The sequence below is a fragment of the Scyliorhinus torazame genome, chromosome 2 (genome assembly GCF_047496885.1).
Source record: "Scyliorhinus torazame isolate Kashiwa2021f chromosome 2, sScyTor2.1, whole genome shotgun sequence".
Taxonomy (NCBI): Eukaryota; Metazoa; Chordata; class Chondrichthyes; order Carcharhiniformes; family Scyliorhinidae; genus Scyliorhinus; species Scyliorhinus torazame.
The window spans coordinates 81182475-81759190 of NC_092708.1; the positions used below are offsets into that span (position 1 = coordinate 81182475).

The 576716-nt window shown below is 48.4% G+C and overlaps 2 protein-coding genes across 5 annotated transcripts; one reads left to right on the forward strand and one right to left on the reverse strand.

Moving 5' to 3' along the window:
• Positions 1–1620: 1620 nt before the first annotated feature.
• On the reverse strand, positions 1621–85722 carry LOC140388764 (secretin receptor-like). 2 transcript variants are annotated; one of them, XM_072473167.1, is made up of 14 exons: positions 85314–85722; positions 85085–85163; positions 84216–84333; positions 63531–63638; positions 60658–60761; positions 60334–60431; positions 51099–51231; positions 48569–48722; positions 48377–48437; positions 45809–45878; positions 15903–15994; positions 7752–7890; positions 2605–2646; positions 1621–2483 (listed from the first exon to the last, which is right to left on the reverse strand). In XM_072473167.1, exons 1-14 carry the CDS (start codon positions 85319–85321, stop codon positions 2382–2384), a joined length of 1308 nt encoding a protein of 435 aa, XP_072329268.1. In that variant the 5' UTR covers positions 85322–85722; the 3' UTR covers positions 1621–2381. The 2 variants fall into 2 exon arrangements, with proteins under 2 accessions (XP_072329268.1, XP_072329269.1); XM_072473168.1 differs by lacking the exon at positions 2605–2646.
• A 72621-nt stretch (positions 85723–158343) lies between these two features.
• cfap221 (cilia and flagella associated protein 221) lies at positions 158344–445584 on the forward strand. Of its 3 annotated transcripts, none has more exons than XM_072473164.1 (26): positions 158344–158522; positions 204501–204610; positions 218290–218444; positions 224463–224563; positions 236356–236442; positions 256377–256472; positions 259202–259302; positions 285707–285810; positions 289234–289393; positions 299225–299363; positions 308432–308528; positions 309197–309305; positions 309509–309596; positions 348048–348137; positions 356040–356135; positions 372861–372957; positions 374406–374536; positions 378054–378134; positions 379180–379287; positions 391916–392101; positions 405040–405192; positions 408146–408246; positions 422114–422209; positions 425693–425809; positions 440351–440404; positions 444382–445584. In XM_072473164.1, exons 3-26 carry the CDS (start codon positions 218312–218314, stop codon positions 444506–444508), a joined length of 2652 nt encoding a protein of 883 aa, XP_072329265.1. In that variant the 5' UTR covers positions 158344–158522; positions 204501–204610; positions 218290–218311; the 3' UTR covers positions 444509–445584. The 3 variants fall into 3 exon arrangements, with proteins under 3 accessions (XP_072329265.1, XP_072329266.1, XP_072329267.1); XM_072473165.1 differs by having other exon boundaries at positions 158344–158518; XM_072473166.1 differs by lacking the exon at positions 204501–204610.
• Positions 445585–576716: the final 131132 nt, after the last annotated feature.

Here is a 576716-nt window from a genome sequence, read left to right on the forward strand (position 1 = left end):
CGGACCTTCAACCCCATGAGGTAATGGTGGGTTTGGAGACTTCCTGCCCGCCCTGCAGTGAGATTTTCTCTGTTCCTATCAGGTGTATAATTAATGATATAAAAAGCAAAAGATCACATGTGTTCAGCCATCCAGCCACCCAGCAGGAATCATGCCGATGATTTATGGCGGAATCGTCCCCTCCCATCAGTGGCACTGTTCATTGTGGGAGGGGGCAGAGAATACGATGCAACTCAAAAAATCACCTTCTGTTGCAACGAATTGACAGTGTGAACCGGAGGTCCCGACGGTCATGACCAGTTCATGACCTGTGATAGGCAGGATAAAGGTGAGCGACAAAGATCGGGGAAGCTTGTCAGAGAGGGATGGCATTAAACAGTGATGGTGCTAGTCTGCAGTTTTGGGGAAGGGGGGTGGTTCAACGGTGATGGGAGGGTAAAGATTACACCAGGGTGCGGGTGGGGGCAGTGGTGATGGGATGGGAGGGTGTGGGCTACAGCTAATAATAATAATCTTTTATTGTCACAAGCATGATGTTACTGTGAAAAGCCCCTAGTCGCCACATTCCGTCACCTGTTCGGGTAAGCTGTTCGGGAAAGGTGGAGGGCAGGGTAGAAAGTGTTAGGGCATGTTCAAAATAATACACACACACACACACACTATCCTGCTGCTGAGACACTTGTGCAGGTATGATTCAGGGGGACAAGACACAACCTGAGTTAGCCCCTTGAAATAGTGGAAGCGCCGAGGCTTTCACACGAACAGAAACAATAAAAACCCAGCAGACTTCCAAAGTACAATTAATCATGTATTTACAAGTGTGTAAGAACTATTTACAATTATTGTACATCAATGCTGACAGAGTGTACTGAGAACTTCTTAATTTTACTTACGCTACCATTATGTCTGGGTGCTTCCCCTAGGTCTGCAGCAGAGGTGGAAGCAACCTGCTGCCACTATGCCCTCTTGTCTCTGATGATTTTGGCGAGTGTCCTCTGGAAGCCCAGGACCTGGAGGGTCTCAGATTTCTTTGGATCTTTTGCTTTGGGGCGGGTTCACCCTCAGCAGTCCCAGAGACTGGAGCTGATTACAAACAAAGTGGACTTGGAACACTAGGACACCATTGGAGGGTCCAGAGAGAAGGCCCCTTGGGTGTCTGCCTCATGCTCCTCCTTCCTTTGGGTATACGAGGAATCCTCCTTGACTAGGGAAAAAGGCATTAGAGTGAGGTTGTGTTGTTCCATCCTCCTCTAGCATAGCCACGACAAATGCTCACCCATGCTACAGCAATGGAGTGCAGAACGGTGCGCATCTCCGGCAGAAACTGAGCATTCTGATGGACTAGGTTCTCCATGGTGTCCGCCATTCTTCCCATGGAGACCTCAATGCATGCACATGTTGGTGTCACTGCATTAGTGAGAGGTTGGGCGGACTCCTCGATCTCATGTGCTGCTCTGTTGCTCAGCTCAGTGGCAGGAGTCCCTCTGACTTCCCATGCCTGCCACAGGACTTGGTCCCGGAGTGGAAAGTTCCAAAATTAGGCTGAAATGTTCTGACTCTTCCTGCTGACAGGGTCTTCTGGTCCCACCAATGTTGAACCCCCCCCCCCCCCCCCCCCCCCCCCCGCCCGGCAGCAGAGGGTGTGAGCCATGGGAAAAGCCATTGACATTGGTGGCACTGGAAGATCCCACGCCGGCCAATGCCAGGTCACTTCTGCCGCCGCAAAACACACAGCGGGAAAATCCTGCCCTGAGTCTGCAGAATGGAAAATTCCAACAATGACATGAACACTCACAAGTACTATAATCACTTGCATTTTAGAATTACATTTTCTTACTCATTTTAGACATTTCAAGAATTATTTATACAAGATGACAAGCACTAGAAATAGATATTCTATAAATAATGATGCTCATTCAAAGCTGATTGGTGTACCAAGTTGAATTGAACATTCTTAAATATCAAATGCATTTGTTATATAATCACATATTAACTTCGCATATTACACATATATATAAATTTCTTCCCATCTCATCAATATAATGCTCCATGGCGCAACATTGAGGGCCAAAGGGCCTGTACTGCGCGGTAATGTTCTATGTATTCTATGTATATGGCAAGGGCACATTGCAAACACAAGCTTGGCAGGCAGGCACATTTTGAAAAAATATTATACTTTTCAATAGAATTGATGGGTCAGTAACATCTGGCCTATCAATAGCAGCAATATCTCTGAAAGATTGTTCATGGGTAAATAGATCTGTTTTCATATTCTTTTGGAAAGGCATTTGAAGCACAGTATTTCATGTGATCCTTTGAACAGCATCTGATCCTTCATAAGTGATACGCAAATTCCCATGGTTCCTTGGGTCTGGGCCTGGTCAGTAAATATACCTGTGTTCCACCATCCACCCATTACTGATTATGGAATTGTGTTGGTTGCCTTTCCTTCGTCTCCATTTTCTCTTGATTTCAACTCGAACCTAAGTGGAGAACAATTTTATTTTATTGATATAAAAATAAAATGATGTCTATGACTATGGAAGAAAGGTTTGTTTGATGGTGTGTGGTATGTAAATCAGAATTAATCAGTCAAAAACTTACTTCACCATTAAGGAAACAATAAAGTATTGCGACGACCAATCCCTGTAGGTTAAAAAGCACCTCATTAATGGTATAAAGAACACATTTATATTGATGTAGCATTATCCTCTACAGGACTTATCATGTCTCAATTAAAATAACCTTAATTTACAAGACACAATACTACTGAACATGTGGGGTAAGTTTTCTAGTAGCACCAATAGCAGACAACCTCACTAACTACTAATGCATAATGGAAAACCATCAACACATACTCAGAAAATTATTCAAATATAATTCATACAGAACATTACTCACATTAGTGATATTTTTACTGACTGATACAATAATTTTTTTAAATAATTCTGCTCCTCCTGCCAGATGTGGGAGATCAGGGAGCTTTCTAGCATCCCTGATGACTATGTCTGTGGGAAATGTGACCAGCTGCATCTCCTCACAGACTGCGTAGTTTGGTTAGAGCAGCAGCTGGACACATTGCAGAGCATACAGCAGGGTAGAGAGTGTGATAGACACTAGCTTCAGGGAGGTGGTCACACCACAGGTTCAGACAGGTAGATGGGTGACCGGTGGGAGAGGCAAGCTGATAAGGCAAGAGCCTCCTCTGGCTATTCCTCTCTCAAGTGGATTGAAGGAAACCAGCTATTTCTGATAGGTAAAAGGATCATTGATTTAGCCATTTTGTTTTAAATACAACCCAGTTTAAAACCCAGTTTAAAATGGTTTCTGTCCTAAACCACAGAGTTGAATCAATTCCATTACAATTTTTAAAAACCACATAGCTTACAGAGAAATCTGCAAAGTATACAGAATTCATTTGTAACATTTGCAGCCTAACCAGAAGCAAATGCAACAATTTCTACTGAAGGTCAAAATGAGCACCACAGTTAACATGAATCTACCGTTGTTCAAAATGTGACTAGTATAGCAGTCAGCAAATACCAGACCTGATAATCAGTGTAAGTTTACATTCCAACACACAGAAAACACCCAAAGATGCAACATAGTCATATCTATGTTGAACATTGATGATTGACAACTAACCATCCAATCAAATGCATTTGAGACTCATCCAAGCTAATCAGCACTTTACAAGGGTAGGAACAGATGGATTCAGATTGATAACATTTTCCTTAAAGATAGAGGTCTGGGCAGCCATTTTCCATTCCGGGATCACTCTATACTATACGCGTGACTATCTACTATCTTATTTTGTATTTTCATATTTCCACTCTAACTTTAAGTCTGGGCAAGCTGTTTTGCTTTGAGCAAGAAAACATTACTGTATTTTGAAAGTAAAATTTGTTTGTAAGCTACTAAGTTTAATTATAGCTCTTAAAACCTTCTGCAGGGGCTTTCTAGAGAAAATTTGATTTGTAATCACAAGAAGATTTCAAACTCTCAATTATAATCAATAGACACAATAAAGATTTCATTATGCATCCGAGACGTGTAGTGCAAATTTCTACTGAGTTGAAGTGTATACGAGACTACCCTGTGGTTAACAGGGTAGATTTCTACATCGATATACCGTTTTGTATACTGTTGGGGGGATAGCCTCTCAGGGGAACATACCAGCAGTAGCCAGGCCTGCGGAACCACAACTGGTTCTGCTGTAGAGCAGGGTTGGGCTATATCCAAGCGAGTCATAGTAGTAGAAGACTCGATAGTCAGGAGCACATGCAGGTATTTCTGGGGCCGCAAACGGGACTCTAGGATGGTGTGTTGCCTCCCTGGTACCAGGGTCCTGGATGTCTCTAAACATCTACATGGTATCCTGAAACAGGAGGGTAAACAGACAGATGTCATTGTCCATATTGGTACCAATGACATAGGCAGGAAGAGGAAAGAGGACCTGCAAAGACAATTCAGTGAGTTAGGTCGAGGGTGTAATCTCAGGATTACTCCCCATGCCACGTGCTGGTGAAACTTGGAACAGGGAGATAGCACAGTTGAACATGTGGCTAAAGAGCTGGTGTAGGAGGGAGGGCTTTAGATATATGAATCACTGGGATGTTTTCTGGGGAATTGGGACCTGCACAAGAAGAATGGTTGCACCTGAACTGGAGGGGCACCAATATCCTGGGCAGGAGGTTTGCTAGTGCTGTTCAGGAGGTTTCAAACTAATGTGGCAGAGCGGTGGGAACTGGAACAGGAGACCAGTAAGTGTAGACACTGGAGAAAAAAGTGAGACTGAGATAAACATAGTACACAGTAAGAGCAGCCAGAGGGAAGCCGCCGGATTCAACGGGACTATAGGTCTGGAGTGCATTTGCTTAAGAAGTATAATAGATAAGGCAGATGAACTGAGAGCATGGATGACTGCATGGAACTATGATGTAATTGCAATTATGGGAGACATGGTTAAAGAAAGGACAGGACTGGCAGCTTAACATACCGGGATATTGTTGTTTTAGATGGGACAGGAGGGGAAAATAAAGAGGTCGGAGAGTTACATTGGTGATTAGGAAGCAGATCACAGCTGTCTTGAGGGACACATTGGAGGGATCTTGTTGTGAGGTATTATGGCTGGAGCTGAGGAATAAGAAGGGTGAAATCACAATGTTGGGCGTGTACTATAAACCTCCAAACAGCCCGCAGGAGACAGGGGACCAATTGTGTAGTCAGATACTGAAAAGGTGTGAAAAAAGCAGGATAGTTGTAATGGGTGATTTTAATTTCAACCATATTGACTGGGAATCCCTTATAGCCAGGGGCTCGGATGAAGAGCAATTTGTTAGATGTGTCCAGGAGGGCTTTTTGATACAGTACGTTGACAATCCAACCAGGGAGGGGGCCATACTAGACTTGGTATTGGGGAATGAGCCAGGCCAGATAACTGATGTTTCAGTGGGGGAGCATTTTGGGCTTAGCGACCATAATTCCATAAGATTCCGAGTAGTCATGGATCAGGAAAAGAGTAGCCCGTGGGTGAGGGTGCTTAATTGGGTGAGGGCCAATTACATCCAAATTAGACAGGAACTGGGGGATGTGGATTGGGAGTGGCTATTTGAAGGCATATCCATGTTTGACATGTGGGAGGCTGTAAAGGCCAGTTGATTGAAGTGCAGGACAGATATGTCCCTGCAAAAATGAAGGAAAGAAATGGCAGGATTCGGGAACCATGGATAACAAGGGAAATTGCAAGCTTAGTCGAAAGGAAAAAGGAAGCATACAATAGGTATAGGCATCTAAAAACTGACGAAGCCCTTGAGAAATACAGTGAAAGTAGGAAGGAACTTAAACGTGGAATTAGGAGGGCTAAAAGGAGCCATGAAGTGTCTTTAGAAAACATGGTCAAGGAGAATTCCAAGGCTTTTTATACATATATTAGGAACAAGAGGGCAGCAAGAGAAAGAATAGGCCCACTCAAGGACAATGGAGGGAAGTTATGCATGAAACCACAAGAAGTGGGTGAAATCCTTAATGAGTACTTTGTGTCGGTATTCACCAGGGAGAAGGACATGACGGATATTGAGGTCAGGGATAGGTGTGTGAATGATCTTGAGAATGTCAATATATCAAAAGAGGAAGTGTTGCATTAAGATGGACAAGCCCCTGGGGCCGGATAGGATCTATCCCAGGTTACTGCGGGAGGCAATGGGAGAAATAGCTAGGGCCTTAACAATTATCTTCACATCCTCTTTGACCACAGGCAAGGTTCCAGAGGGCTGGAGAATAGCCAATGTTGTTCCGTTGTTTCAGAAAGGAAGCAGGGATAATCCAGCAAATTATAGACTGGTGAGCCTGACATCAGTGGTGGGGAAGCTTTTGGAAAAGATACTGAGGGACAGGATGTGTGCACATTTGGAAGAAAATGGACTAGTTAGTGACAGGCAGCATGGTTTTGTATGGGGAAGATCATATCTCACCAGCTTGATTGAGTTTCTTGAAGAGGTGACAAAGAAAATTGATGAGGGAAGGGTTGTGGATGTAGCTTATATGGACTTTAGTAAGGCATTTAGCAAGGTCCCACATGGCAGACTGGTACAAAAACTAAAATCACATGGGATTTGGGGTAGGCTGGCTAGATGGATACAGAACTGGCTTGGTTATAGAGGACAGAGAGTAGCGGTGGAAGGGTGTTTTTCAGAATGAAGATCTGTAGTTAGTGGTGTTCCCCAGGGATCAGTGCTGGGTCCACTGTTGTTTGTAGTATATATAAATGATCTGGAGGAAAATGTGGGTGGTCTGATTAGTAAGTTTACGGATAATGCGAAGATTGGCGGAGTTGCTGATAGTGCCAAGGATTGTCAGAGGATACAACAGGATATAGATAGATTGGTGACTTGGGCACAGAAATGGCAGATGGAGTTTAATCCAGACAAATGCAAGGTGATGCATTTTGGAGGATCAGACTAGATATGAATTATATTGTAAATGACAGAACCCTTAGGAACATTAACATACAGAGGGATCTGGGCGTGCAGGTCCACAGTTCCCTAAAAGTGGCAACACAGGTGGCCGAGGTGTTAAGAAGGCATGCTTGCCTTCATCAGACAGGGCATTATGTACAGGAGTTGGGAAATAATGTTGCAGCTGTAAAAAAACCTTGGTTAGGCCGCATTTGGAGTATTGCATGCAGTTCTGGTCACCACATTATCAGAAGGATGTGGAAGCTTTGGAGAGAGTGCAAAGATTCACTAGGGTATTGCCTGGTCTTGAGGGTGTTGGTTATGAGGAGAGGTTGAATAAACTAGGATTGTTTTCACTGGAAAGACAGAGGCTGAGGGTAGACCTGATAGATGTCTACAAAATTATGAGAGGCATAGACAGGGTGGATACTCAGAGGCTTTTTCCAAGGGTGGAAGTGCCAATTACAAGGGGGCACAGGTTCAAGGTGAGAGGGGGATAGTTTAAGGGAGATGTGCGGGCTCCATTTTTCACACAGGGAGTGGTGGGTGCCTGGAACGCGCTGCCAGAGTATGTGGTGGAAGCAGGCACATTAGCAACATTTAAGAGGCATCTGGATGCGTATATGAATAGGGAGGGAATAGAGGGATACGGACCGAGTAAGGGCAGAAGGTTTTTTTTTTAGTTTGGGCATCATGATCGACACAGGCTTGGAGGGCCGAAGGACCTGTTCCTGTGCTGTACTTTTCTTTGTTCTTTGTTCTTCTTTGTTCTTTAATGTTTATTCAAATAAATACCTGAAATGATCCAAGAGCAATTTCAAAGCCTAGTCGTAAGTCCATAGAAAGGTTGCTTTCTTTCTCCGGGATAATTACGAAGACAATATAGTGGATTCCGAACAACGGGATTAACAACAGAGTGGATTTTGCAAGCCTCCTAGAAATATAAAATATAAAATATGACACACAGAACAATTTAAAATATATTTACCCTTACAATCTTCAGTAGACCGGGCAGCACGGTAACACAGTGGTTAGCACAGTTGCTTCACAGCTCCAGGGTCCCATGTTTGAATCCTCGCTGGGTCACTGTCTGTGCGGAGTCTGCACATTCTCCCCGTGCCTGCGTGGGTTTCCTCCGGGTGCTCCGGGTTCCTCCCACAGTCCAAAAATGTGCAGGTTAGGTGGATTGGCCATGCTAAATTGCCCTTAGTATCCGAAAGGGTTGGAGGGGGTTACGGAGATAGGGTGGAGGTATGGGCTTGGGTAGGGTGCTCTTTCCAGGGGCTGGTGCAGACTCGATGGGCCAAATGGCCTTTTTCTGCACTGGAAATTCTATGATTCCATGATTCACTGTTGGCTGGGAAGCTGGGATGAGTTGATATCCCCCCACCTGCAACCCCTTGGATTTTGTCTGATTTTAACAACTGGGCCTTACTTACAGTCTACTAGCCCATAGCAAGCCTGAAACAGATGAAAAGAGAGAACTGGCTAGTTTTGGACAGATCAAAATCATGAGCTCTGGAGGCTGCTTGTAGGTAAGTCCTGGGGAGGGCAGCATGGTGGGGCAGGGGATAGCACTGCTGCCTCACGACGCTGAGGTCCCAGGTCCGATCCCGGCTCTGGGTCACTGTCTGTGTGGAGTTTGCACACTCCCCCCGTGTTTGCGTGGGTTTCGCCCACAACCCAAAGATGTGCAGGCTAGGCGGATTGGCCACGCTAAATTGCCCCTTAATTGGGAATAATGAATTGGGTACTCTAAATTTTTTAAAAACGGTAAGTCCTGGGGAACAGTGAGAAGAAGCTGAGCAAAGGCCCAAAATTTACTTGTGGAGCTCAAGTTACACTCCAATATTTTCCTGGTTTCGTTTATTAAAGTTTCTACGTTTCCTTCAGGGCCTTCTCTTCTTTGCTGCAAAGCTGTCTTGAGAAGAGTGCCATGGTGGGCGCACTACTCAGATAGTCATGGATATATGAGGGGTACTAGGTACATCATAGGACCCCGATTAACATATGATAAAGACTCCCCCCGAAGCCAGGTGAAATCATAACAACCTTTCAAAAGGGCCCAGTTAAGATGGCAGTAAATGGAAACTGAATGCGAATGGGGCAATAAATCTTGTACAGCTGTCTTAATTACTGGGTGGTGGGGTTAAAATTTCCCCACTCTGTACATTCTATTGAACTTTATTTGCATTTCATTCTGTGAATAGAGCCACCGTATACACTTGGACATGAATGACTAATTGTAGTTTTCAGAAGTGCCTTAGATTGAGGTGACATTCCTGTTCCCGCTTTTCTTTCTAAACTGGATTATTATTTACCAATAGACATGGATTGAAATGGGAACTTTTGCAGGCCATAAACAAGTCCGAATCAAGCTGGTAAAGAATACTATATTTAGTGCAAAGCAATTATATTTACAATATATATTAGATCCCAGCCAGGTCTGCTATGTCGGTTGCATACCCAGCCAACTTTATATCGAACTCAATCATGAATTTCCTCGGGCTCCCCGACCACTTTGTATTCGGCGAGACTCACACGGAGACTGATAACTCTAACCCCGTAAGTCTCGGGTGGGTTATAACATCCCTGCGCCCCCAAAGTCCGAAGACTCTTCTGACGACTGCGGAGTAGGAGGACGCCAGACTCTCTTCGCTCGTGGCTGCGCTTCCTGCACTTACGGGGCTGGATCAGACGGCATATATCTGGACGGCGAACACAACGTCCGTTCGGAACGCCATGGTGGATGCACTGTCTGAGGCAGCTGCATTGCTTGCCCCACATTGGAGACTTCTGACTCCTGGGTCTCCATGTCGGAAGACGTATCTCTGACCGCACTCATTTTGGCGCCTTGACCCTCATGGGGCAGTGCTCTAGCCTCTGCTGGCATAGGATTTGATTTGGCTGAAATTTTCCTCTCCCGAGGAATTTTCTGTAAGCGGCGTCTCCTGGACCGGTTGCAATCGATGTGTTTTATTATGACATGAGCCTTTGCCTGAACTTGAAAAGATACTGCCCCTGTCTGGTGGACGATTGTTCCAGAGATCCACTGGGCAACGTCTGCAAAGTTGCAAACATAGACTTTGTCTCTTGGTACAAGCAGTCTGGGCGGCTTTTGTTAACTGGGCAATGCACTTGCGGCTCCTGGCTGTGGTGTACCTTCCCATCAATCTCAGGAAAAGCCAGACTAAGATGAGTTCAAAGCATCCGGCTCATCAACAATTCATACGGTGCTCCCCCAGTCGCAGCATGCAAAGTGGTCCGATAGCAGAACAAGATTCTTACCAGTCTTGTGTCCATTGATCCTGAAGTATGCTTTTTCAACCCTCGCACAGTTGTGCCGTACCTCGTCTGCCTTCATGAATCCTATGAATTCCTCATTAGTGAAGGTCGTTCTATTATTGGTAACCAACAACTCTGGGATACCGTGCATACTGAAAGACAGGCGCAGTTTTTCATTGGTCGCCTCGATCACGAATAAGAATATCAAGCCTTGAAAGTGGCCGGCAAAGTCATGTGTAACTGCACCCACCATTGCCCCGGTCATTCCCATGGGCGAAGGGGCGTGACTGGTGGAAGCTTCTGTTGTTCCTGACAAGCGCCACACAGCTGGACTACCCTTTTACCTTTGCATCCAGGCCCAGCCACCGAACGTAGCTGCGGGCGAGCATTTTCATTTTGGACATACCCTGGTGTCCGTTGTACAGGTCCTTCGGGATTTGGCCTTTACCCGGGATGATGACATGCATCCACCACAAAAGGATGCTGGCTTCTACACTAAACTTGGACATGTTTATCGAGAATGCCTGTAACTCATTTGGCACTGTTTTATGCTGACCCCCATACAGGACATTGTGTTGAACTTTCGAAAGGACCGGGTCGGTTTGTGTTCACTCACCCATTTGGGATACTGTAACAGGCAACAAATCCATAAAGCTGAGCATGGCCATGATCTCGTCAGCCTGGGAGGAGAAGGAAGGTGAGTCAACAAAGGCAGGTGGCTAAAGCATTCGTGTTTGTGACCTGGGTACCTGGGTGATGTTCAAGTGAGTCCTCATAGGCAGCCAGTAGGAGGGCCCAACGCTGTATCCTGGCCAAGGTGACGGGTGGAATTGCTTTGTCTCCTTTAAAATGACACAGCAACGGCTTGTGGTCTGTGATGATGGTGAACCATCGACCGTACACATACTGATCGAATTTCTTCACGGTGTCGCCAACTTCCAGAGCCGCTTTCTCAATTTGCCAGTGTCTGGGAGGTGAAAGTAAACAGCCTCACTCTGTCATCTTCCATGTGATGTGTTAAAACAGCGCAATGCTGCATGGTGAAGTGTCACATGTGACTATTAGTTGTTTGGCAGGATTATAATGTGTCAACAAGCCCGAGGAAGTCAATTGTTTTTTTTACCTGTATGACTGCTTCTTCCTATTGCTATTTCCATGTCCATTCCTGGTTCTTTTTAAGAGGAGGTGTAGTGGGGCCAACATGGTTGTGAGGCCAGGGATGAACTTTCCATAATAGTTCACCAGTCCCAAGAAAGACGTGGCCTCTAAAGTAATTGATCCAGGGCGGGGTTTCAGTCTTGGGGGACTGGGGGGACCACTCGCCTGGAGGGGCCACACCCCAGGGTGTTTACCACCATCCCCTGGATCACTTTCATGCCTTTCAGCGCTTTCGCAGGAAAGCAAAATTTGGACGGTGCGCTGTAGGTCTTGGGACGGTTCAGATAGAACTTCCTTTGGATAGCCATGTTATTGATGCCACAGACCATGCAGTCTCGCAGCATTTCAGAAAGAGAAGTTCTGTATCTCAATATTCGGCCAGTTTTTGTAGCCTTGTCAGAAACCCAGTTACGCACTCTCCCGGAGTCTTTTCTGTCGTGCTAAAACGGTATCTCTGCACTACAATGGATGATTTAGGGTTAAAGTGTTGAGCTACTCGGGCTATCAATTCATAAAAAGTCTTAGGCGGGATTCTCCGACCCCCCGCCGGGTCAGAGAATCGCCGGGGGACGGCATGAATCCCGCCCCCGCCAGCTGCTGAATTCTCCGGCACTGGGGGTTTGGCGGGGGCGGGAATCGCGCCGCGCCAATCGGCGGCCGCTAGCAGCGGCCCCCCCCCCAGCGATTCTCCGGCCCGCGATGGGTCGAGTGGCCGCCCGTTTTCGGACCTGGATGCGCGGGCGGCCTCCGGGGTCCTCGGGGGGCGGGGTGTGGATCTGGCCCCGGGAGGTGCCCCCATGGTGGCATGGCCCACGATCGGGGCCCACCGATCTGCGGGCGGACCTGTGCCGTGGGGGCACTCTATTCTTCTGCGTCGGCCGCTGTGGTCCTGCGCGATGGCTGACGTGGAGATGAACCCCCCCTGCGCATGCGCTGGGATGACGCCAGCACACACTGACGCTCCCGAGCATGCGCCAACTCGCGGCGGCCACGGAGGCCCTTCGGCACCGGTTGGCATGGCGCTACGCCCTTTCCCTGCCGGCCGGCGCGGCGCAAACCACTCCTGTGCATTTGGGGCGGCCCGACGCCGGAGTGGTTCACCCTTAGTATCTGGAATTGTGGGACATTTAAAGCTCTTCATCACTCCATAAGTATGAGTTCCACTGGCAGTCAGCAGTCTGTCAATTATCACCTGTTCGCTTGGAAAATGTAACGCATATGTTCTGTGTACTGTGTCCAATCCTCGATGCTCGCATTGAGCACATCTAATCTTCCAAATCAAGGCATTTTCGTGATAGGAAGAAAATTACTCCAACCTTGGTCCAGCAATTAAAAGGTGGCTGCTCGTCCAATGGTGCAGCAGCTTCAACAATAGTCCAGTTTTATTCTTGTCGCCAGTTTTGTAGGGCACAAATGAGTCCAATTTGAGTTGGTAAAAGAAAACTATTTGTTGCAAAGCAATTATATTTACAATATACATCAAGTCCCAGCCAAGTCTGCTCGATAAGATCCATACCTTGCTGACTTTATGTAGAACTCAATCATGAATACCCTCGGGCTCCCCGCCCCCTTAGCGGCGGGGGGGAGCTCGTACTTTGCAAGACTCACAGGGAAACTGATTACTCCAACCCTGTAGGTCTCGTACGAGTTATAACAGGAATGTTACGGAGAAATAGGTCACTTTGACTTCATGGCAGGGATTCTCCATTTGAGAGTCTGAGTGCGCCCCCCCCAGTGGAGGATCTGGGCCAGGATTCTCCGACCCCCCGGGGAATCCCCGGGGGCTGAGCACCCGTCGGTTTCTGGCCAGTCCCGCTGGCGTGAATTGGACATGGTCCCACATGGCGGGACCTAGCTGGAAGGCCGGCTGGTGCGGTCCTCAGGGGGAGGGGGGGAGGTGGATCCGGCCCCGGGGGGGGCTCCCCACAGTGGCCTGGCCCGCGATCGGGGCCCACCGATCTGCGGGCGGGCCTGTGCCGTGGGGGCACTCCTTCCTTCCACGCCGGCCTCTGTAGGGCTCCGCCATGGCCGGCGAGGAGAAGACACCCCCCTACGCATGCGGCTGAATACATCGGCCGGTCTGTGCATGCGCGGAACCACGCCGGCGGTTCTGCGCATGCGCTAACTCACACCGGCCCTTCGGCGCTGGTTGGCACGGTGCCAACACCTCCGGGGTCGGCCTAGCGCCCGGAAGTGCGGAGGATTCCGCAAGTTCCGGTTGGCCCAATGCCGGAGTGGTTCGTGCCATTTTTTTTACGCCGCCGTCGGGCCATCGGGGGATTCGGGAGAATCCCGCCCCAGGACTGGTGTGCTGGCATGAAGAGCCCCATGTGAAATTCCATGGCAAATGGAAAAATATTTTTTACAAATAAGATTTTCCATGCCATTCTATGGTATCTGTGCTGAGACTGAAAGGGGCAGGCCATAATCATTCGGATAGGTCCCACATCTGTGAGATAAGAGGGCCATTTTTAAAGGGCGCGTCAATCTCCATTAGCTGTTGCAGCTCCTCGTGCCCCGGCTTGCAGGAGGGGCACCATCCCACACTAATCGCTGGTAAGGCCCTCCTCAGAACTCCCCCCACCTCCCCATTTCGTCTCACAGGCCACCGCATTTATTCTCCCTCCACCCCAGGCCCTCCCTTCAGCCACCCCCTATTCTGCCTTCAGGTCCCCCCCTTGGCAATGCCAACCTGGCAAGGTGCTGAGTACCCGCTCAACAATTGATGCCAGGATGCCGAGGGGGGTCCTTTATGGGAGGTCGGAGTAAAGGAGGCTTGTGCTGGGCTGGAGGAGCTCAAGTCGGGGGTCTTCCCTGGGATGGGGCTCCTTTGGCTGCTCTACCCATCTGCAGCCTTTAAAAACCATTAAACAGTAACCCTATACCATTTAGATAGTCACAGTTTTCCTAACTTGTGACCCCACTTTTAAATATTTGTGCATCTAAATCCATTAATCACTCTTCTATTCTTTTTAATGTTTAAATGCAATTCAATATGAGCAACATCATGGACGATCTGCTGGTTAGAATTCAAAAAAGTCTTGATCCTAGCATTCACCAATCACCATTAAAGTACCAGTTCCCTCCTGAGTGTTAACACTAACTGAATAGATTTTGCACTAATCCCTATATTATTTGTATTTTCCAATGATGTTATGAGGGGGAGGCGGTGGTGTAGTCGTATTGTCACTGGATTAGTAAACCAGAGGCCTGGAGTAATGCTCTGGGGATCCAGGTTCAAATCCTGCCACTGCATATTGTGAAAATTGAATTCAATAAAATATCTGGAATTTAAAAAATTCTAATGATAACCATGAAACCATTGTTGATTGTCATAAAAACCCATCTGTGTCACTAATGCCTTTCAGGACGGAAATCTGTCCTTACCTGGTCTGGCCTACATGTGACTCCAGGCCCACAGCGATGTTGTTGACCCTTAACTGCCCCTTCAAGGGCAATTAGGGTTGGGCAATAAATACTGGCACTGTCTGCGATGTCTAAGTCCCATGAACAAATTTTTTTAAAATGAAAGCTTTATTTCATACTGTCCTCTCGTCTTTTCTTACGCTGAATTTTCAGCCCTTTAAATTGCTGAAGTCACTATAAAAGTCATCCATATGGGTAACTTTGGTAATTATCATTGCTTTCTTGCAGTCTCTTAACCAGCAACTGTCCAACTTAGAAATTTCTCACTCCAAGTTGGAAAGTCTATCTTGAAACGGCTGCTTTTCCGGCTCATATAGCTGACGTGCATGGCTTTTGTAAATTTTGAAAACCTCCCTTTAAAATAGGGTAATTGTGGTTTAATGGAACAAAACCCAGTTTATTTTGTCTCTCATCATAATTAAAGACTCTCTGCCCTGGTATCATTGTTTTCATTATTATTTTATGTTTTTTGCATGCATTTAGTTTTTGACCTCATCAGTTTAAAGAGCAGGACACAGATCAGGGTGGCGGGGAAGATATGCTAGGTTAGGAGGTACCTGGAGTTTGATTTGCCGAGCTGGGGTTTGGATTTTGCAGCACTGTTGAGGAGTACTTTAAAAACATTTGGTCATGGAATGTTGCCGCCACTGGCAAGGTCAACATTTATTGCCCATCCCTAATTGCTATTGAAAGGGGAGTGTGAGCTATCCTCTTGAACTGGAGCAGTCCATGAGGTCTAGGTACACCCACGGTGAGTTCCAGGATTTTGACCAAACAACTGATGGTATATTCTCAAGTCAGGATGGTGTGTGATTTGGTGAGAAACTTGCCGATAATGGTGTTCCCATGCCTCTGCTGCCCTTATTCTTCTTGGTGTTAAAGATTGCAGGTTTAGAAGGTGCAGTCTAAAGAGCTTTGCCAAGTTGCCGTGGTGCATTTTGTTTACGGTGCACAAGTGCTGGAGATGGAGGGAGTGAATATTTAAATTGGTGGCTGAAGTGCCAAACGATGTTTCGATACCCAGAGTTGTATTTGCATGGCTTTGTATGAAAGAAGCTGGTGGCTGTAGTGACTCACCTGTACTGGTTTAAATCATTCCTCATAGCATCAGGTGTCTTTAGATTTTTTATTAATATCCTCATGATCCGTAGAAAGAGAAAAAAGTTGATCTGTGAAATGAATAAAAGCAAATGTTTGAATTTTTTAAGGTTGCAGGACAAGTTGATAAAGCCGATTCAAAAGCATGTGGTATCCTGAGATTTACAAATAAGCACATATGGCTCAAAGGTTAGAAGCAAAGCACATAGTCCTTGGGTGCTGCATGTGGCCTTAGAGGATCAAAATGGTGTCTGCAGTGAGCATGAATACTTCTGATGTGAGTCTTACTGGACGCCATATTGGTGAGGGCATAATTGTGCATAGTAAACATCCACAAAAGGTTTGCAGAATGGCAAGTAATGATGTTAACCAGCTCGTAACCCTGATTTGATGTCAACACTGCCACTTTGGAGCTCAATGCTCCACCGAACACTGTCTCTTAATTGTACACAGCTGTATAGGTGTTCATCAGAAGGAAAGAGCTCCCGTCAGTGCTATTTAAAAGATCACCATTACTTTAGTTTATTTGATGATTCATTTCAACTGGCTTTCCTATGATTGCAGAAGCTTTTGAGTTCAAATTGCTAACCTCCACAGGGTGTAGTGTGGTAGTTGATCTTGACTTCAAGATCGCAAACCAGTTGCTGCCAGATATGAGTATGCTGAAATACAACGAGAGCAGGACACATTGGTGGAAGAGGAAGGAGGAGGGGTGGGTTCAGGATTCTCAGTAAGTGGGCATATCTGCCTCATGTGTTTAGGGAGCAGGCTTCCTACCTAAATCTTAAGAAAGAAATGTATGTGCAATATCTAGCCTTCATCAAGAGTATCTTCCCTGAAATCTACCACCTGATACAGCCTGAAGTGCAACTTCAGAGAAGGATATGGACCTCATTGTCAGTGACTCTGGAGGTGATAGTGATCATAAACTTTATGGTGGTCCCTTCCAGTTTGGAGAGATATATTTGCAATATCTCTCACTGTCTGTCCCTAAGTTCACTTAATTTCAGCAGGTGGAAAAATCACATTGTTTCATGAGGATTGCAGGTTTCCCTATGGTGCAGGGTTTCACAGGTTATACACACCACTTATTGGGTGCCGCATGACAACACTGAGATCCATAAAAAGATTGCATTCCCTTAATGACCAGCTGCGAAGCAACCATACATGCGAATCATGCAGTCACCACTTGGTATCCTGACACCAGTCATAGAATCCCTCCAGTTCAGAAAAAGACCATTTGGCCCATCGAGCATCCTACCTAGGCCCAAACCCCACACTATTTCCGTAACTCCACCTAGGGCCAATTTTACATGGCCAATCCACCTAACCTGCACATCTTTGGACTGTGGGAGGAAACCGGAGAACCCGGAGGAAACCTACGCAGACACGGGGAGAAAATGCAAACTCCACACCATCACCCGAGGTTGGAATCGAACCCAGGACCCTGGAGCTGTGAGGCAACTGTGCTAACCATTGTGCCACCGTGCCGCCCTGTAATGATGCCCAATGGTCTCATTCTGTACAATAGGATTCTATGAACTGGGCAGAAACTATTGCGTGATCGTGACTTTCACATCCTATTAAACATTGTCATCAAAAATAAATACTTTTAAATAATTTTAAATATATGAAAATGAACAAAAAAGGAGGCCATGATGTAATTAAATGAGTATTCCAATGAATTGAAATGGCTGTCAAATTAGCATGCTTCCAACTAGCGGCAACATCAATATGAGATTATATACAGGGCATTGACAATTATTTTGAGGATGATTTTTTTTTTAATAATGTGCTCCAAATCCCTCCTAGCCATTGGCGAAATTCTCCGGTATCGGCGCGATGTCCGCCGACTGGAGCCCAAAATGGCGCAAATCAGTCGGGCATCGCGCCGCCCCAATGGTGCGGAATGCTCCGCATCTTTGAGGGCCGAGCCCCAACCTTAAGGGGCTAGGCCCGCGCCGGACGGATTTCTGCCCTGCCAGCTGGCGGAAAAGGCCTTTGGTGCCCCGCCAGCTGGCGCAGAGAGGACATCTCTGGGCGGCGCATGCGCGGGAGCGTCAGCGGCCACTGACGGCATTCCCGCGCATTGCGCAGTGGAGGGAGTCTCTTCCGCCTCTGCCATGGTGGAGACCGTGGTGAAGGCGGAAGGGAAAGAGTGCCCCCACGGCACAGGCCCGCCCACGGATCGGTGGGCCCCGATCGCGGGCCAGGCCACCGTGGGGGCACCCCCTGGGGCCAGATCGCCCCGCGCCCCCCCCCCCAGGACCCCGGAGCCTGCCCGCGCCGCCTTGTCCCGCCAGTAAGAGAGGTGGTTTAATCTACGCCGGCGGGACAGGCATTTTAGTGGCGGGACTTCGGCCCATCCGGGCCGGAGAATCGTAGGGGGGGCCCACCAATCGGCGCGGCGTGATTCCCGCCCCCGCCGAATATCCGGTGGTGGAGAATTCGGCAACCGGCGGGGGCGGGATTCATGCCAGCCCCCGGCGATTCTCCGACCCGGCGGGGGGTCGGAGAATCTCGCCTGTTAGCAATGAATATGTAAGTGTGACTATTACCTGAACGCTGACTATTTAGGTCAGATCGAAAAAATATATGTTTTTATTCATACAAAATGGCAAAATCCAGTTGTGAAATAACAAAGGGTGCAATTCTCCGGGAAAATTTCCAAATGCTGTAGCGAGTGGGAATTGCTGCAAGTTTCCCAGCACTCGGCCCAGTGAACGCCGGCAACACTATTCAACGTTAATTGGTCCACTTAACGAGGCCTCATCGGCTTCTCACCCCAAATGCTGGTTCACCAGCTGATTCGCTTGGACCGAGCTCGCCAGCCCCCCGCTAACAACGTTGAGCAACACTTACTCAGCCAACCCCATCCAGCTCACAACAATGGCATTGAGGAGATCAGCCCCAAGATTCCGGGGTGCTGACCTGGGAAGGCTCCTGGATGCGATGGAGACCAGAGAGACCGATGGAGACCCCCAAGGGTCCCAGAGAGTGAGTCACAAGGCCGGCAGTGCTGCCTGGGACAAAGTGGCGGCAGCAGTCAGCTCGGACAGTGTGACCAGGAGGACTGGCCTCCAGCGTCGGAAGAAGGTCAACGACCTACACCACGGTGGCAGCACGAGTGAGTAGACACCAACATCCCACCCCCCAAGGGAGCATCCCCCAGGTGACCCCTAACTGTCCCTCCACCCCCACCTACTTCAGCACTCCCTCCACCCAACCCTTCAACCCTCCCTCCTCCCCAACCCTCCCTTCACACTCGCCACCACAACTGTGAACCACACATGTGGCTAACGATGCCCTCTCAGTGTCCCCTCAGGAAAAGCTCTCCCATAATCGGCAGGAGAGGGCCCAGACTGGCGGTGGGGTGCCGGACTTGAGAATCCTCACCTCCTTTGAGGAGCGGGCCCTGGAGGTGACTGGTGTGGCCGAGGTCAGGGCGGTCACCAATGTAGAGGCTGGCGGACGTCGCATAGGTGAGGGACCACCAGGCTCCACCAGTAGGACCTGTCAAACGTGAGTAGTGATTGCCTTACTGACTGACTCATCCCTCCCACTGACCACATATCCATTCTCCCGCAGGTCCAACTGCCGATGGCGCCGGCACATCCTGGGCGGCCCCCTCTCCTGACTACAAGGAGAACAACTCGGAGGAGAGCTCCAAGGATGCAACTGTTATAGTTGCGGTACAGCTGTCATCCCGACCCTCCAGCAGCGCAGATACACACACCTCGGTGGGAAATGTTTGTGCTCAGGCTTCTGGGGCACAATCTGGTGAGCACCACACAGCTGCTGATGTACATCTGGTGGAGACAGGAACCCCCAGGCGATACAGCAGTTGGAGGTCAGTTGGATCCCTGGACCCAGCTGGGTCCCTGCCTGCTGTTGAGCCTCTGGAATAGAGTTACCCGGGGCTGATGGGGATGATAGGGACCAACCTGGACATTCACAGGGAGATGCCAGCGGCACTCCAGCAGATCCATAGCTTTTAAAAAAATAAATGTTTTATTAAAGTTTTTCCAAAGAACGTTTTTACATAACAAAAATAGAAATACAGATAATAAAAAATAACAATCAACATATCCCAAAGCTTACAGTGAAACTACTTACACAACAGAAAAGTTTTTCCCTTTGTTTTAAACAGAACAAGGTGGGTTTTGTCTCCATGCCCAACTCACATTATATCAACAGTACCCCCACCTGAACCCCCCCTCCCTCCCAGGATGCTGCTGCTGACACTTACTGCTCCCCTAGAAAGTCAAGGAAAGGATGCCACCGCCGGGAGAACCCCATCAAGGACCCTCTCAAGGTGAACTTTATTCGCTCCAGGCTGAGGAACCCCGCCATATCGCTAACCCAGGTCTCCACACCCGGGGGTTTTGAGTCCCTCCACATTAGCAAGGTCCATCTCCGGGCTACCAGGGAGGCAAAGGCCAGTATCCCGGCCTCTTTCGCTTCCTGCACTCCCGGATCCTCCGACACCCCAAATATCGCTACTGTTGGACTCGTCTTCACCCGAGTGTCCAAAATCCTAGACATCACCCTCGCAAACCCCTGCCAGAATTCTTTAAACGCCGGGCATGCCCAAAACATATGGGCATGGTTCACCGGACTCCCTGCACATCTCGGGCATCTGTCCTCCACCCCAAAAAACGCACTCATTCTTGCCGCCGTTATATGTGCCCGATGCACCACCTTAAACTGAATTAAACTGAGCCTGGCACATGATGAGGAGGAGTTCACCCTGCCCAGGGCGCCGGCCCACAGGCCCTCATCCAGCTCCTCACCCAGCTCCTCCTCCCACTTGCCCTTCAACTCCTCCACTGAGTCTTCCTCCACCTCCTGCAGCTCCTGATATATGTCCGACACCTTCCCCTCCCCTACCCAGACGCCAGACACCACGCTGTCCTGGATCCTACGCGGGGGCAGCAGCGGAAATGTCCCCACCTGTTTCCTAAGAAAGTCCCGAACCTGGAGGTACCTGAACGCATTCGCCGGGGATAGGCCGAACTTCTCCTCCAGCACCTGCATGCTGGGGAAAACCCCGTCTATAAACAGGTCCCCCATCCTCCTAATACCTGCCCAATACCAGCCTTGGTATCCCCCATCCAACCTACCCGGAGCAAATCTGTGGTTATTCCGTATCGGGGTCCACACCGAGGCCCCCTCCTCTCCCCTGTGTCTCCTCCACTGCCCCCAGATCCTCAGTGCCACCGTCACCACCGGACTAGTGGTGTATCGCGCCGGCGAGAACGGCAGCGGAGCCGTAACAAGTGCCCCTAGACTGGTGCCTCTACACGACGCCGCCTCCAACCACCCCCACGTCGCCCCCTCCTCCATCATCCATTTCCTGATCATGGCCACATTGGCCGCCCAGTAATAACCACAGAAGTTCGGCAGAGCCAGTCCTCCCCCCCACTCCGGCTACGCTCCAAGAATACCCTTTTGACTCGCGGGGTTTTATTCGCCCACACAAATCCCGTAACAATCCTATTCACCTGCTTGAAAAAGGACTTGGGGATGAAAATGGGGAGGCACTGAAATACGAAGAGGAACCTGGGGAGAACCGTCACCTTCACAGTCTGCACCCGTCCTGCCAAGGAAAGCGGGAGCATATCCCACCTTTTAAACTCTCCCTCCATCTGCTCCACTAGCTGGGTTAAGTTGAGCCCGTGCAGGGCATCCCAGTTCCTGGCCACTTGTATCCCCAAGTACCGAAAGCTCCTCTCCACTATCTTGAGCAGGAGCTCCCTCAGTCTCCCCTCCTGGCCCCTACCGTGGACCACGAACAGCTCACTCTTCCCCACGTTCAACTTTTACCCCAAGAACCTCCCGAAGGACCCCAGGATCCACATGACCTCCCCCATCCCCTCTAACGGGTCCGAAATATACAACAGTTGGTCATCCGCATAGAGGGAGACCCGGTGCTCCTCCCCTCCGCGCATCAGTCCCCTCCAATCCCCTGAAGTCCTGTGCGCAATGGTCAACGGCTCGATTGCCAGGGCAAACAGCAACGGGGACAGGGGACACCCCTGTCTCGTCCCCCGAAGCAGCCTGAAATATTCCGTTTTTATGTTTTAAGATAAAGATAGATAGTTTTTTGAAGAATAAAGGGATTAAGGGTTATGGTGTTCGGGCCGGAAAGTGGAGCTGAGTCCACAAAAGATCAGCTATGATCTCATTGAATGGTGGAGCAGGCTCGAGGGGCCAGATGGCCTACTCCTGCTTCTAGTTCTTATGTTCTTATGACCTTAGCCGGTTTGTGGACATACTCGCTACAGGGGCCTGGTACAGCAGCTTGACCCACCTTATAAATCCCTCCCCAAATCCAAACCTGCCTAGCGTCTCCCACAGATACTCCCACTCCACCCCGTCAAAGGCCTTCTCCGCGACCATCGCAGCCACCACCTCCACCTCCCCCCCCCCCCCCGAGGGCATCATGATAATATTCAGGAGCCTCCTCACATTCGCGTTCAGCTGCCTGCCCTTAACAAAACCCGTCTGGTCCTCCCCAATCACTCCCGGGACACAGTCCTCTATTCTGGTGGCCAGAATTTTTGCCAACAGCTTGGCATCCACGTTCAGGAGCGATATCAGCCTGTAGGACCCACACTGAAGCGGATCCTTCTCCTTCTTCAGGATAAGCGAGATCAATGCCTGCAACATTGTCGGAGGGAGGGTCCCTTTCTCCTTTGCCCCATTGAATGTTCTCATCAGGAGCGGGCTCAACAGCTCTGAGAACTTCTTATAAAATACTACGGGGTAGCTGTCCGAGCCCAGGGCCTTGCCCGTATGCATGGCTGCCAGCCCCCTGACTACCTCCTCCAACCCAATCGGGGGCCCAGTTCCTGCACCCGCTCTGCCTCCACCCTTGAGAACCTCAACCGGTCCATGAACCGTCTCATCCCTTTCCCCTCCCCGGGGGCTTCCGACTTGTATAACCTTCCGTAGAACTCCCTGAAGACTTCAGTGACCCTCTCTGGGCTCAGCACCATGTTGCCTTCCCTTTCCCGCACTCCCCCAATCTCTCTGGCCGCCTCCCTCCTACGCAGCTGGTGCGCCAGCATCCTACTCGCCTTCTCCCCATACTCATCAACTGCCCCCTTCGCTTTCCTCAGCTGCGCCTCCGCCTTCCTCGTGGACAGCAGGTCAAACTCCGCCTGTAATCTCCGGCACTCGTTCAATAGCCTCCCCTCTGGGGCCTCCGCGTACCTCCTATCTACCCTGAGTATCTCTCCCACCAGTCTCTCCCTCTCCGCCCTCTCCTTCTTCTCTCTGTGGGACCTCATGGAGATTAACTCTCCCCTAATGACTGCCTTCAGAGCCTCCCAAACCACTGCCACCGTCACCTCTCCTGTGTCATTCGCTCCCACATAATTCTCAATACTCCTCCTTATCCGCCTGCACACCTCTTCGTCCGCCAGCAGCCCCACATCCAGTCGCCAGAGAGGGCGCTGACCCCGTTTTGCCCCCAGTTGCAGGTCCACCCAGTGCGGGGCATGGTCCGAGACTGCAATGGCCGAGTATTCTACCCCCTCCACCCTCGGGATTAATGCCCGACTCAACACAAAGAAGTCTATTCGCGAATAGACTCTATGGACATGGGAGAAAAAGGAAAACTCCTTATTCCTTGGCCGCGTAAACCCCTAGGGGTCCACTCTCCCTTCTGGCCCATGAACTCCCACAAGGCCCTGGCCGCCGCCGGCCTCTTTCCCGTTCTGGACTTGGAACGATCCAAGCTCGGATCCAAGACCGTATTAAAGTCCCCTCCCATAATCAGGTGACTTATCTCCAAGTCTGGTATCCTACCCAACACGCGCCTCATAAAGTCCGCATCGTCCCAGTTCGGGGCATATACATTCACTAACACCACCCGGGCCCCCTGCAGCTTGCCACTCACCATTATATACCTGCCCCCCTTATCCGCCACGATGCTCCCCGTCTCAAATGCCACCCGTTTACTGACCAAAATAGCCACTCCTCTGATCTTGGAGTCTAACCCCGAGTGAAACACCTGTCCCACCCATCCTTTCCTTAGCCTCGTCTGGTCCGCGAGCTTTAAGTGCGTCTCTTGCAACACGGCCACGTCCGCCATCAACACCTTTAAATACGAGAACACGCGGGACCGCTTGACCGGCGCATTCAGGACCCTCACGTTCCACGTGATCAGCCTAGTCGGGGGGGTAACCACCCCCTCATTCCGCCGACTAGCTATCTCCCTTTTTCGGCCAACCGCGTGCCCCCGCCTCCCTCCTCCAGCTCTCCCCCGGCAGTCCCCTCGCCCGACTCTCCATCCATACCCCTCACCTGGCTCCCCTTCAGTCAGCAAAGCAGCACCCCTTCCCCCCCCCCAACCCCCCGCACCACCTGCCAGCCCCCTGCCAAGCATCCGCTTAGCTCTGGTTTCCCCCCCATTGTGTATCCGTGAGTCAGCTCAGCCATGCTGACCCCGGCCGCTCCAACCTCTATATACCACCCGTAACTTGTTGCCTCCTTCAGGCCGCCCTACCCCCACAGGGTAGAGGGGCAAGTGCCATCTGGGACCTCCCCATGCGCCAGACAGCCCGTCCCGGGCGTTTCCCACCCCCTAGCACCGCACACCTGGAAAACAAAACACCTGGAAAACAAGCAAAACAAACAAAACCCCCAACCAAACTAGGGCAGACTTGCCCATAAACTTATGCTTTACCCGCCGTCCTCCCAACGATCCCTCCCCACCCACACATTTCACCCCCATACAGCAGTCCCTTAGTTCAGGTCAAGCTCCTCCTGCTTGATGAACGACCACGCCTCGTATGGGGTATCAAAATAGTGGTGCCTGTCCTGGTATGTTACCCACAGTCTCGCCGGGTGCAGGAGCCCAAACTTCACCCCTTTACCGTGGAGGACCGCCTTCGCCCGGTTAAAACCTGCACACCTCCTCGCCAACTCAGCTCCCAGGTCTTGGTAAATTCAGATCTCGCCATTCTCCCACTTACTGCTCCATTCTTTCTTCGCCCACCGCAGGGCTCGCTCCCGGTCTGCCAAGCGCTGAAACCGTCTCACCATCGCTTTCGGTGGCTCGTTTACCCTCGGCTTTCTGGCGAGAACCCTGTGCACCCCATCCAGCTCTAAGGGCCACGGGAAGGCCCCCACGCCCATCAACGTCCCCAACATTGTGGCCACGTACGTGCTCGCGTCCGCCCCCTCCGCTCCTTCAGGAAGGCCCAGGATCCGCAGATTGTGGCTCCGAGACCTACACTCAAGGTCATCCAGCCTCTCCTGCCATTTGTTATGGAGCGCCTCATGCGCCCCCACTTTCACCGCCAGGCCCAGGACCTCAACCTCGTTCTCCGCCACCTTCCTCCTTACCTCCTTGATCTCCTTCTCCTGCGCCTTCTGGGTCACCACAATTCTCTCCATGGAGGCCAGCATCTCTGTTTTCAGCTCCATGAAGCGGTTTTACAGGAGCTCCTGTTGTTCTCTGGCCCACTGGGCCCACACCTCCCGATCCTTTCCCGCCGCCATTTTGTCTTCCCGGACCTTCTCGACCTTCTTCCCCGGGGTCGTGCGTCTGCCGGCTCTGCTCCTGATCCTCTCCATCCACCAGCGGGGGGGGCCTCTCCCACGTCTGTTCCCATGCCGGTCCCTCCTGTTAGCTGCAGCCGCCGCTCCTTTTAGCGGCCCGAAACACCGATCCCGGCGGGAGCTGCCGTTTGCGTGACCTAGCAGGTCATGGCCGCTACCGTAAGTCCAACAGATCCATCGCTGATTGGAGAAGTCCCAGAGGCTACGGGTGCAGGAGCTGGCTCTGGAAATGAGTGACACCGAGGCCAATACTGCTCGGGTGCTGACAGCAGAGGAGAGCCTGGTGCACGATGTCGGCACCAGGAGTGAAGATGTCCAAAGCGTCGCGCAGTCGGTGACGGCCATGGCTGAGGGTCTCAGCAGTATATCTGCCTCACTGAGGAATGTCACCAGGCCGACCTTGTTGGGTCTGCGGGACATGCCCTGCTCTCAGATGGTGTCATGTGGGAGTACCTTTAAGAAATGGGTGTTTATCAAATAGCTGCAGTGAATGTACATAGAATCATAGACTTTACAGTGCAGAAGAAGGCCATTCGGCCCATCGAGTCTGCACCAGCTCTTACAAAGAGCACCCTACTGAAACCTATGTATCTACCCCATCCCCGTAACCCAGTAACCCACTTAACATTTTTTGGACACTAAGGGCAATTTAGCATGGCCAAACCACCTAACCCGCACATCTTTGGAATGTGGGAGGAAACCGGAGCACCCGGAGGAAACCCACGCAGACACGGGGAGAACGAGCAAATCCACACAGACAGTGACCCAGCTGGGAATCGAACCTGGGACCATGAAGCAACTGTGAAGCAACTGTGCTAACCACTGTGATACCGTGCTGCCCTTTACGAGATGGGTGTTTTATCAAATAGCTGCAGTGATGTCGGAATGTGGGTGGAGCTGGGCTGTCTGCCAGTTTTTACTTTCGTTTTTGAGCTGGCAGCTACAGTGTGTGTATAGTTTCGTTTTCAGGGTTGGATAGCTGCAGGCAAAGCAAGCAGCTGTATAATCTCTCTCTACATGCTACAGACTGTCTTCAGCTCATTTGAGGATTTCAAAGTAATATCTGTTTCTGTAAAGAATTTAAACCTACTGTCTTTCTTTGAAAAGGGTTTAACATATGGATGTTGCCAGGAAAGATTAAGGGTTACTTATAGAGTACTGTATTCTTTGGGGGGAGTATTTGCATTGATAGTTTATAAAATGTTAACTGGATTCATACAATAAACATTATTTTGTTTTAAAAGTACTTTAGATCTCCATTGCATCGCACCTGTGGAATGGGCCCTTGTGCTTCCCATAACCAAAATCTATTAAAAGTTGCGGGTCAGGTGAACTCCATGATACACTTTGGGGTTCTCTAAATCCTGGCCCGTAATAAATTGGGAGCTCATCCGGGACACAAGTCTATCTTCATGATTGGATTGGCTTAGTGAACTGAAAGACAGTGAGGGGTGAGCATATTTGTGGTTGCCTCTCAGGTGTGTTATATCAGTTTAAGTAGGGAGTATGTTGTGGACAATGGCTCTTTCAGAGGCTTGGAAGTTTTTAGAGGTTGAGACGGTCACACGCAGTACATTACGAGCAGAGACTAAAAAAAGGCAAAAACATCGCAGTATGCGTAGCCGACGGCACACGAAAAGAAGATGGCGCTATGGCGCTAGCTGAGCATTTAAAATTGCTTGAGATACAGTCTGACTCATTAGAAATGATAACAATTCAGTTACAAATCAAGCAATTAGAACATGAAAAAGAATTAAAGCAGCTTGAATACGAAATGAGAGAAAAAGAAAGAATAGCCCGAGCAGAACAAAAAGAAAAAGAGAGAGGAAAGAGAAAAAGAGAGAGAGATAGGGAGATACAGATCAGGGAAAAAGAGAAGGAGAGAGAAGAAAGAAACAACGAAAGAGAAAGGGAGGAAAGAGAAAAAGAGAGAGTTTGAACTTCAGAAAATGACCATGAAACATGGCAGTCAGTTAAAATTGGAGGATGTTACGGGAAATGTACAGTTGGAGGATAGTGATGAGGATAAAGAGAAAGAGCATCATAGTCAAAGGCTTGGTGGGGATCTATTTAAATATGTCCAAGCATTGCCAAGGTTTGATGAGAAAGAGGTAGAAGCCATTTTCAGTTCATTTGAGAAAATGGCTAAACAAATAAAATGGCTACCGGACATGTGGATATTACTGATTTGAACAAAGCTGGTAAGTAGGGCTAGTGAAGTGTTTGCATCACTATCAGAGGAGGTATCTGGGACATATGAGGAGGTGAAAAAATCCATCTTAGGTGCATATGAACTAGTGCCTGAAGCCTACAGACAAAAGTTTAGAAATTTCAGGAAAGAACCTGGTCAAACACACATGGCGGTTGAAAGGAGCAAACAGAGTAATTTTGATAGGTGCATAAAGGCTTTGAAAATAGACCAAACGTATGAAGCTCTCAGAGAAATTATACTTTTGGAGGAGTTTAAAAATTCAATTCCTGATGTAGTGAGAACTCATGTGGAAGAGCAGAGGGTTAAAACTACGAGGTTAGCAGCAGAAATGGCAGATGATTCTGAATTAGTTCATAAATCAAAGCTTGGTTTCCAACATCAGTTTCAGCCTGCGAGGGATAGAAACTGGGGAAAAGAGAAATACTCAAGTGGTAAAGGTAAAGGTGATCTGATGGGAGATAATGAGAGTGTACCTCAGATTGAAAAAGAAATCCAGGAAGGTGGAAGGGAAATGAAATGTTTCAAATGTTTTCGCTGTACTAAACTAGGCCATGTATAGTCACAGTGTTGGTGGTTGAAAAAAAGCACGGGAAAGGCTGATGTGGGAAAACAGGATGAGACAGTGGGGTTTGTTAAAGTGGGAAAGGAAAGCAGAGGGTTAAAGCGAAGGAGGTGCAAAACATTGTACAGCATGATCAAGAGGTGATTGATAAGAAGGTGCCAGATCTCTTTAAAGAATTTACTTGTGTGGATAAAGTTTACTCATGTGTACCAGGAAGAGCAGGTAAAGAAGTCACAATTTTAAGATATACGGGAGCTAGTCAATTTTTAATGGCAAGCGGTGAGGCGTTATGTAGTTTGGGAAAAATATTGACAGAAAAGGTGGTAATATGTGGAATTCAGGGTGAGAAGAGCAGTGTTCCATTATATAAGATAAGGTTGGAAAGTCCAGTGAAGAGTGAAGTGGGATTTGGAGTAATAGAGAAACTATCTTGTCCAGGAATACAGTTTATCTTGGGTAATGATATAGCTGGATCGCAGGTGGGGGTGATGCCTTTGTGGTTGATAAGCCGGTGGAAAATCAAACAACTGAAGTGTTGAAGGACGAATATCCTGGGATTTTTCCGGATTGTGTAGTAACAAGGTCGCAAAGTCACAGGTTAAGACAAGATGAGAAATCAAAGAGTGAAGATAAAGTTGAAGTTCAATTATCAGATTTTTGATCAGATGATTGAAAAGGAATAAAAACAGGTGGAGGATGAGGCGGATATTTTTAGTTCAGGAAAATTGGCAGAGTTACAGCAAAAAGATATAGAAATAAAACGGATGTATCAGAAAGCATACACGGAAGAGGAATCTGAGTGTATACCAGAATGTTATTCCTGTAAAAATTATGTCTTGGTGAGAAAATGGAGACCTTTACATATGCAGGCGGATGAAAAGTAGGCAGACGTTCATCAAGTGGTATTGCCGGTAGGGTATAGAAGGAGGGTATTGCGAGTAGCACATGAGGTACCAGTGGGAAGTCATTTGGGAGTAAGGAAAACTCAAGCCAAAATCCAAAAACATTTTTATTGGCCTGGAATACATAAAGATGTAGTTAAATTTTGTCAATCATGTCACACATGTCAAGTGATAGAGAAACCTCAAGCAGTGATAAAACCAGCACCCTTAATACCCATTCCAGCATTTGAGGAACCTTTTACAAGGGTCTTAATTGCGTCGGATCGCTTCCTAAAATGAAAAGTGGGAATCAATATCTTTTGACTATAATGGATTTGTCTACTAGGTTTCCAGAGGCCATTCCAGTATGTAATATTATAGCTAAAAGGATTGTGGAGGAGATACTTAAATTCTTTACTAGATATGGATTACCCACAGAAATACAATCGGATCAAGGATCAAGTTTTACCTCAAGGTTATTCAAAGAAGTTATGGATAGCTTAGGAATAAAACAATTTTAATCAACTGCATACCATCCAGAATCGCAGGGAGCGTTAGAAAGGTGGCATCAGACATTAAAGACAATGTTGAGGGCTTATTGTCACGATTATCAAGAGGATTGGGATAAAGGAATTCCATTCGTACTGTTTGCAATTAGGGATGGATCTAATGAGTCAACCAAATTCAGTCCTTTTGAACTAATTTTTGGTCATGAGGTAAGAGTACCACTTAAATTGATTAAGGAAAAATTGGTGAGTCAGCAGTCGGAACTTACATTATTGGATTATGTGTCAAATTTTAGGGAACGATTAAATAGCGCAGGGGAATCGGCTAGACAACATTTAAAAGTTGCACAAAATGTGATGAAACGGGTAGCGGACAAGAAAGCAAAAGTTTGTAGTTTTGCCAGTGGAGATAAAGTTTTAGTATTGTTACCAGTGGTAGGCGAACCTTTAAAAGCAAGGTTTTGTGGACCTTATCAGATTGAAAGGAAATTAAGTGAGGTGATTTGTGTGGTAAGAACGGCAGATAGAAGGAAAACTCACTGTGTGAGTCATGTGATTAGGCTTAAAAGATACTTTGAAGGGGAAGGAGAGCAAAAGGAGGCGGTTTTAATGATTCTAACTCAAAGTGAAGAAGCAAATCCAGATGACTTTGAATTTGACATCCCTCAAATTAAATTGGAAAACGAGGATGTTCTTAAAAATTGGGATAAATTGTTGAGTTACCTTCCAGAGGAAAAAAAAACTGACCTGAAAGAGTGATTGATATCACATGGGCAAGTTTGTGGAGATAAGTTGGGAAGTGTTAAAATGGCTATACATGATGTAGATGTGGGAAATGCTGTTCCCATTAAACGACATCCATATAGACTTAACCCTTTAAAATTGGCACAGGTTAACAAGTAAATTGAAAGTATGCTTAAAACGGCATAATTGAAGTGGGTTGCAGCCAATGGAGCTCACCCATAGTGATGGTACCTAAACCAGATGGTACCCAATGGTTGTGTGTGGACTATAGAAAGTTTAATGCAGTTACAAGAACGGACTCTTATCCTATCCCACGTTTGGAGGATTGCATTGAGAAGGTGGGACAATCAGCTTTTATTTCCAAACTGGATTTACTTAAAGGTTACTGGTAGGTACCTTTATCCAAAATAGCAAAGGAGATTTCAGCTTTTGTGACTCCAGATGGTATATCAATTCAAAGTTATACCATTTGGCATGAAAAACGCCCCAGCCACATTTCAACGGTTAACAAACAAAGTTGTTTCAGGATTACCCAATTGTGCGGTATACATCGACGATCTGGTAATTTTCAGTCAGACATGGAAAGAACAGTTAAAATATCTGATGGAGTTATTCGATCGACTTCAGAAGGCGGGTTTGGTAGTAAACCTAGCCAAAAGTGAATTTGGCAAAGCCCAAGTCACTTTCCTTGGCCAAACAATCGGACAGGGTCGAATGATTCCACGGGATATGAAAACAAAAGTTACTGGGGAGTTTCCAATACCCTCGACACAAAGGGAAATAATGTGATTTCTTGGCATGAGCGGATGTTACTGGAAATTTGTGCCGAACTTTAGCAGTGTGGTCGCTCCACTGACGGACTTGCTGAAGAAACGTAGCAAATTTAAGTGGACAGCGAAGTGTCAACAGGCATTTGAAAGCCTAAAGGCTGTGATAACCAATGTTCCTGGGTTGCAGAATTACAAGGGTCTCTATGATCGGATTGAACTAAAGTATCGGACTTTAAAGAGAAATGCCAAGGAGTAGAGGAATGGATGGATCGTGCAGAGACCTACTTGTTCAAAGAGACTGTCAATCAAGAAGGATTCCAGTTGGAGGAAGAAGAACTAAAATGGACTATGTTATCATAAATGTTTGCATGCTTTGTTTTGTTAAAAAAAAACTTTATTCACTGTCAATATTTCTTAAAGGAAAGTGAAAAGATGAAAAATGAAACCATCTTGAAGTTGGTGGGTTTTTTTTTCTAGGGGGGATGTGTCATGTGGGAGTACCTTTAAGACATGGGTGTTTATCAAATAGCTATAGTGGATGTATCTTTAAGAAATTAGTGTTTATCAAATAGATGCAGTGATGTCAGAGTGTGGGTGGAGCTGGGCTGTCTGTCAGTTTTAACTTTCGTTTCTGAGCAGGCAGTGTGTGTTTAGTTTCGTTTTCAGAGTTGGATAGCTGCAGGCAAAGAAAGCAGCTGGTATAATGATCTCTTTCTCTACACGCTACAGACTGTCTTCAGCTCATTTGAGGATTTCAAAACATACCTGTTTCTGTAGAGAATTTAAACCTACTGTCTTTCTTTGAAAAGGGTTTAACATATGGATGTTGCCAGGAAAGATTAAGGTTTACTTATCGAGTACTGTATTCTTTGGGAGGAGTATTTGAATTGATAGTTGCTAAGATGTTTATTGTGTGTTTATAAAATGTTAATTGGATTCATATAATAAACATTATTTTGTTTTAAAAGTATTTTAGATCTCTGTTGCATCACAACTGTAGAATGGGCCCTTGTACTCCCCGTAGCCAAAATCTATTAAAAGTGTGGGTCAGGTGAACTCCATGGTACACTTTGGGATTCTTTAAAACCTGGCCTGTAATAGATGGGAATGGTCGAGGCGACTTGTCCCAGTCGCAGATGGGCATGTCTGAGGCACTGCAGAGCATAGCCCCGACACTGGGAGTGGTGTCCCAGTCACTGAGGAGCATCATCAAAGGCATCAACATGATGGTGCGGACTATGGGAAACCACCAGGGCTGGCAAAGCAAGAAGATGCAGGGGCAGCCGGGGCCCGAACCAGCTGCCCTCCATCCCAAGATGAACCCCAGGGCCCTATAGGCACCGACCGGGAGGAGGGGGTGCTGAGTGCCAACCCGGGCCCGTCCCAAGAGGCGACAATGGTGGCCACCAGCACTCCCGAGTTCCACCCCCCTGATGAGCCACGTCTCGGGGTCAGCACACGGGACAGGGCGGCACGGCTGTGCATGTGCTGTTGTCAAGTGACCGGTGCCCTCCAGCCCCAGAGTCCCCTAGGACACCCGCCAGGGGAATCGAAGGCCACGGGATGAGGTAAGCAGCTGGCTGCCTCCACCTCAGATGTGCATCCTGGGGAAACACCAAGACATAGTTGTAGACCTAGGAAGACCAGGCACGTTGACCATCACTGAGTGCACTGGGGTAGGGGTGGGGTTAGGTAGGGGGTGGGAGGGGATGGTGTTGGGGGTCGGGGGTAGGGGAGCGGCACTATCGGGAATGGGGCATTGTACAGCACATTAAACAACTCTTTGCCCAAACATTATGAGGCCTCTGTCACTTTCTTCCGCAATGCGGGCTGATCCCTGGACCCTGTGCCTGTCTCTCCAAGCAACCCCCCTCCCTGTGGCACCCTCCAGCTGTGGTTGTGTCCTGTGAGCTGTGTCCCATCCCCTGGGTGTTCGGATGTTGGCTGCTGCGTGTGTGTTGTTGTCTCCCACACAGTGTCCAGGCACCAAGCTGCGATCGGAATGCCAGGCAATTACTCCCACATGTTACTTGGCCCGCCCACACATGTCACAGGACCCAATTTGGATGTGTCAAGCCCTTCCGCCAGGTTCACGTTTGTCAAATAGAGTACTAAACGGCACTAGCGTGACCACTTGCTGGGAAGGATGACGGGTGGCTCTCATTAATTGTAAGGGAATGGGGCTTAAGTGGTGATAATTGGTTTCTTCTCACGCTAAGGCGGGATTCTGAATTTGCCTATGGGGGCAGGCCGGTTGCATCGCAAACTGTTTGGCGCCTGGCGCGGTTCCCGTTTTTGGCCTCTCCCACTATTCATCGGCCTCGTAACGCTTGAGGGCGTTTAACGAGGCCGGAAGATCGTGCCCATAGAATCCCAACTCCTTTGTATGAGAATACGTTAATGCAAATATTCAACATCAATATGGTCATTATCGTGTTTAAAAACATTTGTGACCATTGATACTGATCCCATTAACTGAAATACTGACAGGAACATATTTATTGACTAGGATTGTTCTCTTTGTGAGTCCAGAAGAATTCTGAAATTGCCGTTGATATTATTAAACTGCATCTTGGCTTTCTACTTGACAGGTGCCACAAGGGGGAAGCAGTAAGTCGAGACAATTCCCAACAGTCTATCGCTGTTAATTTCCTCAGAATCTCTCCTGACTGGCACCTGCAGGTCTGCTAGAATAAAACCAGAAATCCAGAAAGATGCATGAACAGATTTCCACTGATATTCCACTAAAGTTATGGTAGCATGATAAACTAATATAAGATTGGACACTTTAAATTAAGAATTGGACATTTTAAATGAAACAAGTCAATTCCATGCAGGCCTGATGCGAATTCGAACTTGGCCAAGTTTGAATACATTGAACACAGACAGACAGACTGCCAGGACATGTCTGGGCCTGCCCTATCAACAACACATCAGGATAATAATTGGCCCCATTCAAATGGATTGATTGGTATGGATTGCCCAGATAAAGCTAGACCTTTTGGCACCCAGTTACCATATCTAGAGTAAGATTACGTGTGAACAATAGACCTAGAGATGGACCCCTGGGGGTGGGTTCCTAGTGTACTGCAGAGTTGCAATTGGCAACTCCATTGGGTGATGCGACCCCCCACCCGGAGTCCTCATTAGCTGAAGGCCAGAGAACATTTCTGGAAAGACACAAAGAGGCGTATAAAGATTGGGCACCCAGGACGCTCCCAGCGAAGGATCGGCGCAGAGGTAGCAGAGAAGATTGAATGACTGACCAGAGATGGAAGGAAGCAGCATGCAAGACTCACCTTCATGGACGAAAGCCCTGAGACAACCGAGACTCAGGGAATTGGACCCGCAGCTCGACTGAGTTCATCGGCACGCGTAGTATTAAGAATCTTGGGAGTGTGTTTATTGTTTGGGATAATTTAAGGGGGTGACTGTTTGCTGTGTTTAATAATAAATTTGGTTGAGTCACACACTTGTATTTGTCCTTGATCTCGCAAAGAAAGGCACCTGGTTAAAACGTTTGAGTAATAAACTGGAGGAAGTGTCTGAGATTTTACAGACAACTGTGGCCAATCTGGAGAACCCCCAAGGAAATTCCCAATCCATCATGATATAAGGGTATACACATATATGAAAACGAAGTGGGAAATTTGACTGTTTTGAATTTATACAAATCGAAATAAAGATAATGGGCCAGAAGTTCCTCAGTGTGGCAATAATAATAATCACTTATTGTCACGCGTAGGCTTCAATTAAGTTACTGTGAAAAGCCCCTAGTCGCCACATTCCTTCTGCACTGTAAATTCTATGATTCTATGATTCCGGCGCCTGTTCGGGGAGGCTGGTACGGGAATTGAACCCGCGCTGCTGGCCTTGTTCTGCATTACAAGCCAGCTGTTTAGCCCACTGTGCTAAACCAGCCCCAAACAGCATTGAAGAAAACATAACGGGTCTGATTAGCAAATTTGCAGATGATACTAAGATTGCAGGAGTTGCGGATAGTGATGAAGATTGTCACAGAATACAACAGGGTATGGATAGGCTGCAAAATTGGGCGGGGAAATGTCAGATGAAATTTAACCTGGACAAATGCGAGGTGATGCATTTTGGTACATCCAATTAAGGTGGTGTGGTGTTGGGTTCTCTGGTGCACAGATGAGCCAACACAGTTGTATGTGGTACAACTCTATTTTATTTTAACTCTTATATACAGTTCGTTCTGGATACTCTACCACGTGCTGTCTCCCTGAGTGTGTCGTGTAGCAGGTCTGTCCTGGTCCTCGTCTCCAGCTAATACTGACCACCAGGTGTCGTGTTTGTGCTTTTATATCTTTCTGTGATTGGTTGTGGTGTTGTGTGTTCTGATTTGTCTGTTGGTGTGTCTATCATGATGTGTGTGTTTGAATATCATGACGTCCCCCTTTTTACAAAGATATGTGCCTACGTGGTTATAAATATAATCGTGTCGTGAGTGCATCTACGAGTGTGTGTGTGTGTTGTGTACAGCGTGTGTATATGACATAACTATTTACATGGGGCGATGTCGGGTGCGTCACACTAACAAGGTTGTACCATAACAAAACATGAATGCGAGAAAAAAAAAACTTGAACAGTGGTCCGGTCAGACGATATCTGGAACGATAAACAACAACAGGTTATAATACAGAAGTGTTTGACTTTTTGAACGTATGAACAGCGTTATAAGTCCAGTCTAATGGGTGACCGCCTCAAGAATAGGCTGGTCCTCAAGATGGTTCAGCTGTGGAGATTTGGGTTCACACTGGTTCACCTTGGACTGTTGGAGGTGATGCTGCTGCCGAAGTCTCTACTTTTCCATTTGTTGTACTTCGTGCAGTGCTTGGTTTTTCATTCGTGCAAATATAACATTCAACATCTTTGTTAGTGTTGCCTTGGCTGTGGTTTGGTTCTGGTGGCGATGGAAGGGGCATGATCCGTGGCATCTCCATGAAGTCATCCTTGGGAACCAGTGGAGGATCCGGCGTGTGCGTACGGTTCAGTTGCGAGCGTGGAAGGCGGCGCAAAGCTCGCTGATTGCGCCTACGCACCAATCCATCCGCCCTGCATGCCAGGAACAAGGTGGAGTCTTTTTTCTTTTTATGTTTGTGGTGGACGGCATCTTGTAGCCGATGGGTCGTTGCCATCGAAGAAGCACCATCACTAATATCATGCAAGGCGATGACTGTGCCAGATGTGGAAGTTGGCCGAGACCGTGCACGCTGGTTCCGGCCACCTGCTGTGCCGGAAGGGCGACTCCGCAGAGAAACGTCGAAGCATGTCGCCTTGGAGAGAGAATTGTTGCTCGCATCAACGTCTGGCGATGGCGCGAATTGGTGTGTCCGTCTTGGACCGCCGGTGCTGGTCGCCACTGCCGACCCAGTGGGACTGCCACGCGATCCATTCCCTGTCGCCGTGGCATCCGCCGCCACCCTGAGCGTGCCATCACCGAGGCCGCGACACCGCCCGTCCGGAGCAAGGTCTGGCATGCGCGAATCAGAGTCGGCGCTTGGCTGCTCCCCATCTGGAGTCCGGTCTGCCTTCCGTCGATGCTCCCCGTTCGGAGTCCCAACAGGTTCACTGGAGGCAGCCGAGATTCCCTGAAGCTGCACTTCTGGAGTCGGAACATGGAGGAATGCACCGACCAGTGGAGAGGCCCGAGCCATCGAGGGTGGAAGCGGTGCGCCGCCACCGCAGTCGTCAGTGGTCCCACCGTGATCGTCGAGTGCCTCGGTACGCACTAGGCGAGGTCTGTCACCTTGCACCTTTTGCATGGGAAGTGGGATGCTGTCATCACTCGTCTCTCATCCCGTGGATAGATCCTCATTAGCAGCTTGCTGTTCACTAGGGTTGGGTAAATTGTCAGAGTTTTCATCTGGTAGTGCACACCATGTAGGTGGACTGTCATTGTCTTGCCGTTGTCCTTCATTTGGGCTTTTCTTCTTTGGAATTTTAAATCTTCCCCCAGACATTGCAGAACCTTGTTTATTACCCCCAAATTCTCCCATATGTATGGTCTCGAATATAGGATCCAATGTTTCTATCGACATTGTACTATTTTCCAAAGAACATTCCGTTTCACTTTTCTTCTCAGGTACCTCATATGTATCTTTGTCTAGTGTACATGCCTTCATGGTCTCTGGGTCTGATTTTGCTGGGACTGGCATGGTCACAGTCTCTCTTTTACTGTTCTCAATTGCCCACATTATACTCCCCATACATAACTGCTTAATCACTGGGGTTAGTGTGGTACAATGGATAATCGGGTCGACCTTATCTGCATCTTCACCATTAGTGGAAAGCACACTTGGTTCACTTGAAACTGCTGCGGGTTTTAAATTCGTTATCTGGCTACTCGATGTCGGTGTCCTCAGGATTCTTGCTCCAATGTTCTGCTCATTTATCAGTGGAGTGTGTATAGGTTCAATGCAATTAATGTTCCCCTCAAGGTTTGAAGAGTCATTACTGACTAACTTCTGGTCTCCGAAGTTGGGACTTTGCGGCGTTGTGTTGAAGGGAGACATTTGTCCCTGCTGTAGATATGATTCAGGTTGTCTTATTTCCATTACCTGAGGATCAATGTCTTGTCCATTTTTTCGATCCGTACTAAAACACTGGCAATTCTCAGTCTGCTCCTTGCAAGTTAAACATTCAATTAATTTCTTTAGCAAATCCTCAGCATCCTTCTGTGACCGTGCAGCATTATTAATCTCTGTTCGGCTATAATGATCCTGAAGGTCAGCGCATAAACCTTTTTTCTTCGGGCTTGGAAGAGGCGATTCCTTTGGCTTTTCTTCAGTTGGGCTGGAACAGTCTTCAGCGCTGTGCCCTTCATTGTAGCATGAGAGACCGTCATGGTCATGCTGCTGTGTAGTGGAGCATGGTAGGCTGTTATAGCCTTCTTGCTGTTCACGTGAGCATGGCAGACTTGCATCGTCTGCCGCTGGTTGGTCAGGAGAGGTTGCTAGACCCTCATGGTCTTGTTCCTGCAAGGACCGCACATTGGAGTCTTGCGTTGTTTCTATCGTGGAGGCTGTCCACGAGCTCTCTGTGGAGGCTTGTGACACTGGAGTCACTTCTTGTTCGTGCAAGGACTGCGCTCTGGAGTCTTGCGTTGCTTCTATCGTGGAGGCTGTCCACGAGCTCTCTGTGGAGGCTTGTGACACTGGAGTCACTTCTTGTTCGTGCAAGGACTGCTCTCTGGAGTCTTGCGTTTCTGCAATTGTGGAGTCTGTCCATGAGCTCTGTGTGGAGGCTTGTGACTCTGGAGTCACTTCTTGTTCATGCAAGGACTGCGCTCTGGAGTCTTATGTTGCTTCTATCGTGGAGGCTGTCCATGAGCTCTCTGTGGAGGCTTGTGACACTGGAGTCACTTCTTGATCGTGCAAGGACTGCTCTCTGGAGTCTTGCGTTTCTGCAATTGTGGAGTCTGTCCACGAGCTCTCTGTGGAGGCTTGTGACTCTGGAGTCACTTCTGGTTCATGCGAGGACTGCGCTCTGGAGTCTTGCATGTCTTCTTTCATAGAGTCGGGAACGTTGAGCGGGATGTGGACCACGCTCTGTGTGGCAGCAGGGCGCTCTCCGTGTACTTGCACCGCTCCCTGTCTGTTAATGTCAGGCTGCAGCATCATCCGGTACTGATAAGTTGGGACGTCATATCTGCTGGGTTGAAGATCCTCAAATCCAAAAAATGAATCCGCATCTGCGTCGGATTCAATGTGGGGGCCGCCAATGTGCAACATGAAAGGTTCGTCCGAGTCATAGTCGTATAGGACCACGGAGCTATCATTGGGCTCGCGAGGTCCGGAAACACTGTAAAGATCGTCATCGAAGTATTCGAGATCGGAATCATCGGCTTGTGCGTAGGTAACTGCTTGTCGGAGGGTTCTTCGGAGGTCAAATTCATCTCCTGGGTCAATTTGCGGCAATGTGCTGTCATTCCAGGTGAGGGAAGGTTGTTTTACAGCTTTAACAGATTTTTGTTTTTTTGATTTGGGACGTTTCCCTTTTAAATTGGATTTGGGACGTTTCCCCTTTAAATTGGTGCGGTCTGGGGCCTCTGACATCCTGACGCTCGGTATGTAGCACGTAGGAAGTGACTGCGCATGCTCAGATCGCTGTTCCTTTACCGATGGCCGTTTTCTTGACTGCGCATGCGCAGCATCTCGCGCATGCGCAAACAAAACTTCCGGTTCTGCGCACTGCTCGCGCAACTGTGCTAGCGTGATACCTTTAGCAAGATGGCCGCCGACCTCGACCCAGCCCTCTCTCAGGCCCGGGATTTCGGCCTCTGAGAATTCGGGCTCCGGGATCCCGGCCACGAGGTGAGTACTGCCGCTTTTCTTACCTTTACTTGCCGATTGGATTGCGTTTTCTTCACAGTACTTGGAGAATTTGTCCAGGACTGCCTGGTAATCGTACCTTTGCTGCCTCCTGAAGAACCTGAACCTTGTGAATATTTCTCTTGCCCTTGCACCAGCGATGGTGAGGAGAAATTCAATTTTTTCGCTATCATCCAGGTCTTGGAGTTCAGCTGCCACCAGGAACAATTCGAACACTTGCCGGAATCGCCGCCAGTTTTCGCGGAGATCGCCGTGGCACTGGAGCGGCTGCGGAACCGGGAGCTCTATCATTTTGCCTGGGCGCTGCTGGTTGTCTGTGTACACTGAGGTATGCCGGCAGGTATCGATCCACTCCTGTACCATGTGGTGTTGGGTTCTCTGGTGCACAGATGAGCCAACACAGTTGTATGTGGTACAACTCTATTTTATTTTAACTCTAATATACAGTTCGTTCTGGATACTCTGCACGTGCTGTCTCCCTGAGTGTGTCGTGTAGCAGGTCTGTCCTGGTCCTCGTCACCAGCTAATACTGACCACCAGGTGTCGTGTTTGTGCTTTTATATCTTTCTGTGATTGGTTGTGGTGTTGTGTGTTCTGATTTGTCTGTTGGTGTGTCTATCATGATGTGTGTGTTTGAATATCATGACAGGTGGCAGCTATAAAATAAATGGCAGAACCATGAGGAGCATAGAGACATAGAGAGATCTGGGTGTCCAGGTCCACAGATCCTTAAAAGTGCCAGAACAGGTGGAAATGGTGGTAAAGAAAGCAATGCCTTCATAGGATGGAGTATCGAGTATAAAAGCTCGCAAATAATGTTACAGTTATATAGAACATTGGTTAGGCCACATTTGGAATACTGTGTCCAATTCTGGTCACCGCACTACCAGAAGGGCGTGGAGGCTTTGGAGAGTGTACAGAACAGGTTTACCAGGATGCTGCCTATGGAGGATATTGCTCTGAGGAGAGATTGAATAAACTGGGATTGTTCTCCCTAGAGAGATGGCGGCTGAGGGGCGACCTGATAGAAGTTTATAAAATTATTAGGGATGACTTTTTCCCACAGTGGAGTTGAAAATTACAAGGGGGCACAAGTTCATGGTGAGGGGGGATATGTTCAGTGGAGATGTGCGGGGGATGTTTTTTACATAGAGGGTGGTGGCGGCTTGGAATGCACTGCCATGTGAGGTGGTTGAGGCAGATACGTTGGCGACCTTTAAGATTTATAATAATCTTTATTGTCACAATTGGGCTTACATTAACACTGCAATGAAGTTACTGTGAAAAGCCCCCGGTCGCCACATTCCGGCGCCTGTTCAGGTAAACGGAGGGAGAATTCAGAATGTCCAAATTACCTAACATCATGTCTTTTGAGACATGCGGGAGGAAACCGGAGCACCCGGAGAAAGCCCACGCAGACACGGGGAGAACGTGCAGACTCCGCACAGACAGTGACCCAAGTAGGGAATTGAACCTCGGACCCTGGAGCTGTGAAGCAACAATGCTACCCACTGTGCTACCATGCTGCCCCTGGATAGGCACATGAACGGATGGGGTATGGAAGGATACAAGCGATTGGTCAAGATAGGACAGAGCTTGGAGGGCCAAAGAGCCTGTTCCTGTGCTGTATTGTTCTTTGTTTCTTTGTTTTGTTTTGATTATGATTGTACCCCGTCCCCAATACTATGCCCTAGAACAGTGTTTTTCAAACTTTTTTTCCCAGGACCAACTTTTGCCAACTGGCCAACCTTCGGGATACACGTCGGCCAACCTACGCAAACAACGCTGGCCAACCTTCATGACACAGACCACGTTCACCTACCGTAACCTAACCGCACATCAATGGACACTAAGGGCCAATCCATCTAACCCGCACATCTTTGGACTGTGAGAGGAAACCGGAGCACTCAGAGGAAATCCAAGCAAACATAGCAAGGACGTACAAACTCCACACAAACAGTGACCCAAGACCGGAATTGAACCTGGGTCCCTGGTGCTGAGAGGCATCAGTGCTAACCACTGTGCCACCGTGCCATGGCATCTTTGTGAGAACGGAAAATCCAACCTGACGTGTAGGCTGTCGTGAAGGTCAATGGCAACAAAATGTTTGTTTTACTCAGCACTGGATACTCCTAGGAGATGCTATTCCAGAATACTGACAGCCTCATGTGCTTTTGGCATGTTATGACATTTTTGTCACAGGCAAGGTACAGAGGTGTAGTCTTTTCATTTGGAATCAGCTGTAAGTTAGTAACTGACTCTGGGATCTCAAGATGCAAAGGAATTTTTCATCCATCACTTCTCTTTCAAAATCTGAAACTTATCCTCTCATTTGCCAGTACTTCTCCGCATATAACACACATGGGCTTTACATCCTTATTTGCATTGGCACAATCAACCTCAAGAAATCATCTTTATACTGTTTCTTTCCTGAGCTAAGTTTCTTTTTTCTAGGTTGTTAACTAGAGGTCCTGGAGCTTTGTACAGAGGAAACGCCAGCACTGTTCTGTCCTGGCCTCGACTCTCCTGTGCAGCTCTCTCCGGCAGATGCAGTTATAAGTCCCTGGCCAATAGGTACACTGCCTATTTGTGTCTCCAGTCATCTCTTACTTGGAAGAAATGATTTATCTTCACAGTCCTCTTGTCTTGCTATCTAGCAGCTAGAAAATGGAAGCAGCCTTTCTCTGTGATTTGGCGCCAAAAGCACATACATCCAGGGCACTTGACGTCAAGTGTACCTGCAAGGCATGGGATCTGCTCACTGCTACCACTTCTGGCCGGAAGACTGCACGCAGCCTAATTTCTTCTGATTTAAAAGGCGGTAGTGGCCGCCATTCTCAGTAAAACTACCAGTAGCGGCTGTTGGGTGCTTCTCCCACGATCAGGACCACTGTGGGAATGCTGCCACCAATCGATCCACGCCCCACCCGCCATCCACCCAAGACCTACCCGCTGAAAAACTCTGCCTTAGTCTTAGGATGTTACGACCTTTTGTGTCAAGTTAATATATTGGTAGCTTGTTTTATTTATTTTGTTAACAATTGTAAGAACAACTATTAGAAAACACTTGAAATATAGGAGCTAATTATACTGCTATTAATAATGTGCACGGTTCATGTTTGAAATGTCAAATTTGAGAATTATTTCCCACTTGCTATTTATGTGACCTTCTAAATGAGAATGCCTGTGTGTGTGATTGTAGAAGCAATCTTATGCTTTGTATTCTCACTTACTAGGAACTGAGCTTGGGCAGCTGCTATAAAAAGGAAACTTTCATTCCATGCACTGGGTTGGATTCAAGCTAACAAGTAAGATTGGAATCAACTAGCTTCCAATCTATTAATGATTATGACTTAATGAACCTCCTGCTCGTTCTGCCAAGCAATAAAGCATGGTGGCCTGGTTACCATGGGACAGTGGCCGAGACCCAGGACAGGGCAGTCCTCTCACAGGCAGCCATGTGCCAGGGCGACCTGGACATTGCAGCAGCGCTCCTGAGCATGGACCAGTTACAGCGGACCACGGCTGAGGGCATCGGCGCCATTGGCCAGGTGCTGGCCGATGTGACACAGACCCAGAGAGAGGTGACGCAGTGACTGCCTGATGTGGCGCAATCCCAGACGGAGGCGGTCCACTCCCTGTGCTCCACGGCCGCGAGCTTTGGGGTGGCATGTGCCTCCAGGACTGGCAGCGGCAGGTGGTGGGTGAGCCTCAGGGGTTAGCTCTATCCAGGTCTCACAGTATCCTGTAAGTTTCAATAAGAACCCCCCCTCATCCTTCGAAACTGCAACCTTTACAGACCCCGAGCCCTCAACCACTCTTCATATGACAAGCTTTTTTCATTCCAGGGATGATTCTTGTGAACCTCCTCTGGACCCTTTCCAAGGCCAGCACATCCATCCTTCGATCCAGGCCCAAAACAGCTCACAATATTCCAAATGGGGTCTGACCAGAGCTTGATCCAGCCTCAGAAGTACATCCATCCCATTAAGTAATCAGGGGGCCATCGGGCACCTGAGGGAGAAGAGGTAATGGGGAGCATGCCGATGACACCCGCAGGATGCGCCTTGGACACCCCCCCCCCCTCCTCTCCCTTGCGCATCCAATGGGCAGCAGGCAGAACAGGTCAGCACCACGCCATCTGGGACCCAAGCGGCAGCCAGGTCCATCTAGGCCCGGTTGCCCCAGAAGATGTCCGCCAAAGAGGTCCCAGGTCGCAGGGCGGGAATCGCAGCATGCAGCCTCCACTCCTGCTGTACAGCTTGGGGATCCACCTAGGTGTAGCATGAGGGCCCATAAGCCAGAAAGGTAGACACCAGTTAAGTTGGAATGGATGCCGGACACAGTATAACAATAGGGGCTAGGGCACCCATATGGCCGGTGTCACACTGCAAGACCACGGGTCACGGTGGGCGGTTAGCAAAATGGCTGCCTTGCAGGCCACGGCAATGGTGGTCTGTCCCTGGACACCCCGGTCCTATGGGGGGGGGGGCACCCCAACCTTACGGCCCATCCCCTGGTTACCTCCCACTGCACCTCGAGCCTGGCGGAGCCCCCCCCACCCCAACCCGCCAGCCAGGGCCGACAGCGTTTGCGTGTCCTACCTCCTCTCTCTCACTCATTAGCTACGCACCTGTTTCCCGATTACTAAAACCACAAGTGTCATTCGCCATTGGTAATTCACCCAGTGGAGACGGAGCATCACAGAGGACCTGGAGAATACCGGATCAGTCCGCAATGAAATGCAAACGGCATTTACTGTATGTGCGGGGTAGAACGCATTGGTGTCGAGGCGCCAGAGCATTGCAATTTGGCATTCGCCAGGTGCCCACCATGATTTTGGTTCACGACCGATTCTCCGCCCAATCGACTTTCCCGATTTCCCGCCCATAGACATTTGGTAATCTGCAGCCAGTAGAGGGGGAAAAGCCTGTTTTTCTCTGTTAGCTAAAATTCTGAATACAGGTAAGAGAACATTCTCCTTTGAACAGAAGCAATTGATGGAACTTGAAGAAACTTGGAAGATTTGTCCTGATGTGGCTGGGAGAATGAATCACCCAAGTGAGCTGTACTACTGAAAGTCAGTTTTGGAGAAAACAGCCTGAGGGAAAGGACCTTTGATGGCCTCTGTGGCTAAAAACACCGGATGATAGAGAGAAATAAGCCCATTGGAGCTGGCAATAACTTTGGGCTTGTTCCTGTAAAGGCTCCAATTCTACAGAGAGTGTGTTGTAACGTATAAATGCGTCATAGGATTTTTGAGTGTGTTAAAACACAAATAGGGGATGTATTTTATGTAGTTTAGAGTATTACTTGCCTACTATGTAATATATAGTTGATGTAGATTTCAGTTTGTTACAGTAAATGTCTAAAACGTTAAATCTTACAGTGTGATCCTTTGATCAATTTGGAAATTCAAATCTCTCTTTAAAAGTTATCGGTCTCCATGGGAATGTAACAAATTGGACTTGGGTTTTATTTTATAATCATTGAAAGAATTTCAGGACATTACAGACACTTAATGTTATATAAGCACAATATTGTTATAAACAAGAGCAATTAAATTTGAAGTGCAGACAGTCAATTCAGCCTTGTAACTGAAAAAGGTGTAATCTGGGGTCCCACAGCACCATTATAAGTCATTTTAACCTTTCGAGATAGTTTTAAATGGGTGATAATGGATCCCCACACCTTACACCCCTCTCCTGATTTTCCTTCCGTTGACTTCAGTAGGACTATCGGTCAGAGTTATAACAGATGACCGATTTGTTCTACTCAAATCGGGAAAAGCTATCCCAATTTCATAGAATCATAGAATTTACAGTTCAGAAAGAGACCATTTGGCCCATCGAGTCTGCACTGGCCTTTGTAAAGAGCACCCTAACTAAGCCCACGCCTCCACCCCATCGACATAACCCAGTAACCCCATCTCATCTTTTGGACACGAAGGGCAATTTAGCATGGCCAATCCACCTAACCTGCACGTCTTTGGACTCTGGGAGAAAACCGGAGCACCCAGAGGAAACCCACACATACACGGGGAGAAAGTGCAACTCCACACAGACAGTGACCCGAGGCTGGAATTGAACCCGGGACCCTGGAGCTGTGAGGCAGCAGTGCTAACCACTGTGCCACCGTGCCGCCCCATTTTTTTGAGAAAATAAATGCATGCACCGCACATTGGCTTGCAAATTGCTGACTATTTGACTTTATAGGGTAATTATAAATGGAAATTATTTAAAATATGGCACTTATTTAAAATAATCTACCAAATACTTACAAAAATAGATCCAGTTAAAGGTCCTTTGATGATCCACCATATTTGTTGATCTGAATTAACATCCCAGCAGCTGTGGATTATACACAAAGAGATGATGAAGCATTTAAATGGTGCTGTTTCTCAGGTTATTGAAATGTCCGTTCACATCGGTGGGAGCAGAAGATCCCACTGGCATGAAGGGCTTAAAAATTCTGGGGCGGGATTCTCCGACCCCCCCCGCTGAGTGAATCCCCGCCCCGCTGCCGGCTGCCGAATTCTCCGGTGCCGGGGTTTTGGCGGGGGCGGGAATGGCGCCGTGCCACTCGGCGGCCGCTGGCTGCAGCCCCCCCGCCGGTGATTCTCCACCCCGCGATGGGCCGAGCGGCTGCCCGTTTTCGACCAGTCCCGCCAGCGTAAATTACGCAAAGTTCTTACCGGCAGGACCTGGTCCTGAGGACAGCCTGCGGAGTCCTCGGGGGTTGCGGAGGGATCTGGCCCGGGGGAGCGGGGGGTAGCCTGGCCCACGATCGGGGCCCAGCAATACGCGGGGGGGCTCTCTTTCGTGCCGGCAGCTGTGAACGTCTGTGATGGCCGGCGCGGAGAAGAAACCCCCTGCACATGCGCTGGGATCGTGTCAGCAGTTCGGAGCATGCGCCAGAACACGCTGGTGCTCCCGCGCATGCGCCAACTCACGCCGGCTGGAGGAGGCCCTTCGGCGGCAGTTGGCATGGAGCCAAACACAGCGGCGCCGGCCTAACCCCCGAGGGTGCGGAGGATTCCGCACCTTCGCGGTGGCCTGACGCCGAGTGGTTCACGCCACTCCATCGTGTCAGTACAGTCCGCCCCGTCGGTGAGCACAGAATCCAGCCCCAGGTCTCTGATTCTTAATGACCAAACACGGTCAGTGATTTGAACAAACTATTTGATTCGGCATAGCAGAACTGAATTCACACACGGTACCAAATCTCTTTAATTTGTTGTCAGCCTTTATGATCAACATATGGGCGATGTAAAGCTGAAAAAGGTTCTCATGACTGAAAATGAGAAAATAATTAAATATGCATAGGTAGTAAAGAACAATTGTCACAATGAGAGGGAGACAACAAGGGTGATCTACCGGTCGCATCCCACACGAACCGTAGCGAGATGTGGCGGCAGATCCCGGGAGAGGCCTCCCCCGAGATTCCTGGTGGCTGTTATGCCGCACGAGATCTAACCAAACAGAATGGTACTGAGGGGGTCTTCCAGGCAATCGAAGTCCCCCAGGTTGTCAGCCTCTGGGGAGGTTGGCACCCTGACACTGCTGGTGCCACTTGGGTACATTGGCACTACCAGCCTGGCACTCTGGCACTACCACCTGGGTGCCAGCCTTGCACTCCCAAGATGCCTGGGTGGCACTGCCAAGCTGGAAAGGCAGTGCCAAGGTACCAGGCTGGCATTTTTCCCCCGCTGGGGATTGGGCCCGGTTTGCCCAGCCTGTATAAGGTGGAGTGCAGTGGGTGGGTGGGGGTGGGGGGGGGGCAGAACGAAGACCCCCCCAACAGGTGAGTTGGGAGGTTGGGGGCTCCGCAGGCTCCTCATTCACCGGAGAGCTCCTCACCACAAGAAATAGCGCTTAGTATGGCCTTGGGAGGGGGAGGGGGGTGGTTCCCCTGGGCACTAATAAAAGCACAGTGCCGTTGGAGCACCAGGAATGATCCTGCTAATCCTGCCCAGAATCGCGCCCAACATTTAGTTTCACAACGAGCATGTAAGTTTTATTTCCACTTTACAGCAATTTAGTGTGGCGAATCAACCTAATCTGCACATCATAGAATTTACAGTGCAGAAGGAGGTCATTCGGCTCATCGAGTCTGCACCGGCTCTTGGAAAGAGCACCCTACCCAAGGTCAGCACCTCCACCCTATCCCCATAACCCAGCAACCCCACCCAACACTAAGGGCAATTTTGGACACTAAGGGCAATTTATCATGGCCAATCCACCTAGCCTGCTCATCTTTGGACTGTGGGAGGAAACCGGAGCACCCGGAGGAAACCCACGCACACACAGGGCGGATGTGCAGACTACGCACAGACAGTGACCCAAGCCAGAATCGAACCTGGGACCCTGGAGCGGTGAAGCAATTGTGCTATCCACAATGCTACCGTGCTGCCACATCTTTGGATTGTGGGGGTGAAACCCATGCAGAGATGGGGAGCATGTGTAAACTCCACACGGACAGTGACCCAGGGCTGGGATCGAACCCGGGTCCTATATGCCATAGGCAGCAGAGCTAACCACTGTGCCGCAGTGCCTCAGTAAGTCTTAATGGAATGTCAGAAGACAATTTCTCACCCATTCAATGCACAGGTAGCTTTAAATTACTGTAGACCTTTAGCATGCATTTTTATATTTATATTTGAGAATGCTGTAGTACATTTGAAACTTTTACTCCTATCCATCTATGATATTTTTGCTGCTAATATCCAGCACTAAAAATTATACCATCTGTGTTTGTAAGTCATAATGAACTTTTGACCTGAAAAGTTCCTTTGCTGCATCAAGTGTTCTTCATTCCAGACTTGATTTATGACGGAAGCATGACTTACCCAATGTTCTCATATATCTGTCTTGCAATTGACCAGAGTGTAGTAAAAACTGCCGGTGCACCTGAAGGTGGAAAATGTGAGAGAGAAAATCAGGTTATTTGCTACAGGAAAACAGAATTACACTCACCAAAATGAATAGTTTAAAATTGTACAACCATGTTTGTGATTTATTAATCTTTAAGTGAAACTTACCCCACCCAAGAACAATGTACCTCCAGAAGTATTTGTGCTCTGAAAAGACAGTCACCACCAGAGCTGTGTGCAGGTACGATGCTTCTACAAGCAGCCAACTGAAATTTGCCATGTTACAGTATTGGAAAAAAACAATAACAACTTTGCATTCAACCTGGATAACAAGGTAAACAGAAAACACAATAGATCACGGGTCAGGACTTTACTTTCCTCACTACAGAAACAAGTAACTGACTGTTTATATATTCACGCTTTTACTGATTTGATTTAGATTTATTGTCATGTGTACCGAGGCACAGTGAAAAGTATTGTTCTGCACACAGTGCAGACAGAACATTCCATACATGAAAAACATAGGACAGATGATAGATACGCAATTACTTTGCATTTACATTGTTACTTTTTGTTTAGCTTAGGTTTAATTCGGTAGCATTGTGGATAGCACAATTGCTTCACAGCTCCAGGGTCCCAGGTTCGATTCCGGCTTGGGTCACTGTCTGTGCGGAGTCTGCACGTCCTCCCCGTGTCTGCGTGGGTTTCCTCCGGGTGCTCCGGTTTCCTCCCACAGTCCAAAGATGTGCAGGTTAGGTGAATTGGCCAATGATAAATTGCCCTTAATGTCCAAATTGCCCTTGGTGTTGGGTGGAGGTGTTGAGTTTGGGTAGGGTGCTCTTTCCAGGAGCTGGTGCAGACTCAAAGGGCCGAATGGCCTCCTTCTGCACTGTAAATTCAATGATAATCTATGATTAATCTAGGACAAAGGTTCGGCACAACATCGTGGGCCGAAGGGCCTGTTCTGTGCTGTATGTTCTATGTTCTATGTTTAGATGTAAAACTAGAAGAAATTGACAGTACATATTGAGAGAAATGGTGGTCCATTTTGGGAGCCAATCAACTATCTGGTGTCCAGGTGCACTGTAGTGAAGTGATGAGAGATCATCAGCAGAATATAGTTTAATGCAACTTGTAGTTTTCACCAGGTGTAGCTTTACTCCAGCCAGTATGAAGGTATGTCCTGATTTGCAGTATTATGGGTTCTTTCAGATCAAGATCCAGGAAGCCCATGTGTCCTCACATTTCCATCATTCCATGAACTTCGATGCTGATACCTTGTTCATGGTTATGGCCTGAAGGTTTAAGTTGGCGGTCGTCCTTCTTACCTGCAGACAGGACTTCTGCCCCTCACTTGGAAGAGGGCTGCCGGCTAGTCAGAGTGCGTCGGGGAAAGGCTGGGTGGGGGAGTGAGATCCAGCAGCCACTGGGCCTTAAGGATCTAGGAGGCCTGCAGTCAAAAGGGGGCTTTCCAGAACCCCCTTTCCACCTGAGGTCTGGTTTTGGTCTTTTTCGGACTTCCCCCTCATCAGGTAAATAATCTCAACAACCTAAATATTGAGGCTGGATGGGAAATGGCCCTTTAAGGTCTTCAAGTGGGGCAAAGGCAGGCTTCCCATCCGAGGCCTTGCCATGCCAGCGTAAAATTACTGTGTGGTCGGGGCAGACGGGAACCTGAAGGGTAAATTACATGCCGCACAGTTCTTCCAGCTCTGGAACCTTTTGCAGACTTTCAACTGGGGGGACACAATGCAATATTTGGGGTAAGCCGGTTTCTGAACATCATCTCATTTTCCACTCCTAGCCAGCCTCTCCCAATTGTTTTGTATCAGCATTCTGCCCGAAAGAAATTCCAGGCCACACAGGCCAATATTAAAATAAAAACAGAAAATGCTGGAAAAACTCAGCAGGACTGGCAGCAGCTGTAGAGAGAGAAGTTAATATTTTGAGTCCGTATGACTCTTCTTCAGAGCTGAATAGAGGTTGAAAGGTGACGGAAGTGATGCTGTTTAAGAGAGGGGTTAGACAAGGTGGAGCAGAATAAGAGGTTCGGGATAGCTTAGAGGTAAGAAGAGATTAAATGACAAAGGTATCAAGGACAAAAGTCAGAGAGTGGTAATGATAGTGTTAAAAAGGGTGGGATTTTCCAGTCACGCTAGCGACAGGGATTGTTGCGGGTAGGATGGGAAAATTTGGAGAGCGTATCCAGATTTTCCCATCTTGCCTACAATGGTGCGAGCCAATTGCAAAGTATCTACTTTTCATGTGACTCTTGGTGTCGAAGGCTACATGGGTTTACCACGAACCAATACCTTCAGTAAGAGTTAAACTGGTAATTGGTTTTCTCCATTCACTAACTCTTTCTTTCGAAAAGTGTGAACAATCCTCTGTACAAATGTCTGTTGCTGTTTTATTCTGACCCTACGAATACTTATCTACCATTTCACTAAAATTAGCAAACACAATATTGTCATCAATGCGTTTCACAGATTTTCACCAAACTGCGTATTGTCCAAAATCCCATTGCTTCGTTAATTAATCAATGATTAAGCATTGCAGTGGTAAATTTTAGTGCCAGGCATGGTTCTTGTCTTTTTACCATGTAATGCCTTCTATCGCATGGATAATTTAAGCAACTTAAAATTTAAAATGATCCCAACAAATAATTATTACTTTTGTTATGCAATGAAATAATTACCGATTGAGAATCGCAGTGCTGGGAATCCTCACTGGAAAACAGTACACTGTCTTTTATGAAGATTGAAATTGCACGAAGGATGTACGACACAAACAAATGCATGTGAATATAATTCCTGGTGCAGCGCAGCTTCCTAGAAAATATGCAACATGTTTTGGTTATATTAGTTATACATTTAAACAATTCAAACTTATTTATGCTCCTACATATATCTTAAAATAACATTAGATCTCACAAAGCATTGTGAATGCCTAATATTAAGGACTGGGCAGCAGGAAGGGGAGAGTTAAGCTTGATTTATAAGTTATGTGCCTTCTAGCATGAAAAACAAATACCTGGGGCGAAATTCTCCGGTATCTGCGCGATGTCCGCCGAATGGCGCCCAAAATGGCACAATTCAGTCGGGCATCGCGCCGCCCCAAAGGTGCGGAATGCTCCGCATCTTGGGGGGCTGAGCCCCAACCTTAAGGGGCTAGGCCCGCGCCGGACGAATTTCCGCCCCGCCAGCTGGCGGAAAAGGCCTTTGGTGCCTCGCCAGCTGGCGCGGAAATGACATCTCTGGGCGGCGCATGCGCGGGAGTGTTAGCGGCCGCTGACGGCATTCCCGTGCATGCGCAGTGGAGGGAGTCTCTCCTCCTCCGCCATGGTGGAGATCGTGGCGAAGGCGGAAGGGAAAGATTGCCCCCACGGCACAGGCCCGCCCGCGAATCGGCGGGCCCCGATCGCGGGCCAGGCCACCGTGGGGGCACCCCCCGGGGCCAGGTCGCCCCGCGCACCCCCCAGGACCCCGGAGCCCGCCCGCGCCGCCTTGTCCTGCCGGTAAGGTAGGTGGTTTAATCTAGGCTGGCGGGAAAGGCATTTTAGCGGCGGGACTTCGGCGGGACTCTGGCGAGAATCGCGGGGGGGGGGGGCCCGCCAACTGGCGCGGTGCGATTCCCGCCCCCGCCGAATATCCGGTGCCAGAGAATTCGGCAAACCGGCGGGGTGTCGGAGAATCTCGCCCCTGATTCTCAGGGAAACCAAAGGAATGAATGGCAAGGGAAGGGCAAGGGGTCATTGGATCTAAAGAGTGCAGGAAAGGACGAGACAAGAGGTAAGGCTGGATAACATGAGGGTGATGTGGGTGAGCTTGCCAGAGTACATACGGAGTTGGTAAGTAAACTTTTTAAACCGTTTTATCAAATCCATTTCTTTTCTTTTGTTTTTCGGCCTGACTATAGAGGCAATCGGTGTGAAAGACTATTGTCAGGGCAGGTTTCTGTTTTTGATTTTGGAAAATAATTGGTTCATGTTGATTATGTGAGCCTCCCTTCTTTGGTCAATATACATGTTCGTTTTTTATTTACAGTTCCACACGTTATAAGAATGATCTTGTTGGCAAAATAGTAAATAGGGCCCCAGCCATTTTTTCACCATGCAAGCTTGAGGCTGAAAGAGGGTGTGTCAAAAACACCCTGTGCCATGGTGGCTACCCTGATCAGACCATTTTGTGCAAATTCATGGAGGCCGTCATTTTCGGCCCTGAAGAGTGCCTGGTATATCTCAGACTACCCAGAAAGGGCAAGGTATTTCAATAATTTGAGCAACAGGTGAAACTAGCTGTTTCAAGCGGCAACTGTGCAGTTGCAACACAAGTGGTTTTCACTGCTGCCGTCAAGCCAAATAGACGTTCTGCCTATCACACAAATGAGCAAAATGGTAAATGAATTTCAGGGCCAGTGTGTGATGTCCCCTCAATTACCACGAGACGAGAATGGTGAAACAATCGAGCTTTATTGTTGTGCCTCCCGCAGCTGGAACCAGAATGGAAGCAGCGCAGGAGAGCATACACGTTTATACGCCGCCTGCTGGGCAGAGCCAGCAGGCAGGGATTTACCGTTGTACCTGTAATATACGGGCAGTGCCGTAATACGTACAATATAACACTAGTGGTGTTTACCACATTCACCACCTGTTAAAAAAAAGTCCAGCGGGGGGTGATGAAAGTATTACAAATTAAGTCTGTCAGGGGCTTTGACCCTCCACCGTGATCGCCTCAGTCCTGGTGCTGGTGTGGGCGCCGACGTGGTCACCTGCGCCTCCAGGAGCGTGTTGTCCTCGTCTTCGTCACCCCGAGTGGATCCAGTGAGGGGACGGATCCCACTGGGGTGGGGCCTGCAGCAAGGCTTGCTGGAGGGAGGGTGAGTGGCGCAGGGGTGAATGAGGCAACCGGGAGGGGGGGGGGAGCGGTGTCAGGTTGGGGGTCGTGGGTGGGGACCCAGCGGGTGCCAGGTCCCGGAGGGAGACGGTGTCTTGGCGCCCGTCGGGGTGTGCCACGTAGGCGTACTGTGGGTTTGCATGTAGGAGGTGGACTTTCTCGACCAAGGGGTCCAATTTATGGCTCCGCACATGCTTCCGGAGGAGGACAGGTCCAGGTTGGGAGCGAGACCCCGGAGGTGGACTTCCTGGGGAAGGCAAACACACGTTCGTGAGGGGTCTCATTAGTGCCGTGCAGAGGAGCGACCGGATGGAGTGGGGCGCGTCGGGGAGGACCTCCTGCCAGCGGGAGACCGGGAGATTTTTGGACCAAAGGGCCAGCAGGACGGCCTTCCAGACCGTCCCGTTCTCCCTCTCCAGCTGCCCGTTTCCCCGGGGGTTGTAGCTGGTCGTCCTGCTCGAGGCGATGCCCTTGCTGAGCAGGAACTGACGCAGCTCATCGCTTATGAAAGTGGATCCCCGATCGCTGTGGTTGTAGGTGGGGAACCAGAACAGGGTGAAGATGCTGTGCAGGGCTTTGATGACCGTGGCAGAAGTCATGTCGGGGCACGGGATGGTGAAAGGGAACCGGGAGTGCTCATCAATTACGTTGAGGAAGTACACGTTGCGGTCGGTGGAGGGGAGGGGCCCTTTGAAGACCACGCTGAGGCGTTCAAAGGGGCGGGAGGCCTTCACCAGGTGCGCTGGACCTGGCCGGTAGAAGTGAGGCTTGCACTCCGCGCAGACTGGGCAGTCCCTGGTCATGGTCCTGACCTCCTCGATGGTGTAGGGCAGGTTGCGGGCCTTGACAAAATGGAAGAACCAGTTGACCCCCGGGCGGCAGAGGTTATAGTGGAGAGCCCGGAGTCAGTCCACTTGTGCGCTAGCACATGTACCGTGGGATAGGGCATCAGGGGGCTCGTTGAGCTTCCCCGGGCGATACAAGATCTCATCATTATAGGTGGAGAGCTCGATCCTCCACCTCAAGATCTTGGCATTTATGATCTTGCCCCGCTGTGTATTATTAAACATGAAGGCAACTGACCGTTGGTCAGTGAGAAGAGTGAATCTCCTGCCTCCAATATCGCACAGCTTCCACAATGGCTTGGCTCTCCTTTTCGACAGAGGAGTGCCGAATTTCGGAGGCATGGAGGGTGCGGGAAAAGAAAGCCACGGGTCTGCCCGCCTGGTTGAGGGTGGCGGCCTGAGCTACGTCCGATGCATCGCTCTCCACCTGAAAGGGGAGGAACTCGTCGAACGCATGCATCGTGGCCTTGGCGATGTCCGCCTTGATGTGGTTGAAGGCCTGGTGGGCCTCGTCAGGGGAAAAACTGTGGACTTGATGAGTGGGCGGGCCTTGTCCGCATAATTAGGGACCCATTGGGCGTAATAGGAGAAAAACCCCAGGCATCGTTTCAGGGCCTTGGGGCAGTGGGGGAGAGGGAGTTCCAGAAGAGGGCATATGCGGTTGGTGCAGAACACGCATTTCTCCCTATTGTATGTGAGGTTAAGGAGTTTGGTGGTATGGAGGAATTTTTGGACGTTTGCGTCGCGGTCTTGCTGATCGTGGCCGCAGATGGTGACATTATCTAGGCACGGGAAGGTGGCCCGCAGCCCGTACTGGTAAATCATTCATATTACATACATAGAACATACAGTGCAGAAGGAGGCCATTCGGCCCATCGAGTCTGCACCGACCCCCATTAATCCCTCACTTCCACCCTATCCCCGCAACCCAATAACCCCTCCCAACCCTTATGGACACTACGGGCAATTTTTAGCATGGCCAATCCACCTAACCTGCACGTCTTTGGACTGTGGGAGGAAACCGGAGCACCCGGAGGAAACCCACGCAGACACGGGGAGAACGTGCAGACTCCGCACAGACAGTGACCCAGCGGGGAATCGAACCTGGGACCCTGGCGCTGTGAAGCCACAGTGCTATCCACTTGTGCTACCGTTCGGTCCATCTCTCGCTGGAAGACCGAGACCCCATTGGTGACGCCGAAGGGAACTCTGAGGAAGTGATAGAGGTGGCCATCTGCTTCGAACGCAGTGTATTGGTGGTCCTCTGGGCGGGTGGGGAGCTGGTGGTAGGCGGACTTCAAGTCAACTGTAGAGAAGTCTCGATACTGCGCAATCTGATTGACCATGTCAGATATGCGTGGGAGGGGGTACGCATAGAGCTGAGAGTACCGATTGATGGTCTGACTGTAATCAATGACCATCCTGTGCTTCTCCCCAGTCTTTACCACCACTACTTGAGCTCTTCAAGGGCTGTTGCTGGCCTCAATGATCCCCTCCCGCAGAAGCCGTTGGACCTCCGACCTGATGAAGGTCCTGTCCTGGGCACTGTACCGTCTGCTCCTAGTGGCGAAGGGTTTGCAGTCCGGGGTGAGGTTCGCAAACAGTGAAGGTGGATCGACCTTAAGGATCATGAGGCCGCAGACGGTGAGGGGGGGCAGGGGTCCGCCGAATTTCCAAGTAAGGCTTTGGAGATGGCACTGAAAATCCAGGCCAAGTAACAGGGCAGCGCAGAGGTGGGGGAAGATGTAGAGCCTGAAGTTGCTGAACTCTACGCCCTGGACGGTGAGGGTCGCGATACAGTACCCCCGGATTTCAACGGAATGGGATCCGGAGGCCAGGGAGATTTTCTGTGTGACGGGGTGTAACGGGAGGGAGCAGCGCCTTACCGTAGTGAGGTGGATGAAACTCTCTGTGCTCCCAGAGTCAAAGAGGCAGGTCGTCTCGTGCCCGTTGATCTTCACCATCGTCGTAGCGGTCGCGAGGATGCCGGGCCGAAACTGGTCCAAGGTGATGGAGGTGAGCTGCAGAAGATGTTGGGAGGTCCCGGGCTGATCAGCGGTGGCGGAGGTGGCAGTAGGCGGCAAATGGCCAGACGAGCAGGGGTCCTGAGACGCGGTCCAAAACGCGCCGAAGATGGCGGCGCCCACGGGGCACACATGGCGGGCGGCATCAAAGATGGCAGCACCCACGGGCCACAGGTGGCTTGCGGTGGGGAAGATTGCGGCGCCCACGGGCCGCACATGGCTTGCGGAGGAGAAGATGGCAGTGCCACTGGGTCGCACGTGGGGGGTGTAGAAATGCCGGGCCTGGAAACAGCGGCGACCGACCGGGCGTGGCAAACAGAAACAAAGTGTCCTTTCTTCCCACACCCGTTGCACGTTGCGTTCTGCGCCGGGCAGCGCTGCCTGGGGTGTTTGTTTTGTCTGCAAAAATAACACTTGGGCCCCCCAGAGTTGACTGGCTGCCGCGCGGCGCAGACTTGCGGTGAGCTGGAGTCGGCAGTTGGTGGGGCCCACGATGTCCACGAGGGTGCCGCGCGGTCGGGGGTGTAGGACTCCAGGTTACGGGAGGCCACTTCTAGTGAGTTCGTGAACTGCCTAGTCTCCGCAAGATCAAGCGTACCCCCTTCCAGTAGCTGCTGGCAGATGTACGTAGACTTCATACCCGTGGAATAAGCGTCTCTAATTAAACGTTTGGTGTGCTGGACTGCCGAAACTGCCTGGCAGTCACAGTTCCTACCGAGGATCTGTAGGGCACGCAAGAAATCGTCCAGAGTCTCCCCGGGGAGTTGCTGTCTCGTGGACAGGAGGTGCCTGGCGTACACTTGATTCACCGGTTTAACGTAATGTCCCTTCAGGAGCGTCATCGCTTCGGAGTAGGTGGGCGCATCCCGGATGAGGGGGAAAATTTCAGGGCTCACCCGTGAGTAGAGGACTTGGAGCTTCTGCGAGTCCGAGGGTTCTTCAGTGGCGTCTCTGAGGTAGCCTTCGAAGGAGGCTAGCCAGTGGTCGAAGGTAGACGTGGCGTTGGCTGCGTGAGGGCTCAGCTGCAGGCGATCAGGCTTGATTAGGAGATCCATCTTTTAAAATCTTGTGCAATAAATTGATGTATCGTCAATTACCACGAGACGAGAATGGTGAAACAATCGAGGCTTTATTGCACAAGTTGTTGTGCCTCCCGCAGCTGGAACCAGAATGGAAGCAGCGCAGGAGAGCACACACTTTCATACGCCGCCTGCTGGGCGGAGCCAGCAGGCAGGGATTTACCGTCTTGCCTGTAATATACGGGCAGTGCCATAATACGTACAATTGGATTGGATTGGATTGGATTGGATTTGTTTATTGTCACGTGTACCGAGGTACAGTGAAAAGTATTTTTCTGCGAGCTGCTCAACAGATCATTAAGTACATGAGAAGAAAAGGGAATAAAAGAAAATACATAATAGGGCAACACAACATATACAATGTAACTACAAAAGCACTGGCATCGGATGAAGCATACAGGGTGTAGTGTTCATGAAATCAGTCCATAAGAGGGTCATTTAGGAGTCTGGTGACAGTGGGGACGAAGCTGTTTTTGAGTCTGTTCATGCGTGTTCTCAGACTTCTGTATCTCCTGCCCGATGGAAGAAGTTGGAAGAGTGAGTAAGCCGAGTGGGAGGGATCTTTGATTATACTGCCCGCTTTCCCCAGGCAGCGGGAGGTGTAGATGGAGTCAATGGATGGGAGGCAGGTTCGTGTGATGGACTGGGCGGTGTTCACGACTCTCTGAAGTTTCTTGCGGTCCTGGGCCGAGCAGTTGCCATACCAGGCTTTGATGCAGCCTGATAGGATGCTTTCTATGGTGCATCTGTAAAAGTTGGTAAGAGTCAATGTGGACATGCCGAATTTCCTTAGTTTCCTAAGGAAGTAGAGGCGCTGTTGTGCTTTCTTGGTGGGAGCGTCGACGTGGGTGGACCAGGACAGATTTTTGGAGATGCACACCCCTAGGAATTTGAAACTGCTAACCATCTCCACCTCGGCCCCATTGATGCTGACAGGGGTGTGTACAGTACTTTGCTTCCTGAAGTCAATTACCAGCTCTTTAGTTTTGCTGGCATTGAGGGATAGATTGTTGTCGCTACACCACTCCACTAGGGTCTCTATCTCCTTCCTGTATTCGGACTCATCATTATTCGAGATCCGGTCCACTATGGTCGTATCGTCAGCAAACTTGTAGATGGAGTGGGAACCAAGTTTTGCCACGCAGTCATGTGTGTACAGGGAGTAGAGTAGGGGCTAAGTACGCAGCCTTGCGGGGCGCCGGTGTTGAGGACTATTGTGGAGGAGGTGTTGTTGTTCATTCTTACTGATTGTGGTCTGTTGGTCAGAAAATCGAGGATCCAGTTGCAGAGTGGGGAGCCAAGTCCTAGGTTTTGGAGCTTTGATATGAGCTTGGCTGGGATTATGGTGTTGAAGGCGGAGCTGTAGTCAATAAATAGGAGTCTAATGTAGGAGTCCTTGTTTTTGAGATGCTCTAGGGATGAGTGTAGGGCCAGGGAAATGGTGTCTGATGTGGACCGGTTGCAGCGGTATGCGAATTGCAGTGGATCAAGGCGTTCTGGGAGTATGGAGGTGATGCGCTTCATGATCAACCTCTCGAAGCACTTCATTTTGACTGAAGTCAGGGCCACTGGTCGGTAGTCATTGAGGCACGTTGCCTGGTTCTTCTTTGGTACCGGTATGATGGTGGTCTTCTTGAAACAGGTGGGGTCCTCGGAGTGGAGTAGGGACAGGTTAAAGATGTCCGTGAATACCTCTGCCAGCTGGTCTGCGCAGGCTCTGAGTGCACGACCAGGGATCCCGTCTGGGCCCGTCGCCTTCCGAGGGTTCACTTTCAGGAAGGCCAATCTGACTTCGGAAGCTATGATGGTGGGTATGGGTGAATTATGGGCTGCTGGGGCACTCGCTAGCGGATTGTTGGTTACCTGCTCGAACCGAGCATAGAATGCATTGAGTTCATCGAGGAGTGGTGCGCTGCTGCCAGAGATACTGTTCGGTTTCGCTTTGTAGCCCGTTATGTTGTTTAGTCCTTGCCACAACCGCCGAGAGTCTGTCTGTGACTCTAGCTTGGTTTGATATTCTCTCTTGGCATTCCGGATGGCTTTGCGGAGGTCGTACCTGGATTTCTTGTATAGGTCAGGGTCGTCTGCCTTGAACGCCTCAGATCTGTCCTTCAGTAGGGAGTCAATCTCGCGATTGAGCCATGGTTTCCGGTTGGGGAACGCACGTACTGCTTTCTCAATATAACACTAGTGGTGTTTACCACAGTGTGATACTAAGTATGTAGGCCACAAGCCCCAAAGACTGGCAAATTATATCAAACATAAGGTCCCAGCCGCTGTTCGCAATGGGCAGGGTGCAGACCATACCAACCAGCTCATGCTTGCAAAACATGAAACTACGATTGGACAACATTTGCTAAATAATCCTCTCTATGCTAAGAATTATGCTGACAATCAATTTAAGATTGTCAGTTGGGCTCACGTTTGCGTTTGCTGGAAGCTACATATATTAATACACAGGGCTCTATTCTTCACAGACAGAAAGAACATGCATACACATTGCACCTGTTTCAGCTAGACAAAATAAGGGAGAACCATTTGTTGACTCATTCCTGATGCACGATCAATTACACTAAGACATGAGTTGGGTGCAATCGAGGCTTTATTACACTAAGATGTGTGGCCTCCTACAGCAGCTGGCGAAATGGCTGCTGTATGAAGAGCACACACATTTATACTCCGCCTACTGGGCGGAGCCAGCAGGCAGGGAACTACCCCCATACCTGTCGTACAGGGCCTTACTGTAAAGCACCTACACCGACATTCTCTCTACAATATATACATCAGTGGTGACTACCACAATTCCTCAGGGCAGTGCCTTGACTAACCATGGTCAAACTGCCTGGTTTCAAACAGTGCTTGACAGTTAACTGTGAGTCACTTGGTGCATTTTCCAAAGCAATGCCTTTGCCAATAAGAGTCTATGTGCCAATCAATCAGCACTTCTCACACAGTATAAACCAATGTTTCCCCCCCTTATCGGTATTCCTATGTAGTGTCCTGATGAGTTCAAGATGAAAGACTTCAACATGTCTTTTTTTCAGCAATCCAAACTTTTATTAATACCAATTCTGTTGAAGTTGCACTCACCGAAATGAGCCAAGGATTGCTACAGCTATGGACAGAGATATGAAGGATGTGCTGTGTCCCACTGTGTATATGATCATCACATTCATATAGAATGGTACCTTTGTAAAAATACAAATAAATAACATTTTAAAAAATACATTCAACTATATCTACCATGTTTTATATAATTTTGTTGCCTACCTCATTAATATCATTGCAAATGCAGAATGGAAGATTAGAGTCCATTAGTCGAGCCAAAGTAAAAGTCACAAAATGTTCATTGTAGCATTTTGATTGAGATGCTGAGCATGTTCACTCTGCACATTTGTGACACTATATACATACCTTGACAAGGTCTGTAAAATACTTTGTATCATATCCACAAGCTGTTTTGTATCCAGGGAACATTTCAGACCAGCCCTCGTTTGTGCAGTTTCGGTAAATGAAACCTGACAAAAATAAGAAATAGATCTTGATCAGGGTACTAGGAGTTTAGAAAATGGCATTGGAAATACAAACTGCTATTGATAACCCATCATCCTTCAATTGTTAGCATTCTGTTGGAGAATAACATGCACGAAAAGAGGGATGAAAACTGTTCATAACGTCTTGAGTATTAGCTTCCAAATGTGGCTACTCACCATTAGACGATTCCATCTGCTTCAAGTTGAGCTGCTGTCTTTAAAGTTGCAAACTTGCAAGATTTCACTCTGCAAGAGGCAGATTCCTCCACAAGTTGTGAACCTCTCAAAAATGCAAAATAATTGCTGAAATGAACTGACCCCCAGCACTGTCATCTGGGACAAAAGTGCACTCATTATACTAGAGGTATGTCAGTATGTTGGTTCCGTAAGTCCGCACAGAAGATCTAACAAATATTGCTAAAGTTCTTGGCCGGGATTCTCCAAAATCCCGGCTAAGTGCTGACGCCGGCGTAATCACCGGAGTGTTCCACGCTGGCGTCAACAGGCCTCTTGGCCCAGCAATTCAGTGGCCCACAGGGGTCCAGCACTGCGTCGGAGTGCTCCGCGCAGCTCTGGCACTGATACGCGCCCCTGCACTACCGGCACGGGTCCACGCATGCGTGCAGCAGCCCTTTCCGCACTGGCGCATGCGTGTGGCGGCTGTGCATAGTGACACAGCAGCCTGGTGCGGAAGGTAGGCCCCCCCCACCGGATTGCACGCACCCGCCGATCAATAGCCCCTAACAGCGGGCCTGGCCTTCGTGGAGGCCCCCCGGAGTCTGATCCACCCCCCCACCAGGACGGCCACCGCGGCCGCGGGTCCGAGCTCCCGTCGGGTGATACCATATGTGAACCACGCCGGCTGAACTCGGTGGGAACTCGGCCGGTCAACCACGGAGAATCGCCGTGGAGGCCTCTATTAACGGCCCCCGACCGGCGCCGCGTCGGCGTTCTCCGGTCGCCAGAGAATCATGTCCCGGCGTCGGAGCGGTGTGGCGGGAATTTTTGGTGTCACCGGCGATTCTCCGATCCGGTGTGGGTTTGGAGAATCCCGGCCCTTAGCTGTCAATCTTGACTCATTGAAAGCACTCTTGCTTTTAAATCAGCAGTTTGTGATTTCAGATCCTGCCCTAGAAACTTGAGCACATAGTGTAATAGGCTGGTATTTAAGTGGATTGTAAATGTTGCCCATCAGAAGAGACATTAAACTGACGACCCATGTTCCCTCTGAGTTAGATGTAAAGATTCCAAAACACTATCAGAAGAAGAGCAGAACTAGTGTATTGGTGTTCTGGCCAACATTTATCTTTCAAATGGCACCTAAAATGCACAATCTCATTTATTCCATTATTGTTTATGCAATCTTGTGCATAAATTGGCTCTCACATCACCCTTATGAGAACAGTGACTACACTTCAAAAACAAAGATTGATGGAAAACCATTTGGGTCATGATGAGGAGATCAAAAGAACATCATAAATGCCAACTCTTTTGTTTTAATGGCACATTTTGAAAATTAAACACCGACCATTGATCATGTTGCAGGGACCCACATTTCCCCACAAAATGAAACCCTAAGATTTCCAATTTACTATCCAAACGTAATACATATCAAATGGAATTGAAATTAATAGAAGTAAAACTCAACAAGTTGCTGTGAAGGTCAGTTGATCTGAAGAATCAGTTGTACACTGAAACGCCCAAAGCCCCAAAAAATGACTAAGTGTGGGTGAATCCAGGTCTGGAACTAGCCCAAAATCCAACGGTAAACACCCAACCAAATTTGCCCAATATTTTGGAGAATCCCAGGGGCATTTGTCTCATGTGTCAGACAATTCCATTGAATAGAAGCTCGGAGGAATGAGGAGGAAAACATTGGGTGAGATTCTCCAACCCCCCCGCCGGGTCGGAGAATCGCCGGGGGCTAGCGTGAATCCCGCCCCCGCTGGTTGCCGAATTCTCCGGCACCGGAGATTCGGCGGGGGCGGGAATCGTGCCACGCTGGTTGGCGCCCCCCCCCCCCCCCCGCGATTCTCCGGCCCGGATGGGCCGAAGTCCCGCTGGTGTGAGTTAAACCACCTACCTTACCGGCGGGACAAGGCGGCGCGGGCGGGCTCCGGGGTCCTGGGGGGGGCGCGGGGCAATCTGGCCCCGGGGGGGGTGATCCGCGGGCGGGCCTGTGCCGTGGGGGCACACTTTTCCTTCCGCCGTCACCACGGTCTCCACCATGGCGGAGGCGGAAGAGACTCCCTCCACTGCGCAGGCGCGGGGATGCCGTGAGCGGCCACTAACGTTCCCGCGCATGCGCCGCCCGGCAATGTCATTTCCCCGCCAGCTGGCGGGCACCAAAGGCCTTTTCCGCCAGCTGGCGGGGCGGAAATCAGTCCGGCGCGGGCCTAGCCCCTCAAAGTTAGGGTTCGGCCCCCCAAGATGTGGAGGATTCCACACCTTTGGGGCGGCGCGATGCCCGACTGATTTGCACCGTTTTTGGCGCCGGTCGGCGGACATCGCGCCGATCCCGGAGAATTTCGCCCATTGGGTGCAATTTTCCCACTGGAATGCGCCGGGACCCAAATCAGGCTTCACGCTGGGAGCCACCCGACCCGCGGCACCTGGTGTGTTCCAGGTAATCACATTTAAATGAGCCATTAATTTCACTTAAATAATCGTGGCCTATTTGATGCTGGTGATAATTTTAGCAAAAAATCTGCAGAATACAAAATTAATCTACAGTACTGTCTTTGTTTTATTTACCTTGCTTATGAGTCACCATATAGATCACCTTGGGGCAGGGTAGAGCAACAGTGTTTCCCAGTGAGGCGGAGGGCCAGCATGTCAAGTTATCCCACTCTCCAACACAGTCTATTGCAAACAAAATAGAATCAAATAAAATGTTAGAAAATATATTAGAAAAATTACTTAGGTACATTATCCTTTTTTTCTCAACTTTTCTTACCTGACATGATTTTAACCGATCTTTGTCAAAGGAATAAAAAAACTCCGACATTTAATAATCGTATAGTTTCAGCTCATTAGAAATGTGTACCCCCCCCCACCGCACGCACCCGCAACCACCCCCGCCCCCCCCCCCCCCCCCGCCCCCCTCCACTGCTCAGCCAAAAAAAAACATAATCAATTCCAGATAGGGTGTAGCAGAGCCTTCTGAATGGGGGTGAATGCTGCTGGTAGCAAAAGTACTTTTGAGGGCTGGATTTTACATTTGGTGTGGAGGATCCATTGGCGGGGAGGTTGGCTGCTTGAGGGTGAGGGGTTTCAGGCATTGGGGTGAAGTGATTGGGGTGGGGAGGGGAGGTTAAATGTAGGGGCTTTTGCAGCTTGTGCATTGTCCCCTATAGAAACAGGGGCCTACAAAGGTGACAATTCTGCAATTCCCTAGGCCATCCATGGCCCAAGCTGTGTGACCTGCTGGGTTTCCGATCTGTCACCTGCCTCAACCCTCCATGTATGAAATAGAAGTAGAGGCCGCAAGTGGCCCTTAGGTGACCACTAATTGACCACTTAAGGGCTTCAGTTGGATGGTGGGCTGCCCTATGCCTTCCCTGCCACTCATGGAATTGTGGCAGGATCGGGGGTAGATGAGTAGGCAGCAGGAACGCACCCATGGCACTTTACAGGCACCCTGCTCCCAACCCACACCTGCAAATCTGCCTGCTGGGAGCATATAATTCTGCCCAAAGAGTCCAAGGCCAAGTCAATATAAATTTTGATAGTTTCTTTCTGACAACTTAGTTTTGGGGTTTCTCTCATCTTGCCTTGATTTGTCAGAAGGTAGATACATATCAGTGACAACAATTTTATGGTTTACCTATTATATAGGGTGACCAAATTTGTAAATGTCAAAACCGGGCTACATTGAAAAGCCTCGGGAAGGCTGGGCTCTGTGAACAGACAATGGCAGGAGTCCAGGACAGTGGTAGTTGAAGGTAGGAGGTCGTGTGATAGTGTCTTCCAGAATATGTCTAGCCAGGGTTGACAACCCTAAGACAACTACTAATTAAGACAGCAGTTACAAAGTATAGGCTTTTGCTTCACTGAAATTTCTGCCTCACTTTCTTAAAAAAGTGAACCAAGTCACAAGATCTCAGAATCCTTTATTCTGTTCTAACTTTACCGTGCAATGCACAATGGTAAGATCAATCTCCATTTGAAAGCATTGTTTATTTTCATTTGCACACTGGGTTCTCACAATGGTAATTTTCACCAGAAGGCCATTGACAGAATATCACACACCTACATGATGGATGTTCTCTCCAAATTGGGGTGTTGCTAACTTTTCGGTTTGTTCAATTGCTCTGTTTTCTTACCTTTGCTCTCGAGTTGGCAGGTATCTTTATGATACCGCCACGAGGTTCAAGTCCAAGTAATGATCAATAACTCAATACACCGATTAGTAAGATTCAAATCAAAGCACATTTATTATACACAGTAATCGCTACTCATGCACAAATTCTACATCTAAGCTACTTCTACAACTAACAGGCCTGTACTTAACTTCGGACTGGCCCACCAGGTCAGGGGAACAAATGACCTTTCATTCGGGTTCGGAGTCTGCGGGATTTGGTCACACTATATAATAGGTAAACCATAAAACTATCAAAATTTATATTGACTTGGATATACGGATTGGTAGCTAGGAGCGCCTATCTCGTAGCGAGCATTGAATTAAGACTTATGGGCTTTTGGCGGTCACTGCACTGGTCATGGTCAAGGTTGGTTCGCGTTGCTGGGTGACCCGGGCAGGAAGAAGAGAGCGAGTTAAACTTGGGGGCTTAACTTTATAGTCCCCAGGGGCTTCCCGCCTTTCGGGGCGGACCCTGTACCTAGTTCTAGGTGATTGGACTTTGTTCCAATCGCTTGGTTCGATTTCTCCAATATTGGAGCGGTTCCCTGATCGATGGGCGGTCTTGAGGTGTTCGTTAACCTCTTTTGTGTTGGCTCCTGCTGGCGCCGGGGAATCTGGCTTAGTTTTGTGTATCCCAAATGTTGCTATTGTTCCCGGGGATTGCTCATTAGTATGTAGATGGCTGCTACATTATTATGCTGATGGTCGCTGGTATCGATGCTGTCTGGGCTTTTGCAGGGTTAAATACACAGCAAACCTGCACCTGCTGGTTTCTGCCTGTGTTGGCTGAATTTCCCTTCAGCCTTTGCCGTTTGCCATTTTAAATCGGGAGTTGGCCAATTTAGGTGGCTACACTCCCTCCTTGTGATCTTAACGCGAAGCGTGAAGGATCACATAACTGCGTTGTCTTCATTACCTGACCCGGTTAGCACTTCTTTCATGGCCTCTACACTGACCATAACTATGCAAAAAATGTTCAACTGACAATTCTATGGGGCGCTATGTCAAACAGGGACATGCATTACAAAACAAGAAAATGGGAACCTCTAACTATTCTTAATACACTACACTCACTTAAACATTTCATCACTCTAACTTCCTCAACCATACAAACAAAATCATAGCAGTTTATACACATTTTTCCTGGCTTGGCAGTCAAGCTCAGGATCGTACAATTGCTCATGAACATTTCTTTACATTTCTTTATTTACAATAAAACCGCAAATGAATGCTCTTTATTACAGATCGCGGGGGTCTGGTCGTATCCGAAAATAGGGGATCTGATCCTATATCCCGGGGTGCGAGCGCGGTAGGCTCTCCTTCTCCATTTTCTCAGACGGATAGTCTGCACGATGCAGCAGAGTATCGCCAATACCAATACGGACTCTATCAAGTAGGACAGGAAGTACCAGGTTATAAACCTGGCACACCAAGATGGTGTGGTGACGCTGGTGACTGGGCTCTGGGTACTGTGGGGAAGTTAATCATTAACGGCTGGGGGGCTTGAGGTCACGGGGTTCGCGTTCGCGCGCAACCAAATGTCCATTATAACGATGAACCACGCGGAGGATGTCCTCATGGTTCTACTTCTTTCACTTCTCTTCTCTTCTCCTGTCCTGGAGCTTCTGGAGTTCTGTGGAAACAAGCATAGTGTCTGTTACTATCTTGGTTTAACATCTCATACGATAGTCTGTCTGTCCTTTAGTGCCAATTACTCCCTTTATAATTGGTCACTATGTGTGGCTCCCTCATTTTTTTTTTCAAAATCCGAATTTCAGGACAAGACACACTTACAAATAATGAACCAGTGCGAGCCATCTCGCAGACTGTGCGATTTACCATCCAAATGTTTGAGGATGTAAATAGCATATAGTTGGCAACCTAAGGGTTACCTGAAACAAAACAAAACTTTTTGAACTAAAACTTTCCAAAATGAGGTGCGTATGGGCCGTGACGGGTAAGAGTTGGATGGAGTCCCCGGGTAGGACGGCGACCAATGCCGTGTGTCCCCTACCCGAGCGTAGCTGACCAGAGGGGGGTTCCCAGGCAGGGGGGTTCCCAAGCCGTTTCTCCACTGCCTGAGCAACCGACAAGAACGGGCAAGAAATATAGTCATCGTGGGGGTTTGCCGTATTGGTTCTACCTTCGAACCTGAAGGGCAGTTACGAACGGGCGTCTGTCGACAGACGAGTTCCGCTGAACGTCTGAGACATTTACAAGTCTCTGCGGACAAACTAGTTCCTCTGAACTAGTGTCTGGCCAAACCAGTTTCTCTGACTGCCAGCGGGTGTCAGATCGGTGGTGTCGTGGGGCCGTGGAAATACAACATTTAACAAACGTCTGACATACAACATTTAACAAACACTACAAACAACATAAAACATGCTGCAGGTTCCATCAGAAAGGACACCGTTTTCTCCCAAGCGGTTCCTTTTGGAACATCATCTGGACACCTCAGTTATCGGTTGCGAACAGGGTCGCAAAGGGGTTCTCGTTTTGGGAGTCAGACTCAAGGTCGCATCTTCTCCCGGATGCCAAACTCTTGAATGTATCAGGGCTGATAGGGCTGCTTGGTATGATTTTGGATCGCTCTTGTCATTCCGGACGAGTCTGTACGAATTGTCTCTGTGCCAATAGGTGGTGTCTGTGCCAATAGGTGGTGTCTAGTTCTGTGGGGACGGAATCGGGGTCGTCATTGTAGGTCGGTGGTCGGTGGAGGGGTTTGTTTAGGAAAGTGATCATGAAGAGATCACTCGAATCATGGTCACATTCAATGGGTGGGGGTCCTGTTGCATGGGGATAGTAGGGAGGCGTGCTGTGGCTATCGTCCAAGTCACAGTCGCTGTCTCTGCTGCTGCAGTCGGTGGACGTTCCGGGGCGGAGTGTATATTTCGGGAGTGGAGTCGAGGTCGAGTCCGTGGCTGGGCTGGCCGTGTTGGGGGATGGTAGGGTTACGTTGGCTGTGGGTGGGGTGAGGTGTGCTGCGTCGAGCATGACATGGTGTGAGTGGTTAGACTGTGTTCCATATGCCTTCAGCTGGTTGATATGGAACCACGCAGTCTTACCGTTGGGGTACTTTATCTTGTATACAGAAGGGTTTACTTTGTCCGCAATGGAGTACGGACCCGAGTACTTTGGTGACAGGAATGTGCTGGGGTTGTATACGGAGAGCATGACTTGCTGTCCTACACTGAACTCAGTCGCATGCACTGTCTTGTCGAAACAAGCCTTGCTCTGTTTCTTTCTTTTGCCCAATTTCACTGTGGCTGCTATCTGAGCCGTTTTAACATTATCCACTAATTGTTTGACTGTGTTCTCGCGTGTGAGGTCCGTCACTTCGGGGCTGGTCAAGTCTAATCCTAATAAAAATTCTGTGCCTTTCATGGGGCGTCCGGTCATGAGAGTGTGTGGCGTGTAACCTGTGGAAGTTGAAACTGTATTGCGCAAAAACATCAGCGCAAAAGGGAGGACTGAGTCCCAAGTGGTGTTGTTTTGCTGGACCATTTTTCTGAGGGTGGATTTTAGGGTCCGATTCATGCGCTCCACGATACCACTCGACTGGGGGTGGTTTGCAATGTGGAATTTTTGGGTTATGCCAAATTTCGTGAGGACGTTCTTCATGACGCGTCTCGTAAAATGGGAACCTTGGTCGGATTCAATGCTGCGGGGGAGCCCCCATCTTGTAAAGGTGTGGTGGGTCAAAATATTGGTTGTGGTCTTTGCCGTGTTAGTTCTGGATGGGAATGCTTCCACCCATTTTGTAAACGGGTCTATCACCACGAGTACATATTTATAACCATTCCTGCAAGAGGGCAATGGTCCTACAAAATCAATCTGGAGGTTAGTCCAGGGGCCATTAATGGGTCGGGTGTGACTGAGTTGAGCTTTTTTGGCATATCTGTCCGGATTATTCTGGGCGCAGATAAGACAATTCTCAATGTAGTGATTTACATCGCCTTTTAAACTCGGCCACCAGCAGAGCTGCCTGAGGTGGGCTGTAGTGGGATCGATTCCCTGATGTGCATGACCGTCATGGAGTAAACAAATCAGTTGATTCCTGTCCTGTTCAGGAACCACATAAAGGGTGTCTTTTAAAACCACACCGTCATGTGTGGTCAGGGCATTTTTAAACCTCTCGTAGGGTGCTGGATAGTTTCCTTTTAAAATCTCCCTGAGATTGCTGTCCCGCTTCTGGGCCTGCACTAATTCCTCGATATTAGTCTGCGAGACCTGAACTGCATTCACTGGTGCGCTTTCGGGGGGTGTCCAAAAATACCCGCGTCTGGAACCTGCTTTAGCCAATGCGTCAGCTTTTACATTTCCAGAGGGGGAGGAACGATGGTGACTTCGAACTTTGACTATCCCAAAAGTCCTGTTCTGTGCTCTCTCTAAGATGTGATGGAGCAATGGGGCTGAAGGGAAGGGTTTTCCGTCTGCGGAAACAAATCCTCTTGCTTTGCACAGGGGCAGGAATTCCGTAAGGCTGTTGCAGACATAGAGGCTGTCCGAGTATATGTCTGCTGGGCTGGGGAAGGAATCTGGGTGTTCCACTATGTATGCGATGGCTGCAAGTTCTGCTGCCTGCGCGCCTAAGTGTCCTGGAAGTTTTATTGCTTCTTTTGTGGGGGACTGTTCTTTCCTTCATTTACCCATGCGGGGTTCTGGTGCACTTTAACTGCCTGTATATCTGTGTTGGCCTGCTTTTCTTCGGGATTTTTAACTACGGGTTTGCTTTGTACAGACTGCTCCCAGGCGCGGGACAATCTTTTTACTGCCCATTTTTCGTTATGAGCCTCCTCTGAAGGATCATAATTCGCGCAAGCTTTTTGTCCTGTTTCTGTGGCATGGGACATAAGGGTGCGGGTCCATTTGGCCATGTTGTCTGGGGACAAATCGGCGCGGTCTACGTCTCCAAAGACTGCTGCAAAGTGGATCCACAGGCGTCCAGCGAACGCTTGGGGGGGGGGACTCGGTTTTCTTTTGCCTGCATTTGTTGAGGCCACCTATGGGGTCGCCCCGGTCGTACCCGATCGCATCCAGGATCGCGGTATGCATTTCTGCAAGGGTGCCTCCTCCTACGTTCTGTGGGTCAGGAAGGGCTGCTACGACTGAAGGGTCTAAACTCAAAACTGTGAGCTTCACGTGCTCGCGCTCATCCAGGCCGTACATGGTCGCCTGCTGCTTTACTCTGGCAAAGAAATGGTGGGGGGTCTGAGGTGGGGAGGAACGGTGTGATTTTCTCGCACGCGTCCCGTAATTGGGTCACTGTTATTTTTTTATTTATTTTTATTCTCCTCCTTTTTCACATTTTCTCCCACATTTACATCCATCAACAATAAACAATAATCAGCAAGATATGTCAGACCCCATAATAACAACGATCCCATCTACCCAACAATCCCCAAACCGCATGTTTACATAAACAAATGACAAAAAGGAATCAGGGATTACCCGTAGTCATCCTTAATCTTACACAGCCCGGGTCCCTTTCCCACTTGCCCGGCCCTAGGAAGCCCAAAGATCCCCTTTTAGCACACAAACCCCGCATATCCACCTACACCCCAAAGAACCCTCATTTCGAGTGTAAGTCCCGTCCCTTCCCTTGTCCAAATATATACCACATTGGCTCCTTTAGTCTCTACACCCGCGCGCAGTGATACAAAAAAGAAGAAAATACAGTCATGAGGTTACATCGGCACATGGCCATTCCTCAATTTGTCAGTTTTGCCACAGTCCTTCTGCTTTCGCAAACTCCTCCGCTGCTTCCGCCGTTCCAAAATAAAAGTCCCTGAGCTTGTAAGTCACCCTCAGCTTCGCTGGATATACAATGCCGCACTGCACCTTGCTAATGTACAGTGCCCTCTTCCATTTTTCCTCGCAGATCCTTGTTAGTATCCATCACCTTCCGCATCTTTTTCCCCATCGAGGCAAGTTGATCACCGTGCTGCAATAACGTCTCCTCCACTTCCTTCAGCGCCTCTCCTTGCTCTCGCACCTCCGCCACTGCGCTCGCCACCTCCGTCCTCACCGGGGAAACCGCCTCCTCCACCAGCACACTCAAAACCTCCCTCATCTCCTTCCTCACCGTCTCCATGCATTTCGCAATCTGCGCCAACTGCTTTTCAAATTCCGCAGCCATCACCTTAGTTATTTCTTCAGCCGTAAGCAGTGCGGCCTTCCCTGGTGCTCCAGCCTCCATTTTCCTTGGTGACCCCGCGGTGGCCTTTCCACTCCCCGACGGACCTTCAGCTGTTTTTTTCCAGCCGTTTTCTTGCTCACCCTCGACATTTTTCTTTGTTCTTTTTTTTCCTCCTGTGCCTTCACTGTGCCTCCTCCGTGCCTTCTCCCTGCTTCTGCCGCCTCCATGGACCCTGGGACCGGGCTTAAAGCCCCGAAAATGCCGTTGCCGAACGGGAGCCCTCCATTGTGCGGCCGCCTCCCGCCCGCCGTCACCGGAAGTGTGGGTCACTGTTAAGGGGGTGGTGTATAGAAATTCCGCGTTGTCCGATATGGCTGTGCGGTGGGTGGTTACTGGGTTCATTGGAGCCTGAACTATCTGCTCTGCGGGGGTTTGGGGCGCTTTCCTCTTCTGTGGCTTTCCCTGCGCACATGTTCCCTGAACATATCTCGCCGCTGTTTCATTTAATTCTTCCCAATCAGGGCCGTCTTCCTTATCTAATTTTGCTCCAAAGGTTTCCTGGAATCCTTTTTGGACTGAAAGTAGCGATAGCAGTTCTGCAATCTGCTTCCGGCACTTTGCGTGGTCTAGTGAGCTTTGTCTTTGCTCCATAGTGGCAGCATGGAGTGCTCTTAACGCTGCCTTCAGGTCACTACACTGCCTCTGCAATGCTTCTACCTGCTTCTCAGTTTCTTCTTGTACCAGGACTGCACGTTGCGTGTCCTGATAGGCCTTTTCATACTGGGACTGGAAGCTGCTTTAGTGTGCCAGACAAGACTGGTGTGCTCTCTTGGCATCCTCCACCTCTCCGTCTTTTGCTGCCAACTTTCTCCTTAACTCTAAGTTCTCTCTTTCTACCTCACTTACATCGACCTTACTCATTTGTGTATGCCTTCTACCTCTTTCTGGAGCGTCCTAACGACCTCCTCTGTGCCTTGCAATTGTGCCAAGCAGGACACAATTGCCATCGGCTTGCGATCTTTTCCTAAGCTCTTCTTGTGGATCACGCTCAGGGTCTCCCACAAAGTATGTCCTATACTCCCGGGTCCTGATTCCTCATTGTCACAGAATTCACTCCAAAGGGGCCATCCCTTCCCTTTGAGATATTTCCTGATCTCCTCTTCCCAAATGGGACATTGTCCCACTCTACTGCTGCTGGTCGCTGCGACCGCAAATTCTTCTGGGTTCATGAGGCGTTGCATTGACTGCATTGCCATCTTTCCTATCCGAATGCTGCTCTTCAAATTTGGGTCCGGGGGATTAAGGCGGTGCTGTAAATACGGGTACGGCTTTCGCTACTTTCCGAAATACAAACTCCCGACAGTTTTGTCGCAACAAAAAAATCTATCAGTTTTAACTTATCGCCCTGTTAGTTACGCATGCATACACACGCTTCCGAATTACGAGGATTGATCAGAACTGCTTGAACGCTTGTGGTTTTCTGTTCCCAATTGGATCTCTAATTCAAATTCTGGGTTCTGCCGGAGTGGTTATACCACTTCTAGATCGGGTCCTGGCGGAGTCACCAAATAATATGTTGCTAACTTTTCGGTTGGTTCAATTGCTCTGTTTTATTACCTTTGCTCTCGAGTCGCCAGGTATCTTTATGATATCGCCACGAGGTTCAAGTCCAAGTAATGACCAATAACTCAACACACCAATTAGTAAGATTCAAATCAAAGCACATTTATTATACACAGTAATCGCTACTCATGCACAAATTCTACGTCTAAGCTACTTCTACAACTAACAGGCCTATACTTAACTTCGGACTGGCCCACCAGGTCAGGGGAACAAATGGCCTTTCGTTCGGGTTCTGAGTCTGCGGGATTTGAAGTTGGTATGGATTGGTAGCTAGGAGCGCCTATCTCGTAGCGAGCGTTGAATTAAGACTTATGGGCTTTCGGCGTCACTGCACCGGTCACGGTCAAGGTTGGTTCGCATTGCTGGGTGACCCGGGCAGGAAGAAGAGAGCGAGTTGAACTTGGGGGCTTAACTTTATAGTCCCCAGGGGCTTCCCGCCTTTCGGGGCGGACCCTGGACCTGGTTCTAGGTGATTGGACTTCGTTCCAATTGCTTGGTTCGATTTCTTCAATACTGGAGCGGTTCCCTGATCGATGGGCAGTCTTGAGGTGTTTGTTAACCTCTTTTGTGTTGGCTCCTGCTGGCGCCGTGGTGTCTGGCTTCGTTTTGTGTGTCCCAAATGTTGCTATTGTTCCTGGGGATTGCTCATTTGTATGTAGATGGCTGCTACATTATTATGCTGATGGTCGCTGGTATCGATGCTGTCTGGGCTTTTGCAGAGTTAAATACACAGCAAACCTGCACCTGCTGGTTTCTGCCTGTGTTGGCTGAATTTCCCTTCAGCCTTTGCCGTTCGCCATTTTAAATCAGGAGTTGGCCAATTTAGGTGCTACAGGGGTTTGGGAAGGGGTTTTGCGATTGGATCCAACTGCTCTACACAAACATCAATAGCACAGTTTCAATCAAAGGGTGGGAATCAGAAATCTTTCCAATTAAATCTGAAGTCAGGCAGGGCTGTGCTCTCTCTCCTGTCCTGTTCAGATGTTGTGTAGAATCATTTGCTGAGTCTATCAGGAAGTACTCAGGCATAAGAAGAGTGATGATCCCAGGCAATGGAGGACTCAAGTCAAAGCCTCCCTCGACATGAACAATATCACCGCATGGTGGCACAGTGTTTAACACCACTGCCTCATAGTTCCAGGGACCTGGGTTCAATTCCAACCTCGGGTGACTGTGTGGAGTTTGAACATTCTCCCCGTGTCTGTGTGGGTTTCCTCCGGATGTTCCGGCTTCCTCCCGCAGTCCAAAGATGTGCAGTTTAGCTGGATTGGCCATACTAAATTGCCCCTTAATGCACAAAAGGTTAGGTGGGGTTACTGGGTTACTGGGATAGGATGGAGCCATGGGCTCCTTCCAAGGGCCTGTGCAGACTAGATGGATCAAATGGCTTCCTTCTGCACTGTAAATTCTGTGATTCTGCTTGGATCTGCTGTCGGGGAGCAGGCTGATCAATACCTGCAACCAGTTCGAACTGGCCTCGGGTGCCAGTGGAAATTGTGGCAAGGGCAAGACCATGATCGTTGGGAATTAGGCTGACTGATCCCTTGTCTCCTTCACCATCACATCAGATGACCTGAAGATGCTGGCTTTATGGTTTGGAGAAACTGGGGCATGCGTTAGAACCTGGAAGGAGCGAGTCGGTAGAATGAAACAATATCTGGGTATGTGGGAGTGATGCTCACTCTCCTTTGCAGGTAGCAACCTGCTCATCAGGTGTGCGCCACTGTTGGTGTTACTGTGCATGAAGCGAGTCTGACCCATTCCTCACTCCTGCACTCCAATCACTTGAACTATTTTCCACTTCATGTGGGCGTCAGAAATGGACCACGTTCACAGTGACACGATGAACAAACTTCGAGATAATCGAGATAAGGAGAGAAATAATGTGCCCAGCATCATCCGAATTTTGATGCCCAGCTTTGTGTGTGACTGCATCAAGCTGTGTATAGATCCTTGGAACACAAACACCAAGTCTCACTACGTGCTGAAGTTCTACTTATCGCTGGTGTTGCGAAGGACGGGTCTGGTGATGCTGCTGGAGATGTTCTCCAAGTAGTTGGTCCATGCCATACAACCTATCTCTTGTGGAAAAATATATGCAGAGAAACACCTTTGACCACAAGTCCATCAGGCAGTGATCTGCAAGTAATGTCCTGGAGGCCCTATGGGAAAAGGAGATGGTTGATCCTGTGGGATGGTTCCCTGAGCAGGCTGTCAGTTATTTGAAAGAATCCCTCATCACCAGAACTTTCAAACAAGCATCAAGACCAAGCTTGGCTGGTGGTGAGAAAGGCCCTCCCCATCAGATCATACCTACACGCCCAAAGTCTCATCACATCCGCACGTTGCCCTTTGAGGTGACTGATGGGGAAGAAACCGTGGCCACCTCCTTGTGGAATGAGCCTTTGCAAAGAAGGTCTGGAGAGAGTTGAGGTGATTTTGTTGAAGTTCGTCCTGAGCAATGACAAAGAAATGGCTGAGCAATTGAATACATACTTTGGTTCTGTCTTCACAAATGAGGACACAAATCAGGTCCCAGAAATGTTGGATAATGAAAGGTTTAGTGAGAGGGAAGAACTGAGGGAGATCAACATTAGTAGACAAATGGTGCTGGGAAAACTGATGGGATTGAAGGTGGATAAGTCCCCAGCACCTGAGAATCTGCATCCCAGAGTGCTTAAGGAGGTGGCTCTGGAAATACTGGATGCATTGGTGGTCATCTTCTTGGATTCTATAGACTCTGGAACTGTCCCTGCAGATTGGAGGATGGCTCACTCTGATATTCAAAAAGGGAGGTAGAGAGAAAGCAGGGAGTTATAGACCAGTAAGCCTAACATCGGTAGTGGGGAAAATGCTTGAATCCATAATCAAGGACTTCATAGCGTACCATTTAGAAAGCAGTGGCAGGATCAGTCAGAGTCTGCATGGATTTATGAAGGGAAAATCAGGCTTGATAAATCTGTTGGAATTCTTTGGAGAGGTAACCAGTACAGTCGACAAGGGGGAGCTAGTCAATGTGGTATATTTGGACTTTCAGAAGGCATTTGACAAAGTCCTGCATTAGAGATTATTGTGCAAAATTAATTGGGGATTGGGGTAATTGTATTGAGGTGGATAGAAGACTGGTTGGCAGAGAGGAAACAAAGACTCGGGATTAATGGGTCTTTTTCAAATTGGCAGGCAGTAACTAGTGGGGTACCACAGGGATTGGTGCTGGGACCCCAGCTATTCACAATATATATTAATGATTTGGATGAGGGAACAAAATGTAACATCTCAAAGTTTGCAGATGATACCAAATTAGGTGGGAGGGTGAATTGTAACGAGGATGCAGGGATCCTACAACAAGATCTGGACAGGTTGGGCGAGTGGGCAAACCAATGGCGTTTGCAGTATAATTTGGATAAGTGTGAGGTTATTCATTTTGGAAACAAAAACAGGAAGGCAGATTATTACCTGAATGGTTGTAAATTGGGAGAGGGGAGTGTGCAATGGGACCTGGGTGTCCTTGTGCACCATTCGCTGAAGGTAAGCATGCAGGTGCAGCAGGCGGTAAAGAAGGCTAATGGTATGTTGGACTTCATTGCAAGAGGTTTCGAGTATAGAAGCAGGGATGTGTTGCTGCAATTGTACAGGGCCTTGGTGAGGCCACACTTGGAGTACTGTGTGCCGTTTTGGTCTCCTTCTCTGAGGGAGGATGTTCTTGCTCTCGAGGGAGTGCAGCGAATGTTTACCAGACTGATTCCAGGGATGGCGGGACTGTCATATGAGGAGAGATTGACTAGGTTGGGGTTGTTCTTGCTGGAGTTCAGAAGAATGAGAAGGGATTTCAGAGAGACTTATAAAATTCGAACCGGACTACACAGGGTAGATTCAGGGAAGATGTTACCAATGATGTGTGTATCCAGAACCAGGGGTCACAGTTTGAGGATTCAGGGTAAACCATTTCGGACAGAGATAAGGAGACATTTCTTCACACAAAGAGTGGCGAGCCTGTGGACTTCATTACCACTGCAAGTAGTTGATGCTAAAACTTTGAATATATTCAAGGGGCAGCTGGATATAGCACTTGGGGAGAATGGAATCAAAGGCTATGGGGAGAAAGCAGGATTAGGTTATTGAGTTGGATGATCAGCCATGACCGTGATGAATGGCGGAGTAGGCTCGAAGGGCCAAAAGACCTATCTTCTTTGTATCTATGAGCAGCTCCATGACGCAGGACTCTGTGCTCTACAGGCTGTTCCCAGGACGCATACTGAGACAAACATCTGCTGTTGGGCAGCACGGTAGCATGGTGCTTAGCACAATTGCTTCACAGCTCCAGGGTCCCAGGTTCGATTCCCCGCTGGGTCACTGTGCGGACTCTGCACGTTCTCCCAGTGTGTGTGTGGGTTTCCTCCGGGTGCTCCGGTTTCCTCCCACAGTCCAAAGATGTGCTGGTTAGGGGATTGGCCAAGCTAAATTGCCCTTAGTGTCCAAAATTGCCCTTAGTGCTGGGTGGGGTTACAGGGTTATGGGGTTAGGGTGGAGGTGTGGACTTGGGTAGGGTGCTCTTTCCAAGAGCTGGTGTAGACTCGATGGGCCGAATGGCCTCCTTCTGCACTGTAAATTCTATGTTGGTGGAGGATTATTGGTTCAGTGAAATACGCTCTTTGATCTGCCAAAACATGTTGGTCTTCCAGTGCAAGAATTATCACCAGCCGAGTGTTGCAGGTTGGCACATTCCAAAGCTCAGGTCTACATGCTGAGGGACGCACTAAAGCTTGGGTGTCCACCGCAGAGGCGCAATGGGGGAAGGTGGCTGTCTAAGACCTTTCAGCCATAGTGAGCTGGGGGGGGCTGGGAATTGTATAGAACCCCTTCGGGCCATATGACTCACATTGAATGCTTACAGTGAATATTATATGTATCACAATTTAATGGAAGCACTTCAGAATGCAACTTGATCTATGTAGACAACTTAAATACCTTACTACCATTCATAATGACTATTTTGAAATGTCTGCATTGTGTATTTGAATGTACTGAATCACCTCAGAGTGAAACATGGTGCATGTAGAAAACCTGTATCTTGTGCACTTTGTGTGGTGGCCACTTTGAAATGTTTGTAATGGTCTTTCAGATATTTTATGAATAAAGTATATTTTTGCAACTAAAACAGTTTTCAATAGCATTTCAAACTGGCGAAGTGGACGAGATTTCACAGCACCAAGCAGGAAAGCAAGCGATCTTTCAATGAGACATTTGGTTCAATGTGTTATGGACCTATTGAATTTGCCTGCCACCTGATGGTTTACCAATAAGCCACCATCTGACCATCTCTTCATCTGTAGCTTGTTGTTGTCAAATACCACTGTAAATCTTCTGTTGACACCCAAAGGCTGATTCCCTCCCGGCTCCAGATGATCATGGGGCTAATTTACAGGAGGTCACGGCGGTAAATCACCCCAGTAACTCCTATAAATTACCCGCGGTAATTCCTATGAATTAACCTTCTATAAACTAGTGCCTCCCCCACGGGCCTGCTGCTCTCCCTCATTCTATCCTGCATGGTTTGTGGACTGTAAATGGAGCTGGAGGTACAGGGAAGGTGAGAGGAAGATAAGTGCAAAAAGGTGCAGTGCTGACGGAAATCTTTGATATGATACATGTAAGAGAGAAAAGCTGCAAACCAGAACATATTTAGAACAAATTGTCGGGACTCCAGGACAAATGAAAAAAACAGGACAGTCCTGTCCAAACCGAAACGTCTGCTGATCATAACTATTGTATCAATCTTGGTACCACTGTTACTTTCACACATTTTCTTTTCTGCTATCGGTACTTGTATCATGTCGGCAATGTCTAGAAACCACTAGATGGCAACAGCAACTTATCATGTTGCCTGTACAGGGGATTATAAAGTGGTTTCAAATGAACATTTTACAAATGTGACTTTTGTATGCATTTATATATTGACCTACAACAGTGACTTTATATTCTAATATACATACAGATAATAACACGCTTGGTCATGAACGTAGAGAAGTCATCAGATAAAGACTGCCTGTAAGATTTGAATATGGTATGAGAATTCTTCATCAAGATGGTGAGTGACATAATTGATTCTGAGACTAGGATCCTGGATCTTAATAAAGGAAATTACGTTGGTATGATGTGCAAGTTGATTATGATGGACTGGGACATGTTACTTAAATGGATGATGGTGCATAGGTAATGGCAAACATTCAAAGAGCGCATGGTTGAACTGCAACAATTGTTTATTCCTGTCTGGTGCAAAAGTAAAATGGCAAATGTGACCAAACCATGGCTTAGAACACAGAACATAGAACATACAGTGCAGAAGGAGGCCATTCAGCCCATCGAATCTGCAGCGACCCACTTAAGCCCTCACTTCCACCCTATCCCCGTAACCCAATAACCTCTCCTAAACTTTTTGGGACACTAAGGGCAATTTAGCATGGCCAATCCACCTAACCTGCACGTCTTTGGACTGTGGGAGGAAACCGGAGCACCCAGAGGAAACCCACTCAGACAGGGGGAGAACATGCAGACTCCTCACAGACAGTGACCCAGCGGGGAATCGAACCTGGGACTTGTGCTACCGTGCTGCCCCGCTTACAATGGAAATTAGTGAATGTATTAGATCCAAAGAAGAGGCATACAAATTGGCTAGTAAAAACAACAGACCTGAGGATTGGGTACAGTTTAGAATTCAGCAAATGCGGACAAAGGGATTGATTAAGAAGGGGAAAATAGAGTACGAGAGTAAGCTTGTGGTGAATGTAGACACTGACTATAAAAGATTCTCTAGGTATGTAAAGAGAAAAAGAGTGAAGCCATATCCCTTTTCAATCAGAAACAGGGGAATTTATAATGGGAAACAAAGAAATGGCTGACCAACTAAATACACACTTTGGTTCTGTCTTCACAAAGGAGGACACCAATAGCATTAGTGAGAGGGAGGAACTAAAATAAATCATTATTAGTAGGGAAATGGTGTTGGAGACATTAATGGGATTGGTTGGGGACATTAATGGGATTGAAGGCCAATTAATCCCCAGGGCCCATTAATCTATATCCCAGAGTACTTGAGGAAGTGGTCCAAGAAATCATGGATGCATTGGTGAACATCTTCCAAGAGTCTATCGACTTTGGAACAGTTCCTGAAGATTGGAGCGTAGCTACTGTAACACCACCATTTAAGAAGGGAGGTAGAGAAAAAACAGGGAATTACAGACCAGTCAGCCCGAGGTACGTAGTGACGAAAATGCCAGAGTCCATTATGAAATGTTTAATAGCAAAGCACTTGAAAAAGTGGCAGAATCAAACAGAGTTAGCATGGATTTACAAAAGGAAAATCATGCTTGACAAATCTATTGGAACCCTCCAAGGATGTAACAAGTAGAGATGATGAGGGGGAGCTAATGTATATGGTGTATATGGTTTCCCATAACAGCCTCCCCAAACAGGCGCCGGAATGTGGCGACTAGGGGCTTTTCACAGTAACTTCATTTGAAGCCTACTTGTGACAATAAGCGATTTTCATTTTCATTTCATCTGGACTTTCAGAAGGCTTTTGACAAAGTTCCACAAAGAGATTAGTGTGTAAAATTAAAATGTATGAGATTGGGGGTAGTGTATTGAGATGGATAGAAAATTGGTTGGAAGGCAGGAAACAAAGAGTAGGAATTAACGGGTCTTTTTCCAAGTGGCAGGCAGCAACTAGTGGGGTGCCACAGATATCCGTGTTGGGATCCCAGCTATTCACAATTTAATTAATTATTTAGATGAGGGGAAATAAATGTAATATCTCCAAATTTGCAGACGACAAAAAGCTGGGTGAGAGGGTGAGCTGTGAGGAGGATGCAGAGATGCTTCAGTGTGATTTCAACAAGCTGAGTGAGTGGGCAAATGCATAGCAGATAATATGGATAAATGTGAGGTTGTCCACTTTGGTAGAAAAAACAGGAAGGCAGATTATTTTCTCAATGGCTATAAATTGAGAGAGAGAACTGTGCAATGAGACCTGGGTGGCCTTGTGCACCAATCGCTGAAGGCAAGCACGCATGTGCAGCAGGAATTAAAGAAGGCAAATTGTATATTGCCCTTCATAGTAAGAGAATTTGAGTACAGGAGCAGGGATGGCTTGCTGCAATTATATATGGCCTTGGATAGTCCACAACTAGAATACTGTGTGCAGTTTTCATCCTCTTTTCTGAGGAAGGATGTTCTTGCTATAGAGGAAGTGCATTTCAGGTTTTCCAGGCTGATTCTTGGGATGGCAGGACCAACGCATGAGCAGAGCTGGAGTCAGTTAGGATTGTATTTGCTGGAGTTCAGAAGAATGAGGGTGGATCTCATAGAATCATAGAATTTACAATGCAGAAGGAGGCCATTCAGGCCCTCAAGTCTGCACCATTCCTTGGAAAGAGCACGCTACTTCAGTCCACACCTCCACCCTATCCCCGTAACACAGTAAACTCACCTAACCTTTTGGACACTAATGGGTAATTTAGCATGGCCCACCTAACCAGCACATATTTGGATTGTGGGAGGAAGCCAGAGCACCCCACGCAGACATGGGGAGAATGTGCAAACTCCACACAGTAACCCGAGGCCAGAATTGAAATCTCATAGACAACTTTAAAATTCTAACAGGATTAGAAAGGGTAGATGCAGGAAGAATATTCCCGATGGTGAGAGAATCCAGAATCAGAGGTCACAATCTTAGGATATGGGGTAGACCATTTAGCACTGAGATTAGGAGAACTTTCATCACCCAGAATGTGGTGAGCCTGTGGAATTCCCTACCACAGAAAGTAATTGAGGCCAAAACAATGTATGTTTTCAAGAAGTAATTAGATTTGCTCTTGGGGCGAAAAGGATCAAAGGAAATGTGGGGGCAGAAGGTGGAAACAGGCGATTGAGTTGGATGATCAGCCATGATCATAATGAATGGCGGACCAAGCATGAAAGGCTGAATGACCGATTTCTGCTTCTATTTTCTATGTTTTTCATGATGCAAAGATAACTGCTTTCAGATTTTACTCTGCATTTAAAACCTGCCCATTGCCAGCTTGTGATTTTGCAGTCGGCATCCCAAATTCAGTGTGCAGTGTATAGTTTAAAAATCTCACCACTTACAGATACAAGGAGGAACATGTATTTCAGACGGTGAACTTCTTAATTATTCAGTACCTTCATACAGTGGTTCATTAAAAAATTTAATTCTTGCTAAATTGAACACTGTAGTTGTTCCAATTCTTTATTGCAGTTGGTCTCAATTAAATCCATCAGTACATCAGTATGTTCCCCCTTTGCGGGATGTCGTAATTCCTTAAATGCTTCCAGAGTTTTTCTTCCACTCCCCTGTCACGATATCTAATCCAAACGTTGAACAATCTCTGTGTTAGAGGAATTTCCTGATAGCTGTTCTAAAGTTATTTTTACTAGATTCAACCTGTGACTTGTCCGCCTCCGACAGTTTATTCCTCTCACAGTCCAAAGATGTGCAGGTTAGGTGGATTGGCTATGCTAAATTGCTCCTTAGTGCCCAAAACGTTATGTCGGGTTACTGGGTAACGGGAATAGGGTGAGGCGTGGGTTTAAGTAGGGTGCTCTTTCCAAGGGCTGGTGCAGACTCAATGGGCCGAATGGCTTCCTTCAGCACTGTAAATTCTCTGTCCATGTTGAAAATGAGTGAATCGGAACTATTTCAATGCACAGTTAGCTATTTCCAAACCAGTCATAAATACATCTGCTGCTATCTTCATATCTGCAATGTTTTTACACCTATAGAATCATAGAATTTACAGTGCAGAAGGAGGCTTTTCGGCCCACCGGCTCTTGGAAAGAACACCCGACCCAAGCCCACACCTCCACCCTATCCCTATAACCCTACCCAACCATTTTGGACACTAAGGGCAATTTAGCATGGCCAATCCACCTAACCTACACATCTTTGGACTGTAGGAGGAAACCGGAGCACCCGGTAAACCCACACAGACGCGGGGAGAATGTGCAGACTCTGCACAGACAGTGACCCATCCCGGGAATCGAACCTGGCACCCTGCAGCTGTGAAGCAGCTGTGCTAACCTATAATGTGCCTGAATAATGTTTCACTGACATTGTTTGGCCCTCATATATATATTGTTTAGCTCATTCTGCAGTTTCTGACTTGCCTTTCAATTCACCTGTTCACCCTAGTTTTATTTACAAATTTAACTAATTTGTCATAAATTTCAGAATAAAGTTGTAATGTAAATTAGTTGTGTTTCCAACACTGAGCTCTATTGTTCAGTGAATTAGGTTTCAGTTTAATGCCTGATCTAAAGGAGAACTGCCTCCAACAGTGCAATACTGTCTTACTGCCATACCAAAGTGTCAACCAATATCCTGCAATCAAACCTCAACGCTCTGACCAAGAGACACGATTGCCACCAACGAAGTCAAGCCAGAGTGTCTCGCAGCTAAAATAATGGTGGCAAATAATTGATGCAGAACCATTCCTCATATCGAAACGTCATATATCTTGACACCTGTAAATGCTTATGTCAAATAACTCTAATTAAGCAAATAATTTTGTTCCTGAAATCTAAAGCTACCATAAGAAACTATAAAGAAACTGAAGATAATATAAAACTTACCACACTAAGATTGACTGCATGTGCACTTCTCATGAAATTTAGTTTATACTTTGGAACAATATATTTTCATCTTATAATTGCTATTCCTTTGAAAATTGAAGAAGATGCTTGCAGCACCAAGTGTATGTTACTTGCTTCAATCTGCATCTCCATTCAGAACCACAAGTGGCTTTTGAATGAGATATGAGCCATATGCTGAGGCGTTTTGCAATGCAGTCGGTGCTTGTGGTAATCTAATTTTTTTAATCGTCCGGTTGAAGTTATATCATGAGATACCTGCATTTGAATCCTTAACATATTCATTTGGAATGAACGTGTTGATAGGTTCAAATAAATGAGTGCCCAAGCTAAAATAGCGACAAGAGGAATTTCAAGCAAATGCACTGTGTATTGTATGTTGATGCCCCAAAAGCCTAAGTTCAGGTGTTCATTAAATTTTAACAAGAAAAAAAATCACTGCTGCACTGCATTTTCTATTTGGTTCCAGTCTCATTGAAAGGAGCAGCACTGGATATATATAGAATGCTGTGTCCTGGATATTTTGGATTTTAAAAAAAACGAAGATTCCAGGAGATGTGAGTGTACCTTGTAATTCGCAATCCTAGTCACGATTTTGATCCACTTGCCCTAATGGTCCGGCTCCATTCCGTGCCGGCAGCCTTACCTGCTTGGACCGCTTGCAACCCGGAACCGACTTGATCATTTGCCAACATCTCAAGGCAAAGCTCTTCCTCTTTTCTCAAGATATTCGGTACATCGCATTCGTCTGGATTGCTTTTGACCTGAAGAAATGTATATAAATGCACAAATACATTTGTCATCCCGAAATTCTTTGCTCAGGATCCTGACATTTTGACATTTCATCATTGGCATTGCGGGATTTATATTTCTCCCCTTGCTTTATTGGATGTATTCTGAAATGTCTGCGACGCTGTTTCTCTTGGCCATTGTACAGAAATTTTAAATTCGACGCTAAAAGAATTAAAAATAATTGGCAGCATTGGAGTAGAGTGAACTGGGTGTAGCATTATTATGAACGAAGTAACTGCAAGTAAGTGGCTTGATCAGAAAGAGCAACAGTTGGAATGAATCAGTTTGAAGCAATGGCATGATGGCTTGGCTTAGACATCTCTTAATTTTAACAGTATGGCCGTGGCGTTCTGTAACACTTAAATTAACGTTATTACCCAGATTACGGTGCACAGTGAATTAAGATTCTCAAAATAGCCCCTTTTGGACTCGGCAGGTCTGACAGCATCTGTGGAGAGAGAAACAGGGTAGACTTTTCGAGTCCGCATGCCTTCTTCAGAGCACGTCGGGTGGTATTTACTCTAAAAGGAACTTAAACCCATCGGGAAGCCAACCTCCATACCCGCTGGATGCAGAGGGTTGCACACCTGTGCAAATGTACGAAATGGTCTGGGTATTGAGATATCATCGATCTAATATCCTAACCCTTTCTCTCGCGTTAATTTGTAGTCATAAAAATCCATTCGACGTACACCTAAAATGAGGATGAAACGATTTACTTACGATTACGATGATGTCCAGATAAATTATCAGGAGGATCCTCATAACGTGGGCACGTCCCAGTAGCTGTGCTCCTGCCGCCCTGCACATCATTGAAAAGAACAAAGTTCAGAAATTTGCCAATTGAAACGACAGGATTTGGTGTGTTTTTTTTTGGGGGGGGGGGGTATTGATCAATGACTGATATATTCTGATCTTACCATTCCATGGAAAAACAATAACCTGATCTTACCATTCCATAGAAAATCAACAACCTTCTTCTGGGCGCTGGGCATGTGCAGCAAAGCCTTCCTCACACCAGCGAGCTCTCAATAACCCTGGTTACAACCATTTGCAGCTGCCGCCGCCAATCGCGGTTCGATCACTTCACCCAATCACTTGTGACATTTGAAGATCTTAACGGGGATTGGTGCAAGTCACTGGTCGCACGGTTAAAGGAAAGTCGAAGGACTTAACGACCGCAAATGCTGAGAATGTCTGTTTCATTTTCGAACTTGACCAGAATTGGCTAGAAGTCCCCCCCCCCCCCCTGCTGGCCCGAGAGCGCGTTGGTAGCAGATTCAGCGCCGGCGATGTCCGAGCTCTTGCTGAAACGGTGAGGAGTCCAGCTCCTGGCCAGGCTCTGCCTGACTTGCAGGATGATCCTTTTGTTTTGGCTGCTGTTGTGGAGACTCCGCTGGCAACCGTTCAGTGATTTGTCAGTTGCTCATTTTCCTTTCCTCACAGACAAATGAATAATAAACAGGAGGAAGGCACGCCGCCCAGGGCAAGTTCAATTATTTCTGTGTCTCGTCAGTTTAGATACTGGCGATGAACTGATATACTTACTGTACTCAGCATTTTAATCTCGGCAATATGCGGTGGAATTATAATTTATTTATGCCTGTAATAATATTAAAGGAGTAAAGTCGAGTTTATTTTATGATTCGCATTATCCATTAGTTACCATGGCCATCGGAGTTATAATATTATAATACATTTCATACTGCGTCATTTTACTTGTAATATTTTCAAGGATTAATGAAGGTGAAATCTTTGTTTTATACCTGTTAGATTAAATCAAGCACATGCTGTCAGCACGTTGTGTAGAGTGTAGCGCACAAAGACTCCATGAGACGAATATAGTGAAGTTGATGAGGCTTTATTAAGCGTGTCTGTTCCCCAGCAGCTCGATAGTAAACTGGCCTGCGGGGGAAGACACCGGCTTCTTATACTCCGCCTTCAGGGCGGAGCTTGAGGTCAACGGCCAACCAGGACCCAGGATCTGTCAGCCAATGACATTAGGGCTTCCAGTCCCACATGACCCCCAATACATACTACCACATTCACCCCTTGTCAAAAATGAACCCGGCGAGGTAATGCTTCGTATGGTGGTAAGGGTTTACAGGGCTGGTCCTGGGAGGATAGAACATTCACATGGTAGTACAGTATTGGACAGTTTCGTCCTGTTGCAACTATTTACAGAGGATATAGGAAAAAAACAAAATGTTCTTTGAACAGTCCATCTTTGCTTTACATCGACGCCACGAGTCGGTCGGGCGGTCTGGTCGTCCGTGTCGATCGCCTCGGCCCCGGCGGTGGTGGTGCTTGTACCAGTGTTGTCGCCTCCAGGAGCCGTACGGTTTCAGCTGTCGGAGCAAAGGGGAGGGGGACTGATCCTCCTGGGAAGGGGGCGGTCGCGGGGTGCGGCGGTGGCAGGAAGGAGGGCGGTTGGGTTGATGGTGTCGGGGGGGTTTGCGTGGTGCCGGCGGGCGCCAGATCCCGTAGGGAGACCGTGTCCTGTCGGCCGTCGGGGTACTCCACGTAGGCGTACTGGGGGTTTGCGTGGAGGAGGTGAACCCTTTCGACCAACGGGTTCGCCTTATGTGCCCGCACATGCTTTCGGAGCAGGATGGGTCCTGAGGCTGCCAGCCAGGTTGGCAGCGACATTCCAGAGGAGGACCTCCTAGGGAAGACAAGGAGACGCTCGTGAGGCGTTTGATTAGTGCTTGTACATAATAACGACCGGATGGAATGGAGAGCGTCCGGGAGGACCTCCTGCCACCGTGAAACTGGGAGATCCCTGGACCGTAGGGCCAGTAGGACGGCCTTCCAGACCGTGCCGTTCTCCCTTTCTACTTGCCCGTTCCCCCGGGGGTTGTAGCTTGTCGCCCTGCTTGAGGCTATGCCCTTGCTGAGTAGGAACAGGCGCAGCTCGTCACTCATGAAAGAGGACCCCCTGTCGCTGTGGACGTATGCGGGGTACCCGAACAGTGTGAAGATGCTGTTCAGGGCTTTAATGACTGTGGCCGCGGTCATGTCGGAGCAGGGAATGGCAAAAGGGAAGCGGGAGTATTCGTCCACTACATTAAGAAAATATGCGTTGCGGTCGGTGGAGGGGAGTGGCCCTTTGAAATCGAGACGGAGGCGTTCAAAGGGGCGGGAAGCCTTAATCAGGTGCGCTCCATCTGGCCTGAAAAATTGCGGCTTGCATTCCGCGCAGATGTGGCAGTCCCTTGTGACTGTACGGACCTCTTCTAAAGAGTATGGAAGATTGCGGGACTTGATGAAGTGGTAAAACCGAGTGACCCCCGGGTGGCAGAGGTCCTTGTGGAGGGTTTGGAGGCGGTCAATTTGTGCGTTGGCACATGTGCCGCGGGATAGGGCATCGGACGGCTCGTTCAGCTTTCCGGGCCGGTACAAGATCTCATAGTTGAAGGTGGAGAGCTCGATCCTCCACCTTAAGATCTTGTCATTTTTAATTTTGCCCCGCTGTGCATTATCGAACATGAAAGCTACCGACCGTTGGTCAGTGAGGAGAGTGAATCTCCTGCCGGCCAGGTAATGCCTCCAATGTCGCACAGCTTCCACTATGGCTTGGGCTTCCTTTTCCACTGAGGAGTGGCGGATTTCTGAGGCGTGGAGGGTTCAGGAGAAAAAGGCCACGGGTCTGCCCGCTTGGTTAAGGGTGGCCGCTAGAGCTACGTCGGAGGTGTCGCTCTCGACCTGGAAGGGGAGGGACTCGTCGATGGCGCGCATCGTGGCCTTTGCGATGTCCGCTTTGATGCGGCTGAAGGCCTGGCAAGCCTCTGTCGACAGAGGGAAGGTCGTGGTCTGTATTAGGGGGCGGTCCTTGTCTGCGTACTGGGGGACCCACTGGGCGTAGTACGAAAAGAACCCCAGGCAGCGTTTCAGGGCTTTTGGGCAGTGCGGGAGGGGAAATTCCATGAGTGCGCGCATACGTTCGGGGTCGGGGCCTATTATCCCATTGCGTACTATGTAGCCCAGAATGGCTAGCCGGTCGGTGCTAAAAACGCACTTGTCTTCGTTGTACGTGAGGTTCAAGGCTTTGGCGGTCTGGAGGAATTTTTGGAGGTTGGCGTCGTGGTCCTGCTGATCGTGGCCGCAGATGGTTACATTGTCGAGATACGGGAACGTGGCCCGTAACCCATGTCGATCAACCATCCGGTCCATCTCCCGTTGGAAGACCGAGACCCCGTTTGTGACGCCAAAAGGGACCCGTAGGAAATGGTATAATCGCCCGTCTTCCTCGAAGGCTGTGTACTTGCGGTCACTTGGGCGGATGGGGAGCTGATGGTAGGCGGACTTGAGGTCCACGGTGGAGAAGACTTTATACTGGGCAATCCGATTGACCATGTCGGATATGCGGGGGAGAGGGTACGCGTCTAGTTGTGTGTACCTGTTGATGGTCTGGCTATCGTCAATGACCATCCTTTGTTTCTCCCCTGTCTTCACTGCTACCACCTGCGCTCTCCAGGGACTATTGCTGGCCTGGATTATGCCCTCCTTTAGTAGCCGCTGGACTTCGGACCGAATGAAGGTCCGGTCCTGGGCGCTGTACCGTCTGCTCCTAGTGGCGACGGGTTTGCAATCCGGGGTGAGGTTCGCAAACAAGGACGGGGGTTGCACCTTGAGGGTAGCGAGGCCGCAGATAGTGAGTGGGGGTATGGGGCCGCCGAATTTAAACGCAAGGCTCTGTAGATTACATTGGAAATCTAATCCCAGCAAGGTGGGGGCACAGAGTTGGGGAAGGACGTTAAGTTTGTAGTTTTTGAACTCCCTCCCCTGCACCGTTAGGGTAACTATGCAGAATCCCTGGATCTGTACGGAGTGGGATCCTGCAGCTAGGCAAATCTTTTGTGCGGTGGGATAGGTGGTCAAGGAACAGCGTCTTACCGTGTCGGGGTGTATAAAGCTTTCCGTGCTCCCGGAGTCGACTAGGCATGGCGTCTCGTGGCCGTTAATTAGGACCGTTGTCGTCGTCGTCTGGAGTGTCCGGGGCCGAGCCTGATCGAGCGTAACCGAAGCGAGCCGTGATTGTAGTAGTGGGGTGGGGTCCGTTGTTGCCGTCCAAGATGGCGTCGGGGATGGACAAAATGGCCACCCCCATACATCGCACGTGGCTGGGGGGTCACAAGATGGCGGGGGGTGGACAAAATGGCCACCCCCATACGTCGTACAGGTCGGGGGCGGTCCAAGATGGCGGCGCCCCTCCTCCCCTCGTGGTGGTCGGGACCCAAAATGGCGGCGTCTGCGGGTCGCACATGGTGTGCTGGGGGGTCTGGGGAGCGCTAGGACCGCGAGCGCTAGGACCGCGCGGAGCTCCCTCACCACGAGCGCTAGGACCGCAAGCGCTAGGACCGCGCGGAGCTCCCTCACCGGAGACAGCGGTGGTCAGGGCCCAAGTCGGCGGCGCTGGCGGGTCAGGCATGGGGCCGCGAGCGCAAGGAGAGCGAGGAGCTCCCTCACCGGGGACAGCGGTGGTCGGGGTCCAAGTAGGTGGCGCCGGCGGTTCAGGCGTGGGGCGCGGGACGGGGGTTAGGGTGGCGTTAGGGACGCGAAAACCCCCCTCCTCTCCGTGGAGAGTGTTGGCTGGGACCCAAAGCGGTAGCGCCGGCGGCGGGTCGTACATGGGCTGCGGGGAGGGGGGGTTGGGGAGCGTAGGCGGCGTGCAGGGCTCCCAGTTCCCCCGGGACCGCGGTGGTCGGGAACCAGAGTGGCTGCGCCTGCGGGTCGCACATGGCGTGCTGGGGGGGTTGGGACGCATAGACTGCTTGTAGGGCTCCCTGTGGCCGCGGGACGGCGGCGACCTCGCGGGATCGGCACACCACCGCATAAAGGCCCTTTTTCCTGCAGCTTTTGCAGATGGCTGCGCGGGCCGGACAGCGCTGTCGGGGGTGTTTCGCCTGGCCGCAGAAATAACAGCGGGCGCCCCCGGTGCGACTCGGCGTTTGGACCGCGCAAGCCTGTGGGGTGTCCGGGGGGGGGGGGTAGGGGGTTTGCTGCGACGGGTACGTACGGGGCCCAATGGCCTGCCGCGCGGTCGGGGCCGTAGGCGCGGGTATTAAGCGCGGCCACGTCTAGGGAGGCTGCTAGGGCCCGTGCCTCTGAGAGTCCTAGCAACTCTTTTTCTAGAAGTCTTTGGCGGATTTGGGAGGATTGCATACCTGCCACAAAAGCGTCGCGCATTAACATGTCCGTGTGTTCGTTTGCATTCACCGACGGGCAGCTGCAGGCTCGTCCCAAAATCAGCAGAGCGGCGTAGAACTCGTCCATCGATTCTCCGGGAGCTTGCCGTCTTGTCGCGAGCTGGTAGCGAGCGTAGATTTGGTTAACTGGGCGAACGTAGAGACTTCTGAGTGCTGTGAACGCCGTCTGGAAATCGTCGGTGTCTTCAATGAGGGTGAAAATCTCCGTGCTCACCCTCGAGTGCAGGACCTGCAGTTTTTGTTCGTCTGAGACTCGGCCGGTGGTCGTTCTGATGTAGGCCTCGAAGCAAGTCTGCCAGTGATTGAAGGCTGCTGCCGCATTCACTGCGTGGAGGCTGATCCTCAGGCATTCTGGAATGATCCTGAGCTCCATTGTCCTTTTTAGGCACGCTTAATAAATTGTAGCGCACAAAGACTCCATGAGACGAATATAGTGAAGTCGATGAGGCTTTATTAAGCGTGTCTGTTCCCCAGCAGCTCGATAGTAAACTGGCCTGCGGGGGAAGACACCGGCTTCTTATACTCCGCCTTCAGGGCGGAGCTTGAGGTCAATGGCCAACCAGGACCCGGGATCTGTCAGCCAATGACATTAGGGCTTCCAGTCCCACATGACCCCCAATACATACTACCACATAGAGCATAAACAAAAACATATTTGCCACGCGAGACTCCATCTGTATGCCATGGTCGTTCTGGCACACTGTGCAAGATTCAAATAATGTTATAACCATCACACTTCAATAGGTGAACCTGTCCGCATTATACCAGTCGCCCAGTGTTTTATACCCGACTCCGAGCCGGTGTGTCCCGAGGGTCTTGGCAGCTTGACCACCACAATCGTGTTCACCATGCGTGTCCTAAAGTTTAAAGTGAGACTGGTCTTTTTTCCTAGTTATAGAATGGCGAGTCATTTAATATATTTTCTTTTGATTTTGTAAATCTGCGATGAGAAAAAACGTTTTCACACAACCAGTGGTTCGGGTCTGAAATGCCTGGAAATGTCATAGAGGCAAATTCAAAGGAGGCCTTCACGAGGGCACTGGATGTTTACTTGATCAGAAACAATATGCAGGGGTGCAGGGCAATGGCACAAAGTCATAATGCTGGTTTGGAGAGCTGGTGCAGAGCCGATGGGCCAAATGGCCTCCTTCCGCACCGGATTCTGTGTTTTCTCAAATGTACAAAAATAATAAAGAAATGTGCTCTATGATTTTGTTGCTATGCTGGTAGCTGAGTGTGAATCTCAAACTGTAGGACCCTAGAGAAGCGTTGATGGAGCCTAGGCCTGAAGCATGGGTTGCCAATATTCCCAAGTGACACTAGATTTCTATTATATGTATTATCATGTTGCTGCACAGTTCAAATGTACACACACATTGATTGTATATCTTCAAATCATAGAAAATTGCTTAAAATAACTTGACAATATTTGCAAAAGCATCTTAACATGTTCATGTAATTATTTAATACAAGCATTAACACATTTACTTTCAGGACATTTGCTAAAATGCTAAATAGAACACAGCTGAGGTTTCAGCACTCATCTCATTCTTGCCTATTGCCTATCCCTGATTTTAATTGCTCTACTTCTGCTTTGTGTTTAGCTATTTCTAAGCACTAAACTCGAGAATTTCCTTCTCGAAACTCTTTGCCTCTCGAGCTGTCTCCTCCATTAAGACACTCCCTAAACCCTACCTCTTTGACAAAGCTTTTGGTCACCTCATGTGGCTTGGTGTCAAATGTCATTTAATAACAATCCTGTGAAATGCCTTTGGACATTTTACAATGATAAAAGTGCTATATAAGTGTTAGTTGTTCCTATTGTTCTCAGCCATCTAGTAAAGTAACTTTCAGAACAAGTTATTTCAGGGTATTGTTCCAGTGCGTCCGTCTCATGTATCTCGATATGGCAAAAGATGTGTGCATGCAGAAGTGTAAGCTCAATATAAAGGCCATGAGTGTGGGATGCCATGAAAACCTATAGGCACAGTTAGCTGTGCAGATTGTGATTCAAGGGCCAAAGAAGACAGTCACTTATTATAGTTTTAGGTTAAAGGCACTTTCTCAGCACCCACAGGACAAATGCAGGTATTAGTCACTGTGTTGTTACTACTTATTCTTCTGTATTATGGAGGTAATTTACAGGAATCATAGGATCATAGTCTAATCTGCTCTGTCATTAAATTAGATCAAAGTTGGTCAGTGACCTAACTTCATATACCCAACATTGCTCCATATCCCTTCATATCATTGGCTAACAACATTTGATCATCTTTGTTTTGGAAATGGTTATCAATTTAACATTAATTATCATTTGCAGAGGAGAGTTCCAAATTTTTATCACCCTTTGCATAAAGAAGTGTTTCCTAATTTCATTCCTGAAAGATTTGGCTCCAAATATTTGGCTATACCCCCTCAACCTGGATTTGCCAAATTGCAGAAATATTTTCTTCCAAATTGTGCTCTCTGTTACCTATAATATGTTGAAAATGTTGATCAAATCATTGCTTAACCTGCTTAGTTTGTTTAATCTCTTCTCATAGCTTAATCCTTGGAGACTTGTGTGATTCAAGCAAGTCATTCCTGAATACAGTAGATAGATTAATTCCCATTATAAATCTTTGTGGGACATTACTTGTCACATCCTGCCAATTAAAGTACCTTCCCATTAACTCCACTCACACAGTTTCCTAACAAGGTCAATAATTTGCCTTCAATTCTATGAGTGGCAGCTTTGACTAGTAACCTCTTATGAGTCCATATAAATAAAAGCCATAGCAGTTTCCCTGCCCGCTATTCAGGTATAAGCAAAACCTTGGGCATGGGAAGTAATACAGATCAGTAATTGGCTGTTAAGTAGCTTTTATCAGGCAGGGATAGATCTCTTTAAGGATTATGAACGAGTTTCAAATTTTACAAATGACAAACAGTTATTGAATCAGATCCAAACAATTGGATTTTTCAAAGGTTGTCTCCCAAACGAGTATAGAACAAGTGTGTTACTGTTCCACCTTCTCTTTGTAATGGTAGTTGGACATTACATAGCTTCCCAAAGTTTGTTACAGTTTTATACATGGAGAATATGCACTAAAGGGATTTAGGAAGATAAAAAGGATTTGTGGTCAGAGATCATTTAAGATCTTTTTTTGAGGCTTTGCAATAAGTACATCACCTAAACAACCTGCAATTTTTGGCTTCTACCAATATTGAAAAATATAGATCACTTTAATTAGAATTAATTTTAAAGTAAGGATTAGGGAATTATTTTACTATCAAAATGGTAGTTGGACATTACATAGCTCCCCAAAGTTTGTTACAGTTTTATACATGGAGAATATGGACTAAAGGGATTTAGGAAGATAAAAACAAATCCTTTTTATCTTCCTAAATCCCTTTAGTCCATATTCACCATGTATAAAACTGTAACAAACTTTGGGGAGCTATGTAATGTCCACTGTTAATTACATATCTGTACTGTTGAGTGCTACAGAATTATGAAACAATTCAGCAAGACTGGACATAGATTTGAGAGCGCTAATGAAAGAAAAAACCAGGACAATATGTGATTTCCAGCTCTTGGCTCTGAATATTATCATTTTGTTTCTAGAGCGATGAAGTTTTTGGAACTGAATTTTTCCTGTAACTTCTGCATAAGGCACGGTAACTATTTGGGACATATTAAATGGACCAGCTGGTCGTTTACTGTCCAACATTTTTTCACATTCATATGTTCACTCCAGGGGTTGTGAAGATATGAGCACATAATTGTTCTTACTGACAAGAAACACTTTTATGATGAAAAAATGTCAGAGCCAGGGAAAAGACTTTAGACATTTCTTTCAAATTTAGAGAAAGGGATGCTATAAATTCCAGCAGTTTAAATTGATTAACTTTGGCACATTGTTGTGCTGTCTATCCATGTGCTGAAAATGACCCCACAATTCTCCTCCAAATAAAGCAACATTATCAATATTTGGTCAATTTCCTGTACGAAACATGTGTACTCATTACTAAAGTAAACAAAATTCCAAGAAATCTGGGATCTTTCCCGCAGTTGCTGCAATCAGCTGAACACAAGGTTAAGCTGACTAGACACAACAATTAATGCCTTATAAGATCTTCTGCTTCTTTCTTATATATAAATAAATATTTAGGGGGTTTTATTCAAAGTTAACGAACATAACATAACATGAGAAATAGGAGCATGCTTGAACTCTAAGCTCATGTTTTTGGGAAATGGTAATTTGGTGCACTATTTGATTCCACGTGGCATTGCTCATGAGCAGTTTGAGGCCTGGAGCATCTTCTAATATTTAGTTTATCTCCTTTGCTCTCCATTTAGGGCGACTCTTATGGGTAGGAGATTTGAAATTGTGACTCATGAATATGAGAGTGTTGAGGTTATGCAAATGTCTAGGAGAACATGGATGAGAATGTCCTTTTGGTGTAGGAGTACTGGGAAGAAGAAACAATGTGGTTGAGAGCACAAGGAAGCAATGCCTGGAATTTCTAATAAATGTAGGAGTGGAGTGCTGGGATATACATATGATCACCCAAACAAAAGAGACAAGAAAAATTGGCTCATCAAGACTGCCCCGTTTAGATATGCACCACACAATTCTGAAAGGAAATCTAGAAAATCCCTCTCCAGATCTCTTCAGTCAATTAAACAAGATTCCGAGGGATTGCTTTATCCTGGAATCCCAGCTAATACAGGTAGCTCCATATCCACACTCTATCCAATTAGTAGATTTTTTTAAAATGCCCTCACTGCCTGGATTTTTTCTTAAGTAAATAGCCCTAACTAGGGGGTGACATGGTAGATCAGTGGTTGGCACTGTTGCTCCACAGCGCCAGGGACCCGGGCTCGATTCCCGGCTTGGGTCACTGTCTGTGCGGAGTCGACACGTTCTCCCCATGTCTGCGTGGGTTTTCTCCGGGTGCTCCGGTTTCCTCCCACAATTCCCAAGACATGTGCTTATTAGGTGAATTGGATATTCTGAACTCTCTCTCAGTGTACCCGAACAGGCGCCGTAGTGTGGCGACTAGGGGCTTTTCACAGTAATTTATTGCAGTGTTAATGTAAGCCTACCTGTGACCCTAATAAAGATTATTATTATTATTATTATTAATGCCTATACTTATAGTGAAGGGCCCCAAGATTAAATTGCTCTCTTATGCATCTTCTCTAGAACCTCAATAACCATATTAATGCAGGTTAACCCAGGTACGGATGCACCAAAGCATTATATAGCATATGTACAGTGTCCTTCATTTTATTATTGGCAGCCCAAACAACAGAATTTGAAATCCAGGGTGCGATGCGATGGCCTCGTTCTGCTCGAGCGAGAGCGCGATGAGGCGGTGAATAGCGGGTGAAGTCAAGAATGAGCGGGGCGACGGGCTGGAGGTGGGGGGTGAGGAACATGTGGCCATCTAGGAGTAGGAGGGCGAGGATGATGAGGAGGTGCCGGACCAGCAGGGGCTAGAGGACAGATGAACCGGGGACCAGCCAGTGGCTGCAGGACTGGTGGCAATGGCGAGGGACTGGCAAGTCCGGAGGGCCAGGGTGGCCTCACACTCCCCACTTCACTTAGAACGTGATCTTGTCCATTGTTTCTACCTTCCCTACCCCTCTCCCCTCCCATTTTGCACCCTCCCAGGGTATGTGTAGCATCATTTCAAGATGCTGAGACTGTGTCGGCACTGTCAGTGGATCACTGTCGAGGGCAGGGTGGTGATGATAACCTGCAGAGCTGAGCGCCGGCGCTCCTCAATCTATGCCATAGTCTGACCCCTACCTGTCTGCTGAGTGCTCGCTCACCCATCACCTGCACGTGGTGTGCCTGGGAGGGCGGGTGGAATGCCTAGAGAGATGGGCCAAGGGTTCAAAGGTCGGCCCGCATTGCAGAAGAAAGTGATAGAGGCGTCATACTGGTTATGGTGAAGAGATCTTAATGCTTCACAGGTGTCCAACTATGCCTCATGCTCCCCATCAGCCCCCTCACCCCTACCTACCCCCCCTCTCCCCCCACCCCCAGTGCCCTCAGTGATCATTGATGTGCTTTGCCTTCCTTGCTCTACCAACACGTCTAGGTGTAACCCCAGGAGACACATCTGAGGTGGAGGCAGACAGCTGCTTACCACGTCCTGTGTCTTTGAAGCTCCTGGAAGACATCCTCTGGTGGTCTAGAGCCAGAGGGCCCCGGCTCACTTGTTGATGCCATATGCACAACCTTGCCACTCTGTCCCATGTGCTGACTTCAAGACGCAACCCCGTCGGAGAAGTGGAGCTGGTAGCCACCAACCTCACTCCATGGGATGGGTTTGGGTTGGCACCCAGTGTCCTCTCCTTCCGTCCAGTGCCCATAGGGCCCTGGGGTTCACCTTGGGATGAAGGGGCTGCTGGTTTGAGCCCTGGTTGCCAATGCATCATCTGGCTCTGCCAGTCCTAGTGGCTCCCCAATGTCTGCACCATCGTATCAATGCCCTTGGAGCTGCTTGCAAGTAATTTGGCCATGCTATGCAGCACCACGGCAATGCCCACCTGCGACTGGGACAGGCTCCATAGAGTCTCAACCATTTCCATTTGAGACTGGAACATGGGAAGGCATTGCTGGCTGGGATAAAGGGATTGGAGTACTCGGCAATTGCAATATCAGATCATGCTCTGCACTGGGTAGATATGGGGCGCAATTCTCCCATCGGGAGTCTAAGTGCCGACGCCGGAGTGAAAACAGGAGTGTTTCACCCCGGCGTCGGAGCCCGCTCCCATCTCCCTATTCACAAAGGGTGCAGTCACAATGTTGGGGGTTTACTACAGGCCTCCCAACAGCCAGCGGGAGATAGAGGAGCAGATAGGTAGACAGATTTTGGAAAAGAGTAAAAACAACAGGGTTGTGGTGATGGGAGACTTCAACTTCCCCAATATTGACTGGGACTCACTTAGTGCCAGGGGCTTAGACGGGGCGGAGTTTGTAAGGAGCATGCAGGAGGGCTTCTTAAAACAATATGTAGACAGTCCAACTAGGGAAGGGGCGGTACTGGACCTGGTATTGGGGAATGAGCCCGGCCAGGTGGTAGATGTTTCAGTAGGGGAGCATTTCGGTAACAGTGACCACAATTCAGTAAGTTTTAAAGTACTGGTGGACAAGGATAAGAGTGGTCCTAGGATGAATGTGCTAAATTGGGGGAAGGCTAATTATAACAATATTAGGCGGGAACTGAAGAACATAGATTGGGGGCAGATGTTTGAGGGCAAATCAACATCTGACATGTGGGAGGCTTTCAAGTGGCAGTTGAAAGGAATTCAGGACCGGCATGTTCCTGTGAGGAAGAAGGATAAAGACGGCAATTTTCGGGAACCTTGGATGACGAGAGATATTGTAGGCCTCGTCAAAAAGAAAAAAGAGGCATTTGTCAGGGCTAAAAGGCTGGGAGCAGACGAAGCCTGCGTGGAATATAAGTAAAGTAGGAAGGAACTTAAGCAAGGAGTCAGGAGGGCTAGAAGGGGTCACGAAAAGTCATTGGCAAATAGGGTTAAGGAAAATCCCAAAGCTTTTTACACGTACATAAAAAGCAAAAGGGTAGCCAGGGAAAGGGTTGGCCCACTGAAGGATAGGCAAGGGAATCTATGTGTGGAGCCAGAGGAAATGGGCGAGGTACTAAATGAATACTTTGCATCAGTATTCACCAAAGAGAAGAAATTGGTAGATGTTGAGTCTGGAGAAGGGTGTGTAGATAGCCTGGGTCACATTGAGATCCAAAAAGAAGAGGTGTTGGGTGTCTTTCAAAATATTAAGGTAGATAAGTCCCCAGGGCCTGATGGGATCTACCCCAGAATACTGAAGGAGGCGGGAGAGGAAATTGCTGAGGCCTTGACAGAAATCTTTGGATCCTCGCTGTCTTCAGGCGATGTCCCGGAGGACTGGAGAATAGCCAATGTTGTTCCTCTGTTTAAGAAGGGTAGCAAGGATAATCCCGGTAACTACAGGCCGGTGAGCCTTACTTCAGTGGTAGGGAAATTACTGGAGAGAATTCTTCGAGACAGGATCTACTCCCATTTGGAAGCAAATGGACGTATTAGTGAGAGGCAGCACGGTTTTGCGAAGGGGAGGTCGTGTCTCACTAACTTGATAGAGTTTTTCGAGGAGGTCACTAAGATGATTGATGCAGGTAGGGCAGTGGATGTTGTCTATATGGACTTCAGTAAGGCCTTTGACAAGGTCCCTCATGGTAGACTAGTACAAAAGGTGAAGTCACACGGGATCAGGGGTGAGCTGGCAAGGTGGATACAGAACTGGCTAGGCCATAGAAGGCAGAGAGTAGCAATGGAAGGATACTTTTCTAATTGGAGGGCTGTGACCAGTGGTGTTCCACAGGGATCAGTGCTGGGACCTTTGCTCTTTGTAGTATATCTAAATGATTTGGAGGAAAATGTAACTGGTTTGATTAGTAAGTTTGCAGACGACACAAAGGTTGGTGGAATTGCGGATAGCGATGAGGACTGCCGGAGGATACAGCAGGATTTAGATTGTTTGGAGACTTGGGCGGAGAGATGGCAGATGGAGTTTAATCCGGACAAATGTGAGGTAATGCATTTTGGAAGGTCTAATGCAGGTAGGGAATATACGGTGAATGGTAGAACCCTCAAGAGTATTGAAAGTCAAAGAGATCTAGGAGTACAGGTCCACAGGTCATTGAAAGGGGCAACACAGGTGGAGAAGGTAGTCAAGAAGGCATACGGCATGCTTGCCTTCATTGGCCGGGGCATTGAGTATAAGAATTGGCAAGTCATGTTGCAGTTGCATAGAACCTTAGTTAGGCCACACTTGGAGTATAGTGTTCAATTCTGGTCGCCACACTACCAGAAGGATGTGGAGGCTTTAGAGAGGGTGCAGAAGAGATTTACCAGAATGTTGCCTGGTATGGAGGGCATTAGCTATGAGGAGCGGTTGAATAAACTCGGTTTGTTCTCACTAGAACGAAGGAGGTTGAGGGGAGACCAGATAGAGGTCTACAACATTATGAGGGGCATAGACAGAGTGGATAGTCAGAGGCTTTTCCCCAGGGTAGAGGGGTCAATTACTAGGGGGCATAGGTTTAAGGTGAGAGGGGCAAGGTTTAGAGTAGATGTACGAGGCAAGTTTTTTATGCAGAGGGTAGTGGGTGCCTGGAACTCGCTACCGGAGGAGGTGGTGGAAGCAGGGATGATAGTGACATTTAAGGGGCATCTTGACAAATACATGAATAGGATGGGAATAGAGGGATACGGACCCAGGAAGTGTAGAAGATTGTAGTTTAGTCGGGCAGCATGGTCGGCACGGGCTTGGAGGGCCGAAGGGCCTGTTCCTGTGCTGTACATTTCTTTGTTGTTCTTTGTTCTCCCACCCCTGGGGGGCTAGGAGCGGCATCGCGTCATTTATGCGTGCCGGGCCTTGGCGCCGTGTAAAAGCGGCCACGCGTAAATGACGCAGCCGGCATCATGTAAATGACGTCACCCGGCGCCGTGTAAATGACGTCACCCGCGCATGCGCGGTTGCCGTCCTCCCCGAGGCCGCCCCGCAAGAAGGTGTCGGATGGATCTTGCGGGGCAGCAGAGGAAAGGAGGTCCTCCTTCAGAGAGGGCGGCCTCTCGGTGGGCACCGATCGCGGGCCAGACCCCATTTGAGCCCCCCACCGGTGCAGGAACCCCTTCCCCCCCCCCACAGGCCACCCCCCCCCCCCAGCGTTCCCGCGCTGTTCCCGCCGGCAGCGACCAGGTGTGGACGGCACCGGCGGGGACCCGTCGTATTGGGCAGGCAGCTTGGCCCATCCGGGCCGGAGAATCGCCGCTCGCCAGCCGTGATTCTCGCCGCACCGGTTTGGGGGGGTGGGGGGGTGGGAGAATCGCGTGCTGGCATCGGGGCGGCGTGGCGGGACACGTGCGGCGCCCCGGCAATTCTCCCACCCGGCGTGGGGGGGGGGGAGAATTCTGCCCCATGGTACTGGAGAACGGGGTTTTACAGAGACCAAGGTGGAAATTAGATGTGGGACTGTTGGGGGACTGAGGGTTCTGTGACACAATTGAAAAAGTAATCGTGGAATATGTAAGTTTCAACTGTACGGGTGAGGTGTCGAAGGCAATTGTCGGTGAGGATCTAAAGGCAGTGGTGAGAGGTGAAGTGATTTTGTTCAAGGCTAGACTAGACAAGGAGGAGAGGTTGGAGCAGCAGAGGGTAATAGATGAGATGCTGGAGATAGATAGGAGGTATGCAGAAGATGGGGACCCAGCGAAGTTGGAAAAGAGGAAGGAACTACAGGCGAGCTTCGACCGACTGTCCACCAGGAAGGCGGTACGCAATTGAGGCGAGCAGTTTACGAGCATGGAAAGAAGGTGGAGTGTAGATAGATAGGTTCTTGAGAGAGAGGTAGGTTCTTAAGAGATAGATAGGTTCTTGATTAATAAGGGGATCAGGGGTTATGGGGAGAAGGCAGAAGAATGGGGATGAGAAAAATATCAGCCATGATTGAATGGCGGAGCAGACTCGATGCGCCGAGTGGCCTAATTCTGCTCCTATGTCTTATGGTCTTATGGTATGTTGACGGGTGAGCTCCGGAGGGAGGCTGTGGCAAGGGAAATTGTCCAGTTGCGGGACAGGGCAGAGAAGTTGGCTGTAGCTCCAGATCAGATTAACAAGGTCTTTAAGGAATTCTATGAGAGGTTATACAGGTCAGAGCTACCTGGGGAGGTTGGGAGATGCAGGAATTTCTAGATGGGTTGGAGTACCTGAGGTTAGGGGAGGGGGAAAGAGCTACATTAGAAGGGGTGATAGTGGAGCAGAAGAGAAAAGATGCAATTGGGAGGATGCAGCCTTGGAAGGTGGTAGGGCCGGATGGGTTTCCGGTGGAACATTATAAAAAATTCAAAGATAAGCTGGTACCGCTGATGGTGAGAATGTTTGAGGAGGTGATAGGGAAGGGCGTGTTACCACAAACCTTGGGGCAGGCATCGATTTCCCTGTTATTTAAAAGAGATAAGGGAAGACTTCCGGGTGCGGCTATGCAGAGCTAGGTCGCATATTCGGTAGCTCCCGCTCGGAACGGACTTTTGGGCTCTTTTACAGGGCCCCCACGGCATTTGTTTGACATTTCCCGGTGTGGGAAGAAGACTGCAGCATTCCCCTGACAGTGTCCTCCAGGAATGTTATGTCTTTTGGCTACCAGACCCGGCAGAAACAGTAAAAGGTTTGGCTTGAGCTGCAGGAATAGACAAAGGCCTCTTTCAGCATGCAGGCGGGGGAAGGGCAAGCTTAAAGCTGCAATCTGACTTGACTCTATCAAAGGTGAATTCTAGCAGCAGAGGGAACATCTGTGAAAAGATCTACCAAGGCCATTGAAGAAGCAGGGACGAGGCTTCCGGTGGCGGCCATGGAGGAGTAGGTCGCGCATTCGGCAGCTCCCGTCTGGAACGGACTCTCAGACCTTTTTCAGGAGTTTCCATAGACTTTTTGGGGCAGACTGGTGAAGCGAACACTGCCAAAAGGATTCCCTCTCGACTTCCGGTTGCGGCTATGCGGAGCTAAGCCACACGATTCGGCAGCTCCCACTACCACGGACTTTCGAGCTCGTTAGAGGAGCCCCAACGGAACTTTTTTTTTTTGACGCAACCCGTGGGGAAGGGAAGAGAGAGGTCCCCCTCCAACTTCTATGAAACGGACCAGAAGTGTAACGGCCAAAGGAGCGGCACTGGAGCAACGGGAGAAGCGAGGGAAAGAAAACAAAATGGCGGCAGCCAGGGACAAAGGGGAGCTGCAGGAGTTCATCAAGCGCTGCTTCGAGGAGCAGCGCGAGGAGATGCGCAAGGAGATGTTGGCGCCTATGCTTTCGGCAATTGAAGGACTCGGGATCACCCAGAAGGTCCACGAAGCTAAGATCCAGGAGGTACAGAAAAGAGTCAGTCAGAACGAGGACGAGCTCATGGGCCTGGCGGTGAGAGTGGAGCAGAATGAGGCACTACATAAGAGGTGGGCGGGAAGACTTGAAGACCTGGTGAACAGGTTGAGGAGAAAGAATCTGCGAATCCTGGGTCTCACTGAGGGAGTGGAGGGGGCTGATGCTGGGGCATACGCGAGCACGATGCTCGAGGCGATGATGGGCATGAAGGCCCCTTCGAGGCCGCTGGAGTTGGACGGGGCACATCGGGTGCTGGCGAAGAAGCCCCAGGCAAATGAGCCGCCAAGGGCGATGGTGGTGAGGTTTCACCGGTTCACGGACAGAGAGTGGGTCCTGAGATGGGCCAAGAAGGAGCGGAGCAGTAAGTGGGACAATGCAGAGATCCGAATATACCCGGACTGGAGCACGGAGGTTGCAAAGTGGAGAGCGAGTTTCAACCGGGCCAAAGCGGCGTTGTACCGGAAAGAAGTGAAATTCGGAATGCTGCAGCCAGCGCGACTGTGGGTCACATACAAGGGCCAACACTATTACTTCGAAACGCCTGAAGAGGCGTGGACCTTTGTACAAGCCGAAAAGTTGGACTCTAACTGAGGGTTTGTGAGGGTGGGGGGGATGTTTTGGGGTTTGATGTGTGATGGTTGTTGTATATAGGGGGTCAATCACGCGCAGGAAATGTTACATGGGCTGGGGGAGAGAGACAAGGCCGTGACAGGAGCTGCGCCAGAGGGGGCGGAGCGGGCTTTGGAAAGCGCGGGGTGTTTTCCCGCGCACGGGAAGAAAGGCGGGAAGGGGAACGAAGGAATGCATATGGATTGGGAGACTCCCACGCGGGGAGGTCAATGGGATGGCGGGGAAGCAGGGGTCAGCAGGCGTCAGCTGACTTACGGGAGTGACATGGGGGGAGCACAAAATCTAGACAGGGGTCTCATGGGGGGGAGGGGAGGGGGAGAAGGTGGAGGGGGGGAAAGGGGTGCTGCTGCACTGGCCGAAAGGGAATGGGACACAGAAGAGGTGGTCGGGATGTGGGGGACTGGAGGGTGAGGGAGGCGTGGACACGGGACTGGCCCAGAAAAGGAGATGGCTAGCCGACGGGGCGTGGGGGGGGGGGGTGAGAGCCCCTCCAGTCCGGCTGATAACGTGGAATGTGAGGGGCCTGAATGGGCCGGTGAAGAGGGCTCGAGTGTTCGCGCACTTAAAGGGACTGAAGGCGGACGTGGCCATGCTCCAAGAGACACACCTGAAGGTGGCGGACCAGGTCATGCTAAGAAAGGGATGGGTAGGATAGGTATTCCACTCGGGACTGGACGTGAAGAATAGAGGGGTGGCAATATTGGTGGGAAAGCGGGTGTCATTTGAGGCCAAGACTATTGTAGCAGACAATGGAGGGCGATATGTAATGGTGAGTGGTAGGCTGCAAGGGACGTGGGTGGTGTTGGTAAACGTATACGCCCTGAACTGGGATGATGCAGGATTCATGAAGCGCATGTTGGGGCGCATTCCGGACCTGGAGATAGGAGGCATGATAATGGGAGGGGACTTCAATACAGTGTTGGATCCAGCACTAGACCGCTCCAAATCAAGGACTGGAAAGAGGCCGGCGGCGGCCATGGTACTTAGGGGGTTTATGGATCAGATGGGGGGAGTGGACCCATGGCGGTTTGCAAGGCCGCAGGCCAGGGAATTTTCTTTCTTCTCCCATGTGCACAAAGCCTACTCCCGGATAGATTTCTTTGTTCTGGGTAGGGCGCTCATCCCGAGGGTGGAGGGGACGGAGTATTCGGCTATAGCCGTTTCGGACGATGCCCCGCACTGGGTGGAACTGGAGCTGGGAGAGGAGAGGGCCCAATGCCCGTTGTGGCGGCTGGATGTGGGACTGCTGGCGGACGAGGTGGTGTGTGGGAAGGTGAGGGGGTGTATCGAAAGGTACCTGGAGGCCAACGACAACGGGGAGGTGCGGGTGGGGGTGGTATGGGAGCCGTTGAAGGCGGTGATCAGGGGAGAGCTCATTTCCATTAGGGCTCATAGGGAGAAGACAGAGGGTATGGAAAGGGAGAGGTTAGTGGGGGAGATTTTGAGAGTGGACAGGAGATACTCAGAGGCCCCGGAGGAAAGATTACTTGGGGAAAGACGACGGCTCCAGACGGAGTTTGACCTGTTGACCACAGGGAAGGCGGAGGCACAGTGGATGAAAGCGCAGGGGGCGACCTACGAGTATGGGGAAAAGGCTAGTCAGATGCTGGCACACCAGCTCCGTAAGAGGATGGCAGCGAGGGAAATAGGGGGAGTCAAAGATGGAAGGGGAGCCACGGTTCGGAGTGCGACGAAAATAAATGAGGTATTCAAGGCCTTTTGTGAAGAGCTGTACAGATCCCAGCCCCCAGCGGGGGAAGAGGGGATGAGACGATTCCTAGATCAGCTGAGATTCCCGAGGGTGGAGGAGTAAGGGGTGGCTGGTTTGCGGGCACCAATTGGGTTGGAGGAGCTGAGCAAGGGTTTGGGGAGCATGCAGGCGGGGAAGGCCCCGGGACCGGACGGATTCCCGGTGGAGTTCTACAGTAAGTACGCAGACCTGTTGGCCCCGCTACTGGTGAGGACCTTTAATGAGGCAAGAGAGGAGTGGACCCTGCCCCCGACAATGTCGGAAGCGACAATTTCTTTGATCCTAAAGCGGGACAAGGACCCACTGCAATGTGGATCGTACAGGCCGATCTCGCTCCTCAATGTGGATGCAAAGTTGCTGGCAAAAGTGCTGGCCACGAGGATCGAGGACTGTGTCCCGGGGGTAATCCACGAGGACCAGACGGGTTTGTAAAGGGCAGGCAACTAAACAACAATGTGCGGCGGCTCTTCAACGTGATAATGATGCCATCGGAGGAGGGAGAGGCGGAGATAGTGGCAGCTATGGACGCGGAGAAGGCCTTTGACCGAGTAGAGTGGGAGTACCTCTGGGAGGTGCTGCGTAGGTTTGGGTTCGGGGTAGGTTTATCAATTGGGTTAAGCTCCTTCACAGAGCCCCGATGGCGAGTGTAATGACGAACCTGGCGGAGGTCGGAGTACTTTCGACTGTACCAAGGGACGAGGCAGGGGTTCCCCCTGTCCCCCCTGTTGTTCGCATTGGCGATCAAACCATTGGCCATGTCATTGAGGGAGTCTAATAAATGGAGGGGGGTAGTCCGAGGGGGAGAAGAGCATCGGGTGTCGCTATATGCGGATGACCTGTTGTTGTACGTGGCGGATCCAATGGAGGGGATGGTGGAGTTCATGCAGACTCTAAGGGAGTTTGGGGAGTTTTCGGGCTATAAGCTCAATGTAGGGAAGAGTGAGCTCTTTGTATTACAGGCGGGGGACCAAGAAAGAGGGATAGGGGACCTACCGCTGAGGAGGGCGGAGGGGAGCTTTCGGTATCTGGGGATCCAGATAACCAGGAGTTGGGGGACCCTACATAAACTGAATCTGGCGAGGTTGGTGGAGCAAATGGAGGAGGATTTCAAAAGATGGGACATGTTACCGCTCTCGCTGGTGGGTAGAGTGCAGTCGGTCAAAATGGTGGTCCTTCCAAGGTTTCTGTTTGTGTTTCAGTGCCTTCCCATCGTGATCACTAAGGCCTTTTTTAAGAGAGTAGGCAGGGCTATTATGTGGTTTGTGTGGGCGAATAAGACCCCGAGAGTAAGGAGAAGGTTCCTGGAAGGCAGTAGGGACCGAGGAGGGTTGGCGCTGCCAAACCTGGGGAGCTACTACTGGGCAGCAAATGTGGCGATGATCCGCAAGTGGGTTATGGAGGGAGAGGGGGCGGCATGGAAGAGGATGGAGATGGCGTCCTGTAAAGGAACGAGCCTGGGGGCGTTGGTGACGGCACCGCTGCCGCTCTCGCCGACAAAGTATACCACGAGCCCGGTGGTGGCGGCAACGCTAAGGATCTGGGGCCAGTGGAGACGGCACCGGGGTGCAATGGGAGCATCGGTGTGGTCCCCGATCAGGGGTAACCATCGGTTTGTCCCGGGGAAGATGGATGGGGGGTTCCCGAGCTGGCATCGGGCGGGGATTGGAAGAATGGGGAACCTGTTCATCGATGGGACGTTTGCAAGCCTAGGGGCACTGGAGGAGAAGTTCGAGTTACCCCCGGGAAACGCCTTTAGATTTCTGCAGGTGAGGGCCTTTGTGAGGCGACAGGTGAGGGAATTCCCGTTGCTCCCGGCACAAGAAGTTCAAGATAGGGTGATCTCGGGTGTATGGGTCGGGGAGGGCAAGGTGTCGGAAATACACCAGGAGTTGAAAGAAGAGGGGGAAGCGCTGGTAGAAGAGTTGAAGGGTAAATGGGAGGAGGAGCTGGGGGAGGAGATCGAGGAAGGTCTGTGGGCTGATGCCCTAGGTAGGGTTAATTCCTCCTCCTCGTGTGCCAGGCTCAGCCTGATACAATTTAAGGTGGTCCACAGAGCGCACTTGATGGGGGAGAGGTTGAGTAGGTTCTTTGGGGTAGAGGACAGATGTGGAAGGTGCTCAGGGAGCCCGGCGAACCATGTCCATATGTTTTGGTCATGCCCGGCACTGGAGGGGTTCTGGAGAGGAGTGGCGGGAGCAATATCTCAGGTGGTGAAAGTCCGGGTCAAGCCAAGCTGGGGGCTAGCAATATTTGGAGTAGTGGACGAACCGGGAGTGCAGGAGGCGAAAGAGGCCGGCATTCTGGCCTTTGCTTCCCTAGTAGCCTGGCGAAGGATCTTGCTAATGTGGAAGGAGGCGAAGCCCCCCAGCCTGGAGGCCTGGATAAATGATATAGCTGGGTTCATAAAGTTGGAGAGGATTAAGTTTGCCTTGAGAGGGTCTGCGCAGGGGTTCTACAGGCGGTGGCAACCGTTCCTAGACTATCTCGCGGAGCGTTAGAGGAAGGTCAGTCAGCAGCAGCAGCAACCTTGGGGGGGAGGGGGGTGGAGGGGACGTCCTGGGAGGGGGGGGGAGGGGGGGGGGGAAGGGGGGACTGCCTGGGAGGGTGGATGAGCAAGAGATAACATGAAGGGTTGGGTAAACTGGCACGTACGGGTGAGGGCCAGTGTACAAAGCTGTGTAAACATATCATTTTGCCATGTATATATCTTGCTCTGCGCGATTTCTCGTTTTTTTTTGTTACCGGGGGGGGGGGGGGGGGGGGGGGGGTTATTGTTTGTAAGGGAGAAAAATTGTGTTAAAAAACTTTAATAAATATATATATTTTTTAAATAAAAGAGATAAGGATCCGCCGAAGTGTGGGTCGTATAGGCCCATATCACTTTTAAACGTGGACGCAAAGATATTGGTGAAGGTACTGGCGGGTAGGCTGGAGTAGTGCCTCCCGAAGGTGATAAGTGAAGATCAGACGGGGTTTGTGAGAGGGAGGCAGCTCTTTTCAAACATTAGGAGGGTATTGAACGTTGTTATGGCACCGGCGGAGAGGAAGGAAACAAAGGTGGTTGTGGCATTGGACGCCGAGAAGCGTTTGACCGGGTAGAATGGGTGTACTTGATGGCAGTTCTGGAGCGGTTTGGGATTGGACCAAGATTTGTGAACTGGGTAAAGCTACTGTATAAGGAGCTGAGGGCGAGTGTCCGCACAAACATCAGCTCGGAATACTTTTCTCTCCACTGTGGGAATAGGCAGGGATGTCCTATGTTCCCCCTGCTGTTTGCACCCACGATTGAGCCATTGGCCATCGCGTTAAGAAGTTCGGGGGTATGGAAAAGTTTAATGCGGGGTGGGGGGGTGGGAATAGAGCATAGGGTGTCCTTATATACTGATGACTTGTTATTATACATGTCGGAACCGAGTGTGTCAATAAGGGGAATACTGGAGCTGCTTCTGGGTCTTTCTCGGTATACAAATTACATCTAGACAAGTGTGAATATTTTGTGGTGTCTCGGCAAGAGGTGGAGGCACGGGTGGGGGGGGGGGGGGGGGTGCTGCCATTCCATAGGGCAGGGGCTCACTTTAGATACCTGGGGATGTAGGTTGGTCGGGATTGGGGGGGTGCTCCGTAGGTACAACAATTCTAGTTTGGTGGGGAGGGTGAAAGCTGATCTGGCAAGGTGGGATGGTCTCCCTCTGTCACTGGCGGGTCTGGTACAGGTGGTTAAAATTAACGTGTTGCCGCGATTTCTGTTTATTTTCCAATGCCTGCCGATTTTCCTGCCAAATGCATTTTTTAGAGAGATTGAAGGAATGATTACCTCGTTCATATGGGGAGGGAAGGTGGCCAGAATTATACAGGTGCTGCTACAGAGAGGAAGGCAGGCAGGGGGTTTGGGTCTTCCGAACCTGATGTATTATTACTCTGCGGCGAATGTGCAGAAGGTATGGAGCTGGGTCAGAGGGGTTGACTCCCAGTGGGTCAGAATGGAGGAGAGTTTGGGTAGGGGGGTCAGGTTTGAAGGCGCTAGCAACAGCGCCGCTCCCAACGGCCCTGGAGAAATACTCAGGAAGTCTGGTAGTAATAGCTTCATTGAGAATTTGGAGGCACTTTCACCAGCACTTCGAGTTGGGGGCAGGGTCAAGGGAAATGCCGATTCGGGGAACCATAGATTTGAGCCAGGGAAGTGGGATGGAAATTTTCGGAGATGGGAGGAGAAAGGAATTAGTACGCTAAAAGATTGGTTTCTTGGGGGTTGGTTTGCAGGATTGAAGGAGCTGGGAATGAGGTATGGGCTGGAGCAGGGGGAAATATTTAGATACATGCAGGTTCAAGACTGCCAGAAAGGAGATACAGAGCTTCCCGGTAGAGGCAGCCTCCACATTGTTGGAGGAGGTGCTGATGACAGAGGGACTGAAGAAGGGGGTAGTGTCGGCGGTTTACCGGGCTAATTTGGAAGAGGGAAGGCACCGCTGGATGGGATCAAGGCAAAGTGGGAGGAAGAGTTGGGAGAGGGTATGGAGGAGGGGTTCTGGTGTGAGGTGCTCCGGAGGGTGGTATATAGAGCACACCTCATAAGGGCAAGGATGAGCCGGCTCTTTGAGGTGGTAGATGTGTGTGAATGTTGTGGGTGGCTATGCTTTGGTCCTGTCCAAAGCTGGAGGATGACTGGAAAGAGGTTTTTCAGGTAATCTCCAAAGTGGTGCACGTGATACTGGACCCGGGCCCTCGGGAGGCCATATTCGGGGTGTCGGACCAGTCGGGGTTGGAAACGGGTGCGGAGGCAGATGTTGTAGCCTTCGCTTCATTTATCGCCCGAAGACGGCTCCTGTTGGGATGGAGAAAAACCTCTCCACCCTGTGCCCTGGCGTGGCGCGGGGACCTGCTGGAATTCTTGACTGTTGAGAAGGTCAAATTTGAACTTTGGGGAAGGATGGAGGGATTCTACAATTCATGGGCATTATTCATTACACACTTTCGATAATTGGATTACATTGAACATTGGGGGTGGTTGGGAGAGTTGGGGGAGGGGGACTGTTTGTGTTAATGGTGACGACTTGTGATTCCTGATTTCCTTTTGTTATTTGTCTATGTTAACATGTGGGCTAATGTTTTGGGGTTTGGTGGGAGGATGGGATTGTTGTTATTGATATGGGGATTGACATTGCATTCGTTACTGATTATTGTTTATTGTAGGTAGAAGTAAATTTGGGAGAAAATGTGAAAAAGGAGGAGAATAAAAATATTGTTTAAAAAAAAGGATTGTTTAGCAACACAAATTGTTGTTCCCTTTACTATTGGTATTCTTGTAAACAGTTCTGATGAATGGCAGATAAAAAAACTTTGACAGCTTATCCTTTTTCCAGCAATACTTAAAATTAATATAATTAATTTTACATGGCTTGAAGATTTCTTGTGTCATTGCAATTAATTAGCCAAAGCAGTAACTTTTCATAGTGAGAAATATTTATTAATATTACATGGCAGACAACATCAGGACCACTGAATTACATTGTGTACATTGTCTTCCTTGATCTCTGTTGAAGTTGACCCAATTGTGGATCTTGGGAAAAAGTGTGTCTGTGACCTTATAAATACATTTGTGTGTGGACAAGTGAGAGATCCCGCAGCCTCCAGCAATAGATCCCCTCCCAGACCCTGTGGTGCCAATTCCTGGAAGGTTTGGCAAACGTGAGTCACCAGATCCCTAGACATGCAGCACTGGTTCTCGCTCATTTGCAGATAAGACATGTGAACTTTTTAGACCCTGGTTCTTGCGGTCCGCCTACTCACGATGTCTCTACGGGTCTCATCCTTTGCTCCTGGAGGAGGCTCTGCTGACCTTTGGCCTTGAGAGTATTTCTCCTCTCGAGGCACCTCTGTTGCAATCTGCTCCTTCTCTCCTGCCTGTAAGTGATAATGCAGACAGTGATAAATCTAGCCTCTACCTTTCTGATGGTCCTGTCTCTGCAGGATCAATGAGCCACAGGCAAGTGTCACATTAGTCTCCAAAGATCCTCTTTCTGTCAATGGCTTGTCAGTGAATGTAGATTTAAGGGTTTTGTTCCTTTGTTGGAGAATGCTTGCTCCTAAAATGATGGCCAGAGCGGGGTTCATTTCAAAGTTCTGCCTTGTGCCCACCCCCCCACCCCAATATGACTGTCTACTACGACATTGCTTTGGCCAAGAGCTTGGATCCGCTGTTTTCAGTCCAAGCACTGGGAGTCACATTTATTGCACTCTAATACTTCACTTATGGGAATAAACATGAGGGCAGATGTTCATTCAGAAAATTCAATTATTTGAGGAGGGGGCTGAGGATTTTCTTCAATGAACCTTCCAGCGCCAACTTTTTAACAGGCTTCTGGAGCATGTTCATTTGTCCAATTGCTCTGGAGTTCGTTATTACTCTGGGGAATTTCCACACTGTGAACAAAGAGTTAAAACAAGCAGATTGAATCATACCACTGTGCAGGATTGAATTCTCACATGAATGGGCAATACTGCTTCACTTTTCTGATTCTCTGCACTGTCATTGAAATGTTCCTAACATGTCTCAGCTGTGCCTCTCTCATTTGTGAATGCACAGTTCAGTTGCGTGCCCCTTTAATCACCACCACTGCCAGCCCCCCACCCCCCCCAGTTCCCCTGTGCATGCATCACCTGCAGAGCCCTCACCAGTAGAGCTTCTCCTCATTTTAATTTACTGCTGCACCATCGCTGCAGATTGGAAGATGATGTTGCAGAATACATATTGACAGACCATCTTGGGCCTTCCCTGTGCGAATATGGAAACCACTCTTAGTGACCCAGAGGAGCTTAATATTCAGGTTTACCTCCCTCACAGACCTCTCATCAAACCCCTGTATTCTTTAACCGCAGTAAGAAGTCTTACAACACCAGGTTAAAATCCAATAGGTTTTTTTCAAATCACTAGCTTTCGGAGCACTGCTCCTTTCTCAGGTGAATGAAGAGGTAGATTCCAGAAACATATATATAGACAAAGTCAAAGATGCAAGACAATGCTTTGAACGAGAGCATTTGCAGGTAATTAAGTCTTTACAGATCCAGAGAGAGGGGTAATCCCAGGTTAAAGAGGTATGAATTGTCTCAAGCCAGGACAGTTGGTAGGATTTTGCAAGCCCAGGCCAGATGGTGGGGGGGGGGGTGAATGTAATGCGACATGAATCCAAGGTCCCGGTAGAGGCCGTACTCATGTGTGCGGAACTTGGCTATAGGTTTCTGTTTGGCGATTCTGCGTTCATAGAATTTACAGTGCAGAAGGAGGCCATTCGGCCCATCGAGTCTGCACCAGCTCTTGGAAAGAGCATCCTACCCAAGGTCAACACCTCCACCCTATCCCCATAAGCCAGTAACCCCACCCAACACTAAGGGCAATTTTGGACACTAAGGGCAATTTATCATGGCCAATCCACCTAACCTGCACATCTTTGGTCTGTGGGAGGAAACCGGAGCACCCGGAGGAAACCCACGCACACACGGGGAGAATGTGCAGACTCCGCACAGATAGTGACCCAAGCCGGAATCGAACCTGGGACCCTGGACCTGTGAAACAATTGTGCTATCCACAATGCTACCGTGCTGCCCTGCCGACCGTTGTCGCGCGTCCTGAAGGTCAACTTGGAAAACGCTTACCCGGAGATCAGAGGCTGAATGCCCTTGACTGCTGAAGTGTTCCCCGACTGTAAGGGAACATTCCTGCCTGGCGATTGTCACGCGATGTCCGTTCATCTGTTGTCGCAGCATCTGCATGGTCTCGCCAATGTACCACGCTTCAGGACATCCTTTCCTGCAGCGTATGAGGTAGACAACGTTGGCCGAGTCGCACGAGTATGTACCGCGTACCTGGTGGGTGGTGTTCTCACGTGTAATGGTGATACCCATGTCGATGATCTGGCATGTCTTGCAGAGATTGCCATAGCAGGGTTGTGTGGTGTCGTGGTCACTGTTCTGAAGACTGGGTAGTTTGCTGCAAACAATGGTTCGTTTGAGTTTGCGCGGTTGTTTGAAGGCAAGTAGTGGGGATGTGGGGATGACCTTGGAAAGATGTTCATCTTCATCGTTGACGTATTGAAGGCTGCGAAGAAGATGTCGTAGTTTCTCCACTCCGGGGAAATACTGGACGACGAAGGGTACTCTGTCGGTTGTGTCCCATATTTGTCTTCTGAGGAGGTCAGTGCGGTTTTGTGCTGTGACGCATTGGAACTGTCAATCGATCAGTCAAGCACCATATCCCGTTCGTGCGAGAGACATCTTTCAGCGTCTGTAGATGTCTGTTACGCTCCTCCTCGTCTGAGCAGATCCGTTGTATATGGAGGGCTTGGCCATAGGGGATGGCTTCTTTAGTGTGTTTAGGGTGGAAGCTGGAGAAGTGGACCATCGTGAGGTGAAAATGAAAATCGCTTATTGTCACAAGTAGGCTTCAAATGAAGTTACTGTGAAAAGCCCCTAGTCACCACATTCCAGCGCCTGTTCGGGGAGGCTGTTACGGGAATCGAACCGTGCTGCTGGCCTGCCTTGGTCTGCTTTCAAAGCCAGCGATTTAGCCCTGTGCTACACAGCCCCGGTATCCGTTGGCTTGCGGTAAAGCGAAGTGCTGAGGTGACCGTCCTTAATGGAGATGAGTGTGTCCAAGAATGCCACCCATTTTGGAGAGTAGTCCATGGTGAGTCTCTCTGGCTACATCAAGGGCATTTTTTTTTTTTATAAATATTTTATTGAAAAATTTTTGGTCAACCAACACAGTACATTGTGCATCCTTTACACAACATTATAACAATACAGATAATAATGACCTTTTTTATTTAAACAAAAAAAAGCAACAACAAATAAATAAATATTAAATAACAAAAATAAAAACTAGCCCTAATTGGCAACTGCCTTGTCTCAGGCCACCCCCCCCCCCCCCCCCCCCCCACCCACCCCACCCCCATCCCTCCCCCCCCCCAAGTCCTGGGCTGCTGCTGCTGCCTTCTTTTTTCCCCATCTATCTTTCCGCAAGATATTCGACGAACGGTTGCCACCGCCTGGTGAACCCTTGAGCCGACCCCCTTAGGACGAACTTAATCCGCTCTAACTTTATGAACCCCGCCATATCATTTATCCAGGTCTCCACCCCCGGGGGCTTGGCTTCTTTCCCCATTAGCAATATCCTGCGCCGGGCTACTAGGGACGCAAAGGCCAAAACATCGGCCTCTCTCGCCTCCTGCACTCCCGGCTCTTGTGCAACCCCAAATATAGCCAACCCCCAGCTTGGTTCGACCCGGACTCCTACTACTTTCGAAAGCACCTTTGTCACCCCCATCCAAAACCCCTGTAGTGCCGGGCATGACCAAAACATATGGGTATGATTCGCTGGGCTTCTCGAGCACCTCGCACACCTATCCTCCACCCCAAAAAATTTACTGAGCTGTGTTCCAGTCATATGTGCCCTGTGTAATACCTTAAACTGAATCAGGCTTAGCCTGGCGCACGAGGACGACGAGTTTACCCTGTTTAGGGCATCTGCCCACAGCCCCTCCTCGATCTCCTCCCCTAGCTCTTCTTCCCATTTCCCTTTTAGTTCGTCCACCATAGTCTCCCCTTCGTCCCTCATTTCCCTATATATATCCGACACCTTACCATCCCCCACCCAATTCTTTGAGATGACTCTGTCCTGCACCTCTTGTGTCGGGAGCTGCGGGAATTCCCTCACCTGTTGCCTCGCAAAAGCCCTCAATTGCATGTACCTGAATGCATTCCCTTGGGGCAACCCATATTTCTCGGTCAGCGCTCCCAGACTCGCGAACTTCCCATCCACAAATAGATCTTTCAGTTGCGTTATTCCTGCTCTTTGCCACATTCCATATCCCCCATCCATTCCCCCCGGGGCAAACCTATGGTTGTTTCTTATCGGGGACCCCCCCAATGCTCCGGTCTTTCCCCTATGTCGTCTCCACTGTCCCCAAATCTTCAGTGTAGCTACCACCACCGGACTCGTGGTATAGTTCCTCGGTGAGAACGGCAGTGGGGCTGTCACCATAGCCTGCAGGCTGGTCCCCCTACAGGACGCCCTCTCTAATCTCTTCCACGCCGCTCCTTCCTCCTCTCCCATCCACTTACTCACCATTGAAATATTAGCGGCCCAATAATACTCACTTAGGCTCGGTAGTGCCAGCCCCCCCTATCCCTACTACGCTGTAAGAATCCCTTCCTCACTCTCGGAGTCTTCCCGGCCCAAACAAAACCCATGATGCTCTTTTCTATCCTTTTAAAAAAAGCCTTCGTGATCACCACCGGGAGGCACTGAAACACAAAGAGGAATCTCGGGAGGACCACCATCTTAACCGCCTGCACCCTCCCTGCCATTGACAGTGCTACCATATCCCATCTCTTGAAATCTTCCTCCATCTGTTCCACCAACCGCGTTAAATTTAGCCTGTGCAATTGTGCCCCAATTCTTAGCTATCTGGATCCCCAGGTAACGAAAGTCTCTTGTTACCTTCCTCAACGGTAGGTCTTCTATTTCTCTACTCTGCTCCCCTGGATGCACCACAAACAGCTCACTCTTCCCCATGTTCAATTTATACCCTGAAAAATCCCCAAACTCCCCAAGTATCCGCATTATTTCTGGCATCCCCTCCGCCGGATCCGCCACATATAGTAGCAGATCATCGCATATAAAGATACCCGGTGTTCTTCTCCTCCCCTAAGTATTCCCCTCCATCTCTTGGAACCTCTCAGCGCTATCGCCAGGGGCTCAATCGCCAGTGCAAACAGTAATGGGGACAGAGGACATCCCTGCCTTGTCCCTCTATGGAGCCGAAAATATGCCGATCCCCGTCCATTCGTGACCACACTCGCCACTGGGGCCCTATACAACAGCTGCACCCATCTAACATACCCCTCTCCAAAACCAAATCTCCTCAACACCTCCCACAGATAATCCCATTCCACTCTATCAAATGCTTTCTCAGCATCCATCGCCACTACTATCTCCGTTTCACCCTCTGGTGGGGCCATCATCATTACCCCTAACAGCCTCCGTATATTCGTGGTCAGCTGTCTCCCCTTCACAAACCCAGTTTGGTCCTCATGAACCACCCCCGGGACACATTCCTCTATTCTCATTGCCATTACCTTGGCCAGGACCTTGGCATCCACATTTAGGAGGGAAATTGGTCTGTAGGACCCGCATTGTAGCGGATCCTTTTCCTTCTTTAAGAGAAGCGATATCGTTGCTTCAGACATAGTCAGGGGCAGTTGTCCCCTTTCCTTTGCCTCGTTAAAGGTCCTCGTCAGTAGCGGGGCGAGCAAGTCCAAATATTTTCTGTAAAATTCAACTGGGAATCCGTCCGGTCCCGGGGCCTTTCCCGTCTGCATGTTCCTAATTCCTTTCACCACTTCTTCTACCGTGATCTGTGCTCCCAGTCCCACCCTTTCCTGCTCTTCCACCTTGGGAATTTCCAGCCGATCCAAAAAATCCATCATTCTCTCCCTCCCATCCGGGGGTTGAGCTTCATACAATTTTTTACAAAATGTCTTGAACACTTCATTCACTCTCTCCGCTCCCCGCTCCGTCTCTCCTTCCTCGTCCCTCACTCCCCCTATTTCCCTCGCTGCTCCCCTTTTCCTCAATTGGTGTGCCAGCAATCTGCTCGCCTTCTCTCCATATTCATACTGTACACCCTGCGCCTTCCTCCATTGTGCCTCTGCAGTGCCTGTAGTCAGCAAGTCAAATTCCACAGGCAGCCTTTGCCTTTCCCTGTACAGTCCCTCCTCCGGTGCTTCCGCATATTGTCTGTCCACCCTCAAAAGTTCTTGCAGCAACCGCTCCCGTTCCTTACTCTCCTGCTTCCCTTTATGTGTCCTTATTGATATCAGCTCCCCCCTAACCACCGCCTTCAACGCCTCCCAGACCACTCCCACCTGAACCTCCCCATTGTCATTGAGTTCCAAGTACTTTTCAATACATCCCCTCACCCTGAGGCACACCCCCTCATCCGCCATTAGTCCCATGTCCATTCTCCAGGGTGGGCGCCCTCCTGTTTCCTCCCCTATCTCCAAGTCTACCCAGTGTGGGGCATGATCCGAAATGGCTATAGCCGTATATTCCGTTCCCCTCACCCTCGGGATCAATGCCCTACCCAACACAAAAAAGTCTATGCGCGAATAGACTTTATGGACATAGGAGAAAAACGAGAACTCCTTACTCCTAGGTCTACTGAATCTCCACGGGTCCACCCCTCCCATCTGCTCCATAAAATCCTTAAGCACCTTGGCTGCTGCCGGCCTCCTACCAGTCCTGGACTTCGACCTATCCAGCCTTGGTTCCAACACCGTGTTAAAGTCTCCCCCCATTATCAGCTTTCCCGTCTCTAGGTCCGGGATGCGTCCTAGCATTCGCCTCATAAAGTTGGCATCGTCCCAGTTCGGGGCATACACGTTTACCAAAACCACCATCTCTCCCTGTAATTTGCCACTCACCATCACGTATCTGCCCCCGTTATCCGCCACTATAGTCTTTGCCTCGAACATTACCCGCTTCCCCACTAATATAGCCACCCCCCTGTTTTTCGCATCCAGCCCCGAATGGAACACCTGCCCCACCCATCCTTTGCGCAGCCTAACCTGGTCTATCAGTTTCAGGTGCGTTTCCTGTAACATAACCACATCTGCTTTAGGTTTCTTAAGGTGTGCGAGTACTCGTGCCCTCTTTATCGGCCCGTTGAGCCCTCTCACGTTCCACGTGATCAGCCGAGTTGGGGGGCTTCCCACCCCCCCCCCTTGCCGGTTAGCCATCATCTTTTTCCAGCTTCTCACCCAGTTCCCACGCAGCTGTATCTCCCCCAGGCGGTGCCCCCCCGCCCATCCTCTCCCGTACCCACTCCCCCCTTTCCCCAGCAGCAGCAACCCAGTAATTCCCCCTCCCACCCCCCCCCCCCGCTAGACCCCCCGCTAGCGTAATTACTCCCCCCATGTTGCTCCCAGAAGTCAGCAAACTCTGGCTGACCTCGGCTTCCCCCCGTGACCACGGCTCGCACCGTGCGACGCCCCCTCCTTCCTGCTTCTCTATTCCCGCCATAATTATCATAGCGCGGGAACCAAGCCCGCGCCTCTCCCCCGGCCCCGCCTCCCATGGCCAACGCCCCATCTCCTCTCCCTCCCCACCTCCCCCCATCACCACCTGTGGGAGAAAGAAAAGTTACCATACCGCAGGATTAGAACATAAAACCCCTCTTCGCCCCCCCCCCCATTCGCCCCACCACTTTGTCCAAACGTTCTTTTTCATAATCCACTCATTCCAATTTTTCTTCTACAATAAAAGTCCACGCTTCATCCGCCGTCTCAAAGTAGTGGTGCCTCCCTTGATATGTGACCCACAGTCTTGCCGGTTGCAGCATTCCAAATTTTATCTTCCTTTTGTGAAGTACCGCCTTGGCCCGATTAAAGCTCGCCCTCCTTCTCGCCACCTCCGCACTCCAATCTTGATAAACGCGGATCACCGCGTTCTCCCATTTACTGCACCGAGTTTTCTTCGCCCATCTAAGGACCATTTCTCTATCCTTAAAACGGAGGAATCTCACCACTATGGCTCTGGGAGTTTCTCCTGCTCTCGATCCTCGCACCATAACTCGGTATGCTCCCTCCACCTCCAACGGACCCGTCGGGGCCTCCGCTCCCATTAACGAGTGCAGCATCGTGCTCACATATGCCCCGACGTCCGCCCCCTCCACACCTTCAGGAAGGCCAAGAATCCTCAAGTTGTTCCTCCTTGCGTTGTTTTCCAGTGCCTCCAACCTCTCCACACATCGTTTCTGGTGTGCCTCCTGTATCTCCGACTTCACCACCAGGCCCTGTATATCGTTCTCATTCTCGGCTGCTTTCGCCTTCACGACCCGAAGCTCCTGCTCCTGGGTCTTTTGTTCCTCTTTCAGCCCTTCGATCGCCTGTAATATCGGGGCCAACAACTCTTTCTTCATTTCCTTTTTTATCTCCTCCACGCAGCATTTCAAGAACTCTTGTTGTTCAGGGCCCCATATGAAACTGCCACCTTCCGACGCCATCTTGGTTTCTGCTTGCCTTCCTTGCCGTTGTTCCAAAGGATCCGCTGCAATCCGGCCACTTTCCTCTCCTTTTTCCATCCGTGTCCAGGGGGAACACCCTTCTGGTTTACCGCACTGTGTTTTTAGCCGTTAAAATTGCCGTTGGGGCTCCTATCAAGAGCCCAAAAGTCCGTTCCACCGGGAGCTGCCGAAACGTGCGACTTAGCTGGTCATCGCCGCACCCGGAAGTGACATCAAGGGCATCTTAAAACCCATCGTACAAGGAACGCCCAGCTTCTGTCGCGATACGACGGACTTCTTACAGAAACTCAGCACCCATGGATCAGTTGAACCAGGAACATTCCTTGTCACATTGGACGCCTCAGCACTCTACACCAACATCCCTCATGACGACGGCATTGCTGCAACAGCCTCAGTACTCAACACCGACAACTGCCAATCTCCAGGCGCAATTCTGCAACTCATGCACTTCATTCTGGATCACAACATCTTCACCTTCGACCACAAGTACTTCATCCAGACACACGGAACAGCCATGGGGACCAATCTCGCACCTCAATATGCCAACATCTTCATGCACAAGTTTGAACAAGACCTCCTCACCGCACAGGACCTTCAACCAACGTTATTCACCAGATACATCAATGATATTTTTTTTCTTTGGACCCACGGCGAAGAATCACTGAAACGACTACACGATGACATCAATAAGTTCCATCCCACCATAAGACTCACCATGGTCTACTCTCCAAAATCGGTTGCATTCTTGGACACACTCATCTCCATCAAGGACGGTCACCTCAGCACTTCGCTTTACCGCAAGCCCACAGATAACCTCACGATGGTCCACTTCCCCAGCTTCCACCCTAAACACATTAAAGAAGCCATCCCCTATGGACAAGCCCTCCATATACACAGGATCTGCTCAGACGAGGAGGAGCGTAACAGACATCTACAGATGCTGAAAGATGCTCTCGCATGAACGGGATATGGCGCCCGATTCATCGATCAACAGTTCCAATGCGCCACAGCAAAACACCGCACCAACCTCCTCAGAAGACAAACATGGGACATAACCGACAGAGTACCCTCCGTCATCCAGTATTTCCCTGGAGCGGAGAAACTACGACATCTTCTTCGCAGCCTTCAACACGTCATCGATGAAGATGAACATCTTGCCAAGGTCATCCCCACACCCCCACTACTTGCCTTCAAACAACCGCGCAACCTCAAATAAACCATTATTTGCAGCAAACTACCCAGCCTTCAGAACAGTGACCACAACACCACACAAGCCTCCCATTGCAGTCTCTGCAAGACGTGCCAGATCATCGACATGGGTACCACCATTACACGTAAGAACACCACTCACCAGGTACGTGGTACATACTCGTGCGACTCAGCCAATTTTGTCTACTTCATACGCTGCAGGAAAGGATGTCCCGAAGCGTGGCACATTGGCGAGACCATGCAGACGCTGCGACAACGGATGAACGGACATCGTGCGATAATCGCCAGGCAGGAATGTTCCCTTCCAGTCGGGGAACATTTCAGCAGTCAAGGGCATTCAGCCTCTGACCTCCGGGTAAGCGTTCTCCAAGTTGGCCTTCAGGACGCGTGACAGCGCAAAATCGCCAAACAGAAACTTATAGCCAAGTTCCGCACACATGAGTATGGCCCCAACCGGGACCTTAGATTCATGTCGCATTACATTCACCCCCTACCATCTGGCCTGGGCTTGCGAAATCCTCTCAATTCAGAGCTCTTTAACCTTGGATTACCCCTCTCTCTGAATCTGAAAAGACTTAATTACCTGCAAATGCTCGCATTCAAAGCATTGTTTTGCATCTTTGACTTTGTCTATACATATGTTTCTGGAATCTACCTCTTCATTCACCCGAGGAAGGAGCAGTGCTCCGAAAGCTAATGATTTGAAACAAACTTGGCCTTTAAGCTGGTGTAAGACTTCTTACTGTTCTCAACCCAGTCCAACGCAAGCATCTCCACATCATTCTTTGATCCTGGCATACTTCTAGTGCAAATCTGTTTGTTAGCTGCTGTACATTTTGAAGTGGATGTGCCTCACCTATTCATACCTTGAGACCACTTACACTATTTAACTTTCTGCCCTCCTGCTCCCACTCGTCAGTACATTCCTAGCCCTGCAGCCCCTTCTGCTGGCTGAGGTAATTTGTCCCCTTTCCCCTCTATAGCCTAGCCCTGCAGCCCATGAAGAGCCAGCCTTGCCATTCCGCTGGTCCGGTAGGTAGAGACTTGCCTGTGACAACCCTCTGAAAGTGAAGTGGTGCTGCCTGTGAAGCCTAGTGCTGACTTCCATGAGTTCTGCTTGATGCAAGTAGGTGCACCAGCTCGCAAAATCAGAAATAAAGTGCAGGTCTCCAGGTGTACATCGCTCATGTACCGTTGTGAAACATGTCGTTCTAATTGCGCCTGGATGATCTGAGGGGTGGGGTGGGGGGATGCTAATGGTTTGGAGTCCTTATAATGAGTTGTGAAAAGATTAAAACTACATTCCCAACATGCGCCATCGACGACTGGAGCGCAGAATCGCAACCTGCTTTTACCACGATGTAAAACCAATTTTGACCTCCTTGCGTTATTTTCCGCTTCTGCCCACTGTGAACAGGGACGGAAAGTCCTGGCCAATATCGCAGTTCTGAAGAAGAGTCATATTCAACTGTTAGCAGAAATCTTGGGTGAGTTTCTCCCAGCCCTGGGCCGGGCCGTAGAATCCCTGTGGCCGGGCCACGCCGCCCCTACGCCGGCACGTGACTCTCTGCAGAGCAGAGAATCGGCGCCGGCGTGGTTGGCGTGGCGCCGGTTGCAGGAGACTCTACCCAGCCTCTCCTGCGATTTTCTGGCCCGGATGGGCCGAGCGGCCGTAATAAAAAAAACGAGTCCGGCCGGCGCCGTTCTAACCTGCTCTGAGCCGGCGGGACCTCAGCGTTGAAGGGTCGGTAGGCGGCCTGTGGGATGGAGGGGGGTTCCGACGCCGGGAGGTGCCTCTGATGTGGCCTCGCCCGCGATCGGGGCCCACCAATCGGCGGGCCGGCCTCTCTGGCTGGGGGCCTCCTTTCCGACGTGCTGACCCCTGTAGCCCTGCGCCATGTTATGTCATGGCCGGCGCGTTGAAGGAGGCCATGGCACATGTGTGCGCTGGCGCCGGCGCCACTGCGCATGCGTGGATCCCCCGGCGCACAGTTCGCGCCGGGATTGGCAGCTGGAGCAGCACAAACCGCTCCAGCACCATGCTGGCCGCCTGAAGGGGCCAGGATTAGTCCTGGCAGCGGCCCATTCCTGCCGTCGTAAAACGTGACGGCGTTTACGACGGTGTGGACACACTGCCGCGGGATTAGAGAATCCCGCCCATTAACTCTGTTTCTCTCTGGACAGATACTGCCAGACCTGCGGAATATTTCCAGAACTTTCTGTTTTTTACTTCTATCATTCACCGTTCCCTTCAGCGTAGGCAACACGATTTGAACTTATTTTAATGTTGAGCATTTTGATTTTGGGATGCGGGGTAGCCAATTTTGCAGTGCCCAGTCAATCGAATGTAGACCCGCGCGCAACCTGAGCGTGTTTTCCAGACATAGGAAACATATTGAAATTAAGGGGAGCGACTTGGCTTTCAAAATTCAGCAAAGCAGCACTTATTTGCCACCATGGTTTAAAAAAAAAAAATTTTTATGAACGGTTTTTATAAAATATCAATAACAAAATGAGAAAGAAAAAAGAACCCAACAGGGTTAAGTACAAAACACAATCTAAAAAAGCAACCCCCCAAACCCCTCCCCCCCTGTACATAAATAATAAATTAACATTAACACCCCGACTTAACACAACAGGTGTATACACCCCCTTAGACCCTTCCAGTGCAAAAACCTTAAACAAAAATAAAGTAAAACCCCCCCTCCCCGCCGCCCCCCCCCCCCCCCCCCCCCCCTCCCCGAGCTGCTGCTGCCATTGACCTATGTCTATCGTTCTGCCAGAAAGTGCCACCGCCTAAAGAACCCTTGTACCGACCCTCTCAAGGCGAATTTCACCCTCTCCAATTTAATGAACCCTGCCATATCGCTGATCCAGGATTCCACGCTTGGCGACCTCGCATCTTTCCACTGAAGGAGAATCCTTTGCCGGGCTACCAGGGACGCAAAGGCCAGAATTCCGGCCTCTTTCGCCTCCTGCACTCCTGGCTCCTCTGCCACCCCAAATATTGCGAGCCCCCAGCCCGGTCTGACGCTGGATCCTACCACCCTCGATACCGTCCTCGCAACGCCCTTCCAAAATTCCTTCAGCGCTGGGCATGCCCAGAACATATGGGTGTGATTTACTGGGCTCCCTGAGCACCTAACACACCTGTCCTCACCCCCAAAGAACCGGCTCATCCTTGTCCCGGTCATGTGTGCCCTGTGCAGCACCTTAAACTGTATGAGGCTGAGCCTCGCGCACGAAGAGAAAGAGTTCACCCTCCCTAGGGCATCTGCCCACGTCCCCTCTTCGATCTCCTCTCCCAACTCCTCCTCCCACTTACCTTTCAACTCCACCACCGAGGCCTCCTCCTCCTCCTGCATCACCTGGTAAGTTTCCGAGATCTTCCCCACTCCCACCCACCCCCCAGAGAGCACCCTGTCCTGTACCGTGTGTGACAGTAGCCGCGGGAATTCCACCACCTGCCGTCTGGCAAACGCCCTTACCTGTCAGTACCTCAAGGTGTTCCCCGGGGGGGAGCCCGTACTTCTCCTCCAGCTCACCCAAGCTCATGAACTTCCGTCCACAAACAGGTCCCCCAACTTTCGTATCCCTGCCCTGTGCCACCCCGAAAACCCTCCACCTGTTCTTCCTGGGGTGAACCGGTGGTTCCGCCGTAATGGGGTCCACGCCGAGGCCCCAACTTCCCCCCTATGCCGCCTCCACTGCCCCCAAATTTTGAGGGCCGCCACCACCACCGGGCTCGTGGTATATCTCCTTGGAGGGAGCGGCAGCGGCGCCGTTGCCAGCGCCCACAGATTCGTACCTCAGGGATCAGTGTTGGGCCCACAACTGTTCACAATTTACATAGATGATTTGGAGTTGGGGACCAAGGGCAATGTGTCCAAGGTTGCAGACGACACTAAGATAAGTGGTAAAGCAAAAAGTGCAGAGGATACTGGAAGTCTGCAGAGGGATTTGGATAGGCTAAGTGAATGGGCTAGGGTCTGGCAGATGGAATACAATGTTGACAAATGTGAGGTTATCCATTTTGGTAGGAATAACAGCAAAAGGGATTATTATTTAAATGATAAAATATTAAAACATGCTGCTGTGCAGAGAGACCTGGGTGTGCTAGTGCATGAGTCGCAGAAAGTTGGTTTTCAGGTGCAACAGGTAATTAAGAAGGCAAATGGAATTTTGTCCTTCATTGCTAGAGGGATGGAGTTTAAGACTAGGGAGGTTCTGCTGCAATTGTATAAGGTGTTAGTGAGGCCACACCTGGAGTATTGTGTTCAGTTTTGGTCTCCTTACTTGAGAAAGGACGTACTGGCACTGGAGGGTGTGCAGAGGAGATTCACTAGGTTAATCCCAGAGCTGAAGGGGTTGGATTACGAGGAGAGGTTGAGTTGACTGGGACTGTACTCGTTGGAATTTAGAAGGATGAGGGGGGATCTTATAGAAACATATAAGATTATGAAGGGAATAGACAGGATAGATGCGGGCAGGTTGTTTCCACTGGCGGGTGAAGCAGAACTAGGGGGCATAGCCTCAAAATAAGGGGAAGTAGATTTAGGACTGAGTTTAGGAGAAACTTCTTCACCCAAAGGGTTGTGAATCTATGGAATTCCTTGCCCAGTGAAGCAGTAGAGGCTCCTTCATTAAATGTTTTTAAGATAAAGATAGATAGTTTTTTGAAGAATAAAGGGATTAAGGGTTATGGTGTTCGGGCCGGAAAGTGGAGCTGAATCCATAAAAGATCAGCCATGATCTCATTGAATGGTGGAGCAGGCTCGAAGGGCCAGATGGCCTACTCCTGCTCCTAGTTCTTATGTTCTTATGTACCCACACAGGACGCTGTCTCCAGCCTCTTCCATGCAGCCCCCTCCCCCTCCATCACCCACTTGTGCACCATCGTCGCATTGGCGGCCCAGTAGTACCCACAGAGGTTGGGCAGTGCCAGCCCCCCCTATCTCTATTCCGCTCCAGGAACACCCTTCTCACCCTCAGAGTCCCTCGCGCCCACACAAACCCCATTATACTCCTGTTAAACCGCCTGAAAAAAGCCTTCGGGATAAACACGGGGAGGCACTGGAACAGGAACAAAAACCTTGGGAGCACCGTCATTTTGATTGACTGCACCCTACCCGCCAAGGACAGCGGCAACGCGTCCCACCTCTTGAACTCCTCCTCCATTTGCTCCACCAGCCTTGTAAAGTTAAGCCTATGCAGGGCCTCCCAGCTCCTGGCCACCTGGATCCCCAAATATCTGAAGCTCCTCTCAGCCCTTTGTAGTGGGAGCTTGCCAATCCCCCTCTCCTGGTCCCCTAGCTGAACTCCAAACAGCTCGCTCTTCCCCATATTGAGCTTGTACCCCGAAAAGTCCCCGAATTCCCTAAGGATCCTCATTCCCTCTGGCATTCCTCCCACCGGGTCCGCCACATACAGCAGCAGGTTGTCCGCATAAAGTGACACCCTATGCTCCTCCCCACCCCGCACCAACCCCCTCCAGTTCCTCGACTCTCTCAGTGCCATAGCCAGGGGTTCAATCGCCAGTGCGAAGAGCAGGGGGTCAGGGGACACCCCTGTCTCGTCCCTCGGTGCAACCGAAAGTACTCGGACCTCCTCCTATTTGTGGCCACACTCGCCATCGGGACCTCATACAACAGCCTAAGCCACCTGACAAACCCCTCCCCAAACCCGAACCTCTTCAGCACCTCCCACAGGTACCCCCACTCTACCCTATCGAAGGCTTTCTCAGCGTCCATCGCCACCACTATCTCCGCCTCCCCCTCCCTCGCCGGCATCATGATAACGTTCAAAAGCCTCCACACATTCGCGTTCAACTGTCTCCCCTTCACAAAACCTGTCTGATCTTCATGGATGATCTGCGGCCCTCAATCCTCGTGGCTAAGACCTTTGTCAGCACCTTGGCATCTACATTTAGCAAGGAAATCGGTCTGTAAGACCCACATTGCAGGGGATCCTTGTCCCGCTTCAGGATCAAGGAGATCAGTGCCCGGGACATCGTCGGGGGTAAAGCCCCCCCTCCCTTGCCTCATTAAAGGTCCTAACTAACAGCAGGCCCAACAGGTCCATATATTTTTTATAGAACTCGACCGGGAAACCGTCCGACCCCGGTGCCTTCCCCGCCTGCATGCTTCCTATCCCTTTGATCAGCTCCTCCAGCCCAATCGGGGCCCCCAGTCCCGCCACCAGTCCCTCTTCCACCTTTGGAAACCTCAATTGGTCCAGGAAACGATCCATCCCTCCCTCCTCCCGTGGGGGCTCGGATCGGTACAATTCCTCGTAGAAGTCCCTGAAGATCCCATTGATGCCAACCCCACTCCACACCACGCTCCCTCCCCTGTCCTTAACTCCCCCGGTCTCCCTAGCTGCGTCCCGCTTCCGAAGCTGATGCGCCAGCATCTGGCTTGCCTTTTCCCCATACTCGTAGACCGCCCCCTGGGCCTTCCTCCACTGCACCTCTGCCTTCCTGGTGTTCACCAGGTTAAATTCAGCCTGGAGGCTGCTCCTCTTCCTCAACAATCCTTCCTCAGGCTCTTCCGTATACCTCCTGTCTACCCTCACCATCTCCCCCACCAGCCTCTCCCTCTCCCCCTGCTCCCTCCGCTCCTTGTGGGCCCTAATGGAGATCAGCTCTCCCCTCACCACCGCCTTCAGTGCCTCCCATACCATCCCCACTCGGACCTCCCCGTTGTCTTTGGCCTGCAAGTACATCTCTATACTTCCTCGGACCCGCTCGCTCACCTCCTCGTTCACCAACAGCCCCACCTCCAAGCGCCACAGCGGGCGCTGGTCCCTCTCCTCCCCCATCTCCAACTCCACCCAATGTGGGGCGTGGTCCGAAATGGCTATTGCCGAATACTCGGTATCCTCTACTCTCGCTATCAGCGCCCTACTCAAAATGAAAAAGTCGATTCGAGAATAAGCCTTATGGACATGTGAGAAGAATGAAAATTCCCTAGCCCCCGGCCTTGCAAATCTCCAAGGGTCCACGCCTCCCATTTGGTCCATAAATCCCCTCAACACTCTAGCCATCGCTGGCTTCCTACCCGTCCTAGACCTGGAGCGATCCAGTGCCGGATCCAACACTGTGTTAAAGTCTCCCCCCATTATCAGGCCCCCCACTTCCAAGTCTGGGATCCGACCCAACATACGTTGCATAAAACCCGCATCGTCCCAGTTCGGAGCATACACCCTCTCTCCCTGCAACTTACCACTTACCATTATGTACCTACTGCCATTATCTGCCACAATGCTCGACGCCTCGAATGACACCTTCTTTCCCACCAAGATCGCCACCCCTCGATTTTTGGCATCTAGCCCCGAGTGAAACACCTGACCTACCCACCCTTTCCTCAGTCTTACCTGGTCTGCCACCTTCAGGTGTGTCTCCTGGAGCATAACCACATTGGCGTTGAGCCCCTTCAGGTGCGCGAACACGCAGGCCCGCTTAACCGGCTCATTCAGTCCCCTTACACTCCAGGTTATCAGCCAGATCAGGGGGCTACCCGCCACCCACCCCCGCCGACTAGCCATGACCCCTCCTCGGCCAGCCACTCGCCCGCACCCCATACCCGGCCCGTTCCCCACAGCGGCATACCCCCGTCTTGAACCCCCCCCACTAGCTCCAGCTCCTCCTTGACCTTAGCAGCAGCAACTCGATGCCCCCCCCCCCCCCCGGGCTAGGACCCATCCTAGCTGGTTTACTCCACCCATTGCACTTCCGCAAGTCAGCTGACTCCTGCTGACCCCGGTCACTCCCGCCTCCCCTTCGACTCCTCCCATTGTGTGGCACACCCTCCTCTCCCGCTCACCATCCACAGGCTCTCCCCCTCCCCCCTCCATTCTAAGCGCGGGAAACAATCCTCGCTTCCGTGCCCCGGCCCCGCCCCCCCAGTCTTCGGCGCGGGAAAAAAGCCCGCGCTCTCCACCTACCAGGTCCCGCCACCAACCAAAGCAGTGCCCAACCCGCCCCATCCACCCTCCCCAACCCGAAAGAGAAAAACACAGAGAAAAAGAAACCCAAAACAATGCAAAGGCCCCCCCCCCCGAACCAAAAATAGGCATAACATATCCACCGCAGTCCCCAATCGCCCATCCCGACCCTCAGTCTGTGTCCAGCTTCTCGGCCTGAACAAAGGCCCACGCCTCCTCTGGAGACTCAAAATAATGGTGCCGGTCCTTGTAGGTAACCCACAGTCGCGCCGGCTGCAACATGCCAAACTTCACCCCCTTCCTGTGCAGCACCGCCTTCGCTCGATTGTACCCGGCCCTCCTCTTCGCCACCTCCGCACCCCAGTCCTGATATATCCGAACCTCCGCCTTCTCCCACCTGCTGCTCCTCTCCTTCTTGGCCCACCTGAGCACACACTCCCGATCGACGAACCGATGGAACCGCACCAGCACCGCCCGCGGAGGCTCGTTAGCCTTGGGCCTCCTTGCCAACACTCTATGGGCCCCTTCCAGCTCCAGGGGCTCCTGGAAGGACCCCGCTCCCATCAGCGAGTTCAACATGGTGACCACATAGGCCCCCACGTCCAGCCCCTCCAGCCCCTCTGGGAGGCCCAGAATCCGCAGATTCTTCCGCCTCGACCGATTTTCCATCTCCTCGAACCGCTCCTGCCATTTCTTGTGCAGCGCCTCGTGCGCCTCCACCTTTACCGCCAGGCCTAAGATCTCGTCCTCATTGTCAGAGATCTTTTGTCGAGCCTCTCGGATCGCCACCCCCTGGGCCGTCTGTGTCTCCAGCAGCTTATCAATAGAAGCCTTCATCGGCTCTCGCAGTGTAGCACCGTCAATATGACGCGAGGCAGGTTGAGGTAATGTCAATTGAAGGCTTTATTAAGCAGACCTTTATCCCCAGCAGCGTGGTTACAGAATGCAGCTGCTGAGGGAAATGGAGGGAAAAACTGGGTTCTTATACCGGCATTTCTGGGTGGAGTCCAGTAGGTGGCAGATCCTATCAGGACCTGGCATCCCTCCACCAATAGCCTGTCGACACGTGGTGTACCGTATTACCCCTAATACATACCACCACATTCACCCCTTATTGAAAAAAAACCCGGCGGGATGGTGGTTCGCATGGTGGTAGGGGTTTACAGAGTCGGTACTGTGCCGTAACTTTGAACAAAACACAAAATTATCGCTTCAACTGGGCCAACATACCAAACAGGGTCGGCATGATGCCATAACTATAACAAGACACAATAACTGAAAACTGGGCCAACGGGCCAAACAGGGTCGGCATGATGCCATAACTATAACAAGACACAATAACTGAAAACGTTGAGAGTTAAAGTGATTCGATGAGCCAGATGGGCGCCCTGGTCGTCCTTTCCGATCGTCTCGGGCGTGGTGGTGATGGCGCTGGCTCGAGTCCCGTCGACTCTGGGAGCGTAGCGCTGTCCCCTGTGTCCTTACTCCTGGGCGGGTCTGGGAGGAGAACCAAACCCCCCGGGAAGGGGGTGGCTGCGGGATGAACCGGCGGGAGTGCGGAGGTGGTGATTGGCGTTGGGGGGGTTTGGGTAGCTCCGGCGGGCGCCAAATCTCGCAGGGAGACCGTGTCCTGTCGGCCATCGGGGTACTCCACATAGGCGTATTGCGGGTTGGCGTGAAGGGGATGCACCCGTTCCACCAACGGATCTAACTTGTGCGTCCGTACATGTTTCCGGAGCAGAATGGGTCCCGGAGCTGCTAGCCAGGTCGGAAGTGGCGTTTCAGAGGAGGACTTCCTAGGAAAGAGGAGGAGGCGCTCGTGAGGCGTTTGATTCGTGGTGGTGCACAGCAGGGACCGGATAGAATGAAGGGCATCCGGGAGGACTTCCTGCCAGCGGGAAATTGGGAGGCTCCTAGACCGGAGGGCCAGCAGGACGGCCTTCCAGACCGTTCCATTCTCCCTTTCTACCTGCCCGTTCCCCCGGGGGTTGTAACTGGTCGTCCTGCTCGAGGCTATGCCCCTGCTGAGCAGGAATTGACGCAGTTTGTCACTCATAAAGGAGGACCCCCTGTCGCTATGGATATAGTCGGGGAAACCGAACAGTGTAAAAATGGTACCGAGGGCTTCAATGACCGTGGACGCTGTCATGTCGGGGCAGGGGATGGCGAAAGGGAAACGGGAGTATTCGTCAGCGATGTTCAGGAAGTACGCGTTGCGATCGGTGGAGGGGAGGGGGCCTTTGAAATCCAAACTGAGGCGTTCAAAGGGTCGAGAGGCTTTAACCAGGTGCGCTCTATCTGGCCTGAAAAAGTGCGGTTTGCACTCAGCGCAGATCTGGCAGTTTCTGGTGACTGTTCGGACGTCCTCGACGGAGTAAGGGAGGTTGCGGGCCTTAAGGAAGTGGTAGAAACGAGTGACCCCCGGGTGGCAGAGGTTCCCGTGGAGGGCTTGTAGACGGTCCACTTGTACATTGGCACATGTGCCGCGAGATAGGGCATCGGATGGCTCGTTCAGCTTTCCGGGACGATACAAGATCTCATAATTGAAGGTGGAGAGTTCGATCCTCCACCACAAGATCTTGTCGTTCTTGATCTTGCCCCGCTGTGCATTATCGAACATGAAGGCAACCGACCGTTGGTCAGTGAGGAGAGTGAATCTCCTACTGGCCAGGTAATGCCTCCAGTGTCGCACAGCTTCCACTATTGCTTGTGCCTCCTTTTCCACTGAGGAGTAGCGGATTTCTGGAGTGTGGAGGGTTCGGGAGAAGAAGGCCACGGGTCTGCCTGCTTGGTTGAGGGTGGCCGCCAGAGTTACATCCGATGCGTCGCTCTCGACCTGGAAGGGGAGGGACTCGTCGATGGCACGCATCGTGGCCTTTGCGATATCCGCTTTGATGCGGCTAAAGGCCTGGCATGCCTCTGTCGTCAGGGGAAAAGTAGTGGACTGGATTGGTGCACAGGCCTTGTCGGCGTACTGGGGGACCCACTGGGCATAATAAGAAAAGAAGCCCAGGCAACGTTTCAGGGCTTTGGCACAGTGGGGGAGAGGGAACTCCATGAGGGGGCGCATGCGTTCAGGGTCGGGGCCTATCACTCCATTACGCACTATGTAGCCCAGGATGGCTAGACGATTGGTGCGGAACACGCATTTTTCTTTGTTGTAAGTGAGGTTCAGGGCGTGAGCGGTCTGGAGGAATTTTTGGAGATTGGCGTCGTGGTCCTGCTGGTCGTGGCTGCAGATGGTAACGTTGTCGAGGTACGGGAAGGTGGCCCGTAAACCGTGCTGGTCAACCATTCGGTCCATCTCTCGTTGGAAGACCGAGACGCCGTTCGTGACGCCGAATGGAACCCTTAAAAAGTGGTACAACTGCCCGTCTGCTTCGAAGGCAGTATAGTGGCGGTCACCGGGATGGATGGGGAGCTGGTGGGAGGCGGACTTGAGGTCCACGGTGGAAAAGACCTTGTACTGTGCAATCCGATTGACCATGTCGGATATGCGGGGGAGAGGGTACGCATCTAGCTGAGTGTACCTGTTGATGGTCTGACTATAGTCGATGACCATCCTCTGTTTCTCCCCGGTCTTAACAACTACCACCTGGGCTCTCCAGGGACTGTTGCTAGCCTGGATGATGCCTTCCTTCAGCAGCCTCTGGACTTCGGACCGGATAAATGCTCGGTCCTGGGCGCTGTGCCGTCTGCTCCTTGTGGCGACGGGTTTGCAATCCGGGGTGAGATTCGCAAACAAGGGAGGCGGTTCAACCTTGAGGGTCGCGAGGCCGCAGACAGTCGGTGGGGGTATAGGGCCACCAAATTTAAATGTTAAACTCTGGAGGTTGCATTGGAAGTCCAACCCTAGGAGTGTGGGCGCACATAGATGGGGGAGGACATACAGCCGGTAATTTCGGAACTCCCTCCCCTGCACCGTTAGGTTAGCGATGCAGAACCCCGTAATCTGAATGTAGTGGGATCCCGCCGCCAGGAAAATTTTTTGGGTACTTGGCCGAGTTACGAGGGAACAGCGCCTTACCGTGTCCAGATGAATGAAGCTCTCCGTGCTCCCAGAGTCGATAAGACATGGCGTCTTGTAGCCATTCACTAGGACTGTAGTGGTTGCAGTCTGGAACGCCCAGGGTCGCGACTGGTCGAGGGTCGACGAAGCCAGACGTGGTTGTTGAAGTTGAGCATCGTAATCAGGCAGTATGTGGCCGTCTGTGTCGGGGTCCTTCAGCCAAGATGGCAGCGTCCACGGATCGAGCGCGGTCGGGGGTGGACAAAATGGCGGCGCCCATCTCTCCCTCGTGGCGTCCGGGGTCCAAAATGGCGGCGTCCGTTGGTCACATGTGGATCACTGGGGGGGGGGGGGGGCTGGGTCTGTGGTCCCGTTTCTTCCCCGGAGATAGCGGCGACCCCGCGGGACTTGCACATCGTCACGTAGTGGCCCTTCTTCCCGCAGCTTTTGCAGGTAGCCGCGCGGGCCGGGCAGCGCTGCCGAGGGTGTTTCGGCTGGCCGCAAAAATAGCAGCGGGGCCCCCCCGGTTGGTCTGGTGTTTTGGCCGCACAGGTTTGCGGGGGTGGGGGGGTTGTCGGAGAGTCGACCGCAGCGGGGGTCCACGGAGCCCAAGGGGCTGTAGTGCGGTCGGGGGCGTAGGCGCGGGCGTTACGCGAGGCCACATCGAGGGATGCCGCCAGGGCCCGAGCTTCTGTACGTCCCAGAGATTCTTTCTCCAGAAGCCTCTGGCGGATCTGGGAAGAGGCCAAACCTGCCACATACGCATCGCGGACCAGGAGCTCTGTGTGTTCACTCGCTGTTATCGCCGGGCAGTTGCAGTTTCGACCCAGGATCTGCAGGGCGTTATAAAACTCGTCCAGCAATTCCCCCGGAAATCGCCGTCGTGTGGCGAGCTGGTAGCGAGCAAAAACCTGGTTGGTGGGCCGGATGTAGATATCCTTCAGTGCGGCGATGGCACCGGTGAAACTGTCCTCGCCCTCGATAAGGGAGTAGACGTCAGGACTCACCCTGGAATAGAGGACCTGCATCTTTTGTTCGTCAGTCTGTGTGCCGGGGGCCATTCGGAGGTAGCCCTCAAAGCATGCCATCCAGTGTTTGAAGATAGAGGCCGAGTTAGCTGCTTGGGGTGCGATGCGCAGGCACTCCGGGGTGATTCGGAGCTCCATGTTCCCACGTCGTTTTCTTCAACTTAAATTCTGCTTAATAAATTGTAGCACCGTCAATATGACGCGAGGCAGGTTGAGGTCAATTGAAGGCTTTATTAAGCAGAACTTTATCCCCAGCAGCGTGGTTACAGAATGCAGCTGCTGAGGGAAATGGAGGGAAAAACTGGGTTCTTATACCGGCATTTCTGGGTGGAGTCCAGTAGGTGGCAGATCCTATCAGGACCTGGCATCCCTCCACCAATAGCCTGTCGACACGTGGTGTACCGTATTACCCCTAATACATACCGCCACAAGCAGGTCCATTTTAATCTCTCTGAGGCAGTGCTGGATACCCTCCTGTTGCTCCTCCACCCACTGCCTCCACGCTGCCTGGTCTCCACCCGCCGCCATTTTGTCCTTCTTCCCTCCCTTCTTCTGGTCGACCACTACCTTTTTTGTCGCCCCGCTCCTAGTTAAAGCCATATACTGACGGGGAGCTATTATTAACTCCTTCCCACACCGGGAAACATCGAAAAAGTGCCCTTGGGGGCCCTGAAAAGAGCCCAAAAGTCCGTTTTTGCGGGAGCCGCCGAATGTGCGACTTAGCCCCGCATAGCCGCAACCGGCTTTACCACCATGGTTGATGCCCTTATATCATGGTTAGGTGAAGCCCTGATTTGGAGGTTCTTGTTGAATCACAGTTTATATTCAACAATATTATAAACTTTTTCTATTTTTACTTTACAAGGGCACTAGATTTCTCTTGCTATAACTGGTGGTTATACAGAGGTTGAAGTATTTCACAATGGGGGCCTGCGTCAGAAACAGTCTCTCCTATTCCTAACAGAACCAGTGTGCTTCATCCCTCCATTTGTGTTTAACCTTCTTTTCTTCTGCCCCTTCTACTCATCAAGTTTTTCTGTCTCTCCCTCTCTGTCTCCTTCACTATTTCCCTTCAACTGAGTGTTTCAGCCTTTTATTGGTTTATATTCACCAGGATCTCTCTCTTCTTTTTTTCTCCATCCCCACTTGTCACTTTCTTTATAAGGTGTTGATTTTATGTTGATCACCCTACTCTAACAGGGTGACACATTTTCTTTTCTTATCTACTTCATTTATCACTCCATTATTTCCACCTCAGCAACTTTCCTCTCTCCCTGCACCCCTAACCCACCCACAATCGCAGCAGTTTTTATCATTTCCTGTTTAAAGAAATCAAGTGTGTTCAGCAGATGGGCTCCAATGCACAGAGGTACTATGGCCGGGATTCTCCCTTTTGGGGACTAAGTCTCCATGCCCACCGGAAAACGGGCGAGAAACACTCCGGACTTTTTCCTCGAACATTTGGGGTGATTCTCCATTTTCCAGGGGGCTAGCAGGGCCCTGGCATGTATCCCGCTGCTCTGGCTGCCGGCGGGGCCCTGCTGTCCAGACCGCAGGGCCTCGCATGTGCACGGCGGCCGCAACTGGTCCGGGCATGCGCGCAGTGGCCCACCTCGGCGCGGGCACCGCCGACATGGCGGAGCCACACAGCGGTCTTACGCGGAGTAAGGTAGGTCCCCCCAGATCACGATGGGCCACTGATCGGTGGCCCCTGATCGTGGGCCTGGCCACCGCTGAGGCCCCCCACCCCCCGGAGTCAGATTCCCCCCGCCCCCCACCAGGACCGCCACTGTGGTCACGGGTCCGAGCTCCCGCCGGGTGGTACCAGATGTAAACGGCGGGAGTTCGGCCGGTCGCCCGTAGAGAATCGCCGCGGGGGCCTAGTTCAGCAGCCCCCCACAGGCGCGATTGGCGCCAATTCTGCGGTTACCGGAGAATCGGCGGCCCGGCATCGGAGCGGCGTGGCGGGAGTTTCCCGCGCCCCCGCCGATTGTCCAACCCGGCACAGGCTCGGAGAATCCCGGCCTATTTTTATTTCCATTTATTTATTCGCTTTTTTCAGAACACGTCTCACTTATTTTCACTTTTCCTCTTTCAGATTTTTCTTTGTGAGTCTTTCTTATTGTTTTCTCCCACATTTTCTTCTCCCACTCCCAATCATAATCTCACTGCAATGCAGGTAATGAGCAGAATCATTCACAAAATAAGCACAGAGAAATCATGAGATGGGTCACAAAAAAAACCCCAAAAGAAATTGAGAAGGAACACAGCACAGAAAAAGCACAAGAGATGAGAGAGTGTAGAACATGGAAAGAAATCATGCCCTCATGCTTGTTGTAGTGATCTCTGTATATGATAATACATGATCAGAATATGTTAAGATAGTACAGGCAATTGAACTCTAGATGGTCACACTATCAGGACCTATATAAATGTTTTCTCGCTCTTTCTTACAGGAGTGTGTGTCAGGCTTGCAGAGACAACAGAAATGAGAAAGCTAGAGAGAAGTTATTAGTTATCAGAGTATTGTATCATATAATTTAAAAGTTTATAATACAGTTGTTTGTTTGTTTTAGTAGTTCAGTATTAAATAAAAAGACCTCGCAAGATTAATTTATATTACTCAATAAATTACTTTATCATTACTGGATATATTTCAACAACTCGGCTAGATTAAAAGAGTAAGATACATGGTACCAGGTTAGATTTGGCTTTTAAGAAAGATTAGTAAGAAAATTCAAACAAAAAAGACAAAGTTCGGAATCGACTATTCGACTGGTGAAGTCATCGCAACAACTGAATCATCGACCACAAAGAGATTTTCGATGGACCAAATGCAAGCTCCCAGACATCTAAAGACAACTGGTAATCTTAGTCTTAATTGGAGGTTGTTTAAGCAACAATTCTAGCTTTAACTGGAAGCTAGTGATTTAAACACTGCTTCTGAAGCAAGACAAATCGCTTTGCTCCCTGTCCCGAGCAGGACAGCAAGCAATTGAAATCTGCAATTCATTTATTTTTGCTGCGGGCGAAGATAAATCAAAATTTTAACATATAATCGCGAAATTCGATGACCATTGCAGAATGCAGACTAACAAAATTCTAGAGCGATTTAGATTTCATATGCGAGTGCAAAAAGTTGGAGAATCAGTGAATAACTTTATTACTGATCTAAAACTCCTAGCTTAGATCTGTAATTATGCTGATCTTCATGATTCTCTAGTGAGAGATCAGATCATTTATGGTATAACAGATGAATCTTTAAGAGAAGGTTTAATAAGTCAAAATGGCCTTACATTGAAAATTGCTATTGAGAAATGCTTCTCCAGTGAACAAATTAAAAGTCAATACTTAGAGTTTTATCCGAAAGAAAAAGGCGCGAAAGTGTACCACGAGGCTGAGAAAATAAAAATGGTGTCACAGGCAGCACAGAAGAACGTTCGGAACATCAGCTACCCAGCGCACGCATTCTCCAACTCGGGACATGCGCACTTCGCACAGAAATGCGAGACTCCGCAAAAGAGGTCTGCGCATGTGCGAACGTCACTCCTACGTCACGGCGACAGCATGATGATGTGTCATAGATGTGGCAACGCCCACTTAAAGGGAAACTGCCCTGCTTTTGGAAAACGCTGTTTGAGAAGTTCAAAGATGAATCATTAAGTTTCTCAATGTCAATCATCAGCAAGTTATCCCCCTCCTGCACATAAAAAGAATTACAACGTGAGAGCTGTTGACAAGGATGAAAAAAGTTGTTCAACACAAGATTTCTCCAAAGATGATGAACTTTTCTCTTTAAAAAATACCTTCTTTGTTGGAGTGGTTGAATCATCAACGAAGGCTGATCTTCAAGCAAGCAAAACAGATCTTCAAGCAACAGAACAAAAAGCTTTTCATGAAAATAAAAAGAATCTTCAAGCACCCAAAAATCAACAAGTCAACATCGTCAGAAATGAATGGATGGCTACTGTATGTATCAACGATATACCAATATCATTCAAGTTAGATACAGGCGCTGCAGCTAATCTTCTCAACTCAAAGGACTTGTCTACTATTAAAGGTGACTATAATATAGTATCTGCAGAATGTTCACTAAAAGATTATAATGGCAATCAAATCTTTTCACATGACACGTGTTATTTAAATGCCACCAACAGGGACATTCACAAAACAATCCGATTTGAAATAATGGGTGACAACCGTTCTTCACTATTGGGTGCTCAAGCTTGTAAAGATTTTCAGCTGATTTCGAGAATTTTCCTCAGTACTTTTGAGACAGCTACAATAAAAGAAGACATCCAACAGCTCTTAAATGAATACCCTGAAGTTTTTCATGACATGGGCATATTACCATATCAATACAAAATTCTTCTCAAGAATGATGCCAAGCCTGTGATACATCCACCAAGACGAGTACCAGCACCTCTCAGAGAAAGATTGAAAGATGAACTTGCAAGGTTACAATCGCAAGGAATCATATCAAACCGACTGATTCGGTCAGCTCCCTAGTCTGTGTAAAAAACCCATCGGGTGACATTAGGATATGCATGGATCCTAAAGATCTCAACAGGAATATTCGTCGAGAGCACTAACCAAGACCTAAAAGCGAGGAAGTGACCTCCGAAATGGCCAATGCCAAAATTTTCATCAAATTAGATGCCTCACAAGGTTTTTAGCAGATGCAGCTTGTGACTCCAGCAAGCTCCTCTGCACCTTCAACACACCATTCGGGAGGTATTGTTTCAATAGAATGCCCTTCGGAATTATTTCTTCATCAGAAATATTTCATCGTATAATGGAACAAATGACAGAGAACATTGAAGGTGTTCATGTTTATGCCGATGACATAATCACCTGGTCTACAACAGCAGAAGAACACATGAAACAACTCAGAGAAGTGTTCAAGAGGACACACAGTTTGGTTCAAAGCTGAACCAAGCAAAATGTATGTTTGCTACCTCATCACTGAAATTTCTAGGTGACAACATTACAGCAAATGGTATCAAACCGGACAAAGACAAAATTCAAGCAATCAAAACAATGCAGAAACCAAAAGACAAAAAAGCTGTCTTACGCTTTCTTGGATTTGTGAATTTTGTTGTCCAGCAGAGCAACTGCATTTCATCAGTTAATCAGAAAAACACTGATTTCGAGTGGACTCAGAGTCACACTGAAGAATGGTTAGATCTGAAACCAAGCTTGACATTCATTGACCCGTCCAAGCCCACTAAAATTTCGACTGATGCCAGTCAGAATGGCATTGGTGCAGTTCTGTTACAACAAGGCCATTTCAATAATTGGGTTCCCATCGCCTATGCAACCAGATCAATGACTTCAACTGAGTGTAGGTACACCCAGATTAAAAAGGAGTGTCTTGGACTTGTGACTGGAATTACGAAGTTTCATGATTATGTATATGGCTTGCCAAGAATTACTGTAGAAGCAGACCATCGTCCACTTGTCAACAATACCTCAAATCATCATGTCTGATAATGGTCCATGTTTATCTAGCTGTGAATGGAAAGAATTCGTCACGATTTACAATTTCAATCACATCACTTCAAGCCCTCATTTCCCACAGTCGAACAGAAAGGTCGAGAAAGGTGTCCATATAATTAACAGTTACTGAGTAAATCAAGAGATTCACAGTCTGATTTTTACTTAGCATTGCTAACTTATAGATCATCACCTTTAGCATCAGGATTATCTCCAGTCCAGATGTTGTTTTACAGGAACATCAGAACAACTTTACCTCAGCTACATATTCCTGATCCTGATCAACATGATGCTATCAAAAAACTTTGTAAACAAAGAATGACACAGAAACAGTATTATGATCTACATGCAAAAAATCTGAAGTCTCTAGCAGAAGGTGATATTGTTCGCTTCAGACTTCCTGAAGGAGGTTGGTCTGACATTGCTCACATTATTAGACAAATCTCTCCCAGATCGTATCTGATAAAGACTTCAGATGGTATTATTTTTAGAAGAAATCATTGTGATCTTCTTCAAGTTAAAGATCAAACAGAGATTTTTCCTGATCTTGACTTACATCATACTATTTCAAGGCACGTAGAAAAACAACTACGTTCTACTACACAGCTGAACAAAGACATTAAAACTTCTGTCTCGCCTTTAAAGTTAAGAAGATCCACAAGAAGAAAAAGGAAACCAAATCGACTGAATTTGTGAACTTTTACGTAATTGTAAAAGGGACTTTTGAATCTATAAAAAATTGTACTATGTATCCACTGCATTTCTAATGTAAAATTTTATTTTACTATTTACAAGAAAATGTTTTTAAAAAGGGGGATGTAGTGATCTCTGTATATGATAATACATGATCAGACTATGTTAAGCTAGTACAGGCCATTGAACTCTAAATGGCCACACTATCAGGACCTACATAAATGTTTTCCTGCTCTTTCTTACAGGAGTGTGTGTCAGGCTTGCAGAGAGAACAGAAGTTAGAAAGCTAGAGAGAAGAAGTTATTAGTTATCAGAGTATTGTGTCATATAATTTAATAAGTTTCTAATACAGTTGTTTGTTTGTTTTACTCGTTCAGTATTAAGTAAAACGAATTCACAAGATTAATTTATATTACTCAATAAATTACTTTATCATTACTGGAAGACTACGGCTATATTTCAACAACTCGGCTAGATTAAAAGAGTAATATATATTACATATCGTAATATAACACTTGTATTGTAACTTCAGCAGTAAAGTGGCTCTGACAATTACAGGTATGAAATCACCTTGGTCAAAGTCCTCATTGCTATTCTGTGTCGATAGAAATTAGTATCTTATCTCTTCTTGCTCTCCTGGAACATCAATACTTTGTTGTAACATTTGTCCCATGGTCCATATCTGTGGCACTTTCCCTTAATGATTCCACTCCTTTGTGCCCCTCCGGAGGGAAAATAACAGTTGTAACCGAGTCATATCCTAACCGGAATAACCAGCAGGTACCTATGATTAACCGGAATAACCAGGAACCAACCAGAACATAGTTCACACCGACTTCACGCCGGTATAACTAGTTAAGGTTTGGTTATGGTTCAGTTGGAACAGTTAACCTGAACTGGGGGCAGGTTAAAATCAGAAGCTGTGAACTATAAGTGGCTCTTTTATCATTGTACTAAATTGGCCCAGTAATGTAATCACAGCATGTAAAGATTAATTGAGCTATGGTATTAAAATTCAGAAACGGAGTCAGATTCTGACAACAAAAGAAAACAAATCAAGAGATGTATTGATGAGTAAGCATCTCAGTTGGAAAGTTTCAGGCAGCTCTGCTGTCGCAGAACCATTTTGGGCACCAAACACTACATCAGCTGCAGCACAATTTTAATCTTGTATTGTACTGAATAAAGTAGATTTAGATTTCCCCAAATGGATCACTTAGCAAATGTGGCATGTAACAAAATCCCATATTCAATACCTGTCATTAAGGACAGACAAGGCTGGGCTGCAATATCCCCACAGTTGAATTAAACATTTTTATTGTAAACTTGAGAAGGTCCATTTGGGTGAGGTAGAAGAGGACTGCCTCTGGGACCACACCTACTCTGAATTTGTGCCTTCCAGAGAAGGGGGGCAATTAAAAAAATGTTTATGGGGTGAAATGTTTGAAAGCTTATTCAATTTTTAATAGATTCAAAAGCCCCTCGCCAACTTCTTATCATATGTCATAATTGCAAGACTGTTTCATGCTAGGGAGCCCATGAAGGCAGCTCAGACTGGTGAGTTGGGGAGGTTGAATGAAGGATTTGGGTTAGGTTGGAGCGGTGGGGGAGGGAGGGTACTAGTTTTTAAATCCAGGTCAGAGATGGCAAGGGGAGAAGGTTGGGCCCAACAAATTCACTGCTTCCTATTCACTTTTTTCAAATTGTGCTGCCTTGAAATAATTTAACAAACTGCCACTGATCACAATGATGTGTTGGGTAAGCTGGGTCTGCGAGGACTGCGTTTACTGTAGCAGAGAGAGGGACAGGCTTCCAACACTTGAAGAAATGCAACTCTATTTTATTAAACTCTTAACTATTAAACATGCTTGACCTGTGGGTTGACACTATGCTGAGTTGACTGGAGACACGGTAGCATTGTGGATAGCACAATTACTTCACAGCTCCAGGGTCCCAGGTTCGATTCCGGCTTGGGTCACTGTCTGTGCGGAGTCTGCACATCCTCCCCGTGTGTGCATGGGTTTCCTCCGGGTGCTCTGGTTTCCTCCCACAGTCCAAAGATGTGCAGGTTAGGTGGATTGGCCATGATAAATTGCCCTTAGTGTTCCAAATTGCCCTTAGTGTTGGGTGGGGTTGCTGGGTTATGGGGATAGGGTGGAAGTGTTGAACTTGGGTAGTGTGCTCGTTCCAAGAGCCGGTGCAGACGCGACGGGCCGAATGGCCTCCTTCTGCACTGTAAATTCTATGATAATCTATGATAACCTGATCAGTCTATCTTACTACCCCATGGTGGATGTTCTGGTTGTTGCTCACAGGCTCTGACTGTCTCAGAGGCTGCATCCCAAGAGAGCGGGAAAACTAGTGCCCCCTGGTTATATAGTGGCCGTGTCCTGTCTGGTGATTGGCTGCTGTGTTCTGTATGTTCATTGGTTATCCTTTGTGTCACTCACTGTCTGTATGTGCACCATCATATACTTGTGTGTATATTATGACATCTCCCCCTTTCAGAAAATGTGTGTATGTGTCAATAAATAGTGGGTGTGTGTATGAGCCTGACTATGTACAAAGTATGTGAGCATATTTACATGAGTAGGAGCTGAACTATATACAAAATACGTGAACGTATGTACATGGGAAGGTGTCTAGTGCAGATAGAGTGCATACAACAAATTAGCAAGAAACAATATGTACAGATGTGTAAACGAAGCACAAGGCAATGCAACATTCAGTCTATAAGTTCAGTTTCTGTGGCGGGCAACGAATTCTGGTTGACCGCCTCAAGGCTGGGTCAGGCGCTGCCTGCACTGGAATGGGCAGAGCTGCGTCCAACGTAGACAGTGGCAAAAGAAACGGCAGATCGGTGACCTCTTGGAAGGGTATGTCCTGAGGAATCAGAAGGCGAGGCGGGACATCACGTTCAGGTGGCGACGTGGAAGCAGCCGCAGTGCCCGCCTATTGCGGCGAAGAAAAGAGCCATCATGCATGCGAACGAGAAATGATCTGGGGGCCACTTGCTTGACCACCACACCTGTAGCAGACCAGCCACCGTCAGGTAGATGAACACGAACTCGGTCAGCAGGGACCAGAGCAGGGAGATCTGTGGCGTGGGCAGCATACGCCGACTTGCATTGGGCCCGAGACAGTTGCATTCTTTGCAGGACCAGAAAACTTTCAAGGTCCAGGATGTGGATAGCCGGCACCATCGTCCGTAGTGTGAAGTTCATTAGCAGCTGTGCTGGGGACAGGCCAGCAGACAAAGTAGTCGCCCTGTAGGCTAGCAGTGCCAGGTGAAAATCTGAACCCGAAACAGCAGCTTTACACAACAGTTGTTTTACAATGTGTACCCGCTTTTCTGATTTCCCATTTGACTGGGGGTAGTGGGGGCTTGAAGTGACGTGCGTGAAATTGTACCGTCGGGCAAAATCCGTCCACTCCTGACTGAAGAAGCACGGGCCATTATCTGTCATGACCGTAAGTGGAATGCCATGACGGGCAAAGGTGTCTTTGCACGTCCTGGTGACTGTTGCTGATGTGTGGTCATGCAGTCTGACCACCTCGGGGTAATTTGAAAAATAGTCCACGAGGAGGATGTAGTCCCGGCCTTTTGCGTGGAAGAGATCAATGCCAACCTTGGTCCATGGGGACAACACCAGTTCATGTGGCTGCAAAGTCTCTTTCGGCTGAGCTGGCTGGAACCGTTGGCATGTTGGGCAATTTAGGACAGTGTTGGCGATGTTGTCATTGATGCCAGGCCAATATACTGCCTCTCGGGCTCACCGGCGACACTTTTCCACCCCCAGGTGACCCTCGTGGAGTTGGCCGAGGACGAGCTCTCGCATACTCTGTGGTATTACTATCCTGTCCAGTTTCATTAGTATGCCATCGACCACTACCAGGTCATCTTTTATATTGTAGAACTGTGGGCACTGGCCCTTCTGCCAACCATCTGTGAGATGGCGCATGACCCATTGGAGTAAAGGATCCCTGGCCGTCCTTTGACGAATCTGCATGACCCTTTCGTCAGTGGCCGGAAAGTTGGGTGTGCAGAACTCAACATGGGCGTCGATCTGGCAGACGAAGTCCGACTGCTCGCACGGCGTGGTGATGGAGCGAGAGAGTTCATTGGCCACAATGAGCTCCTTGCCCGGGGTGTAGCCCAGGTCGAAATCATAGCGTTGGAGTTTGAGGAGGATACGCTGTAGGCGTGGCGTCATATCGTTGAGGTCCTTCTGTATGATGTGAACCAGTGGCCTGTGGTTCGTTTTGACCGTAAACTTGGGGAGTCCATACACGTAATCATGGAATTTGTCAATCCTCTTGAGGAGGCCCAGGCACTCTTCTTGATATGAGCATATCGCTGCTCAGTAGGGGTCATGGTTCTAGATGCATATGCGACTGCGGCCCAGGAGGAGGATTCGTTGCGCTGGAGGAGTAACTGCCCCAATGCCAGCCTGGCTCGCATCGGTGGAGATCTTTGTCTCCTTGGCAGGGTCGAAAAATGCCAGAACCGGGGCCTTGTTGAGTTTCGCTTTGAGCTCACGCCACTCTCGCTCATTAGCGGGGAGCCACTTGAAGTCGGTGTTTTTTTTTACAAGATTGCGGAGAGCTGTGGTGTGAGATGCGAGGTTGGGGATAAACTTCCCAAGGAAGTTGACCATCCCTAGGAAGCGGAGGACCGCCTTCTTGTCCTCCGGTGTCTTCATAGCATTGATCGCCGACACCTTATCTGCGTCTGGCTGCCACCGAACTGCGAAATATGGTCGCCGAGGAACTTTAGTTCTGCTTGACCGAATGAGCACTTGGCTCTGTTGAGTTGGAGGCCATGCTCGTGGATCCTATGGAACACTCGCTTGAGGCGATCGATGTGTTCCTAAGGAGTTGTGGACCAGACAATGATGTCATCAACGTACATTCGCACCCCCTCGATCCCTCCATCATTTGCTCCATTAGTCGGTGGAACACCTCCGAGGCGGAGATGATGCCAAAGGACATCTGGTTGTAACAGTGACGACCAAATGGGGTGTTAAAAGTGCAGAGCTTTTGACTGGATGCATCTAGCTGTATCTGCCAAAACCCCTTGGAGGCATCCAGCTTCGTAAATAACTTGGCGTGAGCCATTTCTCTAGTGAGCTCTTCTCGCTTAGGGATGGGGTAGTGTTCCCTCATGATGTTACGATTCAAATCTTTGGGGTTGATACAAATGCGAAGTTCCCCTGACGGTTTATTGACACAAACCATGGAGCTAACCCAGTCCGTGAGTTCCGTGACCTTAGAAATGACGCCCTGGTCCTGGAGATCTTGCAGCTGCTGCTTGAGGTGGTCCTTAAGGGGTGCCGGCACCCGACGCGGTGCATGAACCACGGGTGTGGCATTCGGTTTCAGATGTATCTTGTATGTGTAGGGGAGTGTGCCCATACCCTCGAAGACGCTGTGGTATCGTGCTATGATGTCACCTAATTGGGTTTGAAAGTTGGCATCTGGCGAGGCTGATGCCTCAGCGGGTGACATAGAGTGAACCTGCTGCACAAGATTCAGAATTTTGCTGGCCTGAGCACCGAGCAAGGAAGCTTTGTTGGACGCTACTATTTCGAAATGCAGGGTGGCTCTTGAGGAACGACAAGAAACCGCAAGCTGGCATGAGCCACTGGCAGCAATGGCATTACCATTGTAGTCGATAAGCTGGCAGGCAGATGGAAGAATGCTCGGCTTGACGTGGATGGTATCCAGGTCAGACTTCGAAATGAGGTTCGCTGAAGCGCCGGTGTCCAGCCTGAAGCGTATGCGAGATTCGTTGATCGTAAGAGTGACACACCACTCGTAGTCCGGATCAATGGGAGTGGATTAGCCTTTTTTTTGGAAAGCATCGTATGCTTGGTGATGATGCCTACCTGGAATGGGGATGTGAGATCCTCGGTGACGGGATCTGGAACCATGTCGGAGTCGGAGTCTGCAACGGGTTGCTGCACTTACCGGATGTTCCTGCACTGCAGCTGAGATCGCTGTGTGGTGGGCAGTTGAACAGATCTGCACAGGGCTGCGTAGTGGCCAAGCTTGCCACACTGGAGAGAGTGTCGCGATTTCGCGGGACATTGCCGCTTTAAGTGGGCGGAGCCACAGTTGTTGCACATCATGACGCCGATGTCAGGACGTTCCGTGCGCCATCGCGCATGCGCGGTGCGATCGAAAGATGTGCGCACATGCGCAGTTTGATCCTCGGCCTCGCCGTCCCCTCGGTCGTTGTGCGCATGCGCAGGAGCCCGGGAAAAGCGCGCGAAATGGCTGCCCTCATCCAGACTCAGGCCCTGGTGCTGTTTTACGTCCTGCACCCGCTCCGCATCGTGGGGGCCTTGCCGCGCCGTCTCTGCCGCCTTGATATGGGAGTACCGGTCATTAGCGTGCTCATGTAGCACGCAGGTTTTTATGCCAATGGTGAGGGTGAGCTGCTTAACTTTGGAGAATTGCTGGCGAAGGGGATCGGAATGGACCCCGAAAATGATCTGGTCGCGGATCATGGAGTCGGAAGTGGAGCTGTAGTTGCAGGTTTGCGCGAGGATACGGAGATGGGTTAAGAAGGAATGAAAAGGTTCATCCTTACCCTGAAGCCTCTGCTGGAACACATAGCGTTCAAAGCTCTCGTTGACTTCGATGTCACAGTGGCTGTCGAACTTCAGCAGGACTGTTTTGAACTTTGTCTTGTCCTCACCTTCAGCAAAGGTGAGGGAGTTAAAAATGTGGATAGCGCGGTCCCCGGCTATAGAGAGGAAGAGGGCAATCTTCCTGCTATCCGATGCGGCCTTGAAGTCGATGGCTTCAAGATACAGCTGAAACTTCTGTTTAAAAATCTTCCAGTTCGCACCGAGGTTGCCGGCGATGCGGAACGGCGGGGGAGGGCGGACGCTGTCCATGATACCGGATGGCTGATCGCTGGTCAAAGGCAGACTATCTCAAGGTGGGTCTGTCAAACTCAAACATAACTCACTGTTACCATGATGTGTTGGGTAAGCTGGGTCTGCAAGGACTGTGTTTACTGTAGCAGAGAGAGAGACAGGCTTCCAACACTTGAAGAAATGCAACTCTATTTTATTAAACTCTTAACTAATAAACATGCTTGATCTGTGGGTTGACACTATGCTGAGTTGACTGGAGACCTGAGGCTAACCTGACCAGATTATCTTACTGCCACATGGTGGATGTTCCAGTTGTTGCTCACAGGCTCTGACTGTCTCAGAGGCTGCATCCCGAGAGAGCGGGAAAACTAGTGCCCCCTGGTTATATAGTGGCCGTGTCCTGTCTGGTGATTGGCTGCTGTGTTCTGTATGTTCATTGGTCATCCTTTGTGTCACACACTGTCTGTCATATACTTGTGTGTATACTATGACACACAACTCCTCCCAAGGAACCTCACTGGAAATGGTTTGAGGAACCCCAAACAAACACAGAAAATACTGGACAATCTCAGCTGGTCTGACAGCATCTTTGGAGAGAAAAGGGAGCTAACGTTTCGAGTCTGGATGGTCAAAGCTTGAGAGAATGGAAATGGGATCAGATTGCTTGTCGGACTCGAGGGCGTGCCTCAGGGGTCAGTGGTGTGCCTCAGGGGTCAGTGCTCATTCTATTGCTGTTTCTTATCTATATTAACGATTTGGATGAGAATGTACAAGGCATGATCAGTAAGTTTGCAGATGACACAAAAATAGGTGGTATTGTAGACAGTGAGGAAGGTTATCAAAAATTGCAGCAGGATCTATATCAGCTGGGGAAGTGGTCCAAGAAATGTCAAATGGAGTTCAGTACGGATAAGACCATAAGACATCGGAGCAGAATTAGGCCACTCGGCCCATCGAGTTTGCTCCACCATTCAACCATGGCTGATATTTTTCTCATCCCCATTCTCCTGCCTTTTCCCCATAACCACTAATCCCCTTATTAATCAAGAACTATCTATCGCTGTCTTAAAGATACTCAGTGATTTGGCCTCCACAGCCTTCTGCGGCAAAGAGTTCCACAGATTCACCACCCACTGGCTGAAGAAATTCCTCCTCATCTCTGTTTTAAAGGATCGTCCCTTTAGTCTGAGATTGTGCCCTCTGGTTCTAGTTTTTCCCACTAGTGGAAACATCCTCTCCATGTCCACTCTATCCAGGCTTTGCAGGATCCTGTAAGTTTCAAGAAGATCCCCCCTCATCCTTCTAAACTCCAAGTTGCCACGAGTACAGACCCAGAGTCCTCAACCGTTCCTATTACAGCAAGCTCTTCAATCCAGAGTTCATTCTTGTGAACCTCCTCTGGACCGTTCCAAGGCCAGCAAATCCCTCCTTAGATACGGGGCCCAAAACTGCTCACAATACTCCAAATGGGGTCTGACCAGAGCCTTATATAGCCTCAGAAGTACATCCCTGGTCTTGTATTCTAGCCCTCTCGACATGAATGCTAACATTGCATTTGCCTTCCTAACTGCCGACTGAACCTGTACGTTAACCTTAAGAGAATCTTGAACAACGACTCCAAAGTCCCTTTGTGCTTCTGATTTCTTCAGCATTACCCCATTTAGAAAATAGTTTGTACCTCTATTCCTTCTTCCAAAGTGCGTAACCTCACACTTTTCCACATTGTATTCCATATGCCACTTCTTTGCCCGCTTTCCGAGCCTGTGCAAATCCTTCTGCAGCGCCCTGCTTCCTCAATACTACCTGTTCCTCTGCACATCTTTGTATCACCTGCAAACTTAGCAACAGTGCCATCAGTTTCTTCTTCCAGATCATTAATGTATATTGTGAAAGGTTGTGGTCCCGGCACAAACTCCTGAGGTACACCACTAATCACCGGCTGCCATCCTGAAAAAGGCCCCTTTACCCCACTCTCTGCCTTCTGCCAGTCAGCCAATCCTCTATCCATGCCAGGATCTTACCCTTAACGCCATGGGCTCTTAACTTATTTGAAATGGAAATGAAATGAAAATCGCTTATTGTCACAAGTAGGCTTCAATGAAGTTACTGTGAAAAGCCCCTAGTCGCCACATTCCTGCACCTGTTCGGGGAGGCTGGTACGGGAATTGAACTGTGCTGCTTGCCTGCCTTGGTCTGCTTTAAAAGCCAGCTATTTAGCCCAGTGTGCTAAACCAGCCACTTTAACAGTTTCCCAAGTGGCCCCTTGTCAAAGGCCTTCTGGAAATCTAAATAAATTGCGTCCACTGGTTCTTCTTTTCCTAACTTCCTTGTTACCTCCTCAAAGAACTCTAACGGATTTGTCAGACATGACCTCCCCATGACAAAGCCGTGCTGACTCAGTCCTATTTTATCATGCACTTCCAAGTACTCCGCAATCTCATCTTTAGTAATGGACTCTAAAATCTTACCGAAGTCAGGCTCACCGGCCTATAATTTCCAGTCTTCTGCCTCCCTCGCTTCTTAAACAGCAGTGTTACATTCGCCACTTTCCAGTCCTCTGGGACCCTCCCTGCCTCTTGTGATTCCTAAAAAATCAACACCAATGACTCCACAATCTCCTCAGCTATCTATTTTAGAACCCTGGGGTGTAGTCCATTCAGTCCAGGTCCAGGTGACTTGTCCACCTTCAGACCTTTCAGTTTCCTCAGAACCTTCTCCCAATCCACTACACTCACCTGTGCCCCCTGATTCTCCTTGAGCTCTGGCATCCCACTCGCGCCATCCACTGTGAAGACTGATGCAAAGTAACTATTCAGTTCCTCTACAATTTCTTTGTTTCCAATTACTTTTCCAATCTCATTATCCAGTTGTCCAATGTCTATTTTTGCCTCTCTCTTACCTTTTGTGTATGGAAAAAACTCTTCCTATCTTCCTTTACATTACTAGCTAGCTTACACTCATATTTCATTTTCTCCCCCTTATTGCTTTTTTAGTTATCTTCTGCTCACTTTTAAATGCTTCCCAATCCTCTGGATTCCCTCTAATCCTCGTCACTTTGTATGCTTTTTCTTTTGCTTTTATGCTACCCTTGACTTCCCTCATCAGCCATGGATGTCTCGTCCTCCCCTTAGCTTGTCTCCTCCGCTTTGGGATGAATTTCTGTTGTGCCTCCCGAATAACCCCCCAAAACCCCTGCCATTGCTGTCCAACTGTCTTCCCTGCTAGGCTCCTTTTCCAATCAGCTCTGGCCAGCTCCTCTCTAAGTGTGAGGTGTTGCATTTTGGAAAGTCAAATCTAGGTAGGACTTTCACGCTGAATGGTAGGACCTTGGAGACTATCGTGGAACAGAGGGACCTTGGAGTTCAGGTGCATGGTTCGCTAATGGTGGAGTCACAGGTAGATAAGGCATGCTGGCCTTCATCAGTCAGGGCATTGAGTGTAGTAGTTGGGAAGTTATGATGCAGTTGTACAGTACGTTGGTGAGGCCGCATCTGGAGTATTGTGTTCAGTTTTGGTTGCCTTGCGATAGGAAAGATGTTATTAAAATGGAGAGAGTACAGAAGAGATTTACAAGGATGTTGGCAGCACTCAAGGGACTGGTTATAGGGAGAGGTTGGACAGGCTAGGACTTATTTCTTTGGAGCGTAGGAGACTGAGGGGTGATCTTGTAGAGATGTATAAGGTGGTAAGAGGCATGGATAGGGTGAATGCACTCAGTCTTTTTCCCAGGGTTGGGGAATCAGGAACTAGACGGCATAGGTTTAAGTTAAGAGGGGAAAGAATTAATGGGAACCTGAGGAGCAATGCTTTTACACAGAGGGTGGTACGTATGTGGAATGAGCTGCCAGAGGACGTGGTTGAGGCAGGACATTGACAACAGTTAAAAGGCATTTGGACAGATACATAGATATGTTTAGCTCAGTTGCCTGGACAACTGCTTCGTGATGCAGAGCGAAGTCAGCAGTGTGGGTTCAATTTCCCTTACTGGCTGAGGTTATTCATAGGCGGCACGGTAGCACAGTGGTTAGCACTGTTGCTTCACTGCGACAGTGTCCCAGGTTCGTTTCCTGCTTGTGTGGAGTCTGCATATTTTCCCCGTGTCTGCGTGGGTTCCCTTTGGTTTCCTCCCACAAGTCACGAAAGATGTGTTTGTTAGGTGAATTGTCTATTCTGAATGCTCCCTCAGTCTACCAGAACAGGTGCCAGACTGTGGCGACTAGGAATTTTCACAGTAACAGTAAAGATTATTATTATTAAGAAAGGTTTCGAGGGCTGTGAGCCAAATGCAGGCAAATGGGATTAGTTTAGATGGGCAGTTTGGGCCAAAGGGCCTGTCTTCGTGCCGTAGATTCTATGATTTATACTGTAGTGGGAGGGGTGGTGGGGGGGAGGGGGGTGGGTGGGTGGTGAGGCTGGATAGGGGGGCAGCGATAGGTGAAGATTGACAGCGATGCCGAGGACAGAAGGCAAAAGGAATGGAAATGGAAATGATTAAGGCTAAGAAGGGTGCTGATTGTGGCACATAAGGAGATTAGAATGCGTAATGCAGAACAAAGGTGAGCAGTGTGTCAAAGGGCAACTAGGAACAGTTGGCCCAAGTGGAGTGGGGGAGGGGAACAATGGTGAGGGAAAAACAGATCAGTGGAAGAAATGAAAATAATAGGGCAGCATGAAATTTAGGGCACCACGGTAGCATAGTGGTTAGCACCGTTGTTTCACAGTTCCAGGGTCCCAGGTTTGATTCCTGGCTGGGTCACTGGCTGTGCGGAGTCTGCACGTTCTCCCCATGTGTGCGTGGGTTTCCTCCGAGTGCTCCGGTTTCCTCCCACAGTCCAAAGATATGCGGGTTAGGTGGATTGACCATGATAAATTGCCCTGAAGTGTCCAAAATATTTTAAGTGGGGGTTACTGGGTTACGGGGATAGGGTACATACGTGGGCTTCAGTGGGGTGCTCTTTGTAAGGGCCGGTGCAGACTCGATGGGCCGAATGGCCTCCTTCTGCACTGGAAATTCTGTGATTCTATGAATGATCTTTGTTAGTGTCACAAGTAGGCTTACATTAACACTGCAATGAAGTTATTGTGAAAATCCCCTGGTTGCCACATTCCGGCGCCTGTTCGGGGACACTGAGGGAGAATTCAGAATGTCCAATTCACCTAACAAGCGCATCTTTCAAGACATGTGGGAGGAAACTGTAGCACCCGGATAAACACACGTAGACACAGGGAGAACATGCAGACCCTGAACAATGACCCAAACTGGAATCGAACCTGGGACCCTGGCGCTGTGAAGCATTGGTGCTAACCACTGTGCTACCATGCCGTCCCAATACACCGAAAGAAATAAAAATGGGGTGAAGGTGGAGGAGAGTTCACAGTCTGAAGTTGTTGAACTCAATGTTAAGTCCGGAAGGCTGTAATGTGCCTTATCGGAAGGTGAGGTGCTGTTCCTCCAGTTTGCGCTGGGCTTCACTGGAACAGGGTCATATGGGACTATTGCGGCTTTATTTTCCTTTATTGACTCCAAAGTCATCAGTTGTAAATAGCACAATGGCTTACCTGCAATCTATTTCTGAAACTTCCTCCAGACCCTTGTCCAATTCATATATTCCCTTCTTTTGGACTCAGGCCATTGTGCACTATTTCCCCCCTAGCCAGTGGGAAAGGCTGCCTTCAATCATCATGCCACCTGAATCTCCCATCCCATTCTTTCTTCCCTCATTCTACGTTGCTGAGACCTTCAAAAAACTCCTCAAAAATGGTGTGCCAATAAAATCTTCATGCAGTTACTGGCATAACGTGCTGCTTGGTATCCTGTCTACCCTTTTGCGAAATGCAATGGGATATTTTGCTGCGTAGAAGCTGTGCCTTATTCATATAGAAGGCATGCACATTTAACGATTTCCAAGACACGCTGCAGTAACACGTGGGCAGCACAGTAGTGGTGTGTTAAATAAGTTGGTTCAACGTTGACTGCAACTGGATGCAATGAAACTAGAAACAGGCTTCTGACACAGGAGATGGTTCAACACTGTTTTATTGAACTTCCTGATTGCTGTATAGTCTGCTGTAAATTGACACTCTATCAATCTAACTGATAACCTCCTACTGGCTTGACCAGACTAACTCTCTACCTCATGGTGATAGTGCTCACTGGCTTGTGCACTCTTACTATCTCAGTATCTGTGTCCTGTAGAGAGAGAGAGAGAGAGTCTTAATGCCCTCTGTGCTTTATTGTGATGGTGTCCTGTCTGGTGATTGGTTGTTATGTGTCGTGTGTGTTCATTGGTTATCCTGTGTGTCAATCACTGCCTGTCTGCATCTCATTATATACATGAGTGGATATTATGACATCTCCCCTTTTTGAAGTAAATTTTGGAACGTGGTAGTATATATACATGCATGATTATATACAAGTGGTGAGTGAATGAACATATGTACATGGGAAGGTGTCTATCGTGCAGATTGTGGTATTATAAGTATTACGGTACCTGAGAGGCTGATGTACCATTGGTAGAACCTGTATGCTTGCCATTGGCTAGAGTGCATAATAGCTCCGCCCTGATAGGCAGGGTAGAAGAACCCGTGCCGCCCCAGCAGCCTTCATTCTGTACCTGAGCTGCTGGGGGAAACATCTAGCTTATTAAAGCCTTCAGTTGTACTACAACCTCGTTTTAGTGGTCATTGATCGTGCATCACAAATACAGAGCAAACTGAACAAAATTTACAAGATTTAAGTCTATAGATTCAGTCTTTGTGGTGGGCGATAAATTCTTGGCGATCGCCTCAGAATTGGAGGCGGGGACGCCGGCAATTCGACAGGCGGGATTGCTGCCATGTCGGTGGCCTCATGGAGAGGCGGGATTGCTGCCAGATCGGTGGCCTCGTGGTGCGAGATGTCCGGAGGAGGCACGATGACATGCGGAGAAGTGCGGCCAGGCGGTGGGCAGGGAACTTTTCGTAGCGCCCTCCTGTTGCGCCGTAGAATGGAGCCATCAGCCATTTGGACAACAAATGACCTGGGGGCAGCCTGCCTGACAACAATAGCTGGGGCTGACCAACCTCCCTCAGGCAACTGGACGCGGACAACATCGTCTGGAGCCAGCGCAGGTAGATCCTTGGCATGAGCATCATACGTGATCTTCTGCTGGTCCCTGGATCGCTGCACTTTCTGCAGCACTGTGAGGCGGTCAAGGTCTGGAACATGGATGGCTGGAACAGTCGTCCTCAGGTTGCGGTTCATGTGCAGCTGCGCCGGAGACAAACCAGTCGACAGAGGGGTTGCCCTGTATGCCAACAGCACCGGGTTGAAGTCCGAGGCTGAGTCTGCAGCCTTGAACAGCAACCGCTTGACAATATGGACCCCTTTTTTGGCCTTCCCGTTTGATTGCGGGTAATGGGGACTGGATGTGATGTGACTGAAGTGGTAGGATCGTGCAAAGTCGGACCACTCTTGGCTGTAGAAACATGGGCCGTTGTCACTCATTACTGTGAGTGGTATGCCGTGCCTCGCAAACGTCTCTTTGCAGGCTTTAATCACTGACTTGGACGTGAGGTCCAACAGTTTCACCACTTCTGGGTAGCTGGAGAAGTAGTCGACCAAGAGCACGTAATCACGCCCATTTGCATGAAAGAGGTCTATCACCACCTTGGACCACGGAGAAGTCACGATCTACTGCTGTTGCAGTGTTTCCTTGGGCTGAGCTGGTTGAAACTTCTGGGATGTTGTGCAGTTGAGGACTGTGTTGGCAATGTCCTGGCTGATGCCAGGCCAGTAGACTGCCTGCCGAGCTCTGCGTCAACATTTTTCGACCCCCAGGTGACCCTCATGGATCTGTCTGAGCAGCATGGCTTGCATGCTTTGGGGAATGACGATTCTATCTAGTTTAAGAAGGATCCCTCGACAACCGTTAACTCGTCCTTAACGTTGAAGAACTGGGGGCACTGCCCCTTTTGCCAGCCATGGGCAAGGTGTTGCATCACGCGCTGCAGTTGAGGATCTTTGGCAGTTTCTTCGCGTACCTGGACAACTCGTTCATCAGTGGCTGGGAGGTTGCTGGCACACAACTGCACCTGTGCCTCGATGTGGCGAATGAAGTCGCCCGGTTCACGCGGCATGGTGATGGATCGGGATAGGACATCTGCGACGATCAGCTCCTTGCCCGGTGTATAGACGAGTTTGAAGTCACATCGGTGGAGATGAAGAAGAATTTGCTGCAGCCAAGGTGTCATGTCATTTAAATCCTTCTGGATTATGTGGATTAAAGGCCTGTGGTCTGTTTCCACCGTGAACTTCGGCAGACCATATACGTAATCATGAAACTTGACTATTCCTGTCAGGAGACCCAGACACTCCTTTTCGATCTGGGCATACCGTTGTTCGGTTGAAGTCATGGCCCTGGAGGCATATGCCACTGGAGCCCAGGACGAGGAATCGTCTCGCTGGAGGAGCACCGCCCAATGCCGTCCTGGCTTGCGTCTGTGGATATCTTGGTATCCTTGGTTGGGTCAAAGAACGCCAGTACTGGGGCTGTGGTGAGCTTCGCCTTCAGCTCAAGCCACCTGCTTGATGTGCGGGAAGCCACTGGAACACTGTCACCTTTTTAACAAGATGCCGGTGGGCCGTGGTGTGGGATGTCATGTTGGGAATGAATTTTCCGAGAAAATCTACCATCCCGAGGAAGTGGAGGACCGCCTTTTTGTCCTCTGGTGTCTTCATGGCATTGATTGCCAGCACCTTGTCGGCGTCAGGTTGCACACCTTGCTGTGAAATGTGGTCACCTAAAGATTTGATAGCGGACCGCCCAAACGAGCATTTAGTCCTGTTGAGTAGGAGGCCATTTTCATGAATCCTCTGGAAAACCTGTTTGAGGCGAGCAATGTGATCCTCGGCCGTCATGGACCAGATGATCACGTCGGCCACATAGACTCGCACCCCCTCGATGCCCTCCATCATTTGCTCCATTATGTGATGAAATACTTCAGAAGCTGATATGATACCAAAAGGCATGCGGTTGGAGCAATACCTGCCGAATGGAGTGTTAAAAGTGCACAGCTTCCGACTGGACTCGTCCAGCTGAATTTGCCAGAAGCCACGGGAGGCGTCCAGCTTGGTAAAGAATTTGGCGTGAGTCATCTCACAGGTCAATTCTTCACGTTTCGGGATCATGTAATGCTCTTGCATGATGTTGCGATTCAGGTCTTTGGCATCAATGCAAATGCGGAGTTCGCCAGAGGGTTTCTTGACGCAGACCATGGAGCTGACCCAGTCTGTGAGTTCCGTGACCTTTGAAATGATGCCTTGGTCTTGGAGCTCTCATAGCTGCGTTTTCAGACGATCCTGGAGAGGAGCCGGCACCAGGCGTGGTGCATGGATGACTGCGGTGACATTCGGCTTGAGCAATATCTTGTAGCGATATGGAAGCGTGCCCATCCCATCAAACGCACTGTGGTATTGTGTGAGAATGACATCTATCTCAGCTTGGAGATTCGCATTGGGCGAGGCTGTCGCTGGTGTCGATTTAGGAGTTTGCATGCGCGAAAATAGAGCAGGGATGCCTTGTCAGGCCGGACGATCTCGAATCTCAACGTCGCCTTGATTGCCTTGTGAGAGACACCTAGCTGACACAACCCACTGGCAGCTATGGCATTACCATTGCAGTCAAGGAGCTGGCAGGCTGGTGGAAGAATGCTAGGTTGGTGTCGGATGCTGTCGAGGTCCGACTGTGAGATGAGGTTTGCAGACGCGCCAGTGTACAATTTAAATTGGATGCGAGACTGGTTGACCGTGATGACGGCACACCACTCATCGTCAGGATCCACACTGAGGATCGAAAGGTGGTTGGCAGGCACGGTAGAGACCAACTCGCGTGTGGTGATGATGCCCACCCGATATGGAGACTCGAGGAGGTCAGCATCGGGGTGCGTTGTGCTTTCTGGATTAGAATCCTGCATGCCTTGTTGTACGCAGCGGACATGCCTGCGCTGCAGCTGGGATCGCTGGCTGGCAGAAGGCCGCGTAGTGGCCAGGCTTTCCACACTGTAGACTGCGTTTGGCTGGACATTGCTGCTTTAAATGGGAGGAGCCACAATTCGGACACGTCATGAGGCTGACGTCAGCACATTCTGGCGCCATCGCACATGCGCAGTGCAGTCGGCCGCCGCTCGCGCATGTGCTTCATGGTCTTCGGCCTCATCGTTCACCCAGTTGTGGCGCGCATACGCGGGGACCCGAGAAAAGCGCGCAAAGAGGCCTCTCTCCTCCATGCTCAGGCCTTTCATTTTTGCTACGGCCTGCACCCTTTCTGCCTTGTGGGAGGCCAGTTTTGCAGTTTCTGTTGCCCTGATGCGCGAGTAGTGATTTCTGGCATGCTTATGGACAACGCACGTTTCACGTTTCGCAACGCGACGGAGGTCAACTGTTTGATTTTGAGGAGCTGCTCTCGCAGGGAGTCGGACTGGACCCCGAAAACGATCCGATCCCGGATCATGGAATCAATCGTCAAGTCATAATTACATGACTACGCTAGGATGTGGAGATGGGTCAAGAAGGACTGAAAAGCTTCATCCTTACCCCAAAGCCTCTGTTGGAAGATGTACCGTTCAAAGCTCTCATTCACCTCAATGTCGCAGTGGCTGTCGAATTTCAGCAGAACTGTCTTGAACTTTGTCTTGTCTTCGCCATCGGCAAACATAAGCGAGTTATAGATGTGGATGGCATGATCCCCCGCAGTCGGCAGGAACAGCGCGATCTTTCTGACATCTGATGCTGCCTCAAGGTCAGAGGCCTCGATGTACAGGAGGAACTTTTGTTTGAAGACTTTCCAGTTGCCGCCGAGGTTGCCGGAGATCCGGAGTTGCGAAGGAGGCTGGATCTTTTCCATGCCACTGGATGGCTGCTTGCTGGTCATTGCAGATGCACTCAAGGTAGGTTCGTTAGGATTAATAGCACTCTGGTACCATGATGTGTTAAGTAAGTTGGTTCAATGTAGTTTGCAACTGAATGCAGTGAAACTAGAAACAGGCTTCTGACACAGGAGATGGTCCAACACTGTTTTATTGAACTTCCTGCTTGCTGTACATCGTCTGCTATGAGTTGACACTCTAATCAATCTAACTGATAACCTCCTACTGGCTTGACCAGACTAACTCTCTACCTCATGGTGATAGTGCTCACTGGCTTGTGCACTCTTACTATCTCAGTAGCTGTGTCCTGTAGCGAGAGGGAGTGTCTTAATGCCCTGTGTGCTTTATAGTGGTGGTGTCCTATCTGGTGATTGGTTGTTGTGTGTTGTGTGTGTTTATTGGTTATCCTGTGTGTCAATCACTGCCTGTCTGCATCTCATTATATACATGAGTGGATATTATGACAGGTTGCACTGTGGGTAGTACTGTTGCTTCACAGCTCCAGGGTCCCAGGTTTGATTCCAGGCATGGGTAACTGTCTGTGTGGAGTCTGCACGTTCTCCCCATGTCTGTTTGGGTTTCTGCTTCGGTTTTCTCCCACAAGTCCCGAAAGACCTGCTGTTTGGTAATTTGGACATTCCAAATTCTCCCTCTGTGTACCCGAACAGGCGCCGGAATATGGCGACGAGGGGATTTTCACAGTAATTTCAATGCAAGCCTACTTGTGACAATAAAGGTTATTATTATAAAGACTATAAAAAATACAAGTTGGAGATTGAAATTGATGCAAACTAACCGAACAAAAACTGGCCAACATGGAGCAGTGTGCATAAGCTTCTGTGAGAAATAACTGAGCCTGCCCCAACCACTTTGTCAGAAAAGTTATTTCCCCATGCTGGACAATATATAATCGACCCTATCTTGGCGCTGGCCCACTGGTGGCATCACCAAAGGTTTAAATGCTCCATTTGCAAAGGTAATCAAACGAGTTTGCAGCATATTCCTCCCCATCTGTTCTTCCCCAAGGAATTCGGACCTCCTGCCCGGAGGGGTTTAAAAATGCGATAAATGTCCCGATGTCACAAATCTGAGTTTAAAATGCAATTGCTGTCGCTCTTTCTGCTCCTCAACCTTTACCCCCCCCCCCCGACAGCTCCGGAATATACCGAAGGCATCGATTTACAGAGCCGAGGAGGGAGCAGATTCCATTCTTTCCACAGTCCTGGCAGTTTGGACGGTAATAAAGGTTCAGGTGTCGCTGCCGGAACGCAGTCACTTGGACCGGAAGTCGCCGTTTGTTTGGGCGTCTGTGTCGCCATGGTGACTGGGCTGTCGGTGGAGGACGGAGGGGCCGGAGCCACTGGTGACCACGCCGCAGCTGGGTGGGTGAGTGAGTGAAGCCGGAGCCGCGATGTTGCAAAGAGCCGCCGGGGTTCGTTCCTGCTTTGCTGCTGTGTAACGAGACAGAGAGGATGCAGCTTTCACTCCCCCCCCCCCCCCCCACCCCCCACTTCATGCATTTTACTGTCCACAGCTAGACCTCACCCTCCATGCTGGCCGGGGGCTGGTGATTCCAGCAGTATTTGTTGAGGAAGGCTACACTCTCCCTCTCCCTTATGCCTCTGATTTTTTTTTGTCCCACGTTTGGTCCCACCAACCCCTTTCTCATCACCCAGAAAGACGGTCTTTCCTTCTCCCAAGCGCACCCCCTCACACACTTTCTCGCTCACACTCTGGTGGCATAAGTGTCAAGAAAGTGGAAAGCCGTTCGTGGGATCTGCACAGCCGAACTCCAGGTGGATTGAACCAAATCAACTAAATTAAACAAACTGAGGGACAAGTTAAAAGGAGGCAAGCCCCTTAAAGGGATACTACCTTAAAAACAAAACTAAAGAGCATATGAAACTTAAAACGTCAGACCAAAATGTGATTACAAGGGTCAATAAAGCACCACACCCTTTGGCGGCCACAGGGCACGGAAGTCCCACAGCCAAGCCCCATGCTCCCGTTCCTGCACCCCACACACACCAAGTGTTCAAATGGCATATCATTAGTACAAATTTACTCAGGTTGATGCACGATCAATTGCACAACGACAAGAGTGGAATACAACGGAGGCTTTATTGCTCGAAGATGTGTGGCCTCCCACAGCAGCTGGTGAAATGGCTACAGCATGGAGGACACACACATTTATACTCCGCCTACTGGGTGGAGCCAGCTGGCAGGGACTACCAACATTCCTGTAGTACAGGTCCTACCATACATCACCTAATAGAGGTGCAACAGTGGTTGACCACATCACCCCCTGTTAAAATTGAGTCCGGCGGGGGTGGTGGAGAACTATATACAACAAATGGGTTTTACATTTACAATCTTTGAGAGAAAAAAAATGTCTTTTGAAGTCCAGTGGACCAGTTGGAGGTTTAACCGGTCCGGGGCCTTGATGTGCCGCTGGGAGTGACGTAGTGGTGGCGGCAATGCCGATGCTGGTCTGATGTTTGGTGACTCCGGGAGCGTGCCGAAATCCTCTTCATCCTCGGGCGTGGGCAGGGGGAGGATGGATGGTTCTGGGGGGGTCGCTGCTGGGAGCTCCGGGGGAGGGGAGGGTGGCGCTGGGCAGGAGGGGTGTGTGTGTGTGGAACCTGCTGGTGCCAGGTCCCTGAGGGAGACAGTATCCTGGCGGCTGGTGGGGTACGCCACGTAGGCATACTGGGGGTTTGCATGGAGCAATTGCACCCTCTCCACCAACGGGTCTGCCTTGTGGAGTCGGACGTGCCCATGGAGCAGGACGGGTCCTGGAGCTGCGAGCCAAGTCGGGAGCGACACCCTGGATGTGGACTTCCTGGGGAAGGCAAAAAGACGTTCATGGGGTGTGTTGCTAGTGGCGGTGCACAGTAGTGACCGAATGGAGTGTAGTGCATTAGGGAGGACATCCTGCCAGTGAGAGGCCGGGAGATTCCTGGACCGTAGGGCCAGTTGTACGGCCCTCCATACCGTCCCGTTCTCCCTCTCCACCTGTCCGTTTCCCCGGGGGTTATAGCTTGTCGTCCTGCTGGAGGCGATACCCCTGCTGAGCAGGAACTGACATAGCTCATCACTCATAGAATTTCATAGAATTTACAGTGCAGAAGGAGGCCATTCGGCCCATCGAGTCTGCACCGGCTCTTGGAAAGAGCACTCTACCCAAGGTCCACACCGCCACTCTATCCCCATAACCCAGTAACCCCACCCAACACTAAGGGCAATTTTGGACACTAAGGGCAATTTATCATGGCCAATCCACCTAACCTGCACATCTTTGGACTGTGGGAGGAAACCGGAGCACCCGGAGGAAACACACGCACACACGGGGAGGATGTGCAGACTCCGCACAGACAGTGACCCAAGCCGGAATCGAACCTGGGACCCTGGAGCTGTGAAGCAATTGTGCTACACAATGCTACCGTGAATGAGGATCCCCTATCACTGTGGATGTAGGCGGGGAAGCCGAACAGAGTGAAGATTGTGTTGAGGGCTTTGATGACGGTGGCAGAAGTCATGTCGGGGCATGGGATGGCGAAGGGGAATCTGGAGTACTCATCGACCACACTGAGAAGATACGTGTTACGGTCGGTGGAGGGGAGGGGCCCTTTGAAATCCATGCTGAGGCGCTCAAAGGAGTGGGAGGCCTTGACCAGGCACGCACGGTCCGGCAGGTAGAAGTGGCTTGCACTCCGCGCAGACCTGGCAGTCCCTGGTGATTGTCTGTACTTCCTCGACGGAGTAGGGCAGATTGTGGGCCTTTATAAAATGGTAGAACCATGTGACTCCCATGTGACAAAGGATGTCGTGCAGGGCCCGGAGTCGGTCTACTTGTGCGCTGGCACATGTACCTCAGGATAGGGCGTCTGAGGGCTCGTTGAGCTTGTCGGGGCGATACAAAATCTCGTAATTGTAGGTGGAGAGCTCGATCCTCCACCTCAAGATCTTATCATTCTTGATCTTGCCCCGCTGTGTGTTATTGAACATGAAGGCTACCGACCGTTGGTCAGTGAGGAGAATGAATCTCCTGCCGGCCAGGTAATGCCTCCAATGCCGCACAGCTTCAACGATAGCTTGGGCCTCTTTTTTGACTGATGAGTGCCGAATTTCTGAGGCATGAAGGGTGCGGGAAAAGAATGCCATGGGTCTACCTGCCTGATTGAGGGTGGCGGCTAGGGCGACGTCTGATGCGTCGCTCTCTACTTGAAAGGGCAGCGTCTCGTCTACTGCGTGCATCCCGGCCTTGGCGATATCGACTCTGAAAGGGGCGAAGGCCTGTTGTGCCTCGGCTGTCAGGGGAAAATGGGTGGACTGTATGAGTGGGCGAGCCTTGTCCGCATTGTTTGGGACCCATTGGGCGTAGTATGAAAAGAACCCCAGACAGCATTTGAAGGCCTTGGAGCAGTGGGGAAGGGAGAGCTCCATGAGGGGGAGCATGCGGTCGGGATCGGGCCCCAGAACTCCGTTCTGGACCACATAGCCGAGGCTGGCTAAGCAGGTCGTGCTAAATACGCACTTCTCCTTGTTGTAGGTGAGGTTTAGGAGAGTGACGGTGTGGAGAAATTTGGCAAGGTTGGCATCGTGGTCCTGCTGATCATGGCCGCAGATGGTGATGTTGTCTAGGTATGGAAAGGGGCCCGCAAACCGTACCGGTCGACCATTCGGTCCATCTCCCTTTGGGAGACCGAGACCCTGTTGATGATGCCGAAAGGAACACTGAGGATGTGATTGAGGCGACCGTCTGCCTCGAAGGCAGTGTATGGACGGTCCGATTTACGAATGGGGAGCTGGTGGTAGGCGGATTTGAGGTCTACCATTGAGAAGACCCGGTACTGTGCAATCTGATTGACCATATCAGATATGCGTGGGAGGGGGTACACGTCGAGCTGTGTGTACCGATTGATGGTCTGGCTGTAGTCCACGACCATTCTGTATTTCTCCCCAGTTTTAACTACGACCACTTGGGCTCTCCAGGGGCTGTTGCTGGCCTCGATGATGCCTTCCCGAAGCAGCCGCTGGACCTCGGACCTGATGAAGGTCCTGTCCTGGGTGCTGTACCGTCCGCTCCTGGTGGCGACGGGTTTGCAATCCGAGGTCAGATTTGCGAAGAGGGGAGCTGGATCGACCTTTAGGGTCGCGAGGCCGCACACAGTAAGGGGTGGTAGGGGCCCGCCGAATTTCAGGGTTAGGCTCTTGAGCTTGCACTGGAAGTCCAGGCCAGGTAGTAGGGCAGTGCAGAGGTTAGGGAGGACGTAGAGGCGGAAACCGCTGAATTCTACGCCCTGGACCATGAGTGTGACCGTACAGTACCCCCGGATCGCCACGGAATGGGATCCGGAGGGCAGGGAGATTCTTTTGTTGGCGGGGTGTACCGCGAGGGAGCAACGCCTTATGGTATCTGGGTGTATGAAGCTTTCGGTGCTCCCGAAGTCCAGCAGGCAAGAGGTCACGTGTCCGTTGATTTTAACGCTGGTTGATGCGGTGGCCAGGTTGTGCGGACGAGACTGGTCGATGGTCACTGAGGCGAGTTGTGGTCACTCATCACTGGTGTCGGATGATGGGGAGCCCGGGGGGCACAGGTCCTGGAACGCTGGCGGTGCCCATGTGCCGTGGGGGAGACAAGATCGCGGCGCCTGAAGATCTTGAGGAGGACAAAATGGCGGTGCTCATGGGCCGCACGTGGTGGGGGTTGAACAAGATCGTGGCGTCGATGGGCCGCACGTGTTGCGCGGAGAGGAAGATGGCGGCGCCCACTGGCTGCGCTTGATCTGAGGGGGAGAAGATGGCGGCCGGCACCCACTGGCCGCGCATGGTCTGAGGGGGAGAAGATGGCAGAACCCATTGTCCGTAAACGAGGGGGGTGGGGGCGATAGCGGCGACTGCACGGGCCTGGCACACCGCAGCGAAGTGCCCCTTCTTACCGCAAGCCTTACAACGGGCAGTGCGGGCCAGGCAGCGTTGGCAGGGATGTTTCTGCTGGCCGCAAAAGTAACATCGGGGACCCCCCGGGTTCGCTGGCTGGCGCGTGGCGCAGGCGTCTCGGCTGGGTAAGGCCCCCGCTGGGGCGGCCGTCTGTGGGGTCCACGATGCGGAGGAGGGGTGGGCCGCGCAGCTGGGGTGTAGGCTTGAATGTTGAGCGAGGCGACCATCATAGAGAGCGCAAGCTTCTTTGTTTCTGCTAGGTCGAGCGTGGCCCCTTCCAACAGTTGCTGGCGTATGAGGTCCGACCCAATCCCCGTAACAAACGCGTCCCGCATAAGGAGGTTTGAATGTTCCGTGGCCGTAATGGCCTGACAGTCACAGTCCCGGACGAGTGGGATTAGGGCCCACCGGAAGCCTTCTATTGACTCACCAGGGAGTTGAGAGCGAGTGGCGAGTACGTGCCTGGCGAAGAGCGTATTCGTCTTCTGAGCGTAATTTTCTTTGAGAAGCGTCATGGCTTCGGCGTAGTTTGGCGCGTCCTGGATCAGCGGAAAGACTTTGGAGCTCAACCTTGAGTACAGAATCTGTATTTTCTGAGCCTCCGAGACAGGGCTGGGTGCCGAGTTGATGTACGCCTTGAAACAAGCTAGCCAGTGCTGAAAGTGCTTTTTGGCGTTGCTTGAATGCGGATCCAGCTGCAGGCGATCCAGCTTGATACGGAGGTCCATCTTTTGAAAATCTTAGAGCAATAAATTGATGCACGATCAATTTCACAAAGACGAGAGTTGAATACAACTGAGGCTTTATTGCTCGAAGATGTGTGGCCTCCCACAGCAGCTGGCAAAATGGCTGCAGCATGGAGGACACACACATTTACACTCCACCTAGTGGGCGGAGCCAGCAGGCAGGGACTACCAACGTACCTGTAGTACAGGTCCTACCATACATCACCTAATAGAGGTGCAACAGTGGTTTACCACACGGGTTAAGGAAGAACTCTGTTACTTAAGGTGTGGAGATGCCGGTGTTGGATGGGGTGGGTACAATAAGAAGTATTACAACACCAGGTTGAAGTCCAATAGGTTTGTTTGGAATCACTAGCTTTCGGAGTGCGGCTCCCTCATCGGGTGAGTCCTAATGAAGGAGCTGCGCTCTAAAAGCTAGTAATTCCAAACAAACCTGTTGGACTTTAACCTGTTGTTGTAAGACTTCTTTCTGTTATTTAAGAGGGGGCAGCATATCTGGACCTGCAGAAATGATAAGTCTCCTGGGCCGGATGGGATTTACCCCAGAATACTGAGGAAAGCAAGGGAGGAAATTGCTGGGGCCTTGACTGACATCTTTGTATCCTCATTGGCGATAGGTGCGATCCCAAAGGACTGGAGAATAGCTAATGTGGTACCGCTGCTTAAGAAAGGTGGCAGGGATAATCCTGGAAACTATAGGCCGGTGAGGTAAATTATTGGAGAGAATTCACAGGGGCAGGATTTATACCCATTTGGAAATAAATGAACTCATTGGCGATAGACAGCATGGCTTTGTGAAGGGGAGCACGTACCTCACTAACTTGATCAAGTTTTTTGACGAGGTGACAAAGATGATTGTGAGAGGGCGGTGGATATTATTTACATGAACTTCAGTAAAGCCTTTGACAAAGTGCCTCATGGCAGACTGGTACAAAAGGTGAAGTCACACGTGATCAGAGGTGAGGTGGCAAGATAGATACAGAACTGGCTCAGTCACAGAAGGCAAAGGGTAGCAGTAGAAATGTGTTTTCTGAATGGAAGGTTGTGACTAGTGGTGCTTCACAGGGATCTGTGCTGGGGCCTTTTTGTAGTATACAAAAATGATTTGGAGGCAAATGTAGCTGGTCTGATTAGTAAGTTCAAGGGCAGCACGGTAGCACAGTTGCTTCACAGTTCCAACGTCCCAGGTTTGATTCCCGGCTTGGGTCAATGTCTGTGCGGAGTCTGCACATTCTCCCCATGTCTGCGTGGGTTTCCTCCGGGTGCTTTGGTTTCCTCCCACAGTCCAAAGATGTACAGTTTAGGTGGATTGGCCATGATAAATTGCCCTTAGTGTCCTGGTTAGGCTGGGTTACTGGGGTGTGGGGATGAGGTGGAGGTGTGGGCTTGGGTGGGGTGCTCTTTCCGGGGGCTGGTGCAGACTCAATGGGCTGAGTGGCCTCCATCTGTACTGTAAATTCTATGATATGACACTATTGCTCTTTTTAATGAGTGGAATTCTATCCCACCAGCGTCACCAATAATGTTGCTAAATTAACTAGAAATGGCAGTTATTAATGATAATATTGCTTTTCAAAGTCGCCAGGTATCAAATGATACCACCACAAGGGTTTACCGGATATCAATCAAAGATCAAAGGACCAGTTAATCAGTTCAAGTTCAAAGATAGTTTATTTACACACAAGAATTACTTCGACATGCAACATAAAACACTACAAGTTAAACCACGAGCGGGATTCTCCGAACCCCCGCCGGGTCTCCCGGATGGGCCGAAGTCCCGTTGCTGGAATGCCTGTCCCGTCGGCGTGGATTAAACCACCTCTCGTACCGGCGGGACAAGGCGCGGGTGGGCTCTGGGGTCCTGGGGAGGGGCGCAGGGCGAACTGGCCCCGGGGGGTGCCCCCACGGTGGCCTGGCCCGCGATCGGGGCCCACCGATCCGCGGGCGGGCCTGTGCCATGGGAGCACTCTTTTCCTTCCGCCTTCGCCACGGTCTCCACCATGGCGGAGGCGGAAGAGACCCCCTCCACTGCGCATGCGCGGGGATGCCGTGAGCAGCCGCTGACGCTCCCGCGCATACGCCGCCCGGCAATGTCATTTCCGCGCCAGCTGGCGGGGCACCAAAGGCCTTTCCCGCCAGCTGGCGGGGCGGAAATCAGTCCGGCGTGGGCCTAGCCCCTCAAGGTTAGGGCTCGGCTGCTCAAGATGCGGAGGATTCCGCACCTTTGGGGCGGCGCGATGCCGGACTGATTTGCGCCGTTTTTGGCGCCGGTCGGCGGACATCGCGCCGATTACGGAGAATTTCGCCCCACATCTAACAACTACAATAACCTAGACTTAACTTCAGTGCATCCGGCTCTTTGCAGATGGACAAGGCCTTTGTTCGGATCTTGCGTGACTGGGTAGAAGAAGTGGCTTTGTTTCTGCTGGGCTCATCTGTCTGGTAGCGATCATTGGTCTTGAACTCGTCTGCTGGTTGTAATGGTTTTAGGTGTAGGCCGGGGCCAAGAGAGACCGAACACATGGCTGTGTCTCTTTTTATCCCTCTGGGATTTCGCGCTCTTTGGGGCGGTCCTTAGCTTTGGACCCAATAATTCGACAGGCTTCGATCACTGCCTTCGATTTTGGCCAATAAAGGGGCAGGTGCCTTGATGGGTGGGTGGGTCCTGAGCTGTCATTGACGTTGGCTGTTTGGGCTTTCTTAGCAAAGGGAGTGGCGCCGGTTAGTCTGCATCTGTACCGGTTAGCTGAGTACAGTCCTTTTGTTCTGGGGAAATGGGCCATTAGAATGCAAACGAGCGGGGGTTTTGATCGCGTCTAGCTATCTGGGTTGCAAATACACACACAAGCTCAGAGTGTGTCTGAGCGTGGGTTGATCATAATTCCCATGGTCCTTTGCAGGAGGCCATCTGAAATGGCTACAACACCAAGGTTGGTGGAGTGGCAGATAGTGTTGACGATTGTCAGAGGATACAGCAGGGCATAGATAGGTTGGAGACTTGGGCGGAGAAATGACAAATGGAGTTTAATCCAGACAAATGTGAGGTATGCATTTTGGTAGGTCTAATATAGAGGGGAAATATACAGTAAATGGCAAAACTCTTAGGAATATAGAAAGTCAGAGAGTTCTGGGCGTGCAGATCCACAGATCTTTGAAAGTGGTAACAAGTGGACAACGTAGTCAAGAAAGCATACGGCATGCTTGCCTTCATTGAACGGGGCATCGAGTATAAAAACTGGCAAGTCATGCCAAAGTTGTATAGAACCTTGGTAAGGCCACACTTGGAATATTGCGCACAATTCTGGTCACCACACTACCAGAAGGATGTGGAGGCTATGCAGAGGGCGCAGAGGAGATTTACCAGGATTTTTCCTGGTCTGGAGGGTGTTAGCTATGCGGAGAGGCTGAATAGACTCGGACTGTTTTCATTAAAACGACGGAGGTTGAGAGGTGACCTGATAGAGGTCTACAAGATTATGAGGGGCATCAATGGACTGGATAGCAGGCACTCTTTCCCAGGGTGGAGGGGTCAGTCACCAGGAGGCATAGGTTTAAAGTCCATGGGGCAAAGTTCAGAGGAGATGTGAGTTCAGAGGCGGTGTGTGAGACAGGTTTTTTACACAGAGGGTTCTGAGTGCCTGGAACGCGCGACCAGGGAAGGTTGTGGAAGCAGATACATTACCGGTGTTCAAAAGGCATCTCGACAAATCCGTGGATATGATGATGTGTAGAGGGATATGGCACTAGGAAGTGTAGAGGGTTTTGGCAAAGGGTGCTAGTGACCGAAACAGGAGGGCCAAATGGCCTGTTCTTGTGCTGTATTGTTCTTTGTTCTTTGAATACATATTGGTAAATCTATTCGCAGTTACAACGCCCATTTAATTATAAATGTGACTGTCAGCAAAAGTACCATGCGTTCTGTTTCAGGGTACAAAATGTGTTAACTTTGAGTTGTGATAAATTATAATTGTAGATTTATTATATTCGAATGTTGAACATTGAGCGCAGTGTATTAGTTTCGACGATTTGACAATATGTCAAGCAACCTTGACTAAATCAATCTTTAAGACATTGTGGGGGGAGAATGCCGGGAAATCACCTCAGCTTGGTTTTTATTCTGGGTTTGAGGATTTGGCAGCAAAAAGGCAGCAAAGAGGAACAGGCAAACACCTGGGAGAAGATTTATCTATAATTTTAATGGGATACTCCTGGGCTGAGTGTGCAGCAATAAATCTGAAGAATGAAGTAGGTGTACACGGTCCAATCTAGTGAGTCAACAACACCAGTAGCAGATGGAAATATTGTGACCAAGTCGAAAACTGGCACTACATGTTTTAGGTGGAACAAGAATGAGATCTCTTCAAACTCTGGGAGAAAATCAAATGGCAATGAATAAATTATCTTAATTTCTTTCAACCCTAATGATGCTGCAGTAACATTGAAATTACGTATACCTATTTACACTCCTTAAAAAGAATTTCAGTTGCTCTCTTGGTAAATATATTTTGTGAGCCTAGCAAGCCTTCCTGATTGCCCAATTTAGACTTGCTCCCTGGCAAGAAATAGGTGTTGCCATATTCAACCAACCCTCTGTGCAAAATGTACAGACATTTATAAACTTCTCAGTGGATACATTGGCATGCAACATTCAATGTACCATGACAAAGAATATGTATCTGATTTCAACTTTAAAAAAAAGTGAAAAACATCGAGACAGTGGGATGAATAAGATCACTCAATAAACAAACTGTATTCCAATTGATCATCCAAAGTAGAATTTCAGAGTGTTAGAATGGATGTGAGAAAATAAGACTTTCATAGCTAAAGTTGCAAATGTGACCCTCCTTCCTTGAGATACCAAGCCCTAAGAGGACGTTGGCGACCATGGACTGCTACTGGATTGGTCCATGATTATGCTTGGCAAAGTACTGCAGTGGTACCAGGAAACTTTTCAACTCTGACCACTTTACCATCTTACGTTCTTAGCATCAGGCATATTGGAAGGATTCACAGGCTGTCAATCTACCTGTTTGGCCAAATTATGAATGTACCTACTGTTGGAAAGGAATTGATTGCAGAATGGTGTCTTTAAAGACGTCTTCATAATACGGCATGGTAGCACAGTGGGTAGCACTATTGCTTCATAGCTTCAGGGTCCCAGGTTCGATTCCCGGTTTGGATTACTGTCTGTGTGGTGTCTGCACATTCTCCCTCTGTGTCTGCGTGGGTTTCCTCCGGGTGCTCCGGTTTCCTCCCCCAAGTCCCGAAAGACGTGCTGTTAGGTGAATTGGATATTCTGAATTCTCCCTCTGTGTACCTGAACAGGCGCCGGAATGTTGTGACGAGGGGATTTTCCCAGTAACTTTATTGCAGTGCCAATGTAAGCCTACTTGTGACAATAAAAATTATTACTATTATTATTAGTCTTCATAAGGTTAACATAAGGTTAACTGTAAGTTATGTTAACAAATAAATTATTTACACATGTATAGTAAAGGGTACAGGAGCTATCTCCGTGCTTAGGTCTTTTCATGTCTCTGATCAACATCTCGCTGACCTCTAGGTCTGGGACATGTGCCTTCTTACATCACTGTATGGGCAGTACTGTACTCAGTCCCACATAAACTCTGTATGTGCCAGACCCTTAACCTATCCTTCCCCCAAGACTTTACCCAATGTATTGGAGTTGCACGAGTTTACTTCATGTCTTACACTGTTATCAGTCTCATGCATTTACATTGTTGTTACCACATTATTGCTATTACTGTATTAACATTATTACAACATTCTTACTGCCCCATCTCTCTCCCTCAAGTCCTTGAATTTAAAGGCGGTCTGAAGGCCTTATAATCCTTCCATCTCTCGTTCGCTGCTCTGTTGGAGCGGTGGTAGGCTCTGTTGTTTCTGGTTCTTCCTCTTCGCTTTGAGGTTGGACTGCTTTTGGTTATGCTGTCATTCTTGTCTTCCATTCCTTGGAATTCCAACAATTTCATGTTGAACTGCACTTAGTTGGTTCGGCTGTTGCGTTGGTCAGTGGTTGCTGTTTTCTTCTGTGGTGGAGGAACATTGTGCACATCTCCATGTCGCGTCCTTTTCTTCTTTCTATATGCAGGCTCTCTCAATATCCTTTGTGGCTCAGGAAAAGTGTTCCTGTGGCAAGAAGAAGGTTTGGTTGCATGCTCACCTCTGTTTTTCCTTGTCGATGGTGGGAGACTATGACCATGTTCCAGCAGCACCTCTAGTCCTGGCCTGCTGGATGGAAGCTGCAGTGTTTGAGCAGTGGTTGCTGTGTTGACCAGCTTTACAATCTTTGTAGTTGGAGGCAGAGGCTTCTCGGACTATTGATCACTCATCTCTTGTACCAATTCTAATGGAGGTGGCATGATTTTCTTATGAACAGTAGAGTGATTTGAGCACTGGGGGTTTTCTGGGATCTGCAATGAGAATGGACAAACCTGTTCCACAAGAGAGGAGAGTTCAAAGCTGAAGTCCAAATCTGAATACCCTCTAGTATTTGGGACCATGCATTTCTGGTTAACTGACGAAAGTGGTTGTATGGATATCCTCTGCCATTTGGGGAAGATCCAAGGTTGTGCAGGCATCCCTATGCAGGAGACAGAAAGGCTGGTTATGGAAGATGCATATCAGTTCAAAGCTATGTTTCTGTGGTTCCAGATCATGCCGCTAACCAGGAGTCAGACTCCCATGCCCTATGAAGTGAAATGTCTCTTGTTCGAAGCCAGAGGTCTTTGGGCTATGATTCCTTGCCTGACAGGACTGTCGTGTTAGTACCAGAATCTAAGTTAAAATTTGTAAGATAGCCATTGACTCAAAGATACCTGCATTCCAGAATGAGAAACCACAATCCTTGACCTCACCCAAGAAGCTTGGCTATGTGTCTTCAGTGTTTTAGGCCTCAGCCTTGTGGATTACTTTGGGTATTCTGTGTGTTTCTGGAGTTTTTGACTTGCACAGATTGCCATAATGTTCCATCCTGTTACAGTGGAAGCATTGGGATGTACTTTCTTTTTATTCGTCCATGGGTGTGGGTGTCGCTGGCTGGGCCAGCATTTATTGCCCATCTCGGAGGGCATTTAAGAATCAACCACATTGCTGTGGGTCTGGAGTCGCATGTAGGCCAAACCAGGTAGGGAGGACAGAGAGATTTTCTTCCCTAAGGGACCTGAGTGAATCAAGTGGGATTTTATGACAATCAGAAAGGGTTTCATCGTCATCTTTAGACTTTTAATTCCAGATTTTTAAAAATTGAATTCAAATTTCACCATGGCGGGACTCATCCGGGTCACCTGGGTCTCTGGATTACGAGAAGAGAAAATGCTGGAAAATCTCAGCAGGTCTGGCAGCATCTGTAGGGAGAGAAAAGAGCTAATGTTTCGAGTCCAGATGACCCTTTGTCAAAGCTTTGCCGACTTCCTTATTTCCATGTGTTGCTCTGCAGAGGAACAAGGCATTCAAATTTAAAGTTAGGCTTGTCATTTTCTGAGCTGGGCAGTCACAATGTTCCCGAGAGATTTAAATACTTAATTATTTTGTCTTATGAATTCGGAGGCCACATGTTGGAACTCCGACTGGGGAAATCAGGTTTTAGCAATAGGCTTTCTTTCGATGACGCCTCTGACACTGAATCATGGCATGTGTTCTCAGGACTAGCTGCAGCCTGGAACTTTAAAAGATTTAGCTCAATCATGCAGGCTCTGTGGACTCTGCAGCTCTGAAGCCAGACTTCTAAGTGAGATTCAATGGAGTCCTCTTCTGCAGTATAAATCTCTGCCTTCAGCTTCCAAGCCTTTCGTCTGGAGCTTTTCTGGCAAATTTTCTCAGCAACTTCAGTTTCTGTTAGGAGCTTCTGTTAGGTCAGAACTTGCGTCAAATTATTTTCTTAGTCTTCCAGTATTTTGGCTTGTTTCAGCATTTTAGTGAGGTTGAGGATTTTTGATTCCCAGCTGTCACTATGTTGGGAGGTTGTTGGTTACAGAACGTTATCTCTTGAAGAAATCTTTTCAGTAGATTAACTGTAAGTCTTTATTAACAAGTAAAACTATTTACACATGTACAGCAATGGGTACAAACGAGGAGCTGTCTCCATGCTTAGGTCTTTTCATGTCTCTGCTCAACACTTTACTGCCCCTGGATTTGTGTCATGTGCCTTCTCAATTCACTGTGGGCAGTACTGTACTCATCCTACATTAACCCTGTATGTGCCAGACTCTGGCCACATTATGAATGTACATTCCATTGCCATCAAATCCTAAACTGAGACCTGTACCTGGAGCTTCTGGCTCAGAGGTAGGGCTGCTACCCACTGCCCAACAAGACCGTCCCGTGTTCATCGATATGTAAACCAAATTCCAGAAGTGGGCTATATACATCATGACATAAGTTGATGTTTAACAAACTCAGTTTGTTTATTGTGCTGGCAGTGAATTACAAATCGGTCTGTAAGAACATTCATTTCCCAGATCAGACCCCAACGGTGGCTACGATACTGGAGCGAAACCCCAATATTTTAGTTTATTTGTAAGACTGTGGAAAGAACGATTCACTCCAGGAGTGATTGCATGAAGAAATAGGGATTTGGATTTTAGAAACAAATCTTTATTAGGAATACAACATTAAATTCTTTAATTTCACACCCCAAAAAATAGCTTAAAATTACCCTTTAAACACGACTACTCAATTCCCCATTAAACAACAAGAAAATAAAAATACAGCTCTCAATCCACCTTAAAATCAGCATGGCATAGACTAATACTTGCCTTACAGAACAGATTTGGCTACTGTCAGAATCCCTTCAAGCTCTGGCTGAATATCTTCAAAAAGCTGGTTTACATGGTGTATTTCAGTTTCTTCCTTGTCCTTGGACAATACTTCTCTACTTTAAATGTTATTACTCTTTTTCCAACTATCCTACTGTGAGAGAATTGTGGACTCAGTGTCAGACAGATCGGACTTCAACTCCTCTCCAAAGCTTTTTCAAAATGTCTGTGCATCCCTTAGCGCCACCCAGCAATGATGTCATCTCTCCAAGCTGCAAACAACTCCACTCTCCCGGCTGAAAGCACAATAACTCCCCAAGAACTTTCCCCAGTCAAACCACAGTGCACTAGCCCAGACTGTAAACCACATTCCTCTGGTCAATTTCACCTCCTGGCTCTTAAAAGCTCCAAGGCCCTGCAAAACTAAATTATTTTTAAAAACATGACCACTGCAGTCTTACACACTATAACCCCACTCTTTTAACCCCTAAATTGCCCTGATATTTAGATGCCAATATTCCTAAAATACTCCATTTGTCATACTTTCTATGTGGCATGCTAGAGCTGTTTATGACACAGAAGGAGGCCATTCAGCCCATCAAGTTTGCGCCAGCTTTCTGTGGAGGAGTCGAGTCAGTCACATTCCCCTGCTCTATCGCTATCGCACTACAAGTTTATTTCCTTCAAATGCCCGTACAATTTCCTTTTGGAATAATTCATTATCTCTGCTTCCACCATGCTCACTATCACACAATGCGTAAAAAGTTTCTTCCACATATCCCCCAGTACAACCTATCATAATCTTGTACACCTCCTATTAAATCACTCTTCAATCTCTTTTGCTCCAAAGAGAACAACTCCAGCTTCTCCAACTTAACCATGGTCAGGTTGGAAATAAATTGTTGTGGAGGGGTGGGGATAAAAAGAGGGATGGTAGTTGGGCGATTGGGGGGGGGGAGAATTTGTGTTTGGGGGAAAGAGAGATCATGGTTGGGGAGGAGACATGACGTTGGGGCTGGAGAGATTGTGGTCAGGGAGTAAGAGGTAATCAGGTAATCATGGATGAGAAGTACGAGAGATGGTAGTTGAAGAGAAGATTATGGTTAAATTAGTTTACGGTCCTAGGGGACTGATTGAGCTTGGCAAGATATCGTGTTGGAGATAGAGAGCAGTGCAATGGTGTCAGACATTGCTGGAGCAGAGTGCACGTGGAGCAGAATGCACAGGAGTGATGGAAATCAGGCGTTGGAGATTATAGGAGTGTTGTGGTGGTAGGGGTAGAGATCGTGATGAGGGTATTATGGTCTGTGAGGGAAGAGATCATGGGAGGGTGAGCTGAAGAGGCTTCAACAGTGACAAAGGGACATAAGTAAAGGGATCAGTGAACACCACAGATCTTGCCATCAGCGCAACAACAATATGCTCAACAACATTATTCACATCCACCATGAGAGATGAGACTCTGCAGACATAGTGCACACTTGAACGATCATCTGAAGCTTCCAATGATCAAGCTTGACAGGATTTCAATGTCTAAACTATATTTACCAGCTTCATTGTATCCTGCTGCTGCCCCTCCACTCACCTCTCAGCTAGGAGAGCCCTGAGGGAATCCACATTAAATCGAGGGGTTGGTTTGGCACATCTCTTTGCTTCTCCGCTTCTTCCCTGGCTCCAATGGCACAGGCATCTCTGGAAGGAAATATGCAATAACTAGACAACTTGTTCAGGTTCGAAACGATTGCCACCTCTAATCAGTACCAAGGCTTGGAGACAGCAGAACTGATAATAATGTACACTCGCTTTAAAAGCCTGCAAATAGCTTAATTCCAAATTACCCTTCAAACTGTGAGCCAAGCCTGAATTTGCTGGGGCCCCTGAAACTCTCCCATGTCAGGGAGCCCTTTAAATTATTGATCATGACCTCATTTCAGGTCAGGGCAAATGACCTTGGAGGCAAGCCATCTCGTCCTGCAACACTGATTGGACGGGATGAAAGCCTCAAACCTGCCCCAGAAAGTAACAAGCCCAATCAGATGCGCTTTGAAGGTGGGTCCGGAAGTCAGAAGGCCACCAATTTCTGTGTGTGGAACCCGCTCTCAGTGCCCTGGCAGATTATTCAGTCCCAGGCGTTTATATCCAGCTTGAATAAAATGTTCATATTTTCCAAAACACCGAGCATTTGCATTTCAAAGTTGTTATTTTTAAAATTACATTCATATTTTCTGTTTCATTTTGCGCATGGCACTAAGACCACAGCCACTACAGCTGTCCAGTTGTACAGCTGGTTCAGGTTGATGCAAAAATACAACCCAACACTATTATGTCCCAGAGTAATAAATATACTAATTTATTATTAAAGCTGTTTTTTCTTACAGTTTTAAATAAAAGTATATGACCGTTCTTTTCTTTTAAAAATTATTTTTATTCAACATTTTTGTCAAAAACATAATTTTTGCATAACCGTGCACAACCATTAACATAACAAAATAAAATAAAAGTTATCCATATATACAAAGAAAAGAACAGTACAATGTAACGACCCCCCCCCCTCCCCCGGGATGCTGCTGCTGAACATTACTGCTCTCCTCGAAAGTAAAGGAACGGCTGCCACCTCCGAGAGAACCCAGCCATGGACCCTCTCAAGGCAAACTTTATTTTCTCGAGACTGAGAAAACCAGCCATGTCACTAACTCAGGTCTCTACACTCGGGGGCTTCGAGTCCCTCCACATTAAAAGGATCCGTTTACGGGCTACCAGGGAGGCAAAGGCCAGTATGTCAGCCTCTTTCGCTTCCTGAACTCCCGGATCATCTGACACACCAAAGATCGCTATCTCTGGACTCGGCACCACGCCCGTGTCCAAGATCTTGGTCAATGCCTTAACAAAACCCTGCCAGAATCCCTTAAGAGCCGGGCATGCCCAGAACATATGGGCATGGTCTGCAGGGCTTCCCGCACACCTCGCACACTTATCCTCAACACCAAAGAGCTTGCTCATCCTGGTTGCCGTCATGTGTGCCTGGTGGACCACCTTAAACTGGATTAAGCTAAGCCTGGCACATGATGAGGAGGAATTGACCCTGTTTAGGGCATCCGCCCGCAGGCCCGCATCTAGCTCCCCGCCGAGCTCCTCCTCACATTTGCCCTGAAGTTCCTCCACTGGGGCTTCCTCCGCCTCCTGCAGTTCTTGGTAGATGTCTGACACCTTCCCCTCCCCTACCCAGGTGCCGGAGACCACCCTATCCTGTATCCTGTGTGGGGGTAGCAGCGGAAGTGACACCACCTGTTTTTTCAGAAAGGCGCTTCCTGAACGGTATCTGAAAGCATTTCCAGGGGGCAAACTGAATTTCTCCTCCAGCACTTTCAGGCTGGGAAAGGTCCCGTCTATGAACAGGTCCCCCATCCTTTTAATGCCTGCCCTATGCCAGCTTTGAAACCCTCCATCTATCTTGCCCGGGACAAATCTGTGATTGTTGCGTATCGGGGTCCAGACTGAGGCTCCCTCAACCGCCCCCCCCCCCCGTGCCTTCTCCACTGACCCCAGATCTTTAATGCCACCACCACCACCGGACTGGAGGAGTAGCGGGCCGGCGAGAAAGGCAGAGGCGCCGTTACAAGTGCCCCTAGGCTGGTACCTTTGCATGAGGCCGCCTCTAACCGCTCCCACGCCGACCCCTCCCCCAATACCCATTTCAAAATCATGGCTATGATAGCCGCCCAATAGTAGCTGCAAAAGTTCGGCAGCAACAGCCCACCCCCTCCCCCACTGCGCTCTCGATACATACGAATCCCGAGATGATCTTGTTCACCCGCTTAAAGAAGAACTTAGGGATGAAGATAGGAAGGCATTGGAAGATGAACAGGAATCTGGGGTCTGCACCCTTCTCGCTAAAGATAGCGGGAGCATGTCCCACCTTTTGAAGTCCCCCTCCATCTGCTCTACCAGCCGGGATAGATTAAGCTTGTGGAGGGCATCCCACTTTCGAGCCACCTGTATCCCTAGGTACTGAAAGCTCTTCTCGACCATCTTCAGCGGAAGCTCTCCCAGTCGCTTTTCCTGTCCCTTAGCTTGGATCACAAACATCTCGCTTTTCTTCTCGTTTAGCTTGGACCCCAAGAAATTACCAAAGTCCCTTGGAATCTGCATGACCTCCCCCATCCCCTCTAATGGGTCCGAGATGTACAGGAGCAGATCATCCGCGTAAAGCGAGACCCAATGCTCCCCCCCCCCCGAACCAGCCCCTGCCAGTCCCTTGACATCCGCAGCGCTACAGCCAGCGGCTCTATCGCAAGGGCGAATAGTAACGGGGAGAGGGGGCACCCCTACCTCGTCTCCCAGTGGAGCCTAAAGTATTCCGACCTCACCCTGTTCATGCACACACTTGCCACGGGGGCCTGGTAGAGTAGCTGGACCCAACCTATGAACCCCTCACAAAACCCAAACCTTCTTAGCGCCTCCCACAAGTATTCCCATTCCACCCGGCCAAAGGCTTTCTCTGCGTCCATCACCATCACTACTTCTACCTCCCCTCCCTCTGAGGGCATCATGATGATGTTTAGGAGCCCCCGTACATTAGACTTCAATTGCCTGCCCTTGACGAAGCCTGTCTGATCCTCCCCAGGGACACAGTCCTCAATCTTGGCCAACAGTTTGGCGTCTATGTTCAGGAGCGAAATCGGTCGATAAGATCCACACTGTAGCGGGTCTTTCCCTCGTTTGAGGATGAGTGAAATCGAAGCCTGTGACATTGTTGGGGGAGGGTCCCTCTCTCTTTGGCCTCATTAAAGGTCCTTAGTAGGAGTGGGCACGGCAGTTCCGAAAATTCCTTGTAGAATTCTACAGGGTAGCCATCCGGCCCTGGAGCCTTGCCCGATTGCATGTTTCCTAGCCCCTTTACCGTCTCCTCCAGCTCTATCAGTGCCCCCAGTCCCTCCACCCGATCTTCTTCCACCTTTGGAAACCTCAGTTGGTCCATGAATTGCTTCATCCCCTCCCCTCCCGGCGGGGGCTCTGATTCATACAATTTACCGTAGAACGCCCTAAAAACTTTGTTCAGCCCCTCTGGGTCTATGACCGTGTTGCCCTCCTTATCCCGTATTTCCCCAATTTCCTTGGCCGCTTCCCTCTTGCGAAGTTGGTGCGTCAGCATTCTACTCGCTTTCTCCCCGTACTTGTAGACAGCCCCTTTGGCCTTCCTCAGCTGTGCTACCACCTTCCCCGTGGTCAGCAGGACGAATTCCGCCTGCAGCCTCCGGCGCTCTTTCAGTAGCCCCGTCACGGGGGTCTCCGCGTAACTCCTGTCTACTCTGAGTATCTCCTCAACGAGCCTTTCTCTTTCCGCTCTTTCTTCTCTCTGTGGGATCTGATAGAGATCAACTCCCCTCTGATAACTGCCTTCAGGGCCTCCCACACCGTGGACGCCGCTACCTCCCCCGTATCATTAGTTTCCAGGTAGTTTTTAATGTTCCTCCTTATCCGCCCACAAACCTCGTCGTCTGTCAGCAGCCCCACATTTAGCCTCCATAGTGGGGGCTGACCTCTCTCCACCCCAAGACGCAAATCCTCCCAGTGTGGAGCATGATCGGAGACTGCAATGGCCGAATATTCTGTCCCCTCCACCCTGTGGATTAGCGCCCTGCTCATCACAAAGAAATCTATACGGGAGTAAATCTTATGGACATGGGAAAAGAAAGAGAACTCCTTCGCCCTCGGTCGGGTGAATCTCCACGGGTCTATGCCCCCCCCACCTCTTCCATGAATCCCCTCAGTTCTTCAGCCACCGTTGGTCACTTCCCCGACCTGGGGTTTGACAGGTCCAATACAGGGTCTATGACTGTGTTGAAATCACCCCCATAATCAGATTGTGTGAGTCTAAGTCCGGAATTTTACCCAACTGGTCCACAGCCTCGCCGGATGCAACAGCCCGAACTTCACCCCTTTGCTGTGAAGGGCCGCCTTAGCCCAGTTGAATCCAGCACGCCTCTTAGCCAGTTCTGCTCCCAGGTCCTGGTAGATGCGGATTACGCTGTTCTCCCACCTGCTGCTCCGCTCCTTTTTAGCCCATCGCAGGATTCGTTCCTTGTCCGAGAAGCGGTGGAACCGTACCACCATGGCCCTCAGCGGTTTTGGGCTTCCTTGCAAGGGGTCTGTGCGCCCCATCCAGTTCCAGAGGCCGAGGGAATGCTCCTGACCCCATCAGGGTCCCCAGTAACGTGGTCGCGAATGCGCTCGCGTTCGTCCCCTCCGCACCTCAGGTAGGCTCAGAATGCGCAGGTTTTGCCTCCTGGACCTGTTTTCAAGGTCTTCCAGCCTCTCCTGCCACCTCTTATGTAGGGCATCGTGCGCCTCCACCCTGACGGCCAGGCCCAGTATCTCCTCCTCATTATCCGAGACCTTTTTCTCAATCTCCTTGATCGCCTTCTGCATTTTCTGAGTCTCAACCATTTTCTTCATTGAGGCCTTCATTGGAGCCAGCATCTCCGTTTTCAGGTCAGCAAAGTAACTCCTCAGGAACTCCAGCTGTTCCCGCGACCATTGGGCCTACGCTGCCTGATCCGAGCCGGCCGCCATTTTTCGTTCCCGTGCCCGTTCTTGCCGCTTCTCGTTGCTGTTTGTTTGGCCGTCCTGCTCCTGGTCCCCTCCATAAACTACTGTGGGGAGCCTTCTAGCGCAGTTTGCCTGCTGATTTATGCTGAAAAGGGGCCGTCAAAGCTCCTTGAAAGGGCCCGTTGGTCCGTTAGTGGCGGGAGCTGCCGAAAACGCGACCTACCCGTGCATGGCCGCCACCGGAAGTCGTATATGACATTCTAATGCTGCTTGGAATACACACTGCAAATATTTTTCAGAGCTGAATAATACATATGAACTCTTGCCATCAGTACAATCTATTTCTCTCATCTGAGCTGCTTGCCTATGTTTTTGCAAAGACTATTGCAATTTGCAACAGAAAAATGTTTTTTTCAAACTTTCTATAACACCAGAGTCTTCTGCATTAATACCTTAAGCTGTTTATATCAACGAAGCCCCTTTGGCCTTCCTCAGCTGTGCTACCACCTTCCCCGTGGTCAGCAGGACGAATTCCGCCTGCAGCCTCCGGCGCTCTTTCAGTAGCCCCGTCACGGGGGTCTCCGCGTAACTCCTGTCTACTCTGAGTATCTCCTCAACGAGCCTTTCTCTTTCCGCTCTTTCTTTCTTCTCTCTGTGGGATCTGATAGAGATCAACTCCCCTCTGATAACTGCCTTCAGGGCCTCCCACACCGTGGACGCCGCTACCTCCCCCGTATCATTAGTTTCCAGGTAGTTTTTAATGTTCCTCCTTATCCGCCCACAAACCTCGTCGTCTGTCAGCAGCCCCACATTTAGCCTCCATAGTGGGGGCTGACCTCTCTCCACCCCAAGACGCAAATCCTCCCAGTGTGGAGCATGATCGGAGACTGCAATGGCCGAATATTCTGTCCCCTCCACCCTGTGGATTAGCGCCCTGCTCATCACAAAGAAATCTATACGGGAGTAAATCTTATGGACATGGGAAAAGAAAGAGAACTCCTTCGCCCTCGGTCGGGTGAATTTCCACGGGTCTATGCCCCCCCCACCTCTTCCATGAATCCCCTCAGTTCTTCAGCCACCGTTGGTCACTTCCCCGACCTGGGGTTTGACAGGTCCAATACAGGGTCTATGACTGTGTTGAAATCACCCCCCATAATCAGATTGCGTGAGTCTAAGTCCGCAATTTTACCCAACGTGCGTCTCATAAATTCCACGTCGTCCCAGTTTGGGGCCTAAACGTTCACTAGCACCACCTGAGTCCCCTGCAGCTTCCCGCTAACCATTGTGTATCTGCCGCCCTTGTCAGCCACAATATTCCCTGCCTCAAAAGCCTCCCGTTTGCTGACCAGGATTGCTACTCCTCTGGTCTTTGAATCCAGCCCCGAATGGAACACCTGGCCCACCCACCCTTTTCTCAATCTTGTTTGGTCCGCAAGTTTTAGGTGCGTCTCCTGTAGCATGGCTACGTCTGCCTTTAACCTCTTTAGGTGCGAGAACACGTGAGCCTTCTTGACTGGTCCATTTAGGCCCCGCATATTCCACGTGATCAGCCTGGATGGGGGGCTAACCCCCCCCCCTTCCCCTGCCGATTAGCCATCTCCCTTTTTCGACCAGCCACGAGCCTGCGTCTCCCGCTTACTCGAGCCCTCCCATTGGGGCCCCCCCCATTCTCCTTCTGCCCCCCCATGTTGGTTCCTTTTCTGTCAGCAAAGCAGCATCCCAACCCCCCCCGCCCCCACCCCCCCTTAGCAGCCCCGTGATCCCAAACCCCAAAGTCAAGCACCCGCTTGACACTGGCTCTTCCCCCATTACGCTTCCGTGAGTCAGCTGACCCATGCTGACCCCGGCCGCTCCCGCCTCTGTCTCCAATTATTCAGATGCCTCGTTTTTTCGGGCCCCTCCCTCCCTGTGGAAAGCCCAACTTATCTGCTTCAACGGCCCCCAAAGAACATTTCCCGCCCCCCCTCTCCCCACGAAACAAACAACAACCCTGGGCAGAAACCCGACCCCACAAAAGAAACGGCTCCGGCTGCCAGGAGAGCAGCCCTACTTGTAGGGCCCCTCTCCTCCCTCTGAGCTCTACAAAAGCCGAAAACATGGCCGAAGACCCAGGGAACAAACAAAAATAAGAGGGAACAACATAATGTCGCTCCCTCCGGCTACTCGGCAATTACCATCCCCATCAGATTAACGTCCCAGTGTGACTGTCCTTTAGGTTGAGTCTAACTTTTCTTGCTTGATAAAGTTCCACGCCTCGTCCGGTGTATCAAAGTAGTGGTGGCAATCTTGGTACGTGACCCACAGCCTCGCCGGATGCAACAGCCCGAACTTCACCCCTTTGCTGTGAAGGGCCGCCTTAGCCTAGTTGAATCCAGCGCGCCTCTTAGCCAGTTCTGCTCCCAGGTCCTGGTAGATGCGGATTACGCTGTTCTCCCACCTGCTGCTCCGCTCCTTTTTAGCCCATCGCAGGATTCGTTCCTTGTCCGAGAAGCGGTGGAACCGTACCACCATGGCCCTCAGCGGTTTTGGGCTTCCTTGCAAGGGGTCTGTGCGCCCCATCCAGTTCCAGAGGCCGAGGGAATGCTCCTGACCCCATCAGGGTCCCCAGTAACGTGGTCGCGAATGCGCTCGCGTCCGTCCCCTCCGCACCTCAGGTAGGCTCAGAATGCGCAGGTTTTGCCTCCTGGACCTGTTTTCAAGGTCTTCCAGCCTCTCCTGCCACCTCTTATGTAGGGCATCGTGCGCCTCCACCCTGACGGCCAGGCCCAGTATCTCCTCCTCATTATCCGAGACCTTTTTCTCAATCTCCTTGATCGCCTTCTGCATTTTCTGAGTCTCAACCATTTTCTTCATTGAGGCCTTCATTGGAGCCAGCATCTCCGTTTTCAGGTCAGCAAAGTAACTCCTAAGGAACTCCTGCTGTTCCCGTGACCATTGGGCCTACGCTGCCTGATCCGAGCCGGCCGCCATTTTCCGTTCCCGTGCCCGTTCTTGCCGCTTCTCGTTGCTGTTTGTTTGGCCGTCCTGCTCCTGGTCCCCTCCATAAACTACTGTGGGGAGCCTTCTAGCGCAGTTTGCCTGCTGATTTATGCTGAAAAGGGGCCGTCAAAGCTCCTTGAAAGGGCCCGTTGGTCCGTTAGTGGCGGGAGCTGCCGAAAACGCGACCTACCCGTGCATGGCCGCCACCGGAAGTCGTATATGACATTCTAATGCTGCTTGGAATACACACTGCAAATATTTTTCAGAGCTGAATAATACATATGAACTCTTGCCATCAGTACAATCTATTTCTCTCATCTGAGCTGCTTGCCTATGTTTTTGCAAAGACTATTGCAATTTGCAACAGAAAAATGTTTTTTTCAAACTTTCTATAACACCAGAGTCTTCTGCATTAATACCTTAAGCTGTTTATATCAACGTTGCCCTCAGGAGCTGGGCGATGCTGGCAAGGCTGTACTTATTTGGGCAGCACGGTAGCACAAGTGGATAGCTCTGTGGATTCACAGCGCCAGGGTCCCAGGTTCGATTCCCTGCTGGATCACTGTATGTGCGGAGTCTGCACGGTCTCCCCTTGCCTGCGTGGATTTCCTCCGGGTGCTCCGGTTTCCTCCCACAGTCCAAAGACGTGCAGGTTAGGTGGACTGCCCATTATAAATTGCCCTTCGTGACCAAAAAGGTTAGCAGGGGTTGTTGGGTTATGGGGATAGGGTGGAAGTGAGGGCTTGAGTGGGTCAGTGCAGACTCGATGGGCCGAATGGCCTCCTTCTGCACTGTATGTTCTATGTTCTGTTGCTTTAGAAAATAGTATGGCCCCCTCTCATTGAACAACTGTAGTGCTTGTGATGATGGTGCTCTTGCAGTTGTGTAATGTTGGAAAGGCCAAGCTAGAGATAGTGATAATGTCACTGGGCTAGTAATCCAGAGACCCAGACAATTGCTCGGCTGAGGTGGGGGTTAGATTTGGTGGGAGGCTCAAAAATCAGTTTTACACCGGCGTGAATTTACAGCAGAATCTTCTGCTGGTGCCCGTCATGGTGGATCAGGAAACCTGCTGGAGGCCAGCGAAAACCCCATTTGTATTCTGCTAATAGGATGCAGATAAAGACGTGACCACCCATGGCCGACTTTTCAAGGTGTCAGCGGGAAAACACATCGGTGTGAAATGCGGCTGGACCAATGTGGCGTCAGATGTCGGAACTCACCTGAACAATGCTTGGGCCTGCCTCTGGAGTTCAGGATGGATGCTGCTGACAACCTTGGATCCCGGAACACCAGTAGTTGGGGTGAACACCTACGAGTGGACCTTCCAGATTCGGTGTCCTGGAGGGGGGTCCATCTTCCAACCTCAGAATGTTCCTGGGGATCCCTCTTCATTCTCAAGAAGTCCATTTCTGGCCTTAGATGCTTCCAGAGATACATCTTCATTTGTAGGAGGTTCACTTTCTTTCCTCATAGTGGGTCACTGACGTTGAACACCTTTTCAATATAGTGCCTGGATAAGATTGTGGACTACACGCCATCAGGCCTGCCCCACCACGGAATACAATGCAAAGCACCCAGTTGCATAATTAATGAGGTTGGGCTGGAAGATTTGGCATGGTTTCTCGCCCGCCTCCCGCCCCTACCACAGGACTTAGTCCTCAGCTGGGAGACAGTGTTTAAAGAAGTTGGGCAGGGGTTTCTGCTAGGCTGCGATGTTTTCTCAGCCTAATTGACCCAAAATTGACGAAAACCATTGCAGATTACATACAGCGCAGGTCAAGTGTCCATGATCTTTTGTCCCAGTTTGAAAAATATTGTGGTAAGTCAGTCCTGCCCATGAATCTGGCCATGCCCTCACATCAAATTAATTACAAATCACAAAGGTGTCATTTGTAGGTCTTTGAGGAGGGTCTTTTTTGGAGTGGGGCCACCAATAGGCACATTTTAAAAGTTTTGTTTACATTTATCAAGGAACTGATGTAACTCGTAAATGGCTCTGTAAGTATTCTAAAGCTCATTCTCAGTTAATTAAATTCTAAAAACAATTATTTAAATTCTGTTTACTCATTGCTGATGAATCAGACTGTTTAAAATAGCTGGATTTTAATGACAAAGCTGCACCAGGCTATCATTTCGAAATATAATCAAAGAAAATATTCTGATGCAAAATTTCAGAAATAAATGTTCTAATGTGTTGTCCGTTTGCAATGGTTCCTGGTTGAATTTACAATTGATAATTATAATTGTCTTTGTGTTACAACTCTTGTCATCTGTTTACAAGACACAGTTGAATCCCTGGTTTTGAATATAGTTTTTCTTCTTCAAATTATGATTAATTGTATAGGGTGTAGCATTCTAGTCAAGTGATTTGAAATATTTGATTTGAATAACAATTGATAAAAGGATTTGCACCTATAAGAAGAGTCTACAATAGAGTTGCATATCTACAATATCTCCCAGTCCTATCTAACTTCTTCTAAGAGCAACCACATACTATGCTTTTACTTTTCTCAGAGTCAAAATAACAGGCTTTGATCAGAGAACAAATTGGACCCATATTGAGTTGCCAACCCTTGTAGGCATATTCATTGAGGTTTCATGGCCGGGATTTTCCGACCCCGCGCCGGGTCAGAGAATCGCTTTGGGGGGGGGCGCGGGGGAATCGCACCCCAACGCTGGCCCGCCGATTCTACGGTGACGATTCTCGGGCGCTGGCGGGATCGCCGTCGCGCCGGTCGGGGGCTGTTGAAAGCGCCCCCCCCCCCCCCCCCGGCGATTCTCCGGGCCTCGACGGGCCGAGTGCCAGCCGAGTTTGGCCGAGTCCCGAGTCCCGTATGGTCCCACCCCGCGGGACCTCGGAGTTCTGTCTGCGGGAGCTGTCCTGGTGAGGGGGGGGGGGGTGGGGGGATCCGACCCTGGAGGTACCTCCACGGTGGCCTGGCCTGCGATTGGGGCCGACCGATCGGCGGGCAGGCTAGTTCCATGGTTCCTCCACGCCGGGCCCCTGTAGGGCTCCGCCATATTGCCCGGGGGCCGGCTTGGAGAAGGGAACCTACGCACATGTGCAAACTCGTGTCGGCCATGACGCACATACGCGAACCCATGCCGGCCGTGGCGCACCAGCTTTCGGGTGCCGGAGCTGCGGACACCACGCCGGCGATGTACTAGCCCCAAGGAAATGGTGAATACCTGCCACTTGAGGCCCGTTGGCGCCAGAGTGGCTTGCACCGCTTTTCACACTGGTGTCAGAACTTGGGCATGGGTTTGGAGAATCCCGGCCCATGTGACTCCCCACACTACTGGCATTGGTCACCTGACATGTCCATTCTTCTTCCAGTGACATCCAATTGGAAAGCAAATGGACTCTTTGTTACCTAATTGGATAATTCTTGATTGTCAGTCAAACAGCTCTTTTCTAATTTGCAATATTTTATAACAAAGTTTTTTTTTAATTAAGAAAAATATATTTTTATTCTCCTCCTTTTTCACATTTTCTCCCGCATTTACACCCATCAACAATAAACAATAATCAGCAAGGTATGTCAATCCCCATAATAACAACGATCCCATCCGCCCACCAACCCCCAAACATCAGCCCGCATGTTTACATAAACAAATGACAAAAAGGAATCGGGGATTACCCATAGTCACCCTTAATCTACACAGCCCCCCTCCCCCCCCCCCAACTAATGTTTGATGTTATCCAGTTCTTGAAAGTGCATAATAAATAGTGCCCATGACTTGTAGAACCCCTCCGAGCTTCCCCTCAGTTCGAACTTAACCTTCTCAAGGGTCAAGTATCAACAGGTCCTCCCGCCACGCCAGGGCACTGGGTGGAGAGGCTGCTCTCCATCCCAGCAGGATCCACCTTCGGGCGATCAACGAGGCGAAGGCTATGTTATCTGCCTCCGCTCCCGTTTCCAACCCTGGCTGGTCTGACACTCCGAATATGGCCTCCTGGGGACCCGGGTCCAGTTTCACACGCACCACCTTGGAAATTACCCTAAACACCTCCTTCCAGTACTCCCCTAGCTTTGGACAGGACCAAAACATATGAACGTAATTCACCCCCCGCCCCCCCCCCCAAACAACGCTCGCACACATCCTCTACTCCTTCAAAAAATCAGCTCATCCTCGCCCTCATGAGGTGCGCTCTATATACCACCTTCAGCTGTATCAGCCCCAACCTCGCACATGAGGTGGAGGCATTCACTCTCCGGAGCACCTCACACCAGACCCCCCTCCTCTATAACCTCTCCCAGCTCTTCCTCCCACTTTGCTTTGATCCCTTCCAGTGGTGCCTTATCCTCTTCCAGAATAGCTCCGTACTCTGCTGACACTGCCCCCTTCTCCAGTCCCCTTGTCGTCAACACCTCCTCCAGCAATGTGGAGGCCGGTTCCTCTGGGAAGTTCTGTATCTCCTTCCTGGCAAAATCCTGAACCTGCATGTACCTAAACACTTCTCCTTGCTCTAGCCCATACTTCGCTTCCAGCTCCCTCAATCCTGCAAACCGATCCCGAAGAAACAAATCTTTTAGCGTCTTAATCCCCTTCTCTTCCCATTTCTGAAAACTTCCATCCCACCTCCCTGGCTCAAATCTGTGGTTCCCCCGAATCGGCATTTCCCTTGACCCTAAACCCAACCCGAAGTGTTGTCGAAACTGCCTCCAGATTTTCAATGAAGCTATTATTACCGGACTCCCTGAAAATTTTCCCGGAGCTATCGGGAGCGGCGCTGTTGCAAGTGCCTTCAGCCCCGACCCCCTGCACAAACTCTCCTCCATTCTGACCCACTGAGAATCAACCCCTCTGACCCAGCTCCGCACTTTCTCCACATTCGCCGCCCAGCAGTAGTACAACAGGTTTGGGAGACCCAACCCCCCTGCCTGCCTTCCCCTCTGTAGCAGCACCTTTCTCACTCTGGCCACCTTCCCTCCCCATATGAATGAGGTAATCCTTCCCTCAATCTCCCTGAAAAAAGACTTTGGCAGGAAAATCGGTAGGCATTGAAAAATAAACAGGAATCGCGGCAACACATTAATTTTAACCGCCTGTACCCGACCTGCCAGTGACAGAGGAAGGCCATCCCACCTTGCCATAAGACCATAAGACATCGGAGCGGAAGTAAGGCCATTCGGCCCATCGAGTCCACTCCACCATTCAATCATGGCTGATTTCAACTCAGATCGGCTTTCACTCTCCCCACCAAACTAGTGATGTTGTACCTGCGAAGCCTCCTCCACTCCCGAGCAACCTGTACCCCCAGATACCTAAAATGAGTCCCTGCTCTACGGAATGGCAGCCCCCCCACCCCCGGCCGAGACACCACAAAGTACTCACTCTTGTCCAGGTTCAACTTGTACGCCGAGAAAGACCCAAATACCCGCAATAGCTCCAATATTCCTCCTATCGACGCACTCGGTTCGACACATACAGCAGCAAGTCGTCGGCATATAAGGACACCCTATGCTCTATCCTCCCCCGCACTATTCCTTTCCATGCTTCTGAACTTCTCAATGCGATGGCCAACGGCTCAATCGCAAGTGCAAACAGCAGGGGGGACATAGGACATCCCTGTCTCGTCCCACGGTGGAAAGAAAAGTATCTCGAACTGATATTATTTGTGCGGACACTCGCCTTCGGCTCCTTATATAATAGCTTTACCCAGTTCACAAACCTTTGTCCGATCCCAAACCACTCCAGCACTGCCATTAGGTACCCCCATTCTACCCGATCAAACGCCTTCTCGGCGTCTAATGCCACAACTACCTCTGTTTCCTTTCTTTCCGCCGGTGCCATAACAACATTCAAAACTCTCCTAATGTTCGAAAACAGCTGCCTCCCTTTCACAAACCCCGTCTGATCCTCCCCTATCACCTTCGGGAGGCACTCCTCCAGCCTACCCGCCAGTACCTTCGCCAACACTTTTACGTCCACATTCAGAAGTGATATGGGCCGATACGACCCACACTCCGTCGGATCCTTATCTTTTTTTAGCAATAGGGAAATCGATGCCTGCCCCAAGGTTTGCGGCACCACGCCCTTCCCTATCGCCTCCTCAAACATCCCCACCATCAGGGGTGCCAACCTATCCTTAAATTTTTTATAATATTCCACCGGAAACCCATCCGGCCCTGCCACCTTCCCCGACTGCATCCTCCCAATCGCATCCATTATCTCCTGCTCTACTGTCGCCCCTTCTAATGTAGCCCTGTCCCCCTCTCCTAGCCTCGGGTACTCCAACCCATCTAGAAATTCCTGCATCTCACGGTCTCCCCCGGGTGGCTCTGACTTGTACAACCTCTCATAAAACTCCTCAAAAACCTTGTTAATCAGCACTGGAGCCACCACCAACTTCCCTGCCCTATCCTTCACCTGAAGAATTTCCCTTGCCGCTGCCTCCCTCCGGAGCTTACCTATCGCCATGTTCATAAACTGCACCCCTTGCTCGTCTCAGTTTGCGCACCGCCTTCCTGGTGGACAGTCGGTCGAAGCTCGCCTGTAGTTCCTTCCTCTTTTCCAGCTTCGCTGGGTCCCCATCTTCTGCATACCTCCTATCTACCTCCAACATCTCATCTATTACCCTTTGCCGCTCCAACCTCTCTTCTTTATCCACCCTGACCTTAAACAAAATTACCTTCCCTCTCACCACCGCCTTTAGAGCCTCCCAGACGACTGCCTTCGACACCTCACCCGTACAATTGAAACCTACATATTCCTTAATTACCTTTTCAATTTTCTCACAGAACACTTGGTTCCCCAAAAGCCCCACATCCAGTTTCCACCCCGGTCTCTGCGCTGCCCCCTTCTCTAGCACCATATCCACACAATGTGGAACGTGATCTGACACTGCAATTGCAGAGTATTCCGACCCCTTGACTCCAGCCAGCAAAGCCTTCTGCACCACAGAAAAGTCGATCCGCGAGTATACCTTATGGACCGCTGAGAAAAAAAGAGTACTCCCGTTCCCTTGGGTGCAGGAACCTCCAAGGGTCCACCCCTCCCATTTCCACCAATAGCCCAGCCAGCGCCTTCGCCCCCCCCCCTGATGGGACCAGCGAGCGCGGCCGTGATCTGTCCAACCTTGGCTCCGGCACCAAGTTCCAGTCCCCCCCCCCACAATCAGCTCATGCGTGTCCAAGTCGGGAATAGCCCCAAACACGTTCCTCGCGAATCCCACATCGTCCCAATTGGGACCATATACACTTAACAGCGCCACTAATCTCCCCTCCAGCGCCCCTGCCACAATCACATATCTACCCCTCTGATCTGCCACCACCTTCTCCATCTGGAAGCGTACCCTTTTGCTGACCAGCACCGCTACCCCTCGAGCCCTTCCATCAAATCCGGAGTGAAACACTTGGCTAACCCAGCCCTTATTAAGTCTCACCTGGTCCTTCACCCTCAAGTGAGTCTCCTGCAGCATTGCTACATCGGCTTTCAAACTTTTAAGATGTGCAAGCACCCTTGACCTCTTGACCGGACCTCCTAGCCCTCTCACGTCCCACGTGACTATCCTTACTGGGGGTCTATCACCCCCCCCCCCATCTTTCTTTTCCACCATCACCATACCACCGGGCTCTGCCCCATAAACCTGACCCGCCCCTGTCCATTGTTAACATCGAACCCCTTTTTCCCCCCCCCCCCTCCCAAGAACCCCCCCTACAAAAACATCCCCCAACATCCATCCCTCCACCCACTCTTGCCCGCCTCGTAAGCCCATTGAAGCCTGCTATCCAGGCTCCAACGTCCGCAGTCCTCCTCTCACCTCACCCCCGTTCACTAACTGACTTTAGTTAGCTAGCGTGGGTGGCTCCCCTCGCCAAGACCTCTCACCCCCTTCCACCCAGTCCCAGAGAAAGAAACACCAAAACATACCCAACAATCCAACCCCTACAATTCACTAACATAACATTTAACCGTCGCAACACAGAACGCCATTAACTTGAACTCTGTAATACTGCAAAGAGAACCAAATTTCAATACAAATCAGTAAAAAGAAAGTTGTAACATTTGTACATTTTCCAGCTGCTCAAACACAGTCCACAGTCTTTCTTCCAGTTCCGCTCTTCACGTCTGTCCCAAGCCTTCTGCCCTCACGAACGCCTCAGCCGCCTCCACTGTCTCAAAATAAAAGTCTTTGGCGTTATATGTTACTCTCAACTTCGCCGGGTACACCACACCAAATCGCACCCCCTTCTTGTACAAAGCCGGCTTCACTTGCCCAAACGCCGCTCGTCTTTTTGCCAACTCCACCGTCAAGTCCTGGTAGATCTGAACCGCAGTACCATCCCACAGCACTTCACGCTCCTGCTTCGCCCAGCTTAATACCTTCTCCTTCATGCAAAACTTATGGAAGCAGATAATTACTGCCCTTGGCGGCTCGTTCACTTTGGGCTTCGGCCTTAATGACCGATAAGCTCGGTCTAGCTCGTACAGGGTGGGGCTCTCGCCTTCCCCCATCAGCTCCGCCAACTTCTTAGCAAAGTATTGCGTTGGCCTTGGGCTCTCTGTCCCTTCGGGCAAGCCCACAATTCTCAAATTGTGCCGCCTTGAGCGGTTTTCCAAGTCTTCCAGCTTTGCTCGGAGTCCTCTGTTAACCTCCACCACCCTCCGCAGCTCGTCCCCCATCGAGGTGACCTGGTCGCTGTGTCGTGTCACGGCCTCCTCCACCTCCTTCATCTTCTCGCCCTGCTCTCTCACCTCGGCCGATGCCTTTGCCACCTCCACCCTCATCGGGCCGATTGCCTTCTCCACCAATGACCTCAACACGATCGGCGTTTCTTTCCTCAAGGCCTCCATGTGCCTCACAAACTGTTTTTCCAGCTCCACCGCCATCACCTCGGTCATCTTCTCCACCGTAAGTAGTGCGGCCCCGCCTTGCAGTTCGGCTTCCGCCATCCTGTCAACACCTTTGCTCGTCTTCTCCTTCGGCGGCAAACCCGCATTTCCTCCTTTCTTCGAAGCTGCTCTTCGCATCCTTTAGCGGCTTATTGTTTTTAAAAAATCTTCTTTCTTTTTCTCCTCTCGCCCCCTTCACCCTCCTGCCCTTCATCAATCTGACATTCTTTTTTTGAAAAAGAAAAAGTGGGGAGAGAGAAAAAAAAAACTTTCACCAAACTTCCTTAAACCTTCTTTCTTTCTCCTCTGCATTCACCTGGGACCAGGCTTCAACCTTCTTTCTTCTTCCTAGGTGGGAGCCATCCGACGTGGAGCACCCTCCCTACATACTGCCCTGGCCTCGGGCCTGCTGCCTCGGCCTCCTCGTAGCTCCGCCCCCGCTGCTCTGACCTGCCGCGCCGGGCCCGGCGCCTCAGCCCCCCACCGCCCGACACCCGCGCGGGGTTCTTCGCCGGTTTTTAAACCGGTCCCGCTGGCTGCTCGTGGCGGCCCCAAAGGCCGACGATAGTCGGGGAGTGCGTGAGGACTTGGGGATTTCCCCGAAATCGCCGCGAATCGCGGCCACCGGTGGGAGCTCTTGTTGTTGGGCCGCCCTGCTCGCCCACCCCACCGGAAGTCTATAACAAAGTATTTAAAGAAAATTAAAAGAATACAATTTTCTTGAGTGCCAATATCATTTTTTTAATCCTGGATTGCTCACAGTGGAGTATTGGAGATTAATTTATTGGTAGTGCCCTAGACCCAACCATGGTCAGCTGCTTCATCAATGACTTACCCTCAATCACAAGGTCATTAAGAGTTTTCGCTGATAACTGTGCAATATTCAGCACCATTTGTGACTCCTCAGATACTGAAGCCTTGTATGTCCAAATGCAGCAAGACCTGGATAATATCCAGGCTTGGGCTTTCAGGTGGCAAGTAACCTGTGCCACACATGTGCCAGGCAATGACCAACTCAAACAAGAGAGAATCTAACCATCATCCCTTGACATTCAATGGCATGACCATGGTTGTATTCCCCATGATCAACATCCTGGGAGTTACTACTGAGCAGAAAATGACCAGTGCTTGTAGGATCATCTCGCCACACTTTGGCATAGGTATGTATACTATTTGAAAAAAATAACATGGATTAAATTAGCCCTTTACTGCAGATTCTGTGGTATCAGGGTATCTGTCATAGCAATGATTAATGTGGGATTGTTTACAGTACTACCCCAGGATGATGTAAAGAGACACATGACCTGAGACTCGAAAGAGTTGTGGACTAGAGTTGTAAAACCAACCATGGAGTTAGCTCCCAAACCAAAGAGAAAATGCTGGAAAATCTCAGCAGGTCTGGCAGCATCTGTAAGGAGAGAAAAGTGCTAACATTTCGAGTCCAGATGACCCTTTGTCAAAAGCTCTTAGTTTGGACTATACACTGTATTTATGCATTTCGTTATGTGTTATCAATGAACACTTAATGTTTAGCAACACAAGATTCAGAGCCTCTGTCTGAGAGACCTCTTGAATGAATATACAACCTATAACATAGTTGTAGCACTTGGGAAAAAAACAGAACCTCAAAGAAGCTGGAGCAAAAATTCAAAAGCTGGTAAGTTAAGAGAGCTCATCTGACTGAAAGGACCTGAAGTGAAGACATAGAGGGAAACCCCTTGCCAGAATTGGAAGCAGAAAATAGAAGAAAAAACTCCACTGTGCAGTTGATGACTTTATAACATAGAACATATAGAACATAGAAAATACAGCACAGAACAGGCCCTTCGGCCCACGATGTTGTGTCGAACCTTTGTCCTAGATTAATCAGAGATTATCATTGAATTCTTGTGAATGTCCAGTTTGAGTACCCACAGAGTGCCGAGTCAAAGGATCTAGCAGGGGTGAGCTAGAAAGTTAAGTTTTTGGCGAGAAATAGTTTTAAAATGTCTTCCGTCTTTTAAAAGTCAGAGCAGCCCATTTCTGAAAGCATTGAAGCCAGAGTCAACCCCATACCACATGGCTGCTGAGCCCATGGTAAAGAAGAAAAAAATTGGCAGCATAAAAAATCCAGCCAAAGCAGGAAAATTGAATTAAAACACCTGAAAGTTCATCAATTCTGCAGGGAAGGCCCAGAATAGATTATTCAGTAAATCGCTGCACAAAACTAAAGACAGGGACTGCCACACAAGTGTGGGAAGACTCTTTGAAATAAAACCGCTTACTGCAGCGCTACATTTAAAACTTGGACAGCATTTAGAGCTGTACTCCGAAAAGCCTTAAACAACCATGGATAATAAATTGACCGTGCCAGTCCAATTTGAACGGATATAAGGGCCAAATCAGATGAAATATTGGGCTTCTTGGAGTTTTGTCCCCCCATATAATAATAATAATAATCTTTTTTAGTGTCACAAGTAGGCTTACATTAACACTGCAATGAAGTTACTGTGAAAATTCCCTAGCCGCCACACTCCGACACCTGTTCGAGTACACTAAGGGAGAATTCAGAATGTCCAATTCACCTAACAAGCACGTCTTTCAGGACTTGTGGGAGGAAACCGGAGCACTCAGAGGAAACCCACACAGATACGGGGAGAAGTGCAGACTCAAGCCCGGAAGTGAACCCAGGTCCCTGGCACTGTGAAGCAATAGTGCTAACCACTGTGCTGCCATGCCGCCTCCTGAGGTACATCAAATCTAAGTAGGAAAGCAGAGAAATCCATATTTTTACACTTGTTTGGTGAGTTTACAAATGAAATTATCCTAATGTTTCTTCTTGGGCTTCTTCTTGAAGATGTCTTGCTTCTACTCTCGGGAGGTGGGTTCTGCAGTGGCTGAATAGTCCAACCCTGGAAATGCAAACTCTGCCAAAAGTTTAGAGTGTGGTGTTTGTTGAGGTGGGTGGGACCCTCTGGATTCTGTGCTCTATTTCCACTGTTTACGCTTGGCCTCTGCTTGCTCCATCCTGATGCTTAAGGTGACTGGTGCCTTTGCGGATGCTTCTTCTCCAGTTTGCACGTTTTAAGAGTCCTTCTTGTTTGTTCCTGTTTATTCCTTTATTTTCTCTTTCTTTTATTTCTGCTGTTACATTTTTGATCCATGGATGTTTAATGGACCTGTGACTTTAAGGCAAAGCAACCTGCACCTTTAATTAAAGCAAGAATATCCTGAAGGCTGTGGGGTAAAATGGTGAAACAAATGGGATAAAGGTTCCATTTATACCAGCAATTTATGTTCTGAAAGGTCAGGGCACCCTTTTTAAAGAGTGCCCCAGTCCAAAAATTTTAAAATAGAAACCCCCACCCTCGAACATTGCCTCCCCGAACCCTCATCTATAGAACTCCACTCCCCAATGGAACATCCCTCATGGAACCCACACCCACAGAACCCGGCTCCATGAACACCCACCAATGCAACACTGCCCCAAGGATCACGCCCCTGAAACTGTCCCTTTGCACTACCCAGGCATTATCCTTTACCCCCTGAGCAAAGCACTCACCTCAACTCTTCTGGGAGGTTCTGCTCACCAGGTGCACGCTGTGGGAGACCTGTCATGATTCAGGCATGCCGATGTGAATGGACAATCGAATGGCGGGTGGGGGGGTGGGTGGGTGCCAGGGAACTAACAGTCATAAAGGCTGGTATTCAAATGGGGATCCCAGCGTTCAACACCAGGACTTCCATTACATCATTGGTGGCTGGTGGGTAAAATCGGAACAGGAAATCCCACTGCCGTAAACCGCGTTTTGCGTACCCCGTGGAATTTACCATTCCCACCGCCAGTCCCATGTCCCAAAAATGGGAATGTATAATCTCCCCCTTGGGAACGGGTTGTGGAGAAGGGATAGCATAAAGGTATTGTAACATTGGGTAAACATGATTGCAATGTAAATACATTGGAAAAAAGACTTGGGAGGCTGTGTAGTGTAAGGGTATTTGGCATAGCAAGGATGAATATGAGACTGGGTATAGTCCTGCTCACAGAGTGATGCAGAGAGACACACTACCCGCAATAGCTAGCACCAATGTGGCTATACAGGCTCACTGACAGCAGCACTTGAAGTTCATTAACTATGAGTTCTTCCATTCCGTCAACATGCAGTTGGTGTGCGACTATAGAAAGCAAATACTGCATGTTTGTGCACAGTCCCCTGGAGGTTGCCATGACTCCTACATCCTCAGTCATTCCCAGGTGCCTGGGATCTTTTAGGGGGCAGAAAATCTGCAAGGATGGTTACTGGGGGATAAGGTCTATCCATTTAAACACTGGCGAATGACTCTGGTGCGTCACCCTCAGTCTCCAGCCAAGGAGATGCTCACCATCTGATTGGGACTGAGCAAGTGGCTGGTCTCCAGCAGCCATCAGAGTGCTGGAGGCCTGGCTTATCCCTGTCTCCAACTGCTACAGGGATGATTCTGTGAAGTGTTTTCCAGAAAGTGATCCTGATTCTAACCTTGAGCTATGCCCCACCAGGGTGTGTGTCGCTCCACTGGTGTAGGGTGCGGGTGAGTGCTGTGACCGTCTTCTCATCCTCAGACATGCCTTGGTGGCTTGGATAGCTTCTGGCTAGCTATCCACAGCCTGCTGGTACCTACAAAATGCAGTTTTAGTCGATGAGCTGAAGCTAATTTAGAGGACATGACACTCAGTGTGAATTACAGGATTCAGTGAACTGATGGGGCAGAGATCCGTTCTAGGTTGTTGTAGGAGGCTAAGCTCTGTGTCACGACAGGAATCATCCCTGTCCTCGCCGGCAAGCTCTGCTGCAGCCTCCTCAAACGTGCTGAGGGCGAGTATCTCTGATTTCCCTGCCCCCGGTCTGGGCTCACTCTCACTTGTTGTGTGAACGTTTGGCCTGTACGGAGACCAAAAAATGAGATATGATCAGAGGGGATGCTGCAGAGCTTGGATGAATTGCTTGTCCCGTGTGTGTGGTGAGCCTTTCCCAGAAGGGACGGATTTTGGAGTTCGATCAACAAAACAGATGGGATGGTGGTGAAAGAATAAGTGTTGATATGTGTGCCCCCACTAATGGATGTGTGAGAGTCCATAAAGAGTGTAGCCATTTAATTACATGATGCCATGCTGAGAGTTAGATAGCGGAGGGAACTGACAGAGGACTTACCCTGGCAGAGCAGATGAGATCATCCATACGCTTCCTGCACTGGATGGTGCTTCGCTGCACTGGAGGGTGGCATCTGCGCTGGCCCTGGCCAATGACTTTCCAGGCTGGAGGGGTGAGGTTGGTGTGCTTCTTTGTGCTGGCCATACCAGTGAGCCCAGGTCCCCCGACGAGAGGCCGGGGGCCCCGATGTTGAAAGCTAGTGCAGCCTTCTTCTTGAGGCGCCTCACCTTTTGCATCTGTATTCTGGACATACTTCATTTTAAAAATAAATTTAGAGTATGCAATTATTTTTTTTCCAGTTAAGGGGCAATTTAGCGTGGCCAATCATTCATGGTCTGATGAAGATAGGTGAGTCGGAGAGAGTGATATAAGTGTGCTGAATTGCTGTTTAAATATGGCGGTGGGACCTTTGGACCCACCAGCTGACAGCAGGCAGACAAATTAGCTGCTGGCTCACCTGGTGGTTTGGAGCGCAATTAATTAGGTTTCAAACACAGTATCTGGCGTGGGATCCCGCCATTCTGGCCAACGGGAAAGGCAATGCTAGAGCACCGCACCACCACACTTGGTCTCAAAATGGGAGAATTCTGCCTATAACATTTAACCACACAGGACTCAGAAACTGTTTGAGAGACTTACTGAATATACAACGTGCGCCAGATTCCTCCACCCAAATGTAGTTCACTCTTACACTGAAGTATAATCAGAGACAATGAACAACATATAAAACTTAGGTTTGCAACAAGTTCACTACAACTAGATATAAGTATGCAAGCATATCTCTTATGATCAGTATCATCACACACTCAGCAGACTCCTATTTGATGGCCACAAATCAATCTCTTGGAATGTACCAAAGATCCTCTTTCAGATTTTCTTCGACCGTTTAACATTCCTTAAATTGTTCTCTGTAATCTGTTTGGCTGTCCCAGCACAGGCTCCAAGGCTGATCATCTGATTCAGGGAATTCTTCCAGTAGTTGGCTGATAGTTCTCTGCACTTGACAGGCCAAATCATCATTGCCTTCTTCTCACAGCTTACTCAAGTTTTGTGATCAGGCAACTATATATATCCTTCAATTATCTTAGGCTACATCTGGAAAATTATTTAATTGTAACCTTTTGACATTCTACCCTGCTGTCTAAAGTTTCCCATGTTTTATAATTGATTCCCTTTAAGTACTATAAACCTCTGCTTGTGCACTTCAGACATTGAGGGGCAGATTTTGTCATCCCAGCATGGGCCAGAACAGCATTTGGCAGGGGGGAAATAATGCAGGGGACTGAACTCTAAAATTGTCACTTGATTCTCGCAGCTGCTGTTTTGATTGGAAACGGGCGGTTCATGACCCGGTACCCACAAAAACAGACGTTGGGACTTCCAGGTTATGACCGACTTCAATTTTAGTATTTTCAGGAGTTTGATATTTTCAGTGAGACAGGTGGTTTTCTGAACCTGTGTAAACCACAAGAGCATTGAGTGTCTTCAAAACTGCTGCCACTTTGTATGCTGATGACACTCCATTCAAGCCTACGGTCTAAATAGTTTTAATCAGTTTGCACTTTTTTCCCCCTTTTCCTCTGCAGAAATTCAAGCTAATTCTATCTTTCTTTTTTTAAAATTCATTTATGGGATGTGGGTGTCACTGGTTAGTCTACTATTTATTGCCCATCCCCAGTTGCCCTTCAGAAGGTGGTGGTGGGTTGCCTTCTTGAACTGCTGCAGTCCTTGAGGTGTAGGTACAGCCACTGTGCTGTTAGGGAGGAGGTTCCAGGGTGTTGCCCCAGCGCCAGTGAAGGAACGGCGATATATTTTCAAGCCAGGCTGGTGACTGACTTGGAGGGGAACCTGCAAGACGAGGTTCCCAAGTATACTGCTCTTGTCCTTCTAAATGGTAGTGGTCGTGGGTTTGGAAGGTTCTGTCAAAGGAACCTTAGTGAGTTACTGCAGTGCTTCTTTAATAATAATATTTATTGTCACAAATAAGCTTACATTAACACTGCAATGAAGTTACTGTGAAAAGCCCCTAGTCGCCACATTCCGGCGCCTGTTCAGGTACACAGAGGGAGAATTCAGAATGTCCAAATTACCCAACAAGCACGTCTTTGGGACTTGTGGGAGGAAACCGGAACACCCTCAGGATACCCATGCAGACACTGGGAGAACATGCTGGCTCCACACAGATAGTGACCCAAGCCGAGAATCGAACTTGGGACCTTGGCACTGTGAAGCACCAATGCTAAGCCACCGTGTCACCCTTGTAGATGGTGCACATGCCTGCCACTGTTTGTCAGTGGTGGAGGGTTTGAATGTTTGTGGAACAGGGAGCAATCAAACGGACTGCTTTGTCCTGAATGGGGTTGAGCTTCTTGAGTGTTGTTGGAACTGCAGTCACCCAGGCAAGAGGAGAGTACTGCAACCTGCATCTATGATAACGCTTCTATTTGCTGCTGATAAATGATTTTTAAGTTTACCCTGCTTTTGGTCTTTTGTAGATGCATATGGCAAGAGCACTTTTTCACTAGCAGTTCTTGTCTGCTGTCAATCTTATTGATGCTAGGCGATGCTGGAATTGCAATTATGTTTGAAGGTGAAGCGGCTGTCTTACAGTAACATAAACTAATTTGGTTTGATTGCATATAAATTAGGCATAATAAAGCTAATAGGATGGGGCAAAAAAAATCTGTGGATGGTTCTTGAGAAAACTAAGCTAACCAAACATGTTTCCCCTTTTCACTGACAAATGCCTTTTCGCTGTCATTTCTTGTGCTGCTGCACCACTGGCAAGGCCATTCTTTATTGCCCATTCCCAATTGCCCTTTGGAAGGTAGTGGTGAGCCGCCGCCTTGATCTGCTGCAGTTCATGTAATGAAGTTAAATCTGTACCGTTTGATGGGAAGTTCCAGGACTTTTATCCGGGTACAATAAAGAAACAGCAATATGTCTGAACGTGTGCAACTTGGAGGAGAAGCTGGAGATGATGGTGTATCCATGCAGCTGCTTTCCTTCTCCTTTTGGTGAATGCAGTCATATTTTTGGGACATTAAATATGTTGCATGCAGAAAAATAACCTTTTATTAATGTTATGTATCAGAGTAGCACCGTTGGCTGGTGTAATGTCATGTGTTACAGAATGACGTCTTTGGAGCGTTTTGCAGGCTTTTGTGGAGTTCACCATTGTACCCTGTTTGAGCAGCATCTTGGAAGTAAACCCCTTGGACTATGTTATACTAACTCAATGTGTGCTACCTCTGAGTCTTTCTCTTTGTGGCTACAACAAAGAACATAAGAAAAAGAGAAACTGGCGACGAGATCTGGACTGTAAAAGAAGGGAGAAAAAAACTTGCAAAGCCGATTTTGTGGGTCAGATGAAGGAATCATCGATGAAGATCCAGGCTCATACATCATTAGAAATGAGGTTGGGAAAAGTATTGTCATCTCCAAGGCAAAATCATCATTGCGACAAGTAAAAACAATTCAAGTAAATACTTGGACACCAAGTTTGTAGCAGAGCGTCAGTGAATCATCTGGTCGATCGCGATAACCACTGGTGCAAGTAAAAAGGTTGTCACAAAAAAAAAGCTAGCGGACAACTGCGAGTTACTGGGGGCTTATTTCAAATGGAGGATTTAAGTTTTCAGTCCAATTACTTTGTAGTGTGGAGACTGCGCATCAACCACTGAAACGGTCCGGGGCAACGCCAACCAATGGGGCTGCGACTATAACCTACTGCCTGGGAATCAATAGCGAGACACAGAAAGAGCTAGTCTGCTTGTGCATTGTGAGTTTGTCTGTTTTGAACAGAGAGGAAATAAACGGCTGGGATGACAGTTTGAAGGCTGAGTAGTACAGATCGAGGAGCTGCAATCCAAAAATGGCGGGAACAAAAGGTGTCATGGACGCGTTTGATGAGAAGGAGTAGAGATGGAACTCTTATGAGGGAATGTTCCAGTCATTCCTTCAATCCAATCAGACACAAGCAGACTGCGACCTTTCTCAGCTCAGTTGAGAGGAAAACATTCCTGTTACTACAAAATTTAGTACACCCAGCTAAATCCGGAGACAAGCCAGATGATGAGTTAATGACTGTCTTGCCAGAACATCTCTCTCTCTATCCATTATTAATAGCTGAAAGACTCTGCATTCACCGTTATGCACAGGAGGAAGGGGAAAACATGTGGCGTGCAACGTACTCCTAGAGTATACTGCTTTGGAGGGGGCGGAGCATCGTTAAAGTGGCGCTGCCCCCGATTTCGGCCCAAAATTCGATTCTCCGGCTGTTTGCCGAACGCGATTTTGGCTTCGGCGACCAGAGTATCCCACCCCATGGGCGCGATTCTCCACCCGCACGCCGAAGTGGCCGCGCCGTCGTGAACGCCGTCGAGGTTCACAACGGCGCGGAACGGCCCCGGTCCCGACCGAATCAGGCCCTGACAATGGGCCAGTATCGGGGCCGCGTCATCTACCCGCGCCAGGCCTTGTCGCCTGCGTAAAAGCGGCGCCGAATAGATGAAGCGACCGGCGCCGCGTAACGGTTGCCGTCCTGTCCAAATCCGCCCCGCAAGAAGATGGGGGACGGATCTTGCGGGGCCGCGGAAGGAAGGAGGTCCTCCTTCAGAGAGGATTGCCCGACGATCGGTGGGCACCGATCGCGGGCCACCCCACATTCAAGGTACCCCCCAGTGCAGGATCCCCCCCTCGTCCCCCCACAGGCCGCCCCCCCAGTGTTCACGCACCGCCCACGACTGTAGCGACCAGGTGTGGACGGCGCTGGGGGGAACCCGCCGTTTTGGCCTGGCCGCTCGGCCCATCCGGGAGAATCGCCATTTTGGGTATCTCTGGCGATTCTCTGGCCAGCGGCCCGCAAAACTCGACCGGCCTGTTCCCGCCGCTTGGGAGAATCGCGGGAGGGCGTCGGACTGGCGTCCCCGGAAATATCGGCGGCCCAGGCGATCCTCCCAACCGGCGTGGGAGTGGAGAATCGCGCCCCATATGTCTGATTAGCACACAAAGGCAGACAGACGCTTTGTCCAGAGTACCACTGCAAGACAAAACCAAAACATTAAGCACAAATCTGATTAACACTTCAATGATATTTGCATATTCTATCTGTCTCATATGGAGAATGTTCCGGTAACGTCATCGCAGGTGCGAAAATTTACTCGAACAGATCTGTTGATGGGGAAGGCGTTGGACATATTTCAAAAAAGCACACTAACACAAGAGCACAGAAAAAATCCAGTCCTTAAACCGTATATTAATAATAATAATAATAATAATAGCTTATTGTCACAAGTAGGCTGCAATGAAGTTACTGTGAAAAGTCCCGGGTCGCCACATTCGGAGCCTGTTTGGGGAGGCTGGTAAGGGAATTGAACCCGCGCTGCTGGCATTGTTCTGCATTACAAGCCACGGTTTAGCCCACTGTGCTAAACCAGCCCCTATATTACATCACAGGTGAAAAATGGACTCCAGCAATTGTATTAGCCAAAACGGGTCTGATTTAATATACTGTGCAAACTGATGATGAACAAATGTGGTGTCAGACGCTGACCAGTTATTGTCTGCACATAGTGAGTGTACAAAATCTGTACCAGGTGTTTTCACAGAGGGTATGGACAATGACATGCCCGCCTTGAGGACTACAACTGCCAAGATTATGGAACCTGTTACGACAGTCATCAACACAACCAGAGACAGTTCCTCAGTTTTGTCAGATGTAATCAGTGTACAGGAAGACACTTCTAGTACCTCTGAGAGTCAAGTTCCTGAACATTGTGTTCTGCCAAAACGAGACAGACGTCCACCCAAGAGACTGTCTTACTAATGTGCATAAATATTCGTAACATAGCAATGTCAGTTATGGAATAAAGTGTTGGATCTGTGTTAAAGTGTTTGATTAAGTAAAAATATGAGGACACTAAAGGAGTAAAGAGGGAGGATTGTTATGTATCAGAGTAACCCCATTGGCCGGTGTAATGTCACGTGTTGCACAATACCATCATCGGAGCCTTTTATGGGATTTTGTGGAGTTCACCATTAAACCCTGTTTGAGCAGCATCCTGTAATAAACCTCTTGCATTATGTTATATGAACTCATCGCGTACCACTCCGATTCTTTGAATTTGCGGCTACTATTATAATAATTTTATCATGTTTGTTATTAAACATGAACAGAATAAATTGTCCTGAAGACTGAAAATGATATTGTATATATTAATGCAACACACATACATTCTGTATGTAGAGGTTGTGGCTGGTATATTATCAGTCCATTGGAGTTGGACCTACTGGTGGGAGGAGTGGGGCTATTGACCCCTTTGTTTTCGGAGACTGCATGCCCCAAGGGGGGGGGGGGGGGGGGGGGGGGGGTAGCTGATAGAAATAGTCACCTGGTGACACCAAAACCTCCCTCCGATCATCAGGCTTGCCTGCCTTGCAATGGCACAATAAAACAATTACCTTTCTACCCTTCAGGGGTGCCTCAATGGGGAGGCACCCTCTTTATATTCCCCTCGCAGCCTAAACGGCAGCTACCCCAATCGGTGGTAATGCCAAAGCTGCAAATATGCTAAACCTCTGACTGCGAAGGCAGCATGGAGAATCAACCCACTGCCCTTGACTGACTGCTACCAGAAAGATTGTGCTGTAATCCCACTGTCTTCCCATTTGGAACCACAAAGGGTGCGGACCTTGGGACTTACCTCCTGTTGGTAAAATCCAAGCCAACGTTGCATGTCTCAACAATTCCATGTGTTCCTTTTTGTAAAAACAAAAGTCTGTGCAATCTGGTACATTCAATAAATGTGTCCGGCATATGCTTATCCTGTCAGCTGATTAGGTCTGGGCAATTAGTCAACTTGCATCACAGAGGAAGTTGAGAACCAGATTATCCAGAATGTAGTACTATATCAGTCTGATGGTTAATCAATAGATGGTGCAAATTATTTCCTATGTTAGAACTCATTGACATCAATAAGGGTATTTCTCACACAAATCTATTGCTAAAGAGTGGGAGCGAGACAAGACAAGACATTTACATCATGTTTCCAGAAAGAACAATTTCTACAGTGGCCTGGATCTGAATATATGTTAATTATCGGCCTTCTCAGCTAAATTATGGTATTTAGTATATAAATATATATTTAATACTGACTACAATAAAATTGCACACTTTAAAATGCATTCTAATGATTTCTAAATAACTGGATTTAAGTAGGTAGAATTTCAGAAAAGAAATGAACGTCTCAAAATAATTTTCCATGGTGTCATGCTACACATTACCTTAACACTAACTTGAAATATTAGAACACAAAATTGTAGAATATTGTTTTTCTTTACATGTGGCTTTGTGGAAACTATACCTTTATAAAAAAAAAAACCACAGGGAACAGCTCAGGATTTATAACAGTAATAAATATTTAACAGATGGTTGCAGGAAGCAAACTATTTATTAACTAAAGTACCCTTAAGTACTTTGAAAATCGAGTCAATATAGCTCGAGAATAGTTTTTATTAAACTTGAGAGCTTTTACTGTTTAACAGTCAATTTTAAGAATGGTAGTAGAACAACACAATACTTCATTGACTTCAAAATTCAGATGTGTCCTTGATATCTTTTTATTTTTATTTCAATATTTTATTTTCAATTAATTAAGAGGGATGAATTAAAAATTAATAAATTAAATAAACAAAAATAGGTGAATAAACCTCTGGGAAAGACCTTTTGCAAAATCCGTCAAAGTTAAGCTTTTGTGCAGATTGTGTTAGCTATTGTGCAGATTTCCCCAGGCCATTCCCTACATGAGCCATTTTCACCAGATCGGGGGAGGGCAGCACTGCCCAGCCATCCTATAATTAAGCCAGTTAAGCTGATGAAGAGCTCATTAAGAACCTATTAATGGAGCATGTTGTGATTGGGCCCAATGAAAGGGGGAACAGCACAGAGGCAGCCTGTAGGGCGGCACGGTAGCACAGGGATTAGTACTGTTGCTTCACAGCACCAGGGACCCAGATTCGATTCCCGGCTTGGGTCACTGTCTGTGCGGAGTCTGCACATTCTCCTTGTGTCTGCGTGGGTTTCCTCTGAGTGTTCCGGTTTCCTCCCACAAGTCCTGAAAAGACGTGCTTGTTAGGTGAATTGGACACTCTGAATTCTCCCTCAAGTGCACCCGAACAGGCGCCGGAGTGTAGCGATTAGGGGATTGTCATAGTAACTTCATTGCAGTGTTAATGTAAGCCTACTTGTGACACTAATAAGGATTATAGATTATTGGATGTCAGAGGACCGTCTGGTAATTTAGCAACCATTGTGAAAGCAGTCCTGGATCTAATCCCATTGCTCTTCTCTCTCCCCAGAGTTTTCTATCTTCCTCTGCTGCAAATATTTTCCAGACTTCCCTTAAAAGATGCAGTGTTTCTGCCTTGAATTGTGGTAAAGCATTATATTATCTGAACAACTCTCTGTGGTAAGAAATTTCTATTCTTTCTTGGAAGATTCTCTGATGAACTAATCTTTTCTTATTCACCATCATAATATTCCTTAATTTAAAAAATGTTTATCTCCCTTTGACCTTTTCTGATTCTAGTGAAAAGAATCCCAGTGCCTTGAATCATTAGCTGTTGCCTACAATGCTTCTGATCCCCAGTATTATTCTATTCATCTAAGCTCTATCCTGTCCATCAATAAAAAAGGATGCTGAAAATTTCACATTGGATTCCTACTATCCTGCGGTGAACATCACAAAATTCTTTACCACTGTCACAATGTCCTGTGCCATTTGTAGAATCTGAAGTAGGGGAACTGCAGAATACAGTCAATGCTTATGGACATGGGAGTCCTAAACTTTGACACCATTATATCTCGTGGTTTCAGGTCAAACATGGGCAAGGAAACTCCTGCTGAATGCTACCTACTTCACCTCGTTCACACCAATCTGGCAATTGCAGATGTATCTGTGCATGTCCATCGGTAGGAGAGACCACTGCACAGCCGTCATGGAGACCAAATCCCACCTTCTCAGTGAGGATACCTTCCTTTGTGTTGAGAGACACTACCACTGTGTTAAATGGGATAAATTAAGAGCAGTTCTAGAAGCTTAGAACATGACATCCATGAGCTGCTGTGAGACCTCAGCAGCAGAGTTGTATAACATCACAATCCATAACCACGGTGGCTTACCATATTTAACACTCCTCCATCACCGTCTGTCACAAAGAACGCTGATGTTATTTGCGAGGGTATCCCAACTTGGAACACTGGTTCGTGAGAGTGCCCAGTTTTATTTTCTTTGGTGTGAGGAGACAAGTGAAACCACAGTGAGAATAAATAGCCCAGTCGTCGTGTAACAGTTATTAAAGACTATTTATTAAAGTAATAAAGACAAGTACACACAAACAGGTCAACTTTACTCTCACACAGTTAAGATGTATGAATTACTAAACACACCGTTTATATAGAACATACCCCTTGTTGCACAGGGTATCTGCAATACCTGAACTCTTCAAGACTTCCCCTATTCCCCAAGCAATATCCAAATTGAGTAACCAGCTATAGTTACCACACAATACAGGGATGATACATAGAACCATAGAATCATAGAATTTACTGTGCATAAGGAGGTCATTCGGCCCATCGAGACTGCACCGGCTCTTGGAAAGAGCACCCTACTTAAGCCCATGCCTCCACCCTATCCCTGTGACCCAGTAACCCCACCTCACCTTTTTTAAACACGAAGGGCAATTTATCATGGCCAATCCACCTAACCTGCACATCTTTGGACTGTGGGAAGAAACCGAGCACCCGGAGAAAACCCACGCAGACACGAGGAGAACGTGCAGACTCCGCACAGACAGTGACCCAAGCCGGGAATCGAACCTGGGACCCTGGAGCTGTGAAGCAACTGTGCTAACCACTATGCTACCGTGCTGCCCTGCTCAAATGTTTTTTTTTTCCATTTTTACAGGCTTTTCTGGCTAGGCCTGCATTTGCTGTCCATCCCTAATTGCCTTTGAGAAGGTGCTGGTCTGCTGCCATCTTGAACTGCTTTAGACAATGTGGTGTAAATACACACTATATGCTATCAGGGAGGGAATTCCATGATTTTGACCCAGCGACAATGAAAGAATGGGGATATTTTTCCAAGTCAGGATGGTGAGTGACTTAGAGGGGAAACTCTAGGTGGTGGTGTCCCATGTATCTCACCCTCTTCAGAGCAAACTGAGGATTATTATTTATAATTTTGTGGGTTGTTTTATTTGGAATGTTGTGGAATGTCTCAGCTGTGATGAAATTTGTCACAGGTATCACAATATGAGCAGAGTTTTCAAAGCAGATTGTTAGATGCAGATTGGCCTGAATTATCTTCAGTGACAGAGAAGCTTCTGAATACAAATATTTATTTATTTGCTCCATGGTAGTTACAGAGCATCAACCACACAGGGAAAAGCCTCAAGGAAGAGTTGGGTAATTGTAGTACATTTAATCAAAATAGCATGGAGGAGTTATGTGTTCTACCGTATGCCCTCTTCACTTGTTACTGTGTAAAAGTGACAGCAACCTCTTGGATCTGCACACATTGAACAGTCCACGTGCAAATGCAGCAAAACCTGGACAATACCCAGGCTTCGACTGACAAGTGGCGAGTAACATTCGCACCACACAACTACCAGATAATGATCATCTGCTAGTCAGTGATATCCATTTCTCCACAGGGTGTGCAGTTGAAAATTGCCTAAGCATGTTCTGTACACAAAAAGCAGGACAAATCTAACCCGGCTAATTACTTGTTGGGGACTGGAGCAAGAACTTGTTGTACGAGGAACGGTTGAGAATTCCGGGTCTGTACTCGTTGGAGTTTAGAAGGATGAGGGGGGATCTTATTGAAACTTAAGGATACTGCGAGGCCTGGATAGAGTGGACGTGGAGAGGATGTTTCCACTTGTAGGAAAAACTGGAACCAGAGGACACCATCTCAGACTAAAGGGACGAGGGGCGGGTTTAGCACAGGGCTAAATAGCTGGCTTTTAAAGCAGACCAAGGCAGGCCAGCAGCAAGGTTCAATTCCCATACAAGCCATCCCGAACAGGCGCCGGAATGTGGCGACTGGGGGCTTTTCACAGTAACTTCATTTGAAGCCTACTTGTGACAATAAGCGATTTTCATTTAATTTTCATCCTTTAAAACAGAGATGAGGAGGAATTTCTTCAGCCAGAGGGTGGTGAATCTGTGGAACTCTTTGCCACAGAAGGCTATGGAGGCCAAATCACTGATTGTCTTTAAGACAGAGATAGATAGGTTCTTGATTAATAAGGGGATCAGGGGTTATGGGGAGAAGGCAGGAGAATGGGGATGAGAAAATATCAGCCATGATTGAATAGCGGAGCAGACTCGATTGGCCGAGTGACCTTATTCTGCTCTTATGTCTTATGGTCTAATAACCTGCTCACTGACGCTCGGTTTGGGTTCCGCCAGGGTCACTCAGCTCCCCACCTCCCTACATCCTTGGTTCAAATATGGACAAAAGAGCTGAGCTCCAGAGGTAAGATCAGAGCGACTGCCCTTGACATGAAGAAAGCATTTGTTTGAGTATGGCATCAAGGAGCCCTAACAAAACTGTAGCTAATGGGAATAGGGGGGAAATGCTCCACTGGTTGGCATCGTACCTAACACAAAGGAACATGGTTGTTGGAGGCCAATCATCTCAGTCCCAGGACATCACTGCAGTAGTTTCTCCGAGTAGTGTCGTGCTTCATCGATAATCTTTCTTCTAACATAAGGTCAGATGTGGGGATATTTGGTGATGATTGTGCAATGTTCAGCACCATTCACAACTCCTCAGGCGCTGAAGCAGTCCATGTGCAAATGCAGCAAAACCTGGACAATACCCAGGCTTGGACTGACAAGTGGCAAGTAAGATTCGCGCCACACAACTACCAGATAATGACCAAACCATCGCCCCTTGACATTCAATGGCATTACCATCACTGAATCTTCTACTATCAACATCCTGGGAGTTGCCATTGACCAGAAACTGAACTGGACGAGTCTAATAAATACGGTGGCTATAAGAGCAGGTCAGAGGCAAGGAATCTTGCGGTGAGTAATTACCTGTCAATTGACAAAACTGTCCGTCACCTACAAGGCACAAGACAGACGTGTGATGGAATAATTTCCATGGGCGCGATTCTCCACTCCCACGCCGAAGTGGCCGCGCCGTTGTGAACGCCTTTGAGGTTCACGGCGGCGCGGAACGGCCCCGATCCCGACCGATTCAGGGCCCGAAATAAGGCTAGGATCGGGGCCGCGAGAACCTCGGGGGGTGGGATTCCGCGAAGGCCGCGTCGTCACCGTGCGACGCCCGAATGACGCACAACTGCGTCATGAATTTAACCCCCCGGACAGGGGAGTAGTGCCGCAAGAAGCTGCACGACCTCACCCGGGCTGCCAGGGTAAGTGCCATGAGGGTGGGGGCAAAGTGGGGGGGCAAAGTGGGTTTGGGGGGGGGCTTTGGGAGTGTTGGGGGGACTGGGGCATCAGGAGCGATGTTGGGGGGGTCACGGGGGTTTGGGGGGGTCAGGGGGTCTGGGGGGGTTCACAGGGGGTTGGGGGGGCGTTGGGAGTGTTGGGGGGGACTGGGGCATCAGGGTCGATGTTGGGGGGTCGGGGTTTGTGGGGGTCACGGGGGGTTGGGAGTGTTGGGGGGGACTGGGGGTTTGGGGGGGTCACAGGGGGTTGGGGGCGTTGGGAGTGTTGGGGGGACTGGGGCATCAGGGGCAATGTTGGGGTGGTCAGGGGGTTTGGGGGGGTTGGGGGTGGGTGTTGGGGGTGTTGGGGGGGACTGGGGCATCAGGGGCGATGTTGGGGGGTGTCAGGGGGTTTGGAGGGGTCACGGAGGGTTGGGGGGGCGTTGGGACTGTTGGGGGGACAGGGGCATCAGCGGCGATGTTGAGGGGGTTTGTGGGGGTTTGGGGGTGTTGGGGGGGTCAGGGGGTTTGGGGGGTTCACAGGGGGTTGGGGGGGTGTTGGGAGTGTTGGGGGGGACTGGAGCATCAGGGGCGATGTTGGGGGGGGGTCAGGGCGTTTGGGGATTCACGGGGGATTGGGGGGGCGTTGGGAGTGTTGGGGGGACTGGGGCATCAGGGGCGATGTTGGGGGGGTCATGGGGTCACGGGGTGTTGGGGGGGCGTTGGGAGTGTTGGGGGGGACTGGGGCATCAGGAGCGATGTTGGGGGGGTCAGGGGGTTTGTGGGGTCACAGGGTGTTGGGGGGGTCAGGGGTTTGAGGGGGTCACGGGGTTGGGGGGGCGTTGGGAGTGTTGGGGGCCTGGGGCATCAGGAGCGATGTTGGGGGGATCACGGGGGATTGGGGGGTCAGGGGGTTTGGGGGGGTCACGGGGTTGGGGGGGGCGTTGGGAGTGTTGGGGGGACTGGGGCATCAGGGGCGATTTTGGGGGTGTCAGGGGGTTTATGGGGGTCACGGGGGGTTGGGGGTGTGTTGGGGGGGACTGGGGCATCAGGAGCGATGTTGGGGGGGGTCAGGGGGTTTGTGGGGTCATGTGGGGACTGGGGCATCAGGAACGATGTTGGGGGGGGTCAGGGGGTTTGTGGGGTCATGGGGGTTGGGGGTGTTAGGGGGTCAGGGGGTTTGGGGGGGTCACAGGGGGTTCGGGGGCGTTGGAAGTGTTGGGGGGACTGGGGCATCAGGGGCGATGTTGGGGGGGTCAGGGGGTTTGGGGGGGTTGGGGGGGTGTTGGGGGGACTGGGGCATCAACGGCGATGTTGTGGGGGTGTTGGGGGTCACGGGGGGTTGGGGGTGTTGGGGGGGTCAGGGGGTTTGGGGGGGTCACGGGATTGGGGGGGCGTTGGGAGTGTTGGGGGGACTGGGGCATCAGGGGCGATGTTGGGGGTGTCAGGAGATTTGGGGGTGTTGGGGGGGACTGGGGCATCAGGGGCGATGTTGGGGGGGGTCAGGGGGTTTGGAGGGGTCACGGGGCATTGGGAGTGTTGGGGGGACTGGGGCATCAGCGGCGATGTTGAGGGGGTTTGTGGGGGTCACGGGGGTTTGGGTGGGTCAGGGGGTTTGGGGGGTTCACGGGGTTGGGGGGTGTTTGGAGTGTTGGGGGACTGGGGCATCAGGGGCGATGTTGGGGGGGTCAGGGGGTTTGGGGGTGTCACGGGGGGTCGGGGGGGGCGTTGGGAGTGTTGAGGGGGACTGGGGCATCAGGGGCGATGTTGGGGGGTCAGGGGTTTGGGGGGTCACGGGGGGGCGTTGGGAGTGTTGGGGGGACTGGGGCATCAGGAGCGATGTTGGGGGGGGTCAGGGGGTTTGTGGGGTCACAGGGGGTTGGGGGTGTTGGGGGCGGTCAGGGGGTTTGGGGGTGTCACAGGGGGTTGGTCGGGGCGTTGGGAGTGTTGAGGGGACTGGGGCATCAGGAGCGATGTTGGGGGGGTCGGGGTTTGTTGGGGTCACGGGGGGTTGTGGGGGTCAGGGGGTTTGGGGGGGTCACAGGGGGCTGGGGGGCGTTGGGAGTGTTGGGGGGACTGGGGCATCAGGGGCGATGTTGGGGGGAGTCAGGGGGTTTGTGGGGTCACAGGGGGTTGGGGGTGTTGGGGGCGGTCAGGGGGTTTGGGGGTGTCACAGGGGGTTGGTCGGGGCGTTGGGAGTGTTGAGGGGACTGGGGCATCAGGAGCGATGTTGGGGGGGTCGGGGTTTGTGGGGGTCACGGGGGGTTGTGGGGGTCAGGGGGTTTGGGGGGGTCACAGGGGGCTGGGGGGCGTTGGGAGTGTTGGGGGGACTGGGGCATCAGGGGCGATGTTGGGGGGGTCAGGGGGTTGGGGGGGCGTTGGGAGTGTTGGAGGGGACTGGGGCATCAGGGGCGATGTTGGGGGGGTTCAGGGGGTTTGGGGGGGTCACGGGGGGGTTGGGGGGGCATTGGGAGTGTTGGGGGGACTGGGGGATCAGGGGCGATGTTGGGGGGGTCAGGGGGTTTGGGGGGTCACGGGGGGTTGTGGGGGCGTTGGGAGTGTTGGGGGGGACTGGGGCATCAGGGTCGATGTTGGGGGGGTCAGGGTGTTTGGGGGGGTCATGGAGGGTTGGGGGGTCAGGGGGTTTGGGGGGGGCACGGTGGGGTTGGGGGGGGCGTTGGGAGTGTTGGGGGGGGACTGGGGCATCAGGGGCGATGTTGGGGGGTCATGGGGGGTTGGGGGGGCATTGGGAATGTTGGGGGGGGGGACTGGGGCATCAGGGGCGATGTTGGGGGGGTCGGGGGGCTTGGGGGGGCTCACGGTGCCCAACTATCTACTCGACCCACATGAGCCCCGGGACCCCCCTGGAGCGAACCCATGGCGTGCTGTCTCCTGAACCAGGAACAATGTTGTCAATATCTGCATGCCCTGATGATACCCGCCTAATGGTGATGCTTTATCCAACCCCCCCCCAGGACAAGACAGCGCATAACCAACGGGAGCGCATGAGAACCGGAGGGGGTTCTCCGGTCCTGCACCCCCTAACCATTCACGAGCAGAGGGCCCTGGACCTCGCTGGTGGATCCGCCACCCGGGAGATCGCGCCATGCCAGGTCGGAGGCGCAGAAGCAAGTGAAAGAACCCTGCATGTCCTCTCCACCTCCAACCCGTCATTGCCCCCCTCACACTCTGGCCACTGCACCCCAGATCCCATCCCCCCTCACACTCTGGCCACTGCACCCCAGATCCCATCCCCCCCCATACACTCTGGCCACTGCACCCCAGATCCCATCCCCCCTCACACTGTGCACCCACCACCAACATACACCCGGGCCACCGTGTCTAATGAACCCCGAATCTTTTATGTTCCCCAGGGCCATCAGGGACGTCTCGCCCAGGAAGCAGCGCAATGCCACCCAGGGACGCACGCCAGAGGTTGCTAGTTGTTCGGACAGGAGGGCAGACCTCACAGTCTGGGACACAGGACCGGGACGCTGAGACCTCCGGGACAGACATTAGTCAGGGGCACAGGGTGGACAGTCATGCCGAAGCCCACATCACGGCCACACACCCGCTGGATCGAACTGGAGGTCAAGACGACATGGCCCGCATGGAGCTTGCGCTGGGCCATGATGGGGACCAGTCCACACCAGACTTCTTGACGGATGATGACCTCCTAGCTTGCGGCACTGCTGTCTCCCACACCGTTCACCATCGCAGAGAAACTCACCTCGGTTGGGCAGATAAGTGATGAGGCTCCCGGGTCACAGTCTGGTGCGCACCCCACAGTCGAGCCGGTACAGCAGGTGGAGTTTGGAGCAGCCGAGGGGCTGGACGGTCGGAGGGCAGCCCAGGCCCAGCAACCAGCTGCCACCCAGACGGTTCCCGGGTTCCTGGATGTAATTGACCCACCCGGACAACCGATGCGTATGGACATCCAGGGACTGAGTAACGGGATGAGGGCCATCTTCCAGGACCTGCACACGTAGCTGGAGGAGTCTATCCGCGTCCAGGAGCAGGGAGTGGTGCCGCTCATCGCAGCCACCCAGGCCGACACCGCACGGGTGGCGTCCGCGGTGGAGGCAATGGGTGAAGAGGTTTTGGCCATGGGTCAGGTTCTGCAAGGCGTTGGGCTTCACGTGGACGCGCCATCCATGGCCCAGGAGTGGGCTGCCCTCTCACAGGTAGCCATGCGCCAGAGCCAACACGACATTGCCGCCGCTCTCCGGGCCCTGGCTGAGTCTCACAATGCCATGGCCTGGTCCCAGCAAGCGTTGGCTCAGTCCCAGCAGTCGGTCGTGGAGAGCATAGACCGCCTGGCGCACGTGATGGATGGCATAGCGCACTCACAGGTCGAGATAGCACAGACCTTGGCAGGAATGTGGCACTCCCTGGGCCCTGTCTCGGCGAACATTCGGACCGTGTTCGATACCGCTGCAGGCCTCCAGGACTGGCAGCGCCAGGTGTCGGGGGTGCGACGGGGCATGTCTCCGAGTGCATCTCCGTCCCACAGTGAGGCCCGGGGGCCACCGGGCTCCCCGAGGGAGGAGGAGGTTCTGGGGCCCGTCCCGGTAGCTCCACCAAGGGACGTCCCGGTACACCTGGCCTCCCCCCGTTCCGTCCCTGGTGCATCTGGTGGGGAGCGGGCAGGTCAGGGTGGCACCACGCCATCCAGCATGCCCGCCAAGCAGCCTGGCCCATCGAAGCCGGGCCGCCCCAGGAAACGTGTGCCAAAGGGGAGCCATGTCGAAGGGCATGATTCACAGCAGTCCACCTCCACTCCTGCTGTACCATCTGGAAACACACCTAGACGTAGTGGTAGGGCCCGTAAGGCAAAGTCGTTAGGCACGTAAGAAGTTGGCACGGGTGCAGGGCACAGTCTAGTTGTAGTGGGTAGGGCACCGATGTTCACCACACTAATAAACGCACTGTTAAATTTGACTTTAAGACTGTGTGCTGTGTCCGGTGCCAGGGGGCTCGGGAGGGTGCCCGATTGGCGTCGTGGTATACGAGCCGTTCAAGGTCTGTTCCGGATGTGGTGACCCTTCCCCCGCCCCCCCCCATAATCGGACACCGTTGTCCTCGGTACACCGACGCCAGCCACCCCACGGGCATGTGGTGAAATATCCGTCACGAAGGCTGTGACCACCGGAGTGCATGGTTCAGCTATAGCCATGAGTCAGACCTTGGCTGGCGAATCTGAGCACACAGCTCATCGCAGAGTGGGCTGTCATCATTCAACATGGCACTGATCACACCCGCTTACCCAATCATCAATGTTGTGCAATCCCCTAGTGCCGCAGTGGTAAGGTGATGTGGAATTGTTGCCGTGAACGCGGTGCGGGGGGTGGGTGCAGTGTGGTGCCCGTGTACAGGAGTGACAGTGCAAGTGGCAGTGTTCAGCGAATCCCACCCCCACAGTGCGTGAACCGTGCGGCCACCAACGCGTCGCGTGCCCGCTGTCCCCGGCGGTGCCGTCGCGCAGCCTCCTGGGCGTAACGAGCAGCCGGGCAGTGTCTGCATCCTGCGCCCCTCCCCCCACCCTAATGCACCCCATCATCCTCATCCTCCGCATCCTCCTCTTCCCCATCCCCCTCGTTTGCGTTAGCTCCGGTGCCGTCGGGTCCTCCCTCCGACTCCTCCACCAGATCATCTCCCCTCTGCATGGCAATGTTGTGCAGTGCACAGCAGACCACAACTATGCGACCGACCCTGTCGGGTTGGTACTGCAGGGCCCCTCCTGATCGGTCCAGGCATCCGAAACGCATCTTCAGCAGCCCGAAGCACCGCTCCACCACACCCCTGGTTTCTGCATGTGCCTCGTTGTATAGGCTCTCTGTGTGAGGCCTCCGTATTGGCGTCAGCAGCCATGACCTCAATGGATAGCCCTTTTCGCCCAGCAACCAGCCCCTCAGCCTGGGGTGGGTGGGTGGGGGGCATCCATCGAACATTGCGGGGATGAACGACTGTGCCAGAATGTAGGCGGCATGCACACTGCCGGGGTACCTTGCACACACTTGCATGATCTTCATGTGGGGGTCGCACACCACCTGAATGTTCATGGAGTACGCGCCCTTCCTGTTCATGAACACGTCCCTGCTGTCTGCAGGCGGGCGCATGGGGACGTGCACACCATCGATGACACCCTGGACCATCGGTATCCCGGCCACCTTGGCGAATTCACGTGCCCGTGCTTCCTGCTGTGCTCGGTCCTCGGGGAATTGAATGCACCTGTCCGCGATGGCGTACAAGGCGACGGTCCTGATGCACCTGTGGACCGATGCCTGTGATAGGTTCCCCGCTCGGCGCCTGGAAGGAACCGGTCGCATAGAAGTTTAGGGCCACCGTCACCTTGACAGAAAATGGTATCGCGTGTCCTCCTCCCATTCCACGTGGTGCGAGGTACGCCACGAGCTGGCATATATGTGCGACCGTCTCCCTGCTGAACTGTAGTCTCCTCCTGCATGTGATGTCCGGTAGGGCCTCGAACGACATTCTGTCACGGTACACCTTCGGCCTTGCTGGACGCCTGTGGCGCCCTGGCACCACCATCAGTGGATCCTCGTGCTCCACCTGCTCCTCCTCCTCCTCCTGCTTCCCGCCAAGCACTTCCTCTGCATTCCTCGCCGTCTGGCGGTCAGTGTTCCCCTCGGCATGCCCCTGAACATTGGGGTCCTGAGCGCCTGCGGCCTGTGTGTCGACGACGGGCCACTCCGCGACCATCCCCTCTGCTGCACCGGCCACCGCTGCATCTGCAGCCACTGTGGGCCGTCCGACTCTATGCTGCCGGATGGCAAACTCCAGAGCTGCGGCTCCAACCACGGCAGTGAACATCGCTGTCTGGTTGGCATACATGGTGACCTGCAGGAGGGTGGTGGGGGGCAGAGAAACGACATGTTACATGGAGGTTCTTCCACACCTCGCCAGCCGGGCTGCATGGGGTCCCTGTGTGTCCCGGTGGCCTGGTCGCACTGCAGACACGCAGCCAGCCTAACACCTGGACACTGTCTGCGCCCAACGGTCAGTTCACACCATACTGCTCACCAGTGTGCCACTCGCCTGTGCCCATCAGCCACACGCAACCTGCGGCGGTGTCCTCGTCACCGTCCTGCCATATCAGGGCGGCTGACATGTGGCATCCGCGGATGGACGATACCATCCACACTCTCCCTCACCCCCCTCCCACCTGAACACTCTCCCTCACACCCCCCCACCTGCACACTATCCCTCACCCCCCCACCTGCACACTCTCCCTCGCCCCCTCCCACCTGCACACTCTCCCTCAACCCCCCTCCCACCTGCACTCCGCTCCCTCACCCCCCCCACCTGCACACTCTCCCGCCCCCCCCCCCACCTGCACTCCGCTCCCTCGCCCCCTCCCACCTGCACTCCGCTCCCTCACCCCCCTCCCACCTGCACTCCGCTCCCTCACCCCCCTCCCACCTGCACTCCGCTCCCTCACCCCCCTCCCACCTGCCCTCCGCTCCCTCACCCCCCCCTCCCACCTGCACACTCTCCCGCACCCCCCCCCTCCCACCTGCACACTCTCCCTCGCCCCCCCCCTTTGGCCGCAGCCTTCTCAGGGAAGCCGACCCGGTCTCCGGGCGCTGCGCTACAGTCCGCTTACCTCCTCCCTGCTCAGCATCAGCCAGCACGACTGGCTGACGACTTTAAAAAGCAGGTGTGAACGGCGACGGCGTGAACTGGGGTCACGCCGTCGGGACTTCGGCCCATCCGGGCCTGAGAATAGCAGGGGTGCCGGAGAATCGCCGTTTTGGGTGTCTCGGGCAATTCTCCGGCCTGCGGCCCGCGAAACTCGACCGTGCCGTTCCCGCCGCTTAGGAGAATCGCGGGAGGGCGTCGGACCGGTGTTGCGGGAAATTTTGGCGGCCCAGGCGATTCTCCCAACCGGCGTGGGAGTGGAGAATCGCGCCCCCGGAGTCTGGATGAGCGCAGCTCCAACAACACTCAAGAAGCTCGACACCAACCAGGCAAAGCAGCCTGTTGATTGCTACCTCTTCCATAGACATTCACTCCCTCCATAACTGACGCACAATAGCAGCAGGGTGTACCATTTACAAGATGCACTGCAGGAACTCACCAAGGCTCCTTTGGCAGCACCTTCCAAATCCATGACCACTACCATCTGGAAGGACAAGGGCAGCAGATACCTGGGAACATCACCTCCTGGAAGTTTCCCTCCAAGTCACTCACAATCCTAACCTGGGAATATATTGCCGTTCCTTCACTGTTGCTGGGTCAAAATCCTGGAACTCCTTCCCTAAGAGCACAGTGGGTGTACCTCCACCCCATGGCCTGTTGCGATTCTAGAAGGCAGCTCACCACCACCTTCCCAAGGGCAATTAGGGATGGGCAACAAATTCTGTCCCAATCAGAGCAGCCCATATCCCGTAAAAATGAATTTTTAAAAAGCTTGAAATCAAATAGAAACCATTGAATTGATGCAAATTTCCACTTATTAAATTATTATTTTCATTGTAGAGACTCTTGGAAAATCTACACTTGATGAATGAGGTATTATAAGTTTGTTGATGTTCACTCAGTAATAACTACCGCTGATCAACATCCCTGACCTTGAAAAAGTAATTATTTATGTGGGAAATGTTGAATTTCCCACCCTCCATGGTAAAAGAAATCTTAGATATTTAAAATATCTAAGAGGGCAGCACGGTAGCACAATGGTTAGCACAGTTGCTTCACAGCTCCTGGGTCCCAGGTTTGATTCCCGGCTTGAATCATTGTCTGCGCGGAGTCTGCACGTTCTCCCCATGTCTGCGTGGGTTTCCTCCGGGTGCTCCGGTTTCCTCCCACAATCCAAAGATGTGCAGGTTAGGTGGATTGCCCATGATAAATTGCCCTTAGTGTCCAAAAAGGTTAGGTGGAGCTACGGGGATTGGGTGGAGGCATAGGGTTAGGTAGGATGCTCTTTCCAAGGGAGACTCAATGGGCCAAATGGCCTCTTTCTGCACTGTATATTCTATGATTCTATGATAATATGGCAATTTCTATTTTAATCCAATGTACTTGCTTTAATTGTTATGTTGTATATGGTAAAATTATTTTTAAAATGATGATTCATTTGAAGAGTCATAAGGACCCAAAACATTAACTCTCTTTTCTTTCTCTACAGATGCTGCCTAACCTGCTGAGTTTTCTGTTTTTATTTCAGATTTCCAGCATCTGCAGTATTTTGCTTTTAGTTTAATGATGAAATTTGTCAGCTGCTCCCTGTTTTTTTCTGTCTGTGATTGATTGTTTTGCTTGCTTCATTGATATTATGGTTGCTTGAGTTGTGTAGCTGGTACCAGGATGAAACTGACATTGTAAAAGGTGAAACCTATGCCCCAGAGTTCACTGGATCTTTGTGGGAAGTTTTCTTTAAGGGCATTAGTGAGTGCCATCACTTCACTGCTGATCATAAAATCTGCGCTATTCCCTTTCACCTTCAGATACAGGCAGCCTGCAGTACACGTGGCAATCAATCTTCCTCGATATATGCTGAAAATCGCATTGCACATTTCCTGTTTGTTTCAGAGTTTCAAAAAAAGTTACAATGCATCATGTTAGCTAAAATGTATTTTTATAATTTAGATTGTGTTGCTGTAAGTCCTGAGGAGTAACTATTTTCTTTTGCATGTTTCCCTTCTGTGGATCAATGCAGGTTATTTGAATAAAGTATTATTATGGAGGTGGAGAAACGTGCTTCTTCGCAGTTCGCTGAACCTGGCCGTAGCTTTAACAGGCAGACAGTTCTTAAAGACAGACTGGTGGAGGAACCCAAGCGTGGAAATGTGCCAAATCATTTACTGGAAACAAGTAAGATCATCATGGCAAATAATAGAAGCAGCTCATGTAAATAAAAGTTAAATAGAGTCCCAACCTTGATAAATCGCAGATGCAGAAATACATTTTAATATAACTCCCACAAGTATATTTTTCTCTGTTTAACTTGCAACAAAGAATTTGGGTTTTAATCAATAAAATGCACAATCTGTAAGAAAGCCTTTTGCATATATGCTCAGCTCCTAGTCATTCTGATTTTTTAAAAACTAAAAACATTTAGTGTTATCAAGTAAGTTGAATCAGTTAATAGTTAATGAACACTTTCCAGGATGGGGGGAATTACTTTTAAAACTTTGAATTATGAGTTCATTTGGATTAAGTGGCTTTGAATGAAGAGAAGTAAACTGTATACAAACATGTCAAGTGCATTGAAGATTTTTGCCACTAGCTTATTTTCTGACACAGCCGCATCAATTTTGATCCGAGTCAGAATCTTCCGTTCTGGAGTCTGCTGGTGGCAGGCACAGAAGGGGAGGAGAAAGATCCACATGCAATCTTGTGCTGTTCAGCTCATTGCAAATGCATTGGCAAGGAGCTTGCCGATTCCTGCATTTAGGGACAGAAAGGAAGTCGCTCCTCCACCATTATGTCTTGGAGTAGAACGTTCAGGCACCATATTTAAACGGCACCAGACAGCCATTCGCTCACCACAAGCTCCGGACTCTCCATAATATAGGCAGTATGTCTCAGCAGTATGAGAACCAGAGCAGAGAACGTATGGCACCACGATTCAGTGAAACCTCCCTAGAGAAACCCCTCCAGGCCATCCAGAAAATGTGGGAACTGTTGTTTGGCAGCAGGGGGCTCTCCCATGCCGGCTTGCGCAGATGTTAGTGCCCATGTGGCCCACAGGAGAACTGCCCAGCAGCATAGGAAAAGGACGAATGATCTACTGTGCTCTATCAAGGTAAGTGGCATCATCTACTCACTGAAAGGGACCATCCCAAGGACATCAAGCAGTGTAAGTGTGCGAGTGCAAAGAAATGTCGGACAGGAACTGGGACATATGCACCAAATGTGTGCCAGCCACTTAATTCTCTTCTATTCTATCAGTTGCTTGTTAATCATTTACTGGGGAGGGCTCAGGAGCTGGCGTAGACATGTCTGCTCCTAAAATTCCAATTAAACCCATTGGGATAGCAGTCAATCCTACTGTCTTTCTTGGGATGAGAACATGCACAACAGTAGAGAGTGGGCCTGCTTGATGTCAGAATCCTCCTCGAGGAGGAGGCTGTGACGTTAGCCAGAGAGGTGCAGAAGGCGAGCATGTGGGGATGCCTCCAGTATGCAGTTGTCAGATGCGCCGAATGAGTGAGTCATTGCTTCAATAAGGAGGCTTCTGAGGCACACATTCAAATATTTCCTTTTTCCATTCCAGGTATCAGCAAACAAGGCAGGGGCCCACGACAGGCACAGGCCACAGAATTAACCCCAATTACACCTCCGTGGACGATGCCTCAGAACCCTCAGATGTTTCACCGTCATGGCATTCACCCTCCACCAATGCAGAGAGATTCACCTTTGTGGATGCATGTTCTAGAATAGGCTCAGGATTACAATCTGGTGAAAACCTTACAGATATGTGTCCAGAGCTCACAGAGTCAGTGATAACTGAGGTCTCTGACACTCAGAGGATTGATGGTGATTATGCCCTTGCTCAGCCCCTTGTATGTGATGGGCCTCTGGACCTGGCCATATGAGACCTGATAGTGATGCAGAGATAGGTAGGGGAGCATCAGGAAATATGTAAGAAGCTATGCGTAGACCGGACTGAAGGTTGGAGAGTCTGTCCACAATCTGTCTGCTGCTGTGGCTCTGGGTGTACAAGCACTTCACTGCCTCCATGAAATGGGTGACAGATGCCCTAGAGAACCAGGTCCAGCAGAACACACATTGGTGCCCCTTCTCTTCAAGAGTCAGGGAGGTGCCACTGGGCAATGACAGCGTGGAGAAGAACCATACAAGCACCCCAGGGCTTTCATCCTAAGACACTCCAAGGTTTCCCTGCCGCTCCATCTCCCCTCTGTCGTGACCCTATTACCTCCAGTATGTCAGGCCGAAGAGAGTGCACGAGTACCTGAGTTGGAAACCCTTAGCAGGATGCTCTAGGTTTAGGGTCACCAGTGGACACAAGCCAAAGTCCTCACAATCAACAGGGCACAGTATTTAGCAGGCTGCCTCCTTCTCAGCTGTGTAAGTCAGGGCTGCACTTAGATGTAGCAATCAGAAAAGAAAGATAAAGCGGTTTTGGAGGCACAGAGGTAGCATGGGTGTATCGTCAATGTTTATTCTTTTGGACTTGTAAACATATGTTTAATTGCACTGTTCAGGTTTGCTGCCATGGTCGCGGCGAATTAAGGATATTGAACTTTGTTTTCAATCATATTCCAATAATGTGGTTCTACCAATACACCATTTGATGTCTTGCATCATCAGTAGTTTCATCTTGAGTATTATGACATGAGTATGTTTCAGCCTTAACCATTATTTATGAATTTGCATCCTGGGTACGCAACAGGCAAACCAGCAGGTTTAGTTCACGCAGTATTGAGCCCTTTTAGAATGCTTTTTGTGCAGCATTGCAGTCAAGTCATTGCATATCTTGATGAGCACGGTAGTATGGTGGTTAGCACAATTGCTTCACAGTTCCAGGGTCCCAGGTTCGATTCCCCGCTGGGTCACTGTCTGTGCGGAGTTTGCACGTTCTCCCCATGTCTGCGTGGGTTTCCTCCGGGTGCTCCGGTTTCCTCCCACAGTCCAAAGATGTGCAGGTTAGGTGGATTGGCTATGCTAAATTGCCCTTAGTGTCCAAAACTGCCCTTAGTGTTGGGTGGGAATACTGGGTTATGGGGATGGGGTGGAAGTGTGGACTTGGGTAGGGTGCTCTTTCCAAGAGTCGGTGCAGCCTCGATGGGCCGAATGCCCTCCTTCTGCACTGTAAATTCAATGTAATCTATGTAATCTTGCTGGTGTCCTGATGTGAGATATGAGAAGGATGCATAGAGGCTTCAAGGGGAGTTAGACAGGCTAAGTGAGTGGCCAAGATATTGGCAGATGGAGTATGAGGGTCAAAAACGTGAGGCTTTCCACCATGTTCTGAGGAATAGAAAGCAAAAGCTTTTTCCTACATGGTGAAATAATGAGAAGTGTGGATAGCCAAACGGACCTTGTTCAAAAGTAACTGTGAGCTAACATGAAAGTGAACTGGCAAGTAAGGAGGCAACTGTCAAGTTGCTCTTGATGCAAGAGAGGTAGGTTATAGGATTATAGAGGGCCGGCAGCAATTGACAACAATCTTGATGAGATTCATCAGAAATCTGTCCTGTTCACCTCCTTGCCTCACATAAAGGGATTGCAAACAAGGTTCACCAGACGTATTCCAGGGTCTCCGGGATTAATCCATCAGGTGAGATGACTGCAGCTCCTAATCTTGCTGGGAACTCGTTTGGGCTTCGCCATAGTGAGGAGAGCACAACTAAGCATGGCTCGCATCCTATTCTCTCATAATCATTAGGGTGTTCCTTACTCAGTCCATTGTGCTCATCATGAACTCCACCTACCTCAAAACCCCACTTCGAGGATTCATACATTCAGAGAAACTGTCTTGTGAGGAAAATCCTTGAAGAAAATGGTGTACGTGATTTCATAGAATTTACAGTGCAGAAGGAGGCCATTCGGCCCATCGAGTCTGCACCGGCTCTTGGAAAGAGCACCCTACCCAAGGTCAACACCTCCACCCTATCCCCATAACCCATTACAGACGGCACCATTATCTTCGGCACGGTGGCACAATGGAGAGCGTTGCTGCGCCTCAGCACCAGAAACCCGGGTTCAATTCCCGCCTTGGGTGACTGTGTGTGTGTGTGGAGTTTGCGTGTTCTCCTCGTGTCTTGAGTGCGTTTCTGCCGGTGTTCCGGTCCAAAGTTGTGCAGGTTAGGTGGACTGACCATGCTAAAATTGCCCTTTAGTGTCCAGGGATGCACAGATTATGTGAGGTTGCGGGGATAGGGCTGGAGTTTGGGCCTAGGAAGGGTGCTCTTTCAGAGGGTTGGTGCAGACTTGATGGGCCGAATGGCCTCCTTCTACACTACAGGGATTTTATGGTTCTACCCTCCACCTGTCACCACCAACTTTACCCCCTCACCCTTGACCTTGGTCTTGAACCTACACCTAACACCCTTCATGTACCTTCTCTTCCCTCTGAGACTACACCTGTTACCATCACCATGCCCACCCTGACCCTGACTGCTCCTGTTATCTGAGCTATCCATTTCACACATATCTGTGAACACCCCTCATGAAACTTTCAGCTATCGAACCATTAACCTAGACCTGTCACCCTCCTGCATCCCATTTCCCCCTCTCACTGTGACTGTTCGTTCCACTACCCAAAACCCTGAGTTCAACCCCAACCTCTAGGACTATTTCAACCACAGGACCCAAGACTCAACAAGCAAGGTCCTTCCCTCCATGTCCTGTCCCTGCATTCCCTTGCTGGCCTTCCATCCTTTCCGGGACAATCTGTCTTCCTTCCCTGGACAGCCCTCTCCCTGCCTCACTGGTCCCTCCCATTGGTCCAGTTTCTACTTTCCTCCATATCCCACTTAGCCTGCTTCCCTATACAGCCTCCGCTCCCCTCTTCCCCGATTGCCCTGCCTCCCATGCCCAGCCTTCACGTAACCTGATCTATAGCACCCGATCTCAAACAAGTGGCTGATATTTCTGAGCAATCTCCAAGAAGGCCAAAGCAGCGGCTACTCACTTCAAAGTCATGGGAAAAGTCAACCTCGCGAGGTGCATGCCACATAAATGCAGTCATCAGTGTCAACATTCTAATTTTTGACTGCCGAGGATTTTAATTTGGAGGGCGGAGTGCTTTATTCTGGTGATTTGGCCTTTTCATGAGCATGCATGACTTGCTAATTGCCCTTGTTTGCCTGAAGCTGAATCCACCCATATAATCCCTAGACATTATTGCAAAAGTTCGTTCCACAATTAGGAAACTGACTTTTGGCCTCCCCCAAATTAAGTTCCCTGCTTAAGTTTTTTGCTGCTGGTGGGCCTGGAAGATTCTGGCCATGGAATATATATTGCTGGCCCAGAGCCATCAGTGTGATACGAGATTAGGTTTGACTTGGTTTGATTGGTTGGCTGATGGCCATTGAATTGGTCAAAAGGCTGTATTCTGTCCGCTAACCGGCGGTGATTGGATCCTGCCTGAGTGGGATGATTTTCAGAGATCCATGGAAGGCGGAGTTTGAATCCTGGATGCTAAAAGGGATGGGCCTGCTCTCTCGCTCTCTCCAGAAAAGCTGCTGTATTTCTGAGACTCCAGTGACCTGAATGAATCTATAGTGAAAACCTCAAACTGAAAGTAAAGCTTGAAGAGGGGAAAGGTGCTAGAAACAACCATCTGAAACAAAGACTTAACTTTTTACTTTCGTACTTCTTATTTTACGCCTCTCTTAATGCAATCCAGTAACACGTGTGTCTAGTTTAACCTGAACTGACAACTGCAGTTTGTTTTTTCATGTTTAAGGGATTGGAGAATTGAATAACCAGATTGTGACCTTATCTGCCCTTCGGCAGTGTTTATTTCTCTTCCATCAAAATGTGATTCCCACATTGCAGGTTAAGGCCTGAAACAGGCAAAATGGGGTCTCTTTCAACTGAGTGTTTTGTTAAATGGCCGTTCTGAGCTCACGTTTCCTGCCTCTGTGATTCACACCCTTTCCCTGCCATCAAAAATGGGGTCTGCTGAAGATGGGGACTGGACTTCAACATCTGGATGCCACCCACTATTCTAAAGGCCTCCGTGGTCAGCTGGATGTCACAAAAATCCAGCACTGGATAGGAGGCATGTATATATCCTGAATACGCAAGGGTTAGAACCTGCAAATACTTTTGGGTGTGATTTTGCCTATTTCTGGAAGTATGTTGAGATTTACTCTTCTGGGAACTCTTATTTTATATTTTTATATTTCATTACAGAGATTTTTGCCACATTACAGAGAAACAATGTGATTCAGGCTCTCCCTGCTATGTTGCATTTTGGAGGTTATGCCATTGGAAATCATCACCAACAGATTCTGGTAAGCTGAAAATAAAAACGAGACATTTTCTAACGACATTCCTAATGAACACTACCTTTTTCACTTCTTTATCAATATGTAGAAGTAATGTACAACTATACAATATATTTTTATAGTTTTACACATATTTATGCCATTAAAGATTGGATGCTGAGGGCAGCACGATGGCGCAGTGGTTATCACTGCTGCCTCACGGCGCTGAAGTCCCAGGTTCGATCCCGGCTCTGGGTCACTGTCCGTGTGGAGTTTGCACATTCTCCCCGTGTTTGCGTGGGTTTCATCCCCACAACCCAAAGATGTGCAGGGTAGGTGGATTGGACAGGATAAATTGCCCACTAATTGGAAAAATTGAATTGGGTACTCTAAATTTAAAAAAAAAAAGATTGGATGCTGGAATTCTTAAAGACCCTGGGTGCGATTCTCCCAGCCCCCGCGACGGGCCGGAGGATCGGCTCAACCGCGCCCCGACTCCGGCGTGCAATTCTCCGAGGTGCGGAGAATCGGCGCCATTTGCACCGGCGTGTTTGGCGCAGCGCCAGTCGCGTGCCACTGTACACGGCGGGGCCGCCGATTCTCAGGCCCAGATGGACCGAGCGGCCGCGCGGAAAAAGCAGAGTCGTGCCGGCGCCGTCCACACCTGGTCGCTGCCGGCGGGAACTCTACACAAAGGGTCGGGGGGCGGCCTGTGGGGGGGAGGAGGGGGGCTCCGTCCCGGGGGGGGGGCCTCCGATGGTGTCTGGTCCGCAATCGGGGCCCACCAATTGGCGGGCCGGCCTCTTTTCCCCCCCCCCCCCAGGCCTACTTTGTTGCACGTCCAGCCCCAGAACCCCCGTGCCATGTTGTGTCGGTGCCGGAGCGTTCAGTAAGGCCACCGCGCATGTGCTGGTTGGCGCGTCACCACTGCGCATGCGCGGGTTGGCGCCGCCCCCAGTGTGCGCCAGGAAGTAAGGCTGGTGTGGCGTGAACTGCTCCAGCGCCGTGAATCGCTACAGTCCGTGCCCGTTTCGCGCCGTCGTGAAACGCAATGGCGTTCGCGACGGCGCGGACACTCTATCCCGCGATCAGAGAATCGCGCCTCCTAATTATTGGTGACTGTTATTCAGCCTGTTCAATAGGAATACGTTGATTCTGTATTTACACGATCAACGAACATATATCATTGATGTTTGGAGGCTTTTCTTTAAAATATCTTTAACGTGGAGAGCTGGGTTGTTTCCTTCCTGTACATCCAGGCCTCAGTGACAATAATTTGATCAAATCTAGTGAGTCAGTTTCATATTTCTCCAAACCAATTGGAAAAGCATGAATAAGCAAACAACTAAGTGTTGGGCTATACTGCAGCATGCAGCCGAGATCTTCACCCAAAATATTAGGGCCTGGTCCAAAAAAGTGAAGGACCTTATGTAGAATATTATACACCTAACACCAATTATGGTTGCAGAAATAAATGTACTGGAAGCAGATTACAAAAGAAGAAATTTGTTCATTTTTATTTTTCAATTAAGAGGCAATTTAGCTTGGTCAAATCACCTATCCTGCACATCTCTGGGTTGTGGTGATGAGACCCAAGCATACACAGGGAGGATCGCAAACTCCACACGGACAGTGACCCAGAGCTGGGATCGAACCTGGGTCCTTGGTGCCGTGAGGCAGCAGTGCTAATCACTGCGCCACCAGAAATTTGTTCATTTCAACACAGGTAACAGCTGGTTCAGGGAAAAATATGTTTAGAGTTACAGAATTTCTTCGTTTGTTAACTGAATATGTTATTCAAGCTGTGCCTTTGAAATTTTGAGCATGTTTTCTGCTTCAAAATATTAACCAATCATCATTTTTTTTCATCTCTTTTTAATTGCTTACAATCTTTTTCAGAATTTAGTATGTTCTGCTTCATTTGTGAGCCAATTGATTTCTTCAAAAACATTTCTCCTCATTTTAAATTTCCTCTCCGGTCACAATCTTTCCTTAAAAAACCTTCTTGGGGCGGCACGTGGCACAGTGGTTAGCACTGCTGTCTACAGCGCTGAGGACCCAGGTTGGAACCCCGGTCCTGGGTCACTGTCCATGTGGAGTTTGCACGTTTTCCCCGTGTCTGCGTGGGTTTCACCCCCACGACCCAAAAATGTGTAGGTTAGGTGGATTGGCCATTACCCCATAATTGGTGTTAGGTGTATAAATTAAATTACCCCTTAATTGGAGAAAAAAATAATTGGGTACTCTAAATTTTTTTTTTTTTAACTTCTTAATCGTAATCCAGTAACACGTTCGCTGAATAAGCTGAATAAGTGACAATGTTTCCTTAAAACTAAAATCAATCGCACAACGAAGATACCGTAGAGTGGGAAAGGAAACATAAACTAACATAATAACATAAGGGATATGTCAGTGTTTAAGCAAGATGGAAAGAGAGAGCGAGTATTGGGACAGGGAACAAGTCCATGGATGGAGAAAAAAGTTTTCAAAGCAAAAAAGCTGGAAGAGGGTAAGAACTCCTCTTCTACTCAGTCCCATAAATGTCCCTATGGCGAGAAATGAGGCTCATCCAAATAGATTTATTATGTGTTGTCACAGATAATCAATTTTTTCCCCTTAAATTTAAGAGTACCCAATTATTATTTTTCAAAGTCGGAGTCGCGACCTGCGGGTGGGTCGTGGACGGGTTTTGGGAGGATTGCAGCGCGATCGTTAGTGGCATTCCGATCGCGGGAAGAGGTCCCCAACGGACACGATCGGCTTTTTAGAATACTGGCCACGGGCAGTCCCTGACTGGTTGTGGCGTTTGAGGAAGCGGGCAGCATGAGGCTGGGCTGTGTGCTGGTCATCGTGCGGAGATGTGGAGACGGGGGCTGACGGGTGTCCATGTGGATGCACGATACTAACAATGGTGGCCTCCCTCTTGTGCTCATCCTTTGCGCGCAGCTCAGCCCGTCCCCTGCCATCAGTCAACAGCTCGCTCTTAGCTCCTCGGGTCAAAGGATACTGTTTTTGTGATCTGTGTTGTCCTCCGTGTATTGTGTGTTGGAACCTCTTGCTAATTAAACCTGTGTCATTCTTTCCTATCTCTAGGTTTGCTCCCATTAATACTTCTTCCATCTTCTTCCAAGCCTCGTCATTTAAAATACTTTTTTCTTTCCATGTTATCAATTGGTTTTAATAACCTTATTTTTCCTGTATCTATTTTTATTAAATCTTTTCCTGCCATCAGATTCTCATTTCCTGATATTGCAAATAATTCTCCTAATCTAATTTCTGGTCTAATATCCTTATTCCCTAATGCTCCTTCTACTATGTATTCTTTTCCTGTCAGATTTCCAGCTTCTTCCCTTATCATTGATACCTCAGCCCCTGTGTCCACAATAAATCTCTTTCCCTTGTATTCTACTACTAATTCCCCTTTTTCTGTTTCTATTGTTTGATTTTGGATAGCCTGCTTAAGGGGAGAAGCTGAATCTGTTCAATTTATACCGGGGCCTCCTCCGCCTCTTCCTCCGAATCCCCCTCGCTAGGGTCCCGAGGACCACTCTGGTGGTTGGTACCTACCTTGCTCAATCCTCCCCTGACCAGCTGCTCTTCTTCTCCTATCCTCAATGAATCTGTCTCTTTCCTCCCGACTGAGGGCTAGGAATTGTTCCCTTGGTAAGTAATTTAGATTTTGTGGTGGGGGTGGTCCTTGTGACCGCAGATTATACCCGTGTTGTGGCATTGCTGGTTGGGCTAGATTTTGTCCTGTTTTGTCGGGTAGCTGTCGATTCGGTGGTCTGGTCTGAGCATTTTAGGGCATTTTAGGGCAGCACGGTAGCACAAGTGATTAGCACTGTGGCTTCACAGCGCCAGGGTCCCAGGTTCGATTCCCCGCTGGGTCACTGTCTGTGCGGAGTTTGCACGTTCTCCCCGTGTCCGCGTGGGTTTCCTCCGGGTGCTCCGGTTTCCTCCCACAGTCCAAAGACGTGCAGGTTAGGTGGATTGGCCATGCTAAATTACCCGTAGTGTCCATAAGGGTTGGGAGGGGTTATTGGGTTGCGGGGATAAGGTGGAAGTGAGGGATTAATGTGGGTCGGTGCAGACTCGATGGGCCGAATGGCCTCCTTCTGCACTGTATGTTCTATGTAATCTATCTATCTATTTTGTGTTGAAACATTATTTTGGGCAGTTGCTGCTCTTCTTTGTTCCCCTTTTGTTTGTTTATCCTTAATTGCTTTGCCTGCCAAGTCAAATTTGACCAGTTCTCTTCCTATTTCTTTTCTGGGGGTTGTTAGCAGTATTGTTGAAAAGCTATTCCCTTCTGGAATCTTGGGTCCTAACTCCCGCAGGAATCTGACTACATCGGTCCCATCTTCCTTATTAACCTCATATATTCGGTCGACATATGTTGTGAGGTGTTCCCCTGCATATGCTGCCTCTGTCATTTCTTTCATTAATTTAGCTCTCTCATTTCCCAAATCTAACTCATTTATTAAATCTGAGACTTGGTCTGTAACTATTTCTCCCACTGTATGTAAATCAATCAATTTGGTGGATTCTCCTGATGCCCCCATTTTCTTCGCTAACTGTTTTACCCTCTGTGAATACTCAATTCTACTCTCCCCATCTTGCTTTGGGCCTGCTGTCTTCATTACTGCTGCTACTATTTTATACGGTACCATACCTCCCTGTCCTTCCTCTGGACCAGGTGTAAATGACCGAAATACTTTCTCACTTCTGGGGCACGGCGTTCTTAATCATAGATTATCATATAATTTACAGTGCAGAAGGAGGCCATTCAGCCCATCGAGTCTGCATCGGCTCTTGGAAAGGGCACCCTACCCAAGGTCAACACCTCCACCTTATCCCCATAACCCAGTAACCCCACCCAACACTAAGGGCAATTTTGGACACTAAGGGCAATTTAGCATGGCCAATCCACCTAACCTGCACATCTTTAGACTGTGGGAGGAAACCGGAGCACCCGGAGGAAACCCACGCACACACGGGGAGGATGTGCAGACTCCACACAGACAGTAACCCAAGCCGGAATCGAACCTGGGACCCTGGAGCTGTGAAGCAATTGTGCTATCCACAATGCTACCATGCTGCCCCAAAGTGCCCTTAAAGGGGCACTTCTATCTGGTTCCCTATATTCTGAGAAATGTATTTGTCGTTGTACCGGTTCTTCTTCAAGATAGGGGGTATCCTGTTGTACAAAATCTTCCACCGGTTCTATATATTCATCGAACATTGCAATTGGTACTTGGCTATCCCGTGGAGCAAACGATACCCTATCTATGGGAGTAGGTGCAGTTATTCAGGCTCTTGGGAGATTCTGTATCCTTTCTTGTGGTCTTAATGCTGCTATTATCTGGTCTTGTGTTTCTGTGCTGTTCCTTACTCTACTCATGGCTCTTCTGAAACTATCATACCCTTTGCTCATTTGCCAAATTTTAGCTTTGGGGGTAACTTTTGGTAATCCCAGTAATTTTGTAGAATCAATTTGTTGACTTCCTCCTAATATTTCTCCTATTTTAAGTCCCCTAGATATAACCTCTCTTTCCCATCCTTCCTGATCTCTGTGGTGTACCATTTTTGCCTTTGGATTATACATATAATATGGTAAATCCTTATTTATTGGTCGATAAGTGGAAGGTTGTTGTTGTTTCCAGTAATCGCTATAATCCCCTATTTCTAATGGTTTAGAATTTTTTCTATTCCCTTTTCTTCTCCTTGGTTTTAATATTTCCTCATTCTCTGATGAGGATGATGATTCTTCCTGTCCCAGCGCAGGAGGCGCAATAATCCCAACTAGGCTTTGTTCCTCTTCACTTTCTTGTGTTTCAAAACAATAATCTATAAAAGCTCCTTCTTTATGTGTGGCAGATTGCCTAGACCAATTTTCTTCCCGAAACGGACTTAAATCTGGGTATTGAGAATGGTATCCTTTTGGGAAATTTTCAAAGGGGTCTGAATTCTCTTGGTTATCTGGGGCTCTGGGATGTGTTTTTTCTGTCTCTGACAGGGGTGCTGGCACTTGGTTGAATTGAAATTCAGATTGCTGTCTCGTTCCTGCTGTGTCTAAAAGGAATTGTGGCCATTGCTCTCGCCAAATCCTTATTATCTGACCTGCCCTAGCCGGAGGGGTTAATGCTAGTGTCTTTATTATCGCTCTCAGAGATTCCCTTGAGCTATTTTTGAATATTCCGTCTCCTAATGATGTCATATCAACATCTCTCCCTACACTATGTCTCAGGATTCCTTCCATGTTTGCTTGATTTACTTCTGTCTCATCCATCATACTATACTGCTGTCCGGAATTGTTTAGTGATACCACATGTATAATCTTTGTCCCATGGCACAGAGTTGTGGCTCTAGCTATCCCTTCTTTAAGTTCTCCTCTTAGAATTACCTCTTCATCCATTTTTAGCTGTAACTCCGGATTGTATCTATGAGCCAATACCCCTGAAATTCCTGCCCCTAATTTCCCCTTTCTCTTGGAAGGATTAATTTGTACGTCCTTTTGGGCATTTGTAAAGTCTCCTTCCACTAAGTGGATCTGCTTTCCTCCTACGTACAATTTTTTAATAAGTCTCATCTGCTCCCATTCATCTTCGATTTTACCTGACGCATTTGTTTGAAACCCTACTGTTTTCACTGTGCTATCTGATTCTAGGACAGATTCCTCGTCATTTTCCATTTCTAAAGCTTCATTTTTCTGCAGCTGTTTACTATATTCGTTTGCCACTTCAGACTTACTTTTGTGTTCACTAGGGACCTGTATTATTTCTTTCATGTTTTTTTCGTCAATGATTTTAACCAGTTTAGAGCACTCATTTCATTTCATTTCTTTGCCCACTTGAGCAGCTGCATGCTTCTGTCTGTGTCCGAACAAAATTAGTGTTTCAGCTTGCTTTTCAAATGCAAATTTACAAAGTGCTTTAAGAATCCCGACTGGATCTCTATATTGCAGGTCTTTAGGCACTCTAACAAAGAAGGAGATGTCTCCGTCTTGATACGTCTCTTTCTTCCAGGATTTTTTTAGCTCTTTTAATTTTCTTCCATTCTTGTTTCATTGCTTCCTCTCTCTTGACTGTATTCCAGGGCAAGAGAATTACCCTAATTGCCATTTTTCGGAATTCTAAGTTCTGTCCCTGGTTGTCCCTTTCAGGTGCACTCTGAAATTAAGGATATGTACCCTTTCTGGGCCCTATCCAAGGCTAACTAAGGCACTGTCTTCCTGTTTTAGTTAAGGGTCGATTGGTTATTGGTCTCGGGTTTCCAGGCGTGCCCTATTTCTCTAGGATTCCTCACAATCTGCCTCGCTCTAAGGATTTATTTTTTGGCCTCCTTTTACCAGTAATGGATGCAAGATTTTTAGTGCTGTCACCAAGATGTCTTGCAGACTTTTTCTCAGGGTCAGTATCTTCTAGTCTCCTGATTTTTACACCCAACCTGAGTTTTATGTCCCCTTGCTCCACAGAATATCCTTACAAATGTCAATCACACAAGACTTTTCAAACTAAACTCGGCAGGTAAAGTTTGACTCACACATAGACGAGAAACTTCTAATATTCTAGCCTTTGTGCCGGTTAGAAACTTCTAATATTCTAACCGTTGTTTGGGAACTAGAAACTTCTAATATTCTAGCCCCCACTCTGCTTAACTAGAAACTTCTAATATTCTAGCCTCGCTTTACGTAGAAACATCTAATATTCTAGGCCTCCACGCTGGACGCCATGGAGTTAAAAACTCACCACTATTCTTAGAATTCCCCCAATACTAAAAAAAGGGTTGATATTCTAAATGGTGAACAGGAATTCTCACTCCCCGACTCCGATACAGGCTTCAGTGGGTGCTATTCAGGTCAAACTATATTTTCAAGTTATCCCCCGGTATAACCCATACCTTCACCGAAGAATTTTACCTACTTACCCCTCAGTAGCATTGATATCCTGGGTCCTGCATTGCTAAGTAAGTAAAGTAGGCTAATAACCACTGTTTCAGGTTAAAACTTTTAAGTTATTTTATTATTTATATATTTTTTTCTTTTTAAAAGATGCACTCACTGTCTGTACAGAAAAGTAAAATGATCTTGCTTCATGATCCTTCTGGTTTGTTGAAGGGACCTTCAGGCCCAACTTGACAATCAATCTTTTTAAAATCTGGTCTTCTTTAGATGTATTCGCTGATGAGCTCGGTTGCTGTGTCATATCTTTCCCATGGACCGAGCTATGAGAGCTGGCTCTGCTGGCTGTCCCCTTTCTTTGGGTTTTTATATATTTCTAACAGTTATCTAGTTTTTATGACTTTATTGTAAAGTAACTCTTGATTCTCTTTGATTGTAAAAAGTATCTTTGATCTAAACATTCTAATCCAACTAAGTATTCATTTTGTCATAGATCTGATTACATTGTATTCTTTGTGATGCTCAAAATGCTTTGACTTCAAGAGGTGTTACTTTTAATTCCTGTCATTTCTATAGTTTTATTTTCCAATTGTGTCCTCAGCTCATAATTTTGACTTTGATTTTGGCTTCAAATTATGTTTCTCGTAGACTGATAGTCTCCAGTTTTCTTTAATTTACCTGGTATTAGCAAATTTTCACACCTAGCATTCTCACCAAATTCAACTGAACCTCATCCATGCTTTTCCAGATGTTTACTAAGATAGTCACCTTCAATGAAGGTGTGAGCCATTGTTTTTGGCTTCATTCAAAATCCTGTTTGTCAAGCCTGCTTGACTAAGGATATCTGCATTTTACAATCCTTCCCTGGCAGTTGCTGTTAACCCTTGTGGGATCTTGCCCTGTATTCTCTCATGTTTCTCTCAGACTAGATATTGCCAGACTTCCATGTTTCAAATGACACATCTTTCCATATTTTCAATAACAATGGATGCAGAGAAGGCCTTTGATCGGGTGGAGTGGGAGTATCTTTGGGAAGTGTTGCGGAGGTTTGGGTTCGGGGGGGGGTTCATCAGTTGGGTCAGGCTGCTATATAGAGCCCATGTGGCGAGTGTGGATTCGAACCGGCGGATGTCGGAGTACTTTCGGCTGTACCGGGGACGAGGCGGGGGTGTCCCTTATCCCCCTTGTTGTTTGCACTGGCAATCGAGCCGCTGGCCATGGCACTGAGGGAGTCCAGGAAATGGAGGGGATTGGTTCGGGGGTGCGAGGAACACCGGGTGTCGTTGTATGCCGATGACCTGTTGTTGTATGTTGCGGATCCAGTGGAGGTCATGCGGATCCTTAGGGAGTTTGGGGACTTTTCGGGGTATAAACTCAACGGAGGGAAGAGTGATCTCTTTGTGGTGCATTCAGGGGACCAGGGAAGGGGGATAGACGAGCTACCGCTGAAGAGGGCAGAAAGGAGCTTTCGGTACCTGGGGATCCAATGCACAAGCTCAATTTGACGCGGTTGGTGGAGCAGATGGAGGAGGATTTTAAAAGATGGGATACGCTGCCACTCTCACTAGCGGGTAGCGTGCAGTCGATCAAAATGACGGTCCTTCCGAGGTTTCTCTTTGTGTTCCAGTGCCTTCCCATTTTGATCCCCAAGGCCTTTTTCAAACGGGTAAGCAGGAGCATCATGGAATTTGTGTGGGCGAATAAGATCCCGAGGGTGAAGAGGGTGTTTCTGGAGCGCAGCAGGGACAGGGAGGGGCTGGCGCTGCCGAATCTATGTGACTATTATTGGGCAGCCAATGTGGCGATGATCCGTAAGTGGGTAATGGAGGAGAGGGTGCGGCGTGGAAGAAGCTAGAGATGGCGTCCTGTGTGGGCATGAGCCTGAGGGCGCTGGTGACGGCACCGCTGCCGCTCTCGCCGACAAGGTACACCACGAGTCCGGTGGTGGTTGCGATGCTGAAGATCTGGGGGCAGTGGAGGTGACACAGTGGCGAGGCGGGAGCCTCGGTTTAGTCCCCGATTCGGGAGAATCATCAGTTTGTCCCGGGAAGGATGGATGGGGGGTTTCGGAGCTGGCATCGGGCAGGGATTAGAAGAATGGGGGACCTGTTTATCGATGGGCATTTGCGAGCCTAGGGGCGCTGGAGGAGAAGCGGGAAACGCTTTCAGGTACATGCAAGTGAGGGCGTTTGTGAGGCGGCAGATGAGGGAATTCCCGCTGCTTCCAGCACGTAGGATTCAGGACAGGGTGATTTTGGGTGTATGGTTTGGAGAAGGCAAGGTTTTGGCGATATACCAGGAGCTGCAGGAAGAGGAGGAGGCCTCGGTGGAGGAGTTAAAGGGCAAGTGGGAGGACGAGCTTGGGGAGGAGATAGATGCGGGTCTGTGGGCTGATGCCTTGAGTAGGGTTAAGCCTAATACAGTTTAAAGTTACTCACAGAGCGCATATGACAGGGGCAAGATTGAGTAGGTTCTTTGGGGTGGAGGACAGATGTGGGAGGTGCTTGGGGAGCCCAGCAAATCACGTCCATATGTTCTGGTCGTGCCCGGCGCTGGATGGGTTTTGGAGGGGTATTGCGAGGACTATGTCCAAGGTGTTGAACGCCCGGGTCAAGCCGAGCTGGGGATTAGCATTATTTGGGGTATCGGATGAGCCGGGAGTGCAGGAGGCGAAAGAGGCCGGTATTCTGGCCTTTGCGTCCCTGGTAGCCCGGCGGAGGATTTTGTTGCTGTGGAAAGATGCGAAGCCCCCTACTGTGGAAGCTTGGATCAATGACATGGCAGGGTTCATCAAGCTGGAGAGAATAAAGTTTGCCTTGCGAGGGTCTGTGCAAGGGTTTTTCAGGCGGTGGCAACCGTTCCTAGACTATCTCGCGGAGCGTTAGAAGGGGGTCAGCAGCAGCAGCAGCCCAGGGGCAGGGGGGGGGAAGGGAGGGGGGGTTTCTTTTGGGGTGGCATTTGGGTTAAGATGGGGGGGGTTTCCCTATTTGTGTTTTCTACTGTTATATGGGGGGGTTATTGTATTTGGGGGAAATCCAATGTATAATTTCTGCTTGTTGTGTTCTTGTTTCTTTTTCTTGTTGGGGGACGGTTTTGTTGAAAAATTTGAATAAATATATTTTCCCCCCCAAAAAAAAGTTTTTCTGGGTATGGAAAAAATCAAGTTCGCCTTGAGGGAATCTGTATTGGGGTTCGCCCGAAGGTGGCAACCATTCATCGACTTCTTCGCGGGAGAGTGAACGTCAACGGGGGGGGGGGGGTGGGGGGGGGGGCGGTGAGATTAGAGTAGAGTAGGAGGGATAAATAGGCGGGTAGTGTCTATGGGAGAGGAGCGGGTATGTGCTTATGGTTTGGTTGAAGTGTTAGTTTTCCGTTGATGTTTGCATATTTCTGTAATCTGTAACTGTTTACAATGCCAAAAAATACCTCAATAAAATTGTTTGTTTAAAAAAAAGATATAGCATCGCCTTGGCCCTTTTGAAACCCGCACACCGTTTTGCCAGTTCAGCTGCAAGGTTCTGGTATGTTCGGACCTAGACCCCTCCCATTTGCAATTCCACTTCTCCCTGGCCCACTGCAGGATCTTCTCTTTTCTCCACAAACTTGTGGAGTCTTATGATCACTGCCAATGGCGGCTCCCTAGCTCTTGGGTTCTGCCTCAGAGACCTGTGCGCTCTGCGGGGAACTTCTCCTCCGACCTGCAGCTAGACTTTTCTGTTGTAGTTACTCCCGTTTTCAAGTAAAAAGAGCTCTTTTTTACTCCTTCAAGCAGGAGCTGCCCTGTGTGCGACCACTCACACCTTGGCCGCCACCGGAAATCACAAACTTAATAAATAATAACATGGATATTGTGTTGCGCATTGAAAGTTATTATAAAAATCTTAAATGCAAACATTCTTAAATAATTGTTTCTTTCCAGAAACTGATCAACATTTCTTCAAAAATGACAAATGTTCATATTCTACCACCGCAGACAAAGTACTTCCAAATCAAATATACCAAAGAGGTAAGTATTCCTTTTCGGTTTTACTTTTATTCGGTTTTACTTTTATTGGATTGTATGTTTGCACTGTATTGTTTCTGTGTGTAATGCAGGGAAGTATTGGAGGAAAGATTAATTTTCTTCCTTCCATTGAACTCCTGTATGGTCTTTTTGAGATACATAGTCCGATTATGCATTTCTTATCTTAATAATTCATCTGCAGGAGCAACTTTGTTGCCCCAGTGTGTTACCTGCAATGAAATAACCTATCTATCCATGAATAAAATAATGAAACGGAACAAATGTCATCCTTCAATTAATCAAGTCAATAGAAGAGAACGTACTCTTATTTGCCAGTTCTGCTGCTGCCTGCAGCTAATGGTATCAAGGCACCAGAAATGGCAGCTGGAGTAGTGGGGATTCAGAACTATCTGGAATTGGATTAAGGCAAGAGCATTACATATGAGAAAGGTAGGAAATTGTTATGGAGATCAACAGAAGTGTTAATATTATTCTGAGTTGACTTCCGGTTGCGGCGATGACCAGCTAAGCCGCACGTTTCAGCGGCTCCAGCTTAGACGGACCTTCGGGCTCCTTTAAGAGCCCCAACGGGAATTTTTTTTCGACGAAACCCGGTGTGGGGTGAAGCAACAGGGAGTCCCCCCCAGTGGGAAAGAAAAAGATCGGCGGCGGCCAGATCTCGGAGAATCCTCGAGGGCAGCGGCAGAGGAAAGAAAGGAACAAGATGGTGTCGGAGGGAGCCCAGGCGACATGGGGACCGGACCAGGATGAATTTTTAAGACGGTGTGTGGAGCTGCTAAAAAAGGAGGTGCTGGCCCCGATGCTACAGGCAGTCGAGGGGCTTAAAGAGACACAAAAGGCCCAGGAGATAGAGCTCCGTGTGGTGGAGCAGAAGATAACTGACAACGAGGATGAGATCATGGGCCTAGCGGTCAAAATGCAGATGCACGAGGCGGTCCATAAGAAGTGCATCGAAGGAATCGAAGTCCTGGAAAATAGATGAAGGAGAAAGAACCTCCGGATCCTGAGTCTCCCCGAGGGAGTGGGAGGAGCTGACGGCGGGGCTTATGCGAGCACGATGCTATGCTCGCTAATGGGAGCTGAGGCCCCCTCGGTCCCCTTGGAAGTGGAAGGGGCCCACCGGGTCCCTGCGAGGAGACCAAAGGCTGGAGAATCACCTAGGGCGATGATCGTGCAATTTCACCGCTTCGATGACCGAGAGGTTGTTCTGAGATGGGCCAAGAAGGTACGAAGTAGCAGATGGGAGAATGCGGTGATACGAGTGTATCAGGATTGGAGTGCGGAGGTGGCGAGAAGGAGGGCGAGTTTCAATCGAGCCAAGGAGGTGCTGCATAAGAAGAAAGTGAAGTTCGGGATGTTGCAGCCGGCGCGATTATGGGTCACGCACCAGGATAGACATTACTATTTTGAAATGTCGGAAGAAGCATGGACCTTCATTCAAAAAGAGTAACTGGACCAGAGCTGAGGGACTGATGTTGGCGGGGAAATGACAATGCTGATGTATAGAGGTGTAAATTGGGGAGGGGGGGGACACTGAGAAATGTGGGCGCCAGTGGGGGGGGAAAAGAGACACAGGCGGGGGATGGGGAATAGGAACGGGGGCGGTAGGGGGAGCTGCGTCATGGGGGGCGGGATGGTTCTAGAAAGCGCGGGGTTTCTTTTTCTTTCCCCGCACCAGAGAGATGATGGCGGGAAGATAGGCGCAAGGAGGATGGGAGTTCCTCACACGGGGGGGGTCAAGGAGAGAGTGGGAGAAGCCGGGGTCAGTTGAAGTCAGCTGACTTCCGGAAGCAATATGGGGGAGTAACCATGCTAGATGGGGATCTAGCGGGGAGGGGGGGACAACTGGGTTGCTGCTGCTGAGATCGAAAGGGAGCTGGTAAGAGAAAAGGTGGTCGGAAGAAAAGGCGGGAATGCGCCGCCTGGGGGACGGTTGGGTGCGCGGAACCGGGACGTGGGACTGGCCCAGAGAGGGTGATGGCTGGTCGACAGGGGAGGGGGGCGGGCAGACCCCCAGTCCGGCTGATCACGTGGAACGTAAATGGGCCGATTAAGAGGGCCCGAGTGTTCGCGCACTTAAAAGGACTGAAGGCAGACGTGGCCATGCTTCAAGAGACACATCTGAAGGTGGCGGACCAGGTTAGGTTAAGGAAAGGATGGGTGGAACAGGTGTTCCACCCAGGGCCGGACGCAAAGAATAGAGGGGTGGCCATATTGGTGGGGAAACGGGTGTCGTTCGAGGCTAGGAACATTGTAGCGGACAGCGGGGGCAGATATGTGATGGTGAGTGGCAGACTGCAGGGAATGGAGGTCGTGCTGGTCAACGTATATGCCCCGAACTGGGATGATGCGGGATTTATGAAGCGGATGCTGGGACGCATCCCGGACCTGGAGGTAGGAAACCTGGTAATGGGGGCGGGACTTCAACACCGTGCTAGACCCAGGGTTAGATAGATCTAGATCCAGGACCGGAAGAAGGCCGGCAGTGGCCAAGGTGCTTAGGGAGTTTATGGACCAAATGGGGGGAGTGGATCCATGGAGATTTGCTAGGCCGCTGGCCAAAGAGTTCTCCTTTTTCTCCCATGTCCATAAGGTATACTCCCGGATAGATTTCTTTGTTTTGGGAAGGTCACTGATTACGAGGGTGGAAGGAACGGAGTACTCGGCCATAGCTGTTTCAGACCATGCCCCACATTGGGTGGATCTGGAACTAGGAGAGGAGAGGGAACAGCATCCACTCTGGCGACTGGCTGTGGGATTATTGGCGGATGAGGGAGTCTGCGGAAGGGTGCGGGGATGTATCGAAAGGTACCTGGAGGCCAATGATGATGGGGAGGTCCAAGTGGGGGTAGTATGGGAAGCGCTGAAGGCGGTGGTCAGGGGAGAGTTGATCTCCATCAGGGCTCACAAGGGGAAAACAGAGGCCAAAGAGAGGGAAAGATTACTGGGGGGGATTTTGAGTGTGGATAAAAAATATGCGGAGGCCCCGGACGAAAGACTATATAGGGAGAGGCGATGACTCCAGACGGAGTTTGACCTGCTGACCACAGGGAGGGCAGAGGCACAGTGGAGGAAGGCACAGGGGATGAGATATGAATATGGGGAAAAGGCCAGTCGTTTGTTGGCCCAGCAGCTTCGTAAGAGGACAGCGGCGAGGGAAATAGGGGGAGTTAGGGATGAAACGGGAACCACAGTGCGGAGAGCAGGGAAGGTAAATGAGGTGTTCCAAGACCTTTTATGAGAGGTTATATAGGTCCCAACCCCCGGAGGGAAAAGAGGGGATGCAGCAGTTTTTGGACCAATTAAGGTTCCCGAGGGTGGAGGAGCAGGAGGTGGCAGGCCTGGGGGCGCCAATTGGGGTGGACGAGGTGACCAAAGGGCTGGGGAACATGCAGGCAGGGAAGGCCCCGGGACCCGATGGGTTCCCGGTGGAATTTTACAGGAAATACGTGGACTTGTTGGCCCCGCTGCTGGTAAAAACCTTTAACAAGGCCAGAGAAGGGGGGACCCTACCCCCGACAATGTCGGAGGCGACGATATCACTAATCCTGAAGCGACATAAAGACCCGCTGCAATGCGGGTCTTATATTCCTATCTCGCTCCTGAATGTGGACGCCAAGTTGTTGGGAAAAGTGCTGACAATGAGGATAGAGGATTGTGTCCCAGGGGTGGTGCACAAAGATCAGACAGGGTTCGTAAAGGGGAGACAATTGAATGTCAATGTGCGACGGCTATTGGGGGTGATAATGATGCCCCCAGCAGAGGGGGAGGCAGAGATAGTGGCGGCAATGGATGTAGAGAAGGCATTTGATAGGGTAGAGTGGGAGTATTTATGGGAGGTGTGGAGGAGGTTCGGGGAGGGGTTTGTCAGCTGGGTTAAACTCCTCTATGGGGCCCCAATGGCAAGTGTAGTCACAAATCTGCAAAGATCGGAGTATTTTCGACTACATAGGGGAACAAGACAGGGGTGCCCTCTGTCCCCATTAATGTTTGCGCTGGCAATTGAGCCACTGGCCATAGCGCTGAAAGACTCCAGGAAATGGAGAGGGTGGTTAGAGGGGGAGAGGAACACCGAGTGTCACTCTACACAGATGACTTACTGCTGTATGTGGCGGATCCAGTGGGGGGGATGACAGAGGTTATGCAGATATTGAGGGAGTTTGGAGATTTCTCGGGATATAGGCTTAACATGGGAAAGAGTGAGCTATTCGTAATACACCCTGGGGACCAGAGTAGAGGGATAGATGGCCTACCGCTAAGGGGAGTGGAAAGAAACTTCCGATACCTGGGGATTCAGATAGCCAGGAGCTGGGGAACCCTACACAGACTCAATCTGACTCGGCTGATGGAGCAAATGGAAGAGGATTTCAAAAGGTGGGATATACAGCCACTGTCACTGGCGGGCAGAGTGCAGGCGATTAAGATGATGGTCCTCCCGAGGTTCTTATTTGTGTTTCAATGTCTCCCTATATTGATCACTAAGGCCTTTTTCAAGATAATAGATAGGAGCATCATGAGCTTCGTGTGGGCAGGGAAGGCCCCGAGGGTAAGGAGGGGGTTCCTGCAACGTAGCAGGGACAGAGGGGGACTGGCGTTGCCGAATTTGGATGACTATTACTGGGCCGCCAATGTGGCGATGATCTGTAAGTGGATGATAGAGGGAGAGGGGGCGGTGTGGAAAAGGCTGGAGATGGCGTCCTGTAAAGGAACGAGCTTAAAAGCGCTGGTGACGGCGCCACTACCGCTCTCCCCGAAAAGGTTTACCACAAACCCAGTGGTGGCGGCAACACTAAGTACCTGGGGGCAATGGAGGCGACAAAGAGGTGTGTTGGGAGCCTCGGTGTGGTCCCCGATCAGGAACAACCATAGGTTTGCCCCAGGGAGGTTGGACGGAGGGTTCCAGAGCTGGCACCGGGCAGGAATTAGGAGAGTGGGAGACTTATTTATAGATGGGACGTTTGCGAGCTTGGGAGCGTGTAGCGCACAATGACTTACGAGAGACGAATAGAGATGAAGTTGATGAGGCTTTATTAAGCGTGACTTGTTCCCCACAGTTCAGCAACAGACTGGAGCTGCGGGGAGAACTCCTGGTTCTTATACTCCGCCTTCAGGGCGGAGCTAGAGATCAACAGCCAACCAGGACCCGGGATCTGTCAGCCAATGGCATCACGGCTTCACAGTCCCACATGACCCCTAATGCATACTACCACATTGACCCCTTGTTAAATATGAACCCGGCGGGGTGGTGCTTCGCATGGTGGTAGGGGTTTACAAGGCCGGTCCTGGGAGGAAAAACTTTTGCATGTCATTACCGTGCCCTACACTTTGCCCTACACTGGGCTATGTACAGGGTTTGTGAACTATTTACAATATTCGTAAGAAGAAAAAAAAGAACATTCTCGTTAAAGTCCACAACATTCTTGTGTTACACCGATGCCACGAGTCGAGCGGGCGGTCTGGTCTTCCTTGTTGATCGCCTCCGCCCTGGTGGTGGTGCCGGTGCTTGTTCCAGCGTTGTCGTCTCCGGGAGCTTTACGGTGTCTGCTTCTGCTTCACTCCTGGTCGGACATGGGAGGAGGACCGATCCTCCCGGGAAGGGGGCGGTCGCGGGGTGCGCCGGTGGCAGGGAGGGGGTGATTGGTGTCGGGGGGGGTGTGCGTGTTGCCGGCGGGCGCCAGGTCTCGCAGGGAGACCGTGTCCTGTCGGCCGTCGGGGTACGCCACGTAGGCGTACTGCGGGTTCGCGTGGAAGAGGTGAACCCTCTCGACCAACGGGTCCGACTTGTGCGCCCGCACATGTTTCCGGAGCAAGATGGGTCTTGGGGCCGCCAGCCAGGTCGGCAGCGACGGTCCAGAGGAGGACTTCCTGGGGAAGGCAAGGAGGCGCTCATGAGGCGTTTGATTAGTGGTAGTACACAGCAGCGACCGGATGGAGTGGAGAGCGTCCGGGAGGACCTCCTGCCACCGTGAAACTGGGAGATGCCTGGACCGTAGGGCCAGTAGGACGGTCTTCCAGACCGTGCCGTTCTCCCTCTCTACTTGCCCGTTCCCCCGGGGGTTGTAGCTGGTCGTCCTGCTCGAGGCTATACCCTTGCTGAGCAGGAACTGGCGCAGCTCGTCACTCATGAAGGAGGACCCCCTGTCGCTATGGATATATGCGGGGCAACCGAACAGTGTGAATATGGTGTTAAGGGCTTTAATAACTGTGGCCGCTGTCATGTCGGGGCAGGGGATGGCGAAAGGGAAACGAGAGTACTCGTCCACCACGTTCAGGAAGTATGTGTTGCGGTTGGTGGAGGGGAGGGGCCCTTTGAAATCCAGACTGAGGCGTTCAAAGGGACGGGAAGCCTTGATCAGGTGCGCTCTATCCGGCCTGAAAAAGTGCGGTTTGCACTCTGCGCAGATGTGGCAGTTCCTGGTGACTGTACGGACCTCCTCCACGGAGTAGGGGAGGTTGCGGGACTTTATAAAATGGTAGAACCGAGTGACCGCCGGGTGGCAGAGGTCCTCGTGGAGGGTTTGGAGACGATTTATTTGTGCGTTGGCACATGTGCCGCGGGATAGGGCATCGGACGGCTCGTTCAGCTTTCCGGGACGGTACAAGATCTCGTAGTTGAAGGTGGAGAGCTCGATCCTCCACCTTAAGATCTTTGGATTTCGGCGGCAGCGGTGAGCAGGGGCCTTCTGGGAGGTGAGTAGTGAGTTTAAAAGCTCTTACCTTTACAGGAGCAGCCCTTTGGATTTCGGCGGCAGCGGTGCGCAGGGGCCTTCTGGGAGGTGAGTAGTGAGTTTAAAAGCTCTTACCTTTACAGGAGCAGCCCTTTGGATTTCGGCGGCAGCGGTGAGCAGGGGCCTTCTGGGAGGTGAGTAGTGAGTTTAAAAGCTCTTACCTTTACAGGAGCAGCCCTTTGGATTTCGGCGGCAGCGGTGCGCAGGGGCCTTCTGGGAGGTGAGTAGTGAGTTTAAAAGCTCTTACCTTTACAGGAGCAGCCCTTTGGATTTCGGCGGCAGCGGTGCGCAGGGGCCTTCTTGGAGGTGAGTAGTGTATTTAAAAAGCCTTGCCTGGTCCCGTGTCTGTTCTTCTTTTCTGTTTTATTTGTTTTTATATAAGGCGGGAACCGGAAGTTCGACCTCTGGCAAGTCCCCCCCCCCCCCCCCCCCCCAACCAATAAATTCTGGTGGAGAGGAAACCCGAGACACTACACGTGTAGTGTCTCCCACCCGCCCTCCTCCTCTAACCTAATAATAAGACCCATTGGTGTAAGGTAAGTGCCATATTATATTATTATATTATTAGCATTGTGCAGGTCAAGGATCGGAGGTGGAGGAACAGTCTCTGTCAGCGAGAGAACCTGAGAACATCTCAGACACTCAGAAGGTAAGAAGGTAAGTAAGTGATTTTTACTTTTTTACCTTTTTTCAAATTGTGTGTGTCGGGGGGAAACTGAAGTGACATCACAGAAAAGCTGTGGCCAGAGTGGCTGGTTGGGATTCTAACCTAAATTTTAAAAAAATTTGAGTATTTGGGAACTAATTAAACATAATAACTTAATTATAATTTAGAGGATATCTAAGCCAGAGATCGGAGAGTATTATAGTTAGCTATCGCATTTCTATTAGAAATCTAGTGCTAGGAAACAGATAGTTGACAGTAACTTTGCAATTTAAAAAAAAAAAGTATTTAAAAAAAAAAAAAGACAAATTTTAATTTTAATTAATTGACGCAATGTCAGTTAGAGGGGTGCTGTGCTCTGACTGTGAGATGTGGCAGGTCCGGGAGGCTTCCAGCGTCCCGGATGGCTTCATCTGCAGCTCCTCACAGACCGCATGGTTCGGTTGGAGCAGCAATTGGATGCACTTAGGAGCATGCAGGTGGCGGAAAGCGTCATAGATCGCAGTTATGTAAATGTGGTCACACCCAAGGTGCAGGCAGAGAAATGGGTGACCACCAGAAAGGGCAGGCAGTCAGTGCAGGAATCCCCTGTGGTTGTCCCCCTCTCGAACAGATATACCCCTTTGGATACTGTCGGGGGGGATAGCCTATCAGGGGAAAACAGCAGCAGCCAGAGCAGTGGCACCACGGCTGGCTCTGATGTTCAGAAGGGAGGGTCAAAGCGCAGAAGAGTAATAGTAATAGGGGACTCTATAGTCAGGGGCACAGATAGGCGCTTCTGTGGACGTGAAAGAGACTCCAGTATGGTATGTTGCCTCCCTGGTGCCAGGGTCCAGGATGTCTCCGAACGGGTAGAGGGAATCCTGAAGGGGGAGGGCAAACAGGCAGAGGTCGTTGTACATATTGGTACTAACGACATAGGCAGGAAGGGGCATGAGGTCCTGCAGCAGGAGTTCAGGGAGCTAGGCAGAAAGTTAAAAGACAGGACCTCGAGGGTTGTAATCTCGGGATTACTCCCTGTGCCACGTGCCAGTGAGGCTAGAAATAGGAAGATAGAGCAGACAAACACGTGGCTAAACAGCTGGTGTAGGAGGGAGGGTTTCCGTTATCTGGACCACTGGGAGCTCTTCCGGGGCAGGTGTGACCTGTATAAGATGGACGGGTTGCATCTAAACTGGAGAGGCATAAATATCCTGGCCGCGAGGTTTGCTAGTGTCACACGGGAGGGTTTAAACTAGTATGGCAGGGGGGTGGGCACGGGAGCAATAGGTCAGAAGGTGAGAGCATTGATGGAGAACTAGGGAATAGGGACAGTGTGGCTCTGAGGCAGAGCAGACGGGGAGAAGTTGCTGAACACAGCGGGTCTGGTGGCCTGAAGGGCATATGTTTTAATGCAAGGAGCATTACGGGTAAGGCAGATGAACTTAAAGCTTGGATTACTACTTGGAACTATGATGTTGTTGCCATTACAGAGACCTGGTTGAGGGAAGGGCAGGATTGGCAGCTAAACGTTCCAGGATTTAGATGTTTCAGGCGGGATAGAGGGGGATGTAAAAGGGGAGGCGGAGTTGCGCTACTTGTTCGGGAGAATATCACAGCTATACTGCGAGAGGACACCTCAGAGGGCAGTGAGGCTATATGGGTAGAGATCAGGAATAAGAAGGGCGCAGTCACAATGTTGGGGGTATACTACAGGCCTCCCAACAGCCAGTGGGAGATAGAGGAGCAGATAGGTAGACAGATTTTGGAAAAGAGTAGAAACAACAGGGTTGTGGTGATGGGAGACTTCAACTTCCCCAATATTGACTGGGACTCACTTAGTGCCAGGGGCTTAGACGGGGCGGAGTTTGTAAGGAGCATCCAGGAGGGCTTCTTAAAACAATATGTAAACAGTCCAACTAGGGAAGGGGCGGTACTGGACCTGGTATTGGGGAATGAGCCCGGCCAGGTGGTAGATGTTTCAGTAGGGGAGCATTTCGGTAACAGTGACCACAATTCAGTAAGATTTAAAGTACTGGTGGACAAGGATAAGAGTGGTCTGAGGATGAATGTGCTAAATTGGGGGAAGGCTAATTATAACAATATTAGGCGGGAACTGAAGAACATAGATTGGGGGCGGATGTTTGAGGGCAAATCAACATCTGACATGTGGGAGGTTTTCAAGTGTCAGTTGAAAGGAATACAGGACAGGCATGTTCCTGTGAGGAAGAAAGATAAATACGGCAATTTTCGGGAACCTTGGATGACGAGTGATATTGTAGGCCTCGTCAAAAAGAAAAAGGAGGCATTTGTCAGGGCTAAAAGGTTGGGAACAGACGAAGCCTGTGTGGCATATAAGGAAAGTAGGAAGGAACTTAAGCAAGGAGTCAGGAGGGCTAGAAGGGGTCATGAAAAGTCATTGGCAAATAGGGTTAAGGAAAATCCCAAGGCTTTTTACACGTACATAAAAAGCAAGAGGGTAGCCAGGGAAAGGGTTGGCCCACTGAAGGATAGGCAAGGGAATCTATGTGTGGAGCCAGAGGAAATGGGCGAGGTACTAAATGAATACTTTGCATCAGTATTCACCAAAGAGAAGGAATTGGTAGATGTTGAGTCTGGAGAAGGGGGTGTAGATAGCCTGGGTCACATTGTGATCCAAAAAGACGAGGTGTTGGGTGTCTTAAAAAATATTAAGGTAGATAAGTCCCCAGGGCCTGATGGGATCTACCCCAGAATACTGAAGGAGGCTGGAGAGGAAATTGCTGAGGCCTTGACAGAAATCTTTGGATCCTCGCTGTCTTCAGGGGATGTCCCGGAGGACTGGAGAATAGCCAATGTTGTTCCTCTGTCTAAGAAGGGTAGCAAGGATAATCCCGGGAACTACAGGCCGGTGAGCCTTACTTCAGTGGTAGGGAAATTACTGGAGAGAATTCTTCGAGACAGGATCTACTCCCATTTGGAAGCAAATGGACGTATTAGTGAGAGGCAGCACGGTTTTGTGAAGGGGAGGTCGTGTCTCACTAACTTGATAGAGTTTTTCGAGGAGGTCACTAAGATGATTGATGCAGGTAGGGCAGTAGATGTTGTCTATATGGACTTCAGTAAGGCCTTTGACAAGGTCCCTCATGGTAGACTAGTACAAAAGGTGAAGTCACACGGGATCAGGGGTGAACTGGCAAGGTGGATACAGAACTGGCTAGGCCATAGAAGGCAGAGGGTAGCAATGGAGGGATGCTTTTCTAATTGGAGGGCTGTGACCAGTGGTGTTCCACAGGGATCAGTGCTGGGACCTTTGCTCTTTGTAGTATATATAAATGATTTGGAGGAAAATGTAACTGGTCTGATTAGTAAGTTTGCAGACGACACAAAGGTTGGTGGAATTGCGGATAGCGATGAGGACTGTCTGAGGATACAGCAGGATTTAGATTGTCTGGAGACTTGGGCGGAGAGATGGCAGATGGAGTTTAATCCGGACAAATGTGAGGTAATGCATTTTGGAAGGGCTAATGCAGGTAGGGAATATACAGTGAATGGTAGAACCCTCAAGAGTATTGAAAGTCAAAGAGATCTAGGAGTACAGGTCCACAGGTCATTGAAAGGGGCAACACAGGTGGAGAAGGTAGTCAAGAAGGCATATGGCATGCTTGCCTTCATTGGCCGGGGCATTGAGTATAAGAATTGGCGAGTCATGTTGCAGCTGTATAGAACCTTAGTTAGGCCACACTTGGAGTATAGTGTTCAATTCTGGTTGCCACACTACCAGAAGGATGTGGAGGCTTTAGAGAGGGTGCAGAAGAGATTTACCAGAATGTTGCCTGGTATGGAGGGCATAAGCTATGAGGAGCGATTGAATAAACTCGGTTTGTTCTCACTGGAACGAAGGAGGTTGAGGGGCGACCTGATAGAGGTATACAAAATTATGAGGGGCATAGACAGAGTGGATGAGGCTTTTCCCCAGGGTAGAGGGGTCAATTACTAGGGGGCATAGGTTTAAGGTGAGAGGGGCAAGGTTTAGAGTAGATGTACGAGGCAAGTTTTTTACGCAGAGGGTAGTGGGTACCTGGAACTCACTACCGGAGGAGGTAGTGGAAGCAGGGACGATAGGGACATTCAAGGGGCATCTTGACAAATATATGAATAGGATGGGAATAGAAGGATACGGACCCAGGAAGTGTAGAAGATTGTAGTTTAGTCGGGCAGTATGGTCGGCACGGGCTTGGAGGGCCGAAGGGCCTGTTCCTGTGCTGTACATTTCTTTGTTCTTTGGTCATTTTTAATTTTGCCCCGCTGTGCATTATCGAACATGAAAGCTACCAACCGTTGGTCAGTGAGGAGAGTGAATCTCCTGCCGGCCAGGTAATGCCGCCAATGTCGCACAGCTTCCACAATGGCTTGGGCTTCCTTTTCCACTGAGGAGTGGCGGATTTCTGAGGCGTGGAGGGTTCGGGAGAAAAAGGCCACGGGTCTGCCCGCTTGGTTAAGGGTGGCCGCTAGAGCTACATCGGAGGTGTCGCTCTCGACCTGGAAGGGGAGGGACTCGTCGATGGCGCGCATCGTGGCCTTTGCGATATCCGCTTTGATGCGGCTGAAGGCTTGGCGAGCCTCTGTCGACAGGGGGAAGGTAGTGGTCTGTATTAGGGGGCGGGCCTTGTCTGCGTACTGGGGGACCCACTGGGCGTAATATGAAAAGAACCCCAGGCAGCGTTTCAGGGCTTTGGAGCAGTGGGGGAGGGGAAATTCCATGAGGGGGCGCATGCGTTCGGGGTCGGGGCCTATTATCCCATTGCGCACTACATATCCCAAGATGGCTAGCCGGGTTGTGCTAAACATGCACTTGTCCTCGTTGTATGTGAGGTTCAAGGCTTTAACGGTCTGGAGGAATTTTTGGAGGTTGGTGTCGTGGTCCTGCTGATCGTGGCCGCAGATGGTTATGTTGTCGAGATACGGGAACGTGGCCTGCAACCCGTGTTGATCAACCATTCGGTCCATCTCCCGTTGGAAGACCGAGACCCCGTTTGTGACGCCAAATGGGACCCTTAGGAAGTGGTATAGTCGCCCGTCTGCCTCGAAGGCTGTGTACTTGCGGTCACTTGGGCGGATGGGAAGCTGGTGGTAGGCGGACTTGAGGTCCACGGTGGAGAAGACCTTATATTGGGCAATCCGATTGACCATGTCGGATATGCGGGGGAGAGGGTACGCATCTAGCTGTGTGTACCTGTTGATGGTCTGGCTATAGTCTATGACCATCCTTTGCTTCTCCCCTGTCTTTACTACTACCACCTGTGCTCTCCAGGGACTATTGCTGGCCTGGATTATGCCTTCCTTCAGCAACCGCTGGACTTCGGACCGAATAAATGTCCGGTCCTGGGCGCTGTACCGTCTGCTCCTAGTGGCGACGGGTTTGCAATCGGGGTGAGGTTTGCAAACAAGGATGGGGGTTCAACTTTGAGGGTTGCGAGACCGCAGATAGTGAGTGGGGGTATTGGGCCGCCGAATTGGAATGTTAGGCTCTGCAGGTTGCACTGGAAATCTAATCCCAGTAATGTGGGCGCGCAGAGTTGGGGAAGGACGTAGAGCCTGTAGTTTTTAAACTCCCTCCCTTGCACCGTTAGAGTCACTATGCAGAACCCTTTGATCTGTACGGAGTGGGATCCTGCAGCGAGGGAATTCTTCTGCGTACTGGGACGGATGGTCAAATAACAGCGTCTTACCGTGTCGGGGTGGATGAAGCTTTCTGTGCTCCCGGAGTCGATCAGGCATGGTGTCTCGTGTCCGTTGATCAGCACCGTTGTTGTCGTCGTCTGGAGCGTCCGGGGCCGTGCTTGGTCCAGCGTCACCGAGGCCAGACGTGGTCGCAGTGTCTCAGCGTCTTCTTCGAACCCCGTGGAGCCGTCGATGCTGGGGTCCATTGTTGTCGTCCGAGATGGTGGCGGGGGTGAACAAAATGGCCGTCCCCATGCATCGCACATGGCTGGGGGCTCCCAAGATGGCGGCGGGGGTGGACAAAATGGCCACCCCCATGCATCGCACATGGCTGGGGGGGTCACAAGATGGCCCATCCTCCCCTCTTGGTGGCCGGGACCCAAAATGGCGGCGCCTGCGGGTCACACATGGGGCGTTGGGGGGGTTGGGGAGCGTTTGGGATGCGCTGGACTCTTTCTTCTCCGGGGACAGCGGCGACCCCCCGGGACCGGCACACAGCCGCGAAATGGCCCTTTTTGCCGCAGCTCTTGCAAATCGCTGCGCGGGCCGGGCAGCGCTGCCGGGGGTGTTTCGCCTGCCCGCAGAAATAGCAGCGGGCCCCCCCGGGATGATCTGGCGTCTGAACCGCGCAAGCCTGTGAGGGGGGGGGGGTTTGTCGCGACGGGGGTCCACGGAGCCCAAGGGGCTGCCGCGCGGTCGGGGCCGTACGCGCGGGCGTTTTGCGCGGCCACATCTAGGGACGCTGCAAGGGCCCGTGCCTCTGAGAGTCCTAGCGACTCTTTTTCTAACAGTCTTTGGCGGATTTGGGGAGAGTTCATACCTGCCACAAACGCATTGCGAATTAACATGTCCGTGTGTTCAGCCGTGTTTACCGGCGGGCAGCTGCAGGCCCGTCCCAAAATTAGCAGCGCGGCGTAGAATTCGTCTAGCGATTCTCCGGGACTTTGCCGTCTCGTTGCGAGTTGGTAGCGTGCGTAGACCTGGTTCACTGGGCGAACGTAGACGCTCTTTAGTGCTGCGAACGCCGTCTGGAAATCCTCTGCGTCTTCTATGCGAGGGAAAATTTCCGGGCTTACCCTCGAATGCAGGACCTGCAGTTTCTGGTCTTCTGTGATCCGGCCGGGGGCCGTTCGGAGGTAGCCTTCGAAACAAGTCTGCCAGTGTTTAAAAATTGCTGCTGAGTTCACTGCATGGGGGCTGATCCTCAGGCATTCCGGGACGATCCTGAGCTCCATAGTCCTTTAAGCAGGCTTAATAAATTGTAGCGCACAATGACTTATGAGAGACGAATAGAGATGAAGTCGATGAGGCTTTATTAAGCGTGACTTGTTCCCCGCAGTTCAGCAACAGACTGGAGCTGCGGGGAGAACTCCTGGTTCTTATACTCTGCCTTCAGGGCGGAGCTAGAGATCAACAGCCAACCAGGACCCGGGATCTGTCAGCCAATGGCATCACGGCTTCACAGTCCCACATGACCCCTAATGCATACTGCCACAGAGCGCTAGAGGAAAAATACGAGCTGCCTCCGGGGAACATCTTTAGGTATATGCAGGTGAGGGCGTTTACGAGACAACAGGTGAGGGAATTTCCGCTGCTCCCGACACAGGGGATCCAGGATAGAGTGCATTCGGGGGGGTGGGTCGGGGAGGGCAAAGTGTCCGAAATATACCGGGAGATGAGAGAAGAGGGGGAGGAGCTGGTAGAAGAGCTGAAAGGAAAATGGGAAGAAGAGCTCGGGGAGGAGATTGAGGAGGGTTTGTGGGCTGATGCCCTAAGTAGGGTAAATTCCTCTTCCTCGTGTGCCAGGTTTAGCCTGATCCAATTTAAGGTGCTACATAGAGCACACATAACGGGAGCGAGGTTGAGCAGGTTCTTCGGAGTGGAGGACAGGTGCGGGAGGTGCGGGGGAAGCCCGGCGAACCACACACATATGTTTTGGTCGTGTCCGGCACTGGAGGGGTATTGGAGGGGAGTGGCGGGAGTGATCTCAAAGGTGGTGAAGGTCCGGGTCAAGCCAAGCTGGGGGTTAGCTATATTTGGGGTAGCGGATGAGCCGGGAGTGCAGGAGGCGAAAGAGGCCGATATTGTGGCCTTTGCGTCCCTAGTAGCCCGGCGTAGGATTTTACTCATGTGGAAGGAAGATAGGGCAGACAAACACGTGGCTAAACAGCTGGTGTAGATAGAGCAGACAAACACGTGGCTAAACAGCTGGTGTAGGAGGGAGGGTTTCCGTTTTCTGGACCACTGGGAGCTCTTCCGGGGCAGGTGTGACCTGTATAAGATGGACGGGTTGCATCTAAACCGGAGAGGCATAAATATCCTGGCCGCGAGGTTTGCTAGTGTCACACGGGAGGGTTTAAACTAGTATGGCAGGGGGGTGGGTACGGGAGCAATAGGTCAGAAGGTGAGAGCATTGAGGGAGAACTAGGGAATAGGGACAGTGTGGCTCTGAGGCAGAGCAGACGGGGAAAAGTTGCTGAACACAGCGGGTCTGGTGGCCTGAAGTGCATATGTTTTAATGCAAGGAGCATTACGGGTAAGGCAGATGAACTTAGAGCTTGGATTACTACTTGGAACTATGATGTTATTGCCATTACAGAGACCTGGTTGAGGGAAGGGCAGGATTGGCAGCTAAACGTTCCAGGATTTAGATGTTTCAGGCGGGATAGAGGGGGATGTAAAAGGGGAGGCGGAGTTGCGCTACTTGTTCGGGAGAATATCATAGCTATACTGCGAGAGGACACCTCAGAGGGCAGTGAGGCTATATGGGTAGAGATCAGGAATAAGAAGGGTGCAGTCACAATGTTGGGGGTATACTACAGGCCTCCCAACAGCCAGCGGGAGATAGAGGAGCAGATAGGTAGACAGATTTTGGAAAAGAGTAAAAACAACAGGGTTGTGGTGATGGGAGACTTCAACTTCCCCAATATTGACTGGGACTCACTTAGTGCCAGGGGCTTAGACGGGGCGGAGTTTGTAAGGAGCATCCAGGAGGGCTTCTTAAAACAATATGTAAACAGTCCAACTAGGGAAGGGGCAGTACTGGACCTGGTATTGGGGAATGAGCCCGGCCAGGTGGTAGATGTTTCAGTAGGGGAGCATTTCGGTAACAGTGACCACAATTCAGTAAGTTTTAAAGTACTGGTGGACAAGGATAAGAGTGGTCCGAGGATGAATGTGCTAAATTGGGGGAAGGCTAATTATAACAATATTAGGCGGGAACTGAAGAACATAGATTGGGGGCGGATGTTTGAGGGCAAATCAACATCTGACATGTGGGAGGCTTTCAAGTGTCAGTTGAAAGGAATACAGGACAGGCATGTTCCTGTGAGGAAGAATGATAAATACGGCAATTTTCAGGAACCTTGGATGACGAGTGATATTGTAGGCCTCGTCAAAAAGAAAAAGGAGGCATTTGTCAGGGCTAAAAGGCTGGGAACAGACGAAGCCTGTGTGGCATATAAGGAAAGTAGGAAGGAACTTAAGCAAGGAGTCAGGAGGGCTAGAAGGGGTCATGAAAAGTCATTGGCAAATAGGGTTAAGGAAAATCCCAAGGCTTTTTACACGTACATAAAAAGCAAGAGGGTAGCCAGGGAAAGGGTTGGCCCACTGAAGGATAGGCAAGGGAATCTATGTGTGGAGCCAGAGGAAATGGGCGAGGTACTAAATGAATACTTTGCATCAGTATTCACCAAAGAGAAGGAATTGGTCGATGTTGAGTCTGGAGAAGGGGGTGTAGATAGCCTGGGTCACATTGTGATCCAAAAAGACGAGGTGTTGGGTGTCTTAAAAAATATTAAGGTAGATAAGTCCCCAGGGCCTGATGGGATCTACCCCAGAATACTGAAGGAGGCTGGAGAGGAAATTGCTGAGGCCTTGACAGAAATCTTTGGATCCTCGCTGTCTTCAGGGGATGTCCCGGAGGACTGGAGAATAGCCAATGTTGTTCCTCTGTTTAAGAAGGGTAGCAAGGATAATCCCGGGAACTACAGGCCGGTGAGCCTTACTTCAGTGGTAGGGAAATTACTGGAGAGAATTCTTCGAGACAGGATCTACTCCCATTTGGAAGCAAATTGAAGTATTAGTGAGAGGCAGCACGGTTTTGTGAAGGGGAGGTCGTGTCTCACTAACTTGATAGAGTTTTTCGAGGAGGTCACTAAGATGATTGATGCAGGTAGGGCAGTAGATGTTGTCTATATGGACTTCAGTAAGGCCTTTGACAAGGTCCCTCATGGTAGACTAGTACAAAAGGTGAAGTCACACGGGATCAGGGGTGAACTGACAAGGTGGATACAGAACTGGCTAGGCCATAGAAGGCAGAGGGTAGCAATGGAGGGATGCTTTTCTAATTGGAGGGCTGTGACCAGTGGTGTTCCACAGGGATCAGTGCTGGGACCTTTGCTCTTTGTAGTATATATAAATGATTTGGAGGAAAATGTAACTGGTCTGATTAGTAAGTTTGCAGACGACACAAAGGTTGGTGGAATTGCGGATAGCGATGAGGACTGTCTGAGGATACAGCAGGATTTAGATTGTCTGGAGACTTGGGCGGAGAGATGGCAGATGGAGTTCAATCCGGACAAATGTGAGGTAATGCATTTTGGAAGGGCTAATGCAGGTAGGGAATATACAGTGAATGGTAGAACCCTCAAGAGTATTGAAAGTCAAAGAGATCTAGGAGTACAGGTCCACAGGTCATTGAAAGGGGTGACACAAGTGGAGAAGGTAGTCAAGAAGGCATACGGCATGCTTGCCTTCATTGGCCGGGGCATTGAGTATAAGAATTGGCAAGTCATGTTGCAGCTGTATAGAACCTTAGTTAGGCCACACTTGGAGTATAGTGTTCAATTCTGGTCGCCACACTACCAGAAGGATGTGGAGGCTTTAGAGAGGGTGCAGAAGAGATTTACCAGAATGTTGCCTGGTATGGAGGGCATAAGCTATGAGGAGCGATTGAATAAACTCGGTTTGTTCTCACTGGAACGAAGGAGGTTGAGGGGCGACCTGATAGAGGTATACAAAATTATGAGGGGCATAGACAGAGTGGATAGTCAGAGGCTTTTCCCCAGGGTAGAGGGGTCAATTACTAGGGGGCATAGGTTTAAGGTGAGAGGGGCAAGGTTTAGAGTAGATGTACGAGGCAAGTTTTTTACGCAGAGGGTAGTGGGTGCCTGGAACTCACTACCGGAGGAGGTAGTGGAAGCAGGGACGATAGGGACATTTAAGGGGCATCTTGACAAATATATGAATAGGATGGGAATAGAAGGATACGGACCCAGGAAGTGTAGAAGATTGTAGTTTAGTCTGGCAGTATGGTCGGCACAGGCTTGGAGGGCCGAAGGGCCTGTTCCTGTGCTGTACATTTCTTTGTTCTTTGTTCTTTGAAGCAAAACCCCCCGGCGTGGAGGCCTGGATAAACGATATGGCAGGGTTCATAAAACTGGAGCGGATGAACTTTGCGCTGAGAGGATCAGCTCAGGGGTTCACCAGGCGGTGGCAACCGTTCCTCGACTAGCGGAACGTTAGGGGGAAAATAGATAGCCAGCAGCAGCAGCCCAGAGGGGGGGGGGGAAGGGGGGGAGGGGTAAATTGTTTTTGTTATAGATGGGGTGAAGGGGTGGGGGGTGGGAGCACTATTTCGTGTTATTTTGTTAGTTCATTATTTTATTTAAACAATGTTATCTATCAGTTATCATGTTACCGTTTTTGTTGATTTGTAAGGGGGGGGAAATTGTGTTTGAAAACTTTAATAAAATATATTTTTTTAAAATATATTATCCTGAGTTGAGGGCAACTTTTTGTGGGGGAGGTAGTTGGAATCATAGAATTATCATAGAATTTACAGTGCAGAAGGAGGTCATTTGGCCCATCGAGTTTGCACCAGCCCTTGGAAAGAGCACCCTGCCCACGTCCACACCTCCACCCCACCCCCACAACCCAATAACTCCACCTAACCTTTTTGGACACAAAGGGCAATCTTTGGAGCATGGTATCATGTGAGAATTAGGGACAGGAACAGAGTGTGGTTGTGGAGGTTAGGAGCAGGGGCACATTCCACAGAAAGGTGGTGATGCAGGGAAGTAAACGTAGAGAGTGAACTTGACAAAAGCAAAAAAGACAAGGAAATTGACGAATGAGGAAGAGTCCATTCAGTTGCAGAATCATTGAAAATATGGAAAAGATTGAAAAGGAACACGAGTAAAATGAATTTGATGGTGGAAGAATTTGATAAGGAAAGAGATCATAGATGAATAGTTGTGTAAATCCTTGAAGAAAACTGCACGGCATGGAGCTGGATTGAATTTTGGATATGAGGGAGGAGTTTGAGGAATTAATGAATAGACTGAGTTTGGATTTGGTGATGGGTGCGATGTCGCAACATAGTGGTTCACGTGGGATGTGTTTTAGAAAAGGAAGCCAAATCGGAGCCATGGTGAGGGAATCTGCAATGTTATCATAGGAAACAGAAAAGCAGACACACAGATAATAATAATCTTTTATTGTCACAAGTATGAAGTTACTGTGAAAAGCCCCCAGTCGCCACATTCCGGCGCCTGTTCGGGTAAGCTGGTACAGGAATTGAACCCGCGCTACTGGCCTTGTTCTGCATTACCAGATGTTAGAGAGGAATCTTCATTTGGTCTGCCTTCAATTCACGTCTGGCCATAATAATGGAATAACTGTGTATTGTAAAAGATAACACCGTCTGAATTTCATTTTATAAATTAAATATTTTAAAAAAAATTATTGAACAAAAAAACTCTTCTCTATTGTGCTGTATTACCAACATATTTTATATCTTTAGGATATTTACATGTCTTGTCTTGTAATTTACCTCACAGGGTCACTTGGTCCCTGGAATGTCATTTAATGTTACAGTTGATTTCTGTCCAGATGAATGGCGATATTACTATGACAGTATTCGCATTCATTGTAAGGTGAGACTTTAAATTATTTTGCACTGATATCTATTGTACAAGATCAGTTATGTTTTGGACCCCATTCCTGAAAGTAATGTTGGTCTAATCTTTTCACTTTTACTGGAGTTATATTTGAGAACTGTATGAGAACTCAGTACAATAATGCCCATGTATTCACTTATCTATCTTTGTCTAATGAAAATAAATTGAGATTAGATATGCCTTGATTATTTAGATGATGCTTGGTAAAATTAGGCAGTTGCCAAAGTTATTATGTTGCAATATATAACAGATTTTAACCAAAAGGAGAATTTTAAGAACTGAAAACCTTTCTATGGCTATGTGGTCTTTTTATTCTTACCTGTCTGCTCTATCTTTAGTCTGACATCTGGGCCGGGATTCTCCCCTAACCGGCGGGGCGGGCCGTACCGGCGCCGAGGAGTGCCGTGAACCACTCCGGCGCCGGGCCGCCCAGAATCCTCCACACCTTCAGGGGCTAGGCCGGCGCCGAAGGGCTCGTCAATCGGCGCAGAAGGGCCTCTGCCGGCCGGCACGAGTTGGCGCATGCGCAGGGGAGCCAGCGTGTGCTACTAGCGCATGCGCAGGGGTTTCCGCGCTGGCCATGGCGGACCGTTACAGCGTTTGGCGCGGAGAGAAAGAGTGCCCCCACGGCACAGGCCCGCCCGCGGATCGGTGGGCCCTGATCGCGGGCCGGGACACCGTGGAGGCACCCCCCATGGCCAGATCCCCCCGCGCCCCCCGGGGACTCCGCAGGCCGCCTGCAGAGCCAGGTCCCGCCAGTAAGGACCTGGGGCGGGATTCTCCGACCCCCTGCCGTGTGGGAGAATCGCCGGGGGTCGGCGTGAATCTTGCCCCCGCAGTCCTCCCAATTCTCCTGCCCCCAAAAACCGGCGTGGCGTGGGCGCGCCTCCCGCCTCGTAGAATGGCGGGGTCTGGCGTGACTCAATGAGCCCCGGAGCTGTCCGGATTCTCCGGCCCGCGATGGGCTGAAGCCCGGCCCGTTTATGCCGGTCCCGCCGGCGTAAATTGGAGTTGGTCCTTTACTGGCGGGACCTGGCGGCGCGGGCGGGCTCCGGGGTTCATGGGGGCTCGCGGGGGGTTCTGGCCCCGGGAGGTGCCCCCATGGTGGCCTGGCCCGCGGTCGGGGCCCACTGATCCGCAGACTGGCCTGTGCCGTGGGGGCACTCTATTCCTTCCGCACCGGAGGCCGTGGTCATCCGCCATTCCTGGTGCGGAAGTGACTCCATGTGCACATGCGCTGGGATGGCGCCAGCACGTGCTGCCGCTCCCGCGCATGTGCTGACTCGCGCCGGCTGGCGGAGGCTGTTTGGCGCCGGTTGGCGTGGCGCCAGGCCCCTATACCGCCGGCCGGCGGTGCACCAACCACTCCGGGGCGGGCCTACCCCCTGAAGGTGCGGAGGATTCCGCACCTTTGGGGCGGCCCGACGCCAGAGTGGTTCACGCCACTCCGTATCGCCGGGACCCCCCGCCCCGCCGGGTATGGGAGAATTCCGCCCCTGGTGTAGTTCACGCCAGCGGGACCGACCGAAAACAGGCGGCCACTCGGCTCATCGCGGGTCGGAGAATCGCCGGGGGGGGGCCACTGCCAACGGCCCCCGACCAGCGCAACACGATTCCCGCCCCCGCCGAAAAACCGGCGCAGTAGAATCCGGCGGCCGGCGTCGGGGCGGGATTCACGGCGCCACCCGGCGATTCTCCGGCCCGACGGGGGGTCGGAGAATCCCGCCCCTGGTCTTGCTGACCTCTTGCAACTTTTTTCATTCTGTGCTGCCCACAAAAAAACATCTATTATAGGTCAGTGACACTAGCAGTTTTGTTTCCGCATAGAATGGTATTGGGAGCACATGGATGCAAAGGCCATGGTATGGTTAAGAATCAAGTGATTTTACTGACTATATCATACAAAAGGAGCTTGAACACTTTTAGGAGGCAGTCTTATGCACTTGGGTTTCACATCATGTGCAGTATAGTAGAAAGTCAAGTTTAAGAGATATTTAAGATGCACCATTGGACTGCTTAGTAATGTATTAACTTAATTGTCTATGTTAACAGAGTGACAATGCAATGCATGTGTGATAACCTAAATGTTCAGGGTTCCATTGTCTTTGGACAGAATACTATGAGGAACTATTAGAGACCTTTGTATCTAGAAGTGGATATGAGGCACCCTTCTCAGAACTGTAACTGTAGCGCAGTTATCTCAAACTCTATTACTGTTTAATTTTCCTTCTTTGTGGTAAGTTGAAGCAGAAAAAAACAAGCGTAAGTGTCTGATTAATAATAATCGCTTATTGTCACAAGTAGGCTTCAATTAAGTTACTGTGAAAAGCCCCTAGTCGCCACATTCCAGTGCGTGTTCCGGGAGGCCGGTAAGGGAATTGAACCCCGCGCTGCTGGCCTTATTCTGCATTACAAGCATGCTGTTTAGCCCATTTGCTAAACCAGCCCCTAACTACCACAACTTGCGACTTGCTATAGGTTTTTTCAGTTGTAAAACAAGTGATGGAATGTTGACATTCCTCTCGCTTAAACTACAACAGGCACTCTAATTGTAGCTACTTGTTTTCACATGTTAGAAGTCTATATTTGAGATTTGTTTGGATGCAAATTATTGGGGGACTTGATTTCCTCATGTTATATTTTAATTTCCATGCTAAAGTATCCCGTACTGTAATTGTAAACAGAAATAATTGTACTTTTTGCAGGAAGATGATACTCTACTTGTTCCTGTGCATGCATATCCAATTGCAAACATAGTGAATTTTCCCTCTTCCTTAGCTATAAAGGATATCCCTCTTGGGCAAAGGTAAGTTTGTAATATTACTTTTAGTTACTGAAAATCTTCACAGTTGAACTAAATTTTCTGCTTTTTGAGTTGGATATTACTTGCACATGGTACAATGATGCGGCGGTTCCTCATTTAATTAGAAGTGGCATCCCTTCTTGGTGATGTGGTTATGTGTCATTGTGTATACAGTGGCTGGCTTATACTGCACCCCTTCATTATCAAATTTTCATTTCATTGTTGGCTGAATGATTGAGTATATCACCTTATTTGCTTTGTTTCAACTGATGTTCTGATATCATTACCAAAGTTGTGCTTTTATAGCTGATATTTCACTTTCCCATATCTCAAGTTCACATTCAAATGTTGCAAACAGATCTGACAAAGGAGGAAAGAATCGCATACTGATCACATTTATGGTCCATTCCTATGCAAAATACTTGACCTCCGTTGTGGTCCACCTAAATATTGAATGTAAGCCTTCACAACAGAAAAGAAAAACATAGGACATGAGGAGGCCATTCAGCCCTTCAAACTGCTCTGCTATTCATTATGATCATGGCTGATCATCTAACTCAATAGTCTAATCCCACTTTCCCCTTTGATTCATTGCTAAATGGTATATCTAACTACTTCTTGAACCCATATCGTGTTTTGGACTCATCTATTTCCTTTGGTAACAAATTGAACAGACTCACCACTGTCTAGGTGAAGAAATTTCTCCTCATATCTGTCCTAAATGGTCTACACCATATCTGCAGACTCTGCCCCCTGGTTCTGGACACACCCATCATTGGGAACATCCTTGCTGAATCTACCCTGCCCAGTCTAATTTTATAAGTTTCAATGAGATCCCCCTCATTCTTCTGAACTCCAGTGAATACAATCATTTAAATCGTTACTATATATTGTGAATAGCTGGGGTCCTAGCACTGATCCCTGCGGTACCCCACCCGTCACTGCCTGCCAGTTTGAAAAAGACCCGTTAATTCCTACTCTTTGTTTCCTGCCTGCCAACCAGTTTTCTATCCATCTCAGTACACTACTCCCAATCCCATGCGCTTTAATTTTACACGCTAATCTTTTATGCGGGACTTTGTCAAAAGCCTTCTGAAATTCCAAATACACCACATCCACTGGCTCCCCTTCATCAATTCTACTAGTTATATCCTTGAAGAATTCCAGTAGATTTGTCAAGCATGATTTCCCCTTCATAAATCCATGCTGGCTCTGTCCGATCCTGCCACTGTTTCCTAAGTGCTCTGCTACAAAATCTTTGATAATGGATTCAAGAATTTTTCCCATTACTGATGTCAGGCTTACTGGTCTATAAGTCCCTGCTTTCTCGCGACTCCCTTTTTAAATAGTGGAGTTACATTAGCCACCTTCCAATCTGCAGGAACTGTTCCAAAGTCTATAGAATTTTGTAAGGTGACCACCAGTGCATCTACTATTTCTAGTAGGCTGGCTTTCATCTATTGATGCATATTTTTTCACGCACCAGTTAATTTAAGCTATCCTCCAATCCTCTGGTACCATCCCATGTCCAATGGTGATTACAAGACTGTGGCTGGAGCCTGTGCAATTGTTCCCAGCACCCTTGAGTGCATCCCATCCTGTCAGAGTGACCTTTCCATGTTCAGTGCTGCCAACCGTCAAGAACACTTCACCTACTTGTATCCTATCCGATTTCTTTGCTTTTATGTAATCCAGTAATCTATTTTCTGACACTCTTTTTTTGGTTAATTTCCTGTTTCAGATCTTCCCTTTACATTTGCTATTCAGCTTCACTCTCTACTGAATTAAGAGCCTAACATTTATTATAATCCTCCATTTCCTGTTTCATTTTAATCTCTGTATCGTCAGTCATTCAGGAATCTCTAGCATTGGCTGACCTTTCTTTCTCCTTGTGGGAATCTTCTGGTTTTATGAGAATCTTCTAATCTTTGACTGTCTCCCATTGCTCATTTATTGTTGTGCCTGCCAGTCTTTGTTGCCAGTCTTTGTTTTCAATCTGTCTGTGCCAGATTCTCCTTTCAATTCACTGAAATTAGCCATCCTACAGGCGACCATTCGGCCCGTCGAGTCTGCACCGGCCCTTGGAAAGACCACTCTACTTAAGCTTAAGCCTACACCTCCATCCTATTCCCGGAAACCAATAACCCCACTTAACCTTTTTGACACTAAGGGGCAATTAAGTATGGCCAATCCACCTAACCTGCTGTGGGAGGAAGCCAGAGCACCCAAAGGAAACCCACGCAGACATGGGAGAAAGTGCAAACTCCAGACTATTTTCATATTTCTTAGCCTTTTTGCAGAGCTATTCTAAACCTAATGATATTGTGAACCCTGGTTCCAAATGCTCTCCCGAAGAATATGCTTTACTTGCCCTGTTTCATTGCTGAAATCTAGATCCAACACCTGTTCATTATTAGCCTGAAAACATGCTGATTAAAAACATGTACGCTTTTCAGGAATTCCTTGTTCAATTCTGATGAAACAAGCTCGTCGAACTGAAATATTAACTCCTCTTCTCTCCATAGATGCTGCCTGACCTGCTGTGTTTCTCTAGTTATTTTTGTTCCTATTTCAGGAATCCCTTCACCTCTTTGCCCTTTACAATGTCATTTTCCAAACCTATATTAGGATAATTGAAACCTTTGGCTCTCCCTGCAATTTGCCGACAAATTTGCCCATTTATCTCTGTCCACCTATAGTGTACACCTAGTCATTGTTCCTTAATTCTAACCAAAGAGATCACGTTTTGCCTCATCAGGAACATCAAATAGTAACTTTTGTTCTTAAGGCAATCAATTTCAGCACAGCAGAAACAGTAACGAGTAAGCTGAGAATGTAATGATAGCTAAGACATAAAGAGTTCTTCTTTGAATTGTATCAGGAGATCTCCTGTGGTCATCTGTACCACAGCAACATACAAACAGTTCCTCCAACAAAGGACACTTCAACTGATCAAGCTCCAAGATTTTGGTTTAATATCTCATCTGAAACACAACACTTCTGATCATGAAGCACTCCTTCCATGTCAAATTGGAGTCTCAGTCCTGGAGTGGGCTTCAAACCCAGACCGTTTAACCCTAAGGGGAGAATGCTACCAATTGAGTCAGAAGATTTAATAGCGTTAACATGATAGCTTGCTCAAAAATATATGCAGAAGGCTTTGTGGCTTACAATATAACAGGAGGAAAAGACAAATATAAAGGAAGACAAAATCAAAGGTCAAAACCTCTGGAGATTTAGAGAAATGTGTAGACTTAGGGCAGAATTTTCTGGTCCTATCCACTTCGGGATCGGAACTTCCTGCCTGAGGTCAACGGACCTTTTGCTTGTCTGTCAAATTCTCCATCCCGCCTGTGACAATTCCAGCGTCGGGTGGGATGAGGTGCTTTAGGCATTAAAGTGTGGGCAATAACCAACCATGTTTATCAATGAGGTGGATGACGGAATGGCGAGTTGCACATCCAGGTTTGCAGATTAGTTAGGAGAAACAGTAGTGTCGCAGATGGGATGAAAAAATTGCAAGGAAAAATATACAGTTTGGGCCAAATGATCCAGTATTACATACACACACCACACATAGCCCTCCCCCACAAGCACACATGCACGGACACTCACCCACATACCCACCACGCACCCCCCCCCCCCCCCCCCCCCGCCCACACACACACATCCCACACATAGTCCCCCCCCCACCCACACACACACCCCACACATAACCCCCACACGCACCCCCCACACACACACCCCACAAACACCCAATCCCACACACACACCCCCACATGTGTGGACACTCACCCACATACCCCCCATGCACACACATCCACACCCATACTAAACCCAATGAAAAACCTTAGACCTTTAAAATCTTACCTGAATATGGCAGCTGATGTCATCTTTTCCTGCATTCTCTGTTCTTCCCCTTGGACACGTGCTCTGATCTTATCACTGCTTAAGCTGGTATAATAATTGCGCAGCGATGGGTGGCAGTCAGGAGATTGGACAGGCTATGTAAAACAGCTAAGAATGAATAAAAGATTCATACAGAGGGAAAGATTAGATATGAGAGAAAGCAATCTCGAAATATAAAGACAGATAGTAAAAGTTACGATAGATATTTTAAAAAGAAGAGTTAACAAAGTGGGTTGGTCCTATAGAAAATGAGTCTGGAAAATAAGCGGATGGCAGATGAATTCAACATGTATTTTGCATCAGTCTTCACTTTAGAGGAACATCCCAGAAACAGCTGGAAATCAGGAGTTGGAAGGAAGGGAGGAATTCCAGAAAATTACAATTACCAGGGAAGTGGTACAGAGCAAATTGTTGGAACTACAGTTGACCGTCCCCGAGTCCTGATGGATTTCATCCTAGGGTCTTAAAAGAAGTGGTTTGTGAGATAGTTGATGCATTGGTTTTAACTTTTCTAAATTTTCAATTTGGAGAAAGATCTATTACATTGAAAAATAGCTAATGTAATTCCTTTATTGAAAAAGAGAGGGAGACAGAAAACAAAACATTTAGCTTAACATCTGTCACAGAGAAAATGTTAAAAAACATTATTCAATGCGTTACAGCAGGGCACTTGATAAATTTAAGGTAATCAGGCACAGTCAGCATAGTTTTGTAAAAGGGGAATCATGTTTAACCAATTTATTGGAATTCTTTGAAGAAACAATGGCCGAGATTTAACAAAAAAGAGTCTCGTTTTGGGCACGAAATGAGGGTTGTTTCTCAGATCCTGCAGCTCTGAGAGTCACCCCACTATTAAATGGGACTTTGTTTATTTTGGGAGCCTCAGCGGGGAACGCCTTGCCGAGGCTCCACTTACATTAATTTCCTGTACCAGGAAGAGATCGGGCGCCATTTTTAAATGCCGTCCCAATCTCTCAACCCTCCACCATGGCCTCTGGACCCCCCCAATGCCCCAACATACTGATTTAGGGGGTCCTTGAACCACCCCCTCACCCCACCTCATAAGGGCAAGGCATCCCTGAACTCGATCCCCGGCACAGGCAACCTGGCACCCGAGCACCTTGGTAGATCCAGATAGTGACGTCTTTTGAGACCTTGTCAGATCTTGTGAAGTGTCCTGACCTTCGTAGATCTCACGATAGGCCTCTCATGAGATTTAACGGCCTTGTCGCGTTATTGAATCAGGCGCGATGAGACCTTCTGGTCATGCCCAACATTGCTGTGGATAAAGGGGAACTGGTGGGTGTACTGTACTTAGATTTCCCAAAGGCATTCAATAAGGTTACACATAATGGCCTAGAAAATAAAAGCTCATGGTGTGGGCGGTAACATTGGCATGGATAGAAAATTGATTAGCTAATAGGAAATATAGCTAGGTGTAAATTAATAATTTTCTGGCTGGCAGAATGTGACGGGTGGTGTGACACAAGGATCAGTTCTAGGGCCTCAACTTTTTACCTTTTTTTAAATGATTTGATTGAAGTGACCAAATATATGGTTGCTAAATTTCTTGATGACGCAAAGATAGGTGGGAAATTAAGTTGTGAACAGGACATAAGGAAAAGGATATGGGTAGATTGAGTGAGTGGGCAAAGATCTGGCAAATGCAGTATAGTGTGGGAAAATGTGAAATTGTACATTTTGGAATGACATATAAAAGAAGCATATTATCTAAATGGTGAGTGATCCAAAAGAGGGATCTGCGGTCCAAGTGCACGAGTCACAGAAGGTTAGCATACAGTTGGATCAAGTAATTAGCAAGGCTTATCGTATGTTATTGTTCATTTTAAAGGGGAATTGAAAACAAGAATAGGGAAGTTGTACTCCAGTTGTTCAGGGTATTGGCGAAGCCTAATCTGGAGTACTGTGTACAGTATTGGTCTCCTTGTTTCAGGAAAGATGTAAATGTATTGCAAGCAGTACAGAGAAGGTTTACTAATTTCTGAAATGGGCGGATTGTCTTATGAGGAAAAGCTGGACAGGCAAGACTTGTATCAGCTGGAATTTAGAAGAGTAAGATTGAAATTTGTAAGATCCCGAGGGCACTTGAAAAGGTGTGGATAATTCCTCTTGTGGGAGAATCTAGAACTAGGGGTTACTGTCTAAAAAAAATAAGAGTCTGGATTCTCCCAAAATGGGGCTATGTCCCCATGCCAGCGTATAAACACAGGCGTTGTACTCCCGAGTTTCCTGGAAAAAAACAACCCGATTCACTTACCTTCAGGGGGCTAGCAGAGACTCGGAGTGCTTCACGCAGCTTTGGCTGTGGATACGGGCCCCCGCACTAAAGGTTCCGAGTCCGCGCGTGCGCACGCCGGCGTCCTCCAGCGGCCACGGGGTCGCAGATGCAGCTCCGTAATGTAGGTCCCCCCAATTGGCCGCGTGCCCCTGCATCAGACTGGCCCAATCTGTGCCCCGGCCACCCATAAGGCCCCCCCACGGTGCCCGATCCCCCTGCCCCCCACCAGGGCGGCCGCGGACTGAGTCCACAGCCACCACGTGATCGGGTTTGGCGCGGGGGTGGAGAATCAACTTTGCCGACGGAATCGGGCCCAGCACCCGGGCTCCGAATATCCGCGAATTACACCGTGTGGCTGGGGGGCCATTGCCAGAGGCCCGCAAAGCAATACTCGCTCCCGACCCGCCAAGTTCCTGACACCGTGGAACTAACATGGTCTGGTCACGATTTTGGTGCGGGGCTGCGGAGAATCCAGTCCAAGGTGTCACCCATTTAAGACAGATATGAAAAAAAAACATTCCTTTCAGAGGTTTGTGAGACTTTGAATTCTCTTCCTCAAAAGGTGGCTGACATAGATTCATTGAATATCTTTAAGGCAGAGGTAGATAGACTTTTGATTTGGAAGAAGGCAAAAGGTTATCACGGGTAGGCAGGAATGTGGAGTTGAGGTTAAAAACAGATCAGCCATGATCTTATATAATGGCAGAGCAGGCTTGAGGAGCCGATGGCCTACTCCTGTATCTATTTTGTATATTCATAAAAGGACTGAATTCTCGAGCTGTTTGCTGGCAGCGGGATTCTTTGACCCTGCCAGCAGTGCAACCCTGCCCGTGGGTATTCTGGCGGCATACGTGGTTTCAATGGAAATTCCCATTGCCAGCGGGAGCAAAGAATCCCACCACTAGTGAATCGCATGTCTCCAAGAAACATGTGGCTGCGAGGCCGGAGAATCCCGACCTGATATGTAAAAATCATAAAATCATTCCAATTCACGCTCACACATGCTTTCAAGAGATTCACAAGCACACAGAAGTAAGTTGCAAGGCGGGAGGGTGGGTAAAATTATTTAAGAGTGTCCAAAGTGAAAGTCGATCATATACAGAACCTGGAGATTGATTGGTTGGATGGTTTCAGGCTGTGTTTAGTGTTCTTTTCCGGGTTCTGCATCACAGAGACGGATGTTGTCTGTTTTTTCCTTTGTCGTCAGCAGTGACTTGGTTTAATTTGAAGACGTTGCCTGTGGTGTTCGGCTGGTCAGATACAGCAGGGCACAATCTTGCAGAATGACTGGAGAGGGAGAAAGGAGTTCTCTTCTCCCTGTCACAATTCATGGGCAGGGATTTTCCAGCCCTGTCGTAGTGAGACCTGATGGAGGAGATTTGGCAGCCCAGCCAAAAGTTCATTGACTTCCGGCAGGACCTGATAATCCTGGAGGGGGATGGGACTGAAAAAATTCTACCCATGGTCTTTAGTCTGTCCCCCATCTCTGGAAAAGCAGTTTCTTTAAACTCAAAGGATTAGCTTGCTCAACACATGGGGCGGGATTCTCCGGGAATCGGCGGGGCGTGCAGAAACGGGACAGTGGATTGGCAGGAACCACTCTGGCATCGGGCCGCCCCAAAGGTGCGGAATCCTCTGCACCTTCAGGGGCTAGGACGGTGCCGGAGTGGTTTGCGCCCCGTCAGCTGGCGTGGAAGGCCTTTGGCGCCGCGCCAGCCAGGGCCGAAGGGACTCTGCCAGCCGGCGCGGGTCCACGCATGCGCGGCAGCATCAGCGTCTGCTGATGTCATCCCCATGCATGCGCAGGGGGGTTCACTTTCGCACCGGCCATTCCGGAGGCCTACACGGCTGGCGTGTAGGAATAGAGTGCCTCCACAGGGCCAGATCGCCCCGTGCCCCCCCCCCCCCCCGAGGACCCCGGAGGCCGCCCACGGAGCTGGGTCCCGCCGGTAGGGACCAACCTTGATTTACGCTGGCGGGACCCGGCAAAACCAGGCGGGAACTCGGCCCATCGCGGGCCGGCGAATTCAAGCGGCCCTGGGACCCATTGAGTCGCGCCGGTCCCCGCCATTCTCCGAGGCGGGCGGTGCGATTCACGCCGCGGTGACTTTTGGGGGGTGGGAGAATTCGAAGGACGGTGGGGGCGGGATTCATGCCGCCTCCCGGCGATTCTCCGACCCAGCGGGCGATTGGAGAATCCCGCCCCTTATGTCCATTCATAATGGCCAGTTACCTAATATAGTCACAGCAAGTTGGGGAACAACTCATTTCAAGTCCATTGTTTAAAGTGATTAGATTATATGGCCGGTGAAGTTCCCTTCTCAGCCAGGGTCCATTGTCGAGTCGAATGGCTTGGTCCACACCCACCTGAATAACAGATTATGTCTGGATATCTTTGAATGGTACCGTTAAGTTACACAGTTGTCTCTGGTGGGCTACTTCCGGACAGATCAGCGCTTTTCTGATAGTTTTGTAATTTTCAGGGTGTGATTATGTCAACATTTGCATAATCAAGAGCTGCTATTTATATCAATTAAAATTCCGTTGCCAGACTTCCGGTGACGGCGGCGGGAGGCGGCCGCACAATGGAGGGCTCCCGTTCGGGAACGCCATTTTCGGGGCTTTAAGCCCGGTCCCAGGGTCCACAGAGGCGGCAAAAGCAGGAAGAAACAGTGAAGGCACAGCAAAGAAAAATGTCGAGGGTGAGCAAAAAATCGGCCGTAAAGAAAACAGCTGAAGGTCCGTCAGGGAGTGGCAAGGTCACCGCCGGGTCACCAAGGACAATGGAGGCTGGAGCACCAGGGGTGGCCACATTGCTTACGGCTGAAGAAATAACTAAGGTGATGGCTGCGGAATTCGAAAGGCCATTTACAAGATACATGGAGACAATGAGGAAGGAGATGAGAGAGGTTTTGAGTGCGCTGGTGATGACGGCGGTGGCGAGTGCAGTGGCGGAGGTGCGAGAGCAAGGGGAGGCGCTGAAGGAAGTGGAGGAGACGTTATTGCAGCACGGTGATCAACTTGCCTTGATGGGGAAGGAGATGCGGAAGGTGATGGACATTAACAAGGATCTGCGAGGAAAAATGGAAGACCTGGAAAACAGATCCAGGCAACAGAATTTGAGGATTGTGGGGCTGCCCTAAGGAGTTGAAGGACCGTGGCCGATTGAGTATTTTGCCGCGATGCTGGCGAAACTATTGGGGGAGGGGGAGGATCCCTCCCGATATGAACTGGATCGGGCTCATTGGTCGTGGAGGCCTGTACCAATGGCGAGTGAGCCGCCAAGGGTAGTGACTCTGTGCTTCCGTAGGTACAGTGTGAGGAGAAGGTCCTGAGCTGGGCCAAGCAGAAGCGGGTGGTGCACTGGGCTGGAGCTGGTATACGTGTATACCAGGACTTTACGGTGGAGCTGGCGAGGAGGCAGGCTGCCTTCAACCGGCTGAAGAGGGCACTGTACATGAGCGAGGTGCAGTGCGCATTGTATATCCAGTGAAGCTGAGGGTGACTTACAAGCTCAGGGACTTTTATTTTGGAACGGCGGAAGCAGCGGAGGAGTTTGCGAAGGCAGAAGGACTGTGGCGGAACTGAGAAATTGAGAAATGGCCATGTGCCGATGTGACCTCATGACTGACTGTATTTTCTTCTTTTTTTGTTTCACTGCGTGCAGGTGTATGGGCTAAAGGTGTTAGACATTTTAGTTGCTGTGAAATGAAGAGTCTAAAATTCTTGTCCCTTTTCACCAAACACCATTTATTTCACTTCTACAGCCTCTGCACAAAACTCTTAACAACACACCACCTGACAGAGGCCACCTGAAGCCCCTTTACATATCAGTATCAATTAATGGATACTTAACATAAATGAGACAACTAATTGCAATGTCTCTTAACCCATTACTTAACAGTCTCCACTTCCTTGGAGAAAAAAAAATAATTAGGTGAAAACAAAATTTCAAGAAACTCAAAAACACACATGATGTACGAGAAAGAAAAAAAAAACAGTCACAGAAACAAGCGCCCTTCATTAACAATATCCAAAAGTCTCTGTGAACTCGCCCCTCTTTTCGTAAAACAGTCTGACAGTTGATAGCTCCTGTCGACCCATTTAATTTTTGTTATTTCCCCTCTGTCCAACATCTGCTTCAAACTTGCGATGTCTATCCGTAACCTCTTTTCATTGACACTTTTTGTAGAGTGCACATTTTCCCACAGGGATTTATTGTCAATGTGACAGTCAATAGATATATTACCCAAATCCCCTAATCCCGAAATTTCTGTCAATATCATACTTATATAAAAAGCCATATCCACCACCTCTACAAGGCTTAACGTCAAAGCCAAAGTGCTTTTTACCACTCTCCTTATTTTCTTTGTTTCCCACACAAGTGGGCAACATTTACCATTGTTCCCCAAAAGGAAAATGATAAAACCTCCTGCGCTTGAAACCCCATCACATAAATTTGCGTAGGACGCATCACTATAAACTATGAGTTTCAAGTGTTTAAGGTCACCTAAAACCGGGAACTTCAAAACACACTCCGGCATTTTTAGTTTGGCCAACACTTTATTTGCTCTTATTCTGTCTTCCACTTTGGGATCATTCATTTTTGTACTCAACTCTAAGACATCAAAACTCACGTCCGGTCTAATCTGTCTACCTAACCAGTTCAGTTGCCCAATTAAACTTCGCAGTTGCTCTTTTTCTATCTTTGAAACCATTGCGGCTTTTTGTGAAACTCGGCCACGACTAATTGCTATTGGGGTGATGTTTTCCAAATAAGATTGCTGACGTAAAGTTGCCCCTAACTTAGTCTGTCCAATTTCCAGTCCAATATATTTAAATGCACCGGAAGCCTGACTTCCAACCCTGAATTCTTTCCTCAAACCAGAGATTACAATAGCTTCAAAATCACTAGTCCCACCCCACAAAAAATCATCAACATGCATCATAAAAATGCCAGAAGGATTTCGTTTATAGTGCCAGTAAAACATTGCAGGATCTGCTTTCAACTCGCAACAGCCTAACTTTACCAAAACTGACCTGACCGAAAAATATCAGACTCTAGATGCATCATTTAATCCATATACACAGCTGTTCAACTTCCAGAGTACCCCTTCTGTGTTAGCTGCTTCTTTAGGAGGACGGAGAAAAATGTCTCTCTGGAGCTGATGCCCCTGCAAAAAGGCAGCTTTTATGTCTATACATTTGCATTCCCAGGCCTTTGTGGCTAATAGAGCCAAGAAGATCTTTAAAATAACCTTTCCTGCTGTAGGTGAATCTACCCTTAAATCCTGATCTTCTAAGTTTTCTTCAAATCCCCTTGCCATGAGCCTGGCCTTTGCCTTATAAGTTCCATCCGGAAGAACCTTTTCCTTGCAAATCCATCTGTGGGATAGAGCTCTTTGTCCCCTATCCGGTACTTTCGTGTATACCCCAAATTCACTCCAATTATGCAATTCTTACTGTTTAGCTTCTTTAATAACTTTTTCATCTAACTTATTTGAAGCCACCAAAATCCCACGTGCATGTGGGCTTCTACTCCTATTAGTATTCGCAGTCCTACTCCTGTTCTGAGATCTTGACAAACTACGTCCCCTCTCCCGCGTGGTATCTCGTTCTGTACTGCTACTGCTTGATCTTTCCCTTCTGCTGTGGGATGTCCTTTCAATAGTTCTCGACCTTTTCCTGCGGACCTGTTCACTATCTGATGTACTATCTGAACTGGCACTGCGTTTCTGTGCCCTCCATGTTTGAACATCGTTTTCCCAATCCAGTGTCTTGACTCCTTCCCCTGAATGCTGTACATTCAACCAATGTTTATACTTTCCAGTGGCCTTCCCTGCTCTACTAATAACAGTTGCATCCTTCCATTGACTAGACCCTTCAGGCAAGTATGTCACTTTTGTACCAACTTTTGGCAGTTGACCTTTCAGAAAAATGGCCTGTTTTAATTCACCAGAAGTGTTGTGTTCCTCCACAGAAACCCTGTCTATATCAAGTAATTGGTCCTCATAGTTCTGTAACACATGCGTACCAGATGACTCTGGTTCCTCGTCATATGTCTGTCTGCTCTGTCTAAATTTGAAAATTTGTAATCTGTACCCATTATCCTTGATGAATGTACCCTAACAGTTTGATTACCATGTTGCAAAATAATTGTTTTGCCATCTATACCTATGATCTTCCCTGGGCCTTTCCATTCATTAGAATTGTCTCTCCTATAGTATACCATGTCTCCTTGCTGAAAAACGGCACCTGATGGCCATACGTTATGTCTTAAAGCTCTGCGAATTCTTTCAGAGACTTTTGCTTCCAAAAAAGCTTTTCTACTGCTATGTAATGCATTTAAATATTTAGCAAAACCAGAGCTAATTGTAGTCCCCTCCCAAGCTGGAGGCTGGTCATCCAAAATGGACGGAATTTTAGGATTTCTACCAAACACTAATTGATAAGGACTATAGCCCCCAACCATCTGCAATGAATTCTTTGCATGTACTGCCCATGCTAAAGCTGAATTTAGCCTGCAATTTGGTCGATCTGCCAAAATTCTCCGAAGCATGTCATCGATGACAGCATGATTTCTTTCACAGACACCATTACTGAATGGGCTTTCTGCAGCCGTATTCATAACTCTGGTATTCATGTTTTCACACATATCCCTCAACTCATCATTAGCAAATTCTCCCCCATTGTCCGTAAGGAATTTTGCCGGTGGACCAATTCCTGCCCCTATCCATTTTTCCACGATTTGATCCAGAATTACTCTCTTTTCTTTACTTCATACAGTCGTTGATTGACTAAATCTGGTTGCTAAATCTATAAAATGCAAAATAAATATATTATTTGCTTTATCCCAGATCTTAAGTTCCATGGCCACAATGTCGTTAAAATCCCTGGCCAAAGGTAGGGTTACTATCGGTCGTGCTGGTGTCCTTCTGTACTTCCTACAAACTTCACAGCGGTCACTAACCTGTTCTATCAGTTTAGTATGGTTGTCATCCCTTAACCCTGCATCCTTTAATACAGTTTTCAGCCTCCGAGGAGGCGGATGTGCAAATTGCCTATGCAGTTTTAATACCACAAGCTTTTTATCACCTAAAGTCCCATTTTCAACAGCCATTAACACATCCTTAACCACTCTACTTGAAAAACTATTTGTCAGTAATGGAATACAATAGTGTCCCGACTGTGTAAATTGTAAGTCTGTTGCCTTATCCTATTCCATATCCAGTTTCATGTGTGCTTTCTTCATCGATGGTCTGCTCAGAAGCAAAGGTATCTCACTTGATACAACATCCGTGCTAATGAAATGATTCACTCCGGCAATATTGCAAGGGATCACCACTCTTTTCAGCGACTTCAGAGTATTGTCATCCCCAAACCTGAAACTTGTGGAACTTTCAAATTCCTTAACCTTGTTACGATTTTCAGCATTCAAAGAATCCAGGTAACATTTTAACCAGTCAATTCCACACACAGTAGATGTGCAGCCACTGTCCAATACAGCACAGTTGAATGATTTTGCAACCAACACCCTCATTACCGGCGTAAAACTGCTTGTCAATAGGACAATGCCTTCTTTCTGGTCACTATCTTTTTCCTCTTCTGACTCTTCCGTGTCATGTGCCGCTTCAAACACTCTATTATAATGAGTTGGACAGTTGAAAGCATAATGGTATTGAGAGTCACATCGAAAACATCGATTTATCATGCCCCGTGCATTTCTGGGGTTCATCTTCCTATTGTAGGTTCTAACTGGGTTTCTGTCTTCATAATTTCCTTGTCTCGGTCTCCGTCTATAATCTTGAGCCCTGTTCATAGACATACGATTTCGCCATCCTGTTACTAGTGTATCTTCCATATTCTGCCTTATTGCAGGCTGACCTAATTGGGTCAACAGAGCCATCGGAATTGAATGTTTCCCCAGAAACCTGTGTAAAGCTTTTGTCATCTGTTCGAATAAGGTATCCTTATCAGTACACTGAACTCCTGTCAAAACCAGGAGCCTATCCATGTTGCTCACTCTAGCACAGTCAAGTAATTTAAAGGCCAACACAGACTGTGGAAATTCCAAATTGTGTTTCTGCAGCCTTTTATATAGTCTGCCAAATTCCATTATATAGTCTTCCATGGAGATATCCTCCATTTTCCGGAACTTATCAAAATCCGACCATGCTTCATACACACTTAACAAGTCATCTTTCTTATAAATCTTATCCATATAATGTAATAAAGTCTCCAGACCTTCTTCTGAGTCTAACTCTTCCAATTCCAGCTCAGAAAGCACTTTGTTTCGGATTTTACTGCCATATGGTAGAGAAAGAGTCAATGCCATACCTTGTTTTCTCTTTCCCAAAGCAGTTACTTTAGTTCACATAACTACTGCACTTCTCCATTGGTCGTACGATTCCCTTTCAGAAAATAAGGGAGGATAGTCATGTCCAGCCATCTTTATCCTGGGTTCAGCCATGTATTTTTTTTTTCCTTCTCACTCACTCCTTGGTTTGATCAGGAAAAGTTGTATCTTTCAAACCTTCACATTTGCACACCAAACATCCTCTGCTACCATTTGTTAGACGTTTTAGTTGCTGTGAAATGAAGAGTCTAAAGTTCTTGTCCCTTTTCACCAAACACCATTTATTTCACTTCCACAGCCTCTGCACAAAACTCTTAACAACACACCACCTGACAGAGGCCACCTGAAGCTCCTTTACATATCAGTGTCAATTAATGGATACTTAACATAAATGAGACAACTAATTGCAATGTCTCTTAACCCATTCCTTAACAAAAGGAGCCAATGGTGTATATATTTGGACAAGGGAAGTGATGGGACTTTCACTCGAAATGAGGGTTTCTTTGGGGTGTAGGCGGATATGCGGGGTTCGTGTGCTGAAAGGGGATTTCTGGGCTTTCCTAGGGCCGGGCAAGGGGGAAAGGGACCCGGGTGGGGGCCTCCACACTGGCCAGTTTAAGCCGGGCAGTGAACGGGAGTGAGGTGGGGGGAGGGGCTGCGGCCATCGGAGCCTGGCAGAACAGGGTCCAAGTGGTCTATCTGGGGTGGAAAGTTGGGGGGGAAGGAACCGAGGTTGAGGGGAGGGGTTTTACAAGAGGCAGTGGACGGGAGGAGTTGGAGACTGGCGGGGGGGGGGGGGTGTACAACTCTTGGGTATCATGTATGGTACTCTTTCAGAGGTTGGATGGTGTTGAGTGTAGGGGGGGAGGGGGAGTGGACTCTATAGGTCAGTGGTGACCATGGGCGATCCCGGACTCCTTTTTCTTTTTCTCTTTTGTTTTTTGTTTCCACCGTGGGAGGGTTTGTTTTATTGGATGCATATATTGTCAGGTGGGCTGTTGTTTGGGGTGGTGGGAGGTTGGTATTGTTAAGGGGATTGATTTTGTATTTGTTACTGTTTACTGTTTGTGGGTGGGGTGTAAATTTTGAAGGAAAATGTGAAAATGGAGAATAAAAACATTTATTAAAAAAAATAATAAAATTTCCATTGCCAATATTTTAAAACTTATCCCAGGGTTTCACCTACTCAATAAATGAAGTAATTTTTGATATAAAATATGGTTTTATAACATTTATAAAGCAACATCTCTTGGGGAATGTCAAAATATATTCATGCCAGTAACACATTTCCAACATGGGAATTGTTAATTTCAGCACAGTCCGGTAGCACCCTTATTCACTTGAGTTACAAGTTTATGAGTTCAAGTTCCACTCGAGAGACCCTGAGCACATCATCTCAGATGACACTTCAGTGTGGAGGGAGTTCTGGATTGATGGAGGTGATTTCTGTTGACTGAGACATTAAACCGAACATTCAAGTGGACGTAAAAGATCACATGGCATTTATTTTTCAAATAATATGTATATAGATGTCCTGGACAGCATTATTTTCCCATCCAATACTACAAAATCAAATCCATGGTCATCTACCTCATTTTTTAATGTGAGAAGTGGCTTCCAGGTTTGCCTATATTAAGAAAAAGTGACAAGATCCAATTTTAAAAATATATAATTCTTTGACTGTGATGCATTTTGAGAAATGGAAAGTGCTTGTTGTAGTTTGGGAATTTTGTTTATTTGGCCCAGGAGGAATTTTAATTTGAGCTAAATATGATTTTAGTTTGAAAGCAGTTTCAGGATAATAAGGGTTAATTCCACGGTTCCAGTGTCCTTTTCTTTATCTTGACAAACAAAAACAGTCTGGAACCATCAAAAGAAAATTGAGGACAGGTATATTAATAGGTACCTGTGAATTAAAGAGCCAGCATTTAAAACTGTCTGTATGACAGAAATTATTATATTTCAAACAGTCCAGTAAACATTCCCACATGAATATGGTGGGAGGGACTGAATTTATACTTACACATGTCGAGCTGGGTCCCACAACCAGAGGGGCACCAGCCAGTTTAATTGGCAGTCCTATTTGCCAACTCCTTGACATGGAGAGCTGATGGCATCAACTTTGCTGCAGAGAAACAATAAATGTGGGAAGAGAGAGAGAGAGAGAGCAGAATGCTGGTTCCAGAAAACCCCTTCCTCAGGGAACTCTTATCCTCTCTATCCAAAGACCTACGGCTCCGGGATTAGCCTGCTGAGTCAACTGAGGATACAGGAAATAATAAAGCCTGGTAGATATCATCCTTGTTTCGAGAAACAAATTCCTAGGTGTGCACATCACCAAAAATATGTCCTGGTCCACCCACATTGATGCTATGACCAAGAAAGCACAACAGCACCTATACTTCCTGAGGAAACTAAGGAAATTCTACATGTCCACATTCACTCTTACCAACTTTTACAAGTGCACCATAGAAAGCATCCTATCTGGCTGCATCACAGCCTGGTAAGGCGAATGTCCGGCCCAAGACCGGAAGAAACTACAGAGTTGTGAACACCACCCAGTCCATCACATGAACCCACTTCCCATCCATTGACTATGTCTACACCTCCTGCTGCCTTGGGAAAGCGGGCAGCATAATCAAAGACCCCTCCCACCCGGCTTACTCACTCTTCCAACTTCTTCTATCAGGTAGGAAATACAAAAGTCTGAGAACATGCACTAACAGATTCAAAAACAGCTTCTTCACCGCTGTTACCAGACTCCCAAACTACCCACTCATGGACTGATGGACTTATGGACTGATCTGATCTCTTCACATATCTTTTCTACTGAGTAGTACTACACTCCTGTATGCTTCTCCCGATACCTGTAACTATGTATTTACACTGTGTATTTTATGTTTGCCCTATTATGTATTTTCTTTTCATGTATGGAATGATGTGTTTGAGCTGCACGCAGAACAATACTTTTCACTGTACCTCGGTACACGTGACAATAAACAAATTCAATCCAATCCAATCCAATCTGACAAGGACGATGACCTGACAAGTTTGGACCAAAGGGTAGAAACAGTTCTGGAAGGAGAGGGATAGGCTCAGTGTTTTCTTAATACAGTCAGCTAGTTCCAGCAGAAACATTGCTCAAAGTTAGTTCAGTCTATGAACACGGAACGTGTCAATTTCTTTGCTAGTTTTGATCCTATGGGGAGTCAAAGTGAAGCAAGAATTATTTTAAATGTTATTCTATAAACTCGTATTATAACGTAAACCAATTTGTTGATTTACGTTAAGATTCATTTCACTATAACATTGATCGATCAGCATTTGGAAGAGTTGAGGAATGCACATGAAGGAATGCTTAAAATTACAGTATCAGATACATGCATCAAGGTATTTTAAATGTTATACCCCAGGACCAAGATAATGTATGATTTGATTGTTGGCCATAAAGATAACTCCTGATCATAAGGGATGGATCAGCTGCTCAGAGGAGAGATCAGTGCTGTTGAACCTGTCAGTTTTTGTGACTACGAGCTACTTTCTCCTTCATTTATTTGAGCAATTCATTTTATGGTATTCAGCAAGTATTTGCTTCTTCTAAACATTCTTCGCTGTACAGATGCCCTTGGAAAATTATTTGTTTGTATTAATGAGTGGTGGATAAAGATATGGCACAATTCATAGATAGCAGGAAATAATTAATTATCAGAAACTAATTTAATTATAGATTATTTATAAAATAAGTTGGATGACAGATAATTTTATTTTAATAGCATTACAGATTGAGCAACCCTTGTCTGAAATGGTTGGCACTGAGTGTGTATCCAATTTCGGACTTTTTCAGATTTCGGAATACAATGGATTAATGCGCATGTGCAGCGTGTTGGGACCTGCGCATGTGCAGCGTGTTGGGAATTGCGCATGTGTGTGGCGTATTGGGACCTGCATATCGCCTGGGAACCTTCCCAGAGCCTTGTGGGATTTCTCACTCGTGACTTCACGTCGGTGCTCAAAAAAGTGCAGATTTCAGACTTTTTGGGTTTTCGGAATTTTGGATAAGGAATGCTCAACCTGTACTCGCCCTGTAGTGAAATTTAATATGCAAGTTATAGTTTCTCTGTTTTTATCTTGCTGTTTGGTTTGGAATGAATGTCATGATACATTTTTCCGAAAGATAATTTTTGTGTATTCCAGCAAATCGAACATTAATCATTTATGCATCGATGATGGAATGTTTGAACCAAGGATCAAAAAACTTCAAAAACCAGTAAAAAAGATAATATTCAACAGATTTTTAACATGCATGTAACATCACTGCAAATAATAATAAAGATATGCTTAAAAAATTTATTGTGTTCCTTCTCTTAGTGCCAACTGAAAAGCTAGATGTTTTCTAAGGGGCGGCACAGTGGTACAGTGGTTAGCACTGCTGCCTCAGTGTCGGCCCCAGGTTCAATTCCAGCCTACGGTCACTGTGTGAGATTTGCACGTTCTCCCCATGTGTGCTTAGGTTTCCTCCGGGTGCTCCGGTTTCCTCCCACATTCCAAAGATGTGCAGGTTAAGTGGATTGTCCATGCTAAAATTGACCCTTAGTGTCCAAAGATGTACAGGTTAGATGAGTTTATGGGGATAGGGTGGGTGGTGGGCCTGGGAAGGGTGCTCTTTCAGAGGGTCAGTGCAGACTCGATAGGCTGAACAGCCTCCTTCTGCACTGTAGAGATTCTAAGATTTCATGTAGAATTCTATTCCATTGGTATGTGTAGTGAAAAGCTGAATTGCCAGTGCCAATCCCTGAGAAACTACTTGTTTCATCCTGCCAATTGGAAAAAACATTCCTTCTACACTTCTGTCTCCAACTGAGAAGCAACCTAAGTCATATAATACCCTACAATTCTGTGGTAATTTCATTTTATGTTACTAATCTCTTACTGATGAATCAGTACTTCTCCATGTTGAAACTACTTGGAGGAAACACTGAGGGTGGTAAGGGTGCAGAATGTAATCTGGGTGGGGGACTTCAATGCCCACCACCAAGAGTGGCCCGGTAGCACCACTACAGTCCGAGCTGGCCAGGTGCTAAAAGACATAGCTGCTAGACTGGGACTGTGGCAGATGTTGAGAGAATCAACAAGAGAGAAAAACATACTTGATCTAATCCTCACCAACCTGCCTGCTACAGAAGCCTAGATGCATGCTGATAGCATAAAGCAACAAGCGATAGACAGGGCTAAGCGGATCCACAACTCTGCAGTCCTGCCACATCCAGTAATGGACAATTACCAAACTCACTGGAGGAGGAGGTTCCGCAAGTGTTCCCATCCTCAATGATGGAAAAGGCCAGCACATCCGTGCAAAAGACAAGGGCTGGTGTTTGCAGTAATCTTCAGCCAGAAGTGCCGAGTGGATGATCCATCTTGGCCTCCTCTGGAGGTCCCAACATCACAGCTGCCATTCTTCAGCCAATTCAGCTCACTCCACGTGATATCAAGAAACAGCTGAAAGCACTGAATACTGCAAAGGCTATGGGCCCTGACAATATTATGACAATAGTACTGAAGACTTGAGCTCCAAAACTTGCCATGCCCTTCACCAAGCTGTTCCAGTACAGCTACAACACTGGCATCAACCTGACAACATAGAACACAGAACATACAGTGCAGAAGGAGGCCATTCGGCCCATCGAGTCCGCACCGACCCATTTAAGCCCTCACTTCCACCCTATCCCCGTAACCCAATAATCCCTCCTAACCGTTTTGGTCACTAAGGCCAATTTATCATGGCCAATCCACCTAACCTGCACGTCTTTGGACTGTGGGAGGAAACCGAGCACCCGGAGGAAACCCACACAGACACGGGGAGAACGTGCAGACTCCGCACAAACGGTGACCCAGCGGGGAATTGAACCTGGGACCCTGGTGCTGTGAAGCCACATTGCGATCCACTTGTGCTACCGTGCTGCCCAAAATGTGCAAAATTGTCCAGCTAAGTGTACAGAAAATGCAGGGCAAATTCAACTTGTCCAATTACCACCCCATCAGTCTACTCTCGATCAGTAAAGTGATGGAAGGGGTCATCCACAGTACTATCAAGTAGCATTTATTTAACAATAACCTGCTCACAGACACTCAGTTTGGGTCCTGCCAAGATCATTGAGCTCCTGACCTCATTACTGAAGAAAGCAATTGGAATGCTCTCCCTCGTTGGCAAAGGTATAGCATATAGAAGTAAGGTTATAATGTTGGAATTGTATAAGACACTGATGAGGCCAAAACTGGAATATTGTGTGCAGCTCTGGTCAGCACATTACAGGAAGGACGTAATTGCTCTGGAGAGAGTGCAGAGGAGGTTTATAAGAATGTTGCCAGAACTAGAAAAGTGTTGCTATGAGGAGAGAGTAGATAGGCTGGGGGTATTTTCCTTGGAACAAAGAAGGCTGAGGGTGACTTAATTGAGGTGTACAAAAGTGTGAGGGGAAGGGATAAAGTGGACAGGATAAAATTGTTTCCCTTGATGGAGAATTCTAGAACCAGGGAACATAGATTCAAGATAAGAGGCAGAAGATGTAAAGGAGTCATGAGGAAGAACGTTTTTATGCAGACAGTAGTGGGTGTCTGGAATTCGCAGCCCGGGTTGGTGGTGGAGATAGAGTCTCTCGTAGCTACACTTTTTTAGCCCTGGCAACATTCTTGTAAACCTCTTTTTAAAAAATACCTGGACCTGCACCTTAAGTGCTCCAAGCTACAGGGACATGGACCAGGTGCAGGAAGGTGGGATTAGAAAGGGGCCCTGGGTGTCCTTTGGCTGGCATAGACAAGATGGGCCAAATGGCCTTCTTCTGTGTTGTAGCTTTTCTATGATTCTAAGATACTGCTTTGGTCCAAACATGAGCAAAAGAGCTGAACTCCAGAGGTGAAGTGACACTGGCATCCCTTGACACCAAGGCAACATTTGACTGACTCTAGCATCAGAGAGCCTGAGCGAAGCTGGAGTCAATTGGAATCAGTGGGAAAGCTCTCCAGTGGTTGGATTCATATCCAGCACAAAGGAAGATGGTTGTGGCTGTTGGAGGCCAATGATCTCAGCTCCAGGACATCAATGCAGGAATTCCTCAGAGTAGTGTCCTAGATCCAACCATCTTCAGCTGCTTCATCGATGACCACCCTTCCATCAAAACGTTAGAAGTGGGGATGTTCGATAATGATTGTACAATGCTCAACACCATTCATGACTCCTCAGATACTGAAGCAGTCCATTTCCAAATGCAGCAAGACCTGGCTAAATCCAGGCTTGGTTTCCAAGTGGCAAGTAACATTTGCGTCACACAAGTGCTAGGTAATGACAAGAGAGAATGTTAATATCGCTGCTTAACTTTCAATGGCATTGCCATATAAATACTGTGCCCATGAGTGCAGGTCAGTGGCTTGGAATCCTGCGATGGGTAAATCACATCCTGTCTCCCCAATGCCTGTCCACCATCTACAAGGCACAAGTCAGGAGTGTAATGGAATGCTCTCCACTTGCCTGGATGAGTGCAGCTCCAACAACACTCAAGAAACTTGCTAGCATCCAGGACATTTGTTTGGCACCCCTTCCACAAACAGTCACTCCTCTCCATGCCATCTACTAGATGCACTGCAGGAACTCACCAAGGCTCCTTTGGCAGCACCTTTTACACCCACAAACGCGACCATCATGAAGGACACGAGCAGCGGACGCATGCGCACACCACCACCTGGAAGTCCCTCTCTAAGCCACTCACCACCCTAACTTTGAAATATATCACTGTTCCTTCACTGGTACTGGGTCAAAATCATGGAACTCCTTTCCCAACAGCACTAGGTTTACCATCACCACATAGACTGCAGGTTTCAAGAAGACAACTCACCATCACCTTCCTAATTAGGGATGGGCAATAAATGTTGGCCCAGCCCACATCCCATGAATGAATTGGAAAAAAACTCTCCCATCCATCATGTAAATGATCTTAAGATTCCCTTGTATCACTGATATTTTGTCTATGACACCTTAAATAGAACTGCAATGGGTGTGTGATGAATGTAGGAATTTCAGATATGTTGTATTATATGTATTTGGTGCAGTAAGAGTTGAAAGCCTGGGATAGTATGTAACTGCTGCAGTCATGTTTTTTGAAATCCTGGTTTGAAAGTGTCAAAATCCCGGCGAGCCCCATGGGGAAAACTATAATCGATCTCCCCATGGGCTCGTGGCGAACGAGCTGCCCCGTGAGTGAACAGAAGCCAACTAAGCTGGGACTCACAAAACCGAGCATAAAAGCCAGCCCAAGCGAGGCCCGGCCTGTTGGTTGTCCCAACACAAAATGTGATGTGAACATGGGAGCTGCCATAGGCAGATGTAATTTTGAATTAAAATGAGTTTCTTCCATTCCTACCTCGGGCTTCCTGGTCATTAAAGAAAGGCGGCAAGGCTTTCTGGAGACAGAGGTGCAATTAAAGCATGGTAAAAGTTTGAGCTAATGTACTTTTATTTATATTAAGAGGTTCCCTGTAGAGTCATTAATTAGAGACATTGTGTTCAACTTAGTAAGATGATGTATTGAATGGGAGAAGCCAGGGGTTGAAACATCAGGTGTTGTGGTTTTCACAGTTAGTTTTGGCTGTAAGGTGAGCTGAGAATTTGCATTATTATGACAGGGTGTCAGGTCTTTTTCTTTTAAGCAGTCTCAAAAGATCTCTCTTTCTCAAAGTGGTACGTCCAAGACCTCTCTTTACAGTATATATTACCGAGTCTGCTAACTGTATTTAAAAATAGATTGTGACGTGAGGTGGTTTTGTTGTTTGAGTGGAAATAAAGATAGCAGTTAAGGGTTATTGTGTCTCTGTATTGATTAGCATTATTTAAGGGATAAGCTATTTTCTTGTGTGATGTTAAAGATAGTTTAATACTGTGTTTGTAATAAAACTTGTCTAATATACCATATCCCTACATTGTGTGAAATCACTCCTGGAATGAGGTATCCTTTCCTCACAGTCTTACAAAAATTAAAATAAAATATTGGGATTTCTGTCCAGTATCCCAGCAACAGTTGGGCTGAGATCCGGGATCGTAATAGGTGACAACCTCCAAATATCTGACCTTGTGGCTATAAGGATTGAGGGCGACAAATCTTGAGAGGTCATTAAGGAATCAGAGGTGGAAAAGTAGGGGAAATGTGACAGCTGCAAGTTCAGGATAAGATTCTACTTCTCTTCCAATTGTATACCAAATTAGGTGTTAATAAACCATATCATGAATGACCTTCTTATCATGAGCATCCTTCTGTGTCACTGCTCAGTAAGCCTTTCTAACCTCTCCCCTCTTATTCCTCAAAATGTACAAAGGAAGAGGCCACAGGCCTAATGCGTTTGATGAAGCACGCAATACCTTTGATCCATGTCTCCCCAGCACTTGAGAGTTGTCTCTCCTAGGGAATTAGATTGTCAGCAAGGCATCTTCAATCAGATGTCCAGAATAGGACCAATTGCTCGTGATATCAGTAGGAAGACATCACTGACTACTGGATAAAAATGCATTCATTGCCTTTCAACTCAAGAAATCCACATTTTATAGTTTTTGCTTTTAAAAGAACAATATTGGTTGGAGGGTCAAGAATTGTTGCAGGAATTAATGACTACATCATAATGTTGTCTACCCTGGAGTTTGTGGCAGTTCCAGGGACCTGTATAGCAGATGCTCAAAATATACTTTGCTTTTCCGTGGATGTTCCAACAGCTGCAATAGAGATGGGATGGAAGAGTGCAGAAATATAGTTCATATAGGCTTGATAACATGATGGGGTAGCACTTCATTGATTTCATTGGTGCGATTAGGTCAGCTTTCCGACAGTACAGGAGCCTAACTTGTGTTATTATAGAAATTGAGTTAAATGATGATTGAGCTCTTCTGGAGGCAACACATGAAGGCCTTTGGGAGCTATGAAAGGAACTTAAGACCCAGCTGTTCAAGCAGCAAAACAGGAGATACAACCTGCAGCAGATTTAATTTGAGATTTATTTGCCATCAATTCAGTCCCAGAAAAATACTGTTACAATTCAACATCTATGCCCTTGTATACTCCTGCCCCAATTAGGTATGTAGGAAAAGATAAGGGGCAGGATTCTCCACTCCCGCGCCGAAGTGCCCACGCCATCGTGAATGCTGTCGAGGTTCACGACCGCGCGAAACGGCCCCTATCCCGACCGATTCAGGGCCTGATAATGGGCTAGGAGCGGAGCAGCGTCATTTACACGCGCCAGGCCTTGTCGCCGCGTAAAGGCGGCGCCGCATACATGACGCGGCCGGCGCCACATAACTGGCGTCACCCGCGCATGCGGGGCTGCGGAAGAAAGGAGGTCCTCCTTTAGAGAGGATGGCCCAATGATCGGTGGGCACCGATCGCAGGCCAGACCCCATTTGAGGTACCCCCCGGTGCAGGATCCCCCCCCCCCCCCCAGCGTTCCCGTGCTGTTCCCGACAGCAGCGACCAGGTGTGGTCGGCACCGGGGGGAACCCGCCGTTTTGGCCAGGCCGCTCGGCCCATCCGGGCCTGAGAATAGCAGGGGTGCCGGAGAATTGCCATTTTGGGTGTCTCGGGCGATTCTCCGGCCTGCGCCGCGCGGAACCCGACGGGACCGTTCCCGCCGCTTGGGAGAATCGCGGGAGGGCGTCGGACCGGCGTCGCGGGAAAATTTGGCGGCCCAGGCGATTTCTCCCAACCGGCGCGGGAGTGGAGAATCGCGCCCTTGGTTGAAGAATACACCATACATTGACAATGGAGAAACACCATTAAAGCAAACACAAGACACATACATTATGGTTTTAATTCCACTAAAGTTATCATTGTTCAAATATTTGTCTTTGACAGCTATGTGAGGTTTGCCAGAGTTGTGAATTATATTGAACTGTTAATATAATGACCAGACATACTAGTCAAGAGAAACTCTCCTAATGGATTTGAATGTATGTTATAATTCATTGATGACTTGCTTGGCAAACTAAAGCCTTCAGAGACAAATTCAGGCATGTGTGCCTCTGTGTTTATGTTCTGTTATTGCAATGTTGGCAGGTGGAAGCCATACACCTGTAGTACCATCTGGCATCCCTCTATTGACTCTCATTCATGTTCAAAAATATATAACACAGAAAAATTCACAATGGGAAACCCATTGTCCTTGGCTTAAAGGATAGGGAATACACGCCAGCACCAAAGGAAGTGGTACAAAAGCAGCTGGCAAAGTAATGGACAGAAGCAAAACCAAGCAGAAATAAATTTAAAGCTGATAAAATCAACATTGATGGTGGAATTCTTTAAATTATTGTGCATTTTCTTCTCGGCAATCCTCATTACTTGTTTTCATATGCTCAAATAATGGAGATGCATGAGAGAATGGCCTCAGTTTCACTTAACCTCCATGGAACTGTCCAACATGGGTAAATGCTACATGCAGCTATCTGAAATGATATGAGACTGGCAAAAGTAATGACAAAGATTCAAGGTCACAGAACTTCACTCAAATGTCGGGTTAGGTCTGTTAATTTACACCTGCAAGTTCAGTGAGTGAAAGCGCATCCAACTCTTTCTTTTCACCAGATTTAATAGTTTATTGACAATAAATAAACAAAATAATATCTGTAATACATTTGAAGGACCCCATATTATTGCTAGATAGCCGATTCTACTTGTATTTGAACATATTTTATAGTTCTGAATAATCTTTCTATGAGATGGCTATAGCGATTGACCTATTCAGTTGCCTTTTCTTGTATAAAACAATCTATATTTTACTACAAATGTTTAATGGTATTATTTTCCCAAATTTTGCAGCAAGGAAATCACCATCCCTTTGCGCTGCAGCTGTCCAGTTGATTTTGAGTTCCAGTTGAATTTTCTTCAACCTCATCATGCATTCACAATTCAGCCAACCGCAGGTGTGAGAGAACTGCCAATATTATATGAGCATTTTATACTTGTAATTATTGTTGAACTGTGCCAATCCCAACCCACACCCTGCATGCAATACATTGTTTTTATTTGTGGAAATTTTAGGTAAAACAATTGCTTAAACTCTAGGTTTGGAGTTTTTCCTTAAATTTAAAAAAATAAAAACCATTCCTTATTTTCCCTATGTTCAGCAATCTTTTAACAAATGTCCCGGAACTAAGAAAGTAATCTTGCAAATATCCATTCAAGTCAATAATTTATCATTGGAGAACTAAACTAACCATATAAAAGGTTGATCTAACATACTGCTCGATATTCTGTCACTTACACACCTTTTAACATTTTGTAGTTGCTTGTTGATTCATTTTCAATATATGTATTTTTTAAATTAATAGAATCTTCTTAAGGATTCAGAAATATTTCTGACATAAAAGAATACATTTGAAATATAAGGCTACTTACTTTTAGGTTTTCAGATTTGCTTCCTTTTTAATTTCAGCCACCAGAAAAACTGTTTATACAATTTAGGGAAATAAGTTGACAATAATAGCAAGTGATCTTTTATTTCATGCAAACATACAAAAAAACCCAGAAAAATATCCTCTTCTCCATCAAGTCTGTCCCATTGTGCTCTGTTGTGATCAGGCAACATGGCCCAAACTCTTCACCTAGCAACATCCATGTAATGTTCTGTGAGAGGCAGACAAACCCTGAAAAAGAAACTTCAGGCCAATACAATTGGAATTATGGAAAATTCTTCTCCAGTCACTGAAGACGAACAAAAATCAGTTCCAGAAGATTTGCGTTGCATTACCAAACATCCTGTCAAATATAGTATGCATTCTTATCAATCTCCTCTAGGTTTCTCATCCACTTTCTTTTTGAATGTTTGTTGCAAATCTGCCTCCACTTGAGGAGTCGGCAACCTATTCCAGAGGTCAATGACCCTTCGGAAGAATTAGAAACATGGGCGGGATTCTCCGATATCGGCACGATGTCCGCCGACCGTCGCCAAAAACGGCGCAAATCAGTCCGGCATCGCGCCGTCCCAAAGGTGCGGAAGTCTCCGCATCTTGAGCGGCCGAGCCCTAACTTTGAGGGGCTAGGACCGCGCCGGACTGATTTCCGCCCCGCCAGCTGGTGGGAAAGGCCTTTGGTGCCCTGCCAGCTGGCACGTAACTGACTTTGCCGGGCGCGCATGCGCGGGAGCGTCAGCAGCCACTCACGGCATCCCCGCGCATGCGCAATGGAGGGGGTCTCTTCCGCCTCTGCCATGGTGGAGACCATGACGAAGGCGGAAGGAAAAGAGTGCCCCCACGGCACAGGCCCGCCCGCAGATTGGTGGGCTCCGATCGCGGGCCAGGCCACCATGGGGGCACCCCCCGGGGCCAGATCGCCCTGCGCGCCCCCCAGGACCCCGGAGCCCGCCCGCGCCGCCGTGTCCCGCCGTCCCAAATGTGGTTCAATCCACGCCGGCTGGTGTGGGTTGACAGCGGCGGGACTTCGGCCCATCGCGGGCCGGAGAATCGCCAGGGGGCCCCGGCAACCGGCGCGGCGCGATTCCTACCCCCGCCAAATATCCGGTGCCGGAGAATTCGGCAACTGGCGGGTGCGGGATTCACGCCGGCCCCTCGGCGATTCTCCGACCCGGCGGGGGGTCGGAGAATCCCGCCCCTGGTTTGCTTACATAACCTATACACATGCCCCCTTATTCTCCCTAACCACTTGTATACAGTCACATCATTATTTTAAATACTTTGACCAATAATGTTTATGCTTTTATAAACTGAAGAGCCAGGTCTTTTGAGTCTCCATGATGCTGAAGTGTTTTTGAATTAGCTATTAATCTGCTCAAAACCTTTTTCAGGGCTCACTATCCAAATAAATGAGGCAATATGGTCTGAGCAAACAAATTCTCAATGGGATTAAATAAATCTTGTACAAAAGCACTATATTGCTTTTTATTTTATATTGAATTGTCCAAGCTATTATTCTGAATACTCTTACTAGCTTTTGATTTGGCATCTTGGTACTGTGTGTGGACCTTTAGACACTCATGAAGTTTATCACCCAAGTCTCCTTCCCTTTCAACAGAATTTAATGCTTTTTTGATTCATATCACTTCATAGACAATTGTACCTACTGCAACCTGGCCTGTTGATGTAGCTCTTCAGAAACCTCTACAAATTTATTTGTTAATTTAATAATTCATATTTAGAGTTAAAGAAATTAGAAATCAGCAATGTACTAAAGCCATATTTTTCAAACGTTTTAAAAATAGTTTTTTGTTTGCACAGACCAAACTCACCTGTGATTTACCCATTGCATTTATTTGTGATTTTTGGAGTTTCCTTTATCATTCTCTCTTCTGGTTCAGTGTTCCTCCGTGACAAGTGTCAGTGCCCTGATAGATCATCTGGCCACTTAGAGTACAGATGTTTTGAAAGCTTAGTGTATATCTTCTGTGAGACAATGGTAATATAGAATGTGAAGAACGATATAGGGTGGTGGTGGGAGGTTTTCTCACAGAGTGAGAAGGGGTGCACTGCCAAGGGAGTGTGTTAGTGGGAGGTTCAATCGAGGCAGTTAAAAAGGAATCAGACTTTTTTTAAAAGAAAGAATCTACAGAGTTATAATGATAATCGCTTATTGTCACGAGTAGGCTTCAATGAAGTTACTGTGAAACGCCCCTAGTTGCCACATTCTGGCACCTGTTCGGGGGGGCTGGTACAGGAATTGAACCCGCGCTGCTGGCATTGTTCTGTATTACAAGCCAGCGATTTAGCCCACTGTGTTAAACCAGCCCACTGTGTTAAACCAGGAGAAGGGGAGAATGGCATTTTTAAAAATTCTCATTCAGAGAGCTGGTGCAGACATGATGGGCCAATTGGCCTCTTTCCACATTATAATTTCTGTGACATTTCCGAGGAGTTCTCCAAATTGGCTACGGTACTTTTGGCAGCGGGTACAACAGAAATACAGGGCCGAATCTAATAGCAGCAGCCCCAAAAGCAGGCTGGAAATACAGGGGCAAACCTATGGTGGGCATTTCTTAGGCCTCAACACAATGTACTTCAGGCAATTAACTTCCTGACATCAGGGTTTTCAGCCTTTGAAGAGTTGATAGAGCTGCCAGCTAATTGGTAGGCTGGCAGCTCTTTAGTCCCAGCAGTGCCACCAGGAGCAGTGGCCATTACTGATACTGCAGCCAGCCAGGATGAGCAACAATGGAGGAGGCCCTGCAATTAATTTTCACCCATAATACGACGTTACGCAGGTCAATAGGGGGAATGCCTCAGGAAATGTCTGGTGTTTGTGTTCAGACAATAAGAAAGATGATACATATTATAAGTAATATAACATTTTTATAAATGTAAATATATGATGAATTTATTTTATTCATTGAATAGGAATAATACCAGCTAATGGACAAATTGACGTTGTTGTTACGTATACACCCTTTGATCGTACTACGGCTCAAATTAGGGTGCAACTCCTCATTTCACAGTTTAACTCAAAGCCTTGCATCTGTACTATTACTGGGACTTCTCCTCCAGGATTGCACTTTAGGTAAGCGGTGGATGAAGAAATGAAAAATTGAACCATTTGCTGTTTTGTGAAGATTATTAACTGGTCCATTTTTTTCCACAATAAAATTAATTCAAAGTTATTTTAAATTAAGCAATTTCAAGCTCGTACAAAATAGCTGATAAGTGCATGGCATTGAACTTTTTTAGTGCTATCAGAAGTATGAACGCTGAGATTCCAGGCAGTTCTTTGGACATTTTCTGTCAGTTTCTGATATTTACCCCATCTGAAATCCTGGTTTGAGTGAATTTAGGTATTTTGAACAAATGCCCATGCCATTTGGCACATCTATGGCACCCACCCTGGCAGGACTGGCAGGGTGGAAGAAGATCACTGCAGCGCCTTACCAAAATGTACATGCCAATTTACCAGGCTAGTTTAAATAATGACCACAGGCTTCAGAGTTTAAATCTGCTGCTATAAAAAGTGACAGTTGACCATTCTGGAACTGATTATCACAAAAAAATTGAAAAAGCAGTAGGACCAATTTCAGCCAGGATTTAATCATGGTGTCCAATATATGCTTCTTTCTTTAAGTGTGTTGAAAGTAACTGACATGTAAGTGGTGGATTGGATCGAAGTAATACATTCATATAGTCAACAGTTACTTATTCAATCTTGCTTTCTGTTATCTTCTCTAATCCATCTTCCTTAATTTTTGTGATCTCCCATTATTTTCTGCGTTTGTGAAACAAATATCTTGGGATCTTTTAATCTGCGAAAGGTGCTGTAGAAGTGTTTGTTGTTGAAAATGAGCCATGGCATATTCATTAAGCTGTTATCTCAATGCCAAACTTACTTCATATCTCATTCTTCTGTTTCTGAACAGTAATTGGAACAAAATTAAAACTTTTATACTAATTACATTTTGTATACATGTGGCTGTGTGACCCTTGGAATGCATGCACAATTACAAAGGATTAAAATTTAATGAACTAATAACATAACTTTTATATACATTTTTTTTTTTACTATAGAAAGACAGTAATGTCCAGGGATGTACAGGTCAGGTGGGCGTACGAAGATGGGGGTCAGTGAAGACTCGATAAGCCAAATGCACTCTTGGGGTTCTATGAACAGTTTAAGCTCATTATGTCTTCTACGTTCAGTACACCTTCAAGCAAGTGGAAATTTGCTGAAAAGTTTCGAGGTTTTATACACCAGATATGTTCCATTTTTGAATGATCCACTGGTTAACCAATGCTGGGAAGGAGTAATCTACTTTTAAATAAAGATAGCTAGTTAAGAATCTGGTGAACCAAATGCAAATGGTATTTTGCATGTCAAACCAGATCAACCAACCTAGATTTTATTTGGGATAATTTTTGTGTTTACAAGCCAGTTAAAGAACAATAATAATCTAAACTTACAAGCATCTGAAAAGATAAATGGCAAATAGCTAGATCGTTGTGATATAAATGAACAGAGGGTTTTTCAAACCTAAACAGTAACATTTATTATGAAGAAAGGCTTAGAAGAAAAGCACACTCATGATTCTTTACCTCCATGGGAAGAATCTTTTTTTTTTAGAAAATACACCCCCTGGTGCTGACAGCCTAATTTTTCTCGAACAAGTCGATGAACGGCTGCCACCTCCGGGAGGCAAACCCCTGCAGCGATCCCCTCCAGGCGAATTTAATTGTCCTAAGCCTGAGGAACTCCGCCATGTCACAAACCCAAACCTCCGACTTCGGGGGTTCCATGTCCCTCCATCCTACTAAGATCCGTCTACGGGTCACCAGGGAGGCAAAGGCCAGGACATTGGTCTCTCTCACCTTCTGGGCTCCCGGATCTTCCAACACAAGATAACCACCTCTGGACTCAAAACCACACACGCCTTTAAAACTTCTGGCATGACATCAGCAAATCCCTGCCAGAAGCCCCTCAGCCTTGGACATGCCCAAAATATATGGACATGGTTCGCAGGGCCCCCCGCACAGCACCCACACCTATCCTCCACCCCATCAAAGAACCTGCTCATGGGAAGAATCTTGTGAAGTTCACAGGTGTGGGAACTGAGGCAGGCGGGGCACTTAATTGTGCAGGAGACTGAAAGTCAGCTTCCCGATGGCATGATGAAACTATGGCATTAAGTTGGTGGCAGATACAGCAGATCGAGCTTCCTGACAGAAAAGCTTTGGGAACCTCTTTTTAATACATTTCCATGTCATGCTTCCTCATTAAAAGACAACCTTGCAGAATTAAGTGTACTTTTCCAATTAAGTAATCAATGAATGAAAAACACGTGCCTTTTGATTCAAGACTGCTTACATGAGGCGTTCAACAGGTGGTCTCCCTAATGGATTTGGAGTGAGCAGGAACTGTTTGTTCTTCTATGAGGAAATTTGTTCAACTTCTGGAGTGGAAGCATTGATGATTTGTCTCCTGTCAACGCAAGAGGGCTGCGCAATATGGGCACCGGGTATATCTATTGGTGCATGCGCACTGACTGGTTCACGCATACGCAGAAAGCCAATTACATAATTCCACTGCATCTAGCCTGGCAGAAAGCTTTTATGTTTCTGCAGCAATATTTTTTCAATTACCCTGATCTGTTCCTGAGGCATTATTTCCTGGCAAAAATAGATTGAATATTTTTAAAAGTGTAATTAGAAGCTGCAAACTGAGATTTGTTATTTTTCTGAACGTTACAATTTCATTGTGCTTTTGAGGTCTTTGTCTATCATGTGGCTGGGTATAGAGCAACAGTTATAATTTTACCTCTAGGTAGTCAAGCCAGGATATTATGTCAGGAGTGGCAATGTGTATCACTGTAACACCTGCATCGTATTTATATAGCATGCATTGAGGCTTTGTGTTACATGGTCTGTTCTGGGTGACAACAGTCGTGCACAGGAGAATTTTTAATTTTCCATTTGTGCATCAGGTATCCGCATCAGTCACAGTTTAGTTGGATGCAGTTTAGGGATGCCCATGAGCTTTATGGGAGGTGGACTCCAGGGAGGGATCTTCCCTGTTGGGTCTTTCACAAGGTGTTTGTACGTGACTTCCTGTGAGGACCATTCATTTCTCCAAGCTTCTTCAGGGTCGAAATTGCATTGCCTGAGGTGTGCATGGGTCCAAAAAAAATGACATGACTTAGAACGGAGGTGAGGGACATTGGTGTGGTTCTGGTGGATGGGGAGGCATTTTTGTTGTTCGATTCGCTGAGCTTCACAGAGAGTCACTGTGTGGCAGCTGATCGGGGGGGGGGGGGTGGGGGGGGTACGATGTGTGCCAGCATTTTGGGATCAACTTCAGGGTTCCAGCGATACATCTCATTGCTTTGTTTTAAGGTCATAATAATTAAAGGCTCAGGAACTTTGCTGTTATAGTTTAGCATCTCAAATCCTCAATATGGTTTATCCTATGTAACTTGTTTAATGTTAACTATTCTGGGTATTAGAATTTTTGAATCTTTCAGAAGCTGAAATGTCAGTTTTTACGGAAGCAAACGGGGTGTCCGATTTTCTGCAATAATTTATTGAAAATTGTATTTTGTCATGAGTCAAGTTTCGACTTTGCTTCTTTGATTTGTAACTCCCTGCAACTCCAGTAACTGCACGAGAAGCATCTCTGCTCCTGGCCGCTGTCAAATCCATCGCTTGCAATGATGTAACAGAATAAATACTAGAACTGCTCAGGCATAGTGTTGACAACAAAAGAAGACATTGAGATCGGGTGGCAGTAGTCAAAGGACATGGGCATGTCTGACCAAGGAAGGGAGGGAGAGAAGTGACATCTCTACAAAGTCGCATGGGGGGGCAGAGGAAAAGTGTTGGATCAATTTTAAAAATACATTTACCAGGCAGTTCAGATATTAAAAAGATGCTCTCTACCGTAGAGTTGATTGCAATGTTTACCAATCACCTCCTCTGGTCAAAATTTTCCCTTTGGTATGATGATTATTATTGTTATTGTGTTTGGCTTTCATTGAGATTTTCTCGAGGTTGTTTACTTATTTCTGACAATTCACTTGAATTTATGAAACTTGAAATTGAGTCGCCTTACTTTTCTTTGGCCTTTCATGGTGGATATGTGCCAAAGCGATCATAGGATCATGGTAAATTTATGGCACTGAAGGAGACTATTCAATCCACTGTGACTGTCCCGGCCATAAAAAAGCTATTCCACCTAATCCCATTTTCTGATTCTTGGTCCATAACCCTTGAGGTTACAGCTTTTTAAAAGCATATCGAAATATTTTTGATAAATGCAATAAAGATTTCTGCCTGTCACCTTTCAGACTGAGAGTTCCAGACTGCCGCCTCCCCTTGAATGAAAACATTTTTCCTCAACTCATTTTCTGCCAATTGCTTGAAATCCATCTTGCCTAGTTATTGACCACTTCGCTAAGATAAATAGATCCTTACCATCCTCACTATCTAGGTCCTCATAATTTTATACACCTCAATTAAATCTCTCATCAGCCTCCTCGATTCCAAAGAAAACAATCCCAGCCTATCCAATCCTTGCAGCTAAAATTTTCAATCCTGGCAACATCCATAAGAATTACCTACTACTTGGGGGGTAAGGGTATTGGACCAGCCAGAACTTCATGAAGAAAAGAGGGACGTCGCCCTTGCATTTGCTTCCTTAATTGCCCTGAGAATCCTGTTCGGCTGGCGATCAGCAGCATCACCCACAGCTGCAGACTGGCTGGCAGACCTATCAGAATTTGTCCATCTGGAGAAAATCCAAGTACACCATCCGAGGGTCGGACAAGGGCTTTCACAAAGCGTGGGGGCCATTCATCAGCCTGTTCCAAGACCTGTTTCAAGCCAATAACTGATAAGAAGGGAGGGGGTACCAATAGGAGTCACCAGGGCTACACAAAGCAGACAGGAACAAGGGGGATGGGGGGGGGGGGGGCAGAGGCAACGGTAGAGGGACCCAAGGAAACACCAGGAGGGTACCGAGGGAGAGATCAACGAGGGGGCCAGAGGGACCCCCCACAAAGCCATAAGAACAAAATGAGCAATGGATAATACATCTATGGCGGAGGTTAGAGCCAGGATAGCAGGAAAGGGTGGGGGAGGAGGGGGGTGGGGGCAAAAAAGGAAAAGCATGTAAATTGTAAATAATAACTATTTCGATCATCTGCATAGTGTACAAATGTAAAAATGCAATAAAATTATTTATAAATTTCCTATTGCTTGATGACTATTTGGTCAGTCTGTATAGTTGATTTTCAGACTTTACTTGGTCTATATTTTCACCTTTTGCACTCTGTTCAGTGATTTGAATAATTTAAAATGTATGATTAATAGTGTTAAATTAAGACAATCAATGAAATGACTCAAGATCTCTATTCTATTTGCCCAGGCCTGTGCGCTAGAGAAGACACTCCAGCTTACTAGTTTATATTGGCAGAACAGAGGAAGCTGCATTTACCAGTTAGAAACTCTCACTTGACTGGCATAGAGCAAGGGGTGGCAGTGGTTACGCCTGACAGTGGGACAGATCATTGCCTCTCATTGGACAGTTACTACCCGCCTCAAGCTGGACAGTCCCCAGTCAATTAGGTGCTTTCCCATCACAACTTGTTTGCTTCAATGAGTGCTTGGAGCTTAGAGAGTCATCTGTGCACCTGGTAAGATAAACTCAACAAAAAAGACACCAGTATTTTGCATTACAAACTGGAATGCAAGGACCATGTGTTCTGGCCTTACTAACAGGCTTGTGCATGTTGTTGATGCACGTAAGACAGTGGTGATCAACAAAGAGCTTACACGGCTCAATATGGACTGTGATGCGCTGCAAGAAACGAGGCTTGCTCAGAGTGGATCCTTTAAAGAGAAACATTACAAGTCCTTCTCACAGGGTAGAACTCAAAAAGCAACTCATGAGTATGGAGTGGGTTTCACAGTGAAATACATTCTACTTGTTGAACCATCTATAGAAGTCTCAGACAGACTTCTTACATTTCACTTGACAACAAGCACAGGCCCAATTAACCTAATGTTCATCTATGCCCAACACTCACCATCACCATCCTCAACAGTGCCCTCATCATTCATAGCTACACAATGCTGATTGTGGCATTGACCACTCCCTGATGTGTAGTAAGGTCAGGCTTCAGCCAAGGAAACTGTAAAACTCGAAGATAAAGATCGCCCTTGGATCAACAGTTGCCAATCCATTGACATACTGGACATAGATTTAAGGTAAGGGGCAGGAGATTTAAAGGCGATTTGAGGAAAAACTTTTTCATCCAGAGTGTGCTTAGAACATAGAACATACAGTGCAGAAGGAGGCCATTCAGCCCATCGAGTCTGCACCGACCCACTTAAGCCCTCAATTCCACCCTATCCCCGTAACCCAATAACCCCTTCTAACCTTTTTTTGGTCACTAAGGGCAATTTATCATGGCCAATCCACCTAACCTGCACATCTTTGGACTGTGGGGGGAAACCGGAGCACCCGGAGGAAACCCACGCAGACACGGGGAGAACGTGCAGACTCCACACAGACAGTGACCCAGCGGGGAACCGAACCTGGGACCCTGGTGCTGTGAAGCCACAGTGCTATCCACTTGTACTACCGTGCTGCCCTTAGAATCTGGAACTTACTGCCAGAAAGGCTGGTAGAGGCGGGAACGCTCACAACATTTAAGAAGCATTTGGACGAGCACTCAAAATGAAATATCGTACAAGACTATGGGCCAAGTGCTGGAAAATGGGATTAGCGTGGATAGGTGCTTGATGGACATGATGGGCTGAAAGGCCTCTTTCCATGCTGTAAAAACTCTATGACTCAGGAGTTTTGCAACACTCTTGATCAGGCTCTTTTGGACAACAATGCCCACAGCAAGTGTACGGGATCAAAGTGGGATCATCTGCACAACACTATCTATGACTGTAGTCACTGCATACGGGAAAAGAAATCAGAGGAATGGTGACTGGTTTGAGGCTTACTGGACTGAAGTGGAGCCAGTTACTGAAGCCAAGAGGAAAGCCCTCATGAACTGCAAGCAAGCCCCAAGCAAACAAAGTCTACATGCTCTCAGAGCTGGCAGAACAAGTCTCTGCAGACTGTTCAGCACTGCATCAATCAATATTGGTTGAAACTTTGCAACAGCATACAATCTGCTGTTTTTATATAATTTTATATAAAGTCTCATAGATAAAAAATAAGTGTATTAAACTGAGTTGGTAAAACTGCAGAAACCAGAGGAAAATAAATTGAGTCAAAGCATTCAATTGTTTAACAAGTATTTAAAAGTATATTAAAGCTTGAAAAAATATTTTAAAGTATGTAAGAAGTATTTAAAGTATTCAAGTATTGTATAACATTCACCTGTCTTTGAGCTGATGACTGACCTTCAGGGATGTGTCTTAATCCGTGACACACATTAGAGCATGTGGCTTCACTGGGAATGTGCCTTGTTGCTAGGCCTCACAGATCCTACTGACTTTGGACTAAGCTGGAGCAAGAAATTTAAGTTATTGCTGCATCCCAACAAACCAGGTAAACTTGCATTCCCAGTGCAATCAGATGCCACTTCACTGCTGACTATAACATCCAGGCTAATGTGTGTCAGTGTGCTGTATCACAAAGTAATAGGAATATAGGTTTGCATTTGTAATTCCCAACATATCAATTTATTGTTTTTATTTTTTCTTGAAGTAGAAACTATAGGCTAGCATGTGGACTTTGGATTTTTAAACATCCTGGGCATGAAATTCCATTCTGCAGAACCACTAGAGATGGCAGTACAGAAGCTATCCTCCTTTGGATGCATGTTATGTCACCAGCTGCTATGGTACCGTCCACACAGCACACTATTTTCAGAAGGGAGCTAGTGTGGCCGGACCCTGTAAACGCCAAAAGCATATGAACTGCATGGTAAACTCATGACATCACACTTTATAAATTTGAATGAATTTTTATATCACTCATCAACGATCAAGCACTCTGTTGCAAATGAGGCCCAGCAATGTGTTTGGTTTATAGATCAGGCACCCAATTTACAGATAAGACATCCTTAATTCTGAAAACGCAAAGTGTCTCATTGTGCTGTGGAGTGTTTCTGGAAGTGTTGTTGTGAGTTTCTGCATGTAGAAGGTACTGTTGCTGTATAGTCACAGGGAGAGCAAAGGCCTACGTGCTCTGGTCACACACAGGCTGCAGCAGGTATGATGGCTCTATTTGCAGTGCCTTTGGATCGGTAACAAAACAAAGAAATTGTGTCGAAGCTACGGAGAGGACAAGCTTTGTGCGATGTCCTATGCCAATTTGCAACATGATTCCTTCATGCTATTTGTCACTGACAGGAAGTTGTCCAGTAGGCCAACCAATATACCCAGAAGGCAGAATTTTTTGTGGAGGCAATGGCCAGCTCCTCCAGCTGAAAAGTCACAGACCAGGTCATATTTGATGGGCCTGGAAGCCCTGACTTGATTTTAAAAACCATCAGGCTGTTAATTGGGTTGATTCATGACTTTCCCCTGCATCTGGGGGATATTTAACCTCTGGTGGAATGACCTGACTCTAAAGGAAGTCCTATCTCTGAGACCTACCAGCCAATCAGATGGTCAGAAGCTCACTAGTTCCAGCATGAAACACCGAGTGGTGGCCCCCACTGGACTGCAACCAATCCCCCAAGGATCATCTCTGGAGGCCAGATCTTTAGGTAAGAACTGGAGGTTGCAACATGGTGGAAACTTCTGGAAAACCCCAAGAACTCGCAGAAAATGCAGTGATATTAAAATGCTGCAAGACTGAGAAAAAATGCACCAAACTAGTCTGACCTGAAAAGAAGCTTCAGAAGCAGAGTGGCAGAGGAGAAATTGTCAAGAAAAAACTCCAAGGAAAAACTTGGAAGTTGAGGGTAAAAATTCAAAATTGCTCCCTGCAGCAGAAAACTCCAGCTTTTATGCCCAGAATCCACAGACCTATCTGGGGTGAGCTAAATCTTCAAACACGAGGCTACAGCAAGTCCTGAATATCTTTAAATAATTCAGAGTTCGAAGTGTAATTTTTTAAAAAACTGTCACTAAAACCCAATCCACGAGTCAGTTAATTAAAAATAATTAATTGAATAGTCCGTAAAAATTGTGATTCTTAAACTCAGCTGAGAGAAAGCAAAATGAAAATGATAATGAAATGAAAAATGAAAATTAAATGAAAATCGCTTATTGTCACAAGTAGGCTTCAAATGAAGTTACTGTGAAAAGCCTCTAGTCGCCACATTCCGGCGCCTGTTCGGGGAGGCTGGTACGGGAATTGAACCGTGCTGCTGGCCTGCCTTGGTCTGCTTTCAAAGCCAGCGATTTAGCCCTGTGCTAAACCAGACCCAGGATTTGACAGATTCATGACTTAAAGTAAAACCCTGAGCAAGAGAACTCTGCAGGGAGCCAACCCAAGCAGCCATTGTTGAGATTTCTTTTCAAACTGAGCACGATGGCATTATAGCGGAGCCTGCCAAAACTGGCAAGTATGTGAAATCCCGTTGTTGCTAAGTGAATGGTGACGCATGTAAGGAGACTGGGTAAGGTGGCAGATTTCCTTCCCGAAGGTCTTTGTCATAAAAGGGGTTTTTATGACAATCTGTTGTCTTCATGGTCATTATTAATGAGTCTCGCACTTTGGTCCAGGTTGGTGAATTGATTGAATTTAAATCCCCTCAGCTGCCATAGTGGGTTTTGAACTCATGTTTCTGGAACTCTAGACAACCAGACCAGTAATGTTATCCCTATGCTACCTTTCCCCAGAAAAGTAGCATTGTTCTTGATCTCCAATTTGCAATTATATTTTTCCATATGTTAAAAGCACAGGTTTCTTTAAATATACTTCATGATATAATCTCAGGTCCCAAGGTGAAGATGGAAAAACTGGAGATACCTTCACAAAGAACTTGCTGGATCCTCAGAGCCTCTCACCAATGCAAATTTCAAGAAAAATGCGACGTCAGAAAATTTTATTGGAACAAAGCCCTGGGATATTGAAGGTAACGTATTACCAAATACGTTGTTAATTTGCTTGGCACATGGTGCCTGTTCAATTCTCTCGTAAATGCCACAAAATCTGCCTCCATCACCCTTCCAGGCAGTACATCCCAGATTGCCAGAAATTGCTGCCTAAGAAAGCTTACCGTAGCCCTTTTGCAAATCACCTTCAATTTGTGCCATCTGGTACTCGATCCTTCTCTGAAAGGGAGCAATTTTTCACTATTTATTATGTCTAGACCACTCATGATTTTGAAATCTCCTCTCAACCTTTTCTTCACTAAGGAGAACAACCATTCTCGTCAATCTTTTTCACAACCACTCTAAAACATTCACTAATGTCCAAGTGACTGGTAATGTTATCCCATATTATTGTTTGTAAAATCTTTTCCACTTCCAGTGTCATAGTGACGATAATACCATAGTCTGGAGTTATGAATCGTAATGTTAGAGGCTCCAAAATTCTTTCCATCACATGGCTGACCAGGAGTATCTCCCACTCTTACTGCCTGCATTGGTATATGTTGGAAGGATTTTCAGGTTGATAGTCAACCTGTTGGGCCACACTTTCTAACTTGGCCATCAAGTTCTGGGGTGGAAGTCTAACCCGGAGATGTTATCCATTGCGCCACAAGATTGGTTGTGCAGGGCACAATTTGTTGAAGACACGAAGCTTGGAAGTACTGGGAACTGTGAAAAGGTTAGTGAGAGACTTCAAGAGGATGCAGACGGGCTAGTGGAATGGGCAGACATGTGGCAGATGAAATTTAATGCAGTGAAATACGATGTGATACATTTTGGTGGTACAATATTAAATAAAGAGTACAATAATAAAGGATTCAAGAACAGAGAGATGTATGGATATGCGTGCACAAATTATTGATAATGGCAGGGCAGGTTGAGAGTGAAGTTAAAAAGGCATACACGATCCTAGGCTTAATAAATGGGTATAGAGTGCAAAGACAAGAAGTTATGGTGAACTTTAATACAATAAACTGGTCCGGCTTAAACTGGAGTACAGCATGCAATTCTAGTCACCACAAGTTATTAAGGATTCTTACTGCAGTTCATGTTGCTACAGCAAGTCGGACACCACCACTACACCCACGTCTAGGTCATCATATATCTTGAAAAGCAGTGTTTCCAATAAGGTTGACCTTCAGGCGGTGCAAATAAAACTGTTCACTGCTATTCTCAGTTTCCCACCACTTAGTTAATTTTGTTCCAGGCTGCTGCTATGGCTTTTATTCCGCAGGCTTCAAATTTTTCTTGCATTTTACCCAATGCCTTTGAGACCACACATACACCACATCAGTTGCACTACCCTCATCAACACCTTTGATTATCAACCAAGTCAGTTAAGCACTATTTGTCTTTAACAAATCTATGTTGACATTAATCATCCAAACAAATGCAAGTCCACGTGACTGGTGATTTTGTCTCCGGTTATTGGTTCTAACAGCTCTTCCGCTACCAAGTGCCACGACAACGGAAAACTGTGACTGGGTGAAGCTACCTACAGCTTCACTAGCTAACCACCACAGCAGCCGCTGACGCTCCCGTGCATGCGTGGACTTGCGCCGACTGGCTAAGTCCTTTCGGCCCCGACTGACATGGCGCCAAAGGCCTTTCCTGCCGTCTGGCAGTGCGCCAACCACTCCGGCGCGGGGCTAGCCCCTCAGAGTGAGGGCCTGGCCCCTAAAGGTGCGGATTTCTCCGCACCTTTTGGGGCGGCCTGACGCCGGAGTGGTTCACGCCACTCCATCCCGCCGGGACCCCCCCGCCCCGCCGGGTTGGGGAGAATCCCACCCTAGGTTCTTCAGTTCCTGCCTAATATTGTTATAATTAGTCTTCCCCCAATTTAGCACATTCACCCTAGGACCACTCTTATCCTTGTCCACCAGCACTTTAAAACTTACTGAATTGTGGTCACTGTTCCCGAAATGCTCCCCTACTGAACTTCTACCACCTGGCTGGGCTCATTCCCCAATACCAGGTCCAGTACAGCCCCTTCCCGAGTTGGACTGTCTACATATTGTTTTAAGAAGCCCTCCTGGATGCTCCTTACAAACTCTACCCCATCTAAGCCCCTAGCACTAAGTGAGTCCCAGTCAATATTGGGGAAGTTGAAGTCTCCCATCACAACAACCCTGTTGTTTTTACTCTTTTCCAAAATCTGTGTACCTATCTGCTCCTCTATCTCCCGCTGGCAGTTGGGAGGCCTGTAGTAAACCCCCAACATTGTGACTGCACCCTTCTTATTCCTGATCTCTACCCATATAGCCTCACTGTCCTCTGAGGTGTCCTCCTGTAGTACAGCTGTAATATTCTCCCTAACCAGTAGCGCAACTCTGCCACCCCTTTTACATCCCCCTCTATCCCGCCTGAAACATCTAAATCCTGGAACGTTTAGCTGCCAATCCTGTCCTTCCTTCAACCAGGTCTCTGCAATGGCAACAACATCATAGTTCCAAGTACTAATCCAAGCTCTAAGTTCATCTGCCTTACCCGTAATACTTCTTGCATTAAAACATATGCACTTCAGGCCACCAGACCCGCTGTGTTCAGCAACATCTCCCTGTCTGCTCCGCCTCAGAGCCATACTGTCCCTATTCCCTAGATCTCCCTCAATGCTTTCACCTTCTGACCTATTGCTTCGGTGCCCACCCCCCTGCCATACTAGTTTAAACCCTCCCGTGTGACACTAGCAAACATCGCGGCCAGGATATTTATGCCTCTCCAGTTTAGATGCAACCCGTCCTTCTTATACAGGTCACACCTGCCCCGGAAGAGCTCCTAGTGGTGCAGATAATGAAAACCCTCCCTCCTACACCAGCTGTTTAGCCACCTGTTTAGCTGCTCTATCTTCCTATTTCTAGTCTGACTGGTACGTGGCACAGGGAGTAATCCCGAGATTACAACCCTAGAGGTCCTGTCTTCTAACTTTCTGCCTAGCTCCCTGAACTCCTGCTGCAGGACCTCATGCCCCTTCCTGCCTATGTCGTTAGTACCAATATGTACAACGACCTCTGCCTGTTTGCAGCGACACTCTTGAGAGGAACGCATTATAGATGCAAAGTTTTGTACTTTGATGGCTATTACTTAAAATTGACCACCTCGCTGAAAAGTCTATATGAATTACACTGCAAGATTATGAGCAACACATCTGTAATTTCCGCCCCTATTTCTCTCAGCAACTTTGGGTGCATTACATCCCGTTCTGCTGATTTATCAACTTCAGGTACATTTAATTTGTCTAGTACTTTCTGTTCATTGATTTTAGCCCATACAGTATCTCAGCCACCTCCTCTTTCACTGACTTTGGCAGCATCTTCTTCCTTGGTAAAGACAAATGCAATATCTCAGCCCTGCCATTTGTCTCCACATGTAGGTCTAATTTCTGACCCCTTACCAACCCTAACCCTCCTCTTACTACCCTTTTACTGCATATATGCTTGTACTGTAGAAGACATGTGCATGTCCTTTTTATATTAGTGGCCAGTCTTCTCATAGGTTTTATTTCAAACTTTTATTTATTTTTCCACTTCCCCCCCCCCCCCCCTGAACTTTGCATTTGAATAACTCCAAAATGACGGGCATCTAACAGAAAAAGGAATAAAAGTCTTCCAGAGGCTTATTGTAGTAAAAGGGTGATAAAAAAAAGAAGTAGGACTAATTAGGGACCAAAAAGCAGATTTACATATAGAGACAGGGGTACGGTTGAGGTATTAAATGTACTTTGCATCAGTCTTTACCCTAAGGAAGAGGATGCTGCCCATGTCAGTGAGAGAGGAGATTGTTGAGACACTGGACGGGCTAAAAATTGATAAAGCGTAAATATTAGATAAGTTGTTTTTACTTAAAGTTGATAAGTCACCAGGATGGATAAGATGCATCCAAGGACATTGACAGAATTAAGGACGTGACTTAAAGATGCACTGGTCATAAATTGAGGGCAGCACGGTAGCATTGTGGATAGCACAATTGCTTCACAGCTTCAGGGTCCCAGGTTCGATTCTGGCTTGGGTCACTGTCTGTGCGGAGTCTGTACATCCTCCCCGTGTGTGCGTGGGTTTCATCCGGGTGCTCCGGTTTCCTCCCACAGTCCAAAGATGTGCAGGTGAGGTGGATTGGCCATGATAAGTTGCCCTTAGTGTCCAAAATTGCCCTTAGTGTTGAGTGGGGTTACTGGGTTATGGGGATAGGGTGGAGGTGTTGACCTTGGGTAGGGTGCTCTTTCCAAGAGCCGGTGCAGACTCGATGGGCCGAATGGCCTCCTTCTGCACTGTAAATTCTATGATAATCTATGATAAATAGATAGATAGAAACATAAATATATATATAGATAGATAGATCGTTAGATTGATAGATAGGTAGATATAAATATACATAGATAGATAGTTAGACAGGTAGATAAGAAGATAGATAGATCGATAGATAGACAGATAGGTAGATAGATAGATAGATAGGTAGGTAGATAGACATATAGATAGATAGATAGATAAATAGGTATACAGGTAGATAGATATATAAATAGATAGATAGAACGATAGATAGATAGGTAAATACATAGATAGATAGAAACATAGATATATAGATAGATAGTTTGTTCTGTAATTCAATGACCAGTGTTCCCAGAGCAGCCATGCAGCAACCCAGTGGTTCCTGTGCACTCTGCACACAGGTTAGATCCTTTAGTTACTGCACATGCTTGGTCATACAAAAGAAAAGGATTATACACCTAAATAAATCACTTTTTTAAAAAAAAAAGAAGGAATATTGGTGAAAACATTATTCCCTGTTATTCCTACTCAGACTTTACACAAATAGGCCTCACAATATTCACTCTATTTAAATCCTTTATTATTAATTTAAACAGTATTTAGTTTCATTACCATTTTCCTTGTCATGTGAATAGTCTTAGCTTGGGTCCAGTTTATAAATCAACGGTCCAGCAACATTGACTAGTGTATATTAAGCAGTGGAGAGCAGGTCACATTCTTCACAAAGTAAGATCGCAGTCCTCTATCATTTCTAAAACGTGCATTTAATCCTATTGTCACGCTTGCTGTTCATTGGAATTCAGAGAATTTGTGCATGCTATTTTATGAACTCGGGCAAGTCTTAGCTGTTGTTTAGAAACATTAGAACATAGAACTGTACAGCACTGTACAGGCCCCTCGGCCCACGATGTTGTGCCGAACTAGTCTGAAACTAAGATCAAATCAACCTACTCCCAATCATTCTAGTGCACTCCATATGCCTATCCAATAACCGCTTGAAAGTTCCTAAAGTGTCCGACTCCACTACCATAGCTGGGAGTATGTTCCACGCCCCAACCACTCTCTGAGTAAAGAACCTACCTCTGACATCCCTCCTATATCTTCCACCATGAACCTTATAGTTATGCCCCCTTGTAACAGCTACATCCACCCGAGGACAAAGTCGCTGAACGTCCACTCTATCCCTCTCAGCATCTTATACACCTCAATTAAGTCACCGCTCATTCTCCTTTGCTCCAATGAGAAAAGCCCTAGCTCCCTCAAACTTTCCTCATAAGACCTACCCTCCAATCCAGGCAGCATCCTGGTAAATCTCCTTTGCACCCTTTCCAATGCTTCCACATCCTTCCTATAATGAGGTGACCAGAACTGCACACAATACTCCAAATGTGGTCTAACCAAGGTCTTGTACAGTTGCAGCATAACCTCACGGCTCTTAAACTCAATCCCCCTGTTAATAAATGCTAACACACTATAGGCTTTCTTCACGGCTCTATCCACTTGGGTGCCAACTTTCAGAGATCTATGGACATGAACTCCAAGATCTCTCTGCTCCTCCACATTCTTCAGAACCCTGCCGTTAACCCTGTAATCTGCATTCAAATTTGTCCTACCAAAATGAATCACCTCACACTTATCAGGGTTAAACTACATTTGCCACTTTTCAGCCCAGCTATGCATCCTATCAATGTCTCTTTGCAGCCTACAACAGCCCTCCACATTATCCACTACTCCACCAATCTTGGTGTCATCAGCAAATTTACTAACCCAACCTTCAACTCCATCATCCAAGTCATTGATAAAAGTCACAAATAGCAGAGGACCCAGCACTGATCCCTGTGGTACACCGCTGGTGACTGGGCTCCAGGATGAAAATTTACCATCTACCACCACCCTCTGTCTTCTATGTGAAAGCCAGTTACTGATCCAATCTGCCAAATTTCCCTTGATGCCATGCCTCCTTTCTTTCTGCATGAGCCGACCATGGGGCACCTTATCAAATGCCTTACTAAAATCCATGTATATGACATCAACTGCTCTACCTTCATCTATGTACTTAGTTACTTCCTCAAAGAATACAATCAAACTTGTGAGGCAAGACTTACCCCTCACAAATCCGTGCTGACTATCCTGGATTAAGCTGTATCTTTCCAAATTATCATAAATCCTATCCCTCAGGACCCTTTCCAATAATTTACCTATGACCGAAGTGAGACTAACCGGCCTATAATTCCCAGGGTTATACCTATTCCCTTTCTTGAACAAGGGGATAACATTCGCCTCTCTCCGGTCTTCTGGCACTATTCCTGTAGACAATGAGAACATAAAGATCAAAGCCAAAGGCTCTGCAATCTCATCCCTCACCCCCCAAAGAATCCTAGGATATATCCCATCAGGCCCAGGGGACTTATCTATCCTTGGGCTTCTCAAAATTTCGAACACATCTTCCTTCCGAATATCTACCTCCTCCAGCCTACCAGCCTGTATCACACTATCCTCCTCAACAACATGGCCCCTCTCCTTTGTGAACACTGAAGAAAAGTATTCATTTAGGGCCTCTCCTATATCTTCAGACTCCATGCACACATTCCCACTACTGTCCTTGACTGGCCCTAACTTCACCTTGGTCATTCTTTTATTCCCCACATAAGTGTAAAAAGCCTTGGGGTTTTCCTTGATCCTACCCGCCAAGGACTTCTCACGCCCCCTCCTAGCTCTACTAAGCCCTTTCTTGAGCTCCTTCCTAGCTATCTTGTATCCCTCAAGTGCTCTAACTGAACCTTGTTTTCTCATTCATACACAAGCCCCCTTCTTCCTCTTGACAAGACATTCAACCTCTTTTGTAAATCATGGTTCCCTCACTCGATCATTTCCTCCCTACCTTTCAGGGACATACATGTCAAGGACACGCAGTATTTGCTCCTTGAACAAGCTCCACAATTGTGCCTATCCCTGACAGTTCCTGTTTCCATATTATGCTCCCCAATTCTTGCCTAATCACATCATAATTACCATTCCCCCAGTTATAAACCTTGCCCTGCCGCATGTTCCTATCCCTCTCCATTGCTATAGTGTAAGTCACCGAATTATGGTCACTATCTCCAAAGTGCTCTCCCACAACCAAATCTAACATTTGGCCCCGTTCATTACCCAGTACCAAATCCAATGTGGCCCCGCCTCTTGTCGGTCTATCTCCATATTGTGTGAGGAAATCCTCCTGCACACACTGGATAAAAACAGCCCCATCCAAACTATTCAAATTATAGTGGTTCCAATCAGTATTTGGAAAGTTCAAGTCACCCATGACAACTACCCTGTGACTACCGCACCTATCCAAAATCTGCATTGCAATCTTTTCCTCCACATCTCTGTTACTGTTTGGGGACCTATAGAAAATTCCTAACATTGGAAAATATACGTAACATATTGTAACAAAAATCATAATATGTAGAAGTTCTAATAAAGGAAATATTTTTTTTTATTTTTATAAAATTAAAAGTTGGATTAAAATTGCTTTGTCCCCACATAAAAGCTTTGTGGGGTGCTTACTCATGACTAGTTTTGCACTTGTTTAATATTCTTTCATATTTCAGTGATAGTGGCTACAATTGTTTAAACTAATCAAATACAGCAAGAGACCAATGTGGCTATAAGTGATTTACATGTTCAGTAAAATGCTTCTGAAATCACAAATCTTTTACATTTATTATGCAGGAGAATGGATACCAGGGTGCTAGCCTTGGCTCAGTGTTACTCTTCCCACTGACTCAGAATGTCATGGGTTCAAACCCAACTTCAAGCCTTAACGTGTCAGCTTGACACGTCGGTGCAGCACTGAAGAAATGAGGCACCATTAAAAATGTCTTTTTTTGAATGTCATGTTCAATCAAGTTCCCACCTGCCTTCCCACCCGAATATAAAAGATCCTATGATACTATTTAAAGAGCACATTGTGTCTTGCCAGATCTTTAGCCCCAACCAGTAAAATAAAATGAATTTGTTATTTGCTTCATGACTATTGCTGGGATCATGGGATTGATTTTAGTAAGGTCAGGTTTGAGAGCAGATCTGGATGGGCACTAAAGATATCTTTATTGACCGGCATGCCAATTCCTCACCTCTATCCTACCCCTTGGGCCATCTTTGCGGAGGATGATGCAGCAGCCACTCTACCCACCTGCACCCAACAGGTAGCCGATCCAGCTCGTTGAGGCCAATTTGATGCAGCTGAATGGGATTCTCGAGTTGATCTTCAGGTTCCAGCAGGTGGCAAAGATCAGGTTAACCACCTAGAGACAGTCTCCGAGCTACAGACCAGGGAAACATTCTTTGAAGCAGGTGTCGTGGTCCTCACTGCCTACCTGCCAGGGTGCAGCCGCAACTGCCAACCATCCTGTAGAGGGTTTTGCCTCTGCCCCATGTTTGTGGCCCAGAAACATTTAAAGTGTGGAAGAGAGGGCACTTCCATTTTGAATATCCCTCTCCCACCCTTGCTTTCCATGGCATCCTGCTGCTGCTTTCAAGCTGGTCGGTCTCTGATTGGTTCGCCAGCTTTGAGATTCTGCCCACTGCCCTAACTGACCACTGTTTCCCCAAAAAGGTGCAGGCTTCTCTCCCCCATTTGAGCCTTTTGGCGGGGTTCAGGGAAATCTCTACCTCGTGGTACAAATTGGCCTGCTACATCTCCCTACATGTTGATGGCCACGTCTCAAAAGTACTTACTTGACTATGATGACATCGTTAGATTGTGAAAAGTATTAAACACAATTTATTTCTTCCTTTACCAGAAAGTGAAAATGCCAAATAATTTATTCAATCCACATGCTGTAGCCGTTGTGTTGAATGAGCAACCTGGAAAACTACGAATTAAAGATTTGCGAGAGGGTAATTCAATCAGAAACATTATTAGATGTGACATTTACCTTGATCAAGTACAAATAAAAGTAATTATTCTGTTGTGAGGAGCATATCTGAATCCTCTATCTACTAAATGGAAATGAGGAGCTGCTGTGGATTTGATGTGCCAATTGCTCCAAGGATGTTTCAGACATGCTCATTTAGTCAATTACGTGTTTTTAACAATCCCTCTGTAAACTGCAGCATATCCAAAATCCTGCTGCCTATATCCTATGCAGCGCCAAACCCTGCTCGCCTATCATCACAGTCCTCACTGACCCATGACTTTTGCTCAACTTTATACTTTTTTCAAGAACTTTTATTATATTGCTGTTAGCTCTGTTTGTGAAAGAATATTTACATATTTTGTAAAAATAGTTAACATTTAAAAATTGTGCTGTGAAATTTACCAAATAGGTCTCATCATTCAAAACTTGAGTCAAGCTTTTATCAATACCTAATTGTATTTAGTACTACAATGCAACTTCTACAATTGTTGGTGTGTTCGTCTTGCTTGATTCACTGGTAAATAATGCTCACAAGCACATGCACAAGTGTCCAGCCTCAAAAAATTCAACATGACACAATCATGACATTTATGACACTTGTGATTTTTTTTCAAATATTACATCTTAACCCTTTGTTTTTTTCTTAAGTATTGACCAATGTTCAAGGAGCATCAAAAAGCAAACAGGCAAAGGAAGCAGTGTTTAATCAAAAAGTCAATAAAACAGTTATGCTGGAACGGGTTAACCAACTACGATGGTAAGCAAAAGATAAAAGTCGCAATAGTGCATATCTGTACTTTTACTTTTTGGAATATAAAGCGCTGTAATTTTGATTTTTTTAAAAAAATGTTATGTTGGCACAAAACACCATCAGTCTGTTCACTGAGGTCGCCAGGGAAGTATTCTGTTTCATAGTTTGTTTCGAGATCACACTAATCATGTTTTTCTATTATTCTTCAGGCAGACGCACCTTGGTAGAGATCCAATATCTGCTGAAGCTACGCAGTTGGTTCTGGAAAAACGGCAGATAGCAGATGAAGAATACAAGGTTTGAATTAATTTAGTACCACATATATAAACTAACCACAGGTCATTTTAGCAGTACAGACATCTCCTTGACTCCAGACCAAGCTCCATAAAAGAAATCTGCAGCCAGGGCAGAATGTATAGAGTCACTGGATAAAAGCAAATTATTGCGGATGCTGGAATCTGAAACCAAAAGAGAAAATGCTGGAAAATCTCAGCAGGTCTGGCAGCATCTGTAGGGAGAGTAAAGAGTTTAACGGTTTGAGTCCAGATGACCTTTTGTCAAAGCTAAAAAACATAAAAAGTGGGAGATATTTAAACTGTGGGATGAGGGAATGAAAGATGAGTCATTGCCACAGAAACCAAGGGAAAAGAGCGCTAATAGCCACAGAAACCTAGGGGAAGGAGTGCTATTGGCAGTCCCCAGAGAGAATAAAAGGTACATAGATGATCTGGAGTTGGGGACCAAGTGTAATGAACATAGAACATTACAGCACAGAACAGACCCTTCGGCCCTCGATGTACTGCCGAGCATTGTCCAAAACCAAGATCAAGCTATCCCACTCCCTGTCATTCTGGTGTGCTCCATGTGCCTATCCAATAACCGCTTGAAAGTTCCTAAAGTGTCCGACTCCACTATCACAGCAGGCAGTCCATTCCACACTCTAACCTAATGTGTCAAGGTTTGCAGATGACACGATCAAAGTTCACAAATGACACTAAGATGAGTGGTAGAGCCAAGTGTGCAGAGGACACAAAGTCTGCAGAGGGATATAGATAGTTTAAGTGAGTGCACAAGGGTCTGGCAGATGGAGTTCAATGTTGATAAATGTGAGGTTTTCCATTTTGGTAGGAATAACAGCAAAATGGACTATTATTTAAATGGTTAAAATTGCAGCATGCTGCTGAGCAGACCGACCTGTGTGTCGTTGAATCGCAAAAGGTTGGTTTGCAGGTGCAGCAAGTAATTAAGAAGACAAATGGAATTTTGTCCTTCATTGCTAGAGGGATGGAGTTTAAAAGCAGGGAGGTTATGTTGCAGCTGCATAGGGTGCTGGCGAGGCCACACCTGGAGTACTGTGTACAGTTTTGGTCTCCTTACTTGAGAAAGGATCGACTAGCACTGGACGATGTGTAGAGGAGATTCTCTAGCTTGATTCCGGAGTTGAGAGGTTTGTTTTATGAGGAGAGACTAAGTAGACTGGGACTATGCTCATTGTAATTTGGAAGAATGAGGGGGGAATCTAACAGAATCATATAAATATATGAAGGGAATAGATAGGATAGAAGCAGGGAAGTTTTTTCCACTGGTGGGTGAAAGTAGAACTAGGGGGCATTGCCTCAAAATAAGGGGGAGCAGATTTAGGACTGAGTTGAGGAGGAACTTCTTCACCCAAAGGGTCGTGAATCTGTGGAATTCCCTGCCAGTGAAGCAGTTGAGGCTACCTCGTTAAATGTTTTTAAGGCAATGTTAGATAGTTTTTCAAATAGTAAAGGAATAAAAGGTTACGGTGAGCAGGCGGAGCAGGTTCGAGGGGCCAGATGGCCTACTCCTGTTCCTGGTTCTTATGTTCACACAGGTGGCTTCCAAACTTCGCTGTTAAATTAAGTGAAACCTGAAGCTAAATTTTGACAAGGGGATCAGTTTGCTAATTTAATACTTTGTTGAATGGCCATCCTTAATTGGTCCAAGTCCTGTTTCATGTTCAGTGGTAAATGTTACCTCCTGATCAGCTGTGAACCTTGTAAAATAATCTATCTTCTTTCTTCTTAAGTAGTTGGCTACTCTAAGGTCTTCTGTCCCTTAGACTCCCTTGCTGATACCAGATGGGAACTAATCTATTTCTAACTATAAGTTATTATAGGATCCCAAATCTACGAGGAAGAATTTTAACTCACTTACCACTCTGTCTTTTAATGGTCTGGATCTGTTGAAGATGTATAGGTGAGTCTTTTTGGTAAACCACTATTTCAGGTTTAGATTTGAAATAAACCACTATTTTAAGGTCTGGGTCTGGGTCTAAACTAGGGTCTAGTTTAGCACACTGGGCTAGCACACTAGCACAGCGCGGGTTCAATTCCCGTACCAGCCTCCCTAAACAGGCGCAGGAATGTGGCAACTAGGGGCTTTTCACAGTAACTTCATTGAAGCCTACTTGTGACAGTAAGTGATTATTATTATTATTTCAGGTTTAGATTTAAAATAAACCACTATTTCAGGTTTAGATTTAAAATAAAACTTATTTTTATTTGCTTTAAAATCTTAACAAATTACTTCATATTTAACAATCTCTTTTAGTTCATCAGACTTCAAGAGCTTTCTTTAACGATTCTTCTTCTGTCTTGATAGCTTGTGGTTGTTCTTATGCTTCGGTCTTCCAGCTTCTTCTGGTTCCCATGGACCGATGAGCTGACTCGAATGGGATCTAAGAATAAACTCAAACCGAATGCTCTAAGGTTGTTGATTGTGTGTTTTTGCCACTGGCGATTGGAGACTTTATACTCTTAAATTTGCCTCTCCCGCACATATCAACCACAAAGCATTGTCTCATAATTTCATTTATAGATATGTCACATTTGAAGAAACCCCGCAATCCTGTACCTGGCTCAAGGCTGCTATACATTTAAATCTACTTGTCGCCATTTTCCCAAAACATACACATCCTGTTCAAGATTGCCACGTTAGCAAAACCCCTTTTTCTCAAAGAATTTAACAACTGTTACGCTTCTTAAACTAATTTACAGCTATATCCTGTCTACTTTTAACACTCGTAGTTCTTCTTAAACATCCGTTCCCGTGTGTGCTAGCCTCAAAAATCTTGTCAGGTTCGATTCCGGCTTGGGTCACTGTCTGTGCGGAGTCTGCATATCCTCCCCATGTGTGCGTGGGTTTCCTCCGGGTGCTCCAGTTTCCTCCCACAGTCCAAAGATGTGCAGGTTAGGTGGATTGGCCATGATAAATTGCCCTTAGTGTCCAAAATCGCCCTTAGTGTTGGGTGAGGTTACTGGGTTATGGGGATAAGGTGGAAGCGTTGACCTTGGGTAGGGTGCTCTTTCCAAGAGCCGGTGCAAACTCGATGGGCCGAATGGCCTCCTTCTGCACTGTAAATTCTGTAACAAAATTGCCATGTCTACCTAACCACTGGTTCCCTTTTTCTCAACACTGATATTTTTTTCAGAAGTCGTTACGCTTCCCAAAACAATCAACAGCTATATCATGTCTATCTCAAACACTCATGATTTTCTTAATGATCCTTTCTAATGCTGCTGTTTTTCTCAAACTTTTAACCTCTTCTGTGCTTGCTAGCTTCAAGCTTTTAAAAGCGTTCTGACATTCCCACTTGTATGTTACTTTACCTATGTTTCCTTCATTCTGTTTATTTTGTTCCAAACTACATTCTCCTTTCCCATTTTCATCTCCATGTTTCTAAAGGCACCAGCTACCAGATAGGTCCACAGTATTTATTTCACCACGAAAGGTAATGACAATTTCATATACACATTACAAACTTATTGTCCCAGTTCTTCCAAACCCCAATCTCTCTACATTGAATTCCACTCATCACTTACTGAACAATTATCTTGTGCTTGCTTTCCCAGCCACATTGAGCACAGATATTTAGAAGAGGCCTTCCCACGGCACCCCAATGCCCTAAGCAGAGATCAAGGGGCTGGATCTTTGCAGAATCAGGAAGGTTGACCTGCCTTTAAAAATGGCAGGCAGGACCTGGATGAAGAAGTCCCTGCTCCATTTCAAACAACCCATATTTGCCGGTAGGGGAGACGGGGCAATATCAGATTCACTCGGAAGGAAAACCCGATCTCAGCAGGGCCATTTGAATTTAGTACTGAGTTCAAACAGATCCTATTTTGGCTTTTGCAATGGCGCTAATCCACAGTGTGAGAGTCATAAATTTATGAAGTGGACATGAGAGCTCTTGAAGGGCTGATAAGATCTGCTTAACTGTCATGAGAAGGTCGGCTTAACTGTCATGATTTGGGGTTTTCCAAATTCCCCTGCTATTGTAAAGACTACTGGCTGCAGTTATCAGTGATAGTTTTAAAACAAAAACTCTGCTCGACTATGCTGATTAGAAGGCAAGCTGCAGTAACATCTGTTTGAGTAGTTCTTAATTTGTATTCTCTCCTTTCCCTATGGATTATTTTTTCAATTCAGCATACATTACCAGCCAGGTTGCCAGAATTATGGTTACATTGGCATCCTATAGTGTGCTTTTAGTAGTGGTATATTCTTGTAACAAAGTCTCAATGCAAATAAATATGATTTAGAGTAACTTCCATCCCATCGTTTTTCAACAATCAGGATGACAATTGAAAATTGCACAGCTGGATGTACAATGAAACAGCAACGGAATTCTCCGTTCGGGCGGCTATGTTCCCCTTCCGGAGTTGAATTGGAAATGATTTGCGCTCACAGCAAATTCAGTATCACTCGGCATGCAAATTTATGCATGACAATGCATGCCAAATGCAGGAGGCATTTGTCAGGGCTACAGACGAAGCCTGTGTGGAATATAAGGAAAGTAGGAAGGAACTTAAGCAAGGAGTCAGGAGGGCTAAAATGGGTCACGAAAAGTCATTGGCAAATAGGGTTAAGGAAAATCCTAAGGCTTTTTACACATACATAAAAAGCAAGAGGGTAGCCAGGGAAATTGTTGGCCCACTGAAGGACAGGGGAGGGAATCTATGTGTGGAGCCAGAGGAAATGGGTGAGGTACGAAATGAATACTTTGCATCAGTATTCACCAAAGAGAAGGAATTGGCGGATGTTGAGTTTGGAGAAGGGTGTATAAATAGCCTGTGTCACATTGAGATCCAAAAAGACGAGGTGTTGGGCGTCTTGAAAAATATTAAGGTGGATAAGTCCCCAGGGCCTGATGGGATCTACCCCAGAATACTGAAGGAGGCAAGAGTGGAAATTGCTGAGGCCTTGACAGAAATCTTTGGATCCTCACTGTCTTCAGGTGATGTCCTGGAGGACTGGGAATAGCCAATGTTGTTCCTTTGTTTATGAAGGGTAGCAAGGATCATCCAGGGAACTACAGGCCGGCGAGTCTTACGTCAGTGGTAGGGAAATTATTGGAGAGAATTCTTCAAGACAGGATCTACTCCCATTTGGAAGCAAGTGGACGTATTAGTGAGAGGCAGCACAGTTTTGTGAAGGGGAGGTCATGTCTCACTAACTTGATAGAGTTTTTTGAGGAGGTCATAAAGATAATTGATGCAGTGGATGTTGTCCATATGGACTTCAGTAAGGCCTTTGACAAGATCCCTCATGGCAGACTGGTACAAAAGGTGAAGTCAAACGGGATCAGGGGTGAGGTGCCAAGATGGATACAGAACTGGCTAGGTCATAGAAGGCGATGAGGATTGTCAGAGGATACAGCAGGATTTAGATCATTTGGAGACTTGGGCGGAGAGATGGCAGCTGGAGTTTAATCCAGACAAATGTGAGGTAATGCATTTTGGAAGATCTAATACAGGCAGGGAATATACAGTGAATGGTAGAACCCTCAAGAGTATTGACAGTCAGAGAAATCTTGGTGTACAGGTCCACAGGTCACTGAAAGGGTCAACACAGGTGGAGAAGGGAGTCAAGAAGGCATGTGGCTGGGGCATTGAGTATAAAAATTGGCAAGTCATGTTGCAACTGTATAGAACCTTAGTTAGTCCACACTTGGAGTATAGTGTTCAATTCTGGTCGCCACACTACCAGAAGGATGTGGAGGCTTTAGAGACGGCGCAGAAGAGATTTACCAGGATGTTGCCTGGTATGGAGGGCATTAGCTATGATGAGAAGTTGAATAAACTTGGTTTGTTCTCTTCACTTGAATGACAAAGGTTGAGGGGCGATCTGATAGAGGTCTACAGAATTATGAGGGGCATAGACAGAGTGGATAGTCAGAGACTTTTTCCCGGGGTTCCCCTCGTCAGTTACTAGGTGGCATAGTTTTAAAGTGCAAGGGGAAAGGTTTAGAGGAGATGTACGAAGCAAGTTTTTTACACCGAGGGTTGTGGGTGCCTGGAACTCGGTGCCGGAGGAGGTGGTGGAAGCAGGGACGATAGTGACGTTTAAGGGGCATCTTGACAAATACATGAATAGGATGGGAATAGAGGGATACGGACCCTGGAAGTGTAGAAGATTTTAGTTTAGACGGGCAGCATGGTCGTTGCAGGCTTGGAGGGCCGAAAAGCCTGTGCTGTACTTTTCTTTGTTCTTTGTTTGTTCTTTGACAAAGAATACAAGAGTTTCCCGAACTATCGGGCCACCATTTTGATCACGCTGCTTGATAGTGAATTCCCATGGCTGGCCACCCCCACCCCACCCCCTCCACCACCACTTACATCACAAAACAGTCCCCCCCCACCCCCCTCCACCTCATTTCACGGTTCAGCCCCCCAACCCCAGGTTTTCTGGGTCCTTACTTCCCCCAAGTATGGGAGTGACCTGAATGGTCTGCCTCCCAGAGACCCCCTGGATAGGGGGGCTCCACCTGAGACCCCTGGTTATGGGGACCTCCCTGAAACCCCTGGATAGAGGGACCCCCCTCCCCATAGAAACCCCATAGGTAGGGGGACCCCCCACAGAGACACCATAGATTTGGAGAACCCCTACAGAGATCCCCTATTGGGAGACCCTCACAGAGATACCCTAGATAGTGGGAACCCCGTGAATTCCTGGATAGGGAGATTTCCCCTGTGAGACCCCCTGGATAGGGAATCCCCCGCCAGACTTCCTGGATATGGGGACCCCCCCCTGAGATAGGATGAACCCCACACAGAGACCTCCTGGATAGGGGAAACCCCACACAGAGACCTGCTAGACAGTGGGACCCCATGACCCTTTGGATAGGTGGATCCCACCGGAGGCCCTCTAAGTGAAGAAATCCCCAGAGAACTCTTAAAGGAGATTCCCACAGAGATCACCTAACTATAGGGATCCCCAGAGACTCCCTAATTAAAGGTAACCCCCCCCCCCCCCCACCGAGACCCCCTGACTAAAGGGACGCCCCCCCCCAGAGACCCCCTGATTAAAGGGACCCCCCCTGACCCACTAACTAAGGGGACCTCCCCCAGAGACCACCTAATTAAAGAAGCCTCCTCCCACAGAGACCCACTAATTGACAGCTTCCACAAACGTCGTGTCAACTTTTCTTCATTCATCTTCCTTGATGGTTCAGTAACCACAATGCCAGGGGGGGAGCTGCTTTGCTCTGTGGGGGAGGGAGGGTTGCCAGCCATGGGACTCCACTATCAGCGTGAACGAGGGTAACAGCTTCGCCCACCACGTCTGGGTCACGTTGATAAATACCAGTAGTTATCCCGCTTACGTGACTCTCGGCCCGGAGGACCAGGGAATCGTGAGAACCTGGAGACTCTGGTTCTGGGCCTGCTACCTGAATGCAAATGGGTCATTAGGGTCTATTAGCATGGAATTTTGGTGGTGACATGTAGGTGGAGGTCTCTCATTCGGTACCTCCTGTGAGAGTCTTAGGTTTTTGGACATTTATGCCCGGTCTCAGGAGTAGTGTTTTGATGAGATGGTGTCATAAGGAGTTGGGGGAATGTTGAAGTCCCAGAATAAAGGTCTTGGAAAGAAGGGGGTGAACAAAAGTCCACCGGTGAGTGTTGCTGTAAATCCTGCATGAAGAAAGATGGCAGAGACTGGGTTGTCGTGGGCTGCTCCCATCACGGTTGAAACACTGACCGAGGTGCTGTTGGTAAGTTGAAAGGCTGCTTCCCAAAAATTTGGAAGTGCTTCGTAGATAGATGATGGCCTCGCTTAAAGAATGGGTAGAGGAGGCGATTGTCCTGATAAAGGTGGCATTGACGAAGATGTCGGTCAAGGTGCGGAAGGAAGGAGAGACATTGACGGGGATGCAAAAGGCACTGGCATAACACAGCGACCAGTTCACCTCGATGGGTGAGGGGATGCGGATGCTGGTGGTGGTCAACAAAGGGCTCAGTGTCAAGGTGGAGGACCTGGAGAACAGGTCGAGGAGGCAAAACCTGAGGATTTCATAGAATTTCATAGAATTTACACTACAAAAGGGAGCCATTCGGCCCTTCGAGTCTGCACCGGCTCTTAGAAAGAGCACCCTATTAGGCCCACGCCGCCACCCTATCACGTAACCCAGTAACCCCACCTAACCATTTTTGGGGGGATTCTAAGGGCAATTTAGCATGGCCAATCCACCTAACCTGCACATCTTTGGACTGTGGGAGGAAACCGGAGCATCCGGAGGAAACCCACGCAGACACAAGGAGAACGTGCAGACTCAGTGACCCAAGCCAGGAATTGAACATGGAGCTGTGAAGCAACTGTGCTACCCATTGTGCTACCGTGCTGCCCCGTGGTCTGCCCGAGGGGCTGGAGGGCCCGAGGCCGACCGAGTACTTTGCAAAGATGTTCGTTGAGTTGAGGGGGGGAGGGGGAAGAGCCCTTCCTCTATGAGTTGGATAGGGTGCATCAGTTGCTCTGGCCGAAGCCGAAAGCGAAGGAGCCACCAAGGGCGGTCATAGTTTGCTTCCACAGCTACCATGTGAAGGAGAAGGTTTGAAGGTGGGCAAAGCAGAGGCAGATTGTGAAGTAGGAAGGCGTTGGTTTACGTATATACCAAGATCTGACGGCGGAGTTGGCGAGAAGGTGGGCGGCCATTGGACGGGTGAAGGCGGCATTGAAATGGAAGCAGAGTGAGGTTCGGAGTGGTCTGCCCGGGAAGCTGAGCGTGATTCACAATTCAAAGAACTTTTATTTTGAGACCGTGGAGGCGGCGGAGGCATTCATTAAGGCTGAAGAACTGAGACTGAGATGAGAGTTGGGATTTGGACTTTGGTGGAGATGGGGAATGTTTTTCTTATTGAGTTTTTTCCTTGGATCGGGGTTTTGTTTCTGTCTCTGAATGGGGGGTTTATTTACATGTGTTTTTGTTTTTCCTTGTGGGTGTAGTTTCTCTTGGTTTGAGGGAGATGGGGTTTTGGGCTTGAGGAGCCGGGTTACCGAGGATACATAGATATATAGATACATAGAAGATAGGAGCAGGAGGAGGCCTTTTGGCCCTTCGAGCCTGCTCCGCCATTCATCGCGATCATGGCTGGTCATCCAACTCAGTAGCCTAATCCTGCTTTCTCCCCATAGCCTTTGATCCCATTCGCCCCAAGTGTGATATGTAGCCACCTCTAGAATATATTCAAAGTTTTAGCATCAACTACTTCCTGTGGTAATGAATTCCACAGGCTCTCCACTCTTTGTGTGAAGAAATGTCTCCTTATATCTGTCCGAAATGGTTTACCCTGAATCCTCAGACTGTGACCCCTGGTTCTGGACACACCCATCATTGGTAACATCTTCCCTGCATCTACACCGTCTAGTCCCATTAAAATGTTATAAGTCTCTATGAGATCCCCCCCCGTTATTCTTCTGAACTCCAACGAGAACAATCTCAACCGAGTCAATCTCTCATATGACAGTCCAGCCATCCCTGGAATCAGTCTGGGTGGGGAAGAGGGGGGCTTCTGGCAGTGGTCACCGCGCTAGTGAACGAAGGTTGGCTTGGCTAGTGAAAGGGAGTGCGGTGGGGGGAGGGGCCGTGGTCATTGGAGCCTGGTCGAGCAGGTTCCGATGGAACTGGGAGGTGTGAATGGTGGGGGGATGGGATCGATATTGGGTGAGATGTTTGCAAGAGGAAGTGGATGAGGCGGTAACAAAAGGATGGAGCGGGTCCGGCCAGATGGGCAGGGCCTGGGGTAATGATGATGGTTGATAGGAGGGGGGAGGTGAGAGACCCTGGGTCAGATTGGTGACATGGAACGTGAGAGGGTTAGGGGACTGTTGAAGAGATTGAGAGTTTGTATGCAGTTGAAGAGTTGAAAAGCTGATGTTGTGATGCTACAAGAGGCCATCTGAAGGTGAAGGATCAGATGAGACTTAGGAAGGTTTAGATGAGCCAGGTGTTTTATTCGGGGTTTGATAGGGATCGGGGAGAGTGGCAATTTTGGTGGGAAGCGGGTGATGTCCTGATGGGGAAGGTGGTGGCGGATCAGAAGGGCAGGTATGTGATTGTAACGGGTGCGCTGGAGGGCTGGTTAGTGGCGTTGGCTGGGGTACATATCCCCCAATTGGGTTGCGGGGTTCGTGAAGAGAACGTTGGCTGACATTCCGAATCTGGATACCCGTGAGTTGATGAGGTAATTGGAACATAGTGCTAGAGCCCGGGGTGGACAGGTCCCAGACGTGCTCACTGATCCTGTTGGCTGGGGGGCGGGTATGGAGGCATTGGCCGGGCTCATGAGGGAGATATTGAAGGGGGCCTTGACATGTGGAGGTTTTTACACACGAGGGACCAGGAGTATTCGTTTTTCTCCTTGGTGCATAAGGTGTTCTCAAGGATTGACATTTTTGAGGTGGAGGAGGCGCTGTTGCTGGAGTTAAGAGTAAGAAATCTTACAACACCAGGTTAAAGTCCAACAGGTTTGTTTCGATGTCACTAGCTTTCGGAGCACTGCTCCTTCCTCAGGAGTTAAGAGGGCAGAGTATTCGGCAATCGTGATCTCGGAGCTGGAGCAGTGTGTCCTTGGTGTTATGTATTTGGTGTTATATATTTCGGAGCTGGGCTCTTCAGTGGGGGACATAATGGGTTTGCTTCAGAGATTTGGGTCATTCTCTGGGTATAAGTTGAATTTGGGGAAAAGTGAGTATCTTATGGTCTCTTCTCCAGGGGTGGGAAGGCTGCCTTTTTGTTTAGCAGCATCTCACTTTAGGTATCTGGGGGTGTAGGTGGCCCCGGATTGGGCAGATCTCCAGAAGTTCAATTTCACTAGCTTGGTGGGGAGAGTGAAGGCTGATTTGTTGAGGTGAGTTAACCTTCTTCTGTCATTGGCGGGCTGGGTACAGGCATTGAAGATGAATATTTTAACGCGATTCTTGTCTTTGTTTCAGTGCCTGCCGGTCTTTTTGCCCAAGGCGTTTTTCAGGGAGGTGGATGGGCTGACCTCCTTGTTTGTCTGGGCAGGGAAGGTGGCCAGGATAAGGAAGGTGATACTGCAGAGGGGCTGGCAGGCGGGAGGGGGACTACGCCTCCCGAATTGGTGTATTACTTTTGGGCAGCAAATGCAGGGAAAGTTCAGGATTGGAATAGGGAGGTGGGGCTTTGAGGGTGAGGATAGATACGGGCTCATGGCGTGTGTCGGGGTTGTGGGTGCTGACAATGGCACCGCTCCCGATGGCCCCAGCGATATTCGGTGAGTCCAGTGGTGGTGGCCACACTGAAGATTTGGAGTCAGTTGCGGCAGGATTTTAGGTTGGGAGCGGGTTGGAGGGGGATGCCGATCAGGGGAAATCATGGATTTGAGCCCGGGGAGGATAAATGCGAGGTTCTGGGATGGGAAGAGAAGGGGATTAGGGAGAAGAAGGATCTGTTCCTAGCAGGGCGGTTTGCGAGCTTGTAGGAGCTCAGGTTGGCCCAGGGTGAATGTTTCCGGTATATGCAGGTGTGGGACTTTGCGAGGAGGGTATTACTGACCTTCCTGAAAGCGCCTGCCTCCTCACTGTTTGGGGCAGTGCTATCAGTGGGTGCTTAGAGGGGGGGGGGGTTGAAGAGTGGGGTCATATCGGCGATTTATGGGAGAATTTTGGAGGAGGATAAGTGTCCAAGGAGGAGGTTAAGGCAAAGTGGAAGGAAGAGCTGGAATGCACTGGAGGAGGGATTGTGTTGTGTGGTGCTTCAGATGATGAAGGTATCGACTTCGTATGCGAGGCTGGGGCTGATACAGCTGAGGGTGGTGTACAGGGCATACCGTACAAAGTCTAGAAAGAGCGGCTGTTCGAGGGGGTGGAGGATGTCTGTGAGCGATGTGGGAGGTCCCTGCGAGTCATGTACTTAAGTTTTGGTCCTGCCCGAAGTTAGAAAGGTTTTGGGGGGCGGTTTTCAGCGCCACTTCAGGAATTCTGCCTGTCGATGTGGAGCCCGGTCCTTTAGATGAATGAAATGAAAATCGCTTATTGTCACAAGTAGGCTTCAAATGAAGTTACTGTGAAAAGCCCCTAATCGCCACATTCCGGCGCCTGTTTGGGGAGGTTGGTACAGGAATTGAACCATGCTGCTGGTCTGCCTTTGTCTGCTTTAAAAGCCAGCTATTTAGCCCATTGTGCTAAACCAGCCCCTAATTCGGGGTGTCGGAGTTGCAGGCAGGTGCGGGGGCAGATGTCTTGGCCTTTGCCTCACTGATTGCTCGCACGGGGTCTTGTTGGGGTGGAGGCCAGCTGCTCCACCCTGTGCCTCGGTGTGGCGTAGTGACATGCTGGTGTTTTTGGCCCTGGAAAAAGTGAAATTTTCCCTAAGGGGACGAGTGATAGGTTCTACAATAGTTGGGGTTTATTCATTTGGAGAGTTGGTTACCGTTGTCAGCTGAGGGAGTTACGGGGTGAGGGAGGGAGGGGGGAGGGTATGGAGGGGTGGGGGGTTACATGTGTTGGGAGGGTTTGTGTTTGTTGTAAATTATAAAAATGTTGAAAATTTGGAATAAAAAATACTTTAAAAAAAAAAAAAGGATCCATTAGCATTGTCCCGCCGCCACACGGACGCGAACCCTGATCCCGCTACAGGTGGCATAGCAGCCGGTTCGGCACCCAGCGCCAACCAGGATTTCGACCGGATGCCTGATTTTCCGCCCAATCACGATTCGTCTTTCTGGTGTTGGGGGAGGTGGGAGAGTGGGGGGGGAGGAATCCTGCTCAGCATTGTGCTCTTTCACCCACACACCAAATGTGGGCCCATGGCATAAATTGGGTCCTCGAATTTCATTCTATCATTGCAAGCTCACTATAAAGTTGGCTAGTGTGGTAAATCCTTCCACAGGCCTTGCCCTTCATATCTCTGCGATGCCTGTACCGCTCCAATCTGGCCTCCCATGTATCCTCAATTTTAATCACTCCACCATTGGTGGATAAGCCTTTCCACACCTCTCTGCCTGGGTTGACCAGGGTGACCAACTCTCAGGGGGAAAAAATGGAGGGACATTTTGGTGTAGGGAGCCATATGAGCACGCAGAACGTGCTGGCAAACTTGGCACAGCAGGATGGGTGATGTACCATCAATGACTACGAGACGAAATGGTGAACTATTGAGGCTTTATTGTGCTGGATGTTAAGCCTCCTGCAGCTGGAACCAGAATGGAGGCAGCGCAGGAGAGCGTACACTTTTATACAGAGCCTGCTTGGTGGAGCCAGCAGGCCGGGATTTACTGTAATGACTGTAGTACAATGGCAGTACCATAATACACGTAGTGTATGACCAGTGGTGTTTACCACATTCACCCCCTGTTTAAAAAAAGAGTCCAGCGGGGGTGAAGCAACATTACAGGTTGAGTCTGTCGGGGGCTTTGACCCTCCGCCGCGATCGCCGCAGTCCCGGTTGTGGTGTGGGCGTCGATGTGGGTACCTGCGACTCCGGGAGCGTATTGTCCTCTCCTTCACCCAGTAGTGGATCCAGTGGGGGGACGGGTGCTGCTGGGGTGGGGGTTACCGTGATAGTCGCTGGTGGGGGGGGGGCGAACGACGCAGGGGCGGGGGTGGCAACCGGAGGGGGCGGGTATGGTACCAGATCGGGGTTGGTGGTGATTGTGGATGGGGAACCAGTGGGTGCCAGGTCCCGGAGGGAGACTGTATCCTTTCGCCCGTCATGGTGTGCCACGTAGGCGTACTGTGGGTTCGCATGGAGGAGGAGGATATTTTCGACGAGGGGATCATGATTTGTGGCTCCTCGCATGCTTCCGGAGGAGAACGGGCCCAGGAACTGTCAGCCAGGTTGGGAGCGAGACCCCGGAGGTGGACTTCCGAGGGAAGGCAAACACACGTTTGTGAGGGGTCTCATTGGTAGCAGTGCACAGGAGCGACCGGATGGAGTGGAGCGCATCGGGGAGGACCTCCTGCCAGCGGGAGACCGGGAGACTCCTAGACCGAAGGACCAGCAGGACGGCCTTCCAGACCGTCGCGTTCTCCCTCTCCACCTGTCCGTTTCCCCGGGGGATGTGGCTGGTCGTCCTGCTCGAGACGATGCCTTTGCTGAGCAGGAACTGACGCAGCTCATCGCTCATGAAGGAGGATCCCTGATCATTGTGGATGTAAGTGAGGAACAAGGTGAAGAGACTGTGTAGGGTCTTGATGACCGTGGCAGAAGTCATGCCAAGGCATGGGATGGCGAAAGGGAAATGGGAGTACTCATCAATGATATTGAGAAAGTACACGTTGTGATCAGTGGAGGGGAAGGGCCCTTTGGAGTCGATGCTGAGGCGCTCAAAGGGGTGGGAGGCCTTCACCAGATGCGCCGTGTCCGGCCGGTAGAAGTGCAGTTTGCACTCCGCGCAGACTTGGCAGTCCCTTATCACAGTCCTGACCTCCTCGATGGAGTAGGGCAGGTTGCAGGCCTTGATAAGGTGGAAGAACCGGGTGACCCCTGGGTGACAGAGGTCATTGTGGAGAGCCCGAAGTCGGTCTACTTGTGCGCTGGCACATGTACCGCGGGAAAGGGCATCTGGGGGCTCATTGAGCTTCCCCGGGCGATACAAGATCTCGTAGTTATAGGTAGGGAGTTTGATCCTCCACCTCAAGATCTTGTCCTTCTTAATCTTGCCCTGCTGTGTATTGCTAAACATGAAGGCAACCGACCGTTGGTAAGTGAGGAGAGTGAATCTCCTGCCGGCCAGGTAATGCCGCCAATGTCGCACAGCTTCCACAATGGCTTGGGCCTCCTTTTCGACAGAGGAGTGCCGAATTTCGGAGGCATGGAGGGTGCGGGAAAAGAAAGCCACGGGTCTGCCCGCCTGGTAGAGGGTGGCAGCCAGAGCCACATCCGATGCGTCGCTCTCCACCTGAACGGGACCGCGTGCATCGTGGCTTTGGCGATGTCCGCCTTGATTTGGTTGAAGGCCCAGCGGGCCTCAGCTGTCAGGGGGAAATCGATGGACTTGATGAGTGGGCGTGCCTTGTCCGCATAATTACGGAGCTACTGGGCGTAATATGAGAAGAATCCCAGGCATCGTTTCAGGGCCTTGTGGGGGAGGGGGAGTTCCAGGAGGGGGCGCATGCGGTCGGGGTCGGGCCCTAGGACTCCATTTTCCACAACGTAGCCAAGAATGGTTAAGCGGGTTGTGCGGAAAACACATTTCTCCTTATTATAGGTAAGGTTAAGGAGTTTAGCGGTGTGGAGGAATTTCTGGAGATTCGCGGCATGGGCCTGCTGGTCGTGGACGCAGATGGTGACGTTATCCAGATACGGGAACGTGGCCCGCAATCCGTACTGGTCAACCATTCGGTCTATCTCTCGCTGGAAGACCGAGTCCCCATTGGTGACGCCGAAGGGAACCCTAAGGAAATGGTAGAGGCAGCCATCTGCTTCGAATGCAGTGTATTGGCAGTCCTCCAGGCGGATGGGGAGCTGGTGGTATGCGGACTTCAAGTCAACTGTGGAGAAGACTCAATACTGCGCAATCTGGTTGACCATGTCAGATATGCGTGGGAGGGGGTACGTGTTGAGCTGCGTGTACCGATTGATCGTCTGACTGTAGTCGATGACCATCCTGTGTTTCTCCCCAGTCTTAACTACCGCCACTTGAGCTCTCCAGGGGCTGTTACTGGCCTCAATGACCCCCTCCCACAGAAACCGTTGGACTTCCGACCTGATAAAGGTCCTGTCCTGTGCACTGTACCGTCTGCTCCTCGTGGCGACGGGCTTACAGTCCGGGGTGAGGTTCGCGAAGAGTAAGTGCGGATCGACCTTAAGGGTCGTGAGGCCACAGCCGGTGAGGGGGGCAGGGGTCCGCCGAACTTCAGAGTAAGGTTCTGGAGGTGGCACTGAAAATCGAGATCCAGTAACAGGGCAGTGCAGAGATGGGGGAGGACGTAGAGTCTGAAGTTACTGTACTCCACGCCCTGTACGGAGAGGGGGGACGCAGTACCCCCGGATCTGTACAGAATGGGATCCGGAGGCCAGGGAGATTCTCTGGGTGACGGGGAGGACCGGGAGGGAGCAGCGCGTTACCGTAGCAGGGTGGATGAAACTCTCTGTGCTCCCGGAGTCGAGAGGCAAGTCATCTCGTGCCCGTTGATCCGTACGGTCGTTGTAGCGGTCGTGAGGTTGCGGGGCCGAGACTGATCGAGGGTGATGGCGGCGAGCTGCGGTAGTTGGTGGGAGGGCTGATCGGCGGTGGCGGAGGTATCGGCGGCCCGCGAACGGCCAGACGAGCCGAGGTCCTGGGGTGCGGTCCAAGATTGCGCCGAAGATGGCGGCGCACATGGGGCGCACATGGTGGATGACATTCAAGATGGCGGAGCCCATGGGCCGCACGTGGCGGGCGGCGGCGAAGATGGCGGCACCCCTGGATCGCAGGTAGGGGGTGTAGCAATGCTGGGCCTGGAAACGGAAGCAACCGATCGATCCTGGCAAACGGAGTCGAAGTGGCCCTTCTTGCCACACACACCCATTGCAGGTCGCGCTCTGTGCTGGGCAGCGTTGTCTGGGGTGTTTGTTCTGGCCACAAAAAAAGCATTCGGGGCCTCCAGAGTTAGCTGGCTGTCACGCAGCGCCGGCTTGCGGTGTACCCGGGTCGGATGATGGTGGGGCCCATGACACCCACGGGGGTGCGGCGCGGTCGGAGGTGTAGGACTCTAGATTGCGGGAGGCCACTTCTAGGGAGTTAGCGAGCTGTACAGTCTCTGTAAGGTCGAGTGTACCCCCTTCTAATAATCGCTGGCGGACGTAATTGGACTTAATGCCCATGACATAGGCGTCTCTGATCAGCAGTTCCATGTGTTGGTCTGCCGACACCGCCTGGCAATTACAGTTTCTACCAAGTATCTGCAAAGCACACAGGAAATCGTCCTGGGACTCCCCCGAGGTGCCTGGCGAACACCTGATTAACAGTCTTGATGTACTGTCCTTTCAGTAGTGCCATCGCTTTTGTGTAAGTGGGAGCGTCCTGAATGAGGAGGATAACTTGTGGGTTCACCCGTGCATAGAGTATTTGGAGCTTCTGTAGGTCTGAGAGGGCCTTTGTGGATGCTCCGAGATATCCTTCAAAGCAGGCTAGCCAGTGCTCGAAAGTGGCTGTGGCGTCGGCTACGTGAGGGTCCAGCTCCAGGTGATCCGGCTTGATTAAGACGTTCATCTTTAAAATTCCACCACGTTAAATTGATGTACCATCAATGACTACGAGATGAAATGGTGAACTATTGAGGCTTTATTGTGCTTGATGTTAAGCCTCCTGCAGCTGGAACCAGAATGGAGGCAGCGCAGGAGAGCGTACACTTTTATACAGAGCCTGCTGGGTGGAGCCAGCAGGCTGGGATTTACTGTAATGACTGTAGTACAATGGCAGCACCGTAATACCTGTAGTGTATGACCAGTGGTGTTTACCACAATGGGGTGGGACTGCAAATTTTCAGTGATTGAGATTTGAGACACAGAGTCTTAAACTACAACTCGTGACAAAGGCAAGCCCTAAAGTCCAGAACAGCTGGCAATGCTGCTTTACGCCTCATTTCTGTTTGAAAAACTCATTGCAGCTTATCGCTTTGACCAAACTTTTGCTTATCTTACTTAATTTCTCCTTTTGCAGCTCATTGTCATATTTTGTTTGCTAGTACTTTTTATAGTAAGCAGCACGCTTGTTTGGCACTATATCCACCATTGTAAACATTCACCATTCACTACCTGCACCACTGATGATCAGTGGCAGCGGTGTTTCCCATCGACAAGACGCACTGCAGCAATTACCAAGGCTGCTTCCAAACTCACAACCTCTGCCAGCTAGAAGGGCAATGACAGCAGCTAGCATGGGAACACCACCACCTGCAATGTCCCCTCCGAGCCATCCTGACTTGAAACAACTTTGCTGTTCTCACTGTTGCTGGGTCAAAATCCTGGGACTCCCTATTCTAATAGCGAGTGCAATTACACCGCATGGACTACAGCAGTTCAAGAAGGTGGCTCACTTAGGGATGCTGAGACCTTTGGCTAGGGAGCCCCCCCACAGAGACCCCCTAGATATTGGGACCCCCTTGGATAGGGGGTGAACAAATTTTAAAAATGCTCCTGTGAAATGTCTTGGATCGTTGTATTACATTAACGGCTCTGTATAAATAGAAACTGCTGTTGTTGTTGAATGGAAATTACTGTAAGACTTTGAATTTGAGCAAAGGCATCTAGTTGCCTCAGAGTAGGGGAAATTTATTCTTTATTGGGCCCCTGCTTTGGAAGTCCTTATTTCATATTTTAGAAAATAGATTTTAATGCCAAGTCGAGCATGATTTGGCAGAAACACTCCGACAAAACAGAATATTTCAGATATGTGTTGTAAGGATGCGGTTCTGAAATCAGGGCTAGGGCATACTGTTGGAAAACATTACAGAGAACTTTACAGTTTATTTAGTACATTTTGTATTTTATGTTGGACTGCTTGGCGTTGACACTGTGTACTAGGAGTGAAAAAGTATTTTATCATCAATGCCAATATAGCTCATTTTGATAAGCACAGAGAATTACGCATAAAAATTCAATTCCTTTAGATGGAAGCTGCTGAATTACCTCAGTAAGGATTGCAGTCAAGAGGAAGGGACAGATATAAAGGGTCATCTAAAAGCTATGATTTATCTAATTTGGATAATGTACAGCTAGCTTATTTGTACCAGTTACCGCAAAAGTCAAATTGACCGTATTTGGAGAGCTGAAAATTGTCAGTGTACAAGGCGGTGAAACCCATCGGAGACATATGCAAGTTTAAAAAGGTAATTATTGTATTAAATAAGATAAATGAATAATTTTCTTTGAAATGAAATGTGGCATGTACATCATTTGATTACTCCTCATGTGCATGAGCCACATGAGAAAACATTTGTGCTTGTTTAAAAATATTTTTGTTCTGAAATTATGCAGGTCGATAAGGATAATGGAATCAGTGCCATGTATTGCAAGTTGTTCGAAAACCTTTTTTCTATAACTAGAAATATATTATTTAAATTCAGAACTTCCCTGCAAATGTTTGTAAGACAGTGACAGAATTATCCGATAATAGTTTGCATAATATGTACCTCCATTTATTTTGTTAAATACATGTCTTTTAAAAAGGTATTTAATAATACCATTCCTCTTGGAACTCCTATTTCCACATAATGTGACATGCCTTTCCACGTGGGTTCACTTTTTATCTGCGGCAAGTACTAATGTTGATTATCACCTCAGTGCTTTATCACCATGACCTTTTTAACCAGCGCTGAACTCTTAAGTTCCATGCCTCGTGTATCATGACTCATCTTCACTTTGTCTTGCTTTTCGCTTACTTTACAATTGACATCAGGATTAAGAATACTAAACTTTGCCCTAAGGTGAGCAATCTGGCGTTGCCCTAAAAGATAAAAATGGAAATTACTCCCTAGCTTGTCACCTAGCAAACACTCCAGCAAAGAGCACTTCACAATTTGTACACATCTTTCTGCAGCATCATCTGATACTGGGTGAATTGGTGGTATGAGAGTGTGTTCGACTCCATTCTTACACAGAAGTATTTCAAAGTCTTCTGACATAAACTGTGGACCAATAGTCAAAACCTCTGACAAGCCATAAATTGCAAAAGAACTTCTCAAAATCTCAATAGGTTTGGCATGGCATTTGTACTTTGGGCATAGACTCAACATTTACCCACTCGCTATAGCTATTGATCAAAACCAAGTATTCTTTCCTTTCCGCTTCAAAGAAATTGACATTGACTCATTCCCAGTTTTCTTGTGTTTGACTATGGAATGAAAGAAACTTTGATTGCATCATTTCTCATTCTGAGACACACTTGGCAACTTTCCACTGATTCTTCAATATCTCCATCTACCTTTTAGATACCAAAAATAGCTTCTTACCATTGCTTTCAAAATCCCCTCAACCGTCTCTTGCATCAGTGGTTGACACAGTTGCTTCACACCTCCAGGGTCCAAGTTCGATTCCCGGCTTGGGCTACTGTTTGTGCGGAGTCTGCATGTTCCCCCCGTGTCTACGTGGTTTTTTCCCAGGCGCTCCGGTTTCCTGCCACACTCCAAAGATGTGCAGGTTAGGTGGATTGGCCATGCTAAATTGCTCCTTAGTATAAAAAAAAGGTTGGGTGGGCTGCTGGGTTACGGGGATGGAGTGGCGGTGTGGGCTTGGGTGGGGTGCTGTTTCCAAGGGCCGGTGCAGACTCGATGGGCCGGATGGCCTCCTTCTGCACTGTAAATTCTATGATTCACCTGCTTAAATGCCCCTGTTCTTTCTCATCTATTCAGTTCTTTACTTACTTCTTCAAGCTGTACATAAGGCACTGGCCTAACCTTACACAAATCTAAGCTGACAGTCCACTGTAACCTTTCCAGCTGGAATGCTTAGAACAAAGTCATTTCTGGATTTTGAAATTTTCTGAATTGGTGAATGGCTTTGGAATGCGTAATCACAACTGTACGAACCTGAAAAAACTATTAATATAAATATTTACCTGAAACATTAAACCGTGATAAAACATCATAAAGCAGTTTTAAAAAATTGTTTTGCTTATCTGAACACTGGGCAAGATTTTCCGGATTTTCATGCCTGCAGTATCCTCTGGACCCGCAAATGCAGTACCCCACTGCAGATTTCCAAGTGGCATAGGGTAGATTCAATGGGAAATCCCATTGACAGTGGTGGGACCGAAAGATCCTGCCAATGGCGGTCCACCTTCTCCCGTCGAGAAACACACTGCGGGGAGGCCAGAGAATCTTGCCCTGTATCCTCCATGTTTCCGCTTCCAAACTACTGTATACAATTATACTGTATATTGCTTAGGTCTACTCAGATGTTTTCGAACAATACATTTCCAGATTGGAGATCTTATAGTGTACTAAAGGAGTACTAAGTTCACTGTTGGAGGTAAAGTCTTTCTGATGAGAAATTGAGCCTCTCCGCCTCCTTTATACTTACCCTCTTACGTGGGCTTAAAATAGCCCACGACACTATTTTGGAGAATAACAATGGACTTGAAAATGTTTATCCCTTGATCAGCATTATGAATAAAGCAGGACTTGGTACTAAATATTCCTGGATGCAAAGTGTTCAGGAACGATAGCGAAGAAAGGGAAGGGCGAGAGTATTGATTAAGGAGAATATTACAATACTGGAAGAAATAGATGACGGGACTGGTCAAGGACTGAATCTTGAGTTAAGAAACAATCAATGTGTCATCACACCACTGGGTACATTGGAACGCATTTGCAATGTAAGTACAAAGAGATGCAAGAGCCATTGAGTAGTGATAATGGGGGCTAAAATTATTCCATTTTACATGGGGATAATAATAGTGTAAAGGGCAGGGAAAAGGAAGAGTTTCTGAAATGTATTCAAGAGCATATTCTCAATCAGTATGTTCCTGGCCTAACAAGAAAATAAACATTTCTGGTTGTGGTTCTAGGAAATAAGGGAGGTCAAGTGAATGAAGTATGGGTAGGAGAATATTTAGGGAACAGTGATCATAATACTATGATGCTTAAAGTAGCTACAGAAAAGGGCAAGGAACAAGCTCGAGTGAAAATATATAATTGGAGAAGTGGGTTGAAAACCAATCTAATCATACGTTCTTTGAATAAAAGATTGACAGGCAAACTATAGTGGAACAATGGACTACTTTTCAAAGTTGTTTAAGGTACAGTCAAATGCATACCCACAAAGGGGAAAGTTAACACAAAAAGAACAAAACAAAACCAGAGTTCAATGATATTGAGAGATAAAAGACTGTTTTTTTGAGTCAGACTGGGGCAGGAATGGAGGTAGGAAGGGGACTAAAGTACTAGTGCAGCTGACATGCTTCCTGATGCCATCCCCGGAGCCAATGAATTTCACCAGGGTGGGGAGAGGATTGCTCATCATCCCGCCCAATTCATTACAAACACCAATTAACATTTTTGAAGAGCTGGTGAAGGGGCATGTTCTGATTTTTAGGTTCGAAACCCACCATGGCTGATGTAAAATATGAATTCAATAAAATCTGGAATGAAAGGTTTAATGATCGCCATGATACCATTGTCGATTTTTGTACAATTCACCTGGTCCACAGATGTCCTTTAAGGCAGAGGCATGCTCAATAGGAACCTTGCAGCAGGAGATTAAAATCTGCAGCCCAGACCCGGACCGGTATTCCATAAGGTCCCCAGGCTGGGACGCAAGCATTGTATGCTCTGGCTCTTTTTATTATTCAAACAAACTAAAGTTTGCTCGAAGCCTGGGCTTGGTAGAGTTATTACATTGGCGACGAGGAGTAAAACAGAGATTCTTGAGTAGCCTTCAGAGTGAAACAAACAGATCTCCAGTGGCAGCTATGGGTGAACGGTTGCACACAAGGTGGTTCCTGTTTGGGGACTGGGTTTTTGACCCTTTTTTCCCAGTTCACGGGTGCAGTTTTGGGAAGAAAAGTGGAGTAATTGAGGTTTGTTGGTTCCTCCTCTGATGGGGGATGTCAATGCGAGACTGAAGTCGAATAAAGGCCCCTCATCAGACTCAGAAGGCCCTTGTGGCATTGTAGAGGAGAAAATGGCAGAGCCTGCTATGGCATCATTGCCCTTCCAATGGACAATGGAGAATCTACTGGAATTCCTCATGCGGGAATTCAAGACTGGTGATGTTGGTGGATCTGTCCAGGGTAATTGAGGTGGTGGTGGCACCCATTTGAGTGACTCTGGATAGGGTGGACCAGCAGTCCAGCAGTTGAAAATGGAGGGCTTGGCGATTCGGGAGGTCACAGACCACAGCGACTGGATTGCCTCTTCGGACGCAGAGGTGGTGCTATTGGTGGAGGCCCAAAGTTATTGAAAGTGGATGACCAGGAGAACCGGTCCAGGTGCCAGAACCTGAGGATTGTTGGGGTACCAGAGGGCATGAAGGTACGAATGCCACAGAGTATGTAGTGAAGAGGGGCAGCACGGTGGCACAGTGGTTAGCATTGCTGCCTCATGACCCAGGTTCGAAGCCGGCCCTGGGTCATTGTCCATGTGGAGATTGCGCTTTCTCTCCGTGGGTCTCACCCCCACAACCCAAAAAGTTGTACAGGGTAGGTGAATTGGCCATGCTAAATTGCCTCTTAATTGAAAAAAAAAAGGATTGAGTACTCTAAATTTATATTTTAAAAAAGAGTATGAAGCGAAGAGCCCTCCCAAGATGGACCAGGTGCACTGGTCGCTGCGATAAAAGCCCAGATCCGGGGATCCACTGCAGTGGTCATAGTCTGTCTCCATAGATATCTGGACAAGAGCGGATTTTAAGGCGGGAGAAGATGGGAGGACCATTCCAACTGAATTGATCAAGATATCAGGGCGGAACTGGCAAAACGGCGAGCAGGGTTCAACAAGGCCCAGGCAGCGCCCGACAAGAGCAAGGTGTGGTTCGGAATGGGTTGCTGGCTCGCTTGCGGGTCACAAATAAAGACATGAGACCATTATTTTGACATGCCGGAGGTGGCGGACGACTTTGTGAGGACAAATGGACTGGGAGAGATCTGATTGTAGTTGTTGGATGTCGTGGAGTTTTGAACTTTTCATGTTCATGCATCCTGCCTTTTTCTGCGTTTCTGCTTTTCTGTCTTTTGTTTTGTCTTTTTCATGGTACTATTGGGTTTCTTGTTTTCTCGAAGGAATGTGCGGGTTCTTTCTTCCCAGAATGTATGATATTAAATGTAGGTAAAGGTGGGTGTTTTTTTCTCCTGGTTCCCCAAATGGGGATCATCCTAGGTACATAAGAACATTGGTAATAGGTGCAGACGTAGGCAATTCAGCTCTTTGAGCCTGCTCCGCCAAATAATCAGGTCATGGCTGATCTCTTCCTGGTCTCAAATCCACCTCCCTGTCTGTTCCCCATATCCCTTTAACCTGTGTTTTAATGAGAAATATATCTATCTCCTTCTTGAAACTGAATGCCAGCGATGGGGGCTTTTTTGTTCATGGATTGGTGTGGGGTGGTAACGGTGGCCATCTTGGATGGGCCTGGAATCGGGGTAGGTTTGGGCCCTGTTGGCCTTCCTCTTGGGTGGGATATGGCAGATCATAGTAAAGGATGGGTCCAGAGACCCCAGTCAGGATGGTTATCTGGAACGTGAGGGGATTAGACGGTCTAGTTAAAAGGCCCTGGGTATTTGACCATTTGAAAAGTTTGAAGGCGGATGGAATCTTCTCACAGGAGGTGCCTCTGAGGCTTAGGAATTTGGATTTTGTTTATTGTAACGTGTACCGAGGTACAGTGAAAAGTATTTTTCCGCAAGAAGCTCAACAGATCATTAAGTACATGAAAAGAAAAGAAAATACATAATAGGGCAACACAAGGTACACAAAGTAGTTACATAACACCGGCATCGGGTGAAGCATACAGGGGTGTAGCGTTAATAAGGTCAGTCAATAAGAGGGTCATTTAGGAGTCTGGTAACAGCAGGGAAGAAGCTATTTTTGAGTCTGTTTGTTTGTGCGTGTTCTCAGACTTTTGTATCTCCTGCTCGCTTGAAAATGTTGGAAGAGTGAGTAAACCGGGTGGGAGGGATCTTTGATTATGCTGCCCGCTTTCCCCAGGCAGCGGGAGGTGAAAATGGGGTCAATGGATGGGAGGCAGATTAGTGTGATGGACTGGGCGGTGTTCACGACTCTCTGACATTTCTTGCGGTTTTGTGCGAGCAGTTGCCATACCAGGCTGTGATGCAGGCAGCTAGGATGCTTTCTGTGGTGCATCTGTAAAAGTTGGTCAGAGTTAATGTGGACATACTGAAATTCCTTCGTTTCCTGAGGAAGTATAGGCTCTGTGTGCTTTTTTGGTGGTAGCGTCGAAGTGGGTGGACCAGGACAGATTTTTGGAGATGTGTGCCCCTAGAAATTTGAAGCCGCTAACCATCTCCACCTCGGCCCTGTTGATGCTGACAGGGGTGTGTACAGTACTTTGCTTCCTGAAGTCAATGACCAGCTCTTCAGTTTTGCTGGCATTGAGGGATAGATTGTTGTCGCTGCACCACTCCACTAGGTTCTCTATCTCCCTCCTGTATTCTGACTCGTCGTTATTCAAGATCCAGCCCATTATGGTCTTATTGTCTAGCAAACTTATAGATGGACTCGGAAACCAAATTTGGCCACGCAGTCGTGTGTGTACAGGGAGTACAGTAGGGGGCTAAATACACAGCCTTCAGGGGCCCCGGTATTGAGGACTATTGTGGAGGAGGTGTTGTTTATTCTTACTTATTGTGGTCTGTGGGTCTGAAAGTTGAGGATTCAGTTGCAGAGTAAGCCAAGTCCTAGGTTTTGGAGCTTTGATATGAGCTTGAATGGGATTATGGTGTTGAAAGCGGAGCTGTAGTCAATATATAGGAGCCTGATGTAGGAGTCCTTGTTGTTGAGATGCTCCAGGGATGAGTGTAGGGCCATTAGGATGGCGTCTGCTGTGGACCGGTTGCAGCGGTATGCGAATTGCAGTGGATCAAGGTGTTACATAGAACATAGAAAAATACAGCACAGAACAGGCCCTTTGGCCCACGATGTTGTGCCGAACCTTTGTCCTAGATTAATCATAGATTATCATAGAATTTACAGTGCAGAAGGAGGCCATTCGGCCCATTGAATCTGCACCGGCTCTTGGAAAGAGCACCCTACCCAAGGTCAACACCTCCACCCAACACTAAGGGCAATTTTGGACACTAAGGGCAATTTATCATGGTCAATCCACCTAACCTGCACATCCTTGGACTGTGGGAGGAAACCGGAGCTCCCGGAGGAAACCCACGCACACACGGGGAGGATGTGCAGACTCCGCACAGATAGTGACCCAAGCCGGAATCGAACCTGGGACCCTGGAGCTGTGATGTAATTGTGCTATCCACAATGCTACTGTGCTGCCCTTAAGAACAAATTAAGCTACACTATATCATTCTACCGTAATTCATGTATCTATCCAATAGCTGCTTGAAGGTCCCTAATGTTTCCGACTCAACTACTTCCACAGGCAGTGCATTCCATGCCCCTACTACTCTCTGGGTAAAGAACCTACCTCTGACATCCCCCCTATATCTTCCACCATTCACCTTAAATTTATGTCCCCTTGTAATGGTGTGTTCCCCCCGGGGAAAAAGTCTCTGACTGTCTACTCTATCTAATCCCCTGATCATCTTATAAACCTCTATCAAGTCGCTCCTCATCCTTCTCCGTTCTATGAGAAAAGGCCTAGCACCCTCAACCTTTCCTCGTAAGACCTACTCTCCATTCCAGGCAACATCCTGGTAAATCTCCTTTGCACCTTTTCCAAAGCTTCCACATCCTTCCTAAAATGAGGCGACCAGAACTGTACACAGTACTCCAAATGTGGCCTTACCAAAGTTTTGTACAGCTGCATCATCACCTCAACGGCTCTTAAATTCAATCCCTCTGTTAATGAACGCTAGCACACCATAGGCCTTCTTGACAGCTCTATCCACTTGAGTGGCAACTTTCAAAGATGTATGAACATAGACTCCAAGATCTCTCTGCTTCTCCACATTGCCAAGAACTCTACCATTAACCCTGTATTCCGCATTCATATTTGTCCTTCCAAAATGGACAACCTCACACTTTTCAGGGTTAAACTCCATCTGCCACTTCTCAGCCCAGCTCTGCATCCTATCTATGTCTCTTTGCAGCCGACAACAGCCCTCCTTCCTAACCACAACTCCACCAATCTTCGTATCGTCTGCAAATTTACTAACCCACCCTTCAATTCCCTCATCCAAGTCATTAATGAAAATCACAAACAGCAGAGGACCCAGAACTGATCCCTGCGGTACGCCACTGGTAACTGGGATCCATGCTGAATATTTGCCATCCACCACCACTCTCTGACTTCTATCGGTTAGCCATTTCGTTATCCAACTGGCCAAATTTCCCACTATCCCATGCCTCCTTACTTTCTGCAGAAGCCTACCATGGGGAACCTTATCAAATACCTTACTAAAATCCATGTACACTACATCCACTGCTTTACCTTCATCCACATGCTTGGTCACCTCCTCAAAGAATTCAATAAGACTTGTAAGGCAAGACCTACCCCTCACAAATCCGTGCTGACTATTCCTAATCAAGCAGTGACTTTCCAGATGCTCTGAAATCTTATCCTTCAGTACCCTTTCCATGACTTTGCCTACCACCGAAGTAAGACTAACTGGCCTGTAATTCCCAGGGTTATCCCTAGTCCCTTTTTTGAACAGGGGCACGACATTCGCCACTCTCCAATCCCCTGGTACCATCCCTGTTGACAGCGAGGACGAAAAGATCATTGCCAATGGCTCTGCAATTTCATCCCTTGCTTCCCATAGAATCCTTGGATATATCCCGTCAGGCCTGGGGGATTTGTCAATCCACAAGTTTTTCAAAATGCCCAACACATCTTCCTTCCTAACAAGTATTTCCTCGAGCTTACCAGCCTGTTTCACACTGTCCTCGCCAACAATATGGCCCCTCTCATTTGTAAATACAGAAGAAAAGTATTCGTTCAAGACCTTTCCTATCTCTTCAGACTCAATACGCAATCTCCCGCTACTGTCCTTGATCGGACCTACCCTCGTTCTAGTCATTCTCATATTTTTCACTTATGTGTAACAGGCCTTGGGGTTTTCCTTGATCCTACCCACCAAAGATTGTTCATGCCCTCTCTTGGCTCTCCTGATCCCTTTCTTCAGTTCCCTCCTGGCTATCTTGTATCCCTCCAGCACCCTGTCTGAACCTTGTTTCCTCAGCCTTACATAAGTCTCCTTGTTCCTCTTAACAAGACATTCAACCTCTCATCAACCATGGTTCCCTCACTCGACCATCTCTTCCCTGACTGACAGGGACATACATATCAAGGACACGTAGTACCTGTTCCTTGAACAAGTTCCACATTTCACTTGTGTCCTTCCCTGACAGCCTATGTTCCCAACTTATGCACTTCAATTCTTGTCTGACAACGTCGTATTTACCCTTCCCCCAATTGTAAACCTTGCCCTGTTGCACGCACCTATCTTTCTCCATTACTAAAGTGAAAGTCACAGAATTGTGGTCACTATCTCCAAAATGCTCCCCCACTAACAAATCTATCACTTGCCCTGGTTCATTACCAAGTACCGAATCCAATATTGCCTCCCCTCTGGTCGGACAATCTACATACTGTGTTAGAAAAGCTTCCTGCACAAACACCACCCCATCCAAACTATTTGATCTAAAGAGTTTCCACTCAATGTTTGGGAAGTTAAAGACACCTATGACTTCTACTCTGTGACTTCTGCACATTTCCAAAATCTGTTTCCCAATCTGTTCCTCCATATCTCTGCTACTAATGGGGGGGCTATAGAAAACCCCTAACAAGGTGACTGCTCCTTTCCTATTAGTACACCTGTGTACACAGGTGGACTACCACCTGTAGAGGAGATTGTGGAGGCATTGGTGGTAATCTTTCAGGAATCACTAGCGGCAGTGAGGGTCCCAGAGGACTGGAAAATAGCTAATGTAACACCACTGTTTAAGAAGGGAGGGAGGCAGAAGACGGGAAATTATATGCTGGTTAGGCTGACTTCGGTCATTTATCCACACATCCGGTCCAGCTGATTTATCCACTTTCAGACCTATCATTTCTTGTTGCTTTGGCAAGCTGGCTGGGTGTTGTAGCAGATGTACATTGACGCGCTGTTCTGTTTCAGTTTCCCCAGAACTCAGGAGGTAACCATGATGCCTTCAGTGGAAGAAGTGAAAGAGAGTGATCAGCCATCTGAGAATCCTCTAACTCTGGCTCCAAAAACAGAACAACAGATCAATGTACTTCTGCTGCAACACCCAGCCAGCTTACCAAAGCAACAAGAAATGCTGTAACCTCGTACCAGCCGCCCATGGCTGTCAATGAAAGGCAGAGGTGAGCGTACCACTGTACAACCTTCTCACCACAGGAATGCTCCTCCTCAACCACCGAGAACATCAAGATGACTCACATGATGAAAGAAGAAGAGAAAGAAGAGACAAGGGGCGAGATTCTCCGACCCCCCGCCAGGTCGGAGAATCGCCGGGGGCTGGCGTGAATCCCGCCAGTTGCCGAATTCTCCACCACCGGAGATTCGGCGGGGGCGGGAATCGCGCCGCGCCGGTTAGCGCCCCCCCCCCCCCCCTCCCGCGATTCACCGGTCCGGATGGGCCGAAACCCTGCCGCTAAAATGCCTGTCCCGCCGGCGAAGATTAAACCACATACCTTGCCGGCGGGACAAGGCGGCGCGGGTGGGCTCCAGGGTCCTGGGGGGGGCGTGGGCCGATCTTGCCCCGGGGGGTGCCCCCACGGTGGCCTAGCCCGCGATCAGGGCCAACCGATCTGCGGGCGGGCCTGTGCCGGGGGGGGCACTCTTTCCCTTCCGCGTTCGCCACGGTCTCCACCATGGCGGAGGCGGAAGAGACTCCCTCCACTGCGCATGCGCGCGGGAATGCCGTCAGTGGCCGCTGACGCTCGCGCGCATGTGCCGCCCGGAGATGTCATTTCCGCGCCAGCTGGCGGGGCACCAAAGGCCTTTCCGCCAGCTGGCGGGGCAGAAATTGTTCCGCCGCCGACCTAGCCCCTTAAGGTTGGGGCTCGGCCCCCAAAGATGCGGAGCATTCCGCACCTTTGGGGCGGCGCGATGCCCGACTGATTTGCGCCGTTTTGGGCGCCAGTCGGCGGACATCGCGCCGTTTCCGGAGAATTTCGCCCAAGGAGTTGAGAACATGTGTCCATCCACCCTGCATAGATAAGTTAGAGTAGCAGCAATCCACTAATCAACGCAGCAGCCGAACAAACCAATGTGTGGTTTAACATGAAAGAATGGAAGAACAAAGTTAAAGCATACTCAGTTTTCAACTTAACCTCCAAACAAACAGGAAGAACCAGGAACAGCGGAGCCTACCACGCCTCGGCAGAACTGTGAACGAGTTATGGAAGGTTTAGAAAGTTTTCAGAGTCCCTGATCCCTTATACTTGAGGACTTGGAGCGGGGGAGGGGGGGTGCGGATTGGAAGATGGGGTAGTGTGAATGTAGTAGTAGTGACAGTGTAGTAATAATAATATAGTAACAAAGTAAATGGTTTACATTTATTTACAGGATGTGGGCATTGCTGGATAAGCCACCATTTATTGCCCATTCCTAATTTCCCTTCAGAAGGTGGTATGTTGCCTTCTTGAACCGCTGCAGTCCATCTGGTGCAGATACACAGACTCCAACCAGTGGAGAGTGGGAGTTCCAGGATTTTGAGCCAGCAACAGTGAAGGAGCGGTGATATAGTTCCAAGTCAGGATGGCAAATGACTTGGAGGGAAACCTCCATGTGGTGGTGTTCCCAATTACCTGCTACCCACGTCCTTCTAGGTGCTGGCAGTCGTGGGTTTGGAAGGGGCTGTCAAAGGAGCCTTGGAGAGCTCCAGCAGTGCACACGGCTGCTACTGTGCATCGGTGGAGGCGAGAACGAATGTTTATGGATGGGGTGCCAATCAAGTGGGCTGCTTTGTCCTGGATTGTGTTGAGCTTCTTGAATGTTGTTGAAGTTGCACTCATACAGGCAAGTGGAGAGTATTCCATTACACTCCTGACTTGAGCCTTGTAGATGGTGGACAGGCTTTCGGGAGTCAGGAGGTGAGTTACTCGCTGCAGGATTCCTAGCTTTTGACTTTGATTTAGCATGGCTAATCCACCTAACCTGCACATTTTTGGGTTAAACCTGTTGGACTTCACTGACTCAGAATGTCATGGATTCAAACCCATTGACTTTGTCTATATATATATGTTTCTGGAACCCACCTCTTCATTCACCTAAGGAAGAAGCTGTGCTCCAAAAGCTAGTGATTCAAAACAAACCTGTTGGACTTTAACCTGGTGTTGTAAGACTTCTTACTGTGCCCACCCCAGTCCAACGGCAGCATCTCCACTTTATGATGGAAGATAGACCATTGATGAAACAGCTGAGGATGATTGGACCCAGGACTCTACCTTGAGGATCTCCTGCTGTGATGTCCTGGGGCTGAGTAGATTGACCTCCAACAACCAGAATCATCTTCCTTTCTGCAATGTAGGACTCCAACCAGTGGAGAGTTTTTTCTCTGATTCCCATTGATTACAGTTTTGCCAAGGCCCCTTGATGCGATATTCAGTCAAATGCTGCCTTGATGTCAAGGGTAATCACTTTCACCTCACCTCTAGAACTTAGCACTTTTGATCATGTTTGAATCAAGGTTATAATCGAGTCAGGAGCTGAGTGACCCTGGCGGAATCCAAACAAAGCATCAGTGAGCAAGTTATTGCTGAGTACATGCTGCTTGATAGCAGTGTTGACGACCCCTTCCTTCACTTCATTGATAATCGAGATAAGACTGATAGGGTGGTGATTGACCGGGTTAAATTTATCCTGAATTTAATGTACAGAACAGACTTGGGCAATTTTCCACCTCCTGGGTTGATGCAAGTGTTGTAGATGTACTGGAGCAGCTCAGCTACGGGCGTGACATGTTCTAGAGCACAAGACTTCAGTAATATTGCTGGAATATTGTCAGGGCCCATAGCCTTTGCCGTATCCAGCAGCCATTCTTGATATCATGTGAAGTGAATTGAGTTTGCTGAAGACTGTCATCTGAGGTGATAGGGACTGTCGGAGGAGACTGAGATGGATCATCCACCCAGTATTTCTGGCTAAAGATGGTGGTGAATTCTTCAAATGTATCTTTTGCAATGATGTACTGGGCTCCCCCATTATTGAGGAAAGGTCTATGTTTAGGATTGTCCTCCTCCAATCAGTTGTTTAGTTGTTCACCGCCATTCAGAACTGGATATGGTAGGACTACAAAGCTAGATCTGATTGGTTGGTTGGGGAATAGCTTAGCTCTGTCTATCACTTGCTGCTTATGCTGTTAGGCACACAAGTAGTTGTGTGTTGTACTTTCACAGGTTGGCACTTCCATTTTTAGGTATGTCTCTTGTTGCTCCTGGCATACTCGCCTGCACTCTTTATTGAACCAGGGTTGGTCCCTGGCTTGGTGGTAATGGTAGCGTGGGGGATATGTCGGGCCTTGAGGTTACAGATTGTGGTTGAGTACAATTCTACTGCTGCTGATGGCCCACAGCACCTCATTGTGGGTGGCACAGTAGAACAGTGCTTTGCAGCGCCAGGGTTCCAGGTTCGATTCCCTGCTTGGGTCACTATCTGTGCGGTGTCTGCATGTTCTCCCTGTGTCTGCGTGGGTTTCCTCCGGGTGCTCCAGTTTCCTCCCACAAGACCCAAAAGACGTGCTTTTAGGTGAGTTGGACATTCTGAATTCTCCCTCTGTGTACCCGAACAGGTGCCGGATGTGTGGCGACTCGGGTATTTTCACAGTACCTTCTTTGCAGTGTTAAGCTTACTTGTGACAGTAATAAAGATTATTATTGTTATGCCCAGTTTTGAATTGCTAGGTCTATTCAAAGTCTATCCCACTTAGCACGGTGGTAGTGCCACACAACACGATGGAGGGCATTTTCAGTGTGAAGACAGGATTTCATAGTACCATCCACACATGTTGGAAGAAATCGCTTGATCTAGATCAGACGGTATTGAGCAGGGATGTGTGTAGACGTAAGCATGGAGACAACTCCTAGCCCTGTACCCTTTACTGTACTCAAGTAAATAGTTCTTGTAGTTAATAAAGACTTACTGTTAACCTACAGATGACAACAGAAATTTATGTAACACCTGCAGATTTATAACTAGCACCACGCAACAGTTCCTTCCAAGGGTCAGCTATGGAATTTATGGCAATTCGCAAATGGCTGCGCACCACTACATCTCACAAGTCATTGATATCGTTTTTGTGAGCTGGACAGTACATTAGTTTCCAGACAGACATGGCCTGACAAGCACTTGGACATTGGGCATTGCTGCTACCGCTGAATTCCCCCAGGTGCAGAGCATCACCCTTGATTGCACCCAAATGATTGACAAAGCACTGACTGACCACACAGTGAGATTTATCAACAGGAAGGACCTTCACTCCCTTAACGTTCAACCAGTCTGCAACCACAACAAGAGCTTCCTACATGGCCTCTTCCAAGTTTTCCGGTGGTCCTCTGAGACAATCTGCCAGTGTTCATAAAATTCCTTCACCAAGGTACGAGGAAGCATCTTGGCCGTTAGTGGAATGGTCGGAGCCCCAGAGGCTGACTCCATCATTTTACCTGCTGATGAACTCTGATTTTCTGGGCATTTCAGTCGTACAGGATCCTTATTCCATTAACTATATGGATTTTCAAAAGAAAACACCCCCTGATACTAAGAAGAAGAGGCAAAAAATACAGGGCAGGATTCTCCATCTGCTGCACCCGTTTTTGGGTGCGGCCTGCCCCCGCGGCTGCAGGAACCTCCGTCCCAGCAGTCAGTCAATGGGGTTTCACATTGTGGGCACCCCCACGCCTTTGGGAAATCCGCGGGTGTGAGTGCGCTGCCGGCGAAGTGCAGTATCTCGCTGACAGAGAATCCCACCCATAGTTTTATAGCGGGAGCCACCCGTGCGGGTCTTCCCCCTACATTTGGGGTGACACAGTAGCACAGTGGTTAGCACATTTGCTTCACAGCTCCAGGGTCCCAGGTTCGATTCCTGCCTTGGGTAACTGTCTGTGCGAAGTCTGCACGTTCTCCCCGCGTCTGCGTGGGTTTCCTCTGAGTGCTCCGGTTTCTTCTCACAGTCCAAAGACGTGCAGGTTAGGTGGATTGGCCATGCTAAATTGCTCTTGGGTTAGGTGGGGTTACTGATTTACGGGGACAGGGTGGAGGTGTGAGCTTAAGTGGGGTGCTCTTTCCTGAAGCCGGTGCAGACCCGATGGGCCGAATGGCCTCCTTCTGCACTGTAAATTCTGTGATTCTATGATTACGCCACCGCAAGTCCAATACAGAAAAAAAATTAACTAGTTATGCTTTAATTTTGCATTTATAAGGTGACTCCATTCAGAATTAATGTGAAATGTGTTTTTCAGTTGATGTGGAGACTGCACGTTCTGTCCATGTCTGTGTGGGTTTCCTCCGGGTGCTCTGGTTTCCTCCCACAAACTCCCGAAAGACATGCTTGTTAGGTGACTTGGACTCACTGAATTCTCCCACTGTGTACCCAAACAGGCACCGTAGTGTGGCGACTGGGGATTTTCACAGTAACTTCATTGCAGTGTAGTAGTCGATATTAGAGGTATTACGGTACCCTGTAATGCTGTAAGACCATTGGTGTAGGAGGTAATGTTTTTATTGGTTAAGCCTGCCTGCTGGTTCCACCCAGTAAGGCGGAGTATAAGAGCCCGTGTCTCCCCAGCAGCTGCTTTCTGTAGCTGCGCTGCTGGGGGATACATCTAGTGCAATAAAGCCTTCAATTGTCTCCAATCTCGCTTCTGGAGTTATTGATCGAGCATCAACTTATTACACTAGATTTTAAAGAATGGAGCTCTGAATCAAGCCTGAGTGTCTGCAACTCAGCCCCCACGCGGCAAACCCAGCGGCAACCTTCAAGCACTGGCTGCCGTGTTTCAATGGATATCTCATGACGGCCACAATTACACCCACGGAGGACCAGAAAATGCAAGTTCTGCACTCGAGGGTGAGCCCAGAGATTTACACTCTCATCGAGGACGCAGACGATTTCGAGGCCGCAATGAATCTGCTGAAAGGACACTATGTTTGCCCTGTAAACCAGGTCTACGCCCGACATCTACTAGTAATGAGGCAACAAATCCCTGGGGAATCACTGGAGGAGTTCTACCGTGCGCTCCTGGTGTTGGGGAGGAACTGTAACTGCCTGCACGTTTCGGCCAGCAACCACACAGAACTTTTGATCCGGGACGCATTTGTTGCAGGTATGTTATCCTCCCAAATCCGCCAGCGATTGTTGGAGAAAGAGACACTAGGCCTCAAGGAGGCACGGGCCCTTGCTAGCTCCCTGGACGTGGCCTCCCAAAACGCCCGCGCTTACGTCCCCGACCGCGCGCCAGCCCTTTGGGCAGCGTGGAACCCCCCCGCGACCGACTCCGATGCATCCCCCATCCCCCACAAGCTTGTGCTGCGAGACTGCCAGGCAATCCCGGGGGGCCACGCTGCTATTTTTGAGGGCAAGCTAAGCACCCGCGACAGTGCTGTCCAGCCCGCTCACCCCTCTGCAAAGGAGGGGCAAAAAAAGCCACTTTGTAAAGTATTATTATAAAGGACCCCCCCCCAGGCCTGGGCGATTGCTGCGGTCACCGGAGGCGAATCGGGACCGCCACCACGACCCTCTCCACGGGCCATGTGCGGCCAGCGGACGCCGCCATCTTCCTCCTTCAGGGCCACGTGTGGCCTCCAGGCGCTGCCATCTTGTCTCTCGGACACCACGTGTGATGGATGGGCGCCGCCATCTTGTGCAGCCCCAGCCATGTGCGACCAGTGGGCGGCGCCATCTTGGCTGGACTCTCAGGACCCCGACTCGGATGAGCACACACCGCCCGAGGAGAACATCCAACTTCTGCCACGTCTAGCCTCGGTGACTCTGGACCAGTCTCGGCCCCGAACACTCTCGGCTGCAACAACGACCGTGCTCATCAATGGGCATGAAACATCCTGTCTGATCAACTCTGGGAGCACGGAGAGCTTCATACACCCCAACACGGTAAGGCGCTGTTCTCTTCCCATTCACCCAGTTAACCAAAAAATCTCCCTGGCCTCTGGGTCTCATTCAGTGGAGATCAAGGGGTTCTGCATAGCGAACCTGACAGTCCAGGGAAGGGAGTTTAAAAATTACCGGCTCTACGTCCTTCCCCACCTCCACACTCCTCGGGTTAAATCTTCAATGCAACCTCCAAAGCTTAACCTTTAAATTCGGTGGCCCTATACTCCCCCCTCCCTGTCTGCAGCCTCGCGACCCTCAAGGTCGATCCGCCTTCCCTGTTTGCGAACCTCACCCCGGATTGCAAACCCATCGCCACCAGGAGCAGACGGTACAGTGCCCAGGACCGGACCTTTATTAGGTCGGAGGTCCAGCGATTACTGAGGAAAGGTGTCATTGAGGCTAGCAACAGTCCCTGGAGAGCTCAAGTAGTGGTAAAGACCAGGGAGAAGCATTGGATGGTCATCGATTATAGCCAGACCATTAAGGTATACGCAGCTTGACGAGTACAGTCTCCCCCGCATATCCGATCTGGTCAACAGGATCGCACAGTACAAGGTCTTTTCCACGGTGGATCTAAAGTCCGCCTACCACCAGCTCCCCATCCGCCCTAGCGACCACAAATACACTGCTTTCGAAGCAGATGGGCAGCTCTACCACTTCCTAAGGGTTCGCTTTGGTGTCACTAATGGAGTCTCGGTCTTCCAACGAGAGATGGACCGAATGGTTGACCGGTACGGTTTGCGGGCCACGTTTCCGTACCTCAATAATGTCACCATCTGCGGCCACGATCAGCAGGACCACGAAACCAACCTCCGAAAATTCCTCCATACCGCAAAAATCCTTAATCTCACATATAACAAGGATAAATGCGTGTTCAGCACCGACCGTCTAGCCATCCTCGGCTACGTAGTGCCTGAAGGAGTTATAGGCCCAGACCCTGAACGCATGCGTCCCCTCATGGAGTTCCCCCTCCCTCAGTGCTCCAAGGCCCTGAAACGCTGCCTGGGATTTTTCTCTTACTATGCCCAGTGGGTCCCCAACTATGCGGACAAGGCCCGCCCGCTAATCCAATCCACGTTTTTTCCTCTGTCGACAGAGGCCCGCCAGGCCTTCAGCTGCATCAAAGCGGACATCACAAAGGCCATGATGCACGCCACCGACGAGTTCCCCCCCCCCTTCCAAGTCGAGAGCGACGCGTCCGACGTAGCTCTGGCGGCCACCCTCAACCAAGCGGGCAGACCCGTGGCCTTCTTCTCACGCACCCTCCACGCTTCAGAAATCCGCCATTCCTCAGTTGAAAAGGAGGCCCAGGCCATAGTAGAAGGTGTGCGCCATTGGAGGCATTACCTGGCCGGCAGGAGATTCACTCTCCTCACTGATCAACGGTCGGTGGCCTTCATGTTCGATAATGCACAGCGGGGCAAGATAAAGAATGACAAGATCTTACGGTGGAGGATCGAACTCTCCACCTACAAATATGAGATTTTATATCGTCCCGTGAAGCTAAACGAGCCTCCTGATGCCCTATCCGCGGCACATGTGCCAACGCACAAGTGGACCGCCTCCGAGCCCTCACGAGGACCACTGCCACCCGGGGGTCACTCGATTCTTCCATTTCATTAAAACCCGCAACCTGCCCTACTCCATCGAGGAGGTCAGGAGAGCCACCAGGAACTGCCAAATCTGGGCAGAGTGAAAGCCACACTTCTACAGGCCAGAGAAAGCGCACCTGAAAAAGGCTTCCCGTCCCTTTTGAATGCCTCAGTATGGACTTCAAAGGGCCCCTTCCCTCCACCAACCGCAACACATACTTCCTGAACCTGATTGATGAGTACTCCCGTTTCCCATTCGCCATTCCCTGCCCCGACATGACCGCAGCCACCATCATAAAAGCCCTCCACAGTATCTTTACGCTGTTCGGTTTCCCCGCCTACATACACAGCGATAGGGGGTCTTCCTTTATGAGCAACGAATTGCGTCAATTCCTGCTCAGCAAGGGCATTGCCTCGAGCAGGACGACCAGTTACAACCCCCGGGGAAACGGACAGGTAGAGAGGGAGAACGGAACGGTCTGGAAGACCGTCCTACTGGCCCTACGGTCCAGGAATCTCCCAGTCTCCCGCTGGCAGGAGGTCCTCCCGGATGCCCTCACCTCCATCCGATCACTGCTGTGTACCACGACCAACCAAACACCTCACGAACGTCTCCTTGTCTTCTCTAGGAAGTCCTCCTCCGGGACCTCGCTCCCAACCTGGCTGGCAGCTCCTGGACCCATCCTGCTCCGCAAACACGTGCGGGCGCACAAGTCGGACCCATTGGTCGAAAGGGTCCATCTCCTCCACGCTAACCCTCAGTATGCCTGGCGTACCCCGACGGCCGACAGGATCCAGTCTCCCTATGGGACCTGGCGCCCGCTGGATCCCCACACACACCCACCACCAATCACACCCTCCCTCCCAGCGGCGCACCCCACAGCCGCCCCCTTCCCAGGTGGATCGGTCCTCCCACCGGTCCCGTCTAGAGGCGATGAAGCTGCTGAAGAGGCTGAAGTACTATTTTCATTGGTTAAGCCTGCCTGCTGGTTCCGCCCAGTAAGGCGGAGTATAAGAGCCCGTGTCTCCCCAGCAGCTGCCTTCTGTACCTGCGCTGCTGGGGGAAACATCTAGTGTAATAAAGCCTTCAATTGTCTCCAATCTCGCTTCTGTTAATGTAAGCCTACTTGTGACACTAATATAGGTTATTCTTATGTCCAGCTAACATAATAACATTAATGTTTTTACTTTATAGGTGCATCTAGATGTGCCCATTCCAGAAAGAGAATGTCAAAGACAGAAAACAGTGGCTTCATTTAATCGTGTTCTACGAGGCATTGGACAGGTGAGTTCTGTTTTCTCATTTAACATTATGCAAAATATTCCAAGACTTCTGATTTATTTTTGTCTCAACCAGTAAACAGGAGTGCACTTTGTCAGATTGTTAATTAGCTTTGAGGAAGAACGGATGTCATCCACTGTTTCCATTAAGTAAATCAATCCAATCACACAAACAAAATTAGAAACTAACCGGAAAGGAGCACAGCATTCACAATTAAATACCACAATAATATGGAAATTAGATCCCTGGTCCTACAAAGGGAAAGACGGAGATTCTTTGATAATTCTGAAAATGTGTTCGGTTGTGAGGAAATAAAAATTTACAGGAAGATAGTGAGACCTGCTGGCAGAGAAAGAATATCCATGCAGACACTTGCTTTTCTAGCAGAAAGAAGGAGGCAAGATGAATGCCTTGGAATGATCATGATAGCTTCCAAGAAAGTAAGTAATTATTTGAAATAAAACAGAAAATGCTGTAAATACTCAGCCAGACTGGCAAGAACTTGTGGAAAGAGAAACAGAATTAACAGGGGCATTTTGAAGGCTGCTGGAAGTGGATTTAGGGACAAGCAGCATGGGAATGTTCCAGAAATTGAGGCAGGTAATGTTTCTCACATGATCCCAGCTCCCTGCTGGTTTTCTGCAGGACAGGATTGAGGGAGAACAGGAAACCATCTTTGATCTGGCAGCTAAGTATTTAAGCAGTGCTTGAGGTGGTACAGAAGCTAATTATTAGCTGTTGTAACACTGAATCCTGAATTTCTCAACCTGTCAGCAGCAGACTATGGTTACTGAGGTGTGTACCTCGTGGAAAAAGTTTTTTCAGTGCAACCGGCAAGCTTTTAAAGCTTTGAGAACTTGAATTGAATAGCTCCAGCCATGGCTATTGAGACTGATGTTCAAAGAAATTCTTCTTTCAGATAGATGCTTGACATAGAACATAGAACATTACAGCGCAGTACAGGCCCTTCGGTCCTCGATGTTGCGTCGACCTGTGAAACCAATCTAAAGCCCATCTACACTATTCCAGTATCATCCGTATGTTTATCCAATGACCATTTTAATGCCCTTAATGTTGGCGAGTCCACTACTGTTGCAGGCAGGGCATTCCACGCCTTTACTACCCTGTGAGTAAAGAACCTACCTCTGACATCTGTCCTATATCTATCTCCTAAATATCAATTTAAAGCTATGTTCCCTCGTTCTAGCCATCACCATCTGAGGAAAAAGGCTCTCACTGTTCACCCTATCTAATCCTCTGTTCATCTTGTATGCCTCTATTAAGTCACCTCTTAACCTTCTTCTCCCTAACGAAAACAGCCTCAAGTCCTTCAGCCTTTCCTCATAAGATCTTCCCTCCATACCAGGCAACATCCTGGTAAATCTCCTCTGCACCCTTTCCAATGCATCCACATCCTTCCTATAATGCGTCGAACAGAACTGCACGCAATACTCCAAATGCGGCCGCACCAGAGTTTTGTACAGCTGCAATATGACTCATGGCTCCAAAACGCAATCCCTCTACCATTAAAAGCTAACACACCGTACGCCTTCTTAACAACCATATCAACCTGGGTGGCAACTTTCCGGGATCTATGTACATGGACACCAAGATCTCTCTGCTCATCCACACTACCAAGAATCTTACCATTAGCCCAGTAGTCTGTATTCTTGTTACTCCTTCCAAAATGAATCACCTCACACTTTCCTGCATTAAACTCCATTTGCCACTTCTCAGCCCAGCTCTGCAGCTTATCTATGTCCCTCTGTAACCTGCAACATCCTTCTGCACTGTCCACAACTCCACCGACTTTAGTGTCATCCACAAATTTACTCATCCATCCTTCTACGCCCTCCTCCAAGTCATTTATAAAAATGACAAACAGCAGTGGCCCCAAAATAGATCCTTGTGGTACACCACTAGTAACTGAATTCCAGGCTGAGCATTTCCCATCAACCACCACCCTCTGTCTTCTTACAGCTAGCCAATTACTCATCCAAACCGCTAAATCACCCTCAATCCCATGCCTCTGTATTTTCTGCAATACCCTACCGTGGGGAACTTTATCAAACACTTTACTGAAATCCATATACACCACATCAACTGCTTTAACCTCGTCCACCTGTTTGGTCACCTTCTCAAAGAACTCAATAAGGTTTGTGAGGCACGACCTACCCTTTACAAAACCGTGTTGACTATCCCTAATCAAATTATTCCTTTCTAGATGATTATAAATCCAATCTCTTATAATCCTTTCCAAGATTTTGCCCACAACAGAAGTACGTCTCACTGGTCTATAGTTACCAGGGTTGTCTCTACTCCCCTTCTTGAACAAGGGAATAACATTTGCTGTCCTCCAGTCTTCTGGCACTATTCCTGTAGACAATGACAACATAAAGACCAAAGCCAAAGGCTCTACAATCTACTCCCTAGCTTCCCAGAGAATCCTAGGATAAATCCCATCCGGCCCAGGGGACGTATCTATTTTCATACTTTCCAGAATTGCTAATACCTCCTCTTTATGAACCTCAATCCCGTCTAGTAGCCTGTATCTCAGTATTCTCCTCGACAATATTGTCTTTTTCCTGCATGAATACTGACGAAACATATTCATTTAGCGCCTCTCCTACCTCCTCGGACTCCACGCACAGCTTCCCACTACTGTCCTTGACTGGCCCTACTCTTACCCTAATCATTCTTTTATTCCTGACATACCTATAGAAAGCTTTAGGATTTTCCTTGATCCTACCTGCCAAGGACTTCTCATGTCCCCTCCTAGTTTTTATTAGCTCTCTCTTTAGGTCCTTCCGAGCTAACTTGTAACTCTCAAGCGCCCTAACTGAACCTTCACGTCTCATCTTTACATAAGCCTCCTTCTTCCTGTTGAGAAGTGATTCAACTACTTTAGTAAACCATGGTTCCCTCGCTCGACCTCTTCCTCGACAGGTGATTGTCCACAGCTCGGAAGGTATTTCACCCATCTGGCATGCCAACTCCTGCTGCCAGCTTTCATAATGGGATGGGAGCAGCTGCACATGCACTGAGACCAGACCTTGGCCAACAGCTGCAGGAGGAACAATCCCAGCAACAGCACCAACTGCCTTCACCGCAGCCTTGGCCTCCTCTGCATCCTGCAGTTCCTACAACCTGAAAAATATGAATGCCGGTGAAATTATTTGAAACGTGGCTGTCCGCCCTTTAATTCAAAATGCTTCCTTTGACAGAATCAGTATGCTATCCTGTCGTCCCTCCCCAATTGGCCAGGGAACCTGGAGGCAGGCCCTGGTAAGGAGTAAGCACAAGGAGCAAACAATGAGGAGTCTGCTTTAAAAACCTAAAAATGGTCCAAAAGGGGACTACTTTGACAAGATTCTGACCAGGTTTTAAGTTCATGACCGTTTTCCATTTTTGTTCATTATTTAATTCTGCAGTTAAGTCTCATCAACCAAAATAATTCCATCGACTAGCAGCCATACAATCACCCGAGAGAAACAAAAAAATGATTAAAACATAAAATCCTGAGCCAATTTGGGAGGAAAGGAGTTCTGGGAAATATTTTCTTTGCCCCAAAGTCAATTAAAACATGTTCCAAAAGACCACGCAACAATATGACTAATATAACTATATAATACCTGGAGTGGGTGGGTTGTCTAATGAGGAAAAGTTGGACAAGATGGACTTGTATCTGCCAGAATTTACAAGAGTAAGAGACAACTTGATTGAAGCATGTAAGATCCTCAGGGGTCTTGACAGGGTGGATGTGGAGAGAATGCTTCCTCCAATGGGAGGTTTTAGGTCTAGAGGTCACTGTTTAAAAATACATGGTCACCCTTTAAGACAACGATGAGGAGGGGGTGCAGTGCAAAGACTCTGGCACCCAGTTGAATGCATCCCATTTAGTATGTCACTCAACATCCATAAGAGTCCTCTTGTAGTGTAAGGCTGGATCACCTTTAGCTAAATTAAATAACCTATGAACATAGATGCATACATATGAACATACAAATTAAGAGCAGGAATATGCCACTCATCCCTTCGGGTCTGATCTGCGATTCAATAAGATCATGGCTCATCTGATTGTATCTCAACCCTACGTTCTTATATCCTGGATCTGCCAGTAACAGCAGTAAAACAAATTTAACATGGTATGAAAGGATGTAATCTGCTCAGCAATAGGTAGAAATCTGCCTAGCAACAGCAGTAGCCAGTATTCAAAGGGCATGATGAAATACGACTTTCCCAGTAACGTGTTTAGCAGGCATCTTGACAGTTTCAGGTGTAAGTTACCCTATTAGCAGAAAGAACTTAGCTAGCCAACTAAGAGATCAATGGAGGAATACACATGCTAATTTCTACAGTCAAGGGGCAAAATTATCCTCCACGTGCCACTGGTAGCAGAGTTGTCAATGAGGCGGAGATCCAGCATCATGAAGAAAATGGGATCAAATGCTCTGGCCCCCCCCATTGGTATCTGGATCAAGGTTCGTGTTCTGTGCCTTGGGAGGATACAGATGTGTCATTAAGATCCATTTGCATCCATTTAACAGGCTGGGAACCATAGTCTCCAGGTCCTTGTGATTCTCTGCTCGCCTGGGCCAGGTATCACATGGGCGAGAATGATTGCTGGTCCTGAGAAGCGTGGCCCTGTCGCGGTGGACCTCGCGGTGGGCCAAAAGGTAATTCTTTAAGGGAGTTGCCCCCAAAGTCCATCTGAGGGCTCCCCACCAGAAACGCCCTAAATAACGAGACCCCCAGAGACCACAAATAAGGAATCCCCCCCAGAGACTCATTAAATAAAGAAATCCCCCAGATACCCCCTAAATAAGGAACTCCATAAATAAAAAGACCCCCAGAGATAGAAACCCCTTTGAGACCCCTTAAATCAAGTAACCACCCACAGAGGCCCCCTAAATAAAAATACCCCCACAGACCTCCCAGAAAAGTGACCCTTGTTAGGAAGCCCCCGAAGAGAGACCACTGTCTGGAAGCTAGAGAGCAGTCCAGGTAGACAGGCAATGAAAAAATGACTGCTTTAACACTCACCCAGGCAATACACTTACTGACTCAGACACAGAAAACAGCACTTGTCAATGCTTAGAAAGAGAAACCCAGTCAGCTGTGTTTAACTCCCTCAGATCTTTAATCTGCAAGCCATTCATTAATTTCTCTTTGATATTGATTTTACTAGACTGTGATTGACAGCTTCCACAAACCCCATCTGTCAGCATTGTTCTAAGGTAATGCTTATCAACATCAAGCTTTGATTGACAGCTCCTGGACCACTTCAAACAGATTTAAGTGCTGTCAATTTCTAGCTGACCACTTAAAAATCACTCAACCATGAAGGGATGTGATTGAAAAGCATTTAATTGTGTTTGAAGTGGGCACAGTAAGAAGCCTTACAACACCAGGTTAAAGTCCAACAGACTTGTTTCGAATCATTAGCTTTCGGAGCACAGCTCCTTCCTCAGGTGAATTCACTTGAGGAAGGAGCTGCGCCCTGAAAGCTAGTGATTTGAAATAAATCTGTTGGACTTTATCCTGGTGCTGTAAGACTTCTTACTGTGCCCACCCCAATCCAATGCTGGCATCTCCACATCGTGGTTGTTTGCAGTCGTCCAATAGCTGTCAGTCAAAGCTTCATATTTATAAACATTGCCAAGCAGCTCACTTCTTCCCCTTTAGTTGGGAAAGAATCAATTCCTACAGAGTGGAAAACTTAGATAAAGCAAAGGAGTACCTCCCTCCTCTCCTCACTCACATCCCTCAGCTCAGTTTTCTTAATGAACTATTACAGCTACTGCTAACGGATAGCTACTATCTCCCTGCTTAGGTCCCTGGATGAGAATTAGAATTTAAATAGTACTTGAAGTTAAATATTAAATGTTAAATATAAACAATATCAGATTTTTAGAAAGATATTTAAGTTTCCCTCAGCTCACCAAACTCTCTCACTCTTTTGAGGTCGCACACCAGTGTCAGTATAGGAGGTGGATTGGGATCTCCATGGAAGTCACCTTTATGGATTTATAGAAGACATTTAAGACCATTCTCCATAAAGATTAGTAAAAATGAAAGTAAATGAAATCAAATTTGTGACTTGGGTTGGTAATTTCCTGTGAGATAGGAAAAAAAGCAGTATGGAAAATGCAAACTTCTCCAACTGTTTATCTATCATCAGGTGTGTTCCCCAAGAAATGTGGTAATTTCTGACAACAGGCCCCAGTAATGTTTTTGTGAAGTTAAACTGACCAAACCAAATACAATTTTCTAACCCATGATATGGAAAAGTTGCACAAACAATGCAAAATGGGAAAGAAGATTTCCTGCAACAGGTAACACTGATGGATTATTGATGATCTGATCTCTTCACACATCTTCTCTACTGAGTAGTACTACACTCTATGCTTCATACAATACCTGCGTCTATATATTTACATTGTGTATTTATGTTTGCCCTATTATGTATTTTCTTTTCATGTCTGGAATGATCTGTTTGAGCTGCACGCAGAACAATACTTTTTATTTTACCTCGGTACACATGACAATAAACCAAACCGAACCAACCAAGCATTACCGATGAACAGTGGCAGCCTTGTGTACCATCTACAAGATGCACTGCAGTAACTCACCAAGGTTCCTTACACAGCACCTTCCAAACCCACGACCAATACCCTCTAGAAGGACAAGTGCAGCAGATACCTGGGAACCCCACCAACTGGAGGTTCCCCTCCAAGTCACTCACTACCCCAACTTGGAAATATATCGCTGTTCCTTCACTGTCACTGGGGCAAAATTCTGGAACTCCCTCCCTAATAGCACAGTGGGGATACCTATACCTCAAGGACTGCAGCAGTTTAAGAAGGCAACTTATTACCACCTTCTGAAGGGTAACTCGTGATGGGCAATAAATGCTGGCCTAACCAGCGACACCCACATCCCGTAAATGAATTTAAAAAAAGAAGCCACCAATAGTAAAGTGAACTATCATTTCCTAGAGATTCAATACCCTTAAGACAGCATGCAAGCTGACTCAGAAACATGGGACAGAGAGATAGAGAGAATTCTGGAGAAAGAAGCAGCAAATATTACATACAGCAGGGGAAAAGGCTGTTCCCTTTAGACAGGGAAGAATGTTGTTGGGAGCTAATTCGCTGGTAGAAGAGACAGAACCTATAGAAATGTGAGAACACTGAAAGATTTGCCCTGATGTGGCTGGGAGAAGGAGTCCCTGAAGTGGGCCTTGTTGCTGGAAATGGGTTCAAGGATTCTTAGAAGACTGAGGAAAATTACTTTTGATGAACACTGAACATTACAACCACGAATGAGAACTGTGCAGCGCTCCCTGTTATCAATTCTGTCATGGACAGATGCATCATTGAAAGGCAGATTGGTGAGGATGAGGTCAAATAGTTTTGTCTTTGCGTTAGTTCATTCCCCGCTTGTCGTAGGGTCAGTCTGGCCGATGTGTTCTGCAGGATTTGGTTAGCTCGGTCTGTAATTATGCTACTGAGCAACACTTCACGGTGGATATTGTAGTCCCCGTTTTTAGTATATGCTGTACTCATTCTGTGTTCTGTTGAAAATGGTGTTTATTGTTTAAAAAAAATGTTATACTTGTTTCATTTATCATATATTTGTCTTTGATAACTTTATATAATTGAACCTCCGAGTAGTAATTATTTATATATTATGAAGATATTTTGCAAAAATACTGAATCACATAGTTGTCGAGAATCATCTTAATCAGCATCTATAATGTTAATAATACTAAGGTTATGAAACAATGCCCAAGTGGGGTTAAGATATATAAATTAAATTCAGGAAAGAATCAACTTGGGTTCCAGTCATCAGCAATGAAAGTGGCTAAATATGTTATCTGACTTCTTGTTTTGTGGCATATAGTTTCCAAGCTGCACACCAGGATTTGATCCTTATTCTATTGATCCATGGGAAGTTCGTCATAGGGCTCTCAAACGCCTTCAGCAAGCTGCACGAAAGGTATAAATACAACAATTAATAAATTTTGTAATAACGTTTCTTACAAGCAGGAAAGCGGTGTTCTAATAGTAAGGTGCTGATAAATTGTACTTATATTTTTTCCTTATCATTTTTACTATTACTGTCTGGCTTTGCGGCATCAGCGGGGTAGTTATAATAATGCTGGTGCTCTGAGGATGCAAGAACTTCTGGTAACTGCAAGGATAGATTAACTGTTACTTAAAAAAATATAATTGACCTATTTGACCCAGACAGTAGGATCTATCATCCACAGTAGAATTGATCTTTCAATTGAGGCTCTGATCAAGCAATCACTGCAATCTAGTGTGTAGTGTGCTGGCCCCATCTGTTCTCATTAGGTCATTCATTTATGTCAAGTGAGTGACTTCATGACCATGTTGGGCTGCAGCTTTGGAGTCCATTGGAGAATTAGAAATTGCCTATAAGCTCTTAAAGGGCTGTTTGAGTGATTTCCTTCCTGTGATAATTACTTGTGAGGAGTAGGATGCAGTAATTCATCACATTAGTAGGTAAAAACCTCGGTAACAAATTAGAACGCTACAACTATTTTCATGTACATTTCAATCTTTGCAAATATAATTTGTGTAACAATAATGCCTGGAAAATTCATTTGCATGCACAAAGAATTTATTGCAATGGAATGGAATATAGAAATAGTGGGGTTTTACTGCAGCTGTACAGGGCCTTGGTGAGATAACATCTGGAATACTGTGCACAGTTCTGGCCTCCTTATTTGAAAAGAAAAGTGTCTAATTGCGTTAGAAGCAGTTCAGAGAAGGGTCAGTCGACTCATTCCTGGGATGATGGACTTATCTTATGAAAAAAGACTGAACAATTTGGGCCAATACCCATTGGAGCTTGGAAGAATGAGAGGTGATTTTATTGGAATCATATATAAGATCCTGAGAGGACTTAATAGGGTAAATGCTGGGAAATATTTCTTCTTGTGAGGGGAATCTAAACTAGGCAACACAGCTTAAGACTAAGAGGCCTCCCTTTCAATACGGAGATAATGTATTTTTACTTGTTTGTCTGAGGAATTCTCTACCCCAGAAAGCGGTGGACGCTGGGTCATTGAAATTATTTAAGGTGGAGGTACATTTTTGATAGACAACGGAGTCACGTGCTGTAAAAGCTATTTGGTGTTTCCTGGAGAAGTCTGGAGGCTTGTATGGTGAAACATAAACCACTTATTGTGAGTCCATAACCATGTAAATATCCACGGTCTTGCTGTACATAGGTGCTTATTGTGAGGGGCAGACAGGAAGGTTAAGTTGAGAGCACAACTGGACAAGCCACAATCTTATCAAACAACCTAATCTGGCTCCAAGGTCCTTTGTTCCTCTGTTCCCGTGGTTGGAATTTTCCATATTGGAGACTAGGAACAGTGGTGGGCAGGAACATTAACCTGATTCCTGCTGGACCATGGGGTGGATTTTCACTGTCAGGTTTCTCCTTCTCAGTTCATTATTTATGCATCAAATGGAGCTCATTGAATCTCATGGCAAGGTGGCCAGGAATTCGTCTTCCCAGTCATTAACTCCCCGCCGCCATATTTAAATGGTACTCGCACAGACGATCACTCACTGCAGGTCAGTTATGGGCTGAACGTCCGCTTTACCATGGTGACCAAACACAACAAACCCATGGCTCCACAGCTCTGTGAGGCATACCTAGGGATTCTCCTCCTGGCCATCCAGGAAAGGTGGGAGATCCTCTTTCCAAGGGTTGGGAGCAGAAGGTCCTCCTATCTAACCATGCCAGCCTGGGCAGAGATTATTTGGGAGGTCATTGCCCATGGGACACAAAATACTATCACCCTGCAGTGCAGGAAACAAATGAATGATATGCTGTGCTCCATCAGGGTTAGTTTGTAGCCATCTGGGATGGCCACGTCCCGATTACAAAATGGACACCCGCAAAGAATGCAGGGAAAATTAGACAATGGTAAGAAGCTTGCAGGTGCAAGCTCTGTCTGTTGATTAGAACCTTAAACGTTCAGACAGGACAGAAACTACCAAATGATCTACATACTAATGAGCCATCTCCGGGGACAAAAGGGAAACATTTAGATACACAATGTTAGGACAGACTCCCCAGCGCCAGAAGAAGCTAAGACAAAGTAGACTGACAGTCACCAGGACACGCCCAGCGATCGGAACCACCCCTCTATTGGAGTAAAATCAATACAACTGATTGATAAAGACCCAATTAGTTGAGGCCAAGTTCAAGGCCCGCCCAAAGGAGCGCAAAGCCCTTTTCAGTATAAGAGGTATCATCCAAGGGAGAATCTTCCTCCTTTGGCTTTGGCTCTCACCGAAGAGAGAGGCCTGTCTAGCAGCTGCATCAGACCAAGTAAGTCCCAAGTCAACGCACGCTATGAGATAGATGCTCCTAGTTGCTACCCTGTAAACAGCTCAACCCAGCAGCCTCAGAACCGAGCAACGGCTATTGTTCCTCTGACTGAGTGAGCGCCCGAAGCTAAGTATAGGCTTTAGTAATAGTGTGTGGTATTATAGGTATTACGGTACCTGATAGGCTATAGCACCATTGGTGGAAACTGTATGCTTTCTATTGGTTAGAATGTATGATAGCTCCACCCTGCTAGGCGGGGTATAAGAACCAGTGCCGCCCCAGCAGCCTTCATTCTGTACCTGAGCTGCTGGGGGAAACATCTAGCTTATTATAGCCTTCAGTTGGACTACAACCTCACTTTAGTGGTCATTGATCGTGCATCATAGTGGTAGTTTAGTTTGTAGAGTTTATGCATGAGTAGATTTGACCAGGTGTAAATAAATGAGCATTGCTTTTGAACTTACTAACTGGTGTATCGAGTCATTGATCAGTATTCGGTTCTGAACCTTGTGGCGGTGTCGAAAGATACCTGGCGACTCTTGAGCAAACGTGATTAAATAGAGCCAAATTAAGAACCAACCAAAAGTTAGCAACAAGTTGAAACTTGTACTCATTCCAGATTCGTATTTGTATTATGACATGAGGCAGCCTAATGGCTAGAGTTCACAAGGATGTTACACACAACCAGCAGATGAATCATCAACACTGAATGTGTTGCAGCCGTTTTAAGATCATCATCTTCTGTAAGTTCCTACACAAACGGTGTATTAATCTTTTACTGGGGAAGACATAGCACATACAACAGACATGCATGCATCTGAAATGCTCTTTCATCCATAGTGCTCAAAGTCAATCCATCAGTCTTTCTACAGGACAAAATTGCCCACAACTGAGAGGAGAGAGTGAAGACCGGAGGGGCTACCCCAGTATTGAGGATACTCTGCTCCCACAAGAGGCGTGCAGCAGAGCTCACGGGTGAAGACAGAGATTGTTCCTGAATGATAGTGAGATCGACTTCCCTCAACAAGTAAGTGAGGGTTCATATGGACAATGACTGTTCATGATTTAAGGTGCAGGAGACCGCCTAATTATCTCTTCTCTCTATTCCAGCTTCCAGCAATAAAAGGCAGAGGAAGATGCCAAACAAGAACTTCAGTCACAGCCCACAGATAATCTCAGAGGAGGAAACAGAGGAAGCATCAAATGAAGCCGCATCACTGCATTCACCTGCACCCTTCACCAGCACAGATATCCATGAGAAGAGTGGTGGCTGCCTTGGAAACCCAAGTCCAACATGTTCTGCTGGATTTGTGCTTAGACCTGCGCACCATGGGTGCACTCCAGCAGTTGCGACACAAGGCAGGACTTTCCTCAAGGGAGGTTGGAGGGTGCCTTGGGCTTCCAAAGGGTGGAAAAGCACCTGCCAAACACTAAGCATCTACCCAGGACACTCCAAGGGTGCCCTGCCGCTTCAAATCCTCTTTGCCTGTGACCCCACCAACTCCAGCAGTCATGCAAAGGAGGGTACACCTGCCCCGAAGCAGCACCTTTAGCAGGCCATGTCCATCCATGTCTCGTGGGCTCCAGAGGACTCCTGCCAAAGTCACCTCAGATAATAGGACATTGCAGTCAGCAGGCTACCCTCCAACTCAGCTGTGGACTGTACGTAGACTAGTAGTTAAGTTAGGTAAATTAAGACGTTTTGAATGCACAGTAGTTCAATGGGTAAATATAGTCCACAGCCAGATGTAGACATCACTGTGAAGAATTGAGAGGTGTAGGGATCGCCAAGTCCCGCACTGTTCAAGAGCAAGGTGCGGTTTGGCATGCTCTATCCAGTCAAACAATGGAACTATGCGTCGCCCACCAGGGCAAGGGGTACTACTTTGACCCCAAAGAGCAGGCCAACAAATCTGTTCAGAAGAATGAACTGGGGACACAGCAATAAAAAGCAATAGTCTAAATGGAGGCTTCAAGGATTCAAAAGGGACAGGACCAACCATGGTGAAGGGTGGGGGGGGGGGGGGGGGGGGGGAATTTAGACCGGGTTAAGAATGGGAAATCCAAAAGTTGGGGTGAGCCGCTACACTTGCGAACAGACTGGTGTGGTGAGGTACAGAGGAGGGGGAGGCCACGGTCGACCGGAGCGCCTGGCAAGAGGGGAGGGGGAAGAAGAATTTCAGGGGAAACAAAGAGCAAGAGGGGAGATAATGGGGGGAGTAGAGCGGGGGTAAAATCAAAGGAGGAGGGGGGCAAGGAGAGGGTAGAACATAGGCAGGGAGGGGTGGGGGCGAGTGGGTGGAGGGGGGCAGGGAGAGAGGACGGAGGGTAGAGCACTGGTTACAACAGGTTGCATGTGGCCCACAGGGTGAGTACGGCTGACCCCAAAAGGGGGTGTGGGGGTGTGGTGGACAGAACTCCCCCATTAGGATAGGCACATGGAACGAACCCTGAAGGTGGACGTAGCCTTCCTACAAGAGATGCACTGGAGAGAGACCGACTGCGGGTAAGGAAGAACTGGGTGGGACAAACTTTCCAGGCGTACTTTGACACTAGTGTGAGGAGTTGACCATATTAGTTGACCATAGGTAGTGTTCATGGCAATGACCCAGGGGGCGATACGTCATGGTCAATGGGACCCTGGAAGGGGCCCCAGTAGTTCTTGTAAATATATACGCCCCAAATTGGAATAACGCAAAGTTTGTCAAGAAAACAATGGACGAAATCCCTGATCTAGACACCCATCGACTCATCATGGGGGGTTACTTTAATTGCATGCAGGATCCAAAAATGGACAGATCCAACTCTAGAACGGGAACCATATCAGGAATGGCACGAGAGCTAAATGTCTTTATGGAGCAGATGGAGAGGGGAGACCCATGGAGGTTCAATCACCAAAGGGAAAAATAATTCTCCTTCTCCCATGTGCACAAGGCCTACTCACTCATCGCAGGGAAAATGGTGCTTCCAGGGGTAGTGGGGGTGGAATACTCCACAATGGTAATCTTCAACCATGCACCTCATTACATGGGCGTGAGGTTGGAGAGAATCCATGCTCAGCGCCCCCCATAGCAGCTGGACACAGTCGTCCTCAATAACAAGGAATTCTATAAAAAATGAAATACCCAAGCCATCGACAGTAATGTAACCTGCAACCATTACTGGGACGTCTCACCCTCCACATTCTGGGAGGCACTGAAGGTGATGATTGGAGGGAAATAGCTTATCGGGCCCTTAGGAACAGGAAGGAAAGGATAATCAGGCAGGTTATACTCCATACTGGAGGTGGATCGGCGGTACTCCAGTGGAACTGCTGACGAAGAGGAAAAAGCTGCACATGGAATTGATCTGCTCTCCACAGGGAAATCAGTTCACCAGCTCCGCCAGTCAAGGGGTCCTTTCATGAATATGGAGACAAGGCCAGCCACATGCTGACGCACCAACTAAGGAAGTAGGCTGCCGCAAAATACATAGTACAAGTTAGGGATAGGAATGGTAGGATGTCTGCGGCCCTGAACAAGGTTAAGGAGACCTTCACAAATTTTTACCGAGGTCTGTACACCTCCAAGCCCCCGAAAGGGGACTCGGGATTAAACAGTTTCTCGATGGACTGAATATACCAATAGTGGGGTAGACAAGAAACAGGGGCTGGAAGCACAGCTAGGGCTTAACGAGATCATGGAATGTATTAGTTACATACAGTCAGGGAAGGCGCTGGGACTAGATGGGATCCTGATTGAATTTGACAAAAAAATACAGTACTGGCCCCACACTTGCGGGAGATTTTCAACGATTCACTGTCGAAGGGGACCCGGCCGCCAACCCTGGCACAGTCTTGATCTCACTGATTCCCAAAAAAGACAAAGACCCGATGGAGTGTGGATCGTACAGATATATCTCTCTTTTAAATACTGATGCTAAAATCCTGGTGAAAGCATTAGCGAGACTTGTTTTCACTGAGTGCTGAATTTGGGTGCATTTGAGTGCTATAGTGAGAGTTTGGTGACTGAGGGAGTTAGGTGAGGAGGGAGCAAGGTGCTCCTTACATTTCGTTTCCGACACTTCCTCAAAGCGCGAGAAGGGATCCGGGAGTTTATAGAGAGTGCAGCTGACTGGGAGCAGAGTCGGAGGGCGGAGTTCCAGTTGGTCCACAGGGCAGCTACATTCTGTAAGATCAGAGGGGATGGAGGTTAGGGCAGTTGCATGCTCCTCCTGTAGGATGTGTGTGGTGAGGGATACCACCAGTGTCCACGCTGACTACACCTGAGGGAATTGCACCCAACTCCAGCTCCTCAGAGACCGCGTTAAGGAACTGGAGCTGGAGCTGGATGAACTTCGGATCATCCGGGAGGCAGAGGGGATGATAGAGAAGAGTTACAGGGAGGTAGCCACACCCAAGGTACAGGACAAGAGTAGATGGGTAACAGTCAGGGGAAGGAAAATGAAGGGGCAGACAGTGCAGGGATCCCTCGTTGCTGTTCCCCTTCAAAACAAGCATACCATTTTGGATGCTGTTGAGGGGGATGATCTACCGGGGGAAGGCCTGAGCAGCCAGGTCTCTGGCACTGAGCCTGGCTCTGTGGTTCAGAAGGGAAGGGGGGAGAATAGAAAAGCAATAGTTATAGGAGACTCAATGGTTAGGGGAATAGATAGGAGATTCTGTGGTGCAAACGAGACTCCCAGAAGGTATGTTGCCTCCCGGGTGCCAGGGCCAGGGATGTCTCGGATCGAGTCTACAGGATTCTTAAGGGGGAGGGGGAGCAACCATAAGTCGTGGTGCACATAGGCACCAACGACATAGCTAAGAAAACGGATGAGGGCCTAAAAAGTGTTTTTAGGGAGTTAGATTGGAAGCTAAAGAGCAGGACAAGCAGAGTAGTGATCTCAAGATTGCTACTGGTGCCACGTGCAAGTGAGGCAAGGAACAGAGAGCGAATGCAACTGAACACATGGCTACAGGGCTGGTGCAGGAGGGAAGGCTTCAGATATGTGGATCATTGGGATATCTTCTGGGGAAGGTGGGATCTGTACATGAAGGACGGATTGCACCTAAACTGGAGGGGCACCAATATCCTGGGTGGGAGGTTTGCTGGAGCTCTTTGTGAGGGTTTTAAATAGTTTTGCAGGGAGATGAGAACCAGAGCTATGGATCAGAGGATAGGGTAGCTGTTGAACAGGCAGAAATAGTATGTAGCAAGTCTGAGAGGAAGGATAGACAGTTGATAGGGCAAAGTTGCACTCAGTGGAATGGGTTAAAGTGTGTCTGTTTCAGTGTAAGGAGTGTAAGGAATAAGGGAGATGAACTTAGAGCATAGATCAGTACTTGGAACTATGATGTTGTGGCCATTATGGAGACATGGATTTCACAGGGGCAGGAATGGTTGTTCGATGTTCCGGGATTTACATGTTTTCAGAAGAATAGGGAGGGAGGTAAAAGAGGAGGGGGAGTGGCACTGTTAATTAGGGAGTGCATCACAGCTGCAGAAAAGGAGGTAGTTGAAGAGGGTTTGTTTACTGAGTCAGTATGGGTGGAAGTCAGAAACAAGAAAGGAGCAGTCACTTTATTGGGGGTTTTCTATAGACCCCCCCCCCCCCCCCGCAACTTAGCAGCAGAGAGATAGAGAACAGATTGGACGGGAGATCTTGGAAAAGTGCAGAAGTAACAGAGTTGTTATCATGGGTGACTTCAACTTCCCTAATATTTGACTGGAACCGCCTTAGTGCAAATGGTTTGTATGGAGCAGCTTTTGTCAGGTTGTACAGGAAGGAATCCTGACTCAATATGTAGATAGGCCGACTAGGAGGAAGGCCATATTGGACTTGGTGCTCGGCAATGAACCAGACCAGGTGTCAGATGTCTCGGTGGGAGAGCATTTCGGTGAAAGTGACCACAACTCCTTGACCTTTACCATAGTCATGGAGAGGGGTGGGAACAGACAGTATGGGAAGATATTTAATTGGGGGATGGGAAATTATACTACCATTAGTCAGGAGCTGAGGAGCATGAAGTGGGAACAATTGTTTTTGGGGAAATGCAGAACAGTAATGTGGGGGTTGTTTAAGGAGCACTTGCTGCGAGTGCTAAATAGTTTTGTCCCACTGAGACGAGGAGGGAATAGTAAGGTGAAGGAGCCTTGGATGACAAGAGAAGTGGAGCTTCTAGTCAAGAGGAAGAAGGAAGCTTACCTAAGGTTGAGGAAGCAAGGATCTGACTCGGCTCTAGAGGGTTACAAGGTAGCCAGGAAAGAACTCAAAAATGAACTGAGGAGAGCTAGAAGGGGGCATGAAAAAGCCCTGGCGGGAAGGATTAGGGAAAACCCCAAGGCGTTCTACACTTATGTGAGGATGATCAGAGTGAGAGTAGGGCCGATCAGGGATAGTGGAGGGAACTTGTGCCTAGATTCTGAGGAGATGGGGGAGGCCCTAAATGAATATTTTGCTTCAGTATTCACTGGAGAGAGGGACCTTATTGCTAATGAGAACAGTGTGAACCAGGTTAATAGACTCAAACAGGTTGATATTAAGAAGAAGGATGTGATGGAAATTTTGAAAAGCATCAGGATAGATAAGTCCCCTGGGCCTGATGGGATATACCCAAGGTTACTATGGGAAGCGAGGGAGGAGATTGCTGCACCATTGGCGATGATCTTTGTGTCCTCACTCTCCACTGGAGTAGTACCGGATGATTGGAGGGAGGCGAATGTTGATCCCCTGTTCAAGAAAGGGAATAGGGAAATCCCTGGGAATTACAGACCCATAAGTCTTACGCCTGTGGTGAGCAAAATATTGGAAAGAATTCTGAGAGATAGGATTTATGATTATTTAGACAAACATAGTTTGATTAAAGATAGTCAGCATGGCTTTGTGAGGGGCAGGACATGCCTCACAAGCCTCACTGAATTCATTGGGGATGTGAGGAGATACATTGATGAAGGTCGGGCAGTGGATGTGGTGTATATGGATTTCAGTAAGGCATTTGATAAGGTTCCCCATGGTAGGCTCATTCAGAAAGTTAGGGGGCATGGGATACAGGGAAATTTGGCTGTCTGAATACAGAATTGGCTGGCTGAAAGAAGACAGCGAGTGGTAGTGGATGGAAAGTATTCCGCCTGGTGACCAGTGGTGTCCCGCAAGGATCTGTTCTGGGACCTCTGCTCTTTGTGGTTTTTATAAATGACTTGGATGAGGAAGTGGAAGGGTGGATTAGTAAGTTTGTCGATGACACAAAGGTTGGGGGAGTTGTGGATAGTGTTGAGGGTTGTTGCAGATTACAACAGGACATTGACAGTATACAGAGCTGGGCTGAGAAGTGGCAGGTGGAGTTCAACCTTGATAAATGTGAAGTGATTCATTTTGGAAAATCGAATTTGAATGCTGAATACATTAAAGGCAGGTTTCTTGGAAATGTGGAGGAACAGAGGGATCTTGGGTCCACGTACATGGATCCCTCAAAGTTGCCACCCAAGTTGATAGGGTTGTTAAGAAGACGTATGGTGTATTGGCTTTCATTAACAGGGGGATTGAGTTTAAGAGCCATGAGGTTTTACTGCAGATTTATAAAACTCTAGTTAGACCACACTTGGAATATTGTGTCCAGTTCTGGTCGCCTCATTATAGGAAGGATGTGGATGCTTTGGAGAGGGTACAGAGGAGATTTACCAGGATGCTGCCTGGACTGGAGGGCATGTCTTATGAAGAAAGGTTGAGGGAGCTAGGGCTTTTCTCACTGGAGCGAAGAAGGCAGAGAGGTGACTTGATAGAGGTGTACAAGGTGATGAGAGGCATGGATAGAGTGGCTAGCCAGAGACTTTTCCCCAGGTTGGAAATGGCTGTCACGAGGGGACATCACTTTAAAGTGATTGGAGGAAGGAATAGGGAAGATGTCAGAGGTAGGTTCTTTACACAGAGAGTGGTGGGTGTGTGGAATGCACTGCCAGCAGAGGTGGTGGAGTCAGAGTCATTAGGGACATTTAAGCGACTCTGAGACAGGCGCATGGACAGCAGTAAATTGAAGGGGTGTAGGTTAGGTTGATCTTAGATTAGGATAAATGGTCGGCACAACATCGTGGGCTAAAGGGCCTGTACTGTGCTGTACTGTTCCATGTTTTATGTTCTATGAGACGCATGGAGAGTTGTCTGCCAGAAGTGATCACGAAAGATGAGACCGGGTATTGTCAAGGGCAAACAGCTAACAGCCTGCTGAATGTAATAATGGCCCCACCCAAGGTGGGGACACCAGAAATGATCATCTCCCTGGACGCTGTGAAAGCCTTCTATCAAGAAGAATGGAGGTGCTTGAACGGTTTGGGTTTGGATTACGGTTCACCACGTGGTTGAAACCTCTGTTAAGCGCTCCCATGGTGAGTTTGTGGATGAACACCACCAGCTCTGAGTACTTTCGGCTGCACAGGGGAACGAGGCAGGGGTGCCTGTTATCCCCGCTCTTTTTTGCACTGGCAATTGAGCCACTGGCCATTGCTCTTAGATCAGCGGAGTGGTGGATGGGCATTCGGAGAGGGGGCAAGGAACACAGTTTCACTCTATGCGGATGACCTACTCGTCTATGTGTCGAACCCCCTGGCCAGCATAAGAAAGATAACAGGACTCCTTAGAGAGTTTGGTGCCTTCTCAGGTTACAAACTCAACCTGCGGTGACTCAGACTCAAAATCGTCCCGGTGAACCCCTGAGGGGGAGGAGCAGAGCTGAAGGAACTCCCATTTAAAATGACCCAAAGCAAGTTAAGGTACATGGAGATATTGGTACCTCACAACGGGATGAGGCTCCACAAGTAGAACCTGTCCAGTCTGGTGGAAAAGGTGAAGAGGAACCTACAATGTCTGTGGGGGGGGGGGGGGGGGGGGAGAATGGGGGGGAATCCCTCGGGTACAGAAAGCCATCTTGCAGAGAGGGTGACATGTGGGAGGTTTGACCCTGCCAAAACCCCTATTCGACCACAGGGCGTCAAATGCATAGAGGGTGAGTGGGTGGCTGAGCGAGCAGGAGACAGACTGGGCCCAAATGGAGAAGGCCTCCTGCATGGGACGTCTCTCCAGGTGCTAGCCACCACCTCATACCCCATCCCTCACCTCGCACACATTTTCTAGCAGCCCGGTTGTAATGGCCTTAATAAAGACCTGGAACCAGTTCAGCCGCCACTTCAAAACTTGGTGGTATGTTGACAGAGGCCATCATCTGCAGCAACCATAAGTTTACAATCGGCTAGGATACATGCCACATTTAGGACGTGGAAAGAGGACAGAGGGACCTTGAGGGTGAAGGATATGTACGTGGACGGTAGAATAGTGACCCCGGGGAAACTTTCGGAGAAGTTCCCACTCCAGAAAGCGAATGAGCTTCGGTACTTGTAGCTGCGCGATTTTCTCCGCAAAGAGACCAAGACATTTCCCCAGCTACCCAGACACACACTTTTGAACACGGTGGTAGAACTGGACGAGCTAGGGAGGGGGCAAATGTGTGTCATATACAGATTACTTGTAGAAAAGGTCCGACTGGGGGGAGGGCACGGGGGTCGGGTGAAGGGAGAACAATCGGGGGAAACGCACACAACACAGAGGATAATTGAGGAGGTAGGTCCACTAATGTAAATAAGGAAATGCTGTTACGGAGACGACGAGACGACGGTCACTGACATTGTGACAACCCATGATGCCTATGCTGTCAGCGGTGTGTGCTCATCTAAATGAACCTGTCTGCTTACCTGTGAGGATGTTACTTTGCTCCTGAACAGCTGCCTAGCGGTGTTTCACCGAATTCCTCTGTGAACTAACAGAATGCAAATCAATTTGTAATTCTTTTTAAAAATTTGGATTACCCAATTCATTTTTTCCAATTAAAGGGTAATTTAGCATGGCCAATCCACCTACCCTGCACATCTTTGGGTTGTGGGGGTGAAACCCACGCAAACACGGGGCGAATGTGCAAACTCAACATGGGCAGTGACCCAGAGCTTGCATCGAACCTGGGACCTCAGTGCCGTGATAGAACATTACAGCGCAGTACAGGCCCTTCAGCCCTCGATGTTGCGCCGACCTGTGAAACCACTCTAAAGCCCATTTACACTATTCCCTTATCATCCATATGTCTATCCAATGACCATTTGAATACCCTTAGTGTTGGCGAGTCCACTACTGTTGCAGGCAGGGCATTCCACACCCTTACTACTCTCTGAGTAAAGAACCTACCTCTGACGTCTGTCTTATATCTATCTCCCCTCAATTTAAAGCTATGTCCCCTCGTGCTAGGCATCACCATCCGAGGAAAAAGGCTCTCACTGTTCACCCTATCCAATCCTCTGATCATCTTGTATGCCTCAATTAAGTCACCTCTTAACCTTCTTCTCTCTAACGAAAACAGCCTCAAGTCCCTCAGCCTTTCCTCATAAGATCTTCCCTCCATACCAGGCAACATTCTGGTAAATCTCCTCTGCACCCTTTCCAATGCTTCCACATCCTTCCTATGATGCGGTGACCAGAATTGCACGCAATACTCTAAATGCGGCCGCACCAGAGTTTTGTACAGCTGCAACATGACCTCATGGCTCCGAAACTCAATCCCTCTACCAATAAAAGCTAACACGCCTTCTTAACAACCCTCTCAACCTGAGTGGCAACTTTCAGGGATTTATGTACATGCACACCGAGATCTCTCTGCTCATCCACACTGCCAATAATCTTACCATTAGCCCAGTACTCTGTCTTCCTGTTAGTCCTTCCAAAATGAATCACCTCACACTCCTCTGCATTAAACTTCATTTGCCACCTCTCAGCCCAGCGCTGCGGCTTATCTATGTCCCTCTGTAACTTGTAACATCCTTCCGCACTGTCCACAACTCCACCGACTTTAGTGTCATCTGCAAATTTACTCACCCATCCTTCTATGCCCTCCTCCAGGTCATTTATAAAAATGACAAACAGCAGTGGCCCCAAAACAGATCCTTGTGGTACACCACTAGTAACTGGACTCCAGTCTGAACACTTCCCATCAACCACCACCCTTTATCTTCTTCCAGCTAGCCAATTTCTGATCCAAACTGCTAAATCTCCCCGAATCCCATGCTTCCGTATTTTCTGCAGTAGCCTACCATGGGGAACCTTATCAAACGCTTTACTGAAATCCATATACACCACATCAACTGCTTTACCCTCATCCACCTGTTTGGTCACCTTCTCAAAGAACTCAATAAGGTTTGTGAGGCACGACCTACCCCTCACGAAACCGTGTTGACTATGTCTAATCAAATTATTCCTTTCCAGATGATTATACACCCTATCTCTTATAAACCTTTCCAAGATTTTGCCCACAACAGAAGTAAGGCTCACTGGTCTATTGTTACCGGGGTTGTCTCTACTCCCCTTCTTGAACAAGGGGACAACATTTGCTATCCTCCAGTCTTCTGGCACTATTCCTGTTGACAAAGATGACTTAAAGATCAAAGCCAAAGGCTCAGCAATCTCCTCCCTAGCTTCCCAAAGAATCCTAGGATAAATCCCATCCGGCCCAGGGGACTTATCTATTTTCACCCTTTCCAGAATTGTTAACACCTCCTCCTTATGAACCTCAAGCCCTTCTAGTCTAGTAGCCTCAATCTCTGTATTCTCCTCGACAACATTGTCTTTTTCCTGTGTGAATACTGACGAAAAATATTCATTTAGCACCTCTCCTATCTCCTCGGACTCCAAGCACAACTTCCCACTACTGTCCTTGACTGGCCCTACTCTTACCCTCGTCATTCTTTTATTCCTGACATATCTATAGAAAGCTTTAGGGTTATCCTTGATCCTACCTGCCAAAGACTTCTCTTGTCCCCTCCTGGCTCTTCCAAGCTCTCTCTTTAGGTCCTTCCTAGCTAACTTGTAACTCTCGAGTGCCCTTACTGAACCTTCATGTCTCATCTTTACATAAGCTTCCTTCTTCCTCTTGACAAGTGTTTCGACTGTTTTAGTAAACCACGGTTCCCTTGCTCGACCACTTCCTCCCTGCCTGACAGGCACATACTTATCAAGGACACGCAGTAGCTGTTCCTTGAACAAGCTCCACATTTCCATTGTGCCCATCCCCTGCAGTTTTCCTCTCCATCCGATGCACCCTAAGTCTTGCCTCATCGCATCATAATTGCCTTTCCCCCAGATATAACTCTTGCCCTGTGGTATACACCTATCCCTTTCCATCACTAAAGTAAATGTAATCGAATTGTGGTCACTATCACCAAAGTGCTCACCTACCTCCAAATCTAACACCTGTCCTGGTTCATTACCCAGTACCAAATCCAATACGGCCTCGCCTCTCGTTGGCCTATCTACATACTGTGTCAGGAAACCCTCCTGCACACATTGGACAAAAACGGACCCATCTAAAGTACTCAAACTATTATGGGCAGCACGGTAGCCTTGTGGATAGCACAATTGCTTCACAGCTCCAGGGTCCCAGGTTCGATTCCGGCTTGGGTCACTGTCTGTGCGGAGTCTGTACATCCTCCCCGTGTGTGCGTGGGTTTCCTCCGGGTGCTCCAGTTTACTCCCACAGTCCAAAGATGTGCAGGTTAGGTGGATTGGCCATGATAAATTGCCCTTAGTGTTGGGTGGGATTACTGGGTTATGGGGATAGGTGGCGGTGTTGACCTTGGGTAGGGTGCTCTTTCCAAGAGCCGGTGCAGACTCGATGGGCCGAATGGCCTCCTTCTGCACTGTAAATTCTATGATAATCTATAGCGTTTCCAGTCAATATTTGGAAAGTTAAAGTCCCCCACAACAACTACCCTGTTGCTTTCGCTCCTATCCAGAATCATCTTTGTGATGCAGTAGTGCTAAGCACTGCACCACCGTGCTGTGCTGCCCCTCGATTTGTAATTCATGGCATGCCAAAGGCACTCATTGACTTAGTGTTTATCGAAATTATTGACCTTTGTGAATAGCCAATCTCAAGGACAGTAATCATGATGTGGAAATGCCGGCGTTGGACTGGGGTGAGCATACAAGAAGTCTTACAGCACCAGGTTAAAGTCCAACAGGTTTGTTTCGATGTCACTAGCTTTCGGAGCGTTGCTCCTTCCTCAGGAGAATGAAGAGGTAGGTTCCATACAGGTAGGAAACATATATGTTTCTGGAACCAACCTCTTTATTCACCTGAGGAAGGAGCAGTGCTCCGAAAGCTCAGGACAGTAATGAAAGTGCTCAGTAGTACTGAAGAAGGGAGGGAGTAAGTTATCATTAACAGCTGTGTGAAATCTTACTGGGCCACATCTCTCCCAAATACCAAGGCAATGCAGAACTTAAATATGGCAGGCTTCCATCAAATACAGAATTATGAGTGTTTATCAATAATCGCACAACGGTCCTGCTGAACCACACTCTATGAAGACAATGCTAACTTGACTCCTGCTTTGGGTGCAAGCTGTTGTGATGGATATCATTGCGTCTTAAGGTCCGATAGCATCTTGGAGTCAATATCAAGATTGGGCCTCTGCATTAATCATTCATGAGAGCTGGTGTTTGGAGATATGGTGCTGTCTGGATGTAGCTCCATCTTGAGATGGTCAAGCACTCACCATTGGCGAATGTTTTTTCACTTAGAGCCGCCTTGCTCAGCTGCTGTCATGCAGGCATGTGTGTATCTATGTTTCAAAGTCGCGAAAAATGTCATAGTAACAGACTTGTTGGTGCCATGGTTGAAATGGCGAAACTATGTGCAGTTGCTGAAGGATGTGTACTAATAGAATGTTAAATACATTTGTCAGTGGCCACAGTGCCCCTAGGCACCTGTGCCTTGTTCAAGTTGAAGGTGACTTATGGTTCCTCAGTGTTCATTATGAGATTGTTGATCTTTCATGACATGTTGAAGATGACAATGAAGATATTGTTCTGACCCGTGCATTGAAGCATGAAGAGAACAGTGCTCATAATTGCTTGTCTTCACCTTAATCCTCCTGGAATCTTGTAGTTATGAGGTTGTCATGGGCATTCTCCAACAACGAGGAGGGCAATGGCACTAGAAGCGTCGGGAAAACCTTCCTTGCAAAATCGCGCACCTGCATATACCGAAAGGCCTCCCTCCATGGAATTCCAAACTTCTTCTCCAACTTCTCCAAGCTCACAAAACCCTTCTAGGGCGGTCCAGAAATAAACTGCAGTTCATTCTCTACTTACCCATCAGTTTGAAATTCCTCCCTAAACCTTGGCACCACTCCTGATTATGTTGTCTCCCTTATGCACCTCTGGAACTCCCCTCTTGAAAACTTTAATTCGTAATTTGTCACTACCTTCAATATTTCCAAAATATTTAACAGATTCCAACATCATTCATTTCTACAATATTTTGTTTTTAAATCTTAGGTTATCATACAATGCCGAGTAAACCACAGATTGATTTTGTTGCAAAAACTTGTTAAAAACGTCAAAAGAGAAAGAGAAGATATACTCACATTAAAAGGTATGCATTTGATTTGTTTTAAATAATTCTGTGAATGATTTTGATGCACTATATTCCAGTAACTATATATTTATAATTGAATAATAATTTCTACCTGACACTTATTTTAGGCAGAGTCCCTCACATTAATTATAAATCTTGTTATTAAATTATATTTCTGACATCTTCAAAATCAATTAATATTTATAAGTCTGCATTGAAAAGAAAAGGGAAATTATGCATCATTATAACATATCTGAACAGCATCTTGGTAAAATAGCAAAGTTTATTCCAATTAGGACTTCAGGTCAGCATGTATGTAACATTATGATGAGTTACCTGTGTAGTTGCCGACATGGTTTAATAACTAACAATGCAATGAAACTGCAGCATTGTGCTACTTTTAAGCAATTGTTCTTTGACTGATTATTAACTTGTAAATGTATGTGTTTCAGTCTATGCTTCTAAGGACAAATATAGTATTTCCTGTGTGCCGTCTAGTATTTTATAAGGATCTTTAATCATTTGAGGATAGAGATGACAGGCCTTAATACTAACCCTACAGAAATGCAGCAGAATAACCACACATCCACCAACTTCAGCCAATTCAAACACCATCCAAATTTAAGGATGGGGTCATTTGGCCAGGTAGGTGTACAGTGCCCAGAAGGATACACCAGGAGCTTAAGATATGGGGCTGGTTTAGCTCAGTGGGCTAGACAGCTGGTCTGTGATGCAGAAAAAGGCCAGCAGCGCGGGTTCAATTCTGAATTATCTCTCTGTGTACCCGAACAGGCGCTGGAATGTGGCGACTAGTGGCTTTTCACAGTAACTTCAATGCAGTGTTAATGTAAGCCTACTTGTTACAATAAAGATTATTATATTATATAATCTGTTGGCAGAGAGAGCAGCCTAAAGCCTCGCTATGGAGATTACGAGGGCTTGTACTGATTGCAAATTTAAAAAGTCAAAAGCCATCTTCAACTTAAAAGAGAGCCTTTAAGTGTCAATTCTAAGGTAACCAGTTTCCTCGGTGACCAATTATTTGTCTGGGCAAGGTTTGAAGCCATTTGCTGCCTCCACAGAAGTAGCTCCAGCTTTCAGATGGGCAGAATTCCATGATTCCTTTGTGAGAGCAAACTGGGTGCAATTCCCTCAGCATTCCAGCAATTTTCTCTGACTTGCCCCTTTAATGTGGCTTAGGAGAACAGAAGATCTGCTCAATTTGCCCCAGTGGACCTATGATAGTTCTGCTCCACCAGGACTTTGAATGGGAAGGAATCTTGATGAATAGAAGGTTTAATCCAATATTCCAGTCCAGTCCCAAGTCCCAGTTTCTATCTACTCTCACTCCATTATCAGGCTGAAGTAGAACATTGGATCTGATGGATCAACATTGGCCAAAGAAAATTAACCTCTCTGCACTTTTCTATATGAAAAAATTTTCAGTTATCCTTTCTTCTTGACAGCAAGCAGCTTGTTTTCCAATGATGTGACATTTCAGGAGTATGAAGAAAAATCACTTGTGAATTTTGCATGTGGAGACATTCAGCCTTTTACGTTCCCTTTTTATGTCTCTCCTGATTGGAAGGATGCATTAGTAAGTAAAATGTTTTGGCAATTTGAGTTATTTACATTTAATGATCATCAAGATTCAAATATCTGCATTTTTGTAAATTCATCATTTAATGAAAACAACAACAAAGCAGTTCTGTTAACTCATTTATATTGATTACATAGTATTTTTCATAGAAAGCATCCCATTTTCTTGACAGAAATGTTGGAAAATGCTCATGCAGCAACGGTGCAGAAATAGAGTTAATGGATGACATTTAACACAGCCCAATGGCACAGGCATGATGGGGGAGGGGGTGCAGGAGAATTGGGCAGAATGGCATGTGTTCAATTCCTGGTGGCCAGAAAGCTGACTTAAATTTAATGGAAAAATAGGAACGGACCAACACAGGAATCCCACTCGATGGCCCGGGAAGACAATTAGACTCGTTGCCAAGCCATTTGAAACCTATTATCCCGGAACCCACTGGATCTTAATGTGCAGCTCATGGATTTAAATGAACTTGCACAAGTCTCCAATCCCTCCTGAAAACCACACAGCAAATACTGTTGGGTTTTTCTGTGGCCTTGTTTTGGTTGGCGGTGGTGGGTGGTGGAGGGGAGAGGTGCCTCTTTCAGCAGGCACTCAGTGCCAGATTGAGGGACCCGGCATTGGGGAAGGGACTGTTTAAAGCTACTTCCAAACCCCCTTCCCTACCTCTCTGGTGACCCCTCCATGTGACCCCACCCCACTTGCCTCTCACCAGGGATTTCACGACAATACCTGGTGAAGGCCTTGGTTTATTGCTGGTAGGCAGCTCTTGGGATGGGAATTCCATCTTGCTGAGGCAACAACTTCTCCTTTAACTCATCCCACTTTCTCCAAATCAAAGGTGTAGCAATGGGTACCCGCATGAGTCCTAGCTACGCTTGCCTTTTTATGGGGTATGTGGAACATTCCTTGTTCCAGACCTATCCGGGCCCCCTCCCACAACTCCTTTACCGATACATTGGTGACTATTTTGGTGCCACGTCATGCTCTCATCCAGACCTGGAAAAATTCATCAGCTTCGCTTCCAGTTTCCACCCCTCCATCACTTTCACCTGGTCCATCTCAGACACTTCCCTTCCCTTCCTTGATCTTTCTGTCTCCATTTCCAGCAATAGACTATCCACTAATTTCCACTACAAGCCCACTGACTTCCACAGCTATATGGATTACAGCTCTTCACACCCTACACTCTGTAAGGACTCCATCCCTTTCTCTCAACTCCTTCGCCTCCGTCGCATTTGTTCCGATGATGCCACTTTCCAAAATGGTGCTTCGAAAATGTGTTCCTTCTTCCTCAACTGTGATTTCCCACCTACAGTTGTGGACAGGGCCCTCAACAGTGTGCGGTCCATCTCCCGGAACTACCCTTGCCCTCTCCCCTCCCTCCCAGAACAATGATAGAGTCCCCCTCGATCTCACATTTCATCCCACCAGCTTCAGTATGCGAAGCATAATCCTCCACCATTTTCGCCAACTTCAGCGTGATGCCACCACCAAACACATCTTCCCTTCATTCTCTCTGTCAGCTTTCTGCAGACCGTTCCCTCTGAGATAATCTAGTCCACTCCTCCACCATACCCAGTACCTCTCCCATGGCACCTTCCCATGCAATCGCAGAAGGTGTAACACCTGCCCCTTTACCTCCATGCTTAACATCCCAGGCCCAAAACACTCATTCCAGGTTAAGCAGCATTTCACTTGCATCTCTTTCAATTTGGTCTACTGCATTCGCTGCTCCCAATGTTGTCTCCTCTATATCGGAGAGACCAAACGCAGACTGGGTGATCGCTTTGCTGAACATCTTCGGTCTGTGCACATTCAGGACCCTGACCTGCCCGTTGCTTCCCATTTTAACAAAAGACCCTGCTCCCATGCCCACATGTCTGTTCTTGGCCTGCTGCAATGTTCCAGTGAAGCTCAACGCAAACTGGAGGAACAACATCTCATCTTCCGGTTAGGTATGCTACAGCCTTCCGGTCTCAACATCGAATTCAACAACTTCAGATGATCAGCTCTACCCATCTCGACCCATTTGTTTTCATCCCATTTCATTTTAACTGTCTTTTACCATTTCTTTCTTTCTTAATATATATTTACCCCCCCCCCCCCCCACACACAATCTTATCCACCTTTCCTTAACCTTTCTCCTCTTTGCTTCCCCCTTCCCCTCACCCCATATCTACAGTTCATCCTCTGATGTTAGTTTCTCTGCTGTTTGACCTTTCACATCTTTTGTCCTCTCTGGGGACTGTCATTATCACTCTTTCCATTTGGTTTCTGTGGCCATTAGCAGCCGGTTTCCCTGGGTTTCTGTGGCTATGACTCATCTTTCATTCTCACTCCACAGTATAAATATTTCCCACTTTCTCTGTCTGTTCGCTTTGACAAAGCGTCATCGGACTCGAAACGTTAGCTCTTTACTCTCCCTACAGATGCTGCCAGACCTGCTGAGATTTTCCAGCATTTTCTCTTTCGTTGCTGAGGCTTTGACTGAGTGGACAGCCTGATGTTGTTCTGGGAAGGACCTGTTTGGACTTTAAATAGCTGCGTGCCTCCCTTAGAAAGGTGATGCAGGGCTCAAACTGGTTTTCCAACCAGTAGGCGGGACCCCCAGTGTCTTAACTAAATTCTACCCAACCTTTCAGTTTGATGACCACTCTGTTTATTGGCAGTAGAGGACAGTTACAGTACATAGCAAAACTTTAACATTTGATATATTGTATAATTATTTTATATTGTTTTGGAGAGGGTACAGCAAGAATATGCCCAGTCGATTAAAATGCAGGGCAAATGGTCAGGAACAATGGAACTAGATTCAAGATGATAAGACAGGCGTTGAAGGAGAATGCAATGTGGCCAATTAAACACGTTCATCCAGAAAAACTCTGGATGTAGATATGCAAATGTGTTGGATAATGAGATATTTTATGTTATCAGTATTTAATGCTAGCTTACAATTTAACAATAACATTCTCACACAATGTTTGGCAGCATTATATCTTAGGTGAGGGCTGTAGTAATAAAACATATCATTGCCAATGAAGTTCAGTTTAAGGGGCAGCGCGGTAGCATTGTGGATAGCACAATTGCTTCACAGCTCCAGGGTCCCAGGTTCGATTCTGGCTTGGGTCACTGTCTGTGCGGAGCCTGCACATCCTCCCCGTGTGTGCGTGGGTTTCCTCCGGGTGCTCCGGTTTCCTCCCACAGTCCAAAGATGTGCGCAGGTTAGGTGGATTGGCCATGATAAATTGCCCTTAGTGTCCAAAATTGCCCTTAGTGTTGGGTGGGGTTACTGGGTTATGGGGATAGGGTGGAGGTGTTGACCTTGGGTAGCGTGCTCTTTCCAAGAGCCGGTGCAGACTCGATGGGCCGAATGGCCTACTTCTGCACTGTAAATTCTATGATAATCTATGAAAATTAACCTAGCACAACAACATAAATACTATTCAAACAAATATTCAAAATAGCACACTGTGTTCAATGAATAAACATCTACGTAATTTGTTTTCAGGCCCCTGATACACTTGGACCCGTGTCTGTCAAGCCTTCAGAAGTCGTCATCGATAAAATTATACCATTCTTCAATCTAAAGGTTACATGTTTTAAGTTGCAGTTTTTAGGCCATTCTTAATGACACCGAGTGGTGGGTTTTCGATCCGTGGTGAGAAATTGGAAATGGGGGCTAGTTCCGGGTCCCAACCGCAAGCATGCCAACTGCAAATTTCAATGTTCCAGCCAATTATAGACCATGGAGTGGGCTCACTGTCCAATCAGAGTGATGGGCAGGTTCGGAAGTTGGAGGATCAATGGAAATTCGTCCAACAAGGACAGAAGAAGTAGGAATGGGAGTAGTCCATATGGCCCATTGAGCTTGCTCGCCAAATGGCTGATATTAGAATTCAACTCCATGTTCCTGCCCATTCCCCATTCTTTGATTCTCTGAGAGACCAACACTCTCTATATCCCAACCTTAAAGTTATTTAAATGGACTCTGAGATAGCAACCCTAGTGGCTGAAGTGAGAGCTGCCAATCTGATCATGGAGATTGCAAGCGTGAAGGCCAGATAAGTTGTTTTTTACACTTCAAAATACCACATTGCCTGGTCATGATCCTAGATCATCCAGGCATTGGCCAGTGGCTACAGATGTGGATCCAATGGCTTGTTATGGGTCCGATGTATATGGATAGTGAGTCGCTTGCTTGATTTTTTTATTGTGCCCCCTTCTTCCCTCACTCCACCATGTTGACATTATAGGGCCCTTAATAGACACATTAATTTAACATAATTAGCCTTAATGCCTGCCCACCACTTGCCGGTGGACGAGCAGCCTATCCATCCCACACTACTCGCATTGAAAATGGCTTGGAGTCAGGATGGTGGCAGAGGACTCTAGCATGAATTTGGCACCCACCTGCCTCCAATCCCAACCCTGTTTCACTTGAAAATCCAACCCAGAGTGTCAGAGTTATGTTTTAAATTCATCTGATGTCGTACTAAAATAATGTGGAACACAAAAATGCCTGAAACTATTCATTTTTGTATCTTTCATTTCTTCTGTAAAACTGATCTTCAGTTACTTTTAACCCTCTTCCTAAGTGTAACATTTTACTTCATGTAATTTGTAAATTTTTACAGGTTTTTCAACGTTACAAACAAATGGATTACAAACCGTACTCTAGCCAATATGTTTCATCCAGTTATCTTCCGTTAACATTGTCAAGACCCCTCAGGTCAGGAGCAGAGGTAATTAGTCTTATTTAATTCAGCATAATATTTTTAAATATAAATGTAAGAGCTTTTATTTCAAGAATCGATTTAAAATCTAAATTTAGGAGATTATTATGGCCATTAAATATTCTATGCCAAATAACGACCTTTGGTATCATTTACACTTCAAAAGGGGAAAACCTCTGTAAGATGTTGCATCTTTAGTGTATCTATCAATTTTTGCTGATCAACTTACCTTGTTATAAATGAGCCATTTTTAATCTGGCAATTTGTACCTTAATAGTAAAGCTGCAATAACTGTCCAAAATATAAGAAATCAATAGTATTACATCCAGTTTGCATGATTGGTCTTGATATTTTAGTAGATTCCCTGAAAAATGGCGCATGTCCACATTATTTGAACTTATGAAAACAAATTTACTGAAAATCTCTAACATTAACCGTGTTAACAGAAACAAAGATAATATTATTCACTGATTACTAATGCACACACTTTCTTATAAATACTTGGAAGTGTAACTACAAGAAAGATGATGTAGAGGTTCAGGTGAACTGACCATCCATTGATTCACTTCTGGATAGCTGCAGCAAGCTTAATTGGAATGAGGGGTGGGATGAGGGAGGAAAATCCGACAGGGATCAATCTCACCAAATTTGTGTCTATCATATGTACACATCTGTTCAGCCATTAAGGTAAACGCAGGAGTATAATACAGAAGAGCTTTGGGCGTGATTCTCAGGCATCATTGCGCTCTCGCTCGAGCGAAACGAGACCAGGGAATAACAGGAGACAGCGAAAATGAAAACCACGTCGGGTGTCAAACAGTTTGTGATACAACCGGCCCCCTCCCACAGACGAAATCGGGATCTCACCACTTAAGCCCTATTTCCATACAATTAACGGGAGCAACCTTATATCCAGCTGCCTCCCATCATTCACCGGTCTCCCCAGCAAGTGGTTAAGCTGCTGCTGATCAGTACTCCTTTTAAAAAACGGGAACTTGGCGGAGGGCTTCTACGAGCTGCCCAGGAGGTGAGTTGTCATCTTTGCTCACAGGTTAAGAACCCTGGGGCGCTGGTCTTAGCGCTCCAGTGCTTGGCGGGGAAGACCCTCGGCTGTGGTGGGGGGGTTGGGAGGGGGGGGGGACACTCAGCTGGGGGAGGACACCCTAGGCTGGGGGGTGGGGGACACCCTCTGCTGGGGTGGACATTCTCTGCTGTGGGTGGCACCCTCCCCAGAGGTGGACCACCATGCAAAGGGGGAGGGGAAGGCAATGAGAGGGGGTAGCCATGCACAGCACCACCATGTCAACCCCTGGATCTTGTGTACCCATTACAGGGGAAATCCGAGCCCATCCCTGTATGCCCCACCGATCACCTATAACCCCCATCGGCTGCCGAGGCCTCTTGCCGTATGGATGAAGGCTATTGCTAATAGCGAATTGCCAATCATGGTTAAGTGAGCACTTCACACACCCAAAGTAGATTCCCATGGGTAGGTGGGCCATATAGCATGGGGGAGCCATTGCCTAGCTTCCCAATCAGACCCTGATGCATGGACATTGTGCCTGAACATTGCGGGAGACAATACCACACGCTCAGCAGCCAGCATCTGAACACCCAGGGAATGGGACACATCCAGGAACATGTCCATGGTCGAACGGTGGGTGAGTGCCACGGGGAGGGGGGGGGGGAGCCTGGAGGGATGGGCCAAGGATTCAGAGGTTGGGCTGCATTGCGGGGAAAAAAGGGACAGAGGCATCCTACTGCTTGTGGGTTGATAATGTGCCACAGATATCCAGGTGTCCAACAATTCCCCACTCTCCTGGTGGTGCTGCCCCACTCTCCCCACCACCTCCCTCACCCCATCATCTACCTATCCTCCCCCCCCCTCCGCCCTCTCCCCCCCTCCCCAGTGCCCTCAGTGATCCTCAACATGCTTAACTCCTTAGCTCTACCGTTACATCTATGTATGTCCCCAGGAACCACATCTAAGGTGGAGGTACCCAGCTGCTTACCTTGTCCCGTGGTCTTCGATGCCCCTTGCTGGCGTTATCAGAGGGCCTTGGTGCACTTCTCAGTGCCACATGCACAGCTGTGCCAGCCTGTCCCGTGTGAAGACCTCACGACGCGGCCTCATCAGAGGGGTGGAACTCAGGGGAGCTGGTGGCCACCATCCCATTCCATGGGACGGATCCGGGTTGGTATCCAGTACCGCCCCCTCCCGGTCAGTGCCCATAGGGCCCAGGGGTTTACCGCGGGATGGAGGGCATGAACTAGCTGCCTCTGCGTCATCTGGCTCTGCCAGTCCTCGCGGCTCCCAATGTCTGCACCAAGGTATCGACACCCTCGCCGATGCTCTTCAGTGATTAGCCCACACTCTTCGGTGCTTCGGCAATGCCCACCTGCGACTGGGAGAAGCTCCGCAGCGCCTTGTCCATTCCCAACTGAGAGCGGAACATGTTCTGCAGCACCTCACCAACGACAGCCTGGTACTGGATCATGTCCTCCAGCGACTCAGACAGGCTGGCAAGGCCCTCAGCCATGGTCGTCACTGACTGCGATATGCTTTGGACACCTTCACTCATGTTGCCAACATCATGCACCTGGCTCTCCACTGCGGTCCACCCTACCAGCGTTGGCCTCGGTGCCAGGCATTGCCGGGGACATCTCCTGCGCCCGTAGCCTCTGGGACTCCTCCAAGTGGCTATGGACCTGCTGGATTGTGGCTGACATCTCCCTCTAAATATCCCAGCCGAACCCTATCATCTCCATCAGCTGCAGGTAACCCTGTACCAGAGGCTAGGCATAAGGCCAGGACCCAGTTGGGTCCGGGGTTCCAGCATACCTCTGACTGCTGTCTCCCCTGGGGTTCCTGTCTCCACCTGATGTAAATCAGCAACTGTGTGATGCTCACGAGATTGCGCCCCAGAAGCCTGACCAGTAACTTTTCCCACCGAGGTTTGTGTCTCTGTGCTGGTGGAGGGTGGGGTTGACAGCTGTGACACAGCGACTGTGGCATCGTCGGAGCTCTCCTTCTGGGTGGTCTCATGGGAGGCAGGAGAGGTTGACACCCCTGATGGGCCGGCTGGAGGACCTGCGGGAGAATGGACATGTGGTCAGTGGGAGGGATGGCTCAGTCAGTATGGCAATAACAACTCATGTCTGGGTGGGGCCCACCTCACCTCTCCGGTATCCTCCAACCTCTGCATTAGTGACTGCTCAGTCCTCGGCCACTCCAGTCACCTGCAGGGCCCGTTCCTTGAAGGTGGTGAGGATTTGTATGTCCGGCATGACTCTGCCAGTCCAGGCCCTCTCCCGCCGATTGTGGGGGAGCTTCTCCTGTGGAGACACAGAAAGGGCATCATTAGCCACACCCGTGGTTCACAGTGGTGGGAACGGGGTGGGTAAAGAAAGGCTTTTGGGGGCGTTGAAGGGAGGGAGGTTGAAGGGAGAGTTGGGAGGCTGAAGAGAGGGTTGGAAGGGTGGTTGCTCATGTGGTGGTGTAAAGGTCTCAGTTGGGGGGGGGGGGGGGGATTCAGAGATGGGGGGCATTGGTGTCAACTCACCCATGCTGCCCGGTTTAGGTCGTTGACCTTCTTACGATACAGAAAGCCAGTCCTGGTCATCCTGCCCAAGCTTATGGCCACCACCATCTTGTCCCAAGTGGCAGTGGCTGCCCTGTGGCTAACCCACCAGGACCCTCAGGGGAACAGGACATTCCTCCTGGCCTCCACCCCATCGAGGAGCCTCTTCAGGTCTGCATCCCCGAATCTTGGAGCCAGTCTTCTCAGTGAATCTGCGAGCTGAGAGGGGCTGGTTCTGTAAGTGCTGCTGCACCTTGTTAGTGGGGGTTGGCGAGCGCTGTCCCAGCAAATCAGCTTCATTTGCAGCTAGAAGAGCCGTGGAGCCTTGTTAATGTAATGTTATTGATGAATACTTGTAGCTAAAGCTATAACGATTTATTAATATTAACTGTGGGTGAAATATATAGAAAATAACAGTATTAACATGCACAAGCAACCTCTCTTTCTGAGCTCCCTAGTCAGTCTGAGGTCACGTGACTGTAACATTTATATATGAATGAGACTCCTAGTGGTTTGTCAGTGAATTACAACACAACCTGATATCACTACATCCCCTTTCCTTTGAAGGAATAAATCAATACATTATCATCAGTATATTTACATACAGTATATTTACATACTACAAAGGGGCTGGTTTAGCACAGGGCTAAAGAGCTGGCTTTTAAACAGACCAAGGCAGGCCAGCAGCACGGTTCAATTCCCGTACCAGCCTCCCTGAACAGGCGCCTGAATGTGGCGACTAGGGGCTTTTCATAGTAACTTAATTTGAAGCCTACTTGTGACAATAAGCGATTTTCATTTCATTTCATTTCATGTGATATAATTAGCCTGTGAGTCTAACAGTATTAATTTTTTACTTTAATATTTTAAAAACTGGTTTCACAAATATATATATATACACACAAGAACAGCAAGCATAGTATGTACAAATAGTCCAAATCTACAAATTGAGTTGATCAGGTTTTCTTCTGACTCTGGTTGATCTTCTCAGAGTTTTATCTTGCTGCTCAGAACTTGTTGATTCAATGTTTTCCATGACATTCTCGTGCTTAGGAACTGCTGAACTATCTGCCACTGCAGCTGACGTTGATTCTGACATAGATTTGTCATCTATCATGTCGTTGTGAAAGTCTTCTCTGGTTTTCAAGAGCGTGCGACAATTTCTTCTTAAAATCAACCCGTACTCTGCCAGTGCATTGTAGGAACGAGGTGCTACTTCTTCAAGTACAATGGCTTTTCTCGACCAAATGCCTGAATATTCTATTCTCATAATGTCTTCACTACTCAGAGGTGGTAAAGTTCTCGACATTCTATCATAGAACTGCTTTTATTTTGCTTTAATGGTTTTGCACTTCCTGCAATACCACTGCATTTTCCTCCTTTTCCCAAGTATGGAAGTGTGGTACGCAACTTTCTGTTCATGAGTAACTCTGCTGGCGATCTACCATGTAACAATGGTGACGCTTTGTAACTCAATAGTGCAAGGTATGGATCAGATTGGCAGTCCATTGTCTTCTTTAACAATTGCTTGACAATATGTACACCTTTCTCAGCTTTGCCATTGGCTTGTGGGTACAGCGAACTTGACGTGGCGTGATTGAAATCATACGTGACTGCAAAGTGTTGCCACACTTTACAGCTAAAATAAGGACTGTTGTCACCCACAACGACTTGTGGAATTCCGTGTCTCGCAAAAATTGACTTGGTATGCAGTATTATACTGCTTGCCAATATGCTTGACAGTAGAGCCATTTCGGGATAGTTTGAAAAATAATCTATGATAATTAAGTAATCTTTCCCTCGTAGGTGAAAAAGATCCATAGTTACATTCTGCCATGGTGCCGTATGTAAATCAGATATTTGCATTGATTATCTTGTTTGCTTGAAACGATGCATCTGGCAAGTGTCAACAACTGACCCTCCTGTCAATATCCTGGTTTATATCTGGCCAGGAAACAGAGTCACGAGCTCTCCTCTTAAGTACATCTTTGCGAAGAGATTGAGGTATGACTGTAGTGTTCAAATGAAGTACCACTCCATTAATGATACTGAGTTCAGATCTTATATTGTAGAACTCCATACATTGACCTTTGAGCCAGTGTGAGTTGATGTTCCTCATCGCCTCTTGAAGAGATTGACCCTTCCTGGTCTCTTCTTGGATCTTATGTAGTTTTGTATCTGATACTGGAAGTAGTGTGGAAATAAGATTGACTTGCAGATCTATACCTTCAGCAATTTCACTACTAATATTTTGTATCACTGCTCTCGATAATGCATCTGCTAAGAACAAATATTTGCCTGGTGTGTAGATGAGATTGAAGTCATAGCATTGTAACTTTATCATCAACCTCTGAATGCACAGAGAAATTTGGTTGAGATTCTTCTTGATGATGTTAACCAAGGGACGATGATCTGTCTCAACTGTGCAAGTTGAAAGCCCATGGGTGGAATTCCCTGATAATGGGGCTATGTCCCCACGTCCACGAGAAAACGGGCACAAATCACTCTGGACTTTCCTGGAGAAAGTCCAGAGTGATTCTCCTACCTGAGGGGGGCTAATAGGGCAGTGTTACTCAGAGTTCCGGCTGCTGATAGGGGGCCCTGCACTGCCGGCCGGGGGTCCGCGTATGTGCCCAGCAATGGCCTGCGGCGGCCCCACGAAACATGGCGGATCCACACCCCAGACCGGCCCCGACAATATCGGCCCTCACAGATCGGGCCCGCCCGACGATTGGTGGCCCCCCCCCCGATTGCAAGCCTGGCCGTCCTGGAGGGCTCCCCCCGGTGATGGATCCCCCCGACCCCACCAGGGCGGTTGCGGACTCAGTCCGCAGCCGCCACTCCGAGTGCCCGCCGGGCGTACCTCTGCTCTGTTGGTGTCATAGATTGGAATGTATATGTGACTGATTTCCATTCGTGATGCTTGAGGGCAGAAGTACTGCTCCTGGACCATATTTTGACGCGTACATTTTAATCTGCTTCGGTGAGTCAAAAAATGTGAGAACTGGTGTAGTGATTAGTAAAGTCTTGAGCTTCTTCCACTCTTGCTCATGCTGCTCAGTCCAAGTGAAATCCGTTGTCTTGTGCAGGAGATCACGTAGATGTGTTTTTGCTGGCAGGTTTGGAATGAATTTCCCTAAAAATTTGGTCATACTTATCACTCTTGTGATGGCTTTCTTGGCGTGTGGTTTTGGCATGTTGAGAATTGCTTGGATTTTGTCCTTGTCAGGTTCAATGCTATGCGATGACAGCTTGTCACCTAGAAATGTGACCTCAGTTACTCCAAATTGGCACTTTTGCTTGTTGAGCTTCAGCCCATTTCTCCTGACGCTTAAAACTTTAAGCAACCTCATATTGTGTTCTTCTACAGTTGAGCTCCAAATAATTATATCATCCACGTACACACATACACCTTTGATTATGTGCTCCATGGTATGGTGAAACATTTCTGATGCTGAAATTCTGCCAAACGGCATTCTCAGAAAGCAATATCGTCTAAACGGCTTTTTAAAAGTGCAGTACTTTGTACTTTGTTCCTCTAGCTTTAAATGCCAGAAACCTTGAGATGCGTCAAGAATTGTGCAGCAGCCATCGCAGTTGTGATTTCTTCACACTTTGGTATTTGGTACTGTTCACTTTTGATATTCTCATATGCGAATATCGGCATTCTTTTTCTTTGTACATACCATGGCGTTTACCCAATCGGTAGGTTCTTCTATATTTCTGATTACTTTTAATTTTATCATTCTGTCGAGCACCCTTTGGGGCGATCCTGAAGAGGTGCAGGTACTCTTCTTTGTGCATGTATCACAAGTTTTGCATCCTCTTTGAGTTGTATCTTGTAGGTGAATGGTAGTGCACCAAAACTTGGGAACACATGGCTACATTTGCTGATAATGTTCTCAGAATCGTTGGAGTGTTGATCCAATCCTTTGTGGATGCTGTATACCAACTGCACGAGACCTAATTCTTCATAGGACTGATCACCTAATAATGAATCCAAGTCCTCAGATACAATACAGAATGGGACAGAATAAACCGTGTTCTTCACCACCACACTCGGGTTACAAGCATAATAACATTTAATACTTCAAACCATTATAATCTCTCAGAGATATTTTGTGATTTCTTCTAATTGGCTGAATTTTTAGATTTTTAAAATCATTCATGCTGATTCAATTGGCTTTGGCACCAGTATCTAACTTTAATTGGACTACTGTACCGTTCACTTCAAGTGGTAGCAGCAATTTGTCCTCATCAACGGCATTTATTTTAAATGGATTATCAGTTTGCATTTTCTTAAGTGCTGGAGAATTTTTTGATGTCTCCAAAAGATTCTTCTTCTCTGTTATTATTCCAACAAACAATGGTATTTCAACACTGGAGACTGTATCTTCCATTGTGCTGACTGATCTGGTGTTGAGCTTCGAGTAACAATTCTGAGCAAAGTGATTTTTTTTCCTTTGCATCTGGAACAAAACTTGCCGAATGCTGGACACTGCCTTAATTTGTGCCTTTGACCATATCTTTTACACAGAAATACTTTCTCCTGATCTTGAACCTGGTTGCTGCTGTGCGGGAAACTTCAGAAACGTTTCTGCTTTTCTTTTTTTAAGTTTCCAACCTTTTTGGAAAAAGGGCGGCAACCTGAGTGCTTTACTCCAAGAACTCACCGCCATTACTGAGAGATATTTTAGAATGCTATGCTGCTGGCTCGTGAGCCTGACAAATCTGAACTATTTGTTCCAAAGACAGCTCCGATTCACTCAGCAACTATTCCCTCAGCTTATTTTCATTCACAGCAAACACAATCTGGTCCCAAATCATGGAATCTTCCACCACAGAAAAATTACAGGTTTTAGCTTTTAACATTAAATCAGTGGTGAAATGACCAATGAACTCTCCATTCTGCAAATGTTTTCTAAACACATAGCATTCATAAATTTCATTCTTTCTGGGGATGCAATGTGTACCAATTCTTCAAATTACTTTGTTTTAATTTTTACTGTCTTTATCGTTTACAAATTTAAATGTATTAAACACAACAATTGCTTCGGATCCTGCTGTTAGGAGCATCGCTACCTTATTGAATCTGATTCATCTCCTAAATTTACTGCAGTAAGAAACAGAATAAATTATTGTTCAAACACATGCCAGTTGCTGTCCACATTACCATGAAATCTGAGACTCATTGGTGGCTTCAACCACTCCATGTTGTTAATTCTTGCAGTCTGCAAAATCTTCAAATCTCTGTGGACCTTGTGGCAGGTTGATAGTTTCTTTCTCAGCATTTAATTCCATCCAGCCCTTGTACCATGTTATGTTCTTGTTGGATGGCCTGATTTATATTACAAGAACACTTATAGCTAAAGCTAAAAACGATTTATTAACATTAACTGTGGGTCAAATATATAGAAAACAACAGATGAATAACAGTATTAACATGCACAAGCAGCCTCTCTTTCTCAGCTCCCTAGTCAGTCTGAGGTTACCTGACTCTAACATTCGGTCAGTTGTGAATTTCAACACAACCATGATATCATACAGTCAAGTGGACCAATTAATGTTGAATAGTGTTGTCGGCCTCGCTGGGTGAGGGCCGGGAAGCTCGCGGCAGTTCCTGCTCACTACCACACTTAGAAATCTTTCCAGAGAATCGTGCCCTCTGTCTTTTAAGGATTTTTTAAGGATTTAAATCGAATGACTCTTATAGGGTCGGGATAAGACATGATCATGCTGCAACAACTTCACCTTTACATTCAGTTTCCTGGGTGAAGAGTTATTTAGCATTCATGTTGAGCCCTGATGGACTTCATCAGCAGTTCCAAGAATAATCCAGCTGATGTAGCAGTGGCAGCACCAGAGAAGGTGTCGGCCACCTGCAACAAATCTGTAAGAGGGTCATTTAGACCCAAAGCGTTGGACACGATCTAACCAAAAACAAACTCTTGTAGCACCGGGAACAACCCCGCTATCTAATGCCACTCTTACTATTTGAGGCCCCGACAGGGATCCCCCCTTGCCCAAAGGCCACACAGTGTCATTTCCCGCTCATCGAAGCTCCACAGTGCAGGAAGAGATAGGTGTGCCATGTTTAAATGGATCCCCAATCCATCCCCCCCCCCCCCCCCCCCCCGCTCCCGACGTGAAGGGCATGCCCAGGCCCAATCCTCGACATGGACAATATTCCAGCCTGGCACTTGGCACTGCTAGGCTGGCACTCAGTGGCACTGCCAGGATGCCAGGTGGCACTGCCATGGTTTGAGGACGGCCGTACCAAGGTGCTGGGTGGAAACAGATGTGCCAGGTGTCACCAGTCCCGGAGGCCTCCAGTCGCCTAGGAGACCCCCACCCCCACAAGTGCTGTTCTGCTTGGTCGCCATTTGTGGGGATCAGTACAAGCTTGGCTAGGGGCTCCTCGGTGAGGCTGATAGATGCCGAGTGGCATTTCCATCAAGCGTCAGCACAGCTAGGTGGGTTTTTCAACTCACTTAACTCGCCAGCCATTGTGGGCAGGACTCAGAGCACGTTGTCTCGCAAGATCTGATTACATTCATAGAATTTACAGTGCAGAAGGAGGCCATTTGGCCATCGAGTTTGTACCGTCTCTTGGAAAGAGCACCCTACCCAAGCCTACACCTCTACCATATCCCCATAACCCAGTAACCCCACCCACACTGAGGGCAATTTTGGACACTAAGGGCAATTTAGCATGGCCAATCCACCTAACCTGCACATCTTTGGACTGTGGGAGGAAACGGGAACACCCGGAGGAAAGCCACGCACACATGGAGAGAACGTGCAGACTCCGCATAGACAGTGACCCAAGCTTGGAATCGAACCTGGATCTGTGAAGCAATTGTGCTATCCACAATGCTACCGTGCTACATCTTGTGAATCATAACAGCCATCGGGAATCCTGGGGAAGGCCTCTCTCTGGATCTACCGGCCACATCCCGCCCCAATTCCGGCAGGACACAGGAAATTGCGCCTCTTAATTCTGTTTCTCTCCGCAGATGCTGCCAGGCCTGGTTGAGTTTGTCCAAAATCGGTGTTTTTAAACCCATAGAAAGGCTTGGCTGAGACTTTCAGCAATTAAGTGCTGGAGGTGAATTAGAAAGGCAACAATGTCATCTCATCCACATATATTAAAAATTTTACTTCCTCATGTCTGAGAGCTGCAACTAACTTGATGCACAACTAGTCTGGTCATTCCATCGCCAGGCCTGGCTTGGTCATGTTATTTGGAAAATCAGATTATCCTGGAAAGTGAGCATAACATCAGGATCTTTTTTCGTAAGTGAAACACCCTCCATCAATTTTATGTATGTGGCAGCTCCATCTTCATCCAACTCCTCTTTTCCATCAGGTTGGAGAATTGTGAGCATAGGGGTGGAGAGAGACATGGGGTGAATTTTACAGGCCATCTATTGGCAGGATAATGGAAAGGTGCGCCCATAAAATTGGGTGCTATGCCATCGGTGACATCCCCATTATCCACCTGCCTGCTCCCTACCATGATTTTATGGACAGTGGGGAGATAGTGGGTAGGCCACCCACCTGTAGTCCTTGAGTCCTTTAAGTGGGCAGTTAATGCCCAATTAAGGATTTTTATTGAATTCAAATTTCACCATCTGCAGCGGTGGGATTTAAACCTGGGACCCCAGAGCATTACTCTGGGTCTCGGATTAACTAGTCCAGTGACAATACTGCTATGCCACCACCTCCCCATGTTACCCACCCTCTGTCTCGCTTCTTCACCTGTTTATGGGTGGCTTCCTGGCTTATGGAGCTTCTCACGCAATAGTCTTTAGCACAACTAAATTTGATACAAATGCAATAATATTCACAGGTAATATATGACCAGATGTCACATGATAAGATGACATGTGCTCAAATCTACAAATGATCGAACCTTCAGAAGAGTCTCTGACCGGATTTGGCAAATCTAATCCAATCCATATGGACTAACTACTATTCCATCTTTTACAACAATAGCTTACATCTACACAGCCTTTATAGTGCCAAAGTGCATGAATGCGATACTTCTCCAGATTCAGCGGTCATCAGCAAAAGAATGGTCCACACAGGTCCGAAAAGTAGTTTGCCAACAGCAAGAAGTTATATTTACATAGCAGCTTTAACATAACAAAACTTCCTGAGGTGCTTCATGTTGTGCTTTTATAATTATTTAAAGGCACTAATCAATGGAAAACTAAATGACGATTGGATTATATACAGGGGATCAAGGGAGAACGTTAACATCAAAATTTAAACTTTAAAATAAAAAATATTTTTAAACTGCAAATTTATTTTTTCTTCTGAGGGAATAAGTGTCCACAATTGTAAAATTTGTTTTTCAGGACCAGAGAGGTAGTTCTGCAATAATTATGAGTTGATGGTCGTCTAAGTGCCATACCTGGTGGCGGAGGTACTTCTGACCATAGCAACAGTGAATTAGTTCGCTGGAGTTATGGCTAAGGCAGTCTTTAATGTTGTCTAACTACTTCCTTCACTGTTGACCTCTTGCTTTCCTTCCTTCAATCCTTGAAGGCACACTTCCTCTTGGATAACATGTCCAAATAACTAAATTTAGCTTCCTTAGCTATTATTTAGTGCACCTCTTGTTCTCCAGCCCCAAGAACTTCTCCTTCATTAGTTAATTTCTCCACCCAGCTTATCCTTGGGATCCTTCTTAAGTGCCACATTAATTTAAAAGCTGTCGACGTACTGAAAACACAGTTACTCTTGACTGAATAAGACTTTGCTTTTTAATAATTGAGAACCATGCATAATTAGTTTAAATTCACAACAAATTGGGGATTTGCAAGTTGATTGTATTTGCAAAGACAACGGCACATCCTATGGAGGGGCAGGGTAATGCTGACAACAGCTTACAGATTTCCAGGTTTAATTGCATATGTGCTGTCAGTTTTACCTGATAATGACAAGCGCTAACTTCTCGCAATTATTACTAATGCGAATTCACAGCCAATGTATGTGACATTGACTAATCTGAATTTTTTATTTTCTTTAAATTAATGTTCATTATACAGGATGAGTACTTCTTAGTCACACCAACTGATACAAGTGACGATAAAACTAAAACACATTTGGATGAGCAGGCTGCAATGGACTCAGAAGACTCAGAGATACGTGCACAAGAAGAAGAAGCTCCCTTAACATTATCGCCACCCCAAGCATTATTCAGACAGCCTGACTATCATCCACTATATGTTTTTGTAAGTAGTACTTGCAAAAATAACTTTACATCTTATCACAGGCCTATTTATTATCTTTGTTCCTGCCCTGCAATAAATAATTGGATTGGATTTGCTTATTGTCACGTGTACCGAGGTACAGTGAAAAGTATTTTTCTGCGAGCAGCTCAACAGATCATTAAATACATGGGAAGAAAAGGGAATAAAAGAAAATACCTAATAGGGCAACACAACATATACAATGTAACATAAGCACTATCATCGGATGAAGCATACAGGGTGTAGTGTTAATGAGGTCAGTCCATAAGAGGGTCATTTAGGAGTCTGGTGACAGTGGGGAAGAAGCTCTTTTTGAGTCTGTTCGTGCGTGTTCTCAGACTTCTGTATCTCCTGCCCGATGGAAGAAGTTGGAAGAGTGAGTAAGCCGGGTGGGAGGGATCTTTGATTATGCTGCCCGCTTTCCCCAGGCAGCGGGAGGTGTAGATGGAGTCAATGGATGGGAGGCAGGTTCGTGTGATGGACTGGGCGGTGTTCACGACTCTCTGAAGTTTCTTGCGGTCCTGGACCGAGCACTTGCCATACCAGGCTGTGATGCAGCCCGATAGGATGCTTTCTATGGTGCATCTGTAAAAGTTGGTAAGGGTTAATGTGGACATGCCGGATTTCCTTAGTTTCCTGAGGAAGTATAGGCGCTGTTGTGCTTTCTTGGTGGTAGCATCGACGTGGGTGGACCAGGACATATTTTTGGAGATGTGCACCCCTAGGAATTTGAAACTGCTAACCATCTCCACCTCAGCCCCGTTGATGCTGACAGGGGTGTGTACTGTACTTTGCTTCCTGAAGTCAATGACCAGCTCTTTAGTTTTGCTGGCATTGAGGGAGAGATTGTTGTCGCTACACCACTCCACTAGGATCTCTATCTCCCGCCTGTATTCTGACTCGTGAGTGATTGAACATAGAACATAGAACATACAGTGCAGAAGGAGGCCATTCGGCCCATTGAGTCCGCACCAACCCACTTAAGCCCTCACTTCCACCTTATCCCTGTAACCCAATAACCCCTCCTAACCTTTTTGGACACTAAAGGCAATTTAGCATGGCCAATCCACCTAACCTGCACGTCTTTGCACTGTGGGAGGAAACCGGAGCACCCGGAGGAATCCCACACAAACACGGGGAGAACGTACAGGCTCCGCAAAGACAGTGACCCAGCGGGGAATCGAACCTGGGACCCTGGCGCTGTGAAGCCACAGTGCTATCCACTTGTGCTACCCCGCTGCCCTATTGCTGAGGGAAAATGATTTAAAACTAGCAGATGCCATAAAAATATGCAAGGCCAGTGAGATTTCACAAAAGCAAATCACTGAGTCCCAAACACAAGTAAGTGGCAGGAAAAAAGAGGGTACGACTGACGCCATCTTTGCTGTGTCACAGCGGGATCAGAAACCTGGTCTGGGCGGTAGCCATTTTAAGACATTTTAAGAGAACGGCATTTTATGTCGGAGGTGCAGCCCTAGAAAATGCCCTGCATATGGCAAAACGTGCGGCAGATGCTCCAAGAGAAACCATTTTGCCCAGTGTAGCGCACAAAGACTCCCGAGAGACGAATAGAGGTGAAGTCGATGAGGCTTTATTAAGCGTGACTCGTTCCCCGCAGTTCAGCAACAGACTGGAGCTACGGGGAGAATTCCTGGATCTTATACTCGGCCTTCAGGGCGTAGCTAGAGATCAACAGCCAACCAGGACCTGGGATCTGTCAGCCAATTACATCACGGCTTCACAGTCCCACATGACCCCTAATGCATACTACCACATTCACCCCTTGTTAAAAATGAACCCGGCGGGGTGGTGCTTCGCATGGTGGTAGGGGTTTACAAGGCTGGTCCTGGGAGGAAAAAAACTTTTGCATGTCATTACAGTGCCCTACACTGGGCTATGTACAGGGCTTTTTGTTTTGAACTATTTACAGTATTTGTAAGAGGGAAAAGGAAAAAAAAACATTCTCGTTAAAGTCCACAACATTCTAGTGTTACACCGATGCCACGAGTCGGGCGGGCGGTCTGGTCGTCCTTGTCGATCGCCTCAGCCCCGGTGGTGGTGGTGCTTGTTCCAGTGTTGTCGCCTCCGGGAGCTTTACGGTTTCTGCTTCAGCTTCACTTCTGGTCGGACCTGGGAGGAGGACCGATCCTCCCGGGAAGGGGGCTGTCGCGGGGTGCGCCGGTGGCAGGGAGGGGGTGATTGGTGTCGAGGGGGTGTGTGTGTTGCCGGCGGGCACCAGATCACGCAGGGAGACCGTGTCCTGTCGGCCGTCGGGGTACTCCACGTAGGCGTACTGCGGGTTCGCGTGGAGGAGGTGAACCCTCACGACCAACGGGTCCGACTTGTGCGCCCGCACATGTTTCCGGAGCAAGATGGGTCCTGGGGCCGCCAGCCAAGTCGGCAGCGACGTTCCAGAGGAGGACTTCCTGGGGAAGACAAGGAGGCGCTCATGAGGCGTTTGGCTAGTGGTGGTACACAGTAGCGACCGGATGGAGTGGAGGGCGTCCGGGAGGACCTCCTGCCACCGTGAAACTGGGAGATCCCTGGACCGTAGGGCCAGTAGGACGGTCTTCCAGACCGTGCCGTTCTCCCTCTCTACTTGCCCGTTCCCCCGGGGGTTGTAGCTGGTCGTCCTGCTCGAGGCTATGCCCTTGCTGAGCAGGAACTGGCGCAGCTCGTCACTCATGAAGGAGGACCCCCTGTCGCTATGGACGTATGCGGGGCAACCGAACAGTGTGAATATGGTGCTAAGGGCTTTAATGACTGTGGCCGCTGTCATGTCAGGGCAGGGGATGGCGAAGTCACGCTTAATAAATTGTAGCACACAAAGACTCCCGAGAGACGAATAGAGGTGAAGTCGATGAGGCTTTATTAAGCGTGACTCGTTCCCCGCAGTTCAGCAACAGACTGGAGCTGCGGGGAGAATTCCTGGTTCTTATACTCCGCCTTCAGGGCGGAGCTAGAGATCAACAGCCAACCAGGACCCGGGATCTGTCAGCCAATGACATCACGGCTTCACAGTCCCACATGACCCCTAATGCATACTACCACACCCAGCAATGCCTTTCGATTGCAAGAACGCGGCAACCTGAAAGTGTTAATGTAATAGCCGAGGCTAAAAAGATTTGTGATTCATCAATTGTGCAAAGTGCAGCCCTGAACAAGCAACCTGAGTTTAATGATGCACCAGATGGCCTGGAAGTATTTTTTTTTTTGTGGACTTGATCAATGAAGGCGCTGAACAACAAAATAGTAGAAGAAATAGCAAACCACTTGGATAATTGGATGATTCCGCTCATAATTAATCAAAACAGCACAAACATCAAACTGGACACAGGTGTCAGAGCAAACTTAATCAACGAAGCAGACCTGCTGAAGATGTGGATTCAACCACGAATAGAGGATAATGATTGCAATCTCACTGACTACCATGACGCACCAATCAAGACGTTGGGAATGTGTAATCTGCAAGTTGAAGTGAATGCACAATTATTCACAGTTAAATTTGCAATTGTTGAAGCAAACAAGCGATCACTGCTAGGCACAGCAGCATGTGTGTCATTGTAGCTAGTACAGCGATTATACGATGAAGACACCGACTATACAGACACCAACGATACAGGCACTGATTATACAGACACCGAAGATACAGACAACTATATACCGATGGCGCACATGGCAGTCATAGATGCAAAGTCAGTACTGACTCCAGAAGAACAATCCAAGACTCCGGCCCCAGCTCTGCACACAGCGAATTACAAAAAAGGTTCTACTGAAAGGGTGGTGGACCTAGAAGATATGGGTGCCCTTGAGAGTGTTAAAAAATGCATAAATACCAAGTCGGAAGTCGACAGAAACAAAGTCTTCAAAGTGAAGCAAAGGGCTGCTTCTGAAGATGACTTTACAGGTTCTTGAGGCAAATATTTCCTCGAAAAGAAACACGACGGTGATGCCAATGGCTGCTCATCAAACATCGAACAGAAATGTCATGCCAGAACAATAGAAAACAAGAACGAACGGTCTGAAGAGCAGGACAAACGAGTTTGAAAGGCACGGAAAGAAAACAAATAAGCCAAAAAGCACTGATCTTGAGTGACAAACAAAAAACAACTAGCACAGTGTAGTATATCATGTCCTCAGAAAGAAAATGATGACCTTTTGGAATTGAAACAGCAACATGAGCTAGAAATGAGGGAACTGGAGAGGACACAAGCTGTGCTACTGGAGGAGAAGAGGGAACTAGAAACCCTGCAACTTGCCTCTCAGTTTCAATGAGCAGAAATAGTACACCAGAAACAGCTTATTGAGAAGGATCGACAAGTCATAAACCAGCTGAACACAAAAATGAATTCCCGTCAGCACAGTATTGACTCTCTAGAAAGAGAGAAGCCACATGAAAGGGAATTACCACATGAAATTCAATTACCTTGAATTGGAGAACAAACTTGCTCTGTCAAAAAAAGCACTTGAAACAAGTGAAGGCAACAACAGAAATGCAGTATTTAAACGACAAAAACTACAAACTGAGATAGTTGAATTGCATCAGGAAATCAAGCAACTGAAGAGCTAAATAGAAAGACAGGAGGTATGGAAACTGGCCTGCAAGAGAAAAAGGCAGAGCTGCAAGTGGAGACGGATAATCTCAGAGATACAAAGAACAGCAGCTCAGTGCAAAGAACAGCACATACAAGCAACTAGAGGAAAAGCTGAAGGGGCAGTCTAATCATGAAAGAGGTTAAAAAAGAGCTGAGTATCCTGAAGTCGATCCTGAAGGTGTAGTATCAGAAGGATCTGGATCACAGGAAACATCCAAAACCCTAGAGGTACTTCTGCTGGAGAACAGCCGCTGATTGCAATCTGAAAATCTGTGTCACCAACAGTGACCTCAGTGATCCCTTTCCAGCATTAGATCTAGGACAACAGCTCCAGCTCAAAGTCCAACGTATGAAAAATATAGAAACCGAGAATCAGAAACTGCGGGACACACTTGAGGAATACAACAAGGAATTTGCAGAAGTCAAGAATCAGGAAGTAACAGTAAAAGCACTCAGAAAAAAATCAGCGAGTATGAGCAAGGCTGGCTGCTTCGCTGCACAAGGTCTGCTCATACTCGCTGATTTTTTTCTGAGTGCTTTTACTGTTACTTCCTGATTCTTGACTTCTGCAAATTCCTTGTTGTGTTCCTCAAGTGTGTCCCGCAGTTTCTGATTCTCGGTTTCTATTTCTTGGGAAACAGCAGAAATTACAGAATGACTTCATGGAAAAGTAAAGGACATTGCAGGAGACTCAAACATTTATGACCTCCAAATTTGAGGAGGCTGATCACAAGGGTCAAGTGTTACAGACAGCCCTGGAATCAACTCAGACTGAGCATGTGATTTAATAGCAAAGTATGATGCAGAATCAACTGCCAAAGTGGATGAAGTTGAAGTTATCAGGACAGATCTGGAAAGAGCCAATCAGAGGGCAGAGGTAGTTCAAAGAGAGACAGAGACCTTACGTGAGCAACTTTCCTCAGCTAACAAATCCCTGCAGCTGGCCATCCAGATCCAGAAATCAGTCTGGGGAGATGTTATCGAAAGCTGCTCGTGTAACCAGATTTTGGCGCAACGGTTGGGTCAGGTGAATGGTTTTGGTGTGAATGACAATTGTTGACTCAGCACAGCTGAGGGGCTGGGGCATGGGAAAAAGCCAGTCAGTAGTGGGGCCATACCTGTAAATAAACGCTTGAGTACAGCTTGGCCAAACCAGTGGGATGCAGTCTTGGAAGAAGTGATTGAGCAGCTGAAAGGTAAGTAGTCCGTGAACATTCTGAGGTTCAGTCATGTTGCCTGACAATTACGTGTAGGCAGAAGAAAAGAGCGTCCAGGCTAAGTTGGAGCTGCTGTTGAATGGATGACTGCATCTCAAATATTGTGTGCTGTTTTGGTCTCCTTAGTTATGAAGGATGTGAATGCATTGGTGACAATTCAGAGGAGGTTTACCAGATTGATACCCGGAATAAGTGGATTATCTTATGAGGAAACGTTGGACAGGCTGGGCTTGTTTCCATTGCAGTTTTGAAGAGTGAGGGGTGACTTGATTGTAGTATATAAGATCCTGAATGGTACTGACAAGGTGGACACGGACAGGACGTTTCCTCTTGTGCTTAAGTCTAGAACTAGGAGACTTCCGGTTGCGGCGATGCGGAGCTAAGCCGCACGTTTCGGCAGTTCCCGCGATAACGGACTTTCGGGCTCTCCAGAGGAGCCCCAACGGAACATTTTTGATTTGATCCCGTGTGGGAAGGTGCAGTAAGGTCCCCCCTTACGGTATATGGCCGAGATCAGCGGTGGAGCGGCGAGAAAAGAGGCTCTGGAGCAGCGGCAAAAACGAGGGGGAAAAAGCAAGAGGGCGGAGATCGAGCAGCATGGGGGCCGGACCAGCAGGAGTTCCTTAGGCACTGTGTGGAGGAGCTTAAAAAGGGGGTGCTGGCGCCAATGCTGTTGGCGATCGAGGGGCTGAAGGAGACCCAGAAGACCCAGGCGGTGGAGCTTCGTGAGGTGAAAGATAAAATGAATGATAACGAAGACGAGATCCTGGGCCTGGCGGTAAAAATGGAGGCGCACGAGGCGGTGCACAGGAGGTGGGCCGAGAGAATCGAGGTCCTGGAGAACAGGTCGAGGAGGAAGAACCTCCGGATTCTGGGTCTTCCCGAAGGAGTGGAGGGAGCTGATGCCGGGGCGTATGTGAGTACGATGCTCCATTCGCTGATGGGAGCGGAGGCCCCTCCGACCCCCCTGGAGTTGGAGGGGGCTCATCGGGTCCTGGTGAGGAGACCCAAGGCTGATGAGCCGCCAAGGGCGATAGTGGCAAGGTTCCATCGCTTCGCGGACAAAGAAAGTGTGCTGAGATGGGCCAAGAAAGTGCGGAGCAGTAGATGGGAGAACGCGGTGATCCGAGTTTACCAGGATTGGAGCGCGGAGGTGGCAAGGAGGAGAGCTGGCTTCAACCGGGCCAAGGCGGTGCTGCATAAAAGGAGAGTCAGGTTGGGCGTGCTGCAGCCTGCGCGACTGTGGGTCACTTATCAGGACCGACACCATTATTTTGAAACGCCAGAAGAGGCTTGGACCTTTATTCAGACGGAAACATTGGACTCGAACTGAGGGGATGTGGTTGTGGGGGGAGATGTTGGTTGTTTCTGGGGTTTAAATAGGGGTAAAGAATACTTTATGGGTGGGATAATGGATGGGGATGTGGGTAGAGCTCTGGTTAAAATTCCTAAAATTCCTTTTTTCTTTTCTGTAGACGAGATGATGATGATGGGGAATGTGGGCGTCGGTGCTGGAGGGAGGTGAGACTCGGGGATGAGGGAACTGGGATAATGGCCGCAACAGGAGCTGCGCCACAGGGGACGGGGCTGGTTCAGGAAAGCGCGGGCTTTTTCCCACGCAAAAAAGGGGGGGATGGAGGAAGGTAAGGAGGAGGAGAGACTCCCACACGGGGGAGATCAACGGGAAGGCGGGGGAAGCCGAGGTCAGCAGAAGTCAGCTGACTCATGGAAGTAACATGGGGGGAGCAAAAGAGCTAGATGTGGATCTAGCGGGGGGGGTGGGGGGGGGATGGAGGGAAGGGGGGAGAGGGGGGGATTTTAAGGTTGCTGCTGCACTGTCCGAGGGGGAACAGAAATGGAAGAGGTGGTCGGGACGGGGGTTCCCCGCCTGGGGGACTGGAAGGTACGGGAGGCGCGAACACGGGACTGGCCTAAGATAGAAGATGGCTAGTCGGCAGGGGGGGCGGGGGGGGGGGTGGTTCCGGCTGATCACGTGGAATGTGAGAGGCCTAAATGGGCAGGTTAAGAGGGCCCGAATGTTCGCGCACCTAAAGGGACTGAAGGTAGACGTGGTCATGCTTCAGGAGACACATCTGAAGGTGGCAGATCAGGTCAGGTTAAGGATGGGATGGGTAGGACAGTTGTTCCATTTGGGGCTGGATGCGAAGAATAGAGGGCTGGCAATACTGGTGGGAAAGCAGGTGTCGTTTGAGGCCAAGAACATAGTAGCGGACAAGGGAGGCCAATACATGATGGTGAGTGGTAGGTTGCAGGGGACGGGGGTGGTACTGGAGAATGTATATGCCCGGAACTGGGACGATGCTGGATTCATGAAACGGATGTTGGGGTGTATTCCAGACCTGGAGGTAGGGAGCTTGATAATGGGTGGGGATTTTAACACGGTGCTGGACCCAGCATTAGATCGCTCCAGATCTAGGACGGGGAAGAGGCCGGCTGCGGCCAAGGTGCTTAGGGGGTTTATGGACCAGATGGGGGGGCGTTGATCCGTGGAGATTTGCCAGGCCTTTGGCCAGAGAATTTTCTTTTTTCTCCCACGTACGTAAGGCCTACTCCCGGATAGATTTTTTTGTTCTGGGCAGGGCACTGATCCCGAAAGTGGAGGGAACGGAGTATTCGGCCAGAGACATTTCAGACCATGCCCCGCATTGGGTGGAGCGAGAGCTGGAGGAGGAGAGGGACCAACGCCCGTTGTGGAGGTTGGATGTGGGACTGCTGGCAGACGAGGAAGTGTGCGGGAGAGTGCGGGGGTGTATCGAAAGGTATCTGGAGGCCAACGACAACAGGGAGGTGCAGGTGGGAGTAGTATGGGAGGCGCTGAAGGCGGTGGTCAGGGGAGAGTTAATCTCCATCAGGGCTCATAGGGTGAAGAGAGAAGGCAGGGAAAGGGAGAGGTTAGTGGAGGAGATTTTAAGGGTGGACAGGAGCTTTGCAGAGGCTCCTGATGGGGGACTACTCAGGGAGAGACAAAGTCTCCAGACAGAGTTCGACCTGTTGACCACAGGGAAGGCAGAGGCACAGTGGAGGAAGGCACAGGGGGCGATATATGAATATGGGGAGAAGGCGAGTCGGATGCTGGCACATCAGCTCCGTAAGAGGATGGCAGCGAGGGAAATAGGCGGAGTCAAACATGGCGGGGGAACTACGGTGCGGAGTGCGGGGTAAGTGAATGAGGCTTTTAAGGCCTTTTGCGAGGAGCTGTATAGGTCCCAGCCCCCAGGGGGAAAAGAGGGGATGCGGCGATTCTTTGACCAATTGAGGTTACCAAGGGTGGAGGAGCAGGAGATGGCTGGTTTGGGGGCGCCAATCGGGGTGGAGGAGCTGGTTAAAGGACTGGGGAGCATGCAGGCAGGGAAGGCCCCGGGGCCGGATGGGTTCCCGGTGGAGTTTTATAGGAAGTATGTAGACCTGTTAGCCCCGTTGCTGGTAAGGACCTTCAATGAAGCAAGGGAGGGGGGGACCCTGCCCCCGACAATGTCGGAGGCGACGATCTCTTTGATCTTGAAGCGAGATAAGGACCCACTGCAATGTGGGTCGTATAGACCGATCTCGCTCCTTAACGTAGGTGCTAAGTTGCTGGCAAAAATGTTGGCCATGAGGATTGAGGACTGTGTCCCGGGGGTGATTCATGAGGACCAGACGGGATTCGTAAAGGGTAGACAGTTAAATACTAATGTGTCAAGGCTCCTAAATGTGATAATGATGCCATCGGTGGAGGGAGAAGCGGAGATAGTGACAGCCATGGACGCGGAGAAGGCCTTTGAGCGGGTAGAGTGGGAGTATCTCTGGGAAGTGTTGAGGAGGTTTGGGTTCGGGGGAGGGTTTATTAGTTGGGTTAAGCTCCTGTATAAAGCCCCGGTGGCGAGTGTGGTCACGAACCGGCGGAGGTCGGAGTATTTCCGGCTGTATCGAGGGCGAGGCAGAGGTGCCCCCGTCCCCTCTGTTGTTTGCATTAGCAATTGAACCTTTGGCCATGGTGTTAAGGGAGTCGGGGAAATGGAAGGTGGTGGTCCAAGGGGGAGAGGAACATCGAGTGTCGCTGTACGCAGACGACCTGTTGCTGTACGTGGCGGATCCAGTGGAGGGGATGGTTGAGGTAATGCAGATCCTACGGGAGTTTGGAGACTTTTCGGGCTATAAGCTCAATGTGGGAAAGAGTGAGCTCTTTGTGATCCATCCGGGGGACCAGGGAAGAGGGATTGACGACCTACCGTTGAGGAGGGCGGAAAGGAGCTTTCGATACTTGGGGATTCAGGTAGCTAGGAGCTGAGGGGCACTGCACAAACTTAATTTGACGCGGCTGGTGGAACAGATGGAGGAGGATTTTAAAAGGTGGGACATGTTGCCACTCTCGCTGGCGGGTAGGGTACAGTCGGTTAAAATGGTGGTCCTCCCGAGGTTTCTTTTTGTTTCACAATGCCTCCCAATTGTGATTACTAAGGCCTTCTTTAAGAGGGTAAGCAGGAGCATTATGGGATTTGTGTGGGCGAGCAAGACCCTGAGGGTAAGGAGGGGGTTCCTGGAGCATAGCAGAGATAGAGGAGGGTTGGCGTTGCCGAATTTGGGTGGTTACTATTGGGCAGCCAACGTGGCAATGATCCGTAAGTGGGTGATGGAGGGAGAGGGGGCGGCGTGGAAGAGGTTGGAGATGGCGTCCTGCAAAGTAACGAGCCTGGGGGTGCTGGTGACGGCACCGCTGCCGCTCTCGCCGACAAGGTACACCACGAGCCCGGTGGTGGCGGCAACGCTAAAGATCTGGGGGCAGTGGAGATGACACAGGGGTGCGACGGGAGCATTGGTGTGGTCCCCGATCAGAGACAACCATCGGTTTGTCCCAGGAAGGATGGACGGGGGGTTTCAGAGCTGGCATCGGGCAGGGATTAGAAGAATGGGGGACCTGTTCATTGACGGGACGTTTGCGAGCTTAGGGGTGCTGGAGGAGAAGTTTGGGCTACCCCCGGGAAACGCTTTCAGGTACATGCAAGTGAGGGCATTTGTGAGGTGGCAGGTGAGGGAATTTCCGCTACTCCCGGCACAGTGGATTCAAGATAGGGTGATTTCGGGCGTATGGGTCGGAGAGGGCAAGGTGTTGGCGATATACCAGGAGATGAAAGAAGAGGGGAAGGCTTTGGTAGAGGAGCTGAAGGGTAAATGGGAAGAGGAGTTGGGGGAGGAGATTGAGGAGGGGCTATGGGCTGATGCCCTAAGTAGGGTTAATTCCTCTTCCTCGTGTGCCAGGCTTAGCCTTATACAATTTAAGGTGGTTCATAGAGCGCATATGACGGGGGCGAGGCTGAGTAGGTTCTTTGGGGTGGAGGACAGATGTGGGAGGTGCTCAGGAAGTCCGGCGAACCATGTCCATATGTTTTGGTCATGCCCGGCACTGGAGGGGTTCTGGAGGGGAGTTGCGGGAACAGTATCTAAGGTGGTGAATGTCCGGGTCAAGCCAAGCTGTGGGCTAGCATTATTTGGAGTAGTGGACGAGCCGGGAGTGCAGGAGGCGAAAGAGGCCGGCATTCTGGCCTTTGGGTCCCTAGTAGCCCGGCGAAGGATCTTGCTAATGTGGAAGGAGGCGAAGCCCCTCCTTACCCTCGGGGTCTTGCTTGCCCACACAAATCCCATAATGCTCCTGCTTACCGTCCTATCCGTGGAGGCCTGGATAAATGATATTGCAGGGTTTATCAAGTTGGAGAGGATAAAGTTTGCCTTGAGAGGGTCTGCGCAGGGGTTCTACAGGCGGTGGCAACTGTTCCTAGACCATCGCGCGGAGCGTTAGATGATGGTCGGACAGCAGCAGCAGCAGCCCGGGGGGGAGGGGGGGGACATTGTTCATTGGAGGGGGGGGGGGAGGGTGATAGAGGAGGGAGGGAGGGGGAAGGGGGGTTTCTCTGGGGGGCATTTGAGCAAGAAAACACATGGTCCGGAAACTGACATGTACTGGAAGAATCCAATGAACAAAGTTCTGTATCTTATTGACTTGCCATGTTCATGTCTTGCCAAGCGAGCTTTCTTTCTTATCTTTGTTACGGGGGGAGTTGTTTGTATGGTGGAAAATATTGTTGAAAAATTCTTAATAAAAACATGTTTTAAGATTATGTGCCACCCTTTTAGGATACAGATGGGAAGAGATTTTTTCTCACTGCGCGTTTTGGTGGCTGCTGTCAGTGCTGCACCTATCTAAGGCCAAGGATCGAGGAGGGACCTAGACACAGTTGAGTGATGACAAGAGGGGGTTCGCAGGGTGGGAGAATAGGGGGTGTCAGTAACTAGGGCAGTGAGGAGGCTTTCAGTAGGCCACCTCCTCGCGATGAAATGACCTGGCAAGCTATTTAGTTAATTCAAACCACTATAGAAAAGTTGAAAAGACAGCAGTGGTTCAAGAAGACATTTCACCAACAACTTATCGAGGGCAGTTAGGGATGGACAACAAGTGCTGGAATTATTTCTGGTACCTTTTTACAAGATTACTTCTGATGGGACATTAAAAAAATGGAATTTACAACCTTTAATTATTCTTCAGGAAACTGCATTTTGGATATTCATGCAGCTGTTACCTACTCAACATTTATATTTATATGTACTTGTTCCAGCTACAGTGGCTGGTCCATGGTGTTTGTAGGATGATGCTTACGATTGGGTGAAATACAGGAAACGAGTGGACAAATACCAAGATCTATTACAGAGCATAAGAGCATAAGACCGAGGTCAATCAGTAGTGAAGAAAGTGCAAGCTTGATAGGAGGACCACTCAATGAGGGAGCACAGACAATGCTGGTGACAATGATGTTTGCAATAAGCTGGTAAACATTAATGTGTGATGAATTACAGTTTGTAACTTTTATTTTGCTTGCTTTGCTATGAGTGAAGATCATTTCTGGTAGCATTGGACTTGCATTCTGTCATAACACTAAAATGATCAGAAAACCCAACATGAGACTTCAGATGGTTAAAATGCTACAAACACATTTTTGGATAAAAGTTGCTATAAGATACATAAAGATATATAAAAATAGATACGTAAATAAACAACACAATTATGCCTATATTTCACTCAACAATACTAAAAATGTTTATTCTTGTCTTTTGCTAGAATGCTGCTCCTGATCTTAATGCGCATAAAAGACCCTTTTCATATGCTGAAACAGACCTGGATTATCACCTTTGCCCTCTACCAAGGTACCACACAGCCAGCAAGGATGAAGCCGATGATGGCAGCACTCAGAAGAAATTTATTGATCGAGATGTAAGGCCTTGGGCTGATTTATATTTTATACTTTTATCAATTTTATATGAATTTCTGTTGCAATGTTGTATTACTTTTAGTTAACTCTATTGAATTGGGCTAAGGAAGAAAAAGAGAACATCACGCAGCCTAACCAGCCACCATTTGCTATTCATTGATTCTGTGTGAAAGTGTGGAATTACGGTGGAAGTAGATTTCCACTTGCCTGTAATGAAAGTACTTCTAAATAGCTTGCCAAAACTCACTTGGCTAGATTTTCTAACTGGTCTTTAATTGGACATGAGTTGACCATTTGCTCAATTCTAAATTTGCTGACCCCGCCTTATTCTGAGGCATCAACTTCTTTTGCATAGTGTGGATGAACTTCTGGCACATGGCCAACGTGATGCTGAGATATTGATGGAGAAATTTGGTAATGGCATGTAATTTTCCCTCAAAGGAATGATGAGTAAATTTAATGGGATGCAATCTCTTAAGGATAAATGGCTACTAGCAGGATTGAAAAGGCTGGCGTAATTTCAAAGGCTATTTTTACTTTTAATATAAATCTCAATCTTTGCAAAGATCATTTAGGTTACAAATACTCTTGACAATATCCAAGAGTCAGCGCAGCAAATGTGAAGGTAGTAAGCCAATTCTGGGACATATTATGGAGTACTTCACACCTCTCCAGCCCTGTTTACTATCTGAAGAGGTAGAAGTAGTGAAGAATGAAATCGGAATCAAATTAGCCCTGCTTTGCACTGTCCAGGAGATTCCTTTTAGGACATCATGGGCAGGATTTACTGGCTGTCCACCCCGGTGGGAAATTCCGGTCCCATGCCGACGCACGGGTTGAGGCGGCGAGGGATGCAGTCAATGCGAAAGCCCATTGACAACGGTGGGACTGGTAGATCCTACTGGCAGGCATCCTCCCCACTGAAAAACAGGCAGTGGGGGAGTCGCTAAATCCTGCTCATTAGCTCCAAATCAAGATGATGTGTGAGTTTGAAGGGAAATTCCAGGTGGTGGTGTTTCCATGCCTCTGTTATCCTTGTCCATCTAAATGGTTGAGATTGTTAATTTGCACACAGCTGTCACTGTACACCAGTGGTGGAGGAAGTGATGTTTAAGGTGGCAGATGGGATGCCAATTGAGCAGGCTGCTTCATCCTGAATGGTGTTCAGCCTCTTGTCTTTTATCAAAAGTGTGCATGTGGATAGTCTCACACTCCTGACTTGTGCCTTGTAGATGGTGCACAGGCTTTGGGGAGGCAAGAAGTGAGTTAATTGCTACAGAATGTTCAGGTTTTGATCTGCTCTAGAGCCATTGTCCAGTTGGTTAGTCCAGTCTAGTTCAGTTAAATTTATGGTTATTGGTAAATCCTAGGATGTTGATGGTGGGGTGTTAGCACTGGTAGAACAAAGAACAATACAGCACAGGAACAGGCCCTTCGGCCCTCCAAGCCTGTACCGGTCATGATACCAACCTTTGCCAAAATCCTCAGCACTTCCTTGTGCCGTAACCCTCTATACCCATCCAATCCATGTGTTTGCCAAGGTGCCTTTTGAACGCCGTTAATGTATCTGCTTCCATAACCTCCCCTGGCAACGCGTTCCAGGCAGCACCCTTTGCGTAAAAAACCTGCCTCGCACATCTCCTCTAAACTTTGCCCCGCGGACCTTAAACCTATGCCCACTGGTGACTGACCCTTCCACCCTGGGAAAGACTGCCCGCCTATCCACTCTATCCATGCCCTCATAATCTTGTAGACTATAAGGTCACCCCTCAACCTCCGTCTTTCTCTTGAAAACAGTTCGAGTCTATTCAGCCTCCCTACATAGCTAACACTAACTAGCCAGGTAATAATATTGAACATCAGTGGGAGATAGATTTTCTCATTTTGGAAATGGTCATCAAATGGCACTTTTGTAACATGAACGTTACCAATTTTCATTCAAAGCCTGAATATCTAGGTCTTGTTGCATGCAAGCAAGGACTGCTTCGGCGTCTAAGGACTTGTGAATAGTACTGAACACTACAATTAGTGAATATCCCCACTTTTGACCTTGTGAAATTGAATGTGGTTGGGCCTAGGACACAGCCCCAGGACATTGATGCAGAAGTTGCTCAGGATAAAGGTGATTGACATCCAACAACCATAACCACCTCCCTTCCTTTGTGCTCAGTCTGACACCAACTAGTGGAGAATTTCCTCCCAATTCCAAATAACTTAAATTTTGTTGGGGTTCATTGGTGCCTCAATCAATCGACTGCTGCCTTGATGTCAAGGGCAGTCACTCTTGCATCTCCTCTTGGGTTCTTTTGTCCATGTTTGGACCAAGGCAGTAATGAGGTCTGGAGCCAAGAAGCCCTAGTGGAACCAAACCTGAGCATCAGTGAGCTGATGATTTCTGAGTATGTTTCTAAAAATTAATTTATGGGATGTGGGCGTCGCTGGATAGGCCAGCATTTATTGCCCATCCCTAGTTGGTGGTGAGTTGCATTCTTGAACCACTGCAGTACTTGAGGTGTAGGTACACCCACTGCTGTTCGGAGGAAGATCCACGATGTTGCTCTAGCGACAGGAAAGGAACGGTGGGGTGGTGAGTGACTTGGAAGGGAACCTTCAGGTGGTGGGGTTCCCAGGTATCTGCTGCTCTTGTCTTTCTAAATGGTAGTGGTCATGAACTTGTAAGGTGCTGTCTAAGGAACCTTGGTGAGTTACTGCAGTGCATCTTGTAGATGGTACAAACGGCTGCCACTGTTCGTCGGTGGTGGAGTAAATTTGCTGAGGCATCAGAAGATCTCCTTATTGTATTGATATATAATTGTTGATGTAATAAAAAATATTCCAAGAAAACAATTTTGTGTATGGACTGCCGATGGTTTTGTTAAATTATATCAAGTCTGGATAGTGATTATAGAAGACATATTACCAGACCTATTAACCATTTTGCTCTTGCTCAAACAGGAAATGATAAAAGGTCTAATGTCTTGGAAGAGGTTTCCTCCTGCTGCTCTCACATCCTTATCCAACACTGACTTTCTAACCAATATATGGACGCCACGATGGTATGTATTAATAAAACTTTAGGTAGGTGGACTGCTGGACCTTCACATTTTACTTTTACCAGTTTCAAAGAAACAATATCAAAAATAAACTTCAGATATATTCCTTATCTTGTCATGTAAGTATCCAGCTTGGTTACAAAGAAGAATTCCTTTAACGATTAAACCAAAACCAATTTGCCGACTCAAATGAGTATAAAAGATCCCATGACACCAGTCAAAGAACAGTGGGGTGACCCCATGTTGCCTTGGTCAGCCTTCTTTCCACAACAACCATCGCCTGATAATTAAAACACTGCAGATGCTGGAAATCTGAAATCAAAATCAAAAGTGATGGACATACTCTGCAGGTCTGGCAATATTTGTGAATAAGAACACTTGAAGAAGAGTCATATTTGTCTCGAAATGTTTGGGCTTGGTCGGGAGGCTGAAGCGTTCTAGGTCAGGGGTCGCCCATGGTTGGTGGGGGGGGGCATCTGGGTTGCTGAGGGACTTTGCGTCAGTGAGACTTTCAAGTCATCTTTTTAAATATTGTGGAGAGCCATAATGGACATCCACGGCTGCAGCCTGTTTGTCCTACGAAACATTTCCAGGACAGAGCCCTGCTCTTGCTTCTGTGCTGAAAGTCACTTTAACTTCCTTTGACTGTGAGCAGCTTTTCGCATCACAGCTGAAGGCTATTGCAAATGAGGAATTGGCCTTGTCAGTTTGGAGAGCACTTCACGCTCCTCAATTCACAAGTGGCTTCTCGAGGGCTCACGTGCCATGTCTCAGAGTATGGCAATCAAACTTTGATGCCTGAAAAGTGTGCCTGAACTCTAGGGCGTGTCAGCACCATCAAGGCAGTTGCCAATAGTCGGAAACTACAGAGCAGGCCTTCAGCACTGGGTATCTTCTCGTGAACAAAGGGTAAGTTTGTGTATCGGGGAGGGCACCTGAGCATGGTCTCCCTAAGGATCCCGCATGGATCTGGAGTCTGGGGTGTAGGGGCTCCTGACCTGGCTGGGAGTGAGTGTGCAGAGCAAGGTTTGGCAATAAAATTCGCTCGATAGATGGCACTCTGACCTAAGGCGGGCACGTAGAAGTGGGGGAGGCATGGGGATTTTTGGGTCCTGGGGTGGAAGCCCTAACTTCCAAAAACTTGATTTTTGGTCAATGTCCTTCTCCAATTCCTTACAGATGGTTGACAGCTTCAAATTCATTGGTGTGCACATCACTAACAATCTGTCCTGGTCCACCCACGTCGATGCTACGACCAAGAAAGCACAACAGCACCTATACTTTCTCAGGAAACTAAGGAAATTCGGCATGTCCACATTGACTCTTACCAATTTTTACAGATGCACCATAGGGGCTGTTTAGCACAGGGCTAAAGAGCTGGCTTTGAAAGCAGACCAAGGCAAGTCAGCAGCATGGTTCAATTCGCGTACCAGCCTCCCCGAACAGGCGCCGGAATGTGGCGACTAGAGGCTTTTCACAATAACTTCATTTGAAGCCTACTTGTGACAATAAGCGATTTTCATTTCATTTCATTTCAGAAAGCATCCTATCTGGCTGCATCAGAGCCTGGTATGGCAACTGCTCGGCCCAACACCACCAGAAACGTCAGAGTCGTGAACACTGCCCAGTCCATCACACGAACCTGCCTCCCATCCATTGACTCTGTCTACACGTCCCGCGGCTTTAGTAAAGCGGGCAGCATAATCAAAGACCCCTCCCATCCAGCTTATTCACTCTTCCAACTTCTTCCATCGGGCAGGAGATACAAAAGTCTGAGAACACGGCACAAATATATTCAAAAACAGATTCTTCCCCGCTGTTACCAGATTCATGAATGACCCAGAGGAAGAGGTCAGTGATGGCCCACGGTATACAGACATCGTTGGTCTTTCAATGAGATGACGGACAGCATGTATCACAGAAGACTCCGTCTCAACAAAGAGTCAGTGGGCCATCTGTGCCATATCCTTCCGGACTGTGGAGGAAGAGGAGACCTACTCCCGATGGTCATGTAGATCACCACAGCCCTGATCTTTCATGCAACCAGCTCATTCCAGGGCTCAAGCGTGAACGTGTGCAGCATTTCACAAGCTACAGCCCACAGGTGCATCCGAGAGGTCACGGATGCCCTGTATGCCCAGGCATCCTACTACATCACCTTTGAACTGGACCAAGCCCACCAAGCTGCAGATACCGTGGGCAGCATGGTAGCACAGTTGCTAGCACAGTTGCTTCACAGCTCCAGGGTCCCAGGTTCGATTTCCAGCTTGGGTCACTGTCTGCGTGGAGTCTGCACGTTCTCCTCGTGTGCACATGGGTTTCCTCCGGGTGCTCCGGTTTCCTCCCACAGTCCAAAGATGTGCAGGTTAGATGGATTGGTTATTCTAAATTGCCCTTAGTATCCAAATATAAGTTAGGTGGGGTTACGGGGATAAAGAGGGATAGGGTGGAGGTGTGGGACTTAAGTAGGATGCTCTTTCCAAGGGCTGGTGCAGACTTGATGGGCTGAATGGCTTCCTTCTGCACTGTAAATTCTATTCTATGATTCTATGCCCAAGCTGCAGGATTCTCTGCCATCGCTGGGTTGCCCAAGGTAGCAATCGATGTCACGCATAGTGCCTTGCACGCACTGGGGCATCCGGGAGTGCCCTTAGTTAACAGGAATGTTGAGAATGTGTGTGACCACCGCCTATGTATCCTGCATGGGAGGCTGTAGCATGGTATTGTCACTGTACTAGTAAACCAGAGACCCAGAGTAATGCATTGGGGATCCAGGGTTCAAATCCCGCCACTGCAGATGTTGATATTTGAATTCAATAAAAATCTGGAATTAAATCTAATGTTGACCATGGAACCATTGTCGATTGTCATAAAAAACCATCTGGTTCACTAATGTCCTTTAGGGAAGGAAATCTGCCATCCTTACCTGGTCTGGTCTACATGTGACTCCAGACCCACAGCAATGTCATTGACTCTTAACTGCCCCCTCAAGGGCAATTAGGGCTAGGCAATAAATGCTGGCACAGCCAGTGACACCCATGTCCCATGAACAAATTTTTAAAAAAATGTGTGCCCTCTACCCAGGGAGCATGCATGACCGCTACATCCTGGGACATTCAGAGATGCCAGCCCACGATGATGAGTTGACTTTTGCTGGACAAGAGACACCTGCTGAGGTACTGGCCAGTGCTGAGGCCTGGGACTGAGGCGGCGATCTAATATAATGAGGCCCAAGGTGCCAAACATGCTCTCATTCATGGGTGCATCAGACTGCTCAAAATGTTGATCCGATGCCTGGATCACTCTGGTGGTGCCCTGCAGTACACCCCCCAGAGGGTCTCCCACTTTGGGAGAACTTGTCACAGCAGCGGGGTGACATGCTGAAGGAGGAGGAACAGATGGCCTTGTCTGAGGAGGAGGAGATGGGCCAGAGGGGCTTGAGAATGAGCCTGGGGTGGATCCGCAGGAGGAGCCGGAGGATGGTGGACAAGCAGCGGCAAGGTCCTGACATTCCCGGAAGACCAGGGAGGCCCTCATCCTCACCAGTTTCTTATAGGACATGTCCGTTAGCTCATCCCTGCTCCAATTTCCCCTCTCTTTCCCCTCACCTTACCATTTCCCTCCTTCCCCCTTTTCTCTGCTGCCCCCCTCCGAGTCATCTGCTTCAACCAGTCCTGCCGGTTCCCCATTGCACCATGGTATCAATGCCCTCAGTGACTGGAACTTGGTGTTGAGGCACTGAACGATGGTTATCACAGACTGAGCCATGCCTTGGACACCACCACTCAAGACGCTCCAGGCTTTCCACTAGCAGTGTTGGCCTCGGTGCCACGCATTGTCCGTATTATATCATGCAACCAGAGCTTTTGGGACTACTTCAATGGGCTATGCACTCGCTGGAATGTCGTTGACTGCTGAATGTTACTGCTGTATCCTATCATTTCATCAGTTCTGGGAGAACCTTATCCAGAGGCTCCGCATCTGACTGTCACCTAGTGAGTCCTGGGATCCAGAAGACCTCCGACTGCTGATTCCCTTGGATGCTCCTCTCTATACCTGACGTGCAACAATGTGGTGCACACCAGATTGTGCCCCAGAAGCCTCTCCACCCATGTTGCCGAGGTGTGTGTGTCTGCGCTGGTGGAAGGTGAGGGTGATAGCTGTGATGCCTCGATGGTGTCCTCTTCAGAGTGCTCCTCCGAGGTGTTCACTTGGGTGGGGGAGGGGGAGACGACTCCGGATAGCCCAGCCTCATCAGAGGGAGATCTTGCGAGACAATGGACATGTGGTCAGTGAGAAGGAAAGATCATTTTGTCTGACATAAACTACTCCCTTGAGAAGGTCATCTGTGTGAAGGGGCGGTGAATCCTCACCTCTCTGGCACAGGTCAACCTCACTTTCTGTGACTGCTGTCTCCTAGGTCAACCCTGCAAATTCCAGGGCCCGTTCCTCATAGGGTGAGGAATCGGATCTCTGGGACTCCGCCCCCTGTCTTGGCCCTTGGCCCTTCCCGCTATCCTCTCCTGCAGGGACAAAGAGAGGGCATTGTTGAGCTGCACGCTTGATGGGCCAGGGGTTCTATAGCCAGTGGCATGTTTGGGCACCGCACCTGGACATGAAAGGGTTATGCTGGTGGGTACTAGGGATTCTGAGGAACAAGCGTGAGGATTAGATATGGGAAGGGTGAGAGGTGTCAGCCAGTGATTTGTGGATGAGGGGGTGGTACAGGAATTTTAGGGGTGCCAGGGGGAACTGATGCCAGGAGAGAGATGGTAACTTGCCCTTGCAACTTGGTGGAGCTTGTTGGTATTCTTCTGATATTGGATGGGGTCTTGCTTGTCACACTGCCCCAACTGACAGCTGCTATCACTGCCTCCCAGGAGGCATTGCTGACCTTGATGATGATCCTCTGAACCCCTCGGGGGGACAGGATGCCCCCTTTTGCATAAACAGCGTTGAGAAGCTGGCCAGGTCGGCACCCCCATCCCAAGGAGTAGGTCTGCGCGATGCCACGCTTGACTGGGAGTGAGTGGTGAGGGAGCGCTTACAAGCAGCTCCCCCTTGTTAGTGGCAGGATACTGAGACGCGAGTCTGACAAATCGGATGGCAAGAAGCTCGTGGGGGGTCATTTTTGGCACTAAGTGCCATTAAATATGGGCCGCAATCACCAATGTGGCCATTGAGGAACACCCCATCAATCCCGCCCAAAATAATACTTAAAAATGTTTCCTTTAGATCGCGCCCCCTTTTTCTCTCTCTACATATGCTGCCAAACTACCTGGTAATTCCTTCATTCAACATTTGGGGCTTTGCAAATCGACTGCCAGCATAAAAATTGTGAATGTGCTTCCAAAAGTACTTTATTGGCTCTTTGAGGCATCTTAAATAAGATCGGCTGATTCAACGCAAGACCGACTGTTACAAAGAAACCATGTTAAATAGAACGGGCAATATTCACACACCACACAACAGATGAAATAATCCCCTATAGTTTATTTAATCATTATATTTGTCATCTGTTGAAGTAGAGTGGAGCCAATCATAAGATCAAAATGAAAGGTATTTGAAAAACTGAGCATGAATTTGCAGGAACAGGTGTTTGGGGGATGGCTACACTGAAGGCATGATTTGGGAGTTTTGAGAAATGGCAATATATGTGGCACTTTGTGAAAGCCACCTTGAATTAGTGCATGTCACACTTGTCTTTCCAGCCACATTTTGAGTTAAGAGCTCATTGCTGATCATCACTTCCATCCTCTGTGTCACCTTTATTTCAACCATGCAGAAAACTTGCAGGCTGGCTAATTGATGAGAAGGGATCCCAGCCACATCTGGGGCGACGTTCTCCGACCCCCCGCCGGGTCGGAGAATCGCGGGGGCTGGCGTGAATCCGGCCCCCGCCGGTTGCCGAAGTCTCCGGCACCGGAGATTCGGCGGGGGCGGGAATCGCGCCACGCCGGTTGGCGGGCCCCCCAGCTCGATTCTCCGGCCCGGATGGGCCGAAGTCCCGCCACTAAAATGCCTGTCCCGCCGGCGTAAATTAAACCACCTACCTTACCGGCGGGACAAGGGGTGCGGGGCGATCTGGCCCTGGGGGGTGCCCCCACGGTGGCCTGGCCCGCGATCGGGACCCACCGATCCGCAGGCGGGCCTGTGCCGTGGGGGCACTCTTTCCCTTCTGCCTCCGCCACGGTCTCCACCATGGCGGAGGCGGAAGAGACTCCCTCCACTGCGCATGCATGGGAAGCTGTCAGCGGCCGCTGACGCTCCCGCGCATGCGCCGCCCGGAGATGTCATTTCCGCGCCAGCTGGCGGGGCACCAAAGGCCTTTTCCGCCAGCTGGCGGGGCGGAAATTCGTCCGGCGCTGACCTAGCCCCTTAAGGTTGGGGCTCGGCCCCCAAAGATGTGGAGCATTCCGCACCTTTGGGGCGGCGCGATGCCCATCTGATTTGCGCCGTTTTGGGCACCAGTCGGCGGACATCGCGCCGTTTCCGGAGAATTTCGCCCGTGATCTACAACTAAAGCCATGGCACAGGAAACATTATTGAGCAAAGCAATCAGCAAGGTCAAGCAATATTCCTGTTGGCTGCACCATGCCAGAGATATTTTGCACCACACCATGAGGGGGTATTCTAATTAATTTCCAACTGCTGCTCACTTCACCATTTCATCACCTTGAATGACCACCAGGACAAGTAAAAAAAAAAAAGAGAAGGTACAGGAAGAAGAGGTTCAGTAACCATTGGTGTCCCCAGCAGGCAAACCTCTGGATACTTTATCGAAATCAGCCGTTTTAACCCCACAATGTCAACTGTCCCATAATCTTTTCTACTTTCCTTACCAGCACCATCCAATTGCCTTTCTTTCGTCCATGCGTATGGTTTTAGCCCTCATTTTACCACTAACAACAACACTTTTAATTTATAAAGCGGCATTAATGTCATACAATTGTTCTGAAGTGCTTCACAGGAGCATTTTCGGGCAAAACTGCCAACACTGACTCCAGATCAAAAACAAATTCACCCATCAAATCAATTGCACTTCGATTCATAGTTTAGAAAAATAATGAAGAATGTTCCTTGTGCCTGTTTTGAATACTCCTTTAAATACTTTCCTTGTTCAAAAGTTCCTTTGAACAGTTTCCCCAGTGGCTGCAGCTTGGAAGGTGGAAAACTGCAGAACTTCCTTTGAGTACACTTCAGATGGCTTTTATTGGATGAACTCAAGCAGTTCTGAATCCTGAAGGCCAGGCTGCAGTTTGTAGTGTCTCATCCTTGGCTTCTGCAGTCTGATCCAGTTGGCACTCTTTGGACAGTTCTTCAGTTAAATCCAGAGCCAATTAGGATGAAAGCTTTCTGACCTTCCATTTGGAGCAGCCTAAGCTGAGGGACTTCAGTAATCTACAATTGTTCTTGGAGCAGAGAAGGCTAAACTGACCTGGACCTAGGTAGAGTACACCTTCGGAGGGTCAGTGCAGCCTTGACGGACAGAATGGCCTCCTGCACGGTAAGAATTCTCTGGATGGCTACACCCAAAGACAACACATCTCCTGAACAGTGGCTGAACTGTCCTGTTGCTACTCCCTCCCAATACTTAATACTTGACAGCCAACTCAGTAAATATTGCGCACAAAATAGGGAAGTACAATTATCAAAATTTATTGGGTGATAAATAAGTTATAAGCCTGATGTACCGTCAGTTACCACGAGACGAGAATGGTGAAACAATCGAGGCTTTATTGCACAAGATGTTGTGCCTCCTGCAGTTGGAACCAGAATGGGAGCAGCGCAGGAGAGCATACACCTTTATACATCGCCTGCTGGGCAGGGCCAACAGGCTGGGATTTACTGTTGTACCTGTAACAGAGTAGCAGTACCGTAATACATGCAATGTGTTACTAGTGGTGCTTACCACATTCACCCCCTGTTTAAAAAGAGTCCGGCGGGGGTGAAGATAACATTACAGATTGAATCTGTCGGGGGCTCTGACCCTCCGCTGCGATCGCCTCAGTCCTGGTGGTGATGTGGGCGCCGACGTGGTCACCTGCGACTCCGGGAGCGTGCTGTCCTCTCCTTCGTCACCCCTGAGTGGATCCAGTGAGGGGACGGATCTTGCTGGGGTGGGGGCTGCGGTGAGGTTCGCTGGTGGGAGGGTGGGTGGTGCAAGGGCGAATGAGGCAACCGCCGGGGGGAAGGAGCGGTGTCAGGTCGGGGGTTGTGGGTGGGGACCCAGTGGGTTCCAGGTCCCGGAGGGAGACTGTGTCCTGTCGCCCGTCGGGGTGTGCCACATAGGCGTACTGTGGGTTTGCAAGGAGGAGGTGGACTTTCTCAACCAAGGGATCCGATTTATGGCTCTGCACATGCTTCCGGAGGAGGACAGGCCCAGGAACTGTCAGCCATGTTGGGAGCGAGACCCCGGAGGTGGACCTCCTGGGGAAGGCAAACACACGTTCGTGAGGGGTCTCATTAGTGGCGGTGCAAAGGAACGACCGGATGGAGCGACGGGGAGGACCTCTTGCCAGCAAGAGACAGGGAGATTTCTAGACCGAAGGGCCAGCAGAACGGCCTTCCAGACTGTCCCGTTCTCCCTCTCCACCTGCCCATTTCCCCGGGGGTTGTAGCTGGTTATCCTGCTCGAGGCGATGCCCTTGCTGAGCAGGAACTGACGCAGCTCATCACTCATGAAAGAGGATCCCCGATCACTGTGGATGTAGGTGGGGAAACCGAACAGGGTGAAGCTGCTGTGCAGGGCTTTGCTGACCGTGACAGAAGTCATGTCGGGCATGGGATAGCGAAAGGGACCGGGAGTACTCATCAATTACGTTGAGGAAGTACATGTTACGGTTGGTGAAGGGGAGGGGCCATTTGAAGTCCATGCTGAGGCGCTCGAAGGGGCGGGAGGCCTTCACCAGGTGCACTCTATCTGGTGCTGTGGTTGTGGGTTTTGAAGGTGCTATTGAAGGATTCTTGGTGAGTTGCGCCAGTGCATTGGGTACACACTGTTCTCATTGTACGCTGGTGGTGGAGGTAGTCAATGGGTGGAATTCTCCTATTTTGAGACAAAATGCTGTGGCAGGGGTGGGAGTATGGAGTGTTTACAACTTGGAGGTTGGCAGGAATATGACAAATCTTCCAGCTCTGATCTCAATTATGCATTTGGATGTATCACATTGTATTCCGTGGTGGGTAAGGCTTGGATGGTGCAATATCTGCTGTCGTGCCCGGTTGACATATAGAAAAGGTACCCAATGTCACTGACCCACTATTGAAAGGTGGACCTCCTGAAAATGACGATGGATCTCCAGGAGCGCTCTGAGACCTGAAGATGGATCTCCTGAGAATGAAGATGGAACTCCAGGGACATTCCGAAGCTGGAAGATGGACACCCACCAGCATAACTAAACTGGCAGGTCCGCTTGTAGATGATCCTTTCAGCCACTGCTGTGGTGTTCCAGGGTTCAGGGTTGCAGGCAGCCTCCATCCTGAATTCCGAAGTCAGCTTCAGGCATTGTATTCATAGAGCCATATATTATCATAGAATTTACAGTGCAGAAGGAGGCCATTCGGCCCATCGAGTCTGCACCGGCTCTTGGAAAGAGCACTCTACCCAAAGTCAACACCTCCACCCTATCCCCATAACCCAGTAACCCTACCCAACACTAAGGGCAATTTTGGACACTAAGGGCAATTTAGCATGGCCAATCCACCTAACCTGCACATCTTTGGACTGTGGGAGGAAACCGGAGCACCCGGAGGAAACCCACGCACACACGGGGAGGACGTGCAGACTCCGCACAGACAGTGACCCAAGCCGGAATCGAACCTGGGACCCTGGAGCTGTGAAGCAATTGTGCTATCCACAAGGCTACCGTGCTGTTCATGGGAACAATGGGATTCTGATCAATTGGCTGCTTTGTTTTGAATACTGTCGAGCTCCTTGAGTGTTGTTAGAGCTGCACTCATTCAAGCAAGTGGAGAAACTTCCATCACACTCCTGACTCGTGCCTCATAGATGGTGAACAGGCTTTGTGGAGTCAGGAGGTGAGTTACTGTTTGCAAAATTCCAGCATTTGATCTGTTGTCGTAGCCACAGTATTTAAATGGTTGGTCCCATTCAGATTCTGTTCGATGATAACCCCTAGGATGTTATAGTGAGGAATTCAGCAATGGTAATATCAATGGATGTCAAGGGATGATGGTGAAATTCTTTCCTGTTGGCAACGGTCATTGTCTGGTCCTTCATGGCACATATGTAATGTTACTTGACACACATCAGCCAGAACCTGAACGTTGTCTGGGCCTTGCTGATTTGGACATGGACTGCTTCAGCATCTGAGGAGTCAAGAATAGTGCTGAACATTGTGCAATCATCAGCAAGCATCCCCACATCTGACCTTATGATGGAAGGGAGGGCATTGGTGAAGCAGCTGAAAATGGTTGAGCCTAGGCTACTACACTGAGGATCTCCTACATCAATGCCTGGAATTTAGATGATTGATCTTCAACAACCTCAACCATCGTTAAGTTTGCTAGGTATAATCAAACACATGGAGAGTTTTCCACCGATTCCAAATAAATTCAATTTTACTCAAGCTGCTTGATGCCACACTCAGTCAAATGTTTCCTTGATGTAAAGGGCATTCATTTTCACCTCTTATCTTGAATTCAGCGTTTTTGTACATGTTTGGACCAAAGCTGTAATGTCATCAGGAGCTGAGAGGCATTTGTGAAACTCAAACTGAGCATCATTGAACAGGTTATTGTATCAATGTTGGTCGATGGGGTTGATCTCTTGGCTTGATGAAAATCATTGATTGAGGGACTTTTCAGGTCATGAAGTAACAGATTGTGGTTGAATACAATTCTGCTGCTTCTGATGGTCCACAGCACCTCATAGTTTTGAGCTACTAGATCTTAATCTATCCCATTTAGCATGGTGGCAGTGCACCGCAATACAATGGAGTGCATCCTCAATGTGGTGACAGGTCTTCATCTCCACAAGGACTGCAAATTGGTTCTTCCTGCTGCATTTCCTGGAGGGTAACTTTCGACACTTTGGTCCATTTCTACAGCTGGAACTCCCAACTTTGCAGCCCAGTGCCTTCAGAAGCGGCGTTGCCCACTTAAGTCCACAATTAGTTAACTTTTCCCCTATTACAATTCCCCTTTCGTGGTTTGCTGTAAAACTGGCCAGATTTACATTTCCCAACCTCATGCGCTTTTGACCAATCTATCTGAACAAGCTTTACATGAACAATAGTCTAACGAGAAAGAGTTAACACAGGATCATCAACACAAATATTTGCCTGGCTCAGCCTTTGCACCAGAAGCCAATTCAACCCCAATGATGGACAAGCAAAATTGGAACTTTAACCTACTGGGATTAACATAGTACTGGAATTTCTTTTAAAGTACTATATAAATACAAATTATTGTTTTTAGGCAATGTTGAAATTCAGGTGGCAAATATCCTGCCCAGACAAGTAGGGACTAAAAATCTGAAGTCACTTTTAACCTGAAGTGTTGAATGGTACACTTTAGGATGGCTTATAAAATGTAAGAAATAATAGAATCATAGATATCATAGAATTTACAGTGCAGAAGGAGGCCATTCGGCCCATCGAGTCTGCACCGGCTCTTGGAAAGAGCACCCTACCCAAGGTCCACACCTCCACCCTATCCCCATAACCCAGTAACCCCACCCTACACTAAGGGCAATTTTGGACACTATGGGCAATTTAGCATGGCCAATCCACCTAACCCGCACATCTTTGGACTGTGGGAGGAAACCGGAGCACCCGGAGGAAACCCATGCACACACGGGGAGGATGTGCAGACTCCGCACAGACAGCGACCCAAGCCAGAATCGAACCTGGGACCCTGGAGCTGTGAAGCATTTGTGCTATCCACAATGCTACCGTGCTGCCTATCAATTTTTATCCTCTGGAGTAAGATATTGTGTATCAACTTTACTTTCAGTTCCAACTTGCCCAGCTTTGGAATTCATGCCTTTTTTTGTCTCCCTGCAGTTGTGTTTGTGAGATTATTCCAATGCTTTGATTTAAACAAAAATAGTTGTATTTATAAAGAATGTATGCATTGTTTAAATGGCTGTCTTTTGTATTGGAGTGGGATTATTTGCAATGTAGCCTTTTTGGATAATTAGGAGATGCTATTCTCAAAGATGTTTTGAAGCAGTGTTTGCTAATTGTTCCAGAGCATACTCATGAATGATTCATATTGGGGAACTTGTGTTCTTGGGAGATGAGGTTATTCAAAGAGGAGTACTGTTTTACCAATCTAAGATAATTTTATGGAATAAAAAATGAGAGATGTCCTAGCAATGAAGATAATACAGTTTATTGCATTTATGAACTCAATTTAGCAGTGTTTTTTGAAATTGTATCTGAAAATTACTTAAAATGTGCCTCTCAATGGCAGTATTTTCAGAATTTAATTTGGGTTTCTGACATATTTTGCACTATAATTTGAATAAGAAATTTAAGCACCAGGTTCGACCCCTCATCGTTAGCTGATCTTAATTGGGGTAGGAACAAAGTTCGAACAATTGGCTTCAGCATTCATGTTGGAGAGGGCGAGAGCAGTCACGACTCCCACTTCTGGGGCGAAATTCTCTGACCCCCCCGCCGGGTCGGAGAATCGCTGGGGGCTGGCGTGAATCCCGACCCCGCCGGTTGCCGAAGTCTCCGGCACCGGAGATTCGGCGGGGACGGGAATCGCGCCGCGCCGGTTGGCGGGCCCCCCCACTCGATTCTCCGGCCCGGATGGGCCAAAGTCCCGCCGCTAAAATGCCTGTCCCGCCGGCGTAAATTAAATCACCTACCTTACCGGCGGGACAAGGCGGCGCGGGCGGGCTCCGGGATCCTGGGGGAGGGCGCGGGGCGATCTGGCCCCGGGGGGTGCCCCCACGTTGGCCTGGCCCGTGATCGGGGCCCACCGATCCGCGGGCGGGCCTGTGCCGTGGGGGCACTCTTTTCCTCCCGCCTTCGCCACGGTCTCCACCATGGCGGAGGCGGAAGAGACTCCCTCCACTGCGCATGCGCGGGGATGCCGTGAGCGGTCGCTGACACTCCCGCGCATGCGCCGCCCGGAGATGTCATTTCCGCGCCAGCTGGCGGGGCACCAAAGGTCTTTTCCGCCAGCTGGCGGGGCGGAAATACGTCCGGCGTCGACCTAGCCCCTTAAGGTTGGGGCTCGGCCCCCAAAGATGCGGAGCATTCCGCACCTTTGGGGCAGCGCGATGCCCGTCTGATTTGCGCCTTTTTGGGCGCCAGTCGGCGGACAGCGCGCCGTTTCCGGAGAATTTCGCTCCAGATTATTATCCAGTAGCCTTTATTGGATATGGATGTGTGCAGTCATTGAGTGAAGATGAAATTAACCTTGACCATATGGCCTGCCAATATTCATTGTTAAGGTTCACAAATGAATAATACTGAATTAGGCTTGTTACGAGAGCACCAGAAATTAAAGTCATCCACTTACTATTGTTGTTTGCCATTTATTTTTACTCTTGCCTCAATTGATGGGTTGGTTTCCCTATTCCTATAGTATTTATATTGCCAAACTGAAATTTTTAGAGAAGACTTCAAATTATCAGAAGTAATTACTAATTCATTTGGGAGGCAGCACACAGGCACAAGTCCACAATTAGCATCTAGATAGCAATCAAAAGTAGAAATCTAACTGATTTACCCTTTCCCTTTCCCTGCCAGAGCGGCATTGAGACAAATTCTCACCCAACTGATTTACTATTATTTAGTGTTGCTTCTAAGAGAAAACAAATACGGAATTAAAAAATAATCAGGTAAATTATGTATTGCTTGCATTTAAATATTTATGGTTTGTCTAGGTATGACCCATTTACATCTGATATGCTTCCTGTTGATGCACCTTTGCATGTAGATAGACTTTCAGATGAGGACAGGGAAAACATAACCATGGAAAGGTATGTAGAAAGTATCTACCATTGTACTATGTTAGCCATATCTTTCCATTTATGTAAGATGATGGAAATGCAGCAAATCAGATCCTTTATTGATCCTTCATATGGTGCACTTTTGTTGATGGTTGAAGAGACCATTGCATTACTTCCTGAGAAAGATTTTCTGAAGACCATAAGACACAGGAACAGAATTAGGCCACTTGGCCCATCGAGTCTGCTCCGTCATCCAATCATGGCTGATATTTTCTCATCCCCATTCTCCTGCCTTCTCCCCATAACCCCTGATCACCTTATTAATCAAGAACCTATCTATCTCTGTCTTCAAGACACTCAGTGAATTGGCGTCCACAGCCTTCTGCAGCAAAGAGTTCCACAGATTCACCACCCTCTGGCTGAAGAGATTCCTCCTCATCTCTGTTTTAAAGGATTGTCCCTTTAGTCTGAGATGGTGTCCTCTGGTTCTAGTTTTTCCTACAAGTGGAAACATCCTCTCCACGTCCACTCTATCCAGGCCTCACAGTATCTTGTAAGTTTCAATAAGATCCCCTCTCATCCTTCTAAACTCCAAGGAGTACAGATGCAGAGTCCTCAAACATTCCTCATACGACAAGTTCTTCATTCCAGGGATCTGGATGATCCTTATGGAGGAGCAAAAACGTGTTAGACCTGCATATGTGACGAGAGCTAAACAGGAAATTTTATATTAGGTTATCTTCATAATTAGCAGTCACAAGGATGAGCCAATTGCATGAGCCAATTAAAGAAAATTGTGAATGCATCTGTGTCGGCTGTAAGGAACTTGCTAAAATTCTGGTCTGTTTTGTGTTTCTTGTTTTATGCTTGTCCTGCTAACTGGTGTTAAAATCACAGACTTTTAGTTTTTAACTGACCCCCCCCCCCTCCCTTCTGCAAGCTGCTATGTGGACTGATCCGATTGATCTTCTTTGATTCAGTATGCTCTATGGTCTGGCCCGTAATGTCATGTTGATGGACTTGGCAAACAACCAATCAACTCATTTGAAATCCAGGCCTTGGATTAGCATTGTTTAGCATTGGTGGAGCTTTTCGGAACAGGAGAAGCAAGCCCCATTTTGTCAGTTCTGTCAAAGAACAAAGAACAAAGAAAAGTACAGCACAGGAACAGGCCCTTCGGCCCTCCAAGCCCGTGCCGACCATGCTGCCCGACTAAACTACAATCTTCTACACTTCCTGGGTCCGTATCCCTCTATTCCCAACCTATTCATGTATTTGTCAAGATGCCCTTTAAATGTCACCATCGTCCCTGCTTCCACCACCTCCTCCGGCAGCGAGTTCCAGGCACCCACTATCCTCTGTGTAAAAAAACTTGCCTCGTACATCTATTCTAAACCTTGCCCCTCGCACCTTAAAACTATGCCCCCTAGTAATTGACGCCTCTACCCTGGGGAAAAGCCTCTGACTATCCACTCTGTCTATGCCCCTCATAATTTTGTAGACCTCTCTCAGGTCGCCCCTCAACCCCCGTCGTTCCAGTGAGAACAAGCCGAGTTTATTCAACCGCTCCTCATAGCTAATGCCCTCCATACCAGGCAACATCCTGGTAAATCTCTTCTGCACCCTCTCTAAAGCCTCCACATCCTTCTGGTAGTGTGGCGACCAGAATTGAACACTATACTCCAAGTGTGGCCTAATTAAGGTTCTATACAGCTGCAACATGACTTGCCAATTCTTATACTCAATGCCCCGACCAATGAAGGCAAGCATGCCGTATGCCTTCTTGACTACCTTCTCCACCTGTGTTGCCCCTTTCAGTGACCTGTGGACCTGTACACTAGATCGCTCTGACTTTCAATACTCTTGAGGGTTCTACCATTCACTGTATATTCTCTACCTGCATTAGACCTTCCAAAATGCATTACCTCACATTTGTAAGATTCAGACAGAAAGCAGCTTTAAAGCACTCTCTCTCTGCTTACTCTCTGCCTGCCGTTTTAAGAGACTCCCAACCAGACCTGTAAGCAGTAGCCAGACCTGTGAAGGCTGCGATCAGGTTCTCCCACCAGGTCTGTAACAGTTTAATCCTCTGTCTGAATGGCTGGGAAAAGCCCAGTCTGAGCACTCTCATCATGATACAGCCACAATCTCTGCACAGAGATCAGACAAGCAGTTGAAGGGCAGAGTGGCTGTAAAATCTGCTATAAACCTTCAGGTGGAAAACTCCAGTAATATCTCAGAGAGATTGAGAGTTCCTCTGGTGGTCGCATGATAAAATTGCACAGACCTGAATTTCCTTTGTGAACGCGATTCCCCAGAGGAAGTCCAACTATTTGGGGGTTCTAATGGATGCTAGTCATTAAAAGATCCAAACTCACCGATGGTTTGCAATACCTCGCATTCTGAAGAGATCACTGCCTACAAGGACCTCAACCTCAGCAGGAAAGCTCCTCAAATCTCTCATACCCTTTTAATCCCTGTTATTTTTTATCCTTTTCGTACCCTCTACTGTATGTGTGTCTTGTGTGTGCCTGGGTGGAGGGTGGGATGGGGTTTTGGGAATAGTTAGACTAGTAGACCATTGTTCCATTATTTCCATTATATGTTCATCTTTTAGTCTGATTTAAGTTGTTTAACGTTGAAGTAGAAGCTTAGAAGCGAGTTGGCTGTCTGGCACAGAGCTTAGACGTGATTTTAAAACACAGTTATAGATAGTCTGAATGGGATTTTTAACAGCTTTGATGAATATTGTAACGGAAAGTAAATTCCTTCCACGTTATCTTTTCTGAATGTTTGTGACTTTTTGATGTTGGATGATTGCAGATAAAAAGTAGGTTACTTTTATTGTGAAGGAAACCGTGAACAGTTAAGGACTTTGTTAATGCGAGGGGGGAACTTTCAGGTATAAAACTTTTACTAATACAATACTAGGCTCTAAGCTGTCATCTCTTTACCCCGGATATTGATTTCCCAGTTCCTATCTTCTCCTGCCTTTGCACCTCTTCATGCTGTGGAATTGGAAGTCCTTCTCTTTTTCCCCCAACCAATTTTGCTGTTCAGATCAATATGCATTTTTAAATATACTTCTCAAATTCATTATCTCATTTACCCTTCTCATCTAGAGGATCATCATCAATTATTCAGATCAAGCTACCTATTTCCATGCTCAAATTTCTGTCTAATACAATGATTCAGGGAATATGTTTGAGTGGCCCAGACTTGCATGTCAGCTGAGCTTTGAAAGCGTAAGCCTCAAAAAACTTAGAGCAAATCCTTCATGCAAAGAACAATATATCTAATTGTAAGAATATTACTTTTGCTTTGTCTGCTTCCCCAAAAACAGATGGTTAGCTTTGATTCATTAATGAAGGAAATTTACTTATAAATTATATAAATATCAGTCATCTTTGCAGTGAAAGAATCCATTAAAATATTTTACATAATACAGAGTTATACATTTCAGAAGCGCTAAAAATATGGTATTTGCAATAATTGTTGTTGCTTGCATCATAGTTCTGGAGAAGTAGTACTCACGCCAGAAATGTTGGAAGCTGAATTTATAATGGTTCAAAGTTCATCAATAGTACCAGTACCAGAGGAGCCAAAGCATGAAACAGCAAAAGAGGATGGGTAAGTATTTTATACAACATGTATATTATCTACAGGAACATTGGTGATTAGGGCAGCATGGTAGCATAGTGGTTAGCACAATTGCTTCACAGCTCCAGGGTTCCAGGTTCGATTTCCGGCTTGGGTCACTGCCTGTGCGGAGTCTGCACGTTCTCCCCGTGTGTGCGTGGGTTTCCTCCGGGTGCTCCGGTTTCCTCCCACAGTCCAAAGATGTGCAGGTTAGGTGGATTGGCCACGCTAAATTGCCCTTAGTGTCCAAACTTGCCCTTAGTGTTGGGTGGCGTTACTGGGTTCTGGGGATAGAGTGTAGGTGTGGGCTTGGGTAGGGTGCTCTTTCCAAGAGCCGGTGCAGACTCGATGGACTGAATGGCCTCCTTCTGCACTGTAAATTCTATGAACATTATGGATGACTTTAATCTGCCTATAGATTTGGTGACTCAAATTAGTCATAGTTCAATAGAGGAGGAATTTCTGGACCAATATGTTGATGAACCAACAAGGAACAGGCCATCTTGGACTGGGTGTTCTGCAATGAGAAAGGATTAGTTGGTAATCTAGTTGTGAGAGAACTCTTGGGGTGAGTGACTATAATATGATAGAATTCTTTATCAAGGTGGTTAGTGAGTTACTCTGAGACCTGGGGCCTGAACCTCAGTAAAGGTAACTCTGATGGTATGAGGCATGAGCTGGCTAGGATGGACTGGGAAACATTACTGAAAGGAAGGACAGTGGACAGGAAACAGCAGGCATTCAAGAAATGAATAGATGAACTCCAACAGTTGTTGATTCCTATTTGGTGCAAGAGTAGAATGGGAACTATGGCAAAACCATTGCTTATAAGGAACATTAGAGATAGTATTAGATTCAAAGAAGAGGCATACAAATTAGCAAGAAAAAGCAATAGACCTGATGATTGGGAACAGTTTAACATTCGGCAAAGTCAAACAAAGGAATTGATTTAAGAAGGGGAAAATACGATTTAAACGTAAGCTAGTGGGGAACATAGAAACTGACTGTAAAACAGGAAGCAAAAATTGGAATAAATGGGTCTTTTTACGACTAGTGGGGTACCGCAGGGATACGCAAGGACCCCAACTTTTCACATTATACATTAACAATTTGGGCGAGGGAACAAAATGTATTATCTTCAAATTTGCAGATGACATAAAGTTGGGTGGGAGGGTGAGCTGTGAGGAGGATGCAGCGATGCTTCAACGGGATTTGAACAGGCTGAGTGAATGGGCATATGCATGGCAGTATAATGTGGATAAATGTGAGGTTATCCGCTTCGGTAGCAAAAATAGGATGGCAGATTATTATTTTAATGGGTGTAAATTGAGAGAGGTGGATATTCAGCAAGACCTTGGTGTCCTCATGCATCAATCTCTGAAAGTAAGCGGGCAGGCATAGCAGGAAGTAAAAAAGGCAAATGGAAAGTTGACCTTAATAGCAAGAGGATTTGAGGTTAGAAATCAAGATGTTTTACTGTAATTGTATAGGGCATTGGTGAGGCCACACCTGGTGTATTGTGTGCAGTTTTGGTGTCTTTATCTGAGGAAGGATGTTCTTGCCATGGAGGGAGTACAGCGAAGATTTACCAGGCTGATTCCTGGGATAGCAGGATTGTTATATGAGGAGAGACAGTTAGGATTATATTCATTGGAGTTTAGAAGAGTGAGAGGGGATCTCATGGAAACTTACGAAATTCTAACAGGATTAGACAGAATAGATTCAGAAAGAATATTCCCGATGGTGGGAGATTCCAGAACTAGGGGTCACAATTTGAGGATAAGGAGTAAACCTTTCAGGACTGAGGTGAGGAGACATTTCTTCATCCAGAGAGTGATGAATCAGAGGAATTCGCTGCCACAGAAAGTAGTTGAGGCCAAAATGTTGCGCAATTTCAATAAGGGATTAGATATAGCTCTTGGGACTAAAAGGGTCATGGGATATGGGGGGGAAGGCTGATCAGAGTATTGAACTTGATGATCAGCCATGATCATAATGAATGGCAGAGCTTGGTCATATAGCCTTCTCCTGCTTCTATTTTGTATGTATGCTTCTATGTGTATCTACAAAATGGGGACATTTTCACATCCTTCCTATTGGAAGAATTGTTTGGAGTAACAGGGAGAGAGCAGTGGTTGTATTGGATTAATTTCCTATTGTTCATCCCTGTTAATTGAAAGGAAAATCAGGACCATGTAAAGTGGACAGCTGATCTACTACTGTCAGTGCACTAGCCTTGATGAGGTTAACTTTATTATCTTCTTGAAACTTTTTGCAGTGATTCCATAGAGGATCAATAATTTGAGTAGAATTTTAGGGGAAGAATTGCTCTCGTAATTATGTGCAGAAATGTTTTAAAACCTATTTATAATGCCACTACACCTGAGAACTAAAAGTGTTCTTCTACGATAGCACAGACTGTACTGTAAGTAGTCCAGAGAGAGAGATGTTGAAAGAGATTTACTAAAGTTATGCATGGAAGGATGCTCCAGTTGTAAGAGATATTAGAGGAACTGAGATAAAAACAAAATGCTGGCAAAAGTTAGCAGATCTCCAGCATTTTCTGTTTTATTTTCGGACCTATAGCTAGAGTCATTCTGGACAAAGGTGTTTGTATGTGTGGGGGTTGGTTTCAATTCCAGCTGGGATTCTGTTGTGCTTAGAGAGGGATACAGTGTCAAAAAATAATAAACCAAGCGGGGAAGCCACTTTCTAAAGAGAGAAAGCTTTCCTTTCTTCTTTTTTTTAACTGAAAGCCACAGCAGTTGGAGCCAGATCACTGAGGAATGAATAGCTCTTATGCCTGCCAGGAGAAGCTGGACAGGACAAGAGAATTGAAAGTTTCCCAAGTTTCCTCAGCAAAATATTGCAGTCCAGATAACCAGGGAATTGGGACAGAAAAATGTTCTTAAAAGGGATGGAGTTAGACAGAACAGAGGAAGCAAGAACAGATTCAGAACTGTTCAGTAAAGTCAGAGAGTTTAAAAAGCACTAGATTGTGAGAGGCCAGAAAGATAACTGCAGTGGAGCTAAGATTTGTGAAACATTACCACAGTTTGTAAGATATTACTTGAAATAATCGAGTAAATCAGTGGCTGGATTTGAGTTTGTGGAGAAGCTTTTAAGACCAAGAAATCCTGAAAAGGATTGACGTAAAATCCTGGACTGGATTAACTGGTAAAAGTGGAGTGAAACTTCTGTTAATAAGAGTCCTTTAGTAAACATGGACTGGATTTAGGAATACAAACAACTAATGGAGAACCTGATCCATGAGAGAAGATTTTAAAGCATGGTTTGGGAAGTAAGTTTTGGAAATTTTTGTGTGACAATCATCTGGAAGATTCTGATGAGATATCCACAAATATTCACTTTGGGTTTTAAAGTGGAGTGTGTATTTACCACATGCATTTTTTGTGAGTGGAAAGGGCCTTTGAGACCATTGTAGTTCCAAATGTACTTTGTCGCCCATCTTAATTTTAAAAACATGTGTGTAATTGTTCAGGTGGGAGTAAAGGAGTATTGTATTATAATCCATTTTCCAATGTTAATAGATGTTTTTTTCTTGTCGTTAAAACTCATTCACTGTCCTGTGACTCTTTTCCTCCCCGTTTGATGAAAAAAAAGTAAAAGTTAGGTCTTTTGACCCAGGGTTCCATTCTGGGATCTTCCCATCCAGTTACAACATCAACTGGGATTGGTAATAGACATGGCAGACGTCCAGTGCCGCAGGAGGCTCTGGCTTTCAATGGAAGCCATGACAAGCAAATGGAGCTGATTGGGCCAGAGATAGCCTCCAATTGTCTGGGTATCACTGTGGCATTAAGTGTTTATACTCCAGATCATTCTAGTGCACTGTGGGTGATCACTGTGGTGTCTCACGGTCAGCTGGATACAGTTGTGTCAGGCTGGTCATGAGAAGATTCATTCATTTCAGGATGTACATAGTCAGCAGGCAGAGCAAGCAGAGCCGGCAAGAGGATTTGTGGCCTTTGCAGGTTCCTCCCCCATCCAGGGTGCCATTGATGTCCACATGGATGCAATCAATGGCTGGGTGCTTTTGTCAACAGGAAGGAGTTCCACTCGATGAATGTTCAGATTGTGTGTAATTACAAGACCCAGATTCTGCAAGTGTATGCATGGTACCCGGGCAGCTTGCACAATGCATACATTTTTCGCCACTCACAGGTGCCCAGGCTCTTTTCTGCTCAGCTCGCCTTGAAGGATGGTTGATTAGCAAATAGGTTACTCGCTGAAAAAGTGGCTAATGATGGCTGTCAGATGGCTGAGGATAGATGCTGAGGAGAGATACAACCACTGTCATGTATTCACAAGGGAGGTGGTGGAAAGGACCATTGGGATATGGTTCAAATACCTCGACTGATCTGGGGGTACTCTGCAGTAGCCAGCAGGACTCAGAAGATGTAGACATCCCTGCGCTCCATCAATTCTGCTCTGCTTCTTCCTAATGTCTGCCACCTAGTCTTACAACAGAGAGGGAAGAATATCAGTAATTATGTGGCACTGTGTTTGAGTGATGTGCCCACCATAGCTGAATAGCTGGAGGTATGTGAGAGGCAGTGGATGAGAATAGCAGTATTCATAGATGTGTGAGGGTGAGGTGGAATATCTAATGCTAGGTAAGAGGCTCGTGAGCTCGGGACTGGTACAGGGTAAGCTATAAGTCCATTGAGCAGAGTGCAGTCTGGTCAAGCGGTGGGTAGGAGATGCCAGCTGAGATGTATTCACTGATCACATGCATGATGAGACTTCTTGTGGCACAGGTGCAGGGTCCTTGAGGCCAGACACTGGAAATTACTCTCCCTAGCCATCTGTTCCGAATACCCTTTGAGGATGTTTCTAGAGCCCTTAACTACAATCTGGTAAATGATGTGGCAGCACAAATCTCAAGACAGGGCAACCATGAGGCACGGTACACCATCAGCAGCAGCAGAATTGTTTTCAGCCACAATCTGCAACCTCATGGCCTGGCATATCTCCCATTCTGTCATTGCCACCAAGCCAGGGAATTAACCCTGGTTCAACGAAGAGTGCAGGATAGCATGCCAGGAGCAGCACCAGACATACCGAAAAATGAGGTGTCAGTCTGGTGAAGCTACAACACAGGACTGCTTGCAACTAAACAGGATAAGAAGCAAGCGATAGACAGAGCTAAGCAATTCCACAACTAATGGATCAAATCTAAACTCTGCAGTCCTGCCACATCCAGTAGTGAAAGGTGTTGGCCAATTAAACAACTCACTGGAGAAAGAGACTCCAGAAATATCCCATCCCCAATGATGGAGAAGTCCAACACATCAGTGCAAAAGATAAGGCTGAAGCATTTGCAACAATCTTCCATTCAGTGGATGATCTATTTCGGCCTCCTCCGGAGGTCGCCAACATCACAGATATCAGTCTTCAGTCAATTCAATTCACTGCACCTGATATCAAAAAATGGCTGAAGGCAGGGCAGCACGGTGGCGCAGTGGGTAATCTGAAAAAAAAATTTAAGAAAAAAAAAATGGCTGAAGGTGCTGGATACTGCAAAGGTTTTGAACCCTGATGATATTGCAGCAATAGTACTGAAGACTTGTGCTCCAGAACTTGTTGCGTCCATAGCCAAGCTGTTCCAGTACAGCTACAACAGTGGCATTTACCTGGCAATATGGAAAATCTCCCAGTCATGCCCTGTACGCAAAAGGCAGGATGTATCCAAACTGTCCAAGTACCACCCCATCAGTCTACTTTCGATCATCAGCAAAGTGATGGAAGGGGTCATCAACAGTGCTATCAAACAGAAATTGCTTAGCAATAATTTGCTCACTGGTGTTCAGTTTGGGTCCACCAGGGTCATCAGGTCCAGACCTCATCAGCCTTGGTTCAAACATGGAAAAAAACACTGAACTCCTGAGGTGATGTGAGAGTGACTGCTCTTGACATCAAAGCAGCATTTGGCTGAGTGTAGCAATAAGGTGCCCAGCAGAACTGGAGTCAATAGGAGCTGGGGGAATACTCTCTGTTATTTGAAGTCACACCAGTCACAAAGGCAGAAGATTGTGGCTGTAGGAATTTAATTATCTTAATTCCAGGACATCTCTGCAGGAGTTCCTCAAGGTAATATCCTCGGCCCAAAATTCTTCAGCTTCTTCATTAATGATCTTCCTTCCATCATAAGGTCAGAAGTGGGGCTGATCGCAAATGTTTGCACAAAGCTAAACACTATTGCAGCTCCTAAAATACTGAAGCAGTCCATGTCCAAAGGCAGCAAGACGTGGACAATATCCAGGCTTTGGCTAACAAGTGGCAAGTAATATTTATGTTACAAAAGTGCCAGGCAATGACCATCTCTAACAAGAGAGAATCTAAACATCACCCCTTGACATTCAATGACATTACCATTGTTGAGTCCCCACTATCAACATTCTGGAAGTAACTGTAGTGATCTGTACATACATCTGCACATACATCAGGGACTGCAGACAGATGTAACAGCCACAGCATCACTAGAGAGCATCAGAGACGGGTATAAAGGATCCAGCCCAAGGTAGGATCCATCTCTTTCAGAAGCACAGGGCTAGTGAGCAGCAGCACACAGAGACAGCTCAGCATAGGCAGCTTACCTTAGCTTCACTGGTCATACCTCTTGACTGTATTATATCTAGTTAAGCTATGGAAACAGAACAAACCTACTGAATAAAGTATTTGTGTTAACTGGAAGTCTACAATCTTTATTCAGACTTAGAGAATAACATAGTAACCATTGACCAGAAACTGAATTTGACTAGTCATATAGGTACTGTGCCTATAAGAACAGGTCAGAGACTAGGAATCCCATGGTGAGTGACTCACCTCCTGATTTCCCAAAGTCTGTGCCACCGACAAGGCACAAGTCAAGTGTATGATGGAATACTTCTCACGTGCCCAGTTCACCGCAGCTCCAACAACACTCAAGAAGCTCAACACCATCCAGGACAAAGCAGCCCACTTGATCGGCACACCATCCACAAACATTTACTCACTCAACCTACGATGCACGTTGGTACAGTGTGTGCCACCTACAAAATGCACTATAGGAACTTACCACGACTTCTTGAGCACTATCTTCCAAACCCATGACCACTATCTTCTAGAAGGACAAGAGCACAAGGGCAGAAGACACATGCCACCACCTAGAAGTTCTCCTCCAATCATTCACTATCCTGACTTTGAAATATATCACCTTCCTTCACTGTCACTGGGTCAAAGTTTGTAACTCCCTTCCTAACATCACCGTGGAAGTACCTATACATCAGGTGCTGCAGTGATTCAAGAACGCAGCTCACCACCACCTTCTCAAGTGGACAATAAATGCTTGCTTAGCAAGTGATGCCCAGATCCCATGAACAAATAAAAGAATGGACCCCAAACCACTCTGTACAGAAACATTTACCTGTCGCTCACCTTTTAAAAATATTCTACTCTTCCATTCTTCTTATGAAAGTGGATAACTACACACTTTCACATATTATACTCCATTGTCCTGCCCAATCACTTAAGAGATCTTTTCTTTTTGCTGTCTCTTTGCATCCTCCTCTCACGGATCCAAGTTACACCCTGTTATTCTGAAAATGACCCACTTATTCATACTTTCTATTTTCTGTCTGTTGACCAATCTTTAATCCATGCTAATATATCACTCCTAATCCTATAAACTCTCCCCCCCTTTCATATGGCTGATGTAGAGCAACAACTATAATTTTGCGTCGAGGTGGTTAAGCAACATAGCTATGTTATGACTGTCAAGGTTTCTCGCTGCAATGCCGCCTTCATATTTGTGAATTGAGTGGCATGTCGTTATATGTTCTATGGTTGGGGTCAGGAGTGGGGTGGTGGGTCCTGTATAACAGAATGGGTAGCCAGGGTGTTGGGGCTGACATGAAAGGTCCAGTCATGCATTGCATTTCAGTGTTTAGTTGGACATCAGCAAGCCAATTGTGGCTTCTTCTTGTCGATTATAGTGCACAGTACTCAGCTATGGGGTTCACAAGGGCCATCATTGATCCCTCATCTTGGCTAAAAAGCTGTGTGGTACTTTATTGAATGCCTTCTGAAAATCTAAATATAGTGCATTGCTAAAAAAAAAGAGTCCGACGGGGGTGAAGTGGACGGGTTGAGTTATAGATCGAGTCTGTCGGGGGCTTTGACTTTCCGCTGTGACCGCCTCAGTCCTGGCTGTGGTGTGGATATTGGTGTTGGATGAGGTGTTGAGGCCTGCGTGTCCAGGAGCGTGACGTCTTCTGCATCTCGTAGTAGATGAGTAACAATGGGGAGAGACGGTGTAGGGTCGGGGGTAGTGGTAATGGTGACTGGGGAACCTGCGGGTGCCAAATCCCGCAGGGAGACTGTGTTCTCCCGCCCGTCTTGGTGTGCCACGTAGGCATATTGGGGGTTAGCCTGGAGGATAAGGACCTTTTCGACCAGTGGATCCGACTTATGGCTCCTCGCATGCTTCCGGAGGAGGACGGGCCCTGGGACCTTCAGCCAGGACGGGAGCGAGACCCCTGAGGTGGACTTCCTTGGGAAAACAAACATCCTCTCATGAGGGATCACATTGGTGGCTGTACGCAGGAGCGACCGGATGGAGGTGAGCGTATCGGGAAGGACCTCCTGCCAGTGGGAGACAGGGAGACTTCTAGACCGTAGGGCAAGAAGAACGGCCTTCCAGACCGTCGCATTCTCCCTCTCCACCTGTCCGTTTCCCCAGGGGTTGTAGCTGGTAGTCCTGCTTGAGGCGATGCCCTTGCTAAGCAGGAACTGTCGCATCTCATCACTGATGAAAGAGGAACCCCGATCACTATGGATATAGGTGGGGAAACCGAACAAGGTGAAGAGGCCGTGCAGGGCCTTGATGACTGTGGCAAAGGTCATGTCAGGGCATGGGATGGCAAAAGGGAAACGTGAGTACTCATCAATGATGTTGGGGAAGTACACGTTACGGTCAGTGGAGGGGAGGGTTCTTTGAAATCGACACTGAGGCGCTCGAAGGGGCAGGAGGCCTTTACCAGGTGTGCTCTGTCTGGCTGATAGAAGTGCGGTTTGCACTCCGCGCAGACCTGGCCGTCCCTGGTCATGGTCCTAACCTCCTCGATGGAGTAAGGCAGGTTGCGGGCCTTGATGAAGTGGAAGAACCGGGTGACCCCTGGGTGACAGAGGTCATTGTGGAGGGCCCGAAGTCGGTCTACTTGTGCGCCCCAGGTCGATACAAGATATCATAATTAAAGGTGGAGAGTTCGATCCTCCACCTTAGGATCTTGTCATTCTTGATTTTGCCCCGCTGTGTGTTATTGAACATAAAGGCAACCGACCGTTAACCTCAGACCTGATGAAGGCCTTGCCCGAGCATTGGTTCGTCTTCTCCTAGTGGCGACGGGCTTACAGTCCGGGGTGAGGTTGGCGAAGAACGGGGGTGGGGCGACTTTAAGGGTCGAGAGGCTACATACGATGAGGGGGGTGGGGATCTATCGAACTCCAGGGTAAGACTTTTGAGGTAGCACTAGAAGTCAAGACCTACTAGCACGGCAGCGCAGAGTTGTGGGAGGACATAGAGTTTGAACCCTTTGAACTCAATGCCCCGTACTGTAAGGGTTGCAACACAGTACCCACAGACTTCCACGGAATGAGATTCGGAAGCCAGGGAGATTTTCTGGGTCACGGGTAAGATTGGGAGGGAGCAGCGCCGTACCGTATCTGGGTGAATAAAACTCTCTGTGCTCCCAGAGTCGAACAGGCAGGTCATCTCGTGACCATTGATCCGGATTGGCATCATGGATTTGGTGAGGTGATGAGGTCGAGACTGGTCGAGTGTGAGGGAGGCGATCTTCAGAAGGTGGGCGGGCCGATCGGATGAGCAGGGGTTCCGGGAGGCGGCGGGGTGAATCAAAGATGGTGGCCTCCGCGGGTCGCACGTGGCAGGTGGCGTCGAAGATGGCAGCCAAGATGACAGCCCCCACAGGTGGCACGTGGCGGGTGGTGTCGAAGATGGCGGCAAAGATGGTGGTCCCCACGGGTCGCACGTGGCGGGTGACTTCGAAGATGGCGGCCAAGATGGCGGCCCCCACGGGTCGCACGTGGTGGGTGGCGTCGAAGATGGCGGCAAAGATGGCTGCCCCCATGGGTCGCACGTGGCGGGTGGCTTCGAAGATGGCAGCCAAGATGGCGGCCCCCACGGGTCGCACGTGGTGGGTGGCGTCGAAGATGGCGGCAAAGATGGCTGCCCCCATGGGTCGCACGTGACGGGTGGTGTTGAAGAAGGCGGCCCCCACAGGTTACACTCAGCGCTGCTGGGCTTACAAACAGATCGGGCCTGGCAGACTTTAGAGAAGTGGCCCTTCTTACCGCACACATTGCAGATCGCGCTCCTCGCTGGGCAGCGTTGCCTGGGGTGCTTACCCTGGCCACAGAAGTAGCATTTTGGGCCTCCGGGATTGGCAGGTTGCTGTGCAGCACAGGCTTGCGACGCCCCCGGGTAGGGTGATGGCGGTGCCCATGACGTCCACGAGGGTGCCGCGTGGTCGGAGGTGTAGGCATCCACGTTGCGGAAGGCCACTTCTAATGAGTCCGAAATCCGTACTGTTTCTTGGAGGTCGAGTGTACCCCCTTCTAGTAGGCGCTGGGGATGCAATTTGATTTTATGCCTGCGACATAGGCGTCCCAGATCAGCAACTCTGTGTGTTCGGCAGCCGATACCACCTTACAACTGCAGTTCCAGCCGTGTACCCGCAATGCACGCAGAAATTCGGCTTGCGATTCTCCGGGGCGTTGACGCTTTGTGGCAAGGAGATGCCTCGCATACACCTCGTTGACTCCCTTAACATACTGTCCTTTCAACAGCACTATCGCATCCTCGTACGAGTCAGCGTCCCTGATGATGAGGAATACTTGCGGGTCCAACCGGGAGTTGAGGATTCGCAGCTTGTGGGTCTCGGCGACGGCGATCGCGGAGGACTCGACGTACGATTCGAAGCAGCGTAGCCAGTGTTCGAACATAATAGTGGCGTCGACTGCTTGGAGGTCCAGCTCCAGGCGATCAGGTTTTAGTGATGGATCCATCTGAAAATGAAATGAAATTAAATGAAAATCGCTTATTGTCACGAGTAGGCTTCAATGAAGTTACTGTGAAAAGCCCCTAGTCGCCACATTCCGGCGCCTGTTCGGGGAGGCTGGTACGGGAAATTTTAAGCTGATTAAATTGATGTACCATCAATTGACGACAGACGAGGAGTCGGGAGAAAAACTGGCTTTAATCAGCTTAAAGACACCTGCTGGCAGCCGGTCCCAGAATGAGGGCAGGGCTGCAGGTTGGCCACCTGTATACATGAGCCCGAGGGGAGGAGCCACAGGCAGAGCCAGCAGGGACAAGCCCAGGCATGTAACAATACAACAGTACAATACAATACAATACAGTGGTTTACCACAGCCATCTAATATTCCTCCCTTATCTACCCTACTAACTCTCAAAACACTCTAATTTATTAAACATGATTTCCCTTTCATAAAATCTTGTTGGCTCTGCGTAATCATATTATGAATTTTCAAGCGCTCTGTTACATAGATAGTTTTATGGGCCAAGGTTTAGAAACTCCAAAGTGTATTATGAAGTTCACCTGATCTACAACCTTTCTGTTGAATTTGGCTAAGATGAGCACAAAAGTCTTCACTGCAGGTGTGATTCATCAGACCTCTTAGACACTTTAATCAGAACAAGGTTTATTCTAAGAATGTAATTAACATACATACATAATTTGTTAGCTGTTCCAATTCAATAACAAAATCCAATTAAACCAATACCCCTTTTCAAGGGCATGCCCCATCACACTGTATTCTCACTTGAATGGGATTGGCCATTTTCCTGAAATTCTGATCCAGTTCCAGCCAGCAGATTCAAAACTCCTTCCGGAAAGCAACTATATCTTTAAAGTTACCAAGGCAGTTAGCCACAACCAATGTGCTTTTTACTGAAATGGCTTTTAAAAAGAAAACAGAGAAAAACAGGGAAAACACTTCTTTCTCCTTCCGCAGTCCAAAGCAGTCAAACTGAAACCTGAAAAAAAAAACCTCTCACCTGACAGCCACAGGCCAATGTGCTACAAGTCACATGATAAGAGACTAAACCTTTCTTAAAGGGACACTCACATGACAATACGTAGAAGATATGAGCCTGCTCCGCCATTTATCACGTTCATCATCCAACTCAATAGTCTAATCCTGCTTTCTCCCCATAGCCTTTGATCACATTCGCCCCAAGTGCTAAATCTAGCCGCCTCTTGAATGAAATGAAATGAAATGAAAATCGCTTATTGTCACAAGTAGGCTTCAATGAAGTTACTGTGAAAAGCCCCTAGTTGCCACATTCCGGCGCCTGTTCGGGGAGGCTGGTACGGGAATTGAACCGTGCTGCTGGCCTGCCTGGGTCTGCTTGAAAAACCAGCTATTTAGCCCAGTGTGCTAAACCAGCCCCAGCCATTGATTATATTCAATGTTTTAGCATCAACTACTTCCTGTGGTAATGAATTCCACAGGCTCACCACTCTTTGGGCGAAGAAATGTCTCCTCATCTCTGTCCGAAACGGTTTACCCTGAATCCTCAGACTGTGACCCAGGTTCTGACACACCCACCATCGGGAACATCTTCCCTGCATCTACCCTGTCTAGTCCTGTTACAATTTTATACATCCCTATGAGATCCCCCCTCATTCTTCTGAACTCCAGCGAGAACAATCCTAACCTAGTCAATCCCTCCTCATATGACAGTCCAGTCATCCCTGGAATCAGTCTGGTAAACATTCGCTGCACTTCTTCAAGAGCAAGAACATCCTCCCTCAGAAAAGGAGATCAAAACTGCACACAATAGTCTCGGTGTGGCCTCATCAAGGCCCTGTACAATTGCAACAACATATCTCTGCCTCTGTACTCGAAACCTCTTGCAATGAAGGCCAACATGCCATTAGCCTTCTTTACTGCCTGCTGCGCCTGCATGATTACCTTCAGCGACTGGTGCACAAGGACACCCAGGTCCCGCTGCACACTCCCCTCTCCCAATTTACAACCATACAGATAGTAATCTGCCTTCCTGTTTTTGCTTCCAAAGTGAATAACCTCACACTTATCTAAATTATACTGGATCTGCCATTGATATGCCCACTCGCCCAACCTGTCCAGATCTTGCTGTAGGATCCCTGTATCCTCGTCACAGTTCACCCTCCCACCCAACTTGGTATCACCTGCAAATTTTGAGATGTTACATTTTATTCCTTCATCCAAATCATTCATATATATTGTGAATAGCTGGGGTCCCAGCACCGATCCCTGTGGCACCCCACCAGTTACTGCCTGCCAATTTGAAAAGGACCCATTAATTCCTACTCTTCATTTGCTCTCTGTCAACCAGTTTATTCACCTCAATACACTTCCCCCAATCCCATGTGCTTTAATCTTGCACAATAATCTCTGATGCGGGACTTTGTCAAATGCCTTCTGAAAGTCCAAATATACCACATCAACCGACTCCCCCTTGTCAACTGTACTAGTTACATCTTCAAAGAATTTCAACCGATTTGGCAAGCATGATTTCCCCTTTATAAATCCATGCTGACTCTGACTGATCCTGCCACTGCTTTCTAAATGTTCCGTTCTAAAGTCCTTGATAATGGATTCAAAAATTTTCCCCATTCCCAATTTTAGGCTTACTGGTCTCTAATTCGCTGTTTTCTCTCTACCTCCCTTTTTTAATATTGGATTGACATTAGCTACCCTCCAATCTGCAGGGACTGTTCGAGAGCCTATAGAATCCTGGAAGATGACCACCAAAGCATCCACTATTTCCAGAGCCACCTCCTTAAGCACTCTGGGATGCAGATTATCAGGCCCTGGGGATTTATCCGCCTTCAATCCTATCAACTTTTCCAGCACCATTTCTCTACTAATATTGATCTCCCTCAGTTCTTCCCACACTGTCGATAATAGATGTCAGTATTTTTTCTTCATTGATGTCAGGCACAATCTGTCTCCCTCCACAACGCGCGGTCCCGGAAAACTGTGAGCACACGTGTCCCATGCCGTTGGGAGGTCGGCCCATTGGGGGCGGAGCATCGGGGGACGGCCTCAGCTGACGTCCTGAGGCCGTCCCAATGGCGTGTGGCGCACTCAGCGATTATGTCGTTTTTAAAGGAGCGGAGCATCCGAAAAACAGCACCGCCCTCGATTTTGGATTAAAAACGGATTCTCCGGCCAATCGACGCATGCGATTTCAGCGTCGGCAATCGAAGAAATGAGCCCTGTATCTTTGGTACTGACAAATTTATTTTTTAGGAACTCATTGCTCTTATCCCTTTATTGATCATAATCTAATTTTGACAATCTTTCTGCATGTTGAAACAATATACACAATTGCTTCCTGACTTGGGGGGAAAGATTAAAAACAAAAGGTTGGAAATTGCATTCTTTAAAAAATATTTGAAAGAATGTTAATCGGTGATTTGTTTTGTTTTCTTTCAGTGAGCGCTCAAAGGCTAAACATTTACAGAAGTCTGCAGTCGAACCCATTCCCAGGTAAATATTGCATCAACCGCTGGTCATAATTTGTCCTTTGTCTAAAATATCTAAGAACTGAATACAGCTGTTGCTTTTAGATTTTTCTGCAAATCTTTAAGCAGTGCAACACTGAAAGTGGAGTTGTCACTTCACAACTTGTTTCACCAGTAAAACCTGAGAGATACACCAGCATCCAGTCACCCTTGGTCACGATCTTCTAAGATCATTAAATATTTTTTTGTTGCCAATTTCAAACATAGGGTGCTGGATCCTCCATTTCCCTGGTAGTGCATTCAGGCCCGCGGATTTCCCGACGGCAAGGGGTGCCCACAACAAGAAACCCCATTGGTCGGCTGCCGGGACGGAGAATCCCACTGCCGGCGGGGGTGCGCCGCACCAGAAAACGGCGGGACGGAGGATCCCGCCAAGGGGGTTTTTCAACGTTTTTTGGGCCACAGTTTCAGAAAGAATCAGGGCAAAAAGTTAAACACAATAATGCATAAAATCAGAGATTATTAGTAAAAGTCATGATTTATTTGGAATACTGCTGAAACTTAAGCAAGCAATTTTAAAAAATGTTTGATAAGTGAATGAGATCTGAATAATTGTACAGAGAACAGTTAGATCAATAGACAATCAGAAAATGTAACAAAAACTAACTGCTGGCCTACCATTGACTAATGGCTAAGACTTGCCCAAAATGAACGGGTGAACAGGGGATAAGACACAATTTGCAATTTTCCAAACTTAAGACCATTAGATGAAATATTTCAGTCAAGACAAGTCAATCCATGTTTTTGCATTCAAATCCAATGTACAAGAATCTTTCAAACTCATTTTCTCCACGAAACATTTAGCTACAATTTTATTAATGTAATGGAGAAATTATGAGGAAGAAATGATCTCCATCCCATCTGATTATGGACAAAAACATAAGAGCTGTGGATTGAATCTCTGGGTGTGAGCACCCATGTTCAAATTGCTCAGGAAGTGCACAAGCTTCCAATTTGGCTACTGTCAACTTCTATGTACCAAAGACATTTAAAACAGGCATTAAAACAGAGACATGTCACTGCTTGGGAAATCTTGACTATGGGTGATTCAATGGGCTGGATTTTTTCAGTCCTCAGGAAGGGACTTGGGGGCCGGTAATACGGAAATTGGAGAAGGCTGTGAAATGGTGAGGGAAGAAGGCAAGGGGTGGAGTGCCTGTCATCTTCCCACCACCGGCGGGAGAAGCTGAGGGTGTCAACAAAAAAGAAAGACCATGCTGCCTGTCTAAACTAAAATCTTCTGCACTTCCAGGGTCCGTATCCCTCTATTCCCATCCTATTCAGGTATTTGTCAAGATGCCTCTTAAACGTTACTATCGTCCCTGCTTCCACCACCTCCTCCGGCAGCAAGTTCCAGGCACCCACTACCCTCTGTGTAAAAAGCTTGCCTCGCACATCTCCTCTAAACCTTGCCCCTTGCACCTTAAACCTATGCCCCTTTGTAACTGACCCCTCTACCCTGGGAAAAAGTTTCCGACTATCCAAGTCTCTGTCCTTTCCACCCATAGCCTTGTTGTGCCATTTAATGGCCAATTAAGGACCACATTCTGCCGATTCATAATGCACACCCTCCTTGCAGATCTGTTGTGGGGTTGGGGTGGGTGTGTGTGTGTGGGGGGGGCAGAACTCTTATTCAGGCACTCCTTGTCCCATAGAGCGGTCCCTGGAGGCAGTGGTCATTCTCCCTGCCTGCCCTCACTAACCACCCACCTGCTTACCACAATCCCAACACCTAACCTCATTCTTCCATGGGATTCTTCCTCGAGGTGCAATCCTGACAGTGGCCACCACTCCCAGTGCTGCTGCTGGCCCACTGATTGATCAACTGGGGTTAGGAAGCCACTCTTTGAGCTCAGTAAAGAAAATTAGGAATAGCTGTATTTTAATAGCTTTACATTAGGCCTATGAAGAACAGCAGGGTGAAAGGAAACATTGGCCCAGGTCTTCCAGATTCCAGTGATGCAGGGCACATTGTTGTTGCCCACAAAGACTTCTGCACCCTCACCTTTTTGTGCTCTTTAGCTGTGATTTCCGATCCTGGCTGCATGGATGGATCCATGCAGACATCCAAGGGGAAGATCAGAGAATGCAATGTAAGAGAGGTGAATAGAGGACACCCCATTTTTACAACATTAGCTGCTGTATTTTTTTTTAAATTTAGAGTACCCAATTTTTGTTTTCAATTCAAGGGCAATTTAGCGTGGCCTATCCACCTAACCTGCACATCTTTGGGTTGTGGAGGTGAAACCCATGGAGATACGGGGAGAATGTGCAAACTCAACAGGGCTGGGATTCAAACCCGGGCCCTCAGCGCCATAGGCAACAGTGCTAACCACCGTGCCACATGTTGCCCCTTAGTTGCTGCATTTAGGTAATTCTTAACGGTTTCAAGCCTTTCAATTAATGAACATTTGTTGGCTACTTTTAATAGGGGCTTTTCACTATTACATCATTGCAGCAACAAGCCTACTTGTGACTCTAATAAAGATTATTATTATTATTTGTGCTTGACATCAGTCTGCTGACATGATCTCTTTGGGCACATATAGGCCTGTCCCTTGCATGTGCCACTCCAGTTCATTCACACTGTGGAGCCACACAGGAGGCGGCTAGTAGCGCCTCCTGCAGGTAGAGCTGCATAGTACCTCGAGAAGCAAATACATTTTGCAGCTGATAAGTTCAGTATTTTCTTAATTCATTCTATTGAAGTGCTGTTAATTGTAAGTTGCTCATGTTAAAGGGACACCACCCTGGAGGCTTTTTAAAGTTCTTCTGATCTTTCACAGAAACATTTCACAATATACATTAATGATCTGGAAGAAGGAACTGAAGGCACTGTTGCTAAGTTTGCAAATGATACAAAGATCTGTTGAGGGACAGGTAGCATTGAGGAAGCAAGGGGCTTGCAGAAGGATTTGGACAGGCTAGGATAGTGGACAATGAAGTGGCAAATTAAGTACAATGTGGAAAAGTGTGAGGTTATGCACTTTGGAAAGAGGAATTTAGGCATAGATTATTTTCTAAATGGGGAAATGTTTAGGAAATCAGAAGCACAAAGGGACTTGGGAGTCCTTGTTCACGATTCTCTTAAGGTTGACGTACAGGTTCAGTCGGCAGTTAGGAAGGCAAATGCAATGTTAGCATTCGTGTCAAGAGGGCTAGATACAAGACCAGGGAGGTACTTCTGAGGCTCTATAAGGCTCTGGTCAGATCCCATTTGGAATATTTGAGCAGTTTTGGGCCCCGTATCTAAGGAAGGATGTGCTGGCCTTGGAAAGGGTCCAGAGGAGGATCACAAGAATGATCCCTGGAATGAAGAACATGTCGTAAAAGGAACAGTTGAGGACTCTGGGTCTGTACTCGTTGGAGTTTAGAAGGATGAGGGGGGATCTTATTGAAATTTACAGGATACTGCGAGGCCAGGATAGAGTGGACGTGGAGAGGATGTTTCCACTTGTAGAAGAAACTAGAACCAGAGGGCACATCTCAGACTAAAGGGACGATCCTTTAAAACAGAGATGAGGAGGAATTCCTTCAGCCAGAGGGTGGTGAATATGTGGAACTCTTTGCCGCAGAAGGCTGTGGAGGCCAAATCACCGAGTGTCTTTAAGACAGAGATCAAGGTTCTTGATTAATTAATAAAGGGATTGGGGTTATGGGGAGAAGGCAGGAGAATGGGATGAGAAAATATCAGCCATGATTGAATGGCGGAGCAGACTCGATGGGCCGACTGGCCTAATTCTGCTCCTATGCCTTATGGTTTTATAGTCTTATAAACTCTGGTGCAACTATCAGCAGAACCCCCAGAGAAATCATTTCTTCAGGTTTTCCACTGATTTTCCACCAGTGTTAATATGGGCAATCACAGAACATCTACTAAAATTCTACCCCACCATTTTGATTCTCAGCTGTCTTAACCAGTGATAATCTATATATTTTCAGGGAAAAACGAGAAGAGCAACTGAATTTTTGGCTAGAGTCCAGTAACAACCAGCTGGGATCAAATACTCGATTGCGGGTTGAGAACCTGAAAGGGATATGCACCAACAAGCAGTTGCTTCTTCATTGAATTCTGCGTTCAATCCTACACTGCAATTCCAGAACACTACAGTTAGAATTTTACCTTTTAAAGACCAAATCTGCTGCTTGGCATTTAATCATTATGAGACTTGCAATCAAGTTTTAAAGCTTGTTGATTGAGCAAAATTATTTCAAAAATCACAGACTGTGGCATTATTATGGACCAGGAATTCTATGTGTCCATATTACAATAAATATAGATTAAAACCATTGTATATAAAGTTTAAACTGAGATTTAAATTTACAATATCATTACTGCTGTGATGATATATATTTTATTTGTATTAAATTTGAAATATAACAGTAAGGTAGATTTATTTCCGCATGCTTATGCCTGTAATCCTGTAACTCCAGGGCAGATGGATAGGAACCCTCCGGAAAATGGCATAAATGGCAAAAACAGCTTTCAAAGAAAGAACAATGTCTTGATTGAGGGTATTGTTGTCACCCATCAATCTCCTTCTTCATAGAAGTCATTCTTCATTAAGGCCTCTGTTGTTGAATTAGTGATTATGTCAAACATGTTGGGCAGAGGGCAGCACGGTGGCGGAGTGGGTTAGCCCTGCAGCCTCACGGCGCCGAGGTCCCAGGTTCGATCCCGGCTCTGGGTCATTGTCCTTGTGGAGTTTGCACATTAATAGGCCCGTACATTACTTCAATTAGTCACCCATATCTTGCTTGGCAGTAGGATGATGCCGGCAAACCGGTGCATTAATTAGCGGCATGAACTTGTATACCCGCCCACTCTGTTCTCACCCATTGGTCTCTGAAAATTCTGCTTGTTAAAGTTTCATTTTTCCACATTACTTAGATTCAGTAATATTTGCTCTAATCATTCTTCTGTTTAGTGTACACATTATCAACTTAACTCACCCTCATTATACTCTTGCTAATTCCAGTAATGGTTCCAACAGGTTGACCTGTTTTTTCAAGTTCATTCCTACTTCCTGGAAGTTATACACCATTCCACTGGTTATACGCATTAATATCTTGTTTATGTTCATTTTAAAATGTTGCTACATATGACAATGAGTTCAGTGAACGATTAAATGAACTTAACAGATCCGTGCTGTGTTGTGTCCTATTGATTGATTCAATTTATCTTCTAGCTCGACATTTTCAAGAGTGGTAAAATTGAGTTATCAATCACTACTTGTTGCTACACATCAATTTTACCATCTCCCCCCCCCCCCCCCCCCCCCCCCCCCCCCGCCCCCCGGGGCCCACCGCCAATTTGGGCCTACCGGCAGCAGCCTGCTTGGATCCTGACCAGCAAATGATGATCACAAGTGAACATAATTGATTTCAACATTTCCTGGGAGGTACCTGGAGAATTAGATTCTTGAAGGTGGCATGACAAGTTGATGAGGTGCATACTTGGCTTTTTGAATAGAGATGGCTGCGTATGATCTCTATGCCCTGCATGCTCAGTTCTTGTGTTTTGTTCTGTGAAGTCATTGCGAACAACAGGGTAGTCAGTGGCCAGGAGCAGAATGCTTTACAAACAGTTATTGGAGTTACTGCCAGTATTTTATAACAACTATTTTGACTTGTATTCCTCATCGCCGGTATCTACTGGACACTTTAGAATTTACCAAAGTTACATAAAATGTTTGATAGCCAGAGGAAAACCTTTCAACCCGGTGTCCATTAACCCTCATTTTCTGAGAGCCGGAGTCATCCGGAATATCGATAAATCAGAGTAACCCGCAGAATAATCCACAACTAAACTTTAAGGCAATGTTTTAGGGAACTCATTTATAAAATCTTTGATCTGATTCATTTTGAAGAATAAATTATAGCTGGGGACAGTGTAAGAGTGCGTTCATCATCTAAAATCCATAAAACCCACAATTAAAGTATTTGAATTCTCAATTGGAAACAGGATTAATTGTATTACTCAAGGGGCCTCCTTCTGCACTGTAAATTCGATGATTCTATGATTCTATGACACATTAACTATTTCCAGTTAACTAGTCTCAAAGTAGATTAATGATTCAATTGAAGAAAACTCAAACTTGGATGTGAAGTAATTAGTTGGGCACAGTGGGCTGACATAATTGGTTTTCTGCACATGTGCAGAGAGTGCACATGCGAACATGGGTATTGGCAGCCATTTTTGTGGTCACCTTGCATTGACAGGAGGTCGCAGTGAACAGTGATTTAGAGCATCAAGATGACAGTAAATCTTTATAAATCAATAGTTAAGTCTCAGTTAAAGTATTGTGACCAATTCTGGATATCAGACATTTGGAAGAATGTCACGGCCTTGAAGGGGTTCTGAGATGTTTTGCTAGAATAGTACCAGAGCTGAAGGAATTTTAGATATGTGGAGCGACCCAAAAAACTAGGATTCTCCTTCCCCCAGCCAAGAAGATTGAGATTTAATGGAGACACTCAAAATTGAGGGGTTTTGTTACAAGAGCTTGAAGAAAAACTGTTTCTGCCAGCGGGAAGATCAGTAACCAGGGGACATAGATTTATGATCATTTGTAAAAGAATCAGGGAGATAAGAAGGAGATGTTTTTAATGCAGTTAATTGTTATGATCTGAAATGCACTGTCTAAAAGAGTGGTGGAAGCAGATTCACGAAGTATCTTCCAGAGGAAAATTGGACAAATATTTGAAAGGCAACAATATCCAGGTTTAGTAACTTGAGGTTTATTTAACTAGATACAATATTCTGCTCAATACAGCAACTCGCTCCCAGTACAGTCCTTGCTGGGAGAATTAACCACACCAGGCCCTGCTTTGGGCCGGAATTTATGTTTGTTTGTAACAAACTCCAGCTGGGGAGGCCTCCTATCTAGGAAGCTCAGACTCCATGAGTCCTACGGGGAGATCGATAATGGTGGGGGTTATAACACACGCACCCCCAATCAACCTGCGGCTGTGCTTCTGCCTGCAGTGGCTCAGGGTCAGGCGGAATGTATCAGTTTGTCAATCACCGTTTCCTGGCCAGCCTCAAAAATTTATTGCTAGGAACACGGTCCCAGACATAACATTGTCTACTGATACGAACACTTTAATGTCCATCTCTGATCCAGAGTCACCCTCCTCCTGCTGGTCCGGGCACTGTGATCCAGACGGTTGCGGCCCCAGGCTGAGGGGCGGTTCCTGGCATGGAGGAGATGACAGTACTGTGGGTGCCTGAAGTGTGTGTTCGCGCTTCCTCAGGTGCTCCAAGTGCTTTCACGAACTCTCCCCTGAGCCTGGACTTTGTACGAGACCAGACCTGTTTTCTGCAGTACAACGAATGGGTGCCAAAGTGACTCATCACCAAAATTGCAGGCATAGATTGCATCCCCTGAGAGAAATTACTGCCCTGGTGTCCTCAAGTCATGAAGCCTCTTCTGCATCTCCTGCTGCACCTCCACTTTCCTGCCGGGGCTCGGAAATGTGAGACTCAACCGGGTTCTAAGTCGTCGGCCCATCAACAGTCCCACAGGGGTGATTCCCGTCAACACATGTGGCGTTGTGCGGTAATTAAAAAGGAACCATGCCAGCCGCATGTCCATGGAACCCGTGGATCATTTTTGTTATGCCCCTTTTGAAGGTCTGGACGGTCCTTTCCGCCAGACCGTTGGAGGAAGGATGATTTTGAATATGCCGAATGCCGTTGTGCTTCATAAATGCAGCAAATTCTTCACTAGTGAATGGCGTCCCATTATCCATTACCAGGACCTCAGGAATTCCATGGATTTGAAATGACTCCTGGAGCTTTCTGTTTTGGTTCTGGACATTGTTGAGGTCATCTTGTACACCTCTAGCCAATTCAAGTAGGCATCCACAATAACGAGGAAGATGGACCCCTTGAACGGCACCCACGGGCTCCTGGCCGTTTCCAGGGATTAAGGGAGGCTGCCGGCGGGAGCTTCTGATCCTCCTGGCATGCTGTGCACAACCCTCTCATAGAACATATAGAACATAGAACGATACAGCACAGTACAGGCCCTTAGGCCCACGATGTTGCACCGAAACAAAAGCCATCTAACCTACACTATGCCATTATCATCCATATGTTTATCCAATAAACTTTTAAATGCCCTCAATGTTGGCGAGTTCACTACTGTAGCAGGTAGGGCATTCCACGGCCTCACTACTCTTTGCGTAAAGAACCTACCTCTGACCTCTGTCCTATATCTATTACCCCTCAGTTTAAAGCTATGTCCCCTCGTGCCAGCCATTTCCATCCGCGGGAGAAGGCTCTCACTGTCCACCCTATCTAACCCCCTGATCATTTTGTATGCCTCTATTAAGTCTCCTCTTAACCTTCTTCTCTCCAACGAAAACAACCTCAAGTCCATCAGCCTCTCCTCATAAGATTTTCCCTCCATACCAGGCAACATCCTGGTAAATCTCCTCTGCACCCTCTCCAAAGCCTCCACGTCCTTCCTATAATGCGGTGACCAGAACTGTACGCAATACTCCAAATGCGGCCGTACCAGAGTTCTGTACAGCTGCAACATGACCTCCTGACTCTGGAACTCAATCCCTCTACCAATAAAGGCCAACACTCCATAGGCCTTCTTCACAACCCTATCAACCTGGGTGGCAACTTTCAGGGATCTATGTACATGGACACCTAGATCCCTCTGCTCATCCACACTTCCAAGAACTTTACCATTAGCCAAATATTCCGCATTCCTGTAATTCCTTCCAAAGTGAATCACCTCACACTTCTCCACATTAAACTCCATTTGCCACCTCTCAGCCCAGCTCTGCAGCTTATCTATATCCCTCTGTAACCTGCTACATCCTTCCACACTATCGACAACACCACCGACTTTAGTATCGTCTGCAAATTTACTCACCCACCCTTCTGCGCCTTCCTCTAGGTCATTGATAAAAATGACAAACAGCAACGGCCCCAGAACAGATCCTTGTGGTACTCCACTTGTAACTGAACTCCATTCTGAACATTTCCCATCAACCACCACCCTCTGTCTTCTTTCAGCTAGCCAATTTCTGATCCACATCTCTAAATCACCCTCAATCCCCAGCCTCCGTATTTTCTGCAATAGCCTACAGTGGGGAACCTTATCAAACGCTTTGCTGAAATCCATATACACCACATCAACTGCTCTACCCTCGTCTACCTGTTCAGTCACCTTCTCAAAGAACTCGATAAGGTTTGTGAGGCATGACCTACCCTTCACAAAGCCATGCTGACTATCCCTGATCATATTATTCCTATCTAGATGATTATAAATCTTGTCTCTTATAATCCCCTCCAAGACTTTACCCACTACAGATGTGAGGCTCACCGGTCTATAGTTGCCGGGGTTGTCTCTGCTCCCCTTTTTGAACAAAGGGACCACATTTGCTATCCTCCAGTCCACTGGCACTATTCCTGTAGCCAATGATGACATAAAAATCAAAGCCAAAGGTCCAGCAATCTCTTCCCTGGCCTCCCAGAGAATCCTAGGATAAATCCCATCAGGACCCGGGGACTTATCTATTTTCAGCCTGTCCAGAATTGCCAACACCTCTTCCCTACGTACCTCAATGCCATCTATTCTATTAGCCTGGGTCTCAGCATTCTCCTCCACAACATTATCTTTTTCCTGAGTAAATACTGACGAAAAATATTCATTTAGTATCTCGCCTATCTCTTCAGACTCCACACACAACTTCCCATCCCTGTCCTTGACTGGTCCTACTCTTTCCCTAGTCATTCGCTTATTCCTGACATACCTATAGAAAGCTTTTGGGTTTTCCTTGATCCTACCTGCCAAATACTTCTCATGTCCCCTCCTTGCTTGTCTTAGCTCTCTCTTTAGATCCTTCCTCGCTACCTTGTAACTATCCATCGCCCCAACTGAAACTTCGCACCTCATCTTCACATATGCCTTCTTCTTCCTCTTAACAAGAGATTCCACTTCTTTGGTAAACCACGGTTCCCTCGCTCGACGCCTTCCTCCCTGCCTGACCGGTACATACTTATCAAGAACACGCAGTAGCTGATCCTTGAACAAGCTCCACTTATCCAGTGTGCCCAACACTTGCAGCCAACTTCTCCACCTTATCCCCCCCAAGTCACGTCTAATGGCATCATAATTACCCTTCCCCCAGCTATAACTCTTGCCCTGCGGTGCATACTTATCCCTTTCCATCATTAACGTAAACGTCACCGAATTGTGGTCACTGTCCCCAAAGTGCTCTCCTACCTCCAAATCCAACACCTGGCCTGGTTCATTACCCAAAACCAAATCCAACGTGGCCTCGCCTCTTGTTGGCCTGTCAACATATTGTGTCAGGAAGCCCTCCTGCACACACTGTATAAAAAACGACCCATCTAATGTACTCGAACTATATCTTTTCCAGTCAATATTTGGAAAGTTAAAGTCTCCCATAACTACCCTGTTACTTTCGCTCTTATCCAGGATCATCCTCGCCATCCTTTCCTCTACATCCCTAGAACTATTTGGAGGCCCATAGAAGACTCCCAACAGTGTGACCTCTCCTTTCATGTTTCTAACCTCAGCCCATACTACCTCGGAAGATGAGTCCCCATCTAGCATCCTCTCCGCCACCGTAATACTGCTCTTGACTAGCAGCGCCACACCTCCCCCTCTTTTGCCTCCTTCTCTGAGCTTACTAAAACACCTAAACCCCGGAACCTGCAACATCCATTCCTGTCCCTGCTCTATCCATGTCTCCGAAATGGCCACAACATCGAAGTCCCAGGTACCAACCCATGCTGCCAGTTCCCCTACCTTATTTCGTATACTCCTGGCATTGAAGTAGACACACTTCAAACCACCTACCTGAACACTGGCCCCCTCCTGCGACGTCAAATCTGTGCTCCTGACCTCTATACTCTCATTCTCCCTGACCCTAAAACTACAATCCAGGTTCCCATGCCCCTGCTGCATTAGTTTAAACCCCCCCAAAGAGCACTAACAAATCTCCCCCCCAGGATATTTGTGCCCCTCAGGTTCAGATGTAGACCATCCTGTCTGTAGAGGTCCCACCTTCCCATGTCCCCATTGACACTGGGCCACTAGACATAACTATGGGGTAACATTTTCATCTTAGAGGAGCCTGGGTGCCCGCTGAGAACATCCTGCAGCAGGGATTCCTGACCCTGCAGTTGGATGACCACGCAAGCTTCCCATAATATGATGCTGTATTGTCTGCTGAGTTCTGAGAACATCTGGGCAAAAGGCTGAAGAACTACAGGAAGGGCCCCTTTTTTTCTACTGCACAACAGCATGAGGCAAAATTTCTCCAGTCCCGATCCCGCTGCGCCCATGCGCGTACCTGAGTAGCCGTCACTGGCAACATATCCATTAAGTTGAGAGTTGCAATCACCTCATCCACTACTGGTGGGGCGGGGCACTCATGGGCAATGGTAGACAGCTGAGGGCACAAGCAAGGGCAATCTGCGTGCCCGGGCGGTGTCGAAACAAATATGGATAGTTTGGAAGCAGAAGCGCCCAATGCTGAATTCTACCTGATACGATGGGTGCGATTCCCTTATCCTCCCTTAAAAAGGCTGAGCAGTGGTTTGTGGTTGTGGAGAAATGCCGCTCGTAAACGTACTGGTGGAACTTCTGGACATCAAAAACTACCGGCAAGGCCCTCCTTCTCGTTTTGAGTGTAAGTCACTGTGTGTCCACCAGGGTGCTTGAAGCAAACCCAATGGATGTTACAAAACATTGGTCCATCCATCGGCCAGCACAAGGAGGCAACGCAAGTCAAGGTTAGAGGCCAAGCCGGACCATAGTGTGTGAGGAGCTATGTGGGTGGCAAATGCTTTGTCCTGTTAAGCAGACCAGAACCACTCCAGGTTTTTCCTCAATAATACGTGAAGCGGACAGGTTTGCAATGAACTTCCGATAGTAGTTAACCAGGCCTAGGAACGATCGGCACTCAGTGGTGTTCTTTGAGGTCAGGACTCCTTTTATAGTCCGAACCTGATCTTCCACCAGATGTAGATTGTCCCTGTAACCTAAATAGGTGACTGCTCTAGTGCGGAACACACACTTGCACTTCTTTAGCCGGGTGCCTACTTGGAAAAGCCACTAGAGCACTTCCTGCAGGTTGTCCACGTGCTCCTTCTCTGGGGTGCCTATGATGAGCACGTCATCTTGATAGACAGCCATCTTTGTACCCTGCAAGATATTATCTATTACCCACTGGAAAATTACCAGGGCTGATTATACCCCAAATGGGAGGCGGGTGTATTCAAATAATCTTTGATGAGTGTTTATGGTAGCCAATTTCCTGGATTTCAGGTCTAGCCCCACCTTTAAATAAGTATGGCTCATGTCAAGGTTCATGAAGGAACATCCTTCGGCCAGTCCTGCTTACAAATCCTCCACCCTCAGGATCAGGTCCAGGTCCAGGCATGAAGCTCTTCATGGTGAGCTTGAAATCTAGAGTCAGACATATTTGTTGGGCATCGCTACCGACACCAGGAGTGCGGCCCATTCCACAAACTGTACCGAGCATATGACCCCCCAAGTCCTGCAGACGGCAAAGCTCTGTGTCAACCTTGGCAAGCAATGCGTAAGGGACAGGCCTTGCCCTAAAATGCTAGGGCTGAACATCAGGATCTACGTAGCTATGGGCCTTGGCCCCCTTTATCCTGACCAGACTCTCATGAAACACTGTGGTATTTGTTGAGCACGTCGTATAGATTCCAGGTGTCCATCTGAAAAACCTGTTGCCAGTTGAAACGGAGGAAATGCAACCAGTCTTGTCCCAACAAATTGGGCCCCGGTCCCTGCACCACAACCAAGGGAAGACAGACCGATTGTCGCCTGTGCATCTCCAGAGTCGTGGTGGGCCCCATGATCTTCAAAGGCTCACCAGTATAGTTCGGTACCTTGCTTTGGCGTCGCGCAATGTCAGCGACATGATCCCTGCGCAAAGTCGCCAAACTGTGTGATGGTCCACGATGGAGATGGAAAGTCCAGTGTCGATTTCCATTATCATGGGGTGACCATTGACCTGTAATGTGACCCGGGTCAGTGCTACCTTTGGGGCTGTGAGGCAGTTCGGCTGCATTAAAAAGTCCTCCTCATCCGGAGGCCCCACGTGCAAGGCCCTGGTTCACGGTAATCTTGACGGCTGTCATGAACGGCATTCTCTGCAGCGAAATAGGCTGCTCTGACCCTCATGAGTTCTCCGATCATGCATTTGACAATGTGTCTGGCTCTCCCCTTTATCCCCTGGGGAGCTATCCCACCGGTTAGCGGTAGCTCCCGAGGTCTTGAGCCAGCTGCAGAATAGCCTCAGGGCTTCCTTTTCAGAGAAAGCTTGGTCAGACCAGCACAGTCTCATGATGCAGAAGGAGTTTGAAACAAAGGACGGGTCAAACTATAAACCCCATAGTCCATGGACCCCTGCAGCTCCTGCACTCCTTTTTCCACATGCTTTTGGGACAGCGAAAGCTTGATGGCCCATTTCAAATTCAAGTTGGGCTCTGCCTAAACCTTCCTTTGAGTGGCAGTGTTGTTTATACACACAAGCCTATCATTCAACATTTTGAAGAGGGGTGGTCTGAACACGCACTGCTCAGCACTCCTAAGCGGGTCAAGACGTCAGTAACCAATTCACCCAGAGACTGCACTTAAAATTATACCACTGCATATTGACGGAAATCTTGGGGTTATTGTGCTCAGAAATCAAAGCGACCAGCTCATCAAAGGATTTGGAGTCTGGGACTGCCAGATAAGTCAGGCTTATGACCCCAGAAGTCTGATCCACGCAGGCAGGCAGGAGAATGACTTTCTCATAGCCTGCCCCAAAATCCCTTTCGCCAGGAAGAAATACCGCATGCACTCCACATACTGGCTCCAATCTTCCAAGCCTGCATCAAAGGCTTCCAACTTTCCGAAGAGCGTCATCGTAAACTGTTACAACCCTAAACTGTGGGATAGCAAAGTACTGGGCGGCTAGTCAGTTCCGCCAGTGAGTCTGGAGTTTACATATTTTCCTCATCGCCAGTTTAGTACCTTGAGGAAGCCAGCGGTAAGAGAACAGAGGTTTATTTAACTAGATACAATATTCTGCTCAAGGCAGCAACTCGTTCCCAGTACAGGCCTTGCTGGGAGAACTGACCACACCAGCCCTGCTTTGGTCCGGTTTTAGGTTCATTCGTAACGAGTTCCAGCTGGGTGGTCCCAGCCCACTATCTAGGAAGCTCGTACTCCAAGAGTATTAATGGGAGATGAACAATGGTTTCCCCGTGGTCCTCATGGGGGTTATAACATCAGGGTTATGTGGAAAGAGCAGGGGAGTGGGATGAATTGAATAGCTCTTTAAAATAGGCAGCGTAGGCTCCATGTGCAAACCGCTCAATTTTGGTCACAGCGCGAGGGCCAGGGTTCGAATACCGACTTGGGTCACTGTCTGTGCGGAGTCTGCACGTGCTCCCCATGTCTGCGTGGGTTTCCTCCGGGTGCTCCGGTTTCCTCCCCCAAGTCCCGAAAGACGTGCTGTTAGGTAATTTGGACATTCTGAATTTTCCCTCTGTGTACCCGAACAGAGTGTGGCGACTAGGGGATTTTCACAGTAACTTCAATGCAGTATTAATGTAAGCCTACTTGTGACACTAATAAAGATTATTATTATTAATGGTACAAGATCAGCTGATTACAATGCCCATTGCATGGTGACACTGAGGCTGGATTTTTCCTTGCATATTTCTCAGCAGTGTACAAGACCCTTCTCCTTTATATTGTTTCCCATTTTTTATGCTAATGCTGAGGCAGAGTTACCTCATACATATTTTATTCATTATTGTGACACATTAATGGTTAGATCTGTTTACATTACATAATCCACCATAATCAGAAATGGTTTTTCATTGCAATTGATTCATCGACTGAAGTATAAGGGCAGTCACAGCAAGGTACTCTTCCACTGGAAATCTGATGAAGCAATTCTCATGTAACGTGCTTTAGGGAATTAATGTATCAAACATTACCTTCAAATGAATCTTAACGTAAACATAGTTTCAGTAATTGCGCTATGATGTGTTGATGTCACCTTTATATGCAAAAAAATATTTAATGAAATGTCATCCACACTTGTGTTTTAGAAGGCTTCTTCATATTAAGAGATCACAGCAGAGTTCTCAGATATAAGCACTCCAAATCCATTCTAAGTCATGTTACCCTCAGGATGTCAAACTATTAATAAATGTGATAAATTGCAATGTTACAATGGCTCTGTGATTTATTTGACCTTTCCATAGTTGTTCTGAACACTCCCTAATGCCATTAAAATTACCCTGTTTGCAGAGAGGACATGAAGCATCTATTCCTGATAAAGCACAAATAGCCCTATAAATTCAATGGCACAGTGCCCATTTTTGGGCATTGACCAGTCTATTGATATGGGGGCAGTAGGGAAGGCCACATGAACTAATGGCAACATGTAAAGTAAGGAATAATTCATGGAAATTCGGGCCCACTGCTTTTTTTCAGCAGCCATATTTAATTTTTGATTGTCCCCAGTATGTTTCTTGGCATGTGTTACACTTACAGAGTGTAGCCACCTGGGTTGGCCACTTCCCGACTTAAAATGGAGATCCACAAAGACTACAGGGAAATTCAGCCAACACAGGCAAAAACTAGCAAGTGCAAAAATCCTGTGTATTAGAACTTGCAAAAGCCCAGGCAGCACTGAAACTCACAGCCATCTGCATACTAATGAGCGATCCCCGGGTACAATGGAAACATGTAAGGTGAATAAGGCCAAGCCAGACTCCTCGGCGCCAGCAGGAGCCAAGACAAAAGAAGGCCAACGGACACTCGAGGACCGCCCAGTGATCAGGGAACAACTCCAGTATTGGAGAAATCGATCCAAGTGATCGAAATGTAGTCCAATCACTCGGAACCAGATACGTGGTCGGCCCCCGAACGGAGCGAAGCCCCTGGGGACTATAAAATAGAGTCCCCAAGTTCAAATCCTCCTTCTTGGCAGGGTCACGCAGCAACTCGAATTAGCCCTTGAGAATGAACTGCCCAAGCTGCCGCATCAACCAAGTAAGTCTCCAGTCAACGCACACTACGAGATAGGCGCTCCTAGCTACCAGTCCATACCAGCTTTTGAATCCTGCAGTTTCAGAACCCGAACAAAAGGCCATTCGTTCCCCTGACCTGGTGGGCCAGTCCAAAGCTAAGCTAAGTATAGGCCTGTTAGTGATAGAGATAGTTTATTAAGTAGAATTTATGCATGAGTAGCGATTGACTGTGTATAATAAATGTGTTTTGATTTGAACCTTACTAATTGGTGTGTTGAGTTATTGATCAGTACTTGAACTTGAACCTCGTGGCGGTATCATAAAGATAGCTGGTGACTAACAGAGCACATTCAGTAAAGACCCAATGGGCAACGAATTAAGAGCCAACCAAAGTTAGCAGCAAGAGCAGAGTGCTGAAATGGCCAGCATGAAAACCCCCACAACTTTGTTTTTTAAAGGAACCATGTAATTCTTACAGGTTACTTTCCAGTTTATCATTTCTGGATGCTGTTTGACTTCTGAGTACTGAGTACAGGGGCTGGTTTAGCACAGTGGGCTAAACAGCTGGCTTGTAATGCAGAACAATGCCAGCAGCGTGGGTTCAATTCCCATGCCGGCCTCCCTGAACAGGTGCTGGAATGTGAAATGAAATGAAAATCACTTGTTGTCACAAGTAGGCTTCAAATGAAGTTACTGTGAAAAGCCCCTAGTCGCCATATTCCGGCGCCTGTTCGGGGAGGCTGGTACGGGAATTGAACCGTGCTGCTGGCCTGCCTTGGTCAGCTTTCAAAGCCAGCGATTTAGCCCTGTGCTAAACAGCCCCTTGTGGTGACTAGGGGCTTCTCACAGTAACTTCATTGAAGCCTACTTGTGACAATAAGTGGTTATTATTATTCACTCCAGAAAATTATAATAGAATCCCTACAGTACAGAAGGCCATTCAGCCCATTGGGTCTATACCACCCCTCTGAAAGAGTACCCTATATAGGCCCACTCCCCGCCCTACTCCATAACCTCATCTAATATTTTGGACACTAAGGGACAATTGTTTTTAGAATGGCCAATCTACCTAACCTGCAATCTTTGGACTGTGGGAGGAAACTGGAACACCCAAAGGAAACCCACGCAGACACAGGGAGAATGTGCAAGCTCAACACTATCACCCAAGGTTGGAATTGAAACCGGATCCCCAGTGAGGCAGCAGTGCTAACCACTTTGACACCATGGCACCCTATCTATGTTGTCTATGCAATCGCAGAGAGATCTTTGGCTGCTCTTTCAGTGTTATGAGCTATGGTTCACTTGGTAGCCCTCTTATGTCTGAGCCTGAAGGTTGTGGCTTCAAGTTCCACTCCAGAGACTTGAACACAAAAATTGAAGCTGATACTGCAGTGCAGTACTGAAGGAGTGCTGCACTATCACAGGTGCTATCCTTTAGGTGGGGCTTAGCAAACCCAAGCTCTGTCGCCCTTCCAAGACAAACAAAACGGACACTATGACACCATTTTGAAGAAGAAAGGAGAGGTACCCCTGGACTACTGGCCCATATTTATCCCTCAGTGAGCATCACAAAAACAGACTATTTGGTCATTAGCACATTGTTGTTTCGGGGAGCTTGCTGTGTGCAAATTGGCTGCTATGTTTCATCCATTAGAAGAATGACTACACTTCAAAAATGACTTTTGCTACAAAGTGCTTTTGGATGTCCTGAGGTGTGAGTATCCCTATTGAAGTGCAAGCCTTTTTTTTTTTGTTGCCCTTTGCACCACAGATATTTGGGCTGCATTTGCAAGTGATCATATAGGACTGCTTTGGGGGCTAGAGCAGTGTTTTTCAAACATGGGACCCACTTTTACCAACCGGCCTTCTTTCAAGACCCATGCCAGCTGACCTTCGCGGCCCACGCTGACCGACCTCGTGACCCTCGCCGGGCGACTGTCGCGACAAACATTTCCGCTTACCTTTAATACAACAGGTGAGCCTGCTTGGTCCTCACAATCTCATTTGTTTTGTCATTAAATGTTACATTTCTGCTAAGGACTTCAGCTGATGATTTAAGTTCTCACTGCATCCATTGAAATAAATGAAGAGGTATGTCCACGAACTTGCCATGCTTGGTCTTCAAGTGCCTGTGATGATCTAAGGGTTATAAACTATAATTTGCCAGTACTTCCCTGCAGATAACTAACATGGGCTTTGCATCCTGAGTTGCATTGGCACAATTAACAAAGCCAAACTGCAAGAAATCATTTTTATACTGCTTTGTTCCTGATTTAATTTTTTTCTTTGTTGACTGTTCACCAGAGGCCTTGGAGCTTTGTACAGAGCCATCACTAGCACTGCTTTGTCCTGCCATGGACACTCCAGAGCAGCTCTCTCCAGTAGATTCAGTTGTGAGATCCTGGCCTTCGGTTCCTTATGATAAAACAATCCATCTTCAGTTCTTCATAGTCCTGTTGCCTTGCTTCCTCGCAGCTAGAAAATTGAATAATTTCTCCTCCATAATTTTGCACCAAAAGCACAGATGTACAGGGTGTGTGATGTCAGTGCATGTGCCGGGCTCATGCCCTGCTCTTTGCCGCCGCTCCTGGCAGGAAAACTGCATCATTCGCCTTTATAATGCGGTTGCAGCCAGCATTCTCCTTTATTCGATTTTTATTAGGAGTGACAAAAATTGCTACCTTAGAAGGAATCTTCTCAATTTTTGCAACCCCAAAAAATGTGCACATGATTCGCTGGCCCACGCCCACACCTCTCAACTCATCTGCTGCCCCCTGAAAGAACCCACTCATCCTCGCCCAAGTCATATGAACCCTGTGCACCACCTTAAATTGTATCAGGCTCATCCTTGCACAAGAGGAGGTCCCGTTTATCCTACGCAGTGCCTCACTCCATACTCGCCAATTGATCTCCCCTCGCAACTCCGCTTCCCATTTCTCCTTGATCTTCACCACCCATTCGCCTCCCTGCTCCCTCAGCCACTTGTATATATCCCCAATTCTTCCCTCCCCTTCCACATCCGGAAGCAGCAGTCACTCCAGCAGGGCGTATCCCGGCAAGGGAACCCCCTCCAGATCTTTCGCGCAAATTCCGTAACCTGCAGATACCTGAACTCACTCCCCCTCGGCAGCTCTACCCCCTCCCTTCGCTCCTCCAGACTGGCGAACCCTTCCTCCAAATACAGATCCCTCACCTTGACCAGCCCCACTTCTCTCCACCGCCTGTATACACTATCCATCTCCCCCGGCTCAAACCCATGATTCTCGCACAGCGGCGTTAGCACCGACATCCCTTCCACCCTAAAATGCCTCCTCAACTGAACTGTGGACTGCACCACCGGGCTCCTTGAATACCTACTCGGAGCCATTGGCAACGCTGCCGTCACCACACAAGCGGCACTTACTTGGCAATAATCTGCTCTCTGATGCTCAGTTTGGGTTCCGCCAGGGTCACTTAGCTCTTGACCTCATTACAGCCTTGTTTCAAACATGGACAAAAGAGCTGAATGCCAGAGGTGAGGTGAGAGTGAATGTCCTTGGAATCAATGCAGCATTTGATCGAGTATGGCATTAAGGAGCCCTAGCTAAACTCGAGTCAATGGAAACTCTCCACTGGTTTTAGTCATGCCTAGCATAAAGGACGAGGGTTGTGGTTGTTGGAGATCGGTGATCTCAATCCCAGGACATCACTGCAGGAGTTCCTCAGGGTAGTGTCCTCGGCTCAACCATTTCAGCTGCTTCATCGGTGACCTTCCTTCCAACATAAGGTGAGATGTGGGGATGTTCACTGATGATTGCACAATGTTCAGGGATATTTGGGTCTCCTCAGACACTGAAGCAGTCCACGTTCAAATGCAGCAAGACCTGGACAATACCCAGACTTGGACTGATAAGTGGCAAGTAACATTCACGCCACACAACCACCAGGTAATGACCATCTCCAATAAGAGAGAATCAAATCATTGCCCCTTGACATTCAGTAGCATTACCGTCACTGAATCCCTGACTATCAACATCCTGGGGCTTACCTTCGACCATAAATTGAAATAGACTAGCCGTATAAATACTGCGATTACAAGAGCAGGTCAGAGGCTAGGAATCCTGTGGCAAGTGACTCACCTCTTGACTCCCAAAACCTGTTCACCGTCTACAAGGCGCAAGTCAGGAATGTGACGGAATACTCTCCACTTGCCTGGATGAGCGCAGCTCCAACAACACTTAAGAAGCTCAACACCATCCAGGACAAAGCAGCCCGCTTGATTGGCACCCCTTCCACAAACATTCACTCACTCCACTGCTGACGCATAGTAGCAGCCATATGTACCATCAGCAAGATGCACTGGAGGTACTCACCAAAACTCCTTAGGCAGCACCTTCCAAACCCATGATTACTACAATCTAGAAGGACAAGGGCAGCAGCTACATGGGAACACCACAACCTGGAATTTTCCCTCCAAGTCACTCACCACCCTGACTTGGAAATATATCACCATTCCTTCACAGTCACTGGGTCAAAGTCCTGGAACTCCCTTTCTTTTTTTTTTAAAATAATATTTTATTGAAAATTTTTGGTCAACCAACACAGTACATTGTGCATCCTTTACACAACATTGTAACAATACAGATAATAATGACCTTTTTAAGTTTAAACAAAAACAACAACAAATAAATAAATATTAAATAACAAGAAAATAAAAACTAGCCCTAATTGGCAACTGCCTTGTCTCAGGCCACACCCCCCCCCATCCCCCCCCATCCCTCCCCCCCTCCCCCCCCCAAGTCCTGGGCCGCTGCTGCTGCCTTCTTTGTTCTCCCCTATCTATCTTTCCGCAAGATATTCGACGAACGGTTGCCACCGCCTAGTAAACCCTTGAGCCGACCCCCTTAGGACGAACTTAATCCGCTCTAACTTTATGAACCCCGCCATATCATTTATCCAGGTCTCCACCCCCGGGGCTTGGCTTCTTTCCACATTAGCAATATTCTGCGCCGGGCTACTAGGGACGCAAAGGCCAAAACATCGGCCTCTTTCGCCTCCTGCACTCCCGGCTCTTGTGCAACCCCAAATATAGCCAACCCCCAGCTTGGTTCGACCCGGACTCCTACTACTTTCGAAAGCACCTTTGTCACCCCCATCCAAAACCCCTGTAGTGCCGGGCATGACCAAAACATATGGGTATGATTCGCTGGGCTTCTCGAGCACCTCGCACACCTATCCTCCACCCCAAAAAATTTACTGAGCCGTGTTCCAGTCATATGTGCCCTGTGTAATACCTTAAACTGAATCAGGCTTAGCCTGGCGCACGAGGACGACGAGTTTACCCTGTTTAGGGCATCTGCCCACATCCCCTCCTCAATCTCCTCCCCTAGCTCTTCTTCCCATTTCCCTTTTAGTTCGTCCATCATAGTCTCCCCTTCGTCTCTCATTTCCCTATATATATCCGACACCTTACCGTCCCCCACCCATTTCTTTGAGATGACTCTGTCCTGCACCTCTTGTGTCGGGAGCTGCGGGAATTCCCTCACCTGTTGCCTCGCAAAAGCCCTCAATTGCATGTACCTGAATGCATTCCCTTGGGGCAACCCATATTTCTCGGTCAGCGCTCCCAGACTCGCAAACTTCCCATCCACAAATAGATCTTTCAATTGCGTTATACCTGCTCTTTGCCACATTCCATATCCCCCATCCATTCCCCCCGGGGCAAACCTATGGTTGTTTCTTATCGGGGACCCCCCCAGTGCTCCGGTCTTTCCCCTATGTCGTCTCCACTGTCCCCAAATCTTCAGTGTAGCTACCACCACCGGACTCGTGGTATAGTTCCTTGGTGAGAACGGCAATGGGGCTGTCACCATAGCCTGCAGGCTGGTCCCCCTACAGGACGCCCTCTCTAATCTCTTCCACGCCGCTCCTTCCTCCTCTCCCATCCACTTACTCACCATTGAAATATTAGCGGCCCAATAATACTCACTTAGGCTCGGTAGTGCCAGCCCCCCCCTATCCCTACTACGCTGTAAGAATCCCTTCCTCACTCTCGGAGTCTTCCCGGCCCAAACAAAACCCATGATACTCTTTTCTATCCTTTTGAAAAAAGCCTTCGTGATCACCACCGGGAGACACTGAAACACAAAGAGGAATCTCGGGAGGACCACCATCTTAACCGCCTGCACCCTCCCTGCCATTGACAATGCTACCATATCCCATCTCTTGAAATCTTCCTCCATCTGTTCCACCAACCGCGTCAAATTTAGCCTGTGCAATGTGCCCCAATTCTTAGCTATCTGGATCCCCAGGTAACGAAAGTCTCTTGTTACCTTCCTCAACGGTAGGTCTTCTATTTCTCTACTCTGCTCCCCTGGATGCACCACAAACAGCTCACTCTTCCCCATGTTCAATTTATACCCTGAAAAATCCCCAAACTCCCCAAGTATCCGCATTATTTCTGGCATCCCCTCCGCTGGATCCGCCACATATAGTAGCAGATCATCCGCATATAAAGATACCCGGTGTTCTTCTCCTCCCCTAAGTATTCCCCTCCATCCCTTGGAACCTCTCAGCGCTATCGCCAGGGGCTCAATCGCCAGTGCAAACAGTAATGGGGACAGAGGACATCCCTGCCTTGTCCCTCTATGGAGCCGAAAATATGCCGATCCCCGTCCATTCGTGACCACACTCGCCACTGGGGCCCTATACAACAGCTGCACCCATCTAACATACCCCTCTCCGAACCCAAATCTCCTCAACACCTCCCACAGATAATCCCACTCCACTCTATCAAATGCTTTCTCGGCATCCATCGCCACTACTATCTCCGTTTCACCCTCTGGTGGGGCCATCATCATTACCCCTAACAACCTCCGTATGTTCGTGTTCAGCTGTCTCCCCTTCACAAACCCAGTTTGGTCCTCATGAACCACCCCCGGGACACATTCCTCTATTCTCATTGCCATTACCTTGGCCAAGACCTTGGCATCTACATTGAGGAGGGAGATTGGTCTGTAGGACCCGCATTGTAGCGGATCCTTTTCCTTCTTTAAAAGAAGCGATATCGTTACTTCTAACATAGTCGGGGGCAGTTGTCCCCTTTCCTTTGCCTCGTTAAAGGTCCTCGTCAGTAGCGGGGCGAGCAAGTCCAAATATTTTCTGTAAAATTCAACTGGGAATCCGTCCGGTCCCGGGGCCTTTCCCGTCTGCATGTTCCTAATTCCTTTCACCACTTCTTCTACCGTGATCTGTGCTCCCAATCCCATCCTTTCCTGCTCTTCCACCTTGGGAATTTCCAGCCGATCCAAAAACTCCACCATTCTCTCCCTCCCATCCGGGGGTTGAGCTTCATACAATTTTTAATAAAATGTCTTAAACACTTCATTCACTCTCTCCGCTCCCCGCTCCGTCTCTCCATCTTCGTCTCTCACCCCCCCTATTTCCCTCGCTGCTCCCCTTTTCCTCAATTGGTGTGCCAGCAATCTGCTCGCCTTCTCTCCATATTCATACTGTACACCCTGCGCCGTCCTCCATTGTGCCTCTGCAGTGCCTGTGGTCAGCAAGTCAAATTCCACATGCAGCCTTTGCCTTTCCCTATACAGTCCCTCCTCCGGTGCTTCCGCATACTGTCTGTCCACCCTCAAAAGTTCTTGCAACAACCGCTCCCGTTCCTTACTCTCCTGCTTCCCTTTATGTGTCCTTATTGATATCAGCTCCCCCCTAACCACCGCCTTCAACGCCTCCCAGACCACTCCCACCTGAACCTCCCCATTGTCATTGAGTTCCAAGTACTTTTCAATGCATCCCCTCACCCTTAAGCACACCCCCTCACCCGCCATTAGTCCCATGTCCATTCTCCAGGGTGGACGCCCTCTTGTTTCCTCCCCTATCTCCAAGTCTACCCAGTGTGGGGCATGATCCGAAATGGCTATAGCCGTATATTCCGTTCCCCTCACCCTCGGGATCAATGCCCTACCCAACACAAAAAAGTCTATGCGTGAATAGACTTTATGGACATAGGAGAAAAACGAGAACTCCTTACTCCTAGGTCTACTGAATCTCCACGGGTCCACCCCTCCCATCTGCTCCATAAAATCCTTAAGCACCTTGGCTGCTGCCGGCCTCCTACCAGTCCTGGACTTCGACCTATCCAGCCTTGGTTCCAACACCGTGTTAAAGTCTCCCCCCATTATCAGCTTTCCGGTCTCTAGGTCTGGGATGCGTCCTAGCATTCGCCTCATAAAATTGGCATCGTCCCAATTCGGGGCATACACGTTTACCAACACCACCATCTCTCCCTGTAATTTGCCACTCACCATCACGTATCTGCCCCCGTTATCCGCCACTATAGTCTTTGCCTCGAACATTACCCGCTTCCCCACTAATATAGCCACCCCCCTGTTTTTCGCATCCAGCCCCGAATGGAACACCTGCCCTACCCATCCTTTGCGCAACCTAACCTGATCTATCAGTTTCAGGTGCGTTTCCTGTAACATGACCACATCTGCTTTAAGTTTCTTAAGGTGTGCGAGTACTCGTGCCCTCTTTATCAGCCCGTTAAGCCCCCTCACGTTCCACGTGATCATCCGAGTTGGGGGGCTTCTCACCCCCCCCCCTTGCCGGTTAGCCATCATCTTTTTCCAGCTTCTCGCCCAGTTCCCACGCAGCTGTATTTCTCCCAGACGGTGCCCCCCCGCCCATCCTTTCCCGTACCCACTCCCCCCTTTCCCCAGCAGCAGCAACCCAGTAATTCCCCCCTCCCCCCCCCCCCCCCCGCTAGACCCCCCGCTAGCGTAATTACTCCCCCCATGTTGCTCCCAGAAGTCAGCAAACTCTGGCTGACCTCGGCTTCCCCCCGTGATCACGGCTCGCACCGTGCGGCGCCCCCTCCTTCCTGCTTCTCTATTCCCGCCATAATTATCATAGCGCGGGAACCAAGCCCGCGCCTCTCCCTTGGCCCCGCCTCCCATGGCCAACGCCCCATCTCCTCTCCCTCCCCACCTCCCCCCATCACCACCTGTGGGAGAAAGAAAAGTTACCATACCGCAGGATTAATCATACAATCCCTCTTCGCCCCCCCCCCCCACTCGTCCCACCACTTTGTCCAAACGTTCATTTTCGTAGTCCAATCATTCCAATTTTTCTTCTACAATAAAAGTCCACGCTTCATCCGCCGTCTCAAAGTAGTGGTGCCTCCCTTGATATGTGACCCACAGTCTTGCCGGTTGCAGCATTCCAAACTTTATCTTTTTTTTGTGAAGTACCGCTTTGGCCCGATTAAAGCTCGCCCTCCTTCTCGCCACCTCCGCACTCCAATCTTGATAGACGCGGATCACCGCGTTCTCCCATTTACTACACCGAGTTTTCTTCGCCCATCTAAGGACCATTTCTCTATCCTTAAAACGGAGGAATCTCACCACTATGGCTCTGGGAGCTTCTCCTGCTCTCGATCCTCGCACCATAACTCGGTATGCTCCCTCCACCTCCAACGGACCCGTCGGGGCCTCCACTCCCATTAACGAGTGCAGCATCGTGCTCACATATGCCCCGACGTCCGCCCCCTCCACACCTTCAGGAAGGCCAAGAATCCTCAAGTTGTTCCTCCTTGCGTTATTTTCCAGTGCCTCCAACCTCTCCACAGATCGTTTCTGGTGTGCCTCCTGTATCTCCGACTTCACCACCAGGCCCTGTATATCGTTTTCATTCTCTGCTGCTTTCGCCTTCACGACCCGAAGCTCCTGCTCCTGGGTCTTTTGTTCCTCCTTTAGCTCTTCGATCGCCTGTAGTATCGGGGCCAACAACTCTTTCTTCATTTCCTTTTTTATCTCCTCCACGCAGCATTTCAAAAACTCTTGTTGTTCAGGGCCCCATATGAAACTGCCACCTTCCGACGCCATCTTGGTTTCTGCTTGCCTTCCTTGCCGCTGCTCCAAAGGATCCGCTGCAATCCGGCCACTTTCCTCTCCTTTTTCCATCCGTGTCCAGGGGGAACACCCTTCTGGTTTACCGCACGGTGTTTTCAGCCGTTAAAATTGCCGTTGGGGCTCCTATCAAGAGCCCAAAAGTCCGTTTCACAGGGAGCTGCCGAAACGTGCGACTCAGCTGGTCATCGCCGCACCCGGAAGTGTCCGGAACTCCCTTTCTAATAATGGGTGCCTGTATATCACACGGACTTCAGGGGTTCAAGAAGGCATCTCACCACCACCTTCTCAAGGGCAATTAGGGATGGACAACAATCTAGCCAGGGATGCCCAGATCCCACAATAATGAATTCAAACAAAAGTTCTGGCCCATACCTTGAGCCTGTGCCATAGCAGCCACTTGAGCCATTTTCGAGCTTTAGTGGAGATCCAAGGTGGATCGTGTCTGAAGGGACACCATGTACAAATCTTTGAATAAGAGGGAAAAGAGTATACAATGTCGTGGCACGGTAGCACAGTGGTTAGCACAGTTGCTTCACAGCTCCAGGGTCCCAGGTTCAATTCCCGGCTTGGGTCACTGTGTGGAGTCTGCACGTTCTCCTCAAGTCTGCGTGGGTTTCCTCCGGGTGTCCCGGTTTCCTCCCACAGTCCAAAGATATGCAGGTTAGGTGGATTGGCCATGATAAATTGCGCTTAGTGTCCAAAAAGGTTAGGTGGGGTTACTGGGTTACTTCGATAGGGTGGAGGTATTGGCTTGGGTAGGTGCTCTTTCCAAGGGCCGGTGCACATTCGATGGGCCGAATGGCCTCCTTCTGCACTGTAAATTCTGTCTATATCTATGTCTACGCCGCCCCCATCCTGATGGCCACCTTTTTGTGCAGCTGCATAAAACTGTGCATAGATGCTTGGTATTCAAACACCAAGTGTCACTGCATACTGAGGATCTGTCCCCAGTGTTGTGAAGACTGGCTCTAGTCACGTTGCCGCGGAACGTTCCAAGTAGTTGGACCATGCCGTATCACCTGTCCTTGATGGAATAATTTGTTAAGAAAAGCACCTTTGACCACAAGGTGATCAAACAATGGTCTGCATTTAACGTCCTCAAGATCCTGAGGGAAAAGGGGATGGCGGATCTCTTCAGATGGTTCAGTGAGCAGACTGTCAGGGTCATTAGACAAAATGCCCCAGCACAAGAACATCCAAACAAGCACCAAGACCTAGCTAGGCTAGTGGTGAGAAGGGCACTCCCGAAGTATGTGAGCCACAGCACGCTGCCCTCAAAGTGATGGGGTGGGTTGGGGGCAGTCAGCGGGGGGAAGGGGGAGAGACAGTCACACATCCCCCTTGTGGAATGTGCCTTTGCAAAAACGGTCTGGAGAGAGATGCAGTAGTATTTGTCGAGGTTGATCCTGGACAGCTCCATGAAGCTGGACTCTGTGCTCTATGGGCTGTTCCCAGGACGCACATTGAGGCAAACATCAACTGCTGCTGGAGGATCTTCAACTCGGTGGGCTGCGTAAAATCTGTTGGACATCCAGTTCAAAGGATTGTCCGCAACCAAGTGTTTCAGGCTGGCACATTCCAAGGTCCAGAACTACCTGCTGAGGGATGCACTAAAGCTTGTGGCAGCCGCTGCCAAGGTGCATTGGGGAAAGGTCACTGTGTAAGGTCTTTCAGCCAATGTAGACCGAGGAGCTGGTCACCGTGTAAAACTCCTTGGGCCGTGTGCTTAATCCTAACCATATGTGACTGTATTGAAGTACTGCAGAGTGCAACATGACCGATGTTTATAGTTTGACCGGACTTCTATTCTCTGTAGCAAACATATTGACATATATTTAATGTTCTGGTCACTAAATTGAAGCACCTTAGAGTGCATCTTGACCTCTGGAGAAGATGTGAATATCATTGTCTTTTACTGTTACAACAATTTGAATGTTTTTAAAATGTTTCTTTCAGAGATTTTATGAATAAAGTGTATTTTTGAAACAAAAATGTCTTGCAGGACATTTGCAAGCAGCAGTGATCAAGGTCATACATGTGCCTCACACTCTCCCAATGAGTGCTATCTGTATATAGTCTTATCTTTAAATAAAGAAGCCACATGGTTTTTTTCACCAAATCTTGTGTATGATTCAACAGTGAGGGATTGTGGTACATACTCCTCAAATTCAACTGCCCACGCCATTTTGTCTCCATTGTCCGCCTGCTCCATGATGACATGCAAATCACAATCCTCACCAATGGATCCACCACAGACCCAATACAGTTGAAAACTGGAGTCAAGCAGAGCTGTGTCACAAAACATAGGAGCAGAATTAGGCCACTCGGCCCATCGAGTCTGCTCCGCACCAACATTCTTCTCCATCTTCCTCGCTGCAACACTCCAACCATCATCATGAAGCTCCCCACCAGAGTGGAGCTAACATACCGGACAAGCAGGAAACTGTTCAACCCCCAAAGCCTCCAGGCCAGAATTACGATCACCCCAATTTCTGTCATTGAGCTGCAGTACGCAGATGACGCCTGCTTGTGTGCGCACTCAAAGGCCAACTACAAACCATTGTTGACGCATTCACCAAGGTGAATGAGAGAATGGGCCTGAGACTAAACATCCAGAAAACAAAGGTTCTCTACCAGCCTGCTCCTGCCACACAACACTGTCCCCAACCATCAAGATCCACAGCGAGACCCTGGACAATATAGATTATTTCCCATACCTCGGGAGCTTCTTCTCGGCGCGAGCAGACATTGACAATGAAATCCACCATCAATCCAATGCACCAGCACAGCCTTCGGATGCCTGAGGAACAGGGGGCGCGATTCTCCACTCCCGCGCCGGTTGGGAGAATCACCTGGGCCGCCAAATTTTCCCGTGACGCCGGTCCGACACCCTCCCGCGATTCTCCCAAGCGGCGAGAACGGCCCCGTCGAGCTCCGCGCTGTGCAGGCCGGAGAATCGCCCGGGACACCCAAAATGGCGATTCTCTGGCACCCCTGCTATTCTCAGGCCCGGATGTGCCGAAGTCCCGACGGCGTGACCCCAGTTCACGCCGTCGCCGTTCACACCTGGTAAATAAAGTCGTCAGCCAGTCGTGCTGGCTGACGCTGAGCAGGGAGGAGGTGAGCGGACTGTTCCGCAGCTCCTGGAGACCGGGTCGGCCTCCCTGAGAAGGCTGCGGCCAAAGGGGGGGTGCGGGAGAGTGTGCAGGTGGGAGGGGGGGGGTGCGGGAGAGTGTGCAGGTGGGAGGGGGGGGTGCGGGAGAGTGTGCAGGTGGGAGGGGGTGTGTGTGGGAGAGGGTGCAGGTGGGAGGGGGGGGTGGGAGAGTGTGCAGGTGGGGGGGGGATGAGGGAGAGTGTGCAGGTGGGAGGGGGGGTGGGAGAGTGTGCAGGTGGGGGGGGGGTGTGGGAGAGGGTGCAGGTGGGAGGGGGGGTGGGAGAGTGTGCAGGTGGGAAGGGGGGTGAGGGAGAGTGTGGATGGTATCATCCATCCGCGGATGCCACAGGTCAGCCGCCCTGATATGGCAGGACGGTGACGAGGACACGGCCGCAGGGTGCGTGTGGCTGATGGGCACAGGCGAGTGGCACACTGGTGAGCAGTACGGTGTGAACTGACCGTTGGGCGCAGACAGTGACCAGGTGTTAGGCTGGCTGCGTGTCTGCAGCGCGACCAGGCCACCGGGACACACAGGGACCCCATGCAACCCGGCTGACGAGGTGTGGAAGGACCTCCGTGTAACATGTCGTTTCTCTGCCCCCAAACACCCTCCTGCAGGTCACCATGTATGCCAACCAGACAGCGATGTTCACTGCCGTGGTTGGAGCCGCAGTTCTGGAGTTTGCCATCCGGCAGCGTAGAGTCGGACGGCCCACAGTGGCTGCAGATGCAGCGGTTGCCGGTGCAGCAGAGGGGATGGCCGCGGAGTGGCCCATCGTCGACGCGCAGGCCGCAGGTGCTCAGGACCCGAATGTACAGGGGGATGCCGAGGGGAACTTTGACCGCCAGACGGCGAGGAATGCAGAGGTAGTGCTTGGGGGGGAGCAGGAGGAGGAGGAAGAGGAGCAGGTGGAGCAGGAGGATCCACTGATGGTGGTGCCAGGGCGCCACAGGCGTCCAGCAAGGCCGAGGGTGTACCGTGACAGAATGTCGTTCGAGGCCCTAACGGACATCACATGCAGGGGGAGACTACGGTTCAACAGGGAGACGGTCGCACATATATGCCAGGTCGTGGCGCACCTCGCACCACGTGGGATGGGAGGAGGACACGCAATACCAGTCTCTGTCAAGGTGACGGTGGCCCTAAACTTTTATGCGACCGGTTCCTTCCAGGCACCGAGCGGGGACCTATCCGGGATATCACAGGCATCGGTCCACAGGTGCATCAGGGCCGTCACCGAAGCCTTGTTCGCCATCGCGGACAGGTACATAAAATTCCCCGAGGACCGAGCACAGCAGGAAGCACGGGCACATGGATTCGCCAAGGTGGCCGGGATACCGATGGTCCAGGGTGTCATCGATGGTGTGCACGTCCCAATGCGCCCGCCTGCAGACAACAGGGAAGTGTTCATGAACAGAAAGGGTGCATACTCCATGAACATTCGGGTGGTGTGTGACCCCCACATGAAGATCATGCACGTGTGTGCAAAGTACCCCGGCAGTGTGCATGACGCCTACATTCTGGCACAGTCATTCATCCCCGCAATGTTCGATGGATGCCCCCCCCCCGGCTGAGGGACTGGTTGCTGGGCGACAAGGGCTATCCATTGAGGTCATGGCTGCTGACGCCAATATGGAGGCCTCAGACCAACACGGAGAGCCTATACAACGAGGCACATGCAGCAACCAGGGATGTGGTGGAGCGGTGCTTCGGGCTGCTGAAGATGCGTTTCAGATGCCTGGACCGATCCGGAGGGGCCCTGCAGTACCAACCCGACAGGGTCGGTCACATGGTTGTGGTCTGTTGTGCGCTGCACAACATTGGCATGCAGAGGGGAGATGACCTGGTGGAGGAGTCGGAGGGAGGACCCGACGGCACCGGAGCTAACGCAAACAAGGGGGATGGGGAAGAGGAGGATGCGGAAGATGAGGATGATGGGCCGCATCAGGGTGGGGGAAGGGGCGCAGGACGCAGACACTGCCCAGCTGCTCGTTACGTCCAGGAGGCTGCACGACGGCACCGCCGCGGACAGCAGGCACGCGATGTGTTGGTGGCCGCACGGTTCACGCACTGTGGAGGTGTACACTCCTGTACACGGGCACCACACAGCGCCCACCACCTCGCCCGCCCCTACCCCCCGCACCCCCGCACCGCGTTCACGGCAACAATTCCACATCACCTTACCACTGCGGCACTAGGGGATTGCACAACAGTGATGATTGGGTAAGCAGGTGTGATCAGTGCCATGTTGAATGACGACAGCCCGCTCTGCGATGAGCTGTGTGCTCAGATTCGCCAGCCGAGGTCTGACTCATGGCTATAGCTGAACCATGCACTCCGGTGGTCACAGCCTTCGTGACGGATATTTCACCACATGCCCGTGGGGTGGCTGGCGTCGGTGTACCGAGGACAACGGTGTCTGATTATGGGAGGCAGGGGGGGAAAGGGTCACCACATCCAGAACAGACCTTGAACGGCTCGTATACCACGACGCCAATCGGGCACCCTCCCGAGCCCCCTGGCACCGGACATAGCACACAGTCTTACAAGTCAAATTCAACAGTGCGTTTATTTGTGTGGTTAACATCGGTGCCCTACCCACTACAACTAGACTGTGCCCTGCACCCGTGCCAACTTCTTACGTGCCTAACGACTTTGCCTGACAGGCCCTACCACTACGTCTAGGTGTGTTCCCTGATGGTACAGCAGGAGTGGAGGTGGACTGCTGTGAATCATGCCCTTCGACATGGCTCCCCTTCGGCACGCGTTTCCTGGGGCGGCCCGGCTTCGATGGGCCAGGCTGCTCTGCGGGCGTGCTGGATGGCGTGGTGCCATCCTGACCTGCCCGCTCCCCACCAGATGCGCCAGGGACGGAACGGGGGGAGGCCGAGTGTACCGGGACGTCCCTTGATGGAGCTACCGGGACGGGCCCCAGAACCTCCTGCTCCCTCGGGGAGCCCGGTGGCCCCCGGGCCTCACTGTGGGATGGAGATGCGCTCGGAGAAATGCCCCGCCGCACCACTGACACCTGGCGCTGCCAGTCCTGGAGGCCTGCAGTGGTATCGACCAGGGTCCAAATGTTCGCCGAGACGGGGCCCAGGGAGTGCCACATTCCTGCCAAGGTCTGTGCGATCTCGACCTGTGAGTGCGCGACACCATCCATCACGTGCGCCAGGCGATCAATGCTCTCCGCGACCGACTGCTGGGACTGTGCCATCGCTTGCTGGGACCGGGCCATGGCATGGTGAGACTCAGCCAGGGCCCAGAGAGCGGCGGCAATGTCCTGTTGGCTCTGTGAGATGGCTGCCTGTGAGAGGGCAGCCCTCTCCTGGGCCATGGATGACGCGTGCACGCTAAGCCCAACGCCTTGCAGAACCTGACCATGGCCGAAACCCTTTCACCCATTGCCTCCACCGCGGACGCCACCCGTGCGGTGTCGGCCTGGGTGGCTGCGATGACCGGCACCACTCCCTGCTCCTGGACGCGGATAGACTCCTCCAGCTGCGTGTGCAGGTCTTGGAAGATGGCCCTCATCCCGTTACTCAGTTCCTGGGTGTCCACACGCATCGGTTGTCCGGGTGGGTCAATTACATCCAGGAACCCGGGAACCGTCTGGGTGGCAGCTGGTTGCTGGGCCTGGGCTGCCCTCCGACCGTCCAGCCCCTCGGCTGCTCCAAACTCCACCTGCTGTACCGGCTCGGCTGTGGGGTGCGCACCAGACAGTGACCCGGGTGCCTCATCACTTATATGCCCAACCGAGGTGGGTGTCTCTGTGATGGTCAACGGAGTGGGAGACAGCAGTACCGCAAGCTCGAGGTCATCATCCGTCAAGAAGTCTGGTGTGTACTGGTCCCCCTCATGGCCAGGCGCAAGCTCCATGCGGGCCATGTCGTCTTGACCTCCAGTTCGATCCAGCGGGTGTGTGGCCGTGATGTGGGCTTCGGCATGACTGTCCACCCTGTGTCCCTGACTGATGTCTGTCCCGGAGGTCTCAGCGTCCCGGTCCTGTGTCCCAGACTGTGAGGTCTCCTCCTGCCAACCTCTGGCGTGCGTCCCTGGGTGCAGTTGCGGTGGGCGATGTTGCGCTGCTTCCTGGGCGAGACGTCCCTGAAGGTTCGGCGGGTGGCCTGGGGAACATAAAAGATTCGGGATTCGTTAGACACGGTGGCCCGGGTGTATGGTGGTGGTGGGCGCACAGTGTGAGGGGGGATGGGATCGGGGGTGCAGTGGCCAGAATGTGAGGGGGGATGGGATCGGGAGTGCATTCGCCAGAGTGTGAGGGGGGATGGGACCGGGGGTGCATTCGCCAGAGTGTGAGGGGGGATGGGATCGGGGGTGCAGTGGCCAGAGTGTGAGGGGGGCGATGACGGGTTGGGGGGGTGAGGACATGCAGGGTTCTCTCACTTGCTTCTGCGCCTCCGACCTGGCATGGCGCGATCTCCCGGGTGGTGGATCCCCCAGCGAGGTCCAGGGCCCTCTGCTCGTGAATGGTTAGGGGGTGCAGTACAGGAGAACCCCCTCCGGTTCTCATGCGCTCCCGCTGGTTGTGCGCTGTCTTGTCCTGGGGGGGGGGTCGGATAAAGCATTACTATTAGGCGGGTATCATCAGGGCATGCAGATATTGACAACATTTTTGCTGGTTCAGGAGACAGCATGCCATGGCTTCGCTCCAGGGGTGGTCCCGGGGCTCATATGGGTCGAGTAGGTAGTTGGGCACCGTGACCCCCCCCCTGATCCCCCCAACATCGCCCCTGATGCCCCAGTCCCCCCCAACACTCACAACCACCCCCCCAACCCCCCCCACACCCCCCACCCCCACCCCACTTCCCCCCCCCCCGTGTCGGTGGTGGGGGGGGGAGCCTGGGGGCACCCTCATGGCACTTACCCTGGCAGCCCGGGTGAGGTCGTTCAGCTTCTTGCAGCACTGCTCCCCCGTCCGGGGGGGTCTGCCCCACAGCACTGACTGCGGTGCCCACCTCCCGCCAGCCGCGCCTCACCGCGCTGGATGGCTGGCGATGCCCACGTCTTGGGCAGAGGGTGTCTCGGCCGTGCAGCACTCCGCCGCCATGCTATCCTCCTGAAGACCGGTGAATTGCTGGGCCAGGAGACCCGTTGACGCCGGCGTACACCACTCCGGTGTTTACGCTTTCGGCAACACTTGGCCAGGATTTCGGAGAATCCCGGCCTGTATCTTTGAGGAGGTGCATCTTCTAGCCTCAGAGTGTCCCTAGAGATCCATCATTTCTCAGAAGGTCCATCTTCGTACTTTAATGGTGGATCAGTGATATTGGGTGACTTTTCAATATGGCACCCAGATATAATCGCAGGACTCACGCTATCATGCCTGCCTCTTCATAGAATACTGTGTAAAGACCTAGTTGCATAATTAGTGAGGTTGGGAGCAGAAGATATGGCGTGGTTTCTGGCCAGACAACACAGTGGGGAACACCCCACGTCCCTGACGGGACATGGTCCCAGATGGGAGAATTCCACCCAGTATATTAGATACCACCACATTACTAAGGCTGAAATCACTGAAATCTGCCCCTTGCTGCAGCCACAACTGCAGCCTCCCAGCAGGGTCTGGACACCTTTCCCAATGGTTGTGAAGGTACCGGGGCCATGAGCTATTATGTGACTTGTTTCTTTCAGGTTAGAACAGATGATATTTGCAGCATCTCCCAGTCTATCATTTGCTGTTGCATAAGGGAGGTCATTGAGAATCTTTGTGTAACGAGAGCTCAACATATTTTCTAAGTGACTGAGTCAGGATTGCAAGTTTTCCCATGGTGCAGGCTGCCGTTGGCTGCACATGTTCTCGTAGAGTCAGCCATCAGTCCCATGCTGGGGAGGATATGCTTCAAGCTCTGTGTAAAGCCATGTGAAAGGCTGGTGCTGCACTCCTCCACGCTACATGCCATTGACCACAGGGTTTCTGGCAGGCACTAAGCATTTCAGTCTGCATACCCATTCACCTTCTGCTGGAGGCTTCCCCACTTTGGACCCATTTTAAGTCCTCAACAGCAGAACTCCTCGACAACTTCATCCTCTGGTGGGATGGCACTTGTGTTACCCTCGTCCTGTGCCTGGTGTATCATCTTGTGCAGCTCCTGTCTCTAAGCTGTCCGCCAAAGTACATGCAACAAGAATAACTTTGATTTGATTTTGATTTGATTTGATTTATTGTCACATGTACCGCAGTACAGTGAAAAGTATTTTTCTGTGGCTGAGGGAACGTACACAGTACGTACATAGTAGACAAAAGAATAATCAACAGAGAACATTGACAAATGGTACATTGACAAACAGTGATTGGTTACAGTGCGGAACAAGGGGCCAAACAAAGCAAATACTTGAGCAACAGCAGCATAGGGCAACGTGAATAGTGTTCTCACAGGAAAAAGATCAGTCCAAGGGGAAGTCGTTGAGGAGTCTTATAGCTGTGGGGAAAAAAGGCTTGTAGAGCCAGGGAGATAGCATTGTTCAGATCATCAGGTAGGGATGCTCCAGCCCCAGATATTCGCTTGGTTTTGCTTTATAGCCTGTGATCTTGTGTAGGCCCTGCCATAGTCGTTGTGGGTTAGAGTCGTTGGCCTGGGACTCTAGTTTGATGCAGTATTGTCTGTTTGCATCCCTGATGGCTTTCCGTACATCGTACCTGGATTTCCTATATAGGTCAGGGTCGATAGACTTGAACGCCTCCGTCCGGAACTTCAGCAGGGAGTGAACCTTTTGGTTGAGCCAGGGTTTCCGATTGGGGAATACCCGTATTGTCTTTTTGGTACACAATCCTCGACACACTTACTGATGAAGTCTGTGACGGTGGTTGCGTACTCGTCCAGGTTAGCTGCCGCGGCCTTGAATATGGACCAGTCCACCGTCTCCAAGCAGTCTCGGAGGATGTCCTCAGATTCCTTGTATTCTTATGTCACTTTTAATGTAATGAATTATCCCAAGGCATTATAAAACCATCTATGACACTGAGCCACATAAGGAGATATTAAACAGATGACCAAAAACTTGATCAAAGAGGTAGGTTGTAAGAAGTGTCTTAAGGGAAGAAAGAGAGGGAGAGAAACGGCATTTTTTGGCCATAATTCCAGACCTTAGGAATCAGACAGCTGAAGCATCGGCCACCAAGGGTGGAACATTTAACATCAGAGATTCTCATGAATTATCATAGAATTTACAGTGCAGAAGGAGGCCATTTGGCCTATCGAGTCTGCACCGGCTCTTGGAAAGAGCACCCTATGCAAGGTCCACACCTCCACCCCATCCCCGTAACCCCACCCAACACTAAGGGCAATTTTGGACACTAAGGGCAATTTAGCGTGGCCAATCCACCTAACCTGCACATCTTTGGACTGTGGGAGGAAACTGGAGCACCCGGAGGAAACCCACGCACACAGGGGGAAAATGTGCAGACTCCGCACAGACAGTGAACCAAGCCAGGAATCGAACCTGGGACCCTGGAGCTGTGAAACAATTGTGCTATCCACAATGCTACCGTGCTAGCATTAGATGATTGTAGTTATCTCGGAGGATTGTATGGCCTGAGGAGATTCCAGAGATAGACAGGGTCAGGAGAGATTTGAAAATGAGGATGAGATTTTCTGAATGCGACACCACTATTTCGAAACGCCAGAAGAGGCTTGGACCTTTATCCAAATGGAAAAATTGGACTCGAACTGAGGGGCTGTGGTTGTGGGGGGGATGTCGACTGTATACCGGGTTGTAAATATGGGTAAAGAATGTTTCATGGGTGGGATGATGGAGGGGGATGTGGGAAGAGTTCTTGTTTAAAAAAAAAAAATTCTGTTGACAAGATAGTGGGAAATGTGGGCGTCGGTGCTGGAGGGAGGTGAGACTCGGGGATGGGGGAACTGGGATAAGGCCGCAGCAGGAGCTGCGCCACAGGGGGCGGGGCTGGCTCAGGAAAGCGCGGGCTTTTTCCCGCGCTAGGGAGGGTGGGGTGGAGGAAGGTAAGGAGGAGGAGAGACTCCCACACGGGGGAGATCAACGGGAAGGCGGGGGAAGCCGGGGTCAGCAGAAGTCAGCTGACTCACGGAAGTAGTATGGGGGAGCAAAAGAGGTATATGCGGATCTAGCGGGGAGGGGGGAGAGGGGGGGACAATAGGGTTGCTGCTGCACTGGCCGAGGGGGAACTGAAAATGGAAGAGGTGGTCGGGGCGGGGGTTCCCCGTCGGGGGGACTGGAGGGTGCGCGGGCACGGGACTGGCCTAAGATAGGAGATGGCTAGTCGGCAGGGGGGGGGTAGCCCCCCAATCCGGCTGATCACATGGAATGTGAGAGCCCTAAACTGGCCGGTTAATAGGGCCCGAGTGTCCGCGCACCTAAACGGACTGAAGGCAGACGTGGTCATGCTTCAGGAGACACATCTGAAGGTGGCAGATCAGGTCAGGTTAAGGAAGGGATGGGTAGGACAGGTGTTCCATTCGGGGCTGGATGCGAAGAATAGAGGGGTGGCAGTACTGGTGGGGAAGCCGGGTGTCGTTTGAGGCCAAGAACATAGTAGCGGACAATGGAGGCCGATACGTGATGGTGAGCGGTAGGTTGCAAGGGACGGAGGTGGTATTGGTAAATGTACACCCCCCGAACTGGGACGATGCTGGATTCATGAAACGGATGTTGCGGCGTATTCCAGACTTGGAGGTAGGGAGCTTGATAATGGGTGGGGATTTCAACACGGTGGGACAACGACAACGGGGAGGTGCAGGTGGGAGCTATAAGCTCAATGTGGGAAAGAGTGAGCTCTTTGTGGTGCAGCCGGGGGATCAGGGAAGAGGGATAGATGACCTACTGTTGAGGAGGGCGGAAAGGAGCTTTCGATACTTGGGAATTCAGGTAGCTAGGAGCTGGGGGACACTGCACAAACTTAATTTGACGTGGCTGGTTGAACAGATGTAGGAGGACTTTAAAAGGTGGGACATGTTGCCACTCTCGGTGGCGGGCAGGGCACAGTCGATTAAAATGGTGGTTCTCCCGAGGTTTCTTTTTGTATTCCAATGCCTCCCAATTGTGATCACCAAGGCCTTCTTTAAGAGGGTAAGCAGGAGCATTATGGGATTTGTGTGGGCGAGCAAGACCCCGAGGGTAAGGAGGGGGTTCCTGGAGCGTAGCAGAGATAGAGGAGGGTTGGCGTTGCCGAATCTGGGTGGCTACTACTGGGCAGCCAACGTGGCGATGATCTGTAAGTGGGTGATGGAGGGAGAGGGGGCGGCGTGGAAGAGGTTGGAGATGTCTCGCCGACAAGGTACACCACGAGCCCGGTGGTGGCGGCAACGTTAAAGATCTGGGGGCAGTGGAGACATAGGGGAGCGATGGAAGCCTCGGTGTGGTCCCCGATCAGGGATAACCATCGGTTTGTCCCAGGAAGGATGGACGGGGGGTTTCAGAGCTGGCATCAGGCAGGGATTAGAAGAATGGGGGACCTGTTCATCGACGGGACGTTTGCGAGCTTAGGGGCGCTGGAGGAGAAATTTAGACTACCCCCGGGAAATGCTTTCAGGTATATGCAAGTGAGGGCGTTTGCAAGGCGGCAGGTGAGGGAACTCCCGCTGCTCCCGGCACAGGGGATTCAAGACAGGGTGATTTCGGGCATATGGGTTGGGAGGGCAAGGTGTCGGCGATATACTAGGAGATGAAAGAAGAGGGGGAGGCTTTGGTAGAGGAGCTAAAAGGTAAATGGGAAGAGGAGCTACGGGAGGAGATTGAGGAGGGTCTATGGGCTGATGCCCTAAACAGGGTTAATTCCTGTTCCTCGTGTGCCAGGCTTAGCCTGATACAGTTTAAGGTAGTTCACAGAGTGCATATGACGAGGGCGAGGCTGAGTAGGTTCTTTGGGGTGGACAGATGTGGGAGGTGCTCAGGAAGTCCGGCAAACCATGTCCATATGTTTTGGTCATGCCCGGCACTGGAGGGGTTCTGGAGGGGAGTTGCGGGAACAGTATCTAAGGTGGTGAAAGTCCGGGTCAAGCCAAGCTGTGGGCTAGCACTATTTGGAGTAGTGGACGAGCCGGGAGTGCAGGAGGCCTTTGCGTCCGTGGTAGCCCGGAGTAGGATCTTGTTAATGTGGAAAGAGGCGAAGCCCCCCAGCATGGAGGCCTGGATAAATGATATTGCAGGGTTTATCAAGTTGGAGAGGATAAAGTTTGCCTTGAGGGGGTCTGCGCAGGGGTTCTACAGGCGGTGGCAACCGTTCCTAGACCATCTCGCGGAGTGTTAGAGGAAGGTCGGACAGCAGCAGCAGCAACCCAGGGGGGGAGGTGTGCTCCTCTGGGTGCTCCGGTTTCCTCCATTCAGTCCCGAAAGACGTGCCGTTAGGTAATTTGGACATTCCGAATTCTCCCTCTGTATACCCGCACAGGCGCCGGAATGTGGTGACTAGCGGCTTTTCATCGTAACTTCATTGCAATGTAAGCCTACTTGCGACAAAAAACATTTTTATTAATAGTTCACCACGTTGCTGTGGGTCTGGAGTCACATGTAGGTCAGGCAGGGTAAGGATTGCCAATTTCCTGAAGGATATTAGTGAATCAGGTGGGTTTTCACAACAATTGCTGATTGTTTCGTGGTCACCATTACAGAGGCTAGCTTTATATTCCAAATGAACCCATGTCCCCAGAGCATTAACCTGGGCCTTTGGATACACCACCCGAGGGTAGAATTGGGAAGATGGCCAAAAGTGCTTCGGAGTAATCACATCTGGAGGTACAAAGGCATAAATGAGTGTTTCCGCAACAGAAGAGCTGAGGGCGGGGTAATGTCAGGAGATGTTACCGAGGGAAAAGGCGGACTTTATCTGAAACATGCACAGTGTAAATAAAGTGTCTATAAGCTGGTGTGAGAGTAAATGATGATGGTTCTTCTTCATCACTATCTTCCTGCCAATCCACTTCTTTCCCTTCTATCGCTGCCTGGCCAGGTACCTGAAAGAAGAAAGGATAGGGTTACGGTGCGAAGAGGGGGAAAGCAAGAGGTACATGCTTCTTTTATCTTGATTAGTGTCACAAGTAGGCTTACATTAACACTGCAATGAAGTTACTGTGAAAAGCCCCTAGTCACCACATTCCGGCGCCTGTTCTGCTATACAGAGGGAGAATTCAGAATGTCCAAATTATCTAACAGCACGTCTTTCGGGACTTGTTGGAGGAAGCAAGAAGGGAATTATCTAGAAAGAGCCAAGTGAACCTATGTGATATTTTCCTTTCTCTTCCTGTGAGGAAGTGTCTGACCTGCGCTCGGTCACTAGCTACATTAGCAGAGAAACCAGGAACACCACGGTAAATAATATTAGCTATAGCCAAAGACCAGTGTTTGATAAGCCGTGGCACGGTAGCACAGTGGTTAGCACAGTTGCTTCACAGCTCCAGGGTCCCAGGTTCGATTCCCGGCTTGGGTCACTGTGCGGAATTTGCACATTCTCCCCGTGACTGCATGGGTTTCCTCCGGGTGCTCCGGTTTCCTCCCACAGTCCAAAGATTTGCAGGTTAGGTGGATTGCCCTTAGGTTAGGTTAGGTGGGGTTACTGGGTTATGGGGATAGGGTGGAGGTGTAGGCTTAAGTAGGGTGCTCTTTCCAAGAGCCGGTGCAGACTCGTTGGGCTGAATGGCCTCCTTCTGCACTGTAAATTCTATGATTCTATTCTATGAAACTGGAGCACCTGGAGGGAACCCATGCAGACACGGGGAGAACGTGCAGACTCCACACAGACAGTGACCCAAGTCGTGAATCGAACCTGGGACCCTGGCGCTGGGAAGCAACATTGATAACCACTGTGCTACCGCGCCACCCACCTTACTCCACCTTCACCTGTAAATCAGAAAGAGTGCAGGATGAGAGGAAGTGAAATGTGAAAAGTAGTATTAGGTATGAACATACCATGATCTTTGATGGTTTCAGCTCCGCTGCTACTCATGACCTTAGTCGAGGCTGTTCCAATGACGGTGACCACCGTCTCATCAATGGGGTTAAGGAAATGCAGCCACGTCCACATCCTATCAGTTAGATGTCATGTTGACTTTGCATGACGCCATTGAACTATCTGTGGCAGTGAATCCGTGTCTTTGAGCGCTTGGCATTGATAGCTATACGCTCCCACTGCCTTCACAGACTTTGCCCAAAGGCCCTGCGGGCACCCTATGGACAGTACACATCAATTAAGCTATCCACTTTTCCCACTAAGGAGCCTGAGCAGCAACAGTGAAACATGAAGCACGACGTGTCACAGTGTAATCAAGTCTTTTTCTAACTTACAATCAACATATCCAGCACCTGCTCGAGCCACAGGGCACTTTCCACTTGAGGTGCGAATTGACTTTAAATGGTGCTAGTGTCACACAAACTTGGGTCCTCTGCTGGGGCCTGCAGCCACTCAACAGCACAATTAGCTCTAACTGCACGCAGCTATCATGATGGTAGCACAGAGTTTGTGTGGTGGCTGCATTAGAAGTAATGAGCACGGGTTCATTGTACACTGCAATCCACATGCCTGTCTTGGGCCTTATCAAATTTTGCAATGCATGATGTTCAAGGGATGTGAACATTGCTGATAAGGCCAATTATTGCCCAACCCTAATTGCCCTCAAGAATTTGTTGGTGAGTGGTCTTCATGAACTGTTGCAGTCCATCTGCTGTAGATACACCCACAGTGCTGTTAAGCGAGTTCCAGGATTTTTACCCAGTGATGGTGAAGGAACGATGGTACAATTCTAAGTCAAGATGGTGTGTAGCTTTGGAGGAGAACTTGCAGGTGGTGGTGTTTTCATGCGTCTGCTGCCCTTGTCCTTCTAGGTGGTAGAGGTTGGAAGGTGTTGTTGAAGGAGGCTTGGCGAGTTGCTGCAGTGCATCATGTAGCTGGTACACACTGTGTGACGATAGTGGTGGGGCTGAATTAGTGGCTGAATGGAGAGTATACCTAACAACATAAGGAATAGGAGTAGGAGGAGGCTACTTGGCCCCCTAAAATTGTGGCTGATCTGATCATGGCCTTAACCCTACTTTTCTCCCTACCCACATAACCCTTAACACATTTGCAGATCACAATCTGTTTAATTTAGCCTTGAATATTTCCATTGACCCAGCTTTCACTAAACTCTAGGATGATAAATACCAAAAATTACAGATGCTGAGAGAAGGATTTTCTCCTCATCTCTTACTTGAAACTATGCCCCGAATTTCTAGATTCCCCCTTAAGTCGAAACACCCTCTCCGCATCTACTTTGTCAAGCCCCCTCAGAATCATGTACATTTCAATAAAATAATCTCTCAATTTGCTAAACTCCAAAGATATAGGCCCAACCTTTCCTCATGAGATAACCACTTCATCCCATGAATCAACCGAGTGGCCATTCTCTGAAATGCCCACAGTTCACGTATATCCCTCTGTAAATAAGGAGACCCACACCATGTGCAACATTCCAGGTGTGATCTCACCAATGCCACACACAGTTGGAGCAAGACTTCCCTACTTTGATACTCCATACCCATTACAATTCTACTTTGTATTCTATCACGTTCCTGACTAGTGCCTTGAAAATGGTAGACAAGATTTCCGGTTGCGGCTATGCCTAGGTAGGTCTCACGTTCGGCAGCTCCCACCGGGAACGGACTTTTGGGCTCTTCAGAGGGGCCCCAACGGCAATTGTTCGACGGCTCCCAGTGTAGGAAGGTGACAGCAAGGTTCCGCCGACATTATATGGATTGGACCAGGAGTGGAGCAGTTAAAAAAGTGATCCTGGTGCAGCGGAAAGTGCGAGGGAGGAAAAGCAAGATGGCGGCGGGTGGAGACCAAGCAGCATGGTCGCAGGAGCAGCAGGAATTCCTTAAACACTGCTTTGTGGAGCTGAAGACAGAAATGCTGGCGCCAATGAAGGCGGCGATTGAGAAGCTTGTGGAGACCCAGAAGGCCCAAGGGCCGGCGATCCAGGAGGTGCGGCAAAAAGCCTCGGAGAACGAGGACGAGATCTTGGGCCTGGCGGTGAAGGTGGAGGCGCACGAGGCGCTGCACAAGAGGTGGCAGGGAAAATTTGAGGACCTGGAGAATAGGTCGAGGAGGAAGAATCTGCGGATTCTGGGTCTCCCTGAAGGAGTGGAGGGGCCCAATGCCAGGGCATATATGAGCACGATGCTTTCCCGAGGCCCCTGGAGCTGGATGGGGCTCATCGGGTCCTGGCAAGGAGACCCAAAGCCAACGAGCCACCAAGGGCTGTAGTGGTGAGGTTCCACCGCTTTATGGACAGAGAGTGTGTCCTGAGATGGGCCATAAAAGAGCGGAGCAGCAGGTGGGAGAACACGGAGATCCGTATTTACCAGGACTGGAGTGCGGAGGTGGCTATGAAGAGGGCTGGTTGTAACCGGGCTAAGGCGGTTCTCCATCGGAAGGGGGTGAAGTTCGGGATGCTGCAGCCAGCGCGATTGTGGGTCACGTTCCAAGATCGGCACCACTATTTTGAAACGCCTGATGAGGCATGGAACTTTATCCAGGATGAAAAGCTGGACTCAAACTGAGGGTTTGGCGTGGGGGGATGTTTACTGTGCTTACTGCGTTTGGGGAATGTTCGTTTTGTTTCGGTGTTGGATGGGGATGGGTGAATGGACTTGATGTGGGGGCTGTGGGCGAGTGTGGGCGTTGGTGTTGGAGGGGCAGGGCCCCGCGGAGGAAGAAGGGGGTGGAGGCCCGGGGATGGGAAGTTGGGGTAAGGCCGCAAAAAGGAGCTGCGCCAGAGGGGGCGGGGCCGGCTCAGATGGAAAGCGCGGGCTTTTTCCCGTGCTAGGGAAGGATGGGGGCGGGGCCGGGGGGGGAAGGGCAGTGCTGGAGAGGGGCGCACACTGACTGCCAAGGGGTGGGGGGATTCTCACACTGGGGGATCGATGGAATGGCGGGAGAGGTCGGGGTCAGCAGGAGTCAGCTGACTTACCGGAGTGTCATGGGGGGAGCAAAATGGCTAGATGAGGATCTAGCGGGGGGAGGGGGGGGGAACTGGGTTGCTGCTGCATTGGCCAAAGGGGAGCTAGAAGTAGGAGAGGTGGTCGGTGCGAGGGTCCGACCACCGGAGGGTGCGGGAGGCGCGGGCACGTGGCTGGCCTAGAAAAGGAGATGGCTAGTCGGCAGGGGGGGAGGAGGGTGGGGGGCGAGTAGCCCCCTCATCCGGCTGATAACTTGGAATGTGAGGGGCCTGAACGGGCTGGTCAAGAGGGCCTGGGTGTTCACGCACTTAAAGGGGCTGAAGGCAGATGTGGTTATGCTCCAGGAGACACATCTGAAGGTGGCAGATCAGATTCGGCTGAGAAAGGGATGGGTAGGGCAGGCCTTTCATTCATGGCTGGATGCGAAGAACAGAGGGGTTGCAATACTGGTGGGGAAGCGGGTGTCGTTCGAGGCACTGAATATTGTAGCGGATAATGGAGGTCCATATGTGATGGTGAGTGGTAGGTTGCAGGGGGTGCAGGTGGTACTGGTAAATGTATATGCCCCGAATTGGGATGATGCCGGATTTATGAAACGCATGTTGGGTTGGATTTCGGATCTGGAGGTAGGAAGCTTGCTAATGGGGGGGGGGAGACTTTAACACGGTGCTGGACCCAGCACTGGACCGTTCTAGGTCCAGGACGGGTAAGAGGCCGGCTGCGGCCAAGGTGCTCAGGGCGTTTATGGACCAGATGGGGGGAGTGGGTCCATGGAGGTTTGCCAGGCCGCAGGCCAGGGAATTTTCCTTCTTTTCCTACGTCCATCGAGCCTACTCCCGGATAGTTTTTTTCTTTTTGAGTAGGGTGCTAATCCCGAAAGTGGAGGGAACGGAATACTCGGCCATAGTCATCTCGGACCACGCCCTGCATTTGGGTGGAGCTGGAGTTGGGGGAGAAGAGGGACCAGCGCCCGCTGTGGCACCTTGATGTGGGACTGTTGGCAGATGAGGGGGTGTGCGGGCGGGTGCGGGGGTGTATTGAAAGATACGTGGAGGCCAATGACAACGGGGAGGTGCAGGTGGGGGTAGTCTGGGAGGCGTTGAAGGCGGTGGTCAGGGGAGAGATAATCTCCATTAGGGCCCACAGGGAGAAGAGATATAGGAGGGAGAGGGGGAGGTTGGTGTGGGAGATTTTAAGGGTGGACAGGAGTAATGCAGAGGCCCCCGAGGAGGGGCTACTTAGGGAGCGACGGAACCTCCAGATGGAATTCGACCTGTTGACCACAGGGAAAGCAGAAGCACAGCGGAGGAAAGCGCAAGGGGCGGCGTATGAGTATGGGGACAAGGCGAGTCGGATGCTGGCACACCAGCTTCGTAAGAGGGAGACAGCGAGGGAGATTGGTGGAGTTAGGGATAGGGGGGGGGAATACGGTGCGGAGTGCGGTGAGAATAAACGAGGTATTTAGGGACTTCTATGGGGATCTTTACAGGTCTGAGCCCCCAGCGGGGAAGGAGAGGATTTGACGTTTCCTAGATCAGCTGAGGTTCCCGAGGGTGGAGGAGGAGCAGGTGGCTGGTTTGGGGGCGCTGATTGGGCTGGAGGAGCTGGTTAAAGGATTGGGGAGCATGCAGGCGGGGAAGTCCCTGGGGCCGGATGGGTTCGCGGTTGAATTTTATAGGAAATACGTGGACCTGCGGGGCCCGTTGCTAGTGAGGACTTTTAATAAGGCGAGGGAGGAGGGGACCTTGCCCCCGACAATGTCCGGGGCGCTGATTTATTTGATCTTGAAGTGGGACAAGGATCCATTGCAATGTGGGTCGTATAGACCGATCTCGCTCCTCAATGTTGACGCTAAGTTGCTGGCGAAGGTGCTGGCTATGAGAATTGAGGACTGTGTCCCGGGGTGATTCATGAGGACCAGACGGGATTCGTGAAGGGTAGGCAGCTAAATACAAATGTGCGGAGGCTCCTCAATGTGATAATGATGCCCTCGGTGGAGGGGGAAGCGGAGGTAGTGGCAGCTATGGATGCGGCAAAGGCCTTTGATCGGGTGGAGTGGCAGTATCTTTGGGAAGTGTTGCGGAGGTTTGGGTTCGGGGAGAGGTTCATCAGTTGGGTCAGACTGCTATATTGAGCCCCGGTGGCGAGTGTTGCTACAAACCGGTGAAGGTCGGAGTACTTTCGGCTGTACCGGGTGACGAGGTAGGGGTGCCCCTTATCCCCCTTGTTGTTTGCACTGGCAATCGAGCCGCTGGCCATGGCACTGAGGGAGTCCAGGAAATGGAGGGGATTGGTTCAGGGGGAGAGAAACACCGGGTGTCGTTGTATGCCGATGACCTGTTGTTGTATGTTGCGGATCCAGTGGAGGGGATGGCGGAGGTCATGCGGATCCTTAGGGAGTTTAGGGACGTTTCGGGGTATAAACTCAACGTAGGGAAGAGTGAGCTTTTTGTGGTGCATTCAGGGGACCAGGGAAGGGGGATAGACGAGCTACCGCTGAAGAGGGCGGAAAGGTGCTTTCGGTACCTGGGGATCCAAGTAGCTAGGAGTTGGGGGGCCCTGCCAAGCTTAATTTGACGCAGTTGGTGGAGCAGATGGAGGAGGATTTTAAAAGATGGGATATGCTGCCACTCTCACTAGCGGGTAGGGTGCAGTCGGTAAAAATGACGGTCCTCCCGAGGTTTCTCTTTGTGTTCCAGTGCCTTCCCATTTTGATCCCCAAGGCCTTTTTCAAACGGGTAAGCAGGAGCATCAGGGGATTTGTGTGGGCGAATAGGACGCTGAGAGTGAAGAGGGTGTTTCTGGAGTGTAGCAGGGACAGTGGGGGGCTGGCGCTGCCAAATCTGTGTGGCTATTATTCGGCAGCCAATGTGGCGATGATCCGTAAGTGGGTAATGGAGGGAGAGGAGGCGGCATGGAAGAATGTTAGAGATGGCGTCCTGTGTGGGCACGAGCCTGAGGGGGCTGGCAACGGCACCGCTGCCGCTCTCGCCGACAAGGTACACCACAAGTCCGGGGTGGCGGCGACGCTGAAGATCTGGGGGCAGTGGAGGCGACACAGGGGTGAGGGGGGGCCTCGATTTGGTCCCCGATTCGGGAGAACCATCGGTTCGTCCCGGGAAGGATGGATGGGGGGTTTTGGAGCTGGCATCGGGCAGGGATTAGAAGAATGGGGGACCTGTTCATCGATCGAACGTTTGCAAGCCTAGGGACGTTGGAAGAGAAGTTTGGGCTACCCCCGGGAAACGCTTTTAGGTGCATGCAAGTGAGGGCGTTTGTGAGGCGGCAGGTGAGGGAATTCCCGCTGCTTCCAGCACGTGGGATTCAGGACAGGGTGATTTCGGGTGCATGGGTTGGAGAAGGCAAGGTTTCGGCGATTTATCAGGAGCTGCAGGAAGAGGAGGAGGCCTCGGTGGAGGAGTTAAAGGGCAAGTGGGAGGAGGAGCTTGGGGAGGAGATAGATGAGGGTCTGTCGGCTGATGCCCCGAGTAGGGTTAATTCTTCCTCCTCTTGCGCCAGGCTCAGCCTAATACAGTTCAAGGTTACTCACAGAGCGCATATGACAGGGGCGAGGTTGAGTAGGTTCTTTGGAGTGGAGGTCAGATGTGGGAGGTTCTCGGAAAGCCCGGCAAATCACGTCCATATGTTCTGGTCGTGCCCGGCACTGGATGGGTTTTGGAGGGGTTTTGGGAGGACTATGTCCAAGGTGGTGAATGCCCGGGTCAAGCTGAGCTGGGGATTAGCATTATTTGGGGTATCAGACAAGCCGGGAGTGCAGGAGGCGAGAGAGGCCGGTGTTCTGGCCGTTGCGCCCTGGTAGCCCGGCGGAGGATGTTGCTACTATGGAAAGATGCGAAGCCCCATAGTGTGGAAGCTTGGATCAATGACATGGCAGGGTTCATCAAGCTGGAGAGGATAAAGTTTGCCTTGTGAGGGTCTGTGCAGGGGTTCCTCAGGCGGTGGTAACTGTTCCTAGACTATCTCGCAGAGAGTTAGGAGGAGGTCAGCAGCAGCAGCCCAGGGGCGGGGGTAGGGGGTGGGGAGGGAGGGGGGGGGGTTCTCTTGGGGTGGTGTTTGGGTTAAGGGTTTTCCTATTTGTGCTTTTTACTGTTATATGGGGGGTTACTGTATAGGGGGGAAATCCAATGTATAATTTCTACTTGTTGCTTTCTTTTTGTTGGGTGGGGGGTTTTGTTGAAAATTTGTTGAAAAACTTGAATAAATATTTGTTTTTTTTTTAAAGAAAATGGTAGACAAGCTTTGAGGAATCAGGAGATGAGTTTTTACGGGCAGCACGGTAGCATTGTGGATAGCACAATTGCTTCACAGCTCCAGGGTCCCAGGTTCGATTCTGACTTGGGTCACTGTCTGTGCGGAGTCTGCACATCCTCCCCGTGTGTGCGTGGGTTTCTTCCGGGTGCTCCGGTTTCCTCCCACAATCCAAAGATGTGCAGGTTAGGTGGATTGGCCATGATAAATTGCCCTTAGTGTCCAAAATTGCCCTTAGGGTTGGGTGGGGTTACTGGGTTATGGGGATAGGGTGGAGGTGTGGACCTTGGGTAGGGTGCTCTTTCCAAGAGCCGGTGCAGACTCGATGGGCCGAGTGGCCTCCTTCTGCACTGTAAATTCTATGATAATCTATGAGTTACTCACTGTAGAATTCCCAGACTGACCTGCTCTTATATCAAAGTATTCGTATGACTGGACCTGTTGGGTTTCTGGTCATTGGAAACCCATCAATGTTGATGGTGAGGGATTCCGCGATGGTAATGCCATTTAATGACAAGGGAAAATGGTTAAATTCTCCCTAGCCGGAGATGGTCATTGTCTGGTACTCGTGTGGCATGAATTATTATTTGCCACTTATCAGCCCTGGCTAAATGTTGTCCAGGAAAGAAATGCTTCAGCATTTGGGGAGGTTATTGATGATGTAGCTAAAGATGGCTGGGCCTAGTACACTCCCCGAGAGAACTTGTGCAGTGTTATCTTGGGGCTTAGAAGATTATCTTGCAACAATTACAACCATCTTCTTTTGTCTTTGGTGTGACTCCAACCAGGAGAGAGTTTACCTGGATTCCCATTGACTTCAATTTTGCAAGTTCCTCTTGATGTCACATTTAGGCAGATGTCTAATGATACCAAGGATTCGGGTTAAGGAATTCTTTTTAAAAAGACGGCACAGTGCACGGTAGCACAGTGGTTAGCACTGCTGCCTCACAGCACCAGGGACCCAGGTTCAATACCGACCTCGGGTAACCGCCTGTGTGGGAGGTCGCACGTTCTCCCCTGTCTGTGTGTGTTTCATACGGGTGCCCCGGTTCCCTCCCACAGTCCAAAGATGTGCAGGTTAGGTGGATTGGTTATGCTAAATTGCCCCTAGATGGGGTTACAGGGATAGGGTGGGAGATTGGGCTTAGGTAGGGTGCTGTTTCGGAGGGCTGGTGCAGACTCGATGGGCCAAATGGCCTCCTCGGCACTGTAGGGATTCTATGGATTCTATGAGCCCGGTGAATTCTTCAGTAGGCTTAGTTTAGGCTCTGTGAATGAGCCACATGCTTAACATCTAGCCTCTCCATTCACAGCCACTCAGGTAGAGCAGGAGGGATGCTGCAGGACTCATCAAAGGACGGATTTCTAGTTAAAGGGATCTCAGCATGGGTTACAATTGATCACCTGTCTATGGGTTTTTGAGGATGCAACAATCGCTAGAATAGAGAGGAGACCTGGGAAGGCTCCTCCCCTAGTCTCTCACCTTTACCTGGGGGTCTGGGTGCAGGATCTGAGGGGCTGCAGCGAGGTGGGTTCTCTCAAGGATTGAAGGATGAACACACCACTCCAACCAAGCAGCATGGATAGAAGTGGCTGATGAAGGTAGCAGCAGATCTGCGATCCCTCCAACCTGATGCAGTGAATCTAGGACTTCAGGCGAACGGAAGTGAGAATGGCATAACATTTCCAGGTGTCAGAATTTCTAGAATTCTCCCACACAGCACGGCTCAGGACAATGCCGCTTTCAGCTCCACTCATTCTGCTATTTTCCATCTCTGCCTGTGTCTGTGCAACTAACATGCACACTCACCCTTATCCAATTGTCCTCTCACATCCATGCCTCAAAGTCACCCTCCAGAAACGTTGTCTCCCATGATACCCATGCAAGCCTTTGTTTACACTCATAGGGCGAAATTCTCCGGTATCGGCGCGATGTCCGCCGACTGGCGCCCAAAACGGCGCAAATCAGACGGGCATCACGCCGCCCCAAAGGTGCGGAATGCTCCGCATCTTTGGGGGCCGAGCCCCAACCTTGAGGGGCTAGGTCGGCGCCGGACGAATTTCCGCCCCGCCAGCTGGCGGAAAAGGCCTTGGGTGCCCCGCCAGCTGGCGCGGAAATGACATCTCCGGGCGGCGCATGCGTGGGAGCGTCAGCGGCTGCTGACAGCTTCCCACGCATGCGCAGTGGAGGGAGTCTCTTCTGCCTCCGCCATGATGGAGACCGTGGCGGAGGCGGAAGGAAAGAGTGCCCTCACGGCACAGGCCCGCCCGCGGATCGGTGGGCCCCGATCGCGGGCCAGGCCACCGTGGGGGCACCCCCTGGGGCCAGATCGCCCCGCGGTCCACCCAGGACCCCGGAGCCCGACCGCGCCGCCTTGTCCCCCCGGTAAGGTAGGTGGTTTAATTTACGCCGGCGGGACAGGCATTTTAGCGGCGGGTCTTCGGCCCGTCCGGGCCGGAGAATCGGGCGGGGGGCCCGCCAACTGGCGCGGCGCAATTCCCGCCCCCGCCGGGGGGCCGGAGAATCTCGCCCATGATCTCTACTTTCTCTTTTTGGAGGAGATCAGAGCACTCAGCCATGTAGAGACATGGGACGGCAGCCTTTCAGTGGCTGGTACCTTACCAGCCACTGACCATGTGTGCACAGCTGGCCCACTTTGAAATAACTCCTGCTCCAGGAGTCTGACAATATCAATAATGAACTGCCATGAAAATTTGAACCAGGGCAGCACGGTAGTGCAATGGCCTTACCCATAACCTCACGGCACCGAGGCACCAGGTTCGATCCCAGCTCTGGGTCCCTGTCCATGTGGAGTTTGCACAGGCTCCCCGTGTTTGCGTGGGTTGCGCCCCGACAACACAAAGATGTGCAGGGTAGGTGGATTGGCCACGCTAAATTGTCCCTTAATTGGAAAAAATGAATTGGATACTCTAAATTTGTAAAAATAAAATAAAAATGAAAACTTGAACCTCCTGAAGCATTTGGATTCACACATTTTTTTTTATATTTGTTCATGGGACATGGGCGTCACTGGCTGTGCCAGCATTTATTGCCCATCCCTAATTGCCTTTGAGTGGCAGTTAAGAGTCAACCACATTGCTGTGTGTCTGGAGTCACATGTAGGCCAGACCAGGTAAGAACGGCAGATTTCCTTCCCTAAATGTCATTAGTGAATCAGATGGGTTTTTACGACAATCGACAATGGGCGGGATTCACCGACCCCCCCCCCCCCCCCCGCCTGGTCGGAGAATCGCCGGGAGGCGGTGTGAATCCCTCCCCGCCGTTCCGACGCCGGCCGCCGAATTCTCCGGCGCGTTTTTTGGGTGGGGGCGGGGATCACGCCGCACCAGTCGGGGGCTGTTGGCTTTGCCCCCCCCCCACCTCCGGCAATTCTCCGGTCCCCAATGGGCCGAGCGGCCGCCGTTTGTGGCCAGTCCCGCCAGCGTGACTAACACATGGTCTGTACCGGCGGGACCTGGCTCTGAGGGCGGCCTGCGGAGTCCTCGGGGGGATCCAGCCCCGGGGGGGCCCACGTTGGCCTGGCCCCCAATCGGGGCCCATCGATCTGCGGGCAGGCCTGTGCCATGGGCACACTCTTTCCCTCCACGCCGGCCTGTGTAAAGCTCCGCCATGGCCGGCGCAGAGAAGAGACTCCCTGAGCATGCGCAGGAATCATGCGCGGTTCTGGGAACACGCTGGCGCTCCTGCGCATGCACCAACACGCGCCCGCTGGCGGAGGCCCTTCGGCGCAGGTTGCCGCGGCGCCAATCACTCCAGTGCTGGCCTAGCCCCCAAAGGTGCGGAAGATTCCGCAACTTCCAGGCGGCCCGACACCGGAGTGGTTCACGCCACTCTTTGGCATCGGTACGGCCCGCCCGGCGGATACCGGAGAATCCCGGCCAATGGTTTCATGGTCATCACTCGACTTTTAAATCCAGATTTTTATTGAATTCAAATTTTACCATCTGCAGCGGTGGGATCTGAACCTGGGACCCCAGAGTACCCTGGATTACTAATCCAGTGACAATACCACTACGCCACGCCTCCCACTGATCCTCTCCAGCTGTCGACCCTGTATTGGGGTCTCACCTCCTTGGAGTTGAATCATGGTGTTCATCACCTCTACCTTGTGGGATGGCAAATGGCTGTGGATAAGGCAGATAGTGGTGGTGTTTGTGTTGCTTGGCCTCTTGTTCTTCATCAGATGTGGAAAGTAGAACTGCTTCCATGCCATGGAAAAGGCTGATAACAGACCAGTACTCTGAAGATGAGTGAAGTGGTGGACCAAGAAGTTGGCACTTATCTGTCAAGTACAGAAATCACTGAGAGAGAAGATGTGCAGTTAATAACAGCTTTTCACCTGGCCATAGCTGCAGCTCTTCATGTTTCCCTGTTCAAAGGCTTCCCAGCCTTTCAGTTTCAGTGAAGTAGCACTCCCCACTATATTCCTCCTTGACCCAGGTGAGTTGCACACTGATCGGAACATTGGTCTGCTTCCTGTTAAATATTATATCCTTTGGCTAAACCAGAATTTGATTGCTTGTAATGATATTTAAAAGCTTTACCTCATAGCTACATGCCCATGTGAAAGTTGAAAGAGGGCAGGCTGATATTGGGCTCCTGACCAAATGTTACCGTTAGGGGATTTAAACCACCCCCCCCCCCCCCCTCCCCCCCACCATTTGCACACAAACTCCCCACCACCATTTGCACACAAACTCCCCTCCACTTGCCTGGGAAAATTTGTAACAATGAAGGTTAGCACGCCTGTGTTTTAATCAATATTCCCCAACTGAGGGATGTCCATCGTGTTCTCCTTTCTGGGAAAGATGGAAACTATTCAGGTTTTGAAAACCGCAATTCCATCAGAGCATCGATGGGAGTTTCTGGTGGGGGTCAAAGATGACAGCTTCAGTCGTCCCATCGTTGAACTGGAGGAAATTGTGGCTCATCCGAGACGGGCTGTTGGAGAAGCAGAATGGTCAAATGAGGTGGTAGCAAGATGGAGCTCGGTGTAGGCAGGGTACATCTGGAAGTGATCCCATGTTCTCAGATGCTATTTCCAATCGGATCCAGACAGATAAGGAAGAGGAGAATGTCAAGGAGAGATCTTTGGGTATCTGAGCATATTCCTGGTTAGAAAACATTCACGTGAGATCATGCTGGGAAAAAGAGTTCAGTGTTATCAAGGATTCCACAACAGCACTAGAATGTGGAAGTATAATTTAAATACGAACATACAAAATTTTCTTGGAGTCATGCCCCAGACTCCCAGACTCAAAATGCACCAGTGAATTTGTGATGTCAGCTATTTATATTTTATGCATTCTTATTTATCTTCCAATGCAGGAAGATGTTGGTGTACCTACAGCTCAAGTTACAAAATTTTATAGGTTTATAATCAGGGTCACCCTTGGGTTATGAGCTTTATTAACATTTTTTGAAGTTGTTGTACAGATTTCAAATTCTTACTTGTGTTAATAATAAAATTGCACTGCAACATACTGCATGCACATATATGGATGATTATTTCAGCAGCTCTTAATAAATGAAACACAGCAATCTTCTGTAGGATATCATGTGATTGAGCACAAGGCATGTTGTAAGAATATAATATTTGAATTGTGAATAAAAATCTGTAAATTAAATAGTATTTATCATTTTGTTAAATTGTAGAAAATGTATTTTTGTTGGTAGAAGGATCCAATATTTATGAAATAATGAAGCGATTCAATAAGGTCTTTGGATAAGTTGGATTTGTCATGCTTTTGTATGCAGGACATACCTGGGCAATTTTCCACATTGCCGTGCAGATGCCAGTCTTGGTAGCGATACTGGAACAGCTTGGCTAGGGGTGCGGCCAGTTCTGGAGCACGTCAGGACTATTGCCGGAACATTATCGGGGCCCATAGCCTTTGCGGTTTCCAGTGCCTTCAGCCGTTTCTTGATATCAGGTGTAGTGAATCGAATTGGCGGAAGACTGACATCTGGTGGAGATCGAGATGGATCATCTACTCGGTACTTATGGCTGAAGATTGTTGCAAATGCTTCGGCCTGGTCTTTTGCACTGATGTGCTGGGCTCGTCCATCATTGAGGATGGGGATATTTGTGGAAGCTCCTCCTCCAGTGAGTTGTTTAATTGTCCACCACCATTCACGACTGGATGTGGCAAGACTGCAGAGGTTACATCTGATCCGTTGGTTCTGGAATCGTTAGCTCTGTCTATCAATTGCTGCTTATGTGTAGCTTCACCAGGTTGCCACCTCATTTTTTGGTATGCCTGGTGCTGCTCCTGACATGCTCTCCTGCACTCTTCATTGAACCAGGGTTGATCGGCTAGCTTGGTGGTAATGGTAGAGTGGGGGATGTGCCAGGCCATGAGGTTGCAGATTGTGGTTGAGTACAATCTGCTGTTGCTGATGGCCCACAGCGTCTCATTGATACAGCCTTGAGTTGCTAGATCTGTTCTGAATCTATCCCATTTAGCATGATGGAGGGTATCCTCAATATGAAGACTGGACTTTGTCTCCACAAGGACCATATGGTGGTCTCTCCTACTGATGCTGCCATGGACAAATGCATCTGCAGCAAGCAGGTTGGTGAGGATGGGGTCTAGTATGTTTTTCCCGCTTGTTGCTACCCTCACCACCTGCTGCAGACCAAGTCTAGTAGTTATGTCCTTTAGGTCTCGGCCAGCTCAGTCAGTAGTGATGTTACCTAACCACTCTTAGTGATGGACATCGAAGTCCCTCACCCAGAGTACATTCTATGCTCTTGCCACGCTCAGTGCTTCCTCCAAGTGATATTCAATATAGAGGAGTACTGATTCATCAGCTGATGATGGACGGCATGTGGTGATCAGCATAGGATTTCCTTGCCCATGTTTGACATGAAGCGATGAGACTTCATGGGTTCTGGAGGCGATGTTGAGGACTCCCAAGGCAACTCCCTCCTGAGAATATACCACTATTATGCTACCTCTGCTGGGTCTGACCTGCCAGTGAGACAGGACAAACCCAGGAATGGTAATAGTGGTGTCTGGGACATTGTCTGGAAGGTATGATTCTGTGAGTATGACTGTCAGGATGTTGCTCGACTAGCCTGTGAGACAGCTGTCCTAATTTTGGCACAAGCCCCCTGATATTATGAAGGAGTACTTTACAGGGTTGGGAGGACTGGGTTTGCCATTGTCGTTCCAGTGCCAAGTTCAATGCCGAGTGGTCAGTCAGGTTTCTTTCCTTTTTATTGACTTTGTAGCAGTTTGATACAACTGAGTGGCTTGCTGGACCATTTCAGAGGGCATTTAAGATTCATCCATATTGCTGTGGATCTGGTCAGCCCAGTTCCCAAAGAACATGGCCTCGCTCTTGCCACAGCTTAACATATAATGCCAGTTCGAACTGGTCACAGACATTCATTAGCGTGCGCACCAACTTCAGATCTGAGCAGAAGACATCGACATTATACATCTAGAGCAGGCTTTAAACCTGTGTGTCTCCGCTTCCAAGGGTCACCACTCCTCTTATGCCCGGATCTTTCCTGATAGATTCGGAAAATGTTCGATGCTACACACAAACAGGACAGACAGCCCTGCCTGACTCCAGATTTGATTTGAAAGCTTTCTGATTCCCACCCATAGATGGAAACTGTGCTACTGTTTCTGTGGACCTAATTGCGGATTCTCTTCCCAAACCCCATTTTGGTCAGCACATCCGTTATGTAGGTGTGTGATATTCTGTCAAACACCTTCTCCTGATCCAGGCTGATGAGGCAAGTGTCCATCCTCCTGTTCTGCACATAGGCAATCGTAACCCTGAGTAGCTCAAGGTTATCAGAAATGTACCTGCTGGGTACAACACATGTCTGGACAGGGAGGATCACTGACTCCAAAGCAGACATGACTCGATTCTAATAATAATAATCTTTATTGTCACAAGTAGGCTTACATTGCAATGAAGTTACTGTGAAAAGCCCCTAGTTGCCAGATTCCGGCGCCTGTTCGGGTACACAGAGGGAGAATTCAGAATGTCCAAACACCGAATAGCATGTCTTTCGAGACCAGTGGGAGGAAACCGGAGCACCCGGAGGAAACCCACGCAGACACGGTGAGAACGTGCAGACTCCGCATAGACAGTGACCCAAGTCGGAAATCGAACCTGGGACCCTGGCACTGTGAAACCACAGTGTTAACCACTGTGCTACCGTGCTGCCCTTGGCAGCAATGACCTTGGCTAAAATTTTACAATCCACATTCACAGCATGAAAGACATTATATCCTGTTGAGGTAATTGTAGTGATCTGTACATTCATACATACATCTACACATACACCAGGGACTACAGACAGATGTAACAGCCACAGCATCACTAGAGGGCAGCATCAGAGATGGGTATAAAGGGTCCAGCCCAAGGCAGGATCCGCCTCTTTCAGAAGCACAAGGCTAGTGAGCAGCAGCACACAGAGACAGCTCAGCATAGGCAGTTTACCTTAGCTTCACTGGTCATACCTCTTGACTGTATTATATCTAGTTAAGCTCTGGAAACAGAATGAACCCATTGAATAAAGTATTTGTGTTAACTGGAAGTCTACAATCTTTATTCAGACTTAGAGAATAACATATGATACCAAGAGTGATTTCAGAAAGCTAGCTAGACACCAGCAAGAGAAGAAAAACTTGAACCGGATATTCGACTGTGGAAGTCTTCGCAGCAAATGGATCCTCGACGACTAACTGATTCGATGGAACTTGTTGGAACTCCATGGCAGCTGGAAACAACCGGTAATTTAAGTTATGACTGGAAAATGTTTGAAAAGCTGCTCCAAATATTTATCACAGCTAATGATTTAAGCACTGCCTCTGACTCAATGAAAATAGCCCTACTACACTCAACAGGAAGGCATGAAGATAGAGAAATCTATAATTGCTTTAATTACTTACAAGGTGAGGACAACACCATAGTAGACGTTTTACTCAAAAAATTTGTTGAACGCTGTAACAGTCAATCCGGTGAGATGCTGGAAAGATTTAACTCTTGTCAGAGAAACGGAGGGCCCATCACTGATTTTATTACAAATCTCAAGTTAATACCACAAGGCTGTGATTATGCTGATTTCAGAGACACTGTGATAATGCATCAATTAATTTCTGGACTATCTGATAGAAATTTGAGGGAAAAACTTTCACAAAATAAGTATCTAACTCTAGAAATCGTTTACAAAAATGCCTTACTTATGAACAAAAACAAAATCAATTCTTTGAGTCTCTACAAACATAGAATCATCATTTAGAAAACAAAATCAGTAAAAATGGCACGAACACTCATCACGAGGCGGAGGCAGGGTTGAATCGGAGAAAGACAGAGGTTGTGAGCGGCAGCCATCTTGAGAAAAGAGCCGCACATGCTCAGTTGCAAAAAGAGGGCACAATACAGGAAACTCAGTGTGGGCATCGGCAATCAAGTCCTACGCATGACATCACGAGCGTCATGACGTCAGAGGATCAGGACCACGCCCACTTAAAAGGGAAATGCACGAAAATGAACAAAATGAAATTTTAAGCTGCAAAACCCAATTTTCTTGCCTCAAAAGACAGAACAATGCCCGAACTTACACCAGCAGTTGAAAATAACTTTCACAACACCCTGGAACAAGCAGCTAGCACCGCCCTAGAAGATGATATGGTCCTTGTGGACTACGACTCAGACGAAGATTTCATCTTGGGAGATGGCTACCCCAGTACCAAATCCGAACCGCAACTAGAGGTTTTGTACCGTGAAGACCCCGACGATGAGTTCTTCGGATTGGGGAATCTGCAGCCTAGCATATATGACATCCCGACTCGTGAGTGCAGGATTTTGCTGCGGCCTGACGCCAAGAAACAGAGAGTGGTTCACGCACCACGAAGGGTCCCAGCCTCCACACAAGAAGATGATTTGTTCATTGAACATGAAGAGAACGATCACAACTCCGAAACAAAAAGTGATGATTTGTCCAACGAACAATACACACAATACTGCTCAGACATGGCTGAGTTATTCGGAGATCCTGATCACAGCATCAGCAACACAGTTGAAAAGCTCAATACGACTCTTCTCATGGTAGATGAATCCAATGCCATGATGCCATGGCAGATCGTCGATACATTGGATGACAGTAATACCCAAGACGAAGACGACGCCACACAGAGAGCACAGAGTGACTCCGTTGAGAGAGCACAGATCGACTCTACAGCGAGAACACTGCACGACTCCACAAAGAGAGCGATGACAGACTCCACAGAGAGAGCGATGAAGGACTCCACAGAGAGAGCGATGACAAACTCCACAAAGAGAGCGATGCAAGCCTCCACAGACAGCTCGGTTACAGACTCAAAAATGGAAACAAGCAAATACTCCATAGCGAACGCCATGCATGAACAAGACCATGAAGATCTATCAAGCTTATATGAGCCACCAGAAGAAGACACTGAATGTCTACCCACTGTATGTGAGACAAGTGACGAAGAAATTACAATTCCCATACAGGATGTGCAGGATCACAGCGAGATTGACATATCTCAGGCCGTCTGCACAGAAGCACTCAATAATCAGAGGACAGCCACCCATGAGTCCAGAGAGACCACGTCAATTTAAATCTTGATGATTTTGACTCCAAAAGATGAGCACCAAGAGTCCAGAGAGACCACGTCAATAGAAATCCTGAAGATTCTGACTCCAGAAAAGGAGCACAAAGAGACCACAGATGATTCAAATGAACCTGAAATGACTCCAAAAGAAGAGCACCAAGAAATCAATAACAATTCAAATGACCCTGACATGACTCCAAAAGAGGAGCACGAAGAACTCAATGATGATTCAAGTGAACCAGAAATGACTCTAGAAGAGGAGCACCAAGTAAGCAAAGAAGAGGAATCGAATCCACCACAAATGACTGATGTCACCAACATCAATGCAACATCAGATCATTCTCACAATTCTCAAGAAGAAACGCTCAGTGTAGCAGATACCACAAAGGACACTGACACCAATAACTGTGACAATTACTCAAATAATCCACATGGCACACTCATTGAGCGCAACAAGAACAACAAAAACCACAAGAAGCACAGCAAAAACAAGAACAATAACAGCAACAACAAAAACAACATGCAGCGCAACAAGAACGGCAAAAGCAACAAGAAGCATCCCAGAAACAACGAGCATGACAAGAAAAATAACAAGAATAAAAGCGAAAACAACGAAAACAGAATCAACAAGCACGACAAAAAGAACAACAAGAACGACAACGAAAACAACAAAGACAGAAATGACAGAAACAACAACAATGAAACAACGACCTGTACAACATGGTACAACTCTGCACGTGAAGGACAATGCCACAGCACACTGCGAAACAATGACAAGACTACAAACATGCCATGGCATGATAAAGAATCTCACGAATTCACATCTGCTCCAGAACAAACAAGCAAAACAGCTTTCACGAACGATGACATACAGAATCATTACCACAAACACAGGAAAAAGTTGAGGTCAGACCACGGTGCGAAACACAATCGCTACCCACAATCAAATGGAACAGGGGAAAAAGGTGTCCACATCATTTCACGACTCATCAGCAAAGCAGCCGAGTCACATTCCGACATCAACCTAGCTCTGTTAGCGTACCGAGCAACCCCTTTGAGCTTAGGACTGTTGCCTGTGCAAATGCTCTTCGGCAGAGACATCCGGACAACCCTACCGGCAAAGCAATTCCGAGACCCCGGCAACGCACCGGTTCTCGTCGACATGCGGGTACTATGCTCCAAACAAAAACTATACTACGATCAACATGCGATCCCACTCAAGCCACTGACAATTGGTGACACCATCAGAATCAGGGACCCAGAAGGCGGATGCTCTGAGTCAGCCACGGTGATCAGGCAGGAGGCACCGCGGTCCTCCATTGTCAAATCGTCTGCGGGAGTACTTTTTCGCCGTAACCGCCGGGATCTATTAGAGATTCGACCTACAACGCCAGTATTTCCCACACTGGACTTGACCGAGTCCATTTGTCCACAGGACGTTCCTCGCCACACAACGCCAGACAGTACTCTTGATGACATCAAACCATCATCCCTACTACCACCGTTAAGACGTTCCAGCAGAAGCATTAAGGCAACAGACCGGCTAGATTTGTAACGACACTTCAACACACGCACAAGACGAATATGAACATTTCTCACGATGGACTCACAACACAGTTAATTGTTTCTGTATTACGTTATCATTTTCACAGTCTGCAGATTTACATATTCTCACCACTTGTTCTGTACAGTTTTCTTGAGACCAGTCTAGAAAACATGTCCAATAAAAGGGGGGGGGGGTGTAGTGATCTGTACATCTGTACATACATATGCACACACACCAGGCACTACAGCACAGATGTAACAGCCACAGCATCACTAGAGGGCAGAATCAGAGACGGGTATAAAGGGTCCAGCCCAAGGGAGGATCCTCCTCTTTCGGAAGCACAGGGCTAGTGAGCAGCAGCACACAGAGACAGTTCAGCATAGGCAGTTTACCTTAGCTTCACTGGTCATACCTCTTGACTGTATTATATCTAGTTAAGCTCTGGAAACAGAACAAACCCATTGAATAAAGTATTTGTGTTAACTGGAAGTCTACAATCTTTATTCAGACTTAGAGAATAACATAGTAAAAATGATTCACAGCAGGTTAAGATATACTATAATGTACGCATATTATATCATAAGATACACAGCTGAATTTTGAGACCATTATACTCGATAGACTAGCTATCAAAGATCCAGGATGCAAGAACGTTAAGAAAAGCTTATCATGATTTTATTTTGAATGGCACTCAGGTATTTTCATTGCGATGAAGCACTCTTGAGTCATGATTAATCAAACATGTGATAGATTTTGCCATTTAAGATAGCTCCCAGGCGAGTTGCGAGCGTGGAAGACGGTATCCTCTTGTGGAAGATGCGTGTGATTGACCCGGAAAAAGGCCAGGCGCTGATACTAAGGGACTTGCACAATGGGCATCTGGGTGTGACCAAAATGAAAATGTTGGCCCGGAGTTATGTCTGGTGGCCAGGCCTCGGCGCCGACATTGAGAAGGTGGCCCAAAACTGCTCCATTTGCCAGGAACATCAGAAGCTTCCGTCGGCCGCGCCCCTACATCACTGGGAATGGCCAGGGAGGCCTTGGGCGCACTTGCATGCGGATTTCGCCGGCCCTTTTCAAGGATCCATGTTCCTTCTATTAGTCGATGCCCAGTCTAAATGGTTAGAGGTGCATAAGATAGTAGGCACAACGTCCTGCGCAACAATCGAGAAGATGCGTTTGTCTTTCAGTACGCATGGCCTCCCCGAGGTGCTGGTCACGGACAACGGCACTCCGTTCACAAGTGAGGAGTTTGCGAGGTTCATGAAGATGAACGGCATACGCCATATGCGCACAGCTCCATACCACCACGGTTTCCAATGGGTTGGCGGAGCGCGCAGTGCAGACATTCAAACAGGGCCTAAAGAAGCAGTCTTCGGGTCTATGGACATGAGACTGGCTCATTTTATGTTTTCATATAGGACCACTCCAAATGTGGTGACTGGGGTAGCTCCCGTGGAACCCCTAATGGGCCGGAGATGTCGCACCAGCCTTAGCATGGTTTTCCTGGACATTGGCGCAAAAGTATGCCACACTCAAGAACGGCAGGGACATATTTTTTCTCGGCATCGGCCAGTTCGGCAGTTTGCACCCGGTGACCCAGTGTCCGTTCATAATTTTGCTGATGGTGCCCACTGGGCCCCTGGCATTATCTTTCGCCGAATGGGCCCTGTCTCTTACCAGGTGCAAGCCCAGGGTCGTCTCCAGCGCAAGCATGTAGACTACATTCGGTCCAGAAGACCATCTCTTCCAAAGATTCCGCGCCCCCGGAGCTCATTTCTACAGCCACAGAGACCAGATACAGTGGAGAGTATTCCTCATAATCTTCCTCTGGTGCCGCACTCAAAGCCTGTGCAGGTCGTTGTAGAACCGTGTGGAGATAGAAACGCCGAGATGACAGAAGCAGCGGACTCCAACTCCGAGATGGAGACACAGGACGCCTCGGAAGGGGAGTCCTCAGGCCCACGGGCCGTGGATGTACAACCATTACGCCGTTCATCATGGAAGTGCCGATCTCCGTCTCGTTACATGCCGGCCAATCCAGCGCCTCGTGCAAATAGTGTCCGGCCTGCGGCAAAACGAGTCTGATGCCCTCCTTCACCAAGGTCTTCGGTTGGTTCCTTGGACTTTGAGGGGGGAGGGATGTTATAACCTGCCTGCGTACCACTGGCTGGGGACTAATTGCAATCTCACAATCCTTTGGGAGTATGAACTTCCCCAATGAGGGGGGCTGAGAAATCATTAGCAGATTCTCTGCATAAATAAAGCTGGAACCAATGGAGAGGAGTGCTGTTGTTGTATATATGTGTTATTATAAATAAATGTTATTTCTTTCTATCTACAACTCGTGCTGGATTCTTCGTGGCCCTCACAAAAATTGCGTTTTCCGATTTTCCACGCCCTTCCGAATGGATGTATTGAGGTTCACGCCAGAAAATACATTTTAATATACATATACTTACCAACCCCCCCCCCCAACATAATCTTCCCTCACTGAATATCACGTTGACAAATGTTAAAACAGGTTTGGAAATATGATTCTCAGTCGAGGGGATCCCCCTGGGGGCACAAAGGTAAGCATCGTCCCTGGGGGGGAGAGGTATACAAGATGGTAAAATGTATGGATAAAGTAGATGTGGAGCAGATGCTTCCTCTTTTGGGATATTCTGGAACGAGAATGTGGTAGTCGAGGTATTACGGTACCTGGTATGCTGGAGCACCATTGGTGGGAACTGTATGCTTTCTATTGGTTAAGATGTATGGTAGCGCCGCCCTGCTAGGTGGGGTATAAGAGCCTGTGCCGCCCCAGCAGCCTTCATTCTGTACCTGAGCTGCTGGGGGCAACATCTAGCTTATTAAAGCCTTCAGTTGGACTACAACCTCGCTTTAGTGGTCATTGATCGTGCATCAATTTAATAAGCTAGTTTTTTAAGAAGAAAGGATGGAGCTCCGAATCAAGCCGGAGTTTCTGCAACTTAGCCCCCACACGGCGAACTCAGCGGCGATCTTCAAGCACTGGCTGGCGTGCTTTAAAGGGTATCTCGGGACGGTCGAAAACACACCCACGGGAGAACAGAAAATGCAAGTCCTGCACTCAAGGGTGAGCCCGGAGATTTACCCCCCGCATCGAGGAAGCGGAAGACTTCGATGCAGCAATAGAGCTGCTAAAAGGACATTATTTTCGCCCGGTAAACAAGGTCTACGCCCGACACCTGCTAGCAATGAGGCGACAAACCCCTGGGGAATCGCTGGAAGAATTCTACCGTGCACTCCTGGTGTTGGGGAGAAACTGCAGCTGCCCGCAAGTTTCGGCGAGCGAACACACTGAACTCTTGGTCCGGGACGCTTTCGTGGCAGGTATGCTATCCTCACAAATTCGCCAGCGACTGCTAGAAAAAGACACTCTAGGTCTCGAGGAGGCACAGGCCCTTGCAGGCTCCCTGGATGTGGCCTCCAGAAACGCCCGCGCTTACGTTCCCGAACGCGCAGCAGCCCCCTGGGCAGCGTGGTACCCCTCCGCAGCCGACCCCAAGACATCACCCATCCCCCCCAAGCCTGTGCTGGGCAGCCTGGCGACCCCGGGGGGCCCCGCTGCTACTTTTGCGGGCAGACCAAGCACCCCCGGCAGGGGATGCGATAAAAAGAGCCATTTTGAGGGGGTATGCCAGGCCCGCGCGGTTGCCGCGGTCTCCGGTGGCGAATGCAGACCGCCAACACAAACCTCTCCACGGTCCCCATGCAGCAAGCGGTAGCCGCCATATTCCTACTCCAGGGCCACGTGCGGCACCCGGGCGCCACCATCTTGTCCCATGGACGCCACGTTAGAGGGATGGGCGCTGCCATTTTGTGCACCCCCAGCCATGTGCGACCAATGGGAGCCGCCATCTTGGATGAACCCCCAGGACCCCAGCTCGGCTGACCACACACTGCCCGAAGAGAACACTCAACTGCTGTGATTAGCCTCAGTGACTCTGGATCAGTCCCAGACTCGAACACTCTCAACTGCTACAACGACTGTATTTATCAACGGGCACGAGACATCTTGCCTAATTGACTCTGGGAGCACGGAGAGCTTCATACACCCCGACACGGTAAGGCGCTGTTCTCTCCTCGTCCACCTCGTTAACCAAAAAGCCCCCACACGGCGAACTCAGCGGCAATCTTCAAGCACTGGCTGGCGTGCTTTAAAGGGTATCTCGGGACGGCCGAAAACACATCCACGGGAGAACAGAAAATGCAAGTCCTGCACTCAAGGGTGAGCCCGGAGATTTACCCCCGCATCGAGGAAGCGGAAGACTTCGATGCAGCAATAGAGCTGCTAAAAGGACATTATATTCGCCCGGTAAACCAGGTCTACGCCCGGCACCTGCTAGCAATGAGGAGACAAACCCCTGGGGAATCGCTGGAAGAATTCTACTGTGCTCTCCTGGTGTTGGGGAGAAACTGCAGCTGCCCGCAAGTTTCGGCGAGCGAACACACTGAACTCTTGGTCCGGGACGCTTTCGGGGCAGGTATGCTATCCCCACAAATTCGCCAGCGACTGCTAGAAAAAGACACTCTAGGTCTCAAGGAGGCACAGGCCCTTGCAAGCTCCCTGGATGTGGCCTCCAGAAACGCCCGCGCTTACGTTCCCGAACGCGCGGCAGCCCCCTGGGCAGCGTGGAACCCCTCCGCAGCCGACCCCAAGACATCACCCATCCCCCCCAAGCCTGTGCTGGGCAGCCTGGTGACCCCGGGGGGCCCCGCTGCTACTTTTGCGGGCAGGCCAAGCACCCCCGGCAGGGGATGCGGTAAAAAGAGCCATTTTGTGGGGGTATGCCAGGCCCGCACGGTTGCCGCGGTCTCCGGTGGCGAATGCAGACCGCCAACACAAACCTCTCCATGGTCCCCATGCAGCAAGCGGTAGCCGCCAGGGCCACGTGCGGCACCCGGGCGCCACCATCTTGTCCCATGGACGCCACGTTAGAGGGATGGCGCTGCCATTTTGCGCACCCCCAGCCATGTGCGACCAATGGGAGCCGCCATCTTAGATGAACCCCCAGGACCCCAGCTCGGCTGACCACACACTGCCCGAAGAGAACACTCAACTGCTGTGATTAGCCTCGGTGACTCTGGATCAGTCCCAGCCTCGAACACTCTCAACTGCTACAACGACTGTATTTATCAACGGGCACGAGACATCTTGCCTAATTAACTCTGGGAGCATGGAGAGCTTCATACACCCCGACACGGTAAGGCGCTGTTCTCGCCTCGTCCACCTCGTTAACCAAAAAATCTCCCTGGCCTCCGGTCCCCACTCAGTGGAGATAAAGGGGTTTTGTGTAGCAAACCTCAAAGTCCAGGGAAGGGAGTTCAAAAATTTCCGTCTCTACGTCCTTCCCAACCTCTGCGCGGCCACACTCCTAGGTTTAGACTTCCAGTGTAACCTCCAAAGTCTAACCTTCAAATTCGGTGGCCCTATACCCCCCTCACTGTCTGCGGCCTCGCGACCCTTAAGGTCGACCCGCCTTCCCTCTTTGCGAACCTCACCCCAGATTGCAACCCATCGCCACCAGGAGCAGACGGTACAGTGCCCAGGACCGGATCTTTATTAGGTTAGAGGTCCAAAGGCTACTGAGGGAAGGAGTCATTGAAGCTAGCAACAGTCCCTGGAGAGCTCAAGTAGTGGTGGGAAAGACTGGGGAGAAGCATAGGATGGTCATCGACTACAGTCAGACCTTCAACAGGTTTACGCAGCTGGACGCGTACCCTCTCCCCCGCATATCCGACCTGGTAAACAGGATCGCGCATTACAAGGTCTTCTCCATGGTGGATCTTAAGTCCGCCTACCACCAGCTCCCCATCCGTACTAGTGACTGCAAATACACTGCCTTCGAGGCAGATAGGCGGCTCTACCACTTCTTAAGGGTTCCCTTCGGTGTCACCAACGGGGTCTCGGTCTTCCAGCGCGAGATGGACCGAATGGTTGACCGTTACGGTTTACGGGCAACATTCACGTATCTCAATAATGTCACCATCTGCGGCCATGACCTGCAGGACCACGACACCAACCTCCGAAAATTCCTCCAGACCGCAAAAATCCTTAACCTTACATACAACAAGGATAAATGCGTGTTTAGCACCGACTGCCTAGCCATCCTCGGCTACGTAGTGCGAAATGGAGTTATAGGCCCTGACCCTGAACGCATGCGCCCCCTTATGGAGTTCTCCCTCCCTCACTGCTCCAAGGCCCTGAAGCGCTGCCTAGGGTTTTTCAGTTACTACGCCCAGTGGCTCCCCAACTATGCGGACAAGGCCTGTCCCCTGATCCAATCCATAGCTTTTCCCCTGTTGAAAGAGGCCCGCCAGGCCACATCAAAGCAGACATTGCCACGATGCACGCCATCGACGAGTCCCTCCCCTTCCAGGTCGAGAGCGACGCGTCTGACGTAGCTCTGGCGGCCACCCTCAACCAAGTGGGCAGACCCGTGGCCTTCTTCTCACGTACCCTCCATGCTTCCGAATTCCGCCACTCCTCAATCGAAAAGGAGGCCCAGGCCATAGTAGAAGCTGTGCGACATTGGAGGCATTACCTGGCCGACAGGAGATTCACTCTCCTCACTGACCAACGGTCGGTTGCTTTCATGTTCGATAATGCACAGCGGGGCAAGATAAAAAATGCTAAGATCTTGCGGAGGAGGATCGAACTCTCCACCTACAACTATGAGATCCTGTATCCTCCCGTGAAGCTAAACGAGCCTCCTGACGCCCTATCCCACATGTGCCACCGCACAAGTGGACCGCCTCCGAGCCCTCCACGAGGACCTCTGCCAAACGAGGTCACTCGTTTTTTCCATTTTATCAAGACCCGCAACCTGCCCTCCTCCATCGAGGAGGTTAGGACAGCCACCAGGGACTGCCAAATCTGCGCGGAGTGCAAACCGCACTTCTACCGGCCAGAGAAAGCGCATCTGATAAAGGCTTCCCGTCCCTTTGAACGCCTCAGCATGGACTTCAAAGGCCCCCTCCCCTTCACCGACCGCAACACGTACTTCCTGAACGTGATTGACGAGTACTCCCGGTTCCCATTCGCCATCCCCTGCCCCGACATGACCCCAACCACTGTCATCAAGGCCCTCCATAGCATCTTTGCACTGTTCGGGATCCCCGCTTACATACATAGTGATAGGGGGTCCTCCTTTATGAGCGACGAACTGCGTCAATTCCTGCTAAGCAAGGGCATCGCCTCGAGCAGGACGACGATTTACAACCCCCGGGGTAACGGACAGGTAGAGAGGGAGAATGGAACGTTCTGGAAGACCGTCCTGCTGGCCCTACGGTCCAGGAATCTCCCAGTCGCCCGCTGGCAGGAAGTCCTCCCGGATGCCCTCCACTCTGTCCGGTCACTGCTTTGTACCACCACCAACCAGACACCTCACGAACGTCTCCTTGTCTTCCCCAGGAAGTCCTCCTCTGGGACCTCGCTCCCGACCTGGCTGGCAGCACCCGGACCCATCCTGCTCCGAAAACACGTGCGGGCGCACAAGTCAGACCCGTTGGTCGAGAGGGTCCACCTTCTCCATGCTAACCCCCAGTACGCCTACGTGGCGTACCCCGACGGCCGACAAGATATGGTCTCCCTACGAGACCTGCTGCCCACCGGAGCCCCACGCACACCCGAGCCACCAGTCCCACCCTCCCCTCCACCAAGGCACCTTACAGGAGGATCGGTCCTTCCGCCGGCCCCGTCTAGGCCCCCCCACCCGCAGGCGCTCCCTTCCCAGGTCAACCGTTTTCCCCACCAGCGCCGTCTAGGGGTGCCGAAGCTGCCATGGAGATCGAAGCCACGCTCCCGGAGTCACAGACGCCCAAGCCTCCACCGGAGTCACCACCGAAGCTCCGACAATCACAGAGGACGACCAGGGCCCCTGATCGACTGATTGCTTCATTTTAAATTGTAAACTGTAAATTTAAATCATCAATTGTAAATAGTAAATAAACTAATTCTACCACGTTGCCATGTTTGTAGTATCAGGCCACCACCCACGCCAAACTCTTTTTTAACAGGGGGTGAATGTGGTAGTCGAGGTATTATGGTCCCTGGTATGCTGGAGCACCATTGGTGGAAACTGTATGCTTTCTATTGGTTAAGATGTATGGTAGCTCCGCCCTGCTGGACGGGGTATAAGAGCCCGTGCCGCCCCAGCAGCCTTCATTCTGTACCTGAGCTGCTGGGGGAAACATCTAGCTTATTAAAGCCTTCAGTTGGACTACAACCTCGCTTTAGTGGTCATTGATCGTGCATCAGAGAGGTCATAGTTTTAGGAATTCTCCCAAAGGGTTGTGAATCTGCAGAGCGCAGTCGATGCTGGGACAGTGAGTAACTTTAAGGAGGAATTGGACAGATTGTTATTGGTAATGGGTTGAAGGCTTTTGGAGAACAGGCAGGACGGTGGAGTTGAGGCAATGATGAGATCAGCCATGATTGAATGGTGGAGCAGACTTGATGGGCCAAATGGCCTAATTCTGCTCTTCTCTCTTATGAACTTCTGAACTTCACATTTTCATTTCTCCTACTAGAATTTCAAACTTCAAGTTTGGCATTGCCTAACAATTGCTTTTTTATTTACTGTCTCACCTATTTCACTTATTTCAACATTTATAGGTACCCTCATTATGCACCTTATAACTTCACCTAGCTTTTGTGTTAAGAACTTGTGGTAAGAACTCGCTTCTGGAGTCACTGATCGAGCATCAGAACTAAACCACAAAAGTTGCCAAATCTGTGAATATAAAAGACTCCTAAAGCAGAGTTAATGGCCCACAACTTCCTGGTTCTCCAGCATCGCAATTAACAGGTAATTCAGTGATACATTGGAGATCCCTCTCAGAAATTCCCACAATTGTCCAGAAGCGTTAACATCTCTTGACAATTGGGTTGAGCTCTAAAAGAAGCAACTCCGGATGGTTCTGCCAGTGTTACCTTGATAGTTATTCTGAAAGAGTTAGTTCCAACTCCAGAGTAACTATTTAAACACTCAGACTGAGCCTTGCACGGGACACCCTGTACACACATGACCCCCCCCAGCGGATCCCATATAGCATCCCTGACCCGACCTCCCCCCACCTTCTCTACCTGATCGACACCCCTGCCCAGCGCGACCCTTTCCCCACAGCAGAAGCAACTCCCACCACCAACACGAAGCCCTCCTTTCATCAACCTGACCCAATCCAACACTCCAGCCCCTCTGGTCCGACACGACCCCCCCCCCCCCACCCCCCCCACCCCCCACCCTCCCGTCTCGACCTGACCCTCCCCCACCGACATCGCCTCCACCCCTCCCCCACACTCAACTCGACCCCCCACCAACCCCGGTCTGAGCCACCGCGACACTCTCCCCCCCCAGACATCTGGTTCAACCTGACCTCCCTCCATGACCTGACCCGAACACCCCCCCCCACCTCCCCACCCCCACCCACTACCTGACCTAACCTGACCCCGAACCCTACCCCACCTGTCCCGACCTGACTTGATGCGGTCCAACACACACACCCCCCCCCCACCCCCACCCCCCACACACCCGGGTCCAACCCTGCCCTCCCTTCCACTCGCCCCCCTCCCTCCTGGTTTCCCCCCATCCTGGCTTCCGCGGCCCCTCCCCCCGATTTCTCCCTCACCAATCCCTCCCAGTCTCCCTCCCTCCAACCCGACTATATTTCCCCTCCCCCAGTCTCCCCACCCCCTTTCCTTCCCAGTCCCCTCCAGCCCTGCACCCCCCTCCCAATCTAGCTTGTAAGTCATATTGCTGTCAAATCTTTTCACCTTGCTCTCAGCAAAATTATCAGTCGGGCTCACAGTGTGGCTCAATTAGGAATGCTAGAAGCTATGCATATTCACAAACAGGGCCCTGTCCTCTGGATGAGAAAGGAGCATGTCCACGCATTACGCGTTTTTCAACTGAACAAAAAGATTGGGGGACAGCCATTTCCTTTCTTCATTATCTGTGGCAATGCTTTGACCAATTGAGTCAACATGCCTGGTTTGAATTTAAACAAAAGCTTGGCAGCTTACAATTCCCTGGTGCATTCTCCACAGCAACGCCTCGACCAATCAGAGTCCACTTGTCAACCAATCAGCACTCTCTTCACATGCGGTTAAATAGCTGTTCCCGTTACAATTGGAATTCTTGTGACTCTGTCCTGGTGAGTGCAAGATGAAAAGTTTTGACAGTATGCCTCTTTTTCAGCAATACTCAAGTTCTGTATGAACAAACAACTAGAAGTATGTAGCACTTGTACATTGTAATGTATTAATAGGTAATATTGATATCGATAACTAACATTCTCCTAAATTTTCGTGGATTTTGAACTAATTAAGTTATACCTTAAATATGGAACGAGAGAACCTTTCCCAATCAGCTTGCAATGCACTACACAACAAATACTTTTGTCAAGCTTTTTCAATTTAGAAAGTCAGTGAAACCTAATTGGGAAACAACTTAAATTTGCTCCTTTTCTTTTTGCATCTGTCTTTCACTGGTTTAGATCATTTCCAAACTCAGAAAATATGTACGGAATGTTGAGAAATATATTACCATCCTGCTGTTTTTGCCGACTATGAAACCAATGTAACGACAGAACCAGAACAGATGAAACTGTTTGTGCAACAATGAAATTATCACAAATCATCTAGTCCTGGACATTCTGTTGTCAGAAAGAGTAATCTATTTCTTTGCTGATAAACTGTAAAAGAGGATGTCAACTGATTAGCATTTAAGAAATATAATGCACTTTGCAATAGGAATGCCGTCACTTTCCCCTCATCCCACCCCAATCTACTCCATTAACCCGTCCCATTATTTCACAAGGTGAAATGAAAGGAACTTTAATGTTTTTTTAAAAAGCATAATTGTAGCTGTATGTTACAGTCTTCATCGGAATTTTCCACAATGCTTCAAAATGTTTTTACGTGATGGTTTCAAAATCCTTATCAGTTATTTATAGACCAAAGAAAACAGCTTGTGCTCATTGCGTTCTTTCATTCAATCTGTCATCGGTTGGAAATACATTTCATTATGAACAACAAGATTTTAGTCATGTGGTCCAAGTTGGACATTTTACAGGCTGCACTGAATACCTCTATAATTCATAATGTTAAAGAACCAATCCATTTTGACACCAAGAATGCTATCATAGATGGTCTTTTTTCTACTGCAGAGCATTTATCATATTGAATCGCAGTTACCAAATATATTCTCCTTCCTCGCCGCCCATCCCCACTTCTAATGGAATCTAGTCACCCACTTTGTCATTTACCACTATGGCTTGTGCATTTTTAGTAAGGATTCCTACATTCTGACTATTGCAGTGTCATCACTAGAAAATTCAAAATGCTTGCGTTCATTTCTACAAAAATGGAATTGCAACAGATAGGTGAGATTTTATTGTGACTGCTGGCTCATATCAAATGAGTGTGCTATGCCCAAAATAAACTTTGAATTGAAAGTATTATGGTACCATTGCAAAAAATATGGTAAACAAATCCATTTATAGCCTTGCATTTGTCTCCCATGCTCAGATCATCTGCAGCTGCAACTTTCATCCATGCCTTAGGTATCTCTAGACTTGATTAATCCAATGTTCTCCTGGCCAGTGTCCCATTTTCCACATGGCATGAACAAAGATTCATCCAAAACTCTGCCGCCTATATTCTAACTCGGACCAGCCAAACTCTGTTCATTCATCACCCCTCGCTGACCTAGATTAGCTTCCATTTCGGCAATGTTAATTTTAAAATTCTCAACTTATTTTCCAATCCCTCTGTGGTGTTGGGTGCTCTGGTGCACAGATGAGCCAACACAGTTGTATGTGGTACAACTCTATTTTATTTTAACTCTTATAATACAGTTCGTTCTGGATACTCTGCACGTGCTGTCTCCCTGAGTGTGTTTGGTAGCAGATGTGTCCTGGTTCTCCTCTGCAGCTAATACTGACCACCGGGGGTCGTGTCTGTGCTTTTATATCTTTCTGTCATTGGTTGTGGTGTTGTGTGTTCTGATTTGTCTGTTGGTGTGTCTATCATGATGTGTGTGTTTGAATATCATGACATCCCCCCTTTTTACAAAGATATGTGCCTACGTGGTTATAAATATAATTGTGTCGTGAGTTGTGTACAGCGTGTGTATATGACGTAACTATTTACATGGGGCGATGTCGGGTGCGTCACACTAACAAGGTTGTACCATAACAAAACTTGGATGCGAGAGAAAAAAAAACTTGAACATTGGTCCGGTCAGACGATATCTGGAACAATAAACAACAACAGGTTATAATACAGAAGTGTTTGACTTTTTGAACGTATGAACAGCGTTATAAGTCCAGTCTAATGGGTGACCGCCTCAAGAATGGGCTGGTCCTCAAGCCGGTTCAGCTGTGGAGATTTGGTTCTGGTGGCGATGGAAGGGGCATGATCCGTGGCATCTCCACAAAGTCATCCTTGGGAACCAGTGGAGGATCCGGCGTGTGCGTACGGTTCAGTTGCGAGCGTGGAAGGCGGCGCAAAGCTCGCTGATTGCGCCTACGCACCAATCCATCCGCCCTGCATGCCAGGAACAAGGTGGAGTCTTTTTTCTTTTTATGTTTGTGGTGGACGGCATCTTGTAGCCGATGGGTCGTTGCCATCGAAGTAGCACCATCACTAATATCATGCAAGGCGATGACTGTGCCAGATGTGGAAGTTGGCCGAGACCGTGCACGCTGGTTCCGGCCACCTGCTGTGCCGGAAGGGCGACTCCGCAGAGAAACGTCGAAGCATGTCGCCTTGGAGAGAGAATTGTTGCTCGCATCAACGTCTGGCGATGGCGCGAATTGGTGTGTCCATCTTGGACCGCCGGTGCTGGTTGCCACTGCCGACCCAGTGGGACTGCCACGCGATCCATTCCCTGTCGCCGTGGCATCCGCCGTCACCCTGAGCGTGCCATCACCGAGGCCGCGACACCGCCCGTCCGGAGCAAGGTCTGGCGTGCGCAAATCAGAGTCGGCGCTTGGCTGCTCCCCATCTGGAGTCCGGTCTGCCTTCCGTCGATGCCCCCCCGTCTGGAGTCCCAACAGGTTCACTGGAGGCAGCCGAGATTCCCTGAAGCTGCACTTCTGGAGTCGGAACATGCAGGAATGCACCAACCAGTGGAGAGGCTCGAGCCATCGAGGGTGGAAGCGGTGCGCCGCCACCGCAGTCGTCAGTGGTCCCACCGTGATCGTCGAGTGCCTCGGTACGCACTAGGCGAGGTCTGTCACCTTGCACCTTTTGCATGGGAAGTGGGATGCTGTCGTCACTCGTCTCACATCCCGTGGATAGATCCTCATTAGCAGCTTGCTGTTCACTAGGGTTGGATAAATTGTCAGAGTTTTCATCTGGTGGTGCACACCATGTCGGTGGACTGTCATTGTCTTGCCGTTGTCCTTCATTTGGGCTTTTCTTCTTTGGAATTTTAAATCTTCCCCCAGACATTGCAGAACCTTGTTTATTACCCCCAAATTCTCCCATATGTATGGTCTCGAATATAGGATCCAATGTTTCTATCGACATTGTACTATTTTCCAAAGAACATTCCGTTTCACTTTTCTTCTCAGGTACCTCATATGTATCTTTGTCTAATGTACATGCCTTCATGGTCTCTGGGTCTGATTTTGCTGGGACTGGCATGGTCACAGTCTCTCTTTTACTGTTCTCAATTGCCCACATTATACTCCCCATACATAACTGCTTAATCACTGGGGTTAGTGTGGTACAATGGATAATCGGGTCGACCTTATCTGCATCTTCACCATTAGTGGAAAGCACCCTTGGTTCACTTGAAACTGCTGTGGGTTTTAAATTCGTTATCTGGCTACTCGATGTCGGTGTCCTCAGGATTCTTGCTCCAATGTTCTGCTCATTTATCAGTGGAGTGTGTATAGGTTCAATGCAATTAATGTTCCCCTCAAGGTTTGAAGAGTCATTACTGACTAACTGCTGGTCTCCGAAGTTGGGATTTTGCGGCGTTGTGTTGAAGGGAGACATTTGTCCCTGCTGTAGATATGATTCAGGTTGTGTTATTTCCATTACCTGAGGATCAATGTCTTGTCCATTTTTTCGATCCGTACTAAAACACTGGCAATTCTCAGTCTGCTCCTTGCAAGTTAAACATTCAATAAATTTCTTTAGCAAATCCTCAGCATCCTTCTGTGGCCGTGCAGCATTATTAATCTCTGTTCGGCTATAATGATCCTGAAGGTCAGCGCATAAACCTTTTTTCTTCGGGCTTGGACGAGGCGATTCTTTTGGCTTGTCTTCAGTTGGGCTTGAACAGTCATCAGCGCTGTGCCCTTCATTGTAGCATGAGAGACCTTCATGGTCATGCTGCTGTGTAGTGGAGCATGGTAGGCTGTTATAGCCTTCTTGCTGTTCACGTGAGCATGGCAGACTTGCATCATCTGCCGCTGGTTGGTCAGGAGAGGTTGCTAGACCCTCATGGTCTTGTTCCAGCAAGGACTGCACATTGGAGTCTTGCGTTGCTTCTATCGTGGAGGCTGTCCACGAGCTCTCTGTGGAGGCTTGTGACACTGGAGTCACTTCTTGTTCGTGCAAGGACTGCGCTCTGGAGTCTTGTGTTGCTTCTATCGTGGAGGCTGTCCACGAGCTCTCTGTGGAGGCTTGTGACACTGGAGTCACTTCTTGTTCGTGCAAGGACTGCGCTCTGGAGTCTTGCGTTGCTTCTATCGTGGAGGCTGTCCACGAGCTCTCTGTGGAGGCTTGTGACACTGGAGTCACTTCTTGTCCGTGCAAGGACTGCGCTCTGGAGTCTTGCATTTCTGCAATTGTGGAGTCTGTCCACGAGCTTGCTGTGGAGGCTTGTGACACTGGAGTCACTTCTGGTTCATGCGAGGACTGCGCTCTGGAGTCTTGCATGTCTTCTTTCATAGAGTCGGGAACGTTGAGCGGGACGTGGACCACGCTCTGTGTGGCAGCAGGGCGCTCTCCGTGTGCTTGCACCGCTCCCTGTCTGTTAATGTCAGGCTGCAGCATCATCCGGTACTGACAAGTTGGAACGTCATATCTGCTGGATTGAAGATCCTCAAATCCGAAAAATGAATCCGCATCTGCGTCGGATTCAATGTGGGGGCCGCCAATGTGCAACACGAAAGGTTCGTCCGAGTCATAGTCGTATAGGACCACGGAGCTATCATTGGGCTCGCGAGGTCCGGAAACACTGTAAAAATCGTCATCGAAGTATTCGAGGTCGGAATCATCGGCTTGTGCGTAGGTAACTGCTTGTCGGAGGGTTCTTCGGAGGTCAAATTCATCTCCTGGGTCAATTTGCGGCACTGTGCTGTCATTCCAGGTGAGGGAAGGTTGTTTTACAGCTTTAACAGATTTTTGTTTTTTTGATTTGGGACGTTTCCCTTTTAAATTGGATTTGGGACGTTTCCCCTTTAAATTGGTGCAGTCTGGGGCCTCTGACATCCTGACGCTCGGTATGTAGCACGTAGGAAGCGACTGCGCATGCTCAAATCGCTGTTCCTTTACCGATGGCCGTTTTCTTGACTGCGCATGCGCAGCATCTCGCGCATGCGCAAACGAAACTTCCGGTTCTGCGCACTGCTCGCGCAACTGTGCTAGCGTGATACCTTTAGCAAGATGGCCACCGACCTCGACCCAGCCCTCTCTCAGGCCCGGGATTTCGGCCTCTGGGAATTCGGGCTCCGGGATCCCAGCCACGAGGTGAGTACTGCAGCTTTTCTTACCTTTACTTGCCGATTGGATTGCGTTTTCTTCACAGTACTTGGAGAATTTGTCCAGGACTGCCTGGTAATCGTACCTTTGCTGCCTCCTGAAGAACCTGAACCTTGTGAATATTTCTCTTGCCCTTGCACCGGCGATGGTGAGGAGAAATTCAATTTTTTCGCTATCATCCAGGTCTTGGAGTTCAGCTGCCACCAGGAACAATTCGAACCATTGCCGGAATCGCCGCCAGTTTTCGCGGAGATCGCCGTAGCACTGGAGCGGCTGCGGAACCGGGAGCTCTATCATTTTGCCTGGGCACTGCTGGTTGTCTGTGTACACTGAGGTATGCCGGCAGGTATCGATCCACTCCTGTACCATGTGGTGTTGGGTGCTCTGGTGCACAGATGAGCCAACACAGTTGTATGTGGTACAACTCTATTTTATTTTAACTCTTATAATACAGTTCGTTCTGGATACTCTGCGCGTGCTGTCTCCCTGAGTGTGTTTGGTAGCAGATGTGTCCTGGTTCTCCTCTGCAGCTAATACTGACCACCGGGGGTCGTGCCTGTGCTTTTATATCTTTCTGTCATTGGTTGTGGTGTTGTGTGTTCTGATTTGTCTGTTGGTGTGTCTATCATGATGTGTGTGTTTGAATATCATGACACCCTCCATGGCCTCACTCCTGCATATCACTGTGATCTCTCTCAGCCGCTCAGATCTCTGCATTCTTCCAATTCTACCCTCTTACGCGTCCTGAAATTTAATTGCTTTACCCATTGGCAGCCATGTCTTGTGCTACCAACGCTCTAAGCTCTGGAATTTCCCTTCTAAACCTCTTCACCACCTCCTCCTATATGACGTACCTTAAAAACCTGCCTCGTTGATGAACGTTTTGACTATTTCTCCTAATATTTCCTTATGTGGCTCGGGAATGTCCAATTCTCTTTGATAACACTCCTCGAGTCATTTTACTATAGTAAAGCTACTATATAAATGCAAATCACTTGTTTTTTTTGTTTTGTTACACAGAGATAGGTTTTCTGTTTTGTTATACTGTGATAGGCAGCTCAATGCAAGGACTAAATGAAATGAAAAATGAAATGAAAATCACTTATTGTCACAAGTAGGCTTCAAATGAAGTTACTGTGAAAAGCCCCTAGTCGCCATATTCCGGCGCCTGTTCGGGGAGGCTGGTAAGGGAATCGAACCGTGCTGCTGGCCTGCCTTGGTCTGCTTTAAAAGCCAGCGATTTTGCCCAGTGTGCTAAACCAGCCCCGTCTCTCAGTACTTAAATAATCTCTCAGTACTTAAGTCCATTGATTTGCACCCCTCCATAATTCATTGACTCTTGGATTTGGTCCAGTTTCTGGCACTGTGTGCTGTCCTGTAACTTGCCTGTACAGCAATTATTCATACATGAAGCTATTTTGTGACTGTTAAGAGGCCCAAACCCAAATTCCACATATTTTTCACTTGCAGCTTTCAATAACAATTTGGAGTGGGAAAGTGATTAATTTTTCCGAACTGTGAGACACTAAGGCCATTGGAAGCCACTTCCTACAGCTGCAGTTGACAACGTCAACTCAACACACCAGTATGATATGCGCTCTTTGAACGTTACTACATAAACATGCTGAGGATTCTATTCTCTCATTGCAAGGTGAAAAGAAAATGAGCTAAACTACTGCTTGACTGTTTATCATTGTATACTATAAAATAATTAAAATAATAATCTTCATTAGTGTCACAAGTGGAATTACATTAACACTGCAATGAAGTTACTGTGAAAATCCCCTAGTTGCCACACTCCGGCACCTGTTCGGGTACACGAAGGGAGAATTCAGAATGTCCAATTCACCTAACAAGCACGTCTTTCAGGACTTGGGGGCGGAAACCGGAGCGCCCAGAAGAAACCCACGCAGACACGGGGAGAATGTGCAGACTCCGCACAGACAGTGACCCAAGCTGGGAATCGAACCCGCGTCCCTCACGCTCTGAAGCAACAGTGCTAACTACTGTGCTACCGTGCCGCCCATAGAGCTTGGTATTTTGGAAAACACGATTTTTAAATTTAAAAACTATTGATGTCATTCTGTAGTTCAATGTTAAACTATTCTTTACATGCCTCAATCTAAACCAGATTTCTGACTATTAACAAAAGGTGAGTGTTCTTTTTCAAATTCTATTTACGCACTGATTCTATTTTTCAGTGGTTTGTTAAATATCTGGAAAATCTATTCATGAAACATTTTCTGAAATGTCCATAGATCCACAGTCATGCAGAGAAAAAGATGTGAAGGGGAGAGGGTGTGTGATGTGTGAATGATTTCCAGGCACTTTGCTGAAATATAGAAACTTGATACTGTTAAACTCTACCATAGACGTTGAGCAGATAGAAAATGATAATGTGGTCTGAACATGAAAGTGCTTTTTGTGCACTGATTGTTGCAGTTGTTGGGCACTGCAAGGCATGCTCGGTGCTCAAAACGAATGTCCGCCTGTTCAAAATTCAGGTGGACGGGGAAAAAAGTGGACATCTCTTTTAAATATTAGGCTGCATTCACTAGGGCAGGCAGACTCTGTGGAGAGAAAAACAGAGTTAATGGGTCGAATCCTCCAAGTCCTACGGAAGCAGGTTTGGAGGCAGAATCGAGAGCTGACTGTCGGGTCAACTCCCCAAAGTGTTCCTACCACTGAGTGATCTTTGGAGACATGATCAACACATAAGCGGCTAACTGCCCAACAGTGGTGGGTGTCCAGTAAAGTCCAGTAAGGCACCAGTTGGGGCCAAACTTTGAAGCAACCAGAATGTTCACGGCACTGGACCAGCCTTCATTCAACTGGGAGCTGGCAGCAATTTGGAGGTGGTCTCCTAGTGGCAAGCAGCAGGGCATTGAAGAGCAATTGAGACTCCCTGTCACTGACCCATTGATTGTACTAAAGAGGCGCAGGACTAGGAAGATGAGCCATAATGAGATAGAGAATCTGGTGAATTGGTGCGATGACAATAATCTCTCCCTCAATGTCAACAAAATGAAGGAGATTGTCATCGACTTCAGGACAAATAATGGAGAACATGCCCCTGTCTACATCAATGGGAACGAAGTAGAAAGGGTCGAGAGATTCAAGTTTTTAGGTGTCCAGATCACCAACAACCTGTCCTGGTCCCCCCATGCTGACACTATAGTTAGAAAGCCCACCAATGACTCTGCTTTCTCAGAAGACGAAGGAAATTTGGCATGTCAGCTACGACTCTCACCAACTTCTACAGATGCACCATAGAAAGCATTCTTCCTGGTTGTATCACAGCTTGGTATGGATCCAGCTCTGCCCAAGACCGCAGGAAACTACAAACGTCGTGAATGTAGCCCAATCCATCATGCAAACCAGCCTCCCATCCATTGACTCTGTCTATAGTTCCCACTGCCTCAGAAAGGCAGTCAGCATAATTAAGGACCCCATGCACCCCGGACATACTCTCTTCCGCTTTTTCCGTCAGGAGAAAGATACCAAAGTTTGAGGTCACATACCAACCAACTCAAGAACAGCTTCTTCCCTACTGCCATCAGACTTTTGAATGGACCTACCTCGTATTAAGTTGATCTTTTCTCGACACCTTGCTATAACTAACATTATATTCTGCAGTCTCTCCTTCCTTCCCCATGTACGATATGCATTGTTTGTACAGTATGCAAGAAACAACACTTTTCACTGTATACTAATACATGTGACAATAATAAATCAAATCAAATCAAATAATCCTTCCTGTGGAGGAGTTACATAAAAACATAAGTAAAATATAGAAGCAGGGGGCCATTCGACCCTTCGAGCCTGCTCCGCCATTCATCATGATCATGGTTGATCATCAAGTTCAATACCCTGATCCAACCTTTCTCCCATATATTGGGGCAGCACGGTAGCACAGTGGTTAGCATAGTTGCTTCACAGCTCCAAGGGCCCAGGTTCGATTCCCAGCTTGGGTCACTGTCTGTGCGGAGTCTGCGTGTTCTCCCCGTGTGTGCGTGGGTTCCTCCGGGTGCTCCAGTTTCCTCCCACAGTACAAAGATGTGCAGGTTAGGTGGATTGGCCATGCTAAATTGACCTTAGTGTCCAAAAGAAAAAGGTTGGGTGGGGTTAATGGTTTATGGGGATAGGGTGTTCTTTCCAAGGGCCGGTGCAGATTCGCTGGGCCAAATGGTCTCCTTCTGCACTGTAAATTCTATCCCTTAATCCCTTTCGCCCCAAGAGCTATACATAATTCCTTCTTGAAATTACACAACGTTTTGGTCTCAACTATTTTTTCTGGTACAGAATTCCACAGATTCACCAACCTGGGTGAAGAAATTTCTTCTCACCTCTGTCCTAAAAGGTTTACCCCTTATTCTCAAACTATGAGCCCTAGTTCTGGACTCCCCCACCAGGGGAACATTCTTTCTGAATCTACCCTGTCTAATCCTGTCAGAATTTTGTACGTTTCTATGGGTTCTCTTAATGGCCCTATGATCCCCGAGTCTTCCATTTTCAAATATTGACCAAGTTTCAGAGGGCATCTCCATTTTGTGCTGGCAGGCGGCGCCATCCACAATCCTGGCCAAGCACCTAGATTGAATTAATCACCACTGCAGGTTTAAAAGGCACAATTTTTTGTGTTCAATCTATTTGTGATTATGCTGACAAAATTGCACCAGGTTACCATTAGTAAATACACCAGGAATATTTTTAATGCAATTCTGATCTAAAATAGTGTTCAACTGCATTGATTCATGGAAGATAGCACCATTTTGATTGCAATTTATACCCAGATTGTCACTGGGGCAAAATCCTGGAACACCCTCCCTAACCGCACAGTGGGTGTACCTACACCTGAAGGACTGCAGCAGTTCAAAAAGGCAACTCATCACCACCTTCTGAAGGGCAACTAAAGATGGGCAATAAATGCTGGCCTAACCAGCGACTCCCACATTGCGTAAATGACGAACAACAAATTGCACCCAAAGCAGGAATTCCATTCCAAGGTTGTGAATGTCATCTACAGTACAGATGTTCATTGTGTCCAGGGTGTTACAGCATCTAACTGCAAGATACAATAAATGCTTGCACCCTCTGATAGTTCACTGTTCCTGTAGTATGTTATATCTAGGCAGAGATGACACTAGTCTCAATGGGGCCAATTTTGCACTATGTTCAGGAACAGCGAGAACAGTGACGCAAGCACAAAATCTCACGAGGTTCAACCCAGTGAGATCGCGTTTTCCAATGTTCCCTGCCTTTTGCCTGTGATGTAACGAGGATCCCATCCAGAAAGGGTGGGAAAATCATTTTAAAACATTTTAATACATTTACATCTGTTTAAAATCCCCATGTCCACATTACCCCCACCTCATAGAATATTGAAACCTCGCCGATTCACGACCGGTTTATGAAGACGGGAAACAGTCAAGGGGATCCCACTGAGGGTGCCAAGGTAAGTATAGGAGAGGGACATGTTTGGCACTGCCAGGTTTACACTGCCATTGGCAGACACTGTTGCCAACACAGTCCAATTTTTTGTCTCCAACTCCTTCATATTTAATATGAATTATACTTAATTATGGGAGAGGTTGTAATCAAATGTTCAAATGTGCTCAGAGAGTATTCAATATATAATCATAGAATTTACAGTGCAGAAAGGAGCCATTCGGCCCATCGAGTCTGCGCCGGCCTTTGGTAAGAGCACCCTACTTAAGCCCATAATTCCCGTAATCCAGTAACCCCACCTAAACTTTTGGACACTAAGCAGCAATTTAGCATGGCCAATCCAACTAACCTGCACATCTTTGGACCATGGGAGGAAACCGGAGCACCCGGAGAAACACACGCAGACACGGGGAGAAAGTGCAAACTCCACACAGGCAGTCACTCAAGGCCGGAATTGAACCCGGGTCCCTGATGCTGTGAGGCAGCAGTGCTAATCACTGTGCCACCGTGTCGCCCATCGAAAGGTCTGTCCGAAGGTATGTGGAATGAGTGTCTGATTCATCAGCCTTGACAACTGACCAACACCAATATAGTGACGTGGCGGTCTAAAGTTGTCACATGCTGCAGTTCCCACAATAGGTGGCCTGACAGCAATTTGTAGTTTACATACTTAGTTGTTGCATGTGATAAATGGTGTTACTGAGTCAGCTTAATTTTGACAGTTCCCTTAATGTGTGACAACATTTTGCTCAACTATCCCTAGGTCATGAGAGCTCAAGGCTTCAGCCTGCCTATCCACTGCTATATGCAGTGCTGTCATTTGGGAGAGACCATCTGATGAAACAGAATATCCCACTCATCAGCTAAGCTACGACGATTCAGGTCCAACACTTGGTCATGTACTTTACCATCTCTCTTTATTTGTCTTTATTTAATCTGTCACTGTTTTCAGGAGAGAAATGTTTTTCCCCTTGCAGCTTTTGTAATGTTTTCTTTTAATCGTTACACATTTCTTACAACATTTACACAGGCTTTGAAACAAGATCCTTAGTAAATGCTGTACAAATTCATTTTTTTCTATTAATTAAGGGGCAATTTAGCATGGCCAAACCACCTACCCTACACATCTTTGGGTTGTGGGGGTGAGACCCTGGTAGACACGGGAGAATGTGGAAACTCCACAAGGACAGTGGCAGAATCCTCAGTGCCGTGAGGCAGCTGTGCTAACCACTGCACCACCATGCCACCCAGTGCTGTACAAATTCTTGACAATCCATGGATCCAGTTATTATTAATTTGTTGAGTCATTCTTATATTTCCAACAACTTAATGTCAGCAATCATTTAAGGAAAATTTTCACTGCTCCACTCCGTCCAACCCTTTGGTTATCTCCAAGTGCCAGGATGGCAACAATATATATTGAGTTTGTCTGCACAAATTTTCATAAATAAAACTCAAATCCCATGAGGTCAGCAAGTGCTCAATGTAGGAACTATAATGCCCACTAAAATCTGGTTCTGCTGCTTTACAATGTTGAAGTCCATTCAGCTTGCTCAGATTGCAGGCAACTGGCTCCAAATATCCAGGTTAGGGTCACTGGCTGATTTCCTCTGCTACTTTTGGTGATATGCATATACACATCAATGTGTATCGTTATCGGTATGACCTCCGATCAGCAGATAGCGATAGAGATCCACCATGTGACTTGAGATACGGGCCAGTTGGTAGTAAGTAGTACAAGAGAATAGTTGCACTCAGAATAGCTCCAGGAGAATTCACAGAATTCATTTAGCAGCCATTTTCTGTATTATAGTTTGTTAGTCATCTTTCCACGTGTTTATTAATAAATCAGCTTTCTAGTTAAACAACTAGATATCCTGTGTACATCACTACCACGGTCATAACACAGAACACAACATGGTACAAGGAGTGCAGAACAATTAAAGGTAACAATGGAAAAACTCCGAGAGTAAAGAAGGCACTCCTGGAATGCGGAGAAGGGTGATTGGCCCTCCCGAGCCTTATTAACTATTATTGGGTGGCCAACATATCGATGGTCAGGAAGTGGGGGAGGGGTCGCTGTGGGAGTGAGTGGAAGCGGCATCCTGTAAGGGTATGAGCTTGGAGGCCATACTGGCAGTGCCCCTGCCATTTTCGCCAGCTCAGTACTCTACGAGATCTGTGGTGGTGGTAGCCCATAGAGTGTGGGCGCAATGGAGGCAACACATGAGATTGGAGGGGGCGTCAGTGTGGTCACCGATTTGTTACAACCACCGGTTTGCCCCAGGGGGGCTGGATGGGGGCTATAAGGGATGGCGGCAGGCAGGATATTGAGAGATTTGGGGACCTAATCATTCAGGAGGGTTTTCTTACCTTAGAGGCATTGGAGGAGGAGTTTGCGTTGCCGGGCGGGAACAGGTTTCAGTACCTCCAGGTACGGTATTTTGTCCGGAGGCAAGTTCCTGGCTTCCCTCGCCTCCACCTGAGGGGGTTACAAGACAAGGTGATGTCAAAAACAGAGGTTGGAGAGGGGAGGGTCTTGGAGATAAACATGGACTTGATGGAGTGGGAAAGGGTCCCTATTAGGGAGGTGAAGAGGAAGTGGGAAGAGGAGCTGGGTGGGGAGATAGAATTCGAGCTGTGGGAAAAAGCCCTGAAGAGAGTCAATTCATCCTCGTCGTGTGCCAGACTTAGCTTGATCCAGTTCAAGGTGGCCCACAGGGCCCATTTGACGGCAGCCCAGATGAGCAGGTTCTTTGAGGAGGTGGAGGACAGATGTGGGCAATGTGGAGGTAGGTCGGCAAACCACGTACATATGTTTTGGGCATGTCCGAAATTGAGGGGATTCTGACAGGGATTTGCGGACGTTATGTCAGAGGTCCTGGAAGGAAGGGTAACTCTGAGTCAGAATTGGCAATATTTGGGATGTCGGAAGATCCGGGAGCCAAGGGGGTAGGGAGGTCAATGTTCTGGCCTTTTCCTCCCTGGTGGCCCGGAGACAGACTTTTCTGAGATGGAGGGACTCGGAGCCCCCGTAGTCAGGAGTGTGGGTCAGCGACATGGCAGGGTTTCTCAGTCTGGAGAAAATTAAATTTGCTTTGAGAGGATCAATTCAAGGGTTCGCCCTGAGATGGCAGCTGTTCATAGACTACTTCACGAAAATTGAACATCAGCAGTAAAGGGGGGGAGGGGGGGGAGGAAAACAGGAGGCATGGCAATGTTACAACGGGACAGAGAATACAGTTTATGGGCAGCTAGGGAATAGAGTACGGGGTGTTGTTCTGTAGGTTTTTTTTTTTTCTTTTTTTACGTGTGTCGGCCTGTGTGGTTGTTTAAGAGATGTGAATGTGTTAAACTGTGAAAATTACAAATGCTTCAATAAAATATTTTTGGAAACAAAAAGGTAACAATGGAGAAAACGGAGCAAAATAGGCTGAAGAAAGAAAAGAAAATTCTTCCGCTGCCCTGGTGAATTACTGGTGGTTATGGTGATATGCATGTACACATCATGTATATAGTTATTGGTACGACCTCTGAGCAGCAGGTGGTGTTAGAGATCCACCATGTGATTTGAGACACCGACCAATTGGTAGTAAGTCATACAAGAGAATAGTCGCACTTCGAGGAGCTCCAGAAGAAGTCACTGAATTCATTTGAATCCATTGTCTGTATTATAGTATCTTACCACGTGTTTGTTAACAGAACAAAGAAAAGTACAGCACAGGAACTGGCCCTTCAGTTCCCCAAGCCTATGCCTATCATGATGCCCTAATAAAAAACAAAACCTTCTGCCCTTACTGGGTCCGTATCCCTCTATTTCTTCCCTATTCCTATACCCATCCAGAGATGCCTCTTAAATGTTGCTAATGTGCCTGCTTCCACCACATCCTCTGGCAACACCTTCCAGGCACCTACCACAAAACCTATCCCACACATCTCCCTTACACTTTCCCAATCTCACCTTGAACCTGTGCCTCCTTGTTATTCACACTTTCACGCTTGGAAAAAGTCTCTGACTATCCACCTTGTCTATGCCTCTCATAATTTTGTAGATCTCTATCAGGTCTCCCCTCAGCCACCATCGTTCCAGTGAAGACAATCCTAGTTTATTCAACCTCTCCTCATAGCTAACACCCTGGAGACCAGGCAACATCTTGGTGAACCTTCTTTGGATTCTCTCCAAAGCCTTTCCACGTCCTTCTGATAATGTGGTGACCAGAACTGCACACAATACTCCAAATGTAGCCTAACCAAGGTTTTATAAAGCTGCAACATGATTTCCCAACTCTTGCATGCAATGCCCCGGCTGATGAAGGCAAGCATGCCATATGCCTTCTTAATCACCTTGGCCACCTGTGTTGCCACTTTTAGGGAACTGTGGACTTACACGCCCAGATCCCTCTGTATGTTAATGTTCCTAAGGATTCTGCCATTTACAGTATAATTCATACCTAGATTTGATCCTCCAAAATGCATCACCTCCAATTTGTCCGGATTAAACTCCATCTGCCATTTCTGTGCCCAAGTCTCCAATCTTTCTCTATCCTGTTGTATCCTTTGACAATCCTCGGTACGATCAGCAACCGCCAATATTCGTGTCATCGGCAAACTTACTCATCAGATCATCCATATTTTGCTCCAGATCATTGATATATACTACAAACCACAGAGCTCCCTGCACTAATCCCTGCAGAACACCACTAGCTACAGATCTCCATTCTGAAAAAAACACCCTTCCACCGTTACTCTGTCTTCTATAACCACTTCTGTGTCCATCTAGCCAGTCCACCGCAAATCCAATGTGATTTTAGTTTTTGTACCAATCTGCCATGTGGGACCTTGCTAAATGCCTTACTAAAGTCCATATAAACTACATCCACAGCCCTTCCGTCATCAATGTTCTTTGTCACCTCTTCAAAAAACTCAATCAAGTCGGTGAAACATGATCTTCCCCGTACAAACATGCTGCCTGTCACTAACTAGTCCATTTTTCCCCAAATGTGCACATATCCTGTCCCTCAGTATCTTTTCCAAAAGCTTCCCCACCACTGATGTCAGGCTCACCGACCTATAATTTTCTGGATTATCCCTGCTTCCTTTCTTAAACAAGGAAATGCCACTGGCTATTCTCCAGTCCTCTGATACCTCGTCGGTGGTCAAAGAGGATGTGAAGATATCTGTTAAGGCCTCAGCTATTTCTCCCCTTGCCTCCCGCAGTAACCTGGGATAGATGCCATCCGGCCCCAGGGACTTGTCTACCTTAATGCAATTTAATGAAGTATACGCAACACTTCCTCCTTTGACATATTGACATTCTCAAGATCGTTCACACACCTATCCCTGAACTCAACATCTGTCATGTCCTTCTCCCTGGTGAATACCGATACAAAGTACTCATTAAGGATTTCACCCACTTCTTGTGGTTTCATGCATAACTTCCCTCCATTGTCCTTGAGTCGGCCTATTCTCTCTCTTACTACCCTCTTGCTCCTAATATATGCATAAAAAGCCTTGTGATTCTCCTTGACCATGTTTGCTAAAGACATTTCATGGCCCCTTTTAGCTCTCCTAATTCCATGTTTAAGTTCATTCCTACTTACACTGCACTCCTCAAGGGCTTTGTCAGTTTTTAGCTGCCTGGACCTATCGAATGCTTCCTTTTTCCTTTTGACTAAGCTTGCAATTTCCCTTGTCATCCATGGTTCCCGAATCCTCAGTTTCTATCCTTCATTTTTGCAGGGAAATGCCTGTCCTGCACTTCAATCAACTGGCCTTTAAAAGCCTCCCACATGTCAGACATGAATTTGCCTTCAAATAGCCCCTCCCAATCCACATTCCCCAGTTCCTGTCTAATTTGGATGTAATTGGCCCTCACCCAATTAAGCACCCTCACCCACGGGTCACTCGTCCTTATCCATGACTACTCAAAATCTTATGGAATTATGGTCGCTAAGCCCCAAATGTTCCCCCACTGAAACATCAATCACCTGTCCAGGCTCATTCCCCAATACCAAGTCTAGTATGGCCCCCGCCCTGGTTAGATTGGTAACATACTGTATCAAAAAGCCCTCCTGGACACATCTAACAAATTGCTCTTCATCCGAGCCCCTGGCTGTAAAGGATTCCCAGTCAATATGGGTGATGTTAAAGTCACCCATCACAACTACCCTGTATCTGACGACACAATTGCTACCCTGTCTCCTGCGGGCTGTTGGGAGATCTATAGTGCATTCCCAACATTGTGATTTCACCCTTCTTATTCCTGAGCTCCAGCCATAATGCCTCACTACAAGCTCCCTCCAATGTGTCCTGCATCAACACAGCTGTGATCAGCTCCCTAATCAGTAATGTAACTCCCTGACCTCTTTTGTTTCCCCTTCTGTCCGACCTAAAACAATAATATCCTGGAACATTAAGCTGCCAGTCCTCTCCCTCCTTTAACCATGTCTCCCTAATTGCGATTACATCAAAGTTCAATGCTGTAATCCAGGCTCTCAGTTCATCTGTCTTACCTGTTATACTTCTTACATTGAAGCAAACGCACTCCACACTGTTGTGTTGGGTGTTCTGGTGTACAAACGATCCAACACGGCTGGAGATGGTGTAACTCAATTTTATTTACTACTTAACTATAATAGCACACTGCTAACTTGGGTACGTGCATTACCAGCTAATCTGTGGACCCTGTCCTATTACTATCTGGGTGAGGCACTCAGCACATGGTGAATGTCTGAATGGCAGGCTCTGAGCTCGGTGCTCTGAGCTGGCTGTTGCTGGAATCAGCGGGAACTGTAGTGTCCCCTGTTTTTATAGTGCGTGTGCTCTCACTGGTGATTGGCTGCGATGTTGTGTGTGTGCTGGTTGGTCCTACTGCATGTCCATCAGTGTGTGTGTGATTGCACCATGATATGCTGATCTAAATATCATGACACACATCTACAGTCCCACTGAGCCCTGCAGCTTCCCTCTGCCTGCTCTTACTTTGTGCTATGTTTATCTCAATCTCACTTTTTTCCCCAGTAATAAATTACCTTTCTAGTTAAACAATTGAATGTTCTCTGTACATCATTACCACGGTCATAACACAGTACACATCAGTGTTATCTCTTCCATTTTTCACCTGAAATTCACCAGGCATTGTGGTGCCATATTCTTTTGTGCAAAATTGGTATCCCTGTCAGAAACTAATGTCACGAATCCATACTTTCCTTTGCACATCAATGCCAAGAGCAGTGGATTGTGTGAAACACTGGGGGACTTGGACTGAGACACAACTCACTTCCTGACCATGAAAGGTCTAAAGGGTAACGTGACTCAACTTCCCTACTGGAACAAAGCTAATTTAGTGGCAAGCTGATGTGATTTCTCTCCACATTATTGAATTAAGATGAAGACTGCTGCACAGACAGATTATTCACAGGTTCAAAAAAAATGTTTGCTACCCATTAGAAATTTTGGCTTTTAAACCTTTGTTACAAAACAATGTTTATACGTTGAGTGTGGTGAAACCACAGGGTAAGTTTGAAAAGGACTGACAACAATTTTTTAATGTGGTCTAAACAGCAGATCTTAAAATAGTGGAACATTTACGTGACTTCACCTTGCAAATTGCAAAGCTATTAGAAAGGAGATGAGTTGTCCCCTGCACGACTTATAGACAGATCTGCTTTATTCAGGTGGGTTTGCACTGGTCAATTAAACTCATCTCTTTGGACCATAGACCCCGGCTGAGAGTGGTCTCCACTGACCATTTAATCCGAGCACTTTAGGAAATGGACCCGCGTTGAGGAGGGTCTCCACCTCAGATCATTCGGACTCCTCACTGCAGGAAGCAATTAACACATAAACAACATACCTGAAATTATAATAATCTTTATTGTCACAAGTGGGTTTACATTAACACGGCAATGAAGTTACTGTGAAAATCCCCTAGTCGCCACATTCCGGCACCTGTTCAGCTGCACAGAGGGAGAATTCAGAATGCCCAAATTACCTAACAGCACGTCTTTCGGGACTTGTGGGGAGAAACCGGAGCACCCGGAGGAAACCCACGCAGGCACGGGGAGAACGTGCAGACTCCGCACAGACAGTGACCCAAGCGGGAGTTCAACCTGGGACGCTGGTGCTGTGAAGCAACAGTGCTAACCACTGTGCTACCATGCTTGCCTGTGGCAGTATTTAGTAACTGGGTAGATTGTGAACAGAGTCATGTGGTGGCAAGCTAACCTGTTGTGTGAAAAAGAAACTGCTTTTCCAGACTGAGTCAGTCACAGAGAGGGAATGAGTGAGTAACACCAAGAGGAGAACTTGTGACCTCTCTCTCTCCAGCCGTTCTGCAAGATGTATCCTGTATAATAGCTACCAGCACAGACATCTGCATATATTTTATAGCCATGATGTGGAGATGCGGCGCTGGACTGGATGGGCACAGTAAGAAGTCTCACAACACCAGGTTAAAGTCCAACAGGTTTATTTGAAATCACAAGCTTACGGAGCTGTGCTCCTTCATCAGATGAAGTGGAGGCAGGTTCACAACCAAGGTATACAGGAGAGACAAATTATCTTGCAATTGTGTCTTACTATATTTTGTAGGTTGTCTTTTAAATTGTGCTCTCTTTGTCATAAAGCAAATTGGGCTCGGTCTTCAGTCCTTGGAGTTTAGGTCAATTCCATCCGTCAATCTTATATATTTGGCCAGTTCTTTCAGACTCAAATAATACTCATCATTGTTTAGGTGACAGGGAGAGAGACCTGCTCAGAAATCTCTTGTTGGTGAAATTGTTCAGCTACAGGGAGCATCTAATTGAATGTAAAAGTAAATTATTCAATGAAATGCTCTGTAGCTTTGAACTGGTTAAATGATGACTTCACACTAGCTAGTGAAATGTGTGAAACATAGCCTAAGATATTTGCTATCAAATTGTGAGTCAAGTACGGGCTTTTTGCGGTTGACTTTGGTGCTCATTCAACAGCACTGATTTATTTTAACAGCAGAACATGCTGTTTTAATATTGAAACAGAGTGTTATTATAATTATGGATCTCACACTAGTACATATATCAATGGTCAAACTTGATCAGCAATGTTCTTAGCTCATGGAAAACGATACATCAAGAATGAAGTTAATGCCACCTCGCTGAGAGTTTGGAGCAGATGGAGATTTACAAGCCGTAAAATAGAGCCATCTGCTGGTCACTTCATGAAATGCAGCATTTCATGCGTTTAAGATTAATCCAACTGTTGTTTGCTGTAACAATACGAAGTCTTACAACACCAGGTTAAAGTCCAACAGGTTTGTTTCGATGTCACTAGCTTTCGGAGCGCTGCTCCTTCCTCAGGTGAATGAAGAGGTATGTTCCAGAAACACATTCTGTGTTCCAGAAACAAGCATTGTTTGGCATCTTTGAATTTGTCTATATATGTGTTTCTGGAACATACCTCTTCATTCACCTGAGGAAGGAGCAGCGCTCCGAAAGCTAGTGACATCGAAACAAACCTGTTGGACTTTAACCTGGTGTTGTAAGACTTCGTACTGTGCTCACCCCAGTCCAACGCCGGCATCTCCACATCATGGCTACCATCGACACCGCAAACTGCTGGCTCAAAGTGGAGAGGATCTCCAGGAAGATCGCGCATATAGACACTGACATTAAGTTTCTACAAAGATGCAAGAAAGCAGACAAGATCCCGAAAGGGCTACAGATCACAAACCCACTCAAGTCGACCTACAACACAGACTACGCTGAGAGACTCTGCCGTCGCACCTCTCTCACGCTCCTCAACCACCTCGTACACCAGCTCTACAGCAGACGACGCAACCTGGAAACCAAGATAGATCCATATTCTCAACTTGCGCTCAGGATGCAGCAGACCAGCTGCGGAACACCGCCAAACAGATGAGACAACAATACTATGCCACCTATATGCACACCAAGAACAGAAAGCTTGAGAAACTTGGCATCACCACCGGCAGCAACCAAGCCACCCCCGGTGTCACAGTAGAAAACAATACAGGGAAATCTATTGTCAACTTGTCAGACTACACCCTTCAACCAGATGAAATCGAAGTCCTCAGCAGAGGGCTCAATTTCTGCACCACCACCAAAATGGACCCCATGAGTCTCGCGGCAGACACGGAGGAATTCATCAGGCAAATGAGGCTCCGGGAATTCTTCCACAGACCCCAAGAGGCCAACAGCGAACCCAAGCAAACTATCAATGAACCGGAACAGCAGACCGAGAGATCTGCGGTGCGGCAACCGAAGAGGAAAGAGTCGAATTGGACCCCTCCGGAAGGCCGCTGCCTTAGACTCGACATGTATGCTCAAGCCGTCAGGAGTCGCGTCAATGCCAGATTCATCAGTCGCATTCACAAGACAGCCCCGAACGTCACCCAAGCACAACGCAACGCCATCCGCGCTCTCAAGACCAACCGCAGCATCGTCATCAAACCAGCAGACAAAGGAGGGGCCACTGTCATACTGAACAGAACGGACTACTGCAAAGAAGTATACCGACAACTGAAAAACCAAGAACACTACAGACAGCTACCCGCAGATCCGACCAAGGAACACATCCGCCAACTTAACAGACTGATCAAGACCTTGGATCCAGATCTTCAGAGCAACCTATGTGCTCTCATCCCACGTACTCCCCGCATTGGAGATCTCTACTGCCTCCCAAAAATACATAAGGCCAACACACCAGGCCGCCCTATCGTTTCAGGCAATGGGACCTTGTGTGAGAACCTCTCTGGCTACATCGAGGGCATCTTGAAACCCATCGTACAAGGAACGCCCAGCTTCTGTCGCGACACGACGGACTTCCTACAGAAACTCAGCACTCGTGGACCAGTTGAACCAGGAACATTCCTCGTCACAATGGACGTCTCGGCACTCTACACCAGCCTCAGTACTCAACACCGACAACTGCCAATCTCCAGACGCAATTCTGCAACTCATCCGCTTCATTCTGGATCACAACGTCTTCACCTTCGACAACAAGTTCTTCATCCAGACGCACGGAACAGCCATGGGGACCAAATTCGCACCCCAATACGCCAACATCTTCATGCACAAGTTTGAACAGGACCTACTCACCGCACAGGACCTTCAACCGACGTTATACACCAGATACATCGATGACATTTTTTTCCTTTGGACCCACGGCGAAGAATCACTGAAACGACTACACAATGACATTAATAAGTTCCATCCAACCATCAGACTCACCATGGACTACTCTCCAAAATCAGTTGCATTCTTGGACACACTCGTCTCCATCAAGGACGGTCACCTCAGCACTTCGCTTTACCGCAAACCCACCGATAACCTCATGATGCTCCACTTCTCCAGCGTCCACCCTAAACACATTAAAGAAGCCATCCCCTATGGACAAGCGCTCCGTATACACAGGATCTGCTCAGACGAGGAGGAGCGTAACAGACATCTACAGACGTTGAAAGATGCCCTCGGAAGAACGGGATATGGCACTCGACTCATCGATCGACAGTTCCAACGCGCCACAGCGAAAAACCGCACCGACCTCCTCAGAAGACAAACATGGGACACAACCGACAGAATACCCTTCGTCGTCCAGTACTTCCCCGGAGCGGAGAAACTACGACATCTTCTTCACAGCCTTCAACACGTCATTGATGACGATGAACATCTTGCCAAGGTCTTCCCCACACCCCCACTACTTGCCTTCAAACAACCGCGCAACCTCAAACGAACCATTGTTTGCAGCAAACTACCCAGTCTTCAGAACAGTGACCACGACACCACACAACCCTGCCATGGCAATCTCTGCAAGACGTGCCAGATCATCGACATGGATACCACCATTACACGTGAGAACACCACCCACCAGGTACGCGGTACATACTCGTGCGACTCGGCCAACGTTGTCTACCTCATACGCTGCAGGAAAGGATGTCCCGAAGCGTGGTACATTGGCGAGACCATGCAGACGCAGCGACAACGAATGAACGGACATCACGCAACAATCACCAGGCAGGAATGTTCCCTTCCAGTCGGAGAACACTTCAGCAGTCAAGGGCATTCAGCCTCTGATCTCCGGGTAAGCGTTCTCCAAGGTGGCCTTCAGGACGCGCGACAACGCAGAATCGCTGAGCAGAAACTTGTAGCCAAGTTCCGCTCACATGAGTGCGGCCTCAACCGGGACCTGGGATTCATGTCGCATTACATTCATCCCCCACCATCTGGCCTGCGAAATCCTACCAACTGTCCTGGCTTGATGCAATTCACACCTCCTTAACCTGGGGTTACCCCATCTCTGGAACTGTAAAGATTTAATCACCTACTAATGGTCGCATTCCAAGCATTGTTTGGCATCTTTGAATTTGTCTATATATGTGTTTCTGGAACATACCTCTTCATTCACCTGAGGAAGGAGCAGCGCTCCGAAAGCTAGTGACATCGAAACAAACCTGTTGGACTTTAACCTGGTGTTGTAAGACTTCGTACTGTGCTCACCCCAGTCCAACGCCGGCATCTCCACATCATTGCTGTAACAAGGCATCTAGCAACATCTGCCCTCAGACAAACTTGCCTTTGCGCATTTATCTTAGAAAGTTTTTGAGTGACAAATTGCTGAATGTACAAGCTGACAATGCCACAGTGACAGGAACTGCATATGGGACCTGAGGTAACAGGGCAAGCAAATGTGCATCTCCTAAATTAGTCAGACTGAAGTATTGTGAAATAACAGCACAAGGACTGAGAAGGAAATGGAAATTCGAAAGAGAAGTGAAGAGAGAAAAATAAAAATTGGATTATGAGAGAGCAGGAGTGAGGTTTCATGGGCTGAATAATTAGAAACGTAGGCAGGCGGGTAAATTCAGGTCGCTGGTTGGCCTGCTTGTTTTCCAGCTCCTCTCCTCGCCCATGACCATCTTCTCAGAGACAGGGTGAAGAAGCAGCAGGGCTACCCCTCCAAGCAGCGGTTGGCCAATAGACCCCGTTAAGGCTATTGTCAGAAACTGACTGAAATTTTCTGGTTTGCCACAGTGCCCTTGGGAACAGTGACGTTGCCTGGACCTGGCATATTTGTGGCAGATCAGGGGGTCCTGCAGGCCTAGAGGCTCTCCCTGCTTGTCTGGTTCCAGCCTCATTCACATGCTGCCTTGCAAAGGGGTTCTCCTCCACAATGGTGACCCATATATTGAGACCATTTCAAAATTTTATGTTAAAAAAAGTTGGAGACTTACCTGAAAAGGCAGCAGCCACTTAGTCACAGCTGCAGGGCGTCATTTTTTACAGATGCACCATAGAAAGCATCCTACTGGCTGCATCACAGCCTGGTATGGCAACTGCTTGGCCCAAGACCTTAAGAAACTACAGAGAGTCGTGAACACTGCCCAGTCTATCATGCAAACCCGCCTCCCATCTGTTTTGTTATGCTCTTGACGTAGCATAAGCTGCTTCCTTGATGTGCACTCTGACAAAGGAAGGTTCAGACTTGGAGATAGCTTCAACACATTGATTAAACTATTAACAATTCTCCTACTTGGATTCGATCTCCTGTTAATCCTGCTATAGCTACTCAGACTAACTAACCAGTCTACTACAATCCACGTGGTGGGTGTGATGTGTTTCAATCAACCCTGTTTGTACTCACTAAGTGTCTCCACTGGAAAGAGAGTGAGCATGTGTGCTGTGTCCTTTTACATGGGTTGGTGTAATGCCCCCCTGTGGTAGTGTCACGTCTGGATGTCTCTTGAATGCCCATTGGCTGTGTCCTATCTTACTGACCTATTGGTTGAATGTCTGTGTGTTATGATGTCTCTGGTGCTCCCTTTAGTGCTTATCTAGTCTAAGTGTATTTGCATTAACCCCTTGTGTATTTACAGTGATGCATATCACCACATCCCCCCTTTTTTCGTGGTACATATTGTCTGTACAGTGTTAAAGAAAATGAAACACAATAGGTAGAAAAGTAATGACATGTACAAATCATGATGAGTAATGATTACACAATAAGTTCAAATCATATGTATGAGTCCAAAGTTCAGTAATTATTATGGTCGAGTGGCTTTCTTGTTTGGTTGGTGAGTTGGTGGTGTTGATGGTGGCATGGCTTTGTAAACGCCGTCAGTGTCCCTGTGCATAAGGAATCAAGAAGTGGCTAAATCACTTCGTTGTTTGATGTGGACACTATTTTTTTTTCCAATGCTTATGGTAGCAATTCTCAATGGCATCTGTCCTGAAAGCCGGGTTGCCTGTTGGTAGTGTAGCAAACGTGAATTGGTAAGATGCATCGTCCTGCCATGGCATGTCATTGTACTGAGCTGAGCAGTAACAGTGTCCCTCATGGGCAGAGTCGTACCAGTCGTTGTTCCATTGTTGTTGCTTTTGTCGTGCTTGCTGTCGACGTTGTTGCCTCTAGTACACTTCTTGTTATTGTCTTTGATGTTGTTGTTGTGCTGGTTGGTTTTGTTGTCATGTTTGCTGCGCTCAAGGACCACACTCTGTGTATAATACGAGTCCTTCACACAGTTACTCGTGTCAGCGTCCTTGGTGGCATCTGCTGTTTCCTTGAGTGTGCCGTCACTGAGTTTGCGACGCTCCCCGTCTGGAGGCATGCCCAGCTTACTTGAATCAGCTGTGGCTTGTTGATGCTCCCCGTCTGGAGCCCTTTCTGGTTCACCTGAATCAGCTTTGACGTTCTCCGTCCCGAGTCATTGCAGATTCACTTGAGTCAGCTGAGGTTTCTTCTTGCTCCCCGTCCGGAGTCATTTCAGGTTCACTTGAGTCAGCTGAGGTTTCTTGATGCTCCCCGTCCGGAGTCATTTCAGGTTCACTTGAGTCAGCTGAGGTTTCTTGATGCACCCCGTCCGGAGTCAAAACATTCAGGAATGCATTAGCTTGTGGAGAGGCTCAAGCGGATGAGGATTGAATTAACGTGGTGTCACCGGAGTCACCAGTAGTCTCACTGTGATTGTCGAGTGCCTCTGTACACACTAGCTGAGGTCTGTCATGTTGCACATCTGGTATGGGAAGTGGAATGCCGTCGTCACTTGTCTCTCATACAGTGGGTAGATCCTCAGTGTCTTCTTGTTGTTCACTTGAGCTGGGTAGACCATCAGAGTCTTCTTCTGGTGGCTCAAATAATCTGGGTGGACTGTGGAAAATGAAAATGAAAATCGCCTATTGTCACAAGTAGGCTTCAAATGAAGTTACTGTGAAAAGCCCCTAGTCGCCACATTCCGGCGCCTGTTCGGGGAGGCTGGTCCGGGAATTGAACCGTGCTGCTGGCCTGCCTTGGTCTGCTTTAAAAGCCAGCTCTTTAGCCCTGTGATAAACCAGCCCCTCATAGTCGCTTTGTTGCTCACGTGAACGTGGCAGACTGTCATAGTCTTTCTGTTGTTCACTTGAGCGTTAGCAGACCTGCATCGTCTGCTGCTGGTTGCTCAGAGGAGGTTGCTAGACCCTCATGGTCTTATTCATGCAAGGACTGCGCTCTGGAGTCTTGCGTTGCTTCTATTACGGAGGCTGTCCACGTGCTCACTGTGGAGGCTTGTGTCACTTGAGTCACTTTGTGTTCATGCAAAGACTGCGCTCTGGAGTCTTGCGTTGCTTCTATCATGGAGGCAGTCCACGGGCTCGCTGTGGAGGCTTGTGTCACTGGAGTCACTTTCTGTGTGGAGACGTGCAGTTGTCTCGCTGCCACCTCTTGTTCATGCAAGGACTGCCCTCTGGAGTCTTGCGTTTCTTCTATCGTGGAGTCTGTCCATGAGCTCGCTGCGGAGGCTTGTGTCACTGGAGTCACTTTCTGTGTGGAGACGTGCAGTTGTCTCGCTGTGGAGTCTTTCATTGTTTTCTGTGTGGAGGCTGGGACCCTTCGCGGTGCGTGGACTACTCTCTGTGTGGCAGCAGGCCGCTCTCTGTGGGCTTGTACCACTCTCTATCTCTTGGTGTCAGGCCGCAGCATAATTCTGCATTCACGAGTCGGGATGTCATATATGCTGGGCTGAAGATCCTCAAATCCGAAGAACACATCCGTGTCCGTGTCGGATTCTTCACTGTGGAACACATCTTGTTACGGCTCAGATTTGGTCCTTTAACATAGACATAGAATTTACAGTGCAGAAGGAGGCCATTCTGCCCATCGAGTCTGCACCGGCTTTTGGAAAGAGCACCCTACCCAAGGTCAACACCTCCACCCTATCCCCATAAACCAGTAACCCCACCCAACACTAAGGACAATTTTGGACACTAAGGGCAATTTATCATGGCCAATCCACCTAACCTGCACATCTTTGGACTGTGGGAGGAAACCGGAGCACCCGGAGGAAAGCCACGCACACACAGGGAGGATGTGCAGACAGTGACCCAAGCTGGAATCGAACCTGGGACCCTGGAGCTGTGAAGCAATTGTGCTATCCACAATGCTACCGTGCTGCCTTTATTTGGGTCGCCATCTCCAATGATGAAATCATCGTCTGAGTCGTAGTCTTCAAGGACTGTATCATCTCTTTTGGCGGTGCTAACATCTTGTTGCAGGGTTCTACGGAGGTTACTTTCAGCTACTGGTCGAAGTTCAGGCATTGTGCTCTCGTTCCAGGTGAAAGAATCTTGTTTTGAGACTTAAATTTTTTTTTTCTTGTTTTGGGACATTTCCCCTTTAAGTGGGCGTGGTCCGGGACCTCTGACATCAAAACGCTTGTGACGTAGAGCGTAAGAACCAATTGCACATGCGCAGATCGCTGTTCTTTTACTTTGCGCATTTCTCTCAACTGCGCATGTGCGGTACCTTTTCCAAGATGGCCATCAATCAAAATTGTCGTACGCTGCTCGCCCACCCCGGCCTCGTGGTTAGTATTGGCGCCTCTTTTACCGTTTTCTGTTGGTTTCTATGTCTTTTCCTCACAGTATCGTTCGAACTTGTCCAGGGCTGTCTGGAATTCACTCTTGTCTTGCCCTTTGGAGAACTTGAATGTTTTGAAGATTTCTTCTGCTCTTGCACCCGCGATGGTGAGCAGAAGCTCTGTCTTTTCAGCATTGGCCACGTCTTGTAGGTCGGCTGCTACCAGGAAGATCTCAAACCTTTGCCTGATTGCATGCCAGTTTGCACTGCGATTGCCGTGGCACCTGAGCCGCTGTGGATCCGGAATCTCGAACATCTTGCCTGGGTGCTTTTGCTGGTTGTCACTGTGAGCTGGGTTGAAACTATATGGATTTAAACAGTCACTCCTTGGTACCACGTTTTGTTATGCTCTTGACATAGCATAAGCTGCTTCCTTGATGTACACTCTGACAAAGGAAGGTTCAGACTTGGAGATAGCTTTAACACATTGATTAAACTATTAACAATTCTCCTACTTGGATTTGATCTCCTATTAATCCTGTCATAGCTACTCAGACTAACTAACCAGTCTGCGACAATCCACATGGTGGGTGTGATGTGTTTCAATCAACCCTGTCTGTACTCACTAAGTGTCTCCACTGGAAAGAGAGTGAGCACGTGTGCTGTGTCCTTTTATATGGGTTGGTATAATGCCCCCCTGTGGTATTGTCACTTTTGGATGTGTCTTGAATGCCCAATGGTCATGTCCCATTTGACTGACCTATTGGTTGAATGTCTGTGTGTCATGATGTCTCTGGTGCTCCCTCCAGTGTTTACCTAGTCTAAGTGTATTTGCATTAACCCCTTGTGTATTTACAGTGATGTGTATCACCACACCATCCATTGACTCTGTCTGCACATCCTGCTGCTTTGGAAAAGTGGGTAGCATAATCAAAGACCCCTCCCACCCGGGTTATTCTCTAACAGATTCAAAAACAGCTTCTTCCCCGCTGTTACCAGACTCCTGACTGAACTGATCTCTTCACACATCTTCTCTACTGTGTAGCACTTCACTCCGTATGCTTCACTCAATGTCTATGTCTATGTATTTACACTGTGTATTTATCGTATGTTCTATGTTTTTCATGTATGGAACGATCTGCCTAGACTCTACGCGGAACGATACTTTTCACTGTTCCTCGGTACACGTGACAATAAATGTAAATCTAAATGACGAGATCCTAAAGCTCCCAAGGAAAATCCTGCCCCACATATGTAATAGTTAAATTTCAATGCCAGAGATTAATTGATAGTAATTAACGCTGTTCATATCATTAGAAGCAGTGTTTTCAAACTTTTTTTTCCGCCGACCTAGTTTTACTGAATGGTCGACTCTCACGGCCCACGCCACATTCACAATAGATTCTCCATAGTTACTTGTAAAAATGTCACACTCATTGTTGGCACTTCTGTATTATTAAATGTAAAAATTGTAAATTGAGCTGCTGGTTCAGCTTAAAGGATAGCTCTATCCTGATACCTTGCTGTAGGGTGTAACTCAGGATTCCTTGACTATTTTATATCTTAACACCCATTGTTAGCATTTGGAGAATTCGTGCAAAGGCTGGAAAGATTAACAGGCTCAATATTACACAGTTTTAACAACATCATGTTCACTCGTTCAAAACCTAACACGATCTCGGATAGGAAATTAAACTCAAAATTTCCACATCAGAAACAGGAGCCCTAACTGCTGAACTAAAAGCATGGTCAGACAGAATGTCACTGGATATCTGTCAATACTGTTTCCCAGATAAATATGTAACAGACTGAAAACATGCTAAAAAATAATGCTGGGCACAGCTCAGCTGACCAATATGCAAAGCGTCGAGACACATTCCATTCCATACACCTGCAACATTTTATCAGCTTCTGTATACATGAGTGTAGTTTATTTGCCAGCTAATGCCATCCTTGGAGAACAATTGAAGTCCCAATAAAGCAAAAGTCTTGCAGTACAGGATCAAATTCAGCTGATGGAATCCATGTGGCCACACGGCAGTGACGGATGCCTGGGGACGAGTACCTAGGAAGAGGGGGTAGGTAGCGGTAGGGGAGGTGATGAAAAAAAGCTTTCTGGAAGGACAAGAACCCTGGTGTGGAGAGAAGTGGAAGGCTTGTAGGGATGGAGGAGGCTGTATGTCCGGGTTAACTGAGGGAATAATAAAAGACGCACATGGTTTGTTAGTGACACACTGAACTCAAGAAATAATACAAATCCCGACGCTGAACACAGCATGAGGAAATTCCACCCAAAGAGAATTTTACAGGTCTCTGACTGCAAACTCCCCCAACTACACTATGGCCCAGAGAGGCAAGGAAGTCCACGGCAGCGGCTTCTACATCAGCCTCATGTGGTCATACACTGTACTGCAGTGAGAAACTACCCAGAGAAAAAACAGACAAAATGGTCAGGCCATCTTAGGGGATCATTTTTGGTGACCTTTTGGTGACCTATTCTACACCATCCCATGACCCATTCGCAGGTCGCGACCCCTGCTTTGATAATCACTCCCTTAAGGTGATGTCTGAAGCTGAATTACAGCTGCCCTCCGATATTCCACCCAAGTTCACATGAGTTACCTGTGAGTCCTGACAGTGGGTCAAGGATTTCTTCTGCTCCACCGATTGTTTTCAGGCAGTAGAGCAGGGATTGAGAGTGAGAGATCAAGCAGTGAGTCTTTACATTGGTTCCCCACTTTCAGGACTTTTTGCCAAAAGTGACGGCAGTTGAATGCGTTGAACAAGGTATGGGAAGGTCTGTTAAAATTATGTGTTCATGGGAAAACGCAAAACAACATCATTAACAGTAGTATAAGGGTCTGGTATATAAAAGGGTTAACGTGGGATTGAGTACAGTACCGGTCAGTTGGCTGGACTGCTGGTTTGTGTTGCAGAGCAAGGCTAACAGCACGGGTTCAATTCCCGTACTGGCTGAGGGTATTCATGAAGGCCCACCTTCTCAACCTTGTCCCTCACCTGAGGTGTGGTGATCCTCACATTAAATCACCACCAGTCAGCTCTCCCACTCATAGAATCATAGAATCATAGAAGTTTACAGCATGGAAACAGGCCCTTCGGCCCAACCAGTCCATGCTGCCCAGTTTTTACCATTAAGCTAGTCCCAGTTGCCCGCACGTGGCCCATAACCCTCTATACCCATCTTACCCATGTAACTATCTAAATGTTTTTTAAAAGACACAATTGTACCCGCCTCTACTACTACCTCTGGCAGCCCATTCCAGACACTCACTACCCTCTGAGTGAAGAAATTGCCCCTCGGGGCCCTTCTGAATCTCTCCCCTCTCACCTTAAACCTCTAGTTTTAGACTCCCCTACAAAGGGGAAAGCAGCCTATGGTCATCAGGGAGTATAGTGACTTTACTTTACTTACTTTTACAGTACCCCCACCGTAATGTAAGAAGACACATGACCCAGAGCTAGGGAGAAGACTATTAAGCGGCCACTTAAGGACCTTAACTGGGGCAAGGGTGGGCTTCCCGTCCAAGGTCTTGCCTGTCCCACTGTAAAATCGCATCTGTGTCACTGTGGACGGGAATCTCAGAGTGAATCCTGTCCATGCAATTTCACACTACTCGCCCTCCCCCCCCAAACCCCATCTCAAAGCCTTCCCAGGGAGAGCATAAAGTTCAGGAGGTGAAGATAGCTCCATGTTTGTGCTCATTACTGTACATTTGTATATAGTTACAAATAGTTAATAAAGACCTGTTGTTAACATACAGAAGACTATGAAAACTTCATTAACCAACTTAATGTAACTGTTCTGTAATTTAATTGTAACTTAATGTAATTGTTCTGTAACCAACACCATTATAACACATAGGAACATTGAACACCAGAAAGGTTGTTATGTTCTTTGCCCCTAATGACAATCAATTGCAGGATAATGAATTTGACTTGGCCAGCACACTAATTTCTTTTTCATTGAACATCTTCAACTAACTGGAAGATTTAAGCTTCAGTGCGGCTTTGGTGCCCAAAGCCTGCAATAGTGGCATTCTCTTGAACCCTCCTCTTTTCTCCATAGCTCCTCCCATCGCATCCCAAGCCCCCAACCCCATGATCCATGTTGTGTTCTGCTTCTTCACATAGGATAAGCTGCTTCCTTGATGTATACTCTGACAAAGGAAGGTTCAGACTTGGAGATAGGTTTAACACATTCATTGAACAGTTAACAATTCTCCTACTTGAGTTCGACTCTCCTGCTAATCTTGCTTTAGTAACTCAATCTAACTAACCAGTCTGCTCTAAGCCATGCGGTGGGTGTGATGCTTCCGATCTGCCCCTGTGCTTCTCACTGAGTGTCGCCTATGGAAAACAGAAAGAGCATGTGTGCCCTGTCCTTTTATATGGGTTGCCCCTTGTGGTAGTGTCACCTCTGTGTGTCTTGACTGCCCATTGGTCGTGTCCTATCTTACTGACCTATTGGTTGAATGTCTGTGTATCGTGATGTCTCTGGTGCTCCCTCTAGTGTTTACTCAGTCCCAGTGTATTTACATTAACCCCTTGTATATTTACAGTGATGCATATCACCACATCACCCTTTTTTGGGTTACATATGTTCTGTGCAGTGTTAATGGAAATTGAACAAAATAGGTAGATAAGTGATGACATGTACAAATCATGATGACAGTGATGATTATACAATACCAAATAATATGCATGAGTCCGAAGTTCATGAATTAATATGGTCGAGTGGCTTTCTTGTTTTGTTGTTGAAGCGGTGATGTTGATGTTGTCATTGCTTTGTGAACGCCGTCAGTGTCCCTGAACTTAAGGAACCAGGAAGTGGTCAAATCACTTTGTTGTCTGATTTGGACTCTTTATTTCTATGCTTGTGGTAGCGATGCAGTATGTAATCTGTGTCATCCGGCCTGGACTGTTTCTTGTGATTGCGATATTGATCTGTCTTGAAAGCTGGTTTGCTTGATCGTAGTGGAGCAAACTAATCTGCCTTGAAAGCTGGCTTGCTGGTTTGCAGTGGAGCAAACCTGAATTGGAAATATTTGCTGTTATGCCATGGTATGTCTGTACTCTTGCCAGTGTTAGGAGCTGTGCAGTTACATCGTCCTGCAGTCGTAGAGTTGTACCATGTCGTACCAGTCGTTGTTCTATTGTTGTTGTTTTTGTCGTGCTTGTTGTCGACGTTGGTGCCTTTGGTACGCTTCTTGTTGTTGTCGGTGTTGTTGTTTTCGTAGGTTTTGTTGTTGTGCTTGTTGCGCTCAATGACCACAATGAGTAGAGAATTCGAGTCCTTCACAAAGTTACTTGTGTCAGTGTCATTTGTGGCATCTGCTGTTTCATTGAGTGTGCCGTCTCTGATTCCTCGGCGCTCCCCGTCTGGAGTCATGTCCGGTTCACTAGAATCATCTTTGGCTTGTCGATGCTCCCTGTCTGGAGTCATTTCAGGTTCACTTGAATCATCTGAGGTGTCACTTGAATCATCTGAGGTGTCTTGATGCTCCCCGTCCGGAGTCAAAACGTTCAGGAATGCATTTTCTTGTGGAGAGGCTCGAGTGGATGAGGTTTGAATTAACGTGGTGTCACTGGAGTCACTAGTAGCCTCTCTTTGATTGTCGAGTGCCTCTGTACATATTAGCTGAGGTCTCTCAATCTCGCTGAGATGTCGCACATCTTGTATGGGAATTGTGAAGCCTTTGTCACTTGTTGCGCATACAGTGGGTAGACCTTCAGTGTCTTCTTGTCGGTTAGATGAGCTGGGTGGACTGTCAGCGTCTCCTTCTGGTGGCTCAAATAATCTGGGTAGACTGTCATAGTCGTCTTGCTGTGCACTTGAGCGTGGCAGACTTGCATCTTCTGCTGCTGGTTGCTCAGATAAGGTTGCTATGGTCTTGTCCATGCAAGGACTGCACTCTGGAGTCTTGCGTTGCTTCCATTGTGGAGTCTGACAACGAGCTCGCTGCGGAGGCTTGTACCGCTCTCTCTGTGGAGTCTGGCACCGTTCCCTGTGTGGAGTTATGCGCTGGTCTCGCTGTGGAGTCAATTTCTGTGCTCTCAATGGAGTCGTGCAGTGGCCTCGCTGTGGAGTCTTTCTGTGTGTGGAGATGTGCAGTGATCTCGCTGTGGAGTCTGTCATCGCTATCTGTGCGGAGCCAGGGACTCTTCGTGGTGCGTGAACAACCTTCTGTGTGGAGTCGGGGACTCTTTGTGGTGTGTGGAGCACTGTTCGTGGTGGGTGGACCACTGGTGTGGCGTTAGGCCGCTTTCTGTGGGCTTGTACCGCTCTCTGTCTCTTGGTGTCAGGCTGCTCTCTGTGGGCTTGTACCACACTCTGTCTCTAGGCGTCAGGCCGCTCTCTGTGGGCTTGGACCTCTCTCTGACTCTTGGCGTCAGGCCGCTCTCTGTGGGCTTGTACCTCTCTCTGTCTCTTGGCGTCAGGCCGCTCTCTGTGGGATTGTACCTCTCTCTGACTCTTGGCGTCAGGCTGCTCTCTTTGGGCTTGTACCGCTCTCTGTCTCTTGGTGTCAGGCTGCTGTCTGTGGGCTTGTACCGCTCTCTGTCTCTTGGCGTCAGGCCGCTCTCTGTGGGCTTGTACCGCTCTCTGTCTCTTGGCGTCAGGCCGCTCTCTGTGGGCTTGTACCGCTCTCTGTCTCTTGGCGTCAGGCCGCTCTCTGTGGGCTTGTACCGCTCTCTGTCTCTTGGCGTCAGGCCGCTCTCTGTGGGCGTGTACCGCTCTCTGACTCTTGGTGTCAGGCCGCTCTCTGTGGGCTTGTACCGCTCTCTGTCTCTTGGTGTCAGGCTGCTCTCTGTGGGCGTGTACCTCTCTCTGTCTCTTGGTGTCAGGCCGCTCTCTGTGGGCTTGTACCGCTCTCTGTCTCTTGGTGTCAGGCCGCTCTCTGGGCTTGTACCTCTCTCTGTCTCTTGGTGTCAGGCCGCTCTCTGTGGGCTTGTACCTCTCTCTGTCTCTTGGTGTCAGGCCGCTCTCTGGGCTTGTACCTCTCTCTGTCTCTTGGTGTCAGGCTGCTCTCTGTGGGCTTGTACCGCTCTCTGTCTCTTGGCGTCAGGCCGCTCTCTGTGGGCTTGTACCTCTCTCTGTCTCTTGGTGTCAGGCCGCTCTCTGTGGGCTTGTACCGCTCTCTGTCTCTTGGTGTCAGGCCGCTCTCTGGGCTTGTACCTCTCTCTGTCTCTTGGTGTCAGGCCGCTCTCTGGGCTTGTACCTCTCTCTGTCTCTTGGTGTCAGGCTGCTCTCTGTGGGCTTGTACCGCTCTCTGTCTCTTGGCGTCAGGCCGCTCTCTGTGGGCTTGTACCTCTCTCTGTCTCTTGGTGTCAGGCCGCTCTCTGTGGGCTTGTACCGCTCTCTGTCTCTTGCCGTCAGGCCGCTCTCTGTGGGATTGTACCTCTCTCTGTCTCTTGGCGTCAGGCCGCTCTCTGTGGGCGTGTACCGCTCTCTGTCTCTTGGCGTCAGGCCGCTCTCTGTGGGCTTGTACCTCTCTCTGTCTCTTGGCGTCAGGCCGCTCTCTGTGGGATTGTACCTCTCTCTGTCTCTTGGCGTCAGGCCGCTCTCTGTGGGCTTGTACCTCTCTCTGTCTCTTGGCGTCAGGCCGCTCTCTGTGGGATTGTACCTCTCTCTGTCTCTTGGCGTCAGGCCGCTCTCTGTGGGCTTGTACCTCTCTCTGTCTCTTGGCATCAGGCCGCTCTCTGTGGGCTTGTACCTCTCTCTGTCTCTAGGCATCAGGCTGCTCTCTTTGGGCGTGTACCTCTCTCTGTCTCTTGGTGTCAGGCCGCTCTCTGTGGGCTTGTACCGCTCTCTGTCTCTTGGTGTCAGGCTGCTCTCTGTGGGCGTGTACCGCTCTCTGTCTCTTGGTGTCAGTCTGCTCTCTGTGGGCTTGTACCTCTCTCTGTCTCTTGGTGCCAGGCCGCTCTCTGTGGGCTTGTACCGCTCTCTGTCTCTTGGTGTCAGGCCGCTCTCTGTGGGCTTGTACCTCTCTCTGTCTCTTGGCGTCAGGCCGCTCTCTGTGGGCTTGTACCTCTCTCTGTCTATTGGCGTCAGGCCGCTCTCTGTGGGCTTGTACCGCTCTCTGTCTCTTGGTGTCAGGCCGCTCTCTGTGGGCTTGTACCGCTCTCTGTCTCTTGGTGTCAGGCCGCTCTCTGTGGGCTTGTACCTCTCTCTGTCTCTTGGCGTCAGGCCGCTCTCTGTGGGCTTGTACCGCTCTCTGTCTCTTGGTGTCAGGCCGCTCTCTGTGGGCTTGTACCGCTCTCTGTCTCTTGGTGTCAGGCCGCTCTCTGTGGGCTTGTACCGCTCTCTGTCTCTTGGTGTCAGGCCGCTCTCTGTGGGCTTGTACCGCTCTCTGTCTCTTGGTGTCAGGCCGCTCTCTGTTGGCTTGTACCGCTCTCTGTCTCTTGGCATCAGGCCGCTCTCTGTGGGCTTGTACCGCTCTCTGTCTATTGGCGTCAGGCCGCTCTCTGTGGGCGTGTACCGCTCTCTGTCTCTTGGCGTCAGGCCGCTCTCTGTGGGCTTGTACCGCTCTCTGTCTCTTGGCGTCAGGCCGCTCTCTGTGGGCGTGTACCGCTCTCTGTCTCTTGGCGTCAGGCCGCTCTCTGTGGGCTTGTACCGCTCTCTGTCTCTTGGTGTCAGGCCGCTCTCTGTTGGCTTGTACCTCTCTCTGTCTATTGGCGTCAGGCTGCTCTCTGTGGGCGTGTACCGCTCTCTGTCTCTAGGCATCAGGCTGCTCTCTTTGGGCTTGTACCGCTCTCTGTCTCTTGGCGTCAGGCCGCTCTCTGTGGGCTTGTACCTCTCTCTGTCTCTTGGCGTCAGGCCGCTCTCTGTGGGCTTGTACCTCTCTCTGTCTCTAGGCGTCAGGCTGCTCTCTGTGGGTGTGTACCGCTCTCTGTCTCTTGGCGTCAGGCCGCTCTCTGTGGGCTTGTACCTCTCTCTGTGTCTTGCCGTCAGGCCGCTCTCTGTGGGCTTGTACCGCTCTCTGTCTCTAGGCGTCAGGCTGCTCTCTGTGGGTGTGTACCGCTCTCTGTCTCTTGCCGTCAGGCCGCTCTCTGTGGGATTGTACCTCTCTCTGTCTCTTGGTGTCAGGCCGCTCTCTGTGGGCTTGTACCTCTCTCTGTCTCTTGCCGTCAGGCCGCTCTCTGTGGGCTTGTACCTCTCTCTGTCTCTAGGCGTCAGGCTGCTCTCTGTGGGCTTGTACCTCTCTCTGTCTCTTGGTGTCAGGCCGCTCTCTGTGGGCTTGTACCTCTCTCTGTCTCTTGCCGTCAGGCCGCTCTCTGTGGGCTTGTACCGCTCTCTGTCTCTTGGCATCAGGCTGCTCTCTGTGGGATTGTACCTCTCTCTGTCTCTTGGTGTCAGGCTGCTGTCTGTGGGCTTGGACCTCTCTCTGTCTCTTGGCGTCAGGCCGCTCTCTGTGGGATTGTACCTTTCTCTGTCTCTTGGCGTCAGGCCGCTCTCTGTGGGATTGTACCTTTCTCTGTCTCTTGGCGTCAGGCCGCTCTCTTTGGGCTTGTACCGCTCTCTGTCTCTTGGTGTCAGGCTGCTCTCTGTGGGATTGTACCTCTCTCTGTCTCTTGGTGTCAGGCTGCTCTCTGTGGGCGTGTACCTCTCTCTGTCTCTTGGTGTCAGGCCGCTCTCTGTGGGCCTGTACCTCTCTCTGTCTCTTGGTGTCAGGCCGCTCTCTGTGGGCGTGTACCGCTCTCTGTCTCTTGGTGTCAGGCCGCTCTCTGTGGGCGTGTACCTCTCTCTGTCTCTTGGCGTCAGGCCGCTCTCTGTGGGCGTGTACCTCTCTCTGTCTCTTGGCGTCAGGCCGCTCTCTGTGGGCTTGTACCTCTCTCTGTCTCTAGGTGTCAGGCCGCTCTCTGTGGGCGTGTACCTCTCTCTGTCTCTAGGCGTCAGACCGCTCTCTGTGGGCTTGTACCTCTCTCTGTCTCTTGGTGTCAGACCGCTCTCTGTGGGCTTGTACCTCTCTCTGTCTCTTGGCGTCAGGCCGCTCTCTGTGGGCTTGTACCTCTCTCTGTCTCTTGGTGTCAGGCCGCTCTCTGTGGGCGTGTACCTCTCTCTGTCTCTTGGTGTCAGGCTGCTCTCTGTGGGCTTGTACCGCTCTCTGTCTCTTGGCGTCAGGCCGCTCTCTGTGGGCTTGTACCTCTCTCTGTCTCTTGGCGTCAGGCCGCTCTCTGTGGGCTTGTACCTCTCTCTGTCTCTTGGCGTCAGGCTGCTCTCTGTGGGCTTGTACCTCTCTCTGTCTCTTGGCGTCAGGCTGCTCTCTGTGGGCGTGTACCGCTCTCTGTCTCTTGGTGTCAGGCCGCTCTCTGTGGGCTTGTACCGCTCTCTGTCTCTTGGTGTCAGGCCGCTCTCTGTGGGCGTGTACCTCTCTCTGTCTCTTGGTGTCAGGCCGCTCTCTGTGGGCGTGTACCTCTCTCTGTCTCTTGGTGTCAGGCTGCTCTCTGTGGGCTTGTACCGCTCTCTGTCTCTAGGCATCAGGCCGCTCTCTGTGGGTGTGTACCGCTCTCTGTCTCTTGGCGTCAGGCCGCTCTCTGTGGGCGTGTACCGCTCTCTGTCTCTTGGTGTCAGGCTGCTCTCTGTGGGCTTGTACCTCTCTCTGTCTCTTGGTGTCAGGCTGCTCTCTGTGGGCGTGTACCGCTCTCTGTCTCTTGACGTCAGGCCGCTCTCTGTGGGATTGTACCTCTCTCTGTCTCTTGACGTCAGGCCGCTCTCTGTGGGATTGTACCTCTCTCTGTCTCTTGGTGTCAGGCCGCTCTCTGTGGGCTTGTACCTTTCTCTGTCTCTTGGTGTCAGGCCGCTCTCTGTGGGATTGTACCTCTCTCTGTCTCTTGGTGTCAGGCCGCTCTCTGTGGGCTTGTACCTCTCTCTGTCTCTTGGTGTCAGGCCGCTCTCTGTGGGCTTGTACCGCTCTCTGTCTCTTGGTGTCAGGCTGCTCTCTGTGGGATTGTACCGCTCTCTGTCTCTTGGTGTCAGGCCGCTCTCTGTGGGCCTGTACCGCTCTCTGTCTCTTGGTGTCAGGCCGCTCTCTGTGGGCTTGTACCTCTCTCTGTCTCTTGGCGTCAGGCCGCTCTCTGTGGGCTTGTACCTCTCTCTGTCTCTTGGTGTCAGGCTGCTCTCTGTGGGCTTGTACCTCTCTCTGTCTCTTGGTGTCAGGCCGCTCTCTGTGGGCTTGTACCTCTCTCTGTCTCTTGGTGTCAGGCCGCTCTCTGTGGGCTTGTACCTCTCTCTGTCTCTTGGCGTCAGGCCGCTCTCTGTGGGCGTGTACCGCTCTCTGACTCTTGGCGTCAGGCCGCTCTCTGTGGGATTGTACCGCTCTCTGACTCTTGGTGTCAGGCTGCTCTCTGTGGGCTTGTACCTCTCTCTGTCTCTTGGTGTCAGGCCGCTCTCTGTGGGCTTGTACCGCTCTCTGTCTCTTGGTGTCAGGCCGCTCTCTGTGGGCTTGTACCGCTCTCTGTCTCTTGGTGTCAGGCCGCTCTCTGTACAACACATCTCGTTGTGGTTCGGATTTGGTACTGAGGTCACCACGTCCAATGATGAAATCATCGTCTGAGTCATAGTCTCCAAGGACCATATCACCACTTTCTGTGTTGGAGCTGTCATTGTGCTCGCGATGTCCAAAGAAGAAATCAACGTCTGAGTCGTAGTTTTCAAAGACCAAATCATTTCTTTGGGCGGTGCTAACTGCTTGTTGCAGGGTGCTGCGGAGGAACTTTCAGCTACTGGTCAAAGTTCAGGCATTGTGCTGTCGTTCCAGGTGAAAGAATTGTGTTTTCCAGCTTTACATTTTTTTTCACTGTTTTGGGACATTTCCCCTGTAAGTGGGCGTGTTCCGGGGCCTCTGACATCATGACGCTTGTGACGTAGAGCGTAGGAATGTAGTGCGCATGCGCAGATCATTTTTCCTTTACTTTGCGCCGTTTTCGCAACGGCGCATGTGTGGCTTCTCGCGCATGCGCAAAACACTGTTTTGCCGGTACACTTCTTTTGGGGAACTGCACATGTGCGGCTCCTTTCCCAAGATGGCTGCCAATCAAAACTGCCATTTTCTGCATTTGCAGGCCTACCTTCACCTCCTGGTGAGTATTGGCACCTCTTTTACCGTTCTCTCTTATGTTTACCTCCCAGTATGTTTGAAACTTATCCAGGACTGTCTGGAAGTCTCTCTTGTCTTTCCCTTTGGAGTACTTGAAGGTCTTGAAGATTTCTGCTGCACTTGCACCCACAATGGAGAAGAGAAGCTTTATTTTCTCAGCATCTGCCACACCATCTAGGTCGGACGCTACCAGGTAGATCTCAAATGTCTGCCTGAATGCACGCCAGTTTGCACTGAGATTGCCGTGGTACCTGAGCTGCTGTGGAATCGGGATCTCGAACATCTTGCCTGGGTGCTGTTGCTGGTAGTCACGGATCTTGAGTTGAACTATATGGATTCAACAGGGTACTCCTGGAACCATGTTGTGTTATGCTTCTTCATGTAGCATAAGCTGATTCCTTGATGTATACTCTGACAAAGGAAGGTTCAGACTTGGAGATAGGTTTAACACATTTATTGAACAGTTAACAATTCTCCTACTTGAGTTCGACTCTCCTGCTAATCTTGCTATTGTAACTCAATCTAACTAACCAGTCTGCTCTAAGCCATGCGGTGGGTGGGATGCTTCTGATCTGCCCATGTGCTTCTCGCTGAGTGTCGCCTATGGAAAAGAGAAAGAGCATGTGTGCCCTGTTCTTTTATATGGTTTGCCCCTTGTGGTAGTGTCACCTTTGTGTGTCTTGAATGCCCATTGGTCGTGTCCTATCTTACTGACCTATTGGTTGAACGTCTGTGTGTCATGATGTCTCTGGTGCTCCCTCTAGTGGTTACTCAGTCCCAGTGTATTTACATTAACCCCTTGTATATTTACAGTGATGCATATCACCACAATCCATACTGAAGAATGCTGGAACTCACAACAAAAATATGCAACTGAGATTCACATCAAAATCTATTAGGGCCAACATCTGGCTGCTCCAATTGCAGTAGGATTCTTGATGGTTCATCAGCATAGATGGAATTATCTAATCTCCACACACACAGTATATTGATGAATGAGAACCGTGGCTGGTTTTACCTTTCCCAAATCCAAGGTCGCTTGACTCAGAGTAATTCCAGCCCAGAACAGGCCATTCAGCCCTTCAGGTCCATGCTGGAGATTCACTGGAGCATCTGTACCACCTTCGATTAGTGCAGGCTGAGATTTAATCCATGTAATTTAGCACCACACATGTTTTGGTTTTACCAACTAAACTATTAAGGAGCTTACTTACATTTTTAATTGTAACTGAAGGCTTTCTGCAATATGAACGGATTTAATTATTACTTTTATTTTAGTGTGCATTTTCAGATTGTTGAAATGATGGAAGCGATTCAAGAACATTTTGTCTACCTGCTTTGAATTCTAAAAATGGGGGGAAAAAAGGATGGATTTACAGATAAAGTTGTCTAGCCCTCTAAGTTTGTCGTTAAAATGAATTACTTTTAATTGAGATAAGGATTTAATTGTTTGACAAAATCACATTTGCAGACCAAAGTTCAAACAGCACAATGACAGAAATAAATCACTTTGAATCCAATTCAGTGCACTTTCTATTAGCTCAAAATGGAATGGATTTAAAGGTGATTCATGTTGGAGTGGGTACTATTGTCTGTAACCACACCAACTGTGAGGTCATGAAACTTTAGTACAAAATGAACAAACGGTACATTTTTCAGCTTGCCTATCTAATCTACAACTGTTCTTAAATATATGAACATATGAATTAAGAGTAAACCACTCAGCCTAGTCACGACACCATGGGCGAGTCAATTCCAGCCCCACTTGACCCAGCCATAATGTTTCCCCACGGTACCGCTACCTGGTAGATCACTGTCCACTCCTGATATACAGACTGTGAGGGGGTCTCCATTTCCTCATCAGTGTCATGATATTCAAACACACACATCATGATAGACACACCAACAGACAAATCAGAACACACAACACCACAACCAATCACAGAAAGATATAAAAGCACAAACACGACACCTGGTGGTCAGTATTAGCTGGAGACGAGGACCAGGACAGACCTGCTACACGACACACTCAGGGAGACAGCACGTGCAGAGTATCCAGAACGAACTGTATATAAGAGTTAAAATAAAATAGAGTTGTACCACATACAACTGTGTTGGCTCACCTGTGCACCAGAGAACCCAACACCGCATGGTACAGGAGTGGATCGATACCTGCCGGCATACCTCAGTGTACAGAGATAACCAGCAGTGCCCAGGCAAAATGATAGAGCTCCCGGTTCCGCAGCCGCTCCAGTGCCACGGCGATCTCCGCGAAAACTGGCGGCGATTCCGGCAAGTGTTCGAATTGTTCCTGGTGGCAGCTAAACTCCAAGACCTGGATGATATCGAAAAAATTGAATTTCTCCTCACCATCGCCGGTGCAAGGGCAAGAGAAATATTCACAAGGTTCAGGTTCTTCAGGAGGCAGCAAAGGTATGATTACCAGGCAGTCCTGGACAAATTCTCCAAGTACTGTGAAGAAAACGCAATCCAATCGGCAAGTAAAGGTAAGAAAAGCGGCAGTACTCACCTCGTGGCCGGGATCCCGGAGCCCGAATTCCCAGAGGCCGAAATCCCGGGCCTGAGAGAGGGCTGGGTCGAGGTCGGTGGCCATCTTGCTAAAGGTATCACGCTAGCACAGTTGCGCGAGCAGTGCGCAGAACCGGAAGTTTCGTTTGCGCATGCGCGAGATGCTGCGCATGCGCAGTCAAGAAAACGGCCATCGGTAAACGAACAGCGATCTGAGCATGCGCAGTCACTTCCTACGTGCTACATACCGAGCGTCAGGATGTCAGAGGCCCCAGACCGCACCAATTTAAAGGGGAAACGTCCCAAATCCAATTTAAAAGGGAAACGTCCCAAATCAAAAAAACAAAAATCTGTTAAAGCTGTAAAACAACCTTCCCTCACCTGGAATGACAGCACATTGCCGCAAATTGACCCAGGAGATGAATTTGACCTCCGAAGAACCCTCCGACAAGCAGTTACCTACGCACAAGCCGATGATTCCGACCTCGAATACTTCGATGACGATCTTTACAGTGTTTCCGGACCTCGCGAGCCCAATGATAGCTCCGTGGTCCTATACGACTATGACTCGGACGAACCTTTCGTGTTGCACATTGGCGGCCCCCACATTGAATCCGACGCAGATGCGGATTCATTTTTCGGATTTGAGGATCTTCACAGAGAGCTCGTGGACAGCCTCCACGAAAGAAGCAACGCAAGACTCCAGAGCGCAGTCCTTGCATGAACAAGAAGTGACTCCAGAGTCACAAGCCTCCACACAGAGCTCGTGGACAGACTCCACAATTGCAGAAACACAAGACTCCAGACCGCAGTCCTTGCACGAACAAGAAGTGACTCCAGTGTCACAAGCCTCCACAGAGAGCTCGTGGACAGCCTCCACGATAGAAGCAACGCAAGACTCCAGAGCGCAGTCCTTGCACGAACAAGAAGTGACTCCAGTGTCACAAGCCTCCACAGAGAGCTCGTGGACAGCCTCCACGATAGAAGCAACACAAGACTCCAATGTGCGGTCCTTGCAGGAACAAGACCATGAGGGTCTAGCAAACTCTCCTGACCAACCAGCGGCAGACGATGCAAGTCTGCCATGCTCACGTGAACAGCAAGAAGGCTATAACAGCCTACCATGCTCCACTACACAGCAGCATGACGGTCTCTCATGCTACAATGAAGGGCACAGCGCTGAAGACTGTTCCAGCCCAACTGAAGACAAGCCAAAGGAATCGCCTCTTCCAAGCCCGAAGAAAAAAGGTTTATGCGCTGACCTTCAGGATCATTATAGCCGAACAGAGATTAATAAGGCTGCACGGTCACAGAAGGATGCTGAGGATTTGCTAAAGAAATTAATTGAATGTTTAACTTGCAAGGAGCAGACTGAGAATTGCCAGTGTTTTAGTACAGATCAAAAAAATGGACAAGACATTGATCCTCAGGTAATGAAAATAACACAACCTGAATCATATCTACAGCAGGGACAAATGTCTCCCTTCAACACAACGCCGCAAAGTCCCAACTTCGGAGACCAGCAGTTAGTCAGTAATGACTCTTCAAACCTTGAGGGGAACATTAATTGCATTGAACCTATACACACTCCACTGATAAATGAGCAGAACATTGGAGCAAGAATCCTGAGGACACTGACATTGAGTAGCCAGATAACGAATTTAAAACCCGCAGCAGTTTCAAGTGAACCAAGTGTGCTTTCCACTAATGGTGAAGATGCAGATAAGGTCGACCCGATTATCCATTGCACCACACTAACCCCAGTGATTAAGCAGTTATGTATGGGGAGTATAATGTGGGCAATTGAGAACAGTAAAAGAGAGACTGTGACCATGCCAGTCCCAGCAAAATCAGACCCAGAGACCATGAAGGCATGTACATTCGACAAAGATACATATGAGGTACCTGAGAAGAAAAGTGAAACGGAATATTCTTTGGAAAATAGTACAATGTCGATAGAAACATTGGATCTATATTCGAGACCATACATATGGGAGAATTTGGGGGTAATAAACAAGGTTCTGCAATGTCTGGGGGAAGATTTAAAATTCCAAAGAAGAAAAGCCCAAATGAAGGACAACGGCAAGACAATGACAGTCCACCGACATGGTGTGCACCACCAGATGAAAACTCTGACAATTTACCCAACCCTAGTGAACAGCAAGCTGCTAATGAGGATCTATCCACGGGATGTGAGACGAGTGACGACAGCATCCCACTTCCCATGCAAAAGGTGCAAGGTGACAGACCTCGCCTAGTGCGTACCGAGGCACTCGACGATCACGGTGGGACCACTGACGACTGCGGTGGCGGCGCACCGCTTCCACCCTCGATGGCTCGAGCCTCTCCACTGGTCGGTGCATTCCTGCATGTTCCGACTCCAGAAGTGCAGCTTCAGGGAATCTCGGCTGCCTCCAGTGAACCTGTTGGGACTCCGGACGGGGAGCATCGACGGAAGGCAGACCGGACTCCAGATGGGGAGTAGCCAAGCGCCGACTCTGATTAGCGCACGCCAGACCTTGCTCCGGACGGGCGGTGTCGCGGCCTCGGTGATGGCACGCTCAGGGTGACGGCAGATGCCACGGCGACAGGGAATGGATCGCGTGGCAGTCCCACTGGGTCGGCAGTGGCGACCAGCACCGGCGGTCCAAGACGGACACACCAATTCGCGCCATCGCCAGACGTTGATGCGAGCAACAATTCTCTCTCCAAGGCGACATGCTTCGACGTTTCTCTGCGGAGACGCCCTTCCGGCACAGCAGGTGGCCGGAACCAGCGTGCACGGTCTCGGCCAACTTCCACATCTGGCACAGTCATCGCCTTGCATGATATTAGTGATGGTGCTTCTTCGATGGCAACAACCCATCGGCTACGAGATGCCGTCCACCACAAACATAAAAAGAAAAAAGACTCCACCTTGTTCCTGGCATGCAGGGCGCATGGATTGGTGCGTAGGCGCAATCAGCGAGCTTTGCGCCGCCTTCCACGCTCGCAACTGAACCGTACGCACACGCCGGATCCTCCACTGGTTCCCAAGGATGACTTCGTGGAGATGCCACGGATCATGCCCCTTCCATCGCCACCAGAACCAAACCACAGCCAAGGCAACACTAACAAAGATGTTGAATGTTATATTTGCACGAATGAAAAACCAAGCACTGCACGAAGTACAACAAATGGAAAAGTAGACACTTCGGCAGCAGCATCACCTCCAACAGTCCAAGGTGAACCAGTGTGAACCCAAATCTCCACAGCTGAACCGGCTTGAGGACCAGCCTATTCTTGAGGCGGTCACCCATTAGACTGGACTTATAACGCTGTTCATACGTTCAAAAAGTCAAACACTTCTGTATTATAACCTGTTGTTGTTTATCGTTCCAGATATCGTCTGACCGGACCACTGTTCAAGTTGTTTTTTTTCTCGCATTCATGTTTTGTTATGGTACAACCTTGTTAGTGTGACGCACCCGACATTGCCCCATGTAAATAGTTACGTCATATACACACGCTGTACACAACACACACACACACTCTTAGATGCACTCACAACATGATTATATTTATAACCACGTAGGCACATATCTTTGTAAAAAGGGGGGATGTCATGATATTCAAACACACACATCATGATAGACACACCAACAGACAAATCAGAACACACAACACCACAACCAATCACAGAAAGATATAAAAGCACAAACACGACACCTGGTGGTCAGTATTAGCTGGAGACGAGGACCAGGACAGACCTGCTACACGACACACTCAGGGAGACAGCACATGCAGAGTATCCAGAACGAACTGTATATAAGAGTTAAAATAAAATAGAGTTGTAGCACATACAACTGTGTTGGCTCATCTGTGCACCAGAGAACCCAACACCACAATCAGCACCTCATTGTTAATGCAGTGGCCTTCAGAGACTGCTCTGCCTCAGCTTTAGTTTGGGCAGTCTGAGCTGACATTCTTAACAAAAGGCCAGCTTGTGAGCAACAAGCAAGGCAGATCTACTCATTATCTCCTTAGGGTCATCTAGATCACAATCAGTAAGAATGAACAACAACACCTCCTCCACAATAGTCCTCAACACCGGCGCCCCGCAAGGCTCCGTACTTAGCCCCCTACTCTACTCCCTGTACACACACGACTGCGTGGCAAAACTTGGTTCCAACTCCATCTACAAGTTTGCTGACGATACGACCATAGTGGGCCGGATCTCGAATAACGATGAGTCCGAATACAGGAGGGAGATAGAGAACCTAGTGGAGTGGTGTAGCGACAACAATCTCTCCCTCAATGCCAGCAAAATTAAAGAACTGGTAATTGACTTCAGGAAGCAAAGTACTGTACACACCCCTGTCAGCATCAACGGGGCCGAGGTGGAGATGGTTAGCAGTTTCAAATTCCTAGGGTGCACATCTCCAAAAATCTGTCCTGGTCCACCCACGTCGACGCTACCACCAACAAAGCACAACAGCTCCTATACTTCCTCAGGAAACTAAGGAAATTCGGCATGTCCACATTGACTCTTACCAACTTTTACAGATGCACCACAGAAAGCATCCTATCAGGCTGCATCACAGCCTGGTATGGCAACTGCTCGGCCCAGGACCGCAAGAAACTTCAGAGAGTCGTAAACACCGCCCAGTCCATCACACAAACCTGCCTCCCATCCATTGAATCCATCTACACCTCCCGCTGCCTGGGGAAAGCGGGCAGTATAATCAAAGATCCCTCCCACCCGGCTTACTCACTCTTCCAACTTCTTCCATCGGGCAGGAGATACAGAAGTCTGAGAACACGCACGAACAGACTCAAAAACAGCTTCTTCCCCACTGTCACCAGACTCCTAAATGACCCTCTTATGGACTGATTTTATTAACACTACACCCTGTATGCTTCATCCGATGCCAGTGCTTATGTAGTTACATTGTATATGTTGTGTTGCCCTATTATGTATTTTCTTTTATTCCCTTTTCTTCTCATGTACTTAATGATCTGTTGAGCTGCTCGCAGAAAAATACTTTTCACTGTACCTCGGTACACGTGACAATAAACAAATCCAATCCAATCCAACAAGTATGAAGTTACTGTGAAAAGCCCTATTGTCTGTCCAATTTCCTCCTACCAAAATGAATCACTTCACATTTCTCCACACTGAACGTCATCTGCCACCTATCCACCCATTCCACCAGCTTGTTGATGGCCTTTTGAAGTTCCTCCTCAGAGTTCACAATGCTGCCAAGTTTTGTATCATCTGCAAACTTTTAAGCTGACCCCTGTATCTTGGTCATTAATACCAGAAAAATCAGTTCAGTTTATAAATTTTGTTATTGGACCCCGATATCTGAATATTGATGAGGCTCCCCATGGGCGATGTTGGGCATAATGCACTAAGTTGAATTGATGGGGTAAAATGCAGCAGGTGCAAACACATTGGGAACACTGCATATATCACACAAACACAATTTCAACGCAAATAAAAATATTGTACTGAGGATGTTGAAAATCCGAAATATAAACCGAAAGTGTTAGAAATACTCACCACGTCTGACAGCATCTGTGGAGAGAGAAATAGAGTTAACATTTTGAGTCAATTATAACTCTTCTTCAGAGTCTGACCTGTTTACACCAGGCAGGTAAGATTAAAATTGGGGCTATACTTTTTACACTTAATGACAAATATTTTGCAACAGTGTACAGGTAGACACATGGCAGCAGGATGTCATTACTATAATGGACACATGCCTAAAGGAGGGACAAAATTGGCGGCTCAATGTCCCTGGTCTTCAGACACAACGGAGTGGGAGATAAAAAAGGAGGGGGAGTAGCACTAATGGTTAAAGAATCAGTTCCAGTTGTGAGAAGGGATGATATATTAAACAGGTCAACAAACAAGGCTTTATGGGATGAGCTTAGAAATAAAAAAAGGGGTAGTCACACTACTGGGAGTATACCACAGACCCCCAAATAGTGAAAGGGCGATAGAAGAAGAAATATGTTGGCAAATGTCTGCCTGTAAGAACATGAGGGCAATAACAGTAGGAGACTTTAACTATCCCAATATCAACTGGGAATCAAACAATATAAGGGGAACTGAGGGAGAAAGATTCATGCAGTGATTCCAAGAAACTTATTTCACTCAATTAGTGACAAACCCAACGAGAGGAGATGCAATTCTAGACCGAGTCTTGAGGAATGAAGAAGGGCAAGTGGGTGAAGTAACAGTTGGCGACCACATCGGAGATAGTGATCACAATTCAGTTAGATTTAGTATTACCATGAAAAAGGACAGAGGTAAAGCAGGAGTAAAAATTTTGAACTGGAGGAAGGCAAATTTTGCAGGAATGAGAAGGTGACTTGGCTGAGGAGGACCAGACAGCTCTGCTAGAGGATAAATCTGTGGAAACCCAGTGGGAAGCACTAAAAAGCGAGATCCTAAATGTACAAAGTAGACAAGTCCTCTCCAAAAATAAGAGTGTTACAGCCAAATTTAGACCCCCGTGGTTGTCTAGAGCAGTGTTCTTCAAACTTTTTTTCCGGGGACCCATTTTTACCAACCGGCCAACCTTCGGGACCCAACCCAGCCGACCTTCGGGACCCAACCCGGCCGACCTTCGCGACCCACGCCGGACGACCTTCGCGACCCACGCCGGCTTACCTTCGCGACCCACGCTGGCCGACCTGAGCGACCCAGCATTTTCTCTTACCTTGTTTGCTGCTGATAAAAATGGAGGAAATGGTTTGGGGTCCCTTTAGCCCTCGTACACGCTCCTCCAATGGAACCTGTTGGATGAAGGTGAAGCCTTCCGGTGTCGGAAAGTATGGAGTCTCCATCTGTCCAAAGTTCTGCATTTTTTTCCATAAAATTTTATTAAACAAAACCTCCTCGAACTTGTAAAAAACAAAAAAAAATTTAATGAATAATATAAATGAAAAAAATTAAAATTAAATGAATAAAATAAATGAATAAAATGAATTTAAAAAACCTAAACTTGTAAAACAAAAAGCTGCGACCGTTTAAAAAAATAGCGGCCGCACTGCGCATGCGCGCCGATGATCGTGCGCACATGTACAATGCGGCCAAATTTTTTTTACATGTTCATAGCCATTTTAAAGGCCGCTTGCAGCCGGCGTTATTAAAAGCTGGCTGCTGCACGGGGATTTGCGCTATCGGGAGGGCCGTGAAGGACGGCTCCGTGACCCTCCCGACACCCGCCCGCGACCCACCCGCGGGTCGCGCCCCTGAGTTTGAAGAACACTGGTCTAGAGAAATACTGGGGAAGATCAAACAGAAAAATAAAGTGTGCAATCGATACAAAGAGTAAGCACTGCAGATAGCCTCGTCGAGTATAGGAAGTGCAGGGGCAAAGTGAAAAAGAAGATAATTAAATCAAAGAGGGTGGATGAAAAAAGATTAGCAGTAAATTTGAAGAAAACCCAAATATGTTTTATCAGTATATTAATGGTAAAATGTTAATTCAGGAAAACATGGGACCTATGCTGTACTTTTCTTTGTTCTATCAGAGATGAAAAAGAGAATATTTGTGTAGATGCAGAGGCTGTGGGAAGGGGTTTAAATTAATATTTTATCTCTGTGTTTACAAAGGAAAGGGATGATACAGATATAGTAGTCCAGGAGGCACACTGTGAGATATTGGATGGGATAATCATAAATAGAAAGGAAATACTTGCAGGGTTGGAATCCTTGAAAATTGAAAACTCTCCATTCCAAATGGATTGTTTCTGAGGCTGCCGAAGGAGGTCAGAAGTCAGGAAGGAGATAGCAGATTCTCTGAGGATGATTTTCCAATCCTCACTAGATACAGGGGAGGTACTAGAGGACTTGAGAAACACAAACGTAGTTCCATTGTGTAAAAAAGGATCAAAGGAAATGCCAAACAATTATAGGCCAGTTAGTCTTACGTCGTAAAGTGGGCAAAGTGGTGGAATCAATCCTGAGAGATAGGATTACTGTTACGTAGAAAGGCATGGGATATGTCAGGGATAGTCAGCATGGATTTGTTAAAGGAAGGTCTTGCCTCACAAATTTGATCTAATTCCTTGAGGGAATGACAAGAAGGGTGGATGAAGGTAGTGCAGTGGATGTGCTGTACATGGATTTTAGCAAGGAGTTTGACAAAGTCCCACATGGAAAATTGGTCAAAAAGGTAATAGCCCATGGGTATAGGGCAATGTGGCAAACTGAATAAAAAGTTGGCTTAGTAACAGGGAATAAATGGTAATGGTTGATGGCTGCCCTTCCAAATGAAAAGTTGTTTCAAGTAGTGTTTCACAGGGCTCGGTGTTGGGACCCTTACTGTTTGTGTTATATATTTACAATTTGAAGGGTGCATGGTTCGGAAATTTGCAGACAACACAACAACTGGCGGAGTAGTGGATAGTATAGAGGATAGCTATAATCTCCAAAACGATATGACTGGCGGCACGATGGTGCAGTGGTTGGCACTGCTGCCTCTCATGACCAGGAACCCAGGATCGATTTCAACCTCTGGTGACTGGTTGTGTAGAGTTTACAATTTTTCCCCATGTCTGTGTGCATTTCCTCCAGTGATCCAGTTTCCTCCCACAGTCCAAGATTGTGCGGTTTGGTGGATTGGCCATGCTAAATTGCCCCTTGGTGTCCAAAAAATGTTAGGTGGGGTTACGGGGATAGGGCGGGAGATTGGGCCTAGGTAGGTGCTCTTCCAGCGGGTTGGTTCAGATTCGATGGGCTGAATGGCCTCCGTCTGCACTGTAGGGTTTCTATGATTCTATGATGTAGATGGTTGGTGGAGTGGGTAATAAAATGGCAGATGGATTTTAACACAAAGTGTGAGGTCATGCATTTAGAGAGGTCAAATAGTTATCGGGGTTACACAATAAATGGGAATATGCTGAGAGGGGTAGATGGAGTGAGAGATCTTGATGTACAGGTACACAGGTCCCTGTTGGCAGCAGTTCAAGTGGCCAAGGTTGTAAAGAAGGCATATGGAATGCTCTCCTTCATTGGCAGAGAGAAGAATATAAAAGTAAGGATATAATGTTGGAATTGTATAAAACACTCGTGAGGCCACAACTGGAATATTGTGTGCAGTTCTGGTCGCCACATTACAGGAAGGACGTTATTGCTCTGGAGAGAGTGCTGAGGAGGTTTACAAGAATGTTGCCTGTGCTAGAAGATTGTGGCTACAAGGAACGATTGGATAGGTTGGGGTTATTTTCCTTAGAACAAAGAAGGCGGAGAGGTGACTTGATTGAGGTGTACATAATTATGAGGGGAAGAGATAGAGTGGACCACATGCAGTTGTTTCCCTTGGCAGAGAATTCTAGAACCAGGGGACATAGATTCAAGATAAGTGGCAGAATGTGCAAAGGGGACGTGAGGAAGAACTTTTTTACACAGAGGGTAGTGGGAGTCTGGAATTCCCTAAACTCTTTTAAAGAGTATCTGGATCTGCATCTTTAGTGCTGTAAGTTACAGGGCTATGGACCAGGTACAGGAAGGTGGAGTTAGAAAGGACATCTGGGTCTCCTCGGGCTGGCATTGATAAGATGGGCTGAATGGCCTCCTTCTGTGCTGTATGTTTTCTTTGGTTCTATGGTTTCGAACTAAAATATCCCTAAAGGCAAATTTTAGGCTGGAGTTCCCAGCTGAGCCTGTCCGGCTCGGGAGAAAATGCTCCCAAGGGTGGCATTCCTACCCACTTTACTAACAAGGTCAGGAAACCCTCCCATTATACATGCCAAGTCTTCAGAGTTGTCCATGTGTGCTGACATTTTGTATCACTAGGTGGCATTAATGGGTAATTTTTGCACGAGTGTTTTGAAAAAACAATTTTAAAGAACCACATTCATTAATTTAAGTTCTTTCATGCAGAGCGAGATTACAGGAAACCAAATCCCCAGACGTAGGCCCATTAATTTGGGTCGCATGTGAATTCAATCTGTTTCACCAGGAAAGGATGAAAATATTGATAAGATTGAAAAGGTTGATAAGGTTTTGGACTCAAAATGAATAAAATCTTCTGCTGCTCACTGTTTACGATAAAAATTATAAATGTGTACTTATTTAACTCAAAATCAATCCACGTGATTCCAAAGGTTCTATACCACTCTCTTGAGATCACCTCTCCCCACCTCCCTCTAGCTTACCTGTGCCACCTGGAGTCAGTGGTGAAACCACTGGTATTTCCCATCCCATAGGCCGAACACATTTTGGTTAGCGTGATGTAGGGTACCCCAGAAAGTGTAGTTCAATAGTAGGTCCCGAAACGTCAGTGGAGTTCTGAAACAAAAACAGAAAATGCTGAAAGAATCTCAGCAGGCCTGGCAGCAGCTGTGGAGGGAGAACAAAGCTGATGTTTCGAGGCTGTTCTCTCTTCACCTTTCCTGGTGAAACAGATTGAATTCACATGCGTCCCAAATTAATGGGCCTACGTCTGGGGATTTGGTTCCCTGTAATCTCGCTCTGCATGAAAGAACTTAAATTAATGAATGTGGTTCTTTAAAATTGTTTTTTCAAAACACTCGTGCAAAAATTACCCATTAATGCCACCTAGTGATACAAAATGTCAGCACACATGTCCAAAAGGGACATCCTGATAATAATAATCTTTATTAGTGTCACAAGTAGATGCTCTCAAACCTGCAGAAATTTTCCAACATTTTCTGTTTTTGTTTCAGATTCCAGCATCCGCAGTAATCTGCTTTTATTTCAGGAGAGTTCTTCTCACCCTCTGCACAGACCAGCAGTAGAACAGAACCCTCAAAGAAACAGTTTCAAATGGCCGTTCTTGCCATCTCTCGAGGGATTCTGCCAATCTTCCCTTGGAAAACCCTCATGTAAATTCAAGGTGTAGATGAACTCTTGAGAGTCGTATGTATTGTCTTCTGTGATGCTGCATCAGGCTTAGACTTAAGTGCAAGTGCTATGCCTTACAAGACAATATTGTTAAATTATTCACTGTCAGGACAACTATCTTGTGGCGTCTGGCAAATTTATTCCATATTTTTTTTCCCCATGTTTGCATCCTTGTTGAGGCAATATTCATTTTGGTTGCAACAGCCAATCTGTCCTGCTGATGCTCTCGACAGTAGTGTACCCTACCCCACTGTTCCTAAAAGGTGAGCTCTTTTCTATTACACAGCCTGCACAGGCACTTAAAAAGAAAATGATTGGAATGGTGCAGTTCTGCACCTAAAATTTGCTGTTTATTTTTAATTTTGAGCCACTCAAGGTGGCAAGATATCCTCCCCACATTTTACCACCCTTCTCCCCCCTCATCATGAACTTCAAACGCATCAAGTGCTGTCAGACCAAAAATGCACTTTATGTGACGTCATTTTATAAAGCGGAGTCCGCACATTTTGCAACATGTGCACACCACTACGCCAAGGGGAAATGGTCTGGTGTATCTGGCCAGCATACAAGTACCTGATCTATGACTTCCGGTGGCAGCCATGGAGTGAGTGGTCGCATGCTGAGTGGCTCCCATGTGAAAACTGCAAAAACAACCTTTTAACCCCATGTTCTATCACCCCATAAACGGGCATCAAAATTAGCCACAATCTCCCCCCAGCCTAACCCCCACAGACCACGTTAAAGAGGAACCCGAGGTGAGGTAAATGGTAAAGAGCCAGCCGCCCACCAAGAATGCCAACAAGGACGAGGGAAGGGAAACTTCCACCTCGGAGCTGGCAGCCGCACGAGGTGGCACGGTAACTGGAAGGGCCAACTCCACGGAGTTCTCAACACAGACCCAGTTGCTGATGGGCAAGCTCATGGGCTTTATCACCACCAAGTTCAGGAGGCACAGAGAGGAGCAGAAAAGGGACATCCTGATAATAATAATCTTTATTAGTGTCACAAGTAGGCTTACGTTAACATTGCAATGAAGTTACTGTGAAAAGCCCCTAGTCACCACATTCTGGCGCCTGTTCGGGTACACGGAGGGAGAATTCAGAATGTCCAATTCATCTAACAGCATGTTTTTCGGGAAGTGTGGGAGGAAACCTGGAGGAAACCCACGCAGACACAGGGAGAACGTGCAGACTCCGCACAGACAGTGACCAAAGCCAGGAATCGAACCTGGGACCTCTGATGCTGGATTTTCCAGCCCTTTCTGCCGGTGGATCTTCACCGAAGTCCTGCAATAGGACAGGCGAGCCATGCAAAACTCTACCTACTTCGGTGGCACTGGAAGATCCTGCTGGCAGCCAGTGGTGAGCCACCTCAATGTAGGGAAGCCCCCCGCGCCGGGGCTGCTGGGAAATTCCAGCTTGCAGCTTCCATGACTTCAGGATGTTCCTGAGTGCCTCACGGCTTTTTGAAGTGTGGTCGCTGCTATAATGTGAAAAATGTGCCATTTGTGCACAGCAAGTTCCCATAGACAACGTTGCTGGATCTCTTACACCCATGTTGGAATACAAACATAGTCTCAAATTAACATCTCGGCTGAAGACTGGCACCACAGACAGTGCAGCACTCTCTCAGTACTAATCTGAGACTGTAAGCCCACGTGCTCAACTCTCGGGAGTGAGACTTGAACCCATAACCTGCAGAACTCCAGAGAACGGAATGCTCCAATGTGGCTGACATCCATACTGTCAAGGGTACACCTTGTCCACCTGCTGCTGCAGCAGCTCTGGGCTGCCCGGCTGAGGTGGCAAGTGGTCATGGTGGGGTCGGCGAAGTGAGGGAGGTGGTGCTGGGGGCTGCAGACAAAATGTGATTGTTCCCTTTTGTCGGGGAATCCTGTTTTTAAACATTTCTTTTAATTATGCAGGGTCCTGGACATATTCTACATCTACTGCTGGGTCAATTGGGACACCCCCGATGACAAACCTGCACTATCCCTATGCTGGGTCACAATGAAGACCTGGGTCATGGGGAGTCTGACATTCAGAGAGTCCCTACCCTCTGCTCAGCTGCCACCTCCCCTATATATTACAATGGCAAAATGCCAAATGGCTATGGTTTTTCAAGTTCAATGGGAGGGATTCTCCGTTTCTGAGACTAAGTGTTGACGCCAACGGAGAATCCGTGGACTTTTACACAGAAAAACCAGCGCCACATCTGGACCGATTCCGCTATTGTTGAGGGGCTAGCACAGGTGCCGTGTGGAACACACTCGATTCCACTGAAAAATGGTGCAGGATACACTGGATCCATGATCGACACTAGGGAGGCTGACAAGCTGCAGCTGCACATGCACATTACACTCCCCGCACACACTTATTCCAGCCAAAAGGATGGCACTGGTTGTACTGGAGTACACCCTGGGTGGACACCTATATAACCCGTGGCACCAGGTTCAAAGTGGGCTGTTAGCGGTGTGCGCAGCTGCATGCCTGCCTTGCTGGCTGCGGCAGTGGTGTCCTGTCCATCCACCCTCGGCCCATACCCCCTACTACACCCCCCAGCCTTGGCAGAGTCCTCAGGGCCAGCAGCACAACTGTCAGCACACAATGGCCATGTTGGACACTTTCTGTACCCCCGCTCTGTCCCTCAGCCGCCGCTAAGCCGGTTTCCCGATTTTTAAAAGCACAAGTGAAACACGCTGTCGGGAACTTGACCCATTGGAGCCAGAGAATCGTGTAGGCCCTGGAGAGTACCGGGTCGGGCCCGTTAATGATATGCAAACGGTGCCCACTGTACGTGCGGAATGAAATGCATTGACGCTATTTTACAGGTGACGCAGAATCGTAATTTGGCGTCAAATCAGCGCCTGCTGCGATTTTGGCATCGGACCCTACTCTCTGCCCAATTGCATTTCCCGATTTGGCATCGGCTAACGGAGAATCCTGCCCAATATCTTTTCTAAATGTCAAGTTCCCCATGATGTGTACAGGCTGATCTCTTTAGTTAAAGCTTTGGCACTGATTTGTAAGTTAACCAACTGAGAAAGCTAATGCAATCGAAAGGAAATCTGGCAAAACTCAGAAATACGACAACAGCCAAATCACAAATAAAATGAAAGTGTTTGTGGGCAATGCAAAATCTGTGCTAATCGGCTTCTTAATGGCCTCAATTGGCCCGTTAATTGTTGGTTGGTATGGTACTGACCCCTGCACATGCCCACCAACCACAATATTTCCAACATGGGCGGTGACCGCGGGACACACACCCGGTGTCATCTCGGGCAATTTTGCATGTGCTCGGGTTGGGCATGTGCCTGGCGGAGTGATGTAAAATTCTGGCCCATAGTTTTCCCGTTGCTCCCTGGTCCCAATTCTAGGCAGCTGCAGCACGTCACCTTCCTAACCATGTGGATTATAATGACTCACGTCATTCACCTTGCAATCAATACCATTAAGACTGCTCCTTGGGTGAATTGATAGGAGACTTGGGAGAAATGATGGTGCAGCGGTAATATCACTGATCATGTAATTGCAGCACCCAGGCTAATGCTCTGGGGTCATGGGTTCAAGTCCCACACTGGCAACTGGTGGAATTTGAATTCAATAAATGAAATTTGAAATTGAAAGCTTGTCTCAGTGACGGTGACCACAGAACTATCATTGATTGTTATAAAAACCCATCTGGGTCACTTTGGGAAGGAATCTGTCTTCTTTGTCTGGCCTACCATGTGACTCCAGACCAACAGCAGTGTGGTTGATTCTTCATATAGAAAATAGGAGCAGAAGGTGGCCATTCGGCCCTTTGAGCCTGCTCCACCATTCATTATGAACATGGCTAATCATCCAACTCAACAGCCTAATCCCACCTTCCCCCCCATATCCTTTGATCTCCTTTGCCCCCAAGTGCTATATCTAACTGGTTCTGGACAGCCCCACTATCGGGAGCATCCTGTTAGTCCTGTTAGAATTTTATGGGTTTCTAATGAGATTCTCCCTCATTCTTCTAAAATCCAGTGAATACAATCCTAACTGATTCAATCTCTCCTCGTACATCAGTCCCGCCATCCCAGGAATCAGTCTGGTAAACCTTCTCTGCACTCCCTCTATAGCAAGAACATCCTTCCTCAAATAAGGAGACCAAAACTGCACACAATATTCCACTTATGGCCTTACCAAGGCCCTGTATAATTGCAGCAAGACATTCATACTCCTGTATTTGAATCCTCTCGCTATGAAGGCCAACATACCATTTGCCTTCTTTATTGTCTGCGAGATCTGAATGCTTACCTTCAGCGACTGGTGTATGAGGACACCCAGGTCTCATTGCACAATCCCTTCTACCAATCTATAGCCATTCAGATAATAATCTGCCTTCCCATTTTGCTACCAAAGTGGATAACCTCACATTTATCCAAATTATACTGCATTTGTCACGCATTTTCCCACTCACTGAACGTGTCCAAATCAGACTGAAAGATCTCTGTATCCTCCACACAGCTCACCCTTCCACCCAGCTTTGTGTCCCTTTGAAATGGCTGAGCAACCTCTCAATTCAAGGATGTTAGGGATGAGCAACAAATTCTGACCTTGCCAGCAACAACCATAACCAAAGAGTACAAAAACAAAGTCACGTGAGATTGCGTTAAACTTAAAGGAAGAATGAGTGTGAAAAGCATTGGAGATTGGAACTTGGATACCCGAGTTGGAATCCAAATACTTCTCTAGTCCGGAATTGTCATTTTGCAAAACTAAATGAATAATATTGATAGTACAACATTCAATTTGAAATTAGCCTCTTTCTGTGTGAGGTCTGACGCAGTGAAAGAGTCTCATTACAGTCAAATCGATAATCATCAGTTCCTTTTTTATTTTACCTTTCAATTTACAATAAAGCAAAAGTTAAAAGCTTCAAAATCCAAGTGAAACTATTTCACTATGGTAATACTGACCATCTCAACAGATTTTATACTTGGCCAGGCGGAGACTTCTGCTAGGCTGGAAGTTGCAGTGCCAGCTGGAGCCTCAGAGTGGCTCTCAGACCTGGCCGAGTTCCTGAAACTGGAAAAAATAAAATTCTCGGTAAGGGGGTCCGAGGAGAGATTCCACGACACTTGGACGAAATTCACGAACCTCTTTGCAGACCTGTTCGCAACTAGCAACTAAGTAGAGCAGGAGAAGGGGGAAGCAAATAAGAAGGCAGGACAGGGGGGGTAGGGGGAGGTTAGGAAGGGAGTGGGTAGGAAGGGGGAGGGGGGGGTCAGGGAGCACCATCTGGATGAAAGGGAGCTTGCATTTAGCAGAGACGAAACAGGGATGAAGGCCGCTCGCAGAAGGCGACACAGACCCCTCCCACACGTGTCAAACTGAGGAGGCCGACCATCCTAACCTCCAAAGTTGGAAATTTGCCATTTGTTTATCATTGCTCAGTCAAAATCCTGGAACACCCTCGCTAACAGCAATGAGGAAGCACCATCACCACACAAGCTCACCACCATCTGCTCAAGGCCATCAAGGAATGGGCAACAAATGCCCACACTCAGTGAATGAATAGATAAAATATATCAAATATTTGCGGTGATTTCAATTTACAAGTTCTTAGAAGGGACGTTGGAGACGCCACTTCTAAAATGGGGGGTCCTGAAATTGTAAGTCCTACAATCTGATACTGTATGAATGGGACTCTTGTTCAACCAGTCTCGGAGATGGCCAATTGTGTTGTGTCATTCCCCCCCAGCTGGGGCCTAGGCCATGAATTGCTTGGGCGGCGGCATGGAGGATGCAAAGGTGCTTCACTCGTTGGTATCCTCAAAAAATCCTGAAGAATCTTTGATGATCCTGTCACGGATTTGGCCTTTTCAAGCAACATTGGTGTATTATTAACTTGCAATTCCTCAATAATCTTGGACATTACACCCATGTGAGACCATCAGACATAGGAGCAGACTTAGGCCATTCGGCCCATAGAGTCTGCTCCACCATTCAATCATGGCTGATATTTTCTCATCCGCATTCTCCTGCCTTCTCCCCATAACCCCTAATCCCCTTATTAATCAAGAACCTATCTTTCTCTGTCTTAAAGACACTCAATGATTTGGCCTCCACCGCCTTCTGCGGTAAAGCGTTCCACAAATTCACCACCCTCTGGCTGAAGAAATTCCTCCTCATCTCTGTTTTAAAGGATAGTCCCTTTAGTCTGAGATTGTGTCCTCTGCTTCTACTTTTTCCTACAAGTGTAAACATCCTCTCCACATCCACGCTATCCAGGCCTTGCAGTATCCTGTACATTTCAATAAGATCCCCCCTCATCCTTCTAAACTCCCAACGAGTACAGACCCAGAGTCTTCAACCGATCCTCATGGCTCCGAAACTCAATCCCTCTACCAATAAAAGCTAACACACCGTACGCCTTCTTACACACCGTACGCCTGTAGTTAGTTGGGTGGCAGGGTTAGTTAAGTCCAACTGAGATAGAGGATAGCCCCCCAGTTAGAGCTAAGGTCTTTATTTTTGTTTCTTGTTCCTTTGAATTTAAGAATTCATGCTTGTCTCCATCGATGGCACAGGCATATTATGTATTCTGGGGAGGACTGGGTTCCTTCTGACTTTTCCTTGAGGTTGGAGTGATTTTTTGAGGGGTCTTTTTCTTAGAGATATTAGAATAGGAGGAATTGAGTGGTGGCACATGCTGAGTGGGATTGGTTAATCCTTGGCTGGGTTGTTGAAGAAAGAGGCAGTTTGCCATGCCTCTATTGTTGGGACCCTTCCCTCGTGTGGGGGTAGGTTTGATGGGGGAGTTAGGTGCCCTCCTCCAAGTGGTCTTATATGATGGTTTCCTGAGTGTCCTCCTCGTTGTGTTTGGGTTTTCCATGTGGAAGCAGTATTTGTGTATCTGTTGAGGCAGCACTGTTATTTTCCTTAATATCCTTCTTGTGCTGGCGTGCAGCAGTGGCTAATATTCCTGGGTCAGCCTAGGTGTTCTTCCCTTTGGGTTTTTTTCCCCTTTTTCTCTTCATCTGGATGAGCAGTGTGCTGTCTTAAATCCTGATCTGGTCTGGTGGGCTAAGGAAAGTTTCCTTATTATATGGGGAGGAGGCAGTGGGGGAGGGGGGGTGGAGGGAGGTCGGAGGAGGGGATTCAGCTCCCACCACCCAGAGCGTTCAATTATTGGGCGTCTTGAGATTCTTCTTGACTTCAGTGATGTGGTCCTCCCAGCTCAGGTTGGCCTAATCTTTATTTTAGTGTAAATGAGGATGGTGCACTGGCCTGGGCGTGATTGTTGAGGTGCAGGATCGGCTGGAATGTCGGTTTTTGTACTGGAGGACCTGAAGATACTGATTCCTGTGTGTCAGAATGTGCTGGGCCAAATCAGGATTGGGGCTGTAGTTACTATCCTGTTGCCCCCCTAGAGCCTGGGATGTCCCTTGTCGAAGGGACTTATTAGGGACATCCTGTGAGGCTGGAATTTGCTTCTTCAATGCACAGAGACCTGGGGTTGAGTTGAGACTTGTAATTTGGTTGATATCCTGTGCCCTCCTAATGGTGGAATGCTTTCTTGTTTGAATGAGCAACTTGTTCTCTTCTTCATTTTTTAGTGTACCCAATTCATTTTTTTTTCAATTAAGGGGAACTTTAGCGTGGCCAATCCACCTACCCTGCACATCTTTTGGGTTGTGGGGGTGAAACACATGCAAACACGGGGAGAATGTGCAAACACCACATGGACAGTGACCCAGAGACGGTATCGAACCTGGGACCTCAGCACCATGAGGCAGCAATGCTAACCACTGTGCCACACTGCTGCCCTCTCTTCTTCATTAATGGGTGAAGGACTGGGCAAGGGGAAATATGAACACATGGTGGGGTCCTCATCCTTTGTTATCCTGTGATCCACTCCTGGTAGTTATAGTTCTCCTTCCTTTTTGTTTTTCTTGGAAGGTGTTGACGCCATTGATCATAATCCGTACATGTTGCTGCTGGTTCTCTCTGTATAAATGTGCGGAATGATGTTAGCTCTGTACTGGGCTATAGACGGACAGTGTTGCGTTGTGTGATAGATATGTAACATCCTTTTAGAATAGAGTTCTCACGTATTTTCATTGTATGTTTAATTTTCTTTAAGGGATGGATATGAAGACTCCATGATAATAATCGTTATTAGTGTCACAAGTAGGCTTACATTAACACTGCAATGAAGTTACTGTGAAAAGCCCCTAGTCGCCACACTCCGGCGCCTGTTCGGTTACACTGAGGGAGAATTCAGAATGTCCAATTCACCTAACAAGCACGTCTTTCAGGACTTGTGGGAGGAAACTGGAGCACCCGGATGAAACCCATGCAGACATGGGGAGAACGTGCAGTCTCCGCACAGATAGTGACCCAAGCAGGAGTCGTACGCTGGCGATGTGAAGCAACAGTGCTAACCACTGTGCTATCATTCGTGTGTGGGTGTTGTCATGTGAGAGTACCTTTAAGAAATGGGTGTGTATATAAATATCTGTAGTAAGAGTACCTTTAAGAAATGGGTGTTTATTACTGCAGTGATGCAGAGAGTGGGTGGAGCTAGGCTGTCTGCCAGCTTTTTACTTTCACTTTAGGCTTTTTGCTGCAGGGTGGGTTTGGTTTCATTTTAGTTTTGGAGAAGCTGCAATCACAGCAGGATGTGTGTGAATCTCTGCAAGGTTATGAGTGTCCATTTGCTGATTTCAACATGGTAACTGTTTTCAGTAGTGACGTTAAGCCTCATGTCTTTCTGTTAAATGGTGTTTTTAAGTCTTATGGATGTTGAAAGGAAAGTAAGAATTACTTAATGTTGTATTCTTTGGGGGTTGTATTTGAATTAATGGTTGCTAAGATGTTCACTGTATGTTTTAAAAAGGTTAACTTGAGTTCATAGAATAAACATTGTTTTGCTTTAAAAAATACTTTTCCATTTCTGCTGTACCACACCTGTAGAGTGGGCCGTGTGCTCCCCATACCACAATCTGTTAAAAGTTGTGGGTCAGGTGAACTCCATGATACACTTCGGGGTTCTCTAAACCCTGGCCGATAACAAATTGGGGGCTCGTCCAGGATAAAAGTGTCTTAGTGAACTTAAAGACAGTGAGGGGTGAACATATTGTGGGTGCTTTTCAGGTGTGGTATTTTAGTTTAAGTAGGGAGTGTGTTGTTGACAATGGCTCTTTCAGAGGTTCAGAAGTTTTGGGGGGTGGAGACGGTCATAAGCAGTACCTTACAGACAGAGACTAAAAGCAGACTGTTAGATTTGGCAAAAACATTGCAGTTAACATCACCTGACAAAATGCAAAAAGATGAGGTAATTATTGCGGTGGCTAAGCATTTAAAGTTGCCTGAGATACAGTCTGACTCATTAGAAATGGCAAAGATCCAGTTGCAGATTAAACAACTTGAACATGAAAGAGAATTAAAGCAGCTTGAATATGCAATGAGAGAAAAAGAAAGAGAAAGGGGTATACAGATCATGGAAAAAGAAAAGGGGAGCGAAGAAAAAAACAAAGAAAGAGATAGCGAGGAAAGGGAAAAAGCGAGAGAGTTTGAACTTCAGAAAATGGCTATGAAACATAACAGTCAGTAAAAATTGGCAGACGTAAAGGGAAACGTACAGTTGGATGATAGTGATGATGACAGTGAGGAAGAGCATCATAGTCGAAGGCTTGGTGGGGATCTATTTAAATATGTCCAAGCATTGCCAAGGTTTGACAAGGAGAAGGAGGTGGAAGCCTTTTTCATTTCATTTGAGAAGGTAGCTAAACAAATGAAATGGCCACAGGGCATGTGAGTATTACTGATTCAAACAAAGCTGGTAGGTAGGGCTAGTGAAGTGTTTGCATCACTACCGGAGGAAGGATCTGGGGCATATGAGGAGGTGAAAAAATACATCTTAGGTGCTTATGAACTAGTGCCTGAAGCTTACAGGCAAAGGTTTAGAAATGTAAGCAAATAATTTGGTTAAACGTACATGGAGTTTGAAAGGCTCAGAGTAATTTTGATAGGTGGATAAGGGCTTTGAAAATAGTCCAAACGTATGAAGCTCTCAGAGAAATCATACTTTTGGAGGAGTTTAAAAATGCAATTCCTGGTGTAGTGAGAACTCATGTGGAAGAGCAGAGGGTTAAATCTGTGAGATTAGCAGCAGAAATGGCAGATGATTATGAATTAGTGCATAAATGAAAGCTTGGTTTCCGACATCAGTTTCAGCCTGTGAGGGATAGAAACTGGGGACATGAGAAATAATCAAGTGGTAAAGGTAAAGGTGATCTGATGGGAGATAATAAGGAGGGTGCACTTCAGATTAAAAAAGAAATCCAGGAGGGTGGAAGAGACATGAAAAGTTTCAAATGTTTTCACTGTAATGAACTAGGCCATGTAAAGTCACAGTGTTAGTGGTTGAAGAAAAGCACTGGGAAGGCTGATGTGGTAAAACAGGATAAGACAGTGGGGCTTGTTAAAGTGGTAAAGGAAAGCCCAAGTGAAGCGAAGGAGGTGCAAAATATTGTACAGCCGGATCAAGAGGTGATTGATAAGAAGGTGCCAGATCTCTTTAAAGAATTTACTTGTGTGGGTAATGTTTACTCATGTGTATCAGGAGGAGCAGGCAAAGAAGTCACAATTTTAAGAGATACGGGAGCTAGTCAATCTTTAATGGTAAGAAATGAGGAGTTATGTAGTTTGGGAAGAAAAGGTGGTAATATGTGGAATTCAGGGTGAGAGGAGTAATGTTCCATTATATAAGGTATCGTTGGAAAGTCCAGTGAAGAGTGGTGAAGTGGTAGTAGGAGTAATAGAGAAACTATCTTCTCCGGGAATACAGTTTATCTTGGGTAATGATACAGCTGGATCGCAGGTGGGAGTGATGCCTACTGTGGTTGATAAACCAGTGGAAAATCAGACAACTGAAGTGTTGAAGGACGAATATCCTGGGATTTTTCCGGATTGTGTAGTAATAAGGTCGCAAAGTCACAGGTTAAGACAAGAGGAGAAATCAAAGAGTGAAGATGAAGTTGAAGTGCAATTATCAGAAACGATTTTTGATCGAATGGTTGAAAAAGAACAAGAACAGGTGGAGGATGAGGCGGATATTTTTAGTTCAGGAAAATTGGCGGAGTTACAACAGAAAGATATAGAAATAATATGGATGTATCAGAAAGCATATACGGAAGGGGAATCTGGGTGTATACCAGAGTGTTATTACCGTAAAAGTGATGTCTTGATGAGAAAATGCAGACCTTTACAAATGCAGGCGGATGAAAAGTGGGCAGAAGTTCATCAAGTAGTATTGCCGATAGGGTATAGAAAGGAGTTGTTGCGAGTTGCACATGAGGCACCAATGGGAGGTCATTTGGGAATGAGGAAAACTGAAGCTAAAATCCAGAAACATTTTTATTGGTCTGGACTACATAAAGATGCAGTTAAATGTTGTCAATCATGTCACACATGTCAAGTGACAGGGAAACCTCAAGCAGTGATAAAACCAGCACCCTTAATACCCATTCCAGCATTTGAGGAACCTTTTGCAAGGGTCCTAATTGATTGCATAAGACCGCTTCCTGAAACGAAAAGTGGGAATCAATATCTTTTGACGCTAATGGATGTGTCTACTAGGTTTCCAGAGACCATTCCAGAACTTAATATTACAGCTAAGAAGATTGTGCAGGAGTTACTTAAATTCGTTCCTAGATATGGACTACCCACAGAAATACAATCGGATCAAGGATCAAATTTTACATCAAGGTTATTCAAAGAAATTATGGACAGCTTAGGAATAAAACAATTTAAATCAACTGCGTACCATCCAGAATCGCAGGGAGCGTTAGAAAGGTGGCACCAGACATTAAAGACAATGTTGAGGGCTTATTGTCACGATTATCCAGAGGATCGGGATAAAGGAATTCCATTCATACTGTTTGCAATTAGGGATGCACCAAATGAGTCAACCAAATTCAGTCCTTTTGAACTAATTTTTGGTCATGAGGTAAGAGGACCACTTAAATTGATTAAGGAAAAATTGGTGAGTGAGAAATGGGAAATTACATTATTGGATTACATGTCAAATTTTAGGGAACGATTAAGTAGAACAGGTGAATTGGCTAGACAACATTTAAAAGTTGCACAAAATGTGATGAAATGGGTAGCAGACAAGAAATCCAAAGTTTGTAGTTTTGCCAGTGGAGATAAAGATTTAGTATTGTTACCAGTGGAGGTGAGCCTTTAATAGCTAGGTTTTGTGCATC

Coding starts and splice junctions, on each gene's coding strand:
- LOC140388764 (XM_072473167.1), bottom strand. Junction 48,723..51,098: donor AGCACTGCGATTCTCAATCG/GTAATTATTTCA, acceptor CTTGTTATCCAG/GTTGAATGCAAAGTTGTTAT. Junction 48,438..48,568: donor GTACATTGTTCTTGGGTGGG/GTAAGTTTCACT, acceptor TTCCACCTTCAG/GTGCACCGGCAGTTTTTACT.
- cfap221 (XM_072473164.1), top strand. CDS start 218,312: ATGGAGGTGGAGAAACGTGCTTCTTCGCAGTTCGCTGAACCTGGCCGT. Junction 218,445..224,462: donor AAATCATTTACTGGAAACAA/GTAAGATCATCA, acceptor ATTTCATTACAG/AGATTTTTGCCACATTACAG. Junction 285,811..289,233: donor CACAATTCAGCCAACCGCAG/GTGTGAGAGAAC, acceptor TTCATTGAATAG/GAATAATACCAGCTAATGGA.